Source organism: Anolis sagrei, chromosome 5 (assembly GCF_037176765.1).
Source record: "Anolis sagrei isolate rAnoSag1 chromosome 5, rAnoSag1.mat, whole genome shotgun sequence".
In the NCBI taxonomy this organism is placed as follows: domain Eukaryota; kingdom Metazoa; phylum Chordata; class Lepidosauria; order Squamata; family Dactyloidae; genus Anolis; species Anolis sagrei.
In genome coordinates this window covers 94,966,331-95,543,046 of record NC_090025.1, presented here as the reverse complement: position 1 = coordinate 95,543,046, position 576,716 = coordinate 94,966,331, and the positions used below count along the sequence as shown (strand labels likewise).

The 576,716-nt window shown below is 40.1% G+C and overlaps 1 protein-coding gene across 1 annotated transcript; it reads right to left on the bottom strand.

The window, feature by feature from the left end:
* Nucleotides 1-109,207: 109,207 nt before the first annotated feature.
* SEMA3D (semaphorin 3D) lies at nt 109,208-364,420 on the bottom strand. The gene is made up of 18 exons (XM_060778197.2): nt 364,021-364,420; nt 279,018-279,219; nt 261,576-261,736; nt 251,116-251,178; nt 244,923-245,042; nt 241,939-242,032; nt 231,210-231,338; nt 219,313-219,455; nt 188,196-188,310; nt 185,309-185,378; nt 181,056-181,200; nt 160,400-160,622; nt 154,689-154,777; nt 149,248-149,289; nt 146,301-146,458; nt 143,628-143,692; nt 136,761-136,900; nt 109,208-111,142 (listed from the first exon to the last, which is right to left on the bottom strand). The coding sequence occupies exons 2-18, from the start codon at nt 279,211-279,213 to the stop codon at nt 110,717-110,719; spliced, it is 2,379 nt and encodes a 792-aa protein (XP_060634180.2). The 5' UTR covers nt 279,214-279,219; nt 364,021-364,420; the 3' UTR covers nt 109,208-110,716.
* Nucleotides 364,421-576,716: the final 212,296 nt, after the last annotated feature.

The following is a 576,716-nucleotide window of genomic DNA, read 5'->3' as shown; positions in this document are numbered from 1 at the left end:
GTAGTTGCAGAGAGAATGCACAGAACTTTTAAGTTTCATCGTCACCATAATCATCATCATTTAATTACTTATTAATCGCCCTCCATCCAAGATGCTCTAGGCGATTTACAAGCTAAAATTGTAAAGGATAAAAATACATACATACAGATATTGATAAAATTAACATAGATCAAAAGCTCTAGTAAAAAGCCAAGTCTTAAGTGCTAGGGTAAAAGGCCCTAACTCACGCATGGCTCTCATATAGGGCGGCAAGGAATTCCACAAGGCAGGGGCAGAAATAGAAAAAGCTCTGCGTCTGGTCCTTTCCAGGTGCACTTCTCTAGGACCCGGTATATAAAGTAAGTCACGTTGGGATGGTCGTTGTGACCTCCGATGATGGGAGAATGAGAGACGGTCCCTAAGGTACGATGGACCCTGGCCGTATAGAATTTTTAAGGTCAGAACTAACATCTTATACAGGCCATGGTACTCAGTTGGAAGCCAATGCAAATGCCGCAACACTGGTGTTATATGGCATTTTATGGGCATTCTTGTGAGTAACCTGGCTGCCGCATTCTGAACAATATGGAGCTTTTGGGTCGTAGACATCGGAAGGCCAACATACAAAGTTGCAATAGTCCAGCCTAGACATGACCGTGGCATGGATGACTGTTGCCAGAGCCTCATCAGATAGGTAGGGTGCCAATTGCCTCGCTTGTCATAGATGGAAAAAGGCCTGTTTGCTGGCAGCAGCGACCTGAGCTTCCATTGTCAGCTGTGAATCCAAACCGACACCCAAGCTCTTAACGGTAGGTGAAGGAGATAGAGCAGCACCATCGAAGGTGGGTAGCAAATGGGTCAGACCAATCGAGTGGCCATGCCAGAGAATCTCAGTCTTTGCCAGGTTCACCTTAAGTCTACTAGCATGTAGCCAGTTCGACAGAGCCTCCAGACATAAGGTGAAATTGTCTGATATTGACGTTGCTCCAGGCTCCAAGCGCAGAAGGAGTTGGATGTCATCCGGATATTGATAGCAGTCTAGGCCAAAACTCTGAGCCATGAAAATCCTAAAGAAAAATTGAGAAGGGAAGGAGAACAACTCACTCATAATTACCTTCAAAAAGTCCGATGAGACACATTGCTTCCATAGTTGCTAATGTAAATTTGTTGTTCTTTCATTCAGTCATTTCCGACTTTTTGTGACCTCATGGACCAACCCACGCCAGAGTTCCCTGTCGGCCGTTACCACCCCCAGTTGCTTCAAGATCACTTCAAGTCACTTCAAGGATGCCATCCATCCATCTTGCCATCATCTTGCTAATGCAAATAGTTCCTCAATTACACAAATTGCTCTCCCTTCCACTCCAAAGCACCTAAATATTGCTTCAGTCCCCTTTTCTCCAAATTCTGTGTTATTTGTGGGGTCAAGTTCAAAACTTCCTGAGTTTTTTGAACCTTATGCAAACACTGATGATTTCATTTTAATATAGAAATGAAGAAATTGTCTTTCTGCATATGACAAATGGCTATATGATATAACATCCTGTTTGCTTCAGCAGCCAGCCAGATGCCTCTGGCAACCTCTAAAGGATACCTGATGTTCAAGGCCTGCTCTGATTGCTTGTCCAAGCATCTGGTCATGAAATATAGAATGAATTTCAACAAAACTATTTAGCTATCACGGCCTTTTGAGAATTCTTTCCTTTGCAGTCCAAAAATTTATTCTATCTTTTTGAAGTCATCACTGCTAGTCTCCGACTTAATTTCACATCATGTGAATGAGTATTTTCCTTGGTGAGTTCTGAATGGTATTTCTGGATCTTGGCTATTTATGCTGATACTTCAATTCCTCAAAGGAAATGGAAGAAATAACAGAGTGAACATATTGCCTTGAAAAATATTTTACTATGTGCTTCTGACTTCTGATGCTGCAAGATGCTTTGAAGCAATCCGGGGTTTCCATGTAGCTACCTCTTTCCTTCCCTCCTTTATGGCTAACATAAAGGAGAAGCATCTGCCCCAGTCCACCCATGGAGACCTATGCCACCTATCATACAACATAGGTAGGGATTTCTACTCATGGAGAGGCATCATACTTTGGGTAGGGATCCGTGAGTAAACTGCGGAGGCAGCATGGGGGAAGGCTGCCACTGCCAACAAAGAAGCTGCCCCATGTTCCGTTAAGAGCAACAGGTCTTTGGTGGAATGGTGACACTTTCTCATGTGGGATGGGAAAGTATCAGTCGGGGTGCCGGGATTGCTCTGCTGCCACCAGATTTGCCACAGAGGCTGGTGAATCACAATGCTAGACTTCATGAATGTGACAAGGCCCTAAGTTTCTTAATATGCACCTGACGCCAGTGGAAGCAGTTAATTCGGGATGATGTTGAGCTGCTTCAGAAGTACTGATTTAGAAATCATGAATTTAGTACTGTAGGACTACTGTTTTGTGGATTTTTCTATCATGTTAACTTATTAATCAGGGCTGCTCTCACCTTCCTCACCCTGCTAGTAATGGACAAGAGATGTCCTTGAGCTGCACCATTTTTGGTATTTTAATATGAATGTCTTCGTTTCCAAGTCTACGTAGGCAACCAGTTTCTTTCTCTTTTCATTCTTGATTTCACTTTCTCCTCTATTTCTTGTCCTTTTGTTCACTCATGCAACAGCTAGTAAAATATCTTCTTTTTCTCTCATCTTCTCATACCCAAAGTTCTGCCTCATTTTCTGCTTGGCCAAGTCAGACTTCCCAAGGTACGGGTGCAGCTGGCGCACAAGTTTTAATTGTGCAAAAGCTCCCCTGACCACCGCCAAGACCTGGGGGTTCCAGGCTCAGCGATGAGTCCAGGATCACTCCCAAACTGCGAACCTGCGCCTTCAGGGGGAGTGTAACCCCGTCAAGCATAGGCTGTAACCCTATGCCCTGTTTGGCCTTTCGACTGACCAGGAGTACCTCTGTCTTGTCTGGATTTAATTTCAATCTGTTGGCCCTCATCCAGTCCGTTACAGCTGCCAAGCACCGGTTCAGGACTTGAACAGCCTCCTTAGTAGCAGGTGGGAAGGAGTAACAGAGTTGGACATCATCTACGTACAGATGACACTACTAGGATTCCACAATTTTCTGTCTTCAGTTTGTTCTGTAATAGATTAATCTGAGGTACAACCTTGTCAATGGCTCTTGGGGACAGACGTTTACTGCAGTTAGCTCCCAATCTCAAACAGTTACTTACTTACCTATATGATGATACACAACATCAATGTACAGACAGGTACAAAACTTTACCATTAACACAGATGCCAACTCTGCCCAGAAATCTTATTGAGAAATGTCATCACAGGATTTAACCACATATTAGAGGTACTTTCATGTGCTTGTCCTCTGTCAACAATGTCCTTCTTCAGTACTCTATAATGGACAAACAGGCCAGCTTATCAAAATCAAAAACAGTTGCAGAATGCATCAATCTCCCTGGTCACTCCATTTCCAATTATCATCTCGAACTCAAACAAAAAGAAACAAAATGAAGCAATGCAAGGGAAGATCAGGAAGAAAAACAGCAATCCTGCAGACTCCTATCCATCTTCAGACTAGAGTCCATCTACAGTGGGTGGAACAGATACAATGGTTTTCTGGCACATTGCACAAATCATAGCACTTGTTAACATGCCAGCCTCTCCAGGGTCTCTTGTCTTTATCGCTTTTCTAGTTCCCAGTCAGCATAACACTACATTTCAATAACTCCCTCCACCATTCACATAATTATCTGAGCATACTGGCTTTAAGTTAAATCTTCCCCTTGTCTTTGTCCTCCCAAACAGATCATTAAAAAAAAAATATGATCTGATGAACATACCCACAAGTTTTGCATTTCTATAACTATTCACATGCACAGTTTGCCTATAAATGTCTACTCCTAGACAAGGTATAGAAACAAAACAAAACAAAACAAAACAAAATCCTTGGTGCCTGAAGATTAAGCCTTCAGTTTTAGTTTTTATTTTCCTATGCACAGAGGAAGCAACAGAAAAAAATAATGTGAATTCTGTCCATGCTATTTTAGTATTATGATAAATATTTTTAAGTAGGTGGACCACCACGCTCTTTGTCTTCAGCCCAAGCTTAGATCAACAGAGGGTAGAGTAGAATAAATCCTTCAGGAATAAAAGATGATAAGTTAATCCATGGATATACCACATGTCACCATCAACTCTTAGTTTACTAAAATATTGCAGAAGCTCTTACTTCTGAGATCTAGGGGAAAATTTGACTCTTTAATGCTGTCATGTAGCGACAGATTTATTCTTGTGGCTTGGACACTAAAACTTATGGATGAATAGGCTTTTTGTTAATGCTGTGAGCATATAAGATTTAAATATGTGTATGCTTGTGTTCATTTTTCACATGAATACCAGCTTTTATTTTTAAAATTCTCTACATATGTTCTTTTGGTACCACCTTTTCAGGGGCGGCTCAACCCATTACGCAAAGTAAGCATTCTCAGTGTAGTTGATTTTGCCCAGGGGCGCTCTTGAGGTGCTCTTGGGGGGAAATAGACCTTGACATATGTGAGTTGTAGTTACTGGGATGTATAGTTCATCTACAATCAAAGAGCATTCTGGACTCCACCAATGATGGAATTGAACCAAATATGGCACACAGAACTCCCATGACGAACAGAAAATATATATTAGTGATTGGTTGGGGGAGGGGGAATACTGTTTGCTTACCGTTGAAAATTACCTAGGGCCGCCTCTGCACCTTTTCCAGCTGGGATACGGAATATATACGGATACGGAGTCGCCCTTGGGCTGAGAATTGCGGTATATAAGCGAAGTGTGTGTGTGTGTGTGTATATATATATATATATATATATATATATATATATATATACTGAAAAAAAGCTGAAGATATTATAACAGGCATCCTCACATCATCAAACTGTTCCCCTCCAGCTATTTGGGCCTCCAACTCCCAGAATTTCTGACCATTGAACAAGCTGGCTAGGGCTTCAGGAAGCTGGAGGCCAAAACAGCTGGAGGGACAGTTTTAGAATGTCTGTATTATAGGAACAAAGTGAGGACTTGCAGAACCTTTTGTTATGTACACAGGAACAAATTATCATAAAATGGAAAACTATTTATTTTGTAAATTGAAGCAATTAGTAAAGTTGATTATGAAAGAAGGATTGCTGGTGTTAGTTTATTTTGAGTAAACTCTGTTTGGAATACAAGGATTTTCCCACATTACAACTAGGGCAGATACTAGGAATCTCATCAGACAATGGAAATTTAGTGTCCTAGGGCACTTCTGCCCAAGTTGACCCATGGAACCCTATGATGCCCATCGGGGCGGCTCAACCCATTATGCAAAGTAAGCATTTGCAGTATAGTTGATTTTGCCCAGGGGCACTCTTGAGGAGCTCTTGGGGGGAAACAGACCTTGACATATGCGAGTTGTAGTTACTGGGATGTATAGTTCATCTACAATCAAAGAGCATTCTGAACTCCACCAATGATGTAATTGAACCAAATATGGCACACAGAACTCCCATGACAAACAGAAAATATATATCAGTGATTGGTTTGGTTTGGGGGGGGGGCAAAATACTGTTTGCTTACTGTTGAAAATTACCTAGGGCTGCCTCTGATGCCCATCACACAATGTAGCCTCATTTCCGGCAGGGCTCTGTGGATGAACTGGGGCAGCAGTATCATAGGATGCTGTGCTGATAACACAGGAGCCTCCTCATCTTCCATTTGGAACAACAAGGCTAGCACAGGGGAAGCCACATGGCAACACTTCCCCACATGTGATGGGGAATGTCAGCTGGCAGCCTTTTATCCTAGAGCTGTAACTATATTGAACTCCATGTTTTTGCATTGATGTGACATTGGGAGCTGTGTGGAGGTGGTTGTTTTTGTAATGTGTGCTGGGGAAAGCATTTAATGACAATAAAGATATTAATTACTGTATATACTCGAGTATAAGCCTAGTTTTTCAGTCCTTTTTTTAGGCTGAAAAAGTCTCCCCCGGCTTATACTCGAGGCAAGGTTATTTATTATTTTACGTTGTTATTATTATTATTATTATTATTATTATTATTAAATTTATTATTTTATTGTTGTTGTTATTATTACATTAATTATTTTACTCTATTATTGTTATTGTTACATTTATTTTACTGTATTGTTATTACGTTTATTATTTTACTCTATTATTTTACTCTTATTTTTAAAAAAACCCTCTATTTATTATTATTGGAGGACATGTAAGCATATTTACATTGAAGAAGGTTAGAATAATGGTTCAATCAGAGTTGGGCAGTCTTATCTTGAATTACAGTTTTATGTAAATATTCAAAAACATTTAACCTACTGATGCCTAAATTAATATAATTTTATTGGTATCTATTTTTATTTTGAAATTGACCTGTAAATGCTGCATTTCCCACCTTCGGCTTATACTCGAGTCAGTACATTTTCCCAGTTTTTTGTGGTAAAATTAGGTGCCTCAGCTTATATTCGGGTCACCTTATACTCGAGTATATATGGTAATTAATAGCAATGCTGGATCTTATCAATATCTTGGGCTTTAATCAAAATATACTTCCCTGATAAGTAATTCTAGTACTGATATTTCCACTTACACAAGACTAGGTAGCTGTACACACAAAAAACCAGATCCAATTGTTAGTCACAAACAGAACAGGTTTGCTAAATCAGATGGGCTTATGCAAGAATTTGTTTCTAAAAAAAGTCTCTATTCAATGAGTTAAATGTTCGTTGGGGCTAACAACTGGATTTAACCCAGAATATATGGTTGGGGAGATCTGATGCTAGATCTGCACTACCATATAATCCAGTTTCAGAAAGCAGATTAAAAGCATTGAACTGGAATTATGTGAGTCTACACTGTCATATAATTCGGTTCAATGCAGCTAATCCGAAACTGGATTATATGGCAGTGTAGATTCAGCCGGAGCACAAATTGCTTATCTGTTATTAAATTTATAGAATCTGGCAAAGTTGCAATTTGCTTTCCTAACCTCATTTGTCATTCTGTGCCTTCAGGTTGTCTCAGGTTTATGACAACTCTATCACAGGATTTTCTTGGTAAAATGCATACAGATGGAGTTCACTGTTGCTGTTGTCTATGGTTGAAAGTATTTGATTTGCCAAAAAGCCACTCAGTTTATTTTCATTTATGAACTCATGTTTGAACCAACTAGAGTTGAAACCATTACATCACACTTGATTCCTTGTTTTAACCCAGTAGGAGTCATTTTAGGTAGAATATTCTCCTTTCAATCTATAGAACCCTCTCATCCTTGGGGTAAAGGATCCAATACAAATTTAACAGATGAACGGCCCAATGCAATCTACCATCATAAGCCTGGATAGGAAGGATGTCAGGTTTTACAGTGTATTGCATTGTAATATAGCTGACTCATACACTGCTAATGGGCTTCTATTGGAAATGCTGAGTCATGCATTAACTGTATATAGGGAATCATTTGGGGAATGTGTTCTGGCCTAGTCCAGGTGATTGTGAATGATGTAATCCTGAGTCTGAGTTAAGTTAATGAGTTGGGAACCAATCAGAGATTGCTATGTGTAATTGTATAGAATTGTATATAAGGAAGTCATGTACAGTGTATACTTCTCCTTGTGCTGTGATGTTGTTCATCGAAGGCTATATGTAATTAAAAGAACCTGTCTGCTAAGACAAGATATAACTGTATGCTGTGGTAAGTTTGTAATATCATCTAGACTGGGGGAAAGACAATGGTAAAACTGACAATGGCCGGGCATGTGCTCAAGTGTCTGTAAAAGGTTCCAGAGTGACTGCAGGCTGTGGGAGCAGTTGACTGAAAATACTGTGCAGGAAGAAGCTACTGGAAAGTGCTGAAGTTGTGCAACTGATCTGCTGCTGAATTGTGAAGTTAATCTCAACAAAGTTAATCTCCAGTCAAAGGAATAACTTAAAGTGAAAGAACATAACTATCTTTCAGTTTTGATTTCATGAATATATCTGGATTCACCTCATTTTCTTCATACTTTTTTAAAAAATGTGAAATGTTGTGTTTTCCAACTGCTCTGAAATTCATATATTTTAATAATTTCCCTACTTTAAATATTTATATAAACAACTTACTTAATTTGTGAATATATTTTAAAATCTATTTGTTTACGCATATAATTTATATCCCACCAGCCTCCAAACTCATTGTGATTTGAAGTTCAAAAACAACTTTCCTATTAAAACAGTCTGAATTTGTAACAACATAAAAGCATTTTAAATACAAAATGCATAAAAAGTACAATATACAGCCTGTATATAAAAGTGCAATATACATCCTACCTCCATTTAAAAGACACATTGCATTAACATCAGTTATTATAGTTAAATAACAATGTTACTAAGAGATACTTCAGTTCTTACAAACAGGCTGTTGAACACAACATGTTTAGCCCTGGACTAAGAGAGTATTTTGTGGCAAACTGTTCTTCTCTGTGCACTCCTAGATATTTCCTTCCACTTTAAAAGGAGTCACATATACATTGTCATATTGAAGCTACAGATTCATATAATGCAGTTCAATGCAGTTAATCTGCATTCTATGGCATTATAGATGGAGCTAGGAAGATGCTCTGAGATTTTTTCAATCATGTGCCTGCCTTATGCACTGAACTTCCTGTGTGTTCATCTAGATTAGGGTACTAAGTCATTAAACGGAAGTGGAAATAAACAATTATAATATACTAAAGCATAGATATTTAAGTACTTTTTAGAGGAAAAGAGAAGCAGATGGCGGAAACAGAAGAACAGCCTGCCTCAGGGGAGCGTGCTTGCTCCATCCATGTTCAACATCTACACAAATGACTAGCCACTTCCAGAAGGGACAGAGAGTTTCATCTATGCTGATGATCGTGCCATTACCACTCAAGCAGGGAGCTTTGAGATGGTAGAACAGAAGCTCTCCGAAGCTCTAGGTGCTCTTACTGCCTATTACAGGGAAAACCAACTGATCCCTAATCCATCTAAAACACAGACATGCGCCTTTCCCCTTAAGAACAGACAAGCATCCCGAGCTCTGAGGATTACCTCGGAAGGAATCCCACTGGAGCATTGCAACACACCCAAATACCTGGGAGTCACTTTGGACCATGCTCTGACCTACAAGAAGCACTGCCTGAACATCAAGCAAAAAGTGGGTGCTAGAAACAACATCATACAAAAGCTGACTGGTACAACCTGGGGATCACAACCAGACATCTGCCCTTGCACTATGCTACTCTGCTGCTGAGTATCCATGCCCAGTGTGGAACACATCACCACACTAAAACAGTAGATGTGGCTCTTAATGAGACATGCTGCATTATCACGGGGTGTCTGCGTCCTACACCATTGCAGAAATTACACTGCCTAGCCGGTATTGCACCACCTGACATCCGCCGGGAAGTAGCAGCCAATAGTGAAAGGACCAAGGCAGAAACATCTCCAGCTCATCCCCGGTTTGGGTATCAGCCAGCACGTCAACGACTTAAATCAAGACATAGTTTTCTTAGATCTACAGAGACACTCGCTAGAACACTCCGGCAAGCGAGAGTCCAAAAGTGGCAGGCCCAAACCCAGCAGCTCAATCCATGGGTGATACCAGATGAGAGACTCCCCCCTGGGCACTCAGAAGACTGGGCGACTTGGAAGGCGCTGAACAGACTGCGCTCTGGCACCATGAGATGCAGAGCCAATCTTAAGAAATTGGGCTACAAAGTGGAATCCAAGACATGCGAGTGCAGAGAAGAACAAACCACTGACCACCTGCTGCAATGCACCCTGAGCCCTGCCACATGCACGATGGAGGACCTTCTTGCGGCAACACCAGAGGCACTCCAAGTGGCCAGGTACTGGTCAAAGGACATTTAACCAACTACCAAATTTGCAAAATCTGTGTATTTTTTCTTTTCTTTTTCTTTTTAATCTGTGTGTTTGTTTTGCTCTGTTAGAATTGTAATACAATGGTATGGTTGCTGATGACACGATAAATAAAATAAATAAATAGAGGAAAAGAAGCCAAATGTCTCCACATTATTAATGATAACATGCCCAATGTTCAAACAGGAAACCATAAAACTGTTTCAATAAAGTGTTTATAATACAAAGAAAATAATCTATCATTTAATTGGTTGTGTTCTACCCTTTGTGTATTTTGATTGCAAACGGTTTTCAATGGAAATCAGATATTTTTTAAAGAGTGTAATCCTTTCAGCTTTGTCTTTGAAGTGAGGGACCACACAGATACCAAGCATTTATTTTGTAGAATCATTTGCCTGACAAGCTGATTACTGAGTTGTCAAAGCCACACCTATATTGCACAGGATAAAGCTGAAACCTTTGCTCAGCATCTTCAGAATCATCTTCTTATACCTTCCCACCCACTTAGAAATAGATTCCTCCCACCTATGAAAAACCAAGACAAAGACAGTGGAATCTTTGTTTCACCTACATCATGCAGTCACACTTTTGCAATAAAATCTGAACAACATATGTACTTACTAGGAGTGTGCATGATTCCATTTGGCGATTTGGGACTTGGAAAAATGTGACAAAATGAATTTGATATTTAACAAATTAACATGTGGCAAAAAATGGATACATTTGCTCATCCAGACTGGGAGTTTGAATGCTTTATTCTGTGTTAGAAAGTTATTTTATCAATATAATCCATAGCATTGGCTGAAGTAACAACAACAACAACAACAACAACAACAACAACAACAGCTATATTTCTAAACTGCCCTCTCCCCCCAGGAGGACTCAGAGTGGTTTATACACAAAAAGAGAAATATTCAATGACTCAAAATAATAAAAAATTGTCAGGTTTTACAATGTATTGTAATGTAATATAGCTGAGTCATGCATTAACTGTATATAGGGAATCATTTGGGGAATGTGTTCTGGCCTAGTCCAGGTGATTGTGAATGATGTAATCCTGGGTCTGAGTTAAGTTAAAGGGTTGGGAACCAATCAGTGATTGCTATGTGTAAATTAATTGTATATAAGGAAGTCATGTACAGTGTATATCTCTCCTTGTGCTGTGATGTTGTTCGTTGAAGGCTCTATGTAATTAAAAAAACCTGTCTGCTAAGACAAGATATAACTGTTTGCTGTGGTAAGTTTGTAATGTCATCTTAACTGGGGGAAAGACAATGGTAAAACTGACAATGGCCGGGCATGTGCTCAAGTGTATGTAAAAGGTTCCAGAGTGACTGCAGGCTGTGGGAGCAGTTGACTGAAAATACTGTGCAGGAAGAAGCTACTGGAAAGTGCTGAAGTTGTGCAACTGATCTGCTGCTGAATTGTGAAGTTAATCTCAACATGAGAGTAATAACAGAAAACTTACAACAAAGGAATTGAGTATCAAAATAAAAGAAAAACAAGAACAATCAATTAAGACATAAAAACTAAAACATAAATAAACATTACAATGATAAGATATTATTTATTTATTTATTTACTACATTTATATACCGCCCCTCTCAGCCCAAGGGCTACTTGGAGCGGTTATTACGTTAAAAATGGTCGACAATGGTGTAAATTATCATCTGTGATATAAGTGAATAACAGACATAATCAAACAAACAAAATTATGTGATAAAAAAGATAAACTCTGGGTTCATTCTTTTTCATATAATCGCTTGACATTTTTATAAATTCCACTGAGTTGAGTAAGTGTGCAATTTTTCCTTCTGACTGGGATGCACTAGGGTTATTTTTCCCCCGTACAAGATTGCTATAAATTTTCAGATTGCTTAAAAAGACATGCAAGTAGGTTGCAGACAGACAGACTTCACACAGAAATTTCTTTAGAATAATTAAAAGAAAGGAACTCATTCTCACCAGTAATTTAGCTGAATTCCTGAGGGGTGAGGATGGAGGACAACATTGTGCCATCCATTCAAAGCACAAAATCATTAGCATTCCCTGTTTATCATGTGTTTCTGGGTTATGTTTTCAATAGATCTCTCACTGTCTCGTTTTCCCATTTATTAAGACAACAAAGCACTCACAATTCATTCAAAATTTGAGAAATCAGTCAATGGACGAACTCAAGAAATTAAACAATTCTGAAATAGCAATATCTTGCACTGGCAAAAAAAATGAAATGATCACAAATGTTACTTTTAAAAACATACAAGCAACTCTTGGCTTTGGGAGTAAATTAGCAGTGTCTGGATTGTCAATGCCTCATATATGTGATGTGACTGATGCTGTCCTTAATTTATTATTGACATTGTAAGATGAGTTTGTGCCACTTGTGTGTCATTTATATAATGGGATTCAAGCATCCACACATTGTGGTATTCACATGAGGTTTTGGAAACAAACTCTAGCAAATACCAAGGGCCCACATAGACATGCTCTTCAAATGTATTTTGTAATTTATTTATTATGTCAGGAGTAAACCAAACACTTGTATTGCATTTTTAAACAAACAAACAAAACACAAAGTTTGCAAATTTGGTAGTTGATTAAATGTCATTTGACCAGTAGCTGGCCACTTGGTGTGCCTCTGGTTTTGCTACAAGAAGGTCCTCCATTGTGCATGTTGCAGGGCTCAGGTTGCATTGCAGCAGGTGGTCTGTAGCTTGCTCTTCTCCACACTTGCATGTCATGGATTCCACTTTGTAGCCCCATTTCTTAAGGTTGGCTCTGCATCTTGTGGTGCCAGAGTGCAGTCTGTTCAGTGCCTTCCAAGTCGCCCAGTTTTCTGTGTGCCCAGGAGGGAATTTTGTACTGAAACACATATTATGTATAAATCAGGATTTCAATTGCCAACTTCTTTCAGTGTAATTCTCAGAAGACTTATCTGAAATGAAACAATAGAGGAGAAAAAAAAGTCGCATATTTTGCCTTTATCGCCTTATTTTTCTAAAGTGGCATATAAACAGGTGTTTATGAACAAACTAGAATGAAGGTAATGAAAATGAATTGCTCTTTAAATGGAAATGCAAAACCCATGCACATACTCCATTCCTATATATGATGTTGTCTCACTCTTAATTCCAAGTGATGGGATGATATTTCCCAAGAAGATATGCATTGTATATGCTAACTATATAGGTCTAGAGTACTGACAAAGAATATGTTTGCTAGAAGTAAAGTATTACATAAAAAATCTTCAAAAAGCTAATGGGTGTACTAAATAGCTTTTGCGGCTAGATATCCTTAAGGGTTTACTTCCAAATGGAAAAATTATTGTACTCTCAAAGAAAAGATAATTTCAATCTTTTATCTTGACAAGATGTGTCAAATGATATACTAAACAACAGATGTAGGAATCCTTCCTTGGAGATTTCTTGCAGGATCAGAAGAGAAAAGTAGATCAGCTAGAGTAGGATAACAGAGGAAGAATTGCTGAGATAGAAAATGAATCTTTCATTTACACTGCTCAATTGGCCATACTACGAGGGGTATTTTTTAAGTAAGGTCCGTTGGAACATAAGTATACAACGAAAGTTTATTTCAAAAAAGTAAATTTATTTTCAGAAAGTACATACTTCACTCTATTTTTCGACATAGTTGCCAAGTTTGTTCAAACACTTATCATACCTCTGAACCAATTTTAAAATACCCTCTTCATAAAAACTTGCCGCCTGCTCCGATAACCAAGAGTTCACTGCCGTTTTCACGTTGTTATCATCATTGTAATGGTTGCCACCAACGGGAGCACGGTTTCCTAAACTTTAGGTGTTCAGAAACAATGTTGTATAGCACTGATCTTGACACGTCAGGAAATTCGTTTGAGAGACCTGTTATTGTGAAGCACCTGTTCTCACAAATCCTCGCTTCAACTGAAGCCACCAAATTGTCTGTAATCAAAGAAGGGCGACCGGAGCGGTCCTCATCATAGACGTCACGGCCATCTTTGAATTGTCATACCCACTTACGCACTTTGCTTTCACTCATAACAGTATCACCGTACACTTCACAAATCTGTCGATGAATTTCTGCAGTAGGCAGGTTCCTTGCTGACAAAAATGTGAGTGAACCTCACATGTGGCGGGTGAGTTGATAGTCTTAAACATTTTTAAAGCACAGAACAGAACCGTACAGGTTAGCTACAGAGCGGAAACTGAGTACAGTTGTTCCCGAGGCATGCTGGTACACGACGCATGCGCTCGTTGCGGTATGCACGTGAACAACTAGTGTCTACAACAAAATGGACCTTACTTAAAAAATACCACTCGTATAACTGCAACATTTTATTTCCAAAAAAAAATCATTTTTTGACCATTTTGTGAGTGGGTGTGGAATGAATCCCACTTACTGAAAGATTAGAGGAAAAATGAGCCAAAATGGGCATCTATGTATATCTCTCTTTTTCTGCTGTTTACTCTATTTATCCATACAAATGACTCAATGTTTTTCATTCACCCCCCATTTAAACTCCCTCCACCCTAAAAAAAACACCTCTCTTTAGCTTGCTGTTCATTGCACACAAATACTTCTCAAAATGCCTTGAAAGAAATGCCTTTTCAGGTTTTGGAACTCCCATAGTCTTCTGTGAAATGAGAGAAAATTGATGAAAAGTAGTTTGAGCCATTCTCAACAGCATCAGTATCTTGTCACATTTTGTTTCCTCAAAAGCAAATGGCTGTGAGCCACAGAAACTTCTGCAATCCTTGAACTTCTGTAATCAGTGTGATCCTTTCTTAAAAAGAGGTTTACCAAATAACAATGGGGGTATAGAAAAATATTATGGCTAAGTAAACCCTTCCTGCCCTGAAATGTATGCATTTTACTACCCCCCCCCCCTAGAAATCATAGAATCATGAATATCCAGGGTTGTTTTAGGTTTTTTCGGGCTATATGGCCATGGTCTAGAGGCATTCTCTCCTGACGTTTGGCCTGCATCCATGGCAAGCATCCTCAGAGGTAGTGAGGTCTGTTGGAACTAGGAAAAAGGGTTTATATATCTGTGGAATGACCTGGTCACCCTTTATGGTATGTTGAGAGGAAAATGAGGGACAGGGAGGGAGTCTACAGCATGGAGAGAAAGAAAGCACATGTTTGCCATCTCTGCAGGGATACACAGACATGGAAAAGTAAACTTTTTTCAGGAGGAATAGAGTTTAAAGGGCACCCTTTAAACATGTGTTTTCCAACACTTAATGTGATTCCTCCTACATTTTGACTAAACTTTGTTTAGTTCCCATCCTCCCTTTTAACCTGATTTAACCTACATTATAAAGCATGTTTAGAGGGGCTCCTGACTTTATTCATTTTCTCTGCATTCATTTTTTTCTTTTTATCACATCATCATCATCATCATCATCATCATCATCATCATCATCATGATGCAACTGCTGAAGTGCCTTTCTTTCCTATCAGTTTCCTGCTTTTGTTGGAAAGATAATGTTTTACTGTTGGTGTTAGTAGCCTAAACGAAGGTGATACTTATGATTTATGAGCCTGCTTCAGAGAGTTTTCTGAATGCTGGATAGTTTTTATGTCCATATTTGTGGTTTTTCTAATAGTAGAAGCAGTCCTGATATCAACAAAAATAACATTTTAAAATATATTTTAATGACAAGGTTTTTGTGGGTTTTTTCGGGCTATAGGGCCATGTTCTAGAGGCATTTCTCCTGACGTTTCACCTGCATCTATGGCAAGCATCCTCAGAGGTAGTGAGGTCTGTTGGAAATAGGACAATGGGTTTATATATCTGTGGAATGGCCGGGGTGGGGCAAAGAGCGCTTCTCTGCTAGAGCTAGGTGTGAATGTTTCAACTGACCACCTTCATTAGCATTTGAAGGCCTGCCTGAGCCTGGGAAAATCTTTTGTTGAGAGGTGTTAAGATGTGCCTGGTTGTTTCCTCTCTGCTGTTTTGCTGTTGTAATTTTAGAGTTTTTTAATACTGGTAGCCAGATTTTGTTCATTTTCATGGTCTCTTCTTTTCTGTTGAAATTGTCCACATGCTTGTGGATTTCAATGGCTTCTCTGTGTAGTCTGACATGGTGGTTGTTGGTGTGGTCCAGCATTTCTGTGTTCTCAAATAATATGCTGTGTCCAGGCTGCTTCATCAGGTGACTTCTCTGGTTGAAGTAGTCTGCAGTGCCTTTCATGTTCCTTGATTCGTGTCCGGGCCCTGCATTTGGTGGTCCCTATGTAGACTTGTCCACAGCTGCATGGTACACGGTAGACTCCTGCAGAGGTGAGAGGATCCCTCTTATCCTTTGCTGAACGTAGCATTTGTTGGATTTTCTTGGTGGGTTTGTAGATTGTTTGTATGTTGTGTTTCCTCATCAGCTTCCCTATGCGGTCAGTGGTTCCCTTGATGTATGGCAGGAACACTTTTCCTCTGGGTGGATCTTCGTCTTTACTCTCGTGGCATGTTCTTGGTCTTGCAGCTCTTCTGATGTCTGAGGTGGAGTATCCATTGGCCTGGAGAGCCCAGTTGAGGTGGTTCAGTTCATCTTGGAGGATGTGGGGTTCACAGATTCTTTTTGCACGGTCTGCCAAGGCTTTAATGGTGCTTCTTTTTTGACTTGGATGATGGTTGGAGTTTTTTATGTAGATATCTATCTGTGTGTGTGGGTTTTCTGTAGATGGTGTGACCCAATTGTTGATCTGGTTTGCGGATAACTAGGACATCTAGAAAAGGCAGTCTTCCTTCATTTTCTTTTTCCATTGTGAGTTGGATTTTTGGGTGGATGCTGTTAAGATGTTCCAGGAACCTGTTGAGTTCTTCTTCTCCATGGCTCCAAATGGTGAAAGTGTCATCCACATATCTGAACCATATAGTGGGCTTTTTGGTTGCTGTCTCCAGGGCTTGTTATTTTAATGATGCCAGAAAGGAGGGAGGAACAACTTGCTAACCATGCTGACATAGTTTGATACTCTGTGATGAAATCTTTCTTAATTCATGATGAACATTCTACCTCAGTTTTATTTTATTGTTCTCAAATTATTTACAATTTGACCACCTTGACTGTTCCTTTCAACTACCTTTGCATAATCTTCCTCTTGATTTAAAAGTGAGATTATTTCTTTGGAAATCAGATGTGACCATCAGACTGTGATCTAAAGCCAAAAGACTTATATTTACAACACAAATTTTGAACAGCATGCAAGAGATACTTTTGCTTCTCTCAAACAAGCAATACAGCTTTTTTTTCCCCCTTTCCTTTTAAAAACATGTTTTCTGAAATGTTGAAAGGTGTAGTCAAGCAAAAGCCTGCATTCTACACCCTTCTTTTGCTTAGCCGGAGGAATTATATCCTGATCTCTTTCCTGATGCAAAATATTAACCTTTGCCAAGTACATTATACAGTAATTAAAAGCAGGCCCAGATCCTTTATCAATCAAGAATTCAAAAGATATTATAGAGGACAGATGCTATTTCAAGCTCAGATGAAAGCTCTGCATTATCGTGTCCCCAATTTATGCACTCTGCATTCTGTAAGCAAAGTTAATACAAGGAGTTTTCTTCTTTGCTTTCCCCAAGCTGTGGGCTTGTTTGAAAAAGGAGAGTTTGTTCCCTGTCTGCAATTAGAAGGTGAAAAGCCAGCAAAAGAATTCCACCAGTGCATGGCTCTTTGAAAAGAGACCTTACATGTGCTCTTGATAGGCTGAAAGTGAATTGAAGCATCCCAAGAGAGGATGAAGAGTAGCTGCCATTGAAAAATGATCATTATTTCCCAAGAGACTGAAATCCTTTTACATTTTATTTAGAAATGTAATAACAAATAGAAAGCGGTGGTCAAAAATCCGGATTTTCTTTAGGAGAAGAAAAACAAGCAAGGCTGATTTCATGACCTTTTAATTAAAGCCAAAAAGAAAGAAAGGAGAAAAGAATATCCTTCATTTGTGAAAGGCAATGCAAACAAGATATAACTCAATCAATTGCAATATTTGGAAAAGGGGAAACAATTCCTTGCTTTTTATTATCAAATAACAAAACAAGAAACAGCACGGGTCCCAATCTTCGAAAAAAGTGAGTAGTAGTACGAGAGGTATTTTTTAAGTAAGGTTCGTTGGAACATAAGTACACAACAAAAGTTTATTTCAAAAAAGTAAATTTATTTTCAGAAAGTACATACTTCACTCTATTTTTTGACATAGTTGCCAAGTTTGTTCAAACACTTTTCATACCTCTGAACCAATTTTAAAATACCTTCTTCATAAAAACTTGCCACCTGCTCCGATAACCAAATCATCTGTAATTAAAGAAGGGCGACCGGAGCGGTCCTCATCATGGACGTTGTCATGGCCATCTTTGAATTGTCGTACCCACTTACGCACTTTGCTTTCATTCATAACAGTATCACCGTACACTTCACAAATCTGTTGATGAATCTGCAGCAAGCAGGTTCCTTGCTGACAAAAACCGTATCACTGAGCGAACCTCACATGCGGAGGGTGAGTTGATAGTTAAATCAATCAAATCAATCAAATCAAATCAAATCATTTATTTCGGTCATTGGCCAGCACAGTGACAACGTCCATGATGAGGACCACTCCGGTCACCCTTCTTTGTAATCAAGAAGGGACGATTTGGTGGTTTCAGTTGAAGCAAGGATTCGAGAGAACAGGTGCTTCACAATAACAATAATAAAAATATTTGAATTGTCGTACCCACTTACGCACTTTGCTTTCACTCATAACAGCATCACCGTACACTTCACAAATCTGTCAATGAATTTCTGCAGCAGGCAGGTTCCTTGCTGACAAAAACTATATCACTTAGCGAACCTCACATGCGGAGGGTGAGTCTTAAATATTTTTAAAGCACAGAACAGAACCGTACAGGTTAGCTACAGAGCGGAAACTGAGCACAGTTGTTCCCGAGGTATGCCGGTACACGACGTATGCGCTCGTTGCGGTATGCGCGTGAACTACTAGTGTCTACAACAAAACGGACCTTACTTAAAAAATACCACTCGTATATCATCACCATATGCAAAGCTTATCTTGAAGAGGCCTTCATTTAATTTTGGCTCTTTATGACAAATGTATGCATTCCCCACACTTCTTTTCTATTGCAAATTTTATTTTATTTTGAAATAAAGTTTTTTTAAAAAAAGAGACATTAAAAAGAAGAAAAACATATAAGATCATGAAAGAAGCAGACTCATTGGTTTTAATTCACAGCATATTATGAATATACTTATGAAGCAGCTGGTGTAAAATTGTTTATAAAGAAATGTAAGACATAGTTTATGTAAGGTGTGGGTGCATGTGTATGAATTCCATCTGTATTCTTATGGTATTGAGCTTCATTCAGAGGACAGTTTCTATGAACACAGCATAAAGGTAGTGTATGTGTGTTTGAGTGTATAAAACAGTTGCTTATTCTATTGGGATTTGCATTAATTTGATCTCTGTGAATGATCTAGAATGGTGAAGGGATATTGGTTTTTTCTGTTCTGATAATAAAGGCCCATTCAGTTCAATTGGGTTACTTCCAGGTAAGTGAATGCCAAACTGCTGCCTGAATGGCTCTGAATACCTCACTGCATTGGAACTTCAATGAGACATGAGAAGACCATGCCTAGGATTTCTCTGTTTGAGGAATTAAGAAACACCCAGGGTTACATAGGGTTTGAGAATGGAATCGCCGGATAGGATCTTGTTCCTCTTCCCAGTTTCCACCCATTGGAGAAGTGTTTAAATTATGACATACATGTTCTATAATAAGTCAGATGATTGTGTTAATTCTTCCTTGAAGGCTGATCTGGCCGGGGTGGTCCACACCTTGGTCACCTCAAAATTGGACTACTGCAATGCACTCTACATGGGGCTGCCCTTGAAAACGGCCCAGAAATTCCAACTGGACCAACAGGCGGTGACCAGGTTGTTAACTGGTGCTCCTCTCAGAGAGAGGTCAACCCTCCTGTTTAATGAGCTCCATTGGCTGCCGTTCATTTTCCAGTCCCAATTCAAGGGGCAGGTGCTTACCTACAAAGCCCTAAACGGTCTGGGACCCGCCTACCTGCGTGACCGCATCTCCGTATATGAACCCACACGATCTCTCCGATCATCTGGAGAGGCCCTGCTCATGATCCCACCTGCGTCGCAAGCACGGTTGGTGGGGACGAGGGACAGGGCCTTCTCTGTGGTAGCCCCCCAACTCTGGAACTTTCTCCCCAAGGACATTAGACAAACCCCAACGTTGGCAGTCTTCAGGAAGAGCTTGAAGACATGGCTGTTCCGGTGTGCCTTTCCAGTGTAGGAAGCTCCTAGCATCATGTCCCAAATGCACTTTACTAGAGATTTAAGATTGTCTGCACACAGCACTACCTCTAAAAACCTTATACATGTCACTTGTCATGTCCAGCACTTTTAAATTTTATCCATTACATTTGGCCCAGCCTTAGTTTTTAAATGCGTTGTGGTGTTACTCTTTTTAATGTTTATTGTTATTGCTTTAATTTTTTGTTTGTTTTATGAGTTTTGTTGTATTTGTTATGCTGTTGCTTTATTGTGGGCCTTGGCCTTTTGTAAGCCACATCGAGTCCTTCAGGAGATGTTAGCGGTGTATAAATAAAGATACTAATAATAATAATAATAGTAATATACGAATATATCCTAAACAGGAGCCCCCGGTGGTGCAGTGGGTCAAAGCACTGAGCTGCTGAGCTTGTTGATTGAAAGGTCACAGGTTCGATTCTGGGGAGTGGCGTGAGCTTCCGCTGTCAGCCCTAGCTTCTGCCAACCTAGCAGTTCGAAAACATTCAAATGTGAGTAGATCAATAGGCTCCGGCGGGAAGGCAACGGCTCTCCATGCAGTCATGCCAGCCACATGACCTTGGAGGTGTCTACGGACAACGCTGGCTCTTCGGCTTAGAAATCGAGATGAGCACCACACCCCAGAGTCAGATATGACTGGACTTAATGTCAGGGGACTACCTTTACCTTTATATCCTAAACAATTCTCCTAACATGGCCAGCTCCAACAGTTGGAATGAGGGCTGGCTGGAAGGGCAGCAGGGGGTGGGGAGATGGAGGTCAGCAGCTTAGCTTAATCATTGCTAAGGATAAGCCCTCAGCAGTGACAGACACTCCATTGTAGTCTGAGCAGTCTGAGACAAATACAGCAGAACTAGCCAGAAGGGAGTTAAACATCCTTCCAGCTTTAGAATACAGAAGGGAGCATGCAGAGTCCTGCAGGTCTGCAAAATTAGCAGAGAAATGGACTCTTAACCGGCAACAGCTGAGATCTTAGGATAAAGTGGCTCAATCTGAAGACTTGTTGTGGCAGTGAAAGTCATTGTTCTTTGACTGAACCCAGACTCTGTTACATTTGGATTCTCAGCTTTTTAGACCATGGCTGTTGCTTATTAGGCCTGGGCGGTTTCATTTCGTTAATTCGTAATTCGTTAATAATTCGTTAATTTTTCCAATTACAAAACAATAACGAACCATTCTGGAGCAATCATTAAAAAAACGAATTTTAAACATGTTTTGTAAATGCTTCGTATTTCGTTATTGTATTCGTTTCGTTATTGTTCTGAGGTCGTTTCGTTATTATTTCCGCATGTCTGGGCCAGTCTTATGGTTTAATTAGTGAAAAAAAATTATAATATCACACCAACAGTCAAGAACAGAGGGAGAGGGAAGCTTCAGAAGTTTCTGGAGGTTTTTTAGCGTATTTCGCGGTCGCGTCCGCCATTAACGAATCGATTCGTTATTGTTTCGGAAATCGATTCGTTAATTTTTTACCATTTACAAAATTTCGTAAATATCGAACTTTTTAAAAGGAAAATTTTGTAATTATTTTAAATATCGAAACAAAAAAAACCCCCAAATACAAATCGATTTTAGAAACAAATTTTTGCGTTGTTACCCAGGCCTATTGCTTATTCCAAACTTGCTCCTGTGATTCTCCAGCTTCGAATACCATAATTGAACTTAGGCTATGGCTTTGGACTATTATTTTCAGGGTTTTTTTGCCTTTGTGCTTTGACTTCAGAAAACTGACCTTGGCTTTACTGCATGATCTTCTAGTGCCTTGTGAACTCTGCCCCTGATTATTCAGCATAATTATGACACCAGAACAAGACACACATGACAGCCACTGGAGCTCAATGATGACAAGTGAAATAAGGTGTCAATCCTACTGGTTGGAACTGGTTTTGGCTCAGTTGGGCTATGTAGACTCTGCTCTACTGCTGCACACTTTCATGGCCAGTCTGGAATGTTGCTTAGAGGACCCAAAAGAGAGATTGCATGTTTCCCAGTGGTTGTTACATAGGAGACATTGACCTAAATCAGCACCCGGCGCCTTGAAATAGCAACACATAAATTTCCCACATATATGGCAAACATACAATGCCAATTTTAACATACATATACAGACATAGACAGAGGCTATTTAACTTTTTCTGGCCACCAGATGAGCTGTCGCTTTCATCATCCATCTGCGACACTGATGAAGTACTTCCACATTCCCCGCATGCTTCCGCTGGAGTGCTCTGCTGGAGTCCTTTTTTATGGCCTCATAAATTAGTTAATTTAGCCTCCCCACACTTTAAGGTCGTACCTAATTTTCCTACTTGACAGATGCAACTGTCTTTCGGGTTGCAAAGGTCGGCAACAGGCTACACAATTGGTTGGAAATCCACTCCAACCCGGGCTGGCTTCAAACTCATGACCTTTTGGTCAGAGTGATCTTTATGCAGCTGACACTAAGCCAGCTGCGCCACAATCCCGGTGCCATGGGCAGTGCTCCTACTTTTGTTGCAGCACACAGGTCGGAGGAGATGGAGAGCTCATCCTCTTTGTGTTTTGATCATCAGCTAAACAATTCTCTCTCAACTGATGTGTTTTCTGGCTGTTAAGCTAGGCTATGTGGGAAGAAAGACATTTGTATAGTTTTAAAGTAGACAACATGGTTCTACTAAATATGGAAGGGTTATGGATCCAAAACCTTTGATTACAAACCCTGTAATTGTAATACCACATTTTAATCTGTTTTTATAACTTTGTTGATTGTTTAATTACATTTTTAATTTTAGTGTTATGTGAATTATTAGCTGTCCCAAAAGGGAAAGTATAGATACTTCTTGTTGTGTGCCTTCAAACCATTTCTGATTAACAAGGAATTGAACCCTGGTCTCCACAGCATGATGGTGTCGTGGCAAAGTTATTAAACTACTAGTATTTATATGTTTGTCTTTTTGTAAGAAGAAGTCCTGTCTTTTGGATCACAGACCTTCCTAGGACCATTTCTCAACTAGTAGTAGTGTGACGGCGCGAGTGGCGCCACCTATGTATAGAACTGTTAATTGTAAGATTTAAACTGTTGTATCATGCTTAATCCTGCCCCTTTTTACCCTGCTAGTTGTATGGATTGGTTGTTTGTAGCTGTCAATCAGTACTGTTTGGCTCCACCTCTTCCTGCAGGAGGGGAGAGCTTCCTTTTTTCTTTTCATTCTGCCATCAGAGTTCATACCACATGGACGTGAGTAAAAGACTTGATTCTAAAGGACCCTGATTTAAGTTACCTCTTAGCACCAGTTCTGAGGTTTTTTACCCTTGGGACTCATGCTTTATGTCCAGATCATCCTGGATAACATTGAGGAGATCCCAAGCGCCTTCAAGCTGGTTCTTTTGGCACCAGAGGAAGATCCTGAGTCTTCAAAACATAGGCCATCTGAACTGGGGTTGTGGTTTGCTCCAGCATTCACAGCCATTGAGGAAAGAGGAAACTTGGTGAGGCTTCTCAGCTTCAAACCCCTTGGACCCAGGACTAATTGAGGCTGTAATGTATATTTTCCTTCACCCCTCCAAAGTTTTCCAGCTCATTGCTTTGAAGAAATGACTTTGTGATAAATAAAACTTATTTTGAGCTATTTACAGCATTTTGGGTTTTTTGGGAGTTCCAGTTTCCTATAGGAGGGCAAGAAGCAATCCCCTGGGGAAAAGATGCCATGTCCATCCCTCCTTTATTGAGAATAATAGCCCCCAGGAACGATGACACAAGTAGTTACTCACAGAGGCATACATTGTTTTCAGTGACAATCTCCTCTACTGTTCTCGATCTTTCAAACGTTCAAATGCCCTGTATAATGGTTAAATCCAACTTACTCTCATTGAGTGAAGAAGAAATGCCTTTGCTTCTTCCCCTAACAATTTTACCACAAGTCTTCAATTACAAGAATTTTTAAGGAACCCCTTTTCTTCATCTACTTGCTTTCCCCATAGATTAGCCCTAGACAACCACAACTTTGGAATGGTACTTGAAGAGCAATTTCCTCCAGATGACTCGCTGTGGCACTTACTATGATAATGTCCAAGGTCCATATCACTTAACTGTCCTTGCTTGACAGCTCCCCCTTGTGAGGTATTGAAGTGCTATTATCCTCATTTTCCAACAAGGAAAATCATAAGTGGTTTTTTTTTGCTAAAGGTCATACAAGAAGATTGCTTGCAAAGCAGGTAATTGGAAATTTGTTCACCATATCCCCAGGCTGAAAACTTAGCTATTAGTCCCTTCCTCTACCTGTCAGTTTCCTCTACCACAGGGAGGGTTGAAGCCGATGTCATACTCCCATTGGTATTTCTGCATTTAAATGTTCTGGCAATGAATATTTGGGACAACTGAAAGTGCAATTACATGCACATCTACTGAAAAAGTTCAACTGAATTCAGTGGGATTTAACTTCCAGGTATGTGTATATATGGTTGTCTGCCTAATCCCCAAAATATAGTTTCATCACTGTTGAACATTACAATGATTAGTTTTGATTTTGTCAATTTATTTATATCATACTCTGTTATCAATAATGAGGCATCTTACAATAATTGAAACAAACACAGGTAGAACATTTTAAAACCTATAAATAAAAACATCTAATTAAAATACTGTTGAATTATTCATTACACATAGATTTAAAATAAATTAAAATAATACACTCAGAGTACATCTATATTGTAATAATAATAATAATAATAATAATAATAATAATAATAATCTTTATTTCTACCCCTCCACCATCTCCCCGATGGGGACTTGGAGCGGCTTACATGGGGCCAAGCCCGGACAACATAATACAGCAATAAAATCAAAACATATACAACAAACAACGTTATCAAAATGACATTAAAAAGAAATTTTAAAAAATGTAGATGTTTAACCTTCTCTGCCTAATAGTGCTGGTGCCTCACCAAACTAAAACTTTCATGATTCCATAGCATCAAATCATGACAGTTAAAGTGTTGTCAAACTGCATTAATTCTATAGTGTAAATCAGAGTTTTTCAAACTGAACTCCTCCAGATGTTTTGGACTTTAGATCCCACACAGAGGTGGCCAGAGGTAATTTTCAACGGTAAGCCAACAGTATTTTGCCCCCCCCCCCCAACCAATCACTGATATATATTTTCTTTTCATCGTGGGAGTTCTGAGTGCCATATTTGGTTCAATTCCATCACTGGTGGAGTTCAGAATGCTCTTTGATTGTAGGTGAACTATACATCCCAGTAACTACAACTCGCATATGTCAAGGTCTATTTTCCCCCAAGAGCACCTCAAGAGCGCTCCTGGGCAAAATCAACTATACTGCAAATGCTTACTTTGCGTAATGGGTTGAGCCGCCCCTGATCCCACAATTCCTAACAGCTGGTAAGCTGACTAGGATTTCTGGGAGTTGAAGTCCAAAACACCTAGAGGAGTTAAGAAACACTGGTGTAGACGAACCCTAATAATTAAACATTATGTAGATATTAAGCCAACAACAACTGACATAACAGTGCATCTGTTTTAAATAACATTATCCCAGACAGTATAGTAGAACTAAATCATTGCCAAACACTGAATGCATACATTATAGTAATAACAGGTAATGTGTTGTCATTGTTGTTACAATTGTACATAAATGTTTTATGGGCTATCTGTAAGTGAAATGATTGCAAAATAATAATTTTAATACATAACATTTACAGCAGGCCTACCGTATCCATGGGGGTTCAGTTCCATTAACTGATATTGATAGTAAAATGTGGATTATATTGTCTCACCAAAAGCGACTTGCAGATTCTCGTCACTTCTGACACATACACACAAAAACCCGTTATCAGCATTTTCCAGGCAATTTAGCCACAGAGTTCAAAATATGAAGAATGGTCATGCTTTCAAAGTAATACTTCCTTCATCAGGGCAAGAAAACATAATCAAAGTCCTCCTGACAAAGAGCCACCCAGCCATAGAAATAGATAGATAGATAGATAGATAGATAGATAGTAGGGCTGGGCGACCATGGAAAAATTCGATTCGTTTTTAGGGGGGTTTTGCGTTTCGTTTTTTAAAAGAATTCCGAAATTTTTCTTTAAAAAAGTTCGAAATATACGAAATTTCGGAAATTACGAAACAATTACGAAACAATTACGAATCGATTCGTTAATGGCGGACGCGATTGCGCAATACGCTAAAAAAACCTCCAAATGGGACAGGGGGAACTTCTGAAGCTTCCCTCTCCCTCTGTTGTTGACTGTTGGTGTGATAATTTATTTTTTTATCACTGATAAAACAAACAACAACTATAAAACTTGCATCAGACATACGGAAATAATAACGAAACAATTTCAAAACGATTTCGAAACGATTACGAAACAATTACGAAATGAATTGAAAAATTCGTTTCAATTTTTAGTTGCTCCTGAATGGTTCAATATCGGATCGTAAGCTAATTTAAATATGAATCAATAACGAATTATGAAATTAACGAACGAAACCGCCCAGCCCTAATAGATAGATAGATAGATAGATAGATAGATAGATAGATGATTCACATACACGCACAGATATAGTATCATAGATTTGAAAGGGACCCTTAAAGAAGGACAATAATATGTTGCATGTTCCAGGTATTAGCATATAAATCCTTTGAATAAACATGCCATTTTCCCATAGACTCCTTTTCCCCATGATAATTCTTCCAGGAGTGAATTTCCCTCCCAAGAGGTAGATTTTTCTCACTTCTCAATTTTAATGATGAGTCATTTGTAAGTCAGATGCTTGTAACCCGGGGACTGCCTGTATCTCATAACTGTTGTTTAAAATGATCTTTATTAATTTTCATAAAAGCATACAGTAAGTGGAACTTTTATCTTTGCAAAAGTTCCTACCTGAGTGGGTAAAGTAAGAAGGGAGTAGAAAAGAAAGAGGGGGAAGCAATATAGAAAGAATAGAGAGTAGTCTGGTTCTTTGCCTACATGTTCTCGTTCTTACCAAATGACCAGAGCTACATAATGACAGTGGCTACTGGAATCATAATGCGTGCAAGGTGTAGAAACGGAAATTTAAAGAAATGACTGTGTGTGTGTGTGTGTGTGGGGGGGGGGGTGATTGTTGTAGATCTGTCGTTGACTTCCCGGTATCTTCTCGGAGGTTCTTCCTTTTCCTTAATTCCTTCCTTCTATTGTTGTTTTTCTCCTTGTTTTCTCTCCTGCTCTCCCCTAATTTGTATTTTCTATCAGCTCTTTCAGGTAATTATTTTCATGTTTTTTTCTTCTACCAAATATGTTGTTGCTTGTTTCCAATCTATTTCAGCTGTTGGAGTGCCCTTTTTTTTGAAAGTATATAAGTTAATTTGTCCATATTTCTTATATCAAGAATCTTTGTTAACCATTCCTCTTCTTCTGGGGGTTCTTTCTCTTTTCAGTGTTTTGCATATATTATTCTAGCTGCTGTTGTCAGAAGGAATAGAATTTTGTCCTTGTTTTTTTCCATTTTTCTATTATGCATCCCTAATAGAAAGGTTTCTGGTTTCTGAGGTATATCTATCTTCAATATTTTTTGTAGTGATTTTTGTATCTTTTTCCAATAGATTGTCGCTTTTGGGCAAGTCCACCATAGGTGATAATATGTCCCTTCCTGTTTGCCGCACTTCCAGCATTTTGAATTCGTGTTTTTGTTGAATTTCCCTAGCCTGTGTGGGGTTATATACCACCTATGCGCTATCTTAAACCAGTTTTCTTTGAGTTCCATTGCTTTCGAGTATTTTAACTTCTTTTTCCATACCTCTTCCCATTCTTCCTTCTTTATCTCTCTTCCTAGGTTGTCTTTCCACTATTTCATGTATGTTTTCTCCTTTTCTGTGTCCCCTTCTCCTTCTAAGAGCTTTTTATATATCTTGGAGATTAATTTATTTTCTGTTTGCATTATTTTATCCCCAAAACATGTCCCTTCTTCGAATCCTTTTCCTTTGTCTATCTTAAAGTGTTCTTTGATTTGTCAATCCAAACTCCAGATCATTTTAGTAAAATGTTAGTAAATGCACATAGTGGGTAGAACAGTGAACCTTTGGCTCTCCATATGTTTTGCACTGCAGCTCCCATAATCCCTTAACATTCATAATCTGTTTGGACTTCTGGGAATTGACGTTCAAAAAATCATGGGGAGAGGGAGGTCAATGATTCCCCATTCCTCTGGGGGGAAATACAACTTCTATGATCGTTTTATGATAACTATCACCTCTGGTTCATTACAATGCAGCAGTCAATGGCTCTGTGAACTACAGAGGGGAAATTACTGGGGCCTCCATCTCTAGAGACAATGCAGCTAAACAAAGAACTACTAAGTCTAATCCTAGCTGGATTCTTTCACCTTCACAAGAATATCCATCACTTCTCTCAAGTTCACCAAGTTGAGTGACAACATGTTTAATGTTTTGTAACGAGAGGGTAATTTTTCAAAAATTATACTTGGCGCATGAGGTCAAAGCAAGACAGCAATGTCAATGAAAATGCCACAGTGATGACATCACATCCAGAATACTAAAGATTACCTCCTACCGATATCCCCAAGGCACAGACAGAAGAGAGAAGTCCATGGATTTAGTACTGTGTTCATGTTACAGAATGCAACCATATGTCAGAAATTCGGAATATTGTCTATGGAGAGATGTTACATATGGAAAAGCATAGTTTCATTTGACAGGCAACATGTAAATAATTATGCTTCCCATTTTTATAGACACTTCGTAAAGTATAACCACTGAAAGCCCAAAAAAAGGCTCCTCACTTCAATCTGTGTTCTTAGAACAAGGATAGATTTTTAAAGATGAAGTCTCACAGGAATGTGTTTCTTAGAAACGGCTTGTGAGCGAAAGAATGTAATTGACTTTAATTGTGTTAAGCTTATTGTTTACCTCCAAAAGCAAAGAAAATTACTTGTGGCCAAAGAACTGCTGACAATCTATAAATTGCATATATATTGCAAGCACCTCAGGGTAGAAAGAATTATTCTATTCCCCTTCTACATACATACACATACATACTTGACCTAGGGATTACATTCAAAAATTGGGGTCAAATGTGCACCAGCTGAGTTAATTTATAAAAGCCTTGTTTGTCAGAAGGGGGGAAAGAGAAAAAGAGAAAAAAACCCGTAAGAAACCAATAAAGAGAGGGGAAACCCATCTAGGAAAATTCCCAAAGCTTTTACAATAGCTTCAGGTGTAAACAACAGCTGCTAAAGCAAGATAAAACATCACTTCCATGTCTCTGAATGGCTATGAATGCAACTGAAATGGGAAATGGAATAAACACATTTTAGATCATTTCAGCCTGTATAAAAACTCCAGTGTGACATCTTTTAAGGAATGTACATTGTAATGGATTTTACTTGCCATTACCTCCTTTCCCAAAGATATTCTCTGACAGCTGTTCCCATAGCCTCTTGCAGTCAGTCAAAATAAAGAATGGTCCTAAAAACTGATGGGAATTTGCATGCACACATATCTGCATGAGAGAGACAGACAGGCAAAAAGGGGTCAGGATCACAAAAAGTGATACATGGGGTGCCTCTACACTCTAAATTTAATGCAGTTTGGCACCACTTGAATTGCCATGACTAATTACTAGGCATGTTTGATCCCAAAAAATGGTTCAAAACTTGTTTCGGATGTAGGGGGCACAGGTGGTTCGATTCTAAAGTCAATTCCGATTTTCACAGGAAAAAAAGTTTAAAACTTTTTGAAACTTCTGAGACTTCCGATTCCATATTGCTATTCTTCCATCTCTATTCCTTGTGTAATAATGTCTTTCCACTATAATTCTGATATTGCAAAGTGAAGAAGGGTCTCACAAAAATACTGAAACTGTAAGGCAATATCAAGAGTGGGGAATTGGGAGATGGGAAGAACACAAGGTACATGCACTAAGTAAGGCAAACACAGTGGTGTTTGCATCAACAAAATGCCAGCATTGAACAATTCAGGTGATGTATGGAAGTTATCATTCCAGCAGCATTATTCCTATTTGCTTAAACAACGTGATAGAGAAGACTAGAGTGATAAAGTTCTAAGTTCTTACCTTATAAATCAGGAAGGAATCAAACATGCTATGTCTGAAACATCTCAGTATTTTGTATTTTAGACCAGAAGCTCAGATTTATTTATGTACTCATGCCGACGCCATAACTGTTAATTTTAGAACTTGATTTGTCCCTGTAGGTATATATACTTTGAGATCTATTTATTAATAGTTTAAAATTCTGTACAAAAGCAATAGCTTATAAGATGGTATGATTGGGGGACCTTCCACACAGCCCTATATCCCAGAATATCAAGGCAGAAAATCCCACAATATCTGCTTTGAACTGGATTATCTGAATCCACACTGCCATATAGTTGTTATTATTATTATTATTATTATTATTATTATTATTATTTGTACCCCGCTAACATCTCCCGAAGGACTCGATGCGGCTTACAAAGGCCAAGGCCTCAATAAAACAACAATATAACAAATACACATAAACCATAAAGCAAATCAAACATTAAAGCAATAATGATAAACAGTAAAAACAGTTCAGTTCAAAGCAGATAATGTGGGATTTTCTGCCTTGATTTTCTGGGATATAGGGCTGTGTGGAAGGGCCCTTAGTGCTGCATCTCCAATTGTAGGAGCCACTATGCCTGTAAGGTTAAGGAAAGCTAAAATGTTTTGCATTTCTTCCAATGTGAAGTGATATCTAGAAATGACTGCTTATCATTTTGCTTTTGGAGAGATTCATGCATGAGACACTTTGAAATATATAGTTCTCTAGCAATTTTTAAAATGGGACCATTTAAGTGCTTTTGAACAATTGTTTTTTATGTGATTGCTTACCTAGTGCTTACATCATGCAAACCACTATAGCTTTAATCTCCACCTGTGATTCTTAGCATTGGTTTTCCAGGTTTATTAGAGCCCTTCCACACAGCCATATAACCCAGAATATCAAGGCAGAAAATCGCACAGTATCATTTGAGTCCACACTGCCATATATTCCAGTACAAAGCCGATAATGTAGGATTTTCTGCCTTGATATTCTGGAATATAGGGCTGTGTGGAAAGGCCCTAGGGCCCCTTCCACATAGCCCTATATCCCAGAATATCAAGGCAGAAAATCCCACATTATCTGAGTGTGGATTCAAATAGTCCAGGGCAGATCTAGACAGCCCTTTATCCCAAAAGCATCCCAATTTAAAAAAACCAGATGTTTTGGGAGGGCTGTCCACATCCACCCCAAAAAGTGCACACGTTGTCCACACGTTCTCTCGGGACTAACCTGAGAGAAAGTAGGGGGGCCCTCCCCGCAAGTCCCCAGACCATTTAGAAAAAAGAAAAAGCAACTTACCAGCCTGCAGTATTCCCAGCCAGAAGTTTCCGCAATAAAGGGGCTGTCTGGACAGGCCTCCAGTTCAAAGCAAATATTGTGGGATTTTCTGCCTTTATTTTCTGGAATATAGGGCTGTGTAGAACGGCCTTTAGACTCCAGTTCCCAGCAACTCTTGGAGTTGAAATCCAAAACATCTGGAAGCATGAAGGTTAAAAAAATATTGAGCTGTAGTGTATACAACAACATTACAGTTCTTAGTGTCATGTACATTTTAGATGTAGAATAGGGTGTTGTTTGACTATAACATTCATCATCCTTGACCATTGTTCATTCTACTGTGGCTAAATGGAGCTGGAGTCCAATAACATCTGGAGAGCCAAATATTTCTTTCTCATTGCTCAAATGATCTGAAGTAACAAGGGCTGCAGAGATGTATTGGTTTCTCTTTAAAAATGTACTTGGTGTACTTTCAAAAGAGCAAACACTGCACCAATAAAATTAATCAGAAACACAAAGTTAGAGTAAACAGACCTACAAAGAGATACAGTTTATTGTTTATTCCTCAGTAAACACAGTGGCCACAATCCAACATGTAGTGAGGCACACTTAAGCCTGTTGTTTGTGTTGGAGTGAAGCCACTAAATGAATTCAGCTTTCGGCAGGATTTTCCAGTACAATCTAATACATGCCTACTCAGAAAATAAATTCACACTAAATCAGTGAAGTTTACTACTAGTTGTTTTAGAATCTTCCATTACTTGTTATCTTATATGGATACCATGGAATGCACCTATCAATTTAATGAAATTTCTCTAGTGACAAAGCACTGAGGTAAGCAAATTGTTGAGTTGTCCTGGGCCAGGACTAGATAATTTTGTATTTATTCATCATATCATTCACCAAGATTTATGAACCATAGAGAGAAATTCTTACAAAGGTTTATTTCTGAGAAGAAGAATCCCAGAGACTATAATTCTTTGGAAAGCTATCCATTCCAAATCTTCAGAGAGGTCTTCGATGCACTCGAAGGTGATATCGAACGGGAAGGGGTTGTAGAAGGGCAAGGGGTTGTGCAGCAGCACCACGTTGTTCACTTGCACCCTGGCCATGCCCTTCCTCCTCCTCCTCCAAAGAGGGCCCCAGGGCCCCAACCAGCCAGCCAGCCAGGAGTTGGGGAAACTTTCCCTGGGAGTGAACCCGCTCCTAATCCGCTTTGTCTTCTTCCCTTGCCAAGCCACGCTCCTCCCGTTCCTTCCCTTGCAGGGAGCTTTTTTCTCTCTATTTTTCCCTCACTCGCCCTTTTTTTCTTTTTTTTTTCTTCCACTCAAATACTTTTTTCCTTATAAATTTTCTACAGACAGTGGGGTGTTTTGAAAGAAATTATTCACATTGGTTTGAATGAGGAGATAGGTGCAAGGTGATGGTTGCCTTATGTGTGTGTGTGTGTGTGTGTGTGTACAGCTCAAAAATACATACAAAGCAGAGCACTGAAGGGCAGACGGTCACATGCAGTCCATATGAGATTCTAGCATGACATTCAATGAATTTTCTGACGTTGACCACCTTTTTGAAGCAGAAGGCAGTGCGTCTGTAAAAAGGAGTGTTTGAAGATTTGGGTTGCTACTCTCTGCGTCTGTCAGTTTGTCCGTGTTGTCCTCCCAATTAATGTCTTTGGAAAGCTATCATTCTGTTAAAGCAATGGTTCCTAACCTGTGGCCCGTGGACCACTAGTGATCAGCAAGAACTAAAATATGCAAACACCTTGTAAAATACAACTCTCAGGATGCCATCGCACTGGGCCGGGGCAGTTCAATTTCATAGTGTGGTGCAACCTAGTTTTCAAAGCAAAAAGTATCCTGGTTTACCATAGCTGACTTTTAGAGAAAAGCCAACAGTAGCTCCATACCAGAAAAGGTGGGAAGGGGAAAGGAAAGAGGAGCAGATAAAAAAAAGGAGGAAGAAGAGGAGCCCTTTGAGCGGAGCCTGCCACTTCCTGCCTGAACTCATGGGAGAGACGGATGACTTCAATTACCATCATATTGACTCTCTCTCTCTCTCTCTCTCTGTGTGTGTGTGTATGTATATATATAAGCTGGTCTGAGTCCCTCTACTGAGGTTGAGAAGATCGGGATATAAACATTTCGGGATAAAAGATCGGGATATATACACACACATGCATGCACCTGTGACTTGATGAATATTATTAAGCTAGTAGTAAACATATGTAACAAAATAACCAAAGTATTGTCGAAGGCTTTCATGGCCAGAATCACTGGGTTGTTTTAGGTTTTTTCAGGCTATATGGCCATGGTCTAGAGGCATTTTCTCCTGACATTTTACCTGCATCTATGGCAAGCATCCTCAGAGGTAGTGAGGTCTGTTGGAACTAGGAAGAAGGGTTTATATATCCATGGAATGACCAGGGTGAGACAAAGGACTCTTGTCTGCTGGAGCTAGGTGTGAATGTTTCAACTGACCACCTTGATTAGTATATAATGGCCTGACAGTGCCTGGAGCAAACTTTTGTTGAGAGATGATTAGATGTCCTTGTTTGTTTCCTCTCTGTTGTTGTGCTGTTGTCATTTTAGAGTTTTTTTTAATACTGGTAGCCAGATTTTGTTCATTTTCATGGTTTCCTCCTTTCTGTTGAAATTGTCCACATGCTTGTGGATTTCAATGGCTTCTCTGTGTAGTCTGACATGGTGGTTGTGAGAGTGGTCCAGCATTTCTGTGTTCTCAAATAAAATGCTGTGTCCAGGTTGGTTCATCAGGTGCTCTGCTATGGCTGATTTCTCTGGTTGAAGTAGTCTGCAGTGCCTTTCATGTTCCTTGATTCGTGTTTGGGCAATGCTGTGTTTGGTGGTCCCTATGTAGACTTGTCCACAGCTGCATGGTATCCGGTAGACTCCTGCAGAAGTGAGAGGATCCCTCTTGTCCTTTGCTGAACGTAGCATTTGTTGGATTTTCTTGGTGTGTCTGTAGATAGTTTGTATGTTGTGTTTCCTCATCAGCTTCCCTATGCGGTCAGTGGTTCTCTTGATGTATTTGAAGACCCCTGAGCTAGAAATATACTTCTGATCAAGAAAGGATCACCAACTCTAAGAGGACTTGGACTCCATTCTGCCCCTGTTTCCATGAAATGTCTGCTGCCCTCTCTTGGTTTAATTTCATCCATGATCTGAGACAAAAATATTGCTTCTATTTGAAAAGATTTTGAATCTTGTCATCTCATCAGTACAAATGTTACATTTCTCATACCTTCTGGGCTCCAGGAGCCCAGAAGGTGTTGGGCGAGTGTTTGGTTAGGCTGCAGTAAAGTCCCAGGACAACCCATGGGCCTGTCCACACAGGACAATAGCCCATTAGACTTGGCTCTTTCACAAAGCAGTGTGTCTAATGGGCTATATAATTAATTTGTGACAAATCAGGGTTTTCCAGCTTTGTGCCAAATACAGACATGATTATCTGAGGCGTCATCTGGATGCTCCAGGGAAATATGAGGGAGAGTGCACGTTTTGTGCCCTATCTGGATGGGCCCTAAGTGGACCCCTTTTAAGAAGTCCAATTTGGACTTCAAATGTGTGATTGTTAAATAAGGAGTATCTGACTACATCAGGAAATGCATAACTCCTCAGGATAGTTGCGATTTATTCAAAACCGTTGCAACAAATTTACTAGAACATTACTTCTTAGGTCATCCAAATGCCTTGATTTCAGTTCCAAGAATTCCTGATCATTGGTTAAACTTTCTAAGGCTTCTGGAGGACGAGCATTTGAAGACCCCTGAGCTAGAAATATACTGTTGATCAAGAAAGAGATCACCAACTCTAAGAGGACTTGGACTTCTGGTCTCCATTCTGCCCCTGTTTCCATGAAACTTCTGCTGCCCTGTCTTTGTTCAATTTCGCCCATGATCTGAGACAAAAATGTTGCTTCTATTTGAAAAGATTTTGAATCCTGTCATCTCATCAGGACAAATGTTACATTTCTTCAACTCATCATCATTAGCCAGATGGATAATTATACTACTCTGGAGGGACTGAAGAAAAGACGAAGGTTAATTTGGTTTTGGGATTCTTTGTGGGAGGCAAACTTGATAGACAGAGTTCAGCATCACATGAACAGGAAAGGAATCTGAGGTTTCTCCTTTATTAAACTAGATGACTAGATGATGATTTGTCCTCAATGAAACAAATTGATTTCTAAATGCCTCCAAAATGATTCTATATAAAATACATACTCAGTGCTCTATGTTTGCTGGCTAATCAGAAGTAGTTTTTTTTTATCCCAGTGTTCTTTCCTCTAAAAGACAGTAAATAACAAATCTGTCATATAAACCTATTGCATGATCAGTAAAGCTGCAAGGCCATTCCATATGTTTCTGGCATACCCTAGAGATAGTTGTGATGAATGGTTTTTTATAGTATTATTGAAGCCAGGCTTCATTTTGTCAAATCCAGTACAGACATTTTAGATTTTCCTTTGTACAAGCCATATCAATTAAGCTCCTTATGTTCCTCATCATCTGTAATTTTATCAGACCTCATTGTATTTTCCAAGTTACTCTGCAGCTTGGTGCCCACAAATCCTATTGTAGACAACAACCAAGAAAATGTAGCTCCTAATTCCAACACTTTTAAAAGGCTCATTTAGTTTATAATTTGAACCAGCAAGTAGATACACATATACCGTTACTGCTAAGTTTTTGACACATGATGCCATAGTTTAAAATAGCTGGGCATGTTAGAAGGTATCCGTTTTCTGTCAGAAAGCCTGGGATTAAGCACCATCACAAGGTCTGTTTGGCTGTCACACAAGAAATAAAATGCATCACATTGTTCCTTAGTGTATTTAAGACTTCAAGAACATGGTATATATTTACTAGGGCTGGGCGGTTTCGTTTCGTTAATTCATAATTCGTTAAAAATTCGTTATTTTTTTTTATAACGAAGCGATAACGAACCATTCTGGAGCAACTTAAAAATGAAACGAATTTTTAAATTCGTTTTGTAAATGCTTCGGATTTGTTATGTATTCATTTCGTTATCGGTTTGAGGTCGTTTCGTTATTATTTCCGCATGTCTGGGGCAAGTTTTATAGTTGTTTTTTGTTTAATTAGTGAAAAAAATTATAATATCACACCAACAGTCAACAACAGAGGGAGAGGGAAGCTTCAGAAGTTCCCCCTGTCCCATTTGGAGGTTTTTTAGCATATTGCGCTGTCGCGTCCGCCATTAACGAATCGATTCATTATTGTTTCGTATTTGTTTCGTTAATGTTTCATGATTTTTTTTACATTTACGAAATTTCGTAAATATCAAACTTTTTAAAAGAAAAATTTCGGAATTCTTTTAAATATCGAAACGCAAAAACCTCCAAAAAACGAATCGATTTTAGAAACAAATTTTTCCGTTGTTACCCAGGCCTAATATTTACCATTTGTATGCAAAGAACTGGAATGAAAAGGATCTGGAAAACTTCTGGGTAGGGTGACATTGTCAATACATAAATGTCCTATTGCTATAAACTTCAGCAAAAGCACCAATAGGAATCATGAGGAAAATACCAAACTAACTCGTATAGTACACAAGTGTGGGAAACAAACACATAGGGACTATTTACAACTGTTCTGGTATGGCTGTAGCAGGAGCTCCAACTTTATTTGCTTTGTATTAAATGTTTGTTTGCAGTCCTAGGTTTCAGGGACTCTGCAGATAGGTGGCTTCCTTTGGTTGCAGTCATAGGGCAAGTCACCTGTCCATCATCATTAAGTTTTGGTTCTGCCCCTTGCTCAGGGCAATTGGGAAGGGAAGGGAGCCTTTTTTAGTTAGTCTGAGCAAGGAAAGCTAATGTACAGGACGTGTGCAAGCTTCCCCTTTACAAAAGCTTCAACCCCCAAGACTTTCCAGGGGGAAACAGTCTTAAGACCATCCAAGACCTTCCGGGGGAGAACAGTCTTAAGTGTCTCCAAAGATTTCCAGGAAAACAGCCCTAAAGAACAAAGAACTCCAGCTGGAGAATATGTAAGCCACTCGGTGCTCTGAGATGCAGTTTGACCCGGTAGTGGAGCTCACATCAGTAAGGGTTAGATTACAGTCAGCCTGGGAGAAGTTAAAAAGGGGATTTTCCATTTAAAGTAAAGAAGAAGTTATTGAAGACAGTTGCCTGTCCTTCGTGGGCAAGATTAGTTAGTCACCAGTTGCATAAAGCTTGGAAGCATTTGTTTAGCTTTATTGAAGACAAGAGAAGTTTCTGTTTGATTGTTTATTAATAAAGAACTTTTTTATACTTCACAAGCCATCTAAAGATCTTTTGTGGTGGAAAACCTCTGAGAACTTCTCTTTGGGCCCCCTGGCTTCCCTCTGGGCAAAGGTTGCACGTCCTGTTCTAAAGGAAATTATTTACAGGCCCAGCGCGCGACAGAACAACAATGGTGTAACAAACATAATATTCATGTTTTCCAAAATAATTAGTCAGATCTTCCAAAGGTCGTGTGAACAAACTTCAACAATTCAATATTGTCCCATGTGAATTCAAGGTGTGATAAAAGGTCTTGGGAATGCAACAAGGTTCCCGGCTGTTTATAGTCCTTGTTTCAGGAGGAGTTATCCCTTCTTCAAGTTTCTTTCAAGGTTTCTTCATTTGTTTGAAATAATATCTTCTGAGGCTTTATAAACTAAATTCAAAGAGGACAAAATAATAGATATGCTAACCAGCACCCAGTTACAATATGGTAATCCATATATAAACAATTTAACACAATAACATACTTACTTCCACTTTCTGAATGAATGGCTCTGCTGCGAGATTTCAAAAAGAGTAGCGTACTACTGACTTCCATTAGTGAGACTTTGTCACAGGACCATTTTGAAGAGAAACACTGGCAAGGTATATAAATACAACACATAAAAAACCTTGAAAACTTTGAAAACTTTTTTTTCAAAAAAGAAGAATACTAATGGTAAATCTGAAGTCAGAAGTGGGAAATCTTTGCAGTGCAATAGATTACTAAAAGTGTATTTGGGTTGGTTTATTCTCTTTGACTCAGAAGTATTATTGTAAAGTGGATCATCTTGGGTTATGGTTGATAGAATTGCCACCCAGCCAGAAAAACAAAAACAAAACAAGAGTACAGACTAGTAAATATTCTTGCCAGAATAGAAAGGGGTAAAGGCTTTTCTGCTTCATTTTTTCTCTCCACTGTATTTTTAAATAAAATATGTTGTATAGATTTTGATGTGTCCAGATGCAGCTCAGCTTGCTGGAGCTTCGCCAAATGAAAAATATATTTCTTGAATGCTGGGAGAGATAATTTACCTTGAAAACTTGCAACATGCCAAATTTTTGTCTTTTTATGGTTTTGTTTGACTATTTTGTGGCTGACAAATGTAGCAGCAGCAGGAACAGCACTGGCAGCCTGCCCACCTATTTCCCATCTTTTATAATGTTACAGGCCCAGCATCTCATTTTGTGTATTTCGATGAATAGAGCAAACAAGGTGGCAATTACTTTTAAGTGATCTTTTGAAGCCTCTGAGGCTATTGTAGTCTGGTCATATCATGAAATGACATGACTCATTGAAAATGACAATATTTCTTGGTGAAGTGTGAAGCAGTAGTAAAAAAGAAAGGCCTTATTACAGATAGAATCAGGGTGGAACTACACTCTAGAATTAATCTAGTTTGGTGCCACTCGACTTGTCATGGTTCAATGCTACGGAAAGTATAACACTGTAATTTTACAACTTCTTTAGACTTCACTGCCAAAGATGGCTTGGTGTCTCACCAAATTACAGATCTCAATATTTCTTTTTAAAAATATATCTTTATTAAGTTTTCTACAACATACATTTAAAAACAATAAAAAATATAGAAAAAAGGGAAAAGAAAAAGAAGAAAAAATGCAGTAGTAAAAAAAAATGTGAAAAAAGAGAAGAAGAAAAAAAAGATGAGATCTTTTCTTCATGACTTTCCGAGTAACTTCTATGAGGTGTCATCCTTTTCCCTCTTCCGTAGTCTTCTATCTATTTCTTCTTAGGTCATTTCTTCTCTCTCTTATTCATTAGAGGTTAATTCCTATTATTTAAATTAGTATCTTATATTTCTTATTTTTTTTAGATAAGTTGTAACAATCGTCCAATTTGTTTTCTTTGTCGGTTTGTCTTTTTTTGATATCAAATATGTAAGTCTGTCCATATTTCTTATTTCCAGAAACCAGCCTTCTATACTTGGAATCTCTTGTTTTTTCCATACTTTAGCCTAGCAGATTCTAGCTGCTGTAGTCAAGAGAAACAGGAGTTTATCTAGATTTTTTTTCCATTTTTTGATCTATAATTCCTTACAGAAATATTTCTGGTTCTAAATGATCCCAAGATTTCATAGCACTGAGCCATGGCATTTTAAGTGGTGTCAAACTGCATTTTTTTCAACAGTGTAAATGCATCCTTAATCAAGGAATATACAATCTTGAGTTTGCAGGACCAAAACAGGGTTCATGATAGGATGTCATAAAGGTCCCAAAGGATTACTATGAGGGAAAAGAGGCCTAATAGCAATTAATAGTAACAGCAACTTCTGAACTTACTTTACATATTGTTGTAGTATAGTGTGCTGATCAAGCTACTACCAGCAGTAGAAGGGGAAAGAGGGCTGCTCAGGTGTTGGAACAAGAGCAGCAAAGGAAGCGAATTAGGGAGATATTCATGACACCTACTGATACTGAGTCATTCGAAGGTTTTACAGACTCTGAGATGGAGGAGGAGGGAGATGGGAGTAGAGGCTTGAAATTGGTTATTTGGGAGCAAGAGTCAGATGAAGAATGGGAAAGGAAACGGATCCGTGAAATACTTAATGCTCCAACAGAGGAGGAAGACTTCATGGGGTTCACAGGGAGTGATGGAACTGAGAGTGATAACGGAGAGGAGGATGGGCTGGACTGGACCCGTGTGCAGGAAATCAGGGGCATTTGTACTCAACCCACATCAAGTGATGAGTTTGAGGGGTTTTCGGGAGACTGGCAACCTGGTAACACATGGGGTGATCTAAGTCTTGATAGGCGCTGGAAGAGTTGGAGGGATGGGCGGTGGCGAGCAGCTGTGGAAGCTAAAGCACCTGAGAGTGATGAAGACAGGGTGGAGACCAGTTCATCACCTGATGATGAGTTATAGGATAAAAGAAGGTACCAAACTTTGGAGACTTTGCAGTAGGCAAAGTGTTGTATTGGGCTTGGGACTTTGTTGCTGCCTTTACTTTCACCTTGGGTCCTGGGACTGCAGATCACTGTGTTTCTGTGCTTCTACTGACTGGAATCCTGTAAGTGCTGACTTCTACTTCCTTGCTGACTTCGGATTGTTTTTGGATGACGACATCACGTTTTGAACTTAACTTCTGCTTTTGGACGTGCCTCGATCTTGGACTGTTTCCTGACTACGTTTTTGCTTGCTCCCACCTTGCTACCTTGTGTTTTGTGAACTCTGTTTTGGAAGCAGTTTGCTTGAACTTTTTTTTATACCGGATTATACTCCAGTATAATCTGGATTATTCTCCAAATTGCATTTTTTTGCATAGCAGTTTGCTACAGACTTTGTTTTCTTGCTAGATACACTGAGTTAAGTTTTTCTAAGCTATTTTTGTTACTTTAATAAACCTTGTTTGGACATTTTACTTGTGTTTGGCTCCTTTAAGGCTTCTGGTTCACGACACATATTATTTATTTATTTATTTAGCAGTTTTGTATACCGATCTTCTCACCTCCGTTCGAGGGACTCAGGCCGGTTTCCAACATCAATATTACAGTTATTAAAACATCATATTCTAAATCACACTAAAACATTGAAATAGCAAAATACAATCATATAATTACAGTGGTCAGTCATCATAAAAAATCATTATTCGTCGTCATCCATTCATATCACAGGATCATGGCTCATTCATCGACTAGGATGCACATTTTGCATAATCAGTTTCCACTTTAGTGGAGACTGTGTAATAAGCAAAAGCTGCCTGCGGTATATGTACCTCAGTTTAAATGAGTAGGGATTATTCCATATGTGGAGCTTGCATTTAAAAATATCAAATCCATCTGAACAAATTTTTACAGGAATAAAAAATGTGCTGAGAATATGCATTCTTTTCTTATAAAATGCAATTTCCCAGACCCCATACTGAAACGATTTGATATATTTTGATAATTTTAGTTTATACATAATATTTCACTCTTAGCCAACAATCAGCTACCTATAACTCAAGTTTCATTATTTCATATTTTAATTCTTTTGAATTTGGTACATTTTAGAAACAAACTCCTCATATAGACAATCAGGATAATAGCAGAATAAGGACTATCAATTAGTCAGTCACCATGGATTGTTTTCCCTAATCTTAAAACTATGGACCAAACCTAAAAATGCTGTCTTATACTGGGTGAAGGGGGAGTAGAAGAAATATAGTAGAAAACATTATTGACTACTCTTTCTTGAAAGCAAAGCCCAATTTGGGATGTGAAGGTGGGGGAGAGAGAAATAGCCAGCAGTACTCAAAGAGATTTGACTGTTGTCCCCTAAATGGCTGTTGCATAAAATTTATGAGACTTTGGGGAATGAAACTTGCTCATAATTCTGACAAGCCTTCTCCCAGCCCTCTTCCGATTTGTATCCTGATGTTCTACTGTAATTCCCATTGTTCAACTAGTGATGAAAACTGAGAAAAAAGCAAATAAAACCTTCACACCTGCATTGCTGAATTGAGCTGTCTTTTGTGTGAAACAAGGGGGAGGACAGACAGCAGCTGTAAAGCTGGAAGTCTTCCCTTCAATTACACAATAAATTAAAGGAAACGCCAAAAGGGGGAGGTAGCCAGCACAATTCAGAAGGCACACTTGAGACAAGACAATATCGACAATAAAGATGTGAAGTTCACATCTAAAACAGGGGGGAAGTTAACACCTAGGGAGAAGGAAGGAAGTCTTCAGATTCAGTCCGCCCACTATTACTTATTCCTTCAAATTGCAGGTTTTGTCTTAAAAGGAATTTTAAAAACAGTCTTAGCTCATCTCAGACAGGGTGGAGCAACAATTACAGGAGCTGCAGAAGTGAAGTGATGAAAGAAACACCAATGTAATTTTTCAGACGTTTCTTTGCAACTGGAAATATTACTGTTACCTGATATGCTGAGGATTAAGTCTAGTCCCTCCATCTCTATTATGATGTGCTTTTAGTGTTCCTAATCTTTTAAGGATCGTTTGGCTAATATGAACTACATACATTTAATACATAAAAAGGGGTCAATTCATATTTGAACACAAAAAAATCTTAATAATGACCAGTTCAAAGCGGAAAAGAATGGGCAGCTATGAAGGTCAGGGTTTTGAATCTCCCCAAAGGGATTCACAAGGTGGCTCACAACAAAATACGAGGGGTATTTTTTAAGTAAGGTCCATTTGAACATAAGTACACAATGAAAGTTTATTTCAAAAAAGGAAATTTATTTTCAGAAAATACATACTTCACTCTATTTTTCAACATAGTTGCCAAGTTTGTTCAAACACTTATCATACCTCTGAACCAATTTTAAAATACCCTCTTCACGAATCCTCGCTTCAACTGAAGCCACCAAATCGTCTGTAATCAAAGAAGGGTGACTGGAGCGGTCCTTATCATGGACGTTGTCACGGCCATCTTTGGATTGTCATACCCACTTACGCACTTTGCTTTCACTCATAACTCATTGTGGAATTGATTTGTTTTTTTATTTTGTCCAACCACTTAGATTTGATATATGTCAATTTTATTTGTCATTTCAGGGCAACCAGTCAATTGTATTACATTTCTAACAGAACAAACAGACAAAAAACACAATTTGCGAGTTTGGTAGTTGATTAAATGTCCTTTGACCAGTATCTGGCCACTTGGAGTGCTTCTGGTGTTGCTGCAAGAAGGTTCTCCATTGTGCATGTGGCAGGGTTCAGGTTGCATTGCAGCAGGTGGTCAGTGGTTTGCTCTTCTCCACATTCGCATATCGTGGATTCCACTTTGTGGCCCCATTTTTTAAGTTTGGCTCTGCATCTTGTGGTGCCAGAGCGCAGTCTGTTCAGCGCCTTCCAAGTTGCCCAGTCTTCTGTGTGCCCAGGGGGGAGTCTCTCATTTGGTATCAGCCATTGGTTGAGGTTCTGGGTTTGAGCCTGGCACTTTTGGACTCTCGCTTGCTGAGGTGTTCCAGCGAGTGTCTCTGTAGATCTTAGAAAACTATTTCTTGATTTAAGTTGTTGACATGCTGGCTGATACACAAACAGGGGATGAGCTGGAGATGTCTCTGCCTTGGTCCTTTCACTATTGGCTGCTACTTCCTGGCGGATGTCAGGTGGTGCAATACCGGCTAAGCAGTGATGTAGGACGTGATAATGCGACATGTCTCATTAAGAGCCACATCTACTGTTTTAATGTGGTAAGATGTGTCGATGAAGGAGGCTTTCAAAATTCTTGGACAACTAGTGCAACATTTATCCAAACTCTAAAGAAACGGAGTGTCTTTCTATTTTTGCTTCAGTGGCAAACTGATAGAAAATTGCAATATAAATTGTTGCAGAAATATTGACAATAGATATTGGAAGAAGAGGAATGGTGTATAGTGCACAGAATATCTGAGCCATGGCTTACTTAGTTGATTTGTCTTTGTTTAATTTTTAGGTTGTCATTGTTCATTCATTTATTTGTGCTGCCAAAACTCCCGTGGAAGGCCATTGTAAAGTATTTTGTTGTTCATTCGTTCAGTCGTCTCTGACTCTTCGTGACCTCATGGACCAGCCCACGCCAGAGCTCACTGTCGGCCGTCACCACCCCCAGCTCCTTCAAGGTCAGTCCAGTCACTTCAAGGATGCCATCCATCCATCTTGCCCTTGGTCGGCCCCTCTTCCTTTTACCTTCCACTTTCCCCAGCATCATTGTCTTCTCTAGGCTTTGCTGTCTCCTTATGATGTGGCCAAAGTACTTCAACTTTGTCTCTAGTATCCTTCCTTCCAGTGAGCAGTCTGGCTTTATTTCCTGGAGGATGGACTGGTTGGATCTTCTCGCAGTCCAAGGCACTCTCAGAACTTTCCTCCAACACCACAGCTCAAAAGCATCTATCTTCCTTCACTCAGCCTTCCCTAAGGTCCAGCTCTCACATCCGTAGGTGACTACGGGGAATACCATGGCTTTGACTATGCGGATCTTTGTTGCCAGTGTGATGTCTCTGCTCTTTACTATTTTATCGAGATTGGACATTGCTCTCCTCCCAACAAGTAAGCATCTTCTGATTTCCTGGCCACAGTCTGCATCTGCAGTAATCTTTGCACCTAAAAATACAAAGTCTGTCACGGTTTCCACATTTTCTCCCTCTATTTTCCTGTTGTCAATCATTCTTGTTGCCATAATCTTGGTTTGTTTTTTTTTTACATTTAGCTGCCACCCAGCTTTTGCACTTTCTTCTTTCACCTTGATTAGAAGGCTCCTCAGCTCCTCCTCGCTTTCAGCCATCAGAGTGGTGTCATCTGCATATCTGAGGTTGTTAATGTTTCTTCCAGCAATTTTCACCCCAGCTTTCCATTCATCAAGCCCCGCACATTGCATGATGTGTTCTGCATACAAGTTAAAAAGTTTGGGTAAGAGTATGCAGCCTTGCCGTACGCCTTTCCCAATCTTGAACCAGTCTGTTGTTCTGTGGTCAGTTCTTACTGTTGCTACTTGGTCCTTGTACATATTCCTCAGGAGAGAGACAAGGTGGCTTGGTATGCCCATCCCACCAAGAACTTGCCATAATTTATTATGATCCACACAGTCAAAGGCTTTAGAATAGTCAATGAAGCAGAAATAGTAAAGTATACCCCCTCTGAATTTTCAGAGCAGGCTTAAGTGAGATGCTCATGTTGGCTATCTGCCGACACCTGAATTTCATCTGAATTCCAAACAGTACTGCTTGACTCTGGTGGGCACTTAGTCATTTTTTGAACTTACTATGACTTTTTGCATGAATAACATTTCAACACACAGAGACCTGAAATACAGAACACTCACTCATTCTACCATAACCTCTCTTTTGTCAGGCTCTTTGCCCTCCAGCTAATGAACAGGGTATCTGTTTCCTATTTCTTGACACCAGAGTCATTCTCACCATCTGATACACATCATAAGGTTTATGCATGTGTATTACACAGAGTCACACTTCTCACATCCTAGGCCCAATGATCACAGTGTGCAGTATGTCATTCCCAAGGTCCAGCTGAATCAGCAACACTACTGATGGAGGAAGCTCAGCAAAGGATTTTTATTCCTGGAAACAAGAAAACACACACAGGATGGGGATGCTAATCTTTACAGTGTTATGAAAGGCAATTTCCCTGATAATTATGTAATCCTTATTGGACAGACTATAGTGAGTTCTGTACTCATGGAGTATAAACCAAAGAATCTGGAGCATTTACAGCAATGTATAGCATGTTTTGAAGTTCTGTTTAACTTTAGAGGTGAAAATCTTGGCATCTACTGCACGGGCGGTTGTAAGCAGACCATTAAAAATGTCCTATAATTTTCCAGGTGGAAACGACTCTGACTTCTTTCTCTTTGCTCAGTGGATGGAAGTTATTTCCCTTTTAAGGGCTCAGATAGTAATTAAGTATTGTGATATGTATACCTTTTGGGAGCAATAAATCAATATTCATTTTCATTAACTGGTTGCAAAGACCCAATGAAGACTTTGACAGTGTGGAAGCAGACTTGTTCTGGATTAGTTCATGTCAGGTTTTACAATGTAATGTAATGTAATATAGCTCAGTCATGCACTGTTTATGGGCTTCTATTGGAAATGCTGAGTCATGCATTAACTGTATATAGGGAATCATTTGGGGAATGTGTTCTGGCCTAGTCCAGGTGATTGTGAATGATGTAATCCTGGGTCTGAGTTAGGTTAATGAGTTGGGAACCAATCGGAGATTGCTATGTGTAATTGTATAGAATTGTATATAAGGAAGTCATGTACAGTGTATATTTCTCCTTTTGCTGTGATGTTGTTTGTTGAAGGCTATAGGTAATTGATTAAAAGAACCTGTCTGCTAAGACAAGATATAACTGTATGCTGTGGTAAGTTTGTAATATCATCTAGACTGGGGGAAAGACAATGGTAAAACTGACAATGGCCGGGCATGTGCTTAAGTGTATGTAAAAGGTTCCAGAGTAACTGCAGGCTGTGGGAGCAGTTGACTGAAAATACTGTGCAGGAAGAAGCTACTGGAAAGTGCTGAAGTTGTGCAACTGATCTGCTGCTGAATTGTGAAGTTAATCTCAACAGTTCAAATCTTTCAAGTGCTGTATAAGGTCAAGAAAGAGACAGTGAACAAGAATTCTTATTTCTACATCCTCCTAGCATTGTGAAATTAACATCAGGCCAAGCCTTAACTCAAGGTGGGAACTAAATTCATTGCATGAAGGAATGGATAGCCAACCCTTGGGCTCCCAGAAGCTTTTGGACTAAAATTTACATCAGATCTGACCCACATATGGTGTGGGATGATCACAGCTTTCATATAAAAACTTGTGGAGGCCTATAAGTTGTCCCATTACCCTCCAGCATTTATGAAGCTTGTGTGGAAAACCTATGGGCATTATCATTCGAGGCTCCTAAAATTATTTCTGCTTTCACAAATCCATCTTTATTTATTTATTTCTCGCACTTCTACCCCGCCCTTCTCAACCCCCAAGGGGGGACTCAGGACGGCTTCCAAAAAGGCACAATTCAATGCCGCCACAACAACAAGGTAAAAAATAAAGCATATAAACAGTAATTAAAACAATTAAAACAATCTATTATACATCACAATCCCTAAAAACAATCTGGTGCTCAACGTTTACCAGCTCAGAGTCCATAAATTCAAATTCCACATTGTCCAATCCATCAATTCTAGTTGTCGCTTGTCCCTTATCTATACGCCAGATTACCCAAAGGCCTGATTCATTCATTTTTATTGGGAGCATCATTTGGACAACCCCAGTAAAAACCCAGACAGGTTCTGCATTGTGAGCCTCTCTGGATGGGCCCTGAGATGTTGGAAACTGTTATACTGTACTTGCTGTGCTTGAATTCCCCTAGTATCATTTCCTACTTCCCTCAAAAATTTTCAAATTATTATGGGGAAGAAAGAAATGCTATTTGGAGGGACAAAGGCCTGCTGTTATGATGAGAGCTGGCACTTTAACATGTATCACTATCTATCTCTGGTGCTAGCAAACTTCCCGTAGTTGAAGTATTTTTATTGCAGACTTACCATTAATTGCATAAGCATCACACTAGACAAATGCTTGAAATTCAGTAACAGAAATGTTTTTTTGGGGAGAAAAATCCTAAAACAATAGAAATTATGTCTCTTGAGATACCATATGGCTAGCTCCCACCAAGAAGTCAAAATGGAAAAATGGAAAAGTTCCACAACTTTCTAATGATTCTTTTAAGCCTTACTATTTGCTTCAACATAATTGCAATGGAAGGAAGCCTGACCAATTCATACGAATTATAAAAATGGATTGGGAATGTAGAAAAGAGAGACATATTCCCAATGGGAGGCTCAATAATTCCCAGTCATAGACCAGCACGTAGCATTTCCTCAATTCAGAAGCCAAACTAAATAAATCAGGAGTCGGATTGTCAATTGTTATAAATCTGTAACAGCTTAATCTGTGTCACTATTTTTAAGCTGCCCATAATGTTCAATGTTTTTCTCGTTATATGTGGCTCTACCCATTGTTACAAAACATTCTGGGTTTATCTATTGCTGGTAATACATTCATGTTCATTCCCAATAAAAACTCTTCACTGAAAGTAGCAGATTATGTTCAGATATTATTTACACTGCAGAGAAACTGAGAGACAGGGAGGCATTTAAGATACTAGGCTACAGTATTCATAAGAGATGATGGGGATGGTAGTTCAAGAGCATCTGGAGGGCTGCATATTCCCCACCACTGCTTTACATTTTGGAAATGGAAGGTACGCTTGCAGTATCTATATAAATAAACATGTAATGTTCGTTTGTGGGATTAACATAACTCAAAAACCACTGGCCAAATTGACACCAAATTGGGACCCAATACACCTATCAGGCCAACGAGTGACCATCACTCATTAAAAAAACCCCTGAAAAACACAGTGGAAGAGACTTTAAAAGACAAAAAAAATTACATTACAATGCATGCACAAAACAACATATTTACACATATTTATTTATTTATTTACAGTATTTGTATACTGCTTTTCTCACCCTGAAGGGGACTCAAAGCGGTTTCCACGTAGGTAATGGCAAAATTCAATGCCAGCACAAACAATTACGATTATACAATTACATTTAGACCTAAATCAAACTAAAATACATCCATAAACAGTAGAACAATAATTAAAACAGTAAAACAGTCTCATCCGTCGAATCGCCGTTTCAGTCATTGTCTTTCCAAAATGGTGCATAGATTTGTTTCTACTGCCTGAAGGCCTAGTCCCAAAACCATGTTTTTAATTTTTTCCTAAAAGCCAGGAGGGAGGAAGCGGATCTTAACTCATTTGGGAGAGTGTTCCATAGGCGGGGGGCCACAGCCGAGAAGGCCCTGTCTCTCGTCCCCGCCAGGCGCATTTGCGCTGTTGACGGGAGCAAGAGCAGGGCCTCCCCGGATGATCTTAGATTACGAGGTGGGACATAGGGGCAGATGCGTTCGGACAAGTAAGCTGGGCCAGAACCATATATACATACATATATAAATATATATACACACAAAACACATATACATAGATTGGGCCACAGTAACGCGTGGCAGGGGACGGCTTTTGTGTGTGTGTGTGTATGTATGTATGTGTGTGTGTGTATATATATATATGTATGTGTATGTGTGTGTGTGTGTATGTATGTGTGTGTGTGTATATATATATCTCCCTGGCCAAAAGAAATGTGAGGCACTCTGGGCCCTTCCAGACAGGATTCTGATCCCAGGTATGCTGCTTTAAACTGGATTATATGAGTCTGCACTGCCAGATAATCTGGGATAAACAGAAAACTTGGGATCAGATCCTGGGATATAGGGCTTGTCTGGAAGGGCCCAAAGAGTGACTCTTGTTTGTTTATAAATTTTATTTAAAATGTACCTTGCTTTCCTTGCAATATGAGCTATTCCTGTATGTATATATGATGACTAGGGACCTGTGGTTTTTACTGCAAAATAAGAAAAGCTGAGGAATGCTAGAGAAAGACACATTTGTCTCAAATGCCTAGCACTGCCATCACAATAAATCTCTTTTGTGGCCTGTTTTATAGAAAGAATGAGCAGAGGAAGAAAGGAAAACAGCTATGATTCCCTTTCTTCCTTTTTTCACACTTAATTCTGAATCATTTTGGGATCAGCACTACCTCTGTTTCAGTCAACATTGTAATGAAAGCCTCCATCTTCTTTATGGTACAATCTCTCTCTATATAGATAGATAGATAGATAGATAGATAGATAGATAGATATAGATATAGATATATGCCACCCCTCTCAGCCCGCAGGCAACTCAGGGCGGTTTGCAGTCAGCATCAAAGACATAAAATACAATTAAAACAGTTAATTTTAATATAAAACCAAATAAAACAATAAATATCAATTGATATTGATTGTTACAATATGCCAATCAATTCTGACAATATGCCAATTTGTAGTCTTGTGGTTATAATTCTGCAAAACGCGACCGCGAAATACGCTAAAAAACCTCCAAAACCTTCTGAAGCTTCCCTCTCCCTCTGTTGTTGACTGTTGGTGTGATATTATAATTTTTTTCACTAATTAAACCATAAAACTGGCCCAGACATGCGGAAATAATAACAAAACGACCTCAAAACAATAATGAAAAGAATACAATATCGAAATACGAACCATTTACAAAACGTTTTTGAAAATTCGTTTTTTTTAATAATTGCTCCAGATTGGTTCATTATCGTTTTGTAATTGAAAAAATTAACGAATTATTAACGAATTACGAATTAACGAAATGAAACCGCCCAGCCCTATTTGGTGGACAGTGTCCTTTGGTTTTGGAGTTGTAGTTCACCTACATCCAGAGATCACTGTGGACTCAAACAATGATGGATCTGGACCAAACTCTACATGAATATTTAATATGTCCAAATGTGAACACTGGTGGAGTTTGGGGAAAATAGAATCTTGACATTTGGGAGTTGTAGTTGCTGGGATTTATAGTTCACCTACAATCACAGAGCATTCTGAACCCCATCATCGATAGAATTGGGCCAAATCCCCCACACAGAACCCCCATGTGGGCCACAGCAATGCGTGGCAGGGGACGGCTAGTTAAAAATAAAATAGCCAGTTTAGGAATATCAAAAAGGAGACAAGAAGAATTTTGCACCCTGGAATTACTAGTAGTACGCTAACACAGAGGTGTAAGGGACCAATTGCAATGTAGGTGATGCAAACATGGTGAACTTAGGATCTATTGACAGGCATCACCTGTTAAAAATTAGAGGAAGAATTAGGTGGGAGGAGAGGCAAAACAACAGTGTAATGCAAATGGCATTGTGTGATAGGGACTAGCTGCAATGCTGGTTTGCCTGCCTCATGTGATAAATTCCTAAGTCTCAAAAATGAGCCTTGAAATCTTAGGGACCAGTGTAGACCTGACCTGACAACCTTACTTATGGTGAACTCACAGAATTGTACTGTTTCATTTCTCACCTCCTCATAACAGGATTCAGTTTAATATGATATCTGAAAACAATTTTTGGATGACAAAGCTGGCCTGGACCCTTTCCAGTCAGGTTTCTGCCCTGGCCATGGGACGGAAGTCCTGGTTGCCATTACAGATGAACTTCGTCACCAGTCTGATAGCGGCGGATCAGCGCTACTGGTACTTCTCGACCTTACCGAAGCGTTTGACACCGTTGACTACGATCTAATGTTTCACCCTCTTGCCATGTCCGGAGTTCGCGGTCAGGTCCTCAATTGGTTCAACTCATTTCTCCGAAACCGGAGCCAATGCGTGGAGTATATGGATCAAGTCTCTGAAAGATCTCCCCTCCTATGTGGGGTACCCCAAGGTGCAATTCTCTCCCATCTTCTCTTCAACATCTGTGTTAGACCCCTTGCTAGTTTGGCTCGGAGTTTCGGCCTAAATTGCTATCAATATGCAGACGACACCCAACTCCTTCTGCGTTTGGAGCCTGGAGCAATGTCAATACCAGACAATGTCACCTTATGTCTGGAGGCTCTGTCGAACTGGCTACGTGCTAGTAGACTTAAGGTGAACCCGGCTGAGATTCTCTGGCATGGCAGCTCAATTGGTCTGACCCATTTGCTACCCACCTTCGATGGTGCTGCCCTATCTCCTTCGCCTACCGTTAAGAGCTTGGGTGTCGTTTTGGATTCGCAGCTGACAATGGAAGCTCAGGTTGCTGCTGCCAGCAAACAGGCCTTTATCCATCTACAACAAGTGAGGCAATTGGCACCCTACCTATCTGATGAGGCTCTGGCAACAGTCATCCATGCCACGGTCACGTATAGGCTGGACTATTGCAACGCCCTGTATGTTGGCCTTCCGATGTCTACAACCCGAAAGCTCCGTATTGTTCAGAATGCAGCAGCCAGGCTACTCACAAGAACACTCATGAAATGCCATATAACACCAGTGTTGCGGCATTTGCATTGGCTTCCAATTGATTACCGTGGTCTATATAAGATGCTAGTTCTGACCTTTAAAATTCTTTACGGCCAGGGTACATTGTATCTTAGGGACCATCTCTCATTCTCCCATCATCGGAGGTCATAACGACCATCCCAACGTGACTTACTTTATATACCGGGTCCTAGAGAAGTGCACCTGGAAAGGACCAGACGCAGAGCTTTTTCTATTTCTGCCCCTGCCTTATGGAACTATATGAGAGCCATGCGTGAGTTAGGGCCTTTTACCCTAGCACTTAAGACCTGGCTTTTTAGTAGAGCTTTTGATCTATGTTAATTTTATCAATATCTGTATGTATGTAGGTATTCTTATCCGTTACAATTTAGCTTGTAAATCGCCTAGAGCATCTTGGATGGAGGGCGATTAATAAGTAATTAAATGATGATGATGATGATGATGATGATGATGATGATGAAAAGAAGTAGAATATTACTGGAGTAACCGGTATAGATTTGATATTAGTGCTACAAAACTCACATGCACACAATCTTCAAATAGTTTTGTTTTATTGTAAACCCGTCCTCTCCTAAGATACTTCATCCCACCCTTCATTCGCTGACACTTGATTTCAAGAAATGATGTCATGCTACCATATCATTTCTCACAATAACACTTTCTTAGCACAAACTTAAATCCCCTAAATCCACCATACAGTGGCTGTCCAAACAGAATAAGTATCTCTCTCTCTCTTTTTAATAAAAGCCTTGTGATAAATTGAGTGTTTCTGATGAATGAAGGACTCTATAGCTCTGAAGAGCTCAGTCTTTTAGAAGAAAAGAAATATTTAAACCAGACATAATACGTTTCATATGAAATAAATTTTCCTTCATAACGATACCATGAGCTCTGACTTCACACTGCCAATATTTTATCTATAGTATATATGAGAAAAATTAATAATGTTGACTGCCATGTGCGGAAGAATTTCAGGCTTTTCTTCAGTCTTTGTCCGAGAAGAAGGGGGTGAGGTGGTGGTAGTGATGAATTACTAGTCTTATCACCACCGGCAAAACTAGCTGCTTGCTTTGGAAAAATAAAATAAAATATGGACTCACTCTTATTGAAATCCTTCCCCATTCCTCCTTTTCTAGAGGTTAAAAGACATATCGGTGTACATGTGGATTGATATGACAATATTTCAGGTTGAGACAAATATACAACTCTTTGGTAGTAGATGTTTTGCATGCAGAAGGATCAGGGCCCAATATCTCCAGGTATGACTTCAAATCAAATCATTTATTTCGGTCATTGACCAGCACAGGAAATAGAGTCACATTTTTATACAAACTTGGTATGTTTGGTACATTAAAAATATAAATATAACTACTGAAGCACAATATGGGTGAGGGAGCGGAAGGAAAGGGGAAACAGGGTAAAAACATACAATGCCCAGATCCATCATCAAATTGTAGATTCAGAGTGAAATCAGTGAGGAAGGATGTGAAGATCCCTTACCTTGCCAGCCTGGGTAGCAGGGCCTAGGAGAGGCAGGCTAGTTAGTTTCAGCCTTAGAAGGCCTGGCAGAGGGCAGCAGGAGCCATCTTAGTTTAGGGAAAACTCCATTTCAGAGAGGGGGAGTGGCCTAGGCCTGAGCCAGCCTTGGAGCAGCCGGGATTGGTTTGTTAAAGGGGGGCAGAGTTAGATTGTTTGGAGGGAAAGAAAGGAGCTGTTTCAGTCAGTTGGTTGATGTTAGAGTTAGAGTAGGATTATAGATTTAGGAGTTCGTGATTAGAATAGGCAGTTTGCCTGAAGTTTGCCAGCCAAGTGAGCTGTGGCAAACTGGTTACAGCTATTTAGGAAAGAAATAGCTGGGTTTTATATGTGTAACAAAGAAAGAACCATTCTCTTGCAACCGTTACGCTTTTAAGAACAAGAACATTTTATCTGTAACAGCCAAGCTTATTCAACTGCATTCACTTCATTCTGTAATTTTATTCAATAAACTTTCCTTGTTATTTTTAAAACTTAGGCCTGAGTCAAGTATACATTTGTGGATTTAGTCCCTTTTCTTTTTAAATCAACCTCACCTGTTTTCCTTCAAAGAAGCCCTTTAAAAGACACAGTACTTGGTGGTCCTAGAAGTAATTTTACTATTTTTAAATAGCTAGAGTGTTCCTGTTCAGTTAGTTTATGGTGGCAGCGAAAGTTTAAATAGAGAGACATCCCCTCAAACGCTATATATGTGCCAGTGAATTCTTTATTAAAGGAGGGACAGTGGTGGGATTGTTTGACCCCCTGCCCAGACAGCCATAAAGGAGTTATTATAAAGGACATCTATAACTGCCAGCCAAAATAAGGGATGGGTTTTCACTGACCTTAATGGTTGTACAGATGAGCAAATTTCAGCAAGTAGAGTTTATGTGACATGTAATACCTGCTGAAATCCCTTCTTTTATATAAATATTAAAGGTATGCCAGCTTTATCCTTTATTTTCCCTGGCAACTTTAGTTGCGCCCATCTCTCAGCATTAATACTGGAAGTAGAGTGAGGTGAATAATCCAAGAATGCTGCCTTTTTATCTCACTTGTGTGTGGTCTAGAAACATCTGGCTGCCACTCTTGAAAAATTCAGGACTCTTAATCAGTATCAGAGCTCGGAAATAATTAGTAATAATTCCTTAATAACCCAGGTGGTATTACATTATGACCAAATGTTATCAAGGGATAACATTTATGGAGACACCCTCACTGAATGATGTAGGACTATTATTTATTTATTTATTTGCTTCATTTTTATACCGCATTTATCAGCCTGTTCGGAGACTCAATGCGGTTTACAATATAATTCATATAAAAAACAATAATTAAGACACATCGTACACGGACAAACAAAACACATAATCATCAACGCCTCAGTGAAATCAGATCCCGTTCTCATAATCCTTCTGCCGTTTCCTTGTTCAATTATACTGTCGTCATGAGTTCAATTGCATTGTTAGCCGAACGCCTGTTCATAGAGCCACGTCTTGACCCTCCTCCGAAACGCCAGCAACGAAGGGGCCTGCCTGATGTCCGCGGGTAGGGCATTCCATAGCCGAGGGGCCACCACCGAGAAGGCCCTGTCTCTCGTCCCCGCCAACCGCGCTTGTGACGCTGGCGGGACCGAGAGCAGGGCCTCCCCGGACAATCTTAACGTCCTCGCCGGTTCATAGGTGGAGATGCGTTCGGAGAGGTAAGTGGGGCCGGAACCGTTTAGGGCTTTATAGGCTAAAGCCAGCACCTTGAATTGTGCCCGGTAGCAGATAGGCAGCCAGTGGAGCTGGCTCAGCAGAGGAGTGGTATGCTCCCTGAGTGCCGCTCCCGTTAGCAACCTGGCTGCCGAGCGCTGGACCATCTGAAGCTTCCGGGCAGTCTTCAAGGGCAACCCCACGTAGAGCGCGTTGCAGTAATCTATGTGGGATGTGACAAGCGCATGGACTACCGTGGCCAAGTCAGACTTCCCAAGATACGGACTATCACATTGTTCCAATACTTTTGTGTTTTGTATGCCATTCTCCTGAATGGGAGATGCTTATTATTGAAATAACTGAAAATATCTATTTTAGTTACATTAATAAGCATTCCAGATATTTAAAAACAAAAAGTGTAAAAAATAAAGGGATTTTTTTTATTTTTAAAATGTATATAATTATAACAATGGCTAACTATTTGAGGAGGGAATCCTTGGAAAATGAACTCCAACTAATTGTTTGTTTGTTTTTAGAAAACTTCTAAATTTTAGGAATGGCATGAAATAGCAGATTCCCAATTTTTCCACATACAAATATTTTGGGAAGATTTTAGAACCCACTTGGGTGTATCTGTACTTTCTGTAATAAAATAGAATCTGACCTTGCATTAACTCTCTATGATGATATGTTTTCCCAAACCAGAAGGATTCTTTTCTGAATGTTAATATACAGCATTGGGTAGCCAAATTACTCTTTATTATTCTAATATGTTTTTTTAAAAAAAATGGTGTGACCTATAATTGGGGGAATTAATAATACAGAAGCTTTCCAGTTAAAAAAAAAACACAGTTCTCCAGTCTGGATTGTTGTAGGTTTTTTCGGGCTATATGGCCATGGTCTAGAGCAGGGGTCCACATACGTTTTAAACAGAGGGCCAGGTCAGAGTCCTTCAAACTCTGGAGGGCCAGATTATAATTTGAAAAAAAAAAAACATGAATGAATTCCTATGCGCACTGCATGTTGTGATATCTTATTTGTAATGCAAAAAAACACTTAAAACAATACAATAATTAAAATGAATAACAATTTTACAAATATTATTATTAGTATTTCAATGGGAAGTCTGGGCCTGCTTTTGGCTGATGAGATAGCATTGTTGTTGTTGTGTGCTTTCAAATTGTTTCAGACTTAGGTTGACCCTGAGCGAGGGCCAGGTAAATGAGCTTGGAGGGCCGTATCCGGCCCCCGGGCCTTACTTTGAGGACCCCTGGTCTAGAGGCATTCTCTCCTGACTTTTCGCCTGCATCTATGGTAAGCATCCTCAGAGGTAGTGAGGTCTGTTGAAACAAGGAAAAAGGGTTTATATATCTGTGGAATCACCAGGGTGAGACCAAACACGAATCAAGGAACATGAAAGGCACTGCAGACTACTTCAACCAGAGAAGTCAGCCATAGCAGAGCACCTGATGAACCAACCTGGATACAGCATTTTATTTGAGAACACAGAAATGCTGGACTACTCTCACAACCACCATGTCAGACTACACAGAGAAGCCACTGAAATACACAAACATGTGGGCAATTTCAACAGAAAGGAGGAAACCATGAAAATGACAAAATCTGGCTATCAGTATTAAAAAGCTCTAAAATTACAATAGCACAACAGCAGAGAGGAAGCAAACAAGGACATCTAATCACCTCTCAACAAAGGTTTGCTCTAGGCACTGTCAGGCTATTATATGCTAATCAAGGTGGTCAGTTGAAACATTCACACCTAGCTCCAGCAGACAAGAGTCCTTTGTCCCACCCTGGTCATTCCACAGATATATAAACCCGTTTTCTTAGTTCCAACAGACCTCACTACCTCTGAGGATGCTTGCCATCGATGCAGGCGAAATGTCAGGAGAGAATGCCTCTAGACCATGGCCATATAGCCCGAAAAAACCTACAACAACCCAGTGATTCCAGCCATGAAAGCCTTTGACAATACAGTTCTCCAGTCTCATTTATACCACTGCTTTGTAATGTTGTAAATGGCCTCTTTGAAGCTCTTGTTGTGTTGGATTAAATGTGTAAGTGTGTCACTTTGACAATCTTTTGAATAATGCAGAGAGCAAATAAATGGTGTCTAACCTGCTTGTGCCCTTTTCAGTCTACACAATTATATTGTTAGGAGTCCATATTAACTTTTATAGAAAGGTCCTATGGAATTATGAGATTTAAGTTTTAGGGAAAACCTTTACATCTCTACAATGTTTCACTAGAGCACAAACCTTAGTTCTGCATTTTCGGACAGCGTAGCTAAGATGTGCAAGGAAGACACCAATTCTATGTCCTCCTAGGATAGAGATCAGGATGCTTTGCAACCAGATGTTTTATACCAAAAATTCTTAATGTGATGAGGTTAGGATTTCCAGAATATTTAACGCAGTGAGAGCCCTTGTAGGTGATTTGGAGCTAGGTAAGAATTTTCTCCCCCTTACATGGGGTTTTCCTCCTACTCCATATTGTATCTGGATGGGAACATTTGTAGGGATACCAAGATGCTTGTTTATAAAGTTATTGTTCCCCCAGCACTGCTATATGCCTGTTTAATGTGGATCATCTACAGATGTCACACTCAACTTTTGGAATGATTCTATCAGTGTTGCTGCAGAATAATCCTGCAAATTTCTTGGGAAGACAGTTGAACAAATGTCAACATTCTGAAAGAAGTGAAGATCACCAATTTTGAAGTGATGATCCTCCTCCATCAATTTCACTGGACTGGCCATATTGTACGAATGCCTGATTATGGTCTCCCAAATAAGTTACTATATTCTCAACTCAAGAACAAAAAATGGAGTGTTAGTGGACAGGTAAAGGGATTTAAAGATGGTCTTAAAGTTAAACTTTAAAACTGTGGCATAGACACTGAGAACTTGGAGACCCTGGTGCTCAACTATTGTGACTGAAGTTCAGTTGTTACCAACAGTGCTGTAGAATTCAAAAAGGCATGGAGAGTGAAAGGGATACATGTCGCAAGAGGAAGATACATCAAGCCAGCCCTTGTGGGGATCTTGCTTACTTAGGCAATCCCTTGTAGTCTGAGGACGATGGTCCTCCAAGGACGATGGTCCTCCAAGGACGATGGTCCTCCAAGGACGATGGTCCTCCAAGGACGATGGTCCTCCAAGGACGATGGTCCTCCAAGGTCGGTGTTCTGGCGGTGGGTGCGTAGGTGACTGTGGAGTCCTATTCTTGATCTAATCTTCTCCCACAATGAGGGCATTGGTTTCCAGGTGGAAGGCGGTCCCGGTCAGGGTTTGCTTTGACGTGCCTTCCTCTTGGCACGTTTCTCTCTTTCGCCCTCCAGTTGTGCCTCTTCAAATTCTGCAGCATTGCTGGTCACAGCTGACCTCCAGCTAAAGTGCTCAAGGGCCAGAGATTCCTAGTTCTCAGTGTCTATGCCAGAGTTTTTAAGGTTGGCTTTGAGCCCATCTTTAAATCTCTTTTCCTGTCCCCCAACATTCCATTTTCCATTCTTGAGTTCAGAATAGAGCAACTGCTTTGGGACACGGTGGTCGGGCATCTGGACAACATGGCCGGTCCAGCGGAGTTGATGGACCATCGCTTCAATGCTGGTGGTCTTTGCTTCTTCCAGCATGCTGACATTTGTCCACTTGTCTTCCCAAGAGATTTGCAGGATTTTCCGGAGGCAGCGCTGATGGAATCATTCCAGGAGTTGCATGTGATTTCTGTAGACTGTCCACGTATCGCAAGCGTATAGCAGGGTTGGGAGGACAATAGTTTTATAAACAAGCACCCTGGTATCCCTTCGGATATCCCAGTCCTCAAACACTCTCTGCTTCATTTGGAAAAATGCTGCACTCACAGAGCTCAGGCGGTGTTGAATTTCAGTGTCAATGTTGACTTTTGTGGAGAGGTGGCTGCCAAGGTAGTGAACCTTGTGTAAGATGGATGGATGGCATCCTTGAAGTGACTGGATTAACCTTGAAAGAGCTGGGAATAGTGATGGCCAACAGGGAGCTCTGACATGGGCTGGTCCATGAGGTCACAAAGAGTCGGAAATGACTGATTGAATGAAGAACAACATGTATCTTGTATGACAGTTGGAATGTATCTAATTTCTTCTCTCTTCTCTGTTTCTACTCTCATTCTGATTGGTTGTTTAAAATGGATACTTATCTACTGTGAGCCTTTTTGTATCTGAATTCTGCCTTCTTACACTTTAGTGTGGAGAGTATGTGCTGTGTGCTTTGAGATCTCTCTCTGCATGTGTGTCAGAGAGATGTAGTGCTCAGATGATTTTCCCTCTCTTTTAAAACCTTGGAAGAGATGGGTTTTATAGCAGCTCAGGCCCAGTTTTTGATTATTAAGAAATACAGTGATTTCTTATTGCAAATAAACCTTTTGTGATTTTTAAAAATTGGAGTCTGTATGTTTGCTTCCTAAGCTCTGGATTCTTTACAGCCACATCACACAACATTTCAAGCTCTGCTTGCTAATGAGCTGAAGCTCAGTTTTAAATATCCTGTTTGATTTTTGGATATTCTGCTATTTTAGGTTAGTTTTCCCAAACACTCACTGCAAAAGAACATTCGGATTCAGAATAGGTCTCTACTAGGCCTGGGTAACAACGGAAAAAATTGTTTCTAAACTTGTTTCGTTTTTAGGGGGTCCATTGCGTTTCATTTTTTAAAAGAACTCCGAATTTTTCTTTAAAATTTTTTCGTTATTTACGAAATTTCGTAAATTTTGAATTGATTCGTTAATGGCGGACGTGATTGAGCAATACGTTAAAAAACCCTCCAAATGGGACAGGGGGAACTTCCCTCTCCCTCTGTCATTGACTGTTGGTGTGATAATTTATTTTTTATCACTGATAAAACAAACAACAACTATAAAACTTGCACCAGACATACGGAAATAATAATGAAACAATTTCGAAACAATTTCGAAACGATTTCGAAACGATTTTGAACCAATTGCGAAACAATTACGAAATAAATTGAAAAATTCGTTTCGATTTTTAGTTGCTCTTGCATGGCTCAATATCGGATCGTAAGCTAATTTAAATACGAATCAATAACGAATTACGAAATTAACGAACGAAACCGCCCAGCCCTAGTCTCTACAGTCAATTATGGACCCACCACCAAGACCCTACACTTAGAAATCAATCATACTTGGCCACAAGTGATAGCCTATTATTGTACCTGGAAAATCTCAATAATTGGCTGGGGTGGTGTCTATAAATAGGTTTTATTAGAAAGATTATGGGAAAAGATTTCAGAATTTGGCACCCATTTCGAAGTAATATATCACTCTGGAACAGTTTCCAGGGGTCAGGTGGCTTGGGGGTTAGGAAGAAGTATAACCCTACAGCAAACTTTGGGATTTTGGTATTACTTGGAAGTTATGCAGCTTGGGTGAGTGAACAACAGCTTTAATTTCCAGTGAATGGCCAGCCAGGGAGCAATTGAAATGTTTGGACTACCTTCAAGTTTCAACTGATTTGGCCAATGGAAGGGTGAAACTGCTGTCCTGGCCTTAACTGGATCCACATCAGGTTGCCCTCCACCACACACACACTTCAGCACTTTAGGGTATAAAGTAAACAAAGTAGTCCTTGCTTCAACCCAGTCTTTGTGTCTGGTTTCCTCATTTTATGGTTAGAAATCAATGGTGCAACCATGTTGGCTAAAGTGGAATCATGGGACTATGTATATTGTAAAATTTCCTGGGATTCCTGTCTTATATACTGAAGCACTTGGTATTTGAGTCTACTCTCTATCCAGAATTGGGTGTTGATGTAAAATACCATGCTTATGTTATCGATATTATAGTGTAAACCTGTTGTTCATTTGTACTAGGTAACTAATAGGGCTGGGCGGTTTTGTTTCGTTAATTCGTAATTCGTTAATAATTCGTTAATTTTTTCAATTACAAAACGATAACGAACCATTCTGGAGCAATTATTTAAAAAAACGAATTTTCAAAAACGTTTTGTAAATGCTTCGTATTTCGATATTGTATTCGTTTCGTTATTGTTTTGAGGTCGTTTCGTTATTATTTCCGCATGTCTGGGCCAGTTTTATGGTTTAATTAGTGAAAAAAAATTATAATATCACACCAACAGTCAACAACAGAGGGAGAGGGAAGCTTCAGAAGGTTTTGGAGGTTTTTTAGCGTATTTCGCGGTCGCGTCCGCCATTAACGAATCGATTCGTTATTGTTTCGGAAATCGATTCGTTAATTTTTTACCATTTACGAAATTTCGTAAATATCGAACTTTTTAAAAGGAAAATGTTGTAATTATTTTAAATATCGAAACAAAAAACCCCCCCAAATACAAATCGATTTTAGAAACAAATTTTTCCGTTGTTACCCAGGCCTAGTAACTAACCTTTTTACAATTATAAATTGCTCTTTGTGTTATGCATCTCTCTTTTCACTTCATTTGGTTAGGAGCCAGGAGGTATGTTCCCTATTTGGCTTTGGCAATTTGGTCATCTTCCCTAGTGGCTGCAAAAGAATAACACTAGGGTTTGGCAGATGGTTATACTTTGCTGACAAATTATTTATTTAAAATCTCAAACATTCAGCTCTTATGACTTTTTTTTCATAAAGCCCTGGATTTTAAAACTCCATTCATCAACAAGAAGTGACTGGCCTACATGAGAGATAATTTGTTAATATGTTCATGTCAAGTGAAACTGTGAGCCATCAAAATGTCAAACAGGGAAGGCAGTAAGACAATTCAATTGTAGACATATTTTCACAATGGACCCAGAAACTGGGCATTTATGACAGCACACCCAAACCTTCCAGTCCACCATGACCTTTTAAACAGGATTTTTTTTTTAACATCAGGAATAGTACACATTTGGTCTAGCATATATTATTGGTGTGGCAGTGATAGTGAGGGATGGTGCAAATTAAAAATAAAATCCAGAGGACAATAGGTTTCACAGGACCTCATCACATGGCTGAGGGGTATAAAGGCACGAGTAGGGCAAACAATAGCTCTGGACAGGGGGTAAAGCAGATACCACCAACTGTCCCTCCAATATAAAGAATTCACACCACTTTGGCACCAATATAACGTTTGAGGGGATTGTCTCACTAATTAACTTCCGCTGCCACCATAAGTATAAGTACAGGAACACTCTAGCTGCTTTAAAATATTAAAAATGCTTTTTAAGAAAAATCACCAAGTACTGTGTCTTCTTATTTCTTTCTTTAAAGAAAAACACTTGAGGTTGTTTGGAAAGAACTATAGCCACAAAGGCACACTGGACTCAGGCTTTTTAAGTTTCAAAATAAACAAGGAAAGTTTATTGAAGAAATACAGAAAGTAAATACTGTTTAATAAGCTTGGCTGTTACAGAGAAATGTTGGTTTGTCTTGCAAGCGTAATGGTTACATGTGAATGGTTCTTTCTTAGTTACAAATATAGAGATTTACTTCTCTTTAAAACCAAGTACACTTGACAGGAGCTGAATCTCTGTCAAGATACAACTGTAGCTTAGCTACCCTCATCTGTGGCCTAGCTAACTACAAATCCAGCTATTTCTCCCTAAATAGCTGTACCAGTTTGCTACAGCTTCTATTCGCTGGCAAACCTAAGGCAAACTGCCTTCTCTAAACTAATCTCAAAACACGAACTCCTAAACTGCCTTCCTACTCTAATCTCCAACAACAACAGACTGACTGAAAAGGCCCTCTTCTTTCCCTCCAAACCTTGCTAAACTCCTCCCCCTTTTTAAACCAATCCTGGCTGTTCTAATGTTAACTCAGGCCTAGGACACTCCCCCTCTCTGAAATGGTGCTTTCCCTAAACTAAAATGGCTCCTGCTGCCCTCTGCCAGGCCTTCTAAAGCTGCAACTAACTGGCCTACTTCTCCTAGGTCCTGCCACCCAGGCTGGAAAGGTAAGGGATCTTTACAAGGGGCAACAGGGTAATCCTGGCATCTCACAGCCCACCTCACCCACAGTAATGCTTCGCCATCACACATGGAAAAGCATTACTGTGTGACTTCCCCCCATGCTGACCCCATATGAAATATCCTGAGTGTCTTACATTCATGTCACTATTCTAGTTGTTTTAAACTGTTTTGGGCCACCTTCTTCTTCTTCTTCATATTATTATTATTATTATTATTATTATTATTATTTATTATTAACTGCATTTCTATACCACTTTTCTCACCCCTGGGAGGACTCAAAGCGGTTTACAACATAATAAATGGCAAATTCCATGTCTCACATATATACAAAAATATCACATATCCAAATCAATAACATATAACTGTAGAAAATAACCATTAAAACATAAGCATGAAACAAATTATTGCCACAATTAACAATTCTCTTCCCCCCTCCCCAACTCTCTCTCTCCATAGGGAGAGTTTTATCTGATGATGGTATTAGGCTACTGATCAGTTTGTAAAAGTACAGAGGAACATAGATTTCATCAGTTGTGGTGTCATAAGTCAGGTGTGAGCTATCACTTGCCAGTAGACAGAGGATGGGAAGGGGCAACGAGGTGTAGCTGTTGCCGAGGAGAGTTGGTGTGTAGGCTGCACCTTCCACTCTAGAGGAGCTGAAGTCTCCTGCCCTCCTTTTAACTTCCTCCTTGCCAGTGGGAGGGGGCAGCGAGGTGTAGCTGTTGCCGAGGAGAGTTGGTGTGTAGGCTGCACCTTCTACTCTGGAGGAGCCAAAGTCTCCTGCCCTCTTTTTAACTTCTTCCTTGCCGGCAGCTAGTGGGAGGGGGCAGCGAGGTGTAGCTGTTGCCGAGGAGGGTTGGTGTGTAGGCTGCACCTTCCACCCTGGAGGAGCCTAAGTCTCCTGCCCTCCTTATAACTTCCTCCTTGCTGGCAGCTGGTGGGAGGGGGCAGCGAGGTGTAGCTGTTGCTGAGGAGACTTGGTGTGTAGGCTGCACCTTCCACTCTAGAGGAGCTGAAGTCTCCTGCCCTCCTTTTAATTTCCTCCTTGCCGGTGGGAGGGGGCAGCGAGGTGTAGCTGTTGCCGAGGAGGGTTGGTGTGTAGGCTGCACCTTCCACTCTGGAGGAGCCTAAGTCTCCTGCCCTCCTTATAACTTCCTCCTTGCTGGCAGCTGGTGGGAGGGGGCAGCGAGGTGTAGCTGTTGCCGAGGAGAGTTGGTGTGTAGGCTGCACCTTCCACTCTGGAGGAGCCTACGTCTCCTGCCCTCCTTATAACTTCCTCCTTGCTGGCAGCTGGTGGGAGGGGGCAGCGAGGTGTAGCTGTTGCCGAGGAGAGTTGGTGTGTAGGCTGCACCTTCCACTCTAGAGGACCTGAAGTCTCCTGCCCTCCTTTTAATTTCCTCCTTGCCGGTGGGAGAGGGCAGCGAGGTGTAGCTGTTGCCGAGGAGAGTTGGTGTGTAGGCTGCACCTTCTACTCTGGAGGAGCCAAAGTATCCTGCCCTCCTTTTAACTTCCTCCTTGCCGGCAGCTGGTGGGAGGGGGTAGCAAGGTGTAGCTGTTGCCGAGGAGAGTTGGTGTGTAGGCTGCACCTTCCACTCTGGAGGAGCCTAAGTCTCCTGCCCTCCTTTTAACTTCCTCCTTGCCAGCCACCTAAGGCTTCCACAGCAAATAACTAAATAAATAAATAAGCTGCAGAAATGTGAACAAGCTTTCCTGAAAGTTAGTGGCTTATTTACCATAACACCAGGAATATAAAGAACATTGGAAAAGCAGTCTTATTTTCCATGTGATGACAGCTGCATTAAGAGTTATACAGAGCCTCCCTAAAAATGCATGTGGTCCAACCCTGCAGTCACAACATAGCAAGCCAACTTGTTTTCCAATCCTTAGCTGTCTTTTCCTTATCTCCACTTGTTGAAGGGGACTCAGTTTTAGTAAAAGTTTATTTCAGCTGTGCAGGGTGGTGCGCATTTGCTTCTCTTCAAACTCCACTTCAGTTCAACAAAACTCTTAACTCAGGCTGTTGATAGTTTCATAGGAACAATAGAACGGAGAGGCAGAGAAAATCTGTCTGTATGATTATCTTGCCATATATTCATTTCCACATGGATGGATCCAAGAAGAAATCTTACAAGATTATTAATTATCCTATGGCATAATAACATTTTAGGAGAAGGAGATAATGAGCTTATTTATCTTCATGCACAGAAGTGTGATGGATGAGATTCAAAGCCCCAGTCCAAATATACTTGAACTCAGTACCTTGGACACAATACCTCATTGTTAATCTATACCTTGGAGTATCTGAGGCAGAGTGAGGGACAGCTTTGTGTGATTAGAATGTCAAAGGTTCAAATCCTTCCTGATAGCGTTAGTTACACAAACAGGTTTGAGACACTCTAAAGTGCAGGTAAAGTACATCTGAAATGATGAATCGTTGCAGAATACACTTGAAGGCTTCTATTGCAAGTAATTGATCCTAACAAAAGAGAGAACAGAGTGATATCATCAAAAAAAAAAAGGAGAAAAAAAGACCACCCATCTGGAATTTGCTTCAATGTTATCTTCCAAACTATTTTGATCAGTGGAGAGGGGGAGCACAATTTAACAATGATAATAGATGAATTATTTTTTAAAAAATCCTCCAAAGTAAACAAAGTTACACAGATAATAACATTTATACCTTACTCACAGCTGTAATTATTTTAAAAGCAAGACCTCAGAAGTGAGCCTCTTTTTTATATATAATTTTTATTAAGGAGTTTTCTTTCAATTGTATAATAAAAAGTAAAAGGTTTTAGGATTGAAGGTAGGATGGAATAGGGGAGGGGGGAGTCGGGGAGTCGGGTAAAAGGGATCGGGTCCAGGACTAGTGTTGAATGTGAAAAGGAGAAAGAGAAGGGGGATCTGGGGAGGAAAGGAGGGAGGACGTGTAGATTGTGAAGGGGGTTTCTGACTTCCTCAATCTTCTTCTTTCTGGTTCCGTATTTTTACATCTTCCTGTCTTCTGAAATTGCTTCTTCCTCTTCTTTTATGTCTTGTCTAGTTTTGTATACTACTAAATATTCCTGAAATAACTTCCAGTCTGTTTTTTTCATTGGTCTTCCATATGAATCCTTTAGTGCAAAGGTCAGTTTATCCATGTCTTTGATTTCAATAACTTTATTTATCCATTCTTCCTTTGTAGCTACTTCTCTCTGTTTCCATTTTTTTTTTTGCCAAAACTATTCTTGCTGCAGTGATACAATAGTTAAACAAAATAACTTTATTCTGGTTTAATTCAATTTCTTCATCTATTATCCCCAATAGGAAATACTCCGGCTTTTTCTGAATTTTTATTTTTAAAATCTTCTCACATTCTTGTTGTATCATTTTCCAAAATGCGTTAACCACTGGGCAAGTCCACCATGCATGATAGAAAGTTCCTATTTGTGATTTGCATTTCCAACATTTGTTTCTGACATTGCCATACATTATACTTAGTTTATGTGGCATCATATACCACCTATAGAATATTTTAAACCAATTTTCTTGTAAGTCTGTTGAATAAGTGTATTTGATCTTTTTTGTCCAGATTTGCCTCTTCTGTGATAAATTCTTTGGCTTGGATTTAAATAGTTTGGCTGTGTTTTAGTCCCACTAAACTCTTTGGACGTGTTAGTTGTGACTACATGCTATGTGGTTTCATAGGAGAGCACCATATGTCTTAACCTGAGCCCAATCTTTCATGTTTTATTTCAAATTACATGGATGCAGTTTTGAAATGCAGGAAGTACACAATGCTCCGATTAAAGCAACTCCATTGGTTGCCAATAAGTTTCCAGTCCCAAATCAAAGTACAGATTATCTATATAAATAGAAATGTAATGTTCGTTTGTGGGATTAACCGAACTCAAAAACCTCTGGACGAATTGACACCAAATTTGGACACAAGATACCTAACAACCCAATGTATGTCCTTCACTCAAAAAAAATGATTTTGTCATTTGGGTGTTGTAGTTACTGGGATTTATAGTTCACCTACAATCAAAAAACATTCTGAACACCACCAACGATGCAATTGAATCAAACTTAGCACACAGTTCTCCCATGATCAACAGAAAATACTGGAAGGGTTTGGTGGGCAGTGTCCTTTAGTTTTGGAGTTGTAGTTCACCTACATCCAAAGATGACTGTGGACTCAATGATGGATCTGGGCCAAACTCTACAAGAATACTCAATATGCCCAAATGTAAACACTGGTGGAGTTTGGGGCAAATACGATCTTGACATTTGGAAGTTGTCGTTGCTGGGATTTATAGTTCACCTACAGTCAAAGAGCATTCTGAACCCCACCAATGATAGAATTGGGACAAACCTCCCACACAGAATCCCCCATGTGGGCCACAGCAACGCGTGGCAGGGAATGGCTAGTCACCTATAAAGCCCTAAAAGACTTTGGTCCTGCTTATCTTTGTGACCACATTCCCCCTTATGAAACAATGTAGGCTCTAAGATCTGTTGAGGAGGCTTTCCTCTCGGTCCCACCACCATCACAAGGGTGGTTGGTGAGGACGAGGGAGAGGGCCTTCTTGGTGGTGGCCACTCAACTTTGGAATGTTGTCCCCAGGAAGATTAGACAGGCCCCCACAATATCCTCCTTTCATAGAGATTTCAAGACGTGGCTTTTCAAACAGGCTTTTGATAATGCTTACTTCCTAGTTGTTCTATGCAGTAGTCGCATATCCTTGCACTATATACGATGCCCTTTCTCTATTGTTGCAGCTTGTACTTATTCTATTCCTATTGTTTACCGCTTGGTGATATTTAAGCAGCTTACAGCCACTGGTTTATAACCTCAGCTTTATTGAGCCTGAGTTGATGTTTTTATATGCATACTAGCTGTGCCCTGCCACGCGTTGCTGTGGCCTATAGTAAAACTTATCAAAGTTGAGGTAGATATCTGGACTATTATGAAAGAGAAGTACCTACCTATTCCTTCCCCCTTTCTCTCCTTTCTTCCTTCTATACCTCTTTCTTTCTTTCCTTCTTTCACTACTTGGTTTCATCCTTCTCTCTTTCCTTCATTCCCTCCCCCTTTCTTCCTTTGCCTTTCTTCCCTCCCTGTTTGCTTCCTTCTTTCGCTTTTTATTTCCTTTTATTTCACCACCATCATAACAATAACAATAATGCAATGCATTGCCTCCGGGACCTGACACCTCTCCCATTCCCCCTAAAAGGGTCTCATAGGAATAATAGCATCATAATAATCATAGAAATAACAACCTTTACCCGCCACGCATTGCTGTGACCAACCTTCCCTCTTTCTCTCCTTCTTTCCCTCCTTCCTTCCTTCCCTCCCATCTTTCCTTCTCCTCTTCCTTCTCTATCTCCTTCCTTCCCCCTTTTTCTTTCTCTTCTGGCCTCTTTCCTTCCTTCTCTCTTTCCTTCTTTCCTTCCCTCCCTCTTTCTCTACATCTTCCCCCTTCCTTCACTCCCTCTTTCCTTCTTTCATTCCCTTTTTTCTTTCCTTCTCTCCTTCCTTCCTTCCCCCTTTTTCTTTCCCTCCCTCTGTCTCTCATTTCTTCCTTCTCTACCTCTTTCCTTCCTTCCCCCTTTTTCTTTCTCTTCTGCTGTCTCTCTTTTCTTTCCTTCCATCTTTCCTTTTCTTTCCTTTTCTTCTTCCTTCTTTCTCTAACTTTCCTTCCTTCCCCCTTTTCTTTATCTCCCTTTCTCTTTCTTCCTTCTTTCCTTCTTTCCTTCCTGTCTTTCCTGGATTTTGACAGGGCGGGAAGGGGTGCGGTGGGGTTTGGAGGTGGCGTGAAGTAAAAGGAGGTAAGGTTGGGGCAGGCGAGTGATGGAGCGTGAGGTTGTGTGTGTGTGTGCGGCAGCGGGGGGAGTGATGGAGCGTGGGGTTGCGTGTGTGTGTGCGGCAGCGGGGGGGAGTGGGGTTGCGCGTGTGTGTGTGGTGGTGGGGGAGTGATGGAGTGTGGGGTTGCGTGTGTGTGTGCGGCGGGGGGAGTGATGGAGCGTGGGGTTGTGTGTGTGCGTGCGGCGGGGGTGTGTGTGTGCGGGAAGCAGCACGGCGGGGCTTGGAGTGGGCATGGCTTCCGCAGAGGGAACTGTGTGCGCGCGCCAGGGAACTTGCGGCTGGGCACCAATGCGCATGCTCAGTTGTTTTGCCGTTTTGTGAGTGTGTTGTTGTGTTGTTTTTCATTTTGAGTAGATATGTTTGTACCTTATGGGTTGTGTTATGGGCATGGGAATTTTGGTTAAGTTTCGTTGGGGGGTTTGTGAGTTTTGTTGATTTGCCGTTTTGTGAGTGTGTTGTTGTGTTGTTTTTCATTTTGAGTAGATATGTTTGTACCTTGTGGGTTGTGTTATGGGCATGGCAATTTTGGTTAAGTTTCGTTGGTTTTTTTTTAGTTTTGTTGTTTTGCCGTTTTGTGAGTGTGTTGTTGTGTTGTTTTTCATTTTGAGTAGATATGTTTGTACCTTGTGGGTTGTGTTATGGGCATGGCAATTTTGGTTAAGTTTCGTTGGGGGTTTTTGAGTTTTGTTGTTTTGCCGTTTTGTGAGTGTGTTGTTGTGTTGTTTTTCATTTTGAGTAGATATGTTTGTACCTTGTGGGTTGTGTTATGGGCATGGCAATTTTGGTTAAGTTTCGTTGGTTTTTTTTGAGTTTTGTTGTTTTGCCGTTTTGTGAGTGTGTTGTTGTGTTGTTTTTCATTTTGAGTAGATATGTTTGTACCTTGTGGGTTGTGTTATGGGCATGGCAATTTTGGTTAAGTTTCGTTGGGGTTTTTTGAGTTTTGTTGTTTTGCCGTTTTGTGAGTGTGTTGTTGTGTTGTTTTTCATTTTGAGTAGATATGTTTGTACCTTGTGGGTTGTGTTATGGGCATGGCAATTTTGGTACAGTTTCGTTGGGGGGTTTTTGAGTTTTGTTTCCTCGTTGGATGCCCCTAACAAATTTATATATATAGATGTGTTTTATTTTATTGTGTTGTGCTTCATTTTTATGTTTGTTTTGAGGCACCTTGTGCCGTCCCGAGTTCTTTTGGGGAGATGATGGTGGGATATAAGAATAAAATTGTTGTTGTTGAATTGACAATCACTCATTCTCCGTAGCATCACAAAATGAGTTATCTATTCAAGTACATTTGGGAATCTATATAAATAAAAATGTAATGTTCATTTGTGGGATTAACAGAACTCAAAAACCACTGGACGAATTGACACCAAATTGCACACAAGACACCTAACAACCCAATGTATGTCCTTCACTAAAAAAAATGATTTTGTCATTTGGGAGTTGTGGTTGCTGGGATTTATAGTTCACCTACAATCAAAGAGCATACTGAACTCCATCAACGATGGAATTGAACCAAACTTGGCACACAGTTCTCCCATGACCAACAGAAAATACTGGAAGGGTTTGGTGGCCATTGACCTTGAGTTTGGGAGTTGTAGTTCACCTACATTCAAAGAGCACTGTGGACACAAACAATGATGGATCTGGACCAAACTTGACACAAATATTCCATATACTCAAATATGAACACAGATGGAGTTTGGGGGAAATAGACCTTGGCATTTGGGATTTGTAGTTACTGGGATTTATAATTCACCTACAATCAAAGGACATTCTGAATCCCACAAACGACAGAATTGAGGCAAATTTCCCACACAGAACCCCCATGACCAACAGAAAATACTTAAGGCCATCCAGTCCAACTCTCTTCAACAGGGCAAGAAAACATAATCAAAGCCCTCCTGACAAAGAGCCATCTAGCTATAGATACATATGATTCACACACACATAGTATCATAGATTTGAAAGGGACCCCTAAAGAAGGACTATGATATGTTGCATGTTCCAGGGTGGACAAACCAGACGCTCTCCACATCAACACTGACAAACAACAAGAAATACTTACCCACATAAAGAAATTACATATCTTTCATAAAGCATAAAGAAATTACATATCTTACAAAGCAACACTTTCTCATTACTTTATTTTCCAGATCACCAGACTGGGCCACAGCAACACATGGCAGGGGACAGCTAGTAGCCCTATAAGAAGGGACATTTTTTTTTAAAAAAAATCAATATCTATTCAAAGAAAAGATGCCAAAGCAAAGTGGTGAACTCTATGGAAACATATCCATCCATTTTCTGTGGGCTTGATGTGCACTTGAAAATGTAAGCAGGTTGTTGGAGGCCAAGCAAGTTTGATTTTGCTTCAGAAACACCTCATCTGTAGCTATTATATTGTAATAGCTAAGTTTATAAAAAGTTTCTATTTAAAGACTGGTATTGTTTAAAGTAAAAGCCTACTTTATTAAAAGTCTTTTAATGAAGTAGACTTGATATATATTGGATGATTATAAAGAAACAAATCCATACACCCTTGGTTATGTTTATATCAAAGTGCTATTCTTGTTTATAACATGTTAATATTACGTATCATTTTATTATTTTCTGAAGCACTAGCACCGGTGTACAATTAGATTTTCTAAACCATCTGAGTGCCAATTGGCCGAGAAAAGGCTATAAATGAAATTATAATGAATGCATGTAAATGGATGTCTTCCAGATTTCTACCCCAACCTTTCTCATTCTATCTCATTTTGGGTTGGCTGGTGTTTAAAAGGGTTAAACTGAGCTTTTGATCCAATATTCTCTGGCTGTGCTTTTTGACTTTTCTGAAAGAATTACAATCCTTTTTGCCACATCTTTTCATTGGCACCTAATGGCTTTGCTATGGGAAAGTAATGAAAAAACTCATTCTAAACAGTGGAATGACTTGAGTGTGCTATAGAAAGGTTTCTTATAAGCAAACAGTTCCACTCCCCTGGCTTCCCCACAGCAACTTCCTCTCGCTGTTGTTAGCTGACTGCGTGAGGCATTCCTAAAGAGAAAATGATGACCAATAAACACTTTTGCTAGTACTAACTTTAGGGTAGAATTGTCATTCTTTTTTTTCAAGGAACCTTACAAAGTGAGGGATCTACAGCACACTCCAGTGCCAAAGGAACGCCCTTCCTCTTTTGGAAAAGATATCTCTTAGACAGCAAATATAAAAGCGGTTGAAACAAGATTTCATGGAGCTCATTTCCCACAGCCTTTTCTGGGCATCTACTTTGATTACACTTATAAAACATTCCGCACTAAATTGCCCAGACATTGATGTGTGCATTGTGTGTGTGTGTATGGGGTAGGGGTGGGGTGGGGGTTATTTAGCTCCCTTTACTTGAAAGAAATAAAGAAAGGATAAAAAAGAAAGGGAAGTAAATATGTTAGCTAATTAGTGAATTAGTCCCAAAGGTTAACTGTGTGTCCAGTAATCTTCTTCCCTGAATCTACAATTTGGTGATGGATCTGGGCATTGTATGTTTTTACCCTGTTTCCCCTTCCGCTCCCTCACCCATATTGTGCTTCAGTAGTTATTAGGGCTGGGCGGTTTCGTTTTGTTAATTCGTAATTCGTTAAAAATTCGTTATTTTTTTTATAATGAAGCGATAACGAACCATTCTGGAGCAACTTAAAAACGAAACAAATTTTTAAATTCGTTTCGTAAATGCTTCGGATTCGTTATGTATTCGTTTCGTTATCGGTTTGAGGTCGTTTCGTTATTATTTCCGCATGTCTGGGGCAAGTTTTATAGTTGTTTTTTGTTTAATTAGTGAAAAAAAAATAATATCACACCAACAGTCAACAACAGAGGGAGAGGGAAGCTTCAGAAGTTCCCCCTGTCCCATTTGGAGGTTTTTTAGCGTATTGCGCGGTCGCGTCCGCCATTAACGAATCGATTTGTTATTGTTTCGTATTTGTTTCGTTAATGTTTTGTAATTTTTTTTACATTTACGAAATTTTGTAAATATTGAACTTTTTAAAAGAAAAATTTCGGAATTCTTTTAAATATCGAAACGCAAAAACCTCCAAAAAACGAATCGATTTTAGAAACAAAATTTTCCGTTGTTATCCAGGCCTAGTAGTTATATTTATATTTTTAATGTACCAAACATACCAAGTTTGTATGAAAATGTGACTCTATTTCCTGTGCTGGTCAATGACCGAAATAAATGATTTGATTTCATTTGAATTTGTTGTTGTTTATTTGTTCAGTTGTCTCCGACTCTTCGTGACCTCATGGACCAGTCCACGCCAGAGCTCCCTGTCTGCCATCACCACCCCCAGCTCCTTCAAGGTCAGTCCAGTCACTTCAAGGATGCCATCCATCCATCTTGTCCTTGGTCGGCCCGTCTTCCTTTTGCCTTCCACTTTCCCCAGCATAATTGTCTTCTCTAGGCTTTGCAGTCTCCTCATGATGTGGCCAAAGTACTTCAACTTTGTCTCTAGTATCCTTCCCTCCAATGAGCAGTCGGGCTTTATTTCCTGGAGGATGGACTGGTTGGATCTTCTCGCAGTCCAAGGCACTCTCAGCACTTTTCTCCAACACCACAGCTCAAAAGCATCAATCTTCCTTCGCTCAGCCTTCCCTAAGGTCCAGCTCTCACATCCGTAGGTGACTACATTTGTAGGTGACTACATTTGTAGGTGACTTCATTTGAATTAGTTGGATGAAATTTTCATATCAGTTCCACTATATCAGGTCTCTTTTGTGTTGTCCTTATTTCCTTGATCTGATTTATAACTTTTTACACGAAATGAAATTTAGAGTTACATTTCTTAGTGATAAAAAGCAGAAGAGTGGTAGTAAATTACAAAGCCATTTATGAAAAATAGATGCATTAAGTCCATTAAAACAGTACATTATGTACTGTTGGGGGTGGAGCCTCTGCTGGAAGTTACACAATGTAGGTGATGTCTGGCATGGGTTTCAGTCCTCTAAACAGGGTGAAAGCATCCAAGGATGCTAAATTCACCCCATCTGATGAGGTCCCAAGAGAGCAAGTAGAAGTGAAGAAAAAGCTACCAAGCATTTTGACTTGCATATGATCCCTTCCTTTTAATCTATAACTGATAGCTTTCAAATCCAATCAAATCATTTATTTCAGTCATTGACCAGCAAAGGAAATAGAGTCACATTTTCATACAAACTTGATATGTTTGGTACATTAAAAATATAAATATAACTACTGAAGCACAATTTGGGTGAGGGAGCGGAGGGGAAACAGGGCAAAAACATACAATTCCCAGATCCATCACCAAATTGTAGATTCAGGGAAGAAGATTACTGGACACACAGTTAACTTTTGGGACTAGTCATTCCCTGACGGATTTTGTATGCTGCTGCACATAACTTTGCAACATTGTAGGTTGTAACTGAATTAATATCTGCAAGTAGCATGGAGGTATAAAATTGTCCTGAATGGCCTGGGTGCTTGTATAACAGAGGTAAGATAAGCCTGGCATGGATATCCCTGTAGAACGGGCACTGAAGGAGCACATGTTCTATTGTTTCTACATGACCCGAGTCACAGGGGCAGAGTCTCTCTGGGAAAGGGATCTTCCGGTAGCGGCCTTCAAGTACAGCTGATGGGAGAGCATGGCATTGAGCCAGGGTGAAAGCCCTTCGATGAATAGGAACCTCTAAGTTTGTTAAATATGCCATAGGGGAGGCAAGATATTTGCTGTCTTCATTGATATGGAAGGTTGGAACCGAGGCCAGATCTAGTAGTCGCTATGTGTCTGTGATGTTGTTTTTCATTCGTTCAGTCGTCTCCGACTGTTTGTGACCTCATGGACCAGCCCACACCAGAGCTCCCTGTCGGCCATCACCACCCCCAGCTCCTTCAAGGTCAGTCCAGTCACTTTAAGGATGCCATCCATCCATCTTGCCCTTGGTCAGCCCCTCTTCCTTTTACCTTCTACTTTCCCCAGCATAATTGTCTTCTCCAGGCTTTGCTGTCTCCTCATGATGTGGCCAAAGTACTTCAACTTTGTCTCTAGTATCCTTCCCTCCAATGAGCACTCGGGCTTTATTTCCTGGAGGATGGACTGTTTGGATCTTCTCGCAGTTCAAGGCACTCTCAGAACTTTCCTCCAACACCACAGCTCAAAAGCATCGATCTTCCTTCGGTGAGCCTTCCCTAAGGTGTCTGTGTCTGTGATACATTGTTTAATAAGTGCTTTGGCTTGATTGTAATCCATAGCGAATGGTCGACCTGGAGAAAATCCCAATGAGGAGATTTTTGATGCTACCGCCTACTTCCATGTGGATTGGAAGTTATCCTTCATGGTTAGTGGGGCAAGACCAAAGGGTGCACGGGATAGTCTGAGCCAGAGGTTGAGTATGGCCACCCACACCCTGGCCTCCACTCTCATAATGCCTGTCTCTAGTCGCAGGGTGGCATTAGAAATGCATTTAGGTACCTGCAAGGCCAATCTCAGAAACTTTGACTGAACCAGCTCTAATGGGGCAAAACTGGGGAAGGGGCCCAGCTGAGCACCATACAAGAGTTGGGCTAATGACTTAGCTTCAAACAGCTTGAGTGCTGCCGGTGTGAAGTGGCCCCCTCTTGTCTTAAGATATTTAAGAATGGCAATTGAGCTCCCCTGCGCGGTGTTGGATACTTGATCCCCATGAGCTCTTCTGCTACCATTAGATTGGATAGCTTTCAAACTTTCCCATGGAGAAGAAAACAAAGTTCTCTCCAAACCTATTTTAACCATGGTATTTTATGTTTCTTTTCCCTTTCAATTAAACCCATGAAATTGGTTCCTGAAAGGGTACAATTGCATGGGGTTTAATAAATACTTCATTTACCTGGTTAATAGATACCCTTCAGTTCTAGTTCCATGACCCATATTGCACCACAGAAGCATCTGAGCCACCTCTTGAGTAAGTTTGTGTGTGTGATATGTGTGTCAATCTTTAACTGAAGGATGTGTCTTGGGACATAAGTCAGTATAGGTTAGGGCCATTCTCTCGACTATTGTAGAAATGATTTGTTTATGCTGGTTAATCCTTCTTCTTCTGCTCTTATTATCTAAACTTGAATCCATTGCTCCTAAATACTATAAAAGGGAAACAGAAGGCAAAATTTAATCTATATAAATAAAAATGTAATGTTCGTTTGTGGGATTAACATAACTCAAAAATCACTTGGTGAATTGACAACAAATTTGGACACAACACACCTATCAGGCCAACGAGTGTCTATCACTCATAAAAACATTGAAAAACACAGCAGAAGAGACTTGAAAAGCCAAAAAAATCCACTACAATGCATGCACAAAACCACATATATACACAAACACACATACACAAATATATATACACACATATATGCATATATATATACACAAAACACATATACACAGAAAGAGGGAAGAAAAGAAGGAGAGAAGAAGGGATAGAAAGGGAAAGGAGAGAAGGAAATAAAAAAGTGAAAGAAGGAAGGAAAAAGAGGGAAGGAAGGAAAGAAAGAGGGAAGGAAGGAAAGAGAGAAGGAAGGATGGAACTAAAGAGCAAAGGAAGGGAGGAAAGAAACAGGTAGAGAAGGAAGAAAGAAAAGGGGAAAATAGAAGGAAAAGAGGGAAGAAAGGAAAGAAGGAGGGAAGGAAGGAAGGAAGGAGAGAAAGAAAGGAAAGAAAGAGGGAGGGAGGGTAGCTTTGGCCACAGTCACTCATAAAAACACTGAAAACCACATTACAACGCATGTGCATAACCACATAAATACACATACACACAAATATATAAATACACACATATACACATATACACACACACAAAACACATATACACAGACTGGGGACGGTTAGTTTAGAATAAAAAGAAATTTGAGTTGCATCAAAATAACTACGGGTGAAAGAAAAAAATATATAGAAATTGTACTTTCACTCCAATCTTTGGTAATTATATCAGAAACCTCCTGTCTGTTCACTCTTCCTTCACAATAAATCTCTTCTGTTGTACCAGAAGCTGTAATTGTAGAGCTTTAACAAAAACAATATTAGCTGTGTCTTCCTGAACTGTATATCCTTGAACCAATGTCTCTAGGCTGAGGTGAATCGTTCACCTGCCTCCCACTGAAAGCTTACTATGATGAGACAGTGGGAGGGAGTCAGGAGAACTGAAAGGATATTTTCAAGGCTATTTATCAAAACAGAGACCTATACTTAAAGCAAACAGAGAACTCTTCAAAATTGCACAAAATAATCAAAGAGTGACTAATCTTATTTGCACTGCTGAATTTGCTGACAACTTAATTGTCTGTGTCTCTATGATATTTCAATCATAGGTTTTAGAAAAACACTTGCAGAAACATGTAAGTTGGGTTTATTGCTGAATTTTGAAATTAGCATGGGCTTGCATGGTGTTCTCTTTTCTTGTTCTAGACAAACTGACACCCCTAGATTACGACCCTGAATAGCAAGCATCTCTGCTTTGTCTAGATTCAGTTTCAATTTGTTTTTCCTCATCCAACTCTTAACCTCTTCCAGGCATTCATTTAGAGGAGACATCCTGCGGCTCATCCATGATGACATGATGGCAACAGTCTTGGACGAGGAGCCCCCAGTGCCACAATGGGTTAAACCACTGTGCCGGCAGGACTGAAGACCGACAGGTCGCAGGTTCGAATCCAGGGAGAGGTGGATGAGCTCCCTCTATCAGCTCCAGCTCCTCATGCGGGGACATGAGAGAAGCCTCCCACAAGGATGATAAAAAAAATCATCAAATCATCCAGGCGTCCCCTGGGCAACGTCCTTGCAGACAGCCAATTCTCTCACACTATAAGCGAGTGGCTCCTGACACGACAAAAAAAAACCAACAGTCTTGGACAGCAATGGCTCCCAAAGTGACCCATTTAAGATGGAATCAGGTGCCAAACAGGGATGTGCTATTGCCCCAACCTGATTTTCCATCTTCTACACTATGATACTTCATCTTGTTGATGGGAAGCTTCCCACCAGAGTGGAAATCATCTATCGGACAGATGGAAAGCTATTTAACCTCAGCAGACTGAAAGCCAAAACCAAGGTTACAACAACATGTGTTATAGAACTCCAGTATGCTGATGACAATGTCATCTGTGTGCATTCAGAAGAAGCCACTCTAAACACCTTTGCAGAAGCATACAAGAAGCTTGGCCTGTCATTAAACATCAAGAAAACCAAAGTGCTCTTCCAGCAGTCACCGGCCAATCCCTCTCCAATGCCAGAAATACAGTTTAATGGTGTAACATTAGAAAATGTTGACCGTTTCCGCTACCTTGGCATCCACCTCTCCACAAAAGTCAACATTGACACAGAAATTCACCACCACCTGAGCTCTGCAAGTGCAGCATTTCTCCAAATGAAGCAGAGGGTGTTTGAGGACCGGGACATCCGTAGGGATGCTGAGGTGCTTGTTTATAAAGCTATTATCCTCCCAACCCTGCTATACACCTGTGAGACGTGGACAGTCTATAGACATCACATGCAACTGCCTCCGAAAAATCCTGCAAATCTCTTGGGAAGACAAGAGGACAAATGTCAGCATGCTGGAAGAAGCAAAGACCACCAGCATTGAAACAATGGTCCTCCGCCATGAACTCTGCTGGACTGGCCATGTTGTCCAGATGCCCAACCACCATCTTCCAAAGCCATTGCTCTATTCTGAACTCAAGAACAGAAAATGGAATGTTGGAGGACAGGAAAAGAGATTTAAAGATGGGCTCAAAGCCAACCTTAAAACCTCTGGCATAGACACTGAGAACTAGGAAGCCCTGGTCCTTGAGTGTTCCAGCTGGAGGTCAGCTGTGACTAGCCGTGCTGCAGAATTTGAAGAGGCACAAATGGAGGTTGAAAGAGAGAAACATGCCAAGAGGAAGGTACATCAAGCCAACCCTGACCAGGACCACCTTCCACCTGGAAACCAATGCCCTCACTGTGGGAGAAGATGCAGATCAAGAATAGGGCTCCACAGTCACCTACGGACCCACTGTCAGGAGTATCCATCATCCTTGGACTATGAGGATCGCCTAAGCAAGGTAGAGCCATTTTAGAAGGCATGGAGAAATATATTTGGGTACCATCAGTGTACTGATATCACCCCGCTTCATGCCTCAGAATGAGATCTCCCAGTGGTGATAATTTAAATGTTTAAAAGCATTGGGGATAGAATGGCACTTTGTGGGATGCCATATAACAGCTCTTTTTTTTTTTTAGAAGTATCTATCCCCAAGAACCATGATCTGGAATCTCCCTGAGAGATATGACCAGAACCACTGCTGCTCAGTGCCTTCAATTCCTGTCCAGTAGATCATGAGGTCTACACACATTACAATCTAAAGAAACTAGATCCAAAGGTGTCCTTCTTATCACACCATTGTATAAAGCTATAGGATATCTTGCAACACTGAACTCTCTGGCAGGCCCGTAGCCAGGATTTTGTTTAGGGGGAGCTGAGTTTGATTCGGGGGGGGGGGGGGGCTGAGTCTCAGTGAAAGAGGGTCTACCCTAGCAAACCTTTTGTATCATTAACCCAATACCCCCATGCATATGGGATATATTGAGCATGGTGATCAGATCATGATATGAATAAACATAACAGTTTAAATAATGTACCAGTAAGACCTTCTCGTGGACCACCATGAGAATTTCAGGGGGGGGGGGGGGGCTGAAGCCCCCAAAGCCCCCCCCCCCCCCAGCTACATGCCTGCTTTCTGCTAACTCCATGATTTTATTTCTGCCCACAAGTGGTTTTGTCTTGTGATTCCAAAGCCAGGTGGCTAAGATGCTATGGCAAGTGTCTATGTCTGAAGGCCTCATGAAGTGAGGCCAGGGAAATCACATGGGCTAGAAATTTTGTGCCAGCCCCAATGTATTATTTGGCCTAGATCCACAATAGGTCAACCACCCCCCCCCCCAATGCACATACCCCTTAAAAGTTTTCCTAAACATTATTATTATTTATTATTATTTATTTTGAGTACTTCTACCCCGCCCTTCTCACCCCCCTAGGGGGGGACTCAGGGCGGCTTACAACCGGCACAATTCGATGCCAGCAATTCAACAAGTAAAATGCATAACAGCAGTAATCACAAATAGTTAAAAACAATCAATTAATACAATAACAACTAAAAAGAAAAGCCAATCTAGTGGCTAACGTTCACCGAGTTCTAAAATCCGTAAGTCCATTCAGCATTATCATAATCCTTTCCAAACTCTGGTCGTCATTACCTTGTCAGTCTGCCAGATTGCCCAAAGGCTTGGTCCCATATCCATGTTTTCAACTTCCTTCTGAAGGAGAGGAGGGATGTCGATGACCTAATTTCCCCGGGGAGTGAATTCCACAGGTGAGGGGCCACCACTGAGAAGGCCCTTTCCCTCATCCCTACCAACCTCACTTGTGATAGAGGTGGGGCCGAGAGCAGGGCCTCCCCAGAAGATCTTAAGCTCTGAGGTGGGACATAGAAGGAGATACGTTCAGACAGGTACGCTAAATGGATATAGATAAAATATATCTGTGTCTTACCTATTCACTGTCAATAGAACCTCCCTGAGGGTGTACAATAGAAAACTGCTCTTCTCTTTTCCCACTAGGAGTTCAAAAACCTTGTGTCTGGCAGTAAATTGACTGCTAGATCATAACGCAAACAGCACAAAAGTGCCAGGGAAAGGAGTTCACCTTTGATGTGCATGTGAAAACTTGATTGAATAACTTGGTACATTGCTCCCCTTTGTTTTATAACCAAAGGGATTTAGCTAAGGTGTCAAGTATGCAATTTTTTGAGATATGAGACACAAGCCGACAGCATGGCAGGAAAATATGTTACACTTTGACCATTAGTTTGGCTGCAGAACCATAAACTTTTCTTCACACTTATAGCACAGATAGTCCAAATTCTTCCCAGCACTTCTGATGGAGAATGGAAGTCAAAAGGTAGGTGGTAGATGAGTACTCAAATGCAAGTGCTTCTGAAAAATTGCAGAGGGCTGAGTTCAAACATCACTGAGTTCAAACATTACTGAACACAGATAATAAATCAAATCCAGGCAGCAGACAGACCTGTGACACTTTCGCCTGACAAGCAACAGCTAGTACTCTTGGCATGAAATGTGCATTTTGAAATTCTTCCAAAATATTAATTTGTATGTAATGTTTGTATAATCAGTGCACTGAGAAATATAGAAAATATCTCAGTTCTTGTGGGGTTTTTCGGGCTATATGGCCATGTTCTAGAGGCATTTCTCCTGACGTTTCGTCTGCATCTATGGCAAGCATCCTCAGAGGTGAGGTTTGCTGGAACTGGGAAAAAAGGGGTTTATATATTTCCCAGTTCCAGGAGACCTCACCTCTGAGGATGCTTGCCATAGATGCAGGCGAAACGTCAGAAGAAATGCCTCTAGAACATGGCCATATAGCCCGAAAAAACCCACAAGAACTGAGTGATTCCAGCCATGAAAGCCTTCGACAATACATAGAAAATATCATTTGACATGTAAATTTTTTTTGTCATGTCAGGAGCGACTTTTACCACACTCTAGTGAATGCCCTAAAATACCTTTTGGTGGGTGAAGGATATTCTTGTCACATCTTTAGAGGCAGCTGTTTTTGGATGAAGGAAGGGATGGCTTCCTCTCTGTGCTATTGCTTGGAATCAGAGTGATGTCAAATCATTTCTTTGGGGAGCATTGTGCTATTTCTGATTGCTTAGCAGCCCACACTTTATATGACTTAAAATTTTTCATGCCCTTTTGGTTTTTGTAAATTATTCAATAAAAGTGTATTCAATCTAAATCTAATAATAATAATAATAATAATAATCCTTTATTTGTACCCCGCTACCATCTCCCGCAGGACTCGGTGTGGCTTACAAGAGGCCGAGCCCAAAGTACATCATTAACAAAAACACAACAAACAACAATACAATGCAACAATAAATAAGCAAGCAATAAAACAGTAACAAAAGCACAACACTGTTAAAAACCTGTGGCAGGGCCAAATGTAATAGTTAAAATTCTAAAAATGCTGGGCATGTCCAGGTGAGGTAGACTGGGTATTTTGGGAATAGAAGGATGTGCAGACAATTCTAACTCTCTCATAAAGTGCGTTAGGGACAATTGCTTGGGATTCCTTAATCTGGGAAGGCACACTGGAACATCCATGTTTTCAAGCTCCTTCTGAAAACTGCCAGTGTTGGGAAGTGCCTGATGTCCTTGGGGAGGGAGTTCCAGAGTCATGGGGCCACCACCGAGAAGGCCCTGTCCCTCGTCCCCACCAATCACGCTTGCAATGGAGGTGGGCTCATGAGCAGGGCTCACCGGATGAACGAAGGGATCATGTGGGTTCGTATATGGAGATGCAGTCACGCAGGTAGGTGGGTCCCAAACCGTTTAGGGATTTGTAGGTAAGCACCTGCACCTTGAATTGAGCCCGGAAAATGAACAGCAGCCAATGGAACTCCTTGAACAGGAGGGTTGACCTCTCTCTGTAAGGAGCACCAGTTAACAGCCTGGCCACCGCCCGTTGAACCAACTGAAATTTCCGGGCCGTCTTCAAGGGCAGCCCCACGTAGTGTGCGTTACAGTAGTCTAATCTGGAGGTGACTAAGGCATGGACCACCCTGGCCAGATCCGCCTTCACGAAGTACAGTTGCAGTTGGTGCACGAGTCTCAATCTTATGTTGAGTCTTCATTTCAGGGCATGGGGATCAATACTTTATGAATGAAGGGGGGGGGGGTGATATCTCAATAAATATCAGCAATGAAACATCATGTATTCCCATACTAGGTATGTTAAAGGCATTAATCAAGATTGAGCTAGCAAAGTGCAAAAGAATATGACAATATTCTCCTAGTATGATTTTTCTTTACATTTGTCTATCATTGAGTAATCTGTACCGGGCTCTCCCACTCCCAAAAACAACAAGCAGCCAAGAATTAGTTTCCAGTCCTGTTGCCCATTCCAAGGTTTAACAAATGCTATTTCTATCATCCTTCATGCCCCCCCTCTCTTTCTCATGCACAAGGTCTTGTAAAATTGTTGAAACATTACTGCAATAAATAATCTATGTACTCACAGTATTCATTCTGTTTTTCTAAGAGCATTGCAAAGAAAAATTAAAATCAAGTCCCTAATAAAATGCAACAATACATTTTAAAATTCAACTAGGAACCAGAAAACAACATGAATCAAAATTCATCAGCATGAAATTACGTGTTATAATTTGTTTCCCCCACTCATTCAAAACAAAAGCAATCCCGTGATGAAATAAAATGATTTCCCCTCATTGTTGGAATATGAGATGCTGGCAGTATATCTCCATGCACAATGTTCAGACCACCATCTTGTGATGGACAGACACAAAGCATAGTCTAGCTTCATGCACATTGTTCTGGCCACTACCAGAATGAAGGTTTTAATATAAAGCAACAATCACATGAGGTAAAGTGGTTCTTTAGCTACACCAATCCCAACACATAAGCAGGAGCACCTTGATTTTTTCTTAGATTTCAACTAAAAGGTAGCATTGATCATTTATCCAGATTTAATGGCCTAAATGTAGTTAATAACCTTACTATTAACTGCTTCACTCATTTCCCAATACTTATTAATGACAGACTTGCATAATATGTAGGCTGGAGGTTGCTAAGGAAGGGTAATGGCCCAAGATGATGACGTTGTCTTAAACATAAGCAAATCAATACATCCCGGTCACGTAATTCCTATACTGCAAGAATTGTGTGACATCGTCAAGAGTCTCCAAAGAATGACAGAAATCATGTCTATGAAACCGTCATATAATTTTTATTTCAGTAACAGGAATCCAAGACATTCATAGGAGGCCATAGCACTGCCTGAACATCAAGCAAAAAGTGGGCGCTAGAAACAATATCATACGAAAGTTGACTGGCACAACCTGGGGATCACAACCAGACACAGTGAAGACATCTGCCCTTGCACTATGCTACTCTGCTGCTGAGTATGCATTCCCAGTGTGGAATACATCTCACCACACTAAAACAGTGGATGTGGCTCTTAATAAGACATGCCACATTATCATGGCATGTCTGCGCCCTACACCACTGGAGAAGTTACACTGCTTACATTGCACCACCTGACATCCGCCGGGAAGAAGCAGCCAATAGTGAAAGGACCAAGGCAGCGACATCTCCAGCTCATCCCTTGTTTGGGTATCAGCCAGCACAACAAAGAACTTAAATCAAGAAATAGTTTTCTTAGATCTACAGAGACACTCGCTGGAACACTTCAGCAAGCAAGAGTCCAAAAGTGGCAGGCTCAAACCCAGCACCTCAATCTGTGGGTGATACCAGATGACTCCTGGGCACACAGAAGACTGGGCGACTTGGAAGGCGCTGAACAGACTGCGCTCTGGCACCACAAGATGCAGAGCCAATCTTAAGAAATGGGGCTACAAAGTTGAATCCACGACATGCGAGCGCGGAGAAGAGCAAACTACAGACCACCTGCTGCAATGCAACCTGAGCCCTGCTACATGCACAATAGAGGACCTTCTTGCAGCAACACCAGAGGCACTCCAAGTGGCAGGATACTGGTCAAAGGACAATTAATCAACTACCAAGTTTGCAAAATCTGTGTTTTTTTATCTGTTTGTTTGTTTTGTTCTGTTAGAAATGTAATACAATGGTATGGTTGCTGATGAAACAATAAATATATATATAAATAAATTTGAGTTCAATATATGTTTGCTTATGAGTAGATGAAATGACTAAAATAAGAAGTTATATATCTTTTTTCATTTGATACAGGGCCAGTCCAAGACATTTTTCTAGAAAAAGATCAATAATACCCCACATTCACCAATGTGAAGGTTGAGACTTAAAGCTATGGTGACGCACAAGTCTGAGAATTCCACAAGCATGTTCTCTCTAAACTAGCAGTGAATATACATTATTATCAAGCCAGACACTTAACAATTTTCTGTTCTTGCAAAATCTGCTTGTGCTGGTAAAGCTGTAACAGAAGCTCCAATTTCATTTACTTTGTATTAAATATTTGTTTGTAGTCCTAGGTTTCAGGGACTCTGCAGATAGGTGGCTTCCTTTGGTTTGAGTCATAGGGCAAGTCATCTGTCCATCATCGTTAAGTTTTGGTTCCGCCCCTTGCTCAGGACAATTGGGAAGGGAAGGGAGCCATTTTTAGTCAGTCTCAGCAAGGAAAGCTAATGTACAGGATGTGTGCAAGCTTCCCCTGTACAAAAGCTTCAACCCTTAAGACTTTCCGGGGGAAAACAGTCTTAAGAGTCTCCAAAGATTTCCAGGAAAACAGCCCTAAAGACCAAAGAACTCCAGCTGGAGAATATCTAAACCTTTACTGGTAGGTCCACTGGGTGCTTCGAGACGCAGTTTGACCCGGTAGCGGAGCCCACATCAGTAAGGGTTAGATTACAGTCAGCCTGGGAGAAGTTAAAAAGGGGATTTTCCTTTAAAGTAAAGAAGAAGTTATTAAAGACTGTTGCCTGTTAGGGCTGGGCGGTTTCGTTTCGTTAATTCGTAATTCGTTAAAAAATTAGTTAATTTTTCAATTACAAAACGATAACGAACCAGTCTGGAGCAATTTTTTTAAAAAACGAATTTTTAAATCATTTCGTAAATGTTTTGTATTTCGTTATTGTATTCGTTTCATTATCGTTTTGAGGTCATTTCGTTATTATTTCCGCATGTCTGGGGCAGGTTTTATAGTTGTTTTTGGTTTTCTAAGGGTTTTTATAGTTGTTTTTGGTTTAATTAAGCTTCAGAAGTTCCCCCTGTCCCATTTGGAGGTTTTTTAGCATATTTCGCGGTCGCGTCCGCCATTAACGAATCGATTCGTTATTGTTTCGGAAATTGATTCGTTATTGTTTTGTAATTTTTTTCACATTTACGAAATTTCGTAAATATCGAACTTTTTTAAAGGAAAATTTTGTAATTATTTTAAATAACGGAACGCAAAAACCCCCAAAAAACGAATCGATTTTAGAAACAAATTTTTCCGTTGTTACCCAGGCCTATTGCCTGTCCTTCGTGGCAAGATTAGGAAGTCACCAGTTGCATAAAGCCTGGAAGCATTTGTTTAGCTTTATTGAATACAAGAGAAGTTTCTGTTTGATTGTTCATTAATAAAAGACTTTGTTATACTTCACAAGCCATCTAAAGATCATTTGTGGTAGAAAACCTCTAAGAACTTCTCCTTGGGCTCCCTGGCTTCCCGCTGGGCAAAGGTTGCACATCCAGTTCTAAAGGAAATTCTTTACAGGCCCAGCGCGCGACAGAACACTTCTGCTTCTTCACTTTGTTTACAAACCCATCCTGGTATTATTGTGACCAGTCAAAAGATAGTCAAAGGTGGTAATGCTGGCATGACAACTTCACACTGCAAATGACAGTGGACATTACTAACACCCACTTCACAACAACGAAGTAAGGAAGCCATTCATGTCATAGTTATGGCTTCCCTCTCTACTATGCAGCATACTTGCTTTTTATTTCTTTATTGAGCATGACAGCTTAGAGCATGAAAAAAACAACTAAATGTCAAGTGCTGCCTAATAAATATAAAATGAGAGATGAATGTTATGTGTGTGTCTCTACATCTACATTAGTTTTTCTGGTGAAAGGGAGTTAATGCCAGTTCACATTGGAGCTCTGTCCTCCCTAAATGTCAGTGTGTTAATTCAGTCTTAAATAAATCTGAGGAGCAGAGAAAACGACAGGCGTAGAGAAGCGTAACAGATAACAAGTTTGGAGGATCTGAGGATTAACCAATTGCTCCCTGATGTCAAGCCAGGAATCAGCAGAAATAATCATTTTGGCATTCACCAGGAAAGGCCAAAGGGCAGGCTTTAGTGCCGTCACAGTTGGATTCTTCAAATAATCTAAACAGGTGTCTAAAAAAGCATGGTCCTTTCTTTCATTGAGTGGCCCGGAGGAAGCATATTGTTTGGTGATGCTAAGCAAGGTTATGAGAGTAGAGAAGTGATGACATCTTTTTTTTTAGGGGAGGGGGTGAAATGGCCACTTTGGCTGGGATGACTTGGGTTTGATTTGCAGGAATACTGCTTGCAATTTACTTATGTGAAATGGGAAATAAAAAATGAAACCATTTGTTTTATTGGAAGCTTTATCCCATTTTGGTGAAATTACCTGATTTTAAGAGAAAAAGAGCTTCCGCTGTCAGCCCTAGCTTCTGCCAACCTAGCAGTTCAAAAACATGCAAATGTGAGTAGATCAATAGGTACCGCTCCAGTGGGAAGGTAACAGCGCTCCATGCAGTCATGCCGGCCACATGACCTTGGAGGTGTCTACGGACAACGCTGGCTCTTCGGCTTAGAAATGGAGATGAGCATCACACCCCAGAGACAGACATGACTGGACTTAATGTCAGGGGACTACCTTTACCTTTACCTTAAGAGAAAAAAAATAACAGTATTCTTTGTCAAAAGCCACATCTTCTGTGCTTTGATTGAATCAAAAATACTTAAGGAGCTGAAGTTGCTTTTGACATTTAAAAGGTAATGCGGTTTCTTTATAACCTATCCTAGTTGCACCTTTACTGTACTAATTGAGTTAATTGCAATATTTTTATATGCATACATCCATAGCTCTCAAAGCAGCTTGCAAGGACCATTAATAAGATGTTCCCTGTCCACAGTTTTACAATCATAGAATCATAGAATTAAAGAGTTGGAAGAGATCTCATGGGCCATCCAGTCCAACCACCTGCCAAGAAGCAGGAATATTGCATTCAAATCACCCCTGACAGATGGCCATCCAGCCTCTGTTTAAAGGCTTCCAAAGAAGGAGCCTCCAACACACTCCGGGGCAGAGAGTTCCACTGCTGAACAGCTCTCACAGTCAGGAAGTTCTTCCTCATGTTCAGATGGAATCTCCTTTCTTGTATTTGAAGCCATTGCTTTGCGTCCTAGTCTCCAGGGAAGCAGAAAACAAGCTTGCTCCCTCCTTCCTGTGGCTTCCTCTCACATATTTATACATGGCTATCATATCTCCTCTCAGTCTTCTCTTCTTCAGGCTAAACAATGCCTAGATCCTTAACCGCTCCTCATAGGGCTTGTTCTCCAGACCCTTGATCATTTTAGTCACCATCCTCTGGACACATTCCAGCTTGGCAATATCTCTCTTGAATTGTGGTGCCCAAAATTGGACACAATATTCCAGGTGTGGTCTAACCAAAGCAGAATAGAGGGGTAGCATGACTTCCCTAGATCTAGACACTATGCTCCTATTGATGCAGGCCAAAATCCCATTGGCTTTTTTTGCCACCACATCACATTATTGACTCATGTTTAACTTGTTGTCCATGAGAACTCCAAGATCTTTTCACACGTACTGCTCTCGAGCGAGGCGTCCCCCATTTTGTATCTTTGCATTTCGTTTTTCCTGCCAAAGTGAAGCATCTTGCATTTGTCACTGTTGAACTTCATTTTATTAGTTTTGGCCCATCTCTCTAATCTGTCAAGATCACTTTGAATTCTGCTCCTTGTCCTCTGTGGTATTGGCTATCCCTCCCAATCTTAAAACACACCTCATAAAGGAACAGTAATAGTGAGGTAGCAAGATACAAAAGTAGACAGTACATTGAAATATTATTCATTACTTCTAGGAGACCTTCTTATGGCACAGTTCCTCTCCACAGGCTTAGAGCCCATCCAGACAGCCTCATAATCTGGGACAAGGAAGTGAGGCAAAAAATTGCCGTACCTGAAAGCAAGCTCAAACACGGAGCTCTCAGTCCCAGCAAATATTCCCCTGGCATCCTGAGTGGTTTGTTTGTAAGTGATTTTAGAAATCTGCAAAATAGATTCAGGACATCCGCCAGAAGTTTTACTTTTATTTTTTTAAATTGACTCTCCAAGATGCACTGGATCTCATAAACACTGATGCGGATATACGAATGTGCACACAAGCAAGTTTCTTGTCATTATCTTTCCTCACCCTCCCACTGCCTTTTCTTTTTTCTCTTGTGAACCCTGTTTCCCTTTGGGGTCACTTTCCTGGCATGCTGGCATTCACTGTATACATTCAAGCTCTGTTTAATTTCATAAATATGAGAACCAAAGAATGATTGCAGAAAGTTTTCATGGGAATTGCTTTCCATGTGTGCTTCCATTTAGCCACATGTGTGTTTATTTACAGCCCTCATTAGCTGTTTGTGGGCTTTAAAATGTGCACATGTTATAGAACAGTCCATACCAGTGTATCAAAATGAAACCCCATGTTTTTCTTGAGTGCAGTGATATACAGTGGGCTCAAAACCAACCTTAATAACTCTGGCATAGACACTGAGAACTGGGAAGCCCTGGCCCTTGAGCACTCCATCTGGAAGTCAGCTGTGACCAGTTGTGCTGTAGAATTTGAAGAGGCACAAATGGAGGGCAAAAGAGAGAAACATGCCAAGAGGAAGACATGTCAAACCATCCTCAACCGGGACCGCTTTCCACCTGGAAACCAATGCCCTCACTGCAGGAGAAGATGCAAATCAAGAATAGGGCTCCACAGTCACCTACGGACCAACTGCCAGTACACTGATCTTGGAGGACAATCCTATCTGGACAACAAGGGATGGCCTAAGTAAGTAAGTAAGGTGAAAGGGAGGTGAAGCAGCGTACAATGGGCAAATCGTAATAATATTTTTTTTGGATTTTCAACTGGGTACTATTTCAGCAGCTCAGGCTTGGAATTTTTGCATATCTAATATTTACTCATAGTACAACTATCATTATTCTTTGACTGTATCATCACTTTGGAAACGACATCCCCTTTCTCTCTCAGTCTCAGGCAGAGGCCTTTAGCCACAGATCCAAGCTCCAAAAGATATAATTCATGTGCTGACATACCATATGTTGAGTTGGAGGTTGTGATCTAACCCAGTGACAGTTGGATATAATCTTTATTAGCTTTACCTTTGCAAAGGTTAAATGCAAGAATGAGACCCGCATGAGCAGACTTAACGCTGATGCTTTCAGGATGATCAGAACAGGGTGGCAAAAAGAATTTGAAAGAAGCCCAGAATGGGGCCTCTGATGACCCGGCTTTTGAAGTGATTCAACACAGAAGCACATATGGCCTTTCAAGGTCTCTGTTGTGTTTTTGTAAGAAGCCCTTGTTGAAGATATGCACACAAATTACTGTAATACACAGCAGTTGGCAAACGGACTGGCAATGATATGTAATAAAGAGGGGATATAATTCAGGCCAGGATGCTCTTCTGCAAGCACAAACCATCTGCTTCTATAAGATGTCTGAATTTGATCACTGTGTCCTAACTGAAACTGGACACTTTGTAAAGACGTTCTACTATTATTTGGATCTCTTGGCAAACCAAATTCATAATTTATGGTATGGATTTGGATTTTTTTTTTTTAAAAAAGCAATCACTTCCATCAGTTTTTAATTGTCTTATTCTGCTGTTCAGATCAGATGAAAGTCGTGGGCTGTCTAAACCAGGGGCTCTAAAGGAAAACCACATGGGAAAAATATTTCAGGGATAAGTTTGCTTTTCATTGGACGAGTTAAGTGTTTGGCCATTCCACTCCATAAAGCAAAAATGACACCAGTTGCAATTGCTCATAGAGGCAGAAGCTGGGAAAACAAGGAGCTCTTTGCTTTCTATAGTAACTTAAAGCAGTGTGCCTGAGGCTGAATCTACACTGCCATATAATCCATTCTCTGATTCCAGATTATCTGGTTTGAACTCGATTATTCGAGTCTACACCAATAAACTTCGGCCCTCCAAGTATTTTGGACTTCAGCTCTCAGAAATCCCAGCCAGCCCACCTGCTGTTGGGAATTGAAGTCCAAAACACCTGGAAGGCTGGAGTTTGCCCATCTGGTACACTGACAGATAATCCAGTTCAAACAGATAATCTGGAATATGTGCCAAACTGGGAGTTATTTATTTATTTGGGTTGTTGTAGGTTTTTTCGGGCTGTATGCCCATGGTCTAGAGGCATTCTCTCCTGATGTTTCGCCTGCATCTATGGCAAGCATCCTCAGAGGTAGTGAGGATCCCACGCCAGAGCTCCCTGTCAGCCATCACCTCCCCCAGCTCCTTCAGAGTCGAGCCGGTCACTTCAAGGATACCAGCCATCCATCTTGCCCTTGGTCGGCCCCTCTTCCTTTTTCCTTCCATTTTCCCTAGCATAATTGTCTTCTCTAAGCTTTCCTTTCTTCTCATGATGTGGCCAAAGCACTTCATCTTTGCCTCTAGTATCCTTCCCTCCAGTGAGCAGCTGGGCTTTATTTCCTGAAGTATGGACTGGTTGGATCTTCTCATGGTCCATGGCACTCTCAGAACTTTCCTGTTTCTTCCAACACCACTTAGTTGTCTACACAGAAAAAAATCTAATGAATTTGGTAAGGTTGATTCCTAGGAATATATATACAGCAGATGTGAGTAAAGTGTTTCCCAGCCTTGCAACCCATCCAAATTTTTAAGTTTTTTAAAATGCTGAAGCAGTTTGAAATTGAAAACTGGCAGCAAACTGCTTAAAACTCTATAGCCAATGAAGCAAAACACTACATGGACTTAATTATGAAAGAGTGAGTATAATAGTCAACTTAGGGATTTTTTAGTTGAATTTTTACAGACAACATCATAACCAATATAAATTTAATTAAATCCACTTTCACTACATTTAATATAATTATTTAATAGTAATTCATTATGAGGGTGATTGTATGTGTTAATGAGTTGAAGAGAATAATGAATGTTAAAATTTTAAATTAAATTTAAATTTCAGTTTACATTGAAGGAGTCCAACTTTAAGAATTCCTTAATATTTATTGCACTCAAACAAACTGTTGAGCATCTGGCCAACTTAAAAATTGTCATGAGAGATAGGACACATAAAAGTAAACAGTGTTATTATCTGTGCATGGTGCAATGAACTCATACCTTTGCTTTGTAGGCTGCAGCTTGGGAGTCAGTGAGCTGGCCTCCATGTTGAGAAGGCAGCTCAGGATAGCTGACATGTTGGTATAGGCAGAGAGGCAAGGGGAGGAGTCAGCTAACTCATGATTGGTTCAGACCCCAAGAGGAGGAGTTGAAGGAGAGTGGAAAAGAGGCTGCCATTTCTGACAGGGGAGGGAGAGAAGGATTTGATCTAGGAGAGAATAGATTAGGATTTCAGACAGAGAGAAGAGAGTTTCTGAGTGAGCTAGGAATTAGACTGTTAGGGAATAGTAAAGAGCAAGGGCTTCTGTGTAGTTTGACTAGGGCAGTCAAAGTGAAGACTTGTTTACTTGTATTAGGACAGAATACAAGTAGGTTTATTTCCCTATAGTTCAGAGTAGACTAGTGGAAACCTAGATACTCTAGGAGGGCAGCCAGGGGTGGCTGGTCTAAGACTCGCACTGTTACACATTACAGGATAGTGTGAGGAAAGTAGCTCACGTTAAGGAAAAGTTACTCCTTCTAAAGAAACCATTTACTTGATAAGTCTGTGCTTCAGAAACAAACTATGCGTTGTACCTCTCAGTAAAGAGTTGTCTGCTTCAAATATTTCAATAAACCTGTTCTCTAGTTTACCGTTAATCTGCCTCAGCCTTGTTTTATCATATAGAGTTAGATCCAGTCAGCCTCCACATCTCCACAGTTCAGTCACAAGAAAGAGAGCCAAAAGGAAGGACCGGTGTATAGTGACATTTTACCTCAAGGACAACAACAAGACAATTCCTCAAACTATAATTTGAGGTGGTGGCAGCAAACTTACCATTACATACACACCGTTCTCTCTCATCACCTGTAATTCCCCCGTTCATCTTATTACAGTGGTGGCAGCGGTGGGATTGAAAAAAAGGTTTCCCCTGTGTCACTTATCTTTATTACACATGGCAATGCAGAAATATTTACAATTATTCAAAGAGATGACATAAAGTATTCCATCTTGTACTCGAAGGCCGCTACCAGATCCCTTTCCCAGAGAGACTCTGCCCCTGTGATTCGGGTCATGTAGAAACAATAGAACATGTGCTCCTTCAGTGCCCGTTCTACAGGGATATCCATGCCAGGCTTATCTTACCTCTGATATACAAGCACCCAGGCCATTAAGGACAATTTCATACCTCCATGCTACTTGCAGATATTAATTCAGCTACAACCTACAATGTTGCAAAGTTCTGTGCAGCAGCATACAAAATCCGTCAGGGAATGACTAGTCCCAAAAGTTAACTGTGTATCCAGTAATCTACAATTTGATGATGGATCTTCCCTGAATCTACAATTTGGTGATGGATCTGGGCATTGTATGTTTTTACCCTGTTTCCCCTTCCACTCCCTCACCCAAATTGTGCTTCAGTAGTTATATTTACATTTTTAATGTACCAAACATACCAAGTTTGTATGAAAATGTGTCTCTATTTCCTTTGCTGGTCAATGACCAAAATAAATTATTTGATTTGATTTGACATAAAGTAAGAAAAGGCAACAGACAGGCATGAGGTCACATTAAGCCACCTGACATAGTGCTATAAACTAAAAGAAGTCCCATCACTGGTGTCTCTGTTGTGGTATCAGAAGCAGAATAAAATAGAATAGAATGGGCCATGATTTCCCTTAAAATTTCTCCTTAGGTGCCATATTTGGTAGTACGGTAATGCCAAAACCTCTCTGAAAAAAGGCACATACAGAAGCATGGTATTATGATTTCACTATCTCAATCCAGGCAACATCTTATGGAAACTTGGAATTTTCAGTCTGATGGAGAATTTTAAATGTTCATCTTTAATATGTTTATTTATTTATTTATTTATTTATTTATTTATTTAAAAGTTTTGTATGCCGACCTTCTCACCTCTCTTTCATATTACAATAAAACATTAAAACAGCAATTACATTCAATAACTACAATAGTCAGTCGTCATACTAAAAGCATTGTTCATCATCCTCCATCCATATCTCAGGGTGTTGGCTCACTCATCGAATGCCTGTCCCCATAACCACGTCATATACAAATTCTAGGATTCAATAAATTGGAACTATGGCAGTTAACATGGAATCCTTAACAGTATAACTGTGTTTTGTTAAGTGGGACAGGCAGTGTGCACCTTGTTCAGAGGCTGTATTGCAGGAAGCCTCCTAGAAGGGCCAATCTATACCAAACAAAGTACACACTGGTCCTCTTTGAAAATTATTTTCCTGGGGAAAACAGAAAAATATGGGTATGTTTTGTTTTCCTGTGCATTCCTGGAGAAATGCTCAGAACATTGGTATATCCAAATTTGTTTCCAACAAACTACTATTCTGTGTGTCCCTTTTTCTCATATACTTCTGAAGTAGGAGATGATGATTGGCAATGCCAGCAGTCATAAAGGCTTATCCTAATTAGCTAGAATCTGATGTATGTCAATCATAGACAGGATACAAGGAAAATTTATCTTAGATTGCCTTCCAAATCAATCCACCATGCATTAGAAACATTTTTTTCCCTAGGAAACTGTATAGCATGACTGCTTTGAGGCAGAAAACAACACTTCCAATCATAATCACCTAGCTCTCCTTGCCTCTAAGTAAAGCTAAAGGTTGTCCCCTGACATTAAGTCCAGTCATGTCTGACTCTGGGGTATGGTGCTCATCTCCATTTCTAAGCCGAAGAGCCGGCGTTGTCCGTAGACACCTCCAAGGTCATGTGGCCAGCATGACTGCATGGAGCGCCATTACCTTCCCATCGGAACGGTACATATTGATCTACTCACATTTGCATGTTTTCGAACTGCTAGGTTGGCAGAAGCTAGGGCTGACAGTGGAAGCTCACGTTGCTCCCCAGAATCGAACCTGCGACCTTGCAATCAACAAGCTCAGCAGCTCAGTGCTTTAACCCACTGCGCCACCGGGGGCTCCACATCCACCTTTTTTTTTAAAGGGATTGGTTAGTAATGAGATCACATGAGATCTCAGCAAACTGGTCTCAAATCTTTGTAGAGTTGAATTTGATAACAATGGGCTTGAGGAGCATCATTTAATTTAAATGTTTTCCAATGTAATGAAGACAATATTATGTGTGTGTTTTTCAGTAATGACAAAAATGAGATCTAACTTTCTAATTTGTAACTCATGCTATTGCCTTTCCCATTCTTAGTTGTTTGGAGCCCCCGGTGGCGCAGTGGGTTAAAGCACTGTGCCGGCAGGACTGAAGACCGACAGGTCGCAAGTTCGAATCCGGGGAGAGGCGGATGAGCTCCCTCTATTAGCTCCAGCTCCTCATGCGGGGACATGAGAGAAGCCTCCCACAAGGATGATAAAACATCAAAAATCATCCAGGCGTCCCCTGGGCAACGTCCTTGCAGACGGCCAATTCTCTCACAACAGGAGCGGTTGCTCCTGACACGACCAAAAAAAAAAAAAAGTTGTTTGGAGAAAAGTTTTTTTTTTTTTAGGCCATAGATTCATGACTTTCAGTAAAACTTTTCATAAAACTTTCTACTGTTTCAGAAGCAAAGTTGTAACCAACTTTATAAGATCCCCCATGCCCATTTATAAGAGTTCATTTAGTTCTGCAGAATGGCTCATAATTAAAAAAGGACTCTGGACACCAGATATTTCTCTAATTGTCTTTAATATCTGACCCCTTGAAACCTTTCCTGACAGAATGAAATATTTCAGCTTAATTGGCTTCCTTTTCTGTGTATGTTTGTGAAACATGCTGCAAAACTGGGGCCAAATAGCAATTTGAGAACTCTTTCCTTTCTCTATTTATTTGTCTTAAAGACATCCCTCCCTGTCTCTCCCACTGTTATTTCCATGCTTCTCTGCCTCTAATACCAACCCGACAAGCCAAAAGTAGTGTGGTGAAACTTTTCTACAAATCAAGATAAAACAGGAGAGAGAACTTTCTTCTGTTGAGTGTCTGCATGACCAACTGCTATTTATTTTTATTTATTTTTATTTAGAATATGTTGCTCCCTAGAGTGGAGCAGAAAGAAAAGTATAAGGAAAACTAAAGTTTCCCATTGGTATATGGAAAGAGTGAGAACCATGTTATATAATAAAGTGAGTGAGAAAAATAAGTTGACCTATGGGAGATAATGAAAAAGGCAGAAGAAGAAAAAGGGAGAATATATATATATATATATATATATATATATATATAAGGCTTGGGCGGTTTCATTCGTTAATTTCGTAATTCGTTATTAATTTGTATTTAAATTAGCTTACGATCCAATATTGAGCCATGCAGGACTACTGTGAGGAGTAATTAAAAATCGAAACATTTTTTTCCAATTTATTTCGTATTGTTTCGTAATTGTTTCATAATTGGTTCAAAATTGTTTCGAAATTGTTTCGTAATTATTTCCGTATGTCTGGTGCAAGTTTTATAGTTGTTGTTTGTTTTATCAGTGATAAAAAATAAATTATCACATCAACAGTCAACAACAGAGGGAGAGGGAAGCTTCAGAAGTTCCCCCTGTCCCATTTGGAGGGTTTTTTAGCATATTGCGCAATCGCGTCCGCCATTAACAAATCGATTCGTAATTTTACAAAATTTTGTATATTTTAAACTTTTTTAAAGGAAAATTTCAGAATTCTTTTAAAAAATGAAACACAAAGGCCCCCTAAAAACGAAACGAGTTTAGAACCAATTTTTTCCGTGGTTACCCAAGCCTAATATATATATTAGGCCTGGGTAACAACGGAAAAATTTGTTTCTAAAATCGATTCCTTTTTTGGGGGGTTTTGCGTTTCGATTTTAAAAAGAATTCCGAAATTTTTCTTTTAAAAAGTTCGATATTTACGAAATTTCGTAAATTACAAAATAATACGAAACAATTACAAAACAATTACGAATCAATTCGTTAATGGCGGACGCGACCGTGCAATACGCTAAAAAACCTCCAAATGGGACAGGGGGAACTTCTGAAGCTTCCCTCTCCCTCTGTTGTTGACTGTTGGTGTGATATTTATAATTTTTTTTCACTGATTAAACAAATAACAACTATAAAACTTGCCCCAGACATGCGGAAATAATAACGAAACGATTTCAAAACGATAACGAAACGAATACAAAACGAATCCGAAACAATTACGAAACGAATGTAAAAATTCGTTTCATTTTTAAGTTGCTCCTGAATGGTTCGTTATCGCTTCGTTATAAAAAAAAATAACAAATTTTTAACGAATTACGAAATTACGAAACGAAACCGCCCAGCCCTAATACATATAGAGAGAGATTACTGCAGAACTTCCAGGATCTTCCAGGTTAGTGAAAATTATCGTAGTTGTTCATTTTTCTATGACTTCTCGAGTCGGCAGCTTCTTGGTGATCGACCTTCAAGATTCTTTTAAAGCGTATTAATATAGATATCTTTGTATTCTTTCTTAATAACTTCTAAGAATCTTTTCCAATCAGTTCTGGGAAGTTTTATATAGTTTTGTGAGATTCTATGGGTAAGTATATCCATGTTCATGTTGTCCATTGTTTTTAAAATCCATTGCTCTACTGTGGAGATTTCATTAGATTTCCATACCCTGGCGAGGGTGATTCTCGCTGCTGTTGTGAAATAGAAAAAGATTTTTTCTGTATTTTTATCTGTAATGAAGTCTGTTATCCCTAGTAACATTGATTCAGGTTTTAGTTCGAATTTGATATTAAGGATTATTTTAATCTTTTCATATATTTTATGCCAAAAGTTCTTGATTTTTGTGCATTTCCACCACATGTGGAAAAATTGCCTTTATGTTTTCCGCATTTCCAACAGTCCTCTTTTATTTTCCCTTTATTGATCTTTGATATTATCTCGGGTTTCAGGTACTATCTATAGAATATTTTGTACCAATTCTCCTTGAGCTCTAATGCATACAAATATTTTAACTTTCTATTCCAATTTTTCCCCCCACTCTGACATTGTTATTGATCTGCCTATATCTTTCAATCATTTTGTCATGGTTTCCTTGACTTGTTCAGTTTCTGTGGACCAAATTAGTAATTGTTGGTATATTTTCTTTATCATTTTTTTTTCTGTTTTCACTATTCTATCCCAGATTGTATTTCTTGTTTTAAATCCTCTTATGTTATTTATTTTGAAATTTTATTTTATCTGTTGGTATTGGAACCACGAAATTGACGGGTTAATCTGTTTTAATTCTTCTTGTGTTTTAAGTGTTACCTTATGTGATTTAATTTCTAGGAGTTAAGCATATGTCAACCATTTTTCTCTAGGCAATTCCCTGATATGATAAGCCTCGTTCGGGGAAAACCATAATGGGATCTTTTGGTACCAACTGCTATTTATTAAAGGAACAAGGGTAAAACTAGTTTGTTTAAAGTTATATTGCTATGTTACACATTCTCTCTTTTCCTCTCTTGCTGAACTAGGGTTTAAATAAAATTGTGGTCTGTAAGATCAATTGCATGATATTGAATCAGTTTACAATAGAACCAATCATGCATAATTATAATAAAACTGAAACTAATAAAACTAATAAAACTAAAACATAAAACTAATGATGAATTTGTGACTGAATTGAGAACTATCCATCCATGCTTCACCTCTATTCCATTTCAACATTTTATTTCATGATTAGACGATATCATGGATTATCATTCCCATATTATAGTAAAAAATGAAGCTAGTTCCATAGTTTTTTGAAGGAATGTTGCAGGTTTGAATCCAAACGACTCTATAGTTATAGAAAAAAAGCTTCTGTGCCCTGTCTTAAAAGAACTGCACCATGGTTACTAAAAGAAGTTCCTCAAATATTTAGACATGAGGAAACTACAGAATAAGAAGAACGACAACAGGATCACCCTCCTGTTCGAAATACCAAAAAGCAGATCTTTGAAACTCTTTGAACTATAGCCATAGTAACTGACAGTTGTAGTATCTAGTTCCCTGTGATGAAGTGTTTTGTTGAGTATTCACTAGTCCCATTAGTCCCAAATCCCATTCAACTCCAAGTGCTAAAGAGTTTGATCAATATTGAAATCAAAATGTTTCTGGTTCATTTTTTTAAAAAATCAAAACATCTGCATTTGGATGTGGTCCATACAGCAGCAGGAGTCGCAAGAACAAAATGCTTACCATTAGCACTAGCCAAGGTGTATAAATATGAAACACCACCGAGGCAGAAACCTGTCTGCATTCATTTCCAGTATTATGGCTGTCTATGGTATTTTTGGCTTGCGTAGTTTAAGTCATTAAGCAGCAAATCACTACAGTAATAAAAAGCACCAGGATGAGATTTTCTGTTTCTTACATCACTCAGACAGCATTTTAAAAACAATCCAAACAGATTTTGTACTTTAAACACCCCATAATAAAAAGAAATACTTAAAAAAATCTCTACAAGCTGAGTTTGGTTTGAAAAAGCTAGTTTGACTGAAAGTTTGAGAGAAAGTTGTGATCATTTTTTTCCAAATTATATATCTAATGTATTGTTCAGATAACAAAATGATCTGAACTTTAAAGGCGCTACAGATTAGGAATGTGCAAAATGGCACATGTTCTGTCGTCGCTGGGCCTGTAGTTAGTTGACTTTAAAAATAGGATGTGTAACCTTTGCCCAGTGGGAAGCCAGGGGCCTAAGGAGAAGTTCTCAGAGGTTTCCACTACAAAGACTCTTCAGATGGCTAGAGAAGTACAACAAAGTCTTTTATTAATGAAATCAAACAGGAACTTCAAGGCTTTCTTGATAAAGTATTGGTTCTCTCAATCTTGTCCACAGGGGACAGGCACTATCTTCAATAACATTTTCTTTAAAGGAAAATTCCCCTTTTTAACTTCTCCCAGGCTGACTGAAATCCAACCCTCACTGATGTGGGCTCTGCTACCGGGCCGAACTGCTTCTCGGACGCCGAGTGGACCTACCAGCAAGGCAGTGGATGTTCTCCAGCTGGAGTTCTTTAGTCTTTAAGGCTGTTTTCCTGTCTGTTGCTGTGAGGCTGAGAGGCTGTGAGCTCTCGGCCAGAGCCTTTGGGATCCTTTCCCTTCTGTTTCTGTTGCAATTTCTGTAACCCTGGAAATTCTTAAAGGTTGAAGCCTTTGTACAGGGGAAGTTACACACATCCTATACAAAAGCTAACCTGACTGAGACTAACTAACAAAATGGCTCACTTCCCTTCCAAAGCCCAAAAAGGGGGCGGGACTAGGGAACCTAATGATAATGTATCTTTGTCGGGATCTGGTACCATTTCCATACCATCTTATAGTAGTTTTCTTTTATCCTAATTGATAAATTCTTGAAGTGCCTTGCTCTCCATAACTTTTCCCAATTTCTTTCTCCTATTTTTATTCCCAGTTCTTCTTCCCATAGTTCCCTTATTTGTATTCCATCTTAAAAGAATAAAACTTCTAATATGTATGCAACTGCTTGTTTTAGAAATCTAGGGCTAATGATTAAACCAGATGAAAATAGTTTTCTGTCTACAGATCTATCTTAAAGAGAAGGAAAGGAAATTGTCAATAATGAATCTCAGGTACACCTTTTGTCCATTTAGAAAAAGAAGTATGGAACCCTGCACAGACAGTCGGTCAATGTGACTTAAGCAATGTGCAGTCATTGAATTCTTGACAGCAAAGGAGATTCATCAGAGAACACAAGCTGTTTATGGTTATTGTGTTGATGTGAGTACTGTGCATCGCTGGGTGAGGAAGTTTAAAGATATTGAGGTGACACTTTCTGCTGTAAAGAATTCAATGACTGCACATTGCTTAAGTTGCATTGACCGACCGTCTGTGCAGGGTTCCATACTTCACACTTTAACAACACAACCTTTTAATGCTAAGGCTTCCTGCCAAGATGGAATTGTAGAGGAGAGTCTACTGAACAAGCCAGTACCTGCCACATACCAGTACTGCCATCTGTTGAGGAGTTACCTGCCACATACCAGTATTGCCATCTGTTGAAGAATTACAAAGGTGGAGGCATTACTTTTTATTCAACCCGCATATAGCAAGAGAAAAAGAGAAGTCAGTTATTGTAATGGAGGTAAATTTCCAGGGTTATTGAACATTGGAGTAGAAGACAATCTTATTTACAGCATCTTGGCAATTTAGTATTAGTTATATGGCTTTTTAAATAAATCCAGAAATGAGTAGGTTTCACACCTTGGTTAAAATGTAGCAGCTTATTGCAAAGGAATATTAGTAACACAAGGTAATGTAGAATAATAACACTGTAATATGAAAGATTAAGAAGACACATGGGATTAATTTCTTCTTGTGGAAGTGTGATTCCTTTGTGCTCAAATGATAAACACCTGTATTTATACTTGATATATCATTGTATTTAATATTGGCCTGGTGATGTTTTAGAATAAATTGCTAAAAAGCCTCTTGTTTCACTTAAATTATTTCTGGCAGCAGGAGGTGAAGTGGCCAGTGATGTATTTTCAGATCAGGTATGTTTATATTAATTACTTAGTATATCTTTATCCTGCCAAAAATGGGAATGTGTACATTAATATATACAAGACTTAGCAGACTATTAGCACATCTCATCCTGTAACATAAAGTATTGTAAGAATGAGTCACTCTTCTGACATGGTGTTACTAGAGAAATGTAGGTCTGGTTCCAGCATCTTTGTTCTGTGGATAGAAGGCCTTCTCACTCATCAAGCCACTTCTGTTAAGTTTTTTAGAACTCCACACTGTCTTTTCTATCTGCATTCTGTTTTGTTTTGCCTTTTGAGACATTTTGATACTACTGTATTTATTTGTTTGTTTGTTTGTTTATTTATTTATTTATGAAATTTGTATCCCACATTTCCCCAATCAAGGGCCCAAGACAGCTTACAGCCAATAAAAATATACAATTTAAAAATTAAGAAGAAGTTAAAACCTCAAATATCAGCAAGTGTGCTTAAATCCTTATTAAAACCCCAACAAGATAGATAAATCCACCCTGACAAAAGCTAATGGAGTAGAATGACCTTCTTAACTTTTGGATATCATTATTATTAGTACTGGGAGATAGATGCCCACCCCCCAACCTCACATACATAAAAGAGTGGGTAGAAAAATCTGCTCCAACCATCCAATTGTGAGTCTCTAAAACTGGATCAAACACATAGGCGTAAATCCAACATAATACGTAATACCTTGGTCACATAGAAGTCACTGTTTTCTGCCCCAGAAGTAAAATAGAACATATTTAATAGACTTATAGGAATAAAAATGAAATAAAATATAGTGTATGGTTAGGAGAATAGAGGGGAGAGAGAAGGGTCTGGGGTGGTGGAGGTCAACCCTCCTGTTTAAGAAGCTCCACTGGTTGCCATTCATTTTCTGGTCCCAATTCAAGGTGCAGGTGCTCACCTACACAGCCTTAAATGGTTTGGGACCCGCCTACCTGCGTGACCGCATCTCCGTATATGAACCCACACGATCCCTCCGTTCATCTGGAGAGGCCCTGCTCACGATTCCACCTGCGTCGCAAGCGCGTTTGGTGGGGCCTTCTCTGTGGCAGCCCCCCGACTCTGGAACTCTCTCCCCAAGGAATCAGACAAGCCCCAACGTTGGCAGTCTTTAGGAAGAGCCTGAAGACCTGACTGTTCCAGTGTGCCTTTCCAGAATAGGAAACTTCTAGCATCATGTCCCAAATGTACTTTGTGAGAGAGTTAGGATTATCTGCACATTGCACCTACCTCCATATACCTCTACATATCACCTGTCAAGTCCAGCACTTTTTAAATTTTGTCCATTACATTTGGCCCGGCCTTTAGGTTTTAAATGCGTCATGGTGTCATTGTTCTTACTGTTTTATTGTTTTGCTTGATGTTTTATTATTTGCTTATGAGTTTTATTGTTGTATTTGTATGCTGTTGTTTGTTGGTGGCCTTGGCCTTTGTAAGCCACATCGAGTCCTTCGGGAGATTTTGTGGGGTATAAATAAAGTTAATAATAATAATAATAATAATAATAATAATAATAATAAACCTTGAAAAACTATAAATTCCTAATTATAAATCCTTTTTATTAGGGGTGGAGGGTAGTATGTCCAGATCCGAGTTCCAATCTAATCTGAAATTTTGCACAAGCCTACTATCTAGTTCAAAACATCTCACACCTGGGTTTCATTTTCTAGTTTGGTTGATTAAAAAAATTTCACATGTAGGGGGTACTGGTGGTTCTATTCTAAAGTCAATTCCGATTTTTGCAGAAAAAATGTTCAAAACTTTTCAAAACTTCCAAGACTTCTGAATCCTTTTGTTAATGGTTTGAAAGTGTTATTTCCTGTTTCATTGGGTGGTCTTTACTTTGAAAGTAGTTATTTTACTGCAGGAGAAGGGAAAAGCAAACGGGAGGAAATTCACCCTTCTCTGGTTTATAACTCATTTCTCTGGCTTAAGCCAGAAGCGGGAAAAGCAAACGGGATGAAATTTAATTCACCCTTCTCTGGTGTAAAACTGGCTTCACTGGCTTGAGCTGAGGCCAGGGACCAGAAGTGGAGGAAAAGCTGAATAATTTCTGATTCACTTCCCAAGTTGGAAAAAAAAATGACAAGACTAGCTTCAGAAGGGCAAGGGAACTTCCGGTTTCCTAAAAAAGTTCAAAATTGCTTCAAAAAGGTAATCTTTCTGACTTTTTTCTGAATAACAAAGATTCTGACTGGACCTAACAATGCCTTTCATTTTCATTTTCTCTTTATGGCCTCCTTGAACCTTCCATTTTGTTAAATTCAATTTATACGTATGTCATCTTGAATGTCCAGAAGTTCCTTCCTCTAAATAATTCAGGGAACAGAACTACTATTGTCATTTAACACCACACAATAATATTATATGGGCTGAAATCACTGCAAACAGGACTACTTCCTACTCTCTACCAGTCATCTTCTCCTTCTCAAAATGTCATTATTTTCCTATTGTTCAAAACTCCTACAAAACCTTTTCTTCTGGGGACCTCATGCCTACTCCAAAACCCATGCCAAATTTTAGTTTCTGTAAAAGCCATATTGAAATTTAATAACTTGTTATATGTTTCATTTTTGCAGGAGCAAATTTGTATTTAATATTTTGTGGGGTAAAATTACTGGGAAGTAGAAATTCAAATATATATATATAACATTTTTTTTCAGAAGAGGACTACACGGCCCTGCCCTTTGACTCAAATGGCTAAAATTCCTCTGTTGTCTCATTCCTATTTCCCATGAGAGCCAACCCAAAATCTACAATCCTTATGGCTGACCTTCATTACTGATCGAATAACAAGCAAATTACTCTTTTAAAAACTCTTCTTCCTTTTTCCTACATCCTTTGCTTTGTCTAGCTTAAAGGTCTCTAGTGTCTCTTGGAATTTTTGAAACTGTTAAGATCAACATTCTGCTTGAAAGAATGTCTTTTTTTCTTGTTAACTCACATGTATTCACATACTTAATTCATTCACTCACTGGTATTGATGTTTAAAAAAAACCAGTGAAACTTTCTTCGCTGAATTAGTATAAATGCAGGATTGGATGATGACTGAGAAGCTATTTTTTCATTTTCATAGTGGAAATGTTCTTTCATTTCTTCACCAGGGTTTGTCTCTGCAATTTTCAAAGAAAGATGAAGTCATCTCACACTGTAAGACTACAAAACACCAGATAATTAAACATTTTCCATATCTTCACTGCAAAACTAAGAGTTCTTTCCATATTTCTTAGTTACCTAAATATTGTGCATTCTTGCCTTTCTACCCTCCATTATACCAGTGTAATTACGAGGGGTATTTTTTAAGTAAGGTCCGTTTTGTTGTAGACACTAGTAGTTTGCGCGCATACCACAACGAGCGGTATACCGCATGTCTTGAGAACAACTGTGCTCAGTTTCCACCCTGTAGCTAACCTGTACAGTTCTGTTCTGTGCTTTTAAAATGTTTAAGACTATCAACTCACCCTCCGCATGTGAGGTTCGCTCAGTGATACGGTTTTTGTCAGCAAGGAACCTGCCTGCTGCAGAAATTCATCGACAGATTTGTGAAGTGTACAGTGATACTGTTATGAGTGAAAGCAAAGTGCGTAAGTGGGTACGACAATTCAAAGATGGCCGTGACAACGTCCATGATGAGGACCGCTCTGTCCTACTATTTTAATTGACTAGTTTTGGAATATAAAGTTAGAGGCATATCATTCACTTATAAAACAATTGTGTGGACAACTAGTATAACTGGAAATGTTTGCAGTTATTCCACAAGCTTTTAGTCACTGTATGGTGTGCAAATCTGCCCTCCAAAATGTATCAAATTTGCAAATAAATAATAGGAATAATCTTGATTTTAATAAAATCTGTTTTTCAGAGCATCTGCTGATGAAAACTTATGATAACATTCATATCAAACAGAACACTGAAGATCGTGTTTGCTTATTTGGGAAAACATTAGGGTGGCTACTTTTTTCAAAAAAAGAATATTCGAATAATCACCCAAAGAACAGTGTTCTAATTTTTGGAGAAATTAGCTATCTTTCTGAGCACATTTTGTGTGTATTTTGCCTGTAAAATACTTTTTGGTAATCTGATACTGGAGCTAAATAAATCCAGGTAATAAAAAAAAAAAATCCAGTTTGCTTCCATCTCCATACAAAACAGAGAAATTGGACTTTTGTTTATATATTAGAAATAACAAAACTGTACAAGTATCGTATCATGTATCTGTAATGACCAATGATCAACAATGTTATTTTTGTGAGATATTATTGACACTGTTTCTAGTTTGTCTCAGAAATATAAAAAAGAATGTATTAATGGCAAGATGCTTCTGACTGCAATTGCTAAATCAAAATTACATAATACAAGGGGTATTTTTTAAGTAAGGTCCGTTTTGTTGTAGACACTAGTAGTTTGCACGCATACCGCAACGAGCACGTGCGTCGTGTACCGGCATGCCTCGGGAACAACTGTGCTCGGTTTCCGCTCTGTAGCTAACCTGTATGGTTCTGTTCTGTGTTTTAAAAATGTTTAAGACTATCATTTCGCATGTGAGGTTCACTCAGTGATACGGTTTTTGTCAGCAAGGAACTTGCCTGCTGCAGAAATTCATCGACAGATTTTTGAAGTGTACGGTGATACTGTTATGAGTGAAAGCAAAGTGCGTAAGTGGGTACGACAATTCAAAGATGGCCATGACAACGTCCATGATGAGGACCGCTCCGGTCGCCCTTCTTTGATTACAGACGATTTGGTGGCTTCAGTTGAAGCGAGGATTCATGAGAACAGGCGCTTCACAATAACAAGAATAAAAATCTTTGAATTGTCGAACCTCACATGCGGAGGGTGAGTTGATAGTCTTAAATATGTTTAAAGCACAGAACAGAACCGTACAGGTTAGCTACAGAGCAGAAACTGAGCACAGTTGTTCCCGAGGCATGCCGGTACACGACGCACGCACTCGTTGCGGTATGCATGCGAACTACTAGTGTCTACAACAAAACGGACCTTACTTCAAAAATACACCTCGTATTTCATTTTTAAAGTGAAAGTTTCCACCATGATGGACTTAATAATTAAAATGTGCGGGGGGGGGGGGGAGGGGGTTCCCCCATTTTTTCCCATTTATGTTGTTGATATTGTTAATTGCCAACAAGTCATATTGGACTTACAGCAACTTTATGAAGGACATTCAAGACACTCTGTTATTAACAGCCCTGTTGAAGTATTGCAAGCCTACCCATTTATTTTAATTGGAGCCTAATTAATCCCAGTGTTCTCTTGACAAAATCCTCACTAAAATGTATACGCACACACAACAACAATGCATCCTGTGATGTAAAATCAAAGTTTTTAACAGTTAAGAGCTATGACATGTGATGGCTTGGCATAAACATTTTACTTATTTTTCTACTCATTTGTGGTTCTGAGTGGGGTCCTAGAATGATTTACTTCTCGAATACAGTTATTTCATGGTCATGGGATTCATTTATATTTCCAGAAACGTATCTCTATATCATTTTACCAAAAGACAAATGCAGAACAGAGCAGAAACTGGTTGTACAATTATTAATCAGCAACAATATGGGTACATGTACATTGCAACAGTAGATAATGGCAATTTTTCCAGAGCTGAGAGTCAATGCTGGTTTCTCACTTTAATAAGCAGCACACCAATTACATGGATTTCCCACAGACTTTGCTCCCAAGATGAGTAGAATGCATGAGAAATAAGAAAAGCCTGTTGTTTTGGTACCCATCAAAGCTTCCTTCCATGTGAGGAAATGGCTAATTTGTCATTTCACACTCAAAAAGGCATGAAAAGCAAATGGTGTATATAGGTTGGGGGCAGCGGGGAAGACAAGACAGGAAAGGAAAACCAAAGGATGGGAGGGTTGTTAGTAAGAAGGCAAGGTAGGGTCGGGACAGCTTGAAAAATAAGATGAGATGCTAGGCTTGTTTGATCTTATATCTGGCACTATAAACCAGGTTCACTGAAGCTGACAAACAATACCCAAAGGTTAAGCTGGTGTAAATCAGTCTGGCATCTGACCCAGCTTTCCACTTAGTCAGGATGATGGTGTGTTCATATCCCTTTGCCTGGGAGGAAAAAGCCATTGGACTGAACAGGACATACTTTTGAAAAGATATCTACATCTATGGAAGAACAGACAAGTTAAAATTAACACAATTTCTTTTTCTAAAAAAAGTAAAGCGGCCCATCTCCAACTTGCACATTATTTACACATGGACTTTGTTGTCATTTTATTTTTGTAAAAAATATAAAACATTAATTCTAACAATGCACCACTGTCTCTAAAATACACAAGACCTTTGCACAAAGAATACACAGCGGAGTAAAAGTCCATTTCCCCTATTGCTCCCCTTTGGTGAGTTTAATTTGTGTTTCTTTTTGTGTCAAAGAAGCAAATGCAAAGCAGCAATGGATTTAAAGTAGGAACAAGGTGAGATAAGACATGGATGAGGAAGGAGATTTTCAGAGATAGATTCTGGCACAAATCCCATTACTTCTTAATAGGATTTTCACGTCTACCTCCATTTGCCTCTTAGAAATGTAGGGTTGTTTTGGCAGATCACATTTGAGTCAACATGCAATCTCAGGCAATTATCTTCAAACTTGGTTGTTGTGGGTTTTCCAGGCTAGAACATGGCCATATAGCCCGGAAAACCTACAACAACCCAGTGAAAGCCTTCGACAATACATCTTCAAACTTGTTGCTATTTATAGACTGATGAACAAAACTCTACCTTTCTTCCCATAATGTCAAGGTTACATTTGCTTTTTATGAATAAACTAGCCATCCCCTGCCACGCGTTGCTGTGGCCCAGTCTGGTAATCTGGAAAATAAAGTAATGAGGAAGTCTTGGTTTTTAATATATATAATTCCTTTATGCTTGAGGGTAAACAGTATTTCTTGTTGTTTCTTTGCCAGTGTTGATGTTGAGATTGTCTGGTTTACTTGAACATGCAACATATAATTGTTCTCCTTTAAGGATCCCTTTCAAATCTAGAGTACTATATCTGTGTGTGTGAATCATATATATCTATCTATACCTATGGCTGGATGGCTCTTTGTTATTATTTTTCTTGCCCTGGTGAAGGAAGTTGGACTGGATGGCCTTAAGTATTTTCTGTTGGTCATGGGGGTTCTGTGTGGGAAGTTTGCCCCAATTCTGTCATTCGTGGAGTTCAGAATGCTCTTTGATTGTAGGTGAACTACAAATCCCAAATGTCAAGGTCTATTTCCCCAAACCCCATCTGTGTTCATATTCATGCATATTGAGGACTCGTGCCAAGTTTGGTCCAGATCCATCATTGTTTGCGTCCACAGTGCTGTCTGGGTGTAGGTGAACTACAATTCCCAAACTCAAGGTCAATGCTCACCAATCCCTTCTACTGTTTTCTGTTGGTCATGGGAGTCCTGCAGATGCGGCTCTAAGTAATTTTCAACGGTAAGCAAACAGTATTTTGGCACACCCCCCCCCCCCATCAATCATTGATATATATTTTCTGTTCATCATGGGAGTTCTGTGTGCAATATTTGGTTCAATTCCATCACTGGTGGAGTTCAGAATGCTCTTTGATTGTAGGTGAACTATACATCCCAGTAACTATAACTCACATATGTCAAGGTCTATTTTCCCCCAAGAGTGCCTCAAGAGGACCCCTGGGCAAAATCAACTATACTGCAAATGCTTACTTTGCCTAAAAGGTTGAGCCGCCTCTGCCTGTGTGCCAAGTTTAATTCACTTCCATCATTGATGGAGTTCAGAATGTTCTTTGATTGTAGGTGAACCATAAATCCTAGTAAGTACAACTCCCAAATGTCAAGGTCTATTTCCCTCAAACTCCATCTGTGTTAATATTTGTGCATACTGAGGATTCATGCCAAGTTTGGTCCAGATCCATCATTGTTTGAGTCCACAGTGCTGTCTGGGTGTAGGCGAACTACAACTCCCAAACTCAAGGTCAATGCCTACCAAACACTTCTAGTGTTTTCTCTTGGTCGTGGGAGCCCTGTATGCCAAATTTGGTTGACTTCCATCATTGGTGGAGTTCAGAATGTTCTTTGATTGTAGGTAAACTATAAATCCCAGTAACTACAACTCCCAAATGTCAAGATCTATTTCCCTCAAACTCCATCTGTGTTAATATTGAGTTGGTCATGGGAGTCCTGTGTTGGTCATGGGAGTCCTGTGTGTCAAGTTTAGTTCACTTCCATCATTGGTGGAGTTCAGAATGCCCTTTGATTGTAGGTGAACTATAAATCCCAGCAACTACAACTCCCAAATGACAAAATCAAATTTTTTGAGTGATGGTCACTCCTTGGGTTAGTAGGTGTCTTGTGTCCAAATTTGGAGGCAATTCATCCAGTGGTTTTTGTGTTATGTTAATTCCACAAATGAACATTACATTTTTATTTATATAGATGAGTGCCACTGTCCAATTTAGAGAATGGCTGGCTTTATCCTTGCTGGCCAGGAAATGCACATATGCAGTTGTATGCACTGAACTACTGTGTGAAAATAACTACAGAAAGAAAGAATTTCTGATGGTTTCCTCATTTTACCAATTATCAACATTTTACAGCCTATCTTTTGGTCTATTGTTTTAGTTTTCTTTTTTAATGGACCCTCATACATTTTGTTACTACATCCAGCCTACTTTCAAATGCAGATGTTTCTTACCAGCTATTGAGTTCATACAACAGGGGAAAATACCTTTCAAAACTTTACATAAACTAACTCTTCACAGCCTGAGATGTGAACAGAGTGATCCCAGCCCAAATCTAAAAGCTACTGAACAGCATACAGGTTCTTAGAAAACTTCCAAGTGATAGTGTACTCTTTCATGGGAGTCTCATATATATTAAGGACTGTGCATTAGTGGGTCTTTTTGAGAAGCAACATCGATAGGAAGGATCCATAAAATGGAACAAAAGTATTTTTTTCACTTTCAAACAAGTCCTCTTTTTAAATAAAATATGCAAACTATGTAGACTCAGCCCTAGTGTGTGGGCTTGCAGGTTGGTGGTGCCTCCTGTTTCGTTTTTTCTTTATTTCCTGGACGTGTTTCCATTTTGGTCCACCTTTGTTACGCTGCCGTTTCTTTTCCCGATGCCACATCTGCTCACAGTATTCATCCAGACTGAAGCTGGGACTGCTGAGAAGCTGGATGTAATCTTTGTACCTCAGTTGTGACTCAACTTGCAGATCCCGTGACCGTCCTTCTTCGTCATCTGTTTTCTGAGAGTTTTCCATCTGTCCATTCTCAATGACATTTAGATTTAATTTCATTATGGTTTGGACAAATGTATGTTCTTGGGCTTTACAATAATACGCTCCAGTGTCCTTTCTTTGCAAGCTGCGAATCAACAGTCCATATTCAGTCTTTATGATTCTTTCATCAGGCTTCACCTTTAAGTAGAAAAACAATAAAGAATGGAGTAAAGATATGCGTTCACACTTATGATACAGCAAATATCCTAAGTAGAGATTGTTTAAAAAAAATAATTTTATTGAGTATCTGAAATTACAATTAAAACATTTATAGATATTAATAGTAAAGAAAAAGAAAGAGAGAGAAAAAGAGAGGGAAAAAAGAAAAGAAAAAAAGAGAGAAGAAAAAGAAAGAAAGAAATATGAGAAACTATTTTCATATGTGGTGGACCTGTAATAAACAACTGGAAACATACTGGAAGGAGGTGCAGAAAGAACTACAAATGATCCTGAAGGTAAATATACCTTGGAAGGTAGAAATATTCTTGTTGGGAATACATGATTTAGAAATCGAGAAAAATTCGGATAAACTAGGTTCTTGTGGGTTTTTTCGGGCTATATGGCCATGTTCTAGAGGCATTTTTCCTGATGTTTCGCCTGCATCTATGGCAAGCAACCTCACTACCTCTGAGGATGCTTGCCATAGATGCAGGCGAACCGTCAGGAAAAATGCCTCTAGAACATGGCCATATAGCCCGAAAAAACCCACAAGAACCTAGTGATTCCAGCCATGAAAGCCTTCGACAATACAATTCGGATAAACTTTTGCTCTTAATGACAACGGCAGCAAGTATTTGCTATGCCAGGAGATGGAAGCAGACAGATATACCAGACGAAAACGAGAGACTAATAAAAATACTGGAGATAAAGAACATGGACAGGCTCACTTTTCTCATAGCAAGAAGTAAAGGAATACAAATGCAAGAAACAAATTGGGATGAGGTAACTGAATACTTCAATCAAAAAGAGAAGAAGATTTTGATCTTGTGAAGGAATAAGCAAACAAAAGGAAAGATAATTGAGATGGAGAGAAGAGAAAAAAGAGAGGAGAGGAGGAAGAGGAAAGAAGAAAAGAATTTATACCACCGGAAGAAGTCGGGAAGTCAAAAAGTTTTTATTTTCTCATATTCTAAGTATTAACATACCAATGGATCATGGATCATGTGAAATCTAGGGTGAATATGGTACTATGCAAGAAAATTTTGTCCAATTCTGGGCACCACAATTGAAGAGAGATATTGACAAACTGGAATGTGTCCAGAGGAGGGTGACTAAAATGATCAAGGGTCTGGAGAACAAGGCCTATGAGGAGCAGCTTAAAGAGCTGGGCATGTTTAGCCTGAATAAGAGAAGGCTTAGAGGAGACATGATAGCCATGTATAAATACGTGAGAGGAAGTCATAGGGAGGAGGGAGCAAGCTTGTTTTCTGGAGACTAGGATGCAGAACAATGGCTTCAAACTACAAGAAAGGAGATTCCATCTGAACATTAGGAAGAACTTCCTGACTGTGAGAGCCGTTCAGCAGTGGAACTCTCTGCCCCGGAGTGTGGTGGAGGCTCCTTCTTTGGAAGCTTTTGAACAGAGGCTGGATGGCCATCTGTCAGGGGTGCTTTGAACGCAATTTTCCTGCTTCTTGGCAAGGGGATTGGACTGGATGGCCCATTAGGTCTCTTCCAACTCTATGATTCTATGAAAATGTAATTGTGGTGAACATAGTTTAACATCCAACAAGTTGACACTGTAAGTCCCAAGAATAGATGATTGTCACAAACTCACTTTCAGCTAGGGTTTATTTATTATTTATGTAGGTATTTGTTTATCACCTCTTAACCAACCAGTGTACAACACTCAAGAGTAAAAAAAAACCAGAACATTAAAATACTTAAAATCAGATATAGGGATCTTCCAGTTTCACCAAATAAATATGACTTCTTCCCAAATAGGTCCTTGAGCTGTGATGATTTTGAACAATTATTTTTATTTCCATGTCTACCGATTCTACTTTGCTGGGTTTTTTCCCCTTGAATTTCCATTATTTGGAAGTTATTTAAATGGGGGTCTGTTCTGTTGAGTTAGTCCTATGACTTAATGGCCATTTTTTCTAGTCAGAATAGTTTATTTCTTTTTAAAAAGTGTTATGGAGTTTTAGCAAAAAATATCCATTTCACTGATGCATTGATGTGCTATAGCACTGTAACTCTAGAAGGAAGATATATTATTCCGATGTCTCAGAATAAAAAAGAAATTCACATAAGTATGGAAAAAATATTGTAGTTGATATTCAGAATTGCTAGAAAATATAATCCGAGACATCTGAAATGTCATTTGGATACTTAAAATAAAACAAAACCCCAAGTATAAGTTGATTATCCCTTATCCATGCTTTGGATTTTAGATTTTTGAGCATTTCGGAATACCTGTATTTGCATACATGTGCAAAATGAGATATCTAAGAGATGAGACCCAAGCATAAACAGAAAATAAATATAAGTTTACACCTTACACACATACCCTGAAGATAATTTTATATAATATTTCTCATAATTTTGTGCATGAATCATGGAATCATAGTCGGGAGTGAGCTCATGGGCCATCCAGTCCAATCCCCTGCCAAGAAACAGGAATATTGCATTCAAATCACCCATGACCAATGGCCATCCAGCCTCTGTTTAAAAGCTTCCAAAGAAGGAGCCTCCACCACACTCCGGGGCAGAGAGTCCCACTGCTGAACGGCTCTCACAGTCAGGAAGTTCTTCCTCATGTTCAGATGGAATCTCCTTTCTTGTAGTTTGAAGCCATTGTTCCACATCCTAGTCTCCAAGGAAGCAGAAAACAAGCTTGCTCCCTTCTCCCTATGACTTCCTCTCACGTATTTATACATGGCTATCATGCTTCCTCTCAGCCTTCTCTTTTTCAGGCTAAACATGCCCAGATCTTTAAGCTGCTCCTCATTGGCCTTGTTCTCCAGACCCCTGATCATTTTAGTCACCCTCCTCTGGACACACTCCAGCTTGTCAATATCTCTCTTGAATCGTGGTGCCCAGAATTGGACACAATATTCCAGGTGTGGTCTAACCAAGGCAGAACAGAGACAAAGAAACAAAGTTTGCGTCCACTGAACCATCCCAAAGAAAAGGTGTTGCTACTTCAGCCACCCATATGGACAATTTTGTATTTTAGTATTCTGGATAAGAAATGCTCCACGTGTATTTGCAGCAATTCTGCATTTATCTGGGGAATCCTAAACAGATGTGTTTAAACCAGTTTTTAAAAGATATACAATTGAAATGACCCAATCCACCACCCTGATTTTCAAGCATGTTTACTTGTGCTTATTAGACAATCCTTCTGTTCTTTCCCGCTTCTACAAGCTTTAAGCATTATGGGAGGCTCCAGTATGAACTCTTATTTATCTATTTTCTATATTTGTATACCGCCCTTCTCATCCCTCAGGTGACTCTTACACATACAAGATATATAGATTAAAAAGGGTACTTTGAACTGCGAGTGTGGCATTTCAGTACATTACTTTCCATACTTTATGTTTTGTGCTGGTACATTCGTACCAGGAGCTCCAACTTTATTTTCTTTCTATTAAGTGTTTGCATGCATTCTAAAGTTTCAGGGATTCTGCAAAAAGGTGGCTTCCTTTGGTTTGCCATCTTAGGGCAAGTCCCCTGTCTATCATTGTTAAGTTTGGATCCGCCCCTTCTCTCAGGGAGATGGGAAGGGAAGAGGGGGCCATTTTTAGTTAGTCTTAGTGAGGAAAGCTAAGTTAGAGGACATGGACAAGCTTCACCTGCAGAAAAGCTTCATTTCTCCAGACATTCCGGGGGGAAATTCCCAAAGCTCTGGCTGGGAGCTTGCAGCCTCTCAGCCTTACAGCATCTGAGGGAAACAGCCCTAAAGTCTTAAAGAAATTCCAGAGGGAAAACAGCTTTACAGACCCAAAGAACTCCAGCTGGAGAATCTACAAGCTTTGTCTGGTAGGTTTACTCGGTACCAAGACACAGTTTGGAATCGGTAGTAGATCCCACACCAACAAAACTTAGATAACAGACAGCCTGGGAGAGGTTAAAAAAGGGTTTTCCTCTCAAAGTTTAAGAACAATTAATGAAGACAGTTGCCTGTCCCTTGTGGACAAGATTAAGGAAGCACCCAGTTGATTTAAAGCCTTGAAGCATATGTTTGACTCATTGAAGATTTGAGAAATACCTGTTTAATTTGTTCAATAATAAAGGACTTTGTTTAACCTTTCATGCCAAGTGCAGCAATGCTAGCCCTATTGTAAAGGTTGTGCACCAGTTGTACAGGGCTACCACCAGTTTGCGAAGTCTGCACTCACCAGTTGTACAATTGTGCTAATTGCGAAGGTGCTGCAATTCCAATAACAGACAGGGTATAGGATTTTTTAACTTTAAAGTACCCACCCTCCGTCACCAAATGTAAAGACTGTTCTTAAATGCTGCTACGTAAATGTGAAAAAAAATTACAAAACATTAATGAATCGATTTCCGAAACAATAACGAATCAATTCGTTAATGGTGGACGCGACTGCGAAATACGCTAAAAAACCTCCAAAAACTTCTGACGCTTCCCTCTCCCTCTGTTGTTGACTGTTGGTGTGATATTATAATTTTTTTTCACTAATTAAACAAAAAACTTGCCCCAGACATGCGGAAATAATAACGAAACGACCTCAGAACAATAACGAAACGAATACAATAATGAAATACGAAGCATTTACAAAACGTGTTTAAAAATTCATTTTTTAAAAAATTGCTCCAGAATGGTTCGTTATCGTTTTGTAATTAAAAAAATTAACGAATTATTAACGAATTACGAATTAACGAAACGAAACCGCCCAGCCCTAGCCAGAATCACTGGGTTGCTGTGAGTTTTCCAGGCTGTATGGCCATGTTCCAGAAGCATTCTCTCCTGACATTTTTCCCACATCTATGGCATCCTCAGAGGTTATGAGGTATATTAGAAACTAAGAAAGGGAGGTTTATATATCTGTGGAAGGTCCAGGGTGGGATAAAGAGCTCTGATTTATGAAGCCATAAAGAAGACTCCAGCAAAGCATTCCAGCGGGGAAGCATGTGGGGAATGCGGAAGTGTTTCATCAGCGTCGCAGATGGACGATGAAAGCAACAGCTCCCCTGGCAGCCAGAAAAAGTTAAATAGCCTCTGTGTATGTCTGTATATGTTTGTATGTCAAAATTTGGCATTGAATGTTTGCCATATATGTGTACACTGTAATCCGCACTGAGTCCCCTGTGGGGTGAGAAGGGTGGAATATAAAAGCTGTAAATAAATAAATAATAAATAAATAATTGTCTGCTGGAGGCAAGTCTGAATGTTGCAATTAATCATCTTGATTAGCACTGCAAAGCCTTGCAACTTTAAGGCCTGGCTGATTCCTGCCTGGGGGAATCCTTTGTTGGATAGTGTTAGCTGGCCCAGATTGTTTCATGTCTGGAATTTCCCTGTTTTCATAGTGTTTTTCTTTATTTGCTGCCCTAATTTTATACTTTTACTTTGGAACAATTATTCTTTCTATATTATTTACTGTCCTAAATGGTAGTCAGATTTTGTTCATTTTCATGGTTTCTTCCTTTCTGTTGAAATTGTCCACGTTTGTGGATTTCAATGGCTTCTCTGTGTAGTCTGACATGGTGGTTCTTAGAGTGGTCCAGCATTTCTTTGTTATCAAATAATATGCTGTGTCCAGGTTGATTCATCAGTTGCTTTGCTATGGCTGACTTCTCTGGTTGAAGTAGTCTGAAGTAGTCATGTTTGGGTGCTGCATTTGGTGGTCACCATTTGGAGCCGTTGGGAAGACGAACTAAACGAGTTCCTGGACCACTTTAACAGTATCCACCCAAACATCCAATTCACCATGGAAAAGGAAAATGAAGGAAAACTGCCATTTCTAGATGTCCCAGTAATCCGTAAATCCAATCAACAATTGGGCCACATAGTTTACAGAAAACATACACACTGTTCTGGTACAGCTGCACCAGGAGCTCCAGCTTATCTTGCTATTTGTTGATTACTGCGTGTATTTTAAAGTTCTATGCCTTTGCAGTTAGATGGCTTTCCTTAATTTGCATTTATTGGATCTATGACCTGTCAATTATCATTAGGTTCCCTTGTCCCGCCCCCTTTTTGGGTTTTGGAGGGAATAGGAGCCATTTTGGGTCAGCCCACACAGAGAAGTCTTTTATACAGGACATAAAACCAGGAGCTCCTGTAGAAAGCTTCGTCTTTCACAGCTTGGCCAGAGAGATACAGTCTCAGCACAGCTCTTTTGCTGAGGATTTACAGCCTTACAGCTCCTTTGCTGAAGGAATCCAGTCCCACAGCACTTCAGCCAGCCATCACTGAAACCTGAACACCTTCTTTTTCCCTGGAAGTCTACAAAGGACTCTGTTTGGTAAGGGCCACTCGCGGCAGCCAGAAGCAGTTGGTACCGGGTGTAGGGGCTCCACACCAACAGAGGCAAAGGCAGACTGCCCAGATAAGAGGTTAAGAATTTCCCCATTAGTTAAAATACAGTTATGAAGATAGTGCCTGTCCCCTGTGGACAAGCTTGAGAGAGCCAATAGACTATTAAGAAAGCCTTGAAGTACCTGTTTGATTTCAATAATAAAGAACTTTGTTGAACCTTTAAGCAATCTAAAGACTCTGTTTAAGGAAATCCAAAGGCCTTTAATCTGAGGCAGCCCTGGTGTACCGTTGGGTACACAGAATTTATGTCCTGTCTGCAGTCTTTTGTACAGGCCCAGCATGTGACAGCACACACACATTGATAGATACCTACATAAAAATTCCAACTATCACCCAAGTAAAAAAAAAGAAGCACAATTAAAGTCCTGGAAGACTGTACAAAAAGAATCTGCGAATCCCAAAGGATATTCTCTTTGAAGTGCCAGTGATTTGAATAGAAACTGGCACATACAAGACACTATACTCTGTCCTATGTGATGAAAAGCAGTGAGTGATGAAGCTTCTGCTTGATTAGGTAATAGAAAGAACGTATGCTTGAGAAATTCTGCACCATGCTTATTGTACAAACGAACCATTGAAAAATGGAACATTTTATTGAAACTTTACTCTTTAAAAATGAACTGAGGGAAAATGAAACTGGAAAGCTGCCCAAATGACACATGTGCTTCTCTAGCAAACTTCAGAAGGAAACAATTCAGGAGGCATGAAGATGGCTAAATTAAATTTATTCACAGTGGGTAGACTGTACACTGTTTCTTTATGTCTAAAATATGTGGACAATTCCCTTCTCCTTCAACAATATGCATATGTACAGAGACTGGCTGGCTACCATGCAAACTGAACCAAGTTTTGAGACAGATATGTGCAGCTGTCTATGTGCAACCCTGCTGACCCATCAACTGCATTGTAGATTATAAGACAGCTGCTTAAAAAAAGGATTAAGGAACAAGAATGAGGAGCTGGTGGTTAGGAAAGGTTTTAGGGTTTCATTTTGTCTTGTCTCTCCATACCAATGTGATTTTGGGCCACGAAATTCACTGGCCCATTCCTTCTAACAAATGGCCATGATCAAACTAGAGAGAGAAAGAGAGTTTTTACTGGATACTTCATATTTCCCACTTAAATAAGTGGAACATGTGGTTCTTAATGTAGCCTAAAGATCAAAGATATGTTGGAAAGGGAGCTGTGTGATGTATGTATGTTTCTTCAAGATGTGTGTCAATTTATAGTAACCTTATGGATTTTCCAGCACTTTCATTCTCCTCTGAAATACAGCATAGAGCAACTGGTATTCATTGGTGGTCCAACTACTAGTCAGAGCTGGTCTTGTGACCAGCAGTGCTGCAGAATTCGAGGCAGCACGAGGGGAGGGTGAAAGAGAGAACCGTGCCAGGAGGAAGGCGCATCAAGCCAACCCCGACCGGGACCGCCTTCCACCTGAAAACCAATGCCTTCACTGTGGGAGAAGATGCGGGTCAAGAATAGGGCTCCACAGCCACCTACGAATCCACAAGGAATGCCATCATGGAAGACCATCTTACTCGTCCAATGAGAGATCGCCTAAGTAAGGAAGTAAGTAAGGTCTTGCTTAGCTAAGCCTCCACCTTAGCCTTCAAGAAGGACCTCAAAACCTGGCCTTTCCATTGCGCTTTTGGAGAGTGATCAGATAATTCCTTTTGTTGCTCCTCCCATAATGTTTTGTCCCCATATCACAACTCCCCCTGCCTATTTGAAGGCCTGTCCCCACTACTCTGTTTCTTATGAGCTTTTCCCATTCTTCTTTCATCCCTATCTCATCCCGAATTTTATCATTTTATCTCGCACATGTGGCCTGCCCTTTTGGGATTGATTCTGCATTATACTATTCTTATTTTTATTTAATTGATTGTGATGTTTGTTTAGTTATTTTGGTTTTATTTTGTTGTAATGTATAGGGCTGGGCGGTTTCGTTTCGTTAATTTGTAATTTGTTAAAAATTTGTTATTTTTTTGTTAACGAAGAGATAACGAACCATTCTGGAGCAGCTTAAAAACGAAACGAATTTTTCAATTGGTTTCGTAAATGCTTCGTATTTCGTTATGTATTCGTTTCGTTATTGGTTTGAGGTCATTTCGTTATTATTTCCGCATGTCTGGGGCAAGTTTTATAGTTGTTTTTTGTTTAATTAGTGAAAAAATATATAATATCACACCAACAGTCAACAACAGAGGGAGAGGGAAGCTTCAGAAGTTCCCCCTGTCCCATTTGGAGGTTTTTTAGCGTATTGCGCGGTCACGTCCGCCATTAACGAATCGATTCGTTATTATTTCGTTATTGTTTCGTTATTGTTTTGTAATTTTTTTACCATTTAGAAAATTTCGTAAATATCGAACTTTTTTTAAAAAAAAATTCGGAATTCTTTTAAATATTGAAACGCAAAAAACCCCAAAAAACGAATCGATTTTAGAAACAAATTTTTCCGTTGTTACCCAGGCCTAGTAATGTACTGTTGGGCCTCGCCTCATGTAAGCCACCCCAAGTCCCCTTTGGGGAGATTTTTTTTTGTCGTGTCAGAAGCAACCGCTCCTGTTGTGAGAGAATTGGCCGTCTGCAAGGACGTTGCCCAGGGGATGCCCGGATGATTTCTGATGTTTTATCATCCTTGTGGGAGGCTCCTCTCATGTCCCTGCATGAGAGATGGTGGCGAGGTATAAAGATGATGATGATTATGATTATTATTATTCCAAGTTCAGACATGATCTAGTGTTTTTCAGGTATTTCTCTGAATAAAGTACATAACTTTTTTACCAACCAAATATTGCAAATCCTACTCGTATTTTTTTCCTTTTTCTGCTTGTATACATTCAAATCCATTTGTTTACGAACTCTGTACTTTAAATAAATAGAACAGGACAAAGAGCAGGAAAAAGATATAAAATGAGAAAGTCCTTTCTTGGATGACTGAAACATGAACAATTCTGAGTGAAGAAAACATTGTTTTCTTCACTTGGCCCAGTGTACCTGTCCAAACGTATCTCCTTCTATGTCCCACCTCGGAGTTTTAGATCTTCTGGGGAGGCCCTGCTCTCAGCCCCGCCTCTATCACAAGTGAGGTTGGTAGGGACGAGGGACAGGGCCTTCTCAGTGGTGGCCCCTCGCCTGTGGAACTCACTCCCCGGGGAAATTAAGTCATCAATATCCCTCCTCTCCTTCAGAAGGAAGCTGAAAACATGGATATGGGACCAGGCCTTTGGGTAATCTGGCAGACTGACAAGGTAATGACGACCAGAATTTGGAAAGGACTATGGTAATGCTGAATGGAATTACGGCTTTTAGAACTCGGTGAACATTGGCCACTAGATTGGCTTTTTAGTTGTTATTGTATTAATTGAATTTTTTAACTATTGTGGTTATTGTAGTTATGTATTTTATCTGTTGAATTGTTGGCATCAAATTGTGCCGGTTGTAAGCCGCCCTGAGTCCCCACTAGGGGGTTGAGAAGGGCGGGGTAGAAGTGCCCGAAATAAATAAATAATAAATTTTACTAATTGTCAAAACACTTCTGCCATTTCCTAGGGGAGATCTGCACACTTCTTGTTTGTCATTGATTTTCACACAAAGGGGAATTTGCAATCATTTTAGGGATCTCGGCCTACGAGCCCACGAGGACCTTGAGATCATCTGGGGAGGCCCTTCTCTCGGTCCCGCCTGCCTCACAGGCACGTCTGGCGGGGATGAGAGAGCGGGCCTTCTCGGTGGTGGCCCCCCGGCTGTGGAACTCCCTCCCTGCTGAAGTTAGACAGGCGCCCTCCCTTATGGCCTTTCGTAAGGGCCTGAAAACATGGCTTTTCGAGATGGCCTTCAACTGAGTGCTATGTTATTGGAAATGACGACCGGAATGTACTACGACTATGAGATTGATTATGACCCCATGATAAGACGAAGCGGATTTTTAGTATAAGTAGATGTTATGTAGTAGTAGAATGTTGTCTGCTGTCTTGATTTATTGTAAACTGTCTTTTCTATGTTTTGTACACCGCCACGAGTCGCCCTAGGGCTGAGAGCGGGGGTTAATAAGTGCAAGTAATAAATAAATAATAAATAATAGCCTTCCAACAAGGAATATTTAAATAACCTTGAAAGAAGCTGAAATAGATTTGCAGTAAGATTAATTTCATTTCAAATTTGAGTTTCACATGGGCATTGAATCAATTTGTCAATTGAATTCATTTGTTCAATGATGAATTTTAAACTTCCATTCCATGTCTAATTTTGTTTTGTGTATTTTAATATGTATTTTATGGGGAAAAATAATATGTGTATTCTACAGGTGTTTTTAAATGATTTTGTGTTTTGGCAATGTTGTAAGTGCTATAACTTATAGTGTTAAAGTATCCTTAGTCTTTCCCTATTACAAAGGAAGGAATCTGTGTTCTGAAATGGTACCTGTTGTTACATGTGAGTGTACCATCAAATAACTAAGAATACTTTTCATATCCTTGGGAACTATAGATCAATTTAGAAGCTGATTTGTTTTGCCTTAAAAATTAGAGAACATAGTATTATTTGACCATTTTTATTTAACGGAGTGATACCACAATAGAGAGTAATGCATTGCAATATCCAGAAGATGGATTGCATCGTTATCTCAGCTAATATTTACAGTCACTTGAGATGGAAAGTTTGAAATTGTCCTACTTACGTGGATGTGGAGGATCTAGGGAAGAACCTTAAAGATAAAAGACTATAAACTATTTAGTTTTGGTCTTGACAGGCATTTTATCTGTAGCTATAGATGATAACCTTAGGGCAGCTGGGAAATAATTAACATGAAAATAGTCAGGCTGAATGATAAAAAGGGTATCAAGTCCAGCATCCTTAATCCAACAGTAGGAAGGCAGAAGTATGCTTTTGGAAAGTACCTAATAAATGCACAATGGTTGTGAATGTGTCCTGATAAATATCTGGTATAGTGCCTTTGAATATGGAAGATTGATTTAGCTATACTGGCTAACAAATGTTGGACAGAATTATTCCCCCTCCTCACATAAATCTGTACATTTTAACACATGTTGTGTCAATGCACTCTCATCACTAAAATACTCTGAACAGTCACATATGAATGTTCTGAATTTATGAACAAAGACTTTCATTGGATTACCCCAAATTTCAATGTTCTGAGAGATCTATTTTTTTTACTTGATCCCCAGTATTGATGGACTTTAAAAAGTCTTTTGGCACTGTACTGATAGAAGGGGGTGGTTCCCTTTTTTTGTGGAAAATTAAGGTAAAGTTAAGAGTACAACAATATAAGATGATTTATTTATTTAATTAATTATTTACTAAATTTGTATACCACCCTTCTCAGTCCTCAGGTGACTCAATTTGGTCCATCCTGGGAAAAACGAAAAGAAGAACTGACTCCTCCCGCCAACTCCACCTTTAAGGGGAGGTGTCGAAAAGCTCATTCTTCTCCTAGGTTTCTTGCCCCTTACCATGCTGGGGCTCCTCTTCGGTGACAGATCTAGATGAACCACATCAGATGATGCAGGCTGAGGCCCTGCCCTATCTGTGGGTGAATCAGCAAGGAAGTGTTGCATTCTAGATTCCTTGCTGGTGAGAATTCAAGTTTTGGGTAGTTCCAATGGAGCTACCCACAGTTTTCAGGTTTTCCCCCATCTGATGGGGGAAATGGCACTGCGCCATAATGCCTTGCCACTCTTTCACCTGTCTCATGAGGGAAGCAACAGGGAGCCAACACACCTTGCCCTGATGCCCCATGTGATAGGGGAAGGAAGGATGGGTGCGTAGCTTGCTGCGAGGTGCCATGTGTACCTTCCATTCCACTGGTGATTGCCAGTGAAATGGGACACTAGGGAGGGGAGAGATTCATCAGTATGATTGTGCTGGTACAGCTGTATCAGAAGCTCCCACTTTATTTGCTTTGTATTAAGTGTTTGCTTGCAGCCCAAGGTTTGGGATTCTGCAGCAGGGTGGCTTCCTGCTAAAGTTTGCAGTCATAGGGCAGGCCACCTGTTCATCATCATTACGTTCTCTAGTCCAGCCCCATTTTTGGTTTAGAGAAGGGAGCCATTTTTTTAGTTAGTCTCTGCAAGAATAGCTAATGTACAGGATGTGTCCAGGTTCTCCTGTGCAAAAGCTTCAACCCTTAAGACTTCCCAGGGGAGAACAGTCTTAAGAGCATCTAAAGATTCCCAAAGGTTCCAGGGAAACAGCCTTACAGCCCTGAGGAATTTCGGAGGGAATAACAGCTTTAAACATCAAGAACTCCAGCTAAGTGACTACAGGCCTACTGGTAGGTCCACTCGGTTTTGAGACGCAGTTCATCCTGGTAGTGGATCCACATCAGTTAGGTTTAGGTTCACAGTTAGCCTGGGAGGAGCTAGAAAGGGATTTTTCCTTTAAAGTAAAGCAAAGAAACAGTTAGACGCCACCAGTTGCTTGAAGCCTGGAAGCATTTGTTTAACCTTTGAAGACAAAATAAGTTCCTGTTTGATTCTTCATCAATAAAGACTTTGTTGTATTTAAGCTCAAGCCCTCTAAAGACTGTTTATGGGAAAAATATCTAAAAGCTTCTCTTCAGCCCCCCTGGCTTCCCGTTGGGCTCAAGTTGCACATCTTGTTTTAAAAGCACTTCATTTTAAGCCCAGCGGTGACAGAACAATGATGAAGTCCCTATTCTCCCATCTAGACATTCAAAAAGGCCAGAAGTTGCAGTGGAGATAATAGTGGGGATGGTGCTTCCACTCTAACTAGAGCAGTGGTTCTCAACCTTTGGGCCTCCGGGTGTTTTGGACTACAGCTCCCATAGTTCCCAACAGCTTGCAAACTACCTGGGATTTCTGGAAGTTAAAGTCCAAAACACCTGGAGGCCCAAAGGTTGGAACCCACTGACTTAGAGGAAGGGATGGTTCCCATTTTGTTGAGAATTAGGTTATGGTGCTTATACTGATTCATGGATAAGTCAACCCATCTTTTGGGGAATGGGTTTTTGAGTACAATTTTGGGACGTATGCATGAGCATATACAGTACCCTAACACTTTTAACTTTTGGTAGGGCAGATAATATTCCTGTCAACATACAAGGCCAACATTGAAATTAAGCGTTCACAAGCTATACAAATGTGATGTTTGACCAGGCCACTGGAAGAAATGGGGCTTAATTGCCCATTTGATCATGGAAACCTACTAGATGAGATCTTGGGCCAGTAGCACTCTCTCTCTGAACAAATTTTGATAGGGTACCCCTAAGTCAGAAATCATGATAACCATCACCAATATCATCAAGTTTGCAGACGACACCAAATTGGGAGGGATAACCAATACTCCAGAGGACAGGAGCAAGATTCAAAATGATCTTGAGACTTGACAGATTAGAGAGATGGGCCAAAACTAACAAAATGAAGTTCAACAGGGACAAATGCAAAATACTCCACTTAGGCAGAAAAAATGAAATGCAAAGATACAGATTGGGGGACGATGAGGCCTGGCTTGAGAGCAGTACGTGTGAAAAAGATCTTGGAGTCCTCGTGGACAACAAGTTAAACATGAGCCAACAATGTGATGTGGCAGCAAAAAAAGCCAATGGGATTTTGGCCTGCATCAATAGGAGCATAGTGTCTAGGTCCAGGGAAGTAATGCTACCCCTCTATTCCGCTTTGGTTAGACCACACCTGGAATATTGTGTCCAATTCTGGGCACCACAATTCAAGAGAGATATTGACAAGCTGGAATGTGTCCAGAGGAGGGTGACTAAAATGATCAAGGGTCTGGAGAACAAGCCCTATGAGGAACGGCTTAAGGAGCTGGGCATGTTTAGCCTGAAGAAGAGAAGGCTGAGGAGATATGATAGCCATGTATAAATATGTGAGAGGAAGTCACAGGGAGGAGGGAGCAAGCTTGTTTTCTGCTTCCTTGGAGACTAGGACACGGAACAATGGCTTCAAACTACAAGAGAGGAGATTCCATCTGAACATGAGGAAGAACTTCCTGACTGTTAGGGCTGTCCAAACACGGAAAAATTTGTTTCTAAACTCGATCCGTTTTTAGGGGTTTTTTGCGTTTCGTTATTTAAAAGAATTCCAAAATTTTCCTTAAAAAAAGTTCGATATTTACGAAATTTCAGAAATCATAAAACAATTACGAAACAATTACGAATTGATTACGAATCGATTCGTTAATGGTGGCCGCGATCGCGCAATACGCTAAAAAAACTTCTGAAGCTTCCCTCTCCTTCTGTTGTTGACTGTTGGTGTGATAATTATATTTTTTTTCACTGAGAAAACAAACAGCAACCCTAAAACCTGCACCAGACATGCGGAAATAATAACGAAACATTTACGAATCAATAACGAATCAATAACGAAACAATTCCGAAACAATTACGAAACAAATTGTAAAAATTCGTTTTGTTTGTTAGTTGCTCCTGAATGGTTCAATATCGCTTCGTTATCAAAAAAAAATAACGAATTTTTAACGAATTACGAAATTACGAAACGAAACCGCCCAGCCCTACTGACTGTGAGAGCCGTTCAGCAGTGGAATTCTGCCCCGGAGTGTGGTGGAGGCTCCTTCTTTGGAAGCTTTTAAACAGAGGCTGGATGGTCATCTGTCAGGGGTGATTTGAATGCAATATTCCTGCTTCTTGGGAGGGGGTTGGACTGGATGGCCCATGAGGTCTCTTCCAACTCTTTGATTCTATGATTCTATGATTTATTTCTATCCCACCTTTCTCCCCATAGGTATCCAAGGTGGCTAACAATAACATGACACAACCCAATAAATTGTTTAAATAGGGTAAATATATAAAATAAAATAAAAGAACCATAAATATAAGAAATGGCTTACTTCTCTGAGTAATAGACTTGCATTGGTGAGGGGTGTTAAAAAACCCAAATAAATACTTCTTAACAATAGCTTGTTTTCTAGCTTGCTCCCCCCTGTGTGCTCTCAGGTACTGACACACAGAATTTACAGTTTAAATCAATGACCACCTTTGCCAATCTTGCACTTGACTTTGCATGACAGCCCAGCTTGCAAGAAAATGTAATTTTAATCCTCATACATAAAAATGTGTTTCTCATTGTATGCTGTACTTGGGTTATAGGTGCAAGGCTCCTGGGCATTCAACACAGATGACAACGTTGGCATACACTTCATACTGAAGACAACACCTCTATGAAAAAAGACGTTGTTAAACCTCTGTTTAAACATTTATAATTGATAGTCTCTGTCATATTTTAAGGCCCTTTTCGCATTATGCGGAGGGGAAAATCTGGGTTCTATGTACAGGAATGAGCCCAAGCCAATCATATATTCCCTTGTGCTATGTGTATGCATTGCCTTTAAATTTAAATCTTGATGTATACCCTTTAAAAAGTCTAACACATGGTCCCCAATCGTAGCTTCACTCTTCATTCTTTTTGATTGTATGAAATGATGACGGATTTCACATATTTCAGTGCTTCGTAATTGTTTCCCCCTTTCCTTATTTCTTTGCTAGCCTGCTTGCCCAGAGGCTCAGAACTCATTCTGCCCTTCCTCTTTATTTTCCCCCCTCAGGACTCTGGAGTTTCATAAACACCTGGCATTTCATTACTTGTTACTAGATCTTTCACCTTTCACTCAGAGGCTTAATTTATACCAGTTTCTGGAGGGCAGATGGGAAAAAAATGTTTTATTACATTCAGAGAATAGTCCCAATAGTTTGATACATAGGGACGATTGCACTGAGAGGAAATTATTTGAACACTTTTGGTAGATTTGATTCCCTTTGTACATTAGTTTCAATATTCTGGACAGACTAATCTGTTTGGGAAGAATACACAGCATTCTCTTTGATGTAAATATGATTACATCCAAATACTTTTGTATACACTGTCTCAAAGCACAATTAAGCATGATATCGCTTTTACATATTACTAGCCATCCCCTGCCACACGTTGCTGTGGCCCAGTCTGTGTATATGTGTTTTGTGTGTGTATATACGAGGGGTATTTTTTAGTTAAGGTCCATTTTGTTGTAGATACTAGTAGTAGTCTTTAGCTTTCTCTGCCGAAGAATGATAATGTCTCACTAAGGTATGACTCCTAGGATTTCATAGCAATGAACTAAAGTGGTATCACACTTCTACAGTGCTGTTGTAATTTTAGAGTTTTTTAATACTGGTAGCCAGATTTTGTTCATTTTCATGGTTTCCTCCTTTCTGTTGAAATTGTCTACATGCTTGTGTATTTCAATGGCTTCTCTGTGTAGTCTGACATGGTGGTTGTGAGAGTGGTCCAGCATTTCTGTGTTCTCAAATAAAATGCTGTGTCCACATTTAACACTGGCTACCAGTATTAAAAAAAACTCTAAAATTGCAACGGCACTGTAGAAGTTTGATACCACTTTAGTTCATTGTTATGAAATCCTAGGAGTCATACCTTAGTGAGACATTATCATTCTTCGGCAGAGAAAGCTAAAGACCTTGGAAAACTATGGTTCTCAGGATTCCATAGCACTGAGTCATTCCTGTTAAAGAAGTGTTCAACTGTATTAATTCTACACTTTAGATTCAACTCCAGTAGATTTCATGGATGACTGAGGAATTGAAACATAGACTCCAGAGTCACAGTCCAATGCTCAAATCATTACCCTATGCCAGCTCTCCTTATTTCCTACAAAATAAAAAAAATCTATTGTAGTTACACATCGTACCTGTTTGTAAACCTACAGCTTGAAGATTTTGTTTGAAACCTTGTTTTCAAAGGCTTGCATGCCGTAATCCTTCCAAATTAGTGAGATTCCATGTAAAATAATATTTCTTTAAGAACCTATTTTTGTACTTAAAAATTTAGGAAAGGACAATCCACAATCCTGACAAAGGAAGAATGGATGGAGAAGATAATGGACATCATGAACATGGATCGGTTAACATACATACTAGCATCCTTACGAAATACGCCCGTCAAAGCAACGGACTAGAACCATATTAAAGAATGGCTGAAGGAAAACAAGATAAAGATATTAATATGATCTCAGCTAATAGTAAGAGGAATAGGAATAATAATATGATAAATAATAATAATAATAATAATAATAATAATAATAATAAAATGAGAGCAAAGGAAAAGAAAGAAGAAAGTAAATAGGAGAAGAAAAGGAAAAGGAAAAAAGGGAGGAAGAAGAAGGAAAGACAAATAATAATAATAATAATAATAAAACAAGAGGAACACTGAGAAAAGAAAAGAAATAAAGACAAGTTGAGTGATGAGGAGAAGAAGAGAAGATAGAAAGAGAAGAGAAGAAGTAAGGAAGAAAGGATGTAATGGAGAAGAAGAGAGAAGAGATAGGAGGGGAAGGAAAGGGAAGGAAAGGAGAAAGAAAGAAAGAAAAGTGAAAACACTGATGCCTGTAAACTAGAAAAGAAACAACTCCAAAGAGCTGTTGTAAGAGAAATCTTGAAAGTCACTTTAGGGAAGGGGGGAGGTTTTGTTACTGGTCTCTCCCTTTTTTCTTTTTCTTTTTTTCTTCTTTCTTCTTCTTTTTCCTTCCTCTGTTTCCTTTCTTTCTTTTTGTTTCATTTCTTCCTTTCCCTATCGTTCTCTACCACTCCCACCTCTTTTATTTTTTTTCTTTTCCTTCCCCCCCCATGTATTCCATTTATTCAATTTAACATAAACACATTAAGTAAACATACCTTTATACTAAATTATTCCTATACTCTATAACTACTACAAATTCCAACTAACTATAAATCAATTCAGACTTCTCTCAATTTACAAAACAAAAATAATAATTAGAATCTGACCAATCCTTATAATCAATCACTCATTCTTCTTTTCCTTTTCAATCTTCTATTAAACACTTGTAGATAAGACTTGTGATTTTATCTTTGTATATTTGAAAATTTAATAAAAACTATTTAAAAAAAATAGGAAAGGAATTCTTACTGAAAAAAAAGATATGGAAGACTCTTACTGAAAAAAAAAGCAATGGAAGACTCAAAAGTACAGTGGAATCAAGCTAGGTCAATTCCACTTGCCCTTTCTGAATGGTGTGTTTAGAAGATTTCCACCATTCCATATTGTACCAGCTCTTCTACTGTTAAAACACTGCACCTGCCTGGGAGTTGAGAGTGGCTTCAAAGCCTGCTTTTCATCATTAATCAACATATGAAAGAATGCTAAAGTTAAAGCAAAGGGCAAAGGTGAGTGGGGGAAGTGTGCTGTGTAAGATAAAATCTGGAAACAGACCGTGATTAAGCATTTTTACTAGAGAAGGCAGAGAATTCACTTCTGGAAAATGTTATTAATTTCTATTTCTTGATGCAAAACATCTTCCTCCTCTGAATTTTGTGATATAGTTCTGACTCAAAAATATATGAAGTACGTAAAAACTAACAGACATAATAAATACATTACTATGTATGTTCATTCATGTTAAGTTATCCAGTGCACGTTTGTACCTTAATTATACCTTAACCTTTATCAAAACCCTTATCCCCTTCTAAGAGTAGAGTGGGGAAAAGCAAGAGCTTATTTCTTTTGGGAAGAACCTAAAACAAACACCAACTCTCGCTACTCTCTGTTGTGCCACCATTTCTGGGCTTTTTGACTGTCTGGGTTGTTGTTGTTGTTTTCTTTTGTCATGTCAGGAGCGACTTGAGAAACTGCAAGTCGCTTCTGGCACCAGAAGCGACTGTCTGGGTGAGAAATAATAGCCTTGTCCAGGGTAGTTGTCCCCATGAGACAACATTGGCATTTCCCCATCTTCATGGATGGGCCCCGGTGGCGCAGTGGGTTAAACCCCTGTGCCGGCAGGACTGAAGATCGACAGGTCGCAGGTTTGAATCCGGGGAGAGCAGCTCCAGCTCCTCATACAGGGACATGAGAGAAGCCTCCCACAAGGATGATTAAAAACATCAAATCATCCGGGCGTCCCCTGGGCAACGTCCTTGCAGACGGCCAATTCTCTCACACCAGAAGCGACTTGCAGTTTCTCAAGTCGCTCCTGATACGACAAACAAAATCTTCATAGAATGACTCTCAATTTATCTGTAGTCATATTTTATTTATTTATTTATTTGCAGCTTTTCTATTCCGCCCTTCTCAGCCCGCAGGGGAATCAAGGCGGATTGCAGTGTACACATATATGGCAAACATTCAATGCCAATTTTTGACATACAACATATACAGACATAGACAGAGGCTATTTAACTTTTTCTGGCCGCCAGGGGAGCTGTTGCTTTCATCTTCCATCTGCAACACTGATGAAGTACTTCCGCATTCCCCGCATGCTTGTTGCTGGAGTGCTTGCTGGAGTCTTTTTTTTTTTATGGCCTCATAAATTAGTTAATTTAGCCTCCCCACACTTTAAGGTGGTACCTAATTTTCCTACTTGACAGATGCAACTGTCTTTCGGGTTGCAAAGGTCGACAACAGGCTATACAATTGGTTGGAAACCCACTCCAACCCGGGCTGGCTTCAAACTCATGACCTTTTGGTCAGAGTGATTTTAATGCAGCTGATACTCAGCCAGCTGCGCCACAATCCTAGTGCACAGTTTATATCTATAAATTGTGGCCTCTCTAAACTATTCTTGAGTATATTATAAGTAGAAACTGTGAAAGTTGATTGGATGGGATTGTAAACAAACATATGTGAAACTTACCCAGATATTTATTTTACCCCGGCCACCACACCACCACCACCAACACCACCTGTAATCATTGCATGTCTGAGCTTATCAGAAAGGAGTCTCTATTTCTGCAGATACGTATATATATCTATTAGGGTTGGGCGGTTTCGTTCGTTAATTTCGTAATTCGTTATTGATTCGTATTTAAATTAGCTTACGATCCGATATTGAGCCATGCAGGAGCAACTAAAAATCGAAACAATTTTTTCAATTTATTTCGTAATTGTTTCGTAATTGGTTCGAAATTGTTTCGAAATCATTTCGAAATTGTTTCGTTATTATTTCTGTATGTCTGGTGCAAGTTTTATAGTTGTTGTTTGTTTTATCAGTGATAAAAAAAATAAATTATCACACCAACAGTCAACAACAGAGGGAGAGGGAAGCTTCAGAAGTTCCCCCTGTCCCATTTGGAGGTTTTTTTAGCGTATTGCGCAATCGCGTCTGCCATTAATGAATCAATTCGTAATTGTTTCGTAATTGTTTCGTAATTTACGAAATTTCGTATATTTCGAACTTTTTTAAAGAAAAATTTCGGAATTCTTTTAAAAAACGAAACGCAAAAACCCCCTAAAAACGAATCGAGTTTAGAAACAAATTTTTCTGTGGTTACCCAGCCCTAATATCTATATATCTATATCTATCTATCTATGTGTGTGTGTGCATGTATTTTAACATATGTATTTCATGGTATTGTGTTTTATTTGGGTATTTTAATTGTGTTGTAGCTCAACTTGAGGAGATATGGGTAACAAATAATTTTATTATTGTTGTTGTTGTTGTTGTTGTTATTATTATTATTATTAGCTTGTTCTGTAACTGCATTATTACTACTAACTTCCAGTTTTTGAATTCCTATGGATCATTTCCATTTCTTCTCTGTCTTAGAATCTAAATTTATGTGGTGGGCTATAACTCTGGAGACTAGAATTTGAATACGTGCTCAGTCATGGAAACTACTGGATGACGGTGAGCAAGCTGCATTCTCTCAGCCTCAGAGGAAGACAAAGTCAAACAAATCTTGCACAGAAAATCCAATGATAGATTCACCTTAGCATCCCTGTTATTTGGAAATAATCTGAAGGCACAAAACAACCGGTGCAAAGGACTCGATGATCAAACAGCTTCCAATGACAAAAACATAAGATGAGATTTGTAGCCAAAGAAAAGGAAACTGCAGTTAAAAATCCTCCTACTGCTACTTTTTTTCAGCTGTGAATTATTAAAAAAACACATTATAATAGGAGCACTAAACTTGCCATTATTTCACAAATACAGTTGCCAGCTGGACCTTAGTGGCTATGGTTAACTCCAAATTATATAGCAGGCATGCATGAAAAATTAGCTGATTCTTAGTGGAGCATTGAAAACGCGTGACTCCCTTTCATCTCTAGCACTGTACATGCAGAGGCCAGGAAGGAAAAGCAGGAAAAGCTGTCATTTCAAGTATATAGCTTGTTACATCCCTTGGCAGTTTGGCAAAGCTGTAGTCCCCATAGAATCTGGTCTGGGGCCCGTCTAACGCAAAGGGGGTCTAATATTTTTTATAGGTTACAAGAGTCTCCTGCTAAGAACGGACCAGAAACATCTGATCCTTTTCCGGCCCTGACACCTATCATATGTATTATGTCGCACAGGGGAATTTAATGGGAAATAAATAAACAAGGGAGGTATGGGATATTGGATTTTTAAGCACATTAAAGCTTTATGAACAAATGATGTAATGGGTGTTATTCGTTCCCTTCTCTCTTTCATGTGTGTACACACACAGCCTACGAGTGATTAACACAGGGAAAAGATCACTTCCATTTGTATGAGCAATGCTAAAATGAGAGTGCCAGGCAGTTGATGTTGTACTCTTTTCAAAATGCTTCAAACTCCAGGGAGCTGTTCACCCACTGGTGACAGAATGACCTGGTGACAGCTTCTGTAGCCCCGGAGATCCTGTTCCCTCCCCACACCCTGTTCTGACTGGAAGTGGGATTCCAAAACATGACCTTAAAGGTGATGAACAGGAGACATCCTGCTGGGCCAAATGCCTGTTAACCTAATCTGGATTTTGCCCTCTCCTTCCCCTCAGGAAACAGTATTGCATGTCATGACGAACAACACATCACCCTCTATTTCTGGAGTGACACTTAAAAGTTCTGCTAAAACACTGGAGCAGTCAACTAAAAGTGTTTGGGATACAACATGCCACTCACCAATGATACCATGAATACTACCTTTTAAGATGCAAATTAGAAAAAAAAAAACTACAATGGGTTTCTGGTAGGCTTGGGCAGTTTCATTCGTTAATTTCGTAATTCGTTATTAATTCATATTTAAATTAGCTTACGATCCAATATTGAGCCATGCAGGAATAGTGTGAGGAGTAAATTAGATTCGAAACAATTTTTTCAATTTATTTCGTAATTATTTCGTAATTATTTCATAATTATTTTGTAATTATTTCGTAATTATTTTCACATGTCTGGTGCAAGTTTTATAGTTGTTGTTTGTTTTATCACACCAACAGTCAACAACAGAGGGAGAGGGAAGCTTCAGAAGTCCCCCCTGTCCCATTTGGAGGGTTTTTTTTAGCATATTGCGCAATCACGTCTGCCATTAACGAATCGATTCGTAATTTTACGAAATTTCATATATTTTGAAATTTTTAAAAGGAAAATTTCGTAATTATTTAAAAAAATGAAACGCAAGGGCCCCCTAAAAACAAAACGAGTTTAGAACCACCAAATTTTTCTGTGGTTACCCAATCCTAGTCTCTGGAAGCAGGTAGTCGAAGTAGTTTTTTTTTTTTTTTTTTTAAAAAGGAGAAGCAGATGAAGGTGATAATTCTATAAACAAAAGGGAGAAGAAGTATGGTTCAATCATGTGCTGACTGCTTTGAAGCAAGGAATCAAGTTGGGATAAGATAATGCAAAAAGAGCAAAAACTAAATAAAACTATATCAGACTCTGTTAGAATGGGACTTGGAAACAGAGAAACAGAGAATAAAAGAAAACATGACGAAATGGGCCATTAACATAGGCCATCCAATACTAGGTTCTTGTGGGTTTTTTCGGGCTATAGGGCCATGCTGTAGAGGCATTTCTCCTGATGTTTCGCCTACATCTATGGCTAGCATCCTCAGAGGTAGTGAGGTCTGTCTATGGCAAGCATCCTCAGAGGTAGTGAGGTCTGTCTGAGACTTCACTACCTCTGAGGATGCTTGCCATAGATGCAGGCGGAACGTCAGGAAAAATGCCTCTAGAACATGGCCCTATAGCCCGAAAAAACCCACAAGAACCTAGTGATTCCAGCCATGAAAGCCTTCGACAATCCATCCAATACTGCTTAAAGACTGGGAGAATGTCTGGAAGAAGAAGTTAAGATTTACGAAAGCCACAAATATTACAGAAGGATGGTACAAGATATATTTTTGCTGGTACTTGACACCTTTACAAATCTCAAAATTGAGTAAAAATTATAGTAACAGATGCTGGAGATGCGAAAAAGAGCTGGGTACCCACTTCTATCTGTGGTGGGGATGTAAAATAATCAAAAAGTACTGGGTAGCAATACATAAACACACACAAAAAATCCTTGGAGTGAAGTTCGATTCAAAACCGGAATTCTATCTCTTGAATATAATAAATTGGAATTTAAGTGAAAACGAAGAGAAGTTGTTCCTTTATATATCAGCTGCAGCGAGAACGACAATTGCCCAAAGATGGAAAGAAAAAGACCCTCCACAAATCGTTGATGGGATAAATAAAATTCTAGACTATATGAGCATGGGCAATTTATCATATTACATTGGCAACAAAAATAAGAGCAAACAGACGAACTGGGAGCCTTTGAAAAGGTTCATGCAGGAAGATATGCAAATCCAACGCTAAGGATGAAGGACTCACCAATCGATACAGAGAAATGTAATTAAGTTTTTAAAATAGAAAAGCAAATGGACATAATCGCTCCCGTCCCTGCGGATCGAACCGAAAGTCAGAACCTCTTCCCCCCTCCCTTCCTTTCTCTTTCTCTTTCTTCTTTTCCTCATCTCCCCTGCTCTCCTTCTCTTACCGCCTCTTTTTTCTCTCTCTCTTTCCCACCCCGTCCCCAATATATCACTCTCCTCTTCCAACTCTCTTTCTAGAATGACCACATTGTTCCCCCACTTTCACTGTAAACCTTTGAAAACTATATTTTAAAAAAATCATGTGCTGACTGTTGAGATAATAAACCACTTTTCCAGTAACTTATGGCTATATTTTCATATTATGAGTGAAGTGCAGTGTCCAATGCATTACAGATACGATACCATGAAAAAACAAAATTATCTGGGCAGAGGCCAAAATGGGGCACTAGCCAGAGAAGGATAGACCATTTTATGGGGGAGATGGGGGGTTTGGAAGAGTAAAACCATTTCCCCCTGTTTTCCTGTTATCCCCCCCCCCCAACCCATGTTGCTGTCATCGAAACAGCTATAATTTATGACATGGGGGGGGGGTGTTAGTGTGTGTGTGTGGGAGGGTAACCAAAAAAAATGGGAGAAATAGTTTTCCTCCTTCAACCCCTCCCCCAATTTTATTTATTTATTTATTTCTCGCACTTCTACCCCGCCCTTCTCAACCCCCGAGGGGGGACTCAGGGCGGCTTACAGAAAGGCACAATTCGATGCCGGCACAACAAGGTAAAAAATAAAACATATAAACAGTAATTAAAACAATTAAATCGTTCCATTATACATCACAATCCCTAAAAACAATCGAGTGCTCAACGTTTACCAGCTCATAGTCCCTAAATTCAAATTCCACATTGTCCAATCCATCAATTCTAGTCGTCGCTTGTCCCTTATCTATCCGCCAGATTACCCAAAGGCCTGGTCCCAAATCCATGTTTTTAATTTCCTTCTAAAGGAGAGGAGGGATGTCGATGACCTAATTTCCCCGGGGAGTGAGTTCCATAGGTGAGGGGCCACCACCGAGAAGGCTCTGCTCCTCATCCCCACCAATCTCACTTGTGATAGAGGTGGGGCTAAGAGCATTGCCCCCCCCCCCCCAGAAGATCTTAAACTCCGAGGTGGGACGTAGAAGGAGATGCGTTCAGACAGATATGCTGGGTGGGAACCATATAGGGTTTTGTAGGTCAAAACCAGCACTTTGAGTTGTGCTCGGAATTGGATCGGCAGCCAGTGGAGCTGACATAACAGAGGGGTGGTATGCTCCCTGTATGATGCTCCAGTGAGTCATCTAGCTGCCGCCTGCTGGACTAATTGAAGTTTCCGAACAGTCTTCAAAGGCAACCCCATGTTGCAGTAATCTATTTGGGATGTAACGAATGTCTAAGTCCCATTTTGGAGTCAGCCCAGATAATGGAACAATACCAAAAACAACCAAGACCACTAATTCCACAGGGGTTATCCTCTTGATCTCCATGATCCATTTTATGTTATCAAAGCACTGCTGATGCTGTCAGCAAGGGAAAGTAAAACTACAACATTTATTAATTCTATTAACCCCTACCTTTGGCCATGGAATTAGGAATTCTCTAGAGGGAAAGCTGGTCTTAACAACTGTGACATACCTCTTCCCTGTGTTCTTCTCCAGATCGTTGAAGAAACCACCTAATGGATGCTTGTTGAGACTTCGGAATACATTCCAGAAACGTTGAATTAAATTCAATGCCAAAAATCACCTTTTCATCCGTGGTTTCATGACTAATGCCTGGAAAGCAAACATGGTACAGAAGATTAACCTTGCCCCGATTTCTTTAAGCAATGGGAAAACATAACTGATAAAGAACAGATGCTGTGAGAAGCACATCCACTGTTAAGGCAAATGAAAGGCACCTCAAGTACAGCTCACTAAGGTTTAATCTAATGGTAAGCCGTTTATATCAACAGTGTGATTTATGTCTGAATTGACCACTTCCTTTCCTTTAAACTATTGATAGAATCAGTATTTGATGTATATTACTTTTTGCAGGAATTCCTTTTTTACATTTGATGAAACAAGAGAGACACAACACAATACCACTATTAGATATTAAGTGTAGGGATGGATAAATAAAGCCAGGAATATTGCTATTTTTTTTAAAAAAAAACCAAAAACTACCGTATATGCTCGAGTATACGCCAACCCGAATATAAGCCAAGGCACCTAATTTTACCACATAAAACTGGGAAAACTTATAGACTCGAGTATAAGCCAAGGGTGGGAAATGCAGCAGTTACTGGTAACTTTCAAAATAAAAATAGATATCAATAAAATTACATTAATTAAGGTATCAGTAGGTTAAATGTTTTTGAATATTTACATAAAACTGTAATTTAAGATAAGACTGTCCAACTCTGATTAAATCATTATTCTAATCTTCAGTGTAAATGTGCTTATGTATCCTTCCAATAATAATAAAGATAGTAAAATAATAATAATAATAATAATAATAATAATGAAATCCAGCATATATACCTCATTTGCTGTGTCATACTGTATTTTTGTGTCAATATAATAATAATAATAATAATAATAGAATAAAATAATGGAAATATAATAACAGTGATAGAGTAAAATTATAAATGCAGTAACAATAAAAATAAAGTAAAATAATAAATGTAATAATAAAGAGTTAGTAAATAATACTAATAATAAATAGAGTAAAATAATAAATGTAATAAAATAATAATAGAGTAAAGTAATGTAAATATAATCATAATAATTAATAAATTAAAATAATTCATGTAATAAAATGATACTAATAACAAAGTAAAATAATAAATAACCTTGACTCGAGGGGAACTTTTTCAGCCTATAAAGGGGTCTGAAAAACTAGGCTTATACTCGAGTATATACAGTATGTATCTCCCCTTAATCTATTTCACCATCACAATTCTGGTATATATGGAATCTTTTGAAGATTTCAGTAGTCTTTCTGGAACACTTTTAACTTCCAACAACATTGAATCTGAAAAATGAAAACTGAATACAAATATACCAATTAATTTACAGGTGGAAAGTAGGCTTGGGTGGTTTCGTTATTAATTCGTATTTAAATTAGCTTACGATCCAATATTGAGCCATGCAGGACTACTGTGAGGAGTAATTAAAAATCAAAACAATTTTTCCAATTTATTTTGTATTGTTTCGAAATTGTTTCGAAATTGTTTCGAAATTGTTTCGAAATTGTTTCGAAATTGTTTCGAAATTGTTTCGTAATTATTTCCGTATGTCTGGTGCAAGTTTTATAGTTGTTGTTTGTTTTATCAGTGATAAAAAATAAATTATCACACCAACAGTCAACAACAGAGGGAGAGGGAAGCTTCAGAAGTTTCCCCTGTCCCATTTGGAGTTTTTTTTTTAGCATATTGCGCAATCGCATCCGCCATTAACGAATCGATTCGTAATTTTACGAAATTTCGTATATTTCGAATTTTTTTAAAGGAAAATTTCGGAATTCTTTAAAAAAAAAACGAAACGCAAGGGCCCCCTAAAAATGAAACGAGTTTAGAACCAAATTTTTCCGTGGTTACCCAAGCCTAGTGGAAAGAATATACAAAATGTATTGGAAATTGTCAAAAAGTGTTTCTTGAGTGTTGAGAAACTCTTACAAGCTGAAAATGGATGAATGAGAATCTTTGCACCTCAAGCCTTATTTGGTGCAAAATTTGCACACACACGCACCCAAAGAAAACAGAACTATGTACAATGAAATGAATGTGTGCCAAAATTAATGTGTACAAATTTTGAACAGTACAGGCCTCCAACAGCTTTATTTTTTTAACACAAAAAACAGGATTTTAACAAATATAAACTTATTAGTATTTGAGTGGGAAATGCAGGCCTGCTTTTGGCTGATGGGATAGGATTGTTGTTGTTGTATGCTGTCAAGTAGTTTCAGACTTATGTTGACCCTGAGCGAGGGCTGGGTAAATTACCTTGGAGGGCCGTATCCGCCCCCCGGGCCTTAGTTTGGGGACCCCTGCTCTAGAGCAATAGGTGGTACTTCATTTATGGGTCTAGATTGCATTGACCCTGTTGGGCAATACACTAAACTAGATGCCATTGTTGAATAAAGGTGCTGACATATGGATGATCGATCCTGTTCCCCGAAAGAGTGATGGTGACTATATGTGTGTGTGCTCAGCAGATTGGGCTGAAAGTGATCCAATCCAGTTGTCCATATTGTTGCAAAGCCTGTAGATATGCTAGAGTTTCTTGCAAATTCTGGAATATCCTCCAACTTTCCTTTGTTCAGAACAAAGTTGGGTTAAAAGCAACAAAACTAATATAGGATATGCATCATGAAGACTGCCAGTGCCAGATTCAGGGTGATTACATGGTTTGTTTGTTTTTTACTACTGTAGACAAGTTCTTAGTCTTGTTATTTATGAGATCACTACTCATTCTCCCCAAAACATAGGAGCGAAAAAAATCTATAGTCTTCATTACGTCTGTCTATACTTTAGTCCATTCTTTTGTTTTAAACTTTATTGTACAATAAGGCTGTATGAAAATTGCTGAAGAACAATTGGAAACAGATTGAAACAAATATTAAAATGAATGTAAAAATTATTGTTTTGCTTTAGTGTTTTTTTCTCCTTCTTTGAGAAATGGAAGCAACATATTCAGTTAAACATTTCTAGTTTTATGTTATGCTGTCAGAGAATTTCAGCTTAACCACAAGACTGCATATAAATGATACATATTGTATCAAAACTGTATCGGTTGCCAGGGGAATGAGCCAGGCACTTTGGCAAGCTAATAGACAGCAATGTTTGTGGGAGATGGTAGTCTGTTGTTAAGAAGGGGATTGTTTAATTAACAGGGAAGAATTAGAAGATCTGGATAGTGTGATAGCTGGAACTAAGATTCTGGATCTTTCGCTATGTTTGCCAAGAGAATGTACAAAAAAAACTTTCCTGAATTTTATTTCAGGGGTTTCCACTTAACTTGACAGTTTTTTTGTTTAAGATCTCTTGTCTAGGTCTGAAAAGTTCTGCTCTCTCTTCTCATTCAATGATAGTACTTACAGACATAAAATGACTTTTTCTATATGTTTCTTCCAAAATTATTCTTTCTTTATGTCTCTTGAGTGGTTGCCAATGCTCCAATCGGTTAACTATTAGACAAGGTTTTCAGTAAGAATAGTGACCCTTCCAACCATAAATAATGCTGAGATTTTGGTCCCACAGATTGGAGACATTTGTTAGCTATTTCTACTCTCGATTGAAACTTAAAAAAAGAAAAAGAACATTGAGTCCTGTTCCTCCAAGACTGATCTATATTTTTCTGTTGCTAACCAGCTTATTTATCATATGAGAAACCACAAACTCTTATACAGGTGATACATTCCTTATCCAAAATGCTTGGGATCAAAAGTATTTCATATTTTGATTTTTTAAATGTTGGAATAGTTTCATAAATAACACGATATTTTAGAGATGGGATCCCAGTTTAGACACAAAATTCATTTATGTTTTATAGACAGCCTTACACACAGTTTAGGAAACATTTTAAATCATTTTTCACAAAGTTTATGTACATTAAAGCATTTGACAGTAAAGGTGTCACCATCTTGACTACCCATGTGGATAATTTAGGGAAATTTTGAATACTGGAATTCCAGATAAGGGCTGCTTGTTTTGTATCAACAATAAAAACGCTTCAGTCTCATGTGTAAACGGCTAATCTTAAACCGTGGCTGTGATATTGCACAGTCCATCAGTGCTAGAAATCTGAGGCAGAACTCTCAGAACTTCACTATACAGAAGCATTTCCATGGGCCAGATTTAATGTGAATTAGAGCTAAACTGAACAGTTGTTAATGATGCCGGTATTCAGCTGTGGCATATAAATATAATAACAAGGAGAAAATTACTAAGCATATGGAAATTGCTCTTATGTTTTTTAAGTTAACACGGGATGCATCTACACTCAGAGGTGGCCCTAGGTAATTTTCAATGGTAAGCAAACAGTATTTTGGCGCTTCCCCCCCCCCCCAACCAATCACTGACATATATTTTCTGTTCATTGTGGGAGTTCTGTGTGCCATATTTGGTTCAATTCCATCATTAGTGGAGTTCAGAATGCTCTTTGATTGTAGGTGAACTATACATCCCAGTAACTACAACTCGCATATGTCAAGGTCTATTTTCCCCCAAGAGCGCCTCAAGAGCGCCCCTGGGCAAAATCAACTATACTGCAAAAGCTTACTTTACGTAATGGGTTGAGCCGCCCCTGTCTACACTTTAGAATTAATGCAATTTGACACCAATTTAACTGCCATTAATCAATTCAGTAGAATCTTGAGAGTTGAACTTTTACATGGTGTTCTCTACCAAAGAGTATTAGTGCCTTACCAAATCCAAGGATTCCGTAGCTTCCATTTCTTATATTTAAGAGAGACAGTGGAAATAAATGCTCTTTTGTGGATTTTAGGAAACTAACTCTCCCACAAAATTAAAAATAAGTGAAGAATATATGAAATATATAAAAATCAGTCATAAATTAATACATTTTTAAATTACTTCACTTGCAGAACTCCCCCCTTTTCCCCTTTTTTCTTAATTTTTCCATAGCACATAAATGCTTGTTTTTGTCTGATGTTTTTATTGTTGTAGTTTATTGTTGGCAGATATGTATCTCTTTCTTATTTATCATTCAACATTGTTTGTGTCTTATTAATATAATATTTAATAAACATTAATTGTAAAAGAATATACAATTTTTGCAGGAGAGTAAAAAGTTTTTACATATGGGGGAAATTATTGTTGCTATGACATTCACATACCCCGAAACCCAGCCTTACAAGCAGTAATACATCTTTCATTATGTATTAAGCCACCCTGAGTCCTTTCAGGGAGATGGTGGGCAGGGTATAAAAATAAAGTTATTATTGTTACTTCACTTACTGTACTATTATATTATTTTAGAAGTCAAGAAATGTTGGACACAAATTGATCCCAAAAAGCTGGGTCAACTTATTGATGATTCAGTGTAAGGATATACCTTAACTCAGATAAAAAAAAGCAACGATCCCCTTCTCTGAGTAGAGTGGCAGAAGATGAAAACTTACAGTTGATCCTGTAAGAACCTTTAAAAAGCACTGACATCTCTTTTCTTTTTGCCACACTACCATTTATTGTCTTTTTGAATAGCTGGTTGGGAAAATAAAACGGCATTGGTGCTTCCTCCTCTTGGTGGAATAACTCTTGACTTATCCATGAGGGTTGTAGTACAGCGTGATAGTAACGTTACTACTACTGGTAGAAGGGAGAAGAGGGCTGCGCAGGTGTTGGAGGAGGAGCAGCAGCGAAAGCAAATTAGAGACATATTCATGGCTCCAACTGATTCTGAGTCCTTCGAGGGTTTCTCAGATTGTGAAATGGGGGAAGGAGAGGAAAGCAGGGGAGTTAAGCAGGCTACTCAAGAACAAGAATTAGATGAGGAGATCCAAAGGAAGCGTATCCGTGATATACTTAGCGCTCCAACAGAAGATTAAGGCTTTGTAGGTTTTGGAAGGAGTGATGGGACTGGGAGTGACGATGGGGAGGAGGATGCTTTAGACAGGACCCATGTGCAGGAGATTAGGGTCATCTGTACTCAGCCTACATCCAGTGATGACTTTGAGGGGTTTGCAGAGGACTGGCAATCTGGGAACACTTGGGAAGACCTAAGTCTTGAAAGACGCTGGCAAAAGTGGAGAGATGGGCATCAGTGCTCAGCTGCAGGGAATGGGGCAGCTGAAAGTGATGATGAAAGGGTGGGGAGCAGTTCATCCTCTGATGAGGAGTTATAGGATATAAGTTGGTTTGAATTCAATGGGTCTTTGCAGAAGGCAAAGTGTCTTATTGGGTTTGGATCTTTGTTACTGCCATTACTCTCAAGTTTGGGACCTTGGACTACAGATCTCCGTGTTTCCATGACTTCTGGCTGGAACTCCGTAAGTGCTGACTTCAACCTCCCTTTTGACTTTGGACTGTGTTTTGACGACGACTTTGCTTTTTGGACCGCTTCATCTCATTTTGGATGTGCCTGGACTTCGGACTGTTTTTGGACTTCGATTTTGCATGCTCCCACTTGTTTTCTTGTGCTTTTTGGACCTTTTGAATTTCAAGCAGATTACTGTAACTTTTTATTATCCCAGATTATACTCCGGTATAATCCAGATTATATTTAAATTGGGTTTTTTGCTTAGCGGGTGCTATAGACTCTTAGTTTGTGCTAGAGGCACTGAGTTAAGTGTCTCTAAGCCTTTTTTGTGTTTAATAAACCTTTATTTGGACCTTTTATACTGTGTTAGGCATTCTGGAGGCTTCTGGATCTTGACAATGAGTCATCTCAAAATCCATAATTTTGACCAAAACCTACCCTCAACTTACATGAGGTCAACTTATACAAAAGTATATATAATATTTTTGAAGTCAGATATGAAAATGTAATATATACTTACTTTCCTCCACATCCCAGCATTGGGTGACAGGGTCTCCATATTTGACATCTTGCCTCCTTGCACGTCTAAAACAAAAGAAGCATAGAAGTTGAAATGAGTGTTTCAAGTTTTATCTACCTTTTACAGGAGCACAGGAAGATGTTTTATACTGCGTCAGAACACTTGTTCACAAAGCCCAGTATTGCCAGCTCTGACTGGTAACCGTTCTCCAAAATTTTGAGCAAGATTCTTTCCTAGCCCTACCAGGAGCTCCCTGATATTCCCTGCCAGTTTCTTATCCAAGTAGTCATCAGACAATGCTTAGCTTCCAAAATCAAATGAGAGAAGCATCATTTGATAATCTCATACTACTCTCAGTATGAGATTATCTAACTTGATGGTATTGTCTTATTTGGTTGCGGGCTGCAGCTTAGATGCAGGCCATGTATGTCTGAACCTCATTTGCTATATGTACAAAAAGTAATAGATCGTATATATGAATGAACTAATACAAAGATAATAATCATGACAGAGCTTTCATATGCTCCATTGCCAGGGCAAAACAATTAATTTCAGTAGAAGAAGCCCACATCCTGAATGGTATCAAAGGAGGTAAGATGTAGAAAATCCAGCTGCTGGGATGGGGATGAAACATAAAATTAAAAGTCAGAATGTCCTCCTTGTGATAGTTTTAGGAAGCCATTTCAAATGGAGAAATGGCATAACACAAAATTCTTCTTTGTTAATTCCCTCCTTGGGGAGATTTTAGACAAAGAAATTGATTTATTACTTATTACTGTAAATAATAAAAAGTACTTAGATTAAAAGGTTTTCAAGTGAGAAAGACAAACATTGACAAACTCCAACCATCACCCAAGTCAAAAAAGAAGCACCATCAAAGCCTTGGCAGACCGTGCAAAAAGAATCTGTGAACCCCACCTCCTCCAAGATGAACTGAACCACCTCAACTGGGCTCTACAGGCCAATGGATACTCCACCTCAGACATCAGAAGAGCTGCAAGACCAAGAACAAGCCACAAGAATAAAGATGAAGATCCACCCAGAGGAAAAGTGTCCCTGCCATACATCAAGGGAACCACTGACCGCATAGGGAAGCTGATGAGGAAACACAACATACAAACAATCTACAAACCCACCAAGAAAATTCAACAAATGCTACGTTCAGCAAAGGACAAGAGGGATCCTCTCACCTCTGCAGGAGTCTACCGTGTACCATGCAGCTGTGGACAAGTCTACATAGGGACCACCAAACGCAGCGCCCAGACACGCATCAAGGAACATGAAAGGCACTGCAGACTACTCCAACCAGAGAAATCAGCCATAGCAGAGCACCTGATGAACCAACCTGGACACAGCATTCTATTTGAGAACACAAAAATGCTGGACCACTCTCACAACCACCATGTCAGGCTACACAGAGAAGCCATTGAAATCCACAAACCTGTGGACAATTTCAACAGAAAGGAAGAAACCATGAAAATGAACAAAATTTGGCTACCAGTTTTAAAAAATTCTAAAATTAAAACAACAGAGAGAAAAACAGGCAGGGACATCTAATCACCTTTCATTAAGAGTTTGCTCCAGGCACAGTCAGCCCATTGTATGCTAATCAAGGTGGTCAATTGAAAAGATTCACACCTAGCCCATCTTACAGTAGCCTTTTGTCTCACCCTGGTCTTTCCACAGATATATAAACCCCGTTTTTCCCAGCTCCAGACCTCACCCTCTGAGGATGCCTGCCATAGATGCAGGCGAAACGTCAGGAGAAATGCCTCTAGAACATGGCCATATAGCCCGAAAAAACCCACAAGAACTGATTGACAATTGTGTAAATGATAAACAGTATATCATCTAGCATGGAACATAGAGACACAGAAATTTGTTCCTGGGTGGGATTTCAAAAATTTTGGCATCCTGGTTAATATCTCAGGTCCCTTATACACTGCCACATATGTACAATCCAGATTACCTGCTTTGAATTGGATTATATGCAGAGGCGGCCCTAGGTAATTTTCAACGGTAAGCAAACAGTATTTTGGCACCCTCCCCCCCCCCCCCCCAACCAATCACTGATATATATTTTCTGTTTGTCGTGGGAGTTCTGTGTGCCATATTTGGTCCAATTCCATCATTGGTGGAGTTCAGAATGCTCTTTGATTGTAGGTGAACTATACACTCCAGTAACTACAACTCGCATATGTCAAGGTCTATTTTCCCCCAAGAACGCCTCAAGAGTGCCCCTGGGCAAAATCAACTATACTGCAAATGCTTACTTTGCATAATGGGTTGAGCTGCCCCTGATTATATGGCAGTGTAGACTCACAGATTTATATGAGTCTACACTGCCATATAATCCAATTCAAAGCAGGTAATCCGGATTGTACGTATGTGGCAGTGTATAAGGGACCTGAGATATTAACCAGGATCCCAAAATTTTTGAAATATAGATTATCTGCTTTGATAATCTGGATTATATGGAAATGTAGAAGGGGCCACGGAATCACAATTGATGATGCCAGACTTTGACTGCTTCCATGAAGCTGAAAGTTTCTTACGTTATTACTGCCCTGAAAGAGTAGTAACGTGACAGTTCCTGTACCACTAGAGGTCATACAAGAATCTATGTTTAGACATGCACTGAAATCTAATAAACCAGGTTATGTTTTTTCTTACCTTTTAGATGTTGGTGTATATCTGGAACATGAATTTCCATCCCAAGCACAGTATGGGTCTCTGGCAAGGCAACAATCTGCACAAGCCTTCCCATACGTATGACATCTGTGTAGTGAGAGCTGAGCCAATCCATCTCTGGAACCAATGTATAACTGTTGCTAAAAATCAGACACAGCAAAAGAATTAGAACCATTCTACAAGCAACACTTATTTTTTCCTTTCTTTCTTTTGGTCTCAAACATGTTTTAGGTATTTCTCATTTTTACAATGATATGTTTCTGTTTTGCATACATGTCCATTTATACAGATAATGTCATTTTGTTCCAGATTCTATGAAGAAGTTATATCTTACTCTAGTTCACATAGGAAAGGGACTATCCAGTTATCCATTTCAGAAGTGTTCAACAGTTTGATATAGATGGAAAATCTTTTTTTTCCTGGTAATTTCAAGATCAAGCCTTTCTGCAGCTGGCCTATAACATAGTATGGAATCACATTTTACTAATGATAAATTATTTTTGTAGTGACACCTATCTTAAAAATCAAAAACTGGTAATACAGTACCAGTATGGGATATGACCAAGCCAAATCTCTGATTAAACAACAAATAACCAACACTGAGCACCAATCAGACTTAGCCATTTCACCATCCTTTATTATCGATGGAGTCAGTAGGTTTTGTACCTCCCCTATGAAATATCTAACCATGCTCGAGGTTTCCAGCCATCGGAGGGCCTTCAGTCTGGCACACTGCCATGCTTTCCCATCTGCCATATTGGAAGGTCGATACCGGAAGACCCCATACACTGAGAGACTGTGCCCTTGTGACTCAGTACACATAGAGACAACAGAACATGTGCTTCTCCAGTGCCTGTTCTATAGAGATATTCGATCCAGTCTCATTACGTCATGGCTACTCAAACACCCGGGACAATTTTACATCTTCCTGCTGCTTTCAGATACGAACTCGGCTACAAGTTTTGCACAGCAGCTATTAAAATCCGGTAGTCAATGACGAATAGCACCAGCTAGTACAAGTCAAGATTTCATACTAGCAGAAAATTGATTATACTCTTTTAATTCTAGTCTTTTTTTTATTACAGTAATGGGTTTTGATCTCTCCTCTGTCTGTGGACTTCCCTTCCCTGTGCACCCCAATCCCCTCCCTTCAGACTCCCCCCCTTTTAAATCCATTAATTTTTATATACTCTTGTCTTGATGTTCTGAAAATAATGCATTGGTTTTTAGCGTTTTAGAGTTTTAAAGTATTGAAGTTTTAGAGTTTTAAATCTCTTGACCCTTAGACCTGATTTGTTTGTGCAGGACTGTGTCCCTCTTCTCATGAGACACTTATTACAGTGTCTCATGACACTGTAATAAGGTGTCATCCTGGATTCACAGCTGACAATGGAAGCTCAGGTCACTGCTGCCAGCAAACAGGCCTTTTTCTATCTACGACAAGCGAGGCAACTGGCACCCTACCTATCTGATGAGGCTCTGGCAACTGTCATCCATGCCACGGTCACGTCTAGGCTGGACTATTGCAACGCCCTGTATGTTGGCCTTCCGATGTCTATGACCCGAAAGCTTCGTATCGTTCAGAACATGGCAGCCAGGTTACTCACAAGAACACCCATGAAATGCCATATAACACCAGTGCTGCAACATTTACATTGGCTTCCAACTGAGTACCGTGGCCTGTATAAGATGTTAGTTTTGACCTTTAAAATTCTTTACAGCCAGGGTCCATCGTACCTTAGGGACCACCTCGCCTTCTCCCATCGTCGGAGGTCGCAACAACCAGCCCAACGCGACTTACTCTTTATACCGGGTCCTAGAGAAGTGCACTTGGAAAGGACCAGACGCAGGGTTTTTTCTATTTCTTCCCCTGCCTTATGGAATTCCTTGCCGTCCTATTTGAGGGCCATGCGTGACTTACGGCCTTTTACTCTCGCACTTAAGACCTGGCTTTTTACTAGAGCATTCGATCCCTGTTAATTTTTAATTTTTGTATGTATGTATTTTATCTTTTACAATTTAGCTGTAAATCGCCTGGAGCATTCTCAGATGGAGGGCAATTAATAAGTAATTAAATGATGATGATGATGATGTTGAATAAAGTGAACTTGAACTTGAACTTATACAGTATATTGAAAAACATTTCTTGTTTTAAAATCTAAAATTAAAATTTCAAGCTCTATATCAACATTTCCTCTTAAGTACAAAGCTCAAATTTAAAATAACAGTTTTATGGAAATAGCTACCTATCCTTTCACAGAAAGATATGAAATGCAGCAAAAAGTTACTTTTTGGACCCCAATTCCAGAATCTGGAAGCCATTTCCAAACTCTGGAGATATGAGCTATGAAGATGGTTGAAGCACCAGCCAAATTACATTTAAAACTTATCTATGCTTGAAAAAAATTACATAATGTGGGAGAATTTTTCTTGAACTTTAAAAATACTTCCTGGGCTCTCTTTATAGTATTAATAAAAGACAATACCAGTTCAGAGTAAGTACGTTCTAGCTTTTACTTAGACTAATCCTCGAGGAAGTATCCTCCATTGAATACAGTGGTACTTACTTCTGGAAAAAAAAAAAACATGTATAGTGCAAAAGACTGACTAATACATTTTCATTTGGGCATCACTGTGCCTAATGTTTCTGGATCATGCATCTGGCTCTAAGTGAGTAGGATTAACATAACTTTACCACCACTCCTTTTTTACTTTTTGTCATTATAGGTTTAACAGAAATAGACATGTATTCAGAATAAAAAATAATGATTTTGAGACAGGAATTGGTAGAATGAGAGTGGTTAAGGAAGATGATTTATGTATACTGGGGGAAAATCAAACATTAAAAAACCACAATGAGTGTTAATTTCCACACATCAGCTGAAATGTAAGCAATTTGGATATTCTAAAATTACTCATTGCAAATTACCTGCTTTGGAGACATCTCCATAGTCAAGATAGGTGATGGGTGCTGAAAAAATGAATGAACAATAGTTGGAGGGATGCAGCAGTACTGTTTGCATTTCTCTTGAATACAAAGCTCTTATTCAGCTATGCTCTCAATGAGTTAAAGGTGTTTTGTTTTGTTTTTCCCTGGAAGTTGAGAGGGATTCATTTGTTAGTGCATTCATGCAGACATGCATATTAATGCCATCTGCTGCTGGAAAAGAATGCTGTCTCTTACAACCAGATGCCTTTATCCACTTTTCAGATTTCGTACATGGTCCTGGAGTGGCAACATGGCAGATGTAGAGAAGACACTTCTTTTAGGTTCTCCTGAGACTAACTCTCATCTTTTTTACTCAACGCAAATAAAAGGATAGTTCCTTTTACAATAAGAATTGTAATACTGTACTTTAACTTTTATCAAAAAAAAAAAAAGGAATCATTAAATTCTCTGAGGACAGTGGGGTTTTTACATATCAGGAGTAACTTGAGAAACTGCAAGTCACTTCTGTTGTGACAGAATTTGCTATCTGCAAGAACGTTGCCTAGGGGAAACCTGGATGTTTGATGTTTTACCATCCTTTTGGGAGGATTCTCTCAAGTCCCCGTATGGGGAGCTGGAGCTGACAGAGGCAGCTCAACCCACTCTCCCCAGATTCGAACTGCTGACCAGGGTTTAACTCATTGCTCCACCATGGGCTCAAGGACAGTGGTGAAAGATCTTTTTGAATGTCCTTTGGGAAAATTGTAGTGATGAAAAACTGAGCCAGCACTAGATCTTTCTCCTCTAAGCAGAATAACCTCAACTTTTACATAGGTGGCATTAAAATACATAACTTTGCCCTCACAAAATATGCCGATGATTGGGGCTGCATCTACACTGCCAAATAATGCAATTTGAAACTGCATGATATGGACAATGCAGACCCATATAATGCAGTTCAATTAATGGTAGTGTAGGTCCAGCTTTATACACAAATACATATGACACTACCTGATTATGGTCTTCCTGTCTTAAGTCCTACACTTCTCCTACATTTTACACTGAAGTGAAGCTGGATATGTTCAGCTGGTTTTTGTAAGCCCTGCCAGAGGATGTATAGGCATTTTATCTACTATACTTACTTTGAGAAAATCACACAATCAGTATAACTGAACTAGTGCTGTTAGGATGAGAAGTCTCTTGCTACACAATAACTTAATTTTAGGATTTTTTTTGTCATGTCAGGAGCGACTTGAGAAACTGCAAGTCGGTTCTGGTGTGAGAGAATTGGCTGTCTGCAAGGACGTTGCCCAGGGGATGCCCGGATGATTTGATGTTTTATCATCCTTGTAGGAGGCTTCTCTCATGTCCTCGCATGAGGAGCTGGAGCTGACAGAGGGAGCTCATCCGCCTGTCCCCAGATTTGAACCTGCGACCTGTCGGTCTTCAGTCCTGCCAGCACGGGGGTTTAACTCACAGCGCCACCGGGGGCTCAATTTTAGGATGTCTTCTTCTTATATTTAGTGTATATTCCAGGCCGGCAAGAAAATCAATCTGAGAAATGATACTTTTGCCATAGTACATCTTTGGATAACTTAGTTTTTATTTGGCACAGTTGTAGTAATTGCCTTCTTTCAGAAAGCTTAGAATATGTTTTCATAGGGGTGTAATTTTTCACTCATTTTCTTTTTAAAAGAAGCCATAAGCAATATTACATTTTTCTTCCTGAAAGAAAAAAGTCTCCAAATTCCATACAGTTTTGAAAGACTTTTTGCAATTTGGTACTTATTCTGCCCCAAATTTGCACTCTGGCAACATTTTTTTAAAAAAAGGTTACAGCATTTTGAGCACAAAGAACAACATTGTTGCATAGAATTCTTTTCTGCAAAGAAACTTCTATTTTCCGTATGGAAATTTTGTATAGAATGAGTCACAACTGCAGCATTTTCTGCACAGCAAATAATATTTCATTCTTCTGCTTATAAAATGTTGTTTATTTGTGAAAGAAGTGAAACCTTTCCTTCAAAATGGCTACATGCAAATTGTGGACAGAATAAATCTCAAAATGCAAAGATTCTCATCATTCCAACATTCTTCTCAACGTTTCAAAGATCTTTTCCAACTTTTAAAATCATTTTTAATAGTCTTTCAATCTTCAATTTTTTAAGCTCCCAGCAATCCCACAAAATACTTTCGTGAAATACAGTAAGGTTCAATTGGTCACCTTAGCAGTTTCTTTTTTTTCTTTTTTTTTAAATTTTTTTTATTGATTTATCACAATTATTACATACTGTTGCATTTTATACATCAACCTCTTTAACATATTGTTTTGTTGTTTTGCTTTGACATTTCCTCCCCTTTTCTCTTTTTTTTCCCCCTTTTTTCACCTCTGTGCTCCCCTCCACCCGTCTCAAGCCACATTTTTTACATTTCATCTGTCCAAAATTTCATTTCTTCTTGTGACGGTAATTTTCCTTCCTTATTTTTTAATCCATTTACCACAAATTTACCCCATATAGCATCAAAATCACTTTGTTTCCATATACCTTTTTTAACCTTTAATATACATGTCAGTTTATCATTTAATGCCATTTTCCATGCTTCCTTGTACCACTCCTCTATTCGTATATTCATTTCTTTTTTCCAATTCCTTGCTATGAGCAGTCTTGCTATAGTTAGTAAGTTTGTTATCGCTTCTTTATCCTCCTTTTTCAGTTGCTTATTGGTATATAATGATAATAAGGCTATACTAGGACTTTTGTCTATTTTCATATTCATTATGCTTTCTATTTCTCTAAATACTTTCTCCCAAAAATTATTTACATATTTACATTGCCACCACATATGTATATATGTTCCTGGTTCTTTACATCCTCTCCAACAATTTGTTGAATTGTTTTTATTCATATATGCTATTCTTACCGGTGTTAAGTACCACTTCCATATTAACTTGTAATAATTTTCTTTAACACGTATCGATAGGTTTTTTAAATGTCTTTGTCCCCATAACTGTTGCCACTCTATTTCACTTATTTTTATCCCTAAATCCTCTTCCCAAATCTCCTTAAGGGTACTCTTTTTCGTTTTCCCATCCTTCATTTCAATTAGTATCTTATAGATTTTGCTAATTATACCTCTCAAGTTTTCGTGCTCTTCTACTGCCCTTCCCTTCTGTATTATTTGTTCAAATTGATTGAGTTGGTTTCCGTTTCTATTTTTTTTTTCCAGTTTATTAACCATTGTTCTAGTTGTATACAATGAAACCATGATAATTTTATTTCTTTAAACTCTTCCAACATCCTTTCCCTCTTCATTTCCGCCTTCATCCAATCCCCTATTCTATCTAAATTTATTTCCCTTACCTTTTTATCCATTGCTTTTTTTAAATTTTTTGGGAATTTCTTTTCCATCACTATTGGGGTTATAATTGATCCTTCCTTTATTAACCTCCCACCTTAGCAGTTTCAAAATGGTGCAATGGTTTCTGTTTCCCCTGGCCAGGAATTATCCTTTAGAACTTGAGAGACGAATGAATGAACTGCACCCATAGAAAAGAAATAGTGCAGGTATAGACTCTGTGTCTGTGATGGTTCTATGTCTACATATCATCACGTACTGAAATCAGTTTTTGGGGGATATGGAAGCTCCTTGTTAAGGTTCCGAGTATGTTTTGTATTTTTAAATTAGTCATTGTCTTTTTACAAAAAAAATATCCCTAAAACCTGAATTATCTTACACATGGGTCAATGTCTGAACAGGGTGACAAGAGGTAGTAGGGAAGACAGGTTTTCATAGGAAGCCCTTACTTAAAATGGCCACTGCAGAGAAAGCACTTGTTAAAAATGGCCACCATTGTTTCAAGCCACTTCAAGCATTGCATTCTTTAGATTCCCTACAATATTTATTTATCACCAATTGGGCCAGAAAAAGTGGAGTGGAAGAAGGAAGGACTGCCTTTCTTTCTCCAGTTTGGGTAAGCAATGGGCAGATCTTTGTATTTACTGTCATTGCCTTCACATTAACAAAGGAAGGTTGCTTTCCTTGCTCTTCTATTTCCCACTTTTTCGTGTTACATTCTCATTATTTTCCCTCATTTTTTTCTATCTGTATTTTTATCAGTCCAGACTTTTTGATATCAATAATGCAAATCCCCACCCCAACCCATGTAACTCCTCAAATAAATATATCTCTTTATATTTAGATCTTCCTAAATATGTTCTCTGCATGCATTTTTGAAGGACAGAAAGAAGTTTGTTACATATCTCAAAGTTTTACCTTTGATTTAACCATGGGTAAAACGAAATCCATATTTTTGGCACCAAAATCTGCCATTGACCTATATATCAAATTGACTTATACATGAATATATATAACAACACCATTTTCAAGCTAAGCAACACTCTTCTCATAGATTCTCCATGAGCTGAAAGAAAGACAACACCCAGAACTTTGTGCCACATGCATAGAGCCCTGGGAAATTCTACATCAAATGATGTAATCTTGTTGTGGCTTTGCATAAAGAATATGGACCACACCTACTTATCATTTTCTATTTTTCTTTTCTAAATCATAGGCATAATTTATAATGTGGAGGAACATCTGCTGAGCTAATAGCCCTATTTGGTATTAAATCTGATATGGCACTTTTCCCTTTGACGCGATGTTGTAAATATGCAGCAAATTGGTACATGCCTCAAAATTCCAGATTACTTGGCAGTAGTCAAGCATTCTTGGCATTTTCAAAGTGGAATGAAGTGTCATTAGTGTCCATGGCAGTAAAATGACATTGAGAGCTTTAAAGCAAGAGGTAGTCCATCCCTTTGGCCAAAGTATCAAAAGCATATAGGGAGATTTACTTATAGGGGGGAAAAATCCAGAGCAGCTTAGGGAAATAGCATTTCACCAGCTTTCAAAGTCATCAGAATGTTGTGGGGAGGCCAAAAGTTTGACCTGAAATTGACTTTCTAAGGATTGTGATGAAAATGCATGATAAATATATCAAGAACATCTCATTACATCATAATTACTGGCAACGATGCTATCTTGATCAACAGCCCAGAGCAAACACCGCTACTTGGGATACGTGTCTCTTCCACCATGAGTAATTTGGCAAGTGTGATCAAAATTATTCTGGCTTCACTTGACATTACTAGAGATGTTTTGCCCAAGCAGAAACTTGAAAACATACCTCAGCTTTGACATCATATAAACTTCAGTGTCATTTCTGCTGTGAACATTTAGTTTTGTTTTTCTCAATGTTACTTCTATAGAATTTTGACATAAACATTAGCAAACTTTTGAATCTCTCTCTTTCGTAAAAAGTAATCAATTCCTTTCTCATATGCCTTTAAAGATAACAACACTGTCCATATTTTTCTTGAAACAATTGTAACACCCCACATTTTTCAAGTGCTGATTTCTATTCATTGTAATCATATTACCTTGAATATCTGTAACTCCTCCAGTACCACCTCCTCCATGTCCCACTTCTCTTTTGTTATGCTCAAAACTTTTAGTACTGTTCCAACATCTGAAATAAAGAAATATTGTAGATGGGAAACAAGTGATTATGTGTTGAAACATTGGAAACAGTCTATTTCTAAATTTGTAATTATATTTTTCTTCTCCTTTAGATAAATCTTCCATGTGGAAATGCCCCCCAAAACAGCAGCCTTGCATTGAGTTTTCTCTTCTTACTCAACAGTTTTCAGACTGACCCGTGCCATATTGCAATGGTTTTTCCTTTCATTTCATTAAGGTTGAGGGAGATTTGGGTCTTGAAATCTTGTTGATATCAGCACCCACAATCCCTTCCCACTGATGGCATTGACTGAGGCTTGTGAGAGCTGAAATGCAAAACATCTAGACAGCCAAAGACCTTGCTTTACATAGTTGGCTGCACAGCTGGCATGTGGATATACCTAATTCATAACAAGAGAATTTGCTATGGAATCATGTTGTCTAATTTACCACCATTACATAAAAAGAAGCTATACATGTAATTCCAGTATGGTGTGTGCGCATTCAGAGTGAGAATCAAAAGGGATCTTTATTCTGAGTACCGTAAGAATTTCATTATATACAACTTGTGTATAGAATAACTGTATTCAAACAAATCCCATTACATTGTATTAACTCCAGAAACTGTGGACACTGATGGATTTATTGACAAAGTATATTTAATTCAATCTTTTTGTCCACCTGTGCTATGCTGTTGCTGTGTGCCTTCAAGTCATTTCTGACCTATGGCAATATGTTAAATATCACAGATTTTAGTTCATAAAATTTGTTCAGAAGAGGTTTACCTTTTTTTGAGACTGAGTGTGACTTGACCAAGGTCACCCAGTGGGTTTGTTGTAGTACAGTGTGATAGTAGTGTTGCTACTACTGGGAGAAGGGAGAAGAGGGCTGCTCAGGTGTTGGAGGAGGAACAGCGGAAGCCAATTAGGGACATCATGGCTCCAACAGATTCTGAGGATTTCGAGGGTTTCGCAGAGTGTGAAATGGAGGAAGGTGAGGAAAGCAGGGGAGTCAAGCGGTCTATTCATGAACCAGATTCAGATGAAGAGCTTCAGAGGAAGCGTATCCGTGATATACTTAGTGCTCTAACATCTGATGATGAATTTGTGGATTTTAACAGGAGTGATGGGACTGGGAGTGATGTTGAGGAGAAGGATGGCTTAGATTGGACCCGTGTACAGGAAATTAGGGACATCTGTACTCAGATGTGAAAGGGCCTCTGGACATCTTTGAGATCTAAAGTCACATTCTGAACACAATCTGCTAAATCTCCTATGTATCCATTCTGTACACAAACTTAGACAATCTCAATATTTATTTATTTGCCCCACACTTTATATTTCCTTTTAGTACAGAACACTGAAAGGGGTGTGTTTCCAAAATGTGTATTCCTTTGCTCCCCATCACGGGATCCAAAATCACTTACCTGCACAGAACACTTGTGATTCAAGATAGACAGAAAAATAGTTACTTGACCAACGCCATACTATGTGTTTTGTAGATGTTTGGGTTTTAACCCTCAGTTAAACATTCTGATCTCTACACAGCAAATGGATTGTGCTTCTGACTGCAAAATAAGGTTTACTCTGCTTTGACTTCACATATAATATGAGGGGTATTTTTTAAGTAAGGTCCGTTTTGTTGTAGACACTAGTAGTTCATGCGTATACCGCAACGAGCATGTGCGTCATGTACCGGCATGCCTCGGGAACAACTGTGCTCAGTTTCTGCTCTGTAGATAACCTGTATGGTTCTGTTCTGTGCTTTAAACATGTTTAAGACTATCAACTTACCCGCCAAATGTGATACAGTTTTTGTCAGCAAGGATGTTGTCACGGCCATCTTTGAATTATCATACCCACTTACGCACTTTGCTTTCACTCATAACAGTATCACTGTCCACTTCACAAATCTGTTAATGGATTTCTGCAGCAGGCAGGTTCCTTGCTGACAAAAACCATATCACTGAGCAAACCTCACATATGGCGGGTGAGTTGATAGTCTTACACATTTTTAAAGCACAGAACAGGTTAGCTACAGAGCGGAAACTGAGCACAGTTGTTCCCAAGGCATGCCGGTACACAACGCACGTGCTCGTTGCAGTATGCGCGCGAACTACTAGTGTCTACAACAAAACGGACCTTACTTAAAAAATACCCCTCGTATCTTTAAAATAATATAAGAGCAGGCAGAGATGGGAAAAACTCTTTTTTTTTTCTTTTCTTTTTTGGATTAATGCTTCTTGAATCCTATAGCAAGAATTGCCATAGTTATGCTATCTGGCTGGGGATTCTGAGAGTTTCGGTCCATAAAAGGAACTTTTCTAATTTTTACTCTTAGGAATCTTAGTTCTAACTATTTAGATTCTTCAATCTTTCCTGGCCTCTGTTGAAATTATGGACTGCCACCTACCGACTGCAAATATCTGTTTGAATGAAGAACAACAATGGCATTGAGGCTAGTTATGAATTAAAGTAGTTTAAATCATAATGCTTTAGATGGCATGCATTTTTTCTTTATTTCTGATCAAAATTATACAGCTAAACCCCTTTTCAGTGTGCTGATTAAGATCTGCCTTAGGGGATACACATTTAGGAAATATCAGCTACAATAGTTGTGAGACAAGAAGCCAGACAGGAGGGGAAATTGGCAGCCACACTTCATGCAATGCAGACTTTTGATTTTCAACCATGTGTTACCCAAACTATGGTTGGCAAGAGCCCCAAAACCACGATTTCACATGCCAACTGACAACCAAGCTTTAACTATGGCTAAAGAAAACAGAACCAAATTGAATAGTTTTGAATGCATACAGTTGTTAAAACAATGTAATGCTCAAAAAAAAATAAACAGGCTTCCTTTTGGGAAGTGAATGCCATTCTATAACTTTATGCTAAGCCCTCTCAGTAGGACAAAAGGAGAGCATACCTCTGCACCCTCTCCCCATTCTGTGCCAGGCATTTCTCAGTTCCAACCACTTATATGGCCGATACAGCTTACACTATGTATTTTCTGTTATATGGATTAGGTCTAGAAAAATTAGTCTCCTAAGGGTTAAATTCAGTGATGGATGGTGGCCTCAATATCAATAAAGTAATGAAGTCACTCTGGATTTCAGTCTGAACTTTAAAGGAGTTATACAAGGTGCTCACTCTTATGCCAGCAGCTCCTTCCCATTAAAGTAATCTCAGTTCTTTGAAAGGATTGTTTAAAGTCATGCAAACAATACCTGCTGATTTTCTCTCTTTTGCACAAACATAAAAAATACAAGGGTTGAATAAAATGTAATGCCTCCACCTTTGTTACTTGGGTTTGGATGGGAATATTTTAATAAATGAAACAGAAAAATAATCCTTAGAATGTGCTCTTAAACTACCACTTTTCACTTTTCCACATAATCATCAGACAATTGGATACATTTCTGCCAACGATGAACTCGTTTTCTGAAGCCGTGACAGAAGAAGTCGACACTCTGTTTCGCAATCAGCATCTCACAGTTCTCTCAACGTCTTCATCAGAACCATAATGATGTCCCCGCAGATCTTCTTTCATTATCAGGAACAGATGGAAGTCAGATGGTGCTAAATCTGGACTGTGTGGAGGATGTCATATGGTGATGAGCTCCAGTTTCTGAGGTTTCAAGTCTGTGCGCTTTTGTTTCAGGCATCAGCATCCTGGGTACACATCGTGCACAGATCTTCTGATAGCCAAGCAAAGCTATAATGTGACGCACACATTCTTGTGAAATGCTGATTATGATTGAAATTTCTCTCAGAGTGATACGACGATCATCCTGAATCAACCTGTCAATCTTTTGCTTGAGAAACTTGGTGGTTGCTGTCACAGGACATCCAACTTTTTGTTTGTCACACAAGTCATATGTTCCCACCTCAACATCATTAAACTTACTCGTCCAACGACGCACAATACTCACATCAGCACAATCACCATAAACAACTTGCATTCTCCTGTGGTGTGACATCTTCTGCTGTCAATAATTCAATGACTGTGCACATTGCTTAAGTTGCATTGACTGACCGTCTGCGCAGGGTTCCATACTTCGCACTTTAACAACACAATGATTCAATGCTAAGGACTTCTGCCAAAATGGAACTGTACAGGAGAGTCTACTGAACAAGCCAGTACCTGCCACATACCAGTACTGCCTTCTGTTGAGGAGTTACGAAGGTGGAGGCATTATTTTTCATTCAATCCTCGTATATGAGTCCTGTTCCTTATTTATATTATTATTATTTTATTTGTATCTCAGTTTTTCTCTCCACCAAGGAGTCACAAAGGATCTCCTTTGGCAAAACTTATTTATTTATTGTCGAAGGCTTTCATGGCCGGAATCATTGGGTTGTTGTAGGTTTTTTTCGGGGCTATATTGCCATGTTCTAGAGGCATTCTCTCCTGACGTTTCGCCTGCATCTATGGAAAACATCCTTAGAGGTAGGGAGGATGCTTGCCATAGATGCAGGCGAAACGTCAGGAGAGAATGCCTCTAGAACAGTGGTTCTCAAACTGGGGTCCCCAGATGGTTTTGGCCTTCAACTCTGTCAGGTTTTACAATGTATTGTAATGTAATATAGCTGAGTCATGCACTGCTAATAGGTTTCTATTGGAAATGTTGAGTCATGCATTAACTGTATATAGGGAATCATTTGGGGAATGTGTTCTGGCCTAGTCCAGGTGATTGTGAATGATGTAATCCTGGGTCTGAGTTAAGTTAATGAGTTGGGAACCAATCAGTGATTGCTATGTGTAATTGTATAGAATTGTATATAAGGAAGTCATGTAGAGTGTATACTCTCTCCTTGTGCTGTGATGCTGTTCGTTGAAGGCTCTATGTAATTGATTAAAAGAACCTGTCTGCTAAGACAAGATATCTATAATTGTGCTGTGGTAAGTTTGCAGCGTCATCTAGATTGGAGGGGAAAACAATAGTAAAACTGACAATGGCCGGGCATGTGCTCAAGTGTCAGTAAAAGAGTTCCAGAGTGACCGCAGTTTGTGGGAGCAGTTGACTGAAAATACTGTGCAGGAAGAAGCTACTGGAAAGCACTGAAGTTGTGCAACTGATCTGCTGCTGAATTGTGAAATTAATCTCAACAAACTCCCAGAAATCCTAACAGCTGGTAAACTGGCTGGGATTTCTGGGAGTTGTAGGCCAAAAACATCTGGGGACCCCAGGTTGAGAACCACTGCTCTAGAACATGGCCATATAACCCGAAATAACCTACAATCCACTTATTTATTTATTTATTTATTTATTTATTTAAAGCATTTATATTCTGCCCTTCTCACCCTGAAGGGGACTCAGAGCGGAGCACAGCATATACACAGCAAACATTCAATGCCAGGACACAGATTCACATACAATACATAAAAATTAATTTTTTTATCAAAATATTAAAATAGACTATTTAAAACCGTCCTAGTAATGGTAAAAGCAGACTGACTGCGATATTCCTCCATGGAATGAGGTTGGACCCAATATGGCCCTTGTGATATCTTCCAACTTTATGTTTCTAAGGTTCTATGTATAGAAAGTTCATTTTGAAGAAAACATCTAGATAGAATACATGTCATACATTACCCTATTTCCCATTACTCTACTTCCCAGTCTTACCTGTCCCAAGGAACATGACATCATACTGCCCATCTTCAGCCATAACCCGATCCACCACAATTTGAGTCAGTCTGTAGTCCACATTGATTTGAGTAAACACGGGGGCACCGGTCACTGGATAGACTGATTTGTGCATCACTGGATGGCGTTTTATGAAGCTAATGACATCATCAGGAAAATCTCTGGTGGACTTGATCAAGGGGTCATATGTTTTGCTGGGACACTAAACAACAAATTCAGAAGAGAAGAACCAGATAAATTTTCCTTCTTTTCCTGCAGAAAACATAAGTTTGTATATAGTTTTTGTCTTGGTTGTCTACATAAAGCAACTCAACTAGAAATGGTTTAACAATTATCACCATATCACCATTCAATTGATGCTCAACTCTTGTCTAATCTGTATCAAACCTATACAAGTCTTTTTTTTTCCATTATTCATCACAATGATAGGAAATAATTCACTCATAGAATCATAGAATCAAAGAGTTGGAAGAGACCTCATTGGCCATCCAGTCCAACCCCCTGCCAAGAAGCAGGAATATTGCATTCAAATCGCCCTGACAGATGGCCATCCAGCCTCTGATTAAAAGCTTCCAAAGGAGGAGCCTCCACCACACTCCGGTGCAGAGAGTTCCACTGCTGAACCGCTCTCACAATCAGGAAGTTCTTCCTCATGTTCAGATGGAATCTCCTTTCTTGTAGTTTGAAGCCATTGTATCGTGTCCTAGTCTCCAAGGAAGCAGAAAACAAGCTTGCTCCCTCCTCCCTGTGGCTTCCTCTCACATATTTATACATGGCTATCATATCTTCTCTCAGCCTTCTCTTCTTCAGGCTAAACATGCCCAGCTCCTTAAGCCACTCCTCATAGGGCTTGTTCTCCAGACCCTTGATCATTTTAGTCGCCCTCCACTCCTGTTTCTTATTGGAGGACTGAAAAAAATAACTCATTACTGGTACTTGCTTGTCTTATCTATTCATTGTCTATTACTTTCCATTAATCTTTGCTTAAAATTTAAAAACTCCTTACTATGGATAAGTTAACAGCTTGGTTTTTGGTTTTTGTGTGTTTTTTTTTTTGGTCAAAATATCTCTAAGATAATCATTTCAAAAGGAGAAAACCATGAAAATGAACAAAATCTGGCTACCATTATTTTGGAAACTCGGGGTCCTCTTGACTGACTGTCTTTGGACTAAACGGAATGTCCATATTATTTTCTTGCTATACTTTAGCTATCTTGCTAAATATATTTGTTGTGTCTCATTTCTTAACATAGAGATACACATACATTCATGGTCTTCACAAAGCTGATTTATTCATATAGATTAGCTATTGGAAAAACCTCCTTAAAAAAACTATAATTAAACCTGCCTCTAGGGAACATATGGAATCAGGACACTGTCTGTTTTTCAAATTTACTGTTGTCATACTATCATTATAATAGTATTGCAATACTATCATTACAATATACAGAGCCCCCGGTGGCGCAGTGGGTTAAACCCCTGTGCCAGCAGGACTGAAGACCAACAGGTCGCAGGTTCGAATCCGGGGAGAGGCGGATGAGCTCCCTCTATCAGCTCCAGCTCCTCATGCGGGACATGAGAGAAGCCTCCCGCAAAGATGATAAAACATCAGTTCATTCGGGCATCCCCTGGGCAATGTCCTTGCAGACGGCCAATTCTCTCACACCAGAAGCAACTTGCAGTTTCTCAGGTCGCTTCTGACATGATACGACATTACAATAAGTTGACTTTGCCTTATCAGTTAGTTTTACAAATTAAGCACAATATTCACCATTTGTCCTCAAGTGTATACTCAATTGAGATGAAATATTTCTCATTTAAGACTGATTACTCTCATAGTCTTCTCTTGGTTTTTTTTTTTTTCATGTTAACCATGGCCATCAGTCGATCTTTCTGATAACCACTAAAGACTACTGGGAAATAGCATGAAATCTTTGTGTAGAAAATTCTTGTTTGCATCTTGGAGCATTTGATTTTTGCTCTATCATAAGTCCAAGGGGATTGCACTTAATGTCAGAGTACATTATTGGTATCAATGGTAGAGTGAGCTAAAATAATGGAAATTGATTAATTAAACTTTTCTTCTCAGCAACAATCCAAGTGTAACGTATTGCAGAAACCATGCCCAGCATTTCAAGGCACTACAGGTAAGTAAGTAAACTTTATTACGGTCGATGACTAGATCATAACAGGGTGACCCAGTCCCGAACATCCACGTCAAACCCAAGGGTTTATATGCTTCAGGCACTACAGGTAGAAAATCTGCAGGTAGTATCATAAAACAATTGTCTCCTTGATCTGGATTTAACAAAGAGAAATATGCCCAGTGTGCTTTTTAACTGTTCCTTAACTCCAATTGCAAAGACACACTGCCCCCTTGTGACTGCTACAGGGAAAACAGTGATGTATTGTCGAAGGCTTTCATGGCCGGAATCATTGAGTTGTTGTAGGTTTTTCCGGGCTATATGGCCATGTTCTAGAGGCATTTTCTCCTGACGTTTCGTCTGCATCTATGGCAAGCATCCTCAGAGGTAGTGAGTTCTGTTGGAAGTAGGAAAAAGGGTTTATATACTTCCTACTTCCAACAGACCTCACTACCTCTGAGGATGCTTGCCATAGATGCAGGCGAAACGTCAGGAGAAAATGCCTCTAGAACATGGCCATATAGCCCGGAAAAACCTACAACAACCCGAAAACAGTAATGTTTTAATAAACTAGATAATGGTCCATAATAAGCTTTTGTATTATAGAGTTTATAGTCTTTAGGATGCCAAGCTATTTTCTTGGGTTTACTGCAACAAACTATTACTTCTCTGCAAAAAGATTAGAACAAATGCAGACTTGCTGCATTAAACCACACTGCAATAATTCCTTTTACTCTGGCTCTCAAGTGATATAATGTTATCTACAGTAGAATATTATATATCAAAGACATACCATAAAATATAATGATAGAGAATCAGGTTGTTCAGCATAGAGTTGGGTTCATTTATTTTTACTATTATTGACCACAGGCCATCATAAAAATATAGCATCATAATGAATAATATTTAATTATAATCTAAAATACAGTTGCTTGGGGATATAATGATGATGGTGATGACGATAACAACAACAACAACAACAATTTGACAAAATTACCATCTGCCAGCTACAAAAGGCCACCTTACTGGGATCTGAACACATTATTTGCCAATACATCACACAGTCCTAGACACTTGGGAAGTGTCCGACATGTGATTCAATACAATAGCCAGCAGAATGATCGTGTTTGTTGTGGACTCATCTTGTTGTGTTCCAAATAATAATAATTTTTATTTGTTACCTATTTATCCTTGCACAACATTGTTAAAACAAATCAGCATAAAATGCATACAGTAAACACATTTCAATACAATACATACATCAATACATACATCAATACAATACATATATGAGCACCGGGATTGTGGCGCAGCTGGCTGAGTGTCAGCTGCATTAAGATCACTCTGACCAAAAGATCATGAGTTCGAAGCCAGCCTGGGTTGGAGTGGGATTCCAACCAATTGTGTAGCCTGTTGTCAACCTTTGCAACCCGAAAGACAGTTGCATCTATCAAGAAGGAAAATTAGGTACCATCTTAAAGTGTGGGGAGGCTAAATTAACTAATTTATGAGGCCATTAAAAAGGGACTCCAGTGAAGCACTACAGCGGGGAAGCATGTGGGGAATGTGGAAGTACTTCATCAGTGTTGCAGATGGACGATGAAAGCGACAGCTCTCCTGGTGGACAGAAAAAGTTAAATAGCCTCTGTGTATGTCTGTATATGTTGTATGTCAAAAATGAGCATTGAATGTTTGCCATATATGTGTACACTGTAATCCGCCCTGAGCCCCTGCGGGATGAGAGGGCGGAATATAAAAGCTGTAAATAAGTAATAATAAATAACATTGCCCAGGGGATGCCGGGATGTTTTGATGTTTTACCACCCTTGTGGGAGGCTTCTCTCATGTCCCCGCATGGAGAGTTGGAGCTGATAGAGGGAGCTCATCCATGCTCTCCCCAGATTCTAACCTTTGACCTGTCGGTCTTCAGTCCTGCCGGCACAGGGGTTTACCCCACTGCGTCACTGCAGTGTGACAGTAACAAGTACTCTTGTTTGTCACATCTATGAGACATATGAAAAGATTGATACAAGAGTTACCAAGCTGCAAACCTTGTAACCCTGCCCAGAACTGGTTCACACACCTTCATCTCCAGATTAGGACCCTTAGGTACCTTTGTCTTATCTAGATCCAATTTTAATTTGTTTTACTTTATCAAGCCCATTAGCTCCCCCCACACATTCATTCATAGGAGAATACATACTATTCAAAGCTAAGGCTGTTTTTAGAAAAATATATTTGGGTGTCATCAGCATACCCAGCCCAAGTCTCCAAATGCTCTCTCTCAGTAGTTTCATGTAAATATTAAAAAGCATTAGGGACAGAATGGCCCCTTGTGGAAAGCCACATAACAGAAAAAGGCAACAACTGCTATACAGTTGGCAACAGTTCTTTCAATGTGGCTTTGTTACTCTTGCACCTAATAAACATAGGAAGGTGGAATCAATGTTAAACCAACAAAAATGGATAAATGGGATATGTGTAAAAATATCTATACACTTTCTCTCGATGAGGAGAAAGAGAGCAGGAGAGAAGCTGCAATGCAGTACATGTGCAGTGAAGCAATGCAGTGTGTTTTATTGTTATGAATACTGTTTTCTTTCTAAAATTCATATAGGGTCTATATGACATAAGCCTCCTGATCATAGGCATTGTTCTTGCAGTTTTTCTGAACTACACACATGTAGTTAAAGTTATATGTCAATGGATAACATATTGTGACCATTTGTACAAAAAAATTATAGCCATGGATATAACTGATTGAAAAAAAATCTCTTCCTAAGGTTTTGTTTCCAATCTTATTCATATATTAGAATTATATTAACAAACAAATCTTCATTGTGTATCACACAAAAGGCCTGGGTTTCATAAGATTAATAGAAAACAAAATCTTTCCATTGTTTTTGTGACAATGTGACTCATGTCAATTGCCTGACCCTCAGTATTACATGGACCGGCCCCGATCTATGTCACAATAGCTTTTGTCCATTGGGATTCATTAAATGAGTGTGCTGGTACAGCTGTACCAGAAGTTCCCACTTTATTTGCTTTGTATTAAATGTTTGTTTTCAGCCCAAGGCTTGGGATTCTGCAGAAGGGTGGCTTCCTGTTAAAGTTTGCAGTTATAGGGCAGGTCCCCTGTCCATCATCGTTAAGTTTGGTTCTGCCCCTGTTCAGGGCAATTGAGAAGGTAAGGGAGCCATTTTCAGTCAGTCTCAGCAAGGAAAGTCAATGTACAGGATGTATACAGACTTCTCCTGTACAAAGGCTCCAACCCTTAAGACTTCCCGGGGGAGAACAGTCTTAAGAGCAAAAGGATTCCCAAAGATTCCCAAGGAAACAGCCCTAAAGCTCTGAGGAATTTTGGAGGGAAAAGCAGCTTTGAATATCTAAAAACTCCAGCTGAAGTGACTACAGGCCTACTGGTAGGTCCACTCAGTGCTTTGAGATGCAGTTCAACCCGGTAGTGGCGCCCACATCAGTTAGGTTTAGGTTCACAGTCAGCCTGGGAGAAGTTTGGAAAGGGATTTTCCTTTATAATAAAAGTAACAGTTAGAAGCCACCAGTTGCACAAAGGCCTGGAAGCATTTGTTTAACCTTTTGAAGACAAAATAAGTTTATGTTGATTGTTCACCAATAAAAGACTGTTATATTTCACAAACCCTCTAAAGACTATTTATGGTGAAAATCCTTACAAATTTCTCTTCAGGCCCCCTGGCTTCCCACTGGGCTAAAGTTACCGTCCTGTTTTAAAAGCAATTCATTTCAAGCCCAGCGCGCGACAGAACAATGAGCATACGCCCCTGGAAACAGACATCTAGATTTGAGGTGATGAATGTATTCAGGTGCTCCATACAAATAAGAATTCTGCAACATTTTCTAAGTAACAGTTTGGGTTCAATTGAGCTAATGTGGAGCATTCTAGGTCCCATGATTTGCCAATCAAAATCTCCAGGCATAACACTCAAATACTCTTACATAGAAGCAGCCATTGATTTCGAAAACAAGTCCTTAAGTCAGTCTTTAAGCTTCAGACCTTTGGCAACATGAGCATCCTAGTGCCTATCTTTCTCTCTTCATGCATGTGTTTGGGAAGGAAAGGGGCTCATTCACGGAATGCTAGTTGCAACAATTGCTGATCTGAATCGACAATATACTTCTGAATAATGTGCTTCTGTGTACAGATTCAACTGTTCCCCCATCTTGCTGTGACATGTTTGGCACACCTCTGGTGTGCTGTCACATGCTGGGCCTGTGCATAAGACTGTAGACAGGACATAAGTTCCGTGTGCCCAATGGGACGCCGGGGCTGCCTCAGATTAAAGGCCCTTGGATTTCCTTAGATTTAGATTGCTTAAAGGTTCAACAAAGTTCTTTATTATTGATGAAAACAAACAGGTACTTTAAAGCTTTCTTAACAGTCTATTGGCTCTCTCTCAATCTTGTCCACAGGGAACAAGCACTATCTTCATAACTGTAACTAATGGGGAAATCCTTCTAATCTGGGCAGTCTGTCTTTGCCTCTGATGGCGTGGAGCCCCTACACCCGATACCAACTGCTTCTGGCTTCCGCGAGTGACCCTTACCAAGCAGAGCTTTGTAGACTTCCAGGGGAAAAGGAGTTCAGGTTTTGGTGATGGCTGGTTGAAGTCCCTCAGCAAAGGAGCTGTAAGGCTGTATGATCCTCGGCCAAGCTGTGGGCTGTATATCCCCGGACAATCTGTAGAAGACGAAGCTTTCTACAGGAGCTCTTGGTATTATGTCCGGCATGGAAAGCTTCTCTGTGTGGACTGAACCCAAACTGGCTCCTATTCCCTCCAAAACCCAAAGGGGGCGGGACCAGGGAACCTAACTATAATTGACAGATGGCTTGCCCTATGATTGCAGCCAAAAGAAGCCACCTATATGCAGAGTCCCTGAAACTTAGGACTACAACAAACATTCAATGCAAAGCAAACAAAATTGGAGCTCCTGGTGCAGTTGTACCTGCACATCTGGCATTTATTGAGTTATTATCTTCATCTGAATAGCTACCCAGTGCCTGGCCTGCTGTAAGATTATTTTCCACTATGAAAACAGTGCTGTTGTGAAGGAATGCAATGCATTCTAGCATAATCAGAAAGAAAAATAAAAGACAAGATGGGGAGACAGAAAAACATAGCAAAATAAATATTTAAAAACTCTGAGATCTGCATATATGGGATATCTGTGGTGCAATTATTTAATTTTCCCATTTCTTAGATCCATGATGAAGGCTGGGAAGCAGTACGGATATGGAGTGAATCCTACACATACATATACACACACCCCACACACATCACAAATACACACTTAATACTATGGAAGACATAATGTCACATAACACCAGGAAGGGAAGATCTAATTTATAAGATGAAATGAATAATGTGTGTATTGGAAAAAAATATGCAGTTCTTTGACGTCCCATGAAGAGTATATAATATACATACCACAAAGTGAAATCTTATTCAATCCAGTTAATGACTACCATTCCTTGAAGGAAGCATTATAGCTAGGCATATACCACAATGCGGAATCCACTTATCTGTGGTCCCAATGGATATGAACATTTCCAGAATTCTAGTCTTAATCTTCTCATACTAACTAGTTAATTCCCATATTTCCTGCCAGGTGGAGCTATAACATAATCTGTGAAAGAGGAGCCTCTCATATCTAACAAATGGACAATTTATAATGTGTTTAAGATGCTTCTTTTAGGCCCGCAGATTCCCTGTGTGACATCTTTTAAACAGAAACCAGAGGTAATAATCTTTGAGTACATTCTTTCAATACCAAATATGCCATTTGGCAGTTATTGTGAACTTAAATTTAGTTAGGGACTCAGGGTTTTGGACAATTTTCAGCACTTAAGATTTGGCTCTCTTCAGACAACATTATGCATGTGAGATACTAAGCCAGGAACTGGGCCGAACCTTCTCCATTGTTTTTGTCCATTTTCAATACCCAGATGACAGTATGAGTTGCCTAAAAGAGCTTAGGTAATTCTATGGCAAGTTGCCACTTCTCAAAAGTGCAGGCAGAGATTCAACACTTGATAGGTCAGGAAACTCTTTCTGATAGGGATTAAGAAATGAGATAAATTTCTACAGCTGTAGCAAATATCTGTCTGCACAGGCTTATAGTTTAAAAATTCAATACAAATAACAATTTCATCTTTTGAGAATCATCACTTCTACTACAAGAATTAACAGAGTACCTAACTTGGTTTGGGCAGTTTTCTTACAACTAGAAAAGTATGGGTGTAGCGAAATTGCTACTCTATGTTAAATTGTTGGTGTATAGCTCTATGTTTACATATGGCAGATAGGGAAGAATAGGCACAGACAGGGTAGCAACAGCAGAGATAGGATTCATTTGCATATGTGAAGCCGATTGGTCATATGCAGATTAGCGTAGGCCCAGGATTTGAAAAGGCTGCTAGGCCAAAATGACAGTTGGGGAGAGCAGAGCTGAACTTTCCAAAGGGGTGGAGCCAAGGTTTGGAAAAGAGGCAGTTAGAGTGAGAGAGTTTGAAAATGACAGTTCGGAATCTGTGTGTGTGAAAAGGATAGTTGTTTTTTTTTTTTTGAGTGCCTGTTAGAAATAAGCAATTATGAAGATCTGTTAAAGACTTCTGATATAGAGAAGCAGTTAGTTAAATAGAGCTCGAGTTTTAGGGAACATAAAGAAAGCCAGTGTTGTTTTAGTCAGAATATAATTCAACCAAGAGTTTGTAAAGCAAGTAACATGTTTGTGAATGTGAAACATTGAAAGTCTATTCAGAAAAGTAAACCAAGTAAATGATACTGACTGTAAGCCTCAAGATTGCAACAAAACACAAATGTAACCACAAGCGTTGGAACCAGAAGTTATAAATAAACTGTGTTACTTAGTTATACACAAGAGTGTCTCATTGCCTGTGAATAAAAGTACAAAGGTTTAACAGCTCGCAGAAAGTCCCAGCCAATATAAAAGATGAAACTGAATCAGTATAAGAGCAAAGAGGTTTTTAATAAGGAAATAGTCTCTCTCTCCCTCGCCACAATGGGGAAGGCATTCTACCTTTGGGTTGTGCATCTGCATAAAAGGTAATGCAGCTTGACTCCTCTTTAATTGCCATGAGTCAATGCTATCTAATCATGGAAGTTGTAATTTTACAAGGCTTTCAAGCTTTCTTTGCCAAAGAGTGCTGGTGCTTCACCAAACTATAAATTTCATTCCATAACACTGAGCTATGGCAATTATTGATTTGGGGAAAAATCAGTTTTGCAATTTACATGCCTCAAATTGGGCTTTGTGAATACTAAGCCCAATTTGAGGGTGTATAAAATGGAAGAAATCCATTCCATTTTGGTTTTGGATGTTGGGTGCCCCCCTTCTGCTTTCTGGAAGATTCTCCTCAAAACAAAAATGGAACTCTGGATCCAGAATTACAAATCCGCATTGTCCCCCTCCTAATCTCCAAAAACAGAATGGGGCGCCTGAAATTTAAAATGAAAACAGAACAAAAAAATAGAATGGATTTCTGTCACTTTGAACATCCTCACAGATAATGAAAAAGAGAGAACCATGGAATGAGAGGTGCAATAGCAAAATGGGTAGGATGAAATGTACATCATTATCACTTTATGCATGGGGTCTCCCTTTTCTAAGCTGAAACTGGTTGCAATTCCTGGTCTAACCAAGACTTTGTTTGGTACTATAAACCTACATGAAGTCAAGTGTATGATACAGTACCGGAAACATCATTGTACTTAAGCTGATGGGTTATAATATCCCCTTCACACGAAGTGGAGACTTGAGCCCCTAAGACAGTGGTTCCCAACCTTCCTTATGTTGTGACCCCTTAATACAGTTCCTCATGTTGAGGTGACCCCCCCCCTGACTATAAAATTATTTTAATTGCTACTTCATAACTATATTGTCGCTACTGTTATGAATCATAATGTAAATATGCGATACGCAAGTTGTATTTTCATTCACTGGACCAAATTTGTCACAAATACCTGATATGCTCAAATTTGAATACTGGTGGGGTTGGGGGGGGGATTAATTTTATCATTTGAGAGTTGTAGTTGCTAGGATTTACATTTCACCTACAACTAAAGAGCATTCTGAGCTCCACCAACGATGCAGTTGAACCAAACTTGGCACACAGAACTCCCATAACAAACAGAAAATACTGGAAGGGTTTGGTGGGCATTGGCCTTGAATTTTGAAGTTATAGTTCACCTACCTCCAGAGAGCACTGTGGATTCAAACAATGATGGATCTGGACCAAACTTGCCACAAATATTCAATATGCCCAAATGTGAACGCTGGAGGAGTTTGGAGAAAATAGACCTTGACATTTGGGAATTCTATTATCATTTATTTATTTTACTATATTTATATACTGTCCCTCTCGGCCCATGGGGCGGTTGTAGTTACTGGGATTTATAGTTAACCTACAATCAAAGAGCATTCTGAACTCCACCAATGATAGAATTGAACCAAACTTGGCACACAGAACCCCCATGACCAACAGAAAATACTGTGTTTTATGATGGTCTTTGGCGACCCCCTTGACACCCCCTCAAGACCCCCCCAGGGATCCCGACCCCCAGGTTGAGAAACACTGCCCTAAGAGAATAAGTCCACCAAAACTATCTCATGGTTGAAACCTCCGTGGTTGGTTAACAAGGTTTCATGGCAGGAGTGGACATCCTTAAGGTGAGGCCCATGGAAAAAATAGACTCATAAGATTTACATATCACCAAAAGCCGAGCAAAGAAATCTAAGTGCACAAGTGTAACCAACTTATGCATGAATCAATTTAATTACTGTACCTTAAGTCAAATAAAAAAGGTGCCACATGAGAGCTAAAGCCCATCCTGGAAGAATCTAAGAGTAGCATCCCCTCTCCTCTTCTCACCATATCACTACCAGTACTTGAGGTGGTACTGGTGCTTGCCCTCTCCACCTCTTTTTTAAGCTACCATTCTTTTATTGATAAAGAAGACTATTGAATGGATGATATTCAGTAGTGCCTTCAAGCAGAGACGGTGAGTGGGAGGAACATTAATACCAGCTGAATAGGTTCTGAAATCCTTAAGTAGAAGCTTTAAGATTATAGATTCTTTTCACCCTTCCAATCTTATTCTCCTTCATGGACATTTCTATGGAAGAGATGCATTTTTATTTCCATACCTCAGTTCATATATCCAACTGCATCAGCACTGATAACCGCAAGGTTGCCCATCTATGCAATTGAATGTTTATATAAAAGACCTTCAGTTGATGGCTACTGGCATATTAGACTAACTTGACCTATTCCTCTCAACTCTTTTGGTGCCTTCTACCATGTTTTCTTAGAATTTTGCTCAAAATGTAAAGGTGGGCCAAGATTCCCTAATTCTTTCTGAATTGGTCTCCTTAGTTTTATGTCTCAGTACAACAAATCTGATGACGTAACAGTACCGAAACAAAGTAAAGGCATCTAAGTAATGATTATTTCAAAACAGAATCTGCAAGCGAACTCTTGCTTCTCAAAAAAGTGCTTCTCTTTCCTTCTTTCCTTTGACATAGAATTTTTCACTTGACCCACCGCTTGGATTACCAAGAACTCCTTACTTTAAGAAAACTTCACAAGATGTTTTATCTTTCAAAGGTTTTAAGCTGTAGAGATATTACAGGACAGTTGAAAATCAACATTTCAGCAATATTCATTAACTGGAGAGGAGACATAAATATTTCTGACCATTTCCTATTATTGGATGGTAGTGAAGGATGCAAATAGATGACCATGTTATCAATAGAGTGGCTCCTCCTTGCAGTTACAGTTGTTGAGAATAGAACAGCACTTAAGAATGAAGCACAGAAGAAAGGAAGGAAGGAAGGAAGGAAGGAAGGAAGGAAGGAAGGAAGGAAGCAAGCACCGGGATTGTGGTGCAGCTGGCTGAGTGTCAGCTGCATTAAGATCTCTCTGACCAAAAGGTCATGAGTTTGAAGCCAGCCCGGGTTGGTTTCCAACCAATTGTGTAGCCTATTGTCGACCTTTGCAACCCGAAAGACAGTTGCATCTGTCAAGTAGGAAAATTAGGTACCACCTTATCTCTCCCACGTTTACCACCAGTCACTGCCACTCGATTTTCTCAGTCATTACTGGACTCACACAATGGCCCAGCACAGAAATCATGCCAAAATGGACTTTCACAATTTTCAGTCCAGTCCCAGGTTTGCTATTCAGTAGGCAAAGTGTATTGCTGATGCAAACATCTACTTTTTCTGTGCATTATACTTCATAAAATTTAGAAATCCCACCCAGTTTACTGGGTGCAGCGTCTTTGGTGTGAAGCATTGCTTTTTTTATTAAGATGCACCGGGATTGTGGTGCAGCTGGCTAAGTGTCAACTGCATTAAGATCACTCTGACCAAAGAGGTCATGAGTTTGAAGCCAGCCCGGGTTGGAGTGGGTTTCCAACCAATTGTGTAGCCTGTTGCCGACCTTTGCAACCCAAAAGACAGTTGCATCTGTCAAGTAGGAAAATTAGGTACCACCTTAAAGTGTGGGGAGGCTAAATTAACTAATTTATGAGGCCATAAAAAAGACTCCAGCAAAGCACTCCAGCAAAAAAGCATGCGGGGAATGCGGAAGTACTTCATCAGTGTCGCAGATGGACAATGAAAGCGATAGCTCCCCTGGCGGCTAGAAAAAGTTAAATAGCCTCTGTGTATGTCTGCATATGTTGTATGTCAAAATTAGAATTGAATATTTGCCATATATGTGTACACTGTAATCCACCCTGAGTCCCCTGCAGGGTGAGAAGGGCGGAATATAAATGCTGCAAATAAATAAAGAAGGAAGGAAGGAAGAAACGAAGGAAGGAAGGAAGGAAGGAAGGAAGGAAGGAAGGAAGGAAGGAAGAGCCCTGCCAGCGCCATTGCTGCTCGTGATCTCTGCTGCTGTGAAACTGGGAATTTCTTTTCCACCTGGGAAAATACAATATTTCTACTCACAGAAATATCAGAGTATAGGGGCATATTCGTGGGGTCAAGACTGATGGCATGTATAGCTAGTTTTGGACCAGGGAAGCATAACTGTTGGGATAAATTATACTGTTATAGCTGGCAAATTCAACTGTTTCAACAGCCATCTATTAACAGTCTCACAGTTAATTCAAAGTAGGGAAACGGAATATAGAGTTTCTTTATTTTCTACCCAAGGACCTACTGTGGTTTTAGTCAGTAAGTACCAGCTGTTAAAACTATTTTTCTCCACCCAGAGTGACTTTTGCACTTTCAAGCATCCTTTCCAAGTCACAACTATAACATAGTGTGAGTCTATGTGGCAATACCAAAAGCCAACAAGATGCCTTTTCTCGCTCTCAGAGGATTCTGAGTTCATGTCCTAATAAATGTCAGAAGCTGATGTGGAGACTAGAAATCTCCTCCTAGTCCCAAATGCCCCTTGATGTTCATGGCCTAATGCCAAATCCTGACCACAGATACACACAGCGGAATGACATTATAGAGAAGGCATTCCTTGTACTGTGAAAATGATTAACGTTGTATCAGAGGAAATAATGGCCTCTGCTGGATAAAACAAAGTGACATCCAATCCAAAGTTCAGTTACTAAATACTAGTGTCCTTTCCTCCCTTATTTGCAGGGGGACAGGGCATCCTTTTCCTGCAAATAGTGGCCCCTGAAGCTTCAAATCTTGACTGTGGGATTCAGAAGGTTTCATGCAGTATTAGTGGAGTGTGAGGTGACTTGTCTTTCCACTTTTGCTGCCTCCTTTTCTAAATCGCTCTTTATGAAACAAACAATAAGAGGGAACACATGAAAGAATAAATAGGGAAAGGTGCCCTAAGTGTAGCCTGAAGGATTTTAGATGCCCAATTGAATACTTCCTTTTATTGCAAAGCCCTTGGGCTATATTAGGCTTGGTTGTTGTAGGTTTTTTCAGGCTGTATGGCCATGGTCTAGAGGCATTCTCTCCTAGGAGAGAATGCCTCTAGACCATGGCCATACAGCCCGAAAAAACCTACAACAACCCCGTGATTCCGGCCATACAAGCCTTTGACAATATATTAGGCTTCTTTTGTTGTTAGCCTGTTATAGCACTGTACTTAATTCCCGATCCCCTCATATTTTGAATTTGCACTAGCCTCGGCCCGGCCTTTTAATTGCTCTGAACAGGCAGGATTATTTTGAATATATACTAGCTGTCCCCTGCCACGCATTGATGCCGCGCATCCGCAACAAATCCAATTGGCCCTGTCATCTTTCCCATTATCGCTTCATTGCCCTGTCCCGAAAGCTTGGTCCCACAGCCAAGTTTTTACCGTCCTTCTAAAGGACAGGAGAGAGGGGGCCGACCTGATCTCACAAGGAAGGGAGTTCCATAGCCAGGGAGCAATCACCAAGAAGGCCCTGTCCCTCGTCCCCACCAATCGCGCCTGTGACAATGGCGGGACAGAAAGCAGCCCCCCCCCCCCCGGAGGATCTTAATCTCCGCGATGGTACATAGAGGGAGATGCATTCACTTAAAAAGCGCATAAATATATGGGTAAGGAATAGGTGTGCATGCATGCATGCATGCATACACACATACATAGTCCTGTACACAACATATCTGACTACTAATTTTGGATCTGAACAGTGGATATAAAGGAGTTGAATAGATGGTCTTCATAATGAATCATTCCTATGATAGACATCTCAGAGTTCATACCTAGTGCTTTAGGAGATTCCTATGCCACCATGGCATTCCAAAGTACACCCACACTTTCCCCTACTGCTGAAAGACTTTAGGGATGTGGTTTTGTCACCACTAATTGCTGAGAATCCACCACTGATTGCACATGGCCATAAAACCAGGCTTGCTTCTGACAAAGTTTCCAGTGATCAAACAGTCAGTCCTCTGAACTTTCTCCCTTCTCTTGGAGTAATTAGGTAGTTCAAGTTAATGTACGTTCACTGAATGACCATCTCAAAAGCAGGGTCTCACCTAACACAAAACAAATGAAATATAATAATCTCTGTGAAGCCAGTTGCCCTAGAAATAGATGGGCAAGACCTTAAGTTATCTGCATATCTGTGCCTTTTCAGATTCTTTTTAAAGTCTGGCCAAATTGGATGCAGATCACACAAGCATTTCAAAAGGCAGAATATATAACCAAGATATCCTAACTCATGCTCTGGTTTACACAAGTACACAGGGAAGGGAAATATCTAAGCAGTGCACATGTGTAATGACCAACTTAATTCAAAAGTTGCATTCATGTGTGAACTCATAGGTTTGAATGTTTCTGGCAATGTGTGCCAAAATGACAGTATGGCAAAAGAGCGAAAGGCCATGCCATCTGTACATAAATGACATTTTCTGAAGAATGATTGACATATTTTGCAAGTGGATCTTTTAACATGCAGTGATGCAGTTTGGTAATTTGAGAATCCAGACCTCGAGGTTCTTTGGGTGCTACCCCTCCTCCTTTCATGGGCTCTACAGCTCCACATGTTCCCTGGCAGCCTTTGGCATTAGATTATAGCAAAACTGTGACCCAGTCTATATATTCATTGAGTTTAACAGTAATTGTTTTCCTGGACTATACTGCGTCAGAGGCTGTAGATGTGGCTTCCAACACTTTGGAATGCATGTTTATACAAACTGGGCAGTCCTTTCCAGCATACAAAAAATGCATTGCAGAGTGAAAACTTATATGATGCATTGTTCTCTCTTATTTGCTAAGTATCATAACATATTTGCATGGAAAAAATATATTGTCCACCTTTAGCATGATATGGTGCAGAGGATCATAGAATCATAGAATCAAAGAGTTGGAAGAGACCTCATGGGCCATCCAGTCCAACCCCCTGCCAAGAAGCAGGAATATTGCATTCAAATCATCCCTGACAGATGGCCATCCAGCCCCTGTTTAAAAGTTTCCAAAGACGGAGCCTCCACCATGCTCCGGGGCAGAGAGTTCCACTGCTGAATGACTCTCACAGTCAGAAAGTTCTTCCTCATGTTCAGATGGAATCTCCTCTCTTGTAGTTTCAAGCCATTGTTCCACGTCCTAGTCTCCAAGGAAGCAGAAAACAAGCTTGCTCCCTCCTCCCTGTGGCTTCCTCTCACATATTTATACATGGCTATCATATCTCCTCTCAGCCTTCTCTTCTTCAGGCTAAACATGCCCAGCTCCTTAAGCCGCTCCTCGTAGGGCTTGTTCTCCAGACCCTTGATCATTTTAGTTGCCCTCCTCTGGACAAATTCCAGCTTGTCAATATCTCTCCTGAGTTGTGGCACCCAGAATTGGACACAATATTCCATTTGTGGTCTAACGAAAGCGGAATAGAGGGGTAGCATTACTTCCCTAGATCTAGACACTATGCTCCTATTGATGCAGGCCAAAATCCCATTGGCTTTTTTGCCGCCACATCACATTGTTGGCTCATGTTTAACTTGTTGTCCACGCGGACTCCAAGTTCTTTTTCACACGTACTGCTCTCGAGCCAGGCATTGTCCCCCATTCTGTATCTTTGCATTTCGTTTTTTCTGCCTAAGTGGAGTATCTTGCATTTGTCACTGTTGAACTTCATTTTGTTAGTTTTGGCCCATCTCTCTTAGGAGGGATAGCTTACCTTCGCTTGCTTATATTGATTGTTGAAAGTTGCTGTCTGACTTCTTAGAAGCAGTGGGGTTTTCCTGTCTACAGAAAATATAGGGTGTACCCAATAGAAATCTTCAGAGGAATGTAAGAAAGGTGAGCCTGCTCTAAACTCTGCTGATTTTTAGTCACTAGAGATCTGATTACACACACATAGAAAGCAGTCAGGAAGCAAGCTGGTCGAGGACTAATCTTTCTCTTTTTTTCCTGCAAAGAGAAATATTTTTGTAAAAGAGGCTTGGCCAGTCCTGGCTGATGCCTGATCCTACACTGAGCCAAACTGTTAGTTCAGGTGGTCTCTGGAATCAGCTGCAACTTTGTTTGACATTTGCAATGCACTCTCCACTTGGGTTTGCCTTAAACGTGCTGTATCATTTTTCTTTCCAACACATTTATGCTGTTGACAGAAAGAAAACCCCCCAAAAAAGAGAATTTTGAGAAATATGGGAACCGAAAAAATGTTAGCTAAATGGCCTTGTATTGGCATTGCTTGCTAGATGAAAGCATGAAAGGCAATATGATTTACAGGGTTCAGAAAAACCTGCTATTTAATTAGTTATGATTCATACGGAAGAGCATGTTAAGGGCGGATGAAGAGAAGGAGGTTTGTTTAACAAAAACAAACAGTGAAATATTTTTCTTAACTGGTCAATTGCAGTACAGAGATCAAGGAAGCATCTAAACACAATTCTATAGAAGGAACTCAAGCAGTGCCACAATTAGTCACAGAAAAGCAACATGTCATGAAGGAAGGCTAGGGCAACCGCAAAGTCAGATCGAAGGAAGAAGAGTGGGAGGTAACTTTTTTTTGCTGCTTTTTCAATCTGTTTGGGTAGAATAATCAGTTATTCCACCTGCTGGCTCATAAAGGATAAAGAGAGTATTGAAGAGATATAAAATGAATTATTTCACCGAAACAGGACATGCAGAAGATGAGAGGATCAGAAATGTTATGAAGATTCCCAAGAAAAATAAAAATGAATGTAGAGGAGGAGAAAGCTTGTACCTGTTGACCCCATTCCTAACCCATCCATATGAATGATGTATTTCTACATAGGAGTGCACATGTAGATACAGGGAAATGATCTCACCCACGATTCCAAGGGTGTCTTCATACCTTTAGACATTCTGCTGAAAATTAAAGTGTGATTTTGCTTGGTTTAGACAGCAGCCACAATACCAAAATTTTGGACCAAAAAAAAAATCCCCTCTATGAAAATTTTACTTTTTTATATAACCCTTTTCTTATCATAATTCTTGAACATGCATGAAGAGGCATTGTTTACTTAGGAATTTTCAGCCTTGTGTATTCTCACTTGATGCAATATTGTTTTTAATGTTTGAGGTGTTGTTTAACATCTATATGTGACCACTTGCTCAGCTGGTTCGAGATTTTGGGCTTGAGTGTTATCAGTATGCCGATGACACTCAGCTGGTGCTGAAGATGGAAGGCTAACCAGACTCTGTACCTGATTGTTTCCATCAGTGCCTCGAGGATGTTACTGGATAGCTGCATGCCAGCAGGTTGAGGGTGAATCCAGCAAAGACGGAGATCCTATGGCTGGGTCAACCTGGCAGTGGGGATATCCAGCTGCCTACCCTGGATGGTGAGGCGCTACGCCCGTCATCATTGGTAAAGAATCTGGGAGTCCTTTTGGATCCTCTGCTGATGATGGAGGCCCAGGTCTCTGCCGTTAGCAGAACTACTTTTTTTCATCTGCGGCAGGCTAGACGGCTGGCCCCCTACCTGTCCAGGGACGACTTAGCTATGGTGATCCAGGCTACGGTCATCTCAAGACTGGACTACTGTAATAACCTCTACATTGGCCTTTCTCTGTCGGTGATCTGGAAGCTCAAGTTGGTACAAAATGCAGCTGCTCGGCTTCTTGCGGGAATTCCAATGAGATGCCACATAACACCAATCTTACTACAGCTGCATTGGTTACCAATTGAGCACCGGATCACTTTCAAAGTGATGGTACTCACCTTTAAGGCCTTCAATGCTATCCTAAACTTTTATTTCAAATTATGCATGCTGATATAAAAGGAAGTCCTAAGCAATATGTTTAGGATGGCAATTTAATAGCACTTTTCCATGCTCACTAAAGATGTCATATGTAGTAAAAAAAATGGATTCTGCCTTAATAATTCATAAACAGATAATCAAGCACAAATGGCACCACTGTCACTGTCCTAATGTGATTTCCTAAGGTTTTCCAAACTTATCCCAAGTCAGATTGGTAGGGAAGGTTCATAGAAAGGGATCCAATCTCCACTAGTCATTGTCATGCTGTGCTCCCAATGAAGAAGGCATAGGGACACCCCAACACTCTTGTTGAAGCCGAATCTTAACAACATCCACTACTCTCAGAGACACTCCCATGAATGTTATAACTTTCTACCAGTCACAGGGGCATTTGTATCAACCCCGCAATTGTTATGACAGAATTGTGACATTTTAGCAAGAGGTTGAAGCTTCTTGAGAGACAGCAACACTAGCAAAGAGGTGAAAAGAGGCTCTGATTTTTTGAATTTCACTTTCTGTTGAAAAGACCATGGGGATACAAAAGCCCATGTGATTGGCAAGAAAATGTAAACCTGGAAAGGGTCAAATGTAATAATTGCAGCTAAACTTGAGTATCCATTATCTGAAATGCTTGGGATCAGAAGTGTTTGGGATTTGTATACATAGATATAGATATATAATCACAAATCTGAACCCTATATTTGCATAGTGTATGAAGGGAAGGAAGGAGAGTTAGTTACTTGCTCCACCACTGTCAGATAATAACAGGGGAAAGTGGACAGGGAAAGACTCCAGTTCCTGCAAAATCCTGCAGAATTCTGTAAAAAGAAGTCCCAACATTTCTTTGGCTGCCAGCACACCTAGCCATCACACCTGGGAAAGAAGGGTTATATCCAAGTGGATCAAGCAACACCACCAACTGGTGCCTCACTCAGCAGCTGATGACAAGCTAATCTGCTTGGATTTAACAACTATGAGGACTACAGTGGCTGAGTAAAGTACTACACACACTACACTTGATCTTAGCAAAAAGGCCGAGAAGCAATGAGTAAAGTACCAATAAGACAGTATTGCTAGATTCACATGGACTTTCTAGTCCCAACACAGCTAAAAGGTTTAAGAGTACAAAGGAACATGGAAGTGTCTGGGACATCTGCTATTTACAGGTGTTGTGTGAGTACAACAGCAGAAACCAAAATCCTCCCATCCTTATCTTTCCTCAACAGATTTTTGACAGTGGTGCAGCATAGCTCCTGGCAGAAAACTCAACAAGCAGGGACATGTAGAGAGCCCTCTTTCCCAAAGGAAGAAGCAGGTGTTTGGCAACAAAAGTTTCAGTTTTTGGATATTTTTGCCTTTCAGATTGGCAAACAAAAAAGGCTCAAACTGTATAATAAAGAGAGATAGTAAAATCAAAATGGAACTGCAAAATATATGGTATCTATAGTCATAAATTAATGTTTCACAAAGAAAGCATTAGGCCATCAAATGAGCTGCTGATGTCTCAGGAACAATTGTCATTGCCTCACAGAAATGCAGCTAAAGATCAGAAGAAGATGAGTATTTGGGAGATAAGCAGGAAATAGTTTTACAATTGCTATCTCAAAGAAACGGAAGACATTTTTATACAAATGTTTTTGTAAAAGTTATGCAGGAACAAAATCTGTCAACACAAGAAAAGGCTGAAAAGAGTTCCCCAGAAGGAAACTACATGTTATTCAGTCAGCAAAATAAAACAGTTAAGGAAAACATTTTATACAGAGGGACAAACTGTGGCAAGGAGAGGACACCTACTGTACCAGGCCTAGGGTATGGTATTCGTCCATCGTATTGGACCCAGCGATGGTCGGCACTCTCCTTATGGGCATAATGTCCATTGAAAACTGCTCGAATGTCAACCATACTGTACACACAAATTGCAGAGCCCTTGAATACAGAGCTAGGAGGAGAGAAGCACATCATTAAGCAAGTTCATTGCAGACCTGATCATTACAATCCAGAAGTGAATTAAAATGTTTTTAATTGAATGTATAAATGCTCAAGTAATACAAACTTTCTGAATTCTGATTAAGTTTGATCTTACAGGTTCCCCCACATATTTACAGTATTTAGAAGAAAGCAATCATAAGAAGGGTGAAATAGATTTATGGATGAATCTGCTTCAAGGATGATCTGCCCATCTCTAATATGAATCCCTTAACAACAACAACAACAGCAGCAGCAGCAGCAGCAGCAACAACAACAACAACTTTATTTTTATACCCCTCCACCATCTCCCCGAAGGGACTCAAGGCAGTTTACATGGGGACCAAGCCCAACATACAGCAAAATTTACCATCTAAAACACAGTTAAAAACATAATAACACAGTTAAAAACATAATAGCATATAACATAAACAATCTAATTAAAATAATTGTAAACGGCAAAATATAACAACAAAGTGTATCAAACTAAACTGAACAACCAGTAACCAGGAATATGGTGGCATAATCAGATTAGAGAAGGCAGGGCATAGGCTTATGCAAAAAGCGAACTATAAGGCCAGGCTGAATACAACCTTCTCAATATGCTACCTTCCCTATGCTACCCCAAAAGAATGAATGAATGAATAAATAAATAAATAAATAGATGGCTGGATTTCCACTTTAAAATATACCTGTTCCGACTTACAAACAAATTCAGGTTAAGAGCAAATCTACAGAACCTATTTTGTCCATAACTTGGGGACTACCTATATTGAGGTTCTAGGAGTTATTATAAAATTTCGTCTACTTGGTTGAAAACCATTTCCTGTAATTTTTGGGAATGATGAAGTTCTGAGATTCAAAGTATTTGCATGGGTGCAGAGCTGATTAGGATAGCTTGCCATTTCAAGAACCGGTTATGTCCTTGCTGACAATGTAAACTATTCAACAGTTCTCTGTTAGTCTAGTGCACCATTGAATCTAATGTGCACCTCAATATTCAAAACCCTGAAGCCAAAAAAAAAAAAGTATTTGTTGATGCACCATATCTACGAGGGGTATTTCTTAAGTAAGGTCCATTTTGTTGTAGACACTAGTAGTTTGCGTGCATACCGCAACAAGTGCATGCGTCGTGTACCGGCATGCCTCGGGAACAACTGTGCTCAGTTTCCGCTCTGTAGCTAACCTGTACGGTTCTGTTCTGTGCTTTAAAAATGTTTAAGACTATCAACTCACCCTCCGCGTGTGAGGTTCGCTCAGTGATACGGTTTTTGTCAGCAAGGAACCTGCCTGCTGCAGAAATTCATCGACAGATTTGTGAAGTGCGTGGTGATACTGTTATGAGTGAATACCTAAAGTTTAGGAAACTGTGCTCCCGTTGGGTCCCGAAACTCCTAACAGAGGACCACAAAAACTAAAGATTTGAGTGTGCAATCAAATCAAATTGTCTGTAATCAAAGAAGGGCGACCGGAGCGGTCCTCATCATGGACGTTGTCATGGCCATCTTTGAATTGTCATACCCACTTACACACTTTGCTTTCACTCATAACAGTATCACCGTATACTTCACAAATCTGTCAATGAATTTCTGCAGCAGGCAGGTTCCTTGCTGACAAAAACTGTATCACTGAGCGAACCTCACATGCGGAGGGTGAGTTGATAGTGAACTACTAGTGTCTACAACAAAACGGACCTTACTTAAAAAATACCCCTCGTATAAGCACTGGAAGAAAACAATATGTTAAAAACCCCTCATAATACAGATAGAATGAACAAGGATTTTTATTTAACATTTTTATTTAACATAATTCATGAGGAAGCCATTATAAGGAGGTGTAGAGCAATATGTATAGTATAACTGTTAGCCTTCCTGCTATCTTCAACTACTCCTTCCTAATGTTTAGGTGGAATCTTTTCTCCTATAATTTGAACCCATTGCTCTGAGTCCTAGTTTTTATGTCCTATCATGACCATATGATACAGTGTCTGGATTTTACAGTTTAGGAGGGAGCATTTAGAATTCCTCTAGTCTAGTGCTCCCCCTACCATACCATGAGAGTTAAAATAGGATCATAGTGTTACAACTGTGTTATGTGAAAGGGCTGGTTGAAGCTTGTGAAGCCTCTGAGGTTGAGGATGAGGACAGAGATTTTCTGTTTGAACCTGGTGTTTCTGTGGGGAAAAGCAAAAGTGTTTTTTGAGACAATGGGAATGTTTTGGGTAAATTTGTTGTTGGGAAAACAGGCAGTGATTCTTATGACAATTCGCCATGGATTTACTCTGAAAGGAATGTGGAGGAGACAGGCGAGCTACAGGTAACCCAGTGTTTACAGCTCAGAGTTAGGGATAGTGCGAAACAGAGACAAACTGGTTATTTCCAGAGGCTGAAAAATAAATGAAGGGAATTCAAGTGTGAGAAAGAATGATGTCATGGGCAAAAGGGAGTATTCTTAATGCTCGGTGGCGATATTAACATTGGATTTTCATGTTTCAATCTGCCTCTCTTGGGGGCTCTGAGTTCGGAGTTCTGTTCATGGGGCTGTATCTTGTTTTCCTTTTTCAGTTCAGTTCCATGCCTCCTGTTTGGATTACAACATGTTTCATGTTTGAAGATTTTAGTATTATAGTCAAGTTCAAGTTTCAAGCTTTTGGATTTTGTTCATGTTTTCAAGCTTTTGGATATAATTTTAGTTTAAGGGCAACAACCCTTGGATTACAGTTTCTTGCTTTTGCTTTTGGTGATCTTTGGAATTCATATTCAAAGTTGGTCATTGTTTTTGTTAAGCTCCTGGAAATCTAGCTCATGGATGTAACTTTGAAATTGCTTTTGCATACTGGGTTTGATGGTACTTTAGTGAATGCTTAGTCTGCTTATTTTGAACACTATTTCGAATCTGTTTTTATATTAGAGGAGAGAGGCATTCTCTCCTGACAATCCTTAAGAATACTCCCTTTTGCCCATGGCATCATTCTTTCTCACACTTGAATTCCCTTCATTTATTATTGTTGTATTGTCGAAGGCTTTCATGGCCGGAATCACTGGGTTGTTGTAGGTTTTTTCAGGCTGTATGGCCATGGTCTAGAGGCATTCTCTCCTGACGTTTCGCCTGCATCTATGGCAAGCATCCTCAGAGGTAGTGAGGTCTGTTGTCTTATGAGGACTTATTATTGTTGTTGATCTGTATGGTGTTTGGGTGAAAGGGGGATTAAGCAGGTGGCTGGGCTACAAGAGGGCCCATAGATAAACACTCTCCTTCCATCCCATTCTCACAGTCCCTCCATTCTAGCTGCTCTACTTTGCCAAACAATAGGACGGGTCCTAAAAATAAAGAACGTGATGAAACAGGAATAAAATCCATCAATGATATTATACCTCCCACTCCTACATGGTCATCATCCCTAAGAGAAGAAAACTGCAACAGGCCTGTGCTTCTCACCAAGTTTCATCTCAAAGAGGTCATCCATCCAATCATGTTGGTTACTGGTGATTGAAAGTAACCGTCTACCAAGATATCTAAAAATCTCATTCATCTGAAAGAGATTTGTATGAACTTTGGTGAACTGTACTGAAGTTCTGGCATATTGGTTTGTCTAATGCCTAGCTGAGATCACTTCTTTTAAAAAAAATAGAAGAGAAGGGATCCACTGTGTAAACTAGTTTGAAATGCTAAACCGTACGCTGTGCTTGGAAGTTGGCCATATGCTCTATTTGTAACTTGCCTTTCCCCTGTGGAGTTCAGAATTGACTTTATGCTTCAAAACATGCCTGTGAGGTACGTTAAGTTAGAAATACGTGCTTTGTCCATGGCCACACAGTGAGCTTCTTATCTGAGGATTGGATGTGAACCTTGATCTCCCACATCTAAACTGAATGCTACAGTCACTACACCAATTGGTTCTCACTAGGTGGCACTGAGAAAGGCATAGCTTCTTTGCCTACTCTGTCCTCTGTAAAAAGGTAAAATAATATTTATAGTAATACAATCTGGGGCCTAGTGTTGTAGCACAGTCCAGACAGGGTTATTCAAGATGCTTGGTTTTTGGCTTTCAGATAGACTGACATGCAAAGCCTTAAATTTACCTTGTAGTGGTGAAGACGCCATACACCATAGGATTTCTTTCATCTCGTGTGGGAAGTAGAAAAATATCCTCTGCAATTGAGAATAGGTTGTTTTTAAAGTTAAGATAATATATCTTTAGTCATATTTTTCTCTGCCTATAATATTTTGATACTCATGAAAAGAAACCCACAGCTCATTTTACTTAGTCTTGCATGATGTTGTTTGTGCATAGACATTAATTTTTCCCCATCCATAATTACGATAATATCTTCTTTCCACCATACATATCACTTTAAATTATGTGTACACAGTAGGTCTGTGTGTCTGTTCCATATAATCTATTACATGTAGCATGTGTTAAGGTATGCTCAATCCAACCAATTTGTTCTTGTTTCAAAAGTATAATAATTAGGGCTGGGCAACCACGGAAAAATTTGTTTCTAAACTCGATTCGTTTTTAGGGGGTTTTTGCGTTTCGTTTTTTAAAAGAATTCCGAAAATTTTCTTTAAAAAAGTTCGATATTTACGAAATTTCGGAAATTACGAAACAATTTCGGAACAATAACGAATTGATTCGTTAATGGCGGATGCGATTGCGCAATACGCTAAAAACCCTCCAAATGGGACAGGGGGAACTTCTGAAGCTTCCCTCTCCCTCTGTTGTTGACTGTTGGTGTGATAATTTATTTTTTGTATCACTGATAAAACAAACAACAACTATAAAACTTGCGCCAGACATACGGAAATAATAACAAAATTAACGAACGAAACCGCCCAGCCCTAATAATAATGTGTGTCTTCAAGTCAACTCTGTTTTATCATACTGTTTGATTGACAAGATTGATTGAGAGAAGGTTCCTTTTCCTGTAGGAAAATGAGACTTGCTCTAGGTCATCCAGTGGGTTTCCATGGTTGAAGAGTGATTTGAACCCTGATCTATCAAAATCCTAACCCAAACATAAAGCCATAAAGCCATGTTGTTTCTCATTATTAAAGCACCACCAAAAAATCAACAAAATGTGGGCTATATCAATGTTTGGCAGGAAAACTTGGAGACCGATATGCCAAATTGTACCTAACATCACAAACAAACAAACAAACAAATTATTTATTTGCTCTCAAGCTCCCTCTAGAGGGCATTCTCACCAGGTTTCAGGGGCATTCCTGAACCCTGGGAGACACTTTGGGGAAAATGTTGAGAAAAAAAAATGACCCCTGAGTATCCTGGAGGCATCAAATATGGCCCTGAAGGTTGCACTTTCAGGATATATATATATATATATATATCTCAGGAAGTGCAGAAATACATCGTTTGCCAACTTCAGAAACAGAATAAATATAATCAACTGATTGCAGTCCTACTTTCAATATCTTTCCAATGAGTAAGTCATACTTAAAAGTCCAAAAAGGACTATCCACTGATGTTTGGAAACAGCAGTGCAAGCATAATTCATAATTTGTTAGGGATATATAAAATATAGCATTTTGGCTACCATTACATGACTCAGAGTTATTTTAAACTCCAAGCTGTTTCATTTATCTTTGGACTGAAAAAGATATTAGATAATTTATATGTGACATAAAAAAAATCTGTGCCAAACTATTTCCCCCCATTATTCAACACTTGCGTGGCTCATAATGATTTACAATGATACTAATGTCCATTTACCGAATTTCGTTAGGTAAGCCTATTTCTGATTTTTATAATTTCAGACACAGGTGGACACTTCCATATATAAGAGAAGCCTTGAATTCCAATTCCTTAGGAATGTTTTAAGAAATTATAAGCTGTTTTTGATTTCTCTGTGTGTGCATGAACACACATCTATATATATATAAATGCTCTGTGTATAATGAGTACCTTAAAAAAAAAAGAACCAATGAACGAAATCACACCAAATTTGGCAACAAAACGTCTCACAACACAAGGAGTGACCATCACTCAAAAAACTATGATTTTGTCATTTGGGAGTTGTAGTTGCTGGAATTTATAGTTCACCCACAATCAAAGAGCATTCTGAACTCCATCAACGATGGAATTGAACCAAACTTGGCACACAGAACTCCCATGAACAACAGAAAATACTGGAAGGGTTTGGTGAGCATTGACCTTGACTTTGGGAGTTGTAGTTCACCTACATCCAGAGAGCACTGTGGACTCAAACAATGATGGATCTGGACCAAACTTGGCACAACCACTCAATACGTCCAAATATGAACACGGAGTTTGGGAGAAATAGACCTTGATATTTGGGAGTTGTAGTTCAACTACAATCAAAGAGCATTCTGAAACCCACGGACGACAGAATTGGGGCAAACTTCCCCAGAACTGCCATGACCAACAGAAAATACTTAAGGCCATCCAGTCCAACTCCCTTCAGCAGAGCAAGAAAACATAATCAAAGTCCTCCTGACAAAGAGCCATCCAGCCACAGATATAGATAAATAGATAGATAGATATGATTCACACACACAGAGATATAGTATCATAGATTTGAAAGGGACCCCTAAAGAATGACAATTCTATGTTGCATGTTCCAGGGTGGGCAAATCAGACACTCTCCACATCAACACTGACAAAGAAAAAGCAAGAAATACTCTTTACCCACAAGCTGAAAGAAATTACGTATATTAGAAACCAACACTTTTCATTACTTTATTTTCCAGATCACCAGACTGGGCCACAGCAGAGCGTGGCAGGGGACGGCTAGTATATAGTAAAAATGCTGTGCTGCTCAAAACTTACACATCATTTTCTTCGGCATATTTATGATGGTTCAGTTGTGAAAGATCTCTTGAATTATTTCTCCAGCTATTTTGGAAAGCAAAGTAAACAATACCCATATTTTCTCTCCTCTTCTGTTATTATACTCCAAAAGATAATAATTAAAGCATTACACAACTTACGCAGTTCATCAAAATGTGTATCTGCTCCTTCTGGGCCAGGAATTGAGCAAACTAGTCTTGCTTTCAGGAATGTTGTCCACTTGTTTATCAGGCTACGTTGACCTCCCATGTCATTCTGATTGAAAAGAAAGTAAATATTTAGTTTCTGCTGAATAGAAAAAAAGATCTTCATCTAAGCAACTATTTATTTATTTATTTATTTTGTATGGCATTTTTCTCCCAAAACAGGGCTTGACATTACTTTCAAACACCATCAATTTAAAATTTAAAAAACAATTAAAATTGGTTTACAAATATTTTAAAATCATTTTAGAAATATGCAAGAGTTTAAAAAGACAAATAAAACATCCAAAACAAAATAAAATACTACTCTTCCCACTTATGCATTAAAAAAACAGCCTTCCAGTAAGTGGAAAGAAAAGGGGCAGTTCCTGAAACAGACACTCAGAAAGCTCTCTGACATGTTCTCACCACGTGAGCCTGTGATGGTGGCAGAACACAGAGAATACATTTCATATTTGGAGACTTAAAATAGCCATGAGCATAAAATTGGTGCAACCAGTGAGTCATGTTGGGCATCAGATTGGGAAGTACTTACTTACTTACTTAGGCGATCCCTCGTTTTCCGAGGAGGATTATCTTCCAGTATTATTGTGGGTTCGTATGTGGCTGTGGAGCCCTATTCTTGCTCTGCATCTTCTTCTGCAGTGAGGGCATTGGTTTCCAGGTGGAAGGCGGTCTCGGTCGGGGTTGGCTTGATGTGCCTTCCTCTTGGCACGCTTCTCCCTTTTGCCCTCCATTCGTGCCTCTTCAAATTCTGCAGCACTGCTGGTCACAGCTGACCTCCAGCTGGAGCGCTCAAGGGCCAGGGCTTCCCACTTCTCAGTGTCTATGCCAGAGTTTTTAAGGTTGGCTTTGAGCCCATCTTTAAATCTCTTTTCCTGTCCACCAACATTCCATTTTCCGTTCTTGAGTTCAGAGTAGAGCAACTGCTTTGGGAGACGGTGGTCGGGCATCTGGACTACCTGGCCGGCCCAGTGGAGTTTATGGCGGAGGACCATCGCTTCAATGCTGGTGGTCTTTGCTTCTTCCATCACACTGATGTTTGTCTGCCTGTCTTCCCAAGAGATTTGCAGGATTTTCCTGAGGCAGCGCTGATGGAATCGTTCCAGGAATTACATGTGACGTCTGTAGACAGTCCATGTCTCACGGGCATATAGTAGGGTTGGGAGGACAATAGCTCTATAAACAAGCACCTTGGTACCCCTACGGATGTCCCGAAGTACACCTATAGAGATATGGTGTTACTGCCACCATTTCAGTATCCCCAACTGACTCTACACCTGTTGTCTTCTCCTGCTCATGCAAATCTACCACTGTTTTAGAGAACGTTGCTTGCTGCTACAATTAAAAAGCACTAGCTTTTCTAAGAAGACTTTGGATTTCCGTTCTTAATGATGTGGGAGAAGTCAAGCATAGATATGAAAATAATATTCCAAAATATTTGGAAAAAATGTTAAACGGCAGGATTTTTCTCCTAGTGATAGAAAACCCTGATGAGAAAAATCCTATGCAGGTAAGAACCTTCAGAACTTTAGTTAACTCTGAATGGAAAAAATGCATGTACTATTCAAGAAATAAAAATACAATTTTCTGCACAGAAAAAAACACATTCTCAGTGCAAAAAATATTTCTAATCTATACAGGAAACAAAATTTATTTCTGAAAACATTTCTGCACAGAAAACTGTTTTCTATTCAAGGAAAAGTTCTTTTTTGTGCAAGATGTGTATTTTTTGGTACAGAATCATCTTTGAACTGTGAAAATTCTATTACTTACTCTGAGTGAAGAGAAATATGGATAAAACATTTGTTCTTATTTCTATAAACAACATTTACAAAACCTTTCCCCCTAGTCAAGAACTCTTTGAGCATAAAGCTCAATTACATACAGAACCAAAGTATAACCTATGCATCCATATTTTATTATATTTTACAAAGAAAGACACAAGTGAATGTCATTCATGTTCTAATAACTTCAGGTTAATTATGTAAGCACCAAGAAATACACTAAAATATGAAAAAAAATGTTATCAAATGACAGGCACACAGGAAAAAGGCATTTTGAAAACTGTGATATAATTGATAGTATATTCTCAGTCACATTTCTTATTAACAGCAGTAACTGTCACAGATGCATCAAATATGTCATGAACATGGGAATATATACCAAAATAACTGTGTAAAGTCTATGGTACCACAACACTGTTGTTTTTCTTAAAACAGAACAATACAGGCAACTCGCTGGAAGTAGTTATTGACAGGCTTTTGCCAATGTATCTTCAATGTCAGTATTTGCTCCTTTCAAATAGCCTTCAATAATTTATATTTCCACCCAAAGGTTCTTTAATATTCTCACAGAATCTGTCATGTCCTTGTTGTTTTCCACTGCAGTCAGACTCACATCTCTATAAGATATTTGTCACAAGATTGTCAAAAGTACAAACTTGGAGACAAGGAAAATGTATCAATTGCTACTTTTTATTATTTCTGCAAAGTATGGTGACATCATGGACCAGCCCATGCCAGAGCTCCCTGTCGGCCGTCACCACCCCCTGCTCCTTCAAGGTCAGTCCAGTCACTTCAAGGATGCCATCCATCTTGCCTTTGGTTGGCCCCTCTTCCTTTTACCTTCCACTTTCCCCAGCATAATTGTCTTCTCTAGGCTTTGCTGTCTCCTCATGATGTGGCCAAAGTACTTCAACTTTGTCTCTAGTATCCTTCCCTCCAATGAGCAGTCGGGTTTTATATCCTGGAGGATGGACTGGTTGGATCTTCTCACAGTCCAAGGCACTCTCAGAACTTTCCTCCAACACCACAGTTCAAAAGTATCTATCTTCCTTCGCTCAGCCTTCCCTAAGGTCCAGCTCTCACATCCGTATGTTACTACAGGGAATACTACAGGCTTTGACTATGCGGATCTTTGTTGCCAGTGTTTCTAATAGGGATGCATATATCTGTCAGTGTTGTCATTTCCCATATCTGAGCTGAATAAATCTCAATTTTTTACATACTGCATATGAAAAAAATGATAGGCTCTAACCAAGACAGCAACATAAGGAAATTATCTTGTTATAAGTGTGCTGGGAGTTTTCTGGGCTGTATGGCCATAGTCCAGAAACATTCTCTCCTGATGCTTCACCCAGATCTATGGCAGGATCCTCAGAGGTTGTGAGGTCTGTTGGAAACTAGGAAAATTGGGTTTATATCATCATCATCATCATCATCATCATCATATTTAATTACTTATTAATCGCCCTCCATCCGAGAATGCTCTAGGCGATTTACAGCTAAATTGTAAAAGATAAAATACATACATACAGAATTTAAAAATTAACAGAGATCGAATGCTCTAGTAAAATGCCAGGTCTTGAGTGCTAGAGTAAAAGGCCCTAAGTCACGCATGGCTCTCATGTAGGGCGGCAAGGAATTCCATATGGCAGGGGCAGAAATAGAAAAAGCCCTGCGTCTGGTACTTTCCGAGTGCACTTCTCTAGGACCCGGTATACAGAGTAAGTTGCATTGGGCTGGTTGTTGCGACCTCGAATGATGGGAGAAGGAGAGGCGGTCCCTAAGGTACGATGGACCCTGGCCGTAAGGAGAAAATATATATATATATATATATATATATATATATATCTGTTGAATGTCCAGGGAGGGAGAAAGAACTGTTGTCTGCTGAAAGCAAGTGTGAATGTTGCAATTGGCCACCTTGGTTAGCATTGCATGGCCTCACAGCTTCAAAGCCTGGCTGCTTAGGAAGTGAGATTCCTAGCTGGTTGCCCCAAAGCATGAGGAAAGGAGGGTGTGTTGTCACTTGTAAGCAAAGAGAGATCACAAGAGTATGGGTTGGCCTTAAGTAACCTAGTCTCCAACTCCTATAGGGACCAAATATTGACATTTTGCACCAGACTACTTTAATTTTGGCTTTTATTTCTATTAAAAAAATCAAATAACTGCCTCATCCTCAGTACTGCACAGGATTGTGGCGCAGCTGGCTGAGTGACAGCTGCATTAAAGATCACTCTGACCAAAAGGTCATGAGTTCGAAGCCAGCCTGGGTTGGAAAGAGTTTCCAACCAATTGTGTGTAGCCTGTTGTTGACATTTGCAACCTGAAAGACAGTTGCATCTGTCAAGTAGGAAAATTAGCTACCACATTAAAGTGTGGGGAAGCTAAATTAACTAATTTATGAGGCCATAAAGAAGACTCCAGCTAAGCATTCCAGAGGGGAAGCATGTGGGGAATGCGGAAGTACTTCATCAGCATCGCAGATGGACGACGAAAGCGACAGCTCCCCTGGTGGCCAGAAAAAAGTTAAACAGCCTCTGTGTATGTCTGTATATGTTTGTATGTCAAAAATTGGCATTGGATGTTTGCCATATATGTGTACACTATAATCCATCCTGAAGCTGTAAATAAATAAATAAATAAATAAATATCGGGAGCATATTCTTTGGCTGTTTCGACAGACCATAAATTTTACTTTGGAAAATTTGGTTTCCAGATGTCTCTTTAGGACATTCCTGAGTATCTCTTAGTCTCTTAAGAAATGCAGCAAATATAGCTACAGTAATGGGTATTTCGCATTGCAGGAAAATAAGTGGACAATTTAGTAGGAAATAAAAGTCAGACCATTTTACACAGGCTGTGACCTGACATTGACCTATAAATAGCTGGTCCAGAATTTTAAATCAATTTACAAGCACCAAGGATCTCACCTATTGCTGAAGAATTTAAAACCTATTCATCATGTTTATAGTAAACCTCACTACCTTGTTTGAGAAGGATATTTTAGCAGTAAAAAAATCCTTTCACTATAAATCACAATTTAACTTGCACCTACTGCTTAGTAATCTCTTAAACTGAATCAGCAAACAAGGCCTTACCTTGATCTGTCTCTTTCTATGGAACCAATAAGGAAGTGCCTATAAAAAGCCTATGCAGTATGCACACTTACATCTGGGTGTTGGAGACACGAATGGAAAGATTGCCAAAATGCAAGGCAAAGGTTTTACCCAGAGAAAGCACTCACAAGTGAAACTACAATAACTTGGAAAGCTGGAGCCTTTCCTTGTATCTCCCCCCCCCCCCCCAAAAAAAAAGGGAGGAAAAAAAGAAATCCAAGGCACTTATATCTCTGAGTGACTCCCATTCCCCTTAATAATAAGAAAGAGTTTTGTGGCACCTTAAAGATCCACAATTTTATTATGGAAAAAAATCTGTTTTTGCTGCAACAGACTAACCTCACTACCCTTCTGGAAATGGTTACAATAAATAAAAGGTCCTTTAACAAGCTAACTATCTTCAAGCCCATCACATACAGTTCATCATCTCTATAACCATGCTCATATTTGGCAATTAAACCTGGAAAAGAATGGCATATAGCAGCCTAAGGGAGAAAAACATATTGCTTTCACAGCTATCATATTTTAATATTTTAACTGCCTCACCCAAGTTTATATAAGTGTTGCAACTATCAGATACTTCGGTGATGTTTAAAAACACATGGCTGTAAAAAAAATACAGGCCTGAAATCCAATATATAGTTATATTTAGTTATCATAAAATGATTTTCCACCCTTCCCTTCCCCCCTTTCTGAATATTTATTTTATTTATTATTTATTTAGGGCTTTTATATCCCATCCTTTCTCAACCTCAGCAGAGGGACTCAGGATGGCTAACAAAGTGGCACCCTTGGCACACACATCAAAATATAAATATACTAGGGCTGGGTAACCACGGAAAAAATTGTTTCTAAACTCGATTCGTTTTTAGGGGGTTTTTGCATTTCGTTTTTTAAAAGAATTCCGAAATTTTTCTTTAAAAAAGTTCAAAATATACAAAATTTCGTAAATTACGAAACAATTACGAAACAATTATGAATCGATTCGTTAATGGCGGACGCGATTGCGCAATATGCAAAAAAACCCTTCCAAATGGGACAGGGGGAACTTCTGAAACTTCCCTCTCCCTCTGTTGTTGACTGTTGGTGTGATAATTTATTTTTTATCACTGATAAAACAAACAACAACCCTAAAACTTGCACCAGACATACGGAAACAATTATGAAACAATTACGAAACAATTTCGAAACAATTACGAAACAATTACGAAACAATTACGAAATAAATTGAAAAATTTGTTCGATTTTTAATTGCTCCTGCATGGCTCGATATCGGATCGTAAGCTAATTTAAATACGAATTAATAACAAATTACGAAATTAACGAACGAAACCGCCCAGCCCTAAAATATACAATTAACAGTAATGTAATAATAACAATATAAAACAGTATAAACAGTATAAAACCGTATAAACAATATAAAAACAATGTATTGTCGAAGGCTTTCATGGCCGGAATCACTGGGTTGTTGTAGCTTTTTTCGGGCTGTATGGCCATGGTCTAGAAGGATTCTCTCCTGACGTTTCGCCTGCATCTATGGCAAACATCCTCAGAGGTAGTGAGGTCTGTTGGAACTAGGCAAAATTAAGGTGATCAGTTGAAACATTCACACCTAGCTCCAGCAGACAAAAGTCCTTTGTCCTACCCTGGTCATTCCACAGATATATAAACCCTTTTGCCTAGTTCGAACAGACCTCACTACCTCTGAGGATGCATGCCATAGATGCAGGCGAAACGTCAGGAGAGAATGCCTCTAGACCATGGCCATACAGCCCGAAAAAAGCTACAACAACCCAATATAAAAACAGTATGTTGCTACCTATGTCTTCGGCAACTACTACTTATTTATTTCAATTGCTTTTTTTAATTTTCCAAACAGAAATTTGCACAAAAAGCTAGCAATAATATTTTAAAATTAAAAACATTTTAAAAGCAAAGAAACAGAACCACTGAAATCTTCACATCATCAATGAATTAAAATCACCAGAATAAAGCAATTTTAAAGGTCAGTTTGAAAACTTGTGTTGCCATAAGCCTTCCTAAATGCAGTGAGATAGGGTAGTGGTTTCATGATAACATGAGAAAGATCCGTACCATTTGCCTAATAGATGGACTTTAATAATGACATACTTTCAGGATGACCTTTCCTGAAAAATAACATCCAAAAATGTTAATGACGCAAGAAGTTTTTTGAGACAGTCCTCAAACCAACATAGCAACATACCCTGGAAAGCAATTGACAATCACAAGCATTCTTTCCATACAGGGAACTTTGGGCCTCATCCTATAGGAGGTGGGGAGGAGGCGCCATATTACCGTGGCATTTAGTCCCGTTGCATTAAAAAGCAAAGCATCAATTGCACTTTTCCTATATGGCAGGGTGTTGGACTAGATGGCCCATGTGGTCTCTTCCAACTGTATTATTCGGTGATATTGTTTATCAGTACCATATTGTTTCTTGCCTTTACTCTTGAAATTATCCATTTTCAGATTTATCGCACAAGCACTTGCAGCTAAAGCAGAACCTATTACACTCTATGGGCTCTTTTGCTTTCCCTCCTAGTGGTCCAGAAAGCATTGTTCTTAAGGCAGACCCCATTTTTCTCTTTTTTTCTCTCCCTCTCAATGTTTATTTTTTATGGATTGTTAACTCTAGTTTTAAAAGGGGAAAAGAAAAAGTAGGAAAAAGTGAAATTTTAAAGGTTAGAATCAAGCAAATGCAAAGTAGCCCAATTTCTACTGAATACATTTAATTTTAAAACATACCATGCAGGCGGATGGATTTTGGAAGATTACTAGGACATCACTGCTTTGTTTATTTATTATTATTTGTAGGACGCCACTCATAGGAACACTCATTTTCCCCACATCACCAAATCAATTCAAAACGGGCAAATCTGGCAGATCCCATACCACGTGTTTTCTGCCATTTTCATTGTGATTCCTGAGCTCAGAATGCAAAGAGTAACATTTCTTTCTTTTGTACTCTCTCTTTAATAGTGCTGTATGCACAATTTGGTTATGAAAGTTCTTATGATGAGTACTGAACATTCCTCCCTACCAAAACTCTCCATGGGTCAACCAAGGAGGCCTCATATACTATATATCATAGGAAAGCACTTCTTGCATTGCCAAAATGCAGAGTTGCCAATCTTATTTAAAGTTTCTCGTTCAAATTTTGTGACACTTTTTCACTTTGTATGGAAATCAAAATCCTGTTAAGGGTAAATAGAATTATAAGGTATTATTAAGCATGCATACATTTTGAGGGATACTATTTAGACTAGGGTAACAAAAAGTATAGGCTGCTAATTTTGAGGTCTCTTGGTGTACTCCTAAGAGGAGTTAGTCTCAACATCCCTTGGGCCTCTTCAGGACTGCCCCTATTGTACACAAATGTTCAAATAGGATAAGTGAGATCAGGGCCACCTCCTACTTTTTAAAAATTTCTTCTGGATCTAAAATGACACAGGAAACAACACATGATAACATCTATCTTCATTCCTCCTAGAGGACATTGGACAGCATTTTAAACCCATTTTTCATAATGTCAGCTCCCCAAAGTCCTTGCAAACTCATGTCCTTTATAAATCCCTGATGCAGATGTTAAACAACATGTGTGTGACCTAATATAAAGGACACCAATCACAGCAATACATTGTCCCTAGTAAACAATTCATCAAGGTTATCATAGTTTATTATATCAAATGCTGCTGAGCGATTCAGGCTAAAAAACAGGGAAATTCTCTCACAACCAATCCCAACTAGGAAACTAAATGGCCTCAAAAACCTCATGACAGCTTGATAGTTGTCTTGAAATAGATTCAAATAACCTGATTTGCACTAGCAAAACTACTATAACATTTTGCCACGTTTGTGACATAAATATTTCACAGCAGGGAGATATCTGTTGAATTGACACATCCTCACTTATGAGAATGATAAATAGTTGGCCCTCCACATTCATGAGTTTAATTTTTTCCTGATTTTAAAATACTCAGATTTGATCAATACATTCTCTCTAGGAATCTCTATGTTCTGCAGGGTGATTCTATAGAGTTGCCCTGGAGGACTTCAGCATTCATAGACAGATGTTCTCTCTGGTTAAAAATAGTGTTGTTAATTAATAATCAAAAATTAGATAACAACACAGATAAACTCCTCTTCTTAGCTACAACGACTGCAAGAATGTGCTATGCTAGAGTATGGAGGAAAACAGAGATACCTAAACTGGAAGATTGGAACAAAAAATTATGGACATAAGGAACATGGATAGGCTAACTTATCTGATATCTAAAGGGAAGGCAAGTAAGAAAAAGGACTGGACATCTATAACGGAATATCTAACGTAAAACAAGATAAAGATAAAAATAATAACAACTAAAATAAGAAAGAAAGATCCACTGCATAAGAGAGAATAAAAAATAGGGGGAGAAAGAAGGAAGAGAAGATGAAGAGGAGATGGAAGGTGTGAAAAGAATGAAAAGGCAACAAACTCTCCACGAAGAAGCTCGGAAGCGAAACTTTTTCTTTTCTTTCTTTTCTTTTTTTAAATTTGTTTTTGTTTTGTTCACTCTTTTTTCTTTTAATTGATTGCCCCCCCTTTTCTTTCCCTGTTTTCCCCTCTCCCACTTTTCCCGATACTTTCCCCCTCGCCATGTCCCCTTTTTCTTTTCCCTCCCCTTCTTCCCCTCCTCTCCCTTCCCCCTTCTTCTATAATGATTTTTCCTTTTTAAATCTGTAATTTGTAAATATTTAATAAAGATTATTATAAAAAATCGTGTTGTTAATTCACTGTTCTCTACTTTGGTAGGAGTCTTGCACATTAATTACCATGAAAGCAGGTGTTCTGCTATAGTTGAAGACTCACACTCCTGTATGTTGAGCAGAAAATATTTATGGCAAAACTTGGTAATGTGCAAACTTATTTTATTCCCAATGGGAAATTAGTGTATCTCCCAGTTTTGGACACAAGCAAGAAACATGGAGAAAGAAAGAATGTACAATCATTTCTATTCTTCTTGCTTTGGTGTTGTGGCAGAAACTGCCTCTAACAAGCTATATAGCATGAGGAAATTATAAGATTCAGAATGCATACTTTGTAATTTATGAAATAAGAGAACATCTGCAACATGCCATTCCTAAATCTTCTGTAAGTAAAGATGACATATATAAAGAAAAAGACCAGTCAAAAGCATAGCTTTTACTGGACATCAATCAAGTTGGAGGACATTAGAAAATGCAAATGCAAAATTACTTTCAAAACAGTAATTTTGTCCAGCAGTTGCATAAGTCAAAGCAGACAGCAAGTGGAATTTGAAGAAGTTGGTTATTAATTAGTGCCTGTGGCAAGTTATGCAAAAACATCGATCAAAGTGAATTCCTGGCAGGAGCAACAGGAAACAACTGGAAATCAAAAAGAAAGAAACTGGCATCATAAATATCTCTTGACCTGTCATGCATTCATAACTTTACCGATAAAAAAAATCAGATCCACCAGTTACAATGGGGTTGCATTATAGAATGTATATCAATCAGCATTAATAAATTGACTGAGCTCTTCTGGGATGAAAAACTACAAAGGCAGCCTTTCTAATTCTGTGTTCCACAAAGTTATTTATTTTAAATGCACCATTACATTTGTGGTTCCCCTGAAATAGTACTTGGTCTTGCTAAATTCATCATTGCTTATATTCTTTCATGCAAGAAACCCAAGTCTTTGTTACAATGAGCAAATTGTGTGTTGTGAACAGGATGTTAACAGGATGGCGTTTTTGTTGGTGGTAGTGGCTGTTATTAATTTATTACAGTAGCTTAAAATAGCAAAGGGCAGCTTGCTAGCACAGAAACACAAGGCTCTGACAAAATAAGCAGTGAGGATTTTATGTATGAGACACCCAGGGGCGGCTCAACCCATTACGCAAAGTAAGCATTTGCAGTATAGTTGATTTTTCCCAGGGTCGCTCTTGAGGCGCTCTTGGGGGAAAATAGACCTTGACATATGTGAGTTGTAGTTACTGGGATGTATAGTTCACCTACAATCAAAGAGCATTCTGAACTCCACCAATGATGGAATTGAACCAAATATGGCACACAGAACTCCCACGACGAACAGAAAATATATCAGTGATCGGTTGGGGCGGGGGCAGGGGGGATATTGTTTGCTTACCGTTGAAAATTACCTAGAGCCGACCCTGGGTTTGGGGAAAATAGACCTTGACATTTGGGAATTGCAGTTTCTGGGATCATTTGTGGAGTTCAAAGAGCATTCTGAACTCCACCAATGATGGAATTGAACCAAATATGGCACACAGAACTCCCACGATGAACAGAAAATATATATCAGTGATTGGTTGGGGGGGGGCACCAAATTACTGTTTGCTTACCATTGAAAATTACCTAGGGCCGCCTCTGGAGACACCCTATAATGATGAAGGGTGGATAATTTACCTGCTTTCTGTGTGGTTGTCAAAGACAAAGAATCAGTCTGGAGAAAAAGAGATACTATACCTTTAACTCCACATCACAAAAAGTCTCCTTGTATAAGGATTTAAAGTCTAATTTTCACTGGTATGCACTCTCAGTCATGGGCTTGTATGCTCAAGCTCCTCAATTCTGCTTTCTGGCATACTTTAATCCTTTAAATACAAATTCTTCCTGCTTTAAAGGGGAAGAATGTTATGGATTTGGTGTATTCCTATTAACAGCAGGACAAAAGATGATTTTCATAAAAAAAATGTTGATCATCAAAATGTAATAGCCCACAATAACTTGGATTCAATTGATAACCAGAATGGATAAACTATGAAATTGTGATTTTTTTTGCCTTTTAGAGAAAAACCCCCAGAGAAACTGAGGACAACTTGGGATGTAAAGAATAATAAAAACATGGTTGGGAAATACTTATAAAAATCCCCACTTGGTCATTTTATAAATAATTACTATTGAAATATATTAACATCCATTTTTGTAGATAGTAGACATTTTACAAGAATTCTGCATTGAAATCCACAAGCATGTGGACAATTTCAACAGAAAGGAAGAAACCATGAAAATGAACAAAATCTGGCTACCAGTATTAAAAAACTCAAAAATTATAACAGCAAACCAACAGAGAGTAAACAATCAGGCACATCAAATCACCTCTCAACAAAAGATTCCCCCAGGCACTTCCAAGCCATTAAATGCTAATCAAGGTAGTCAGTTGAAACATTCACACCTAGCTCCAGCAGACAAAAGTCCTTTGTCCCACCCTGGTCATTCCACAGATATATAAACCCATTTTCCTACTTCCAACAGACCTCACTACCTCTGAGGATGCTTGCCATAGATGCAGGCGAAACGTCAGGAGAAAATGCCTCTAGAACATGGCCATACAGCCCGAAAAAATCTACAACAACCCAGTGATTCCGGTCATGAAAGCCTTCGACAATACACTCAATAAAAAGTTGATTAATGGGCTACTTCAGGAAAAAGCCTTTGTTCAAACTATGTGTTGAAAAAACCATATGGATTTACTATTTCTTTTAACAGGTGCAATTTTTCCTCACACTGGATGGAAAGAAAGATGGGGCTTGTTGTGGAAAACCCAGCTCCTGGATTAGATTATACTCAAAATATCATATTTTGAATGCTGTTTACTGAATTATTGTTAGTGTTGTTCCACATTGTCTAATTTAAGTTTAATTTAAGTCCAAACTTCAAACATGTATTTAGAATGATGCTTATGAAAAGTTATAAGGCAAAACAAAGATATAAAGTGAGGAGGAATAATGTACGACTGAACTTTTTCCCACAGTGGTCCACTCTCTGGTTACATCCTGTATAGACTACTGCAACACTCTCTATGTGGGGTTACCTCTGAAGACTGCCCAGAAGCTTCAACTAGTCCAATGAGCGGCAGCCAGATTACTAACAGGAGCGGGGTACAGGGAGCATACTACTCCTCTGTTGCGCCAGCTCCACTGGTGCCAATTAGCTTCCAAGCACAATTCAAAGTGCTGGTGTTGACCTATAAAGCCTAAACGACTCCGGCCCAGTTTACCTGTCCGAACAGATTCTCCCCTATGAACCATCAAGGTTGTTAAGATCTTCTGGAGGGGCCCTGCTCTCGGTCCCACCACCTTCGCAATTGCGCCTGGTGGGGACGAGGGACAGGGCCTTCTCGGTAGTGGCCCCTCGGCTCTGGAACTCTCTCCCACTGGAGATTAGAACTGCCCCTTCTCTCCTGACTTTTAGAAAGTTGGTGAAAACTTGGCTCTGGAATTTAGCATTTGATGAGTGAGTCAATAACTTTTGACCACATGGATGGATGATGAAGAATTGCAATTTCACTTTGACGACTTGGCCTTATGTAATTATATGATTGCTTTTTAATGTATTTTATATATTAGTGTGTTACGGGGTGTGATGTTTTAAACTATTGTTTATGAATCTTGTTGTAAACTGGCCTGAGTCCCTCTCCGGAGGTCGAGAAGACCGGTATATAAAAGTTATAAATAAATAAATAATCAATTGAAACAATTAGGACCTCTAACGAGGATCCTAATCGTGATGTTCCAAGCCTCAACTAGAACAAGGAGAAACCCGATGAAGGCAGGAACCAGCACTCCAACCTAGTGTTATACCTGATTTAGAATTGGGTGAGAAAATCACTTGGATTTTACACTATTTTGCTTAAAAACATGGGAGGCTTCCTGTATGGCATTGAAAACAATGAGGGTAGACAGCCAGCAACACTTCCCCCTTTTGAATGAAGTGGGGGGAAGGAGGGCAATTTGAGGCGGGATGAGATGTGTTCCCCAGAACATGTTGGGCCATAGTTCACCTTAAAACGCAAGTTCATTTCAGTGCCCTAGGTATCTTCATGTGCCATCTATAAATGAAGAATTGGAAATTCCATGATATATTTCCTATTGGATCCATCAGAATGTACATTCTGATGAAGCTGAACATTTTCTCAGAAAACAAGGTCTTCCTTTCAAAATTAACAAAAGAAAGGATGAGACTACAATTACTGTTTCACCAAAAACAAACTAAAAAGGAATGAATGAATGAATGAATGAATGAATGGTTTATTGTACTAGCCATAGACCATGACATCAATAATATACTAACTTTAACTAAAAAGGAATATATGGAGATTTCAAGTCAGGTAAATACATCATGTAAATTGTTCCCCTCACCTATATAGGTTCCTGGGGAACAATTTACATGAGCTCAAACTTTTACACATTCTTCAAAACAACACTGCTTCCCATTAACACCAATGTCAGAGTAGCTTTGCAGAAGGCATTTAATTTTCACTTCCTTTCTGACAAATTCTCAGGCTAAGCTTATCCATATTCATTTTCAACTTCTTCCTCCTCCCCCCTTTTAAAAATAACTGTTGAGTCTGTGAGATTGAGTATGATGGATGTGTGATGTGATGAGTGAGTGAAAACTGATGGACACAAAACACCGATCATATGGGAAAAGAAGAGGCAAATTGTTGGCTATGGTAGAAGAATTAAGCTAATGTCTTTATATAAAAAGTTTATAAAAGAAAGGCTATACATATTAAATACATGAGAAAAAAGCTTTGCAAAATAATAATAATAATAATAATAATAATAATAATAATAATATCTTTATTTGTACCCCGCTACCAACTCCCCAAGGGACTCGATGTGGCTTACATGAGGCCAAGCCCACAATACAACAATAAACAGTAACAACAATAATACAAAACAATAAATAAATTCAAAAGGTTTGTTCCATCTGTAAAATAATGAAGAGCCGAATGATACCTCATAGGGCTGGGTAACCACGGAAAAATTTGTTTCTAAACTCGATTCGTTTTCAGGGGGGTTTTGAGTTTCATTTTTTAAAAAAATTCCCGAAATTTTCCTTTAAAAAAGTTCGAAATATACGAAATTTCATAAAATTATGAAACAATTACGAAACAATTTCGAAACAATTACGAATCGATTCGTTAATGGCGGACGCGATTGCGCAATATACTAAAAAAACCTCCAAATGGGACAGGGGGAACTTCTGAAGCTTCCCTCTCCCTCTGTTGTTGACTGTTGGTGTGATAATTTATTTTTTATCACTGATAAAACAAACAACATCCCTAAAACTTGCACCAGACATACGGAAATAATTACGAAACAATTACGAAACGATTTCGAAACAATTACGAAACGATTACGAAACAATTACGAAATAAATTGAAAAAATTCGTTTCGATTTTTAATTACTCCTGCATGGCTCAATATCGGTTCGTAAGCTAATTTAAATACGAATTAATAACGAATTACGAAATTAACGAACGAAATCGCCCAACCCTAATACCTCATATTTTATTTGACAAACTTTTTTTAATTGCAGCAGACTTCATCAGATGCATACAATGAAATGCGCTGCATTCAATGAAAACATATATAGTCTTTCCTCCATACTCACAGATTCTGTACCTACAGAATTAACCAATCATAATATAAAAAAATATTTGCCAAAAAAATCCAAACAGGAGACTTTCATTCCATCAAGTGTCAAGCACTATGGTAATGTGCAGCCACACCCTGTTGTAGCCACTTGCCATTTCACAGATCCTCAGGCCCTCTCCAATACTTATCTGCCTTTTTGGCAATGGGTTTAGTCATCCTGGGGTTGGGGATCCTGGAACCATAGTATTGACTAAAATATATTGGCCTTTAAAGTGTCCAATTTTGTTGCTTTTGGTTGTGATAGACTAACATGAAAATCTTTTAAATACTCACGTTTTTAATTCTTAATACCAAAACATGGTATCTTTTGATATTTGCTAGTGCCCAAGATGACAGAGTTCACCCCTTTCAAGGAGCCACAGATTCAAATTCTCACAGTTCCTTGAAGCATGTTTCTATGAGAAATTAAAATAGTAGCTCCTTATGTAATAACAAATTAAATGTGCAAATTTGATAAATGTGAATTTAATATGATGTGTGGGAATGAATGGAAGAATGGAAGTTGTATGGATGGAGTTAATAATTTTGGAAATACCAGTATAATGTTAAGGCCTGCAATGACCAACTACCTGCTTGCTGGACTTGCTAATGAGAAACCCTGATAAGAATTGGGACAGTGATATTTGCAACATTCCTTATGTTAAGAAGGAAGTCAACACAAGTCTTGTGTTTGTTAACACCAATCAAGAAGATCAACACTGAGATAGATCCAGGATGGAAGACATCTATCATTAATTTACAACTTTGGGACTACATCAACAGAATATTTCTATAAAAGATTCAGACTAATAATGCTCAAATTGTGGCAGACTGAGGAGTCTGTTCCACCCGCCATGCTCTGCTCCATGGGAAGGACAGAGGGTGGTGTATTCAGAGAGTGTCAGATATGCTATGGGAAAGCATGATTCTGGTCACTTTGAGGCTTCTTTCTCAAGGGAAGAGGAAGAAGTGTGCTTTTGGAGTCTTGGATTTTGTGCAGGGAGTCAGGTTCTGCTGTATGGAAAACAGAGATCTGGTCCTTGGCACTGTTCTTCGAGAAAGAAGTTTGGTATCTCAGCATTTTGAAGTTTTGGCGTCATGGAAGTTTTGTAACTATGTGTTGGCAAGTTGCAGGAAATCAGGGTCTGGCCTGACAGGTACTTCTCCAAGGTGGGAGAAAATGATATGGTAATATTTGGATGCATGTGGATGAATGCGTGCACATGTGTGTGAATGTTGAATGAAAATGTAATTCCCCTTTGTTTGTTTGTTAAGCGATGTAATTGTAAATCCAATGTAGTTGCTGTATGTCTGTATGTCCAATGTCATTCTTTGTCTAAATGTTTTCTGTAATCTAATATACCTTCTCACACTGGAAATTGCAATAAAAAGAACTTATGCTTCAAAGTTATTGAAAAGTCATTCGTGACACTGATTGCCTGGCTTCTACTAGGAGCTGTGATGCTCCTATAACCAGGCTCGCCCTACAGGAAGCGGCATAAAGCACTATGTGGACATTCTCCTCAAATCTGGATCCAACTTTATCTGAACTCCAGGAGGATATCAATAGACATTAGACACGTGATGAGAGTGCTTTCTTGTACCAGGAAGTGTCAAGAGGTCAACAAAAAGCAATGCCTACATAGTGATGATTTGCAAATGTTTTGTGGTTTTTGCTCCTACAAATAATTATAATTGTTTGCAGTAGGCTTGAATAATAATGAGTGTAAAATAATATGCACATTATATTTTTAATTTTTTTTATCATGTTGGTGCTCAGCAATTCCCCATGTACGCAGGAAGAAATTTGTAACTGAAAAGAAAACAAAATAGAAAAATGTCCTGACAGGGAAATGTGATATATGAAAAATATATTGAACAAAAGAAAAGACACCTGGGGGTAGAAGAAAAGGAACCAACTTGTTAATGCCCTAGAAATCTTAAGTGTCTTGGATGAAGGGATCAAAGCTGAGAAAATGGCTATAGTTGAGTATTAGAAAAAACCTATTTTTTTTTCTTTTTTCTTCCTCCCCCCCCCCCCCCCCCCCCGCAAGCCAGAAGCTGCTTTGAACAACCAAAGCCGGGAGGACAACCAGGCAGGGCACTCTCTTAGATACTTGATACTTGTACTATCCTTCCATCCTTTTCTATGAGATAATTGTTCCCACTCTTATTTATTTATTTACAGTTCTAATATAATGTAATGTAATGCAATGTAATATAATATATTGTATGTATATATATAATATTTATAATATTATAATGTAATGCAATATAATACTAATAACAATAATATGATATTATAATTATATAATTATATAACATGTAATATTACTAATAATATTACAATATAATGCTTGGTACAATATAATAATATTTAATACTGGGTTGTTGCAGGTTGTTGTAGTTTTTTTCGGGCTATATGGCCATGGTCTAGAGGCATTCTCTCCTGACGTTTCGCCTGCATCTATGGCAAGCATCCTCAGAGGTAGTGAGGATGCTTGCCATAGATGCAGGCGAAGCGTCAGGAGAGAATGCCTCTAGACCAGGCATCCTCAAACTGCGGCCCTCCAGCTGTTTAGGCCTCCAACTCCCAGAAGCCCAAGCCAGCTTGTTCAATGCTCTGGAATTCTGGGAGTTGGAGGCCAAAACAGCTGGAGGGCCACAGTTTGAGGATGCCTGCTCTAGACCATGGCCATATAGGCCGAAAAAACCTACAACAACCCAGTGATTCCGGCCATGAAAGCCTTCGACAATGTAATGTTAGTTTGTGGAATTAACATAACTCAAAAACCACTGGACAAATTGACACCAAATTTGGACACAATATGCCTCTCAGGCCAACAAGTGGGATATAGAATTCTTCTTGTGCCTTGACAAACTACAAATTGGAGATTCTATAGGATGTAGCCACTGCAATTGAAGTGGAATCCTGTGTTGTTGTTCATTCATTCAGTCGCAACCGACTCTTTGTGACCTCAAGGACTAGTCCACGCCAGAGCTCCCTGTTGGCCGTCACCACCCCCAGCTCCTTCAGGGTCAAGCCAGTCACTTCTAGGATACCATCCATCCATCTTGCCCTTGGTCGCCCCCCCCCCCCTTCCTTTTTCCTTCCATTTTCCCAAGAATCATTGTCTTCTCTAAGCTTTCCTGTCTACTCATGATGTGGCTGAAGTACTTCATCTTTGCTTCTAATATACTTCCCACCAATGAGGAGTCGGGGTTTATTTCCTGACGTATGGACTGGCTGGATCTTCTTGTGGTCCAAGGCACTCTCAGAACTTTCCTTCAACACCACAGTTCAAAAGAATCTATCTTCTTAGTGGAATCCTAGTGCTTATAATTATGTTGTGTGAGAGAGCTCCTAGTTAACATCATGTTCAATCAGAGCAGTTGTTTACTTTGACTGAGGATCTCTGAGATTTTAGAACCCAATGTTAAAGATAACCCAGTACTTTTTACCATTGCACACAAAGCAGAATGAGAGGGATAAATTAATAAGGGTATCTGGGTTGTTGTAGGTTTTTCCGGGCTATATGGCCATGTTTTAGAGGCATTTTCTCCTGACGTTTCGCCTGCATCTATGGCAAGCATCCTCAGAGGTAGTGAGGTCTGTTGGAAGTAGGAAAATGGGTTTATATATCTGTGGAATGACCAGGGTGGGACAAAGGACTTTTGTCTGCTGGAGCTAGGTGTGAATGTTTCAACTGACCATCTTGATTAGCATTTAATGGCTTGGAAGTGCCTGGGGGGAATCTTTTGTTGAGAGTGATTTGATGTGCCTGATTGTTTACTCTCTGTTGTTTTGCTGTTGTAATTTTAGAGTTTTTTAAGACTGGTAGCCAGATTTTGTTCATTTTCATGGTTTCTTCCTTTCTGTTGAAATTGTCCACATGCTTGTGTATATCAATGGCTTCTCTGTGTAGGTTGACATGGTGGTTGTGAGAGTGGTCCAGCATTTCTGTGTTCTCAAATAATATGCTGTGACCAGGTTGGTTCATCAGGTGCTCTGCTATGGCTGACTTCTCTGGCTGAAGTAGTCTGCAATGCCTTTCATGTTCCTTGACTTGTGTTTGGGCGCTGCGTTTGGTGGTCCCTATGTAGACTCTCCAAGCCAGCTATGTAGACTTCCAAGCCATTAAATGCTATTCAAGGTGGTCAGTTGAAACATTCACATCTATCTCCAACAGACAAAATTCCTTTGTCCCACCCTGGTCATTCCACAGATATATAAACTCATTTTCCTACTTCCAACAGGACTCACTACCTCTGAGGATGCCTGCCACAGGTGCAGGCGAAACGTCAGGAGAAAATGCCTCTAGAACATGGCCATATAGCCCAGAAAAACCTACAACAACCTAGTGATTCCGGCCATGAAAGTCTTCGACAATAAGGGTATCCTTTTCCGCCTTTGCTTACAGAAATACTTCCCACACTGCAAAAATGTGAATGGCATTACAAAACTTTTAGCTGAACAGTAGCCCTTCTCTCTTGGATTAAGCACACTTATACAACAATTATTTCCACACGTATATCACTCTTTCCCTATTTAATAAAAGAAGTGTAAAAGCTATTATGCTTGGCAAGATTTTGTCCACATTATGAAATGATCAGCAAATTAATGACAGTTTGAAACAAGTATATAGACGGTTTCCCAGATATTTCTATACCCAAACCCCTGAAGGTAAACATTACTCTATAGATATATGTGATGAGAAAAACAACACAAACCATCCAAGTCAAACTGTAACATCTGGCAAATCCGTATAGGAATGTTTCCTGCCTTGGCTGTGTATGGGATAGCAGGCATGGAAATGAGATCACTTCGATGACCATCTGCTTTTCTAAATGCCATCTCTCACATAGTACTTAATTGATATAAAACATTAATCCACAGGTCTGAAAATCACACTAGACACTGTCTAGATACAAAAAAAGTCTGTGGGAAAGGTCATTAGAAAAAAAGGTACTTGTTTGGCAAACCCACACAAATGTTATCTAGCAAAGGGCATTCTTCAAAGAAAAGTTCTGGATCACTGAACAGACAAAAATAATTAAGAGGTATGTTTCTGTCTGCATATGCAACAACATGTCTGGGCAAGATCACCAGAAAGCGGAATGACTTGAGTGTTGGCATAAATTAAATAATGTATAAGGGATTAAGGTTTCTTTTTCCTTTTTACTGGGGGCAGAGGAAGCTGATGTAATTCTTCAGCTATTAGCACCTGTCTATTCTGGCACATTGAAATAGAGCCTGGGGGATCAGGGTATAAGACAAAAGAAGGAAGGGGGGGAATACCTCTTGTTTTACAATCCCTCTAGAATTCCATTTGTCCCACCTGTCTTCCTATTATTTATTATCCTTCTATGACTTGCTCCCATTAATTCCATCTTCTTCCTCAAACTGTTTTTTTTAAAATACATATTCTGTTTGTGCATATACAGTTCATTTTGGAGATTTTTTCAAAACAAAAATAGTAATGTATTAGGTTCTTGTAGGTTTTTTCGGGCTATAGGGCCATGTTCTAGAGGCATTTCTCCTGACGTTTCACCTGCATCTAGGCAAGCATCCTCAGAGGTAGTGAGGTCTGTTGGAAATAGGAAAATGGGTTTATATATCTGTGGAATGGCTGGGGTGGGGCAAAGAGTTCTCTGCTGAAGCTAGGTGTGAATGTTTCAGCTGACCACCTTCATTAGCATTTGAAGGCTTGGCCGAGCCAGAGAAAATGTTCTGTTGAGATGTGTTAAGATGTGCCTGGTTGTTTCCTCTCTGCTGTTTTGCTGTAGTAATTTTAGAGTTTTTTTAATACTGGTAGCCAGGTTTTGTTCATTTTCATGGTCTCCTCCTTTCTGTTGAAATTGTCCACATGCTTGTGGATTTCAATGGCTTCTCTGTGTAGTCTGACATGGTGGTTGTGAGAGTGGTCCAGCATTTCTGTGTTCTCAAATAATATGCTGTGTCCAGGCTGGTTCATCAGGTGCTCTGCTATGGCCGATTTCTCTGGTTGAAGTAGTCTGCAGTGCCTTTCATGTTCCTTGATTCGTGTTTGGGCAATGCTGCGTTTGGTGGTCCCTATGTAGACTTGTCCACAGCTGCATGGTATACGGTAGACTCCTGCAGAGGTGAGAGGATCCCTCTTGTCCTTTGCTGAACGTAGCATTTGTTGGATTTTCTTGGTGGGTTTGTAGATTGTTTGTATGTTGTGTTTCCTCATCAGCTTCCCTATGAGGTCAGTGGTTCCCTTGATGTATGGCAGGAACACTTTTCCTCTGGGTGGATCTTCATCTTTACTCTCGTGGTTTGTTCTTGGTCTTGCAGCTCTTCTGATGTCTGAGGTGGAGTATCCATTGGCCTGGAGAGCCCAGTTGAGGTGGTTCAGTTCATCTTGGAGGAGGTGGGGTTTGCAGATTCTTTTTGCACGGTCTGCCAAGGCTTTAATGGTGCTTCTTTTTTGACTTGGGTGATGGTTGGAGTTTTTATGTAGATATCTATCTGTGGGTGTGGATTTTCTGTAGACGGTGTGACCCAATTGTTGATCTGGTTTGCGGATGACTAGGACATCTAGAAAAGGCAGTCTTCCTTCATTTTCTTTTTCCATTGTGAATTGGATTTTTGGGTGCAGGCAAAACGTCAGGAGAAATGCCTCTAGAACATGGCCCTGTAGCCCGAAAAAACCTACAAGAACCTAGTGATTCCAGGCATGAAAGCTTTCGACAATACAGTAATGCATTGTTCAGATCAAATATTGCTAACCATCTAAAAGTTCAGGACTATGATTCTACATTCTAGTATATAGTAGTTCCATCTGAACTATGGCTTTCCAGCTATTTATGAATTCCAACCCCAACTCCAATAATCTCTTACAGATGGTTATGCTATTTTGAGCTAATGGGAGTAATAGCACAATCAGATCCGGAGGTACACATCTCTCACCCACCCCAAATCTAAATCATATGAGGGGTTAATAGGTATCAGTTAGGTTTTAGTTATTACTAGCTGCCCCCCTGCCATGCATTGCTGTGGCTCAGTCTGGTGATCTGCAATATAAAGTAAAGAGAAAGTGTTGGTTTCTAATATAGGTAATTTCTTTATGCTTGTGGGTAAACAGTAGGCTTGGGCGGTTTCGTTCGTTAATTTCGTAATTCGTTATTAATTCATATTTAAATTAGCTTACGATCCAATATTGAGCCATGCAGGAATAGTGTGAGAGTAATTAAGATTCAAAACAATTTTTTCAATTTATTTCGTAATTATTTCGTAATTATTTCGAAATTATTTCGTAATTATTTCGTAATTATTTTCGCATGTCTGGTGCAAGTTTTATAGTTGTTGTTTGTTTTATCACACCAACAGTCAACAACAGAGGGAGAGGGAAGCTTCAGAAGTTCCTCCTGTCCCATTTGGAGGTTTTTTTTAGCATATTGCGCAATCTCGTCCGCCATTAACGAATCGATTTGTAATTTTACGAAATTTCGTAAATTTCGAATTTTTTTAAAGGAAAATTTCGGAATTATTAAAAAAAAACGAAACGCAAGGGCCCCCTAAAAACAAAACGAGTTTAGAACCAAATTTTTCCGTGGTTACCCAAGCCTAGTAAACAGTATTTCTTGCTGTTTCTTTGTCAGTGTTGATGTGGAGATTGTCTGGTTTGCCTAATCAGGAACATGCAACATATAATTGTCCTTCTTTAGGGGTTCCTTTCACATCTATGATACTCTATCTCTCTGTGTGTGAATCATATCTATCTATATCTATGGCTGGATGGCTCTTTGTCAGGAGGGCTTTGATTACGTTTTCTTGCCCTGGTGAAGGGAGTAGAACTGGATGTTGGTCATGGGGGTTCTGTGTGGGAAGTTTGCCCCAATTCTGTCATTGGTGGGGTTAAGAATGCTGATTGTAGGTGAACTATAAATCCCAGTAACTACAACTCACAAATGTCAAGGTCTATTTCCCTCAAACTCCATCTGTGTTCATATTTTGGCGTATTGAGCGTTTGTGCCAAGTTTGGTCCAGATCCATCATTGTTTGAGTCCACAGTGCTCTCTGGATGTAGGTGAACTACAACTCCCAAGCTCAAGGTCAATGCCCACCAAACCCTTCCAGCATTTTCTGTTGGTCATGGGAGTCCTGTGTGCCAAGTTTGGTTCCATTGTTGGTGGATTTCAGAATGCTCTTTGATTATAGGTGAACTATAAATCCCAGAAACTACAACTCCCAAATGACAAAATCATAATTTTTTGAGTGACGATCACTCCTTGTGTTGTGAGATGTTTTGTTGCCAAATTTGGTGTGATTTCGTTCATTGGTTCTTTTGTTTTTAAGGTACTCATTATGCACAGAGCATTTATATATATATAGATGCTACAAATTAAAAAGTTATCAATTGGAAAAAAAAGAAAGACAAAATAAAATCTCATTGAAGTAAAGGGAGGTATAACTATTAGGGCTGGGTAACTGCGGAAAAATTTGTTTCTAAACTCGATTCGTTTTTAGGGGGTTTTTGCGTTTCGTTTTTTAAAAGAATTCCGAAATTTTTCTTTAAAAAAGTTTGAAATATACAAAATTTCATAAATTATGAAACAATTACGAAACAATTACGAATCGATTCGTTAATGGCGGACGCGATTGCGCAATATGCAAAAAAAAACCCTCCAAATGGGACAGGGGGAACTTCTGAAGCTTCCCTCTCCCTCTTGTTGATTGTTGGTGTGATAATTTATTTTTTATCACTGATAAAACAAACAACAACCCTAAAACTTGCACCAGACATACGGAAATAATTACGAAACAATTACGAAACAATTACGAAACAATTTCGAAACAATTTCGAAACAATTACGAAACAATTACGAAATAAATTGAAAAATTTGTTTCGATTTTTAATTGCTCCTGCATGGCTCGATATCGGATCGTAAGCTAATTTAAATACGAATTAATAACGAATTACGAAATTAACGAACAAAACCGCCCAGCCCTAATAACTATACTAATGTGTTGCTATGAAAGTACAATGCTGTGCGAACCTCACATCTTGATGGGGGGGGGGGGGCAGAGCAAAAAACACTACTCATCACACATTTTCCTTTTGCTTACATACATCTGAGTGACATTCTAGGAGCATGTTGAACGGAAAGAAATAATAGTGTAAAAACTGTAATACAAAATTATGCCCTTTGTCTAACATTGCACACACAAAGGTATCACACCAGCTTTAAGAATACCAAGAATTTTTAGGATTTGACAATAATAATAATAATAATAATAATAATAATAATATCTTTATTTGTACCCCACTACCATCTCCCGAAGGACTCGGTGTGGCTTACAAAAGGCTGAGCCCAAATACAATAGTAAAAACAATAACAACAATAACAGCAAAATAACTCAAAAAACAAAGCAATGGCATTAACAACACACAATGACGCAGTTAAAATCAATGGCAGGGCCAAATGTAATAATTAAAGTTAAAAAATGCTGGGCGTGATCAGGTGGAATGTTTGGAGGGGGATGGGCATGCAGATATCCTAGATCTCTGATAAAGTGCATTGGGACAAAATGCTAGGAGTTTCCTTATTCTGGGGAGGCACACTGGAATAACCACGTTTTCAAGCTCCTCCTAAAGATTGCTAGCGACAGGGCCTGTCTGATGTCCTTAGGGAGAGAGTTCCAGAGTCGAGGGACCACCACCGAGAAAGCCCTATCCCTCGTCCCCACCAATCGCGCTTGCGATGCAGGTGGGATCGTGAGAAGGGCCTCTCCAGATGAACAAAGAGATCATGTGGGTTCGTACACAGAGATGCGGTCACGCAGGTAGGCGAGCCCCAAACCGTTTAGGGCTTTGTAGATAAGCACCTGCACCTTGAATTGGGACCGGAAAATGAATGGCAGCCAGTGGAGCTCCTTAAACGGAGGGTTGACCTCTCCCTATAAGGAGCAGCAGTTAACAAAGCAACTGATATGTTATCATGCATTGTGCCAGGATCATTGGTAAGGGAGAAAAGTAAGTAAATCATTGGATTCAGTCTATTTGGATTTGAGTAAACTCCTGTATGTGTATGCATGTGTCTTCAAGTTACCTGTTGGTTCACAGTGACACCAAGGAATTTAATAAAACTTTCTTAAGCAAAGAAATATCTATTTGGAAACTGATTTTAAACATGTTCATCTCATTTTCAATACAGCAAGGGCCAAATTAGCCCCAAATTTGTTACCTTAACTGATTTATATCTTTATTTCATGTGAGTTGCGAACAGAGACTTTATGAATGTTAGCTCCTCACGGCTCAGGAATGAGCACCTAACGTGAAAGATGAGCTGAGATACCCAGTGTATGTATGGAATTCTGGATTGGTATTCAGGGGGTTAGAAATTTCTTTAGATCTTTTGTTAGAGGCTTTTACCTTTTGGATGCACATACACAATAGCAAATGTCTGTCTGACTGACTGTCTCCTTCCTCTCTCCCTCCCTCCCTTGTAAAGGCTTGCTGACGTATCAAACAGGATTTCTTGGATGTCAGCATTTAGCAAGAATGACAGAATGTCTTCTGGGAATGATGAGGTTATGTTATTCTCAGGAGACTCTTCTAATGACTATCCATTTGGATAATTATGAGGTAAGATCCATCTCCAGAACATCTTGACTCTGGAAATTGCCTAGGCTTTTTGAAGGGGAGGGGTGAAGTCTGTGTGCACCAAAAGAAGGAAAGAATGAGAACACCCCAAAATGTAGCAAATGGCCAATAACATCTACTTCATAGACTGTGGGTTCCGTTAAATTTATTTGGGGCAAAACACATCACTTGCTAATTTTTTTTTATTTATTTTTTTTGCAATAGGGGAGCCTGAGGGCATATAAAAATACCTTGGATCACATGTGGGTCACAGAACATAGTTTGCCCATACATTTTTTGTGAGCCTGTTAAAAATGTTATTCTTGAGTTTAGCAACTTCTAAATCTGTTTTACTTTTTATCTGTGACTTCCTCTTATTGCATATGCCTGTGCCTGTGCTTTGTTTTTGCTGTTGTATGCCAATAAAGGTCATGTGTAGTTTGCCCATACCTTTCTCAGATCAAAGTGGCTCCCCATACCACAATCATAGAATCAAAGAGTTGGGAGAGACCTGTATCTTTGCATTTCGTTTTTTTCCTGCCAAAGTGGAGTATCTTGCATTTGTCACTGTTGAACTTCACTGTCACTGTTGAACTTCATTTTGTTAGTTTTGGCCCATTTTTCCAATCTGTCAAGATCATTTTGAATTCTGCTCCTGTCCTCTGGCTATCCCTCCCAATTTGGTGTCATCTGCAAACTTGATGATCCTGCCTTCTAGCCCTTCATCTAAGTCATTAATAAAGATGTTGAACAGGACCGGGCCCAGGACGGAACCCTGCGGCACTCCGCTCATCACTTCTTTCCAGGATGAAGAGGAAGCATTAGTGAGCACCCTCTGGGTTCACCCATTTAACCAATTACAGATCCACCTCACCGAAGTTTTGCCTAGCCCACATTGCACTAGTTTCCTTGCCAGAAGGTCATGGGGGACCTTGTCAAAGGCCTTACTGAAATCCAGGTATGCTACATCTACGGCATTCCCCGAATCTATCCAGCTTGTAACTCTATCGAAAAAAGAGATCAGGTTAGTCTGGCATGACTTGTTTTTGATAAATCCATGTTGACTATTAGCGATGACCGCATTTGTTCCCAAGTGTTTGCAGACCACTTCCTTAACAATCTTTTCCAGAATCTTGCCTAGTATCAACGTAAGGCTGCCCGGACGACGTAAGGCTGCCCGGACGTAAGGCTGCCTGGATCCTATGTATGTTTGGGTCATCCTTTTTTCCCTTCTTGAAGACTGGGACCACATTGGCCCTCCTCCAGTCTGCTGGAACTTCTCCCGTTCTCCAAGAACTCTCAAAGATGATTGCCAATGGTTCCGAAATGACTTCCACTAGTTCCTTCAGTACTCTTGGGTGTAGTTAATCTGGTCCTGGGGACTTGAACTCATTTAAAGCAGCCAGGTATTCCTGGACGACTTGTTTCCCAATTTAGGGTTGGATGTCCTCTAATCCCTCATCCACTTCATCTTGCTGAGGTTGAAGATGACTTTCTTTTTGTGAGAAGACCGAGGCAAAGAAGTAGTTCTGTGAGAAGACCGAGGCATTAAGTAGTTCTGCCTTTTCCCTACCCCCTGTCAGCATTGTCCCATCTTCTCCTCGAAGAGGCCCTATTGCCTCCTATAAGTTGTAGGGTGATGTTTTTTTTAAATAAATAAATAAAATAAATCATAATACAGAAACAAAACAAAATGTGCTTATTGGAAAAAATGTGAAGTTTAACTGGACTATGATTAGACTGATTTAGACATTCTTCTTTAAATGAGTGTAAACCATTCATACTTTACAGCACGGTGTATGCATTTGCTTTCAAACTTGAGATCTTTTGTACAGAAACATTTCCAACTTGCATTTCGTACACCTAATCCTATAAAAGTGCAAAAGCTCAAAACAAAAACAAAGGCATTAACTGCATTACATTTGATATTAGTGGGAACATTCCCATTTTCCCCAAGCAGAATAAGAAATGCCAGCTACTGCAGATAAGCTGCTGATAATGTTGTTTTTTTCCTTGAAAAGGCAAAATATCAGAAATGCCATTTGTCATGACAAATTATGCATTTCAGACTGATTGTGAATGCTGAAATAACTTCCTCTCAATTTATAATTTGATTCCCTCGATAATATGCAGAATGAAAAATGACATAAACCCACATATTAGGTTGGGAGGAATGAAAGAAAGAAATATTCTTCAAAATAGTAAATACAAAATGGTCTTTTAAAAGTAAATGTTGATGTAAAGAAATGCAAGTAAGACTAACTGAGCATTAGAAGCTTTAGATCATTGTGTATGAGAGAAATATACTGACAGAAACTTGACCTAAAGAAGCAGGATCCCTTGAGTCCTGCTAGCAAATTGGTTAAATCATTTAGCTATTTCCCCTGAACTTTCAAGCCTTACGTTCTGCTCCTTCTCAGACTAACAAACCGCTTCCCACCCACCTACACAACTGAAAATGATTATCCAGTCTGATGGGTTAAAGAAATTTAATGCAGACATTACTCTGGACCTATGTATGGTGGAGAGGGACTAAGTTCTCAATTGTTTTGTCTTTGCACAAAAGGGCAAAATCTATGGAATTATTCTTTTCACTGTATCAGAAAATGAAAAACATTTTCTACCTAAATATCCCAATGTAATGTAGAAGAAATATTCTGCAGAAAAAAGTGGTTATTTTGTATCAAAATCCAAGTTTTCTTCATAGAATAATTCCTCCATTACATTTTAGGATGTTTGAATATCAGGAGAAAATGCTCAAGATTTTTGCTCATCTATTCTTCTTGAAAAATAGCTTGTTTTTCAGCCTGGGAATGAATAATGCATAACCTTTCCATCAACAGTAGTGAACAAATATATATGTGTAACATTCTTTGAAAGGAACAAGGAGATATAATATTGTTTGGAATAATGATAGAGGAGGAGGAGCCATCTCAACAGGGTCTGCTCAGCCATTAGGCACACTTAGGCACCCGGTTTGAGATGTCATGAAAAGGAATTAATGATTCGGAGGGTCCTTCCACAACTCTCCCCCTCCCAACCCCTCAATGCATCATTTTGACATAGCAGGAGCTTTCGACAGAGGGGCCTGAGCTAAATGGGGAATGAGGGGGAAGGGCGGGGGCACCATCCCATGCCTTTGAGCTCCAGGAGCCTGAAGAACCATGATTGCTGTGGGAATTGATTCCTGGGATTGCAAAAGTGGTCCAGGGAGTCAATCTCAACAGGGCCCACATCTGGAAAGATCTGGACCTTAAATTAAGGCCCAGATCTTTCCAGGTGTTAATTAATCCAGAATAACCTGGGAAATCCCAGGAAGGAGAGGAAAGCAGGGGAGTTAAGTGGGCTACTCGAGAACAAGAATCAGATGAGGAAATCCAAAGGAAGCGTATCCGTGATATACTTAGCGCTCCAACAGAAGATGAAGACTTTGTGGGTTTTGAAAGGAGTGATGGGACTGGGAGTGATGATGGGGAGGAGGATGCTTTAGACTGGACCCGTGTGCAGGAGATTAAGGACATCTGTACTCAGCCTACATCCAGTGATGACTTTGAGGGGTTTGCAGAGGACTGGCAATCTGGGAAGACTTGGGAAGAACTAAGTCTTGAAAGACGCTGGCAAAGGTGGAGAGATGGGAGGCATTGCTCAGCTGCAGGGAATGGGGCAGCTGAAAGTGATGATGAAAGGGTGGGGAGCAGTTCATCCTCTGATGAGGAGTTATAGGATATAAGTTGGTTTGGTTTCAATGGGTCTTTGCAGAAGGCAAAGTGTCTTATTGGGTTTGGATCTTTGTTACTGTCATTACTCTCAAGTTTGGGTCCTTGGACTACAGATCTCTGTGTTTTTGTGACTTCTGGCTGGAACTCCGTAAGTGCTGACTTCAACCTCCCCTTTGACTCTGGACTGTTTTTTGATGACGACTTCGCTTTTTGGACTGCTTCATCTCATTTTGGATGTGCCTGGACTTCCGACTGTTTTTGGACTTCGATTTTGCATGCTCCCACCTTGTTTTCTTGTGCTTTTTGGACCTTTTGAATTTCAAGCAGATTGCTGTAACTTTTTGTTATCCCAGATTATACTCTGGTATAATCCAGATAATATTTAAGTTGGGTTTTTTTGCTTAGCGGGTGCTATAGACTCTTAATTTGTGCTAGAGGCACTGAGTTAAGTGTCTCTAAGCCTTTTTTGTGTTTAATAAACCTTTGTTTGGACCTTTTATACTGTGTTTGGCATTCTTGGGGCTTCTGGGTCTTGACAAACAGACTATAAAAAGTTTGTCATATGACCCAGACAAACCATGGTTATGGTTAACTGGAACGTATTTTATGAAGCTGTATATTCTTTGTCTTCCAAAATATCCCATACATACTGTCATTCTCAGAAAAATATTATACTCTGATAAATATTATTCACTTCCAGCAGAAAATATAAATTAAAGTATCTGTTTGGATGTTTTAACAGTGCCATACATTATACTATATTCTGCTTTGGCAACTCCCTTCAATTTTGGCAGTGGTTTTTCATATGCATGGGATGTTCATTGCTTGAGACAGAAACAAAAAGTCATACTTGGATTTTTAAGCCATAACTACAATTATGGCTGTGGTCAAAAATTGTGGGTTTTAGTAGGTTGTTTTAGGTAAGGCAATTACCTAATTCTGGGAAATTAAACATGGAAACAGAAGGCGTTGAATGGATCAATGAATGCAGACTATTTTCTGTGAAATGCAACCATGCCAGGGAACTAGAAAAATAAGACCAAATTAGTTTGTTTGGGTTAGTGGTGATTTGTGAATGTAGAATGAGAGTCTTGCTACTCAGCGGCTGGTAATTAAACTGACTACTATTTAACTTTATTATCAACTGTGAAAATATTGGAATTCAAAAATACCAGCTGACTTATCAAACCAAAAAGGCAGGTCAAGCTGACAGAATTCTAGACTTCATTAGTAACCCATATTATTACATGTTGCCTAGACTGTACTTTGGGGGAAATTATTTCCTCTCTGGGGCCATTTGTGTTTACTGAGGAGAAAAAAATGATATAGTTTGCAAAAGGGCATGCTGCTCACCTTACAGACTCGGCCGACCCGGGAAAGAATGGCTTTGTCAGAGGTGCTGCTATCCTGTGAAACTTCTCGGAAAAAGAAATAGATTTTGTCATCATCTGGGTTGTATGTATCCGGTATTGGGAAGATTCCAATAAACTTCGCTCCTAAAAAGACATCCAAAATACAAAAAAATGTAACAGCGTGTAACTATATTGTCTCATGTATTAATAATTTACAATTATTTATTGATTGATTATTTATTTAAAACACTTATATTCCACCCTTCTCACCCCGAAGGGGACTCAGAGCGGAGCACAACATATACATGGCAAACATTCAATGCCTGGGTACAATACATAAACATTAAAAAACATTTATCTAAATATTAAAATACACCATTTAAAATAACACAATTTAAAACCGTCCTAGCCATCCCCATCAATCCAATTGGCCCTGTCATCTTTCCCATTGTCGCTTCATTGCCCTGTCCTGAAAGCTTGGTCCCACAGCTAAGTTTTTACCATCCTTCTAAAGGACAAGAGGGAGGGGGCCGACCTGATCTCACAAGGAAGGGAGTTCCATAGCCAGGGAGCAATCACCAAGAAGGCCCTGTCTCTCGTCCCCACCAATTGCGCCTGTGACAATGGCGGGACGGAAAGCAGGGCCTCCCCGGAGGATCTTAATCTCTGCGATGGTACATAGAGGGAGATACGTTTGGACAGGTAATTTGGGCCGGGGTCATTTAGGGCTTTATAGGCCAAAGCCAGCACTTTGAATTGTGCCCAGTAGCAAACTGGTAGCCAGTGGAGCTGGCGTAACATGGGAGTTGTATGCTCCCTGTATGCCACCCCAGTTATTAACCTGGCTGCCTCTCGTTGGACTATTTGAAGCTTCCGAGCAGTCTTCAAAGGCAACCCCACGTAGAGTGCATTGCAGTAGTCTATTCCAGATGTAACCTACTCATGTATGTAACGTACTCATGTAACATAATTATGTACTCATGTATAGGTCAACCTTATATATAAATTGAGGGCTGTGTTTGGGGTTAGGGTGATGGATTTTGATATGACTTGTAGATAAGTTGTGGAGAGGGAAAAGAACCAGCATTACCTCAAATTGCCAGTTGCTCTACATATGCATGTATGTGTGTGTGTGTGTGTATATATATATATATATATATATATATATATACACACACTAGGCCTGGGTAACAACGGAAAAAATTGTTTCTAAAATCGATTTGTATTTGGGTTTTTTTTTGTTTCGATATTTAAAATAATTACAAAATTTTCCTTTTAAAAAGTTCGATATTTACGAAATTTCGTAAATGGTAAAAAAATAACGAATCGATTTCCGAAACAATAACAAATCGATTTGTTAATGGCGGACGCGACCGCGAAATACGCTAAAAAACCTCCAAAAACTTCTGAAGCTTCCCTCTCCCTCTGTTGTTGACTGTTGGTGTGATATTATATTTTTTTTTCACTAATTAAACCATAAAACTGGCCCAGACATGCGGAAATAATAACGAAACGACCTCAAAACAATAACGAAACGAACACAATAACGAAATACGAAGCATTTACAAAACGTATTTAAAAATTCATTTTTTAAAATAATTGCTCCAGAATGGTTCGTTATCGTTTTGTAATTGAAAAAATTAACGAATTATTAACGAATTACGAATTAACGAAACGAAACCGCCCAGGCCTAGTAGATAAGTTGTGGAGAGGGAAAAGAACCAGCATTACCTCAAATTGCCAGTTGCTCTACATATGCATGTATGTGTGTGTGTGTGTGTGTAAATATATATATACACACACATACAATAGCAGTGGGTCAGTGATTCTCTTGCTTTTCAGTGTATTCAGAGAAGAACATGTTTCCTTTCTTTATAAGAGTTAAGGTAAATGCTTATGTTGACCTGTGGAAAGTCAATCCACCTTTCTGGGTCATTTTTTGATTAACATTTCTTTTCTAGACTTATACATGACCTTCCAGTACCAAAATGGTTATTTTCACGTCATCCTTACCCATGGTGAACAAGCTGTGGGATTGTGCAAACTGTGGGATTGAGTCGCCCGAGTAAATAAATAAATACACTCCCCATTCATGAATTCCTTTCTAAACCATAGTTGAGTATTATACATTTCAGATTCCAGTACAAATTAAGACATGTCAAGAAAGAAAGAAAGATTAACATTGCTAAAATGTTAAATGGCAGCACTGTTTGTTTGGTTATTTAGGCTTGCTATCATATATAATCAATATGTTGTTAAATCTAAAACATATGCATAGAAAGCCAGCCAAAGACTGGAACCTGAGCCAAAGAGCAAGGTTGCATTCTTCCATATACAGAAGCTGAATGGAATCACATCTTCAATGGATTTCATTACTGACAAAGAGAAAGCATCATCTAATGTGACAAGGGCAGCTGTGCTGTCGTACGCTGGGCTTGTACATAAGACTGTAGACAGGGCATACATTCTGTGTGCCCAACGGGATGCCAGGGCTGCCTCAGATTAAAGGCCTTTGGATTTCCTTAAACAGAGTCTTTAGATTGCCCAAAGGTTTAACAAAGTTCTTTATTATTGAAAACAAACAGGTACTTTAAGGCTTTCTTAATAGTCTATTGGCTCTCTCAATCTTGTCCACTGGGAAACAGGCACTATCTTCACAACTGAATTTCAACTAATGGGGAAATCCTTAACTTCTAATCTGGGCAGTCTGTCTTTGCCTCTGTTGGCGTGGAGCCCCTACACCTGATACCAACTGCTTCTGGCTTCCGTGAGTGACCCTTACCAAGCAGAGCTTTGTAGACCTCCAAGGGAAAAAGAAGGAGTTCAGGTTTCAGTGATGGAATCCAATCTGTGAGACCGGATTCCCTCAGCAAGGGAGCTGAAAGGCTGTATATCTCCCAGCCAAGCCGTAGAAGATGAAGCTTTCTACAGGAGCTCCTGGTTTTATGTCCTGCATGAAAGGCTTCTCTGTGTGGGCTGGCCCAAAATGGTTCCTATTCCCTACAAAACCCAAAAAGGGGGCGGGACCAGGGAACCTAATGATAATTAACAGGTGGCTTGCCCTATGATTGCAGCCAAAAGAAGCCACCTATCTGCAGAGTCCCTGAAACTTAGGACTACAACAAACATGCAATGCAAAGCAAACAAAATTGGAGCTCCTGGTACAGCTGTACCTGCACAGCAGCAGACTAACTGAGGCAGGATTTACACTGTACTATATCACAGGAGCTGATCCCAGATTATCTCCTTTGAACTGAATTATATGAGTCTACACTTTCAGATAATCTGGCATAAGCAGATACTCTGGGATCAGATCCTGGGATATAGGGAAGTATAAATCCAGCCTGAAGAAGAGTTATAAATGTTGCATGGTTCATAGATATACCCAGTGAAATTGTAGCACTGCCCAACCAATACTCCTCTGAATGTTGCTTGCTCCAAGAGGGACCTTATCATATTAGGAAATACTGATTCTAAGACTGTTTGAGAATGATTTCAAACAAATCCCGTCACATGATGTTTGCCCCATCTTGTTGGTATTCCATTGGAATCCATCTGCAAAGCATTGCAGAAACAGAGTATTTGAAGACAGAATTCTAATCGTGTTTTTTTTTAATACTATGGATTCCTCCATTGCCGAAGCACTGTTTCTGTGTGTGATAGGAAAATCTGTATGTATCCCATCAGCAACAATCCTTTTTAAAAGGTCATAGAGTGAATGGATTGGGAGGAGCCAGTCTTCTGTGATGTGAGGAGTCAAAGCACAGTATTTTCAAATCATAAACATTGTAATAATCAGGTGTGATGAAGAGAGTAGGCAGTATGCATCCAGTCCTTAAAAGGGGGATGCATAGAAACATAGAGTTGGAAGAGACCTCATGGGCCATCCATACTGATACAAACAGATTATATTCCAAGGTGATACAGTCCTATATCATACTGCACTAATGTGAGTATGTGCTACTCACATTTGAAGAAAACGGCACTCTCTAACTTGCCACTTTCCAAAAGTCTCGGGAAAATGCCCCCATGATCCCCAAGTCACATGGCCAGTGACCAATGGTCATGTAATTGGGGATGATGGGAGATGTCGCCCAACTGTTCTGGAAGGTGCCAAGTTGAGGATAGGCTGCATTACTCCACCGGATGTCTATCTGTTCCTACTGTCTTTCCTTGCTGCGTCTCCTGTGTGTCCCCTGGGCTAGCTGCCTCTCTATTCATTCAACAGGGACTTTTTGCAACAGCACCATCTATGCTGCTCTGGAAGGAGATGAGTGTAGGGAGAAAGTCAACAAGCACAAGTAAAAAATGAGCCCTTGGGCAGGTGTATCTCCACTGTAGAGTTAATGAAGTTTGACAATATTTAAACTGCTTTGGCTTAATTTTGACCACTTAAAATGTAGTTTTGCTAAAGCTGAATCTGCACTGACCTATATCCCAGGATCTGCTTATCCCTGATTATCTGGCAGTGTAGATTCATATAATCCAGTTCAAAGCAGATAATTTGGGACCAGATCCTGGGATATAGGCAGAGGCGGCCCTAGGTAATTTTCAATGGTAAGCAAACGGTATTTTGGCACGCCCCCCCCCCCCAACCAATCACTGATATATATTTTCTTTTCATCGTGGGAGTTCTGTGTGCCATATTTGGTTAATTCCATCATTGGTGGAGTTCAGAATGCTCTTTGATTGTAGGTGAACTATATATCCCAGTAACTACAACTCGCATATGTCAAGGTCTATTTTCCCCCAAGAGTGCCTCAAGAGCGCCCCTGGGCAAAATCAACTATACTGCAAATGCTTACTTTGCATAATGGGTTGAGCCACCCCTGGATATAGGGCAATGTAGATCCACCCTAGGTCTTTAACCCCCTCTGCCAAATAGTGCTGGTGCCAAGCAACAACTCTCATGATTCCATTGATTTGAGCCATGGGAATTACATGCTCCATCTACACTGTGATACAATGCAGTTTCAGAATGTAGATTGCAGAAGTATGCACCACCTTGAATGCCATATAGTGAAAAAAATAATTTAATTGATATAAGCTGATAGACTCAAGGCTCACGGCTGTAATTGTTACCCAAAAGTGATTCTACTAAATATTGGCTAAAGTGGCAACAGTAATACACAATCAATCAATGCATTTCCAGATTGTAACACTCTGGAAAAGTCAAAGAGAATCACAGGATTATTTCTGGAATACATTGTTAGCATGAGCTCTTGCCCTCACCCCCACCCCATCATTGTGAAGAAAATAATCTATATTCTTTACATATGTTATCCTAAGAAAAATAAGTCTTATTCCAACAGCGTTTAATACTAATTGCCCAATTAGATAAGTGTGCACCATTTTTCACATACAGCCCAAAAAATAAATAGGTAGTTTAATCATGTGTGTGTGCATCTGTTTTTATGAATATATGCTTCTTTTTTAATTGGAATACTGATAGCCGCGAGTTCGTAAGCACTAGACTACATTGAATATACAAACAGAATGCCATTCTTAATTATGTCTGGAATACAGAACATGCTTATATCAAGAGAACAAAATGTGGGGATCTCTCCAGCTCTTTATAGAATTGAAGAGAAATTCTAAAAAAACACTGTTTTAAATTTCAGGCACACAGAAGTCCCATATATAGAGATATTACTAATATCATTGGCCAATGTATGTGTGGGATTTTTAAAATGTTTTTATGGATTTAATCTGAATTGTTTTTAATGCTAATTATATTTAATACTGTTTTAATATTTGTATATTTGTATATTTTAAATTGTATTGTAATGCTTTTAATGTTAGCTGCTTTGAGTTTTCTTATGGAGAGGAAACAGCAGGATATAAATTTATTTATTTATTTATTTAGAGCTTTTATAACCCGGTCTTCTCGACCTCCGAGGAGGGACTCAGGCTGGCTAACAACAGAGAATCATAATACAAATAAACTAAAGCATAATAACGTCATAGTACATTAATACATTAAAATACAGATCAAGAATTACATAAAGCCAATTTGTCAAGGTAAATCACAAATTCACCATCACCCACCTTGTGGTCAACAGTTATTGATTTGATCATCGATCTGAGAATGCTATGTTCCAGAGCCAAGATTTTACCATCTTTTTGAAAGTCAGGAGGGAGGGGGCAGATCTGATCTCTATCGGGAGAGAGTTCCAAAGCCGAGGGGCCACCACAGAGAAGGCCCTGTCTCTCGTCCCCACCAGACGCGATTGCGAAGGTGGTGGGACAGAGAGCAGGACCCCTCCAGAAGGTCTTAACAACCTTAATGGTTCATAGGGGAGAATCCATTCGGACAGGTAAACTAGGCCGGAGTCGTTTAGGGCTTTATAGGTCAACACCAGCACTTTGAATTGTGCTTGTAAGCCGATTGGCAGCCAGTGGAGCTGGCGCAACAGAGGAGTAGTATGCTCCTTGTACCCCGCTCCTGTTAGTAATCTGGCTGCCGCACGTTGGACTAGTTGTAGCTTCTGGGCAGTCTTCAGAGGCAACCCCATGTAGAGAGTGTTGCAGTAGTCTATACAGGATGTAACCAGAGCATGGACCACCATGGCCAAGTCAGACTTCCCAAGGTACGGGCGCAGCTGGCACACAAGTTTTAATTGTGCAAAATCTCCCCTGACCACCGCCTATGTTTCAAAGGACTTCAGGGCCACATGCTTAGCCTCACTTCTTCTAAAAGATTTGTTTTAATTGATTTTATTTTACTAACGACTTCATATATGTTCTCATTTTTTGGAATTTGTAACTTTTGTAATCTGCTTTGGATCCCAGTATTGGGGAAAGGGCAGAATGTCACTGAACAGCAACTGCATAATCACCATTATCATCATCATCACTGCTATTAGTATGCTGATATTTAAACATAGAGGTTTGACGTGAACATATTATGATAAGATTGAAAAGAAATATTGAGCTGAATGTGGAGACTGGGCAGATATATGCGTAAGTACCTTAAAAAAAACTGATGTGGGTGACAGCCTGAGACATCAATTTCAAGTTTATGCTACAATAGAGTTGACTTACGACCTTACCACAATGAGAAATTCCCAAGTTGTAGGACACTTCCACCTCTTCTCAAGCATGGAGAGTAGGGCTGGGCAACCACGGAAAAAATTGTTTCTAAACTCGATTCGTTTTTTGGGGTTTTTGCATTTCGATATTTAAAAGAATTCCGAAATTTTTATTTAAAAAAGTTCGATATTTACGAAATTTCGTAAAATTACGAAACAATATGAAACGAATACGAAACGAATACGAATCGATTCGTTAATGGCGGATGCGACTGCGCAATACGCTAAAAAACCTCCATATGGGACAGGGGGAACTTCTGAAGCTTCCCTCTCCCTCTGTTGTTGACTGTTGGTGTGATATTTATAATTTTTTTTCACTGATTAAACAAACAACAGCTATAAAACTTGCCCCAGACATGCGGAAATAATAACGAAACGATTTCGAAACGATTTCGAAACGAATACGAAACGAATACGGAGCAATTACGAAACGAATTGAAAAATTCATTTCGTTTTTTAGATGCTCCTGAATGGTTCGTTATCGCTTCGTAACCAAAAAAAATAACGAATTTTTAACGAATTACGAAATTACGAAACGAAAGCGCCCAGCCCTAATGGAGAGATACTAAGCTCATAACTTCTGGCTGTCATGCATTATCTATGCTAAAAGAATAGTCACCATGCTTTCCCCTCTCAATGTGATGAGGTCGCTAGTGAACATGTGATACCTCTTAGGTCAGTCTCACATGCTACAGGTAAAGGGAGTGCTTCAATAAATAGACAGACATAAAGTTTGTCAAGGAAGAAGAATATGAAAAATCAAAGCACTGTCTAGATGCACAAAAGTCCTTTGTACAGTGTGCAGAAGTCACCGTGCTGTTATGGTCAGAAGATCTTTGCTTTGCAGCTCATCCATAACAACCACATAGAAAACTGGAATCATGGGAAGTCATGTTCTCAGTGGAAGAGACACTTAACGGCCAAAAGAAACACATTTAAACATCCAGTTGTAGTTTTGTGTGTAAATTTCTCTTTCTTTCTATGTGTGTGGTTTTGGCTATTGCTGCAATGGACGGATATGGAGAGGTTTTTTTTAAGGGTCCATTAGTTGTTGAGGTTTTTCTTCCCCCTTGGGATTTCAATATGAACAAAAAAAAGCAGGGATTCTATTTAAGAAACTCTTTTAATGCTTCCTTAGTGGCTTTTAAAGTCAGAATCTGTATTTTTACAAACCAGAAGAGAGACATCCTATCTAAGGGAATAGAAGTTTGAGATTTTCTTTCGACTCTGTTTTAAAACTATAAATAAACACAGCCTCGTTTTTAAAAACATCCCTACAAACTGTACTTGGATTAGTAGTTGAACAGCTAAATATTAGTTTTATTTGAAGTTGTTGTTGTTTTACAGAAAGTGAAAGTTTTATTCTTTGCTGAATGTTTTGCTTCTCTATTCCATTGACATCCAAATAGATGATGTGCCTTGGATATCATTTTTAAAGGAACCACAGGAACAAATTAGCTAAATTAGCATCTAAAATACACAAACAATTTTGGATGTGTGGCTTTTTGTAAAAATATAGTCAAATTGCTCAAGCATTGCTACGTGTAGTTGCTGATTTTCCCCCTTCAGTAGAATGTAAACAAGATAAATTTAAAGATAGGATTGGAATTACTATCCACAGCAGCAGAACTAAAATATCCATTAAGCCTATTGGATTATCACAGCAGCCCTAGGATTGAAATATTTCTGCTTCTTCTCCCTGACTAGGATAGATTCAGGAAGAGAGCTATCCGGCCTCAAGGGAGGATGAGACATCTATTGATCACTCAGACATATATTGCTGAAAATTATATATGCAACTCTACTACTCTTTTCCACCTAATTCCAAGGAAGCCCCTCGGGTGCTGAATGAGTGCCTGATGGCTGTGGCTGTCTGAATGAGGACAAACAAGTGGAAGATCAATCCCAACAAGACAGAGGTCCTCCTGGTAGATCGTAAACCAGATCGGGGTATAGGGTGGAAACCTGTGTTGGATGGGGTTGCACTCCCCCTGAAATCACAGGTCCGCAGTCTGGGTGTCCTCCTGGACTCATCACTGACGCTTGAAGCTCAGGTGTCGGCAGTGGCCAGGAGGGCCTTTGCACAATTAAGATTTGTGCGCCAACTGCGACCGTACCTCGTGAAGGCGGATTTGGCCAGGGTGGTCCATGCCTTAGTCACCTCCAGATTGGACTACTGTAATGCACCTTACGTGGGGCTGCCCTTGAAAACAGCCCGGAAATTTCAATTGGTTCAATGGGCAGCTGCCAGGCTGTTAACTGATGCTCCTTACAGGGAGCGGTCAACCCTCCTGTTTAAGGAGCTCCACTGGCTGTCGTTCATTTTCCGGTCCCAATTCAAGGTGCAGGTTCTTACCTACAAAGCCCTAAACGGTTTGGAACCACCTATCTTCGTGACCGCATTTCTGTATACGAACCCACACGATCTCTTCGATCATCTGGAGAGGCCCTGCTCGCACTCCTACCTCCATCGCAAGCACGATTGGTGGGGACGAGGGAGAGGGCTTTTTGGGTGGTGGCCCTTTGACTCTGGAACTCACTCCCTAAGGACATCAGGCATGCCCCAACTCTGGCAGTCTTTAGGAGGAGCCTTAAGACATGGTTGTTCCAGTGTGCCTTCCCAGAATAAGGAAACTCCTAGCAATATGTACCTAAATGCACTTTATCAATGATTTAGGATTGCCTGCACACTCCTTTCCTCTCTGAAATTCTATCCTACTTATATATTTCACCTGGTCATGCTCAGCATTATTTTTTAAAAAAAATTAATTATTACATTTGGCCCAGCCATAGGTTTTTAACGCGTTGTTGTGCTATTGTTAATGTTTACTGCTGTTTTTTGTTTATGAGTTTCATATTGTTTTGTATTGCTGTCGTTGTTTTTGCTGATGTATTATGGGTTTGGGCTCATGTAAGCTGCACCGAGTCCCTTGGGGAGATGGTAGCGGGGTACAAATAAAGTATTATTATTATTATTATTATTATTATTATTATTATTATTATTATGTTGCCTGTTTCAAGCACCATAGACTTGCCACTAAGTTGACCACTTCAACAATTAAATCAATATATCTGCTCTACTTTGAGGTAACCAACATGATTAATGACACAACAAAAGCTCATAACTGCTGAAAGCAGAACATGTCTGAGACTCCATCACCGATTCACCAATTCACCGATTCACCTTCATGTTATAGTATAGAAGCAGCTAGCTTTGTAAGATCATCAAGCCAATTGGGTCGAAGATCTCTTGTTTTCATTTACTTTGCAGTGCACTGTTTATATTATTTATTTATTTATTTATTTCTTGCATTTATTGACCGCCCCTCTCAGCCCGAGGGCGACTCGGGGCGGTGAACAACAACAGAAAAGGACAGTGTACAATAAATCAGGACAATACATCATGTGATGAATGACAATTTAGTAAATGCAGCTGGGGACAGTAAAAGACACTCGAAATCCCACACAAAATCCTACAGGATTAACTTGACCTTTATCATGGTTTTGGAATCTTGGATAAAGAAAGTTTATTGGGGCTAAGTGAAATCATATATTGTCGAAGGCTTTCATGGCTGGAATCACTAGGTTCTTGTAGGTTTTTTCGGGCTATAGGGCCATGTTCTAGAGGCATTTTTCCTGACGTTTCGCCTGCATCTATGGCAAGCATCCTCAGAGGTAGTGAGGTCTGTTGGAAATAGGAAAATGGGTTTATATATCTGTGGAATGACTGGGGTGGGGCAAAGAGCTCTCTGCTGAAGCTAGGTGTGAATGTTTCAGCTGACCACCTTCATTAACATTTGAAGGCCTGGCTGAGCCTGGAAAATCATATAGTTCGAGCCCTTGGGAAAACAGGCAGAAAATTCTGAGCCTTTGGAGTGACAGCGACTCAAGAAACCATCCCTCAGTCCTTGTAACCTTCACGCACCTCCAGACAGAAGGAGCCAAGGGATGGCTGGAGGGGAGCACTTGAATCCCCCTGTGGAGGACCAGTTGGTTCTGCCTGGCATTGTTGCCAGGTGGAAGAGGGGAGGAGCCTTACAAACCTCCCTTACAGGTAGCCTTCTCCCCCCTGCATTCGGCCTTCCAGCAGCGCAACCCACCCGCCCTCAGTCCAATATGAGTTGTACTGGTCGCACTAGGGCTGGGTAGGGATTTTTTTCCCTCCTCAGAGAAGAGGGTTTTTTGCCTATCCCATATTGAAGCTGACAGGAGTAAGGAATTTAAATGGGTGGAGCTGTTCCTGGCGGGAAGTGGGGGGAGAGATTGGATCGGCGTACACCTTGGCACCCCTCCATTCGGAGGTGAAGGGAATTTTGATTTTATCTCTATGGGCTTTACGGCTTAGGGGGTGCCCAAAATATCTTCCTTAGGGTGTTCCTTGAGGGGGGGAGTCACCTCTCCCCTATGGGGCTTTATGCTTCGGGGGGGGGAGGTCCCCTCCAAACCGCCTTCCAGTAATGACCGGCCGGGACAGCAAGCCATCTATGTGGACTGCCCCTGGGGTCAGGCATTTCGTCCAGTGTTTGGTTTGGCAGGTGGTCCCAGAAAGATAAACAGATGAAAGCTTAAATGACCGTGGAGTTATGAATCAACCCTAGCTTTTACTCCAAGCTTTGAATGATGTATACAAATTAGCTACACAAAGTGCTGAAGGTTCAGGAATAAAAAACATCATCTCTGATACCGAAGCCAGCAGCTAGCATTAAATTGCTGTAGGCTGCAACTGGTACGTGGTTATGTTCTGTGCTAAAATATAACCGGTTAAATAGAGATAATACATCAAATGCTGACTTGCTTTTCTGCTTACCACTGAGCCAATAATGTTCAGAAATATCAGTCCTGATGTAATGGTGGTCTTGAGATGAACCTAGGGAACGGGTTAAAGCTGTATCCTTGCCAAGGAAATCAGAGGCCGTCCCAGAATACAGGTATTCATCTACAAAAAGGAAACAAAGAGAATGACATTCTTTATTAGATGGATAGATTGTGTGTCTGTATACCCTTAAGGTTTTGTTTTCTTTCTTTCTGTAGATGTTCCTCAAAGAGTTGTGATGATTTTAATATATATTGTATACTGGATTCAATAATAATTTATTTATATTTATTGGTACGGAGAGTCTTACTGCTGAGTCAGGCAACATTCTGTTTTAAATAGTACTTCTTCGAAGTTTCATCTTGGGCATGAAGCCAAATTTTCTTAATCTGAATATGAGACTCCGAGGCATATATGCACTCACTTACTCATTTCTGCTGTCAATGTCACTGCTAAATTTACTGCTGTTCTACTAAAATTTTACAATTCGACAGCAACCCCCTACGTTCCTTTTTTTTTTTTAAGGCACCCTGTTTTGAACAAGCCACAGGTGATGATATCAACTTGAGTTGAGGCAATGCATTATATAAAGAACTTTATCACATGGGCAGGGGTAAAGCAAAGGACAGTTGGAGAAATTGTGGGGCAATCGTGGGACACCATCAGTTTCTGTTACATCTTGTCAGTGCAGGTAGTCTCCCTTTCCATGATGTTCCCCCGCCTGTCCCCACTTCCTCTTTGTATCTTCTGGACACAGTTTCTTTGTCCTGCTGGCATACTGCTGGCACAGATCCACACAGAGCCCAGCCAGAAGTAGCCCTGTGTTATTTAATGGGCTCCAGGGGACTCCAGTGTGCTGGCAGAGCAGCGATGTGGGAGAAGATACTTTTCAGTCTCAATGTGATGAGGTCATAAAACAAATATTTTAAAATATATTACAGATAGAGTGGAGAAGAGAGATCTACAGATGTTGCTTTTGACTTTGGAAGAACTATCTGAAGGAAGAACATTTCTTAGTGAAACCTAGTAACATTCTTTTAAATATATTCTTTATTGAGTTTTTTTTATATTACATAATAGTTAAAAATCAGAAAGAAAGAAAGAAAGAAAGAAAGAAAGAAAGAAAGAAGAGAAATTACAGGCAAAGGGAGAAGAGGAGGAAAGAAAAGAGGGGGGGGAGCATAGAAAGTTAAAAAGAAAAGTCAAGAAGTGGGTTTTCACCACCCGAGGTTTCCCTTCTTCTTCAAGTTGACTTCCAGGGTTCTTCGAGGATAGTTTCTTCCTTTTCTTTCGTTCTTCTTCCTTCTTAGTTTTCTTAAACATATTTAGTTTTTTTGACTAGTCTACTAAAGATAATTGTGTATTTACAAGTTAACCTTTCTTTCTTTTTTGGAACAGATTTTTTTTTTGTCATCTCAGTTCTCTTGCATTAAGTATTCATTAAGTGGTGTCCAGTCTGTACATGTCTCTGCTATTCCTTTATTTCTTTGTAATAGATAACTTAGACTATCCATATTTTTAACATCTAATATTTTCCTTTTCCATTCTTCCATTGTTGGTATATCTTCCTTTCTCCACCTTTTGGCGTAGCACATCCTGGCTGCCGTTGTGGATAGGAATATCAATTTATCTGTATTTTCCTCGCTTTTCATATCTGTTATAACCAATAGAAATAACTCAGGTTTTAGGGGAATTTTAATTTTTAGGATTTTTTGTAAATTATTTTGAATTTCTTTCCAATATTTTTTTTCCTTTTTGCATTGCTACCACATGTGGTAGAATGTTCCTTCTGCCGTTCCGCATTTCCAACAGTTGGGTTTCAAATTCTTATAGCATTTACTTGATTTGTAAGGGGTCATGTACCATCTATAGAATATCTTTGCCCAATTTTCTTGCATTTCATATGCCCGTAAATATTTTATTTTTTTTCTTCCAAATCAGTTCCCATTCTTCTAATCTTATCAGTCTAGCCACATTTCTTGCCCATTTTATCATACATTCTTTTACTCCTTTCTCCTCTGTGTTTCATCCCAACAGCTTTTTGTATATTCTGGATATTTTTTTTCCTCCCTGTATTCCATATTGCATCCCATTTGTTTCATTTTGTCTCAAATCCTATATTTTATCATTTCCATAATATTCTTGGATCTGCCTATATTGTAGCCAGGTCATGTTTGGGTAATATTTTTTTATTTCCTCTAAAGCTTTTAAATTTATTTCTTCTTTCTCTTCTTTTATCAGTTCTTTATAATTTGGCCATTTGATCCAACCTATTTCTCTTCTTTGGCAGGATTCCAGCGGTGATACCCATGTTGGCATTTTATTATACATCCTTTTTTATGTTTGTTCCATGTTTTGATAATTGCAGCCCTAATGAAATGGTTTCCAAAATTCTTTTCTAGTTTTGTTTTGTCGTACCAAATGTACGCATGCAAACCCCTTCGTAAATCAAAGCCCTCTAAATGCAGTAATTTTTCATTCTTTAGTTTTATCCATTTCGTGGCCCATGAGAAACCTAGTAACATTCATGCATTTACATTTTGGATCTTCTGTGACAGATCTGGATATTGAAATCTAACAACTTTTGACAAGATTGTTCCTCTATTCAATGATCACAGCACATTTGGGAAAGTAAAAGACACAATGAAGAATGATTGGAATAATTAATGTCTGCCAACTGATAGATATATTCAATGGATGATAAATCAGCAGGGTTAAAAGGAAAACACAAAAGACAGTCTATCCTTGCTTTAACCTCCGATGACAAGGCTCTTTCAGCACTTGGTTTTTTCTTTGATCTGCTGCACGTTTCTTATTTCCTGAATCACTTCAAGAATACATATTGTTAAAAGAAGATAAAACAACAGTGGGATAAAAAGTTGTGCCTAAGGGTTCCCTTTGTAAAATCAATAAGGAAAGGCTTTCAAATAGGCTAACTGTGTACGCAATATGTTTCATTCTGAATTTTTCAATTTTTCCTTAACCAAAGCTGGCTCAAACCTCCTCCATGTGATCCTTCCAGATGATTACCAGGAACAGTTAATTCAGATGCCTCAGATGAAGCAGTGGAAGGAAAAGAAGATTAAAAGAGTTTCCAGTAAGGCAAAGAAATTTCTCAGTAGAAGAAAGGAACCATGCCTTGTGACTGGTTTCATGGAGAAACTGGCTCAGGTAGTACCCACTGGAAGAAACATCTTTATTTCTTGGTATCATATCCAACACAGAAATTACTCAAGGTACATAATGCTCCTCTAGTATTAAGTGTAGTTTATTTATTTATTTATTTACTTTATTTATATACCGCTTTTCTCAGCCCTCAAAGCGGTGAACAACATCAATACAAAACATCACAAGACAAGTATAGGGCAATTAAAAACAATTGTAACATAAATCATTTAACAATCATTAGCGCCTCAACAATAAAATCAGAATCCAGTCTCATCATCCATTATTCCATATTCCTATGTTCAATTACACTGTTTAATCAGTGTTTGAACAGCCAGGTCTTCACTTTCCTCCGAAATGCCAGCAAGGAGGGGCCAATCTGATATCTGCAGCCAGGGCGTTCCACAGCCGAGGGGCCACCACTGAGAAGGCCCTGTCTCTCGTCCCCACCAAGCGCGCCTATGATGCAGGCGGGACAGAGAGCAGTGCCTCCCCAGATGATCATAGTGTCCTAGTGAACACATCTCCATAGGAGGAGATGCGTTTGGAGAGGTAAGTAGGGCCAGAACCATTTAGGGCTTTATAGGCTAACACCAGCACTTTGAATTGTGCCCGGTAGCAAACTGGCAGCCAGTGGAGGTGGCGCAACAGAGGAGTTGTATGCTCCCTGAGTGCTGCTCCTGTTAGCAACCTGGTTGCCGAACACTGGACCATTTGAAGCTTCTGAGCAGTCTTCAAAGGCAACCCCACGTAGAGAGCATTGCAGTAGTCTATACGGGATGTAACCAGAGTGTGGACTACTGTAGCCAAGTCAGACTTCCCAAGGTTTGGCCGCAGCTGGTGCACAAGTTTTAACTGTGTGAATGCTCCCCTTACTAATTTAAATATTCATTTAACAAATGAATCCTGGGCAATCTCATGCATATATTCATATACAAGTTGTATTGCTAAAATCCAAGCTTAAAACAATTCAATATCTGCTTTTTCCCTGTCCTTGGAACATACTGTGCAGAGTTGGAAACTTGCAGTCACACAATCTCTTCATTTCAGCATTTACAATGGCTACGTTCGCCAGTGGCTATACTTTTGTTTCACTTGTCCTGTTTATCAAGTTGTAAGCCTGATATAAGATAAGAGAGATGCACCGTGACATTTTAATTTATGGCAGCAAAGAAGGTATATTAAGTTTCTTTGTAGGATCAGTCACAGTGTATTTATAAAAAGAATATGACTCATGTTCAGCCTTTATGCTGACATAATGAGATTGATGATTCTAATCCTGACCCTGCCGGGGACTAAGACTTCCATTATTAAAAAAACAATAGGGGTTGTCTTTCTTGGGTACCCTACCTCTTTTAAATGTTCATAAAGCATTCTTTAAAAGATTCCTGGAAAATTCTACTATCACCTCTTTTCTTTGAGACAAGGGCAATGATTTATTGCACTGTTTAGTAGTTTTCTGAGATACATTGTCCTCTCACTAAAATGTCAAAAGGGGATAGTATTTCAATGACTGAAGTAGCTGAAGCATAAGATTCTTTAGCACTGCAAACCTCATGAAGCTTGGACTACAAAGTGACCTCTAATGTTGTGTGCACAAACACGAATTCAAATAGACTAGGATTGTGATGTCAGATTTGTGGTTTTTTGGGGGTGTATTTAAAATTTTGAGGCCTACCAACTGTAGCCAGGTACAAAATAGAGGGTTAGTGAGGTAGAACTGGATGTACATTTGTGGTTCAGAGAGTAGAGCCATGGACCATGTACTGGAAAACTGTACATATAAAACATATACATAAAGCTAAACATAGCCTACAATAATATATAGTAGACCAAGGATTCTAATGAGAAACATCTCCATATTGTAAAGAAACCTGATCATAGGCCAGTAATATCATAAACAATTAGCCTAAGGCTAGTCATAGAACACACATAAATATATATTTGGTTGAACTTTTAAAATGTTGTTATTCAAAAATAACAAAGTAAGCGTGTAACAAAAAATAATCTCTTAGCTTTCCATTGTTATTTGTAGGTTCTTGTGGGTTTTTTCGGGCTATAGGGCCATGTTCTAGAGGCATTTCTCCTGACGTTTCACCTGCATCTATGGCAAGCATCCTCAGACTACCTCTGAGGATGCTTGCCATAGATGCAGGCGAAACGTCAGGAGAAATGCCTCTAGAACATGGCCCTATAGCCTGAAAAAACCAACAAGAACCTAGTGATTCCAGCCATGAAAGCCTTCGACAATACATTGTTATTTGTACTCATACTTTTCATTCAACCCTTGTACAAAAAGCAACACACTTACATATTTGCATCCCATTGCAATGTGAGCATAGTGTTGTAGTACAGCGTGATAGTAACGTTACTGCTATCGGTAGAAGGGAGAAGAGGGCTGCGCAGGTGTTGGAGGAGGAGCTGCAGCAAAAGCAGATTAGAGACATATTCATGGCTCCAACTGATTCCGAGTCCTTCGAGGGTTTCTCAGATTGTGAAATGGGGGAAGGAGAGGAAAGCAGGGGAGTTAAGTGGGCTACTCGAGAACACGAATCAGATGAGGAGATACAAAGGAAGCATATGAGTTATATACTTAGCGCTCCAACAGAAGATGAAGACTTTGTGGGTTTTGAAAGGAGTGATGGGACTGGGAGTGACGATGGAGAGGAGGATGGTTTAGACTGGACCCATGTACAGGAGACTAGGGACATCTGTACTCAGTCTACATCCAGTGATAACTTTGAGGGGTTTGCAGAGGACTGGCAATCTGGGAACACTTGGGAAGACCTAAGTCTTGAAAGACGCTGGCAAAGCTGGAGGGATGGGTGTCAGTGTTCAGCTGCAGGGAATGGGGCAGCTGAAAGTGATGATAAAAGGGTGGGGAGCAGTTCATCCTCTGATGAGGAGTTATAGGATATAAGTTGGTTTGATTTCAATGGGTCTTTGCAGAAGGCAAAGTGTCTTATCGGGTTCAGATTTTTGTTACTGCCATTACTCTCAAGTTTGGGTCCTTGGACTACAGATCTCCGTGTTTCCGTGACTTCTGGCTGGAACTCTGTAAGTGCTGACTTCAACCTCCCCTTTAACTCTGGACTGTGTTTTGACGATGATTATGCTTTTTGGACTGTTTCATCTCTTTTTGGACGTGCCTGGACTTCGGATTGCTTTTGGACCTCGATTTTGCATGCCCCCACCTTGTTTTCTTGTGCCTTTTGGACCTTTTGAATTTCAAGCAGATTGCTGTATATTTTTGTTATCCCAGATTATACTCCAGGATAATCCGGATTATATTTAAATTGAGTTTTTTATGTAGAGGTTGCTAGGGCTGGGCGGTTTCGTTCGTTAATTTCGTAATTCGTTATTAATTCGTTATTTTTTTTATAACGAAGCGATATTTAACAATTCAGGAGCAACTAAAAATCGAAACGAATTTTTCAATTCGTTTCATAATTGTTTCAAAATTGTTTCGAAATCGTTTCGAAATCGTTTCGAAATCGTTTCGAAATCATTTCGTTATTATTTCCGCATGTCTGGTGCAAGTTTTATAGTTGTTGTTTGTTTTATCAGTGAAAAAAAATAATTATCACACCAACAGTCAACAACAGAGGGAGAAGGAAGCTTCAGAAGTTCCCCCTGTCCCATTTGGAGGTTTTTTTAGCATATTGCGCGGTCGCGTCCGCCATTAACGAATCAATTCGTAATTGTTTCGTAATTGTTTCGTAATTGTTTCATAATTGTTTCGTAATTGTTTCGTAATTTCTGAAATTTCATAAATTTCAAACTTTTTTAAAGAAAAATTTCGGAATTCTTTTAAAAATCGAAACGCAAAAAACCCCAAAAACGAATCGAGTTTAGAAACAAATTTTTCCGTGGTTGCCCAGCCCTAGCGGTTGCTATAGACTTTTAGCATTTTTGTGTTCAATAAACCTGTGTTTGGTTTTACATTGTGTTTGGCATTCTTGAAGCTTCTGGGTCTTGACACATAGCATGCCTAACTTACACAGTCCATGTATATATGGGCTAATCCATAAAATATACAGAGAAACATGTATATTTGTGAATGATAACATAGTTATCCTGTATTCACACTTCACTGAATTTTGAGAGGAAGTTCTTTAGACAAAAAATGCATGCAGAGACAAGTGCATATGAAGAAAAAGTGAAAATGCATATGCTTGTGACATGTGTGTGTGTGTGTGAAGTCACTTCCAAAATGCATTGTAGTAACTACTCACATAAATATTCAGACAAAACTGCATGCCAAAATAAATGTATGGAGGAAAGGTGTAACCAATACATTTGAATTTCCAAACTGACTCCTAAAAACACCCAAATCAAAATAAAAGAGGATACAAGAAATCAAAGGATTTTTTAAAAAAATAAACTTGGTCTAAAAAAGTGTTTGTTGGAAGCAACATCATATTATTTAATAAATTATTGCACAACTATCTAAATGAGAACTAACTAGCTGTCTTCACATCTCTGAAAAGCAGTCAATATAAAACATCTAAATGAGCATTCCAAGGAAGCTTGTCCTCAGTGTGGATTGGATTTGTTACCCTTAATAATGATTTCATCTCCTCAAATCTAATAACTTACGTAGCTCTGTGACATTGTCATGCTCAATATGCTTTCACTAGTCTGGTGGGATGATACAGTGAATGAAAAAAAAACTGAAACCAATATGTGGGTTGTTTAAGGAGGGGATATTTGGGGCCCTTGAAGCATGGCAAGAGGAAAAAGGCAACGCAGTCATGTTTTAACTATCTTTTCAGTTTCCACTTGAATATTTGCAAAAACCTCAAGCCTTTGTGAGTATTGAGATGAAACATTCATAACAGCTTGAGCCCTTTAGGGGTAAATAGTTGGAATGCTTTTGCATCCCTGGTTTGCTTTATTTATATGCCGTTCTTCTTCCAAAAGAACTCAGAGCAGATTAGGGCAGTCTCCTATCCAGGAAGCATACAGGAATCTAACTGCATCATACATTATCAGAACATATCTGTGGCCTGAAGCATTAAAATGTGTCATTATAATCATTGTCGTTCTTATTTTTGTTGTTGTTGTTATCTTAATTAATACCCCACATTTCTTCCCATGGGGACTCAAGGAGGCTAACACTCCACACTAGGTAAAGCCCTAAACGACTCCGGCCCTGTTTACCTCTCCGAACGTATTCTCCCCTATGAACCATCAAGATTATTAAGATCATCCGGAGAGGCCCTGCTCTCGGACCCACCGGCCTCGCAAGCGCGTCTGGTGGGGACGAGGGACAGGGCCTTCTCGGTGGTGGCCCCTTGACTCTAGAACTCTCTCCCACTGGAGATCAGAACTGCCCCTTCTATCCTGACATTTAGGAAACAGGTGAAGACTTGGTTATGGAGACAGGCATTCGACGAGTGAGCCAACACCCTGAGATATGGATGGAGGATGGTGAGCAACGATTTTAGTATGACGACTGACCATTATAGTTATTGATTGTAATTGCTGTTTTAAGGTTTTACTGTAATATGTATTATGATGTTTTATTGATTGTATGTGATATTATGGTTGGAAACTGGTCTGAGTCCCTCAAGAAAGGTGAGAAGGTCGGTATACAAAACTTTTAAATAATAATAATAAATAAATAATAGGTAAGTTCAAAAGGTGCAATACAAACGTTAAAAATGCATTTATTTATGTATTTGTTTGTTTGCCATATTTATATACCGCCTTTCTCCGCCCGAAGGTGACTCAAAGCAGTTTTTTTAAAAAAAAAATAGTAGCAGTGTGGTAAAAACAAAATTAAAATGAAGTAGATATAAAGAATGGCATTTAAAATTCATATTAACACTACAATCACTAACACCATCATTATTTTAATAATAAAATGGCTATTGCCACTTTCAAATTTATAAAGCACTTAAACATTTCCTATTGCTACCTGCTTTCACACCAGCTTCAGTTTGCGGGGTCCTTATCATAGAGTATATTTGATTATTTATTTATTTATCATTTATTTATTTCTTGCATTTATTAACCGCCGCTCTCAGCCCTAGGGCGACTCGTGGCGGTGTACAATACAAAAAAGACACTTTACAAAGCAATCAGGACAACAAACTAACATCACTAATACACAACATTTAAATTACACTAAAAATCCGCTGCGTCATATTATGGAATCATAATCAATCTCGTAGTCGTAAATTCATTCCGGTTGTCATTTCCAGTAACATAGCACTCAGTTGAAAGCCTGCTCGAAGAGCCACGTCTTCAGGCCCTTACGAAAGGCCATGAGGGAGGGCGCCTGTCTGATGTCAGCAGGGAGGGAGTTCCACAGCCGGGGGGCCACCACCGAGAAGGCCCTCTCTCTCGTCCCCGCCAGACGTGCCTGTGAGGCAGGCGGGATCGAGAGAAGGGCCTCCCCAGATGATCTCAAGGTCCTCGTGGGCTCGTAGGCCGAGATGCGGTCCGTAAGGTATTTTGGGCCGGAACCGTTTAGGGCTTTGTAGGATAACACCAGCACCTTAAATTGGGCCCGGTAGCAAATCGGCAGCCAGTGGAGCTGGAACAACAAGGGCGTTGTGTGCTCCCTGCGTCCTGCTCCTGTTAACAACATGGCTGCCGCGCGCTGGACGAGCTGAAGCTTCCGGGCCGTCTTTAAGGGCAGCCCCACGTAGAGAGCGTTGCAGTAGTAGTAAATTTATACAGAGGAGGTTCATCATTCCATAGACTACAAATGTATGACTTATCCATAGTCAACCGTTAGATTTCCATGACTCAACAGAGATTTGAAGCTAGAGTTCTAGTCCAACACGTAAACTGTTATACCAGTCACAGGTATATACACTGCTATGATGCAGCAATGTCTAATCTCGATAAAATAGTGAAGAGTAGAGACATCACACTGGCAACAAAGATCTGCATAGTCAAAGCCATGGTATTCCCCGTAGTAACCTACGGATGTGAGAGATGGACCATAAGGAAGGCTGAGCGAAGGAAGATAGATGCTTTTAAAATGTGGTGTTGGAGGAAAGTTTTGAGAGTGTCTTGGACCGTGAGAAGATCCAACCAGTCCATCCTTCAGGAAATAAAGCCCATTGGAGGGAAGGATATTAGAGGCAAAGATGAAGTACTTTGGCTACATCATGAGAAGAAAGAAAAGCTTAGAGAAAACAATTATGCTGGGGAAAATGGAAGCAAAAAGGAAGAGGGGCCAAACACGGGCAAGATGGATGGATGGTATTGTTGAAGTGACTGGCTTGACTCTGAAGGAGCTGGTGGAGGTGACGGACGACAAGGAGCTCTGGTGTGGGCTGGTCCATGAGGTCACGAAGAGTCAGAAGTGACTGAACAAATGAGCAACAACAACAAATGATGCAATCCTTATTACAAGCTTATATGTAGAATCTCATTACAAATATTGCAGATTGGAATATGAAACTGAAATTGGTATGGCTGGCACGTAGTGACATTTGTGTCAAGGACTTTAGGTTCACAAACATCATTAAAATCTAGTTCTTAAATTCAATGGCTTTATGCTATGATGCACGAATTGTGGCAAAAGCAGAACTCTTACCTGCCATGACAGATGCAAAAGGCTGCTGAGGATCAAAAGGACATTTCAGTCTACCAGATTCCAAGTTCTGAGCATCAAATCTGAACACTACGTCCTGTACATAAAGGACATATTCATTAGTCTAGTATCTCAGAAAACAGAATGTCTGGTTTCAGATATAAAAACTCATATGCAAATACTGCAAATAAATACACATATTAGCATTTATTACCATACTATAGAAAGATTTAGCCCTACTTCTCCTTGTCATCTGGGTTTATGAAACATGCTGAACCAGTGCCTGGATGCTGTAATGGGTTGAATGAAGGCTTGCAAAATGAAGCTGAATCCTCATAAGACAAAAACTTGATGAACTGGTGACTCTCGGGTCTGGAAATTGCGTAAGTTATCTGCCCTGGATCAGGTCATACTTCTATGAAGGAGCTGGGGCATTGTATCCATCTTTGTTTCTGGAGGCTTAGACTGCTTGGGACCATACTAGCTATGGTGTTTTCTGGACACGTATAACCACAGTAGTCCATGCACTGGTAATTTTCTAATTACAATACTACAGTGAGGTTGTCCCTGAAGATGAGCAAGAAACTACAGCTATTGTAAAATACAGATGCTAAACTGCTTCCTAGTCTTAAAATACCACTTAACACCAGTTCTGAAGGAATTGCACTTTCCCGCAATTTCCCTGTGCGATGACAGAAAGGGCAGCAGGGCAACGGGCATTGCTGCACATTGCCTCCCTTTCCGCCATCTGATGAAGGGAGGGGAAGGGACTAAAGCACAGTCTCCTGTGCCCTCAATGTGATGAGGGAAGGAAGGAGGGCGCATGGGGCACCACAAGCTGCCCCTTGAGCCTTCCTTTTCATAACCTGCTTCTCTTTTATCTCGCTCGCGTTTTTAATTAGTTTTTAATTAGTTTTCTTTTAATCATTACATGTAGCCCACCCATTGTCATTGTGTTTGGGCTTATTGTAATTTTATATTGTTATATATTCACATGTTTTATGTAATTATGATGTTGTTGTTTATTGTTTGCGCTTTTGGTTTGCGTTTTCAGTTGTACTCTGTTGTAATTTGTTGTTTGGGCTTGGCCTCATGTAAGCCACTCTGAGTCCCCATCGGGGAGATGGTGGCGGGGTATAAATAAAGATTATTATTATTATTATTATTATTATTATTATTATTATTATTATTGACAATTGCCGGCACAATGGCACAGTCTGAAAGGGACATGTGAAGAGATTGTAAGATACTGGAGGAAAGCTTTTACAACTATATTCAGTATGTGAGCTTCCTAGAGGCATCTAAATGAATGACAGAGGAGACTGAACTCTAGTCGGATCCAACCGGGCAAATCTATGCCTTTACATCTTTATGTTTACTATATCAGAAAATATACTTACTTGCATGATAAACCTTACTTGCATGAAATGCTAATGAAATTTGGCATCATGGGGAGAAAGTCTACTTTTTTAATCTCATGGTGCTATGGTTTCAAACCAGGTTGCAAGGCATATAATTTCCAGCCAGGCATTTATAGAAAATGATATCAGACTGCAGATAGTTGGCAGGTCCAAATGCTGACCAGCAGGTATGAAAAATTCATTTGAGAAAGGAATAACATCTTGATCTTTTGCTTTCCCAACAAAAGATTAAAGTCAAGACTTCAAAATCTTATGACAGAGTTGTTGGATCATTATAGAAATTAGTATAATATTCATCTGGTCTTTTGAAGTTACAAAACTAAATAAAAAGAACTTGGCAACCCCTAGCAAAACATTGTTTTTAGGTAAAGAAAACCTGTGCTCACTTCTAAGAATATTAAGATTAATTTCCTCTTCTTGGATTTCTTTTTTTCTTTGTTTATGTCTTTATGGGGTGCTGATCATGCATTTCAACTCTAGGACAAAGAGAAAAAATCATCCCTATACTATGAAAGCTTTAATTTAGAATTTCACCCTAGTAACAATAGAACTGCTAATTTCTAAAGCAACTGTGGTGTAATACCAAATGATGCTCTTGGTATCACCAATGCACCATTGCTACACCTCAGCAAGCGAGAGTCCAAAAGTGGCAGGCTCAAACCCAGAACCTCAACCAATGGCTGATACCAAATGAGAGACTCCCCCCTGAGCACACAGAGGACTGGGCGACTTGGAAGGTTCTGAACAGACTGCACTCTGGCACCACGAGATGCAGAGCCAACCTTCAGAAATGGGGCTACAAAGTGGAATCCTCAATATGCAAGTGTGGAGAGGAGCAAACCACTGACTACCTGCTGCAATGCAACCTGAGCCCTGCCACATGCACAATGGAGGACCTTCTTGCAGCAACACCAGAAGCATGAGGCCAGATACTGGTCAAAGGACATTTAATCAACTACCAAACTCACAAATTCTGTATTTTGTCTGTTCGTTTGCTTTGTTCTGTTAGAAATGTAATATAATTGACTGGTTGTCCTGACACGACAAATAAATAAATACCATTGCTACAAAAATTAGGAATTGTGTTGTTTTGTATACTATTAATTGGTATGAGTAGGTGTGAAATATTTTTTACCATTCTTATTTAATTTAGCCAACTTTGAGGAACACATGAGATATAGAGAGTGACCTAGAAAGATTAATGATTCAGCAGGGATTCTTTTAATATTTTGTGATTGCCTACCGGGAGAAAGTATTGCAAGGCATCTGGCCTGAAATGTGTTTTTTACACAATCAATCATCTGAAAAGCAAGTCTAGGTAGAACTATATCAATCACCTTGCTTGAACATAAAGGTTTGCCAACATGTGATATGCACATATCAGAAAGTGTGAGAACATGAGTTCTAACACAACTGGTAAAAACCTGAACATTACTCTGCTGTTTGTATAAAGGGTTGTCAGATCATTTTTTATACAGCCATAGACCATTTTGCAGGGAATGATGGATGCTCGGGAAAGTTAGAGCCATACCCTGTCATGCACCATTTGGGAATGGATTAAATTACCTCTTTGTGTGTTCCAAGCTCTATGTAGCCACAGACTGGGTGGAAAGCTCCTGTACCGCAGACATAAACATGAGTCCTGTTGTAAGGCTGGAGGACTCGAATGAAGTTGGCACATTCTGTCTATTGTGAAAAAAATACCGGTTAATCAACAGTGGAAAATTCACACAGCACGCTGTTATATTTTTAGTGACCAGGAAAATGTAGTCCACAGGATCCAAAAAAGTGGTAATAACATGGAGAAATTTCACTGGCCATTTAAGACTATGGGGTTTATTATTTTAAAATATCATTTTATACCACACTATCACTGTGCTTAATAATGGGTTGACATTTTCATTTTTGGACCATGACTGGAACGACAGACAAATCACAAATCACTGTATGTTAGCTTAACATATGAATAAGAAAGCAATGCTTCACACCAAAGGCACTGCACCCAGTAAACTGGGTGGGAATTCTAAATTTTATGAAATATAATGTACAGAAAAAGTAGACGTTTGCATCAGCAATACACTTTGCCTACTGAATATCTGAAAGCTCAAACCTGGGACTGAACTGAAAATTGTGAAAGTCCATTTTGGCATGATGTCCTAAACGACTCCGGCCCAGTTTACCTGTCTGAACGGATTCTCCCCTATGAACCATCAAGGTTACTAAGATCTTCCGGAGGGCCCCTGCTCTCGGTCCCACCACCTTCGCAATCGCGTTTGGTGGGAATGAGGGACAGGGCCTTCTCGGTGGTGGCCCCTCAGCTTTGGAACTCCCTCCCACCAAAGATTAGATCTGGTCCTTCCCTCCTGACCTTTAGGAAACTAATAAAAACCTGGCTCTGGAATATGGCATTTGAGGATTGAGTCAATAACCCTTGTCCACATGGAAGGATGACGACAAATTATGACTGTACTGACGATTTGGCTTGTGTAATGTGATGATGATGTTTTTATTGTACTTATATTTTTAATGTATAATGATGATGCATTGTGCTGTTTTGTATATTATTGTATATGAACACATGTTGTGAACCGGCCTGAGTCCCTCCTTGGAGGTGAGAAGACTGGTATATAAAACTTCTAAATAAATAAATGTCTGTGCTGAGCCATTGTGTGAGTCCAGTAATGACTGAGAAAATGGAGTGGCAGTGACTGGTGGTAAACGTGGGAGAAATAATGAAATAAAGCACATTCCTGGCAAGGAGGATTAGAGAACCACAGTTATAGCTTGTGAAGCATAACTTCTGGACTACAACTCTCTGAGTCTCGTCAACATGGTTGGTGTTGGTGGAGGTATTTCAGTCCAAAACAAAATCCATGATCCTACTTTAGCAATTCCAGATGCATTTTGCATTAACGTATTTCTCTTTAACATATTCAACTCCCTACCTCTTTGGTTAAAGGAATTTAAGCAGTAGTCTACTACTTTCACATCTCTGACATTTTGTTTGCACAGTTCTGTATAAACCAGCATCAGGGGTCTTAATGAACTATTGCTGGCTATATTAATCCGGAAATTTTATAGTAGTGGTCATCAAGCTGTGCTCAGCACATTCCTTTCAGCAGTTGGCTTTTTTTTCAAAAGCCAGAAATGAAAACAGTAAATTCACATAAATTATCCCTCCTGTAGACTTCAAAGGATTCACGGTGAATTATGGAGATCAACAAACACCGTTTGGTAATGAATATTCTTCCTCCACAACATTATCAACTGTTGCTACAGTTCACCAACCATCCTTCCTACTCTGATTCAGCCCATGGTGTCCTTGAAACATCAACATTCACTTTTACTAACATCAGCTTAGTTGAAGTATTCATTACAAAATAATCATAACGAAAGACGATAAGTCTTTGCATTAACATATTTGCATTAACGGAAGCTTCAAATGGTCCAGTGTGCGGTAGCCGGGTTGCTAACAGGAGCTGGGCTCAGGGAGCATACAACTCCCCTGTTGAATCAGCTCCACTGGCTGCCAGTCTGCTACCGGGCTCAATTCAAAGTGCTGGCTTTAGCCTATAAAGCCCTAAACGGTTCTGGCCCAGTCTATCTATCTGAACGCATCTCTCCCTACGAACTCCCTACGAACTCCCCAGGAACCTAAGATCGTCTGGGGAGGCCCTGCTCTCGATCCCACCTGCTTCACAGGCACGTCTGGCGGGGACGAGAGACAGGGCCTTCTCTGTGGTGGCTCCCCGGCTGTGGAACTCCCTCGCCAGGGATATTAGATCAGCCCCCTCCCTCCTGACTTTCCAAAAAACAGTAAAAACTTGGCTCTTCGAGCAAGCATTTGGAACCCCGGAGTAAACAGACAAACTAGAGTTGGAAATTGACCCAGGAACGACCAAGACAATGTAAATGGATCAAGATTTGAACAGAGGACATAGTTTCTTTTTAAATTGTTATTATGCACTGTCGTTTATGATTAATTGCACTGAATGTTTTTGCTTTATCAATGTATGTATTTTGTTTCGGCATCGAATTGTGCCGACTGTGTATACCGCCCTGAGTCGCCTTCGGGCTGAAATGGGCGGGATAGAAATAATATAAATAAATAAATAAATAAGTAAAAAACCCTGCCTTATCAAAGCTTTTCCTTTTGCAGATCAATTATTCTTTATCATCCAGCCACATTCTCATAGCATTTTATGATTGTAGCATCATAAAGAAACCAAAGCTGGGTCAATTCTTTTCCTCTGAAAAATGGGAAGGGGGGGCACTTTGGGAGAGGGTCTGGAAACGTTTTGAAAAGCTCATTGGGATGATGTCTGTTTCTCTAAAACGGTGGTAGCAGTCAAAACAGTACACTTTTATTTTGTTCTTCCTTTAGTAAGCATATTTGATGGTATATTCACCAGTAGGCTACTGCTTTTCTAAGTGCATACCTTTAAAAGATGTAATATTAGGATACACTTCCAGACACTCAGTTGAGGGGGAAGTGAACACCAAGTGATATCTTCTCTACTAGGGCTGGGCGGTTTCGTTTCGTTAATTCGCAATTCGTTAATAATTCGTTAATTTTTTCAATTACAAAACGATAACGAACCATTCTGGAGCAATTATTAAAAAAACGAATTTTCAAAAACGTTTTGTAAATGCTTCGTATTTCGATATTGTATTCGTTTCGTTATTGTTTTGAGGTCGTTTCGTTATTATTTCCGCATGTCTGGGCCAGTTTTATGGTTTAATTAGTGAAAAAAATTATAATATCACACCAACAGTCAACAACAGAGGGAGAGGGAAGCTTCAGAAGGTTTTGGGGGGTTTTTAGCGTATTTCGCGGTCGCGTCCGCTATTAACGAATCGATTCGTTATTGTTTCGGAAATCGATTCGTTATTTTTTTTACCATTTACGAAATTTCGTAAATATTGAACTTTTTAAAAGGAAAATTTTGTAATTATTTTAAATATCGAAACAAAAAAAAACCCCAAATACAAATCGATTTTAGAAACAAATTTTTCAGTTGTTACCCAGGCCTATTCTCTACCCCTAACAATGCTTCTAGGTTGATGCTGGTTCTTTTACTTTATCATTGCAGATAAATCATTCAAAAGAATGGCAATCGAGATGTCTAGCAGCAGCACTATTGATGCTGCAAGTTTAGATGACAGCATAAAGTAAAAAGTTATATGTTTTAGTAAATGGGAATCTCATCATGATTGAGGTAAAGCATGTTTACATAACAGTTTCCCTAAAATCTCTTCTCTCATTTACCCAGGGGACATTAGTGTACTTCTGTAACTGGGAATGCAATTGCTTTCATGTATTACTATCAGGGAAAGGGAATGGTCTACCACAATTTTGTGGTGTGAGAACAAACGGCACTATTTTGTGGAGTTAAGTAGTACTGCCAAGCTGAACATGCAGTCTGCCCTCTGCACCAACAGATTTGGTATGCATGGATTTCACATCGACCCCCAAAGAATTTCAAAACACCAAACCTTTATTTTGCCATATAATATAAAGCAGGGGTCCTCAAACTAAGGCTCGGGGGCCAGATGCGGCCCTCCGAGGTCTTTTACCCAGCCCTCGCTCAGGGTCAACCTAAGTCTGAAATGACTTGAAAGCACACAACAACAACAACAACAATCTTACTTATCAGCCAAAAGCAGGCCCACACTTCCTATTGAAATACTAATAAGTTTATATTTGTTAAAATTGTTCTTCATTTTAATTATTGTGTTGTTTTTAAGTGGTTTTGCACCACAAATAAGATATGTGCAGTGTGCATAGGAATTAATTCATTTTTTTTAAATTATAATCCGCCCCTCCAACAGTTTGAGGGACTGCGACCTGGCCGTCTGTTTAAATGTTTTGAGGACCCCTGATCAGAGACGGCCCTAGGTAATTTTCAATGGTAAGCAAACAGTATTTTTCCTCCCCACCCCCTACCAATCACTGATATATATTTTCAGTTCATCGTGGGAGTTCTGTGTGCCATGTTTGGTTCAATTCCATCACTGGTGGAGTTCAGAATGCTCTTCGATTGTAGGTGAACTATACATCCCAGTAGCTACAACTCGCATATGTCAAGGTCTATTTCCTCCCAAGAGCGCCTCAAGAGTGCCCCTGGGCAAAATCAACTATTCTGCAAGTTCTTACTTCGTGTAATGGGTTGAGCCGCCCCTGCCCCTGATATAAAGGATGCCATTCTACTATTTCATTGTATACAATGGAACTTTGCCGCCCATGGATTTTGGTGGTCAAAGGGGGTCTTCAAAGTCCTTCTGTGCATGAAAGCATATGGCACCTCCAATGGGTCATTGAAGTAATTCTCCATTCCCACATGATTCTTGATTTTCAAGAATAAAATAGAATGTAAATAATGACAAGGAAAAAAGGAAGAGGAAAACCATGATGGTATCCACCATGAGCACACATTCAAGCATTGATATCTATATCAATGTATAGATATTAATTAGCGTGAATTATGTAAATTATTACTTGGTTCACCTTCGCATGATAAATGAGATAATACAGGGTGTTTCTTCTCACTACATAATGGTAACAATTTATTCATGTGTTTGTTTCAGATTTGTTGTCTCACAAGCCGGCTCTAAAATGTATAAAATTAAATAATGCAGTCAGTAACTGCTGACCTCATGCATTTGGTAGTTAGACCCGTCGCAAACTCTGTTCCTGCGGGAGGAAAATTGCTAGCATGTCCCTGACGTCACGAGACTCCGCCTCTCACCCCGCCCCTTTCTCTGCCCCTTTCTCCATGCGAGCGTGGTTTTTCCTGTGCTAGGGCAGCATTGCCCGCATTTTCTCTCAGTTGGCAGAATTCAACTGAGAGAAAATGCGGGCAATGCTGCCCTAGCAAAGGAAAAACCACGCTCGCAAAGAGAAAGGGGCGGAGAAAGGGGCGGGGAGAGAGGCGCAGGCTCATGACGTCAGGGACTTGCTAGCAAGGTTTTCTCCAGCAGGAACCTAGTTTGCGACGGGCCTTAGAAGTCAGGAATAATATTTATTTTGGATTTTTGTGATCAATTAGCCAATTTGGCACTGTTCCATTCTCTGGGCAGAGGCCACAAGGGGATGCTAAAGAGAGAAGGATGGTCCATTTTACAGGAGTGGGGGGTGGGTTGAAGAAGGAAAACCATTCCCCAGGTTTTCACTGATTATTTCTCCTCCCTACTTCGCATGTCATAAACGAGGGTTGTTTCCATCACGGGGACATAGCTGTTTGTGTGTGTGCGGAGGGGGAGATAACACGAAAACATCGACTGTGAGATATATTGTTGTTTTAATTGTTAACCATTTAATTGCTGTTTTTATATGTTATTGTATTTGTGTAGGCACCAAATTATGCCATTTTGTAAGCCGCCCTGAGTCCCCCTCCTTGGGGGTTGAGAAGGGCAGGGTAGAAGTATACGAAATAAAAATAGGGGAAAATGGTTTTCCTCCTTCAACCTACCCTCCACCCCTGTAAAATGGACTATCCTATGTCTAGCATCTCCTTGTGGCTTCCACCCAGATAATGGAACAGTACCACCAATTTTATTTCTATGTGTATCCTTTATAAATGGAAGAGGTACTCATTTTTTGCAGAAAACATTCAGTGGGAAGGTTAGGGGGAATCTCCATGTAGTGCCAGAGGATTCACAACAGGCTATCTTGCCATACCTTGACAACTTGTGTTCATCTTAATAACTTTAAGATATTTTTTTTCATATCTAGCCATCACCTGTGCATGATACTTACATGGGCATCTTTTCCAGCTAGTTTACACAGATCCACCTTCTCCTTTGCTGCTGGCCAAAATATCTGCAATGCATTTAGACAAAGTTTTTTTTAATAAGTACATTTTATGACACTTCTAGGCAAACTACATACTCAGTGATTATCTTCCATCAATGAGATGAAAACAAAAACCTAGGACACCATCTAGTCCCAATCTCACTTTCTCCTTGGAGACACAGCTTGGTATGTGGGATAAATTAGACATTAAGTGTGGGTTATTCCCTTCCCCACTTCAACTGGTATTGAAATTCGTGAAAATGAGCACAATGCATACATAATTATTGCTTATGTATTGTTTTAATTATGATTTATGCTCAATTGTGATTGTATTATTGTGATTGTTATGTATCGGCATCATATCAGTGCCTATTGTAAGCCATCCTGATTCCCTCCTCGGGGTTAGAGAAGTTATGGGGTAGAAATACCATAAATAAATAATAAATAATAATAATAACAGAGAAAGAGTTAAAGAATGTCGGTTTGTTTGTTTTTTAAAAAATGTCTGGTACCTGGCAGCTATTTTGCAGAATGTGAGCACCTCAGTTTTCTAATTCCTTTGAAATGATATAGAGAGAGCTAGGGCATCTGAGCAAAGATTCTGAAGGGCACCACAATCCTACCCATATCCACTTATTTTACAGAGTTCATGGTCTACAGTATATTCCACTGGTTGTAATGGAGTTTGCTTCTAAGTAGTCACATATACAATTGCACTTATTAAGATCTTGCAACTGTACTAATGTATTTACTGAAAGGCTAACTTTTGAAACAGTATACTATGGTTTAGAGGAGTCACGATCGTGCAGCGGGCTAAACTGCTAAGCTACAGAACTTGCTGATTAGAAGGTCGACTGTTTGAACTCGTGGGATGGCTGAGCTCCCGTTGCTAGCCTCAGTTTCTGCTAACCTAGCAGTTCAAAAACATGCAAATATGTGTAGATCAATAGGTACTGCTTCAGCGAGAAGAAAACAGTGCTCCATATAGTCACATCATCCACATGACCTAGGAAGCATTTACAGACAATGCTGGCACTTCAGCTTAGAAATGGAGATAAGCACCACCCCCCAGAGTCGGACTCAACAAGTGTCTAGATCGAGGGAAGTAATGTTACCCCTCTATTCTGCTTTGGTTAGACCACACCTGGAATATTGTGTCCAATTCTGGGCACCACAATTCAAGAGCTGACAAGCTGGAATGTGTCCAGAGGAGGGCGACTAAAATTATCAAGGGTCTGGAGAACAAGCCCTATGAGGAGCGGCTTAAGGAGCTGGGCATGTTTAGCCTGAAGAAGAGAAGGATGAAAGGAGATATGATAGCCATGTATAAATATGTGAGAGGAGGCCACAGGGAGGAGGGAGCAAGCTTGTTTACTGCTTCCTTGGAGATTAGGACAAGGAACAATGGCTTCAAACTACAAGAAAGGAGATTTCATCTGAACATGAGGAAGAACTTCCTGACTGTGGAGCAGTGGAACTTTCTGCCCCGGAGTGTGGTGGAGGCTCCTTCTTTGGAAGCTTTTAAACAGAGGCTGGATGGGCATCTGTCAGGAGTGATTTGAATGCAATATTCCTGCTTCTTGGCAGGGGGTTGGACTGGATGGCCCATGAGGACTCTGATTCTTTGATTCTATGATTCAACTAGACTTAATGTCAAGGAGAAAACTTTACCTGTACTATGGTTTATTGCAGGATTTCTTAAACTGAAGGTCTTGACTCCAAATGGGGTCTACTTAGCTTAATATTGATGGCAACTAAAGTATTTAAAATACACCCGGGTCATGCAAGAAATTATCATGCCAGAAAGGGTCATGAGTGGAAACGTTTAACAAGCTATGGTTTATTGTAGTACTTTGAAACAGTATACTACGGCTTTGCTCTTGGTTTTGCTTTTCTTTGTATTCGACACTCAACATTTCTACATTTTATGGACAATTAAAATTTCTGAATTTCAATTCTTTTGAAGGATCCCCGGTGGCGCAGTGGGTTAAACCCCTGTGCCGGCAGGACTGAAGACCGACAGGTCGCAGGTTCAAATCCGGGGAGAGGCTGATGACTCCCTCTATCGACTCCAGCTCCTCATGCGGGGACATGAGAGAAGCCTCCCACAAAGATGATAAAAACATCAAAACATCTGGGTGTCCCCTGGGCAACGTCCTTGCAGACGGCCAATTCTCTCACACCAGAAGCAACTTGCAGTTTCTCAAATCACTCCTGACACGACAAAAAAAATTATTTTGAAAGATAACACATAAGAATCTTCTAAAAGGAAAGGGGAAAACTTTCCTTGAAAAAACATTTAAGTTTCAAGAAGAACAATGTACATGAAAAAGGAAGGGGAAGAATAATTCCTTGTTTTGAAACCTTGGTTTTTACACTAGAATGAATGTAGTTTGATACCACTTTAAATATCATGGTTCAATATGGATAGTTTATACAAAAATATATTTAAATAGATGTTTCTGTCCCAAACACAAGTTCCAAACTCTTCTAAAAGGCAAGAGTTCACGATCTACATGAATTATCTATGAATGTGTTCTAAAATCTCTGTGTACAGACTGGGTGAGCAAAACAGCTTATGCAAAAAACATTTCCTGAGAATGTAATCCATTTATCTCTTTGGCCAGATGTGGCTGAAGCTCCTAGCATTTACAGTTCCTCAATGCTGGCAACTGGTCAGATGCTTGCAGCTTCTTGATAATGTGTTATTACGACAGACATGGGTGGGTCTTACTAGCTATTCCACAGCGATAACAATTTGTATCCTTGCTTACCCTCCTGAGCAGCCTGGCCTCTCATAAAAATATGCAACTAACCATATTTCGAGACAAATATGTTAAATGTCCTTAGATACATTTTTTTCCACAAGGCAGTGAAGGGAAGGGGCCATATTGTACACTGTAATTGTGGTTCTATCATTAACTTAGGGGAGTAATTTTGTGGGCAAGCTGGAAACAACACAGACCACAAGGCGGGTGGTTTGCTGTGACCAACTCTAACGCAGACATGTCTGAAGCTATTGCATATTTTTGATAAATGTTCAAAAAAGCTCAGCATATCTATATTATACCATTGACTGCATTGGTTTAAATATTCATTTGCTCAACCATACAGTTTCTCTCATCATATTTGCAAAAGCACAATGTCTGCTAAGCTATACGATAAACATCTGAATTTATGCATGGGTCCCAATTCCATATCAGATGGTTGCATACATTAAAGGTCAAATAGAAATGTTTTCCAGTCACCTTACATATACAACAACAGGAACAATTTTATTACTGATCTGGCCGGGGTGGTCCATGCCTTGGTCACCTCTAGATTGGACTACTGTAATGCGCTCTACGTGGGGCTGCCCTTGAAACCGGCTAGGAAATTTCTGTTAGTCCAACGGGCGGTGGCCAGGATGTTAACTGGTGCTCCTTACAGAGAGAGGTCAACCCTCCTGTTCAAGGAGCTCTGTTCATTTTCCGGTCCCAATTCAAGGTGCAGGTGCTCATCTACAAAGCCCTAAACGGTTTGGGACCTGCCTACCTGCATGACCGCATCTCCGTTCATGAACCCGCACGCTCCCTTCGTTCATCCGGAGAGGCCCTGCTCACGATCCCACCTGCGTCGCAAGTGCGGTTGGTGGGGATGAGGGACAGGGCCTTCTCTGTGGTAGCCCCCCGACTCTGGAACACCCTCCCCAAGGACATCAGACAAGCTCCTACGTTGGCAGTCTTTAGGAAGAGCTTTCCAGAATAGGAAACTCCAGCAACATGTCCCAGAAGCACTTTATTAGAGATTAAGATTGTTCGCAAATTGTACTTATCCAAAAATCCTTATATCTCACTCAGCATACTCAGCACTTTTTAATCTGTACCCATCACATTTGGCCCGTCCTAGTTTTTATTGTGTTACGGTGTACTGTTTTTAATTGCTTACTGTTATTGTTTAATGTTTTGATTTGCTTTTGGTTTATGTGTATTTGTTATATTGTTGTTTTATTGAGGAATTGGCCTTTGTAAGCCACATCGAGTCCTTCGGGAGATGTTAGTGGGGTACAAATAAAGTTAATAATAATAATAATTACGGTCCATAGACCCATCAGTAAAACAGTCATTATAAATTCTTCCATCTCAGGAAGAACCTTACTTATACCAGTAATGCTTGGAGAAAAACACTTAATATTTTAATTGATTGCATTAGTTCCTATTGTCTACCTGTAATGGAAAGGACTCTAAATTCCGAGGAGCACAAAGGACACATTTTAGCCCCTTACAGTTCCCAATCCCTGCTGTTTCTTCACACAAAGGGAAGCCCAGAGGCAGAGCTGAGTGGCAGCCAGCCAATGCAAACCACGGTCAGTCTAAACACAGCACAGCATAAACACCACAATTTGACACTTATTTGCTACTGGGGAGTACCTTTCAACCAAGGGAGTCTTTTAAGTGAGTTTGATATACACAAAAATCAACAGGAGTGGTGTGTGTGTGTATGTGTGTGTGTGTGTGTGTGTGTGTGTGTGTGTGTGTATAGTGGTGGGGGAAGTTGCTAGAAAATATAATTAAAAAGAAAGATGAGCAGGCAGAGAGGCTTTTGGAACCAATGCTCGGAAAGCCAGAAAAAGCACTCAATATAGGTAGGTTGCCAAAAGACATCTTTCCCCCACAGGTCCTACTAAGATCCCTACAGATAAAAAAATAGCTGAGAATACCAGCTTACCTTTCATAGTTCTTAAAATGTGCTAGCCTGTGATAAACCCCAGAGAGAAGCTTATCAGGAATAAACCGACTATGTTGAAAAACTGTAAACAAAAGTTGTATTTTTATCCCTGCAAGTCCTTCACCAAGAAAAACCAAGAGAGGCAGAAATTGATCAGAGGATGATCAGAGGTTAGCTATGTAGTTTGGATAAGTCGCAAGTATTTTCACACTCTAAGAATCAGCAAGAGGCAAAAACACTGGTCTTTTCAATCAGCTTTGAGCTTTGATTACACAACTCTTTTTGCTTGCTTGCTTTTGTTATTATTTCAGAATCATTTTTCAGTATATTAAGTCTTTTGACATAGAGGTTCAGAGGTTCAGCTGTGGTTGAAATCACACCTTTGACATGACATGACTAATAAGATACTGCCAGTTCTGAGGTTGCGGCTTAAAACAGAAGCCTTGCACTGTCTTCCTTTTAATGGAGTTCAGTAAAGATAATCATGGCTTTACATCACTGGTACTCTAAGGGCCCTTCTACACATGCTATAAAACCTGGAAGTAACTGGATTAAAAATCCAGTTAACCAACATTTAGCCAAAGTACGGGAGGGATCAGGTTAAGAGCTAAAAAGTATGTGTTTAAAAAGTGTGCTTAAAACGTGATGCAGTACACCTTTGCATGACTGTATATTCCCGTCTTCCCATCTTTACTCTTCTCCACCTGAGAAGAAGATGGCCCGCTGCGTTCCCAGGCTGAAAGGATGAGGATGGGACAGGCCATTGCTCCAGCATTAGCATGTCTTCCCCTCCACACCCATCTCTGCCTGGGAAGGTGGTGGGCCACCATCTCCCCAAATGGAGAAGAAGAGGAGACAGGCCATTGCTTGAGATCTCTCCAGAAGTGGCCTGCCTTCCACTCCACACCCTTCTCTGCCTAGGGAGAAAGTTGCCTGCCACTTTCCCGGGCAGAGAAGAAGAGGAAGAGAGAAGACAGCTCATTGCCAGAGATCTCTGTGGCAGCAGCCTTCCTTCCTCTCCACACTCTTCTCCCCTTGGGGAGATGACGGCTCACCACCTTCCCAGACAGAGAAGATGAGGAGGAGAAACATGTCTGGCAAGAGCTCTGGAAAACTCTTGCCAGCTGCATGTTTTTCGTTGGCCCTCCTCTCAGCCTAGAGACAAGGGCCACCACATCCATATGCTGAGAGGAGGGCTGGGACAGATGGGGGCTAGGAGTGAGACCCCAAAGAGCAGCATCTGGCCCACAGGCCTGGGTTTGCCCAGGTCTGACTTAGATGATGAAATGTGGAGCATTTCAGTTTAGAATTTGCAGAACTCAAATTCAACAACTCAATTCAATTTAGAATTTACAGAGCTCAAATTCTTCCAGTACCCATAACTAAAATTCCTCCAGTCCCCACAGCTAAAGAATTTTTGAGCATTTAGTCAAATGCTCAGTGCAGCCAAATAAAACTCTCATATGATTTCTATATTATTTTTTTAGTCTGTTCTAGGTTAATCTCTCCATCTCTATGGGGTAAAATCTGAAGATGATAATACTACCATTCAAAATTGCTGTAAACATTTTAGGCTCTCATCACAAAGGTCCATGGATTCACCATACGTCATGGCAAATCCATGGGGTCCCAGTGGACTTTTGTTTTGAATGAAAATAAATCCGTGCAAAATTCAATGTTTGTATTATATTAAATAGATTATTTTTTTTCAATTATACCAGCACATTATACCAGAATTGTATTAAAAGTTTTATCATGCAATCATCTGGTTCTCATACTCAATCGTCTAAACCACTGACAAGTATCCATAGTTGATACTGACACCTTTCTGTTAGGGACAAGCTCTATTCTTTAAGAATAATGGAGCTCTCACTCTCCTCCCGCTTCTGGCCAGAGCAAAGACAGAAGATATTTCCATCTTGTCTTCTGCCTATATCATCAGTTGAGAGACCCCTCCTCTCTGTGACACCAACGGCTGCTCTGGCCAGAGCGAAGAAGAGAGGGCAGCAGAAGACATTTCTATCTTGTATTGTCGAAGGCTTTCATGGCCGGAATCACTGGGTTGTTGTAGGTTTTTCCGGGCTATATGGCCATGTTCTAGAGGACTCTAGATGCCTCTAGAACATGGCCATATAGCCCGGAACAACCTACAACAACCCATTTCCATCTTGTCTTTACTAATAATATAATATAGTATATTGTATATACATATGATATTTATAATATTATAATGTAATACAATATAATACTAGTAATAATAATACAATATTATAATTGTCATTATATATTTACATTACATGTAATATTACTAATAATATTGCAATATAATGGTATAGTGCAATATGGTAATATATCATACTGATATTGTACTATGCTAATAATATAATATATTGTATGAAAATATATATTGTAAGCCGCTCTGAGTCCCCTTCGGGGTGAGAAGGGCGGCATATAAATGCCGTAAATAAATAAAATAATACATTCTACACATTACTAAAAACCCAGAAGAAACCAAATTAAAAGGTGGAGGGGTGGAAAATGTTTAGTCAAAGTGCTGGCAAAATCAAGTTAACAATTGAAAAACGTGTATCAAAAAAGGTGTGCTTAAAACCCAATTCCATTGGAAAAATATGCACATTCTCATGACTATATATTCTTGCAGGCACACAAAACATGTGCTTTCCTTTCCTTCCCCCTGTGTGGACTGCTCCAGTGCACATGTGGTTCAAAGTTAGCTTCAAGCTGTTGTTGTCGGAAAGCAAACTCCCTCAAAACCCTTCTAGCCAGAACAGAAAAGTAACTGATTAGTTGTCTGAAGTGGCTAGTCTTCATCATTGCTCAGTTGCATCCTCTGAACAAGACAAAAAAAAAACCCCTCAATCTATTAAATACTTTAGAAACTCCACTAGGCTCAAAAACTTGGATCTAAATGAATAAGATTGAAGCGCTGGGTGCAACCTGTTCCAACTACTTCAGATAGTAGCATATTTTTCACCACCCCAAAATATTGCCTTCATTGTAAGGCAGTGGTCCTCAAACTGGGGTCCCCGGATGTTTTTGGCCTTCAACTCCCAGAAATCCTAACAGCTGGTAAACTGACTGGGATTTCTGGGAGTTGTAGGCAAAAAACATCTGGGGACCCTAGGTTGAGAACCACTGTTGTAAGGGTTTCTATATGGTGGCTCAGATAACAACTTGAGACTGCTTCCAGTAACACTTCTGCGACTCTAGACATTTCCTGTTCTGTGTTTGTGAGTGGGGATCCTCCCACAGAAGGATGAACTTTTATCCATCATATCAAACAATGAACACAACAGGGCCAGATCATATTATCGCCTCATGATCTTTTGAAAAGAAAGAAGAGGAAGAGAGAGAACTACAACCTCTCTTCATCAAGCTATCCTCCTTAGTTGTTACATCTATCTTCTCAAAGAAGCTCCTTGTCATATGCTCCAGAAGCATCAATTCCTTTGCTTAGTCAATTTTGCTTACATGCTTGCATGTCTTCAGCTGTTGCTTCCAAGTATTGATTAGAGGGGAGAAGGGGAAAAAATACTTTGAAGAACAATGAATATTCTGTTTATGTTGTAGAGAATAAAGATATTCTTATGAGAAGTATGTGCATCTCTCTCACCCTTCAGAGAAGATACTGTGACACAGGAAGCAAAAGGAACTCTTGTCTACTCCTGTATTTCAAATCCTTCTAGGGACCTCTTCAGATGGGCCACCGGAAACGCCATGGATCGTGGCAATTCTGGTGGTACACATCCAGTGGCATAGGAACGTGTCACCTCATGCCCTGCACCATCCCAGCTTCTCTCCCACTTATCCCATGGCAGGGGAGCATCTGATGGCCGGCTTGCCCCGTTGACGGCAATGCAACCACGAGAAGCCTTCTGCATTGCTGCCGACAGCTTTTTTCAGTGGCAGCTCTGATTTTCTTTTGTCGTGTCAGGAGTGACTTGAGAAACTGCAAGTCGCTTCTGGTGTGAGAGAATTGGCCGTCTGCAAGAACGTTGCCCAGGGAATGCTTGGATGATTTTTAATGTTTTTATCATCCTTGTGGAAGGCTTCTCTCATGTCCCCGCATGAGGAGCTGGAGCTGATAGAGGGAGCTCATCCACCTCTCCCTGGATTCGAACCTGCGACCTGTCGGTCTTCAGTCCTGCCAGCACAGGAGTTTAATCCACTGCGCCACCGGGGGCACCCAGCAACTCTGATTCCACAGCAGTCTTGCCACAGAGCCATCCTGGAAGTATTTCTACAGTGTGTGATGGGAGCCAGGGGGCTCCATAGCAAAGCTGCTGAAGAACTGGATTTGTTGCCAAAATGTGCCCCATGTGAAGAAGTCCTAGGTATCATCTTGACATCCCTACATTTTTTGCATTCTTATCATCAAATATTCTCTCTTAAGACGGCAGGCACCAGTACCCATGCTTCTCCTCTGTTGGTGACATTTTTAGAGCCAGTGACATTTCTGCAGATTGGTGCACTTAGTCTTGTAAATTACCTCCTTATTACTTGATTCCAACATACAAATACTCAACTGAATGTTTGAACTATTTACTGGACCAGACCTTGTCAACATACGCAGGAAAATTTAGTGGAAACGGGTTGACAAAACAGGTGGCACTACGCCAGATTCAGTGTGAAGAATATCTGTTTGCACAGACAAGCACCGCAGGCATGAAGCTGAGCTGTAAATTTTTCAATTGTGTTTTTTTAAAAAAAAAAAAAAAAGTAGGGGGAGATGTTGTTATATGTGAGAATATTCAACACCGGAGAGCCTATCTGCAGTTCACCGTTGAATACTAGTAGAATTCAATATACCCCCTGCACAATATACACAGTTAGGAGTTTGTCACCTCATTCATTCTGCTGTTTGCGTATACCAGGCCATAAAGTGTTCACATTATCTAAAAACAATTCAGTCTGCAATGATAAATTGGTGATGACACCATCAGACCTGCAAGGCATCATCTGATATTCTGATGAATAAGTGATGAAGGCAGTAGTTGTAAAATGTGGCTTTCGGAGTCTGGCCAAATTCTTAACCTGTTAATTAAACTGAACCAATACATTTTGACTTCATTTTAAGTCATGCTTTAGGGCCCTTGAGTAGCTTTAATTACTGACTAACAGAGGCAGATTATGAAAAAAAATTGGAAAAGAATGAGCTATGATGATTTATCATTGGGTAAATGTTCCCTAGCATGCTTATGCATGTATGTGCACACATACGCATGTGGGCAACACTGATAAGTTGTTTTTAAACAACATGATAAAGCATTAGAGCCTACTGTAAAAGGTCAAATACGTTCACTATTTAAACCTGCACAGAGGCCTATGAGTTCATTGAGGATGTGCTGGAAGCTGAGCGAAAAATGGCTCCCCTTGAGACTAGCTGTCATAACACATGGGAAAAGAAGGAAAGAGATGTTGCCATTTGCTTATATTCTAGCTAGAGGGAGGGCAAACATCCAATGATATTTGTCATATTATATTGCTGTACTGCTAGAAGAGGTCATGCATGCTGACAAACTCAGTTTATTAAAAGCAAACCATATAACTATGGGAGGTAAGGTTATTAAATCCATCCAATGATGCATGACATACTATGTAGGCTCTTCACCCTCTGAAATCAGTGGGAAGCAGACGGGTTAAAAACAAACTTATCAGTTGAATTGTTCAGATATATATACAAATTATAAACTGACCTTTTTAACATTTTTGTTTAAGTCAACCAAGCTGAGCAGAAAAATGTGGTCTTTAGCGCCGAATAGCAGCCGACCCCTTTCTTCATCGAGCAGCAGGGTCCGAAAATCCATCCCCTCTGCTGAGCCCAGGAATGGGACACAGCTGTTGGAAAGCAGCAAGTCTGTGAGAGAATGGAGAAAATCTTTACAGTCAACAATGTATACACACGTCTCATTGGAGCCTTATATAAATATATGCACCCAGCATGATCTTTGCTGGTTAAGATAACTTGTTGGACCAAACAAGGCATTCATTTTAAAGAATGAGGCAGCAGAAGGAGGAGGTAGGGTGAGGGGAAGAGATTACCATAGTACAGTTTTTTAAAGACTGGACATATATTTTGTTTCTTCTAATGTTTAATGAGTAAAGTGATCAAAAGGTTACAGTGTCTTCTACACAAGGATAAACTTAAACATTTAAGAGTTTTTACTTTGCACAAAAGAGAGTACAGTAGAGTCTTGCTTATCCAACCTTTGCTTATCCGACTTTATGTATTCATTTGAACAGACTTCCAGATGGTATCATATCAGGCTTCCATATCACCAGAGGTGGCCCTAGGTAATTTTTAATGGTAAGCCAACAGTATTTTGGCACACACCCCCCCAACCAATCATTGATATATATTTTCTGTTCGTCGTGGGAGTTATGTGTGCCGTATTTGGTTCAATTCCATCATTGGTGGAGTTCTGAATGCTCTTTGATTGTAGGTGAACTATACATCCCAGTAACTACACTTGCCACATTTGCTCCCTTGCCTGGCCCGCTTTGGGTCCGATGGCGTGCCTGAAGTGTGCACCAAAAGTCACCTCTTCTCCTGACTTTTTCCTCAGCCATTGGGACTGAGAGAGAGAGAGAGAGGTGGAGATGCCCACCTTTCCTGAAGGTAGGCGCAAAAACAAGGGAGGGAGTGGAGGTGGGAGATACCTCCAGCCGGAGGGGCTATCTCTCTCTCTCTCTCTCTCTCGGTCCCAATGGCTGAAGAGAAAGTCAGGAGAAGAGGCGACTTTTGGTGCGCACGCTGGGGTCTTCAGACACACCTCCGGACCCGAAGCGGGCCAGGCATGGCGGCTCCGCCCCTTGGCCCACCCGCGGATTGGGGAGAGGAGAGGAGGCAGGTGGAGTGCCGAGGGATCGGGAAAGGGAGCCGGTCATGGGGAAGGGATCAAACATCCTGGAGAACGATTGAGTGCCGGCTCTGCTGCCGCATCCGGTGGCCGGGTGGAGCAGGAACGAGAGGGGCTAGGCGAGGCTCAAGGGCCCGGCCCCTTTGGGAAGAGGATCGCCCGGCAGCAAGACAAGAAAGCCAAGGCTCCCCCCGGACTGCTAGGGCTGTTGTGAGCTGAGGGAGCGCTCCTCAAGTGGCAGTCAAGGGGCATTTACAGAGGCGCCTCTGCGCCCCTGGCAAAAAAAAAGTGTTCTGCAACCGCTTACTTCGCGTAATGGATGAGCCGCCCCTGCATATCACAAACTGCTTTTGAAAGCCATGCTTTCAGAGTGATCGTGAATCTGCATGGTAGCTGGAGTTAGTTAATATCAAAGCTGTTTTACCCAACTTTCAGTTATACACTTTGCTGCATTTAATTCCTAGGAATTTCCTAGGAATTTCAGATCCAAATGGCAACTTAAACCTCATGTTTCAAAGTGTCCAGGTAACATATTAGCCATATAATAATTGAGTATCTACCTTGGGCCGTGTACCATCATGGTAAGCATTGGATGCCCATCTATAATACTTTATTTGAAACTTCAGCAACAAATTTTAGATCAATCACATGACAATATTGGGAAAATGTGATTTAGAGATTTCCTTTTTGAACAAATTAAATGCCTTGTTCTAATTAAAAGGCAGCATTATTATTGCTCTTTCTCTCTTTCAGCAATGACATCTGTAAATAGTAAGACTTGATATAGATGATATGGCAACACATAAAAATAATAAAAACATTTCATGACAATTTGGGAGTTACATTTCATAGAATCATAGAATCAAAGAGTTGGAAGAGACCTCATGGGCCATACAGTCCAACCCCCTGCCAAGAAGCAAGAATATTGCATTGCTCCAGAAAGACGCATAGGACAATATAAAAATATGATATTCTATAATTAAGTCCATAAAAATAGTTGCATGTTGCTATGCTCTGTTGTAATTCATTCAGTAATCCATTCTATTGTACTTACATGTGTAATCCTTCTAATTCTATAGAGATAAAATCAGAATTTGGTCAAGGAAATATTTCTTGCACAACTAACTTAAACCGTCAACTGTGAAAAGATTCCACTCTGGCATGCTTGTATAATCCTGATGGGGGTCACTGATGGGAAGCTGGCAGGAGTAACATCCTTCAGCAATGTTGGCATTCTTTTCCCCAACTTCGTTTCAAACCATGACATCTGTACATAATATTAACATTTGGAGTGCAATTCATATTGCAAAGGACAAAAGTCAACACCACTCAATTATACACAACATCTATTGGTCAAAACTACATACCAAAAGAATAAAATCAACTATTGTTTTTAAAATATCTAAGAGAAACTACTTGTTGCTATTCAATTGTCAGTATTGATGTACGTCAGTGAATGCCATGCTGGCTAAAATTCAAATAAACCTTGTGAGAGCATTTTTTATTAGACTTTATTAAAATCCACAAAATTTTCACATCTGGAATTGAAAGTTTAGAAGAAATCAAATATAGGAAAAATCAGAACAACATCCATTTGTCCAGGGCCAGAGTCTTCAATGCTTACGACTGTGCAGTATGGAAAAAGAGCCTGTCAAATCTGGAGCCAACACTATATCAGCTTGTATATACACAAATGACTAAAGAAGAAATGATATCTGATAGAGGACAAATGGAAAAGCAGTGAGCTATTTCATTGCATGTTTATTTATTTATTTATTTATTTGTCATGTCAGGGCAACCAGTCGATTATATTACATTTCTAACAGAACAAAGCAAACAAACAGACAAAATACAAAATTTGTGAGTTTGGTAGTTGATTGAATGTCCTTTGAGCAGTATCTGGCCACTTGGAGTGCTTCTGGTGTTGCTGCAAGAAGGCCCTCCATTGTGCATGTGGCAGGGCTCAGGTTGCATTGCAGCAGGTGGTCAGTGATTTGCTCCTCTCCAAAGTGGCATGTCATGGATTCCACTTTGTAGCCCCATTTCTGAAGGTTGGCTCTGCATCTTGTGGTGCCAGAACGCACTCTGTTCAGTGCCTTCCAAGTCACCCAATCCTCTGTGTGCCCAGGGGGGAGTGTCTCATTTGGTATCAGCCATTGGTTGAGGTTCTGGGTTTGAGCCGGCCACTTTTGGACTCTCACTTGCTGAGGTGTTCCAGCGAGTGTCTCTGTAGATCTTAGAAAACTATTTCTAGATTTAAGTCGTTGACGTGCTGGCTGATACCCAAACAGGGGATGAGCTGGGGATGTCTCTGCCTTGGTCCTTTCACTATTGGCTGCTACTTCCCGGTGGATGTCAGGTGGTGCAATACCGACTAAGCAGTGTAATTTCTCCGGTGGTGTAGGGCACAGACACCCATGATAATACGGCATGTCTCATTAAGAGCCACATCCACTGTTTTAGTGTGGTGAGATGGTTCCACACTGGGCATGCATACTCAGCAGCAGAGTAGCATAGCGCAAGGGCAGATGTCTTCACTGTATCTGGTTGTGATCCCCAGGTTGTGCCAGTCAGTTTTCGTATGATATTGTTTCTAGCACCCACTTTTTGCTTGATGTTCAGGCAGTGCTTCTTGTAAGTAAGAGCACGGTCCAGAGTGACTCCCAGGTATTTGGGTGCGCTGCAATGCTCCAGTGGGATTCCTTCCCAGGTGATCTTCAGAGCTCGGGATGCTTCTCTGTTCTTGAGATGAAAGGCACATGTCTGTGTTTTAGATGGGTTGGGGATCAGCTGATTTTCCCTGTAATAGGCAGTAAGAGCACCTAGAGCTTCAGAAAGCTTCTGTTCAACCATCTCAAAGCTCCCTGCTTGAGCAGTAATGGCACGATCATCAGCATCGATGAAACTCGCTGTCCCTTCTGGCAGTGGCTGGTCATTTGTGTAGATGTTGAACATGGATGGAGCAAGAATGCTCCCCTGAGGCAGGCTGTTCTTCTGTTTCTGGTATCTGCTTCTCTGGCCCTGGAACTCAGCAAAAAAGCTCCTGTTTTGTAGCATTGTATGTAAATATTAGAACAATTGTTTCACAACTTCTATAAGAAGTTATCCATGCAGGAAGATCACTATTTGCCTTCTTTGTCTCTGCCATGGCTGCATTAATTACCTCTTTTGATCAGAGCCGTACAGAACAGATTCCAATGATCGTTCAGAAAAATGAACTTTAGACCTCTCAGGAGAGGATTCCTTTGAAAATATAACACTTAATTCTCTCTAACAGGAGCAACACACAATGTAGCTTAGCCAGCGTACAAAACAGTTCCTTCTGCGCATTTGCAGCTAACCCTTTATTGTTGTAGGTTATTTCCAAACAATTATTTTACAAAAGGCACAGCTGCACAAATAAGAGTATCCAAAGTATCTTTACAGGAATGATTAAATGCTCTTCTGCGACTTTATATGATTGCTGAAAAAGGCCCAGGCGTGGTTCACAAACACCATGTAGCCAAGCAAAATAATTAGCTTTAAACATCATAGATGAAAATATATCCCATCCAAAACATTTGTTATGAAAAAGAAGACCTCGGGCCGTGGGTTTCCACAGGTTCCCTTGTTCCTAAGCCGCTTATCTTTCTTGTGCAATTGCCAAATACAGCAAAATCATCCTTATTAGTAACATAGTTTAAAGTCAAGGGTTGAAGGGATCTATTTTGTTGCTTTTCTGTTTTTAGAAAAAGGAAAAGGAAACTGTCCGCATGAAAGGTTACAAGTGGAGCTCTTGATAGAGTGCCAACTTTTTCCGCTCTTTCAAAGCACTGGAGATGAGTACTGGGATGAGTATTGAGAGTCACCATTACATCTACCTTTTCATTGAGAGGGCCAAGGCCAGCATGAAAAGGAAGCCCTGCCTGTCACACTGAAATGTGAATCATTAAACAATCAGATACCTCCCTTTGAATGCAGTCAGATCTCATGACCTCAGCCAGTTCCAGGAGAAAAGGAAAAGCTGTTTATAGCAGGAAAACTGAGGTGCTCAGGCACAATTTGTTCAGCCGGTCATAGTGGCCAGTTTCCAGGAGAGATGAATGGAAAGAAGGTATATGAACAGGGTGCAGCACCAAAGCACCACTGCTGTGGTGTGAAACATATAGTACCTGGGACTCACAAACACCCATTGTGCTGGTACGGCTGTACCAGGAGCTCCAACTTTATTTTCTTTCTGTTATCTGTTTGCAGTCATAGGGCAGGCCTCCTGTCCATCATAATTAAGCTTTGGTTCCGCCCCCTGTTCAGGGCTCTGGGAGGGAAAGGAGCCATTTTTGAGCAGTCTCACATAAGGAAGCTAAACTATAGGACGTAGACCAGTTCGTCCTGTAGAAAAGCTTCTTTTCTCAAGAACATCCGGGGAAACAGAAACAAAAATTCCAGGGAAAAGGTCCCAAGGCTCTGGCTGAGAGCTCACGGCTTCTCAGCCTCACAGCAATCAGAGGGGAAACAACCCTGAGGTTTCAAAGAATTCTCTGAGGGAGGACAGCACTACAGATCCACGGAACTCCATCTGAAATATCCACAAGCCTCGGCTGGTAGGTCTACTCGATACCCACATGCATTTGGAATCGGTAGTAGGACCCATACCAATGAGGCATAGGTAGTAAACAGCCTGGGAGAGGTTAAATAGGGTTTTTTTCCTACAGAGAAAATACAGTTACCACAGGTACCAGGCCATTGAGGACTAGACTAAGAAAGCCTTGAAGTGTTGTTTGAACCATTGAAGATTTGTTGTTTGTTCCATAATAAAAAACTTTGTTGTATCATTAAAGATTCTAAATATCTGAGAACCTCTCTTTGAGGCACCTCAGCTTCCTGCTGGGCTTAAAGTATACGTCCTATTAAAAAGACAGCTGTTAGAGGCCCAGCGCGCGACAGAATACCCATCACGAATAGGGGTGAGATTCTTAATATTTTGCAAAGTCTTCTGGGGAATTATTTTGCAAATAAATACATGTGGGATTTTGGTTCCTGTCTGAAATACATATTTGCTATTGGGGTGTGTATGTGTAAATGAGTGGGGTGTCAAATGAAAAATACAGGTGTATTTTTCAGTAAAATACTTCTGCACTAATCTTGCAAAGTAGAAAATGCAATGTAAAAGACATAGGAACTTGGAACGACTGGACGACGAGATGGATAATGTTTTTAATTAGGAGATGCAAATGGCTTATGTTTTTATTACTTTTGTTTGGTTTTATACTATGTATTAATGTTTTAAATGTTTTATGATGTTCTTGGGCATCGAATCGTTGCCTCTGTAAACCGTCCTGCATCACCTGAGGGCTGAGAAGGGCAGTATACAAATATAGTAAATAAATAAATAAATAAATATTAGGTGCACATGGAAAAGGCTGTTGGGGTTGTATCATCAGAATCACCATCAGTATCTTTCTACAGTTTTAATCATGTTAATAATAATTGTATCGTTATTTAATTTGTTTTTAAATATTTGTATAAATACTATATTAACTATATCTTGGTTCTTGTGGGTTTTTTCGGGCTATATGGCCATGTTCTAGAGGCATTTCTCCTGACGTTTCGCCTGCATCTATGGCAAGCTTCCTCAGAGGGTGAGGTCTATATCTTGCTTTTTAAATGCTGAAGGCCTTCTAGAGTCCCACAATAGAAGAAAGATAGGATATAAATAAATCAAACAAATAAATCTGGTGAAATTGCTTAGTTTTAACTCTCGTGTGTATTTTATATGAGGTAGTTTTTGAGTAGTCCCAGCCTTCCCCAACCTGATCTTCTTTAGATATTTTGGCCTTTGCCTTTCATCATTCAAATTCAGTAATGTCATTACAGGGGTGCAGGGGGTAGAGACTGCACCAGGTGACACTTTCTGAGGGTGTGGCATCAAAACAATTGTCTCTAAAACATTTGTGCAGCATTTCATCAGAAATGTATCATTTTGATTTTTAAAATCCCTGTCATTAGATACGGCTACAAACACATTTTTGTAAGACCACCTGTTCTGGAACAGCTGTTCCAGGGTATCCAATTTTGTGCCACACTGAGTGTTTGTTCATTGTCCTAAGTTGCTTGGGATTTTGCAGCAGGGTGGCTTCCTGTTATAATTCGCATTCATAGGACAAGCCACCTGTCAATAACAGTTAGGTTCCCTGGTCCCGCCCCTCTCTGGGTTTTTTGGAGGGAAGGGGCCATTTTTCAGCCAGTCTCAAAAAGGATGTCAATGCGGAGGATGTACACAAACGTCCTCCTGTGCAAAGGCTTTGTCTCTTAAGACTTCCCGGGGGAAAACAGTTTTAAGAGCCTCTACAGATTCCCAAAAGGTTCCAGGGAAACAGCTTTACCGCCCTGAAGACTTCCGGAGGGAATAACAGCTCTGCTCATCTCCAGCTAAGCGATTACAGGCCTGTTGGCACGTCTGCTACGTTCTGAGACTCAGTTCAGCTGGTAGTGGACTCAAGTCAGTCAGGTTTAGGTTCACAGCAGCCTGGGAGGAGCTAAAAGGGGGAATTTTCCTTTTAACAAAGTTTTGAAGATAGTGCCCATTTCCTGTAAACAAGATTGCAAGAGCTAATAGACTGATAAAGTTTACAATTCCTGTTTGTTCATTAATAAAGAACTGTTATATTTAAGCTCAAGCCTCATAAGGACTGTTTAATAAGGGGAATTTTCCTAAAGGCTTCTTTTTGGGGGGCCTGGCTTCCCGCTGGATGCAAGCCTAACATCCTCTCTTAAAAGCACCTCATTTCGGCTCCAGCGGCAACAGAACATCACCTTTAGCTTACATGCCCTGCATCAATATGCACCACAATGCTTTCTTTTTTCATCTTCTAATGCTCCAATCACTGCTGTCATTATTACATTACAATTATGTTTCTAATCAGGTGGTTTCATTTGTCTGCATGCACTCCTGTTTTTTTTATCATTGCTGATTTTGCCAAATTTCTAATATTTTAGCTCCAAAATTGTGGTATGGTTTGGTTTGGGAGGAGGTCTATGGAAGTGACACCATGAGTTAATGCGCTGGGTGGCACCAACTGTAGCTTAATTTATGAGTGCTGTTTGCCAAAATACCTGCAGGGATACATGTCAAGGAAAGCTACCTTTATGAATCATACGCTAAACAGACCTATCCTATTAGAAAAACATCTTGAGCAATCGAATGCATGTGTTATTAACACACACACACCAATCACTTTATTTATTTTTTAGGAATAGGTGCATTGGTTCTGTCATCTTATTATCAGATAATTATTTATCAGGAAAGAAACTGGCATAATTCAATCAGCTGAAAGAAATTTTAAGCAGGACAGAAAAAATGTTTTAAATTCCTAGGTATTAATATCTCATATATATCCAGAGGCAGCATCAAACTTGTCAACATCAGCCTCAAGTACAGATGATGCTGACATTCTAAATTCCTAAGCACCTGCATGAAATATTTAGGCCTCAAGTCAATTTGGTACGTCATGGAATTTTTCATCTTAGACTTGATATGAAGACATATTAGCTTAGTACACACTCCTGACACATATTTTCTAGAGTTGAAATCAGGGACAAACTTGTTTACTTGCAACAGTTATTTTCTTACCCTCTGAACTGATGCCCAATTTACCCAAATCTACATCTAGGAATTGCTAAAGACTGCTTTATTGCATGCTGCCTCTATAAATGGCCTAGCCAAGGAAGCTCCAGTGTTAAGTGGCTAGAAGAGAGGGGGCAAAAACCACAAGATGCTTTGGCTTTGGGGCAGAAGCCAGTAGAAGCAAATGTGGCTTGCATCACTTGCTTGGATGTCAAGTTAATCCTGAAACTCGTAAATGAGGAAGAGTTGTTCAATTTATGCCCCCTTTAAAGGTTAAATATTGCTGTTTTTTGTTCTGTGCTGGGCCTGTGAAAGAGTCTGTAGACAGGATGTGTTTTCTGAATGCCCAACGGACCGCCGGGGGTGCCTCGGCTGAGAGGCCTTTCGGATTTCCCCACACAAAGATTTTTTATTTAGTGGGGCTGGGAGTTTGAAAGTGTGGCTGGGTGGCTCTGCAGCGTTTTTTTTTAGAGTGGTTCTGAGTGTTGAGTCACCCTTTAGCCTCTACTAAAGCCTTTTAGCTGCTCTTTTAGCTCTTCCAGTAGGTTTTGAGAATGAGGAAATGCAAATTGCAAAAGCTTTGATAAGCTGATGTTGAGATAGATAGATAGATAGATAGATAGATAGATAGATAGACAGATAGACAGATAGATAGATAGATAGATAGATAGATAGATATAAGCTGTACCTGCCACACTTTGCTGTGGCCAACCTTCCCTCACTCTTTGTCTCCTTCTTTCTTTGGGGGGAGATGTAGTGCATGCACACACACACACACACACACACACACACACACATATGGGTGTGGATAATATGGTAATGTCTATGTTGAAAGGAAGTTGTGGAGAATACCTACATGGATGTTAATTTTACTATATTTCCTCAATTGTCCCCTCAAATACACACAGTCATGCGGGAAATAAGTGGCTCTGCTGGAGTGCATGTCTTGAGGGGTTATTGTGGGGATGATCTTGCATGTGCATTAATTCCACTATATTTTCACAACTTCACACACCCATAGGCAGTCACTGTTGCTCTGCCAACATGTGTATGTAGCCAAGTTGTAAAAGATAGATAGATAGATAGATAGAATGATTTTCAATTCATATAGCAGTTCAAAAACATGCAAATGTGAGTAAGGCAATAGGTCCCACTTTGGCAGGAAGGTAAGGGTGCTCCATGCAGTCATGCCAGTGGCCACATGACCTTGGAGGTGTCTATGGACAACGCCAACTCTTCAGCTAAAAAATGGAGATGAGCACCGGAGTCCCAGAGTTGGACATGACTGGATTTAATGTCAGGGGGAAAGCTTTACCTTTAACTTATACACACACACACAGTGTGGATATGCTATTGTGTGTTTTGTTTCATGAACAAATTGTGGGACTATAGATATCCTATGCTACCTTCCCAATGACCTCCCTCCCTGACAGGGGCAGACCCCCCTCATTGGTCGGGCACTGCCCCCCCCCCCACCAGCTCCTGGCTCCCTCCTGCTTTGTTTGGCTTCACCATCCCCACCAAGTTGCACCAAAAACGGCTGTGATGGGCTGAGCCTGGGGTCCGCTGTTTCTGCCTCTTCCTCCTCCTCTTCTACCTCTCTGTGGTTCCCTTCAGTCTCTCTCCTGCCTCAGAAGCTTGGTGGGGACTGGAAGCCTTAGAAGTGCCCACTTTGCAAAGGCAACGGGAAGAGCCAAGAGGAGGGGAGAGAGGAGGTTGCCTCTCCCCCCCCCCCCCGGCAACACACCAGGCAAGGAAGAAGCAGAGGAAGGTGAAGAGTAGGGGGTCATGGTGGCCATGGAGATCGCCTGGCAAGTTCAAGGGGAAGGAGCGAGGGAGAGAAGGAAAGAGGCATGAGGAGGAATAAGGAGAGGAAACTGCTGGAAGGGGGGAGGAGGAGGGCTTGCAAGCCTTGCGGGGAGATTCCTCCCCCCTCTCTCACACACGCACACACAACCGTCAGGGTGAAATGCCTCTTTTGCACCTGCTTGCCTCACCTTTTAAAGAAAAAGCAAGGGGAAGGGGAAGTTGTGTGTATGTGTGTGGCCATGTGTGCGGGATAGGCTCCCGAGTAGGCTGCCTTGAGGGAGGGAGCTTGGTGCCGCTCGCTGTGCCAGTTCTGTTTGTATGGCCGTGCATGTGCATGCGCTTGGCTCTCAATGCTGTAATGGCGGCTCTTCCCTTGTGTGGATTTTTGGGGTTTTTTTGAGTGGAGGACATAAATTGGACTGTTAGGTGTCTTGTGTCCAAATTTGGTGTCAATTCCCCCAGTGGTTTTTGAGTTCTGATGGTAGCACAAACGAACATTACATATATATATATATATATATATATATATATATATATAGTGTAATGGTGGCCCCATTAAACAGTGCATCTTTGACATTTGGCAAGAAGGAATGGTGCCCTGTTGCTGCTCCTGGAGAAGTTACAGAGAGGGGCCAGTGAGGGATACCTTTTTTGGATTTTGTTTAACAAGAATTTATTTATTAAAAAAATCCTAAAAATCAGGAGATGACCCAAACATTATGAAACTTGCTGAGCCAGCAGGGGTATATGTGTCCTCCACGTGTGTCCATGTTCATCCTGTTAGCCCTAAAAATGATGGGAAGGGGAGCCCATGAAGACCCCTCATTGCTGCCAATGTGCCAGCATGACTGAAGACTGACAGGTCGCAGCTTTGAATCCGGGGAGAGGTGGATGAGCTCCCTCTATCAGCTCCAGCTTCTCATGCGGGGACATGAGAGAAGCCTCCCACAAGGATGATAAAAACATCAAATCATCCGGGCGTCCCCTGGGCAATATCCTTGCAGACGGCCAATTCTCTCATACCAGAAGCAACTTGCAATTTCTCAAGTCACTCCTGACACGACAAAAAAAATTGCTGCCAATGGGCCAGATCAAGCCACATTTTCCATATGTGGACCAAAAATGGGAATTTAGGCACTCACCCATTTTTGGGAGGTGTGCAAAAATGGAATCTGCCTTCCACTAACGCTGCCATTTATTTGTATTCTACACATCTTAGGAAGTGAACCAGTGTATTGTAAAAACATTAATCAAGAGGTAACATCATTACAAAGAAGTCAGGGTCAGAATAATTTTCAAGAGTCAGGTATAGTAAATAAGACCTGATACTGCATATAAGAATGCTTGTGAAACATACAGTAACTTTTTCTTTGCATACAAGATAACACAGGATTGCAAACATTCCAAAAAGCAAAATATTATGACCACCTAATTCCAATCTGGATAACAGAACAAATAAAGCAGGAAAAACATAAACACTGTCAGTTTGGTAAGCTTTGCCAAGCCTCATCTTGCCTTAAATGGGGACAGAGAAAAGCAGTAGGATGAATTAAGCTGATGAATAAGACTTTGTTTTCTCCTACCATATGAGATGCTATCTATTAAAAAATATATTAGCACTACATATATTTATCATCTGCATCTTGGAATTGTGTTCTGTAATTGCATGATTTTTTTATAGCTGCATACTTAAAGCAATTAGAACTGTAAGAAGCTTTGGATAAACACTTTGGATGTATACAGCTGTGCTATAATTTTAACATGCAAGAAATAAAAGTCATTTTTGACCCAGGCTAGTCATTTGCTAATGTCATTTGGGAATATTCCAAATATCTGTAGTAACCTACTATGCATACTACCAGAATGTTCTCTTTAATGGCTAGTGGTACTTTGAATAAACATTTTTTTCTCTGTAACACATTTGGTGACATTTTTACCAGTCCACATTCTGAAATTTATGCCATAAAGTAACCATCATAATAGTGCTGGTCACATGATTTAGCAGCTGAGGGGAAATGTCTGCCCTGCATTTGTTCCTAGGTTGATTCAAAGCTGGAGTCTTAGAGCATAGAGTAGAGTGTGCTGGTCAAGCTACAACCAGTAGTAGAAGGGGAAAGAGGGCTGCTCAGGTGTTGGAACAAGAGCAGCAAAGGAAACAAATTAAGCAGTTATTCATGACACCTACAGATACTGATTCGTTCAAAGGTTTCTCAGATTCTGAAATGGAGGAGGAAGGAAGTAGAGGTTTGAAGCGGGTTACTTGGGAGCAAGAGTCAGATGAAGAATGGGAAAGGAAGTGGATCCGTGAAATACCTAATGCTCCAACTGAGGAGGAAGACTTTATGGGGTTCACGGGGAGTGATGGGACTGGGAGTGATAACAGAGAGGAGGGTGGGCTGGACTGGACCCGTGTGTAAGAGATCAGGGACATATCAGGGCTGCCCTTGAAGATGGCTCGGAAACTTCAATTGGTCCAGCGGGCAGCAACTAGGATGCTAACTGGAGCTCATTATCAAGAGAGGTCTACCCCTCTGTTTAAGGAGCTCCACTGGCTGCCATTTATTTTCCAAGTCCAATTCAAGGTGCAGGTGCTCACCTACAAAGCCCTGAACGGTTTGGGACCACCCTACCTGCATCTCCATCTACGAACCCACACGCTCGCTCCGGTCATCTGGGGAGGCCCTGCTCGTGATCCCACCTACGTCGCAAGCGCGCTTGGTGGGGACACGGGACAGGGCTTTCTCTGTGGCGGCCCCCCGACTCTGGAATGCCCTTCCAAAAGATCTTCGTCAGGCCCCTACTCTAGCAGTTTTCAGAAGGAACCTAAAAACTTGGCTGTGCCTTCACAGATTAGGAATCCCCATCCCAAGTTCTTGAAGCACTTTAGCACAACCAATGTTGCTGCACACCGCACTTTTAATCCTACGTTCCTCCTGCCATTTCAGCACTTTTAACCCCTGTACCCCATTGCGCCAGCCGAACCAGTTTTAATAGTGTCTTGATGTTATTGTCATTGTTGTTATTTTGCTTAATTGTTTTGATTTGCTTTGTTTATTGTTGTGTTATGTTTTTTCTATTGTATTGTGTTTTGAGGCTTCGGCCCATGTAAGCCGCATCGAGTCCTTCAGGAGATGCTAGTGGGGTACAAATAATGTTAATAATAATAATAATAATAATAATAATAATGTACACAAACAACATCTAGTGATGAGTTTGAAGGGTTTTCGGGAGACTGGCAACCTGGTAATACATGGGGTGATCTAAGTCTTGATAGACGCTGGAAAAGTTGGAGGGACGGGCGGTGGCGAGCAGCTGTGGAAGCTAAGGCAGCTGAGAGTGATGAAGACAGGGTGGAGAGCAGTTCATCATCCGATAATGAGTTATAGGATATAAGAAGGCATTAAACATTGGGGACTTTGCAGTAGGCAAAGTGTTGTTTGGGACTTTGTTGCTGCCATTATTTTCACTTGGGTCCTGGGACTGCAGATCGATGTGTTTCCGTGCTTCTACAGACTGGAATCTCGTAAGTGCTGACTTCAACTCCCGTTTTGACTCCGGATTGTTTTTGGATGGCGACATCGCTTCCTGGACTTTATCTTCTGCTTGTGAACGTGTTTTGACTTGGGACTGTTTCTGGACTACGATTTTGCTTGCTTCCACCTTGTTTTCTCTTAGTTATTGAACTCTGTGATTTTGAAGCAGTTTGCTAGAACTTTTTGTTATCCCGGATTATATTCCAGTATAATCTGGATTTTCTGCTACATTTTGTTTTTTCGCACAGCAGTTGCTGCAGTCTTTTAGTTATTGCTAGTAATACTGAGTTAAGTGTTGCTAAGCTATTTCTGTTACATTAATAAACATTGTTTGGACTTTTACTGTGTGTTTGGCTCCTTTAAGGCCTCTGGTTCACAACATTAACCTTCATGAGAAAAGATGTTATAACCTAGCCCGATTAGGAATACCTTCCACTTTCCCCAGCATAATTGTCTTCTCTAGGCTTTGCTGTCTCCTCATGATTAGAAGCATAATTTTACCATGCTATAAACTCCTGGCCATACAGACTGGGAGATTCTTGAGTTTTACTCAAGATTCTTGACTTTTACTTAGAGGGGAGTAGTGTTTCCAGTCCTGTTATTTTTCCAGTCCTGCTATTTTAGTCTTGTACACATTTGCCATCAGGCTGTGTTCTCATGTCTTCTTCAAAAAGTTAATCAAAAATAATTGTCAAAAATTCTGAACTGCTGAAAAGCAATGGCCATTCAATATCTTTCTTTAGAGGAAAACCAAGCCACGTTCACCAACCAAGTTGTTGTTTGGCTCTCTTCCTCTTTTCCCTCTCCCATCCTCTATTCATCAGCCTTGTGTCTTTTCACATCCTGAGATTTTGTCGTTAACTTGGATAATTACTCTACGGCATCATTACAAAGAATTTGTTCCCACCCCTCCACTTTTCTGACAGAGACCCTTATTCCATTATCAAAAGCAAATAGCCAAGTTCATAAGTGTTTACACTGCTACGCAGATGACGTGGGTCAATTCTCTAAGGTTATTCTTAGTTCAGCTGCTTATGTAAACTATTGATGTCAGCAAGTAGAGCCTACTCTCCAAGACTCAACGGATGGAATAATTACAAGAGAATGCAATTGGCACTACAACCTGATTTCTGTATTTATTGTCAAAAACTCTGAAAGAAAACATGAGGGAAATAATGTATTATCCATTTATGACAAGCTCCCCTCCCTCCAAATCATGACTTTTGCCTTCCTATTTCTTCCATTGATCTTAGCATTTGGAGGCCTAATTTTTTAAATTGCCAGTACAGCTTTATGCAGAATTAAAACACCACTTCCTTGAAAGAATGAAACACCTTTTGTGTACAAAACCAGAGTAGCAAAAGAGGGACAAATAAGTGGAATGTCCCAAATGACATTTTCCCTCAATCCTGAAACTTCTAGCATTGCAGTAACTTAAAATTCCGGTCAACCATTTAGAAATATTTTTTAAGCACCAAAAGAAAATGTGTCCAGAGGAGGGCAACTAAAATGATCAAGGGCCTGCAGAAAAAGCCCTATGAGGAGTGGCTTAAAGAGCTGGGCATGTTTAGCCTGAAGAAGAGAAGACTGAGAGGAGACACAATAGCCATGTATAAATATGGGAGAGGAAGTCATAGGGAGGAGGGAGCAAACTTGTTTTCTGCTGCCCTGGAGACTAGGATGCAGAACAATGGTTTCAAACTACAAGAAAGGAGATTTCATCTGAACATTAGGAAGAACTTCCTGACTGTGAGAGCCGTTCAGCAGTGGAACTCTCTGCCCCGGAGTGTGGTAGAGGCTCCTTCTTGGAAGGTTTTAAACTGAGGCTGGATGGCCATCTGTTGGGGGTGCTTTGAATACTATTTTCCTGCTTCTTGGCAGGGGGTTGGACTGGATGGTCCATGACGTCTCTTCCAACTCTATGATTCTATGGTGGGCAAAATTACCAAGAGAATAAACACAGTAAATAAAATGTATCTGCAATACTAGGGTGAATTTTGAACTATATTCTTCAGATCAATGTTTCATTCTTTAAAACATTAGCATGATTTAACCCCCACCATGTAGGTAACATCAGTGCCAAAGAGAATAATTAGTATAATCAAAACATTTCAACTTAATTGTTCCATCCAGAGCAAAACAAAAGGGTTCCAATAATTTTTCTACCAGTCGCAAAAAACCATTTTATTCTTTTGATCCCATTGTCATGCTGTTTTCCATACTAAAGCATTTTAATGCAACAGGTTCCAATTAAGCATATGAGCACACAATAGTAGTTTTAAATCATTTTTATCTCTGGTATTACTAAATTCATTCAACTGGTATGGAAATTATTTCAATTCCCAAGCATTTCCTCAGGCACTGCCTTCACAACAACAAAATCAAATATTGTCAAAGGCTTTCATGGCCGGAATCACTGGGTTGTTGTAGGTGTTTTCAGGCTGTATGGCCATGGTCTAGTGGCATTCTCTCCTGACGTTTCGCCTGCATCTATGGCAAGCATCCTCAGAGGTAATGAGGTCTGTTGGAACTAGGAAAAAGGGTTTATATATCTGTGGAATGACCAGGGTGAGACAAAGGACTCTTGCCTGCTGGAGCTAGGTGTGAATGTTTCAACTGACCACCTTGATTAGCATACAGTGGGCTGTGCCTGGAGCAAACTTTTGTTGAGAGGTGATTGAAATATACAAGCATGTGGACAATTTCAACAGAAAGGAGGAAACCATGAAAATGAACAAATTCTGGCTACCAGTATTAAAAAACTCTAAAATTGCAACAGCACGACAACAGAGAGGAAGCAGGCAAGGACATCTAATTACCTCTCAACAAAAGTTTGCTCCAGGCACAGTCACCCCATTGTATGCTAATAAAGGTGGTCAGTTGAAACATTCACACCTAGCTCCAGCAGGCAAGAGTCCTTTGTCTCACCCTGGTCATTCCACAGATATATAAACCCTTTTTCCTAGTTCCAACAGACCTCACTACCTCTGAGAATGCTTGCCATAGATGCAGGTGAAACGTCAGGAGAGAATGCCTCTAGACCATGGCCATACAGCCCGAAAAAACCTACAACAACCCAAAATCAAGTACACTTACTGAAAAGGTTAAACCTTTGAAATATCTAATATATCTGCCCATCCTTTTTTTAAAAAAAATACTAATGTATTCCGTTTGCTCAGAATTAATACGATAAATAATTTGCTAGTAAGAACAAACCGTAAATAATAACACTGAGAAATTAGTGACAACCAAACTTTTGCTTGTCTATTCAGACCACATTGAGTCCAATAAGGCATACCCAAAATGAATGAGAAGAATATAACAATTGTTTACCTTTGTAGGAGAGCTTAAGTCTTGGGACATTTTGTTTTGAAGTTCCAGTGACAGGCACAAGCAGCATTCCAAAAGCTAGCATAGTAAATATATGTTGCATTTTGAAAGTTCTCATTCCCGCCATATCTCTAGGTGTTATTCTTGCATTCATTCTGGGCGATTCTTCTGTTTCCTTGTTCTGTTTTCTTCTTCTCATGGGTATCTGGAAGGAGAAATACAATTTCATCATCTTTTGCAAACTAAGTTTGGAAAAAGAAGCAAATAGTTTCGGTGGAAAAAGAAAAACGAAGGATGACACATCTGAGCAGAAGCAATTTTATGATATAAACACAGAGAAGATCTAGTGCAGCTAATTTGAGGATGGAGAGACGAGAGCCTGGTATTGCTGGGTTTGTTTTAGTGGAGCAGCCCTGTAATTAGGCACCTGCTTAGTCCCATGGGTGAAACTGTTTCTGAATACTGACCACATCAAAAGAGAAAGAAAAAAAATCTTAATCTTCTGCAGTTATTCTGGATGATGCACACCAACTTTTATATATAGAAACTGGATGCAGTGAATCTTCCCTAAATTGTCTACATATTCACCCACCTAAATTATTCAAACAGCTAAAATTCTATTTTTTAAACTTCCTAATAATGCTTTGTGTATGTGTGTTTAATATATTTATTTATTGCTAGAACAGCAATATATCTACATATTTTATGAATCGAATCGTGCCAATCTGAATTGAATCGAATCGTGCCAATCTGTAATCTGCCTTGAGTCACTGTATGGTTGAGAAAGCAGACTATAAATGTCGTAAATAAATAAATGCTAAAATAATTTAATTACAACTTTATAATGCATCTTATAATTTAAGAGATTCCTCTTTAGTCAATGGTTTTTTTCACCATTCCTTACTGTGAATGTAGAAGTACAGGGTGAGACAGCATAACTTCCTTTTTTTCAAAACTTAATAAAACCCATTGTATGAATCAGAATTATTATTTTTTATAATGTAGGCGCATACGTAAAGTTTTGTTTTACGTAGTTTTGAAGATCAAATTAGGTTGGTGACGCCTCAGGGCCATAGCCAGAAAAATATTTTGGGGAGAGTTGAAAATTTTGGGGAGAGTTGAAAATTTCAGGGAGGGTGGAAAATTTCGGGGGGGGGGGTTGAAAATTTCGGGGGGTGGGGGTTGACAATTTCGGGGGGGGGTAGGATCATGCTGAAACAAAGAGCACAGCAGGGGACAGAGCAGCCTTTAATAGCCTGCAGCTCCACCCCTGTCAACCATCTCCACCAAGTCTGGCCTCCTTAATGAGAGCATTCAACACCCACCCATCCCAACTTGGTTGCTTTGCTACATTGGCTATTGCTGCAAGTAATGACAGTGTGAATAAATTGTCAATATTTGCTTGAGATAGTGCTTGCAGTTCTGGAGGGACTCTTAATTTTTTGCATCTCATAGACTTTGCATGGGGATTTGGTTAACCAGTTAAAATTCATGAGTAAACCAGGTTTTTTTTTTACCTGAAAAATTTGGGGGGGGGGGTGTTGAACCCCCCACCCCCGGCTACAGGTCTGGGTGACGTCCCCCATTCTCCATACACTGAGTAAACCGATTTCTGGCATTTGGCATGACTCTTGACAGCATAGCAGGCATTATGTTGACAATTTCTTCTGGATGTTGCTCTTCAAATCTTGTAGGGTCCTTGGAAGGTTCACATAAACACGGGAAAAAAAATCACAATGGGCCAAATCTGGAGAGTGGGCAGGCCACTCCAAATCCGCTCGAAAAGATTTTAAGACCAACATCCAGGAATAAATTGCCAACATAACGCCTGCTATGCTGGCAAGAGTTGTGACAAACGCCAGAAATCGATTTACTCTGTGTATGGAGAATGGGGGACATCACCTACCTAATTTGATCTTCAAAACTATGTAAAACAAAACTTTAGGTATGTGCCTACATTATTAAAAAAAATCTGAGCCATACAATGGGTTTTATTAAGTTTTTTAAAAAGTAAGTTATGCTGCTGCACCCTGTATGACCATATAATGCAGTTCAATTTGCATTATAACGCACAATAGATGGGGCCCTAGGGATGACTCATAGTGATGTTACAAGGGTGATGTCTCCAGTTGATGCCATTAAGTATGATATCACAAACCTTACATGTTGAAAGCCTTTGGACTCTAGTCTACATAAATATTTGTCCAAATGCTTTTGCTCATTTAAGGTATACAATATCACACTTTAATCACTAAAGTGTAAATCACATTTAAAGAAAACACTGGTATACATGGCAAACCAAATAATGGGCCCAAGGGACAAGCATCTCCAAGGTTTTGCATTATTTTTTCACCAATTAATCTAATGAAGCACCAGCACAGCAACAGAGCATTTACAGCAATAGAGCATTCAGTAAATCTGGCTACAAAGCAAACATTTCTTCCTACCACCATCACCATGGAGCAAGTTTTACTTAGTGGAGACATTCACTCTTTGTGTGCATCCCTTTTGTTTATTTATTCAGAAATATCATTTACTTAGAGAGGAACATGAGGCTTCATTTATACATAGAGCAGCTGGTCATCTAGTCAGTCAATAGTTTCTCTTCATTCACAATGAGTTGGACTGTTGTTGGATGTTTATATCCTTACATTATTATTATTATTAATTACATGTATAATCTTAAGAGCAAAAACTGAACTCTGGAGATGAATGCTTAATTTGTCAATGTCACAAAAAAAACCTGGTCATTGAGCATTATGAAATGTCCTTTCCCTCTATCACTATAGAATGAATAGACAAATACTCTGAGAGTGAGTAAAGAGTAGGCATTCCAATCTGTACTCATTTACAGTCTGCTTTGAGTTTTAAATTGACAGAATTTTAAAAGAGTTCCTGCTTTACTTTTAATTGTTTGAACAAACTAGTATCACTGGAAGCATCTGAGTGCATCTACACCAGTGTTTCTCAACCTGGGGGTCGGGACCCCTGTGGGGGTCGTGAGGGGGTGTCATAGGGGTCGCCGAAGACCATCAGAAAATACAATATTTTCTGTTGACCATAGGGGTTCTGTGTGGGAAGTTTGGCTCAATTCTATCATTGGTTGGGTTCAGAATGCTCTTTGATTGTAGGTGAACTATAAATCCCAGAAACTACAACTACCAAATGTCAAAGTTATTTTCCCCAAACTCCACCAGTGTTCACATTTGGGCATATTGAGTATTCGTGCCAAGTTTGGTACTGATCCATTATTGTTCAAGTCCACAGTGCTCTCTGTATGTAGGTGAACTACAACTCCCAAACGTAAGATCAATGCCCACCAAACCCTTCCAGTATTTTCTGTTGGTCATTTCTGTTGGTCTGTGTGCCAAGTATAGTTCAATTCCATCATTGGTGGAGTTCAGAAAGTTCTCTGATTGTAGGTAAACTATAAATCCCAGCAACTACAACTCCCGAATGACAAAATCAACCCCCCCCCCCAACTCCACCAGTATTCCAATTTGTGCCAAATTTGTTCCAGTGAATGAAAATACATCCTGGGTATCTGATATTTGCATTACGATTAATAACAGTAGCAAAATTACCGTTATGAAGTAACAACGAAAATAATATGGCTGGGGGTCGCCACAACATGAGGAACTGTATTAAGGGGTCACAGCATTAGGAAGGTTGAGAACCACTGATCTACACTGTAGAATTAATACAGTCTGACACCACTTTAGGTGCCATGGCTCAATGCTATCAAATATCGGAGTTGTGGTTTTACCAGGTTTTAACAATCTGTAAAAGAGTGACCAAACTTCAAACCCTACAATTCCACAACATTATTTATTTATTTATTTATTTACTGTACTTATACCCCGCCCTTCTCACCCCGAAGGGGACTCGGGGCAGCTTACAAACTGTGGCAGCAATTCAATGCCAGATTCAGACAACAACAATATCAATACAACACAATATTATAAAACTGTAAGAACACAAATATATAAATTAAAATAGTCTTTCAAATGATTAAAACATATTAAAACATATCAAACATATCAAAATTACATTGCATTCAAGCACGATTACAGGTCTTACAGTCCAGTTGTCATGAATGACTCTTTCCAATGATTTTAAACATAGGTTCTTTTCATTGCAATTTCCAGTGTGAGAAGGTATATCAGGTTACAGAAAACATTTAGACAAAGAATGACATTGGACATACAAACATACAGATTCTATGCAACTACATTGGATTTACAATTACATTGGTTAACAACAAACAAAGACGAATTACATTTTCACTCAACATTCACACCACATGTACACGCATTCATCCACATGCATCCAAATATTGCCATATCCTTTTCTCCCTCCTTGGAGAAGCACCTGTTAGGCCAGACCCTGATTTCCTGCAGCCTGCCAACGCATAGTTCCATAACTTCCATAACGCCAAAACTTCAAAATGCTGAGATGCCAAAACTTCTTTCCCTAAGAACAATGCCAAGGACCAGATCTCTGTTTTCCATACAGCAGAACCTGACTCCCTGCACAAAAGCCAAAACACCTGTATTTAAATGAAGAATCCCTGGATCGAACTATCTATCTATCTATCTATCTATCTATCTATCTATCTATCTATCTATCTATCAATCAATCTATCTAGGGCAGTGCTTGGCCAAGAATTTCAGTGTGGCAAATATTTTCTTGCCAATTGCAATTTGACCCATAAACTAATGACAAATTGACTTCATGGGAAACACAGATTTGAAAATTGTTAAGGAACCATTTTTATGGAAGACGTGGATTAATAATAATATTGTGATCTTAGATCAAATGCTTGGTGTTGATAAGTTTTCCCTTTTTCCATTTTCCAAGAGCAGTTTAAGCTATGTATTGTCGAAGGCTTTCATGGCCAGAATCACTGGGTTGTTGTAGGTTTTTTCGGACTGTATGGCCATGTTCTAGAGGCATTCTCTCCTGATGTTTCGCCTGCATCTACGGTAAGCATCCTCAGAGGTAGTAGACCTCACTACCTCTGAGGATGCATGCCATCGATGCAGGTGAAACGTCAGAAGAGAATGCCTCTAGACCATAGCCATACAGCCCGAAAAAACCTACAGCAACCCAGTTTAAGCTATATCAACAAAACATCAATATCTACTACTGGAATTTTTTTTTACAATCCAGATTTGGTCACGTAGTTCCAAGCCCGTAGCCAGGATTTCGTTTCGGGGGGGGGGGGGGGGGGGGCTAAAAAAAATTTCAGGGGGGGCTTCGGGGGGGGCTGAGTTTCGGGGGTGGGGGGCTAAGTCTGAGTGAAAGAGGATGTAGCCTAGCAAACCTTTTGTATCATTACCCCAATAACCCTATGCATATGGGATATATTGAGTATGGTGATCAGATCATGATATGAATAAACATAACAATTTAAATAATGCACCAGTAAGGCCTTTTCGCGAACCACCATGAGAATTTCGGGGGGGGGGGGGCTGAAGCCCCCTGAGCCCCCCCCCCCCCCCGGCTACATGCCTGCGTAGTTCTAAGTGCACCTGAGATTTTTTTTTAATATCAGAGACATTCATTGAAGACAATCAAATACATATATAAATTTGTCTTACTCATAAATGGAATGGAATAGACAATTGGAATACCATATTTAGACTACCTTATGACTTTACTGCGCTTTTACTGCCCGTAGCTAGTGTGAATATAGATCTCCAACTATGACTTGTAGTAGTAATTACTCTTTCTGGTCTCCACAATATCTGTTCAAGAAAGGGCTTTCAAATTCAGGAAATCATTGGAGAAGTTAATGCTTCCTTAATGCATATGTTTTGGAAATGTTCCATAATTGGAAAAAAAATCACATGAGTAAATGTAGTATTGCAAAATTCCTTCAGGGACATGGATGTTCTTTTGAATGATTTATCTCTTTCTTGGATATTAAGAAAAAAGCAATGGAAGTGAAGTTTTGTGTGTCTTTTTGACTGCTAAAAGATTTATACTTCATTTCTGGAAAGATAATTTTCTTCCAAGTATGATCAAATGCATATAAGATCTAACAACACTTGCACTATTTGAAAGAATGATATATAGACAAATTTTACAAATGGACCAGTATAGTATTTGGACATTTGATCAGCTTTTATAGTTCCGTACTAATTTTTCATTTTCCTCCTTTTGTTATAGAGAAACATATATCATTTACGAAGCATAGATATTAGGACTCAGGGAGTGTACATCTTAAAATGAATATTAAACTGGAATCTATCAATGTGTAATGGAGACATAAACTATGGCAAATTTTCAATGATTTTTTTTTTACCAGAAGATAGCAATGGAAATGGCTGCAAAACTTATAAATTGCACCAAATAGAAACAGTGTTATTGTCATGCACTTTTTGTGGGCAGAAGGTGTATCTAGTAGGGCTGGGCAACCACGGAAAAATTTGTTTCTAAAATCGATTCATTTTTTGGGGGGTTTTGCGTTTTGATTTTTAAAAGAATTCTGAAATTTTTCTTTTAAAAAGTTCGATATTTACGAAATTTTGTAAATTACAAAACAATTACGAAACAATTATGAAACAATTACGAATCGATTCGTTAATGGCGGACGCAACCGCGCAATACGCTAAAAAACCTCCAAATGGGACAGGGGGAACTTCTGAAGCTTCCCTTTCCCTCTGTTGTTGACTGTTGGTGTGATATTTATAAATTTTTTTCACTGATTAAACAAACAACAACTATAAAACTTGCCCCAGACATGCGGAAATAATAACGAAACGACTTCAAAACGATAACGAAACAAATACAAAACGAATTCGAAACAATTACGAAACGAATTTAAAAATTCGTTTCATTTTTTAGTTGCTCCTGAATGGTTCGTTATCGCTTCGTTGTAAAAAAAAATAACGAATTTTTAACGAATTACGAAATTACGAAACGAAACCGCCCAGCCCTAGTATCTAGAACACAATTTTATTTCTGCTTGTGCATTCAGTACAGGGATTCTCTCTCATAGAGTTATCTATGAGTAGATTGAAATGTTTGAAAATTGTCGTATTGGTGTGATCTGTGGAGGTAGTCCCATGGTTGACACCTAGCCTTGACTATACTCATTAGGTGTATTTAAGCCCTTCTTTTCTGCAGGTTGCAGCAGTTAAATAATTAAGTAAATAGGTAAAAAAAACTGTTCATTTATATCATACTTCATTTATCTGGTCTCTGTTTTGTGATGGGGTGCCACATAGGCTTGCATAACAACGGAAAAATTGTTTCTAAACTCGTTTCGTTTTTAGGGGTCCATCGCGTTTCGTTTTTTTAAAGAATTCTGAAATTTTCCTTTTAAAAATTTTGAAATTTACGAAATTTCATATAATTACGAATCGATTCGTTAATGGCGGACGCGATTGCGCAATATGCTAAAAAAAACTCCAAATGGGACAGAGGGAACTTCTGAAGCTTCCCTCTCCCTCTGTTGTTGACTGTTGGTGTGATAAAATAAACAAAAACTATAAAACTTGCACCAGACATGTGAAAATAATTACGAAATAATTTTGAAATAATTTCAAAATAATGACGAAATAATTACGAAATAAATTGAAAAAATTGTTTCGAATCTAATTTACTCCTCACACTATTTCTGCATGGCTCAATATTGGATCGTAAGCTAATTTAAATACGAATTAATAACGAATTACGAAATTAACGAACAAAACCGCCCAAGCCTAGTGCCACAGCAACAGGCTGTGTTCTTGCATGAGTCAACATGTGATGAATGCATTTTTATTTACTATAACAAAATGGACAACATCAGCCAGTCTGAGTCCCTCTATAGAGGTACAGAAGATCGGGATACAAACGTTTTAAACAAACAAACAAACAAACAAATAAACAACACTTTGTCCTGCAGGCTAACTAAGCTTCTAGGACAAAAAACTCACCACAATGTTTTTTTCTGGCAAAAAGAGCAAACAAACAAACAAACAACATACGGATCCTCTTTGATATTGGAAGGTAAGTGGTGTCAGGCCTGGTTAGACTTTGGATGTGCAGCTAGCAAGGATTTGCAACTTTTGTAGGCAATATTTCGGAGAAAGGCAATGGCAAACCACCTGTTGTATTCATTGCTTAAGAAAACCCTATACAATTAAAGGATTCAACAAAACCTATTAGACAAATTGAACTCACATACACACGGAAATGTGTGGATCATCTATAAGAGTTGTTGCCATTTTTATTAAAAACACACACACTTTCAATGAAAGAACATTTTTGGAAAGGATGTGTGGAGCCCCCAGTGGCGCAGTGGGTTAAACCCCTGTGCTGACAGGACTGAAGACTGACAGGTTGCAGGTTCGAATCCAGGGAGAGGCGGATGAGCTCCCTCTATCAACTCCAGCTCCTCATGTGGGGACATGAGAGAAGCCTCCCACAAGGATGATAAAAACATCAAATCATCCAGGCGTCCCCTGGGCAATGTTCTTGCAGACGGCCAATTCTCTCACACCAGAAGCGACTTGCAGTTTCTCAAGTCGCTCCTGACACGACAAAAAAAATTGGAAAGGATATCAGTTTTCTGTCCATTAACAGATATTGCAGAAAGACCCCGATCTCTTGTATTCTCCCCTTATAAAAGAACTAACTTTGTAAAGGTTCCCTAGAAACATTCTCACTCAAGGAACTGGGGTGAGCAAAACATCTTTGTTCTTACCATGTCATCATCCCACTATTCTTCAATTAACTCCTATTATTAGGAAGTGCTATTGAGAAAGATGTGTGTTCAGCTAACTGGAATGCTTTCAGAGATGCTATGTTTAGTCCAACTGGGTCTTGGATTGAACTTTTTATAGTCAATTGATTCAATCCAGAGAAAGCTCTTATACTTCAGCCTCGTGGATTCCAGTGGAATATATGTACAACAAAGCTCTTGTTGGACAGTGCCCAATGGATAAGAGAGGGTATATATAGAAAGAGAACATGGCAACTGCTGTTTCTATTTGCAAACATATAGATTCTCAACTGAGATTAATCCATTTTAAAAGTGCACCTGGACTCTGCCTATTGAGAAATTGTTTCACATGATCTTATTTTCCACTTAGGAATGATTATCTTCCACAGAGAAATTAAATAATGTTTTATCACATCTTAAAAAACAGAGATCACCAATCGCTTTGCTGTGGTGGTTTTATTAGTTGATCATGTTTGGCTCTCAGTTAGCCAGGCTCACTTGCAGGAAAGGTAGCTTATGATGTCTCAGAGCTGTGGCTCCGTGCTATGAAGACTGAAATCTTTTGTATTTGCTGTTTCTTTCCTTTTAAGAGATACAGAAATGGTTTTACATCACTTGGATGATTTCTGGCCTCAAGCAAAACTAAATCAGTAATGAGAACTGGGAAAAGACTGAAAAACATTATGTCTTGATTTCTTTTCAGAGAAAAATATATGATATTTAGCTACAGCTAATTCCAAAAATATACGAGGGGTATTTTTAAAGTAAGGTCTGTTTTGTTGTAGACACTAGTAGTTCGCGCGCATACCGCAACGAGCGTGTGCGTCATGTATTGGCATGCCTCGGGAACAACTGTGCTCAGTTTCCGCTCTGTAGTTAACCTGTACGGTTCTGTTCTGTGCTTTAAAAATGTTTAAGACTATCAACTCACCCTCCGCATGTGAGGTTCGCTCAGTGATATGGATTTTGTCAGCAAGGAACCTGCCTGCTGCAGAAATTCATCGACAGATTTGTGAAGTGTACGGTGATACTGTTATGAGTGAAAGCAAAGTGCGTAAGTGGGTATGACAATTCAAAGATGGCCATGACAACGTCCATGATGACGACCGCAACGGTCGCCCTTCTTTGATTACAGACGATTTGGTTATCGGAGCAGGCGGCAAGTTTTTATGAAAAGGGTATTTTAAAATTGGTTCAGAGGTATGATAAGTGTTTGAACAAACTTGGCAACTATGTCAAAAAATAGAGTGAAGTATGTACTTTCTGAAAATAAATTTATTTTTTTTGAAATAAACTTTCGGTGTGTACTTATGTTCCAATGGACCTTACTTAAAAAATACCCCTCGTATAAATATAAAATAGTGTTCTCATGATTTGTGTGTTGGACTAGTGTTTGATACCCGGATTCAAATGCCCATGCAGCCATGAAAAGCCCTAGCTAACCTTGAGTACATCACACATTTCAAGACTCAGAAGAAGGCAATGTTAAAGTCATCATAAGTTAGAGTTTGCTTCACAGAACATAAAGCAAAGAGTACAAAAAGTGAATGGAATCTACTACTGCAGAAATGCTTACTATGGGTGCTTGGAGACAGCATGAAAATGTGGGTTTTAAATGGAGGACAAAAAAAAACCCTGAGAACATGTTCCCACACAGACCTGTGGGTACCAGGATTTCTTCCTGACCATCCTCACAGGCTTCCTCTGTATTGGAATAAGATGGAGGGTGGACAGGAGACATCCAGTGGAAGGGTTTTAAAGAAAATCAGTCAGTTATGCCCTGAACCATATAGGTGCATTTTCAAATATCTTAATATAAATACAAGCAGATTCGCATGTGTGCATATGAGGTTTGGCACATAATAAAGGGATTTTTTTAAAAAAACTTCCACCAGAGTTCGCCCTTCCCCAATTATTAATTCAAGCTCTGTTTAATATTATAAAGTTAAAAATAAAAAAAGTTTCCGAGCATTATAATTGCTCTCCATGTGTACTTCCTTTAAATTAGCTGTTTGTCTGTTTCACAGCCCAATCAGTTATCAGTTCTTTCAGATTTTTTTAAAAATGGGCATGCACTGGAGCACTCTCCATGGGGGCAGAGGGGTGGGTCGTGTGTTTTTCACAAGTGTAGGTGGGCAGGTACAACTGCACCAGGAGCTCCAATTTTGTTTGCTTTGCATTGAATGTTTGTTGTAGTCCTAAGTTTCAAGGACTCTGCAGATAGGTGGCTTCTTTTGGCTGCAATCATAGGACAAGCCACGTGTCAATGATAGTTAGGTTCCCTGTTCCCGCCCCCTTTTTGGGTTTTAGAGGGAATAGGAGCCATTTTGAGTTCAGTCCACACAGAGAAGCCTTTCATGCAGGACATAATACCAAGAGCTCCAGTAGAAAGCTTTGTCTTCTACGGCTTGGCCAGGGAGATATACAGCCCACAGCTTGGCCAGGGTTATACAGCCCTACAGCTCCTTTGCTGAAAGACTTCGTCAGCCATCACAGAAACCTGAATTCTTTTTCCCCTGGAAGTCTACAAAGCTCTGCTTGGTAAGGGTCACTCGTGGAAACCAGAAGTAGTTGGTACCGGGTGCAGGGGCTCCACACCAACAGAGGCAAAGACAGACTGCCCAGATTAGAAGTTAAGGATTTCCCCATTAGTTACAGTTATGAAGATAGTGCCTATTCCCTGTGGACAAGATTGAGAGAGAGCCAATAAACTGCTAAGAAAGCCTTAAAGTGCCTGTTTGTTTTCATTAATAAAGAACTTTGTTGAACCTTTAAGCAATCTAAAGACTCTGTTTTAAGGAAATCCAAAGGCCTTTAATCTGAGGCAGCCCCGGCGTCCCATTGGGCACACAGAATTTATGTCCTGTCTACAGTCTTATGCACAGGCCCAGCGTGCGACAGCACAGTAGGGATATACAGTGATGCAAATATGCGCATTTTCTAGCCAGAATCAGGATAAAAGAGGACCTTTTCACCCTGTGTTTTTTATCCCTTGCAGCTAATCAAAACGAATTTACTGCTAGCATCATGTATCCAGCCAGGTACACACACCCCCTTTTAACTTGGGGGATCCTGTGCTTAGGTGCTAAGTAGATGGGCCCTCAGGCTTTCATTGCTCTTAAATGGTCTTCTTCCCAAGAAAGAGTTTATGCATACTGTAATTATGACAAAATTCAAACTATCTTATGAATTAGGACATTACTCATTTGAATCTAAGCACTTCTAAGGGCTCTATAAATTCAGGAGTCAGGAACCCACTGAGCAAGGCATGAGGAATTTTCCTGCTAATTTAATACAATCTGTGGTGCCACCTCACTTTCCCAATAAACTCTTGTTCTTCAGAAGAACTCCTTATGAGGACACAGACACTGCCGTCTTCATTATGTAAGTCTATGTATTCCACACCATTCTTTCTAACATGTTTAGATCTACAAAAAAAAAAATCATACTGCTTTCCTTTCCAGGAGAAAAGTTAAAACTTTGCCTAATGCAAAAATTAAAAGGATAATTAGTAGGCTTGGGCAGTTTCGTTCGTTAATTATGTAATTCGTTATTAATTCGTATTTAAATTAGCTTACGATCCAATATTGAGCCATGCAGGAATAGTGTGAGGAGTAAATTAGATTCGAAACAATTTTTTCAATTTATTTCGTAATTATTTCGTTATTATTTTTGAAATTATTTCGTAATTATTTCGTAATTATTTTCGCATGTCTGGTGCAAGTTTTATAGTTGTTGTTTGTTTTATCACACCAACAGTCAACAACAGAGGGAGAGGGAAGCTTCAGAAGTTCCCCCTGTCCCATTTGGAGGTTTTTTTAGCATATTGCGCAATCGCGTCCACCATTAACAAATCGATTCGTAATTATACGACATTTCGTATATTTTGAAATTTTTAAAAGGAAAATTTTGGAATTATTAAAAAAAACAAAACGCAAGGGCCCCCTAAAAACAAAACGGGTTTAGAACCAAATTTTTCCATGGTTACCCAAGCCTAATAATTAGCAATAATTTATAATATGAATGAAAGACAATTTTTGATAGCCTTTTAAAAAGTAATAAGTAATAATAACATTAATTAATGGAGCCCCCGGTGGGGCAGTGGGTTAAACCCCTGTGCCGGCAGGACTGAAGACCGACAGGTCACAGGTTCAAATTCAGGGAGAGGAGGATGTGCTCCCTCTATAATCTCCAGCTCCTCATCCATGGACAAGAGAGAAGCCTCTCACAAGGATGATAAAAATATCAAATCATCCGGGCGTCCCCTGGGCAACGTCCTTGCAGACGGCCAATTCTCTCATACCAGAAGCAACTTGGTTTCTCAAGAAGCACCTGACACAATAAAAAATAACATTAATTAAACTAAGATAAGATATCCCCATACCAAAAAAGGGAAATGCGAAAGACTGCTCAAACTTCCGTACAGTGGCCCTTATTTCTCATGCCAGTAAGGTAATGCTCAAGATCCTGCAAGGAAGACTCCAGCAATACATGGAGCGAGAGTTGCCAGATGTTCAAGCTGGGTTTAGAAAAGGCAGAGGAGCGAGAGACCAGATTGCCAATATCCGCTGGATAATGGAGAAAGGCAGGGAGTTTCAGAAAAACATCTACTTCTGCTTCATTGACTATTCTAAAGCCTTTGACTGTGTGGATCATAATAAATTGTGGCAAGTTCTTGGTGGGATGGGCATCCCAAGCCACCTTGTCTCTCTCCTGAGGAATCTGTACAAGGACCAAGTAGCAACAGTCAGAACTGACCATGGAACAACAGACTGGTTCAAGATTGGGAAAGGCGTACGGCAAGGCTGCATACTCTCACCCAACCTTTTTAACTTGTATGCAGAACACATCATGCGATGTGTGGGGCTGGATGAATGCAAAGCTGGGGTGAAAATTGCTGGAAGAAACATTAACAACCTCAGATATGCAGATGACACCACTCTGATGGCCGAAAGCGAGGAGGAGCTGAGGAGCCTTCTAATCAAGGTGAAAGAAGAAAGCGCAAAAGCCGGGTTGCAGCTAAACGTCAAAAAAACCAAGATTATGGCAACAAGAATGATTGACAACTGGAAAATAGAGGGAGAAACCGTGGAGGCCGTGACAGACTTTGTATTTCTAGGTGCAAAGATTACTGCAGATGCAGACTGTGGCCAGGAAATCAGAAGACGCTTACTTCTTGGGAGGAGAGCAATGTCCAGCCTCGATAAAATAGTGAAGAGTAGAGACATCAAACTGGCAACAAAGATCCGCCTAGTCAAAGCCATGGTATTCCCTGTAGTAACCTACGGATGTGAGAGCTGGACCTTAGGGAAGGCTGAGCGAAGGAAGATCGATGCTTTTGAGCTGTGGTGTTGGAGGAAAGTGCTGAGAGTGCCTTGGACTGCGAGAAGATCCAACCAGTCCATCCTCCAGGAAATAAAGCCCGACTGCTCACTGGAGGGAAAGATACTAGAGACAAAGTTGAAGTACTTTGGCCACATCATGAGGAGACAGGAAAGCCTAGAGAAGACAATTATGCTGGGGAAAGTGGAAGGCAAAAGGAAGAGGGGCCGACCAAGGGCAAGATGGATGGATGGCATCCTTGAAGTGACTGGACTGACCTTGAGGGAGCTGGGGGTGGTAACGGCCGACAGGGAGCTCTGGCGTAGGCTGGTCCATGAGGTCACGAAGAGTCGGAGACGACTGAACGAATGAACAACAACAAAACTAAGATAACCTTCTATTATCCAGGCGGAGGCCAAAAGAGTGCACTAGTCAGAGAAGAATAGGCCACTTTATGGGTGGGGGAGTTGAAGGAGTAAAACCATTTCCCCCAATTTCACTGATTATTCCCACTTCCCACTTTTAATTTCATAAAAGAAGATTATTTCCATGATGGTGACATGGGTAAGGAGAATAACAGTAAAACAAAGGGAAATGGTTTTACTCCTCCACCCCCACCATCTCTGTAAAATGAACTATCCTTCTCTGTCCAATGCCCCCTTTGGGCCACCACCCAGATAATGGAACAGTACCTAAACTAATATACAAATTCAAAATATGATACATTTTCATTTCTGTGGCAGATAGTACTCCAATAAAGAACTATGCCTGTGGGTAGAAAGAAAGCAAAGGGAAAACCAACTTATTTTCCAGTGGAGAGAATTCCACAGCCTGGGAGGAGCCACTGAAAAACCCCACTTGGTTGTCCACATTTGCCTGAAAGGACCAAGAGAAAACCCTCCATTGTAAATTCTAAAACTCAGGCAGGCTATTACAGCCTTTAAGACAGTTTAAAACCCATCTACTTTGAAGTAATCTGAATGGGAAGTGCTGTACAAATTTTTATCAGTATTAGAATTGCTGTTGTATGCCTCCCCACCACCCCACATTGCTTCCTGGATTGACTAAATCTCAAAATGAAGCAAACTCAAGTTGCCAGTTCAACATCTGTCCTTATCTGTGTTTAGACTGAATTGCAGCAGTGTTATGAGAATTTGTTCAGCACATGCTGAAGAAGTGTAAGACAGTAAGCAATTCCAGCAACGGTCACTAAAACTGGAATGCGAAGTGAAAACTAAACATACATTTTAGTATCTCAACATCAGAAAAGTAAATAAAACTAGACAAGGCTATTAAACACAAAAAAAGGAGGGAAGGTCCAAACCGTAAGCGACAAACAGCCCTCTTGGGGCAAAACTGAGCTATGCATAAAAAGCTATTCTAGAAATGATATATAGTGGTGGAAATCATTGTCATAGCCAACAGCATTCAGACATTTTAAAAACTTGTATTACATGATGCTATTCAAATTCGAGAGAAGCTATACATTTGTGTGCACAACAGACAACAGACATAACGAATTACAGAGAAGGATTAAAGTCAGATGAATTCAATTCAGTTTATTATGCATGTGCCCAAATGCAATATATTCAGGAATTCTGTAGCAGTGAGAAAAGGCCATATTCTCTTTCTCACCATCAGCATTTAGGAAAAGGCAAAACTTGTTCACATGTTTTTAAAATATCTAAATATTGTTGCCAAAGTCAAAGAGTAATTTGTTCCATTATGTATATTGTTTCAAGACTACTGAAAATTATGAATACCCAGTTCTACTCATGTTATACTTGAATTGGCCGAAGTACACTAGGGACCCTTTGTTCTTGTTTATTCATTCAGTTGTTTCTAACTCTTAGTGACTTCATGGACCAGCCCATGCCAGAGCTCCCTGTCCGTAATAACCACCCCCAGCTCCTTCAAATTCAAGCCAGTCATTTCAAGGATAACATCCATCCATCTTGCCCTTGGTGAGCCCCTCTTCCTTTTTCCTTTAATTTTCCCCAACAACATGATCTTCAAGCTTTCCTGTCTTCTTATTATGTGGTCAAAGTACTTCAACTTTGGGTTGTTGTAGTTTTTTTCGGGCTATATGGCCCTGGTCTAGAGGCATTCTCTCCCGATGTTTTGCCTGCATCTATGGCAAGCATCCTCAGAGGTAGTGAGCATGCTTGCCCCAGAGGATGCTTGCCATAGATACAGGCAAAACGTCAGGAGATAATGCCTCTAGACCATGGCCATATAGCCCGAAAAAACCCAGTGATTCTGGCCTTGAAAGCCTTCGACAATACATTACTTCAACTTTGTATTCGTTTGGCAAGAGACAAGAACTATTCTTTAATTTTAAAATCCCAGAATACCATGAGATGAAACCATGACTTTTCTAGTGGAATCATACACAGGGGTGTGTGAAATGGCAGAAATCCATTCTGTTTTCGTCGTGTTCTGTGTTTGAGAACATTCTGGGAGATTAGGAGGGGGTCTGCTCGTATTATTGTTTCAGGATCCGGAGTTCTGTTTCCATTTCAGGAAGAATCTTCCCCAAAACAGAACTGGGGGTGGAGAACGGGACCCGAAATTCAAAATGAAAACAGAACTTATTTCGGCCATTTCACACTGTTTCATACTAAAGGATTCTAGAGCAAGGATAAACATATATATCCCACTATAAAGATGTGATTGCATATTGTTTTGCCATATTTTTATGCCAGGAGGGAATCATGTGACCCTTTTAATGTTGTTGAACTGCAACTGCTAACTTTCCTCATCTTTGACTGTGCAGGTACAACTGCACCAGGAGCTCCAATTTTGTTTGCTTTGCATTTAATGCTTGTTATAGTCATAAGTTTCAGGGACTCTGCAGATAGGTGGCTTCTTTTGGCTGCAGTCATAGGGCAAGCCACCTGTCAATTATAGTTAGGTTCCCTGGTCCCACCCCCTTTGGGTTTTTGGAGGGAATAGGAGCCTTTTTGAGTTCAGTCCACACAGAGCAGCTTTCCTTACAGGACATGAAACCAAGAGCTCCTGTAGAAAGCTTCGTCTTCTACGGCTTGGCCGGGGAGATATATAGCCTACAGCTTGGCCGGGGTAATACAGCCCACGGCTTGGCTGGGAAGATACAGCCCCACAGCTTGGCCGAGGATCATACAGCCTTACAGCTCCTTTGCTGAGGGACTTCAGCCAGCCATCATCAAAACCTAAACTCCTTTTTCCCTGGAAGTCTACAAAGCTCTGTTTGGCAAGGTTCACTCGCGGAAGCCAGACGCAGTTGGTACCGGGTGTAGGGGCTCCACGCCAACAGAGGCAAAGAAAGACTGCCCAGATTAGAAGTTAAGGATTTCCCCATTAGTTAAAATACCAGTCATGAAGATAGTGCCTGTTCCCTGTGGACAAGATTGAAAGAGCCTATAGACTGTTAAGAAAGCCTTGAAATACCTGTTTGTTTTCATTAATAAAGAACTTTGTTGAACCTTTAAGCAATCTAAAGACTTTATTTTGGGGAGGTCCAAGGGCCTTTAATCTGAGGCAGCCCCGGTGTCCCGTTGGGCACACAGAATTTATGTCCTGTCTACAGTCTTATGCACAGGCCCGGCGTGCGACAGCACATTGACTATGCTGGCTAGGTCTGCTGAGATGTGCACTTCAACAGCGTCTAGCTGCATGATTCCCACTTCTTCTCTAAGGAGACTTTATTTCCTTTGTTTATATGAGTTTTTAAAAACATCTGCAAAATTGCTATTGTTGTCAATATTCAGATTATATGACTGACTACTGTGTGTAGATCCTTCAGAACATTTTCAGAAAGTGATGTCTTCATAATGACATTTGAAAGTGGTTCACCCTGTGGGTGGGCATAGTAATCCCATTCAATAGTCATAGCAATTAAGTCTGGAATGGACAATCATCCAAATTTTATGTTGTGGTCAATCATATAGTTATTTTTATTTCACAGCTATAACATTTTAGTCAGTTTTAATTAATAGTAAGCAACCACTCTGCACACCCCACAACCCTATTTCAGTCCCACCCAGGAACAATAGCTCATAAAGTATAAAGTCTTTGTTGGGCTCATAAAGTCTTCATGCTCATAAAGTATGAGTTTCATTGTTAAATAACCTCCAGTCACTTACCTGCCCTCTTTAACTATACAAATGGGTATACACAGATATGCACATTCATCTAGTAAAGGGAGAAGGGAGGGAGAGAGTTTTACAAACCTCATCTAATTTAAACTTCAATCTCTTGATCTTACATAGAAGTGCACAAAAATAACAACCACAGACTAATATATAGATCCCAAATGCTGCATTTAAATTTTAAAGCTCCCTTCCCAAACAAATGAGCTGAATATTTACTAGTATAAACACTACAGGACTGAACCATCATAAAATATAGCAACACAGCAGAATATATAGCTCTTGCTCCTGTCCAAGCAAAACTTTTGAATGAGGCAAACAGCAAACTAAAGACATCAAAGACTTCAGTATTATCCAAACTAAACATTGTATACAAAGAGGTAACCTATAGAATACCTTTTATCCAGAGCTTATGTGTTCCCTAAAAGCCGGACATGCATTTTGATTCCCAAATACCCATTTGAAATTGTGGACAAAAACAAACTAATTGGACTTGGAGAGAGTTATATTTTATTCATGAAAAAGCGATGTTATGTCAAATGGAAAACTGTTTATCCCAAAGCTCTCAGGCTTTGACAGGTCTTATAAATTAGCATCCAACACATTTGTGAAATTGAAGTATGACAAGTGTTTGAAAGTCTCCAAACCACTAATGCAGTGGTTTACACAAGTTCCAACTTCAGGAAAGCCTTTCTACAACAATTCATCCCCTGAGAAAATGTTGCCCACCTGCCAAAAAACAGCTCCTACATTTACAATTGTATATCACTCCTCGTCTAACAGACTTCAAGGTAGTGGGAAATGAATATTACTGTGGTTTGCAGAGGATTATAGAGGAATTGCCTCACATGAATATATATATGATACAACAAAAATCATATGTCTACGTCTTAATATAAAGACCTCATCAGATAAGGGTGAATTCAGCAGCATACTCCACTTTGCCTTCACTTTAAGCTTGGAGCCATTCCATGATGCCCAGCTACTTTCGGTGGGGCTCCATGTTTATAAAGAAGGTAAAGATAAATGAAGCCTGCGAATTGATCCTCAAAATAAAGATACAGAAAAAAGCAGAATGTTACCTTCTGGGAATTCTTGAGGAAGAATGGGAATTGGATACAAACAATGACATCCTACTAACCTACCTAACAACGGCAGTGAGAATAGTGTTTGCCAGATATTGGAAATCGAGCGAAGTTCCAGAGAGAGAGGAATGGCTAAAAAAAGTACATGAAATAAGAGAAATAGACGTTTTGACGTATGCGCTAAGGGACTCTCATGGACGCCCGCTAAAAAGAACGGATTGGAAGCCTTTTGATGAATTCATAGAAAAGAAATAGTCCAGAAGAGAGGAGAGAAGAATTGGAAAGGAAATCAAAAATTGAGAATAGAAGGGAGAAACCGCTTGAAGAATTCCTTCAAGTTAAAAAGTCAAAGACGTGGAGTAAGAAGACTCGGAAGTCAGAACCCCCTCCCATATGGATCCCTCCCCCTTACCCCCATCTTCCCCCTAAACCTCAGATCTATCCTGTATACCCTAAACCTGCCTTTGCATGCCCCCCAAACTTAGTGTCCCCCATTAGGGCTTTCCCCCCCCCTCACTATCCCCCCCATATCTCTTTCCCTCCTTCCCTCCCTCTCCCCCTAGTCTCACCTTAATACATCCCACTGTTTTAAAATGTGAAATTTTTCTTCCCCTACACTTTGTATCTATTGAAATATATTTAATAAAAAAAGAGAAGGTGGAGCTAGTTGCCACCACAGCAATACAAGAGGCTTCCCGTGATGTGCCAGAAACAATGGGGGAAGCCAGGCAGTTGATGCTGCCCCCATGGGATGGGGACTTAGGTGAGTCGGGCAGTGTGGGGTGTCGGGCGGTTGGTTCCTGACATCCCCCGATGAGCACTGCCAGAATCGCCACATTGCATGGCAATTCTGGCTTTTGTGATGATGTTGTTAGTCCCTGTTGTGCCTCATTTGGCCAAACAATCTAAATGCATTCTAGAACATATTCCAACACTAAATGGTTTCATTTATCCACTTCTGACAGAATATGGCTTTTCTAGGTATTACTAGCTCCTCCAACACAACTTTATAGTATTATTGGTATGGATGTTCCAATGTTGTTTGTACCAGTTCCTTTCTCTGAAAATAGCATACAACCCCTGGTATTAACAAATGGTCCCTGTTCAAGTAGCAACCAGTCCTGATCTATATTGTTTCATAAAACAGAGAATACATGGGAAATGTGGAACCATGCCAGATTGGATAATATCTCCTATCTTTTCAATATTGCAATCATTTGTTAGTTATAATAATATGATCGATTAAAATAAAACTAACGAGTCTATTGAAAGTTAAAGAGCTGCTCTAAGAACACTGTCCAATCAATAGTTCTCTGTATTTCAGTAAGTGAAAATGTGTCATTCTCACAAGAGACCTTTTGATGTCGAAACACTGCTAAAGACGCCAAATCCTTCCAAAACAAAATTATCTCTGCTTGCCACTATTCGCAGCTGCTTTTGAAAAGCTGATACCTTCAGTATCTGTAACATTCCCACAGGAACACAGATCTCCCTGTGGTCTGAGAACAATAAGGCACTCTTCATTTCAGGGCAACAGGGGAAATCACCATTTGCATTTGATTGGCATTGCCCAGTAGTTTTTTTATAAGTTGGCCAGTTGCAAAATGCCTCATTACATCCTTTGCATGTTTTACATTTCATAATGCTCTTAAATCAACGGAAACTGAACCATGTCCAAACTAATTTAAAGACCTTGGGACCTGGAAATGACTTTTTTATTTAATTAAGTTCCCGTCCCTTGAGTGCAAGCAATGTCTTTCTCATCACTCTTGAGAACATCAAGGAAAATGTTATCAGGCTACAGTAATTGGAAATGTATTATTTATCTCATCAAGAGCAAAGGAGACGAAAGAAAACAGGAAATTGCCAACTAGGAAAAAAAGCTGTAAATTACAGTTTGTATCCCATTTAAACAGCTCTGCAAAACCATTTGACTGTTATACATTTACACTGAAAACGCACCAAAGCTGTAAGTTAATGTGCTTTGCCAGGAAGCGACAGGTGAGTATAAGGCTTGTTCCCCAATTCTTAAATGACTTTGGGTATTATGAGGAAACAGAAAGAAGAAGCATGAGCTAATTATGCCTTCCCACTCCAGGAATCCCACTGGAGCATTGCAGCACACCCAAATACCTCGGAGTCACACCTACAAGAAGCACTGCCTGAACATCAAGCAAAAAGTGGGCGCTAGAAAAAATATCATACGAAAGCTGACTGGCACAACCTGGGGATCACAACCAGACACAGTGAAGACATCTGCCCTTGCGCTATGCTACTCTGCTGCTGAGTACGCATGCCCAGTGTGGAACACATCTCACCACACTAAAACAGTAGATGTGGCTCTTAATGAGACATGCCGCATTATCACAGGGTGTCTGCACCCTACACCACTGGAGAAATTACACTGCTTAGCCGGTATTGCACCACCTGATATCTGCCAAAAAGTAGCAGCCAATAGTGAAAGGACCAAGGCAGTGACATCTCCAGCTCATCCCTTGTTTGGGTATCAGCCAGCACGTCAATGACTTAAATCAAGAAATAGTTTCCTTAGATCTACAGAGACACTCGCTGGAACACCTCAGCAAGCGAGAGTCCAAAAGTGGCAGGCTCAAACCCAGCACCTCAATCCGTGGGTGATACCAGATGAGAGACTCCCTCCTGGGCACACAGAAGACTGGGCGACTTGGAAGGCACTGAACAGACTGCGCTCTGGCACCACGAGATGCAGAGCCAATCTTAAGAAATGGGGCTACAAAGTTGAATCCACGACATGTGAGTGCGGAGAAGAGCAAACCACAGACCACCTGCTGCAATGCAACCTGAGCCCTGCTACATGCACCATGGAGGACCTTCTTGCGGCAACACCAGAGGCACTCCAAGTGGCCAGATACTGGTCAAAGGACATTTAATCAACTACCAGGTTTGCAAAATTTGTGTTTTTTTATCTGTTTGTTTGTTTTGTTCTGTTAGAAATGCAATACAATGGTATGGTTGCTGATGACACGATAAATAAATTATGCCTTCCTTTTAATGATTTGGCTATGACTCACAAAGAGGGAGTGCTCTAGACAAATTGGAAAGTCTTGTTTGTGAACAAACATGAGACATTCTGAGATTGGAAAATTTAACTTTTTCAACAATGGCTATTGACCTGCTGGTTGGAGAAATCAGAGAGTTATGATCCACCCACCTTCCTAAATTTGGTAATTCCTGCCCATATTGTAACATAACTATGAGGAAAAAAGGTATAGAAGCCCAACTCTTTCCTGAATGAAGAATGCTTTTGATGATCCTTTGGGAGAATTTTGAACTGATATTCAGCTGTGTGGTTTGTACAGACTTGTGCAGAACTGTCGGACATAGCAAAATGATCCAGTTCTGCACCTATATTTATCCAGAAAAGAAAGAAGCATACTTGAATCTAGAAATATACTTTTAAAAAGAAGTGATGTACACATTATTTGTTGTTGCTTGCTTGTTTCTATTTATATCCTGCCTTTTCTCCTATGAGCTCAAACCAGTATCTAGGGACCTCATCACATTGATGAAATCCAGCATTCCAATTTGCCAGTCTCTGTGGCAAATCAGGGGCAGCAGGGCAATCCCAGCGCTCCATGCCCCACCTCACCACCAGCTGATGCTTCTCTATCATACATGGGAAAGTGTTGTCATGTGGCTTCCCCCCACGTGAACCTTGTTGTTCCAAATGGAACTAGGACGCGGAACAATGGCTTCAAACTACAAGAGAGGAGATTCCATCTGAACATGAGGAAGAACTTCCTGACTGTGAGAGCCGTTCAGCAGTGGAACTCTCTGCCCCGGAGTGTGGTGGAGGCTCCTTCTTTGGAAGCTTTTAAACAGAGGCTGGATGGCCATCTGTCAGGGGTGATTTGAATTCAATATTCCTGCTTCTTGGCAGGGGGTTGGACTGGATGGCCCATGAGGTCTCTTCCAACTCTTTGATTCTATGCCAGAGGCTCCCTTGTTGGTGGTGGAGTAGTGTCCTATGATGCTTCTGCTACAGTTGACCCATGAAGCCCCACCAGAAGTGAGGATACATGTGTGATGGTAGCTTGGGGCTCCGTGGGTCCACTAGAAGCATACTAGAACATTGAATCTCCATCATGTGATGTCCTAGAACTCTTAAAATATGACCATGTTTATATATCTCTGTAGCCATCTGAAACTATTGGAGATAATTTAATGAAAGGACCAAATGAACACTTTTTGAAGTACCTCTTCCCTTCAAGATTTTTATATTATGAATTATGAACAACTGGGTTGGGTTGAGTTGGGATGGTAGGTGGGTGGTTACAAAACAATTAAAAGTTCTCTTTTAATTAATGTTCCCCAATCTTCCTAGTGATTTTTGTAGTTCCAAAAGCAACTTTTCCAAGTACACATAATACCCTCAGACAACAAAGTAAAAAAATGTCAAAAAACATTTTAAAGGTCACAAGAATTAGACAAGAAATGCAGAAGCCTCCTTGCAGAAAAACAACAATTTCAGGAAGGGTTTTATCACAGAATTAAGTGGCCAATTTAAATCAAATGCTTTCCAGAAAAACAAAGTATTGGGTTGTTGTAGGTTTTTCCGGGCTATATGGCCATGTTCTAGAGGCATTTTCTCCTGACGTTTCGCCTGCATCTATGGCAAGCATCCTCAGAGGTAATGAGGTCTGTTGGAAGTAGGAAAATGGGTTTATATATCTGTGGAATATAACCCACTGCGGTGGCACAGTGGATTAAAGCACTGTGCCGGCAGGACTGAAGACCGACAGGTCGCAGGTTCGAATCCGGGGAGAGGCGGATGAGCTCCCTCTATTAGCTCCAGCTCCTCATGTGGGGACATGAGAGAAGCCTCCCACAAGGATGATAAAACATCAAAAAATATCCAGGCATCCCCTGGGCAACGTCCTTGCAGACGGCCAATTCTCTCACAACAGGAGCGGTTGCTCCTGACACGACAAAAAAAAATCTGTGGAATGACCAGGGTGGGACAAAGGACTTTTGTCTGCTGGAGCTAGGTGTGAATGTTTCAACTGACCACCTTGATTAGCATTTAATGGCTTGGAAGTGCCTGGGGGGAATCTTTTGTTGAGAGTGATTTGATGTGCCCAATTGTTTACTCTCTGTTGTTTTGCTGTTGCAATTTTTGAGTTTTTTTTAATACTGGTAGTATTATTTGCATTAACATTTGTTTGAATAGAGTGGAAGATGGTATTCCTGACTTTTGGGGGTGGATGATAATTTATGTTATTTCAAGGAAAGATTAACAACTTGGACATTATGTTATGAATGTCATAAACCTATGCCTATTTGGAACTTTTAAAAAGCATCTTTGAGTCTCCTGTGGGAGAGATAAAGCAGGGTATAAATAAATAAGAAAATAATAGTAGTAACAACCACCATGACCATGTGGCCCACATTATACATTTAATGCACTTCTTTACACAAAATGAATAATTATCTCGTGAACTTTCACCAGCCTATACAAATATTATTAAACTATAGAAAGTGAAGAAGAAAATTAAATTATAGTAACCCACCAAATTCACTAACAAATGCCTAGTTAATTAAAAAGAACCTACTATTTTAGAATACTGCTAACTCATGTTTATAGGTGCATCTGTGTTTCTTTTGAATCTTAGCCACATTCCTTAACTTTGATTTTTTTTCTAACTTGGCAGGGATTTAGGAAAATTGTATCTTTCATTCCATCCACCTGAGGTGAGCAAAGCAACAGGCTCGTTGATCACAATGTTCCCTTATCTCCAAGCACGGATTTGGCAGATGTTCTGTCTATCTGGTTCCTGTGGATCTTTCTCAGAGCTGCTGCTGTGAAGATGGTGCTAAATTCAGTTGATCAGCCTTCCCTGAAGTTTGAAAAAGATGCCTTTAGAGGGCCATACCAAAATGCAGAATGCAAGTCATAGAATCATAGAATCAAAGTGTTGGAAGAGACCTCATGGGCCATCCAGTCCAACCCCCTGCCAAGAAGCAGGAATATTGCATTTAAATTACCCCTGAAAAGATGGCCATCCAGCCTCTGTTTAAAAACTTCCAAAGAAGGAGCCTCCACCACACTCCGGGACAGAGAGTTCCACTGCTGAACGGCTCTCACAGTCAGGAAGTTCTTCCTCATGTTCAGATGGAATCTCCTTTCTTGTAGTTTGAAGCCATTGTTCCTTGTCCTATTCTCCAAGGAAGCAGAAAACAAGTTTGCTCCCTCCTCCCTGTAGCTTCCTCTCACATATTTATACATGGCTATCATATCTCCTCTCATCCTTCTCTTCTTCAGGCTAAACATGCCCAGCTCCTTAAGCCGCTCCTCATAGGGCTTGTTCTCTAGACCCTTGATCATTTTAGTCGCCCTCCTCTGGACACATTCCAGCTTGTCAACATCTCTCTTGACTTGTGGTGCCCAGAATTGGACACAACATTCCAGGTGTGGTCTAACCAAAGCAGAATAGAGGGGAAGCATGACTTCCCTAGATCTAGACACTATTCTCCTATTGATGCAGGCCAAAATCCCATTGGCTTTTTTTGCTGTACAGTAGAGTCTCGCTTATTGAACATAAATAGGCCGGCAGAACTTTGGATATGCAAAATGTGGGATAATAAGGAAGGATTAAGGAAAAACCTATTAAACATCAAATTATGTTATGATTTTGCAAATTAAGCACAAAAACATGATGTTTTACAACAAAACAACAGAAAATCAGTTCAATACATGGTAACATTATATAGTAATTAATGTATTTACTAATTTATCACCAAAACACCACAATGTATTAAAACAGCTGTGGATCCGGGTGGGAGGCAGACTGCATTGGATAATACAGAACACTGTATGAGTGAAGGTTGGATAAGCAAGACTCTACTATATATCCAAAACTCAGAAGGTAACAACCTATTAGAGTGATAGAGCCAATACATCTATGTTGTTGTTCATTCGTTCAGTCGTCTCCGACTCTTCGTGACCTCATGGACCAGCCCACGCCAGAGCTCCCTGTCAGCCGTCACCACCCCCAGCTCCTTCAAGGTCAGTCCAGTCACTTCAAGGATGCCATCCATCCATCTTGCCCTTGGTCAGCCCCTCTTCCTTTTACCTTCCACCTTCCCCAGCATAATTGTCTTATTGTCTTGTTGTTAAGATACATCCATATCTTAACAATATGTAATAACATTATTCAAAAAACATGTAAAGTGCTACATCCCATTCTTTAAAAACCTTTGTACACATAAGAGTCTGAACCAAATGATCCAACATCAGCATTTATCCTACTACACTGCACTCTTCTTCATATCTCTATTTTATACAGGTATATTGCAAGACACATATTTTGGAATAGTAAAGGTGCTCTTCCCTTCTTATGATGAGCTTTCACGATAATAAACAGTGACACAGTAGCTATCCAAACACTGCTACAAGAATTAAAAATTACTGAGATTCCAGCAAAGGGCCCTTCATTCCATCTTGGTTTTTTTTTAAACAATGGCCGAGCCAAATGTTATCCACTACAGTTTTTGCTACTCTGAATCCTGTAAAAATTTCCTTTTGAAATTTTCTGTAGCTGCTGTTTTTATCCTCTGGTACATCTCACCCTTCTCTATTTTATTCAATTTAAGTGTTTCTAGCTAATAAAAGATCACAGTCTAATACAGGGGTCCAAAAACATTTCAAGAAGAAGACCTGTTTTTTTTTCCTTATTCATGTTTTTTGCAATAATTTGTGTTTTTTCTCTATTTATCTTCAGCCCGGCAACTTCTCCGTATTTTTCTATTTCTTGTAGCCACTTGTTTGTGTTCCTCTATAAAACACACTACGTCATCTGCGAACACGCGTACTTGTAGGAACAGCCCTACTAGTTCCATGTTTTTTTCTTATATTGGTTAGTAATATCGCAAGGGTCAAAATAAATATCAGTGGAGAAAGTGGACATCCCTGTCTTGTTCCTTTTAAGATGGTGATGTTTGGTGATTGTTGACTGTTTACTGTTATTTTTGCCACTTGATCTGTGTATATTGCTTCAATTGCATACAAATAGTAGCACCCAATATCCATTTCTCTTAATACGCCAATTTACTTTATCAAAGGCCTTTTCGGCATCGAGAAACATTAATGCTATTTCCTTCTGATTTGTTTTTTTTTTTTTTGGTTTTTTGTAATAATCTATAACATTTACTGCTGTTCTTATATTATCTTTTAGCTGGCTTTTAGAGAGAAACCCTGCCTGATCTTCTTCTATTCTATTATTAATCTTATCACTATTTCCATGGGAACTGTGGGTCTGCTTTTGGATGATGCAATAGTCAAGTTAATTAGGATTGTTGTTGTTGTTGTCATGTGCCTTCAAGTCATTTAAGACTTAGGGCAACTCTTGGTAAATGGGGATTGGGTAAATGACCTTGGGGGGCCGGATCTGGCCTATGGGCCTTAGTTTGGGGACCCCTGGTCTAATACATACAATATAACACTAAACTATCACATTTAGCTTTGTGTTACTATCTTTAAGAATAAATGAATTCATTTAAGGCGGGTGACGCTTGAGAAGCACAAATAAAATGGGAATGGTCTACATGGATGATTGCAGCAATCTAGGAATGAGTACAATATTACTAATAATATTACAATATAATGGTACTGTACAATATAGTAATAAATACTGATATTGTAATATGCTAATTATATAATATATTGTGTGTGTGTGTGTGTATTTTATTTATTTATTTATTTATTTCAGGCACTTCTACCCTGCCCTTCTTAACCCCCTAGGAGGGACTCAGGGTGGCTTACAACTGGGACAATTCAACAGATAAAATACATCACAACAATAACCACAAGTTAAAACATTCAATTAATGCAATAACAACTAAAAGCCAATCTAGTGGCCAACGTTCACCGAGTTCTAAAATCCGTATCTTGGAAGCTGCTCTGAGTCCCCTTCAAAGTGAGAAGGGTGGCATAAAAATGTCATAAATAAATAAATACAAGCATCAGTTTCTTTATGTTTTGTAGTACCTTCTAAATTGCCTTTTAGATTCCAGAGAAGCATTTTATCAACATTCCCAACTTCAGGTTACACTACTTTCAAGTCTTAGGTAGAAATATTTCAAATTACATTTAAAAAACAACTTTGCAAAATACTCTGAGAAGACACACATTAGTATGTTTAACCCTAGTCCTTAAGTGGCCCTTCAAAAGGAAGAAGAGCTCTTTTATACCAATTTAAGAGAAAACAGATACATACTGGCTTTGCTTTGCATACACACCCATTTCTGGCATGGGAGATAAAGATTTACTCAATAACACAAGTTTCATTACCAAGCAGGGATTTGAACTGGATCTTCTAAAGGTCCCACATCCAACAATGACCAATAGGTTTCCTGGGGTTTTAAAACAAGTTACTTTCCATAGTGATAATTCTTTTTACATGCAAGAATCTTGCTTTTGAAATGCTGTCTAAACTTTCCAGGATTTTTTTTTTTTTTTGTCGTGTCAGGAGTGACTTCTGGTGTGAGAGAATTGGCCATCTGCAAGGATGTTGCCCAGGGGACGCCTGGATGATATGATGTTTTTATCATCCTTGTGGGAGACTTCTGGAGCTGGAGGAGCTGGAGCTGATAGAGGGAGCTCATCCACCTCTCCCCGGATTTGAACCTGTGATCTGTTGGTCTTCAATCCTGCCGGCACAGGGGTTTATAGAGCAATAGTCTTACGTTGCACAAGACAAAAGTAGAGGTTCAGAAATGGGTACACTATAGTGTTAGCGTTTCTAGAATCTGCTCAATATATATGTTATTTGTCCTTCCATTCCCTTTGTTTTGTTTTGTTTTAATACTGTTGTGTTATTCTTATCTAATTATTGCCCTTCTTTGCCAAGAATGAGTACTTGAAACTGCAGTCTACAAAATTTGAGAAGCACAGACAAAAAGCTAATGTCAACACAGATTAATAATGAAAACAAGTCAACAAATGTAGTTTTTAGGAATGCATAATACTGAATGCTTGCCACACTGTTATTTGGCTTGCTTTCATTTTGGCTTTAATTTCAAGGGACAGTTATTACTAGCGATAGACAGGGAAGAGTTTATTGAATGATGGGTTTCATGTATCCAATAAATGCTATCTTTCAGTTTGGATTAAACAGAAGTGACATTCCTCGCCATCTGAAGGGAACACTTTGGCCACCTTGGTGTCATTCTATCAACAGATCATCATTTAGCAGAGTAAGAGTATCACTCTGAAAACATACACTTTGTTCCAATTCAGACCTGTTTGATAAAGCCCTTCTGGCATTCAGATCAGTGCCTCAAAAAACACAGAGGGGTTAGTGGTTACGGCTTTTCATTGTTACAAAGTCTTATTCATCATCAGTCCACATTATTGAATCAGGAACTGTTTAAACTTTGCTTGTAGAAAAAACACAGAGAAAACCAAACATGTGAATTCCAAAACTGGAGATACAATTTAGCAGACAAATTAAATAATGGTCCTTTCCATATGAATCTCTCTATCCCCGTTGATGCTTTCCTTAAAAAGATATACTCATTATTATAAAACACTATCAATAAATCTAATAAAAATATGCAGGAAAAAATAGATTTCCAAAAACAAACGTTTTGATAACTTCCTCCTCCATCACTCTGTTGAATGCCTCTGTTTACACCCAGCAAGATAGTGTCCATCACCACAACATGAATGACAGTAAAGCATTATTTTATATACTCCGTCTTGACTCTCCTCTTAATCTCCTTTAATGGATGACTTGGTTTACGTGTTATGAGGAGCAAGAAACTTTCCCTCTATTCATTTTCTTCATTTTATGAATAACTAGCTGTCCCCTGCCACGCGTTGCTGTGGCCCAGTCTGTTGATCTGGAAAATAATGAGAAAGTGTTGGTTTCTAATATATATAATTTCTTTATGCTTGTGGGTAAACAGTCTTTCTTGCTGTTTCTTTGTCAGTGTTGATGTGGAGATTGTCTGGTTTGCCTACTCTGGAACATGTGACATATAGTTGTCCTTCTTTAGGGGTCCCTTTCAAATTTATTTATTATTTATTTATTTATTTACTATTCTTGTATACCGCTGTATCTCAAGCCCGAGGGCGACTCACAGCGGTTTCCAGACAGCAAACAACAAAGACAATAAAAAAACAGCAATAATTAATGTACCATAACAGTTAAATTACACATTTCCATTACTAGCTAATAAACAAACATCAATACACAGTTATCCCAAAACCCACCCCCGATCGCCTCATCATCCAAGCGTGATCCAAGTTCGACATCCATTGTTCCAATCCTATGTTCAAATTACCAGAATTGCACTGAATTACTCAAATGCCTGCACAAACATCCAGGTCTTCAACTTTCTACGGAATGTCATGAGAGATGGTGCCAGCCTAACATCTACAGGAAGGGCGTTTCACAGCCGAGGAGCCACCACAGAGAAGGCCCTATCTCTCATCCCCGCCAACCGTGCTTGAGAGGCTGGCGGGATCGAGAGCAGGGCCTCCCCGGAAGATCTCAAAGTCCGGGTGGGTTCATACGCCGAGATGCGGTCAGCTAGGTATCTTGGGCCGGAACCGTTTAGGGCTTTATAGGCCAGTACCAACACCTTTATAGGCCAGTACCTATAGTATCTATGATACTATATCTCTCTGATTGTGAATAATATCTATCTATCTATCTATGGCTCTTTGTCAGGAGGGCTTTGATTACATTTTCTTGCCCTGATGAAGGGAGTTGGACTGGATGGCCTTAAGTATTTTCTGTTGGTTATGGGGGGTTCTGTGAGGGAAGTTTGCCCCGATTCTGTCATTCGTGGCTTTCAGAATGCTGTTTGATTGTAGGTGAACTGTGAATCCCAGTGACTACAACTTCCAAATGCCAAGGTCTATTTCCCCCAAACTCCATCTGTGTTCATATTTGGGCAAATTGAGTGCTTATGCCAAGTTTGGTCCAGATCCATCATAGTTTGAGTCCACAGTGCTCTCTGGATGGAGGTGAACTACAACTCCCAAACTCAAGGTCAATGGCCACCAAACCCTTCCAGTATTTTCTGTTGGCCATGGGAGTTCTATGTGCCAAGTTTGGTCCAGATCTATCATTGATGGAGTTCAGAATGCTCTTTAATTGTAGGTGAACTATAAATCCCAGCAACTACAACTCCAAAATGACAAAATCATAATTTTTGAGTGATGGTCACTCCTTGTGTTGTGAGACGTTTTGTTGCCAAATTTGGTGTGGTTTTGTTCATTGGTTCTTTTGTTTTTAAGGTACTCATTATGCACGGAGCATTTTTATATATATAGATAGATTTGATAAATCTCAAACAGGTCTTCATTGACTCACTTTCTTAAAACCAAGAATCTACCCATCCATCATTCAAGTCAACATCCTCTCCCATGTCCCATACCCTAAACACACTCTGAAGCTGACCCAACACACCCTTCTTTGAATCAATACAGCATGGAGAGTGAAAACAACGATAATGGTGAGATTAGCAGGAGTAGATGAAAACCAAAGACAAACTGAATGGAAAGAAAACAACAGAAAAAAAAGACTTTGTAAATGTGCTTGAGCCAACAGAAAGTTTCACTGCCTTCCCTGGAGGCTAATGTTGTGTTTTGTTTTATTTTTCAGAAAGGTCAACTCTCGGCTAAAACCCTCTATCTGACTATCATTGCCCTTCAAAGTAAGGAGACCCTGGGAAGTGCTGACAGATTTTTAAACAAAGCCAAAGGGACAGGTGGTACCATGAAAACAAATTCCATTCAGCAGACCTTTAATCTCTAGGTGAGGCTACAACACTAAGGAAGGAACTTGTCTGTTGAGTTCAAGGTGGATCCCATCTTAAGGAGTTATTCAACTACAGACAGCAATTTGATCAGCCATCCAGCAAGTCAATAGCAAAGCTTGGCTGGACTTCCTTGGCAGCAGGTCAGGACTGGGAATGATATATATCCTGCTTGAGATGTGATAAACAGGTTATTTTTTTAACCTTTCTCTGAAAGTGTCCCATTTGTCATCCTTTTGAAGAAAAGGGGCCCACAGAACTTGACTGTTGGAATGCAGCCCTCTTACCATCTATCTTTTGATTAATAAGACACCAGTTGAGGTTTTCTTTCTAACACTCCCTCTCCTATCCAAAGGGTACTACATTCAGGGAAATCCCTAGTTACCTTTTAAACCATCTTCATTTTATCTCCAGTTCCAAATAGTAGAATATCGGTTATAACATTGGTTTGTTCTCAAACTATTTCACTCCTAATTTCCTACTACTTACAAAAACAGTTAGATACTAGGCTTGGGTAACAATGGAAAAAATTGGTTCTAAACTCGTTTCGTTTTAGGGGGGCCCTTGCGTTTCGTTTTTTTAAAGAATTCCGAAATTTTCCTTTAAAAAAGTTCGATATTTACGAAATTTCATAAAATTACGAATTGATTCGTTAATGGCGGACGCGATTGTGCAATATGCTAAAAAACCCTCCAAATGGGACAGGGGGAACTTCTGAAGCTTCCCTCTCCCTCTGTTGTTGACTGTTGATGTGATAATTTATTTTTAATCATCGATAAAACAAACAACAACTATAAAACTTGCACCAGAAATACGGAAATAATTACGAAACAATTACAAAACAATTTCGAAACAATTTTGAACCAATTACGAAACAATTACGAAACAATACAAAATAAATTGGAAAAATTGTTTTGATTTTTAATTACTCCTCACAGTAGTCCTGCATGGCTCAATATTGGATCGTAAGCTAATTTAAATACGAATTAATAACGAATTATGAAATTAACTAACGAAACCGCCCAAGCCTATTAGATACCTCTTAGTGCTGAGGACTAAATTTAGTTTCAGAGAAAGTCTGGGGTGAACAGAGCCAAAAATAAAGAATGGAACCCCCTCCCCAAATAGCATTGTTTAGCGCTTTTAAAAATATAACTAAACTTTAGGAGAACCATATCAAGTTTTTGTAATAGGAGAAAAAGCACACAAACACTGAGAATCACCAATGCATGGTGTAATAATAATAATAATAATAATAATAAACCTTTATTTGTACCCCACTACCATCTCCCGAAGGACTCGGTGCGACTTACAAGAGGCCAAGCCCAATACAACAATAAAACAGCAGCAACAACAACAACAACACAATAACTCAAAAAACAAAGCAATAACAATTAACAACACCCAATGACGCAATTAAAAACAATGGCCGGGCCAAATGTAACAATTAAAATTAAAAGTGCTGGGCATGACAAGGTGGGGTGTTTGGAGGGGGGTGGGCATGCAGATATCCTGGATCTCTGATAAAGTGTGTTGGGACATAATGCTAGGAGTTTCCTTACTTTGGAAAGGCACACTGGAACAACCACGTTTTCAAGCTCCTCCTAAAGATTGCTAGCGACGGGGCCTGCCTGATGTCCTTAGGGAGAGAGTTCCAGAGTCGAGGGGCCACCACCGAGAAAGCCCTATCCCTCGTCCCCACCAATCGCGCTTGCGATGCAGGTGGGATCATGAGCAGGGCCTCTCCAGATGAACAAAGAGATTGTGTGGATTCGTACAAAGAGATGCGGTCATGCAGGTAGGCAAAGTGTGCATAAACAGCTGGAGAAAGGCTGGATTCAGCCTCAGAGGACCTCATGTTCTCCGCATCTAACCAAAATGGTCCTAGTGTACTGTCGTTCTATTTCGGGTCTGTCACCAGAAAAGGTGGGCATGTTAAGGGTTCAACACCCAGTTAACTAGTTAAAATTCATGAGCTAACCACATTTTAACCTGAAACATTTGGGGGAGGGGGTTGAACGTTTAACCCCCTTCCCCCTGACTATAGCTGATCTACTTATGTCTAAATATAAAATTTTATTAAATCAACTGGATTTAGTGCTAGGTAAAACTGAAAGGCTTGAGGTTTTGAAATCTGGAACTTCAGTTAGCTAGAAGATATGGGGTGGAGGCAAGGCTATTTATTATTATATCCTTCAATTTCTCTCATGTTTCCCATATGTTTTCAAAATAAGGTAATGAAATGATTGCATTTCTTGCAGCTTCTCTATGTGTTTCTAATGAAGTGTAATAATACAGTCAGAGGGACTTTAAACCTATCGGCAACACTAACTCTCACTTCTCACTGGCCTTTCAAAAATACTAAGAACTCTCTTTATTAAATGAATGGAATGTGGACACATTTTGGCTTCCTGTCCATACATGTTCTTGCTTGAGACAACCTGGTAGCACCTTACGAATTGTTTGAGAATCACCAGGAATCAAATATATGCAGACAACAATGGAAAAAAGCTCTCAGTTCTCCCATATGATGCATACCTTCTGGCCATACTCAAACCAAACAAAGGAAATGCAGGCAGTTACCAGTATGATTTAGCACTACTGCCATGGAAAAGCCAACATTAATAAAGAGAGGTGCCAAATGACTATGTTTTATTTTTATGACCATATAGTAAACTCATTCACTTTGCCCAGTATGCACATAGTTGAGTTGACTATCTGTGTTGTTATACTATGAACTCTCATTCACTGTGCATAGGCTTACAAATAATTAAAAGCAATTAAGGAAATTATAGTAATACTATTCTGTTACTTACTGGAGATGTAAAGAAAGTCTTTGAAATCAAAATGTCTCTTGTGAGTTTGTTTATCCTCATGAGATTTTTGCCACCAACACGAAATGCTTTTTTCACCTTTGTTGACATTGCTACAATTTTAACAAAATATCTCTGCACTCAGTTAGTGATCTTTTCTCATAGTAAATCATACACACACATATATAAAACAAAATGGAATAACTGACTGAATAAAAAGATTCGAAGAGCCCATTCAGATATTTTTGATTTTTCAGAAGTCCATTCAACAAAACGTAATTTACTTGGGCAGGGCTGCTCTAACTGTCATACTAGTCTCGAGACCTTTCCGTTGCCTGCACAAGCGCGCAGGATTATTACCATAAGTGCAAATCACGGTGACCACGAGGGGAAACGTAATTTACTTATCCTTTTTGGCAAATAAATCTTATATAAAGAACATGGAGGGAAAAAGCATTTTTGTATTTTCAAAATTGAACATTTATATTCCAACTACTTACAGCTACTAACAACAACAGTAACTATAATGTTTATAATAGTTCTTTAATGTCCCAAATCCTGTATGTGTAATTATGATACCCAATAATAGCAACAATGATAATGATGTTCCTATAATATTTTAGAATGTTACATTAATTGATCATCTTTAATCTGAAATTTTGAAATGGATTTTGTGTTTAAAAATGGGTTCCATTTTCAAGATGTCTAATCATGTATGAATGTGCAGATATGCGGTAGATATGGGGAAAAAATAAAAAAAAATGAAGGCATCCTGGTCTCAAGCATTTTTTATAAGGGATACACAGCCAATATCTCCATAATATTTTTAATATCATGATTATTGCCCATAGTGGTGATGGAGAAATGAGACATAATAACTTGCCTGGGACTAGTTCCTTAAGTTAATAGCAAAAGTTCTGAAATCTAGTCTAGGTCATTCCAGAAAACATGACAGATTTTCTGAACTCAATCCAGCTGTTTATCTTATTTTAAGGATTATTGGCTCTTTCTGTAGATGAAGCCCAGGAGAATCTCATTTGCTGTCTCCATGACAAGACAGTAAGAGTCACAAGACTACGCTAAATTAAACTACAACTAGCAGAATGCAGAGAGGAACAGCCTACTTCACGTAAAACCCTGGCTTAATTTGGTTCATATATCTTTCTGTTTTCTGTAGGCTCCAACCCTTCTCTATGGAGAAATAGCACATTTTCTCTTGAAAAAGTGGGTAACACATGAGGAAAAATAAATAAACTATATCCAAGTGGAGCAGCTATTTAAATTTTAATCTGAGTCTCATTGGCACTATCCAAGGTGCTGAAAACTATTCCCCAAATAGAGCCAGCACCTCATATATCTCCTTTAAATGGACACACAACTGGAAGCCTTCCGCTACTGCAGACAATATCCCTGGAATTGCTTCCTCTTCTCAAAATATTCTAAATGGGAAGGCCCTTACAACTATTTTTCACCTCTTTAGCATATCTAGGCAAGGATTTTATGTACAGGCGGTTCCCAAATGATAGGTGCTCTAGGTTTGTTCTTAAGTTGAATTTGTATGGAAGTCAAAACAGGTACATTTTTAAGAATAACTCCAGATAGATAGATAGATAGATAGAGATGCTTTGGTTAACACAGAGAAGGGTTAATATCCCTGTAGTTTTTGTTTTTGTTTGTGCCCCTATTCAGAAGATTTCACGTCACTTTCTGGATTTTGAAAAATTTGGCATGTCGTGGAAACAAAGACTGGAGATAAAGCTTCAGTTGGGACACCTTTTTCCCATGATAACTCTTTCAAGAGGTAGATTTCTCTTACTTCCTGTCGTCTCACCCCTGTTTGTAACTAAGAGTCATTTGTAAGTCAGATGTTTGTAACTTGGGAACTGCTCGTACTTCTTTTCTACCAATAATAAAGGGATGGCAGGATATACTAATATACTTACATATATACTAAGATATTTCATCTTTTACTACCATGAAAGAGGCTGGAATATTAAACTCTGCCATCACTCTTGTCACTTTGTTGTGAGTTTGTGCTGAAAAACAGATAGAAAGGCAAAACGCTTGGTTTACTCAGGGTTTTTTTTTTTTGAGCTTTCGAAAGTCCAGGAGTCTGTCAATAATAGGGTCAGCCTAGGAGATATAAGTCTGAAGGAAACTCACAGTTTTGGGCGCTTTTTTTTGGCATATAAAGCAATCAATAGTAGAGAGTAGGCTTGGGTAACCACAGAAAAATTTGGTTCTAAACTCGTTTTGTTTTTAGAGGGCCCTTGCGTTTTGTTTTTTTTAAGAATTCCGAAATTTTCCTTTTAAAAATTTCGAAATATATGAAATTTCGTAAAATTATGAATCAATTCGTTAATGGCGGACGCGATTGCGCAATATGCTAAAAAAACCTCCAAATGGGACAGGGGAACTTCTGAAGCTTCCCTCTCCCTCTGTTGTTGACTGTTGGTGTGATAAAACAAACAACAACTATAAAACTTGCACTAAACATGCGAAAATAATTATGAAATAATTAAAAAACAATTATGAAATAAATTGGAAAAATTGTTTCGACTCTTAATTACTCCTCACACTATTCCTGCATGGCTCAATATTGGATCGTAAGCTAATTTAAATACGAATTAATAACGAATTACGAAATTAATGAACGAAACCGCCCAAGCCTAGTAGAGAGTATTATATCCTCATATTGCATATAAAAATAGAGTAACAACATTTCAGGCAGATGGCCATTAGCTCCCCATTCTTGACACTAAAATCAGTTGTGCCTAATAGGAGGGCCAAACATATTTCAGATGTCTGCTGTTAAGAAAAATACTAGCTGCTAACTCCCTCCAAGTTTGTATTAATAAAGAAATCATTAACACACACACACACAATGACTTAATCAATGCCATAGCCATAGCTACCTTGTAGATAAAAAGAATTCACCCAGCATTACTAGCAATCTAAATAATCATAGTGATTTTTTTTCCAATTATAACAGCAAAGAAGATAAATGGATACATGACATGCATGATCGAGTTACTTGATGGGATAGGGTTCCTGGCACGTATAATAATGAATATATAGCTAGATAAAGAAAGTCACTTGTATTTCCTCGCTTGAAGTATTTGTAACAAAATTCAGTACAGCTTATTCATAGAAGGAAGTAAAAGCTAGCTTTAGAACATTCTGTACACCTGTCACTGCTTCAAATAAAAAGACCATCACCCATGTCTACAGAGACTGAGAATTACCATTTTTCTGGCATTAAGTGTATACTAGCCCTCTGGTTATTTCCTGTTGTGTGTTTTTTTTTTAAAAAAAACCCACTGCCTCACTGTTTCCTCACTGGGATGGGAATCGGATGTACTGTTCTACAGTGACACCATTCTTTCCTGGGTATTCTCAAAGTATGGTGCTGGAGGATTTCTGCTTGACTCCATGGCCATTGGTCTTGGAGTCTTTTGGAGTTCTTTTCTGTACCTAAACCACTAGGAGACATTGTCTGAAGTTTTGACATCAAGTGTCACCAGTTTGCTGATAATACCAGGCTGTATTACTCCATTCCACAAAATTCCAAGGAAGTTGTATCTCTGCTAAACCAGATGTAATGGAGTGGATAAAGAGATAGATTGAATCGGAATTGTGGAGCAGCTGGCTGAGTGTCAGCTGCATTAAGATCACTCTGACCAAAAGGTCATGACTTTGAAGCCAGCTCGGGTTGGAGCGGGTTTCCAACCAATTGTGTGTAGCCTGTTGTCGACCTTTGCAACCCGAAAGACAGTTGCATCTGTCAAGTGGGAAAATTAGGTACCACCTTAAAAGGTGTGGGGAGGCTAAATTAACTGATTTATGAGGCCATAAAGAAGACTCCAGCAAAGCATTCCAGCGGGGAAGCATGCGGGGAATGCGGAAGTGCTTCATCAGCATCGCAGATGGACAATGAAAGAGACAGCTCCCCTGGCGGCCAGAAAAAGTTAAATAGCCTCTGTGTATGTCTGTACATGTTTGTATGTCAAAAATTGGCATTGAATGTTTGCCATATATGTGTACACTGTAATCCGCCCTGAGTCCCCTGCGGGGTGAGAAGGGCGGAATATAAACGCTGTAAATAAATAAATAAATAAATAAATCTTAAGACAAATAGAAATGCTCGTGGTCAGTTGAAAGACAGATCTGGAAACAGAGTTTCAGCCTGTGTTAGAGAGGGTTACACTCCCTATAAAATAAAACACAGTGGTTTGCCCAACACATACCATATTTACATCTTTTGGAACACTGTAGACCTTATCATAAAGGCCCATGGATTCACCCTGCATCAGGGTGAACCCCGTGGGCTCTGGATGGGGTGTGTGGAGAAACTCTCACACCCTGCATTGAACACCTTACCTTGCCCCTCATCCCATGGGGGGGGGGGGAAGCATTCCAACTCAGTATCCCTCCACTGCTGGCAAGGCAACACGGGAAAACTCCCGTCTTGCCGCAGCAGTGGTGTGTGCTGCATCCTCTCCCTTTTCAGCATGGAGCCCAACTGGCTGTGTGCTGTGAGAAAGGCTCCGTGCTGAAAATGGAGGTGAAACAGCATACAATGGGCAAATTAGCCTCTCTCTCTCTCTCTTTTTTTTTTTTTTTTTTTTTTGTCGTGTCAGGAGTGACTCCTGGTGTGAGAGAATTGGCCTTCTGCAAGAACGTTGCTCAGGGGACGCCTGGATGATTGGATGTTTTTATCATCCTTGTGGGAGGCTTCTCTCATGTCCCCGCATGAGGAGCTGGAGCTGATAGAGGGAGCTCATCCGCCTCTCTCCGGATTCGAACCTGCGAACTGTTGGTCTTCAGTCCTGCTGGCACAGGGCTTTAACCCACTGTGCCACCGTGTGATGAAGTAGCATAATTTACTATACATGGGGCTGCCTTTAAAGAGTGGGGAAAACTTCATTTGGCACAAAGAGCTCCAGTCAGGCTGGAAGTAGTTACAGAGAGTACACAACCCTCTTGATCAGTGGTTCTCAACCTGTGGGTCCCCTGATGTTTTGGCCTTCAACTTCCAGAAATCTGAACAGCTGGTAAACTGGCTGGGATTTCTGGGAGTTGTGAGCCAAAACACTTGGGGACCCACAGGTTGAGAACCACTGCTCTTGATGGAACAGCTCCACTGTTTGTCAATCCATTTCTGGGCACAATTCAAAATGCTGGTGATTACAGAAGTGGCACTTTAAAGTATTTACTATGGTGCTACAGACAGAATAAAATATTTTTTCAAAAGAAGGAAGGAGCTAATGGGAAATTTGTTTGTGAGGTATGGGGAAACACTTCGCTATTGTTAACCACCAGTTTTGGATAACATCCAAAACAAACCTTGATTTAAAAAGAATCCTCGTCATCACGTCACAAGAGAAGTATTCTTCCTCATATTATAAATCAACCTTTGAATCCTTCCTCCAGTATCTGTGTATAGAGAGATCATTTTTCCTGCCTTCACTTCGCCCAAAGTATGCTAAGTATGATAACTGCCCCACATTTAGAGTTTCAAGATTTCCTCCATTAAATGTGGGATGAATCTCAAGCAAGAGTTGGAAGTCTCACTTTTTAAACAGAATATTCAGTCCCAATGTTGAAATATAATGTTAAAATACCATTTAATTTGAATAGAACAGCTTCCCTATGCTGTCAGTGGTTCCCTTGATGTATGGCATCATGATGTATGATGTATTGCTTTACATCAAGGGAACCACTGACCGCATAGGGAAGCTGATGAGGAAACACAACATAAAAACTATCTACAGACCCACCAAGAAAATCCAACAAATGCTCCGTTCAGCAAAGGACAAGAGCGATCCTCTCACTTCTGCAGGAGTCTACCGTGTACCATGCAGCTGTGGACAAGTCTACATAGGGACCACCAAATGCAGCATTGCCCAAACACAAATCAAGGAACATGAAAAGCACTGCAGACTACTTCAACCAGGGAAATCAGCCATAGCAGAGCACTTGATGAACCAACCTAGACACAGTATTTTATTTGAGAATACAGAAATGCTGGACCACTCTCACAACCACCATGTCAGACTACACAGAGAAGCCATTGAAATACACAAGCATGTGGACAATTTCAACAGAAAGGAGGAAACCATGAAAATGAACAAAATCTGGCTACCAGTATTTAAAAAAACTCTAAAATTGCAACAGCACAACAACAGAGAGGAAGCATGCAGGGATATCTAATTACCTCTCAACAAACGTTTGCCCCAGGCACAGTCAACCATTGTATGCTAATCAAGGTGGTAAGTTGAAACATTCACACCTAGCTCCAGCAGACAAGAGTCCTTTGTCTCACCCTGATCATTCCACAGATATATAAACCACTTTTCCTAGTTCCAACAGACCTCACTACCTCTGAGAATGCTTGCCATAGATGCAGGCGAAACGTCAGGAGAGAAGGCCTCTAGACCATGGCCATATAGCCCGAAAAAACCTACAACAACCCATTGAAATATATTTCCCATTTTTTATTTCTGTGAATATTAGAGAGTGGGGAATGCAGAGTCTGAAATACATGAGTGCTTCATTATTGAAGCATTTTTTTTTCTTATCCTTTCTTGTATTCCAAATGTGCATCCACTTAAACACATTTCATAGGAAATATAGTCTCTACAACACAGAAGCAATTCAAAGCTTACCAGTTTGGTTACAGAGCATTTCATTGTGTGAGACCCTGAAAAAGAAATCCACTCTGGTAACATCTGGAACATGTGAGGAATATGCACTCATGCGTCCAGTCCAGCATTAGTTAGGTTTACTTCACAGTAAATATGCTTACGATTCGGTTGATATCCCTTAATTTAAAACAAATCTTTCCCTATAAGATATTAAGCTGCATTTGTGGAGTAAAATAATTTCTCCTTTCAGTTTCCTTTTGGTTGCATAACACAGATCCCTGAGCATTTAAAGGGGAGAAGAATAGATCTACAGACACTTAAGTAGCACCATTGGTGACCCAACCCTGCAATTCAACAGAAATGTAGTGGTGGGTTGGTAATTGTTATAAATGATCTCCTCAGGCATTCACTGAAAGCAGAACTACATCTTAAAGAAGGCAATTACACATTAATTAAGAAGCAAGAGGAGGCTAGAGCCTCTAATTATAATAACGATCTAAACTGCCACCTTAAAGCAAAACTCTACACAAAAACATCAGATTGTACTATCCATACTGTTTTTGGATTGCAGGTAAATCCTACTGCATCTATGTCAGGAAAAAATACTCAAGGAGCATAAAATATATGATATTCAGGATATCAGTGGTTCTCAATCTTCCTAATGCCGCGACCCCTTAAAACAGTTCCTCATGTTGTGGTGACCCCCAACCATAACATTATTTTCATTGCTGCTTCATAACTGTAATTTTGCTACTGTTATGAATCGTAATATTAAATATCTGATATGCAGGATGCATTTTCATTCACTGGGCCAAATTTTGCAGAAACACTCTATACTCCCAAATTTGAAAACTGGTGGGGTTGGGGAGATTGATGTTGTCATTTGGGAGTTGTAGTTGCTGGGATGTATAGTTAACCTACAAACAAAGAGCATTCTGAACTCCACCAATTATGGAATTGAGCCAAACTTGGCACACAGAACTCCTATGACCAACGGAAATTACCAGAAGGGTTTGGTGGGCATTGACCTTGAGTTTTGGAGTTGTAGTTCACCTACATCCAGAGCATGGTGAACTCAAGCAATGATGGATCTGGACCAAACTTGGCATGAATACTCAATGTTCACAAATGTGAACACTGGTGGAGTTTGGGGGAAATAGACCTTGACATTTGGGAGTTGTAGTTGCTGGGATTTATAGTTCACATACAATCAAAGAGCATTTTGAACCCCACCAATGATAGAATTGGGTCAAACTTCCTACACAGAACCCCCATGACCAACAGAAAAATACTGTGTTTTCTGATGGGCTTTGGTGACCCCTCTGACACCCTCTTGTGACCCCCCTAGGGGTCCCGACCCCCAGGTTGAGAAACACGGCAGTATATAGTTCAGAGTAATTCAATGTATTCAAATAGGGTGAAATGAAAAGGAGCAACTGCTCTCAAACATAATAATTGTAATAAAGTCATATAAAGTAAATTATAAAAGAGCAACCGCTCTCAGACATTACAGTTGTAAGATCCCAATATATACAGGTTTTAGGGAAGCATATGCAATACAAACTCTTTTCAAATAAGGTGAGAAGACAATGAGTCATAAAGTCAACAATCCAGAAGAGAGTTCAAATGACTGTAGTATCCAAATGATGATGGAGCGTAGCTCTCAAGAGAAACCCTAAGTTTCATCATCATTTGGATACTACTGCCTTTTGAACTCTCTTCTGGATTGTGGACTTTATGACTCATTGTCTTCTCACCTTATCTGAAAAGAGTTTGTATTGCATATGTGTTGGGGTTCAGCCTGCGTGTGAACCTGAACCTGATTCTCTGATTGTACTGTATTTCCTGATGCAACTGAAGAGGCTACTGAACATGTATTTTTCCCTGAGGCTTTGGAAACTGTTGATTCTGAGGTTAGTGGCTTGGAAAGTGAAACTGCACAGCCTGATGAGAATGTTTCAGATTCAGGCGGTGATAGCTCTCCAGAGGAGCTAGCACCTGCCTTTTTAATGAGGATAGAAAAGGACAGATTTGGAAAAACAGGAGTGAATCGTAGAGTCTGCAAAGGTCAAGCAGATTAAAGGAAGGGGAGGCACAGGCTTCTAAGTCTGGAGGCGTGTCCCGAAACAGTTTCTTTAGTTTAAAGTGTCTCTCCCTGGGCCATCTCGTTAGATCAAGCATCGTTTAGACTGAGGCAATACCTTGGCAGACTTTCCGTTTCCCATGGCCTGCATTCCCAGAGGCTTCTAGTTTCCAAGTACGGTTAGTGAGATGCTAACAGGTTCCAGGTTTTTATAGTATTGTTTTTCGTATTTTGATCTAGTTCTGAGATATTCCTGACTGCTGAGTTTTACTGTGGCTTTTTGACTTTGTATTTTTCCTCTATTTTGTAACCATTTTTCATCAATAATAAAGGATTGTTTTTTCCCACAGTCAAGTGTGGTGGATTAATCTTATGGACTCATTTCCTAATCTGGGTTGCAACAATATGCTTCTCTAAAACCTGTATATATTGGGTTCTTACAACTGTAAGGTCTATTACTCCTTTATAATTTACTTTATATGACTGTATTACAATTATTACATTTGAGAGCAATTGCGCCTTTTCATTTCACTCTATGTGAATACATTGAATTACACAGAACTATATACTGAATATCATATATTTTATGCCCCTTGAATATTTTTTCCTGACATAGATTGTTTTGTTTATTTTGACATCCTACAAGTATTCTGGGTGTCAAGACCCAGAAGCCTCAAGAAAGCCAAACACAATATGAAAGATCCAAACACAGGTTTATTAAACACAAAAAAGCTTTAGAGACACTTGCTTCAGTGTCTCAAGCACAGACTAAAAGTCTATAGCAACCGCTGTGTGGAAAAACTCAATTTAAATATAATCCGGATTATCCCGGAGTATAATCTGGGATAACAAAAATATACAGCAAACGGCTTGTAATTCAAAATGTCCAAAAGGCACCAAAATACAATGTAGGAGCAAGCAAAACCAGAGTCCAAAGTCAGTCCGAAGTCCAGGCACGTCCAAAGTAAGGAAAAAGCAGTCCAAAAAGCGTAGCCGTTGTCAAACACGGTCCGGAGTCAAACAGGGAAAGTTGTAATCAGCACTTACGAAGTATCAGCCAGAAGTCATGGAAACACGAAGATCTGTAGTCCAAGGACCCAAGCTCGAGAGTAATGGCAGGGACAAAGATACACACCCGAAAAAACACTTTGCCTTCTGCAAAGACCCATTGAAACCAAACCAACTTATATCCTAAAGCTCCTCATCAGAAGATGAACTGCTCCCCACCCTTTCATCATCACTTTCAGCTGCCCCATTCCCTGCAGCTGAGCACTGCCTCCCATCTTTCCACCTTTGCCAGTGTTTGTCAAGACTTAGGTCCTCCCAAGTGTTCCTCGATTGCCACTCTTCTGCAAACCCCTCAAAGTCATAACTGGAGGTAGGCTGAGTACAGATATCCCTAATTTCCTGTACACAGGTCCAGTTCAAATCACCCTCCTCCTCAATGTCACTCCCAGTCCCATCACTCCCTTCAAAACCCATAAAATCTTCATCTTCTGTTGGAGTGCTAAGTATATCACGGATGTGCTTCCTTTGGAGCTCTTCATCAGATTCTTGTTCACGAGTAGCCCGCTTAACTCCCCTGCTTTCCTCTCCTTCCCCCATTTCACAGTCAGAGAAACCCTCGAAGGGTTCAGAATCAGTTGGAGCCATGAATATGTCTCTAATTTGCTTTCACTGCTGCTCCTCCTCCCACACTTGCGCAGCCCTCTTCTCCCTTCTACTGGTAGTAGTAACGTTACTATCATGCTGTACTACAACACTGGGATAGTATACAGTAAATCCTACTGCATCTCGGCTCTTCAATTCCCCACAGTTTAACACAATAAGTGTTGGGGTTCAGCCTGTCCTGATCTGTGTGAACCAGATTCTCTGATAGTTTTTCCAACTGAGCAAGGTCTCCCTGACCCTGACAGTGTGGAATCTGTTGTTGATACAGAGGTCAACGGTGATGAAAATGAAACTCAACAGCTGGAGGAAAATGTTTTGGAAACTAGCCGTGATATCTCTCCACCTGGGGGTTTTAATGAGGACTGAAGAGAACAGATAGTTAGAGACAGAAATGTTTCCCAGTTTCTACGAAGGTCACTTCATTTACAGGAGAGACAGGCCCAGGCTCCAAAGTCAAGGGGCGTTTCAAAGAATAGCTTCTTTGGTTTAAGAGGCCTCCTGCCGGGTGCCTCTTTAGATCAAGCAACGTTTGGGACTGTGGCTGTGCCTTGGCAGAATTCCTGTGTTTCATGGCCGGTAATCCCAGAGGCTTGTATTTATCAAGTTCATGGTTAGTAAAAGACTAACAGGTTCCTGGTTCTTGTATTGTGGCTTTTGAAATTTTGCTCAAGTTCAGAGATTCTACTGATTGCTGTGTTTTTCTGTGGCTTTTTGACTTTGCATTTACCTTTCTTTTGTAACCAATTTTTCATCAATAAACAAGGATTGCTTTTCCTACAGTCCAGTGTGGTGGATTTAATCTTATGGTCTCATTTCTTAAACTGGGATGCAACAATAATAAAGAGTGGGAGCAGTGAGTGGAGAATAAAACTTGCTTTAAAATTTTAGCCCTATGTGGTCAGATTCCATTTCTGTTCTATTTCATGCAGCAAAATATCTCAACATGGCTGTCCATTGGCATCTTCCAAATATTACAGTATCCCTTAAATGTTTCTACAAGAATAACGCCCCAAATTTTGTTTCTCCCTGTCTCTAAGGTTCTACAAGATTTGATCAAAAACCAGTTGTTCAATCATTGCAAGGCACTTAGGCATAAAAAAACAATGGTGTGATATTGTCTCTGCAATCATTATTTCTTTTAAAGTAGATGTCCCACATTACAAACAAACTCCTAAAACAGCGTATACTCCAGGGGAAAAACAAAACAAAACAAAAACTCACATCCATGAAACTTAGGTCTTATTTCATCAGGCAAATCTGTCATCACAAACTGACAAGGGTGTGGTGAAAGAAACATGTCTTTGCTATGTCCTAAAGCTACAAAATAATTATGGCAAATGGCTCTCTCTTGGCAAAGCAATCCACTGCTATGGAGAAATTCTGAAGCAAACAACTCTATTCTAAACCTTTGCTGAACTTGATGTGAAACACAAACATGGAAGGAGAGTGAGCCTCAAACATTCATTTCTGAATCTAGGGGGGTTCAAACAAAAAAGTTCTCAAAAAGATCAGACACCAATCAACTTTTATCTTGCCTCTGGCATTGATCCTACCCAGAAGCCAAATGATTAAATAAGATAAAAGTAAAACATCAGGTACTTCAAGATTCTTATCCTAGAGGTAAAGATGAAAAATATAATAATCTTTGCAGAACAAGTATGTCTACATTTCAAAGCAAAGGGGAAACCTTTGAGGATACAATAAGGAGAATGTGTTTCCATCTATCCATACAAAGGTATCTGACAACATGAAGAATTCCTACATTTATTACCTTCTCTCTCCTATATAAATCACCTAAGTTCTCTATACCATTTTGCCATAGAAAGGGAGGGTTGATCTGCAGTATTAAAAATCTGTGGATCTGGAGTAAAACTACAGACTTACAGATTAGAAAAAAAAGGGTTGTGCGGAACAAGTTTGTAAAAGTTAGAGGTTTACATAATAGGATTCAGAAAGAACTACAGTAAACAAAGCAATAAAAATGGTTTGCTGGGCACAAAATTAATAAGAAAAATGGTTTTGTCCCAAATGTCATATAAGAAATTAAGTGACTACACCTCATTTTTTAAAGCCAGTTGGACAAATCAGACACAGATTCATCTGAAAATGCTGACAATAGAATATGACTTCTATTGACAGCTTGGGAATGTCAACTATTGTCTCTTGTGTTGCTTTTCTTCTTCACCCTAATTTACTGAAAAATCTGGCCCTTGAAGCTACTCTGCACATAAACTTCCCAACCACTAACAAAACCTGATTTTTACCAGTCAGTTTCCACCTCCTTGACCATAAAAATGTAATGTCCACTGGGTACTGCATACCAATATTCAGTACCACCGATTCACTAATTTAAATCATGCACTAAAAAATCTGCATGCTTTCAGGAAATTTTCATAAAGCCTAGAAGGAGCAAAATGAAAGAGAATGTGTCCTTTTGCAGTTAGAGCTTTCTTTTTAAGAAAATGCATTGGAAACAGTATATTCGCCCCACATATGGAGAACACATGGTGGATGGAACCAAATACTTCCCCTCTTGTTGCTTCTTCAGTTATTACCATAAGTAGTTGGGACCTATAGCAAGAAAAGTTCTAAACTTTGTAGCAGCAATTCCCAAATTAAATGAAGAGAAATATTACTACATTGTAAAAAAAAAAAAAACACCTGTGAGTCAGTGTGGTACAGTGGTTTCAGTGGCAGATTATTGTTCTGGAAACAACAGTGGAAATCCCTGTTCACCTATGGGAACTCGCAAAGTGTTCACTCTCAGCCTCAAAGGAAAGTAAAGGCAATACCATCCTGGACAAATCTTGCCAAGAAAACCCCACGATAGGGTCACCTTAGGTGTTCTGGTACAGCTGTACCAGGAGCTCCAATGTTGTTTGCTTTACATTAAATGTTTGTTTGCAGTCCTAGGTTTCAGGGACTCAGCAGATAGGTGGCTTCTTTTGGTTGCAGTTATAGGGCAAGCCACCTGTCCATCATCATTAAGTTTTGGTCCTGCCCCTTGCTCAGGGCAATTGGGAAGGGAAGGGAGCCATTTTTTTAGTTAGTCTCAGCAAGGTTACCTATGTACAGGACATGTGTAAAGCTTCCCCTGTACAAAATCTTTAAGAATTCCCAAGGGAAAACAGCTTTAAGAGTCTCCTAAGAATTTCCAAGGTTACAGAAATTCCAACAGAAACAGAAGGAAAAGAGTCTCCAAAGACTTTCCAGGAAAACAACCCTAAAGGTCAAAGAACTCCAGCTGAAGAAACTACAGGCCTTGCTGGTAGGTCCACTCGGTGCTTTGAGACGCAGTTCAACCCGGTAGTGGCGCCCACATCAGTTAGATTTAAGTTTACAGTCAGCCTGGGAGAAGTTAAAAAGCGGGTTTTCCTTTAAAGAAGAAGTTATTGAAGATAGTTGCCTGTCCTTCGTGGGCAAGATTAGGAATTCACCAGTTGCCCAAAAGCTTGGAATCATTTACTTAACTTTACTGAAGACAAGAGAAGTTTCTGTTTGATTGTTCATTAATAAAAGACTTTGTTGTACTTTTCAAGCCATCTAAAGACCGTTTATGGTGGAAACCTCTGAGAACTTCTCTTTAGGCCTCCTGGCTTCCCGCTGGGCAAAGGTTGCACGTCCTGTTTTAAAGTCAACTATTTACAGGCCCAGCACACAACAGAACATTAGGGTTGACATAAGTCAGAAATGACTTGAAAGACAAACAACAAAAACATCAAAGGGTTAGAACCATGGTGCCATAATGGTTTGAATACAGACCTAAGGACCTGGGAGAGCAGGATTCAAATTCTTTTTTGACCACGGAAATCCACTGGGTGACCTCAAGTAGGTAATGCTCAGAGGCAAAATTCAACAATCTCTAAATGAATTCTGACAAGAAAACTGTATGATCGTTTTTCCTTAGGGTAGTTATAAGTTGGAAATGACTTCAAGATACGTCATTAAGAACAAAGAAGTACAATAGTCATTCAGTGCTGACCTGAGCTCAAAATATCTAGTCTGAGAGGTGGTTGCCCACTGCCCTTTCCCATAATTTCCTTCTCCACCATTTCTCATTTCAAGTAACATATACTGGGAGTCATGTCTGCATCTCTGCCAAGTATAGTGAGGTGATGTAAAGAATGCTCAAAAATGTCTTCATCCTTTGCTAAAAAAGAAAAAAGTTAACACATTTGTGCAGCACATAAAATATGTCAACCCTTTTGATATTTTAGCCCCTGTGTGAGATTGAAAAGACCACAGCTCTTCTGCTCAATGCATATTTTACCAATTAGAACAAATCCCAAACTTCCCATCACATTAATGTGTTTGAGTAAACTGTAGCTTCTCAGCTACAACTGGACACCAACACAATCCTGTCCCAAAGTGTTTTGATGTGTGTTGAGGAAATGTGAATGTGTATTGGTATAATTGCTGCCACCACTCAAATGGATTTGAGAAATTACCTTGATGTTATGCCTGAGGTAAAGCCCGTTGTTCACCCCTTTTAACTCCCTTTAAAATGTCTGAGGTAAAAAGATGTTAAAATTTACTGGAACAAATTCTACGGAATTATTCAATGCTGAGGCTGCTTTGAAGGTTGAACTAGAACAAAGTTTATTTGTATACTTGAACATACAACTAACTTCTTCTATGAGGTACGCAAGCGTATTTGGTTAACAAAGCACAATCTTCTTAAATGGTTTCTTGGTCTTAACAAGCTTGATGGTTTCCTTAACTGGGTTTATTTTCTTTAACGTGAGCAAGTTCCCTCACTCTATTCCTAGTAGCAGTGAGTCCCTCTGACACACCAATCCTGGCTGTCCCCAGAGTATCTAGCTTCACTCTTCACAGAGATGCCCTAATAGCTATGATACCCTGTCCCCTAGAGAGTAAAAACAACTTGTGTTCTAACACTCACACAAGTCCACAGGTGGCTATCTTGACCCTCCAGGTCAATTCCTATAAACACACCTGCCTCCAAACGCTCTCCCACTGGAAAACTTGAGCTCACTAGAAATCCACCTGCTTCCCTTCAGATCAAAATCCATCAGAATGCTCATTGATTGTAGGTGAACTATAAATCCCAGCAACTACAACTCCCAAATGTCAAGGTCGATTTCCCTTAAACTCCATCTGTGTTCATATTTGGGCATATGGAATATTTGTGTCAAGTTTGGTCCAGATCTATCATTGTTTGAGTCCATTGTTTGAGTCTGTGTTCATATGGAATATTTGTGTCAAGTTTGGTCCAGATCTATCATTGTTTGAGTCCACAGGTGAACTACAACTCCCAAACTCAAGGTCAATGCCCACCAAACCCTTCCAGTGTGTTCTGTTTTTGAGTGGAGGACATAAATTGGACTGTTAGGTGTCTTGTGTCCAAATTTGGTGTCAATTCCCCCAGTGGTTTTTGAGTTCTGATGGTAGGTAGCACGAACTAACATTACATTTTTATTTATATAGATTTTTTCATGTATCATGATTTACTATGCTGGAGAGATCCATGCTTTCATTATGGGCATATCCTTCATCTACAAAACTATGTATGACAATCTTTTTTTATTTATTTCCTTTCTTTTATTGACCAAATGGAAATAATGGAAATTCCAATTTATGTTAGCCCACTGTGATAAATCAGCCTGGAAACCAGCCCATTCCTCACTCCATGATTCTTTGAGTTTATAAGCTCTCCTGAAAAGAATTAGCACACTATTCCAATAGCCTTTCACTTTGGCTACATACAAAAAGACCCAATCCAAGAAAACATTCCTGGTGGAGGATGATAATGACTAGCCAATAAAACAGTCTATCGTCTGCTCTGCTTTTATTCTAGAGCCAGGATGTCCAGAAGCAAAATCCCGCCTCATCTTGTTATAGCATCTTAGTGGTAGCATGCTATAAACCATTGAAACCATAAGAATTTTTCCAACTATTGCTGGACATTTGCTGAGATCACAGAAGAAGAATTCAGATAGCTTGCGTACAGAAATAACTCAACCAAAAGGAAGTATGTTGCCAAGCATGGCTAACCCCATCCCATATATCTATGTTTACCATTCCACTCTTTATATACAATCCAGTCTTGAACTGCTGAAAGAAAAAGCTGAAAGAAATTATGTCCTTGAGACATATTTGCCAGCTGCCCAAAGAGTTCATATTTGCTGATATGCTCATTGTATCTTCTCCTGTAATCAATATGACCCAACCTCATATCTCTTATGCTTAAATACATGCATTGTTTGGTTTCGCTTGTAGCCTTGATCATAGAAAGCTCACAAACAATGAAGTCTTTGGCCAGAAATCAACATGAAAGCTGTACTTAATACCATTTCCAAGAAACCACAGTCATTCTATTCAACAAAGAAGGGAATAAACACATTCACAATTTGAGGGAATATCCCAATATGTAAGAGGAATTATAATAGAAAACATGTCTCTTGAAAAAAGAATGTGCTAAAGGATGTTTAGATGCAAGCATGAGAACAAAAAGAAAATTGAATTATACAGTTGGTACAACTTGTACATATGCAAATCCACAAAAGAGGCAAACAAATGCCATTTTGAGGGCAAAATTCTGTTAGTATGGCACAATTTGAGTTTCTGTACATACTACTACACCACAGCTGATTTTTTTTGTACCTGTTGGTGAGAAACAGTTGCAATTTCTCTTGGATCATGCAGTGGTTGCAAAAGAAGGAAGACAAAAATCTGTTGGCTCCACACAAAAGTATTTCTAAAGTCTTACACACTTCATAGCCATTGCATTCACAACCTTTCAGCTGCTGTCACAGGGAAAACTAACTGATCCCTAATCCATCTAAAACACAGACATGTGCCTTTCACCTTAAGAACAGACAAGCATCCCGAGCTCTGAGGATTACCTGGGAAGGAATCCCACTGGAGCATTGCAGCGCACCCATATACCTGGGAGTCACTCTGGACTGTGCTCTTACCTACAAGAAGCACTGCCTGAACATCAAGCAAAAAGTGGGCGCTAGAAACAACATCATACGAAAGCTGACTGGCACAACCTGGGGATGACAACCAGACATAGTGAAGACATCTGCCCTTGCGCTATGCTACTCTGCTGCTGAGTACACATGCCCAGTGTGGAACACATTTCACCACACTAAAACAGTAGATGTGGCTCTTAATGAGACATGCCACATTATCACGGGGTGTCTGCGCCCTACACCACTGGAGAAATTACACTGCTTAGCCAGTATTGCACCACCTGACATCTGACGAGAAATAGCAGCCAATAGTGAAAGGACCAAGGCAGAGACATCTCCAGCTCATCCCCTGTTTGGGTATCAGCCAGCACATCAACGACTTAAATCAAGACATAATTTTCTTAGATCTTCAGAGAACTCGCTGGAACACCTCAGCAAGCGAGAGTCCAAAAGTGGCAGGCCCAAACCCAGCAACTCAATCCGTGGATGATACCAGATGAGAGACTCCCCCCTGGGCACACAGAAGACTGGGCGACTTGGAAGGCGCTGAAGAGACTGCGCTCTGGCACCACGAGATGCAGAGCCAATCTTAAGAAATGGGGCTACAAAGTGGAATCCATGGCATGCGAGTGCGGAGAAGAGCAAACCACTGACCACTTGCTGCAATGCACCCTGAGCCCTGCCACATGCACAATGGAGGACCTTCTTGTGGCAACACCAGAGGCACTGCAAGTGGCCAGATACTGGTCAAAGAACATTTAATCAACTACCAAATTTGCAAAATCTGTTTTTTTTAATCTGTTTGTTTGTTTTGTTCTGTTAGAAATGTAATACGATGGTATGGTTGCTGATGACACGATAAATAAATAAATACCACTGCCTATTTAGGGATGTGCAAAACTTCATTTTTATTTAATAAGTTGTTTCTAATTTGTACGTTTTGTATATATGAACAGATATTAATAAACGGAGAGGGGCATCCATGCAAAAACGTATGAATCAAAACTCACCAATTTTTTTTTGTTTTAATTCCTTAATGCTCCAAAGCCTATCAAAGTCAGTTTCATTTTCAGCAAATGAAACGAAGCCAAAAAGGCTGACATTCTTCTTTAAATTGATGGTCTCTAGCCATGAGAAGAGAAAAGCAGCAGGGTGGACAAGTTAAGTGAGCTAGGAAAGAGACTGAGAATTGTGCACAGAATTCTGGAAAATGTAGTTTTGGAAGGTGAGGAGCGATATGGCAGAGAATTCAAAATGCCATGCCCTAAACTACATTTCCCAGAATTCTGCTCAGCATCAGAAAGCTCTAATTAGAATAAAGGAAAGATTTTTCCCTCCTAGCAGCAGCCAGAGTTCAAATAAATTGTTAAATCTGCAAAGACTGATATTTCAATACAAGTAAGTAAATCAGTCCTGGGCTGGGAAGAAATCCCTAAATTGAAGTTCTATTGATTAGAACTGGAGACTAGGACGTGAAACAATGGCTTCAAACTACAAGAGAGGAGATTCCATCTGAACATGAGGAAGAACTTCCTGACTGTGAGAGCCGTTCAGCAGTGGAACTCTCTGCCCCGGAGTGTGGTGGAGGCTCCTTCTTTGGAAGCTTTTAAACAGAGGCTGGATGGCCATCTGTAAGGGGTGATTTGAATGCAATATTCCTGCTTCTTGTCAGAATGGGTTTGGACTGAATGGTCCATGAGGTCTCTTCCAACTCTTTGATTCTATGATTCTATGATTCTCATATGAGAGAGATTCTATGAAATAGTTGTTGAGGCTTTTTTAAAGAAAAGATGTCAAAACTTTGAAAAATTTCCCAAAATCAGTAGATATATGATTATTTCTGAAACTTGGGGGGAATTATCTGCTGTTATCTTGTGTCATTGTATAAAAAATTCAAGGATATAGCTCTTACAGGGTTTTTAAAAAAATGTTGCTTGCAAAAACTTTGAAAATCGAATAGATATTTTAGGGATAGGTGGGCGTGCAGACAATCCTTAATCTCTCGTAAAGTGCATTTGGGACACATTGCTTGGATTTCCTTATTCTGGGAAGGCACACTGGAACATCCATGTTTTCAAGAGTCGAGGGGCCACCACCGAGAAGGCCCTGTCCCTCGACCACACCAATCGTGCTTGCAACGCAGGCCCTCTCCAGATGATCGAAGAGATCGTGTGGGGTCATATACAGAAATGCAGTCACGCAAGTAGACCGGTCCCAAACCATTTAGGGCTTTGTAGGTAAGCACCTGCACCTTGAATTGGGCCCGGAAAATGAAAGGGATGGTTCACTGTTTTGAGAAAAAATAAGGTATTTATTTATTTATTTGCTGTATTTATACCCCGCTCTTCTCAACCCCAAAGGGGACTCAGAGTAGCTTACAGATTATGGCAACATTCAATGCCGCATCATACTATAAATAATAAATATAACATATCAAATTATAAAACAATGAAAACACATAAATGCAATAAGTTAACATCATCAAGGTACAGTATTAATTCTTATCAGAACAGGAACCATCTTTATGTGAGTAGATTAACAAAAGGTGAGAGTTTGGTCCATTCCTGGGAAACCTAACAGTACCACCAACCCCATCTACATTCTTGCTGCTTCTTTTGAGAATTAATGTCAGAAAGTTGCCATCACCATCTGTTTTCTGCTAGAAAAAAGGTCAGAAGCAATACCTTAGCAGAGAATGTTGAAATGGCCAGTCCTACTTTTAGGTTCTCTCTAGCTGGACTAAACTAATGGATAAATTGAGGGGGTTGAATTTTTACCAGAATATCTCAAGTTATAAATAAGTATGTACAGTAGTTCAAAATTTTCAAACCACGGGGAAATAAGTCAAAATAACATATCTTCTAAAATTGTAAAAATTATGTGTAATTGTCATATAATCATAGAGTTGGAAGAGAGAACATCACATCTTAGTGTGATGGTCAGTAGGTGTGTATTGTTCTTCTTTCTAAACAATCAGGAGAGGCGAGATCTACCTGTTTTCAGAATGATCTGAGAATTCTGGCATTTACATACTCTTTTTTATTTGTTACATTAATATCCTGCCCTTCTGTCACAAAACAAGGTAGCTAACAATAAAGTTTAAATAAAAGAGAAATACAATTATAGCACAATGGAGTAAACCCATCAATAACATAGTCACAACTATCCAGAAACCATAACTCAATTCACACCACAGGACAAAGGTAATATCCATGACCCCAATCTGATAGGCCTGGGTAACAACAGAAAAAATTGTTTCTAAAATCGATTCGTTTTTTGGGGTTTTTTGCGTTTCGATATTTAAAAGAATTCCGAATTTTTTTAAAAAAAAAAGTTTGATATTTACGAAATTTCGTAAATGGTAAAAAAATTACAAAACAATAACGAAACAATAACAAATCGATTCGTTAATGGCGGATGCGACCACGCAATACGCTAAAAAATCTCCAAATGGGATGGGGGGAACTTCTGAAGCTTCCCTCTCCCTCTGTTGTTGACTGTTGGTGTGATATTATAATTTTTTTTCACTAATTTAACAAAAAACAACTATAAAACTTGCCCCAGACATGCGGAAATAATAACGAAACGACCTCAAACCAATAACGAAACGAATACATAACGAAATACGAAGCATTTACGAAACGAATTGAAAAATTCGTTTCGTTTTTAAGTTGCTCCAGAATGGTTCGTTATCGCTTCGTTAACAAAAAAAATAACAAATTTTTAACGAATTACGAATTAACGAAACGAAACCGCCCAGCCCTACAATCTGAACCAAAACACTGTGTCTCCAAACTCCATCCTAGACCAGGGGTTCTTAACCAGTGGTCCACAGACCCCTTGCTGGTCCGTGAAAATATTTCAAAGGGTCAATGAGCTTGAATTGAAAAAAAAAACCAAATTATTAGTGTAGACATAGTATGATTTTGATTTTGATTAGCATGTTCTGGATGCAGTGCAAGCTCCATAGGAAAACCCGGATTTCTAAAAGTTTGTCGAAAATGACACTCTAAACAGATATTGCACTGTGTTAAGTTATTAGGTATTAAATTTTGGGAAAGTTGTAAAATGTAATTTTGAATAATAATAACATTTAATTTAAAGACATGCCAGTGTTGAATCTCACAAAACTATCTGCTGCTGAATTCTGAGAAGGATTTTCACTTGCAAAAGAGGTCCACAGATTAAAGAAAGGTTAAGCACCCCTGTCCTAGACATATATCCCAAAGTTATATGCATACACCTTTGATATTGTAGGTTATATTTCAGAGGAAGCTTCTAGTAAATACCTCTAAGGAAAACCTACACAAATGCAGAAGGTTGACATACAACTGATTTATGAGGCCATAAAGAAGACTCCAGCAAAGCATTCCAGCGGGGAAGCATGCGGGGAATGTGGAAGTGCTTCATCAGTGTCGCAGATGGACGATAAAAGCGACAGCTCCCCTGGCGGCCCAAAAAAGTTAAATAGCCTCTGTGTATTTCTGTATATGTTTATATGTCAAAAATTGGCATTGAATGTTTGCCATATATATGTGTACACTGTAATCCACCCTGAATCCCCTGCAGGGTGAGAAGGGCGGAATATAAAAACTGTAAATAAAGAAATAATAAATAAATTGACAGGCAACTTGATGGCACATATACACATTAGCAGATTTGCTGTTGTTGCTGTTTTCCAGAACAAAAGTTGCTCACTTTGTCGCTGTGCTACATCTGCAATTGAGAACAACATAACATTTTTTTCCAGGCACAAAAGTAAATTTGATTAACTCCAGGTCTTTTCAATATGGCGACAAGCAGCCAAGTAAAAGGCATGCACCCAAAGCATAGCTAAAACCTTTCCTTTGAATTATGTAGGTTAAGGCAGCTATCTCTTTTTAGATCAAAGTATTGAGTGGGGGGGGGGGGGACTTCCCTACATTTATTTTACAGACCATTCCAAAGAGTTATTAAAAAGGCTACAATATTTGAAACATCTTGAGGATAAAGATCTACAGGAGCAGTAAAAATATTTTCTCTCATTTTATGAGATTTTAGATAACTAAATTTATAACAGATAATACCGAATAGCCACACACACACAAAAACCCCACACTCAACCACCCAAGCTTTCTTAGCATTAGTCCATGGTAGCATTCAATTATACTTTTCTACTAGAGGAATGAACACCACTGAAACACTGAATTTTCCACATAGCCTATGCTCCTTCATAGGATTTAAATCAGCTACAGAGTCGCTACAGAAGAACGGCCTGCCTCAGGGGAGCGTGCTTGCTCCATCCATGTTCAACATCTACACAAATGACCAGCCACTGCCAGAAGGGACAGAGAGTTTCATTTATGCTGATGATCGTGCCATCACCACTCAAGCAGGGTAAGTAAGTAAGTAAGTAAGTTTTTCAGCCACTTTTTTAGGCTGAAAAAGCTCCCCTTGGCTTATACCCAAGTCAAGGTTATTTATTATTTTACTCTGTTATTCGTATTATTTTTATTTCATGTATTATTTTACTCTCTTTATTATTATTACATTTACAGTATTTTACCCTATTATTATTATTATTATTAGGTAAAGGTAAAGGTAGTCCCCTGACATTAAGTCCAGTCATGTCTGACTCTGGGGTGTGGTGCTCATCTCCATTTCTAAGCCGAAGAGCCAGCGTTGTCCGTAGACACATCCAAAGTCATGTGGCCGGCATGACTGCATGGAGCGCCATTACCTTCCCACCGGAGCAGTACCTATTAATCTACTCACATTTTCATGTTTTTGAACTGCTAGGTTGGCAGAAGCTAGGGCTGACAGCAGAAGCTCACGCCACTCCCCGGAATTGAACCTGCGACCTTTCGATCAACAAGCTCAGCAGCTCAGTGCTTTAACCCACTGCGCCACCGGGGGCTCCATTATTATTATTACATTTATTATTTTACACTATGATTATTATTACATTTATTATTTTACTTTACTATTATTGCATTTATTATTCTATTATTACTGTTATTATTGCATTTCCATTATTTTACTTTATTATTATTTTATTTATTATTTTACTCTCTTTATTATTGTTGGAAGGATACGTAAGTACTAGGGCTGGTCAATTCGTTTCGTTAATTCGTAATTCGTTAAAAAATTCATTAATTTTTGAATTACGAAACAATTACAAAACCTTTTTTTTAACCTGGAAGTGTTTTTAAATATCGAAACGGCAGGCGCCAAAAAATTTTGTATTTCCGTCCATTTCGGAAATACGTAAGATGGCCGCCTGCCGATGCTTGCTGGGAGCTCTCCTCTCTCGGCGCCGGCTGAGCAAGCCAGCGAGAGGGCGAGCGAGAGGGGCGAGCGAGCGGCGAGCGAGAGGGGCGAGCGAGCGGCGAGCGAGAGGGGCGAGCGAGGCATTCTCTCCTGACGTTTTGCCTGCATCTATGGCAAGCATCCTCAGAGGTGAGGTCTGTTGGAAGTAGGAAAAAGGGTTTATTTATGTGGAATAATGACCAGGGTGGGACAAAGGACTCTTGTCTGCTGGAGCGAGGTGTGAATTTTTCAACTGACCACCTTGATTACCATTTGATGGCTTGGCAGTGCCTGGAGCAATCTTTTGTTGAGAGGTGATGTCCCTGATTGGGTTGTTGTAGGTTTTTTCAGGCTATATGGCCATGGCCTAGAGGCATTTTCTCCTGACTTTTCGCCTGCATCTATGGCGAGCGAGAGGGGCGAGCGAGCGGCGAGCGAGAGGGGCGAGCGAGGCATTCTCTCCTGACGTTTTGCCTGCATCTATGGCAAGCATCCTCAGAGGTAGTGGTCTGTTGGAAGTAGGAAAAAGGGTTTATATTTATGTGGAATAATGACCAGGGTGGGACAAAGGACTCTTGTCTGCTGGAGCGAGGTGTGAATGTTTCAACTGACCACCTTGATTAGAGGGCCCGCCAGAGTGAGTGCCTGCCTTCCCTCCTTAATAATAATTTTAATTTCTCCTCCCTATTCTACTAAATTAATAATTAAACTTAAAAAATATTGAAAAAATATTGAAAAAAAGGGCACCATCTTTACAAAATGTTTTGTAAATATTTACGAAATTTCGTAAATACCGAACTTTTTTTGGAAAATTTTGTAATTATTTTAAATATCGAAACAAAAAAAAAAACCCCAATTACAAATCGATTTTAGAAACAAATATTTGCGTTGTTACCCAGGCCTAGTAAGTACATTTACATTGAAGATATGTAATGATTTAATCAGAGTTGGGCAGTCTTATCTCAAATTACAGTTTTTTTTTGCACAGCTTAGGCTCGTGCGCCAGCTGCGCCCGTATCTTGGGAAGTCTGACTTGGCCACGGTGGTACACGCTTTGGTCACATCCCGCCTCGACTACTGCAACGCTCTCTACGTGGGGCTGCCCTTGAAGACGGCCCGGAAGCTTCAGCTAGTCCAACGCGCGGCAGCCATGTTGTTAACGGGAGCAGGACGCAGAGAGCATACAACGCCCCTGCTGTCCCAGCTCCACTGGCTGCCGATTTGCTACCGGGCCCAATTTAAGGTGCTGGTGTTATCCTACAAAGCCCTAAACGGTTCCGGCCCAAAATACCTTGCAGACCGCATCTCGGCCTACGAGCCCACGAGGGCCTTGAGATCATCCGGGGAGGCCTTTCTCTCGGTCCTGCCTGCCTCACAGGCACGTCTGGCGGGGACGAGGGAGCGGGCCTTCTCGGTGGTGGCCCCCCGGCTGTGGAACACCCTCCCTGCTGAAGTTAGACAGGCGCCCTCATTGATGGCCTTTCGTAGGGGCCTGAAAACATGGCTCTTCGAGCAGGCCTTCAACTGAGTGTATCTTGGAATGACACTGGAATGAACTAGGACTACGAATTTCGGCTATGACCCCAGGACTTGACGAAGCGGATGTTTAGTATAAGTATATGTTATGTTGTATTTGTCTGGTTTGTATTGTCGTGATTTACTGTACACTGTCTTTCTTTGTTGCTGTTCACCGCCCCGAGTCGCCCTCGGGCTGAGAGGGGCGGTCAATAAATGCAAGAAATAAATAAATAATAATAAATAATAAATAATTATGTAAATATTAAAAAACATTTCAGCTCCTGATGCCTCAATTAATGTAATTTTATTGGTATCTATTTTTTATTTTGAAATTTACGTGTAGTGGCTGCATTTCCCACCCTCGGCTTATACTCAAGTCAATATGTTTTCCCAGTTTTTTGTGGTAAAATTAGGTGCCTCGGCTTACATTCAGGTTGGCTTATACACGAGTATATACTGTATTATTCCTTACTTAATTGGACAGGAAAAAGGATGTTTAATGGGACAGGAAAAGGGATTGTGGCGCAGCTGGCTAAGTGTCAGCTGCATTAAGATCACTCTGACCAAAAGGTCATGAGTTCGAAGCCAGCCCAAGTTGGAGTGGGTTTCCAACCAATTGTGTAGCCTGTTGTCAACCTTTGCAACCCAAAAGACAGTTGCATCTGTCAAGTAGGAAAATAAGGTACCACCTTAAAGTGTGGGGAGGCTAAATTAACTAATTTATGAGGCCATAAAAAAGGACTCCAGCAAAAGCATGTGCGGGGAATGCGGAAGTACTTCATCAGTGTCGCAGATGGACGATGAAAGCGACAGCTCCCCTGGCAGCCTCTGTCTATGTCTGTATATGTTGTATGTCAAATTGGCATTGAATGTTTGCCATATATGTGTACACTGTAATCTGCCCTGAGTCCCCTGTGGGGTGAGAAGGGCGGAATATAAAAGCTGTAAATAAATAAATGAATAAATAAATAAATAAATCTTGGGGCAGACAGAATGGAAAGTGAGCCCTAGCATCACAACAACTGGGAGGAAGGGAGGAAAATAACTAAGTAATTGGATAGATCCCCTGCCAGTTGTAGCAACACATGAATGAAGTTTTGGAAATTGTAGTAAGTTACTGCTGTCCTATGTGAGCACACAGCATTTTCCACTTGCCTGGAGTGAGCCAACCAAACCTGGAGAATTTATATCCTCGTCTCCTGTCAGGAAATAACTCATGCAAACTGGAGACTCAAGACCAGATCTTGAGATCTGACAAGTCTAATGTGAAATAACCATCAGAATGGGGCCAGAGGGGATGCTTGTATATAGACGCCATCTCAAATACCTACTGATCTTCTCTAGGTATAGCTTTCTAAGTGAATATTTTATTAGTACCCAAATCAAGCATACTATTCCACAAAGATGCACAGAACACTCATGAAAGTCCAAGCTGGAAAATTTAACCACATCTACTATGAAAACAAAAACAACCAAAAGTATATTCTAAGCAGTAATTCAGAAATAAATCTCCGTTCAGGATAGATTACATTTAAATTAATTAAATTCAATAGTACCCCAGTGTACACTGAACTGCTACCCAGATGAAATACAACATTCCATGTACAAAAGCCAATCAGATCAGCAGCTGAAATTTATTTCAACACTGGCAAGGGGCCACTGTCCTCCACTGCACCCAAATGATACCAGGTAGACATATCACACACACAGAGAGAGAGAGAGAGAGAGAGAGAGAGAGAGAGAGACAGAGAGAGATTCTTCAGCAATTTTCTAATTATGTCTTACTTCAGTCTCTGCCTAATGGAATGGCTGGCACTGGAGGAAGTAGTGAGATTTACAATCTTTGTGTTCACCATTAAAATGAAACTGATTTGAAGTTGGCCATGAAAGTTGAGTGGTTCTGGGAGCTACACTCCCAGCATTTTTCCCCCCGGAGCTGCAGCTGGAACTTTTGAGAAGAAGCATTGTCCTGGAGCAGTTGTTCCAAGTAACTAGCAGTAATAAAGGAGACATTTTTTTATTGGATATTGGATACAGAGTTAAGATGCAAATAGAAACAAAAAGCTTCAAATATCTAGGGAAATTATTACACTATACTGATGTTTTTGGAAATCAAATTAGGCTTGTTTGTATGATTCTGTGTGATCTTAAATACAGTATACAAATAAGCAAAGAATTTTACGGATACAGTCAAGATCATACAAACCAACTAGTAAGCTGTGCAATGGGGTAGGTTTTACACTCCTAGTAGCAACGACGTTGCTACTTTCTATTAGTAAGGATAAACAGCAAACCATTACATCAGATCATCAAGTACATAATAAGTAATTCTGTATTACTGATATAAAGTGAACCATTCAAACAGACTACAGCAGAATCATAGAATCATAGAATCAAAGAGTTGGAAGAGACCTTATGGGCCATCCAGTCCAACCACCGAGAAGACCCTATCCCTCATCCCCACCAATCGCGCTTGAGATCGTGAGCAGGGCCTCTCTAGATGAATGAAGAGATCGTGTGGGTTCATACACAGAGATGTGGTTACGCAGGTAGGCGGGTCCCAAACCGTTTAGGGCTTTGTAGGTAAGCACCTGCACCTTGAATAGGGACCGGAAAATGAATGGCAGCCAATGGAGTTCCTTAAACAGGAGGGTTGACCTCTCATAGAATCAAAGAGTTGGAAGAGACCTCATGGGCCATCCAGTCCAGCCCCCTGCCAAGAAGCAGAAATATTGCATTCAAATTACCCCTGACAGATGGCCATCCAGCCTCTGTTTAAAAGCTTCCAAAGAAGGAGCCTCCACCACATTCCAGGGCAGAGAGTTCCACTGCTGAACGGCTCTCACAATCAGGAAGTTCTTCCTCATGTTCAGATGGAATCTCCTCTCTTGTAGTTTGAAGCCATTGTTCCACGTCCTAGTCTCCAAGGAAGCAGAAAACAAGCTTGCTCCCTCCTCCCTGTGGCTTCCTCTCACATGTTTATACATGGCTATCATATCTCCTCTCAGCTTTCTCTTCTTCAGGCTAAACATGCCCAGCTCCTTAAGCCGCTCCTCATAGGGCTTGTTCTCCAGACCCTTGATCATTTTAGTCGCCCTCTTTCTCTGGACACATTCCAGCTTGTCAATATCTCTCTTCAATTGTGGTGTCCAGAATTAGACACAATATTCCAGGTGTGGTCTAACCAAAGCGGAATAGAGGGGTAGCATGACTTCCCTAGATCTAGACACTATGCTCCTATTGATGCAGGCCAAAATCCCATTGACTTTTTTTGCCGCCACATCACATTGTTGTCTCATGTTTAACTTGTTGTCCACAAGGACTCCAAGATCTTTTTCACACGTACTGCTCTCAAGCCAGGCATCGTCCCCCATTCTGTATCTTTGCATTTCGTTTTTCCTGCCAAAGTGGAGTATCTTGCATTTGTCACTGTTGAACTTCATTTTGTTAGTTTTGGCCCATCTCTCTAATCTGTCAAGATCGTTTTGAATCCTGCTCCTGTCCTCTGGAGTATTGGCTATTCCTCCCTTTTTGGTGTCGTCTGCAAACTTGATGATCCTGCCTTCTAACCCTTCACCTAAGTCATTAATAAAGATGTTGAATAGGACCGGGCCCAGGACGGAACCCCGCGGCTCTCTGCTCATCACTTCTTTCCAAGATGAAGAGGAAGCATTAGTGAGCACCCTCTGGGTTCGTCCATTTAACCAATTACAGAAGGGAAACAACTGTTTATCGGTTTTGCTGAAAGACTACTTGCCTTATTTTTCTTCTTCCCTATCATCTTTTCTTATTGTGCCATGCCTCATTAGAATATAAACCTTTGGGCAAAAGAGGGAGAGGCCGAACAGGGTATAGGGTTACAGCCTGTGCTGGACGGGGTCGCACTCCCCTTGAAGGCGCAGGTTCGCAGCTTGGGTGTGACCCTGGACTCATCGCTGAGCCTGGATCCCCAGGTTTCGGCGGTGACCAGGGGAGCATTTGCACAGCTTCGGCTCGTGCGCCAGCTGCGCCCGTATCTTGGGAGGTCTGACTTGGCCACGGTGGTACACGCTTTGGTCACATCCCGCCTTGACTACTGTAACGCTCTCTACGTGGGGCTGCCCTTGAAGACGGCCCGGAAGCTGCAGCTAGTCCAGCGCGCGGCAGCCATGTTGTTAACCGGAGCGGGACGCAGGGAGCGCACAACGCCCTTGCTGTCCCAGCTCCACTGGCTGCCGATTAGCTACCGGGCCCAATTCAAGGTGCTGGTGCTAACCTACAAAGCCCTAAACGGTTCCGGCCCAAAATACCTTGAGTACCGCATCTCGGCCTATCAGCCCACGAGGGCCTTGAGATCATCCGGGGAGGCCTTTCTCTCGGTCCCGCCTGCCTCACAGGCACGCTTGGCGGGGACTAGAGAACGGGCCTTCTCGGTGGTGGCCCCCCGGCTGTGGAACTCCCTCCCTGCGGAAATTAGACAGGCGCCCTCCCTCATGGCCTTCCGTAAGGGCCTGAAAACCTGGCTCTTTGAAAAGGCCTTTAGTTAAGTGCTATGTTTTGGAATGACCACCGGAATGGACTAAGACGACGAGACGGATTATGACCCAAACAAGACGAAGCGGATTTTTAGCTTAATTATTTGTTGTTAGTAAGCTGTGTGTTTTGACTCTGATTTATTGTAGCTGTTGTCTTTATGTTCTGTGTTCTGTACACCGCCACGAGTCGCCTTCGGGCTGAGAGTGGCGGTCAACAAATGCAAATAATAAATAATAAATAAATAAATAATGGCTGAGGGGAGGATACAAAGGGCCAATGGTTATTTTTATCTATTTATCATGTCGGTATCAACCAGACAATTGTATTACATTTTTAACAAAGTTTTAAGAAACAGACAAAACAGAGTTTGCAAGCTTGGTAGTTGATTAAATGTCCTTTGACCAGTAGCTGGCCACTTGGAGTGCCTCTGGTGTTGCTGCAAGGAGGTCCTCCATTGTGCATGTGGCGGGGCTCAGATTGCATTGCAGCAGGTTGTCTGTGGTTTGCTCTTCTCCAGACTCGCATGTTGTGGATTCCACTTTGTAGCCCCATTTCTTGAGGTTGGCTCTGCATCTCGTGGTGCCGGAGCGCAGTCTGTTCAGTGCCTTCCAAGTTGCCCAGTTTTCTGTGTGCCCAGGGGGGAGTCTCTCATTTGGTATCTGCTATCTCTCATTTGGTATCATTTGGCCCTTGGTAACTGCTGGGGTTTAGTTCTAGGACACACACACACATCCTGCAGATGCTAAAATATGTGAGTGTTCATCCTATTCTATACAATTGTTTATTAAAATGGTATCCCATCTATACAATTTCCAGGTTTTTAAAAAACAAACAAACCAGGATCCTGTTGTATTAAGTGGCTTATCCTGGGTTCAATCTCATTACCCTGTGTGTGTTATATGGATGCACTAGGCCAATGCAATTCCCACATTACAATATATGGCAGTGTAGATGGCCTAAGAGTCTCTGAGCGAAAACACTCCCTAAAAAAAAACCACGCATGCAATATGCTCAGCAGGGGAGTCCTAAATCCCTTCTAGGATAGAGTACCCACCTGTTGGTATTATATTTATTTGTGTCCCATTGTTTTCCCAGTTTAAGATTCAAGGTAGCTTTTTGTTGTGTGCTTTGAGGCATATGAGATGTCTCCCACTCTAGAATATCAAATGTCAGAAAGCTGTTTAAGCTAAAGCATGTTGGTACTTTTGTTCCCTTTTATTCATGACAAGAATGTGTCTCCCAAGAATGTCTCCACAATTGAATGCGGTTCTTGGGTTTAAAAGAGGTTTGCTACCCTTGCTAGAGGCAATGAACAGGCTTTTCTTAACCAATTAATTGATAGTGATGGGGTTTTTTTTGAAGATGATATGTGTGACAACCAAAAAGAGCTTGCCATTATGATGAAAGAAGAAAAGACAAGAAAGAACAATGACCAAATGCTTTAAATGACTCTTTGTTGAGAGGCAAACTATGCAATTTGCAGATTTATGTGTTTCAAATGGATATTAATCTATACTACTAATAACTTTCTGATCAAATTTGGGAATATTGCACTTTCTTGGCCTGTACTATATCAAATTCCAGGGAGAAGAACTTAAGTCTGAAAGCTCAGAATGACAACTAAAAAAACTATACAAATGAAGCATGAAGATGTGGTTTTTTAACCTTAACACAAACCTAATCCTTAACTTTATAGATAGATAGATAGATAGATAGATAGACAGATAGATAGCTTTGCTGTCTATATAGCTGTCGTGAACCAGAAGCTTTAAAGGAGCCAAACACAAGTAAAAGGTCCAAACAAAGTTTATTAACAAACAAAAATAGCTTAGAAACACTTGAATTCAGTGAGTCTAGCAATAAAACAAAGTCTGTAGCAACTGCTAAGCAAAAAACGCAACTTGGAGAATAATCTGGATTATATAGAGATATAATCCGGTATAACAAAAACTTTAAGCAAACTGCTTCAAAATTACAGAGTCCATAAAACACAAAGTAGCAAGGTGGGAGCAAGTAAAAACGTAGTCAGGAAACAGTCCAAGGTCGAGGCACGTCCAAAAGCAGAAGTTAAGTCCAAAATGCGATGTTGTCATCCAAAAACAATCCAAAGTCAGCAAGGAGTAGAAGTCAGCACTTACAGGATTCCAGTCGGTAGAAGCACGGAAGCACAACGATCTGCAGTCCCGGGACCCAAGGCTACAGTAAAGGCAGCAACAAAGTCCCAAGCACAATACAACACTTTGCCTACTGCAAAGTTCCAATAGTTTGATACCTTACTTTTATCCTATAACTCCTCATCAGAGGTGGAGCTGGACTCCACCCTGTCATCATGACTCTCAGGTGCTTTTGCTTCCACAGTTGCTCGCTACCGCCCATCCCTCCAATTTTTCCAGCGTCTATCAAGACTTAGATCACCCCATGTATTTCCATGTTGCCAGTCTCCCGAGAACCCTTCAAACTCCTCACTTGAGGTGGGTTGAGTACATATGTCCCTGATCTCTTGTACACGGGTCCAGTCTAGCCCATCCTCCTCTCCATTATCACTCTTAGTCCCATCACTCCCCGTGAACCTCATGAAGTCTTCTTCCTCAGTTGGAGCATTAAGTATTTCGCAGATCCGCTTCCTTTGCTGCTCTTGATCTAACACTTGAGCAGCCCTCTTTGTCCTTCTACTACTCATTGTAGCTTGCTCAGCACACTCTACTACAACAATAGCAATATCAAGTGTGAGTGATGTGAAGTTTGAGTTAGGACATACCAATTCACATCACAATTAGAAAAAGAAAGAAGAAACTGCTTGTTCCACTTTGCCACAAAAATCAAACTGTCTGGAATGGAAAAAAACTTTTCAAAAAAGTCCTCTCAGCCACTGAATGGATAAAGCACATTGGCAAGCCCATCATTTACAGACTTAAGATTATTCCACTCCTTGATGTGAAGGCATGACTAATTTTGCATCAGATTACCCATCAAGCTGTAGCAACTAAAACAAAGACTAAATTAAAGTGGTATTTGTCTTTATTTCAAAATTGATCCAGACATCCAGATTACAGACAACAAGTCAAGCATGAAAGAAACTTGAGCTCTGTTAGTCTAAATCCCCCAAACTTCCCAAATAATGAGGTATTTCCAAACTTTGGGACACCTGTTCTTCAACCATGTCTGCCTTTATGCTAGGTACAAACAATCTGGAACATAATAGGAGAGCTTGAAGTCTCTGGACGCTGTCCCTGCCAAGATGCTTGGCATACCTATCTTTCCAACATCAAATGCAACCGTGCTGAGTACAGTTGCTACTCAAATGACAGCAAAAAACAAAATTGGCTAGGAGAGAATATGAGAATCCCTCTTCATAGAAAAAGATCAGAGGAATATGAATAGAAGCCAAGAGTGCTGATAAAATCATGAAAAATGGAGGTGGGTGGGTGGGAAACAGTTTGCTGACACCTCTCAAGATTAACAATCGATTTGACCTATTGTGAAACGTATAATGTATTGTGAAATCTATAGTGTATAGTGTATTGTGAAATGTATAGTGTATTGTGAAATGTATAGTGAAGCTAACCCCCAAGCAGAAATTAATTTATTTTCAAGCCCAAATTACTTTTCTATCTTTTTACTCATACTGAAATTGTATATGGACATGATATCTACATTTCAAAAAAAAAACCTGTCTTCCCAAAGTAAAGGCATATCTTCTATTAGAACACATGCTCAGGGGTTCATTTAAATTGCCACAAATGGTGTCAGAAGACAAGTGAGAACAGCTAAATTCCACGCACACTGAAACATAGAAATTAAATCAACAAAGAGAGGAATGTCTAAAGAATTTTTCCAACTATAGCTAACCCCAGGCAGTCTTGAATGACACATACTACCTTGATCCATTTCAAGCCGGCTTCAGAGCAGAATATGGAGTTAAGACTTCTATGATGGCCTTATTGGATGATTTCCATCTCAACATGGACAGGGAGAATGTGTCCTTGTTGGTGCTTCTAGACCTCTCAGTGGTCTTCGATACCATCAAACACTGTATTCTTCTGGAATGCCTGGAGGGACTGGGAACCAAAGGCACTGTGCTGCAATTGTTTGGGTTGTACTTCTTGGGCAGGTTCCAGATAATGGTGCTTGAGGATATCTACTCCTTTAAAAAATGAGCTGTTACGTGGTATCTCACAAGGTGCCATTCGATCCCCTATGCTCTTTAATATTTACATGAAGCTGCTGGAGAGAGATCATCCACTGATATGGAGAGGGGTGTTATCAGTATGCTGAAGACACCCAAATATATTTCTCCATGCCTTCAAAAACGGCTTCAGCTAAAAATAGCATGTCTTTTCTGAATGAATGCCTGCAGTAGGTAAAGGTCTGGATGAGGAAAGACAAATTGAAACTGAATCCAGACAAAAAAAGAGGTGCCTGCAATCAATGGTCTTAATCTGGAGGTGGAGGTATGTCAAACAGTTCTGGATGGGGTTACTCTCCCCCTGAAAGACTGTGTTCACAGCCTGGGAGCGCTCATGGTTCTGTCTCTCCAAATGTCAGCTCAGGTAGATGTGACGATACTATCAACTTCGGCTGATCTGCTAGCTGCTGCCTCTTCCTAGATTTGTTGGACCTGAAGATGGTAGTGAATGCATTGGTAACCTCAAGGTTGGACTTCTGCAATGTGCTTTACATTGAATCACCACTTAGATCTTCTAGGGAGCATCTGCTCCTGCCTGCCAGAACCAAACTGGAAACCATCACTCAGAGGTCCTTTTCATCAGCCGCCCCAAGATTGTGGAATAACCTGCCAGAACAGCTCTGACAGCTAGATCAGCTGCCACAATTCAAGACACAAATGAAGACCTATATCTTCCGGCAGGCTTACCCAGACAGTTTTAATGATAAATTCTAAACTCGCATCTTATCTTTAATCTTTATTTTGTGTATTTTAATATGTATTTTGTGGAAATATATTTCAGTATGTGTATTTCAAAGAATGTTTTAAATGAATGTATGTTTCAGCAATGTTGTAACCCACCTCGAGCCATGAGGAGAGGTGGATAAGAAATAATGCCTATTATTATTATTATTATTATTATTATTATTATTATTATTATTATCTGAACAACCTACAATGGAAGAGATTGTTATTCTTTTGCTAAAGAGTTTATGGAATTCAGTCTACCTCAGACTTAATATCCTTTAGATTGCTTGGATTACAAATAGCACCATCCTGAGTGGAGTAGATGGCAAGTGAAATCCAAACAACACAGAAGACACCTATTTGGGGAGTGCTAGGACATTAGGAGCAGGGGCGGCTCAACCCATTACACAAAGTAAGCATTTGCAGTATAGTTGATTTTGCCCAGGGGCGCTCTTGAGGTGCTCTTGGGGGAAAACAGACCTTGACATATGCGAGTTGTAGTTACTGGGATGTATAGTTCACCTACAAGCAAAGAGCATTCTGAACTCCACCAATTATGGAACTCAACCAAATATGGCACACAGAACTCCCACGATGAACAGAAAATATATATCAGTGATCAGCAAAATATCAGCAAAATGCTGTTTGCTTACTGTTGAAAATTACCTAGGGCCGCCTCTGATTCTCTGATTAGGAGGATAGAAATAATTGTGCTTCAACACACCTGAGTATGTCAAAACACACCTGAGTATGTCAAAAAATAGAAAAATGAGCAAGAAAGGATGGGAAGAGCAGGAACAGAAACAGTATTTTTCAGAACTCTTTTAAGTGCTACCTCTGTTAAATTTAGACAATATGAGAAATCCAGACAAGGATGACATGGGTGCACCACTTTTACATTTATCGGAGATGGATCACTATTTACACAGTTGAAACGTCCAAGTTAAATGTTCCTTCACATGAGCTAAATGTAGTCACTTCTATTGTTTTCCATGCCTTGTGGGCATCTCTATTCTGATCCTGGTTTCTTTTCTTGTTTCTTTTATGTGGCTCATCCACAGCCCAAGCAATGCCATGAAAACAAAGGAAGCAAATGAGCAACACATTTTCAGTATTTATATGTTTCTGCTTAGCAACACCTACTACTTCTGTATTTTGTCTGCTTGGCAGAAGATCAGACCACAGGACAATGGGGCCAACTGGCATTGCTTTGAAACAGTCTTTTGTTTGTCTAAGTGGCAGGGACTTTCCAGGTGAGATAATTCCAATGGACACACACCTCATAATAAAGAACTGAAAGGATGCAGACAAAGGTAAACAATGATGATCCCCTTCCTGCATTCTTACTGCCTAGAAAATCCTTCAGGATGTATTTTCTTCTTTTTGTTGAAGAATAGGCATCACTTGAATCAGTCTTTTCCTAAAGGCATATATGAAATCAGTCAAAACTGATCCAAGATGCAAGTGGGAAAAAATACTGTTAGATAGTGAAGCTTTTTTTTTTTTTTTTTTTTTTTGCAGTTCCTCCAAAGGTACCCAATTTTAATGAAGTTAATGCAGTGGTCATATTTTAGAGTATATCCTGATACAAAGTTATCTAGGAGTGCAACTTAGTGAAAATAGTACTTCTGAGAGGTATATGGAGGGGGGGGGGGTAAATATTATTTTGTTGGCAACCATTCTTTACAAAACCAATAATTATCTGGGCAGTACTGGTAACCCTCTGGCGTGCTTTCCTATCTGCCACTGTGCAGTTACTAAACCACGCACAGATGCAGTAGATTTGGACATTTTTTATAGCACAGTGGTAGAAAGTCACCATAAGTTTTTCATTAAATTGTTGCTTCCTTAAAAGTCTCAGATAATATAATTTCTGCTGGGACCTCTTAACCAATGCTGAAGTCAGGTTCTTCTAAACAGTAATACCTAAAAACTTAAAACTGGCCACCCCCTCCACTCAATCTCCATTTATAGCCAAAGGCTGAATTTCTGATCTATTCCTTCTTTAATCTACTACAAGATCCCTGGTCTGATTGATGTTAAAAACCAAAACAAACAAAAAAACATCCAATTTGTCAGCACTGTCTTTAAGTACCCAACCAGAAATGCCATCAGGTCCAGTAGCCTTTCTAGGATTCACAGCCCTCAAAACACACCTCAGATCCTACTCCACCATGTTCCTGGACTCTTTATTGATATCAAAATCTGTGGATATTCAAGTACCATTATATACAATCTTAGTAAAATGGTGAAATCAAGATATAGAATCATAGAGTTGGAAGAGACCACAACGACTACTTCTATATTGTCATATAGAATTCAGATTATCTCCTTTGAACTGAAATTAGGGATGGGCGGTTTCGTTCGTTAATTTCGTAATTCGTTATTAATTCATTATTTTTTTTGATAACGAAGCGATATTGAACCATTCAGGAGCAACTAAAAAACGAAACGAATTTTTCCAATTCGTTTCGTAATTGTTTCGTTATTATTTCGTTATTATTTCTGTATGTCTGGTGCAAGTTTTATTTATTTTATCAGTGATAAAAAAATAAATTATCACACCAACAGTCAACAACAGAGGGAGAGGGAAGCTTCAGAAGTTCCCCCTGTCCCATTTGGAGGGTTTTTTAGCGTATTGCGCAATCGCGTCCGCCATTAACGAATCGATTCGTTATTGTTTCGAAATTGTTTCGTAATTTCCGAAATTTTGTAAATATCGAACTTTTTAAAAGAAAAATTTCGGAATTCTTTTAAAAAACAAAACGCAAAACCCCCCTAAAAACGAATCGAATTTAGAAACAAATTGTTCCGTGGTTGGACAGCCCTAACTGAAATTATACATCAGCAGGGGCGGCTCAACCCATTACGCAAAGTAAGCATTTGCAGTATAGTTGATTTTGCTCAGGGGCGCTCTTAGGGGAAAATAGACCTTGACATATGCGAGTTGTAGTTACTGGGATGTATAGTTCAGCTACAATCAAAGAGCATTCTGAACTCCACCAATGATGGAATTGAACCAAATATGGCACACAGAACTCCCACGATGAACAGAAAACATATATCAGTGATTGGTTGGGGGGGGGGGCAAGTACTGTTTGCTTACCGTTGAAAATTACCTAGGGGCACCTCTGTAGATCAGTGTAAACTCATATAATCCAGTTCAAATAAAATAATATGGATTATCTGCTTTGATAATCTGGAGTATATAACAGCATAGAAGGGACCAAAGACTATCCATCTTAACTCCCTGCCATGCAGGAACAGAGAATCAGAGCAGATGGCCATCCAGCCTCTGCCTCCTCTACAAAGAAGACTCCACTACACTCTGAGGTAGTATATTCCACTGTCAAAAAGCTCTTCATATGATTTTTTAAATCATCAGCAGCAGCATCAAGCTTTGGATGGTTGCATCTAAAGAATCTGTGGATACAGACAGCTGACTATATATTATAATTAACTCAAACTTTTTTTTTACTTCTCTGTAAACATGTATAGCTTTGCTTTACTGAGCACCCACTTTCATGGAAATCAATTATTTTCAGGTACTTAAACTATTAATATTTTAAAACCCTGTTGTGCATTTATTTCACTGCAGCAGAATAATCATCATCATCATCATCTTTATTTATACCCCGCAACCATCTCCCCAGAGGGGACTCGGAGCGGCTTACATGAGGCCAAGCCCAACGATACATTACAGCAACATAAAATATAAACAACAAAATAACATCAAAATAAAATAAATAAACCAATCAAGTAAAATAAACAGTACAGAATAACATAATGGAAAATAAAACACAGTGGGTGGGACAAATGCACGACATAAAGTAATAAAACACTAGATGAGATAGCAATGAAAAGGTACATTTGTGGGGGAGGAGCTCATAGGGGACTAAACAGTGGAATTAGACTTTCAATAAGGTGGGGGAAAGTGCAATATGAGGGAAACAGTGTAGGTGAAACAATAGGACTGGAATATATGGTCACTCTCCAAATTCATACAATTCACGGAACAAGCCTAAAGCACTAACGGCTCTTTAAATGCAAAACAATATCAATATGTTAATTCATAAAATAAAACATAAAAATATAAAGGACGGGGCACTTCAGACATATACTAAAACATCGTATTTATTAGAACTGCTTTAAGTGTACTCAATGGTATGTGAATTCCAGATCTATACAGAACTCTTATTCACTCTCATGCCCTTTTTACATGAAAAAATCCATTAACATTGCTGTGATTAATGGATCCTGAACATATAAACATTTTTGAAGTATTAACCGATGAAGCATTTCTAAGAATTTTCCATCACAAAACTAAAAATGTTAAACAAAAACAGAGAGGAACAATACATGCTGCTTTACTTGATTCATTCTTTAATCAATAATATTAATTATTCATTGGGGATTTAGCAGCCCGGTCAAATCTGTAGATTAATAACAAAGCTTCGGAAGTAGGTTTTATAAAAATGCATAATCTATTCCATAGCTCCTCTCTGGAATTTGTTAGTCTTGCATTCACAATGTTGATTGGTATTTCCATTACCTTTCTGGGTAGGGCTGGCAATGTACCACAAAACTTTTTTTAACCCATTTTGAAGGATTCAGATGAGGAATACAGACTGCTACTGAGCAACAAAGCCATCTGGTAATACCTTTAGGCACTATTAAGCTACCATCTCATAGGAAACAGTCAATAATAGCCTTTTAGGAAAAAGGGACCACACCTGAAATTCAAGTCAGCTCCAGATTAGAAAAAAAGCATTTACCAGCTCACTCGACTTAGGCTATACTTCAGTAGTTCTCAACCTTCCTAATGCCGCCACCCCTTAATACAGTTCCTCATGTTGTGGTGACCCTCAACCATAACCCTAACATTATGAATCACCATGTAAATAATGATATGCAGTAAGTATTTTCATTCAATGAAACAAATTTGGCACAAATACCCGGTATGCCCAAATTTGAATACTGGTGGAGTTGACGGAGGGATTGATTTTGTCATTTGGGAGTTGTAGTTGCTGGGATTTACAGTTAACCTGCAAACAAAGAGCATTCTGAACCCCACCAACAATGGAATTGAACCAAACTTGGCACACAGAACTCCCATGACCAACAGAAAATACTGGAAGGGTTTGGTGGGCATTGACCTTGAGTTTGGGAGTTGACCTTGAGTTTGGGAGCCTACATCCAGAGAGCACTGTGGGCTCAAAAAATGATAGGTATAGACTAAACTTGGCACGGATACTCAATATGCCCAAATGTGAACACTGATGGGGTTTGGGGAGAATAGACTTTGACATTTGGGAGTTGTACTTGCTGGGATTTATAGTTCACCTACAATCAAGGAGCATTCTGAACCCCACCAATGATAGAATTGGGGCAAACTTCCCACACAGAACCCCCATGACCAACAGAAAATACTGTGTTTTCTGATGGTCTTTGGCGACCCCTCTGACACCCTTTCGCGACCCCTGCAGGGGTCCCGACCCCCAGGTTGAGAAACACTGCTATACTTGTTGTTGTGTACCTTCATGTTCTTCAGACTTACACTATAGAATCTTAAAACAAATTTATCATGGAGTTTTCTCAGGCTGAGAATGTGTAACTCGCCCAAGGTCACCCACTGGGTTTCCATGACCGAAAAGCAATCCAAACCATGCTCTTCATAGTAATAATCCTCTAGACCAGGGATCCTCAAACTATGGCCCGGGGGCCAAATACGGCCCTCCAACATCATTTACCCAGCCCTCGCTCAGGGTCAACCTAAGTCTGAAATGACTTGAAAGCACACAACAACAACAACAACAATCCCATCACATCAGCCAAAAGCAGGTCCACACTTCCAGTTGAAATACTAATAAGTTTATATTTGTTAAAAATGTTCTTCATTTTAATTATTCTATTATTTTAAGTGATTTTTGCACTACAAATAAGGTATGTGCAGTGTGAATAGGAATTCATTCCTGTTTTTTTCAAAGTATAATCCGGCCCTCCAACAGTTTGAGGAACTGTGACCTGGCCCTCTGTTTAAAAAGGTTTGTGGACCCCTGTTCTAGACATTGCTGGCTTTCCAGGCTATAACTTGTTTAAAAACAATGTTTTCTCACTTATATGATCCCCCCCCCAACACACACACAAACACACACCACACCATATACCAAACTTGGTATTATATTTGTTCCGTATTCTTATAATATTTACATATTCACTGTAGACTGTTGATTGACTACTCATCGATCACCACTGTTGTAGGGAATAGGGTTGTGCATTTGGGATAAACCTTGACCAATTTTGTGTCCCAGCTTTCGGTGGGGGCCTAATCCATTTTTTGGGAGTCTTCCAAAATCGGGAGGGCAGATATCAGTTTTTGCCCTGGGGTGACAAAACATTTATTTATTTATTTATTTATTTATTTATTCAACTTGTGTACCACTACTCCCAATTTGGCTTGGAGCGGTTTACAGAAACAGATTAAAACAATACAATTAGCTTTAAAATGACCATAACAATAATAATAGGCAGCAAGAACAGGCAAAGCCCGGATTGTTCACCCATCAAAAGCTTGTCGGAAAAGAAACGTTTTACAGGCTTTCCGAAAAGCAAGTAGGTCGAGTTTCAACCATCAAGGCATTCCATAAATAAGGGGCCACGATCAAGAAGGCTCTATGCCTAGTAGATGACAAATGATAGGTCTGGATGTTAGGGACTGCAAGCAGATTTTGGTCTTCTGACCGGAGTAACCTCTGGGGTTGGTAGGGGGATAAGCGGGCCCTTAGGTACGCCGGCCCCAGGCCATATAAGGCCTTAAAGGTTAGTACCAGCACCTTGAAAGTGATCCGGTACTCAATCAGTAGCCAGTGCAGCTGTTGGAGAATTGGGGTAATACGACACCTCGCCTGCGCCCCGGCGAGAAGACGAGCCACCACATTTTGCATCCATTTTCTATTGGCCCATTATGGGGGAGGGGCTTCCAAGGCTCCCCTTCCTGGCATTTTAGGCATTTAAGCTGTTTTACTCTAGGGGAGAGGTACTCAAATGCATGCAGGTGTGCACTTTAAGGAAGCTTCTTATCTGTTTCTACTCTATAGGAGAAGCGCTTGGCTGCAGGCAGGCGTGAGCACTTTCTGGACCTGCACACCACACACGCATGCACTTTCATTCCAAGGCAAGGAAGCAAGTTCTCACTTTTACTCTAGAGAAGGTGTTTGGCTGCAGGCAGGTGCACACGCTTTCTAGACCTGCATGCCATGCACACACTATTTTTCCAAGGCAAGGATGCAACAGGCAAGATCTCATTCTAAATCTAGAGAAGGTGCTTGCTGCAGGCAAGTGTGTGTGCCTTCTAGGCCTGCATACCACACACACACACACACACACACTTTTTCCAAGGCAAGGAGGCAACAAGTAAGTTCTTATGCTTACTCTAGAGGAGGTGCTCGGTTGCAGGTAGGCATGCGTGCTTTCTGGGCACTCTCTTTCCAAGGCAAGGAGGCATGGGGTGGCACATGCTCATGAAAAGCAGGCAAGGAGCCGGAATTGGCTCCTGCTTGCTTTTGTGTCGAGCTGATTTTCCTACCAGGAGGGGGCGTCACATTACGTGCTCCCGAAGGTAACAAAAGTACCTAAAGAATGAAGGAAAGCGGTCCTATTTAAGCAACATATTTTTTCCAAAGCATTTGGGTGAAAAGAGCTGTGGACTATTAGTCCAAATTAAAATAAAGATGAGAAGAGTAAAATAATTGTAAAGAGTAAAAAAAACATTATTTTTGAAATTTTAATTATTACATTTGGCCCAGCCATAGGTCTTTTAAACATCGTTGTGTTACTGTAAATGTTTATTGCTTATTTTTTGTTATGAGTTTTGTTTTATTGTTTGTATTACTGTTGTTATTGTTTTTATTACTGATGTATTGTGGGCTCGGCCTCATGTAAGCCGCACTGAGTACCTTGGGGAGATGGTAGCAGGGTATAAATAAAGTTATTATTATTATTATTATTATTATTATTATTATTAAAAGAAGCAAAAGAAATAGCTCAAATCAGAGAGCATCTCAAAGGCATTCCAAACTTACATGGATATCACAATGTTCATAGGATGCTCATTTTCATTGCCAAGGAATGGACCTGTGAATCCCATGGGTTTATAAAAGGTGTAAGAAAGGCTGCACTAATCAGGAGTGAAAAGGTAGGACTTGCTTCCAACCCCTTTTGAATGAAGGGATTTGCCCTATGATTAAGAAGGATGGAGTCAAGTTTGGGCCAGTCTGGCACTTTTTTTTCTGGATTGTTGTAGGTTTTTCCGGGCTATATGGCCATGTTCTGGAGGCTATTTTTCTCCTGACATTTCGCCTGCATCTATGGCAAGCATCCTCAGAGGTAGACCTCACTACCTCTGAGGATGCTTGCCATAGATGCAGGCGAAACGTCAAGAGAAAAATTGCCTCCAGAACATGGCCATATAGCCCGGAAAAACCTACAACAACCCAGTGATCCCGGCCATGAAAGACTTCGACAATAATTTTTTTTCTGTTTGACACATAAGAGATCTTCATGTAGATAGCACCTTCCTATGATCATAGAAAGTACAAATGGAAATGGAAAGATGTTCCTGCTAGGTGTGTCTTTTGAACTAATCTGGGCAAATGCATTTTGGATGACAACTCCCAAAATTCCCAGTGGCCATTCTGGAAGCTGTACTTCAGACAAGTAAATTGTCCACATTTTGCACTTTTTGATTTCTTTCAGGTAAGGAGGCCCATCAAAGAGGTTTCCTGGCTAAATGCCTGTCATATTTATGGAAAGAATGTGAGAGAAAGGAAACTATGAAACAGTGAGCCAAAGCATTCTGTCAGTACAAACTGAGTCCTAAAGTGAAAGGTTGTTTGGCATTTTTCCTCTTTCCACGGCCTTTTTTGTTGGGATTCAAATCCTCTCTCTAAATTCTTATCTACGTAAATAGTTATTCTATACATTCAGTATTTTGGACATCAGTCAGGAAATGCTTTTTAGTAGATTTCCAATTGCTTGTACCATAGCAAAGACTGTCATCAATACCACAGAGAAACCTGACAGTCTCATTTATGAAGTAAGAATATAAATCATGAGAAATTGCTTCCTTTTACGTCTCATGATTCTGACATACGTGAAATTATTTGTTACTGCTCTTCAAAAGAAAGAAGTGATCAAGGATGCAGACTTGAACAATCTCATATATTAAAGAAACAATCTAACTTGTGAGTTTTGTGAGATGTCGATGAATTCCATTGAAGCTGGAAAAGTGATATTTTAAGACTCTATTTTCCCCAATCTTCTGGGTTGTATGATCAATGGGTTGCTGTAGTTTTTTTCAGGCTGTATGGCCATGTGAGGTGGTTGAGGTGGATGAGGTGGACTACCTCTGAGGATGCTTGCCATAGATGCAGGCGAAATGTCAGGAGAGAATGCCTCTAGACCATGGCCATACAGACCGAAAAAAACTACAACAACCCAGTGATTCCGGCCATGAAAGCCTTCGACAATACATTGTATGGTCAGTGTTTGGGAAGCTCTGGGAGTCGTAGCCTAAAAAGAACAGTAACATTTCCAAGCTCAGTTCTATAGGAATTAGCTACCCTTCTAGTCAAAGATTTCACCCACAGTCTACTATCCCTCCATCCTTAACTATCATTGAATAATTACTCCTGAGATCCAATTGTATTCTATGAGCCATAAGTTAGCATTAGAAATAACCTGAAGAGTGCCTCCACTGATGAACATGGGCAAATTGGCTCTCAGTATATTGCAAAGGCAGAAATCGCAAGGCATCTGTGCTCCACAAAAAAATGGAACAAGAGAAAGTTTCAAAATAGTTCCTCAGTTGATGATGACACAATGGCCAAAGCTGGACAAAATCGACAAGTGACTGAACAATAAGCAAATTCATGTTACATGCAGTCTGACAAAGGTTATTAATACATTTCTGGCATTACCCCCCCCCCCCATTAAACCCAGGGCTGTACACTGTTGATTACACTCGATTACACTGTCAATCGATCACTTCATAATATGAGGGGTATTTTTTAAGTAAGGTCCGTTTTGTTGTAGACACTAGTAGTTTGCGCGCATACCGCAATGAGCGCGTGCGTCGTGTACCGCCATGCCTTGGGAACAACTGTGCTCAGTTTCCGCTCTGTAGCTAACCTGCCTGCTGCAGAAATTCATCGACAGATTTGTGAAGTGTACGGTGATACTGTTATGAGTGAAAGCAAAGTGTGTAAGTGGGTATGACAATTCAAAGACGGCCGTGACAACGTCCATGATGAGGACTGCTCCGGTCGCCCTTCTTTGATTACAGATGATTTGGTTATTGGAGCAGGCAGCAAATTTTTTATGAAGAGGGTATTTTAAAATTGGTTCAGAGGTATGATAAGTGTTTGAACAAACTTGGCAACTATGTCGAAAAATAGAGTGAAGTATGTACTTTCTGAAAATAAATTTACTTTTTTGAAATAAACTTTCATTGTATACTTATGTTCAAACGGACCTTACTTAAAAAATATCCCTTGTCTTATTGACAGGGTCATTATATTTCACACTCAGTCTTTCATGAGAATTGCTCTAAATCCCTTAAAGCTCCAAATTTCTGGTCTAAACACTAAGAATATTTCCTCAGATATACCTCCCACCATGTTCAACTAAAGGAGACTCAACACTATTCTAATAAAGGTGTTTTCAAGGTTCTAGCCTGAGGCTCTTTAATATGTTTGATCGCTCTGCTACTTAGGTCAGGAAGAATTACTTCCAAATGAGACTCCACAAATGCCAACTCTCTTTTCTTCCAACTAAGTTTCTATGTACATATATTTCCACATATGTATATATTGGAAATATATTTATACAATGTGCAGTAGGGACTTTGGTATCCACTGAAGTTTGATTCCAGGACTTCTGTGGATTCCAAAACCCGTGGATGCTTCAGCTGTTATGTACAATAGTAAAAATGATATCCTTTTTTGGATTTTGTTGTTGTTGTTGTTGCTGTTGTTGTTGTTGTTGTGGGGGGGGGGATATTTTAAAGTCATGAATAGTGGAATCAATGTATATGAAATCCATGGAGTGGGGATGATTGTATCAAAAGCTGTGGATGATTTCATCCTTGGATAGCTGGTTCAATCAGTGGATACAGAATCCTCAGATAAGGAAAGTCAACTGTACCCAAAACCATAGATTGTTGAATCCTTGGACAGTTGAATTCTCAGACCATAGACAGAAGACCCCAAATCCATGGATATGGAGGATCAATTGTAGAGTTTGTTTCCAAAAGGTACCAGAGTCGAATTTTCCAGCCTTAGGTGGCTGAATCCAAACATGGCTATGGAGGGTGAATTGTCCCCAAATCAATGCTTAGGGAACCCCCAAACCCAGCCCTCCCTGGATCCATTGGACCCAACTTTTTCCATCTTCAATTGAATATGAGCCATGGCTTGTTGGATCCTTGGGAGAGTCGGATTTTCCAACTTTAGATGGCTGAATCCAAATATGGCTATGGAGGATCAATTGTACCCAAATCAATGCTTAGTGAACCCCCAAACCCAGCCTTTCCTGGACCCATTGGACCCAACTTTTTCCATCTTCCATTAAATATGAGCCATGGCTTGTTGGATCCTTGGGAGAGTCGGATTTTCCAACTTTAGGTGGATGAATCCAAACATGGCTATGGAGGGTCAATTGTCCCCAAATCAATGCTTAGGGAACCCCCAAACCCAGCCCTCCCTGGATCCATTGGATCCAACTTTTTCCATCTTCAATTGAATATGAGCACTTCAATCTGCAAGAAGTGATCAACATTGCCCTTGAAGGCAAGGATTTCCCATTGTTTCCTTAGGTGCATCTGACAGGTGGATGTTGAGAAGAATTAACACTTGCATGAATCAGCAATGAGGGTTTTTTTAGTTCAGTAGCAATCCTGTTCAAAAGACATGAGTCACTAATCTGTCATAAGGGTGAACTCCTTTCTCTGTCCTGTCCTTTTACTTTAGGTTGGCTTTGGTGTTCCCTACGTCTTGATTTCAGTATTTTAATATGTATTATTTTACTGACACAAAAACACAGTATATGACATAGACCTATATGCTGGATTTCGTATCACAAAATCACAAGTCGAACACTTCCCAAGCTTTCAGGACTGTGTGATGTATTTTCAAATCCAAATAAGGTGGCCTTTTGCAGTTGACAGGTCATGATTTTGTCAATGTTTATTGTTTTCAATTATTATTATTATTATTATTATTATTATTATTATTATTATTTTACTGACACAAAACACAGTATGTCACAGCAAATGAAATCTATATGCTGGATTTCGTATCACAAAATCACAAGTTAAATACTTCCCAGCCATAGGTTTTTAAATTTCTGTTGTTATTATCTACCTGTGAGTTATACTAATTGTATTGTATTGTTTATTTTGTTTACTGCTTGTTGTTTTTGATGTGTTGTTGGGCTTGGCCTCATGTAAGCTGCTCCGAGTCCCTTAGGGAGATGGTGGCGGGGTAGAAATAAAGTTTTATTATTATTATTCCTAAGCATCTAGGACTGTGTGATGTATTTTCGAATGATGCGTGCAGTTCCAAGTAAGGTATTATTATTATTATTATTATTATTATTATTATTATTATTCCCTGCTATATCTCTCCTTCAGGAGACTCAAAGCCTTGATTTGGATTATTATTATTATTATTATTATTATTATTATTATTATATTTATCTCTCCCACTTTATCTCTCCCACGGAAGACTTAGTGCTGCTTAACATAAAAACATCAGCATACAATTTAAAATATACAAATATTTAAAGAGCATTAAAGATCATTTGTATTAAACACAATTCAGGTTAAGTCCATACATCTGACTTAATTTAGGGATGGTCTCCTTTCTTCTATCCTGTTCTTTTACTTTGGCTGGGCTTCGGTATTCCCTAAACCTTGATTTAGGTTATTATTATTATTATTATTATTATTATTAACCCCCGGGGATTATCTCTCCAGCAGAAGACTATTACATTTATTTATACTTTTTCACTGGCTGAGCTTCAGTGTTCCCTTAGCCTTGATTTGGGTATGTAATATTTAATAACCCTTGATTTGAGTATTTATTATTATTATTATTATTATTATTATTAATCCCCTGGTTTATCTCCCGCAGAAGACTATTACATTTATTTATACCCTTTCACTCTGGCTGAGCTTCAGTGTTCCCTAAGTCTTGATTTGGGTATCTAATACTTAATAACCCTTGATTTGAATATTATTATTATTAATCCCCTGCTTTATCTCATGCAGAAGACTATTACATTTATTTATGCCCTTTCACTCTGGTTGGCTGATCTTCAGTGTTCTCTTAGCCTTGATTTTGGTATGTAATATTTAATAAGCCTTGATTTGGGTATTTATTATTATGATTATTATTTATACCCCACTTGATTTGGGTATTTAATATTTAATATTCATTATTATTATATTTATTATATTTATTTATTCCTTGCTTTACTCTCCCACAGGAGCCTCAAAGCATACAATTATAAAAATATACAAATATTAAAACAGCATTAAATATCATTAGTATTAAACACAATTCGGATCAAATCCATAAATCAGCAGCTTTTTAAAAGTTCAACGAAAAACCATATTCAAGAGACATGAGTCACTTATCTGCCTTAATGTAGGGATGGTCTCCTTTCTCCTATCCTGTCCTTTCACTTTGGTAGGGCTTCAGTGTTCCCCAAGCCTTGATTTTAGTTTTATGTATTTATTAGCATGTACATATCCACTCAGCACACATGTACATTAGGTCTAAGTGTCTGGGATTTGTCTCTGAATATCAGGCTCTTCCCAAGGGCCTAGGATGTTCAGCAGTGGAACTCTCTGCCCTGGAGTGTGGTGGAGGCTCCTTCTTTGGAAGCTTTTAAACAGAGGCGGGATGGCCATCTGTTGGGGGTGCTTTGAATGGAATATTCCTGCTTCTTGGCAGGGGGTTGGACTGGATGGCCCATGAGGTTGCTTCCAACTATGATTCTATAACAGCAATGGTGATTAATCACTTTTTGCAGATTGAAGTGCTCATATTCAATGGAAGATGGAAAAAGTTGGGTCCAATGGGCCCAGGGTTTGGGGGTTCCCTAAGCATTGATTTGGGGACAATCGATCCTCCATAGCTATGTTTGGATTCAGCTACCTTAAGTTGGAAAATCCGACTCTCCCAAGGATCCAACAAGCCATGGCTCATATTCAGTTGAAGATGGAAAAAGTAGGGTCCAGGGAGGGCTGGGTTTGGGGGTTCCCTAAGCATTGATTTGGGGACAATTGATCCTCCATAGCTATGTTTGGATTCAGCAATCTAAGGATGGAAAATGCGACTCTCCCAAGGATCCAACAAGCCATGGCTCATATTCAATGGAAAATGGAAAAAGTTGGGTCCAGGGAGAGCTGGGTTTGAGGGTTCACTAAGCATTGATTTGGGGACAACTGATCCTCCATAGCCATGTTTGGATTCAGCGACCTATAGTTGGAAAATCCGACTCTCCCAAGGATCCAACAAGCCATGGCTCATATTCAATTGAAGATGGAAAAAGTTGGGTCCAGGGAGAACTGGGTTTGAGGGTTCACTAAGCATTGATTTGGGGACAACTGATCCTCGATAGCCATGTTTGGATTCAGCGACCTATAGTTGGAAAATCCAACTCTCCCAAGGATCCAACAAGCCATGGCTCATATTCAATTGAAGATGGAAAAAGTTGGGTCCAATGGGTCCAGGAAAGTCTGGGATTGGGGGTTCATTAAGCATTGATTTTGGTGCAATTGATCCTCCATAGCCATGTTTGAATTCATCCACCTAAAGTTGGAAAATCCGACTCTCCCAAGGATCCAACAAGCCATGGCTCATATTCAATGGAAGATTGAACAAGTTGGGTCCAGGGAGAGCTGAGTTTGGGGGTTCCCTAAGCATTGATTTAGGGGCAACTGATCCTCCATAGCCATGTTCAGATTCAGCCACCTAAAGTTGGAAAATCCGACTCTCCCAAGGATCCAACAAGCCATGGAAGATGGAAAAAGTTGGGTCCAATGGGTCCAGGGAGAGCTGAGTTTGGGGGTTCCCTAAGCATTGATTTAAGGGCAACTGATCCTCCATAGCCATGTTTGGATTTAGCCACCTAAGGCTGGAAAATCCAATTCTCCCAAGAATCCAACAAGCCATGGCTCATATTCAATGGAAGATGGAAAAAGTTGGGTCCAATGGGTTGGATTCAGCCACCTAAAATTGGAAAATCCGACTCTCCCAAGGATCCAACAAGCCATGGCTTTGGACAGAGCTGATCTCCATATCCATGGAAGCCCATCCTCATCCTGTTTTTCCTGCCGAAAGGATGGATGTAAGAAAGCTCCGATCTAGACAGGGAAGGGCTGTGCATTTCAAGTCAGGAGCGCTCTTTTGGCTGGAGATCAGGGCGAAAGAACTGCCAAGCTGGAACAAGTCAGAGCTCTTGTCCGGACTCTTAAGAATATATGAATAATCTTACCTCTCCTCTCTCTCTCGGGGAGCCTCCAGTGCGTCTCCAAAGCGGCGTCTCTTCCTTGGATCGGGAGGGAAAGGCAGGCAGGCAGGCAGGCAAAGGCAGCGACTCCTTGGGCACAACTTTTTCCCCTTCTCCTCCGAAGCCAAGGCTCTCACCTCCCCGACGAGGCGCACCGCCGCCCTCTGGCCGGCTCTCCTCCCCACGCGCGACACATTTCCTCCGCGTGTGCCGGCCCTTGGGCGGCTTCCAGAGCCGGGGCGGTCCCCAAAAGAGGCTGATCTTCCTCCTCCTCCTCCTCCTCTTCGCCGGAGCCGCTCCTTTCCCCCAGCCTCGGGCTCTTGCTTTCTCCTCCTTCTCCTTCTCTGCCAGAGGCGTCAGGTTGTAATCCAAGCGATGGGGAGGAAGAAGGCGAGGCTCCAAAGGCCAGAGAGGGAGGGAGGGAGGGATAGAGGGAAGGGGGCGGTGAGTTCCTCGACGGCTTCCCTTCCAGCCTCGGGGTCTCGATCTCAAAGGGATGAGATTCACCAACAGGCAGTGGAGACATCTGGGGGTCTCTGCTGATGTTGGATGAAGGTAGTTTGGCATCCACTGCACTAGAGGATCCTCAGATCGGTAATTTGGGAAAGTAGCAGCTCTGGGGAAAAAACAAACCTGGAACCACATGGAATCCAAACGCCACTGGATTCAACAACAACAACAAAACACTGCACACAACAATTCAATGCCAGGGCTTGAAAATCGAATGCCCCTTCAAACTTTGGGACCAATGCTCAATTTATTTATTTATTTATTTATTTATTTATTTGCTGCATTTGTTAACCGCCGCTCTCAGCCCTAGGGCGACTCGCGGCGGTGTACAACATATAAAACACACATTTTACAATAACTACAACGACAAAAAACAACATATCACTAATACACTATCATCTAATTACACTAAAATAATCCGCTTCGTCTTATCATAGAATCATAACCAATCTCGTAGTCTATATTCCGTTCCAGTTGTCATTTCCACTTATTGTAGCATTTAGTTAAATGCCTTCTCGAATAGCCATGTCTTCAGGCTCTTCCGGAAGGACATAAGGGAGGGCGCCTGTCTGATGTCAACAGGGAGGGTGTTCCACAGCCGGGGGGCCACCACTGAGAAGGCCCTATCCCTCGTCCCCGCCAGGCGTGCCTGTGAGGCAGGCGGGATCGAGAGAAGGGCCTCCCCAGACGATCTCAAGGTCCTCGTGGGCTCATAGGCCGAGATGCGGTCCGAAAGGTATTTTGGGCCGGAACCGTTTAGGGCTTTGTAGGATAGCACCAGCACCTTAAATTGGGCCCGGTAGCAGATCGGCAGCCAGTGGAGCTGGAACAACAAGGGCGTTGTTCCAGCTCCCTGCGTCCTGCTCCTGTTAGTAACATGGCTGCCGCGCGCTGGACTAGCTGAAGCTTCCGGGCCGTCTTCAAGGGCAGCCCCACGTAGAGAGCGTTGCAGTAGTCAAGGCGGGATGTGACCAGAGCGTGTACCACCGTGGCCAAGTCAGACTTCCCCAGCACAATGGCCACCACCGTGGCCAAGTCAGAATTTCCCATTGTGCTGAGAGGGAGGATCTTTCTACCAAACAAAAATGTTTAAGGTTTTTCCGGACTATATGGCCATGTTCTGGAGGCAATTTTTCTCCTGACGTTTCGCCTGCATCTTGTGCGCCAGCTGCGCCCGTATCTTGGGAAGTCTGACTTGGCCACGGTAGTCCAGGCTCTGGTTACATCCCGCCTAGACTACTGCAACGCTCTCTACGTGGGGTTGCCTTTGAAGACGGCTTAGAAGCTTCAACTAGTCCAACGCTCGGCAGCCATGATTCTAACAGGAGCGGAACGCAGGGAGCATACTACTCCTCTATTGTGCCAACTCCACTGGCTACCAATTTGCTACTGGGCTCAATTCAAAGTGCTGGCGCTGACCTTTAAAGCCCTGAACAGTTCCGGCCCAAGCTACCTTTCCGACCACATCTCAGCCTATGAGCCCACCAGGACTTTGAGATCTTCCAGGGAGGCCCTGCTCTCGATCCCGCCAGCTTCACAAGCACGGCTGGCGGGGATGAGAGATAGGGCCTTCTCGGTGGTGGCTCCCCAGCTGTGGAACGCCCTTCCCACAGACATTAGATTAGCACCTTCTCTAATGGTATTCCACAAAAAAGTAAAGACCTGGTTATTTCAGCAGGCGTTTGAATAATTAGTGCAATGACTGGTAATGACATAGGAATGGAACAATGGATGACGAATCTGGATCGTGTTTTTAGTGATGAGATCCTAGTGATTGGTTATTATAGTAATTTGTGTACTAACTGTGTATTGATTAGGTTGTTAACTGTTTTTATATTGGTGTATTGCTGTTTCCTGTGTCTTGTGAACCGCTGTGAGTCGCCTCCGGGCTGAGAATAGCGGTATAGAAGTAAAGTAAAGTAAATAAATAAATCTAGGGCAAGCATCCTCAGAGGTAGTGAGGTCTGTTGGAAGTAGGACAAATGGGTTTATATATCTGTGGAATGACCAGGGTGGGACAAAGGACTTTTGTCTGCTGGGGCTAGCTGTGAATGTTTCAGCTGATCACCTTGATTAGCATTCAATGGCTTTGAAGGGCCTGGGGGGAATCCTTTGTTGAGAGTGATTTGATGTGCCTGATTGTTTCCTCTCTGTTGTTTTGCTGTTGTAATTTTAGAGTTTTTTTTAATACTGGTAGCCAGATTTTGTTCATTTTCATGGTTTCCTCCTTTCTGTTGAAATTGTCCACATGCTTGTGGATTTCAATGGCTTCTCTGTGTAGTCTGACATGGTGGTTGTTGGTGTGGTCCAGCACTTCTGTGTTCTCAAATAATATACTGTGTCCATGTTGGTTCATCAGGTGCTCTGCTATGGCTGACTTCTCTGGTTTGAGTAGTCTGCGGTGCCTTTCATGCTCCTTGATTCATGTTTGGGCAATGGTTTGGTGGTCCCTATGTAGACTTGTCCACAGCTGCATGGTACACGGTAGACTCCTGCAGAGGTGAGAGGATCCCTCTTGTCCTTTGCTGAACGTAGCATTTGTTGGATTTTCTTGGTGGGTTTGTAGATTGTTTGTATGTTGTGTTTCCTCATCAGCTTCCCTATGCGATCAGTGGTTCCCTTGATGTATGGCAGGAACACTTTTCCTCTGGGTGGATCTTCATCTTTACTCTCGTGGCTTGTTCTTGGTCTTGCAGCTCTTCTGATGTCTGAGGTGGAGTATCCATTGGCCTGTAGAGCCTAGTTTAGATGGTTTAGTTCATCTTGGAGAAGATGGGGTTCGCAGAAAGGCACTGCCTTTCTCACTGCCTCTGAGGATGCTTGCCATAGATGCAGGCGAAATGTCAGGAGAAAAATTGCCTCCAGAACATGGTCATATAGCCCGGAAAAACCTACAACAACCCAGTGATTCCGGCCATGAAAGCCTTCGACAATACAAATACAATTCTTCCTCCTCCTCCAAGATTTATTTATTTATTTATTTACGACATTTATATGCGACCCTTCTCACCCCGGAGGGTACTCAGAGTGGCTTACAAGATATATATACACAAACACACACACACACACTTACTTACTTACTTACTTAGGCGATCCCTCATTGTTTGAGTAGGATAATCTTCCAGGATCAGTGTGCTGGTGGGTCCGTAGGTGACTGTGGAGCCCTATTCCTGACCTGCATGTTCCCCGTAGTGAGGGTATTGGTTTCCAAGTGGAAGGCAGTCTTGGCTGGGGTTGGCTTGATTCACCTTCCTCTTAGCACTCCATTCATGCCTCTTTCACCCTCCATTCTTTCGCCCTCCATTCATGCCTCTTCAAATTCTACAGCATTGCTGGTCACAGCCTAACTCCAGCTGGAGTACTCAAGGGCCAGGACTTCCCAGTGTCTATGCCAGAGTTTTTAAGGCTGGCTTTGAGCCCATCTTTAAATCTCTTTTCCTGTCTACCAACTTTCCATTTTCTATATAGATTCACTATATTATATTATTACCATAGTACAATATCAGTATTATATATTACTATATTGTACTATATCATTATATTGTAATATTATTAGTAATATTACATGTAATGTAGATAAAGATAAAGATTTTCCCCAGACATTAAGTCCAGTCATGCCCAACATTGGGGGATGGTGCTCATCTCCATTTCTCAGCTGAAGAGCCGGCATTGTCCGTAGACACCTCCAAGGTCATGTGGCCAGCATGACTGCATGGAGCACCGTTAATTTCCTATTGATCTACTCACATTTGCATGTTTTCAACTGCTAAGTTGGCAGAAGCTGGGGCTAACAGTGGGAGCTCATGCCACTCCCCAGAATCAAGCTGGTGACCTTTCTGTCAGCAAGTTCAGCAGCTCAGTGCCACCAGGGATTATATTATTCTTATTCTTATTCTTATTCTTATTCTTATTTTACTGACAAAAACACAGTATGTCACAGCAAATGAGATCTATATGCTGGATTTCTTATCACAAAATCACAAGTTGAACACTTCCTAAGCATCTAGGACTTTTTTTTAAAAAAAATACAGTTAGGAAGTAGCAACAGAAAAAAAATCTAGGACTGTGTGATGTATTTTCGAATGATGCGTGCAGATCCAAGTAAGGTGGCCTTTTGCAGTTTTGCAGTTAAACTGATGGCCATGGAAAATGATAGACTCCCCAAACTGTGCCTGTTAGAGCAGATAGAAAATCAACATCAGACCTCTTGGTTAGTTCTCCTGACAAAATACATTAGGAGCTGTGGACTTCCGACTCGGTATCTGAATCTCTTAGAAGAGTTAGACCCAAAAATAGTTGCTCAATGAGTATTGGATATAGAAGGCCAAAAAGACATAGCTACCCTCAGTAAAGCTGGCTCACTGAAATGGTTAGGCCGCTTTAAACATACTTTCCAAACAGCTCGATATCTAAAAACAGAAATGCCTAAACACCTTAGGAGGGTATTTACCAGAGCTCGTTTTGAACAGCTGGATACTATGGACAAGCACGGAAGGTTTAATCAAGTCCCATACAACGAACGATTTTGTATTTGTGGAGCACCAGAGGTGGAGGATATCACACATGTATTGTTCAACTGTGAGCTGTATAAGAAAGAGAGAGACCATTGCCTTGGACCATACATTATTCAAAAAACACACTGGGACCCATATATTAAAACCTCATTTTTGTTGGCCGGCCAGAACCCTAAAATAACACACAAAACAGCCCTTTTTCTATTCAAAGCAACACAGCGGAGAATTGCACATTTAGAATCAATTGGGGTAAACTGTGGAGGTGACGCAGACATTTGACCTGAACGAGATCTTGTTAACAGCTTGTTTATTTTAACTCCTTTTATACCGAGGGTTGTATGTTGTATGTATGACTATGTATGACTATGTGTTAATTGTGCTATGTGTTAAATGTTTTGATACGGCCAATAGGCCAATCAATAAAATGTATCTATCTATCAGTTTTGTAGTTGACGTGATTTTGTTAATGTTTATTGTTTCCAAATGCTCACTGAGATCTTTTGGCATGGCACCTAGTGTGCCAATGACCACTGGGACCACCTGTACTGGTTTATGCCAGAGCCTTTGCAGTTCAATTTTGAGGTCCTGATAACAGCTAAGTTTTTCCTGTTGTTTTTCCTCATTGTGACTGTCACCCAATATGGCAACATCTATAATCCAAACCTTTTTCTTTTCCACAATGTCTGGTGTATTATGTTCCAAAACTTTGTCAGTCTGGATTCGAAAGTTCCACAGTATTTTTGCATGTTCATTTTCCACGACCTTTGCGGGTTTATGATCCCACAAATTCTTTACTGCTGGCAGGTGGTACTTGTGACATAAGTTCCAGTGAATCATTTGGGCCACAGAGTTGTGTCTTTGTTTGTAGTCCGTGTGATTTTCTTGCAGCAGCAGAGGATATGATCCATGGTGTCATCAGCTTCCTTGCACAGTCTGCATTTATTATTATTATTATTATTATTATTATTATTATCTTTATTTATACCCTGCAAAATCTCCCGAAGGACTCGATGCGGCTTACAAAGGCCAAGGCCGCTGACAACAACAACATACAATACACAATAAAACTCATAAGCAAATAATAAACATCAAGCAAAACAATAAAACGGTAAAATGATAACACCGTGAACGCAATTAAAACCTAAAGGCCAGGCCAAATGTAATAGACAAAATTTAAAAGTGCTGAACTTGACAGGTAATATGTAGAGGTATTTGGAGGTAGGTGCAATGTGCAGATAATCCTGAATCTCTATCAAAGTGCATTTGGGACTTGATGCCAGGAGTTTCCTATTCTGGAAAAGCACACTGGAGCAGCCAGGTCTTCAGGCTCTTCCTGAAAACTGCCAACATTGGGGCTTGTCTGATGTCCTTGGGGAGAGAGTTCCAGAGTCGAGGGGCCACCACGGAGAAGGCCCTGTCCTTTGTCCCCACCAAATGCGCCTGCGACGCAGGTGGGATCGTGAGCAGGGCCTCTCCAGATAATTGGAGGGAGCGTGCGGGTTCATAGACGGAGATGCTGTCAGGCAGGTAGGCAGGTCCCAAACCATTTAGGGCTTTGTAGGTGAGCGCCTGCACCTTGAATTGGGACCGGAAAATGAACAGCTGCCTATGGAGCTCCTTGAACAGGAGGGTTGACCTCTCTCCGTAAGGAGCACCAGTTAACATCCTGGCTGCCACCCGCTGGACTAGCTGAAATTTCAGAGCCGTTTTCAAGGACAGCCCCACATAGAGCGCATTACAGTAGTCCAATCTAGAGGTGACTAAGGCATGGACAACCCCGGCCAGATTAGCCTTTACGAGTAAGGTTGCAGTTGCCGCACGAGTCTCAGTTGTGCAAAAGCCTTCCCGGACACTGCTGACGCCTGAGCCTCAAGCGTAAGCGATGAATCCAAGAGGACACCCAAACTGCAGACCTGTGACTTCAGGGGGAGTGTAACCCCGTCCAGCGCATGTTGCCACCCAATACCCCGATCCGGTTTTCGATCGACCAGGAGGACCTCTGTCTTGTCGGGGTTAATCTTCAGCTTATCCTTGTATTTCCTTTCTATGTATTCCTCGACTAGTGACCAGTTCGTTTGTTTGACCAGATTTCCAGGTTGAACATATTTGATATCGCACCCTTTTTCAAACATGCAGTCGTGCTAATTTCACAATTCATGGTCCCACAATTGTACTTCTGCATATTGTCATAACCCTTCCTTCCTACCCTTTCACTGTTCCATCATTTGTTGTGTTTGAAGCAATTTTGAAATTTCAGCTTTGAAAAACAAAACAAAAATAACCAAATATAACTGTAAAATGTAAAACCAATAGAGAAAGGACCTGCTGGAAGAGATTTGACAGCTAGATCAACAGCCAGAATTTAAGATACAATTGAAGCTCCATATCTTTCGGCAGACCCACCTAGTCAGTTGTAAGTTGTGAAGTTTAATCAGCATTTCATCTACTGAATTGGACATGGCTCTCAACAAATGTAAGAATGGCAAAGCAGCTGGCTTGGATGATCTACGGATGGAACAAATCAAGAACTTTGGTCCAAAAGCAAGGCACTGGCTGCTGGAGCTGATGAACAACTGCACTGCATCCTGTCAGATCCCCAAAATCTGGAGGAAAGCAAGAGTCATCGCCATCTTGAAGCCAGGCAAAGACCGTAATGACCCAAAAAGCTACAGACCAATCTCCCTGTTGTGCCACCTCTACAAAGTTCTGGAGAGACTTATTTTGCATAGAATTATGGAAAATATAGACCCCTGTCTGATCCCACAGCAAGCTGGCTTCAGAAAAGGCAAAAGCTGCACATCGCAAGTGCTGAACCTGACCCAGCACATAGAAGATGGCTTTGAAAGGCAGCAGATCACAGGAGCTGTCTTCATAGACTTGTCAGCAGCCTATGATACTGTGAACCACCGCCTCCTCCTGAGAAAAATGTATAATATCACAAAGGACTACCACCTCACCCGCCTCATAGGAAACCTGCTACAAAACAGGAGTTTTTTTGTTGAGTTCCAGGGCCAGAGAAGCAGATGGCGGAAACAGAAGAATGGCCTGCCTCAGGGGAGCGTGCTTGCTCCATCCATGTTCAACATCTACACAAATGACCAGCCACTGCCAGAAGGGACAGAGAGTTTCATCTATGCTGATGATCGTGCCATTACTGCTCAAGCAGGGAGCTTTGAGATGGTAGAACAGAAGCTCTCCGAAGCTCTAGGTGCTCTTACTGCCTATTACAGGGAAAACCAGCTGATCCCTAATCCATCTAAAACACAGACATGCGCCTTTCACCTTAAGAACAGACAAGCATCCCGAGCTCTGAGGATTACCTGGGAAGGAATCCCACTGGAGCATTGCAGCGCACCCAAATACCTGGGAGTCACTTTGGACCGTGCTCTGACCTACAAGAAGCACTGCCTGAACATCAAACAAAAAGTGGGCGCTAGAAACAACATCATACGAAAGCTGACTGGCACAACCTGGGGATCACAACCAGACACAGTGAAGACATCTGCCCTTGCGCTATGCTACTCTGCTGCTGAGTATGCATGCCCAGTGTGGAACACATCTCATCACACTAAAACAGTGGATGTGGCTCTTAATGAGACATGCCGCATTATCACGGGGTGTCTGCGCCCCACACCACTGGAGAAATTATACTGCTTAGCCGGTATTGCACCACCTGACATCCGCCGGGAAGTAGCAGCCAATAGTGAAAGGACCAAGGCAGAGACATCTCCAGCTCATCCCCTGTTTGGGTATCAGCCAGCACGTCAACGACTTAAATCAAGACATAGTTTTCTTAGATCTACAGAGACACTCGCTGGAACACCCCAGCAAGCGAGAGTCCAAAAGTGGCAGGCCCAAACCCAGCACCTCAATTCATGGGTGATACCAGATGAGAGACTCCCTCCTGGGCACTCAGAAGACTGGGCGACTTGGAAGGCGCTGAACAGATTGCGCTCTGGCACCACGAGATGCAGAGCCAATCTTAAGAAATGGGGCTACAGGGTGGAATCCTCGGCATGCGAGTGCGGAGAAGAACAAACCACTGACCACCTGCTGCAATGCACCCTGAGCCCTGCCACATGCACGATGGAGGACCTTCTTGCGGCAACCCCAGAGGCACTCCAAGTGGCCAGATACTGGTCAAAGGACATTTAACCAAATACCAAATTTACAAAATCTGTGTGGGTTTTTTTTCTTTCCTTTTTTTTCTTTTTCTTTTTAATCTTTGTGTTTGTTTTGCTCTGTTAGAATTGTAATACAATGGTTGCTGATGACACGATAAATAAGTGGATTTAAATTTGTATTTTAACTCTGTGTATCTTTTTTGTATGTCTTTTACTGGTGTTTTATCTCTTATTTTAATTATGTTTTATCAAGGTGCAGAGAGAGGTGGATAATACTATTAGTGTTATTCCCTCTACCCTCCCTGCCAAACCCTGTTGTTGTTGTTGTTGTTGTTGTTGTTGTTGTTGTTGTTGTTGTTATCATCATTATTTTTATTAAATAATAATAAAATAATAAACATGCAGCGTGCGGCAGCCATGTTACTAACTGGAGCGGGTAGCAGGGAGCACACAACGCCCTTGTTGTCCCAGCTCCACTGGCTGCCGATTTGCTACCGGACCCAATTCAAGGTGCTGGTCTTGGCCTACAAAGCCCTAAACGGTTTCGACCCAAAATACCTTTCTGACCGCATCTTGGCCTACGAGCCCACGAGGACCTTGAGATCGTCTGGGGAGGCCCTTCTCTCGATCCCGCCTGCATCACAGGCACGGCTGGCGGGGACGAGGGAGAGGGCCTTCTCGGTGGTGGCCCCCCGGCTGTGGAACACTCTCCCGGCACACATCAGACAGGCGCCCTCCCTCATGTCCTTTCGAAAAAGCCTTAAGACCTGGCTGTTTGAGAGGGCATTTAATTAAGTGCTAAGCAACAACATTACGGTAATGAGAACTGGAATGGTATAAGGAAGATGAGACTGGCTATGATTCTACTAAGAGACGAAGCGGATTTTTATGTAGTTTGTATTTGTCGTATAGTTATATGTTGTTGATACTGGCCTTTGTAACTGTCTTTTTATGTGTACTGTACACCGCCATGAGTCGCCCGTAAGGGCTGAGAATGGCGGTTAATAAGTGCATCAAATAAATAAATAAATAAATAAATAAAACAGCTTGGGAATAGTGCAGGGGGAGAGAAGAAGAGTTCTGTCCCTGCTGTCACATTGCTGTCGGCAGGCTGTCACAGAAGTAAAACAGACCCATTGCACCAAGGTAGGTAGCAGGTTTCCTATGAGGTGGGTGAGGTGGTAGTCCTTTGTGATATTATACATTTTTCTCAGGAGGAGGCGGTGGTTCACAGTATCATAGGCTGCTGACAGATCTATGAAGACAGCTCCTTCTATGAAGACAGAAGATAATAAATAATAGGCTTGCACAAAAATTCATTTTGTATTATTTGTACTTATGACACTATTTACAAAGTGTGGGAACCTCCCCCAAAAACCCTTAAGAATTGAAACTTACCCCATACTTTTTCATTTTAGTTTTGTAAATCTAAGAAGGTTCCCAAAGTTAGGTTCTTGTGGGTTTTTTCGGGCTATAGAGCCATGTTCTAGAGGCATTTCTCCTGACGTTTCGCCTGCATCTATGGCAAGCATCCTCAGAGGTAGAGGTCTGTTGGAATTAGGACAATGGGTTTATATATATCTGTGGAATGGCTGGGGTGGGGCAAGGAGCTCTTCCCTGCTGCAGTTAGGTGTGAATGTTCAGCTGATCACCTTCATTAGCATTTGAAGGCCTGCCTGCGCCTGGGAAAATCTGTTGCTGGGAGGTGTTAATCTGTGCCTGGTTTTTTCCTCTCTGTTGTTTAGCTGTTATAATTTTAGAGTTTTTTTAATACTGGTAGCCAGATTTTGTTCATTTTCATGGTCTCTTCCTTTCTGTTTCTATCTCTGAAGTGAAGAGACTCCTTTTGTTTTGCTAATAGACATTAAACACCTTCTTTTAACTCCTACGGTGCCGTTTGTTTTGCTGCCTGGCCTGGGTCTTGACAAGACCTTTACAAGGTTGATGAATGCCATGTAGAAGTTGATTTTGTTCATTTCATTTTTCTTGGAGCTGTCATGTATTGAAAAACACGTCCACTGTTACTCTATTGGGGCAGAAGCTATTCTGGGATTCAGGGAGGATGTCTCCTGCAATAGGTAGTAGGTGGTTTGCAAAAATGTTCCCAGCAGAGGTTAAAACCTTGATACTTTCCACAGACTGTTCTTTCTCTCTTTTAGAAAAGGTGATGATAATAGCATCCTTGAAGTCCACTGGGATTCCAGTGGATTACTTCTTGTAGTTGGGGCATGACATGTTTACGTCCTCACTTATATTTCTGAAAGAAAACCATCTCACAAGCAAGAAATTGGCATGCCAGGGAAAAGATCCAGCCAAACCTCCTTTCTAACATGCTGTTTTACTATGTGCAGGGAGATGGTTTTCATGTGAGAGCATTCAAATATGAAAACTCCCATCTGCTGTCTGAAACAGAATAATCTACCATTTAACATTTATAATTTGATTCTGTTAAATGTACCTGCCTATGGCAATCTATAACTGCTTCATTGTGCTCATGACAGGGTCATAAAACAGAAAATCATACTTTGAGACTTACCAGCCTATGGTCTAAACAAGGTTTCTATTTACTTCATAGCTATAAAATAGAAAGAAATGTGACAGATAGTAACTTCTTCCATTGTTGGACTATGGTTGTTACAGTATACTGTATTCATCAAAGTCAAAGTCTCCATTATTTCATATTTTATAATTCCATGGTATATAGATTTAGTCTATGCTATCAGTGAAATAATCAATGTATTGTCGAAGGCTTTCATGGCTGGAATCACTAGGTTCTTGTGGGTTTTTTCGGGCTATAGAGCCATGTTCTAGAGGCATTTCTCCTGACGTTTCGCCTGCATCTATGGCAAGCATCCTCAGAGGTAGTGAGGTCTGTTGGAATTAGGACAATGGGTTTATATATCTGTGGAATGACTGGGTGGGGCAAGGAGCTCTTCCCTGCTGCAGTTAGGTGTGAATGTTTCAGCTTACCACCTTCATTAGCATTTGAAGGCCTGCCTGAGCCTGTGAAAATCTCTTGCTGGGAGGTGTTAATCTGTGCCTGGTTGTTTCCTCTCTGTTGTTTTGCTGTTGTAATTTTAGAGTTTTTTAATACTGGTAGCCAGATTTTGTTCATTTTCATGGTCTCTTCCTTTCTGTTGAAATTGTCCACATGCTTGTGGATTTCAATGGCTTCTCTGTGTAGTCTGACATGGTGGTTGTTGGTGTGGTCCAGCATTTCTGTGTTCTCAAATAATATGCTGTGTCCAGGCTGGTTCATCAGGTGCTCTGCTATGGCTGACTTCTTTGGTTGAAGTAGTCTGCAGTGCCTTTCATGTTCCTTGATGCGTGTCTGGGCGCTGCGTTTGGTGGTCCCTATGTAGACTTGTCCACAGCTGCATGGTATTCGGTAGGGAAATAATCAAATTTTGGGTTTTTTCCCCCAAATCTAGGCAGCGACTACTGCACCAAGGGATGAAAAAAATATGTTCCATCCTTCAACGTACAGTTTTAGAATGGGTTTCCATCAGGAAGAATAATAGCAGAAGTTTTGTAGAATTTTTCTTCGGTATTTGAGCTTTTCTGCTCAGATAAATAGTAAACCCAGTGAACTACTCTTAACAAACCATATTCTCTATACCACACATACATTTCTGCAGTTTTCATATACCTCATTATTCAATTTTGTTTCAAAGTAAAAAAGTTTGAAAAGTAATATTTCTACATAAGAACATTTCTCTATTTTCTCTTCTACATAGAAATCAAATCATGTTTCATAGGAAGTGTTTCACACTGCCATAAAACCCAGTTCAAAGATATTATATAGGTATTATTATTGTTGCTGTCTTTATAGACATATAGATATTATTATATCTCTCCCACCTTATCCATATCTAGCATTATTTTTAACTGTAATTATATTTGGCCCAGCCATAGATTTTAATTGTGTGTTGTATTACTGTCATTGTATATTACTTTTTTGTTTTGAGTTTTATTTAATTGTTCACTGTTGTTGTTATTGCTTGTATTGATGTATTGTGGGCTTGGCCTCATGTAAGCCGCACAGAGTCCCTTGGGGAGATGGTAGCAGGGTATAAATAAAGTTTATATTATTATTATTATTATTATTATTATTATTATTATTATTATTATTATTATATACGTGTATATAGATGTTATTATTATTATAGACATAGATATTATAGGCATATAGGTATTATTGTTATAAAAGATCAGATATTTTTGATAAACAGATATAATGATAGACATATGGATATTATTATAGACCTGTACATATTATTATAGGCATATAGACATTATTACAGACATATAGATATTATGATAGAAATGTAGATATTATTGTTAAAGACATATAGATATCATAGACATTAGGGCTGTCCAACCACGGAAAAATTTGTTTCTAAAATCGATTCATTTTTTGGGGTTTTTGCGTTTCGATTTTTAAAAGAATTCCAAAATTTTTCTTTTAAAAAGTTCGATATTTATGAAATTTTGTAAATTACAAAACAATTATGAAACAATTATGAAACAATTACGAATCGATTCGTTAATGGCGGACGCAACCGCGCAATACGCTAAAAAACCTCCAAATGGGACAGGGGGGACTTCTGAAGCTTCCCTCTCCCTCTGTTGTTGACTGTTGGTGTGATATTTATATATTTTTTTTCACTGATTAAACAAACAACAACTATAAAACTTGCCCCAGACATGCGGAAATAATAACGAAACGATTTCAAAACGATAACGAAACGAATACATAACAAATTCGAAACAATTACGATTTAAAAATTCGTTTCGTTTTTTAGTTGCTCCTGAATGGTTCGTTATCGCTTCGTTATAAAAAAAATAACGAATTTTTAACGAATTACGAAATTACGAAACGAAACCGCCCAGCCCTAATAGACATATATATTATTATAGATTGATATATATTATTATGATAGATATATAGATATTATTATTGTAGATATAGCCAAGGGTTGTTATAAAAATGGATGGCCATCTTTTGGGAGTGTTTTGATTCTGCCTTCCTGGACAACCTTTGCTAACTCACAGAGCATGTGCCATTTTGTCCCTTCTGGCCATTTTTTGGGAGTGTTTTGATTCTGCCTTCCTGGACAGCCTTTGTTACTCACAGAGCGTGTGCCTTTTTGCCTCTTCTTTGAATACTGGACTTCACTTCCCAGAATTCCTTCCCATAACTCAGTATGGGTGAGGTTTCTGGGCACACACATACAGAATCCCTCTGAAGGCAGCGAGGCAAGAAGGAAAGGAAAGGAAAGGAAAGGAAAGGAAAGGAAAGGAAAGGAAAGGAGGAAGATCTCTCTGTGTGTGTCCCTCCCTCCCTCTCTCTCTCTCTCTCAATCCTTTGGGAAGAGAGGCAGGGGTAGCCAGAGGGATAGACCGGCCAGCTTTCTCTCTCTTGTGCCGCCTCTCTCTCAGCGGTTGGGTTTTTTCCCCTCGTGCAGGAGCGGGGGTTCTTTTAACACAGGCTCTATATAAGCATTTATCCTTGTGGGGGTAAGTTCTTTCCAGTTAATAATTATTAATTTTTTGAGTGTAGAACATAAATTGGACTATTAGATGTCTTGTGTCCAAATTTGGTGCCAATTGTCCCAGTGGTTTTTAGTTCTGCGAAAAGCACAAACGAATATTACATTTTTATTTATATAGATATCAAATCAAAGATACTAGATCCCATCTGATTTTAGAAACTAAGCAGAGTCAGCTAGTCCTTGGATGGGAGAACACCAACAAATACCATATGCTATAGGGTACATTTCAAAGTAGAACTGACAAAACTGTATCTGAGTATTCCTAGTCTAAGAAAACACAAAGAAATTCATGGAGCCTGGCTATGAAATTCATGGGGCCACAATAACTTGAAGTAGCACACTTACAGTGCATTATATTCCATAAAGCAAGATGTTCACAGAAATTATACTTTGTAATTGACCATTTGTACTTTTTAAATGACAAAAAATTCACATATTTGTTTCAATATTTTTCTTGGTTTTGGTAATCTATTTTTCTTTGATGCCCTCAAAAAAAAAAAACTTTCTTCAGTGCCATGAGCAGGTATTACTCAAATCAAATCAAATCATTTATTTCGGTCATTGACCAGCACAGGAAATAGAGTCACATTTTCATACAAACTTGGTATGTTTGGTACATTAAAAATATAAATATAACTACTAAAGCACAATATGGGTGAGGGAGCAGAAGGGGAAACAGGATAAAAACATACAATGCCCAAATCCATCACCAAATTGCAGATTCAGGGAAGAAGATTACTGGACACACAGTTGACTTTGGGACTAGTCATTCCCTGACGGATTTTGTATGCTGCTGCACAGAACTTTGCAACATTGTAGGTTGTAGCTGAATTAGTATCTGCGAGTAGCAGGGAGGTATAAAATTGTCCTCAATGGCCTGGGTGCTTGTCTATCAGAGGTAAAATAAGCCTGGCACGGATATTCCTGTAGAACGGGCACTGAAGGAGCACATGTTCTATTGTTTCTACATGACCCGAGTCACAGGGGCAGAGTCTCTCTTGGAAAGGGATCTTCCGGTAGTGGCCTTCGAGTACAGCTGATGGTAGAGCGTGGCATCGAGCCAGGGTGAAAGCCCTTCGATGAATGGGAACCTCTAAGTTTGTTAAATATGCCATAGGGGAGGCAGGATATCTGCTGTCTTCATTGATAAGGAAGGTTGGAGCCGAGGCCAGATCTAGTTGGCGCTCTGTGTCTGTGATACGTTGTTTAATAAGTGCTTTAGCTTGATTGTAATCCATAGCTAATAGTAGACCTGGAGAAAATCCCAATGAGGAGATTTTGGATGCTACCACCTGCTTCCATGTGGATTGGAAGTCATCCTCCATGGTTAGTGGGGCAAGGCCAAGGGATGCACGGGATAGTGTGAGGCAGAGGTTGAGTATGGCCACCCACACCCTGGCCTCCACTCTCATAAAACCTGTCTCTAGTCGCAGGGTGGCATTAGAAACACATTTAGGTACCTGCAAGGCCGATCTTAGAAACTTTGACTGAACCAGCTCTAATGGGGCAAAACTGGGGAAGGGGCCCAGCTGAGCACCATACAAGAGTTGGGCTAATGACTTAGCTTCAAACAGCTTGAGCGCTGCCGGTGTGAAGTGGCCCCCTCTTGTCTTGAGATATTTAAGAACGGCAATTGAGCTCCCCTGTGTGGTGTTGGATACTTGATCCCCATGAGCTATTCTGCTACTATTAGATTGGAAAACTACACCTAGATATTTGAAGGATGAAACTTACCCTTGGAGGTAAGATCAGCCCCCTCATTGATGGTATTTCGAAGAAGATTGAAGACCTGGATGTTCAAGCAGGCATTTGGTTAACTCAGTGTAATGAATGGTAATTGACTAAAGGACTGGCAATATGGACGACGAACTGGATCACGTTTTTAGTTAAGAGTTGAACTGGATTGGTATTGATGTATGAATTGTGTTTTATGTTTTTTATGCTTTTAACTGCATACTGTTGATTGTTATATTATGTTGTAAACCGCGTTGAGTCGCCGGCTAGGCTGAGAAACGGCGGTATACAAATATAGCAAATAAAAATAAATAAATAAATACTCAGATATCTAGAGGGTTGTTTACAAGAGCCACTTAGGTCAGTTTGGAAACTGTTTGAAAGAATCCAGTATCACCATACAGATTATCAGACTGATTTCTGAAATAGGTTTGAGGTCAGGATGGTAATTACTTTGAGCACAGAAGGCAGGCTCAAACCGATTCCAGAATCCACAGTATCACAGCCATGGAGAATGCAGGGTGTTATTTTCCCAGTTTCTAGGAAAGATGTGCACATGCACTCAGGAAACATATGTGGTGGAAAAAAGAATCAGAGAGTAACAGTTAACACTTATCCCAGGTATCATTTGGCTATCTGCTGCCTAGCCATCTCTGTGGCTATTTTTTCGCAGTTTCTCCCCACCATGTTCCGAGTTTTGCAATGTGCATTAGCACATTATATGACCACAATGCATTTCACATTCTGCAGATAATTTTGCTGTGTGATGTGGGCTGTATTAAAGCCATGTTGCAGTACATTCAGGGGCTTAATTAAATGTACACTCAGGGGTTCAACTTTACTTGATATACTTTAATCTCCTTTAGCTCCTGTTGCAGTGCACTTTGATGTCGCACATTGTATAGCTAATTTGAAGCTAGCTTCATATTGCACATTATGGTCAGTGTAAACCAGGGGTCCTCAAACTAAGGCCCGCGGGCCAGATACAGCCCTCCAAGGTCATTTACCCGGCCCTCTCTCAGGGTCAACCTAAGTCTGAAATGACTTGAAAGTACACAACAACAACAACAACAATCCTATCTCATCAGCCAAAAGTAGGCCCACACCTCCCATTGAAATACTAATAAGTTTATATTTGTTATAATTGTTCTTCATTTTAATAATTGTATTGTTTTGAGTGTTTCTTTCACTACAAATAAGATATGTGCAGTGCACATAGGAATTCATTCATGCTTTTTTTCAAATTATAATCCGGCCCTCCAACAGTTTGAGGGATTGTGACCTGGCCCTAGCTTGTTGGAATTTACAATGCAGTTTCTTGAACCCAAGTGACTTGTAAAACAACCACAAACCTGGATAAATAATTGAATTTTACATGGGAACCCCATGGAGGACATAACTGCACAGAGTTGATCCTTGACATTTGCTACTGAAGCAAAGACAGAACCTTCTCTATCCCTTGCCAGGCTGGTAGCACAGCTGGTTAATCGGCTGCAATAAATCACTGCCGACCGAAAGGTGGCAAGTTCAAAGCCCGAGTCAAGGTTGAGTGCCCAACTGTTAACAGCTGTTAAAAAAATATAGCCCAGCTTACTCTCCACTGAAGTAGTTCAAAAACAGCTGTGAGCTGTGAGTATTATTATTATTATTATTATTATTATTAACTTTATTTGTACCCCGGATTACATAGGCCAAGGCCACGATAAAACAACAATATAACAATTACATATACACCAAAGCAAATCAAAACATTAAAGCAATAACAGTAAACATAAAACCACACCATGATATAATAAAAACTAGACCGGGCAAATGTAATGGGTACAGATTAAAAAGTGCTGAGTGTGCTGAGTGGTATATAAGGATTTTTGGATAGGTGCAATGTGCGGGCAATCTTAATCTTGGGACATGTTGCTGGGGTTTTCCTATTCTGGAAAGGCATACCAGAATAGCCAGGTCTTCAAGCTCTTCCTAAAGACTGCCAACCTAGGGGCTTGTCTGATGTCCTTGGGGAGGGAGTTCCAGAGTCGGGGGCTACCACAGAGAAGGCCCTGTCTCTCGTCCCCACCAGCCGCGCTTGTGACGCAGGTGGGATCGTGAGCAGGGCCTCTCCAGATGAACAAAGAGAGCGTGCAAGTTCATAGACTGAGATGCGGTCACGCAGGTAGGCAGGTCCCAAACCGTTAAGGGCTTTGTAGGTGAGCATCTGCACCTTGAATTGGGACCGGAAAATGAACGGCAGCCAGTGGAGCTCCTTAAACAGGAGGGTTGACCTCTCTCTGTAAGGAGCACCAGTTAATATCCTGGCCGCTGCCCGTTGAACTAGTTAAAATTTCCAAGCCTTTTTCAAGGGCAGCCCCACGTAGAGTGCATTACAGTAGTCCAATATAGAGGTGACTAAGGCATGTACCACCCCGGCCAGATCAGCCTTTACGAGGTACGGTCACAGTTGGTGCACGAGTCTGAATTGTGCAAGAGCCCTCCTGGACACCGGCGACGCCTGAGCCTCAAGTGTAAGTGATGAATCCAAGAGGACTAGAGAAATTAGGGACCACTTAAAGCAGGGAGGTTAATTTACAACACCATAACAATGCCAGAGAGCAAGGAGGAAATACTATAATCAGAAAGTGTCATAGTGGATGAAGCAACAGCAACCTCCAGGATCCGAAGTGGAAGAACTGCTGAATGGCCTCTTTCTGTCTGTATGTCTTGTATGTCAAAAACGGCATTGCATATTTGCTGTGTAACTGTGCATTGTGATCCGTCCTGAGTCCCCTTCGAGGTGAGAAGGGTGGAATATAAATACTATAAATAAATAAATAAACCAGACAATCTCAGCTGCTTCTTAATTTAACATTGGTGATAAAAACATCTACTGCAGAGATGAAAGTCCAGAGACCCTCTGGTTGCTGTTGGATGGCCACTTCCAGAAAGAAACCATAAACTATTGGGGTTCAGCCTGCGTGTGAACCTGAACCTGATTCTCTGATTGTATTTCCTGATGCTACTGAACATGTATTTTTCCCTGATGGTAATGAAAATGTTGATTCTGAGGTCAGTGGCTTGGAAAGTGAAACTGTTTCAGAGCCAAGAGGTGATAGCTCTCCAGAGGAGCTAACACCTGGCTTCCTTAATGAGGATAGAAAAGGACAGATTTGGAAAAACAGGAGTGAATCGCAGAGTCTGCAAAGGTCAAGCAGATTAAGGGAAAAGGAAACACAGGCTTCAAAGCCTGGAGGCGTGTCAAAAAATAGTTTTTTCAGTTTTAAGTGCCTCTCGCCGGGTTGTCTCGTTAGATCAGGCATCATTTAGACTGAGGCATTACCTTGGCAGATTTCCCTGTTTCCCGTGGCTTACTTCCCAAGAGGCTTCTAGTGCTCCAAATACGGTTAGTAAATCGCTAACAGGTTCCAGGTTTTTACAGTGTTGCTTTTGGATGTTCATGGATATTCCTGACTGCTGGATTTTACTGTGGCTTTTTGACTTTTTCCTCTATTTTGTAACTATTTTTCATCAATAAAAAGGGATTTTTTCCCCCACAGTCAAGTGTGGTGGATTGTTATCTTATGGTCTCGTTTCCTGCTCTGGGTTGCAATATAAACATCGGCCAGGGAAGCTGGGAGTCGCAGTTTATTTATTTATTATTTATTTAGAGTTTTTATAACCCGGTCTTCTTGACCTCCGAAGAGGGACAACAGAAGATTCATAGACAATAGTATAAAAACATCACAACCTCATAATACACTAATCCATAAAATACATTAAAATACAATCATATAATTACATAAGGCCAAGTTGTCAGAATGAAATCACAGTTCATCACCATCCGTCAGTGTGGTCAAGAGTTATTGACTCAATCATCAAATGCCATATTCCAAAGCCAAGATTTCACCAGCTTTCTAAAAGTCAGGAGAGAAGGGGCAGATCTAATCTCCAGCAGGAGAGAGTTCCGGAGCCGAGAGGCCACCACAGAGAAGGCCCTGTCCCTCGTCTCCACCAGACGCGATTGCGAGGGTGGTGGGACTGAGAGCAGGGTCCCTCCAGGAGATCTTAACAACCTTAATGGTTCATAGGGGAGAATCTGTTCGGACAGGTAAACAGTTCAACACATTGGGAGGTCAACATGATTTCCACCCTTGCACTATTGAATTCGAGGGCAACAGATGTACACAGCTATGCCTTTTCACATTTTGTACTTATTCCTATTTAGTGTCCATGCAAACCATGATGTAAAATGCAAACCAGTGTGTATAATATTTTATGAACAAAGCAGCACATGAAGCACTTAAAAATCTACTAAAAGATACCGTATCTTTGACTACTCATTTACTCAGAGCACTCCCCAAACTACCATCTGTGATGCATCAGGAAAAAGCAACCAAGCAAGACTATGCAGGGAGTTGTGCTGCAAAAATAACTTTTCCAAGGCCTGTTCTGCCTAATAGTAAAGCCAGTCTTGTGTACAGTCAATCTCTGAATTTTTGTTAGTCAAAAAATATATAATTCATGGTGTCCAAAAATGTACCAGACCCTTTTTTGAAAGCAAAATAGAAACAGCTCCCTGCTTATATTATAGTTTATGAGCTAAAATATGCAACAAAAGAAATATAGGGAAGATGAGGGACAGAATGTTAAAAGTGAACAGAGCTTGAATAACAAATTATTGCTTAAACTCTGGAACATACCACATGCATTATTTATCCACATACTGGGAATACCACAGTAATCTACCCAGTTTGATTTCTGATACAGATATTTATGATTCTGCTGCTGCAGACATGTATCCAGACCCTCTTTGTATCCAATTTTATCTGATTTATTTTTATTTTATATTTTTGTAGGGGAAAGAGTATTAACAGCTGGACATTGGAACCCTCAGGCATGCTTCTTAGACAAATTAGATGGGGTTGGATGTGTAACATCTTGTGCAAGCTTGAAGAAATGTATGGACAAAAACTGAAAAAAAGCAACTGAGAAATTGATAAGCTTCTCCTCTCCCCCCTCCCTTCCCATCTCACATATACACACTACATCACTTTTGCAGTCTGACGAAGAGCAGAACACAGTCCTTTTTCTGTTGGGATATACTTGGCAATTTTGCTCCTTGTGGTGAAGAAGCTTGTGAAAAATTAGTGATAAGGTAGTAGGCAAAGTAGTTTCAGAGTTCCAGCCTTTAAGATGGGAAGCGTTACTCAACTGTGACATTGAGATGATTGACCTTTCCTTCTGGAGCAAGTACAAATGACCTTGGTATCATGGAGTGGAGGAGAACTTGACACTGCTCCTCTTATATCCCCGGTCATTTTCACATGTCTCAAAATTTACTGCATCATTGAATTGATGTATCAGCATTAACAGCAGAGGGTAAAGAGTACCAATGTTGTGTTTGTCCCTTTATTTAGCAACTAGAGGAGTCCCAGGTACAATTTGTATGGAACTTTCCAAATGCGATGGTTGGATACACAAACTGCTTGGACAAGAAATCTATATAAATAAAAATGTAATGTTCGTTTGTGATACCATAAGAATTCAAAAACCACTGGGGGGATTGACACCAAATTTGGACACAAGACACCTAACAACCCAAGGTATGTCCTCCACTCAAAAAAATTGATTTTGTCATTTGAGAATTGTTGTTGCTGGGATTTATAGTTCACCTACAATCAAAGAGAATTCTGAACTCCACCAATGATGGAATTGGGCCAAACTTACCGCACAGGGCTCCCATGACCAACAGAAAAAACTGGAAAGGTTTGGTGGACATTGAACTTGAGTTTGGGAATTATAGTTCACCCACATCCAGAGAGCACTGTGGACTCAAACAATGATGGATCTGGACCAAACTTGACACAAATATTCCATATGCCCAAATATGAACACAGATGGAGTTGGGAGGAAATAGACCTTGACATTTGGGATTTGTAGTTACTGGGATTTATAGTTCACCTACAATCAAAGAGCATTCTGAACTCCACCAATGATGGAATTCAACCAAACATGGCATACAGGACTTCCATGGCCAACAGAACACACTGGAAGGGTTTGGTGGGCATTGACCTTGAGTTTGGGAGTTGTAGTTCACCTACATCCAGAGAGCACTGTGGACTCAAACAGTGATGGATCTGGACCAAACGTGACACAAAAATTCCATATACCTAAATATGAACACAGATAGAGTTTGGAGGAAATAGACCTTTACATTTTGGATTTGTAGTTACTGGGATTTATAATTCACTACAATTAAAGAGCATTCTGAAACCCACAAACGACAGACATGGGGCAAACTTTCCACACAGAACCCCCATGACCAACAGAAAATACTTAAGGCCATCCAGTCCAACTCTCTTCACCAGGGCAAGAAAATGTAACCAGAGCCCTCCTGACAAAGAGCCATCCAGTCATAAATATAGATAGATAGATAGATGTGATTCTCTCTCACACACACAGGTATAGTATCATAGATTTGAAAGAGAGCCTTAAAGAAGGACTATGATACATTGCATATTCCAGAGTAGGTAAACCAGACACTCTCCACATCAACACTGACAGAGAAACAAGAAATACTGTTTACTCACAAGCATAAAGGAATTACATATATTAGAAACCAACACTTTCTCATTACTTTATTTTCCAGATCACCAGACTGGGCCACAGCAATGCATGGCAGGGGACAGCTAGTCAGAAATAAAATTAAAGTAACACAGTTTGATGCATCTGAGGAAGTGGACTTAGGATGCATCTGCATTGTATAATGAATACAGTTTGGCACCATGAAAGACCTCATCAGATGGGGGGAAAATCACTAGCATGTGCCACTTTGCCATCCCATTAAACCAGGACACATTACTATTTCCGGCTGGGCTCCATGATTAAAAGTGTGGCGAAGTGGAGTATGCCACCATGGAAGTAACACAGGAGGCTTTCCATGTTACCTTGGATCAATGGAGGAAGCTAGATGGTCAACGCTTCCACTCATGGGATCACCCTGCCAGAGGCCAGTGTAAAGAGATCTACTAACTGCTATAGCTCAACGTTATGAAATCATGGGGTTTGCAGCTTGGATAGATTTATTTTATTTATTTATTTGCAGTACTTGTATACCGCCCTTCTCAACCCCAAAGGGGACTCAGACAAAAGACATATACACAGATTGGGCCACAGCAACGTGTGGCAGGGGATGGCTTGTGTATATACATACATACACACAAATAAGGTTCAAACTACTGATTACTGGCATTTCCCAGTCCATGAAGTGAAACAATGATTTAGAAAGCCTGAATACATTTCCTAGGAGTCTTGGTACTAGAGCAACATTCAAACATTAGAGATTAATTCAATGGAGGAAGGGGCAATTGGAAACACTTCTCTACCTTCCACTGCCAATGTAGAAGGATTGCCATCATACAAGCAATGTAGATGGGAATTTTTGCTCATCTGAATTCTCATTTGTATTTCAAAACAAGTAAAAACAGCAATGACATCACATATTTCTTACTTGCCAGAGGCAATGGAATATGTCACTGTTTCCAAACCTGACTAAACAATAGCACGGAGATTGGATGAACTGTTTTCCCTCTTGGACAGAACACAAGCAACCCGTGTGCTGGATTCCATTTAGACTAACAATGTAATGACTCTTTGAATTTTATCTCATGAGGTGGTCAAACCAGTATAGTAGCTGGGCCATCATGTTTGGTATGTCACATGCATCCCACTGCTGATCTTATTTTTCTCCCATCCCCAGCTACTTAATGGGTAAAGCCCTTCAATAGCTCTCAGTTCCATAAATTTGCTATCACTCATCTTGGTGTAAAGGGTCTTTTCTGTGCTGGCATGGCAACAATAAAGTGACACCAGGAGATTCTCCCCCTCTTCCTACCTACTTTTTGCTATTTCAAACTGACTGTTTTCCTTTCCTTTTATATTTTTTATTTATAGTTTCTTTTTCTTCATTTTTACTTTCTGGAATATTATTTATTTATGTGCTATATGTATATACCATCCCTCTGATCCCGCAGATGACTCAGGGTGGTTTACAGTTGGTGCCAAGACCATAAAATACAATTTCAATACAATAAAACAATCGGATAATAAAACCATAACAAAGTCAATAAAAACATGAACATTAGGGTCTCCTATTAAAAACATTGTCCAATCGCATCATTCAACCATTCCATTTTCCTATGTCTATTACACTGTATTTGGAAATGCCTGCTCAAAGAGCCAAGTCTTGACTCTCTTTTGAAATGTTAAAAGGGAGGGGGGCAATCTGATATCCCAAGGGGGAGCATTCCATAGCCAAGGGGGCACCACTGAGAAGGCTCTGTCTCCAGAGGCGGCCCTGGGTAATTTTCAATGGTAAGCAAACAGTATTTTGCCCCCCCCCCCAACCAATTATTGATATATATTTTCTGTTCGTCGTGGGAGTACTGTGTGCCATATTTGGTTCAATTCCATCATTGGTGGAGTTCAGAATGCTTTTTGATTGTAGGTGAACTATACATCCCAGTAACTACAACTCGCATATGTCAAGGTCTATTTTCCCCCAAGAGCGCCTCAAGAGTGCCCCTGGGCACAATCAACTATACTGCAAATGCTTACTTTGCGTAATAGGTTGCTGAGGCTTCCCCCGGACTGCTAGGGCTGTTGTGAGCCGAGGAGGCGCTCCTCAAGTGATGGTCGAGGGGCATTTACAGAGGCGCCTCTGCGTCCCTGGCAAAAAAAGTGTACTGCGACCACTTAATGGATGCGTAATGGATGAGCCGCCCCTGCCTGTCTCTCATTCCCACCAGCCATACTTGTGACAAAGGCAGGACCAAGAGCAGGGCCTCCTCAGACTATCTTAAACTCCTGGAGGGTTCAAAGGGGAGATGCGTTCGGACAGGTAAGTAGCACAATTGGATTTAAAAAAAGAGAATTAAGGAACAGTGGTAGTGCGCAATGGCAGGATCATGAAAGTGTGTTGAAGGACAATCACAGGAACATGAATTAGTGAATTGGCGTAATTGCAGTATTGACAAGAGGAGCAATATTTGAAAGTGCTCCACTCAGTATGCATCCACTAGCAAAGATTACACAACTGTAGTGGAATAGTGAGTTCATGCAATAAAGTTCTTTATTAATACCTGGAGGACAAATTATAGTAACCCTGTGACAGATATTTCATCCATGATTAGTATTTTTCGCTCCGACCTGAGAAACTGCAAGTCGCTTCTGGTGTGAGAGAATTGGTCGTCTACAAGGACGTTGCCCAGGGGATGCCCGGATGATTTTGATGTTTTATCATCCTTGTGGGAGGCTTCTCTCATGTCCCCGCATGAGGAGGTGGAGATGATAGAGGGAGCTCATCCGCCTCTCCCCGAATTCGAACATGATTAGTATGCCAAGCCAAGATTAATAAACTTTTATTTATATTCCACCACCATCTCCCAGAGGGACTCGGGGAGGTTCACAAAACACTCAAGGTGTCACATGCAAAATACAACAAGTGCAAAATTTGCCCTTTTGTAGGGCAATCTGAGTTGCACATGAATTTACCTTAAGGGCAGACTCCAGGATTTGTTACTAGGCCTGGGTAACAACGGAAAAATTTGTTTCTAAAATCGATTCGTTTTTGGGGGTTTTTTGCGTTTCGATATTTAAAAGAATTCCGAAATTTTCCTTAAAAAAAGTTCGATATTTATGAAATTTTGTAAATGGTAAAAAAATTACAAAACAATAACGAAACAATAACGAATCGATTCGTTAATGGCGGCCGCGATCGCGCAATACGCTAAAAAAACTTCTGAAGCTTCCCTCTCCCTCTGTTGTTGACTGTTGGTGTGATATTATAATTTTTTTCACTAATTAAACAAAAAACAACTATAAAACTTGCCCCAGACATGTGGAAATAATAACAAAACGACCTCAAACCAATAACAAAACGAATACATAACGAAATACGAAGCATTTACGAAACGAATTGAAAAATTCGTTTCGTTTTTAAGTTGCTCCAGAATGGTTCGTTATCGCTTCGTTAACAAAAAATAACGAATTTTTAACGAATTACGAATTAACGAAACGAAACCGCCCAGCTCTATTTGTTACAGTTAGCCTCCCAGAGCATATCTTATGGAAAGTACCTCCTTTTAGAAAGAAGAGGATCTTTCTTTTAAAAGGTAAATCTGAAATGAAAGAGAAGAAAATGAATATGGTTGTTTTCTCTGGCTGTGACATTTTCTTTTTCACTGTGTGCATTGAGTGCATTGATATCAGAAATGTTCAAGCTGCATACAGATATTTCTTTTTTAAAGTTTCTCTTTTTAGCCCTGAGGGAAAATAACGTGTCTTCCTGCATGGTAGGGGATTGGACTGGATGGGCATTGTGCTCTCTTTCAACTCCATGATTCAACCCATCAGAACAAAGTACCAGTATTTAATGAAACAAGTAAAAAATTAGACCAACATTAGACATATTTCAAATATAAGTAGCTGAAGATTTGGTCAAATTTTGTAGCCACATATCTTTTCTACATCCTGCATAGAAAAGTTTGCTGATCTTTGGGGAAAATGCATTTCCTTGAAGAAAATTAATCCCCCCTCCCCAGATATTTTTACTATTTCTGAATCTGAATGAAGAACAATGCATTCATATCTAGAGACTATTTTCTGATTAACACGTTAAATATAAATAACATAACTTTGTGAACAACCACCTAACATTGCTATAATGTTATGTGAAGCAAGAATTGCTTAACCTCTCTGTATATATGGTATTCCATGAAAGAACAATCCAAAATAAAAGTTTTTATATTTAAAGATATTCCAAAATTAGAATACAGTTTTGTTGTGGATATGGAGCTATAGAAAAAATGCCCCCTGGTGGTGCTATCAGATTTTGCTAGTAATACAGGTAAAAATGAAGCATATCTTCTAGATAACCTTGGAAAAAATGAACTGTATGCAGAGGCGGCCCTAGGTAATTTTCAATGGTAAGCAAACAGTATTTTGCCCCCTCCCCCCCCCCCCAACCAATCACTGATGTATATTTTCTGTTCACTGTGCGAGTTCCGTGTGCCATATTTGGTTCAATTCCATCATTGGTGGAGTCCAGAGTGCTCTTTGATTGTAGGTGAACTATACATCCCAGTAACTACAACTCGCATATGTCAAGGTCTATTTTCCCCCAAGAGTGCCTCAAGAGCGCCCCTGGGCAAAATCAACTATACTGCAAACGCTTACTTCGCGTAATGGGTTGAGCCGCCCCTGACTGTATGCCTCCCCCAGCATGAATTAATAATTTCTATATAACCACTAGAAGGTTAAAGCAGTCCAAGGGACAAAGTTAAGATCAAAGACATAGTCATCGCCTGTCTAATTAATGCTTTTATGTCCTAGTTGGACAAAATGTGCTGCCATGCTTAATATGTTATTTTTAAATCATTGCAAATCATGACATCCTTCTACAGTTCAACAACTGTGGATATCTGCATTGAAACTGATGGTGCCTCCCAACTAGAGGAAATACCAACAGATATATGAAATTATATTTTTCAGGCATTGTGTTCCAATTCTACAGGAATTACTTTGTGAAGGCGGATCGGTCCAGGGTGGTCCATGCCTTAGTCACCTCCAGATTGGACTACTGTAATGCACTCTACGTGGGGCTACCCTTGAAAACGGCCCGGAAATTTCAACTGGTCCAACGGGCGGCGGCCAGGTTGTTAAGTGGTGCTCCTTACAGGGAGAGGTCAACCCTCCTGTTTAAGGAACTCCATTGGCTGCCATTCATTTTCCGGTCCCAATTCAAAGTGCTGATGCTTACCTACAAAGCCCTAAATGGTTTGGGACCCGCCTACCTGCGTGACCGCATCTCTGTGTATGAACCCACACGATCTCTTCGTTCATCTGGAGAGGCCCTGCTCACGATCCCACCTCCATCGCACGCGCGATTGGTGGGGACAAGGGATAGGGCCTTCTTGGTGGTGGCCCCTCGACTCTGGAACTCGCTCCCCAAGGACATTAGGCATGCCCCAACTCTGGCAGTCTTCAAGAGGAGCCTGAAAACATGGTTGTTCCAGTGTGCCTTCCCAGAATAAGGAAACCTTAGCAACATGTCCTTAATCGCACTTTACTAATGATCTAGGATTGTCTGCTCGCTCCATCTCTCTCCAAATACCTATCCTAGTTATATGTCACCTTGTCATGCTGAGCATTTTTTTAAAAAAATAATTATTACATTTGGCCCTGCCATAGGTTTTTAATGCATTGTGGTGTTATTGTTACTGTTTATTGCTTTGTTTATGAGTTTATTTATTGTCTGTATTGTTGTTGTTGCTTTTTTACTGATGTATTTGGGCTCGGCCTCTTGTAAGCCACACTGACTCCTTCGGGAGATGGTAGTGGGGTATAAATAAAGGATTATTATTATTATTATTATTATTATGAACTTGCAGCAATGCCCCTGAAAACAAAAGGGTTGAACTACAGAGAGAAATTACTTTTTACAATATACTATCTTATACTACTTGTCTGATGATGCCGAGAAGAATGAGTTGAAATCCAACTTCAGTTATCTGGGCCATGACATTTCTCTGGGGTGATTTTGGACCAGTTACCCACAGCATGACTGACCTCACAAGGTCATTGTGAGAGTGTGCTGACAAAGAAAAGCCATGTTTGGTGCTTTAAATAAGTGGAGGAAATATACATCTAATCTCATGTATATATTAGGTTTGTGCATTTCAGGTGAATTGCTATCTGTTTCTGCTTGCTGGATACCAGAAGCTTCCTATTTCTGTTTTCCAGCACCTCCTGAAAATGGGTGCACTGCCAAATCGGTGTTTGTTTTCCGCATCTTAAAAAATGGATATTTTTGGCTCATTGGTGGCAATGGGTAGCTTACAAGGCTCCCCTTCCTCTTCCCCTGGGCACCTATTCTTTCTTCCCTAACTGCCATAAGTAAGCAGGCCTTTTTTCATCTTCGACAGGCAAGGAAATTGGCATCCTACCTTTTGGTAGAAGCATTGGCAACAGTAATCCACGCAACAGTCACCACGAGGTTGGACTATTGCAACACCTTATATGCCGGCCTTCCGAAGTCAACAACCCAGAAGATTCGGATGGTCCAAAATGCAGCAGCCAGGCTGCTAGCGGGATCATCTATAAGATCCCATATTACACTGATTCTGCAACAACTGCATTGGCTACCAATAGAACATCGGATCTCTTACAAGATACTGATCCTGACATTTAGAGCTCAAAATGGCCAAGGACCTTTATATCTTAGGGACAGCCTCATTCCTTTTCTCCATCAGTGGTCACCTCGATCCACCCAGGAAAATCTCCTATATATACCGGGCTTCTGGTGTGAGAGAATTGGCCATCTGCAAGGACATTTCCTAGGACACCCAGATGTTTGATGTTTTACCATCCTTGTGGGAGGCTTCTTTCATGTCCCCGGATAGGGAGCTGGAGCTGACAGAGGGAGCTCAACCCATACTCCCCGGATTTGAACCGCTGACCTATTAGTCAGCAGTCCTGCCAGCACAAGGATTTAACCCATTGCACCACCCAGGGCTCCATTCAACACCTTTTTTTTTATTCTATTAAGAGTGGAGGAGTTTACAGTGAAAAGAACAGTGTACAGTTTCTTAACTCAGAAGTAATACCTTAGGTGGCTCAGTAAAATAAGATTAATTTTAAGAGTAGCCAAAGAACTCATTGTAGTAGTGATGGTGGGCTTGAAAAATAAGGGTAGGAAAATCAACAGTTGATTCACAGACAGGACTAAAGGCACAGATATAGGAAAAACTAGGCTTCTTTTCCAGCTTGGATTTTAATTGAAGCTGGAGAAGAAAAAGGTGGGAAAGAAATATGTACACTAGCTTCATTGTGAGGCATATATGACAAGCCAATCTGGATCTGTTTTCTTAGCTATGCTCAGATAACACTGAGATCCATCACTGTGTTTGATTTAGAGTTACTCTGAATATAATATAGGTGGCTTTCACATTATCTTTTTGATGCAGAGCAACTCAGACGCTGGGGGCAACTCTCAATTTGGAACAGCACGGATTCGTTAACTTAAGCCAAAACATCATGTAATTAATTCAGTTAAAATCACCTCTACTTTTGTTTATGCAATGGCAGGAAGCTGCAATGGGCAAGATGCCGTTTTGGTAAGAAAAATGGCACCAGAAAGAAAGAATTGCTAGAGATACAAAAAGAAAACTGGCTATTGAATGGCGAAGGAAAAATATTTGGAGAGAACCAAACGCCAATTTTAAAAATAATAACATCATCATAGGGCCTTATCACATAATTCCCTTATCACATTTGCACTTCAAGAGCATCATTTTCACTTCTTAAAATCAGCATTAAGAATATCATCACCAACTTGATTGACTTGTCTATTTTTTTTAAACCCCAAACCTAACAGCATTACGACTGCACGACAGTATGCCAGTCAAATATGCTATCATGTTCTGATAATGTAACAGCAACCCCCCCCCCCCCCCAAAAAAAAAAACAAAGGAAAAAATAAGCAAAACCGAAATAAAAAAGAGGGAGTTAAGAGGAACTAAAAAATATTAGAAAATTCATCGGCCCCAGTCAAACTCTGGAAATAGTCTGGTACTTCTCTGCCAGAGATTTCCTTACAAATCCTAGAAGGGTGGGAATAACCTGAGCACCGGGACTGTGGTGCAGCTGGCTGGGAGTCAGCTGCATTAAGATCACTACTAACCAAGAGGTCATGAGTTCGATTTAGGTACTGTTGAAGGCTTTCATGGCCGGAATCACTGGGTTGTTGTAGGTTTTTTCAGGCTGTATGGCCATGTTCTAGAGGCATTCTCTCCTGACATTTGCCTGCCTCTATGGCAAGTATCCTCAGAGGTAGTGATGTCTGTTGGAACTAGGAAAATTGGGTTTATATATCTGTGGAATGACCAGGGTGGGACAAAGAACTCTGTCTGCTGGAGCTAGGTGTGAATGTTTCAACTAGCCACCTTGATTAGCATTTGATGGTGTATCGTCATGCAATCCTCATTTGTCTCATGATAGCATTTAGCCAACCCCCCTCCCCCCTTTGCAAAAAAGCCCAAGGTGAGTATGTGGGAATTGAAACCCACACCGAAGTAGGTTAGTTAAACCTGCTTCTGTGCAGGTTTTGGCGCTGTGTGGAAGCACCCTGCAATATAGACTCTATTGCCATTCATTTTCTGGACCCAATTCAAGGTGCAGGTTCTTACCTACAAAGCCCTGAATGGTTTGGGACCCGCCTACCTGCGTGACCGCATCTCTGTATATGAACCCACACAATCTCTTCGATCATCTGGAGAGACCCTGCTCTCGATCCCACCTGCATCGCAGGAGTGATTGGTGGGGACAAGAGAGAGGGGCCTTTTCGGTGGTGGCCCCTCGACTCTGGAACTCACTCCCTAAGGACATCAGGCAGGCCCCAACTCTGGCAGTCTTTAGGAGGAGTTTGAAAATGTGGTTGTTCCAATGTGCCTTCCCAGAATAATGATCCCATAGCATTTTGTCCTCCAAAGCACTTTATATATTAGGTCTGCTTGTACGTTTTCCACAAACGCCACTTTCACCTTTTTGCCCATGTCCCGGCATCATTTCCAATTTTAACTTTACATTTGGCCGTCCCACTGTTTTTAATTGTGTGTTGTCTTATTGTTAATTGTTGCATATTTTAGTGTCTTATGTTTTTTTTTATTTTAATTGCTTGTATTGTTGTTATTATTGCTTGTATTGTTGTATTTGGGCTTGGCCTCATGTAAGCCACACCAAGTCCCTTGGGGAGATGGTAGCGTGGTACAAACAAAGTATTATTATTATTATTATTATTATTATTATTATTAACTGCATTGAACATGGACCCTTTTTGTGATTGACTTGTACTTTGTTGTGGGGAGGCAACAAAATGAACAGGAGGAGAATATGTTTTGTATCACAGGACAGTGACTTGTAGTGTTTAGATGGTTTTAACTTTAAAGGCAATTTGTAACCAAGTATTTTCTTGTGAAACATGGAATCACACAAGCAACTACTTTTGGGGGTTTTGGAATGATAACTCCTAACATGATTTGTCAACAGTAACTTTGTAAGTTCTGTTGGTTCCACAAACTACCCTGTGGATCAGATAATAAACCAGACCTTGATGTGTGTGCCAATAACTTCTCAGCTCTTTCATAACTAGCACAATTCAGCTGTTATTGTTTTCTTAAGAAAAAAATATTTTGTCTGATCTGAATGCAGCTCCCGTGAAGAAGCACATTTCTAGTATTAGCAAAAAGTATAAAAAATATTTTCACCACACTGAGAATAATTGTATACACTTTGGGTCATTAATCTTTTGAGGGGTGAAGAGTAAAAGAACCTTAAAAGTCACAATGATTCCTTGTTATCACATTGTATTTCCTGGACAGTGTAAAAAATAACATTTAAAAATATCAATGCCATTCAGCAGTGTCTTAACAGGTTTTCCTTCTGTTCCACCATAGAACCTTCTGCTCTGTTGTCTTTTCCAGACGCGGATGTAACATTTTTAGCAATAAAAATACATAGCCAAAGTGAAGTCAAATAAACATCTAAGCAACATCTGGAAGGAAAGTGAAAAGCTCATTGTAGCTTCTAGAAAGGTTGCCGCCGTCTTATTTATTATTTATATTTTACTTTGTATGTGTGAGTATAAAGGCCTCCCACCCTGATTCATTGCAAAAGTAATTATAACATGTTCTCTTTTCAAAGAAAATATCTGCTAAATAGAACCACATGCACTACATGATTCAGAGTGTAACATTAGGTGAGATGTGATTTTTAACTTTGAATATGTTTTAATCATTTTTAAGTGGGAATTTTTTTAATGCTGTTTACATTTAATCCTGTTTTAATGTTTGCATATTTGTATATTTTGTATAATATGCTGATGCTTTTATGTTAAGTTGCTTTGAGTTTCCTGCTGGAGAGATGAAGTGGGGCATTAATCATCATCACCATCATCATCATCATCATCATCATCATCATATTTAATTACTTATTAATCGCCCTCCATCCAAGAATGCTCTTGGCGATTTACAGCTAAATTGTAAAAGATAAAATACATACATACAGAACTTAAAAATTAACAGAGATCGAATGCTCTAGTAAAAAGCCAGGTCTTAAGTGCTAGAGTAAAAGGCCCTAAGTCACGCATGGCTCTCATATAGGGTGGCAAGGAATTCCACAAGGCAGGGGCAGAAATAAAAAAAGCCCTGCGTCTGGTACTTTCCAAGTGCACTTCTCTAGGACCCGGTATATAGAGTAAGTTGCGTTGGGCTGGTCGTTGCGACCTCCGATGATGGGAGAAGGAGAGGCAGTCCCTAAGGTACGATGGACCCAGGCTGTAAAGAATTTTAAAGGTCAGAACTAACATCTTATACAGGCCACGGTACTCAGTTGGAAGCCAATGTAAATGTTGCAGCACTGGTGTTATATGGCATTTAATGGCCGTTCTTGTGAGTAACCTGGCTGCTGCATTCTGAACAATACGGAGCTTTCGGGTCGTAGACATCGGAAGGTCAACATACAGGGTGTTGCAATAGTCCAGCCTAGATGTGACCGTGGCATGGATGACAGTTGCCAGAGTCTTGTCAGATAGGTAGGGTACCAGTTGCCTCGCTTGTTGTAGATGGAAAAAGGCCTGTTTGCTGGCAGCAGTGACCTCAGCTTCCATTGTCAGCTGCGAATCCAGGACGACATCTAAGCTCTTAACAGTGATCGATGGAGATAGGGCGGCACCAACAAAGGTGGGTAACGGATGAGTCAGACCTGCTGGGCGGCCATGCCAGAGAATCTCAGTCTTTGCCGGGTTCACCTTCAGTCTGCTAGCACGTAGCCAGTTTGACAGAGCTTCCAGACATAGGGTGAAATTGTCTGGAATTGACGTTGCTCCAGGCGTAGAAGGAGTTGGATATCATCCGCATATTGGTAGCAGTCCAGGCCGAATCTCCGAGCCAAACTAGCAAGGGGTTTAATGTAGATGTTGAAGAGAAGAGGAGAGAGAATTGCACCTTGGGGGACCCCACATAGGAGGGGGGATCTATCGGAGACTTGATCCATGTACTCCATGCGTTGACTCCGGTTCCAGAGTTGAGCCAATTAAGGGCCTGACCGCGAACCCTGGACATGGCAAGACGGTGAATCATTAGATCATAATGCCTGTGACAAAAAACTGGTGGGATCACAAGCCTGAAACAGTTAAAGAGAACAAGCACATCAAGCTACTCTGGGACTTCTGAATTCAGACAGACAGAGTTTTGGAGCACAATACTCCTGACCTCACAATCATGTTAAAAAACAAAGTATGGATTGTCGATGTTGCAATCCCAAGCGACAGCAGGATTAACGAGAAACAACAGGAAAACCTGACGCGATATGAGTATCTAAAGTTTGAACTGCAAAGACTCTGGCACAAGCCAGTCAAGGTGGTCCCAGTGGTGATCAGCACACTGGCTGCAGTGCCTAAAGTCCTTGCCCTGCACTTAAACACAATCGGCACTGACAAGATTACCGTCTGCCAGCTGCAGAAGGCCACCTTACTGGGATCTGCATGCATTATTCGCCGATACATCACACAGTCCTAGACAATTGGGAAGTGTTTGATGTGTGATCCAATACAACAGCCAACAAAGTGTCTGCTGTGGACTCATCTTGTTGTGTTTCAAATAATAATAATAATAATTATTATTATTATTATTATTATTATTATTATCAGTCCTAGACATTTGGGAAGTGTCTGACGTGTGATCCAATACAACAGCCAGGAAAGTGTCTGCTGTGGACTCATCTTGTTATATTTCAAATAATAATAATAATAATAATTATTATTATTATTATTATTATTATTATTATTATCAGTCCTAGACATTTGGGAAGTGTCTGACGTGTAATCCAATACAACAGCCAGGAAAGTGTCTGCTGTGGACTCATCTTGTTATATTTCAAATAATAATAATAATAATAATAATAATAATTATTATTATTATTATTATCAGTCTTAGATACTTGGGAAGTGTTCGACTTGTGATTTTGTGATACGAAATCCAGCATATAGATCTTGTGTGCTGTGACATGCTGTGCTTTCGTGTCAATAATAATAATAATAATAATAATAATAATAATAACAACAACAACAACAATAATATCTTTGTTAAGAGATGACCTGCAATCACATATCAGTCTTCTTGAGGCATTCTGCAACATTTTCTCTTCTTCCCATTGAACTTTTTAAAAAAACTAAAACAATTGCAAGAATTTGTAGATTTGACACATTTTCTTCATGCTTGTGGCTATAACGATTATTAAAATATTTGTGTATTCTTAAAAATAGGTAAATGTGTGGTTTTCTTCTTAACACAGACTGTACCAAAGTTGTCATCATTTCATTGTCATCCTTCATAAGCCGGATATGTTTATTTTAACATCACAAATGTTATGACCGCAAATTGCCGTGTGGAATGAGAATCATATGAATAAATAAATAAAGGCAGAGGAATATAATGCAATGTTGTTACATTGTTAAATGGCTTTATATCTTTCTTTCTTTTTTTTTACTTTGCTGATTAATCTGTATTTCTATACTGGCTGACTGATCAAGTTCTGTGTGAACACCCTGGGCTTTTTAAAATGTTAGTTTAAAAATAGAAACTGACAGGGATGGTTTATTGGTCTAAGGATGAAGCTCAGAATAACAAACTTCCTTAAAATAGCGGAGTCAGCTTATCTCTGGTACTTTTTAAAAGTGCCTTGAAACATTGTGTGCCACAAAAATATAAGCTAAATAGATACATCTTTTTTTGCCTTAGTGTAAGTATTCCGGAGCATGATACACTGTGTGTGAGCCCATCTGTTGTATACATGGATAGTGAATATCTTTATCCCCAAAATGGATTAGTGGATACACTGCTGAGCAAAAGCTGGCAGCTTCCCAGGAGGGAGTGCTGATGTGGGAACATCCACATGATTCATTCATCCCATATGATTACCCAGTTTGGATGTGGGATTCAGCCACAAGGGAGTGGCAGCTATGCCTCAGATGTAGCATAAATCAGCCCCGCAAAAGGAGAATTGAGAAATCCCTAGGCTACAAAGTAGATTTTACTTCATCGGCACATTTCAGCAAATCAGCAGCATATAAATTGTGCTAAAGACCTAGTCAACACCAACTCTTTTCCTATTCGCTTTTTTTTGGTGGATTTTGAATTTTATTGTCAACGAAGTTCAAAAGCTGAAATATACTATGGTTTTTGATTGTCCAGAAACAGTATTGCTCTTTTGTGGATTTTATATTTTGTTGTATTTGATTGCATGGCCAACTCAGCTAGCCCTGAATATGTTTCTCCTAGTGAGTTTCTCTTCTTCACACGGAATGTTTATAATATGATAACATCATCACTATAACTTTGTCCTCTCTACACTGTGACTCATGAGAATAAACTGAAAAGTCAAAGTAGTACAATTAATTGGTCATTGGTCATGCCTGGGCAATTCGGAAATTATAATCCAAAAAAGGAACTTTTCTCAGTTCCAGTCTTCCTCCAGAAGAGTCTACAAATCTTTGCTTTTCAACAAACCACCTTGGTTTTCAATTGTGGTGCAGCTGGCTGTCAGCTGCATTAAGATCACTCTGACCAAAAAGGTCATGAGTTTGAAACCAGCCCGGGTTGGAGTGGGTTTCCAACCAATTATGTGTAGCCTATTGTCAACCTTTGCAACCCGAAAGACAGTTGCATCTGTCAAGTAGGAAAATAAGGTACCACCTTAAAGTGTGGGGAGGCTAAATTAACTGATTTATGAGGCCATAAAGAAGACTCCAGCAAAGCATTCCAGCGGGGAAGCATGCGGGGAATGCGGAAGTGCTTCATCAGCGTCGCGGATGGACGATGAAAGCGACAGCTCCCCTGGCGACCAGAAAAAGTTAAATAGCCTCTGTGTACGCCTGTATATGTTTGTATGTAAAAAAATGGAATTGAATGTTTGCCATATACGTGTATTTATTTATTATTTATTTCTTTATTTACATTATTTATATCCCGCCCATATCAGCCCGCAGGCGACTCAGGGTGGTCTACATATTGGCACAATTCGATGCCATCAATACATATATTCAAAAAGCAAAAACAATTAAGTGCATTTAGACAAAAAAGACAGCGCAAAAACAATTTTAAAAGAGCTGTATCCTCTCATTCCATTTGTGTACACTGTAATCCACCCTGAGTCCCCTGCGGGGTGAGAAGGGCGGAATATAAAAACTGTAAATAAATAATAAATAAATAAATATGCCTAAAACAGAGCCACTAGAACAGACTGATTGTATCTATAAGAATTCCATAAACGTTGACTTACCATTCAACAGTTGGTTAAATGGGCTTTTCTAAATGGTATTCCCCATACTCACCTATGGATGTGAAAGCTAGACCATAGGGAAGGCTGAGCAAAGGGAGATAGATGCTTTTGAACGCTTACTTCCTGGGAAGAGAGCAATGACCAATCTTGATAAAATAGTGAAGAGTAGAGACATCACACTGGCAATGAAGATCTGCATAGTCAAAGCCATGGTATTCCCCATAGTCACCTATGGATATGAGAGCTGGACCATAGGGAAGGCTGAGTGAAGGGAGATAGATGCTTTTAAACAGTGGTGTTGGAGGATAGTTCTGAGAGTGCCTTGGACAGCAAGAAGATCCAACCAGACCATACTTCAGGAACTAAAGCCGGACTGCTCATTGGAGGGAAGGATAGTAGAGGCAAAGATGAAGTACTTTGGCTACATCATGAGAAGAAAGGAAAGCTTAGAGAAGACACTTATGCTGGGGAAAACGGAAGGGAAAAGGAAGAGCAGACAACCAAGGGCAAGATGGATGGATGGCAACATTGAAGTGACTGGATTGACCTTGAAGGAGCTGGGGGTGGTGACAGCCAACAGAGAGCTCTGGCGTGGGCTGGTCCATGAGGTCACGAAGAGTCAGAAACAACTGAACGAATGAACAACAACAAGATACGATGAAACAACTGGATATAGGCCATAATTTCTATTGCAGATTTTAGGATTTTAATCACTGACCTTGAGTTTATCCTGGATTGGGAATCATAGGACCCTCCTGAAGTTGTGTGATTCCAGTTCCCAGCATGCCTCACCATTGTGTGTGCTGGTGGGAATTTATGGGCATTGCAATCTTGCAGAATCTGCAAGGCACTTCAACATATGTCTTAAATAACTGCATTCCTACTAGTACAGCTTTATTTGCTGTTTGCATAGATGTTTAAAAACTTTTGTACACTTTTCAAAGGAAGTATGATAAAAGTGACTTTTAAAAAATGAGTCACTAAATCTTTTACAGAAATTATTGCCTTGTTACAACTATATATGTGATGTGTTTACAGCCTGTTTCTTAATGAACTTAAAATGGCAATAACTCTTTAAAATGTATAATCATTTATTACATTATATTGCATTTCAAAATTCTTTACTGATTTCAATAATTTGTGTGTCAATCTGAGTCCCATCACTGGAAAAAAAAGGTAGAATGAAAACTGATGTTGATGATAGATATGATGATGAGTTTATATTTGATACCAGGCTTTAATATTCTTTGCATGTCCTTTTAGAAGTATGTCCCATTGAGTTCAATGGGGTTTATTCCCATTTAGGTAGGTATGAAGCTGCAGTCTTAACTGTGATTACTTTTGATCAATTGGATATGAATATGGATATTTAGGTTTCATATATTACACACAGAGTCCATACTTTGGAAAGGCCACCAAGGACATTGCATGAGTGCAGCAGGAGTGTTGACTGAAAGGTCGCAGGTTCGATTCCAGGGAGCGGTGTGAGCTTCCACTGTCAGCCCCAGCTTCTGCCAACCTATCAGTTTGAAAACATGCAAATGTAGATCAATAGATATTGCTCCGGCGGGAAGGTAATGGGGTTTCATGGAGTCATGCCAGCCACATGACCTTGGAGGTGTCTATGGATAACGCCAGCTCTTTGGCTTAGAAATAGAGATGAGCACTACACCCCAGAGTTGGACACGACTGGACTTAATGTCAGGAGAAAACCTTTACCTTTACCTAGCAGGAGTGTTTATAGTTATAGGTCATTTCACCAGAGATGTTGAATGTAACTGATAATTTCAGATACACAGATAAGTGAGAGAAAGAGAGAGAGCCTGCACTGGGTTGAGGAATGAGCACTCACTAGAGCTACAGGGAAGAGCGGGGGAACATTGCCCCACTAAGAATTGTGCCCCTCCTCATTAAATTTCCTTTCCTTAAGGTTTCAGGCAATGTAGTAATTCCAAAATTCTATTTGTCAGGTTTTACAATGTATTGTAATGTAATATAGCTGAGTCATGCACTGCTAATAGGCTTCTATTGGAAATGCTGAGTCATGCATTAACTGTATATAGGGAATCATTTGGGGAATGTGTTCTGGCCTAGTCCAGGTGATTGTGAATGATGTAAACCTGGGTCTGAGTTAAGTCAATGAGTTGGGTACCAATCAGAGATTGCTATGTGTAATTGTATAGAATTGTATATAAGGAAGTCATGTAGAGTGTATTCTCTCTCCTTGTGCTGTGATTCTGTTCGTCGAAGGCTCTATGTAATTGATTAAAAGAACCTGTCTGCTAAGACAAAATATAACTGTGTGCTGTGATAAGTTTGTAGTGTCATCTAGACTGGGGTGGGAAACAGTGGTAAAACTGACAATAGCCATGCATGTGCTCAAGTGTCTGTAAAAGAGTTTCAGAGTGACTGAAAGTTTGTGGGAGCAGTTGACTGAAAATACTGTGCAGGGAGAAGCTACTGGAAAGTGCTGAAGTTGTGCAACTGATCTGCTGCTGAATTGCGAAATTAATCTCAATGCTATTGTTTAAAAATATGGCTTAGGCATCCAAAGAAAAGAGGCAGGCACCATTATCAAGGTGACAAAGGGAATGTGAATATCACAAATATAAGCAGGCTTGCCAAGCATTCTGGATTTTTAAGAGAGTCCCTTTTATTCCCAAAATGTCTTGCATCCTGGGGGATCACCAGCTAGGATGTCATGCCTCTACTGCTCTTCAGTGGGAAAATTGGACAATGGACATCCCTCCACCTCCAGGAGGTGAGGAGCTCCTTCTCTTGATGTTCCTCTGCTTTGTCCTCACCTCCAGGAGGCGAGGAAGGGCATCAAGAGGAGGAGCTCTTCACCTCCTGGAGGTGAGGAGGAGGTGGAGAGATGTCAAGAGGAGGAGGAGAAGAAGGAGGAGAAGGGGGCGAGAAGGGAGTGGAGGAAGTTCAATTGCTGAAGAGGAGGAGGAAGAGGAAGAGCTTAGGGCAGGTCCATAGCCAGGATTTTGATTCTGGAGGGGCTGAGTTTGATTGGGGGGGCTGAGTCTGAGTGAAGGAGAGTCTACCCTAGCAAACCTTTTGTATTGTTACCCCAATACCCCCATGCATATGGGATATATTGAGTATGGTGATCAGATCATGATATGAATAAACATAGTTTAAATAATGCAACAGTAAGGCCTTCTCGCGGACCACCACGAGAATTTCCAGGGGGGGCTGAAGCCCCTCAAGCTTCCCCCCCCCCCCGGGTACATGCCTGGCTTAGGGTATGGGGAGGGAAATGGGTGAGCCCTTATTGGCTGAGGCCCCAGAAGTTCCCACCCCTAGAAGTCCATCCAGAAGTGTCCCCCCCTTGTTGTGAATGGTTCCCTATATTTCACTGTTTGCCGTGCTAGAAATTAGAGGATTGAAGAAAAGTCTGGGGGATATCATTGTTATTTTGGTGGGGCAAAACCCGTAACCTCTTGTAACCTCACTCTGGAGTTACACTCTTAAGTGGGTCATGCAGTTAGAAGAAATCAAATATATTAATATTCTCAATATCAATGCACTGTCAACTCACCACACTGCTGCCCATTCATCAAACAGCCTGCACCTGGGTGAGCCAATTGATGATAATGGACATCCAGACACTGTGACAAATGCTGTGGGAGAGATAGTTGCCCTACTCTATGCCTGCGAAACATGCAACTCCTGGAACAATTCCATTGGCGCTGCCTCCGGAAAATCCTGCAAATCTCTTGGGAAGACAAGCAGACAAATGTCAGCATGCTGGAAGACCACCAGCACTGAAGCGATGGTCCTCTGCCATCAACTTCGCTGGGCAGGCCACGTTGTCCGGATGCCTGATCACCGTCTCCCAAAGCAGTTGCTCTACTCTGAACTTAAGAACAGAAATTGGAACGTTGGTGGACAGGAAAAGAGATTTAAAGATGGCCTCAAAGCCAACCTTAAAATCTTTGGCATAGACACTGAGAACTGGGAAGCCCTGGCCCTTGAGCGCTCCAGCTGGGGGGTCAGCTGTGACCAGCAGTGCTGCAGAATTCGAGGAGGCACGAGTGGAGGTGAAAGAGAGAAACGTGCCAGGAGGAAGGCGCGTCAAGCCAACCCCGACCGGGACCGCCTTCCACCTGGAAACCAATGCCTTCACTGTGGGAGAAGATGCGGGTCAAGAATAGGGCTCCACAACCACCTACGAATCCACAAGGAAACCCATCATGGAAGACCATCTTACTCGTCCAACGAGGGATCACCTAAGTAAGTAAGTACTAAATCTGGAGAATTTTGACATTCACTAAGGTGCTATCTATAAACAGGTTGTCATTTGGCAGATAGTGGGAATAGGGGATTTAAAAGTTTGGTGTTTACATTGGAATCCATTTTGCTATACTATATGGCTCTGGTGAAGCCACCACAGGTTAGATGACTTGGGGGGGGGGGGGGGGGTTGGAAAGAAGTATAGCCTTCAGGCAAATTTCATTTGGAAGTCATACTACTTGGGTGGGATTACCTGAGGTTTGCTTTCCAGCAAATTGCTAGTTAGGGAAAACCCAAATATTGTGATTGCCCTTGGGGCTCAGGTGCTTGGCCCACCAGGCTATGAGAGTTGATTTGAAGTAAACATCAGGCCTTAGTTGCACCCAGATCAGGGTACCCCATCTGCTCCTTTCAGCTCAAAATTGAATTAATAGGCTAAATAAAGTAATCCTTTTGCAATCCCAGCCTTTGTGTCTGGTCTTTTAATTTCACAGTTGTTTGTTAATCTAGACTGAAACATCTGGCAAGTACAACTTGCTAATGAATTGTAAATTTTCCTTTGGAATTCACACCACAGCTCTTCCTCCCCAATACACACACGCACATACAGAACTACTTTAAGATCTGTTACAGAGTATTTGGGAGAAGTGAAATCATCTTTCTCTGGTTTTTCAGTACTGCATTTTCCAATCTCAGAATTATGTCCATTTGTTATTTTGCACATAGCTTATATTTTGCCCTGTTTAGACTGTAGGACAGAAGTGGGCATTAATCATACTGGACGAAAGACAGGGAAATGAACCTCTGCTGATGAAAACCCATGCTATAAAACATTAGTTAGATGCTATATTCATGTGGCTGTCATATGCTAGATATTTTATAGTGTTATCAGCAACCATACCATTGTATTACATTTCTAACAGAACAAAACAAACAAATTAAAAAAACACAAATTTTGCAAACTTGGTAGATGATTAAATGTCCTTTGACCAGTACCTGGCCACTTGGAGTGCCTCTGGTGTTGCCGCAAGAAGGTCCTCCATTGTGCATGTAGCAGGGCTCAGGTTGCATTGCAGCAGGTGGTCAGTGGTTTGCTCTTCTCCGCACTCGCATGTTGCGGATTCAACTTTGTAGCCCCATTTCTTAAGACTGGCTCTGCATCTCGTGTCTTCTGTGTGCCCAGGGGAGAGTCTCTCATTTGGTATCACCCACGGATTGAGGTGCTGGGTTTGAGCCTGCCACTTTTGGACTCTTGCTTGCTGGGGTGTTCCAGCGAGTATCTCTGTAGATTTAAGAAAACTATTTCTTGATTTAAGTTGTTGACGTGCTGGCTGATACCCAAACAAGGGATGAGCTGGAGATGTCACTCCCTTGGTCCTTTCACTATTGGCTGCTACTTCCTGGCGGATGTCAGGTGGTGCAATACCAGCTAAGTAGTGTAATTTCTCCGGTGGTGTAGGGCACAGACACCCCGTGATAAGATAAGATATGCTAGATAATCTGAAGGCACATAGTTTACTTTTTTTGAAGATAGCCTAGGACCATTTTGTTTTTACAGCAATATGGATAACCTTTCTAAAACATTCCTGGCGGATGTCAGGTGGTGCAATACCGGCTAAGCAGTGTAATTTCTCCAGTGGTGTAGGGCGCAGACACCCCGTGATAATGCGCCATGTCTCATTAAGAGCCACAGCCACTGTTTTAGTGTGGTGAGATGTGTTCCACACTGGCATGCGTACTCAGCAGCAGAGTAGCACAGCGCAAGGGCAGATGTCTTCACTGTGTCTGGTTGTGATCCCCAGGTTGTGCCAGACAGCTTTCGTATGATATTGTTTCTAGCACCCACTTTTTGCTTGATGTTCAGGCAGTGCTTCTTGTAGGCCAGGGTCCAGAGTGACTCCAGGTATTTGGGTGCACTGCAATGCTCCAGTGGGATTCCTTCCCAGGTGATCAACAGAATTCGGGGATGCTTGTCTGTTCTTAAGGTGAAGGGCACATGTCTGTTTTAGATGGATTAGGGATCAGTTGGTTTTCCCTGTAATAGGCAGTAAGAGCACCTAGAGCTTCGGAGCGCTTGTGTTCTACCATCTCAAAGCTCCCTGCTTGAACGGTAATGGCAGGATCATCAGCATAGATGAAACTCTCTGTCCCTTCTGGCAGTGGCTGGTCATTTGTGTAGATGTTGAACATGGATGGAGAAAGCACGCTCCCCTGAGGCAGGCCGTTCTTCTGTTTCCGCCATCTGCTTCTCTGGCCCTGGAATTCAACAAAAAAGCTCCTGATTTGTAGCAGTGCTGTAACAGTTGACGTGTTGGCTGATACCCAAACAAGGGATGAGCTGGAGATGTCTCTGCCTTGGTCCTTTCACTATTGGCTGCTACTTCCCGGCGGATGTCAGGTGGTGCAATACCGGCTAAGCAGTGTAATTTCTCCAGTGGTGTAGGGCGCAGACACCCCGTGATAAGATAAGATATGCTAGATAATCTGAAGGCACATAGTTTACTTTTTTTGAAGATAGCCTTGGATGGTTTTGTTTTTACAGCAATGGCCTAATATGGATAACCTTTCAAAAACTGTTACTTAAGAAGCTGGTTTGCTATGCAGATTACTATAGATACTCATGTTTCTATACAAAACAAGCCTCACCACACTGCCCTCATTCTGAGTTCTGGTCTGACCATTTAATATTAATGAAAGTTTATATCCTCCATCTGAAAGCAAACATTCAAGATCCAAGCTACACAAGCAGCACTGTTATTCATATTGTTTATTGCTTTTTCTAGTGCAAGCAGATTTTAGTTGCATGTTCACATGAATACTGTTTGTTTCAGCAACATGTCTAGAATGTGGCTAAGGTTTGGCTGCCTTTCAGTCTTTGGGGATAGAGTTTAAAAATGCATAATTTATTAAGTTGAATCTCATTGAAACCATCTGTACTTATACGGAACTGCCCATCTTCATTTGGTGTATGTAGCAAGTGTGACTACAATTAGCTCTATCATCTGTTAACTATAAGTAAGCACTATTTGTATGACAAGCAGAGTGTATATGAGTGGCTGGGGCTCTCAGTATTGCTGGACTTCTTGGCAAGACCTTGTTATGAAAGCTGCGAGCCTGAGTACACTGCTGTTTCAAAGTGCCATGCTTCATTTTATCCCAAGTAGTTACATGTTTTGAAGATGGAACTTTCCCATGAAGAATTCCCAGGCTCTTTATTCTAAGCCTTGCCTCTGAGTTCTGGTCTGACCATTTAATATTAATGATAGGTTATATCCTCCATCAGATCTCAGCAATACTGAGATCTGGTGTATAAAGATCTGGTGCATAATGATCTCACCACCAGCCAGCTTCCCCACCATCTTGTCAAGCTAATAAATCTACCCTTGAGGAGATAGGAAGCTCATGATGGGAAGAAACCAAAGTCATAGAGGCAGTAACCTTAGAGATTTCATCCATGAGGCTTGGATATATCTCGGTATTTTTTGAACTTTCTTCCTAGAATATATGGGAATGTTAGTTCCCAAAGCTTCCCCATTCAATCAGTCGTATGGATATCAATAGAAAAGCGTTCTCATCAGCATGCTAGAAGCACATAGACTTTAAGGCTGAGGTGGGTGTCTGAGCCGACCTTTCACTACTTCAGTCCTTTTTCAGGTGTCTTTTATTGTGTTACGATGTGGGGAAAATATTTTCTTTTAAATCTTTTTACTGCCTTGTACAGATGTATTTTCCCCTTTTTAAATTGGCTGGGTCTTTCTTGTGAGCTTTTTCCTTGAGGCTTTTATATTACATATCTGTGACCCTCTTGTAGTAAACCAAGTAACAAAGTTTATTTATAGCTTCTGGCTCCAACGCTTATGGTTACATTTGCGTGTTCTGTTACAGTCTTGAATCTTACATGCAATATCATTCACTTAGTCAACTTTTCCTATCAAACTTCAACTGTTTCACATCAACAAATATGTTACTTTTTCATACATTCTTGACACAACTATATTTCACCTTAAACCACACTGGCACTTCTTTATTTTCCTTAAAACATAAGCTCAATTTTCCTAACTGCTTTTCTCTCACAGAAGTTCCTAACTGTCCTTCACAAACAGGAATCCCTAACTGAAACTTTTTGACTCTCTTTCTGCCTATTTTTAAACTTAACTCCACCCCTAGAAATGTTCAGCTCTCTTCTCCCCAACTGCCATTCTGGCTCAGTGGCCCTTACACACTGGCTTACACTCATCTGCATATAACCAATCAGCTGCACGTATGCAAATTAATATTGCCTCTACTGTTGCTACCCTATTTCTGCCAATTCTGCCACATTGCAACATAGAGCTATACATCAAAAAATTAATATAGATCAACAAATTCGCTACAGTGTCCTTTTCACTAACAAGTCCTTCTCACCAATGGCCCATTTTTCTTTTTAAAGAATAGTGGCTATTTTATTCCCCTAAAACTGGAATTGTGTATCCCAATTCCTCCATCCATCAATAAAGAGTTGAGCAATCCAGCAAGGGGGAGAATCAAGGCAAATTTGCTGAGGGATAAAAGGAATACAGACAGTCCCCAAGATAACATACTTCGGATAGCATAGGGAAGCGTGAACAGTCATATGTTTGTTTTGCTGTCTATGCCCCTGTTCAGAAGATTTTATCTCACATTCTGTCCCTATGATACAGTAATTGGGATGATATGGAAACAAGAATTGGGGATAAAGCTTCAGTTGAGATACCTTTTCCCAATATTACCTCTTTCAAGGATTTCCCTTCTGAGGAGTCGGTAAACTGATTTGTGAAATAAAATGTCAAAGGGGATTAACAAAAATAAATAATTTTCAGACAACATGGGGTGAATTTTTAGATCAAGATGGTTTTAGCACAGTCGACCACAATCTTTTGACCCACTGCCTTGCTGCTGTTGGAGTCAGGGGGACAGCTTTAAATTGGCTGTCCTCCTTTCTTCACAACCATGGACAGTGAGTGGAGAGGGGAGGCCTGGTCTCTGAGAGATCCCCTCTATCTTGTGGCATTCCTCCGGGGGCCATTTCCCCCCCTCTGATGTTTAACATCTATATGCGACCACTTGCTCAGCTGGTTTGAGGTTTTGGGCTTGAGTGTTACCAGTACGCTGATGACACTCAGCTTGTGCTGAAGATGGAAGGCTGACCGGACTCTGTACCCGATTATTTCCATCAGTGCCTCGAGACCGTTACTGGATGGCTGCGTGCCAGGTTGAGGGTGAATCCAGCAAAGACGGAGATTCTATGGCTGAGTCAACCGGGCAGTGGGGAAAGGGTCCAGGCCGGCTGTGTCATCCAAAAATTGCTGCAATTGTCCCAATACAGCCCGCTCTATCACCTTACCTAAGAATGGAAGATTAGAGACTGGACGATAATAAAATGCCAGTATCATCTGTTGGGAGCCTGCGGGTTCCATGAGTGAACTGGGCTAAACCAGCACTTGATGCCAATTTTAGCCCCATGTGAAGAAGTCCTGAATCTCTCTGTTATAAAAAGTTGTGACCACGTCTTGCAAACTCAGGGCTTGGCTTCATTGATTGAATCTACCACAGATCCTTTTTAAAAAGTGCAGCTGGAACAGGGGTGAGGAAAGTGCTGCCCAAAGGCTGAATGCCACCCCATAGTTCTGCAGCCTTTGAAGTCCCATACACACTCCCAAAGCCCCTCAGGCTCCATTTAATTTTTTTTTAAAAAAACTGGCAAAATAATGTGAAAAAAAGTAACATGACATCATTTATCATGTGCACCTTGTTCTTGAAAAATAAGCATAACTTTTATTTTACTTTTAGTGCAGAAGAGCCTTTTTTCACCTGTCATCTGATCTGACGCTGTCCATAAAGAGATTTTCTGCTTCAGGAAGAGCTGGATGGAGTGGGGTTGAACCATTCTATTGTCTCACAGTTTCATCCCAGAACCAAACTATTTTGTCCCATAATGGGTAGGGACTGAAGGATTTAATTAGCCTTATGAAAACTTTATACTCTTCTTTTGAAATCCTACTGATGTTTGTTTTATCCAAACACAAACCATGAAATTGAATTTGAACTCAGACCTAGGGCCATTGTACCAAGTCAAGAGGGAGCTTTGTTAGCATGCCATGTTACCGTTTCAGTGGCCAGAGTGGGCAAGATTCTCATTAAGGTTGAAAGACCAGTTTTCAGATAGATTCAAAATCAGATTGCAAGGAGCTAACACGAATGGAAGAAGTGCATTTTTGTGTGGTTGGATTTTTTTTAGTAGTATAATAACCAAGCCAACATTTTCAAGGAAAGGTCAAACAGTTACCCCACACCTCTTTTCTTTCTTTTTTCTTTTTATGTCTATATATTTCAAACAAATGAAATGGATCCATGCCTTTGGCATGCCTATCTGGTATACAGAAATATGTAATCATTTATAATAAGAATCATCACTTCTCTGTGTAGAATTAATGAGTTGGCTAGACTTGTAGGTTGCTCCTGATGTGTATCCATTTGAGGTCTGTATGTTCTCCCACCAAAAGCAATTAAAGGAAGCTATCCTGGATAAACTGGACAAAAAATAAGAGAGAGAGAGAGAGAGAGAGAGAGAGAGAGAGAGAGAGAGAGAGAGAGAGAGAGAGTTTTCAGTTGCAGAATATTATCTCAGCTGAAAAATATCTCTGAACACAGCAGTGTGGATTTTTTTAGTGAAAACATAGCTGTATTCATCATAGCTGGATTTGGAAGACTGTTTGATTTTTACATAAAGCACAGCAGGTTGTCACTTATCTAAATGGACACTTCTTGATTTCCTTGAGTTTTGGCAATGCCTGACTATAAAATGGCTTCTTACCAAGGAGGGATGACAGAATCATTGATTTATAACATAAATGCTTAGACATCTGCCAGGGATATCATGGCTTGAAAATTGTGACTTCCTTGATGTAAAACAAAGGTTCGTTGGGTGTTACAAATTATTCAACTACAACAGTGTAGAACAACCATGTGTATTATAAGCCTACAATCCAAAGTCACTTTTAGCGGTGGATGGAAGCATGACTGCAAGGAGGAGTGGAACCACTTACACCTAGTCTTAATTAGTCTGACTTGGCCACGGTGGTCCACATTTTGGTTACATCCCGTTTAGATTACTGCAACACTCTCTACATGGGGTTGCCTATGAAGACTGCCCAGAAGCTCCAACTAGTCCAACGAGCGGCAGCCAGAATACTAACCCGAGCGGGGTACAGGGAGCATACTACTCCTCTGTTGCACCAGCTCCACTGGCTGCCAATTAGCTTCCGAGCACAATTCAAAGTGCTGGTGTTAACCTATAAAGCCCTAAATGACTCCGGCCCAGTTTACCTGTCCGAACGTATTCTCCTCTATGAACCATCTAGATTGTTAAGATCATCTGAGGGGCCCTGCTCTCGGTCTCACCAGCCTCACAGGCGCGTCTGGTGGGACGAGGGACAGGGCCTTCTCGGTGGTGGCCCCTCGGCTCTGGAACTCTCTCCCACTGGAGATCAGAACTGCCCCTTCTATCTTGACGTTCAGAAAACAGGTGAAAACTTGGCTCTGGAAATTGGCATTCAAGGAGTGAGTCAATATTCTGTGATATGGATGGATGATGACGAACAATGGTTTTATTGTGACGACTGACCATTGTAATTATATGACTGCATTTTGCTATTTTAATGTTTTTAGTCTAATATGTAATATGATGTTTTTTAATGACTGTTTGTGATATTACTGTTGGAAACCGGCCTGAGTCCCTCGATGAGGTGAGAAAACCGGTATACAAAACTGCTAAATAAATAAATAAATAAATAATCTTTTCCAAAATGGAAATTTAATTAATCTGTTGTTTGAAATGGCAAGATGAAATGAGCTACCTGCTGATGCTTCTTTCCATAGAACTTATTTTCATGAAGTGTTCATTGGCTGCATTGCCCATCCAGTGTGGAATAGAGTATATAAAGACAGGGCCTTCTCTGTGGTAGCCCCCCGACTCTGGAACTCTCTCCCCAAGGACATCAGACAAGCCCCAACGTTGGCAGTCTTTAGGAAGAGCTTGAAGACCTGGCTGTTCCAGTGTGCCTTCCCAGAATAGGAAACTCCCAGCATCATGTCCCAAACGCACTTTACCAGAGATTTAAGATTGCCTGCACATCGAACCTACCCTAAAATCCTTACATTTCACCTGTCATGTCCAGCACTTTTAATTTATTCATTACATTTGGTCCAGACCTAGTTTTAAATGTGTCGTGATGTATTGTTTTGATGTTTTACTGTTTTTGCTTTAATGTTTATTGGTTTGCTTTATGAGTTTTATTGTTGTATTTGTTATGCTGTTGTTTTATTGAGGGCCTTGGCCTTTGTAAGCCGCACCGAGTCCTTCGAGAGATGTTAGCGGGGTACAAATAAAGTTAAAAATATATAATAAGAAGATGGATCAGCACTTAGGAGTTCAGGTTGTGCCCATTTTTCCCTCTCTCCCCATTTTGTCCACAACTTTTCCTCTTCCAATTATGTGCAATGTTAAAAACACAAGAATCATTCTGGAAAGTTTGACTCTTGTAGGACTCTTGCATAATAAAAAAAAAGCACTTCTGCAGAACAACAACAACAACAACAACAATAACAACAATTATTTTTGTATCATGCCTGCATCTACCTGAAGTGACTTGGGGTAGCTTGCTTAGGGACAAGCCCAACCAACATAGTTAAAATATTACACATTAAAATTCATAAAACAGCAACATAAGCAAAATAAAACAACAACAGCATAATTCAATGTAAAAACAATCCATGTTTTTAGAGGACATGTTGGACACAATGGGTGTCAGCCTAATCTCCCTGGGGAGAGAATTCCAGAGCCAGGGGCTACCACCGAGAAGGCCCTCTCCCTTATCCCCACCAGACAAAGTTTGCTATTGATTTAAGTTGAGAGAGTTTGCCCAAGGCCATTTCTATGGTTGAGCAGGGATGCAAACTTTTGTCTCCTTGACTTCTAATCCAGCACTCAAACTACTACACCATATAGACTCTCCCTACATTTTAATACAGCTGTTAAAAATTAAGATATAAATTTGCTTACATCACTGCAGCATTTTTATTATTGTGCCATATAAAACACACACAAACACACACACACAAATACAGAAATAAGATTGATTTAGAATTCTGATTCAGTTCACAGTTCAGTTTGAAACTTCAGCTGGTGGAATTTGGTTCTGCTCCAGAGAGTAGATAAGAGTTAAGCCAAACATACACTAGTTGAAGAACTGGTTTCCAAAATGTCCATCTGGACAATATTTTTTTCTCATTCTATTTTTATATAAATGCGACTACTATTAAAATATACGATATCTGTTCAGTCTTACACACAGGGGCAGCTTAACCTTTACGCAAAGTAAGCATTTGCAGTATAGTTGATTTTGTCCAGGGGCGCTCTTGAGGCGCTCTTGGGGGAAAATAGACCTTGACATATGCGAGTTGTAGTTACTGGGCTGTATAGTTCACCTAAAATCAAAGAACATTCTGAACTCCACCAATGATGGAATTGAACCAAATATGGCACACAGTACTCCCACAATGAACAGAAAATATATAATAATTGGTTGGGGGGGGGCGCTCCAAAATACTGTTTGCTTACAGTTGAAAATTACCTAGGGCCGCCTCTGCTTACACAATATATACCCATCTAAGTCAAATAATATATAATGCTGGTTAAATTGATTTTTTTTCTCTCCCCATCTTTCATTGTGAATTATTATTATCCCTGAATTATTCCTGTTTCTAGAAAAATACTTTTATTGTAAAGATAAAAAAAATTACCTCTACCATAAAAGTTTTGTCTTGAAATGCTTTGAATTAATGTCTATGCACATTGGAAATTGTTAGACCAGCATTTTGATTTATGCTCTCACAAGAAATCAAAATGACTAAATCGAGGCTATTGCAGTTTTGATATATCTCATTGAGATGTCACAACTCAATGGAAAATGTAACGCTTGGTAAAGTGGAAGGAAACATGGAAAGGAGAAATGGTTATGCTTGCATTTTGTTTTGTGTTTTCAGAACATGTTCAATGGATGAAGATGGTGTGTAATATGGTGTCCCATGTTATTTCACAGTATGTTAAGGAATAGTTTCACAATTTTTCAATTACAAGCAGCCATTTAAAGACAACCATAAGGTTGATGTGGCCGTAGGTAAAAATGAGTTTGAAACCCCTGATGTAAACCATCTTCCTGAACCCACAAGACTTGAGCAGTGCTGTAGTTGATTAGAGCCCTCTCAATGATAGGGTCATCATATGTTAAATCTAACTTGACAGCATCTAGCTGTAGGCTGAGGCAGGTAAAGCTAAAATATCTCCCAGACAAGATAATTCACAACTTCACATTGGAATGATAAAGGCTTGTAATTCAGAAACAAATTCACTCCTGCTCCATGTCATAAGCAGACACTCTATGGTGAATGAATGCTGTAGCGAATTTGTTGATCTATGTTAAATTTTTGATGTATAGCTCTATGTTGCAATGTGGCAGAATTGGCAGAAATAGGGGAGCAACAGTAGAGGCAAGATTAATTTGCATACGTGCAGCTGATTGGTCGTATGCAGATGAGTGTAGGCCAGGATTTGAAAGGGCCACTGAGCCAGAATGGCAGTGGGGGGGGGGGGGAGAGAGCTGAACATTCCAAAGGGGTGGAGTTAAGTTTAAAAATAGGCACTTAGAGAGTCAAAAAAGTTTGAGTTAGGGATTCCTGTTTGTGAAGGACAGTTAGGAACTCCTGTGAGAGAAAAGCAGTTAGGAAAATGGAGCTTAAGTTTTAAGGAAAATAAAGAAGTGCCAGTGTGGTTTAATGCAGAATATAGTTCTGTCAAGAGTGTTTGAAAAAGTAACATATTTTTTGATGTGAAACAGTTGAAGTTTGATAGGAAAAGTTGACTAAGTGAATGATATTGCATGTAAGATGCAAGACTAACAGAACACACAAATGTAACCATAAGCGTTGGAGCCAAAAGCTGTAAATAAACTTTGTTACTTGGTTTACTACAAGAGTGTCTCAAGCCTGTAATATAAAAGCCTCAAGGTAAAAGCTCACAAGAAAGCCCCAGCCAATTTAAAAAGGGGGAAATACATCAATACAAGGCAGTAAAAAGATTTAAAAGAAAATATGTTTCCCACCACATCATCACACATAAAAAGACACCTGAAAAAGGACGGAAGTAGTGAAAGGTCATTGCAAATGCCAACTGAACAAGTGCAAAATTTCACATGGAATTTTGCTTTTTTCAAGCCAAACAAAATTTTCCATTCTTGATGCCCATTGGCTCCTTGTAGGAATCTAGGGCGTTTGCCTCCATGCTTCTTTGCTTGTCTAATTGAGCTGTAAGAATTTATCTATTGTTTACTTGATTATTGACTCCTGTCTTATTTTCCTTTCTCTAGTCCTATCTTCTTGTTTGTCCTGTAATGCTGTCTGCTCCCAGCTTATCTGGTCCTGCTTTCAAAACTCAATTCCAATTTCATCCATGCCCCAGAACACAAGAGGCTTCCCATGTTGTAAAGGGCTTCTCTGTGAGGTCGACACTTTTCTCACATGATGGGAAAAGCACTTCTGAGAGGGGACTGCACACAAAGTGACACAAAGTTGCCCCTCTCTTTTGTCACAGAAACCAGGCAAAGCGGGATGCTTTGTCTGGCCTTTTTGATGAGGCCCTTGATGGCTCTTTGGTTCTGATTTCAGATTTGCAACTTCCTTCCTCACTTCAGACACCAGCTTCTGGTTCAGTCTGGTTCAATCACAAAAAGAAAAGCAAGGCTCAGTCAGTGAGGAAATCTATCCATTCCCTTTTTAAAAAGATCAGCCAGTCTCCTTGACATCTTGTTCTTGCAAGCAAATCTGCCATAAAATAAATAAATAAATAAAATTAAAATGCAACCATAAATTTAGGGCTAATCCCAATGATAGTACTACCTAAAGTAGACCCACTGAAATAAATGGTACTTGTTAGCCATTTTATATTGATTATACTGCCCAACATTTTTTCTCAGTGTCTTAGTTTTAGGCTTGTTTCTGGCATTATTTATAGTACTGATTCAGAAAATTGTGTTGGATAGATTCTGTTCCGTCTTCTAGGAGCATAGTTTGCATTAACTTTTAGTTGCATGGGATAGTGTAACTTTGCATTTCCCCAGGGTTGCTACAATCTCAGTTGTACTCTGAAAGTTAACAGCATTAGAGGCTAGAAAGCCAGCCTGCAGGCCCCTTTTGCAGCTATTGGTTCAGAAAGTATCACTTTGGGTTTAGAGGCTGTCCTTTTTCCTGGGTTGAGATCTCCATTTTGGAATTTTCCCTGCCTCTTTCAGTAGAGAAAGAAAGCTTCAGATGTGCTGTTGGTCAGGCAGGTAACTCTGAAAAAACCATTATAAGAACTATTGAGTACTATAGAGATAAATAGATAGTATAGGTATTGAGTTATATAGATAAAGACGCTAACTGAGATAGATGGATAGAATAACAATTGAGTAATTGAGCAATTGAGTGATAGATAGATATTGAGTCATTGAGTATTATTGAGCATTACTTTATCTCCAAAGCTAACCTTGAGCTATAGATAGGGGAAAAACCTGCTTTTTTCTAACCATAGCAGCTCAGGGTTAGGGTGAAAAGATCCCAGGATTTTCTTCTGCCTTTTAGGGAAAAGTTACCTCAGTAACTAAAGGAAAGGAAAGAAAGATCATCTCCATTGTTTCACCAATTGACTGTTTTGCTTGTAACTTTAACAAGCTGTGCCAAGTCTGCAAGGACTTTGAGAAATAAATATTCTGTTTTGATGTTCAAAGCCTGTAGTAGCCTCAGTTGCTGGGAATCTCAAGCTTCTAAAGAAAGACCCCCATGGTCTGCTTCAGGGGGAGTGCAACCCCGTCCAGCATAGGTTGCCACCCTGGTTTACGATCGACCAGGAGGACCTCTGTCTTGTCAGGATTAATCTTCAGCTTGTTCGTCCTCATCCAGACAGCCACAGCAGTCAGGCACTCGTCTAGCACTCGAGGGGCTTCCTTGGAATTCGGTGGAAAAGAGTAGTAGAGTTGTGTGTTATCTGCATAGAGATGGCACCTAACTCCAAAACTCCGGATGACCTCTCCCAGCAATTTCATGTAGATGTTAAAAAGCATGGGAGACAGAATGGATCCTTGCGGGACCCCACAGTTCGAAGGTCAGGGGTCTGAGCAGGCATCTCCCAGCTTCACCATCTGGGATCAACCCTCCAGGAAGGACTGGAGCCACGACAAAGCTGTACCTCCAAGACCCATCCTGGAGAGTTGTCCCAGAAGGATACCATGATCGATGGTATCGAAAGCCACTGAGATGTCCAAGAGAACCAACAGGGTCACACTCCCCCTGTCCAGCTCCTTACAGAGATCATCCACCAAGGCAACCAAAGGCATCTCGGTGCCATGGCCTCGTCTGAAGCCAGACTGTGACTGACCTAGATCTATAATTATTCAAGACCGTGGAGTCAAGGGAGGTCTTTTTCAGAAGTGGTCCAACCACAGAAGTGGTCCAACCACAGCCTGTTTTAAGCCAGATGGAAAAATTCCTTGTTCCAACGATGCATTGATGATTAACATAAACCAATCAATCAGACCATCCTTGGCTGATTTAATTAGCCAAGACGGGCAAAGGTTGAGAGCCGATGTAGTAGCTCTCACTGCTCCAAGGGCCACCTCCATATCCTCAGAATGAACCAGCCGGAAAGAATCCCACAAAACTGGACAAGCAAATGCCTCGGTCACCTCTCTTGGAACTGCAATCAAACTGGAGTGCCGCGCAAATTTGCAGCACCGAGTTTCCGTGTCATCAAAGGACTCCCCCACCTCAGGTTAAATATTACTTAAGGCAAGAGTAAGCATTGTTTATGTTTAGTCTTTAATAAAAGCAAATAAAACAAGCTAAATCCTTTTTGTCCATATAAGAAAAAGTGTTCTCCTATAGTTCATTCATGTATTTAGAAGAACTTTGGATTTCTGATCAGCCTGGCACCAGTTTGCATGCACCTGTTTCTGTCTATACTTGAGCCTGGCCTTATATTATAAAATGATAGATTTGTGAAGTGCTGATTTGTTAACAGACTTGGCAGGAAGCACATTCTTTTTGTTTTTTTTAAAAAAAACGCAGCAGATCTACCCAGGATGAATTACTACTGGGGAGTTTGCATTTTTAAACTTGTGGATTACTTCGCATTTACACTAAGAGATAGCCTACAAAAATGTCACTCATTATCTTTTAACACAATTTATCAAAATCTTGAGAGCAGCTTTCTCCAGCAAGTCTTCAATTATTTTACCCTCTTGGTGACCCAGAACAAGTTTTTCACCCAGTCTCCTAATTCCCTGTCTTGTTCATTAAGATTACGGTTGAAAACTCTAAAAAATTCATTAAGTGTCTGTGTAGTGAGTGCGGGACAACTTCTTGGCTTGCAAACTGTGAGAGATCCAAATTAATTCCATGCTGTAGGGGAAAAAAAGAAGAAAGGGAGTGAGTTTGTACATTCCAGAACAAGATAGGGTGATGACCAGTCCAGCTGGCTTTTTGAAAAGTTAGACAAATAGAAAAGGAGAAGTCTAGCAATAGTTTTTTTCCTAGTTCCAACAGATCTCATTAACACTTTATTTATACCCTGCTACCATCTCCCCAAGGGACTCGGTGTGGCTTACATGAGGCTGAGCCCGAACACAACAATACAAGCAATAATCACAACAATACAAGCAATTAGAATAAAACGTAAACAATAAACATATAACATTATCAATAAGACAACATACAATTAAAAACTGTGGGAAGGCCAAATGTAAAATTAAAAATTGGAAATAGTGCTGAAACATGGACGGAAAGGTGATAGTGACGTTTGTGGAAAGACATACGAGCAGACCTAAAAATGTAAAGTGCTTTAGAGGGAAAAAGTGCTAAAGGATCATTATTCTGGGAAGGCACACTGGAACAACCACGGCTTCAAGTAGACCTCTGAGAATGCTTGCCATAGATAGCAATCTTTAGGAGGAGCTTGAAAACGTGTTTGTTCCAGTGTGCCTTTCCAGAATAAGGAAACTTCTAGCATTATGTCCCAACGCACTTTATCAGAGATCCAGGATATCAGCATGCCCATCCCGCTCCAAACACCCCACCTTGTCATGCCCAGCACTTTTAATTTTAATTATTACATTTGTTTTTAATTGCGTCATTGGGTGTTGTTAATATTATTGCATTGTTGTTGTTTTTTGAGTTATTGTGTTGTTGCTGCTGCTGTTTTTATTGTTGTATTTGTGCTCGGCTTCTTGTAAGCCACACCAAGTCCTTCGGGAGATGCTAGCGGGGTAAAAATAAAGGTTTATTATTATTATTATAGATGCAGGTGAAACGTCAGGAGAGAATGCCTCTAGACCATGGCCATATAGCCCAAAAAACCTACAACAGCCCAGTGATTCTGGCCATGAAAGCCTTCGACAATACATCTAGCAATAGTTAGTAGCAGTGAGGGCAAAAACTGCAATCCTGTTACCAGTACCTGGGAGAAACATTCCCTTCAGCGAGATTCACTTCTGAATAGGCATGTATAGGCGTGTACTGGTATCAGAATTGTCATGTCCATAGAAAGAAACAAAGACAAATTAAATTTGTAGTTAATTTGTTTTCCTAACTACAAAGATAAGGTAGGTCCTCTGTATCCATAAATCCTGCATCCATGAATTCAATCCTTCATGGTTTGAAAATACTGAAATAAATTTAAAAAAAAAAAAACTTGACTTTGCCATTTTATAAAAGTGATATAATTTTACAATGGCATTTTATAAAATGGGGCTTGAACATCCACAGATTTTAATATCCATGGAGGTTCTGTAATCAAATCCCACCGGCCACTTGGGTCACACTCTATAGTGAAATTGCATTGCCACTGTTACTTAGCACAGAGTAACTGCACACACCATGAAACCACAATTCTGGGCACCACAATTCAAGAGAGATATTGACAAGCTGGAATGTGTCCAGAGGAGGGTGACTAAAATGATCAAGGGTCTGGAGAACAAGCCCTATGAGGAGCGGCTTAAGGAGCTGGGCATGTTTAGCTTGAAGAAGAGAAGGCTGAGAGGAGATATGATAGTCATATATAAATATGTGAGAGGAAGCCACAGGGAGGAGGGAGCAAGCTTGTTTTCTGCTTCCCTGGAGACTAGGACGAGAAACAATGGCTTCAAACTACAAGAAAGGAGATTCCATTTGAACATTAGGAAGAACTTCCTGACTGTGAGAGCTGTTCAGCAGTAGACCTCTCTGCCCCGGAGTGTGGTGGAGGCTCCTTCTTTGGAAGCTTTTAAACAGAGGCGGATGGCCATCTGTCAGGGGTGATTTGAATGCAATATTCCTGCTTCTTGGCAGGGGGTTGGACTGGATGACCCATGAGGTCTCTTCCAACTCTTTGATTCTATGATTCTATGATTCTACAGTGAAACTTTCTAATCCCTTCTACAGTTATAGTAATGTGGCATATATGGAGAAAGAGTAACATATGTGTACCAGATACTGATATGGTGTCTGACATTGTTTCCTTATATTCTAATGTGGATGTTGAGACACTACAAGGTGGACAAGAAAAGCTTATACAGTGGAACCACAGCTTAAGTGAATCCCAACTTAAGAGCATTTTGAGTTAAGAGCCATAACTCAGTCTGGGTTTGCATTGACATACGAGCAGAATCTTGAGATAAGAACTAGGACAAGAGGTAGGACTAAGAGAGTAAAGGGGTTTAGGGCTTCGAGGGAGTGGTCTCCATGCTTTGTGCTCTTGTCTGCTTTGAGCGACTGCTGTTTACTTTGCTCTTGTCAACTTTGAGGAACTTTGAGTTTGTTGATTTTGTATGGTTTGTATTCCTGGTATGTTTAGCTTCATGAAGAAAGAGAAGAAAAGAGAGCAAGTGAGGGAGGGAGGCTGGAATGAGTCCAGTATAAAGAAAATGCTACTTATGCCTCTTAATTTTGTACTTTGTGTGTCCTTGCCACAATGTTGTGCTTCTACTATTTTAAAGTTGATCTTTCTTTTAAAATTGTTCCATGTGTATTTATATATTATTTGTTATTTATAAAGTACATTTTCTTATTTAAAACGTGTAACAAAAATGGTGGGGGTGGATGGGTTGGGGGACAGAATGGATTAAGAGCATTTCAATGGAAAAATTCACTTTGAGATAAGAGCATTTGAGTTACAAGCTCAGTCATAAAAGGAAGGGAACTTTTGAGTCAAGGTATCACTGTACTTTGGATTCACAGGTCAATGGCTTGTTGTATATACTTGTGAGTATAGATATAGTACAAGAGGTACAGGTTGAACATTCTTTACCACCCATCTGGTGGGAAAGAAAGAATGGTGGGAAAGAACACGAGAATGAGGGAGGCATGGGAAGAAAGGTAACCTCTAAGTTTGCTTTATCTGAGATATTCCCTTACATACACAGGGCTAATAGATGCTACCTGTATTGCGCTGAACATTTTGACAAGTTGTTAGAGTTTGAATTGTTTTATTGTGTTATTTGATTATTGAACTTTTTTACTTATATGCAACTAAAAAGATTGTATCCTCAAAAATGAAAAAGAAGAAGGATGGGAGAAAGAGGAAGAGGGAAGGGAGGTGAGGCGAGGGAGAGAGATTATTTCCTCTAAAAAAAACCCTCTTTGCTGCCTTATACTGATTCAGTTTCGTCTTTTATATTGGCTGGGACTTTCTGTGTGCTGTTAAACCTTTGTACTTTTATATCGCAGGCAATGGAACACTCTAGTGTATAACCAAGTAACACAGTTTATTTATAACTTCTGGCTCCAACGCTTGTGGTTACATTTGTGTTTTGTTGCAATCTTAAGGCTTACAGTCAGTATCATTTACTTGGTTAACTTTTCTGAATAAACTATCAATTTTCAAATTCACAAACATGTTACTTGCTTCACACACTCTTGGCTGAATTATATTCTGAACTAAGGCAACACTAGCCTTCTTTATGTTCCTTAAAACTCATGCTCTATTTAACTAACTGCTTCTCTATATCAGAAGTCTTTAACACATCTTCATAACTACTTATTTCTATCAGGTACTCAAAAATCAACTCTCCTCTTCACACACAGATTCCTAACTGTCGTTTTTTAAACTCCCTCACTCTAACTGCCTCTTTCAGAACCTTGGCTCCGCCCTTTTGGAATGTTCAGCTCTGCTCTCCCCAACTGTCATTTTGGCCTAGCAGCCTTTTCAAATCCTGGGACTACACTAATCTGCATATGACCAATCAGCTTCACATATTCAAATAAATCCTATCTTTGCTGTTGCTACCCTGTCTGTGCCTATTCTTCCCTATCTGCCATATGTAAACATAGAGCTATACACTAAAACTTTAACATAGAGTAGCAATTTCACTACAGGAGGAAATCAAATTGTCCAAGACAGGGGTTCTGAAACTAAGGCCTGAGGGCCAGATACAGCCCTCCAAGGTCATTTACCCGGCCCTCGCTTAGGGTCAACCTAAGTCTGAAACAACTTGAAAGCACACAACAACAACAACAACAACAACAATCCTCTCTCATTAGCCAAAAGCAGGTCCACACTTTCCATTGAAATACGAATAAGTTTATATTTGTTAAAATTGTTCTTCATTTTAATCATTTTATTGTTTCAAAGTGTTTTTTTCTTTGCACTACAAATACGATATGTGCAATGTGCATAGGAATTCATTCATGTTTTCTTTTTTAAAATTATAATCCTGCCTTCTAACAGTTTGAGAGGTTGTGGCCTGTTTAAAAAGTTTGAGGGCATCTGGTCTAAGAGAACAATTCAATCAGGTTTGCAATATTTGTCAAGGTAGAATTCTCAGTAACACTAACAACATGGCAGCTCATAATCCAAGGCAGTAGCATGTTCAGTTTTCCATTTTCCCCTTAAAATCCTCCAATCTGAATGTGCCGACGTTTTTTAAGTCCCAGTTTTGCCTTGCCTTCATCCCCAGCCAGTTGAGCTATGTTGCCTTCTGGGGAAAGAAAACAAAAGCTCCTCACATTTCTCTTTCTCTTTCCAAAACATTTTGCTTCCCAAGCATTTTCTTATCTCCAATGTTTACCAGTAAATATGACATTCATAGACTCCATTTCAAACTGATTCTGTATTAGCCTCAGGAGGTACAGAATTACATGACTAAACAGGAGTCAAATTAATCTTCTGCCATAGTAATTATAGTACTATAATAAGATGTACTGAGTCTTATCAGATAACAAAAACAGATTTTTTTATTCTGCATGTGCAAAATAATCCAATAGAAGAATTGCTAATGAATGTCCTCTTTAGAAACTCATACATCTAAGGCAGGGGTCCACAAACTAAGGCCCACGGGCCGAATGTGCCCCCAAAGGTCATTTACCAAGCTTTTGATCTAAACTTTAGACTTAGGGTCTCAACAACAACAATCCTAATTAACTTGACTATCTCATCAGCCAAAAACAGGCTTACACTTCCCATTGAAATACTGGTAAGTTTATTTGATTAAAATTGTTCTTCATTTTAAATAGTGTATTGCTCTTTCCATTTTTTTTTTTTTTGCACTACAAATAAGATATGTGCAGTTTGCATATGAATTCATTCATGTTTTTTTAGACTATAGTCTGCCCCCTCACCCGAATGGTCTGAGGGACTGTGAACCAACCCTTTGCTTAAAAAGCATGAGGGCCACTGATCTAAGGGATTCTTGAATCTTGGTTGTCCTCTGTTTTAGCAGACTTGTTCTAGTCACACACACAAGCACAATTCGTATCTCAAAGTGAATAAAAAGATACACAGCAATGGTTGTTTGGAAACTGACATTGTACCCATATGATCTCTAGCAAGGGAGCTAATTAGTTCATTTGAAATAGATAATCTGGCCTATATTAGGCATCTAAGGCAGACAATTAAAAGTGCTTAATAAAAAATGCATGAACCAGGCTGCAATGCAAGAGAGATTAGAAATGTGTTTACACTTTAAAGCAAGAGTTGTGAGTTCTGAGAAACAAGGCCACAATTATCAGTAGCTGAAACTGGCTGGGCTTTGATTTCTGAAGGTTATAGGATTCAGGCTGAGCAAACAGAGAATTCTAGGACTTCTGGGAATGACTCAGAAGAAGGGGTGAATGGAAGAACATTGGAGAGGGGAAAATCAAAGGATCAATTCCAGTGAATGGCAATGCCTGCTTCATGAAGGAATTTGCAGTATCACAAAGGGATAACCAGAGCAATTCATTTGAGGACCTTATATTATTATTATTTATGTATTTATTTAACTTGTATACCGCTACTCCCAATTTGGCTCGGAGCGGTTTGCAGAAGCAGATTAAAACAATACAATTAGCTTAAAAAATAACAATAACAAAACAATAGGCAGCGAGAACAGGCATAGTCCGGGTTGTTCACCCGTCAAAAGCTTGCCGGAAAATAAAAGTTTACAGGCTTTCCGAAAAGCGAGTAGGTCTCGGATGGTTCGAGTTTCAACCGGCAAGGCATTCCATAAATAAGGGGCCACGATCGAGAAAGCTCTATGCCTAGTAGATGACAAATGATAAGTCCGGATATTGGGGACTGCAAGCAAATTTTGGTCTTCAGCCCGGAGTAATCTCTGGGGTTGGTAGAGGGATAAGCGGGCCCTCAGGAACGCCGGCCCCAGACCATGTAAGGCCTTAAAGCACCTTGAAAGTGATTCGGTACTCAATCGAAAGCCAGTGCAGCTGTTGGAGGATTGGGGTGATACACCTCGCTGGCACTCCGGCGAGAAGACAAGCCGCCACATTTTGCACCAGCTTCAGTTTCTGGATCACTGACAAAGAAAGGCCAATGTACAGGGTGTTATAGTAGTCAAGCCTCGAGATGTCCGTCACCTGGATCACCGTAGCCCAGGTCGTTCCTAGATAGGTAGGGAGACAGTCACCTAGCCTGACATAGATGGAAAAATGCAAATCTGCTCACAGCAGAGACCTGGGCCTCCATTGTGAGCAGCGGGTCCAATATGCTATTATGTTCTCAGAGTTTTCATTTTTGCAACAAGAATCTAGATTGCATTCTGTGCTGACAGTTTCTTCTAGAAGTTAGCAAGCAATTTCTAAACATTCTTCTAAGTATGTTATCCCATACATCCCCCCCTCCCTGGTTTCTAAGCACTAGGCTGTGGGTCATTTTGTATAATCTCTGAAACAGACTGAGGCGAAGGGAGCCAGATTTTATCAGCTATGGAGAGGAGAGATTTAAGTCTGCAATATACCTGAGGCAGGGGCTGCTGCAGGGCTCCTGGAGAAGATGGAATTATTGCAGCATTTTTTTCCCTCCCTCGGCAGCAGCCTTTGGTTTCCTAGGCTCCTCCTCCAGAGAGGACCCTGCTGGGAACTCGCTTTTCTTGCAGCACTTGAATAGAGTCAGCATTGAAAAGTTCTTTTCTGAGCATGATGGGAGTTGAAGTTTTTTCTCTCTCTCTCTCTCTGTTTCTCAGCTAATAAAAAGCCTGGTTGTGTCCATGCTCTGATTGGCTGAGAATAGACACAACCGGTGACTACAATTCCCAGAACCCTCTCTTAAGGTTTGTCTTATTTTTTAAAAAATGTTATGGTTAAAACTTAAAATAATTCTTTAAAATCAGTAGGTTGGTGAATCTCAAGCAATTTGTCCCAAATGCACTTTACAAAAGAGTTAGAATTGTCTGCACACCCACTTATCCCTAAAATATCCATCCTATTTCACCTGGACATGCCCAGCATTTCTTTTAAAAAAAATTAACCATTTCATTTGGTCCTGCCACAGGTTTTTAAATGTGTCGTAATTTTTGTTATTGTTTTGCTTTGCTATGAGTTATTTATTGTTGTGTTGTTGTTGTTGTGTTTTTTGTTTCGGCCTCTTGTAAGCCACACTGAGTCCTGCGGGAGATGGTAGCGGGGTATAAATAAAGGTTTATTATTATTATTATTATTATTATTATTATTATTATTATTTGTTTTGAAACTTGGCAGGCCTACAGTTGTAAAACAGGTCTAAAACTGAGGTAGGTTTCATGCAGATAGACCTTAAAATGACTGAGGATTGAGCCTTTAAAATGTTCCCATTGTAGCCAATGGGTCAAATTTTTGCCAAATGAAAACAGCAATATCCCTCCCCTTTCGAGTAACTTCCCAGTAAACAGAATGAAAGGTCAACCAACAATGGGCCCCAAAATGGGATGCCTTTTGGCCAAATTCCACACCTCTACTATGTCAGGATTAATTTAGTTATATGTGTGTTTTAAATGTGCTTCTATGTATTTCCAAGTTGGATTCTACTGTGTATTAGAAATGCTATGCAGATTAGGTTCTTGTGGGTTTTTTCGGGCTATAGAGCCATGTTCTAGAGGCATTTCTCCTGACGTTTCGCCTGCATCTATGGCAAGCATCCTCAGAGGATGCTTGCCATAGATGCAGGCGAAACGTCAGGAGAAATGCCTCTAGAACATGGCTCTATAGCCCGAAAAAACCCACAAGAACCTAGTGATTCCAGCCATGAAAGCCTTCGACAATGCTATGCAGATTGTTTATTCATGAAGCTGTGACTATGTAACCTTGAGAGAAGTGAGATAATATTTGCTCTTGCTGGGAACAGAAGGGAGGATCCCGTCTCAGCCAGAGAGAAGAGAGATAAGCAGATGTGCAGAGACTTTCGCTTTTGAACTGTTCCTGATTGTAGCTCGCTGTAGCAAGACGTGTCTGAATGTATTTAGTAAAACTTAGTTTCTTTTGTAACTGAAAGCCTGCAGAGTCCTTATTTGAAACACAGTGTCTGCTGATCTAGCAATCCTTCTGCTGCGCTTCGCCCTCAACTCTGACAATTCAATTATGGGCCCTAAACACTTTACACTAAAACATTAAAGAGACCAAGTACAATGGTCCCATTACATATCCCCCTGTCACCCATGATGCTGTTTTAGAAGTGTTAAGGAATGGGGGAGGGGGGCAAGAAAAACTCATCTTCTGAGCTGATGATTTGTGTGGAAACAGGAGAAAGTGAGGAAAAATGTGGGATGGGTCCTGTCAAATTTGCCTGTGTTGAATTGCTTCAGTAACGAGGAGTAATGGGCATTCCTATGAGCGGTGCCCTAGCAAGAATTGACATTTCTGCATCAATGAGCCTGGAATGCTAATTTTTAAAAATTAATTTACCACTTAAAACACTGAAATTTCAAGATATTACCACTTTGTTTTTCTTGTCATTTCTCCTTCATAGTAATCTTGGATTTCAAAATTGTGCTACTACTAGCTTTTTAAGTTTAGTATTTTCCTTGCCTTCATTATCCCCAAACTTGCTGATTTCCTTTCCTTTTATTTTATATTTTATATTTGCCTCTTTTTTCTTTCTTTTTTGTTGTTTTGTTTTTTGAATGCTGTAAAATAATTTACAAATTGAGGAACAACAGTAGTTTCTTAATTCTTCATAGTCCTTATGAAGGTGTCCAAGCAAGACCAAGCAATAAAGGTCAAAGCAAGAGATGCTTTGACCTTTATGAAGTCCAGATGAATGATACTTAATGAAGAGAGATGTAATATGGGGATGTTCAACATGGTATGTGTCAACTATCAAGAATAACACAACTGTTAGTAGTTTTGTGTGCTAAATACCTTTCTGTAATCTTGTATTAACTCATATATTATCTAGAAACATTTCCATCTGGCACAGTATTTTCTTCCACACAATGCTGCATTCTACTGTGTTAAAAGAGTGCACCACAGGGGAGGGTTTGGTGAATATGGGTTGTTTGGATGTGGTAGGCATTCAAAAATTCTTGGATCAAAGTAGGAGAGGCTGGTTGACAACAGACATTTGTTCTCGCAATCTGTCAGATATTATGTGACATATAATTTTTTAAACTTTATAGAGCATGGGCATGCTGCTGCCAGGAGTCTGTGGGCTGGCAATGGACAAGGTAAGTGTCAGGTAGTCAAAACCCAAAATTTGGAGAACTACAGCTGAAGGCAAAATTCAGTAGCCTACTAGAATCAAAGACCAAGCAATAAAGGTCAAAGCAAGAGATCAGAGCCAAGATAGCAGCTGCGAATTGGCAGGCATAAAGCCAAGAGCCAAACCATCTATAAAAAATGTGGTTGGAATTAATGAAAAATACAGAAATCGTTTACTTTTTCCCTCTCATAAAACTTGCCCATCCAATGAAAGAAAATGAATAGTAAGAAATTTCTGACACAAACAACTTCATATATCCCTCACTTAACCTAGTAGGATGGTTGTGGTAATCAGTAGATTCTTCTGAGATGAGATTTGAGAAATTTGTTGGGGAGAAAATTAACTATGGCTACTGGTATTGGCGCAAGCTGAAACCTGAACATTACTATTAGTCACACCTAGTGTAGACACAAATAATACAATTTACCTTTGTGTTGCCTCATCATTCAATGAGCCTATTCCAGGGCAAACCAATAGGATTCAGACTTCTATGCTAGCTCCCAGATTGGAAGTAACATATCTTGAATATTTTGACCTTTGATCTGTTGTTTTAATTTGTGTTAGATTCCAGTTTGTTTTGTAAGCCGCTCCGAGCCCTAGGGGAGTTGTGGCATATAAGTTAGAAAAATAATAAATAAATACCATTTCCCAACGGGATGTGAAGACCTTTGTTTCCATGGACTACTTGGGGACTTTTCATAGGTTCCTGGAATATGTATGTATGCATGTGCCTTCATATCGCCTATCAATTTATGGAGACTCTATGGATTTATAGGATTTTCTTAGGTATGGAATATCCAGAGGTAATTTTACCAGTTCCTCTTTCTGCAATATAGCCAACAGCATCTGGTATTCATTGGTGGTCTTTCATCCAAGAGCTCAGCTTGACCTTGAAGTTTACAGATAAGAATATGACAAAATCTATCCACTCAGAAATGACAGATAATCACAATCCTGAAAAAACAGGGTGCTTTTATGATTATAAAGTGATGATGATTGTGAGGTGAAATATGATCTTTTCTCCTTGTTGAGAGACTTACAGTTTACAGGTAGTTTTTGTACTATATTCAGCTATATTTTTATGAATTATTCCCATTGTTTCCTGTGTAGTTTCCTCCTCCTGATTAAATACATTCTTATATGCTCTGTTCTCATTACTATTTTCATTTTTATTAAGTCCTCAAAGCCACCATCCCCCTGGTTTAATCTGTCATGCTAGTTACTGATGTAAGTAAGAGTCATGTGCTAGCTCACAGAGAGAATCTTACAACAGTATTCAGCTATTTCATTAAGCAACATGGATTTAAAATAAAGTAGAACATCTTCTCAGTTTCCAGCCAGTAGAAGAAGAATAAGATGTATGCAGGATGATGGTGATTTCTAGTTTTCAAAAGTGTTCAAAATTGTGTTCTGTATTGAAATGAATTTGGTTTGATTTGGTTCAAAGATACAAAAATGTATTGATGCAATGTTTTGAAACTGTGTTCTACTGAAGTGTATGTGCCTTTGCTAAATGCAATGTGTTTTGTGTATTGTAGTTTTTCAAGAGTGTTGATTGATATTATGATGCATTTTTCCCCTGTATTGTTGTATTGATGTATTGAGTATAAGAAGCTAATACATGACATAGAGTTATAGAGTTATTCTGGTTATGAAATGTAATGGTTATTAAAGTTATAAGAAGTAATGAAATGTATTAAGAAATGAAGAGAAGTAATTGTATGTAATAGAGATGTAATAGAGTTGTTAAGAAATTAAGGGAACAAAATGAATGTTGTACTTAAGAGTTAAGAAGTTAGAGTTATGCAGATTACATGTATGTATTAGAGTTATAGAATCACATTTAAAAAGGGGGGATTGTCAGGATTAATTTAGTTATGTATGTGTTTTAAATGTGCTTCTATGTATTGCAAATATGGATGCCCCTGTAGTGGCATCCATATTTGCAATACATTAGAAATGCTGTGCAAACTGTTTATACTATGAGGCTGTGATTAAGTGAACTTGAGAAAAGTAAGATAAGGTTTGCTCTTGCCGGGAACAGAAGGGAGTAGCCAGTCTCAGCAAGAGAAGATAAGCAGATTAGAAGAGGCTTTCGTTTTGACTTGTTCCTGAATTGTAGCTCGCTGTAGAAAGACGTGTCTGATGTGTGTACTTAGTAAACTTAGTTTCTTTTGTAACTCAAAGCCTGCAGAGTCCTTATTTTGCAACTCAGTGTCTGCTGGTCTAGCATTCCTTCTGCTGAGCATCTTCTGAACTCTGACAGGCACTCTCTGCAACTTTATGCACAATAATTTGAGATCACAGGAAATAGTATATGAACAGACACCAAAATGTTCACAAGATGGAAAATTGGATGAGAATTTTCCATCTTGTGAACTTTTTGGTGTCTGTTTCAGACACTGGTCTTAGCTTCCAATTTTCCAGTTTTATGTGAACAAAAATAAAATAAACATCAAGTAGGATTTTTAAATTCACTGAATCGATGGCATATCCAGGAGCGTGCTTACACTGTAGAATGATTACAATTTAGCACTACTTTAACTGCCACAGCTCAATACTGTGGAATCCTGTGAGCTGTATTTTTACAAGGACTTCAACCTTCTTTAACAAAGAGTGCTGATGCCTTGCCAAACCACAAATCCCAGGATTTGATAACACTGAACTATGGGAGGCAAAGTGGTCAAATTGAATCCATTCTACAGTGTATAGCCAACCCAGGTGACAGAGGTAAGCAGAACTTCTAAATGATTCAATATTACCATCAGGGCACAATGTGGGCATACAAGTCCAAGGTCCTATTCAGTAAAATGAGGTGTGAAGAGAGGAATATAGCAGAACTGGCTGATCCCATTTCAAATTAAGTGAAGTAATCAACATTGGGCCTCATCACACTAGAGAAAAAATCCACTTAAAATCTGGTTGCTGTTTCCTGGAGAATTCTGGGCATTGTATGTTAGGGAGGAGTCTTTAACAGCCTACTAAACTACAAACTCCAGAATTCTGCAGGAAATGGCATGTTCTATTCTGAAACACTATTAATTTTTCATAGTGTTGAAAATCATACAGAGAAGTTAAGGCACGGAGATGACATTCTGCCGTTGTTGTTTTGAAACTTCCTGGCATGCTGATTGTTTTAGGTTGATGAAAAATATGCAATCACTTGCCAACATACAGTTTTAGGGTAAGGGATATACCCTATGCTTTTACTGGCTGTGTATACCTTAAGCTTGAGAGATGTTGGCTGTTGAGTTACAACTCACTAAGAAAAAAGTGAAAAGCAAATACTTGCTGATGATTTTACCTCCATGGAAGCCTCTATGAGATGCCAAATGCCTCAGGGAAATCTTTCTTTTTGCCAGGAAACTGGAAGGATTTGACCAAACTACATATTTGTTTTTCAGCCCATTTGGAAGAAGTACGTGCCAATGCTAACTGACAAACTAAAGTTTATGAGTCTTCCATACATCAAAATGTCATGTTTTACAGAACTTTCTGCCATCCTGGCAGCTTGCTAGTTGACTCTAGAAAATGTACCTAGTACCTCTTCTATTATTATTGAATAATTTAACAGATAATCTGATTTCACCTTTTAAAAAATCTCTGTTTTCAGTCTCATAATTTAATATCACAATTCATACCAGTGAGATGAGGGAGGCAGAAAATCTTAAAATCTGAAAAAATCAATTTATCGAAAAATCGATTTACCTTAAGGTAAATCTTGCCATGCTAGAGCAACACTGGGTTTATGCTTCCAGTGGAAGTTACTGTAGAATCTCCCTTTACCACTCCTTTTCACCTGCAACTAAGGAGGCTGAACCGGTGCTTGGCAGCTGGATGAAGGTGAACAAATCGAAATACTCCTGGTCAGTCGCAAGGCCGAATAGGGTATAGGGTTACAGCCTGTGCTGGAAAGGGTTACACACTCTCTGAAGGCACAAGTTCGCAACTTGGGAGTGATCCTGGACTCATCACTGAGTCTGGAACCTCACGTTTCAGCAGTGGTCAGGGGAACTTTTGCAAAATTAAAACTTGTGCCCCAAGTCTGACTTGGCCGAAGGGGAGTGGCGGCATATAAGTTTGAATAATAACTAAATAAATAAATATGTTAATAATAACAATCGTGGCACAATGTGAATGGGGTTTTAACTATTTTTTTTCAAAAACATAATGTACTTAGCTGAAAAATTTCCTAGTTTTTTTTAGTGAAATGTGTTCCAAAAGAAATTTTTAAAATCTGACAGTATTTTTACAAATGAGGCATGGGAGACAGCCCTCTATACTCTTTATACACAAAAGTATTTTAGTTCACCTCATCATGGAAATGAGCTAAACGTGCATCAGTTTGTATGGGAATGTTGCTTTTACACCAAAGGATTCTCAGAGTCTGCGATATCTTCATCCAGTAAGACATATTCAGATTCCATACATTTAGCACTGAACATTCTGTGCAAAATGTTTCTATTGTCAGTGAGTCATCTAGATGATAGGCGAATCTGGACTTAATAAGCATAGGGCCTTTAATGGAATATTAGTGTGATGTAATGGTTGTTAATGGAAATTAATTATGTTAAATGGTATTAATGCACTATAAATAAATAAATGAATCACTGGTGAGGACAAATGTAAAGTAAATGCCTCATGTCACTTCAGACTATGATAAACCATTTATATGGCATTTGAGGGCCTTCCTGTTCATTCTTTTGAGGAGAACTCTTACCCATGTCTGTCTGTCTGTCTATCTATCTATCTATCTATCTATCTATCTATCTTGCTGTATTTGAGAAGGATCTGGGAAAACAATCTTTGAGTACTACTTTCCTAGGAAAATCTAATGGAATTCATGGGGTTGCCATAAGTCAACAGGTGACTTAAAGACTGCATTTGCCCTCCCATTGGCACCAGTAAGCAGCTCATTGTCCTGCAAACCTGTATGATGGTGAGACAACGGAGAGAGACTATTTCCTCTTTTAAAAACTTCTTTGCTGCCTTATACTGATTCAGTTTCTTCTTTTGTATTGGCTGGGACTTTCTGTGTGCTGTTAAATCTTTGTACTTTATATCACAGGTAATGAAACACTCTTGTGTACAACAAAGTATCACAGTTTATTTATAACTTCTGGCTCCAATGCTTGTGGTTACATTTGTATTTTGTTGCAATCTTGAGGCTTACAGTCAGCATCATTTACTTGGTTAACTTTTCTAAATAAACTATCAGTGTTTCACATTCACAAACATGCTACTTGCTTTACACACTCTTGGCTGAATTATATTCTGAACTAAGGCAACACTAGACTTCTTTATGTTCCTTAAAACTCGAACTCTATTTAAGTAACTGCTTCTCTATATCAGAAGTCTTTAACACATCTTCATAACTGCTTATTTCTATCAGACACTCAAAAACCAACTCTCCTCTTCACACACAGATTCCTAACTGCCGTTTTCAAACTCCCTCACTCTAACTGCCTCTTTTATAACCTTGGCTCTGCCCCTTTGGGGTGTTCAGCTCTGCTCTCCCCAACTGTCATTTTGGCCTAGCAGCCTTTTCAAATCCTGGGCCTACACTAATCTGCATATGACCAATCGGCTTCACATATGCAAATGAATCCTATCTCTGCTGTTGCTACCCTGTCTGTGCCTATTCTTCCCTATCTGCCATATGTAAACATAGAGCTATACACCAAAACTTTAACATAGAGTAGCAATTTCACTACAGACAGTCTTAACTGTGTTAGCCTTGTAGCCTCATAACAACAGACCAGTTATTAATATTGCCATACCAATCAAAACTGTATCAAATAACTCAAACCCCAATATATTTGAATTTTAAAACACAGTTCTCATGTCTTTCTTGGGCAAGGAACACACTGCTTTGTCAGACAATACTGTGTGGAGCATTTGACAGGTTTCTTACTAACCTGAGCCAACTGGGAAGGAACTCCAGAATTCCTAGATGCTTATATATTGAAAATAGAGATTATGATGTCCTCTCACATAGAACTTAATTTTAGAGGTTATTCATCATATGATAGCTATGTAAATCTAACATAAACAATGGAAAAAATACCAGCTAAGGTATTAGGAAATACATATAGTTACTTGATTAAAGTCACAATATTTACTGTTAAAATCATATATTCATCTAAGTCTTTCTGACAACCTCATATTAATGCAATGGTTGTTTTACATTTAGTATTTTCATCACTCTTGATTGCTGATATTTCTGGCCTGCTGTTTCTAATACATAAACAAAAAGTAAGTGAACAGTGGGAAGGGCCAGATAAATTATTTTAAGTCTAACTTTATTAACACAAATTTGCAGGGGAGGGGGGTAGGAGGAGGCTGGGAAGAAGAGTTCTTCTTTGGTGGTCTAGAGACTATTTGCTTCCTGGAATTTCATGTGCAGATTACCAAAATACCAGGATTGGAGAGCAGGGAGCTCAGAACACACCAAAGTGAATTGGGATATGGACTAGATGCTACCCAGAAGATGAGTTACCAAAAACCCCACTCCTGTAGTTTAACATTATGCTTATGCATGACATAGCAAGAATGAATGAAGTTTGGAATATTATGAAAAAATTATTCAGATTAAATTTTGACCTTTTGTATGATTCTAACTAAATTACAATTATTTCAAATTTTGAGCCACTTTGGGAAAATATGGCATACGGTTAGACCTCCGTATCCACAGTCTATATCACTTATTAATCAATCACAACTTGAAAACATTTAAAAGAAAATCCAAAAAGCAAATCTTGATTTAATAATTGTATATAAGAGAAACAATTTTACTATGCAGATTTTAGTATCCATGGGGCAACTTCAGCAGATAACAAGGCCCCCCTGTGTTTTGTTTTAACTTTGTTGTAAGACATCTTGTTGGAAAAAATGAAGTATATTAATATTTATTTATCGTGTCATCAGCAACCATTGTATTACATTTCTAACAGAACAAAACAAACAAACAGATAAGAAAAACACAAATTTTGCAAACTTGGTAGTTGATTAAATGTCCTTTGACCAGTATCTGGCCACTTGGAGTGCCTCTGGTGTTGCCGCAAGAAGGTCCTCCATTGTGCATGTAGCAGGGCTCAGGTTGCATTGCAGCAGGTGGTCAGTGCTTCGCTCTTCTCCACACTCGCATGTCGTAGATTCAACTTTGTAGCCCCATTTCTTATGGTTGGCTCTGCTTCTCGTGGTGCCAGAGTGCAGTCTGTTCAGCGGTCTGTTCAGCGGTCTTCTGTGTGCCCAGGGGGGAGTCTCTCATCTGGTATCACCCACGGATTGAGGTGCTGGGTTTGGACCTGCCACTTTTGGACTCTCGCTTACTGAGGTGTTCCAGTGAGTGTCTCTGTAGATCTAAGAAACTATTTCTTGATTTAAGTCGTTGACGTGCTGGCTGATACCCAAACAAGGGATAAGCTGGAGATGTCTCTGCCTTGGTCCTTTCACTATTGGCTGCTACTTCCTGGCGGATGTCAGGTGGTGCAATACCGGCTAAGCAGTGTAATTTCTCCAATGGTGTAGGGCGCAGACACCCTGTGACAATGTGGCATGTCTCATTAAGAGCCACATCCACTGTTTTAGTGTGGTGAGATGTGTTCTTGTATTATATTATATAATATAAGAACACATCTTATATGAGTATATTAATTGAATAAAACAAATATTGTTTTAAATGCCATATTGTCAAAATCTAACTTTTTGTCTTGGCTAGATTACAGACTTTGAATTTATCCTGGTTACAAGTAAGTAAACTTTATTACGGTCGATGACCAGATCATAACAGAGGGACCCAGCCCGTACATCCACATCAAACCCAAGGGGTTATATACTTCAAACTTCAACACATTTTAAAATCAAAGCTAAAAACCAATACAAGTAGTTATTAAAACCTAACTCAACCCACGAGATCATCCAAAGGCAGTCTAAAGAGAGGTAGTGGGGATTCCACCGGGGAGGGAGAAATATTCAACACTATAAATATGTCTTTCTTTTTGGAAAGACCTGGTGAAAGAACATAGCGCAAAAGCTGGGTTGCAGCTAAACATAAAAAAAAACCAAGATTATGGCAACAAGAATAATTGACAACTGGAAAATAGAGGGAGAAAATGTGGAGGCCATGACAGACTTTGTATTTCTAGGTGCAAAGATTACTGTAGATGTAGACTGTGGCCAGGAAATCAAAACACGCTTACTTCTTGGGAGGAGAGCAATGTCCAATCTCGATAAAATAGTAAAGAGTAGAGACATCACACTGGCAACAAAGATCCGCATAGTCAAAGCCATGGTATTCCCTGTAGTAACCTATGGATGTGAGAGCTGGTCCTTAGGGAAGGCTAAGTGAAGGAAGATAGATGCTTTTGAGCTGTGGTGTTGGAGGAAAGTCCTGAGAGTGCCTTGGACTGCGAGAAGATCCAACCAGTCCATCCTCCAGGAAATAAAGCTCGACTGCTCATTGGAGGGAAGGATACTAGAGACAAAGTTGAAGTACTTTGGCTGCATCATGAGGAGACAGCAACGCCTAGAGAAGACAATTATGCTGGGGAAAGTGGAAGGTAAAAGGAAGAGGGGCCGACCAAGGGCAAGATGGATGGATGGCATCCTTGAAGTGACTGGACTGACCTTGAAGGAGCTGGGGGTGGTGATGGCTGACAGGGAGCTCTGGCGTGGGCTGGTCCTTGAGGTCACGAACAGTCGGAGATGACTGAACGAATGAACAACAGCAACATAAATATCAGTCTACTAGCCGTCCCCTGCCACACGTTGCTGTGGCCTTCATGGGGGTTCTGTGTGGGAGGTTTGGCCCAATTCTATCGTTGGTGGGGTTCAGAATGCTCTGTGATTGTAGATGAACTATAAATCCCAGCAACTACAACTCCCAAATGACAAAATCTATTTTTTGAGTGAAGGACATACATTGGGTTGTTAGGTGTCTTGTGTCCAAATTTGGTGATAATTTGTCCAGTGGTTTTTGAGTTCTGTTAATCCCACAAACGAACATTACATTTTTATTTATATAGATATCTGATTTCTCATCTATATTCCAGAGGGAAAGTTTAGGTCTTTTAACCCTCAGTCATCGTCTGCCGTTACAAAACTGCTCATTTACAAAGTTGGGGTTAACGTTTGGGTTTAGACCAACAACTAGAAATATAAATGATTTCAATCACATCATCATTTGTTCCCTGCAATTAAATTTTAATCTTCTGAACAATGGGCCTAGAAGTCGTACAGCTTTTAAAAATGGTTAACAACTACAAGGCGAGACTACAGGCTTGTTACTTTCAGTATATAGGATAACACTGGCTGCCAGTTTCTATAAAAAGTTTAAGGGAAGTCTGGGGAATTGATCATGGCCTGTAATGATATTGGGCTTTTCTTTGCCAGAAAATACCAATTCTGTCTGTTTTAGGATAATATATGGGGAAATGCTTTTAAATCAACATTAGATGGTATAATTGGTCCATAACATACATGAAAATTTAGGACCTTTCCACACAGCTGAATAAAATCCCACATTTTCTCCTTTGAACTGGAATATATGGCATTGTGGATTCAGATAAACCAGTTCAAAGCAGATAGTGTGGGCTCTTCTGCCTTGATATTCTATGTTGCATGGCTATGTGGGGGGGGGGGGGCTTCAGTGTGATGTTGGTGGGGTTTATTTATTTATTTATTTACAGCTTTTATATTCTGCCCTTCTCCCTCGCAGGGGACTCAGGGCGGATTACAGTGTACACATATATGGCAAACATTCAGTGCCAGTTTTGACATACAAACATATACAGACATACACAGAGGATATTTAACTTTTTCCGGTCGCCAGGGGAGCTGTCGCTTTCATTGTCCATCTGCGACGCTGATGAAGCACTTCCACATTCCCCGCATGCTTCCCCGCTGGAATGCTCTGCTGGAGTCTTCTTTATGGCCTCATAAATTAGTTAATTTAGCCTCCCCACACTTTAAGGTGGTACCTAATTTTCCTACTTGACAGATGCAACTGTCTTTCGGGTTGTAAAGGTCAACAACAGGCTACACACAATTGGTTGGCAACCCACTCCAACCCGGGCTGGCTTCGAACTCATGACCTTTTGGTCAGAGTGATCTTAATGCAGCTGACACTCAGCCAGCTGCACCACAATCCCGGTTGCAGCAGTTCTGGATCTTATTTACATGCTGTGATTGTGCCCAAGCATCAATCAATTTGGAAGGAAACTTCAAACTGAGATTAGCGAAATTACCAATAAGTCTGTCATGCAGAGTGCGTATTCATTAAGTGAGGCGGAAGCTCATTTTGTGCCTCAAGAGCCAATTCATGCTATGCTTCATGATACTACTTCATGCTCTGTTATGTGCATTGAAGCAATAATTTGGTGAGCGGAAGGAAAGTGTGGTTTGTACCACACAACTCAGCAGCTTGAATTTATTTTGGTTATGTTTGAAATATGGAGGAAGCAATGTACTTTTTAAAATGTCATTATAATATTTATGATACAACTGTATCTGTAAGTAATTATATTTTAACAACAGCTTTCTGAGTTATGCCTCAGCTTCCTGATGTTGTGAACTTTTCTTTGGCCCTGATCCATTTCATTTAAAAGGAAAAGACAGCTATTTATTCATGAGCAAGGCACACAGGTGTATCTAGCCAAAGTTAATAACTGTACACAAACAATAATTTCCTACACAAGGATAATTGAGATTCTCTGGCATGGCCGCCTGGCAGGTCTGACTCCTCCATTACCCACCTTCGATGGTGCCACCCTATCTCCATCGACCACTGTTAAGAGCTTAGGTGTCATCCTGGATTCACAGAAGACAATGGAAGCTCAGGTCACTGCTGCCAGCAAACAGGCCTTTTTCCATCTACGACAAGCGAAGCAACTGGCACCCTACCTATCTGACGAGGCTCTGGCAACTGTCATCCATGCCACGGTCACGTCTAGGCTGGACTATTGCAATGCCCTGTAAGTGCGCCTTCCGATGTCTACGACCCGAAACCTTCGTATTGTTCAGAATGCGGCAGCCAGGCTACTCACAAGAATGCCCATGAAATGCCATATAACATCAGTGCTGCAACATTTACATTGGCTTCCAACTGAGTACCGTGGCCTCTATAAGATGCTAATTTTGACCTTTAAAACTCTTTACGGCCAGGGTCCATCGTACCTTAGGGACCGCCTCTCCTTCTCCCATCATCAGAGGTCACAACAATCAGCCCAACGTGACTTACTCCATATACCAGATCCTAGAGAAGTGCACTTGGAAAGGACCAGACGCAGGGCTTTTTCTATTTCTGCCCCTGCCTTGTGGAATTCCTTGCTGCCCTACATGAGAGCCATGAGAGACTTAGGGCCTTTTACTCTCGCACTTAAGACATGGCTTTTTACTAGAGCATTCGATCTCTTTTAATTTTTAATTTTTGTATGTATGTATTTTATCTTTTATAATTTAGCTGTAAATCGCCTAGAGCATTCTTGGATGGACGCCGATTAATAAGTTATTAAATGATGATGATGATGATGATGATGATGATGATGATGATGATGATAATTCCCTTGAATTAGTATATAAAGGATTTCTTCAAACTCACCTCCCTCTTCCCTCCGTGATTGATACCAAATGTTTCTGATAAAGATCAGAATGTAATTCAATCAGTGCCTAATTTTGATACAATAATCGTTTGGTTCTCATGAGACATAAGTCTGAGGGCAACAACACATTTACTCTATTTATTTATAATTGTAACCTCTTCTGTGACCAGGGGCTCAGGGCTGATAAAACTGATTAAACACAACAACTCTAGTCATTCCTGGAATGAAGTGGTCTTGATCCATTTCAAACTTGGATAAAGCATACAAAGTTATTGAGAGGCAGATGCTAGAGCAGGGTGTTGCAACCCTGTTGGTGCTCCTTGGTGTATTTACGCAGGCTCGTAGCCAGGATTTTGATTTGGGGGTGCTGAGTTTGATTCGGGGGGGAGGGCTGAGTTTGATTCAAGGGGGAGGGGGCTGAGGATCTACCCTAGCAAACCTGTTTGTTCATTATCGCAATAGCCCCATGCATATCTATATAAATATAAATGTAATGTTTGTTCCTTTCCTTTCCTACTTTCCTATTCCAAATTGTTCTCCCTCTTTCCCTGTATAACTCTTTTTATGTTTATAAAATGTAATATCATAGCATATCATAGTCCTTCTTTAGGGGTATGAACCAGTTAGGACATTAAGATCGTCTGGGGAGGCCCTGCTCTCGATCCCGCCAGCCTCACAAGCACGGCTGGTGGGGACGAGAGACAGGGCCTTCTCAGTGGTGGCCCCTCGGCTGTGGAACGCCCTTCCTGCAGATATCAGATCGGGCCCCTCCCTGCTGGCATTCAGGAGAATGGCTCTTTGAACTGCTGGCTCTTTGAACAAGCGTTTAATTAAGCAGTGCAACCAATTGATTGATCTTGGAACTTGCAATAATGGACGAGGAAATCGGATTATGACTTTACTGATGAGACGTGATGGATTAGTTATATGGATGTATTGATGTTATATTGATGTATTGATGTATTGTTATATTGATGTAGTTGCCTTAGTTACTGTTTTAAATGCTAATGTTGTGCACTTTGTATATTGACCTGGCTGTAAACCGCACTGAGTCGCCTATGGGCTGAGAGAGTGCGCTATACAAATAAAGTAAATAAATAAATAAATAAATAAATAAATAGGGGTTCCTTTCAAATCTATGATGCTATATCTCTCTCTCTGTGTGTGTGTGTGTGTGTGTGAATCATATCTATCTATATGTATGGCTGGATGGCTCTTTGTTAGAAGGGCTCCGATTACAATTTCTTGCCCCTGGTGAAGGGAGTTGGACTGGATGGCCTTACGTATGGGGGTTCTGTGTGGGAAATTTGCCCCAATTCTGTTGTTTGTGGGATTCAGAATTCTCTTTGATTGTAGGTGAAGTATAAATCCCAGTAACTACAAATCCCAAATGTCAAGGTCTATTTTCCCCAAACTCCATCTGTGTTCATATTTGGGCATAAGGAATATTTGTGCCAAGATTGGTCCAGAGCCATCGTAGTTTGAGTCCACAGTGCTCTCTGGATGTAGGTGAACTACAACTCCCAAACTCAATGCCCACCAAACCCTCTGGGTCATGGGGAGTCCTGTATGCCATATTTGGTTCAATGCCATAATTGGTAGAGTTCAGAATGCTCTTTGATTGTAGGTGAACTATAAATCCCAGTAACTACAACTCCCAAATGTCAAGGTCTATTTCCCTCAAACTCCATCTGTGTTAATATTGAGTTGGTCATGGGAGTCCTGTGTTGGTCATGGGAGTCCTGTGTGCCAAGTTTAGTTCACTTCCATCATTGGTGGAGTTCAGAATGCCCTTTGATTGTAGGTGAACTATAAATCCCAGCAACTACAACTCCCAAATGATAAAATCAATTTTGGGTGAACGACAAACATTGGGTTGTTAGGTGTATCCTGTCCAAATTTGGTGTCAATTGGCCCACTGGTTTTTGAGTTCTGTTAATCCCACAAACGAACATTACATTTTTATTTATATAGATTATTATTATTATTATTATTATTAAAAGTAGAACTGATAATCATTCTCTCATCTATTCACTGATGCAACATGTGACCATCTGATTTCTAATTCTGGTAGTGCAGTGGTCACATATTTTAGTGGGGTGGCGAATCCATTCTTAGATTTAGTCAGAGCTTTCCAAGGTACTGAACCTCACCCTCAAAATAGGAACAGCCCTTAATTGTTCAGATTACAATCCAGAATGAACTCACTGGTCTATTGTCATAGAATTCACCAGCTACTGAATGACTAGTTATAACATTTATGGTTTGGGAAAACAAGGGCCTGTTCCATTGATTTATGGCTGATATTTGTAGATTAATAGCAATATTTATTTGGATATTTCATATATTATCTGCTATCTCCATAGAATCATAGAATCAAAGAGTTGGAAGAGACCTCATGGGCCATCCAGTCCAACCCCCTGCCAAGAAGCAGGAATATTGCATTCAAATCACCCCAGACAGATGGCCATCCAGCCTCTGTTTAAAAGCTTCCAAAGAAGGAAGCTTCCAGATGACAGCTTGTTTATTAAAGGGAGTTCCTTGCCAGATAGAGTCTTTTTTCATATCTACTTTTTTGTTTACATGCTGTTGTCTCAGTAGCCAGAGCCTCCTGGAAGCTGATCTGCCAGTTTTCAAAACAGACAGCCTTGTTCAGATTCATTACATAGGCCACAAACCAGGCAACCACATAAACAAAGCTCCTTCACTAGGGAAACTGCAGTATTGAGTTGAATACCTAACTCAAATGATGAAATACTTTCTCTTGGACCCTGATCATGTTTATAGAGAGATGTACATTATGCTATTTCAGATGTTTGGGAGAAGAAATGCCCTTCTAAGGCAGCCAAAATGCCCTTAGATGGTTCACTAACCTGCAACTGTGAAAGCAAAGTTAGAGTACAGCAAAGGTGTCCCTACCACACTCACTGAATATTACACTTCTCTGGATTGATGACACAATTTGTTGCCAAGTAAAAATTCAGCCTCATATTACATTCCTGTTTTCTGCAGTGTGCATATGTGTATGGCCCTCAGATTGCCATACATAGCTCAATGTGTACTTTGTCTAGAGCTGGTTTATGGGGTCAGTTACAAGACTTCAAGCAAAGGCTTCACCAGAATGAGAGTCTTCATTTTCCCCCCTTCTTTTGTCAATGAAATCAGAACCTTGTTTGGGAATGCTGTACTAAAGTCAGAGCACATTTCAGGCATTCTGCAATCATTTTTTTCAAAATTCAGAAGGACCTCTTTGCAGAGAAAGGGCTTCATTGGGTTGTTGTAGGTTTTTTCGGGCTATATGGCCATGTTCTAGAGGCATTTCTCCTGACCTTTCGCCTGCATCTATGGCAAGCATCCTCAGAGGTAGTGAGGTCTGTTGGAACTAGGGAAAGGGGGTTCTATATCTGTGGAATGACCAGGGTGAGACAAAGGACTGTTTAGGTTTAGACTGGATTCCTCAAGTTCCCTGTAACCATTTCACTCAGTATAGAGCAGCAGAAACAGGATTATGCTTGTTTCTACTTTTGAAATAGACCTGTGCTACTATCTCTATCTATCTATCTATCTATCTATCTATCTATCTATCTATCTATCTATCTAGTGAAGAGTAGAGACATCACACTGGCAACAAAGATCTGCATAGTCAAAGCAATGGTATTCCCCGTAGTCACCTACGGATGGGAGAAGGCTGAGCAAAGGAAGATATATGCTTTTGAACTGTGGTGTTGGAGGAAAGTTCTGAGAGTGCCTTGGACTGCGAGAAGATCCACCCAGTCCGTACTTCAGGAAATAAAGCCCGACTGCTCATTGGAGGGAAGAATAGTAGAGGCCAAGATGAAGTACTTCGGCCACATCATGAGAAGTAAGGAAAGTTTAGAGAAGACAATGATGCTGGGGAAAATGGAAGGAAAAGGGAAGAGGGGCCGACCAAGGGCAAAATGGATGTATGGATGGGATCCTTGAAGTGACTGGATTGACCTTGAAGGAGCTGGGGGTGGTGACGGCTGACAGGGAGCTCTGGAGTGGGCTGGTCCATGAGGACATAAAGAGTGGGAAATGACTGAACAAATGAACAACACACACATACACGCACACACATACACACACACACACATATGTGGCCCACATGGGGGTTCTGTGTGGGAGGTTTGGCCCAATTATATCATTGGTGGGATTCAGAATGCTCTGTGATTGTATAAATCCCAGCAACTACAACTCCCAAATGTTAACATTCTATTTTCCCCAAACTCCACCAGTGTTCACATTTGGGCAGATTGAATAGTTGTGTAGAGTTTGGTCCAGATCCACAGTTGAGTCCTCAGTGATCTCTGGATGTAGGTGAACTACAACTCCAAAACCAAAGGACACTGCCCACCAAACCCTTCCAGTACTTTCTGCTGGTCATGGGAGAACTGTGTGCCAAGTTTGGTTCAATTCTATTGTAGGTGGGGTTCAGAATGCTCTTTGATTGTAGGTGAAATATAAATCCCAGCAACTACAACTCCCAAATGACAAAATCATTTTTTTGAGTGAAGGACATACATTGGGTTGTTAGGTGTCTTGTGTCTAAATTTGGTGCCAATTCATCCAGAGGTTTTTGAGTTCTGTGAATACCACAAACGAACATTACATATATATATCTTTCCAGAAGACAATTATGCTGGGGAAAGTGGAAGGCAAAAGGAAGAGCGGCCGACCAAGGGCAAGATGGATGGATGGCATCCTTGAAGTGACTGGACTGACCTTGAAGGAGCTGGGGGTGGTGACGGCCGACAGGGAGCTCTGGTGTGGGCTGGTCCATGAGGTCACGAAGAGTCAGAGACGACTGAACGAATGAACAACAACAACAACATATATCCTTTACTGTCATGTTTCTTAATTCTTTAAAACTGTGTTGAAGTGCATGAATACAGACTAGTACACAAGGAAGGATCAGAGTGGAATCTAACTTTCAGAATCCCCATGATTCCTCAAAACATAGTTCAAAAGATGGCATTTCCTAATTCTGTGAAAGATAAATGTTAAGAGAGGTTAAAGAAATCAGGATTTGTCTCTATGTGCATCTGCAGTGCAGAATTCATGCAGTTTGACAATACTTTAATGACCATGGTTCAATGGTATGGAATCATGGGAGTTTTAGTTTTACAAGGCCTTTAGCCTTCTCTACCAAAGAGTGCAGGTACCTCATTACACTGAGCCATGGCACATAAAGTAGTTTCAAACAGCATTCATTCCACCCTGTCAATGCACCCTCTGGCTTGCCTAGCATTTACCAGACTTTCCAGGGGATGTCGGGCAGATGACTTTTTAAAATGAAAAATGTGGTAAGCCTTATAGTTTAATCTAAATAATCTAAATTGAGATGGAAAGAATGAAAAAAGAATGAAAACTAATTTATTGAGTAAAAACATGCTGCAGTTTTTGAATGGAAAATTAAGGACAATTGCATCAAGATATTTGCTTTTGATCAGTCTAGACCTTCTTTCTGCATATTTCTGAAACAAAATAGCTCTTTCCATCCCACCCTGCCCCCACCACCATGTGGTATATTTTTGCTTCTATGTATGACATGACAGAATGCAAACTGACACAAAATTCTAGCTATCAACTCACTGTTTTTCAAGCTTTACAGCTGGATTGAATGAAGCATAAGGAAACCCGGTATGCAATACTTTTACCAGGAAATAATATCTTCTTAATTGTTATATTGTTTGTAACAAACAACCTCTGCCCTGTGTGTGTGCATATAATTCAAAACTATACCACAGTGGTTTCTAGTTGTGGGATTTAACATTTGAGAGTCCTCATGTAGGCTTCAATAGAGATGGAATGTTAGTTTCCAAATTACAACTGGGGTTCTGGGAGTTGCAGTCCGATAAACAACTTTCCCAAATACAATCAGACTGGTTTTGCCTCATAGGAATTGCAACTCACTATTGTAACTGCAAAGCTGAAATTGTGCATTATATTCATCAGAAAGCTTCATTCTGTCCCTTAAAGAACTCCAGCAATGATTTTCAGGTGATACACAGGGCGTTCTTGAAGGCATATAAAGATTTACATAATCAAACATCTCAGAAATAAAGGATATGCTTTATTAAATGGTAGCTACTAAGCTTACTGCTGGACCATAGGTAAGGCTGAGTGAAAGAAGATAGATGCTTTTGAATTGTGGTGTTGGAGGAAGGTTCTGAGAGTGCCTTGGACCACGAGAAGATCCAACCAGACCATACTTCAGGAAATAAAGCCCGACTGCTCATTGGAAGGAAGGATATTAGAGATAAAGTTGAAGTACTTTGGCCACATCATGAGAAGACAGGAAAGGTTAGAGAAGACAATTATACTGGGGAAAATGGAAGGAAAAAGGAAGAGGGACCAAACAAGGGTAAGATGGATGGATGGCATCCTTGAAGTGACTGGCTTGACCTTGAAGGAGCTGGGGGTAATGACGGCTGACAAGGATCTCTGGCGTGGGCTGGTTCATGAGGTCACAAAGAGTTGGAAGCTACTGAACGAATGAATAACAACAAGCTTACTCAGTGTGTAACCACTGCAAGACAGTATGTGTTATATATTATGGGAGTGGGGCATCAGTGTATCACCCTGGCAGTGTTCCTCCCTCATGCCTTGTTTGGGCTCTTGGACATTACAAAGTGCACCAATACAACATGGCGGAATGCAAAGTTTAAGATTAGTTGTCCAGGGAAGAAGAGGTGAAGGGAAGTAGGACACCTGGAGAGTAGACAAGGAAGTATAATCTTATTTTTTTAAAACTACTATACTTTACATAGAAATGCAATACATACCTCCATCATAGGAAACATTATCTAGGTAACTCATGTGTCTGTTTGGTCTCCATAGTCTTCTTAGTGCTAATTGTTGGTAGAATCCTTGTTTCTTCTGTGATGATTTAAAATTATGCAACAGTTGGTCAGCCATTCAAAGAGGTTATCCTCCAACAAAGAAGAACTATGACACACAGAAAGGGATCTTTAATGGCAGAAAAACTGAAAATTGGATCCAAGTAAACTTTCCCAAGCATTCTTCTATGGGGCAACATGATTTAGCAGGTTGTGAAAAATAAAGATGGCATCAAGTTAACTGTCGCTAATAAGACATGGACAAAACAAGAAAGTCTCTGTGTTCTTTCTTGTGTAAACCTTGATGCATATCAATATTTTTAAGGATTCTTTCACACTGCTTAATGATAGCATGATGGTTTAACTGTAACTGCTATAGCTGAATCCCATAGACTCCTGAAATTTGTAGTTCGGGGGAGGGAGCTTTCTGAGAATTCTAAGTGCTCCTCTCTAAATTGCAAATCCCACCATTTCACAGGACAGAGCCAAGGCAGTAAAAGCAGAATCATAGTGTTGTAATTGCATAACATAATAGGTTATTTTGGGTTGTTGCCATGTGCCACCTCCCCATAATGAACCCTTCTACAGCTATTCACAGAAAATCCCACCAATATATTGTTGAAGTCTTTCATGGCCGGAATCACTGGGTTGTTGTAGGTTTTTTCGGGCTGTATGGTCATGGTCTAGAGGCATTCTCTCCTGACGTTTCGCCTGCATCTATGGCAAGCATCCTCAGAGGTAGTGAGGTTTGTTGGAAGTAGGAAAATGAATTTATATATCTGTGGAATGACCAGGGTGAGACAAAGGACTCTTGTTTGCTGGAGCTCGGTGTGAATGTTTCAACTGACCACCTTGATTAGCATATAATGGGCTGACTGTGCCTGGAGCAAACTTTTGTTGAGAGGTAATTAGATGTTCCTGCCTGCTTCCTCTCTGTTGTTGTGCTGTTGCAATTTTAGAGTTTTTTAATACTGGTAGCCAGATTTTGTTCATTTTCATGGTTTTCTCCTTTCTGTTGAAATTGTCCACATGCTTGTGTATTTCAATGGCTTCTCTGTGTAGTCTGACATGGTGGTTGTGAGAGTGGTCCAGCATTTCTGTGTTCTCAAATAATATGCTGTGTCCTGGTTGGTTCATCTGGTGCTCTGCTATTGCTGACTTCTCTGGTTGAAGTAGTCTGCAGTGCCTCTCATGTTCCTTGATTCGTGTTTGGGCAATTCTGCGTTTGGTGGTCCCTGTGTAGACTTGTCCACAGCTGCATGGTACAAGGTAGACTCCTGCAGAAGTGAGAGGATCCCTCTTGTCCTTTGCTGAATGTAGTATTTGTTGGATTTTCTTGGTGGGTCTGTAGATAGTTTGCATGTTGTGTTTCCTCATCGTTTATTTTATTTCAACCTGGTTCAGAGGTGGCCAAGACGTTATGGAAATCAAGAGAGTTACTCTATCTTTTCCCTATCTCTTCGCCTGGATCCCTCAATTGGGGCTTCTCCTTTTCACTCTTCTTTGACTGTTTCCACTTCTATGACCTTTACATCACATTCTGTATAGTTTGGGCTCATTACTTGTTCATTGCTTGTGGAAGGCCACAATTGTATTCTAGTGAACTAATATTGGTGGTAAGTCTAGTAGAGTCTCTGTCTCACAGCTTCCCTCCCTTCCAACCAACTAGAAAACTAACCAATTATTTAAAGCTCAAGATGGGAATTTAAAGTTGACTAACAATTTCATTACTTGCAATGCTGAGTTAACAAATGGCAGTCTTTTATCCAAGTCCCGATCTGCTTTCTATCCATTATGTTTCAGAAATGCAAAATAACTCAGTTACTGAAATGCTGGTTGAATTAGGGCCTCATCACATGGAAGCTTAGAAGTGTTTTCACGCTGCCAGCATGGAATTCACCCAGAGTCCATTATATGACACAGGGCTACTTCTGGCAAGGCTCCGTGCTGGCAGCACTGGAAAATAAAGCCCAAGAAATTGGGGAAATGTCATAGAAAGGGATACTGTGATCTCTGATAACACACGATGGGTAGGGAACACAGTGTGACATTGCTCCATGATTCCTCTACTATTCCTCTGTTTTGTAAAAGCCATCTGATGCTAGTGGTGGCTGCTGGCTCATATATCAGCGTGCCTGTGAATGCATTCTGGACAGCAATGGCTCCCAAAGTGACCCATTTAAGGTGGACTCCGGTGACAAACAGGGGTGTGTTATTGCCCAACTTTATTCTCCATCTTCATCGCTATGATACTTCACCTTGTTGATGGGAAGCTTCCCACTGGAGTGGAAATCATCTATCGGACAGATGGCAAGGTATTCAACCTCAGCAGACTGAAAGCCAAAACCAAGGTTACAACAACATCTGTTATAGAACACAAGTATGCTGATGACAATGTCGTCTGTGCGCAATCAGAAGAAGATCTACAAGCCACTCTAAACACCTTTGCAGAAGCATACAAGAAGCTCGGCCTGTCATTGAACATTGAAAAAACCAAGGTGCTGTTCCAGCAGACAATATGAATGGGTTCCTTGGTAGACAGGTTAAACACAAATAATCCACTTATAAGGATCAGATAATGAATAAGTCCAACAAATAGGTAGAATGTGAAACTTCGACTGTTCAATTCACAGTAATCACAAAATTAAACAATATGAAATAAGTTCTGTACAGTCTTTTAGTAATATCGTTGTATGTTCATGAATCAGCCTCCCACGACCGGTTTCGGCCTTTGCTTCAAGCCTTCTTCGGGTGGTCTGTAATTTTACATACATACATACATTTTACAATTGTATAGGTTGAACATAATGTAATAGAATGCATTTAGAAATACTTACAAAGTTCAGTCTTTTACATATGTTCTCATAAGAGATACTTAAGTTTTTTGCAATGGGATCTAGGTAAAAGGAACAAATTGTGGCTATTAACATTTAAAAATTACATATATCAAAATAAATGTTTTCCCAATATATTTCACCAATTAGGTGTATACTCACAAGATACTCTGCTTCTGAGTTTGATTCTAATTGCGAGTATGAACAAGATCTGGGGGTTTCCTCTATTTAAAGAGGAAAATGAGCATCAGATGTAGAGGAGACAGAGAAGTTAATTTAAGGCTCATTTAAAGTTATAGGTGTGGAAAATGTCAACACTAGATGGCGTTGTGAGTAATGTACTCCCCAGGGATGTATAGTATGCAAGGGATAATACAAAAAACTTCAAAGTTATATGTAGCAACTGTATGAATTGTGTTCATTGAGACCATATGGATGTTCCGTCCGTAATCTGAAGATCCAATATGCTTCCCTTTGTAGGAGTTTAATGTTAAAGTCCATGTGTTTGGATTGTGTGACTACTTCTAATATGTGGTATTTAAAAGATTCAGGGTTGTGCCGTAGATCATCAAAATGTTTGTACAGTATGGAATCTCTGGAATTAGTTCTAATTTTGCTCCGGTGTTCTATAATCCTAGACTTCACTTCTCGACGAGTTTGGCCAACGTACATCAGATTGCATTCACAAATAATCCCGTAAATAACCCCCTTGGTTGTGCATGTAGCAAAATGGGAGAATTTAATTATCAATGGTGGGTGTTGGTGTGTAAAAATTTTAGTCTCCACCAATTGGTTACACACTGAGCAATGATGGCACCGATAATTGCCAATCAGATTTGATTTCATGGTCCGAACATTATGTGTTAAGTCTGAATGTACCAAAAAATCCCCAATGCTCTTGGTTCCAGCAGACACCAGCCAACCCCTCTCCAATGCCAGTGATACAACTTAATGGTGTAACATTAGAAAATGATAATTTCTGCTACCTTGGCAGCCACCTCTCCACCAAAGTCAACATCGACATCGAAATACAACACTGCCTGAACTCTGCGAGCGCAGCATTTTTCCAAATGAAGCAGAGAATGTTTGAGGACTGGGACATCTGTAGGGATACCAAAGTGCTTGTGTATAGAGCGATTGTCCTCCCAACCCTGCTATATGCCTGTGAGACGTGGACTGTCTACAGACGTCACATGCAACTCCTGGAACGATTCCATCAGTGCTGCTTCCGGAAAATCCTGCAAATCTCTTGGGAAGACAGGCGGACAAACGTCAGCGTGCTGGAAGAAGCAAAGACCATTGAAGCGATGGTCCTCCACCATCAACTCCACTGGACTGGCCACATTGTCCAGATGCTCAGCCACCGTATCATAAAGCAGGTGCTCTACTCCGAACTCAAGAATGGAAAACGGAATGTTGGTGGACAGGAAAATGTATTTATTTATTTATTTATTTATTATTTGCTTTATTTCTATACCGCATTTTTCAGCCTAATTAGGCGACTCAATGCGGTTTACACAATACAGGTTATCACAACAATATCCTAAGTGATTAAAACACATCATATACAGCAGACAAAATCAAACAATCATTATCATATCATAACACCTCAATAACAAATCAGAATCCATTCTCATAATCCTTGTACCATTTCCTATGTTCAATTTTACCATCTTCCTGTGTTCAGTTGCACTGCTTAACCAAACGCTTGTTCGTAGAGCCAGGTCTTAACCTTCATCCGGAACGCCAGCAGCGAAGGGGCCTGTCTGATGTCTAGAGGTAGGGCATTCCATAGCCGAGGGGCCACCACCGAGAAGGCCCTGTCCCTCGTCCCCGCCAACCATGCCTGTGACGCAGGTGGGACCGAGAGCAGGGCCTCCCCGGACGATCTTAATGTCCTGGTCGGTTCATAGGTGGAGATGCGTTCGGAGAGGTAAGAAGGGCCAGAACCGTTTAGGGATTTAAAGATGGGCTCAAAGCCAACCTTAAAAACTCTGGCATAGACACTGAGAACTGGGAAACCCTGGCCCTTGACCACTCCAGCTGGAGGTCAGCTGTGACCAGCAGTGCTGCAGAATTTGAAGCGGCACAAATGGAGGGCGAAAGGGAGCGGCACAAGAGGAAGGCGCATCAAGCCAACCCCGACCGAGACCGCCTTCCACCTGGAAACCAATGCCCTCACTACGGAAGAAGATGCAGAGCAAGAATAGGGCTCCACAGCCACATACGGACCCACAAGAACATTGGAAGACAATCCTCCTCGGAAAACAAGGGATCACCTAAGTAAGTAAAGAATGCATTCTGAGTTTTGGTCTCAACCTTAAAGCAGCTCTCCAACTTACTGAACTGATTTATATGGCTCTGTGCTCTGGATAGGTCCTTTAAAGTTTAGATTAAAACACAGGCTGAATTCAAGAACTAATTGAAATGAAGGTTTGTACCAGTTATTACTCTTTGAGATATCACAGAGAAAACAGTCTATTTTATTTTATTTCACTTGACCTGGGCGTACTCATGGCAGGAAAGGAGATCTCTCTGTGTTACCAATACAGACATTAACAACATTTATAGAAACAAACATTTATAGCCCTGTTTATTAAGGCTTTAAGCCACATTAAGAATTAGACTTCTTAATGTGACTTAATCTAAACACAACGCAAGGCAGTACACAAAATAAAAGGATGTTAAACTTATTTTACTACCTCTTACCTATTACAGTTAAATTAAAGCATGCCTTTTCATTATCTCTTTCATGAGGCCTCAGCAAAAGTCAGTGTTCTGGAAAATAAAGGCAGTTCCATTCCACATAAATCCTTTGAAAAAACCCGTTGTGACAGAGGCCAAGCTATCAAGCAATAAGAGAACCCAGTGCCATGTGTTGAATGGATATTACGGCATGTTGTGTCATTGCTGCCTCAGGGGATTCATATAAAGAACATACAAATGGAAGGCTGGTTAGGAAAAGTAATCATCCATCTCATGAGATTATAGCAAAACCCCTAGCTTTCAGACATATAAGAGTTTAGTGGTCCCCTTAGCCTCATTTGGATTTGCCTATAACACACACACATCACTACTCCAGATTGCTGTATCCATAAAACTCTAAACATTTTCAAAGGCCAGGAGGACATGCTGTAGTACTTGGCATGGGTGCAGTGTGTGTCTGAAAAGTTGTTTGTGGGGGAACACTGTAATGTGCCTGCCAATGTTTTTGCCCTGCTTAAGCAAATGCATCTCATTGGGGCAGTGCTATGGAAAACTGGAATAGGTCCAGGAGGTATTTACACAACTGGAATTAGTCTCTCTTCACTCAAGCATAGCATATAGCTGCAAAGAAAGCACACACACATAGTCGCCCTACACAATATTTAGGCTATCCAAAAACAGCAGGATGGCGTGGACATCTTGAGAAGTCACTCTCTCTGTCACACATAAACCACACTCCAGGTTGTTGTAGGTTTTTTCGAGCTATATGGCCATGTTCTAGAGACATTCTATCCTGACGTTTCGCCTGCATCTATGGCAAGCATCCTCAAAGGTAGTGAGGTCTGTTGAAACTAGGAAAAAGGGTTTATATATCTGTGGAATGACCAGGGTGAGACAAAGGACTCTTTTCTGCTGGAGCTAGGTGTGAATGTTTCAACTGATCACCTTGATTACCATACAATGGGCTGACTGTGCCTGGAGCAAACTTTTGTTGAGAGATCCCTGCCTGCTTCCTCTCTGTTGTTTTTAAATATATTTTACTGAATTTTATTGTGTACATCGAAAGTGGGGGAACAATTGTGAAGAAGATAGGAAAGTAGGAAGTGAAAGTGAGATTAGAGAGTGGGGACTTGGGAAAAGGGGGAAAAAACAAAAAGAAAAAGAAATAATAATAATAAAAATTAAAATTAAAAAATAGATAAAAATACAATGGACTTCCATCTGTTCTTTGAAGATCTTCTTTAAATTTGTTGATAGATAAGAGAGAGAAAATGGAGAGAAAAAAACAGTTATCACTGTTTATGTTGTTTTCCTTCAGGAAACGACCTCTCCAGCTTCTTATTTCTCTCTCCTCTTTCTCCTTCCCTCTTTCCCTCTCAGGGGGTTTCCGAGGGTTCTCCTTTCTCCGGTCTCTTCTTTCCCTCTATTTGTCCACTTTCTGTCGTTCCTTCCTTCTCTATTCACATGGAAGGGGTCTCCCTCCTCCCTCTCCGAATCCTTTTCTTACTCACTTTTTAGTTCAGTTCTTGCTTCTTTTTCGTTAAAATGCGCGTGGTAGAGGATAGGTCGGGCTTGATGCCCTCTCGCCCAGCCTAGACCCGCCGTACCTCGGGCGCCTTACTGGGTCTTTTGGGTGGTCCCCTCTTGAGGAAGGGACCCCCCTTTAGACCATCGGTGGCATCCCCGGTTCCGCTGTTCCCCTCGTATCAATCCACGCCGGGGAAGGGAGCTGTCGCTCTACCCGGTCTCTCGGCTTGGGCTGACACACGCCGGAGCTCTAATGTGCCTGACTCCTCTCCATCTTCGCGCACCGGAAGTCGGTGGTCTGCCATTCTTCTTTTTGTGGTATTTCTTTCTGCCTCCAAATTTTAGCATAAACTATTCTCGCTGCAATAATTAAATAATTAAAAATAATGTCTTTATTTTTATCTCCATTGACATTAAACATTCTGAGCAGAAAGAACTCTGGTTCCTTTCTTATTTTTATTTCAAGTATCTTTTGTGTATCAGTATGCATCATAGTCCAGAATTTTTTGGCTTTTGGGCATGACCACCACATATGATAGAAAGATCCTAATTGCTGTTCACATTTCCAACATCTGTCAGAAGTATTTTTGCTAAATTTTGAGATCTTTTGTGGTGTGGTATACCACCTATGTATCATTTTTAATTGATTTTATTTCATGCTTCCTCTCTGTTGCTGTGCTGTTGCAATTTTAGAGTTTTTTAATACTACCGTGTACCCTGCAGCTGTGGACAAGTCTACATAGGGACCACCAAATGCAGCATTGCCCAAACACAAATCAAGGAACATGAAAGGCACTGCAGACTACTTCAACCAGAGAAGTCAGCCATAGCAGAGCACCTGATGAACCAACCTGGATACAGCATATTATTTGAGAACACAGAAATGCTGGACCACTCACACAACGACCATGTCAGACTACATAGAGAAGCCATTGAAATACACAAGCATGTGGACAATTTCAACAGAAAGGAGGAAACCATGAAAATGAACAAAATCTGGCTACCAGTATTAAAAAAAAACTCTAAAATTGCAACAGCACAACAACAGAGAGGAAGCAGGCAGAAACATCTAATTACCTCTCAACAAAAGTTTGCTCCACTCCAGCAAAGGATCACCGCCTTGTCGGGGCGCTGGAGCTTGAGCACCTCAATGATGTCATGAGCGAAACCGTGAAGGGCCACCCAAGACGGGACGGTTGTGGCAGAGAGGTCAGACCAAGCGTGATCCCTGGGGAAGGCAATGGCAAACCACTCCAGTATCCTTGCCAAGAAAACTAAATGGACCAGTACAACCAGAGATATGTCGGTATGCCATTGGAAGATGGGACTCCCAGGTCGGAAGATGGCCAAAATGCTACTGGGGAGGAGCAGAGGATAAGTTCAACTAGCCCCAGATGTGATGACGCAGCTAGCTCAAAGCCGAAAGGAAGGCTAGCGGCCGACGGTACTGGAGGCGAACGACGAATCCGATGCTCTAAAGATCAACACACCATAGGAACCTGGAATGTAAGATCTATGAGCCAGGGCAAATTGGATGTTGTTATTGGTGAGATGTCAAGACTAAAGATAGACATTCTGGGGGTCAGCGAACTGAAATGGACTGGAATGGGCCACTTCACATCAGATGACCATCAGATCTACTACTGCGGACAAAAGGAACATCGAAGAAATGGAGTAGCCTTCATAATTAATAAGAAATTCGCTAAAGCGGTGCTTGGATACAACCCAAAAAATGACAGAATGATCTCAATTCGAGTGCAAGGAAAGCCTTTCAACATCACAGTGATCCAAATATACGCCCCAACCACAGCTGCTGAAGAAGCAGAAGTAGATCAGTTCTATGAGGATCTGCAGGACCTACTGGATAATACACCAAAAAGAGACATTATTTTCATTACAGGAGACTGGAATGCCAAGGTGGGAAGTCAAATGACAACTGGGATCACAGGCAAGCATGGTCTGGGAGAACAAAATGAAGCGGGACGCAGGCTGATAGAATTCTGCCAGGAAAACTCGCTGTGTATAACGAATACTCTCTTCCAACAACCTAAAAGACGGCTTTATACATGGACCTCACCAGATGGTCAACACCGAAATCAAATTGACTACATCCTTTGCAGCCAAAGGTGGCAGACATCCATCCAGTCGGTGAAAACAAGACCTGGGGCTGACTGTAGCTCAGATCACGAACTTCTTATTGCCCAATTTAGAATAAAACTAAAGAGATCAGGGAAAATACACAGACCAGTTAGATATGATCTCACTAACATTCCTAGCGAATATACAGTGGAAGTGAAGAACAGATTTGAAGGACTAGATTTAGTAAACAGAGTCCCAGAAGAACTATGGACAGAAGTCCGCGACATTGTTCAGGAGGCGGCAACAAAGTACGTTCCAAAGAAAAAGAAAATGAAGAAGGCAAAATGGTTGTCTGCTGAGACACTGGAAGTAGCCCAAGAAAGGAGGAAAGCAAAAGGAAACAGGGATAATAAGGGGAGATATGCCCAGTTAAATGCGCAATTCCAGAGGTTAGCCAGAAGAGATAAGGAAGTATTTTTAAATAAGCAATGCATGGAAGTGGAAGAAGACAACAGAATAGGAAGGACAAGAGACCTCTTCCAGAAAATTAGAAACATTGGAGGTAAATTTCAGGCAAAAATTGGTATGATAAGAAACAAAGATGGCAGGGACCTAACAGAAGCTGAAGAGATCAAGAGAAGGTGGCGAGACTATACAGAAGATCTGTATAGGAAGGATAACAATATCGAGGATAGCTTTGACGGTGTGGTGAATGAATTAGAACCAGACATCCTGAGGAGTGAGGTTGAATGGGCCTTAAGAAGCATTGCTAACAACAAGGCAGCAGGAGACGACGGGATCCCAGCTGAACTGTTTAAAATCTTAAAAGATGATGCTGTCAAGGTGATGCATGCCATATGCCAGCAAATATGGAAAACACAAGAATGGCCATCAGACTGGAAAAAATCAACTTATATCCCCATACCAAAAAAGGGAAATGCGAAAGACTGCTCAAACTTCCGTACAGTGGCCCTTATTTCTCATGCCAGTAAGGTAATGCTCAAGATCCTGCAAGGAAGACTCCAGCAATACATGGAGCGAGAGTTGCCAGATGTTCAAGCTGGGTTTAGAAAAGGCAGAGGAACGAGAGACCAGATTGCCAATATCCGCTGGATAATGGAGAAAGGCAGGGAGTTTCAGAAAAACATCTACTTCTGCTTCATTGACTATTCTAAAGCCTTTGACTGTGTGGATCATAATAAATTGTGGCAAGTTCTTGGTGGGATGGGCATACCAAGCCACCTTGTCTCTCTCCTGAGGAATCTGTACAAGGACCAAGTAGCAACAGTCAGAACTGACCACGGAACAACAGACTGGTTCAAGATTGGGAAAGGCGTACGGCAAGGCTGCATCCTCTCACCCAACCTTTTTAACTTGTATGCAGAACACATCATGCGATGTGCGGGGCTGGATGAATGCAAAGCTGGGGTGAAAATTGCTGGAAGAAACATTAACAACCTCAGATATGCAGATGACACCACTCTGATGGCCGAAAGCGAGGAGGAGCTGAGGAGCCTTCTAATCAAGGTGAAAGAAGAAAGCGCAAAAGCCGGGTTGCAGCTAAACGTCAAAAAAACCAAGATTATGGCAACAAGAATGATTGACAACTGGAAAATAGAGGGAGAAACCGTGGAGGCCGTGACAGACTTTGTATTTCTAGGTGCAAAGATTACTGCAGATGCAGACTGTAGCCAGGAAATCAGAAGACGCTTACTTCTTGGGAGGAGAGCAATGTCCAGTCTCGATAAAATAGTGAAGAGTAGAGACATCACACTGGCAACAAAGATCCGCATAGTCAAAGCCATGGTATTCCCCATAGTCACCTACGGATGTGAGAGCTGGACCTTAGGGAAGGCTGAGCGAAGGAAGATCGATGCTTTTGAGCTGTGGTGTTGGAGGAAAGTGCTGAGAGTGCCTTGGACTGCGAGAAGATCCAACCAGTCCATCCTCCAGGAAATAAACCCCGACTGCTCACTGGAGGGAAAGATACTAGAGACAAAGCTGAAGTACTTTGGCCACATCATGAGGAGACAGGAAAGCCTAGAGAAGACAATTATGCTGGGGAAAGTGGAAGGCAAAAGGAAGAGGTGCCGACCAAGGGCAAGATGGATGGATGGCATCCTTGAAGTGACTGGACTGACCTTGAGGGAGCTGGGGGTGGTAACGGCCAACAGGGAGCTCTGGCGTAGGCTGGTCCATGAGGTCACGAAGAGTCGGAGACGACTGAACGAATGAACAACAACAACAAAAGTTTGCTCCAGGCATAGTCAACCCATTGTATGCTAATCAAGGTGGTCAGTTGAAACATTCACACCTAGCTCCAGCAGACAAGAGCCCTTTGTCTCACCCTGGTCATTCCACAGATATATAAACCCTTTTCCTAGTTCCAACAGACCTCACTACCTCTGAGGATGCTTGCCATAGATGCAGGCAAAGCTTCAGGAGAGCATTCCTCTAGACCATGGCCATACAGCCCGAAAAAACCTACAACAACCCAGTGATTCCAGCCATGAAAGCCTTCGACCATACACAAAACCACACTCATCCACATGGGTTTAACCAACTGAAACTTCAAATCTCACATATTCTAGTGCTATTACTCCCTGTCAGCATACATATGTACCAGGAAATTGGAGGTGGATGAAGTTCATAACAGCATGGATAGTCTTCTCTGAAAATAATTATGTGATAAGTAAAGGTAAAGGTTTTCCCCTGACATGAAGTCCAGTCGTGTCCGACTCTGGGGTGTGGTGCTCATCCCCATTTCTAAGCCGAAGAGCCAATGTTGTCCATAGACACCTCCACAATCATGTGGCCGGCATGACTGCATGGAGCGCTGTTACCTTCCCGCCGGAGCAGTACCTATTGATCTACTCACATTTGCATATTTTCGAACTGCTAGGTTGGCAGAAGCTAGGGCTGACAGCGAAAAGCTCACGCCACTCCCCGGATTCGAACCTGCGACCTTTCGGTCAACAAGCTCAGCAGCTCAGCGCTTTAACCTATTGTGCCACCGGGGACTCCAATTATCTGATAAGGCACAGGGAACAATAAAGTTTCACCTGATGATGAGAACTTTGCTCTTTTTTCTATGGTTCTTCCAAAGCAAAAATTGTATTTCATTAATTTTGACTTTGCTCATGATACTTTTCAGGTAGCAGCATCATTTCTAAACATCAATTGGTGAAGCATGTCCAGACTTTATGAACTGATGCATTAAATGATAGCCATGTATAAATATGTGAGAGGAAGCCACAGAGAGGAGGGAGTAAGCTTGTTTTCTGCTTCCCTGGAGACTAGGACGCAATGAAACAATGGCTTCAAACTACAAGAGAGGAGATTCCACCTGAACATGAGGAAGAACTTCCTGACTGTGAGAGCCGTTCAGCAGTGGAACTCTCTGCCCCGGAGTGTGGTGGAGGCTCCTTCTTTGGAAGCTTTTAAACAGAGGCTGGATGGCCATCTCTCAGGGGTGATTTAAATGCAATATTCTTGCTTCTTGGCAAGGGGTTGGGCTGGATGGCCCATGAGGTCTCTTCCAACTCTATGATTCTATGATTCTAAAAGGGCATTTTTATTGGTAGAATTCAAGTCTGAAATATTTTCCTGATTTTAAAAACAAAGCCAAAAATAATACAATACAAATAATATACTATATGAACTTAGTGTAAAACGTGACCCAAATCCAAAAGCAAAACCCCAGCTTCAGGCCATCTCCATCCTGTATTTATTTATTGCAGGAACTGAAACAAATTCCAATCTGGTTTTAGTAGCAGCAAGAGCCAAATATACTTTTTGAGGCATAACGGAATACTTTTCTATAGTGAATTCCTAGATAATATCTTGATCAGCCATCACATCTCTCACGCAGCAAATCATTTAGAACATTTTTCTCAACCTGGTGATAATATGACACTGATCGTGAATTATTTCATAGATACAGACTTCTCAACTGTGTATTGGAAAAGCCTCAAAGACTTCTATGAATGCTTGCCTGGAAAATCTGAAAAGCCCAACCTTATTGCTATTCTTCCTTCCTCTTGTTTTCTGTTCCTCAGAATACCAATAAAACATTCTTGTCTTCAGAAAGGATGGGGAAAGAACAAATGTGGAGGACTCATATCCTGAGAGGAGGAAAAAGCCCTAAGGGATTTGTTTTGTTTAGAGGAAAAGGAAGAAAGATAAATAACAGGCTATAAAGGGTATAGTGAAGCTGTACCCAAGGCTGAATTTGGATTGCATTTTTCACGAGAAAGTATTTTTCATTTGGAACTCCCTGTCCCTTGAAACCTCACACCAATCCTATTCTGCTCACTTAGGGCACATCTACATTGACGTTTGGAATTGTTTTGAGGGGAACTGGTTTTTCTGTGTGATTGATTAGATTGACAGATCTGAAACTGGTTTGAGGCTAAGGAGGTGATTACATTTGCCATGGAATCTAAGACTCCTTCACATGGCCAAGAATTCAGCAGCAGCAATGAACTTTTCTCAGTTCTGCCATGGAGCCCAATGGCTCCCATCACACCCCAGAAAAGTACTTCTGAGCAGCTCCATGGTGGAACCGGATCGGGGTATAGGGTGGCAACCTGTGTTGGATGGGATTACACTCCCCCTGAAGTCACAGATCTGCAGTTTGGGTGTCCTCTTGGATTCATCGCTTACGCTTGAGGCTCAGGCATCGGCGGTGGCCGGGAGGGCTTTTGCACAATTGAGACTCGTGTGCCAACTGCGACCATACCTCGTAAAGGCTGATCTGGCTGAGGTGGTCCATGCCTTGGTCACCTCTAGATTGGACTACTGTAATGCGCTCTACGTGGGGCTGCCCTTGAAAATGGCTCAGAAATTCCAACTGGTCCAACGGGCGGCGGCCAGGTTGTTAACTGGTGCTCTTTACAGAGAGAGGTCAACCCTCCTGTTTAAGGAGCTCCATTGGCTGCCTTTCATTTTCCGGTCCCAATTCAAGGTGCAGGTGCTCACCTACAAAGCCCTAAACAGTTTGGGACTCGCCTACCTGCGTGACCGCATCTCCGTATATGAAGCCACACGATCCCTCCGTTCATCTGGAGAGGCCCTGCTCACGATCCCACCTGTGTCACAAGCGCGTTTAATGGGGACGAGGGACAGGGCCTTCTCTGTGGTTGCCCCCCGACTCTGGAGCTCTCTCCCCAAGGACATCAGACAAGCCCCAACGTTGGCAGTCTTTAGGAAGAGCTTGAAGACCTGGCTGTTCCAGTGTACCTTTCTAGAATAGGAAACTTCCAGCATCATGTCCCAAATACACTTTATTAGAGATTTAAGATTGTCTGCACATTGCACCTACCCCTTAAACCCTTACATTTCACCTGTCATGTTCAGCACTTTTAATTTTATTCATTACATTTGGCCTGGCCTTTAGTTTTAAATGTGTCATGATGTTATTGTTTTAATGTTTTACTGTTATTGCTTTAATGTTTATTGTTTTGCTTTATGAGTTTTATTGTTGTATTTGATGTGCTGTTGTTTTATTGACGGCATTGGCCTTTGTAAGCCGCATCAAGTCCTTCAGGAGATGTTAGCGGGGTATAAATAAAGATAATAATAATAATAATAATAATAATAATAATAATAACTGCCACCAAAACCCTTCCACCACTGAAAAATTGCCAGCAGTGATTGATGGGAGGCTCCCCATTTTTCCAGATGGGTTGAACCAGCTTAAGGAGGCTTCCCCCAGTGTGATGAGGCATGAAGTAAGCTGGGATGGTATGGGCTGCAGGGAGACAGGTTGGTATGCCCCCTGGGTGGGAGCCACCAGAATTGCCATGATCTGCGCATGTGACAAGTTCCCTAGCCTCAAACCACTTTGCAGGTACCTACCCCCATTTCCAGTAGTGAATAGGAGGTGGGACAAAATGAAGGAAAGTGGCAGTTAGGAACTGAAAGACCTGAAATAATTTATTAACACCCCCCCCCGGGGGGGGGGGTCAATTAGACACAGGCTAGACGGCAATACCATTGAAACATTTTTGGCAGCACACTTCCCTATGTTCGGACTTCTACAAACCACTTCAGCAAGGGCAATGCACTTCACATTCTATTTTTACTACTTTTTATTTTATTTTAAAAACTTTTTTTTACTTTTTCTTTTTTTCTTTTACTTCACATTTTGTTGAGCAGATTTTGCTACGAGATCTGGGATATATTGTGTTCTGTCATGCGCTGGGCCTGTAAAGAATTTCCTTTAAGACAGGAAGTGCAACCTTTGCCCAGCGGGAAACCAGGGGGCCCAAGGAGAAGTTCTCAGAGGCTTTCCGCCACAAATGATCTTTAGATGGCTTGTGAAGTATAACAAAGTATTTTATTAGTGAACAATCAAACAGAAACTTCTCTTGTCTTCAATAAAGCTAAACAAATGCTTCCAAGCTTTATGCAACTGGTGACTTCCTAATCTTGCCCACGAAGGACAGGCAACTGTCTTCAATAACTTCTTCTTTACTTTAAAGGAAAATCCCCTTTTTAAATTCTCCCAGGCTGACTGTAATCTAACCCTTACTGATGTGGGCTCCGCTACCGGGTCAAACTGCATCTCGAAGCACCGAGTGGACCTACCAGTAGAGGCTTAGATATTCTCCAGCTGGAGTTCTTTGGTCTTTAGGGTTGTTTTCCTGGAAATCTTTGGAGACTCTTAAGACTGTTTTCCCCCAGAAAGTCTTGGATGCTCTTAAGACTGTTTCCCCCCGGAAAGTCTTGGGTTGAAGCTTTTGTACAGGGGAAGCTTGCACACATCCTGTACATTAGCTTTCCTTGCTGAGACTAAAAATTGCTCCCTTCCCTTCCCAATTGCCCTGAGCAAGGGGTGGGACCAAAATTTAATGATGATGGACAGGTGACTTGCCCTATGACTGCAACCAAAGGAAGCCACCTGTAGAGAAATGTTTATTATAGAGTGTTTAATGTACTGTGTTTAAACTGCATTTATGTATTACATTTATTGCCATGGCCTAGCTGTGAGGGATAGGTTGCCATGGTGACAAGACAAAGCCTCAGAGGAGGTGGGCGGAGCTTAAGGAGGAAAAGGTTTGAAAGTGGCAGTTAAGCTCCAGTCCGGTGGAGGAGACCCGGAGAAGAGCAGAGCCAGTTAAGGGCTCTGGGAAATAGCAGAGTCAAGAAAGGACTCTGGGGGAAAGTAGTTTAGTCCGGTGGAAGAGACCCGGGGAAGAGGAGAGCCAGTTAGGGCTCTGTTGTGAAGCTGTGAGAATTCAGTAGTTCCTAGAATTTGTGAATATTTCTTCAGCAAGAGAGCTGAAGGTGTTACCTTGTTAGATTGCTTAGGTTAAAGGAATCTAACAGAGGGGGGTTTTCAGGATTGCCAGTAAGGAAAGACTGGTGATCAGTGGTTTGTTCCGAGTATAGGGCAAACCGTGTGGATATTCACAATAGGGAACTCTGAGATAGTATAAGCACTTCACTAAAGAAGGAGTTTGTAGATTTGTAACATTCAGAAGCCTGAAAGTATCTCAAACCAGCCATTTTGTAACATCAAGCCTTGTGCCAAGTTCAAATTCTCAAAACTGCAACAATTACGTTCTGTTAACAATAAAACTTGTTCTCTTTTTATTTCAAACCTGCCTCCTCCATTGCTTTTATGCTTGGTGCATTCCACACTACCAAAATCACCTCACAACACAACTAAGGATAAACAGAGACATAAACCAGCGTCTCTAAACATATTGGTGGCAGCTTAATTGATATTTAAAAGAAGGTTCCTCACAGAATATTGGTGACATTAAAGAAGATTAACACTTCCTCACATAATTTTTGGTGGCATCTAGTGAGATTAGCGCTGCTTCTTTACATTTTTGGTTGACAAGCGGTGGGATTAACGCTTCTTTACACCACCCATCTGCAGAATCCTTGAAACCTTGGACTGCAAACAAACATTTAATAAAAAGCAAATAATGTTGGAGTTCCTGGTACAGCCGTACCAGCACATATTGGGATCTGCCACAGTTCATTAAAGGAATTATTTCAGACTTTCCTGCAACTTTCTATAATGCACTATAACTCCTTTAATTCATGTGCAGTGTGCACTGGAGGTATGTGTTTTGTAGCCACCTCAGTTTCAAGTCTTGAAGCTGCATTAATTGGCCAGTGTAGATTAGGCCTCTGTCTTCCTTGTCCCTTATTACTGTTTCGTGCTCTCAAACGAAAGTTATACATAGCTTTTTCTTCATAAAAATTACCACACAACTGTAGGTGAAAACTCCACTTGTGCCAGAATAAAATGTAACCTCTTTGCAGGAATCATGCTGGGAGGCCTGCTTACAAACATAAATATACCCACAGACTTTTTTACTTCCCTGCTGGAAACTTTGGCTATAGGAAAACCACCAGATCTTTGGACTGATCGTGGCATCTCCTTTGCCTAGGTGGGACCAGCCCCAGAGCCAGTTCCCAAGTCCAAGATGCTGAAGAGAGCCAATATATGTTGTGTTGCTATCATTATGATACAATATGCATGAATTTTAAGCACACACCCAGAGATGGTATGAACAGAAGGATTTGGATACCAGCTGCCAAGCACAATAAAATTTGAACACAACAAACAATATGGTCATCGGGAAACTATAATTTAGCCCTCACTGCCTTCCCTAAACTCCATGGTGCCTGCAGCCTTCTTTTTTGTAATGGAATAGGGAGGGAAGAAAGAATTCAAAGGGATGGCCAAGGGTAGTGAAGTTTTAAAAAACCACAAGGTTTCTTGCCAAAACGAAGACTAGTTCACGTTCATCTCTCTACACATCCACCATTGCCTTCTTCTGTGGTCAGCATGCTTAGCTATGTTGTATGCCTTCTTAACTCTGAAACCATTAAAATGAGATATTCAAAGCTTTTTGATCTACGATTTCCATAATTGCCAGTCAGCATGGGCTCTATGCTGTTGGGCAAATCTGAAAGCTGTAGTCCAAATTGTAACATCACTTTTCCAACCACTGGGCAGATAATAATTTAAACGGGCCATGACTCGTCTAGGAGGTTTTTAGATGAAATCTCTTTCCTTTTCCTATTGATTGTGAGATTGTGGTCCCATCTAAGCTGATTCCTTAGGAGCCCCTGGTGGCGCAGTGGGTTAAAGCCCTGTGCGGACAGGACTGAAGACCGACAGGTCGCAGGTTCGAATCCGGGGAGTGGTGGATGAGCTCCATCTATCAGCTCCAGCTCCTTATGCAGGGACACAAGAGAAGCCTCCCACAAGGATGATAAAACATCAAATCATTCGGGCGTCCCCTGGGCAACGTCCTCGCAGATGGCCAATTCTCTCACAACAGGAGCGGTCGCGCCTGACATGACAAAAAAAAAAAAAGCTGATTATTTAATGCAGTTTCAAAGCAAAATTGAAAAAAAGTGGTTTTGCAGTGCAGATGTTTACTTAAGAAATCCTGGAATCAAAAAACATGAAAGGCACTGCAGCCGTGTGGTCTGCTGTGACCAGGAAAAAAGGTGGCAGCCAAAAGAGCCAGAACACTGCTGTGTAGGCCCTAGTAAGGGAGATCACCCCTCTCCAGCTTGATAGTTATATGATCAATGGATACTGACATCAATTAAAGTACCTGAAATGTTGCAGTAGAGCAAGCTACAACTGATAGTAGAAGGGGAAAGAGGGGTGCTCAGGTGATGGATCAAGAGCAGCAAAGGAAGCGAATTTGGGAGATATTCATGACATCTAGAGATTCTGAATCATTTGAAGGTTTCTCTGATTCTGAAATGGAGGAGGGAGATTGGGGCAGAGGCTTGAAATGGGCTACTCGGGAGCAATAATCAGATGAGGAACGTGAAAGGAAATGTATCCGTGAAATACTTAATGCTCCAACTGAAGAGGAGGATTTTATGGGGTTCATGGGGACTGATGGGACTGGGAGTTGTCCTGAAGAAGAAGGGCTAGATTGGACCCGTGTGCAGGAGATCAGAGACTTATGTACACAACCAACATCTAGTGATGAGTTTGCAGGGTTTTCTGATTAATGGCAACCTGGTAATACATGGGGTGATCTAAGTCTTGATAGATGCTGGAAGAGTTGGAGGGACGGGCGGTGGCAAGCAGCTGTGGAAGCAAAGGCACCTGAGAGTGATGAAGGCAGGGTGGGGTCCAGCTCATCCTCTGATGAGGAGCTATAGGATAAAAGTAAAGTATCAAACTATTGGAACTTTGCAGTAGGCAAAGTGTTGTATTGGGCTTGGGACTTTGTTGTTGCCATTACTCTTGCCTTGGGTCCTGGGACTGCAGATCACTGTGTTTCCGTGCTTCTACCTTCTGGAATCCTGTAAGTGCTGACTGCTATCTTCCTGCTGACTTCAGATTGTTTTTGGGACGATGACTTCGCGCTTTGGACTTCTACAATTTCTTCTGGACGTGCCTTGACCTTGGACTGTTTCTAGACTACGTTTTTGCTTGCTCCTACCTTGTTTATTGATGTTTATTGGACTCTGTGTTTTTGAAGCAGTTTGCTGATACTTTTTGTTATCCCAGATTATATCCCAGTGTAATCTGGATTATATTCCAAGTTGTGTTTTTTTTTTTTGCTTGGCTTTTTGATACAGACTTTCAGTTTTGCTAGTAACAGTGAGTTAAGTTTTTCTAAGCCATTTTGTTACTTTAATAAACTTTGTTGGACCTTTACCCTTGTGTTTGGCTCTGTTAAGGCTTCTGGTTCAGAACATGAAATACCCAAAAGTTAAGAGATTTTGACCAGATAGGAGTGGCAGTGACACAAGTATGACCAATTACCTTTCCCTGTGCTCATAAATGCAAGGAAAAAATGAAGGCACAGGTGTCCAATCTGAATAGTGGATTCATCCAAATCAAACCTGATCCCACTGTCCAGACTACTCTGAAGCCCTGTGATACTCCAGAGTCTCCAGCAAACTCTAGAGTATCCCCCAATTTTGTTAAAAGTAGGACAAAGTTAGTTTAAACTGAAAAACTGCCAAAACAATTGGAGAATATTAGGACAACCAGTGGTGCATTCACAGTGAGTCCAGATTTTTTGGTTAATGTAGTTGAGTCCTAAGCCAGCACTGAAATCACTTTGCTGGCTCTCTGATCACTGAATGGCATGTTTGACATTAGTTTGGCAAGGAGGCCAATTTAGTTACTGACAGGGGCCTAGACTTGGTATTACCACTTAGTCATTTTGGAGCTTCTTAAGGTTTTTCACCTTATATTGAACAATCAGACCTCTGTTTTTCAAGTCCAAGCTGGTGACTATCCAAATTTGATTCTATGGAAAGCTCCTTTCTTTCCTTGCCTGGTACACATACCAAATAAGGAGAGGAACACAGAAATCAGCAGGATAAAATAGAGCTCTTTGTTCCAAATCACAGAGCTTTGGTCTTCTTTCATTAACTCCAAGAAGACTAGCTTGTGCTTAACTCTCAGAAGAGAGATTGCCTAGAGGTGAGAAAAATTGGAGACCTTTAGCCTTTACTTGTGACAAAGGGATACATACTCCCCTGCCAAAGCAGCTGCACACAAAGACAAGGATAGGGGAAAGAGTTTCAAAAGTAAATGAGTTGATCCATGAACAAAACGTAATATCAATTTTTCCCCAATAGGGGAATGCAATTATATTCTGAATATTTCAAATCTGATTTCTTTTTTCATTTAATCATGTTCAAGTCTCCCCTTTCCTCTCCATCATTTGAAACATGAATAAAATGACACGCTCAAAAAACATTCAATATTTCCAATAGGAAAAAGAAGCAGTGGTAAAAGTCCTTAATAACAAACATGCGAATTTGCACCCCTTTTTACATACCATATTTGGAAATAATATGTCAATACTCAATAGCCATGGCTATGCTAAAGAATCTGGCAATGCAAACATCACGAAAACTTGTAACCGTATTGGTACATTTAACCTTTCTGGTCCTAATGAAGTAGGAAAGAATCTGGGTTACGTGACATATTGATGACAAAGATGGTAAACAAATGCATGTATGTAATGCAACATTAAACTATTAAAATTACATCAGTGTGCAATTTAAAAACTAATCCATACAATATTACTTAAAACTGCAATGAACAGCTAGTAGGCGAATTGATATATTCGCCTACTAGCTGTTGTGCTTGGAGCCTGGAGTAACGTCAATACCTGACAATTTCACCTTATGCCTGGAGGCTTTGTCAAACTGGCTACATGCTAGCAGACTGAAGGTGAATCCGGCGAAGACTGAGATCCTGTGGCATGGTCACCCAATAGGTCCGATCCATCCGTTACCTACCTTTGATGGCGCTGCTCTATCTCCATCGCCTACCGTTAAGAGCTTAGGTGTCGTTTTGGATTCGCAGCTGACAATGGAGGCTCAGGTCGCTGCTGCCAGCAAACAGGCCTTTTTCCATCTACAACAAGCAAGGCAACTGGCACCTTACCTGTCGGATGAGGCTCTGGCAACTGTCATCCATGCCACGGTCACATCTAGGCTGGACTATTGTAACGCCTTGTATGTTGGCCTTCCTATTTCTATGACCCGAAAGCTCTGTATTGTCCAAAATGCTGCAGCCAGGTTACTCACAAAAACACCCACGAAATGCCATATAACACCAGTGCTGCGGCATCTACACTGGCTCCCAATTGAGTATTGTGGTTTGTATAAGATGCTGGTCCTGAACTTTAAAACTTTATATGGCCAGAATCCATTGTATCTTAGAGACCGTCTCTCCTTCTACCATCATCAGAGGTCACCACAACCATCCCAACGTGATTTGCTCTATATGCCAGGTCCTAGGGAAGTGCACTTGGAAAGCACCAGATACAGGGCCTTCTCTGTTTCTGCCCCTGCCTTATGGAATTCCTTGCCTCCCTATTTGAGAGCCATGCGTGACTTAGGGCATTTTATCCTAGCACTTAAGACCTGGCTTTTTACTAGAGCATTTGACCCATGTTAATTTTAATATTTGTATGTATGTGTTTTATCCTATATAATTTCTGCAATGTAAATTGCCTGGAGCATCTCGGATGGAGGGCGATTAATAAGTAATTAAAGATGATGATGATGATGATGATGATGATGATGATATATAATACTGCCAACAAGACAAAACAAAGCAAAGCAAAACAAAACAATAAAATCTTACAATTCAAGATGATGATGATGATGATGATGATGATGATGATGATACCCTGCTCTATTTCCCCAAAGGGAACTCAAAGCGGCTTGACATAAAAGCATTAGTATACAATTTAAAATATACACATATACAAACATTAAAACAGAATTAAACACAAACAGCACTAAAAATATCCAAAGTTAAGCTTGAAAGATATTGCAGGTAGTAACTTAAAGAAATACAACCTGCCGTTCCATATACAGTGTCTGTAAACATAAAAGTGTCATCATCTTTTGGCAAAGGAAACCCAGTGAGATTCCACTCACTTTCGTTCAGTATGGATGGCATTCTGGAGAATCATAGGCCACTGGGAATCTTTGGGTTTCTATTGGAAACCTTCTCATGTTCCCTAGATTCCAGCTAAACACTTTTAACATTCCTGCTTCTGGAATTAAGAAGAAATGGCAAAAAGCAATAGATTGGTCTTGTAATATCTAGCTTCCTGAAAACACTGACATTTGAGTTTGCGGTTTTGAAATTGAGCTCAAAATAGACACTATGCATTAAGTCTTGATTTGATTTGTTGTTATTTATGAGTACTCAAAATATAAACCCTGCTCTGTTTGTAGAATTGGAATGAGGGTCTGTCTAGCCAACTGCCAAGTCAGCAAAAAGAAATTGGCACACAAAAGCAAAGGGGATTTATGGTACTGATAGGAAAGAAAATGATTCCATGTTGATCAGTTGAAGTTGACGGCAGTTAGTAGTTACTTTTATGATACATGAACCACAATGATATTTGGCTTGCTCACTCCTGACTTTGCAGAACTGATGGATGCCATTAAAAAAATAAATCAAATCCTTATTTTGCCATTAAAATCAATGGATTTGATGCCAAGAATAGTGGTTAGGAGTGTATGGAACAGGAAGTTAGGAAGTACAGACATTGATGACTACTAGCATGAATCTATGGTCAAACAAACAGGGTAATCTCTTGCTGCATATCATTCATTTTAATGGCAATCCAAGAGGCTGAAGCTAATTATTTTCCTTCCTGCCATTCTGACCACATCATATCCTTTTCATTCTTTTCAAAATTCATTCCATTCCATTTCTTCCTAATGCATAAATTTAACCCCCTGTAAAATCTTTTCCAAGAACAACCCACTGCTCCAAGGAAAAGCTTTTTGGTATCAATAAGGTCCCAGAGAAATTGCATAGCAACTCCCAATAAAGATGAAAAATAAGTACAGTTAGTTTACATCAATGGTTCCCCAACTTTTTTTGACCAGGGACCACTTTGATCAGGGACTATTCTCCAACATTAGTACCAAAAGGGTTACAAATCAGTTTTGGTCAACTTTAGATTCGGTTTAGTTATTTGGGGTGCTGATTTAGAAAAATTCATTGGATAAACCACATCGTGTCAAGACCAGGAAGCCTTAATGATGCCAAACACGATGTAAAAGGTCCAAACACAGGTTTATTTGTTACAAAAAAGGCATGGAGACACTTACTTCAGTGCCTTAATAAAGAAATAAGAGTGTGTAGCAAACGCAAAGCGAAAAAAGCAATTTAAATATAATCCAGATTATTCTGGCATATAATCCGGTATAACAGAAACATGTAGCAATCCACTTGAAATTTACAGTGTCCAAAGAGCATACAAAACAAGTTGGCAATGAGCAAAAACAGTGTCCAAAGGCAGTCCGTAGTCCAAACACGTTCCAAGCAAGGTGAGAAAGTCCAAAACACGTAGCCGTTGTCAAACACGATCCGGAGTAAAAAAACGGGAGAATAGAAGTCGTCACTTATGGAGTTTCAAGAAGTAAACACAGGAACACGGAGATCTGTAGTCCAAGGACCCAACCTTGAGAATTGGTAATAACAAAGAATCACACACGAAAAGACACTTTGCCTTCTGCAAAGAACCCATTGAAACAAAACCCACTTACATCCTAAAGTTACTCATCAGAAGATGAGGTGCTCCCCACCCTTTCATCATTCCTCTCAGCTGCCCCATTCTCTGCAGCTGAACCCAGACCCCCATCCCTCCACCTTTGCCAGCGTCTGTCAAGACTTAGATCTTGCCAAGTGCTCCCCGGTTGCCACTCTTCTGTAAACCACTCAAAGTCATCGCTGGAGGTAGGCTGGGTACAGATATCCCTAATCTCCTGTACACGGGTCCAATCAAGCCCATCCACCTCCCCCATGTCACTCCCAGTCCCATCACTTCTTCAAAGCCCATGAAGTCTTCATCCTCTGTAGGAGCAGTAAGTATATCATGGATACTCTTCCTTTGAATCTCCTTGTCAGATTCTTGTTCGCGAGTAGCCCGCTTGACTCCCCTGCTTTCCTCCCCACCCTCATTTCACAGTCGGAGAAACCCTTAAAGGTTTCAGAATCGGTCGGGGCCATGATTATCTCTCTAATCCGATTTCGCTGCTGCTGCTCCTCCAACACCTGCACAGCCCTCTTCTCCCTCCTACCAGTAGTAGCAATGTTACCATCACGCTGTACTACAACACATTGGCTCTAGTTTCTGATGCAGAACATATGCTATCCAGTAGTTGCCATCTGTTTGCCCACAGAAAACCATATTAAATAAGCTTCAGTACTATAAGAAGGTTTCACGAGACTAGTTACTCTCATTGCAACAGTGTAGTAATGGTGAGGACGCAGACCATATTTTCGTTGTTGTGGACCACAGATGGATCACATACCATAGGTATTTACTAAGCCTAATGAACCAAACAATTTTATTGATTAGCCAGTTGCCCTTATCAAAAACAGACAGTGCAAACACAACATACATCTAGTCCTCTTAAAATAAAATGCAAATATGCAGGCATTTGTCAGCTTGAAACCAGTGCAGCCGGTTACAACTATTCTGACAACAAAAGTTGCCCTTTATATGTTTAAAGTTGCTAAAAGGAGATCGGAGTACATAGATCAGATTGGGGTACATTGTAGGGGAGACAAGGATAGTTGATGTATATATCTACGGCTAAGACACTAAGCCATTTCACACCTTCTTGACAGGGTGAAAAGAATCCTAACTCAGAAATCCTTATGTGTTTGAAAATGTGTATGTTTCAAAAATATGCCCAGCTATGATTTATAGGTTGAGCAACATTTACTCAAAATGCTTGGGACCAGAAGCATATTACAACATATTTCCATAAAATACATATTGAAATACACAAAACAAAAGTTACACATAGAGTGGCAGTTTAAAATTTATCATTAATATTCTCTGGGTAGGCTTGCCAGAAGAGATAGATCTTCACTTGTATCTTAAATTTAGACAGCTGATCTAGTTATCAGAGCTCTACCAGCAGGTCATACCATATTCTTGGGGTGGTGGATGAAAAGGTCCTCTGAGTGGTGGTTGACATCAGGTTCTCGCATACTGGATTAGACGCCCCCCCCCCCAGAGGATGTCAGTGTTTAGGGTGGATTGTACAAGAAAAGGCAATCCTGTAGGTAACCTGGACCCAAACCATGTAGGGCTTTAAAGGTCAATACAAGCATTTTATACTTTATAATTGGCAGCCAGAGCAGTGACTTTGAAAAATGAGATGCTCGCTCCTAGGCTGGATCCAGACAGCCCTTTATCCCAGGAGAACCCGCACTTTCTGGGGTGGGTGTCTAGACGTTCTTTTGGGACTAGCCCGAGAGAACGTCTAAAGGTCCTACCCCCTTCTCCCCGAGCCCCCAGACCCCTTAGAAAAGTAATAATACTTACCCAACCTCCATTACAAGCCTCGGCCGGCTCTCCTGGCATGTAGAAATGACGTACCAGGGGAGCGTGTGTGATTTTCCTCCCTCCTCTCCCCACCCCCGCTCTCCTGGTGTGTTATTTCTATGTACTGGGAGAACCGGTTGAGGCTTGTAATGGAGGCTGGCAGATTAGTAAAAGCTGATAGTAAGCACTCCTGACTGTCACATTTACCTGGGCTGACATTTGGAAAGATGGATCCAGAAGCACTTCTAAACTATGAACACAGTCTTTCAGGGGGAGAGTAACCCCATCCAGGACTTATTGACACACCTCCACTCTCAGATTAGGACCCTTGATGACAAGCACTTCTGTTTTGTCTTGATTCAGTTTCAATTCATTTTTCCTAGTGTATCACCAAACTACAACTTCAAGGATCCCATAACATTGGTGTTGAATTCCATTAGTGCTACAGAGTGAAAATGTACTCTAATTCAGAGTCAAAATAAAGGCACATAACAACAAGAACAAAGGTAAATACGTAGCAATGCCACTGTCACTGCTAACTATAAGTCTTAGCTATTGAAAATTGAATGGAATATTTGTCCTTCCTCTGGAAAGAAATGTTGTCAGTGTGCAGGTACAGCTGTACCAGGAACTCCAATTTTGTTTGCTTTGCACTGAACGTTTGTTGTAGTCCTAAGTTTCAGGGACGCTGCAGATAGGTGGCTTCTTTTGGCTGCAATCATAGGGAAAGCCACCTGTCAATTATCGTTAGGTTCCATGGTCCCACCCCCTTTTGGGTTTTAGGGGGAATAGGAGCCATTTTGGGTTAGTCCACACAGAGAAGCCTTTCATACAGGACATAAAACCAAGAGCTCCTATAGAAAGCTTCGTCTTCTACAGCTTGGCTGGGGAGAAAAGGCCCCATAGCTTGGCCGAGAATTTTACAGCCTTACAGCTCCTTTGCTGAGGGAATCCGGTCCCACAGTACTTTAGCCAGCCATCACTGAAACCTGAATTCCTTCTTTTCCCCTGAAGGTCTACAAAGCTCTGCTTGGTAAGGGTCACTCGCGGAAACAAGAAGCAGTTGGTACTGGGTGTAGGGGCTCCATGCCAATAGAAGCAAAGACAGACTGCCCAGATTAGAAGTTAAGGATTTCCCCATTAGTTAAAATACAGTTATGAAGATAGTGCCTGTTCCCTGTGGACAAGATTGAGAGAGAGCCAATAGACTATTAAGAAAGCCTTGAAGTACCTGTTTGATTTCAATAATAAAGAACTTTGTTGAACCTTTAAGCAATCTAAAGACTCTGTTTTAAGGAAATCCAAAGGCCTTTGATCTGAGGCAGCCCCGGCATCCCGTTGGACACACAGAATTAATGTCCTGTCTACAGTTTTATGCACAGGCCCAGCGTGTGACAGTACAGTCAGCATCTTCCTGCAACCACAAATCAAGAATTGGAGAAGTCATTTGCAAATAGCTACACCCACCTTTGGAAAAGCATAGGAAGTCAGCAACAACTGGAATGGTTTTTAGCAGACTGCATTCAGATTGGCTCTGTTCTGTTCAGAAAGGATTTCTTATGGGCACAGGTCCAAGGAGATTGGTTCCTAATGCATTCACTTTTACTTGCTGTATTGAAGAATCAGGTGTGCTCACTCAGAGACACCAAGGCATGGCCTTCATGAACTCTGACCATTAATGGAAAATAAAGGAGACAAGCCATTACCGCAGATTACCTCAATAACATGCCTTTGCAATCTTGAAAGCCCAAGAAGGAAAGGGTGCTAATAAAAACTGCCTGTTCCCTCAATTTGACCTTTATTGGCCTCAAACAATAGCTAAGTAATTAGATCAAAACCTAAGCTGGCAGTGTTTGGATAATTTGCAAGGATATCAGATGAACATTTTGAGTAGTGTTTTAAGAACTCCTTAAAAGGTTTCACGTCATTTCTTATCAAACCGTATAAAATATTTGCAGTGAAACTCAAAACTTGGTGGGAGAAACAACCCCCTGTGTGTTAATACCAGACAAGCCTCTCTTACTTTGTCCAAGAATTGACTAATCCTGCCCTATGCAGAGTCAGGAGGTGGGGTGGAGGCATCAGTGGGAATTTTCTTGAAGCTGAGGAAATGGGATGATCTCCTAAGCTGCTTGTGTTTTATAGAGATACCCATCCTAATACTGGAGCTATAACTGGGAGGAAGGAGGCAGCACTTAATGTTTTCCCCTAAAAGCCGAGTGTATGGAACCAATCATTTTTAGATCTTTGTCTTTGGATGAATTCAAAAACTTTGCACAAACTTGCTCCATATTTTTTTTGAAAAAATAAATAAAATAAAATAAAGGCAATTCTACAATTTCAGTGAGTGCTGGATTTTAAAAAGCAACTTTAAATCCATGAATTGTCATGGGGGAGAGTGAATGGGAAAGGAGGACAGTACCACCCCCTGATATCACTTCAGTGCTACATCAGATGAGAGGACCATGGTACAATCGGTGGCTATTAATGGGATTGGGTTGTTGTAGGTTTTTTTGGGCTGTATGGCCATGGCCTAGAAGCATTCTCTCCTGACGATTCGCCTGCATCTATTTATTTATTTATTCATTTATTTATTTCCGTCACTTTTACCCCACCCTTCTCACACCCAAGGGGGGACTCAGGGCGGCTTACAGAGGAAGGCACAATTCGATGCCTTTGTCACATATACATACATATATAAAAGCAATTAAACAGTTACAAATTAAAAATTAAAACCATCAATACAAAACAATACAATAACACAGTAGTAGGCTAATCCTGAGCTCAGCGTTCGGAGTTCCGTAAATCCATTCCGTCTCGTCAAATTCCAGCTCGTCATTAAGTCTTTCTTTAGCTGCCAGAATGTCCAAATGCCTGGTCCCATATCCAGGTTTTCAACTTTTTCCTAAATGAAAGAAGGGACGTTGCCGATCTAATCTCCCCGGGGAGTGAATTCCACAGGTGGGGGGTCACCACCGGGAAGGTCATGCTCCTCGTCCCCGCCAATCTCACTTGTGATAGAGGCGGGGTCAAGAGCAGGGCCTCCCCAGAGGATCTTAGGTTCCGAGGTGGGACGTAGAGGGAGATCCGTTCGGACAGATACACTGGGCCAGAAAGATTTAGGGTTTTGTAGGTCAAAACCAGCACTTTGAATTGTGCTCGGAATTGGATCGGCAGCCAGTGGAGCTGAAACAACAGGGGGGTGGTGTGCTGCCTGAGTTGCTCCGGTGAGCAATCTGGCTGCCTCCCGCTGGACCAGTTGGAGTTTCCGAGCAGTCTTCAAAGGCAACCCCACGTAGAGTGCGTTGCAGTAATCCAATCGGGATGTAACAAGAGCATGGACCACCGTGGCCAAGCATTCTCAGAGGTAGTGAGTTCTGTTGGAACTAGGAAAAATGGTTTATATATCTGTGGAATGACCAGGGTGACACAAATGATTCTTGTCTGCTGGAGCTTGGTGTGTATGTTTCAGCTGACCAACTTGATTAGGATACAATGGGCTGACTGTGCCTGGAGCAAACTTTTGTTGAGAGGTAAGCAGATGTCCCTGCCTGCTTCCTCTCTGTTGCTGTGCTGTTGCAATTTTAGAGTTTTTAATACTGGTAGCCAGATAGTGATAAGGAAACATAACATACAAACTATCTACAGACCCACCAAGAAAATCCAACAAATGCTGCGTTCAGCAAAGGACAAGAGGGATCTTCTCACTTCTACAGGAGTCTACCGTGTACCATGCAGCTGTGGACAAGTCTACATAGGGACCACCAAACACAGCGCCCAAACACAAATCAAGGAACATGAAAGGCACTGCAGACTACTTCAACCAGAGAAATCAACCATAGCAGAGCACCTGATGAACCAACCTGGACACAGCATTTTATTTGAGAACACAGAAATGCTGGACCACTCTCACAACCACCATGTCAGACTACACAGAGAAACCATTGAAATACACAAGCATGTGGACAATTTCAACAGAAAGGAGGAAACCATGAAAATGAACAAAATCTGGCTACCAGTATTTAAAAACTCTAAAATTACAACAGCCCAACAACAGAGAGGAAGCGGGCAGGGACATCTAATTACCTCTCAACAAATGTTTGCTCCAGGCGCAGTCAGCCCATTGTATGCTAATCAAGGTGGTCAGTTGAAACATTCACACCTACCTCCAGCAGACAAGAGTCCTTCGTCTCACCCTGGTCATTCCACAGATATATAAACCATTTTTCCTAGTTCCAACAGAACTCACTACCTCTGAGGATGCTTGCCATAGATGCAAGTGAAACGTCAGGAGAGAATGCCTCTAGATCATGGCCATACAGCCCAAAAAAATGCACAACGACCCAGTGATTCCGGCCATGAAAGCCTTCAACAATATATTAATGGGATTTTCTGTGAATAGCTGGAAAAGGGTTCATTATGGGGAGGTGGCACACGGCAATGTTGCTTCCAAACCAATCTGCCATTTTTGTTCAATAAAGCCCTTAAGCATTCATCTATAAAGTTCTAAGAGAATAAATTGTAAGTTATTTTTAATAAAGTCACAGTAGATATTTAAATTTATTTCATATGCTGTGGCCTTGTAAAGGAAAGTTCAAAAGGTTTTGAGCCAGATTTTGAACAAATGCATACACCACACTTATATGGAATTCTCTTCTATAGATTGGCCAAAAAATCAATGCAGTATTTAACGTGTCCAGGAAAAACAATGTTCTTAAGCTTCTCCTCTCTGCACTATTATGCTTCTCTTTTAGTTATGAACACATAAAAGGGGAAATGTGTAAGTTTTTCCTAACCGAATAATCTGGCTGCTGTGCCACAAATGGAACTGAAATCAGGAGTTACAGATTTGCTGTTCGGAGAACAGAAGTGTGTTTGCAGCCAAAGGAGAACCCATTGAGACAAAGAGTCATCATAAATCAACAGTCAACTTGAAGCTGCCTAAACTCAACAAAATTTACATATCTGCATTTCTAATTGTGCTGGTATGGTTGTACCAGGAGCTCCAACTTTACTTTCTTTCTGTTTTGCAGTCATAGGGCAGGCCTCCTGTCCATCATAATTAAGCTTTGTTCTGCCTCTTGTTCTGGGCTCTGGGAGGGAAAGGAGCCATTTTTTGGTCAGTCTCACACAAGGTAGCTAAGCTATAGGACATAGACTAGCTCGTCCTGTAGAAAAGCTTCCTTTTTCAATAACCATCCAGGGAAAATAACCATCCAGGGAAAAAGAAGCATCCAGGGAAACAGAAACAGAAATTCCAGGAGAAAGGTCCCAAAAGCTCTGGCTGAAAGCTCACAGCCTCTCAGCCTCACAGCATCAGAGGGAACAGCCCTGAAGTTTCTAAGAATTCTCGAAGGGAGAACAGCATTACAGATCCACGGAACTCCAGCTGAAATATCTTCAAGCCTCGGCTGGTAGGTCTACTCGATACCCAGACGCATTTGGAATTGGTAGTAGGTCCCACACCGATGAGGCATAGATAGAAAGCAGCCTGGGAGAGGTTAAAAAGGGTTTTTCCTACAGAGAAATTTTAGTTAATCAAAGTCAGGTACCAGCCCATTGAGGACTAGACTAAGAAAGCCTTTAAGTGTTGTTTGAACCATTGAAGATTTGTTGTTTGTTCCATAATAAAGACTTTGTTGTATCATTAAAGCCTCTAAAGACCATCACTTCAGAAAAATCCCTGAGAACCTCTCTTTGAGGCGCCACTGGCTTCCTGCTGGGCTTAAAGTATACGTCCTATAGAAAAGTACAGCTGTTACAGGTCCAGCGCGTGACAGAACACTAATCAACTGGATCTGCATACATACATATATGTGTACAGATACAAGAAATGCAAGATATAAATAAAAGCAAGTGAATTCTTTAATCACTGAGAATTGGTCTCAGATACGAATTTTCTGTGAGTTCAATGTACCTTAACACTCACATGTCAAAACAAACACTTGCTGTTAAAATATCTCATTCAGTTGATTTTCACTTAATCATTCTGTGATCCATATAGAAGAATACTTGGGAATGAAAATAAGACAGTGGGAATCTACAACTAACATTAAATGTCTTAGCACTTCTCTCTTTTTTAAAAAAAATAATTTTTACTAGTTTATGGTGCATACAGAAAACAAAACCGACATCAGAGGAAAGCAGAAATAAATAAAAAAACAAACAAAAAACCAGAAAAAAAAACAGAAAAGAAAAAAAGGGATATACAAAAGAGTATGCAAGTTTACAGAATAGTATACAGTAAACATATGAAAAATCAACTTTGACTGTACAGTTATAATACATTAACATTTATTGTCCCTCTAACCCCACACCCGTAAACCCAACCCCCATGACCTCCGACACCACTCCGTGTGGATCACATAACAAACCCACAACTACCCACATGTTTTCTTTCACTGAATCCCCTTTATGGCAATCTTCAAATCTACTTTTGTCTTCTTTTTGAGATATCCAATTGCCAACCGCCATTTTTTAACAAATTCTTCATTATTTCCACCTCTGCAGCTATTTGTCAGTTTGGCCATTTGGATATAGTCTACGAATTTATCTCTCCAATCCTTAATAATTAACTCTTTTTCCCCCTTCCATGTTTTAGCTATTATTAGTCTCGCAGCAATGAAACAATACTGACAAATTTCTTCATCTCCTGCACTAATACCCCTTCTAAATATTCCTAATAAGCACATTTCTGGGTTTTTCTTGATTTTTTTGCTAATTATTTTGTTTGTTTGTTTCACCACTTTTTTCCAGTATTCTTTAACTATGTTGCAAGTCCACCATACGTGGAAAAAAGATCCCTTCCCCTTCTTGCATCTCCAGCAAGCCCCTTGTCCTATTTTATCTATTTTAGCTAGTAACCTTGGAGTTATGTAGGTTCTGTAAAACATTTTAAACATATTTTCTCTAACTGAGCTGGCCACTGAGAATCTAAAACCCTTATTCCAAAGATGTTCCCACTCTTCCAGATCGATAGTTCTGCCTACATCTTTGGCCTACGTGATCATAACAGTTGTAATTTGGTTGTCTACTAAATTGTATTCTAAAATATATTTGTAAAGCCTGGATATTAGGCCTTTGTTGCCCTTCTCGAGGATACTTTCTAACTCTGATTTATTAGAGGCAAATCCTACTTTTGCATCCTTCCTAAATCTGTCTTGTAGGAAGGATGAAAACTGAACCAATCTTTTAACCCAGATTCTTCTCTGCTTTTAAGTATCCATTGCCCTTTCTCTTTGACCAGATAATCCTTGTATGTGCCGGAGTCAGCATGTGTGGCCAGTCTCTGGACTGCATCCCAGCCAATGAGCCATGCACTTTTCCAGCATACTCCATTCAATCCCATCTCCTTACTAATTTCCCATATTCAGTTCCCAAGAATCATCATCCCATGACCAGTAAACATATTAAGATTTCATTAGGGACCCAGCACAGTATAATGGTTTGAGTGCTGGAATACGATTGGAGATTATAGTTCAAATTCTAACTCAGCCACTAGATGGATGATCCTGGGAAAGTCACAATATCTCAGTTTCAGGGGGAGGTAAATATGATTGCCCCACAAAGAAATTTTGACAAGAAACTCCAAAGACACATAACAACAACAGATTCCTATCCCGTTGGATTTATTTCATATAATATTTTTCAATGTAGTTCAGCAAACTTCATAGAATCATAGAATCAAATAGTTGGAAGAGACCTCATGGGCCATCCAGTCCAACCCCCTGCCAAGAAGCAGGAATATTGCATTCCAATCACCCCTGACAGATGGCCATCCAGCCTCTGTTTAAAAGCTTCCAAAGAAGGAGCCTCCACCACTCTCCGGGGCAGAGAGTTCCACTGCTGAACGGCTCTCACAGTCAGGAAGTTCTTCCTCATGTTCAGATAGAATCTCCTTTAACTTTTATTTTATGCACACTAATACTGTCCACTAACACATGTTTAGTGCCATTTTTCCTATGTCGTGCTCCAAATACCTTTGAACTTTGGAAACAGAAGGAATGGTAATCAACAACTTTCCACACAGGTTGTTCCTTTTGTCTTATTTATAAATATGATTGAAAGTGCAGTCAGATGAGATTCACTGAGACAAATATATTATTGCATCAATCAACTATTTTTGTTCTGTTAACAGAGGAGTGTCATGCCAGCTGAAGAAAATTTTCTTGTCCCAGAAATACCTTCTAAACTGAAGTAACGTTACTTTTCCTGTTTTGAACACCATTTTAAAGTCCATTGGGAGGCAGAGGTGTGATAGATATGATCTAACGAAAAGGCATGGCTCACCAGAAAACTGCCTTTGGAGATAAGAGAGGGGAAGATTTAAAGGCTCCTGTTTCAATAGATGAAGGGACTTGGTGAAAGCAATAAAGCAAGGGTCAAAAATCCCGGTGAAAGGTGTCATTGGATGAGGAGATAATTCCAAGTTTCCATTTTGATCATTTTAATGCCTGCTGAAGTGGAAGGTAAGAACACCAGGGCACTATTTCAGAATGATAACACACCACTGACATTTGTCTTCAGTGCTAGACAAGGCCTTCTTATATCACATGACAAGAGCTACACAATATCTGCAGTGAATCCGCTCTGAAAAAGTTCTTTATTTTCCCCTAGTAGACAGTCAGAAACTGGTAAGGCCTATAGATCTTTGTCTTTTTCTCCAGTTCAAGGGTCAGGCTCCCTGAGATTTCAGCTGAATTGAATTCTATTGATTTTTTTAACCTCATTTCTTAGGGCCACTGATCACAGTGACTGGGGGATTCTTGAAATCGATGCTGATAAAAGTAACTTTTTCAAACTTTTGCTTGTGTGGCAGCAGTTACAACACAAACTCTTTCCCATGTCTAATTTTAAAGCCATGAGTGCATGACGCTGTTCCACTGCACTGAAATTAGAGCCACCAACTCCAATTATCATCCTCTGTTGACAATGCAATGGAAAATGACCTAATTTCTATTTCTTACTTTAGTCCTTACTGTGGAATTACAGCAGTTTGACACCACATTAACTGCCATGCCTCTATGCTATGGCATCATGGGACTTCATAATTTCTTTAGCCTTCTTTGCCAAAAAGTGCTGGTGCTTTACCAAACTACAAGTTTCTTGATTCCAAAGCATTGAGCCATTGCATTTAAAGTGGTGTCAAATTCTAGAGCAGTGTTTTTCAATCTGGGGGTCGAGGCCCCTGGGGGGGTCACGAGGGGGTGTCAGAGGGGTCCCTGAAGACCATCAGAATATACAATATTTTCTGTTGGTCATGGGAGTTCTGTGTGGGAAGTTTGGCCCAATTCTATCATTGGTGTGGCTCAGAATGCTCTTTGATTTTAGATGAACTATAAATCCCAGCAACTACAACTCCCAAATGTCAAGGTCTATTTTCCCCAAACTCCACCAGAGTTCACATTTGCACATATTGAGTGTTTGTGCCAAGTTTGGTCCAGATCCATCATTGTTTGAGTCCACAGTGCTCTCTGGATTTAGGTGAACTACAACTTCCAAACTCAAGGTCAATGCCCACCAAGACATTCTAGCATTTTCTGTTGGTCATGGGAGTTCTGTGTGGCCAGGTTTGATTCAATTCCTTTGTTGGTGATTTTCAGAATACTCTTTGATTGTAGACGTACTATAAATCCCAGCAACTACAACTCCCAAATAACAACATAAATCTCCCCCAACCCCACCAGTATTCAAATTTGGGCATCTCGGGTATTTGTGCCAAATTTGGTCCTGTGAATGAAAATCCATCCTGCATATCAGATATTTACATTACGATTCATAACAGTAGCGAAATTACACTTATGAAGTAACAACAAAAATAATGTTATGGTTGGGGGTCACCACAACATAAGGAACTGTATTAAGGGGTCGCGGCATTAGGAACGTTGAGAACCACTGTTCTAGAGTGTAGATATAGACTACGTCAATGTAATGATTTAATCCTACCTGCTAATCCAAAGACTGATGTTGTATATCCCCATTCACGTACAATTCTTCTCTTCTCTTCTCTTCTAAATAGTACTTTATCTTACCAGGTTACAATTTCAAGCTCTACTCATTTATGGCTGTTGAGTGAAACATGATTCCATACATCTGTGGCACTGAAGAAATTATTAATTTAGAATCATTGAATCATAGAGTTGGAAGAGACCTCATGGGCCATCCAGTCCAACCCCCTGCCAAGAAGCAGGAATATTGCATTCAAATCACTCCTGACAGATTGCCATCCAGCCTCTGTTTGAAAGCTTCCAAAGCTTCTGTGGTGCCCAGAATTGGACACCGTATTCCAGGTGTGGTCTAACCAAGGCAGAATAGACTCCCCTGGATCTAGACATTATACCCCTATTGATGCAGGCCAAAATCCCATTGGCTTTTTTTGCCGCCGCATCACATTGTTGGCTCATGTTTAACTTGTTGTCCACGAGGACCCCAAGATCTTTTTCACATATACTGCTCTCAAGCCAGGCATCCCCTATTCTGTATCTTTGCATTTTGTTTTTTTCTGCCTAAGTGGAGTATCTTGCATTTGTAAAGTAAGAGTAAGGAATTGAGCACTATTCAGATCCCACATTGGCCATGTTGGCTAGAGCTGATGAGAGGAAACAACTGGAGAGAACTGGACACAAATGGATCACAAACCCCACAATAGTACATAGTTACTTGGGTGAAGCAAAACAAAACTGTAGGAAAGAGGGTACTAACCTGAAGGTGCATCAGTGTTTCTCATGGCTGAAATCTCCTTACCCTACTTAACAGTATGCTTTAGTAGCAAATAGTGGCCAGGTCCATGTTTATTATTTGCCAGCTCACTACAATTTATGAGTATATGTGTGTGTAAGGAAGTAATTAATGCTACCAAAAATATGCGAAGAAGTATTAATGCCACCAAATATTGTAAGATAGTTCCTAAAATGCTAAATTAAACTGCCACCATAATGTATAGAGACACTGGTATTAAAGTCTCTATTAGTCTCTGTTTGTCCCTATTTGCGTTGTGAGGTGATTTTGGTAGAGTGGACTGCACCGAACGTAAAATCAATGGAGATGAGGCAGATTTAAAATAACAAAGAGAACAAGTTTATTGTTAAACAAAGCTTATTGTTGCAATATAAAGATGTTGAGCTTGGCATATGCTTGATGGTTACAATATGGCTTGGTTGAGATACATTCAGGCTATTGATGTTACAACTTATAAACTCTTTCTTTTAGTGAAGCGCTTTATTATTTCAGTGTTCCCTGTTGTGAATATTCTCACTGTTTGTCCTATACTGGATCAAACCACTGATCTCCAGTCTTCCACTACTGGCGATCCTAAAACCCCTCTGTTAGCTCTTTTAACTCAAGCAACCTAACAGAGTTTTTCCCTTCAGCTCCCTTGCTGAAGAAATATTCACGAACACACTAAAAGCTAACTGAGTCTACACTGCTTCACTTCTCAGAGTCCCTTCCTGACTCTGCTACTCTCCCAGAGTCCTATCTGACTCTCCTCCTCTTCTCAGGGTCTCTTCCTCCTGACTGAGCTATCCTCTCAGAGTCCCTAACTGACTCTGTTCCTCTTCTCAGGGTCTCTTCCTCCTGACTGAAACTAACTGGCACTTTCTAAACCTTTTTCTCTTTAAGCTCCGCCCACCTCCTCTTCAGCCTTGTCTCCATGGCAACCTATCCCTCACAGCTAGGCCATAGGCCACCAATGTAAAACACAAATACAGTTTTAAACACATAATAATAAACACTTTATAATAAACACTTCTGCACAGTGTGGTCCCAGAAAAATATCTACAACCTTGAGCCTTAATCCCAGAAAGTGAGAGATGATGGTGATGGTGGCATGACTCGCTTCTCCTAATAAAGAAAATATCAATGTTTGATTACAGCTTATTTATGTATAACTTATTAGGCTTTGGTAACAAAATCATTTTTTTTTCAGAAGGAACTGAAAATGCTAAAAAAAACCCCATTATTTCTCAAAGTATATTCCCAAATTACATACATTTGGATTCATTTAAAGGCTATCACATTAAAATAACATTCATATCCCTTCAATCAGTCACAATTGCTAGTCCAAAATGAAAATGTAAGCTCAAACTTGGCGTGTATACATTACAAACATATTGCAGCATTAGACAAGACTACCAAAATATCCGGACCATGGTTTGCATGAGCGAGATTTGGGTCTCTGGAATGTATTTGTGATATTTTAGTTTTGTGTCATGTCTTTAAATGGTTTAACTGAATCATCAATCACCATCATTGATACGACTACCATCTTTGTTACATGAGATGTTTTTACAGAATCAAACTGCAGACTGTCTTTCTCGTGCAGGGTCCTTGGATTAATTTCTGTGTGGTTTCTCTTTTCTCATTCAATCACAACAATGTAATCATATAGTTGTTCTGCTTCATATGCAGAATTTCAGGTGCTGAGTGATGGGAGAGAAGTTTTTTTTCTGACTAATGGGAAGGGTGATAAAGTGGCTGCATGTTTTCTGTGTAACACCGTTTCCCATGCAACTTTTCTCCATTTCTTTTCCTACTTAAGTGCATTGGAGAAAAAAGTATGCTCATCGACTTCCCTCTAAAACCTGGTTTTGTGCTATAGCAGATCTGGTCCCTGGAGTATGAATAGGTTCTGTAGGTTTATTCATAAACTGAATTGGTATTTAAGTTGGAACAGGGGCAATTATACATTAAGTCAGAACAGGCTCAACACATACTACTGGCTGGTGTGCAACGAGAGGGCTACCACACCCCTGGGTTTTATGCTCAGTGGCAAACATTACTCTTTGTAATTTGCCAAAACAAGGTGCTGTGTATTTATAATTCCTTCTTTCTAACCAAAACTCTTTGAACACTAAAAGTTCCAGCAGAGGCGGCCCTAGGTAATTTTCAACGGTAAGCAAACAGTATTTTGACCCCCCCCCCCAACCAATCACTGATATATATTTTCCATTCGTCGTGGGAGTTCTGTGTGCCATATTTGGTTCAATTCCATCATTGGTGGAGTTCAGAATGCTCTTTGATTGTAGGTGAACTATACATCCCAGTAACTACAACTTGCATATGTCAAGGTCTATTTTCCCCCAAGAGCGCCTCAAGTGCGCCCCTGGGAAAATGAAGTATACTGCAAATGCTTACTTTGCGTAATGGGTTGAGCCGCCCCTGGGTTCCAGCAATGGGAAGGAAAACCAGAGAAATAGGTAACCCTTTTATCATGGAGTCTCCCTTGTTCATTTTGCCTCAGCTTCTTTGGTTGCATCTATGCCATAGAATGAATGCAGCTTCTAAAATTCCTGTTCTCTGGAATCTCAAACTTTTTATTTTCTTACATAATTAGAAGACAAGAATGTTAAGGGGAGACTGTCCCTTTTATTTTCAATTATTTTGTGTTTATTAGACCTGGGTGATCAGTGAAAAAAAGTTTCAATACTCATTACCAAATCAGGGGTTCATGGATAATTATTTCTAAAGTGTTTCTGAAATATCATTAGGGGTCTATATAATAACTATAATAATTTAACAAATTCTTTGTTACTTTTCGTTAAGTAATTCTGCAAGTGGGGCGTGTTCATAGAAACTGCATGGCGGTAGAATGTGGTAGATGCACTCTACTTCCCATTTGTTACATGGGCAGAGTCTTTCATTTGTATGGAGTACATGCAAATCTCCCATGCAGGAATTCAGACGGGTGCACATTGCACCTAGCTTTGGAAAATAGGCAGCAATATTTGGCTACTGTCAAGTTCTTTAGATAGTTTGCTGCATGAAAAGGCCCAACATAATGTATGGACAGGGCACTAGGAGAGCAGGATACATAGGAGTGAGAGCGCAGCTCACAAAAGACAATGTCCCACAGTCTCTGTTGGATTGATTTGAGGGCCATGTCAAAGCCCAGATGAGTTAGGAGGGATGTGGAAAGACCAATGGAGGCAGCTTTCTTAGAAATGATCTTAGACCAACTGCTAATAATAATAATAATAATAATAATAATAATAATACTTTATTTAAACCCCGCTACCATCTCCCCAGGGGACTCGGTGCGGCTTACATGAGGCCGAGCTTGAAATACAACAATACAAGCAATAACAATAACAATACAAGCAATTTAAAAAAAACAATAAAACAATAACATAAGCATTATCAATAAGACAACACACTTTAAAATCTGTGGGTAGGCCAAATGTGATTAAAATTTAAAAGATTAAAAAATAATGCTGGACATGGGCGAAAATGATGGAGCAGTTTGTGGGAACATATGCTATGTATTCATCCTGAGCTAAGTGGTGCATCAAGCTGGACCCTAAACTAAAAACTCTGATCTTGATCCAATATTTAAGTGCCCAGACATAATAAATCCCCTACTAAGGAATTTACCAGCAAGCTCAGAAAAAAAAAATTATGTGAAGTTTCTACTTAGTGACAACCTTCCCTATGTGACCTTGGCGGTTGCAAAGTTTCTTTCTGAGGCAGCCAAAATTAGACATTTCCCAATTTTAGACACAGCCTGAAAGTCTTTTACCTATGTTTTTATCCAACTTGTGTTTTAACCAATTTTAACTGTTGTTAATTTAACCATCTGTGTGCCCAAGCTACAGGTTGTTCTGAATCTTATTGCCTACATACCTTGAGGCTGAAACACGCCGGCACTTCTTGTAGCTTTTTACCCTTGTTTTAGCCAACATGTATTTAATCAGCTTTTACTGTGTGCAAATTTTATCCACTGGATGTTCTTAATCTCATTACCTGTATAACTTGTATGCTACAGAGTATTAAGGGTCTCTGGACCATAATAAAATTTACCTACCTAAGTGGGATGGAAGAGTCCAACCCTCTTTATTCTGTCAGGCAGGAAAAGCATAGTTAAACCACCCCCAACTGATGCCCATCCAGCTTTTGAAATAATAAGAATACTATTACTTCTACTACTATAATAGGAAACCTACGAGGTAACCTTTGGAGTTACTGCCTCTCAACTTTGCCTACATCACAGGGTTGATTCAAATCACAAAAATCCCCTTCTTTTATCTCAAAATCCCTTTAGAGAACCAACATGGAGGAGTAGGAGGAGGAGGCACAAGGTGGTAAGCAGAATTCTGGGAAATGAAGTTTGTGAAGGCAAGGACTCCTAGGGCAGAGAATTGAAAAAGCCCTGCCCCAAACTACATTTTCCAGAATTCTGCTCGCTTTCTGAATTAAAGCTCTTAGGTTTCTCCTCTCCAAGTTCGAGAAGTTAGTTTTAAAACAGAGGCACAGCACTGTTTTCAGATCAGCAGGGCTTTGGTTTTCCCTCTCAAAGTCGGAAAAGTTACTTTTAAAATGCAGGTGCTTTGCCTCTAGCTCAACAGTACCAGAGAATTCAAAAGACTCTGCCCTAAACTACATCTCTCAGGATTCTGCTTGGCTTCCCGCATTAAAGCCTCAATGTGAGTATGATTTCTCTCTCTCTGTGGACCAGCTATGTGTGGAAGAGTTTCTTCCTTTCCTGGCTATCCAGCCAGGAATCCCTCCCTCACTGCCCACTTTGGGGAAAAAGCAGAGCTTCTTCCTCCACTCCAGCATCATCATCCTCCTTGGGGCCTTTTGGAAAAACCAAACCTAGCCCTTTTGTGGGAGAGCTGGAGCCATTTAGGTGAATTACAAAACTCATCCTGAAAGGGTATTTGATAGGGCTGGGCGGTTTCGTTCGTTAATTTTGTAATTCGTTAATTATTCGTTATTTTTATTATTTACAAAATGATTTCAAAACTTATTTTCAAACCCGGAAGTGTTTTTTAATAGCGAAACAGCATCCTCCATCTTTTTTACGAGCTTCCGCCCGTTTCGGAAATGACGTTTAAGGATGGAGGATGCTGGGTGCGCCGGGAGCCAATCCGGCGCTCCCAAGCACCGTGTCTCATTCTGATTGGGCGGGCTGCCCTTTAAAAGCGGCTCCGCGTGGCTGCATTGCTCATTGCTGGGAAGGCGAGGAGACGGGAGGTGCGGGAGGCTTGCTTCAGTTGGGACTCGGGAGAGCGTTTTGGGTGGGAGGGAGCAGGAGGCATTGCTTGCTGCTCTTGTGTGTGTGTGTGTTTCACCCAGTTGTTGTGTGCCTGTGGCTGTTTTTGCCCCACTACAGGGCTAGCAGGAGGCATTGCTTGCTGCTCTTGTGTGTTTGACTTTGTCTTTGGTGAAACAAAAGCTCTGTTTCACCCAGTTGTTGTGTGCCTGTGGCTGTTTTTGCCCCACTACAGGGCTAGCATTTTGTTAATTTTCTATTTTTAAACTTTTTCTGCTAAATATTTCTTCTATTATTTAGAAAAATTTAAAAAAATATTTTAAAAAAGAAGAAAAAAAACACATTTCTCTTTGGTGAAACAAAAGCTTTTTTCACCCAGTTGTTGTGGCTGTTTTTGCCCCACTACAGGGCTAGCATTTTGTTAATTTTCTATTTTTAAACTTTTTCTGCTAAATATTTCTTTTATTATTTAGAAAAATTAAAAAAATATTCAAAAAAAAGAGAAAAAAACACATTTCTCTTTGGTGAAACAAAAGGTGTTTCACCCAGTTGTTGTGTGTCCTGTGGCTGTTTTCGCTCCACAACAGGGCAAGCATTTCATTTGTGTAGTTCCAACCAGTGCGGCCCTTTTGCCAACACAAAGTGCTATAATACAGTGCTCATTATTTGTGTGTAGTTCCAACCAGTGCTAACACAAAGTGCTATAATACAGTGCTCCTTCCTTATTTGTGTAGTTCCAACCAGTGCGGTCCTTTTGCCAACACAAAGTGCTATAATACAATGCTCATTATTTGTGTGTAGTTCCAACCAGTGCTAACACAAAGTGCTATAATACAGTGCTCCTTCCTTATTTGTGTAGTTCCAGTGCGGTCCTTTTGCCAACACAAAGTGCTATAATACAGTGCTCCTTCCTTATTTGTGTAGTTCCAACCAGTGCGGCCCTTTTGCCAACACAAAGTGCTATAATACAGTGCTCATTATTTGTGTAATTCCAACCAGTGCGGTCCTTTTGCCAACACAAAGTGCTATAATACAGTGCTCCTTCCTTATTTGTGTAGTTCCAGTGCGGTCCTTTTGCCAACACAAAGTGCTATAATACAGTGCTCCTTCCTTATTTGTGTAGTTCCAACCAGTGCTAACACAAAGTGCTATAATACAGTGCTCCTTCCTTATTTGTGTAGTTCCAACCAGTGCGTCCCTGTTGCCAACACAAAGTGCTATAATACAGTGCTCATTATTTGTGTAGTTCCACCCAGTGTGATGAAACGCTTCCTTTCTTATATTTACTTTCTAAGTTCTTATAATAACATTATTTTTATATATTATTAATAATTTATAATTTAATTTTATATATTATTTTTATTATTATTTATAATTATATTTTATAAATATTTTATAAATTTAATTATATTTATTTAAATATTTATATTATTATTTATTTCATTTATATAATAATATATATAATAATATATTATTATATTATTTTATTTTATTTTATTATATATATATATTATATAATTTTATATTATTTATTATTAATATTTATTATTATTATTTATTATTTATATTTATTTAAATTTTATTATTATATTATTGTTTATTTCATTATATTATTTGACTCAGTTTTGGCTACTTTATCTTATTACTTTTTTATTTAATATCTTAATATCATTCTATTTGATTATTTTATTTGATTTATTTTATGAAATGATTTTGTTTGTAGAGCATTTAGCATTGCGCAATCGCGTCCGCCATTTTAACGAATCGATTCGTTATTATTTTAATAACGAATTGATTCGTATTTAATAATGAAGTTTCGGAAGTCGTTTTTTGCGCATGCGCAATCGTGTCCGCCATTTTTACGAATCGATTCGTTATCAACTTAACAAATCGACCCCCGTTCCAATAACGAAGTTTCGGAAGTGATTTGCGCATGTGCGAGGGTCCGCCATCTTAACGAATCAATTCGTTAATATTAACAAAATTTCGTAAATATCAAACTTTTTAAAAGGAAAATTTCAGAATTATTTTAAATAACGAAATGCAAAAACCCCCAAAAAACAAATCGATTTTAGAAACAAAATTTTCCATTGTTACCCAGGCCTAGTATTTGAGTGAAATTTGCAAATGCTAAGCAAGGGGCTTTGAATGAAATTAACAGCAAAAGAGAAACATACCCGTTCTCTGTAGAAAAAGAGCAACACGGAATAAAATGTGAAACAAGATGTGACATGTAGAGGTCGGAAGTTGTATTGTGGTTAAGTTCAAAGGTTGTGGTTAAGCGCAGAGTCTGCAGGTACAAGAAGGTACTTTCCATCAAAAGGTCAAGGGAGGGGGCTGGAAAAGAGAATACTTTCCATGACAAAAAAAAATTTTGTTTACTTGAGGTTGCTGCCAGGCTGTCCGTCTTCTTCATGAAGAAACTAAAATAAACCTTGTTTTTTTAATCTTTTTTTGGGGGGGGACTGTCTTTTTCCTTTTGTGCTCCCGTGGTGTGGACATAAGAAGACCCAATTTAGGGTCTCTAACAATCCAAAAGTCATAGGTCAGTGCTTTGATTTGTGTGTGTATGTGTGTGTGTGTGGGGGGGGGGGGGTCCCTTGTGTTTTTTTAAATATTGCTTTCTATGTATGAATCTAACAAATTAGATCCGAAAAACAAATTAAAAATGAAATTTTGCACAGCCCCAGTGTTAATATAATGGTGTATAATGGTAAATGGGATGTTGCATGTTTTCCAGACTGTATGGATGTATTCTAGCAGCATTTCCTCCTAATGTTTCACCTGCATCTGTGGCTAGCATCTTTAAAGGATCCTCTGAAAATGACAGCCACAGATTCAGGCAAAACATCAGGACAAAATGCTGCTATACAGCCTGAAAACCACACAACATCCTAGTGATTCCAGTCATGAAAGCCTTTGACAATAATGATAATGATAAAGATGGAACAGGACATATTTATAGGACAAACTCTGCAACCATGGGGCTACCACAAAAGCAGGACCTATCACTTTTCATTGAGCTGAGAGCAGGATCTCAAACACAGGTCTTAATTCTGCCACAGAATCTTACAAATTCAGGCCCTAATGCAGATTGTCTGGCCTCAAACTTTTCCAAGATATAAGACCAAAACAAGAACTTCTAAAAACCACTTTTCAGTCCAATTTTGATCTTTAAATATGAAGAGAAACCAAGTGAAAAGGAAAGAAAGACATCCTTTATCTGCAATTTACATTCAGAATTAAATGTGCCCAAAGTCTAGATGGTCATTTAATAATTGTTTTCCCTTTTCCTGTTTAGGATGCAATCCCACTTCATTCAAAACATCTCTTTTGTGACCTCAGTTCTCATCAGGCAACTGGATGATAAGAATGTGTCCAGGTTTGTGAAAAGGCTGGCATAAAATGGACACACAATGTCAATGTAGGCAAGACATTTTTAAAAATGCTCTCTCTGTGTATGTATGTGAGAATGAATCACATTTAAAAGTAATTCTGAAAAGTAAGATGATGAAAGCTAGAAAGAAAAATGTTACAATAATCAAGCTGGGAGATGATGGGAAATGAAGGATTTGGCAACTATAATACTAAGAAATGAATATTTTTTGTATTCCTGAGCAGCTGGAAATAGCCAGGTTTAGTCAGAGATTTATCTTTTAAAATCTTTTTAAAAACTAATCCTGTCATGATCCATAACAGCTGGTCCATTTAGTTCAGTTGTAGCATTGCAAATCTAGAAGTACCGTTCTTTTGACAGTGATCCTCCCTCCCCCAATATGTACATGGGAGATAAATTTCTTAAGCTAAAGGCCAATGAAAAACAAATGAAATAGTGAAAAGTGACCCTTTAGCTGTTCTTTGATTGTTAGTAATCAGTCCTTATCAAGATAAGCTATAATGGGGGATGATGTGTGTTGGTATCTGTAGCGAATTTGTTGATCTATGTTAAATTTTTGATGTATAGCTCTATGTTGCAATGTGGCAGAATTGGCAGAAATAAGGTAGCAACAGTAGAGGCAAGATTAATTTGCATACGTGCAGCCAATTGGTCGTATGCAGATGAGTGTAGGCCAGGATTTGAAAGGGCAACTGAGCCAGTATGGCAGTTGGGGGGAAGAGAGCTGAACATTCCAAAGAGGTGGAGTTAAGTTTAAAAATAGGCAGTTAGAGAGTCAAAAAGTTGGAGTTAGGGATTCCTGTTTGTGAAGGACAGTTAGGAACTCCTGTGAGAGAAAAGCAGTTAGGAAAATGGAGCTTAAGTTTTAAGGAAAATACAGAAGTGCCAGTGTGTTTTAAGGAAGGATATAGTTCTGTCAAGAATGTGTGAAAAAGAAACATATTTTTGATGTGAAACAGTTGAAGTTTGATAAGAAAAGTTAACTAAGTGAATGATACTGAATGTAAGACTCAAGACTGTAACAGAACACACAAATGTAACCATAAGCGTTGGAGCCAGAAGCTATAAATAAACTTTGTTACTTTGTTTACTACAAGAGTGTCTCAAGCCTGTAATATAAAAGCCTCAAGGGAAAAGCTCACAGGAGAGCCCCAGCCAATTTAAAAAGGGGGAAAATACATCAAGACAAGGCAGTAAGAAGATTTAAAAGAAAATATTTTTCCCTCCACATCGTCACACATAAAAAGACACCTGAAAAAGGTCTGAGGTAGTGAAATGTCGCCTCAGTATCCAACAACACTTGGAAAGCAACAAGCCCCAATTCCCAGTTTAATGCAACAGTCCTTCTCTATGCTTGCTATGAATTTATTACATTGGAGTAGAGCTGATCTCTGGATAACAGAGCACATTACAGCTGGCAAGTTATTCTGATGTATATCTGCCCATGCCAGCCCATATATGATAAAAACATAGTCAGTATCCTGCCAGTCCATTTATGCTGGCACTGCACCTATCAGAATGAGACACACATATGATTATCAAGGAGGAGTAGATCAAATTTCTTCTTTTTGCTGGTCACATGGACTTCCCTTTCTGACACTCCAGAGTTTCATGCAAACTCTGAATTATCCCACGCCTTTTTCTAAGACAGGTCAAAGGGTGCATTCAGACAGCACCTAAAGTACATCCCCTCCACATTTTCATGTGGGGCATCCAAACAACGTCCCATGTATTCATGTGGGGTGTCCAAACAATGCCCCACGTAAACGCAACTGCATGGGGAACAAAACAGGAAAACCCTGCTTTGTGTCGAGGTAATTTGTCAGCAGTGGACTTGAACCCAGAAGCAATCACATTTGACAAACTTGAATACTCCTGGGTTAAAGGGCTGTCTGGAACCACCCCAAGGCAGCTTAAGGCCAGAAAACCTGAGATATTCTCTGGAAATCCATGTGTATTGTGGAACCATCCAAAGGTGGAGCCAAAGTGAGTATGAGGTTTGCTTGTTGTTCGTTTGTCAAGGTAGACAAGTTCCAGGTTGCTCAAGGAATTTGCAAAGCTGCAACTGTTTCTATTGGAATCATATGCCACCCCATTAATGAAAAGAAGTGTGTCCACCTTCATTGGGAGCATATTAATACAGTACTTGAGCTTTAAAAAATCAAGAATCTCACTGGAAGCAAACAAACTTGGAAGGCTGTACTGTCTTATTTGATGGGTTCTGAATTGTTTTGGGAGTTGAAAACAATAGTATTAGGAGTCAGGAATCATACAAGCTCTTGAATGAATGGCAGAAACTTAATATGGATATGCCACTAGTTTTACCTACCTGCATTCCCGCCCAATCCCTACTTTAAGGAATTAATCAATTTTTTATCTTTTAATCTTTTTATCTTGTAGTTGCACAATCATTTAGGAGTGGGTTGACAGGCCAGCAGGCCGGGATGCCTTGTATTCATATATGGTTTTACTGTATGTATGGGCAAGTGTGTATGTTTTGTATGTTTTGCATGTTTTGATATGTTCAAAATTGACTAATCAATAAAGAATTGTTGATCGTTGATCGATTGAATGGCAGAAAGACAAGAGCACAGCTGTAAATTGATGTTCAGTACAAAAAATTCTAGTATTCAGTGTGGTTCTTAATAAATCAGTGCTCTCATGGTGCCACACTTCCTTTATTTATCACAACAACCCTGTCAGGAACATCAGAAGAAAGAGGAAATAATTCCCCCAACATCTCTTAGGTGAGTCTATACTAGCCACTTAAGCAAGGGCCAGATGCACCTGAAGGAACCTGCTGTGACACCACATTGGCATTCAGTCAGTCCAGCCAAGTCCAGGCAACTTTGGCCCATTGAACCATTACTTTGCTTTCTGTGACACCACTGCTGATCTATCACCACTGAGCTTTCTACCAGAACCTGGTCATCACCTGTTGCACCTGCGATATCATAATGGGAGTGAGGTGGGGTGGGATAGAGAGGGAGTATCTTGCTGGCCATGAAGGTGCCCCATTTTGGCATCAAAGACATGACTGTGATGGCCAGGCACTCACAGAGAGCTCCATGGCTAGAGGAGCACCTGTGGTGACATGGGGATGAGCCATCCCCTTCCCCTCTGCTAATCAGTGCAGGGAAAGGGTGATGACACAGTGCCAATCTGGACAGGGATTGAGCTGAATCGAATCCAATCAGCTATTTAGACTGCCATGAAACCTCAAGATACTCCAAAGTTTCCAACAAACATCAGAATATCCCCTGACTTTGCCTCAAGCAGGGCAAAGTCAGATTAAAAAAAGAAACTCATGATACTCATCAGAAATTGCACATATGTTGAATTCCAGAGAAGTCCACTTTTTCTTTCTTGTGTCGTTACACCCAGACGCATTTATAAAAATAAAGCTATGATGTGCTGTTCCCTATGTCTGGGCGAACTGCTGGTGCTTTTCTTGAGAAGATTGAGATTCTCAGTAACTGAGTCTATTACAAGTTCTGAACATCAAAAAGGATATTTATTTCTCAAAGTTTCAACAGAACAGTCAATTGATGAACCAAATAAGATATTTCTTCTTTCACTTCACCAGTTACTGAGTCAGCCTTTCCCCAAATGGCAAAGGGATCCAGGGATTCTTTCATCCTAATCCAGAGCTGTTGTCTTTTAGAAAGAACAAATCTTTCCCTATCTATCTAAGCTCCAGATTATCCTTGGAGATAAGGCAATGCAGTCTCTCTCTCTATAAGACCCTATAAAACTCAATTCTCAAAGCTCAATAACTATTCTTCTTTATACTCTATAACTCTCTTATAATCTAACTATAGCTCAATTCTTCTCAATAAACTTCTCTGTCTATCTTAATTTCTCAATTAAGCATATCTAACTATAATATCTCAATTGTTTTCAATAGTTCTCAATTCTCAATTCTATAACTCAATGGTTTTTGCAGTGGTTTTGTCGGAGCTACCTTTCTGGCCTCCAGCACATCAGATTTCTTCTTCAGAACTGAACAGGCAAGGAAGACTCCAAAATGGAGGTCTGGACTGGTAAAAGGGGCGGGCTCAAAAGTTACTCTCTGGGTCAATAACTGCAAAGGAGGCCTGCAGACTGGCTTTGCAAACCTAATACTATTAACCTTTAGGGCTCTTGCAAACTGCAGCAGCCCTGGGACAAAATGCAAAAGAAAGCAGCCTTAAGCAGCTGAAAGGTAGGGCAAACCAGGCTCCTGGGAGACAGAACATTTCTTGTGTGTACTCCTCCCAGTGTTTCTTGGATTACCCAGAATCTTTTAACATTATAGCAATGCTGCATAATAGATGTAGAAATACTCTCAGAAATACATTGTATATGGGTGAAGTTGCTGCTGGGTAATTTAGTTGAGACAGATCTTTACTTTGGGGAAACTCTTAGTAACAAGATGAAAAGGTAGGTTTACTACAAGAGTTAGCATCTTAAAACTCACATGTTGGTTTATTTCTACTTAGTCTTACTCGTTCTCTGTTGAATGTGTGAAAAAAACAAAAGAATACACACAATAGCGATATGAAACAAAGCACCATAAATTTCTTTCAAAGAGCAAGGCTAGGACTGAAATAGTGGAATAAAAATCCTGTTATTTTTACTTGGGTTGGCACTTACACATTTAACATCCAGCACGAAACACCCAAATGTGACATAATGCTTGTTTCACAAGGGTTGTTTATATTGGCTCTCTTCATTTAGGGCACCCTGATGCAGAAGTCTTCTTAACAGAGGCTTACTGTTAGAACATGCATTAAGTGTATTACTAATGTCTCGCTTAAGAACTACAAGAAGCCCATTGTGGAAAATGGATTCATAATGATGTATTTTAACCAGGGTAAGGAGAAGCACCCTGTTAAATTCAAATGGTTTCCACATGGACAGCAATTAGCAGGACCACAGGCCATTATGACTTCATATGTTCTCCAGCAGATACTGTTTCTTTACTAATCTTTATAGTGTTTTTCTCACAATCGAGAAGTCAAACTACTGAGTTACTTAATAGCTAAAGGAAGAGAAAAAGAAGCATTACCCAAATTCTAAACATTTAAGTAACCCCTGTAATGGGTCACTTACAACCTAGGGCTCATGTAGCAGACTTCTCTCTGCTCTTGTTAAAATAAGTGAGAGTCATTTTCCTACATTTTAACTGGTCCTTTGTGTTTGTCTCAATAACTGAGCAGACAAAATGGCCAGCGAGGACATGCACCAATGGCTCATGGGAGCCATAAATTGCTACAGTGTATTACAATAACAAGAGTGACTTGTAGAGTTCTTGCAATTCCCATTTTTTATTTCTCCCCTTACATAGTAATTAAATGATGAATCAAAAGATATTTGCAATTTTACAAACAAAAACAACTTTGCTCACACTTGTTGTTACTAGGCTTGGGTAACCACGGAAAAAATTGGTTCTAAATTCGTTTTGTTTTTAGGGGGGCCCTTGCGTTTCGTTTTTTTTTTAATAATTCCGAAATTTTCCTTTTAAAATTTTTGAAATATATGAAATTTTGTATAATTACGAATCGATTCGTTAATGGCGGACGCAATTGCGCAATATGCTAAAAAAACCTCCAAATGGGACAGAGGGAACTTCTGAAGCTTCCCTCTCCCTCTGTTGTTGACTGTTGGTGTGATAAAACAAACAACAACTATAAAACTTGCACCAGACATGCCAAAATAATTACGAAATAATTACAAAATAATTACGAAATAATTACAAAATAATTACGAAATAATTACGAAATAAATTGAAAAAAAATTGTTTCGAATCTAATTTACTCCTCACACTATTCCTGCATGGCTCAATATTGGATCGTAAGCTAATTTAAATACGAATTAATAACGAATTAAGAAATTAACGAACGAAACCGCCCAAGCCTAGTTGTTACTGTTATTTGCCATTAATCTAACTTCAACATTCAGCACTGCCTAACAAACCCAGTCATCAACAGCCACATCAACAGCCATACTCAAGTCTTGCAAACTCAGGACCATTATTATTTTATTATCATTAACTTTATTTGTACCCCGCTTGCATCTCCTGAAGGACTCGATGTGGCTTACAAAGGCCAAGGCCTCAATAAAACAACAGCATGACAAATAAACAACTTAAAGCAAATCAAAACATTAAAGCAATAACAAAACAACAAAAAACAATACACCATAACACAATAAAACTAGGGCCGGGCCAAATGTGATGGGTACATATTAAAAAGTGCTGGGTGTTACAGGTGGTATGTCGGAATTTAGGGTAAGTGCAGTGTGCAGGCAATCTTAAAACTCTGATAAAGTGCTTCTGGGACATATTGCTGGAGTTTTCCTATTCTGGAAAGGCACATCGGAACAGCCAGGTCTTCAAGCTCTTCCTAAAAACTGCCAATGTAGGGGCTTGTCTGATGTCTTTGGGGAGGGTGTTCCAAAGTCGGGGGGCTACCACAGTAAAGGCCCTGTCCCGCGTCCCCACCAAACTCACCTGCGATGCAGATGGAATCGCGAGCAGGGTCTCTCCGAATGAGCGAAGAGAATGGGTGGGTTCATAAACGGAGATGTGGTCACGCAGGTAGGCAGGTCAAAAACCGTTTAGGGCTTTGTAGGTAAGCACCTGCACCTTGAATTGGGTTCGGAAAATAAACGGCAGCCAATGGAGCTCCTTGAACAGGAGGGTTGACCTCTCTCTGTAAGGAGCACCAGTTAACATCCTGGCCGTCACCCGTTGGACCAGTTTTATCACTGGAAAAGAACATATTCTACACACTTTAATTTTTTTCCAGAAAAAAATGGCTTTGGAAACAATGAGAAAATGGACCTCCCCCCCTCAATTTTTCCAGTTTCTTTTCCAGGCCTTCCCATTAGGGCTGGGCGGTTTCGTTTTGTTAATTCGTAATTCGTTAAAAATTCATTATTTTTTTTATTACGAAGCGATAACGAACCATTCTGGAGCAACTTAAAAACGAAACGAATTTTTAAATTCGTTTCGTAAATGCTTCGGATTTGTTTCGTTATCGGTTTGAAGTCGTTTGTTATTATTTCCGCATGTCTGGGGCAAGTTTTATAGTTGTTTTTTGTTTAATTAGTGAAAAAAAATATAATATCACACCAACAGTCAACAACAGAGGGAGAGGGAAGCTTCAGAAGTTCCCCCTGTCCCATTTGGAGGTTTTTTAGCGTATTGCGCGGTCGCGTCCGCCATTAACGAATCGATTCGTTATTGTTTCGAAATTGTTTCGTTAATGTTTCGTAAATTTTTTTTACATTTACGAAATTTCGTAAATATCGAACTTTTTAAAAGAAAAAATTTGGAATTCTTTTAAATATCGAAACGCAAAAAAACCCAAAAAACGAATCGATTTTAGAAACAAATTTTTCCATTGTTACCCAGTCCTACTTCCCATCTCTAGGAAGGTCACAAGGGAAGGAGAGAAACCAAGCATATTTCAAATAAGGACTGGAGGAGTATGAAGGTACATTCAAAACAAAATTGAATTTGCCATTCTTCATACTTCGTAAAGGTTTGCTTGAGCCCTCACTTTCTGCCTAATTTTCCCAGCCCTTATAATTACTCTGCTCCTAATTTTCCTCATCTCTCAATGGCTCCTTATTAATCCATCAACAATCCCAATTTAAAAGAGAAAAATCAGGCAAAATTGTCATCAGATGTCTCCAAATATTGCCTAGAACAGTAGTATCACACAATGCCACTTCCCCATTGCACAAACGGCCCCAAATGACCAAAAACCCAGGAGTGAAAGAAAACGAGACTTCTTCCAGAATGGTTTTGGCAGAAATTTTCCATGCAAAGCCTGACCTGGAAAAAAAAAGTTGAACTCACCCAGCTATAGTTGCCTTTTAGTGCTCTTGTAAGTGAAAATAAAGTCACATTATTATTATTATTTGCTTTAACAGGCAGTGAATAAGGATGTGTGCTAGAGGGTGTGTGTAAAGGTTTTAAAATCATTAATAGAAATGTTGGACATTGTCTGATTTTCCCCCAAAAATGTTTATTATCTATATCTCTGACTTTTTAATCAATAATTTGCAAGACAAATTATATGGGTGTTGGCCTGGCCTTTAAACAAATATAATAACTTGTAATTGATAATATTTCACCATCTGTTTTGGAGCCATCAGAGTCCGGGGAGACAAAAAAAGAGAGGAAAGGATTACATCTAGAGATGGTAATTAAGAACACTATAAAACTAAATGGATTTATGCCAGCTGAGAATCCGGTTAGCAGATCCATTTTAGTGCAAGTTACATTTTAAATGCAAGTAATGTGAATTTTTCTTATGAACAGAAACTTAGATGACTCAAATGCTTCATGCACTGTGTATTGATTGATTATCCATGGTTAAGGTATGGGAAGTGATCCCATAACCATTCCCATAGCTAGATTACTTTGCAGAAAGCTTCAGAGAACTGAAAATATTTCAGAATATCTGTATCATCTCACTGAAAGCAAACTGATTTCATTAAATGGCAAGAGTGCAATAAAGTGACATGGTTGCTTTGATCTCACTTGCACACATGCGCTATAATTCTTCACGATTAAAGACAATGAAATTTAATGTAGTTCATCACATTGTAATTCATAGCTATTTAGTAATCTCTGTTGCCAGATATGTTTAGACATAGTAAATCGTTATTTTATACAAGCATTTAGCTTATTTGGATAGAAAGTCTAAACTATCCTGCAGAATTCTTGATGAAAAGCTTTAAAAGATACTCAGTAACAAAGACGGAGCGAGAGCAAAGTTAGATAGCTAATCATGGCAAAGGGTATGGTTGCATCTCTTGATATCATCCAGCCTCAGGAGAATCACAGAATCATAGAGACCTCATGGGCCATCCAGTCCAACCCCCTGCCAAGAAGCAGGAATATTACATTCAAATCACCCCTGACAGATGGCCATCTACCCTCTGTTTAAAAACCTTCAAAGAAGCAGCCTCCACCACACTCCAGGGCAGAGAGTTCCACTGCTGAACAGCTCTCACAGTCAGGAAGTTCTTCCTCATGTTCAGATGGAACCTCCTTTCTTGTAGTTTGAAGCCATTGTTCCACGTCCTAGTCTCCAGGGAAGCAGAAAACAAACTTGCTCCCTCCTCCCTGTGGCTTCCTCTCACATATTTATACATGGCTATCATATCTCCTCTCAGCCTTCTCTTCTTCAAGCTAAACATGCCCAGCTCCCTAAGCCACTCCTCATAGGGCTTGTTCTCCAGACCCTTGATATCATCAATTGTAGCAGTTTTTAGAAATATCTTTGAAGTCTGTAAAATAATAATAATAATAATAATAATAATAATAATAATAATCTTTTATTTGTACACTGCTACCATCTCCTGAAGGACTTGGTGCGGCTTACAAGTGGTCAAGCCCAAATACAATACAATCATTTTAGTCGCCCTCCTCTGGACACATTCCAGCTTGAATTGTGGTGCCCAGAATTGGACACAATATTCCAGGTGTGGTCTAACCAAAGCGGAATAGAGGGGTAGCATTACTTCCCTAGATCTAGACACTATGCTCCTACTGATGCAGGCCAAAATCCCATTGGCTTTTTTTGCCGCCACATCACATTGTTGGCTCATGTTTAACTTGTTGTCCACGAAAACTCCAAGATCTTTTTCACATGTACTGCTCTCGAGCCAGGCATTGTCCCCCATTCTGTATCTTTGCATTTTGTTTTTTCTGCCTAAGTGGAGTATCTTGCATTTGTCCCTGTTGAACTTCATTTTGTTAGTTTTGGCCCATCTCTCTAATCTGTCAAGATCGTTTTGAATTCTGCTCCTGTCCTCTGGAGTATTAGCTATCCCTCAGCACCTGCTTTCTTTAAATCCTTAAACAAAACATTGGAATTATATAAGTGAAGAATTCTTCTGATTCAAAAAGTTGAATAGAAGCTCCATCAAGCCTCCTGCTTTTTGCAACTAAGAATTCAGTTGGGCCTTTTCCACATTGCAGAAAATACAAAGGGAACTGGAATGTAAATATTTGGTGCCCTATGCATTTGAAGCACACATGGGAGATCAAAACATTAAAATAAACTCCTTACCCAATCTGGAGTGTTCCTTTTAATCCATGGTGCTTCTAAATGATGCAAGGAGGTTTTAAGTGGGACCCCCCCCCCCACACACACACACACACATACACATACACACACCCTCCAAAAAAACTCTGTGGTGGCATTTAGAAGAGCAGCAGATTTAAGAGAACATGCCAGGTTCAGTAAGAAGCCTATTTTTAGTGTTTTAAAAGCAGGAAAGGGGATGAGGGATGGGAGGATGGTACTGCCATCTCTTCTCCATGGGTTACTTGTGCCCACAGCAATGAGATTGCTGTGGGGACTGCTCCTGTGATCATGAATGGCAATCCCAGGAGCAGTCTCCGCTGTCCCCAGTGATCTGGAATAAACCTGGGTTTCGTGGTGCCTTCATGTTTTTACACTATACGACTAGGTGTTAAATGTGAAAGTACTGGTGCCTAAAGGGACATAATGAAGAATTTAAGAGCACGTTTGGATTTGACTTTTTTTACTTATGTGACTGAACTGAATTTTAGTAAATAGACATTACATCATGGAAAAGTGATGACATTATCACTTTTAAGCTGATAAGACTTGCTGTGATTGAATGGTGCAGAGAGAGAAAATTGTCTCTTAAACTGTGTGATTGCTAAATTGAAGAAAGATGGACCTTTTCCATTTTTTTACAAGAGCTGTTGGTGGAGACCAGGAACCCCCAAATATTATGAAGAGACAGCAAGAAGCTATAACAGTAGACTTGAGACAGAAGATTGTTGGATTCAAGACAGAACTATTGTGAGAAGCAGTGCTGGTGCAGGCGGATGGGGGGGGGGGAGTCATCTGGAAATGATGGATAGTGAAAACTGTATGGATAAACAAATTCAAGTCAAACTTATGGAGGGATTAGACTGAAAAACTGGGGAAGGGAATGTCTTGGAATGTCCAAGAAGTTTGGGATTGTAAAATGGGAATTACAGAACAGAGCACAGAGAAGGGGGAAGCTAATCTGAAATTTATGTGTAAGGAATCTACTAGGCCTGGGCGTTAATTTTGTAATTCGTTAAATATTCGTTATTTTTAGCAATTACAAAACGATTACAAAACATATTTTCAAACCCGGAAGTGTTTTTAAATATCGAAACGGCATCCTCCATCTTTTTTACGGGCTTCCGCCCGTTTCGGAAATGACGTTTTAGGGATGGAGGATGCTGGGTGCGCCGGGAGCCAATCCGGCGATCCCAAGCACCGTGGCTCATTGTTATTGGGCGGGCTGCCCTTTAAAAGAGGCTCCGCGTGGCCGCATTGCTCATTGCGAAGGAGACGGGAGGTGCGGGAGGGAGGCTTGGCTCTTGGCTGCTTGCTTGCATTCATTCATTCATTGCTTGTGCTTGCATTCATTCATTCATTCATTGCTGGGAGCAGCGGGGAGGCTTTGCCCTGTTTTCGCCCCACAACAGAGTAGGGCAAGCATTTTGTTATTTTTCCATTTTTAAATATTTCTGAAAAATATCTTTCTTTTATTCTTCAAAAAATTCAAAAAATATTCTAAAAAAAGAAAAGACCCTTGTGTGCCTGTGTGTGAGAGTTTGTCCCTGTCCTGTGGCTGTGTTCGCTCCACAACAGGGCAAGCATTGTTAATTTTCCATTTTTAAATATTTCTGAAAAATATCTTTCTTTTATTCTTCAAAAAATTCAAAAAATATTCTAAAAAAAGAAAAGACCCTTGTGTGCCTGTGTGTGTGAGTTTGTCCCTGTCCTGTGGCTGTGTTCACTCCACAACAGGGCAAGCATTGTTAATTTTCCATTTTTAAATATTTCTGAAAAATATCTTTCTTTTATTCTTCAAAAAATTATTTTAAAAAAAACGGAATTAACGAAATTAACGAAATTTCATAAATACTGAACTTTTTCAAAGGAAAATTTTGTAATTATTTTAAATATCAAAACGCAAAAACCCCCCAAATACAAATGGATTTTAGAAACAAATTTTTGCGTTGTTACCCAGGCCTAGAATCTACACAGTTGGGAGAATGAATCCAAGATTATTTAAAGGAAGGAGTAATCTTAAAGATGGAGGGGATGGATGAGAGAAAGATGAAAAAGGAAGATACTCTGTCTCAGAATAAGTCCCTTAAGGAGAATGAAATAATAAAAAGATGCAAAGAAGAAAATCTGAGTAGATTTGAGGGAGGCCATTAGTAGGATGGACGAAGAGTAAAGCAAGTTTAAATTTAACATGAAACAGAATAAATAATGTTGAAATTTATTCATCATTATTGAAATAACTGTGAGATTTGATAACAGAAACAAGACAATGAAATTTGTAAAAGAGTTCAAAAACAAAATAAAAATTTGAACTATTAGAAGTTTAAACATAGAATGGACTTTGTATCACTATATAATATGCAAGGTATTTTCAGTTTTACTTAGTAAGTATTATGTAACTGTGTTGGCCAGCTGCTGTTAGTATTAAAGGTTAGTAGGTTTTTCCAGAAATTGGGGGAAAGGAATTTTTTTCGGATTGTTGAGAAATAATATAATGTCAGTGTATGATTCATGTATGATGTATGTTTAAATGTAATTTTATGTGATAGGATTGTGATTGTAATAGAATTGTATTGCCAGGATGTAATTTGACACAGAAGGGTTAAACAGCAAAGTACCAAGCTGTGAGAATGTGACCCTGAGTTCTTGCTCTGTGAAAGATTAGGGAGTGCCAGAGATAAACTTCCTGCCACTGCAGTTTGTGTTAGTTCCTATCTCTTTTGTTTTGTGTTCTTCACGTCTGTCCGCTGATGGTGTATGTTGTATATTTTGAACTGCTTAAGTAAAGCTGAAAACCTGCTTTTACCGGGGACTCCAGAGTCCATTTTTCTGAGCTTCTGCAATACTCTGCTAACGCCAACATATAACAGGTGGAAAGAATAATACTGTTGGACTTTTCTTCAGATCATTTGTGGAGACCCTGCTCTCAGTACTGCGTCTTTCGCAGGTGCGACTGGTGGGGACAAGAGACAGGGCCTCCTTAGTGGTGGCCCCTTGGCTGTGGAATTCCCTCCCCAGGGATATTAAATCAGTCCTCTTCTTCCTGATCTTTTGTAAAATAGTGAAAAATGTGGTGTGGTGATCAAGATATGGAATTATGTGCAACGACTTTTGGAAAGGCCTGGATTATGATTATGGATAGCGTGGTTAATGGTGAAGTTATTGTTTTAAATATTCTTATATGTTTTAATACATTTTATAATTCTATTTTAAAATGTTTATTTTAATTGTACATTGTTTTAAGGCATCAAATAGTTGCCTATATATAAAGCTGCCTTGAGTCCCCACCGGGATTGAGAAAGGCAGGATAGAAATGTCATACATATATAAATGCATTCAGAGAACTCTGAAAAAATTGAGTGTTATATGCATCTAAAAGGAAGAATGCAAGTTATGTTTTTATTCTTTATTTTATGTGCTTTATTATTTAATGTCTTTTCTTTTTTTCTTCCTTTTCCCCTTTCCTTTTTATATATTTCTATATAATTTTAGTGTATTTCAAATATTTCAATAAAAAGTAATTAAAATATGTATAATCTTTTATGGCTCCAAAAACATTATCTGCATTATGGATGTAAATACCAAGTTCAAGAAATAAGAACATAATAAGCTTGTGCTGTATGAGTTTATATCCCCCCTCCCCCGAAGAAAGTTTGATCATATTCCTAAACTCAGCCTTGGAGTTGGAGATCCAGATTTTTACACACTTAAAGATTGCGCTCCAGCTGCACCCATTTTTGGGCATGCCTAAGCTAGCCATTGTGATACATACCTTAATTATATTCCATTTGGATTACCTTTCAAGAGTGCTCAAAAATGTCAGATAGTACAAAGAGTATGAAATCCTTAGTATATGTAAATCTGCCAGTCTGTTTTGTTGAGTTTTGCATTTTCTCACTTATACTTCAATTTCATATTTTATTGTGTACACTACAGGATTATTAGTCTTTGAATGGTAGATTCCACCATAGAAATACTAGAGAGTGCATACTGCCGTGGTGCTTCTAAAAATGGGGGAAGTGTTTATGCAGTTTTTATTTCTATTCATTATATGCATCTTCACACTGTTTTTGAAATCGGTGTATAACTTAGTATGTGTTTTAGTACAGTGTGCTGATCAAGCTACTAGTAGTAGAAGAAGGGGAAAGAGGGCTGCTCAGATGTTGGAACAGGAGCAGCAAAGGAAGCGAATTAGGGAGATATTCATGACACCTACAGATTCTGACTCGTTCGAGGGTTTCACAGACTCTGAGATGGAGGAGGAGGAGGAAAGGAGTAGAGATTTGAAACGGGTTACTCGGGAGCAAGAGTCAGATGAAGAACGGGAAAGGAAGCGGATCCGTGAAATACTTAATGCTCCAATTGAGGAGGAAGACTTCATGGGGTTCACAGGAAGTGATGGGACTGAGAGTGATAACGGAGAGGAGGATGGGCTAGACTGGACCTGTGTGCAGGAGATCAGGGACATATGTACTCAACCCACATCAAGTGAGGAGTTTGAGGGGTTTTCGGTTGACTGGCAACCTGGTAATACTTGGAGTGATCTAAATCTTGATAGGCACTGGAAGAGATGGAGGGACGAGTGGTGGTGAGCAGCTGTGGTAGCTAAAGCACCTGAGAGTGATGAAGACAGGGTGGAGAGCAGTTCATCATAATGAGTTATAGGATAAAAGAAGGTATCAAACTTTGCAGACTTTGCAGTAGGCAAAGTGTTGTATTGAGCTTGGGACTTTGTTGCTGCCATTACTTTCGCCTTGGGTCCTGGGACTACAGATCGCTGTGCTTCCGTGCTTCTACTGACTGGAATCCTGTAAGTGCTGACTTCTATTTCCTTGATGACTTCGGATTGTTTCTGGACGACGACATCGTGTTTTGGACCTAACTTCTGCTTTTGGACATGCCTCGACTTTGGACTGTTTCCTGACTACGTTTTTGCTTGCTTCCACCTTGCTACCTTGTGTTTTGTGAATTCTGTGATTTTGAAGCAGTTTGCTTTAACTTTTTGTTTTACCGGATTATATTCCAGTATAATCCGGATTATTCTCCAAATTGCATTTTTTTCATAGCAGTTTGCTACAGACTTTGTTTTCTTGCTAGACTCACTGAATTCAAGTGTTTCTAAGCTATTTTTATTACTTTAATAAACCTTGTTTGGACCTTTTACTTGTGTTTGGCTCCTTTAAGGCTTCTGGTTCACGACAGTATGCATGCTAACTTATACACATATATGGATCATTTCAGCTACATTCTTTCACTCCAAAAAGTATTCACATATATGTTTCTGAGGAAAGCAATACTTTCTCCTGAATTTTCCAAAGGCGTAAAATGGTCATTTCCATACTGAAATATGAAAATGTATTTCACACTGATTACTATCAAATTCCCCCACCAAAAGGAATAGATGAAAATTTTAATTTCTCTCATACAACTTCTCATACTTACATTGAAATCAGTTTTTCTTTAGTTTTTAAACCTTTACTGTTGAATGTGATACCTGGCTAAATAGTATTATGACACCACTGTGTTCCCAAAACGCCCAGGGATTAATGGAACACGAGAAAAGTTTGGATTGGATGGAGATATCGGATGGACGCGGAAGGGAGGAGAGAGATTGAGAGAGAGAGATGCTGCCTAAGCAAAAACAGTTGGAAAAATAAGAGTTGTGACTGCCTAGGAAAGCAAAAAGCAATGAAAAGGTAGTAGGGAGTGGAGGTTTCACGTTTTTACTTTGGAGAGTAAAAGTCTCCAAATTTACTATCCTTTTCAAAATCCTGAACACAGGTTGCTACAATCCCATTCAAGTTGCTGCATTTCTGTTACTAGTGACAGTAAATTGGTTTACTGGATTTCAATACTAGCATCAGTTGAGCCAACTGAGTTCTTTTTCATAAAATGTTCGGCTCGGCAACAATTGTCAGAGCTGGAAAATATTTCAGGAAGGGTGGAACTGCAAACTGTCCATATTTTTTTCCAGTGGGTCTTAAAAATGAGCTATGAGTTGAAACTAGATCTTAACAGCTGTTGGTCTAGCAGTCAAAATGAACTGCCACCACTTTCTAGTTATTGTTTAATTCTCATTCATTTTAGCTTCTGGTGCAATTAATTTCTCTTTTCTATTTTAAGTTCTTATCCCAAGAAAAGAAGATCTCAGAATGGTAGGTTACTTCATCCAGAGGTGAAATATTAACAGACTAGTCATGTAAGAGTGCAGGATTCTAACTCCTCTCTATGTGATGTCATTAGGCAAAGGGAGTTCTACATGAAGCCAAGGTGGGTTGTTGTAGGTTTTTCCGGGTTATATGGCCATGTTCTAGAGGCATTTTCTCCTGACATTTCACCTGCATCTATGGCAAGCATCCTCAGAGGTAGTGAGGTCTGTTGGAAGTAGGAAAATGGGTTTATATATCTGTGGAATGACCCGGGTGGGGCAAAGGACTTTTGTCTGCTGGAGCTAGGTGTGAATGTTTCAACTGACCACCTTAATTAGCATTTGATGGCTTGGCAGTGCCTGGGGGAATCTTTTGTTGAAAGGTGATTAGATGTGCCTGATTGTTTACTCTCTGTTGTTTTGCTGTTGTAATTCTAGAGTTTTTTAAATATTGGTAGCCAGATTTTGTTCATGTTCATGGTTTCCTCCTGTTGAAATTGTCCACATGCTTGGGTATTTCAATGGCTTCTCTGTGTAGTCTGACAAGGTGGTTGTGAGAGTGGTCCAGCATTTCTGTGTTCTCAAATAATATGCTGTGTCCAGGTTGGTTCATCAGGTGCTCTGCTATGGCTGACTTCTCTGGTTGAAGTAGTCTGCAGTGCCTTTCATGTTCCTTGATTCGTGTTTGTGCAATGCTGCGTTTGGTGGTCCCTATGTAGACTTGTCCACAGCTGCATGCTACACGGTAGACTCCTGCAGAAGCGAGAGGATCCCTCTTGTCCTTTGCTGAATGTAGCATCTGTTGGATTTTGTTGGTGGGTCTGTAGATGGTTTGTATATTGTGTTTCCTCATCAGCTTCCCTATGTGGTCAGTGCTTGATTCTGCATGCCCCATAGAGGTATGTAAGATCCACGATGGTTAATACTACTAAGTACGGTATATAACACTGTTCTATTAGTTCTCTTTGGTGTCTTTGTTCAGATAGCTCAACTACCACTATCTACTTCTGATCATAACTGACCTCAACTTTTAGGGAATTCTTTTGATGCCTCTTCCAGAAGGAAATAAAGGTTGGTTCCAGTTCTATGAAATAGTGAGGTTTCTATGTCTGTATGAAGACATACACAAAAAAGAGGACACTACAATGGTGGTGAACACCAGAAGTCACATGTCCTGTCCATTATGAAGATGGTACAGTTTGAAGATGGAGTGATATATCTTTTTCAGTCTGGGCACTGAAATTTAATTTGAAAAGGACCTCATTCCAGCATTGGGTCAACTAAAGATACAAGATAGGCCTTAAGTCAAGGAAACTGGACCATAATTTCTATCATTGTGGACTTTTCCCCACCAACGAGGGCTGTGGCCAGAGGAGGGAGGGTTTAAAATTTCAACTCTACCCTGAAATGTGTCAGATTGAAAAAAAAACCCTGATTTACTCATAAACTAGCCATCCCTTGCCACGTGTTGATATCTACTCTATATTATCTATCTGGAGGATTGCTGGGAGTCGCAGTCCAGGAATAGGAAATGGGAAATATGCAGGGACTGGGATGCTCTCAAAGAAATCCAAGGAGAAGAAAGCTTGTGTCTTGGAATTTGGAGCATCCTCCTCTCCTAAAGGGTCTGGTCCAGGGGATGCTGGGAGCTATAGTCTGGAAGAAAGTGAGGATATGTTATTGTGTGTTTTGTTTGCCGGGGGAGTCATTTTTGTGCATGCGCTGTAGCATCTTTTTGCTTTTTTGGCTTTTTAAGCCCCTTCCACTGTGTTTTTCAGTGTTTTTATGAGTTATGGTCACTTGTTGGCTTGATAGGGGTATTGTGTCCAAATTTGGTGTCAATTCATCCAGTCGTTTTTGAGTTATGTTAATCGAACATTACATTTTTATTTATGTAGACTAGCTGTCCCCTGCCACGTGTTGCTGTGGCCCAGTCTGGTGATCTGGAAAATAAAGTAATGACAAAGTGTTGGTTTCTAATATATGTAATTTCTTTATGCTTGTGGGTAAGCAGTATTTCTTGTTTCTTTGTCAGTGTTGATGTAGCGATTGTCTGGTTTGCCTACTCTGGAACATGCAACATATAATTGTCCTTCTTTAAGAGTCCCTTTCAGATCTATAATACTGTATCTGTCATATACATGTGTGTGTGTGTGAATCATATATATCTTTGGCTGGATGGCTCTTTGTCAGAAGGGCTTTTTTAATGTTTTCTTGCCCAGGCGAAGGGAGTTGGACTGGATGGCCTTAAGGCAGCATTTCTCAACCTGGGGTTCGGGCCCCCTTGGAGGGGTCATGAGGGGGTGTCAGAAGGGTCATCACAGACCATCAGAAAAGACAGTATTTTCTGTTGGTCATGGGGGTTCTGTGTGGGAAGTTTGGCCCAATTCTATCATTGGTGGGGTTCAGAATGCTGTTTGATTGTAGGTGAACTATAAATCCATCCCAGTAACTACAACTCCCAAATGGCAAGATCTATTTCCCCAAAACTCCATCTGTATTCATATTGGGGCATATGGAGTATTCACACCAAGTTTGGTCTAGATCCTTTATTGTTTGAGTTCACAGTGCTCTCTGGATGGAGGTGAGCTACCACTCCAAAACTCAAGGTCAATGCCCACCAAACCCTTCTAGTGTTTTCAGTTGGTCATGGGAGTCCTGTATGCCAAGTTTGGGTCAATTGCATCATTGGTGGCATTCAGAATGCTCTTTGATTGTAGTTGAACTATTAATCCCAGCAACTACAACTCCTAAATGACAAAATCAATTTTTAATTGATGGTCATTCATTGGGTTGTCAGGTGTATTGTGTCCAAATTTGGTGTCAATTCGTCCAGTGGTTTTTGAGTTATGTTGATCCCACAAATGAACATTACATTTTATTTATATAGATTGGTTAATCAATTATAATCCATGAGTAAATCAAGTTTCGGGGGGAGGAGGGTTGAACCCTTAACCTCTCCCTCCCCCCCCCCCCCCCCCCCGGCTAGTGCCCTGTAAAGCTCACTGTAGCCAAAATGCTATTACTCTACTGTCTTCATGGCCAGGACATACATTTGCCTAACTGGTAGAACTATCCAATGATGATGTGATATATTTCTTTCTCATAGGTCATTGTATATGATACCTGATACATGCATCTGCTACAAGGTCCAAGGATTAATATTCAACATGCATTGTAGAAGGAGCAAAACGAGGAAAGGATAGGGGAAATAAAAGAAGGGAAGGAATACCAGAATGTATCTCTTCATCTCTTTCTAGACTGGATATCATTATGTTTCATTTGAACTAGGACTTAGAGAACTGGTCAAAGTAGGCAAGTCATCGTAATAACAATAAGAACTTTAGAAATATAATAGGAACTTTAGAAATAGTTCCCACATGGAAATTGCCCTTCAAAGTTAAATAATCATTCTAGCTGAGACCATTGTTCAAAATAGTCATTACCACTCCCTGATCTTATCTACCCACCCAATTTTAGATTACTTATGTAAAATATTCAGAAGAATCCAACAGCATATATTTCTGGTCAACCATAACAATGTTAAGTATAGTGGGGTGGTGTTTTCCTTCTTGATTTGTGAATATCAAATATGTTTTTGGGGGGAAACCAATAACGTGCAAATCTGGTATCAATAAAGTTGTTTGGGGCAATGGGATGGGCTGTTCTAAGAAAATACAATTCTTATTTTTCCACCCCATGCTGATTTTGTGGAATAGCAAATGACTAAACATAATGTAACTGCAAATTTATCAACACCTGCATCTGTAGCATAACATTATTTTCTCTTGGAAGCTCTTCCTTGCAAACTTTTTACTGGAGCTGTGTGGAAACATACAAAGAGTTCCTACAAACATATTTAACAGGCTGTCCTGAGCTGTACCATGTGTCAGTATATGCCTGACTAAGTTGTAATTAATATCCCTGACCCACAAACCTCCATTGCGCTGGAGGAAAAGGATTGTGTAACGCCTACAGCTGTCCTTCATAAGCTTTTGAGATCATGACAACTTCAGATATGAACTTTAACCTACATGAAATAGTTTGAAAAATGAACTCTCAGATACTGTATTGAATTTACCTATTGCAGAACTCTCTCTTACAGTATCAAAACGACACCAAAAAGAATCAGGCCACAATCCATTTTGCTGCTCTTAGGTTTAATCAGCAGTCATTCAGATGTCTTAAGAAACTCTGTAGGAAGACATAAGTGAGAAATACCTTTCCATGTTTGTCTCCAGTATATTTCATGGGAAAGCATTTTGAAATGTATTTATTTATTTATTTCGCGTATTCCTACCCCGCCCTTCTCAACCCCCGAGGGAGGACTCAGGGCAGCTTACAAAAGGCACAATTCGATGCCTACACAATAATATAGCTAAACATATATAAACAGCAATTAAAACAGTTATAACAGTTAAAAACAATCAATTATATATCACAGGCAATAAAACCAGACTCATGCTCAACGTTCGCCAGCTCAGAATCCATAAATTCATTCCACATTGTCCATTCCAATCAGTCGTCATTGTCCTTTATTTATCTGCCAGATTACCCAAACGCCTGGTCCCAAATCCATGTTTTCAATTTCCTTCTAAAGGAAAGGAGGGATGTCAATGATCTAATTTCCCCGGGGAGTGAATTCCACAGGTGAGGGACCACTACCTAGAAGGCCCTGCTCCTTGTCCCCGCCAATCTCACTTGTGATCGAGGCGGGACCGAGAGCAGGGCCTCCCCAGAAGATCTTAAACTCCGAGGCAGGACGTAGAGGGAGATGCGTTCGGACAGATACGCTCGACCGGCACCGTATAGCAGAACTAACAGGGACACACTCCCCCTGTCCAGCTCCCAACAAAGATCATCTACCAAGGCGACCAAGGATGTCTCCGTTCCATATCCCGGCCTAAAGCCAGACTGTGCTGGATCTAGATAATCAGTGTCTACCAGGAATCCCTGGAGTTGTGTTGCCACCACACATTCCATGACTTTGCCCAAGTAGGGGAGATTAGAAACTGAAATGATCAGTAAGAATAGTCTTAGTCTCCAGATCTCCACAACATCATAAATTAATGCAGTTCATTGCCTTCAACTTTATGTGACAATTAGGCCTGGGTAACAACGGAAAAATTTGTTTCTAAAATCGATTCGTTTTTTGGGGGTTTTTGCGTTTCGTTATTTAAAATAATTACAAAATTTTCCTTTTAAAAAGTTCGATATTTACGAAATTTCGTAAATGTGAAAAAAATTACAAAACATTAACGAATCGATTTCCGAAACAATAACGAATCGATTCGTTAATGGCGGACGCGACCGCAAAATATGCTAAAAAACCTCCAAAAACTTCTGAAGCTTCCCTCTCCCTCTGTTGTTGACTGTTGGTATGATATTATAATTTTTTTTCACTAATTAAACAAAAAACTTGCCCCAGACATGCGGAAATAATAACAAAATGACCTCAGAACAATAACGAAACGAATACAATAACGAAATACGAAGCATTTACAAAACGTGTTTAAAAATTCGTTTTTTAAAAAAATTGCTCCAGAATGGTTTGTTATTGTTTTGTAATTAAAAAAATTAACGAATTATTAACGAATTACGAATTAACGAAACGAAACCGCCCAGCCCTAGTGACAATATGTCAAATTAACAATTTTTCTAATCTCATTGAGTTAAATGGGAAAATATTGAGAACATAAGTAATAGTTTCTGATTGAATTTGGTAGGTATTTCAATTGGAACTGGATCGTGTCTTTGATTGTCTTTTTGTCATTTTCAGAATTCAATTTCCCTCTCCTTGTTTTAAGTAATAAGAATAGGTGATATTTTTGTTCAATTTCTTAAAATTCGTGGATATCACCTATTCAATTTATTTATATAAAAGAAAGCCCTCATCTTTCATATCTGCATGAAATTTAAAATTGTCTTCCCCATGCTAGAAACAGCAAAACCTATAAAGCTTAGGAGAAAATTCAATTAAATTCTGCTAACTCTTCAAACATCTTTACATTCAAGACAGGAAGAATTCAAAATTCTTAAATATATATATACTGCAAAACATGCTATTTTTCTCATTCCTGGTTAAGTAGTAGTGTTGTTCATTCGTTCGGTCGCTTTTGACTCTTTGTGACCTCATGGACCAGCCCATGCCAGAGCTCCTTGTTGGCCATCCCCACCCCCACCTCCTTCAAGGTCAAACCAGTCATTTCAAGGATACCATACATCCATCTTGCCCTTGGTCGGCCCCTCTTACTTTTTCCTTCCAATTTCCCTAGCATAATTGTCTTCTCTAAGCTTTCCTGTCTTCTCATGATGTGGCCAAAATACTTCATTTTTGTCCTTAATATCTTTCCCTCCAATGAGCAATCGGGCTTTATATCCTGAAGTATGAACTGGTTGGATCTTCTCTCAGTCCAAGGCACTCTCAGAACTTTCCTCCAACACCATTGAGTAGAGGAATGTTGAAATGAACCAAGGATAGAAGAGGAAGCCAAAAAAAAGTGTAAAAGAGCAAAATGTAATGTCTGGTTAGCTTCTGACAAAACCTAAGACAGTGGCTTCTTTTTTTACCATCTGAAGTTTCTGGAAACTTTTTGGAAGCAGCTGCATCTAAACTGAGTTACAGTGATCCGGCCTAGATTTCAGTAAAGTTTGATTATTTATTTTTGCAATTTTGCTGTTAATAAAAATAAGGACTCAAAAATCATTTGATGAGATGAAACTATGACAGTTTTAATTATTATACCAGTCTGGAAGAGATTTTGAACTTAACAAAATAAGCTGCAATATTTAACCTATCTGAAAAAAACAAAATATTGGATATCAAGTAAATTATCATGAGATTTCTAGACTGATAAGCAACAAATGGTTACCAAGAAATGCAAGTACACTAAGGAAATCATTTTTTTTTCAGTTTCTTATTACAGATTCTCGCACATACAATATTCTGATTAGAATTAAAATTGCAGTTACAAATTCAACTGTGTACACATATATGGAGATATTATGGATGGAATAAATATTTAAAAATATTTTAAATAGGGTAAAAATGGACTTGTTTCAGGAAGCTTTACAGAAAAGAATCTCAGAAAGCTGCTAATCTTCATTGCTTGTTACTTATTCTGTACAAAAATACATGTAGGTTTTGTGTCCAAACTAGCATTTTCTTCACAAAATACAAATTTCATATGCAGAAAATAGCATTATCTTTGTAGAAAACAATGCTAGTCAATTTTCTTGAGACAGAATGTAAGAAGTGTTAATTTGTCCACATTTGCACCGCTATCAGCAAATGAGTCCCTGCTCTCAGTCCCATCCCCATCCCAAGTATGGCTGGTGTGAAAAAGAGAAAGAGCCTTCTCCATGGTCGCTCTCCCACACACACCTCTGAAACTCTCTCCCTAAGGAGATTAAAGCGGCCGCCTCCTTCCTCTCTTTTGAAAAACAACTAAAAACTTCCTTATGCTCTCATATAGAGAGGAGGATATATGAAACGTTCAGCAAAAATAAAATGGACTGAAATATGGAAATGGTTGCGACTCTGGCTTTTAAATTTTAATTCTGTATACAACTTTTATTAATGTCAATTTTAAGTCTGGCTTTTAAATAGTTTATTAGTTAAAATTTAATTTTTAGTTGTCTGATGTCCAATTTGTTGCAATGTTTATTACTTCTCCATGTCGATGTTTAATGTGTTATTATTGGTTTTATGGTAATTTATCTGTTTGTTGTTTACTTGTTACAGCATTGAATGTTTGCCACTATATGTTGTTAACAGTCCTGAGTCCCCATTGGGGAGATAGGGTTGGATAGATGTTAATTATTATTATTATTATTATTATTATTATTATTATTATTATTGCTGGTATTGGTCATGAACCTAGGAATTGGTGTTCAGTGTCCATTAGAATCATAGAATCATAGAATCAAGAGTTGGAAGAGACCTCATGGACCATCCAGTCCAACCCCATTTTGCCAAGAAGCAGGAATATTGCATTCAAATCACCCCTGATAGATGGCTGTCCACCCTCTGTTTAAAAACCTTCAAAGAAGCAGCCTCCACCACACTCCGGGACAGAGAGTTCCACTGCTGAATGGCTCTCACAGTCAGGAATTTCTTCCTCATGTTCAGATGGAATCTCCTCTCTTGTAGTTTGAAGCCATTGTTCCATTGCGTCCTAGTCTGCAAGGAAGCAGAAAATAAGCTTGCTCCCTCCTCCCTGTGGCTTGCTCTCACATATTTATACATGGCTATCATATCTCCTCTCAGCCTTCTCTTCTTCAGGCTAAACATGTCCAGCTCCTTAAGCCGCTCCTCATAGGGCTTGCTCTCCAGACCCTTGATCATTTTAGTCGTCCTCCTCTGGACACATTCCAGCTTGTCAATATCTCTCTTGAATTGTGGTGCCCAGAATTGGACACAATATTCCAGGTGTGGTCTATCCAGAGCAGAATAGAGGGGTAGCATTACTTCCCTAGATTTAGATACTATGCTCCTATTGATGCAGACCAAAATCCCATTGGCTTTTTTTGCTGCCACATCACATTGTTGGCTCATGTTTAACTTGTTGTCCACGAGGACTCCAAGATCTTTTTCACACGTACTGCTCTCAAGCCAGGCATTAGGCATAGGCTTTGCAGATTGTTCCCTTCAGGGATTTGGAGTGTCAGGCCTAAAGCTGGTTTTGTCCAGTGAGGGATGGATACTTTCACCACACAGTCTGTTGGCTGAGAGACCATATTGGAAGTTCCACTTAGCTTGACACTCTTATGCCTTTTCTAGGGGATCTGATAATGAGATGGATCTGCAGGCTTGCTGATCAAATAGGAGACTGATCTGGACCATGTGCGTCCCAACCTGTCTTCAGTAACTAAAAAAAGTTTTGCTCTTTTCTCTGCAATTCATTGTGTTTGTCTAATATCTGGGTTTCAGTGCAAAGCAGAACTTGAACCTGAACATGAAATCAAGAAGAATCAAAAACAGTTTGCAGAAAATAAGAAGTTTATTTATTTATTTATTTACAGTATTTGTATACTGCTTTTCTCACCCCGAGGGGGACTCAAAGCGGTTGCTACATCCAATACCGTGGTAGGTAGCTCTCTCATAATTTCTTCCTGGCACCATTTAAAAAACTTCATTCACCCATCTTCTGAAAAATCAACAAAATACTGAGGTGGTGAACCAGGGGAAAACTATTAATCATAGGGCTTAATATGGAAACATCGGTACACTTTCTAAAAGAAGGTCACACTGGAAAACAAATGGCAGCAGAAAATAGGTCCCTTTTTATATTTTTTCCATTGGATCATTCAAGTTTTTATAAGCTCAAAATCTCCACAAATGCTTATACTGTTTCAGATCTGTTTATTTCTTACTATGCCAAATAAAAGGTGTTTATTTATATTTTGTGAAGTTTTAAAATGTTTTATTTGTATAGATTTATTTCAAATAAACTCTGAAGTGTTAAATAGAACAGAATGGATGTTCTGGCTCCTTAATCCCCATTTATAATGTAGAGGACTAACCTGTTACAGAGCCCAGAGATCCTGAATACACAATGGGTTTTATTTAAGTTTTTGTAACAATGATGACTTGGATTTACATGCATTAGAAAATATTCACAATTTTTCTCATCTACAATAACATTCAAAATTCCTACAAAAAACTTGAGCTTTCCACTTTTTTCTTTTGACATTGAAAACTGCATTCTTTTTTTAAATATTTAGAAAAACTAACACAAAACTACAAGCAAACATAAAAAAGCAAGAATAAAATCTATAAGACAAAACCAGTAGAAATATATTTTCTAATACTAAAAAAACGACTGCTAGGACCACTAAACATTAACTAAAATACTACTGCTAGGACCACTAAATATTAACTAGATACAGATCAAAAATTCATAGTCTAAGGGCTTTACATTCTCTGCCCAATAATTTTATTTTCTCAGTTTTCCACACCCATTAACAGAAAGCCTATCATCGATACATAAGATGACACTTTTGATTTTTTTTTTTAAAAAAACCAGTAATGGAGATTTGACCCCATCTTTGCTGAAGAAACGTAATAAATAGTACTCAGTCTTTCTTGAAACTGATTAGAGATTTCTTCTTAATCAAATTGTGAATTTGTCCAATTCCACTAGTTCACACATTTTTTTGTAAGCTAATATTCTTGTATCAGTGTAGTTTTATTTGTTGTGTCAGGACAACCAGTCAATTATATGACATTTCTAACAGAACAAAGCAAACAGACAAAATACAAAATTTGTGAGTTTGGTAGTTGATTAAATGTCCTTTGACCAGTATCTGGCCACTTGGAGTGCTTCTGGTGTTGCTGCAAGAAGGTCCTCCATTGTGCATGTGGCAGGGCTCAGGTTGCATTGCAGCAGGTGGTCAGTGGTTTGCTCCTCTCCACACTCGCATGTCGGGGATTCCACTTTGTAGCCCGATTTCTGAAGGTTGGTTCTGCATCTTGTGGTGCCAGAGCGCAGTCTGTTCAGCGCCTTCCAAGCCGCCCAGTCCTCTGTGTGCCCAGGGGGGAGTCTCTCATTTGGTATCAGCTATTGGTTGAGGTTCTGAGTTTGAGCCCGCCGCTTTTAGACTCTCGCTTGCTGAGGTGTTCCAGCGAGTGTCTCTGTAGATCTTAGAAAATTATTTCTAGATTTAAGTCGTTGATGTGCTGGCTGATATCCAAACAGGGGATGAGCTGGAGATGTCTCCGCCTTGGTCCTTTCACTATTGGCTGCTACTTTCCGGCGGATGTCAGGTGGTACAATACCGGCTAGACAGTGTAATTTCTCCAGTGATGTAGGGTGCAGACACCCCGTGATAATGCGGCATGTCTCATTAAGAGCCACATCCACTGTTTTAGTGTGGTGAGATGTGTTCCACAGTGTAGTTGATTCTTTCCATCTTTGACCATATCCTTAATTTCTTTTATGAAAAGAAGTCCCACAATACAAAAAAGCAAAATGTTTATAATTTCACTTTTTAGGTATAAAACATTTGAAATTATGAATGAAATGTAAATTAAATAAGTAAACATTTTCCTTTCTAATAACTTGATACACACACACACATATAGATTCACTTCCACTCAATTTCTACTCTGCCATCTCATCATGATATGGAAGTGCCCTAGGCTTCCAAAAGCTATGCCACTGGAACACAAGATGTGGCAGGTTATACAAAGTTGGAAAGTTATCAAATGCATATCTTCTATCTGGATTAGTTAAGCATAGAAAGCATAGGCACTAGGGCTGGGCGGTTTCGTTCGTTAATTTTGTAATTGTTAATAATTCGTTATTTTTTGATAACGAAGCGATAACCATTCAGGAGCAACTAAAAAACGAAACGAATTTTTAAATCTATTTCGTAATTGTTTTGTAATTGTTTCGTTATTATTTCCGTATGTCTGGTGCAAGTTTTATAGTTGTTTCCCTCCCCTCTCCCTGGTTGCAAGCGGTCGGCATTTACCCCACTTCCGGGTCCCTGGCCTCTGCTTAAGTGGATCAAATTCTCCTCTCCTCCTGTCGTCACCTCACCTCGTTCCTCACTCTGGCCTGCGTGCATTGGGAAAAGAGACACAGCAGTGCAGCACTCAGAGACCTGCCTGTTGCCTGCCTAACCTCCTGCCTTCCTGGGCCGGGGTTAAAACTGTTATGATTATTATTATTATTGAGAAGCATTGTCAAACCAGAATAGAGATTTCACCCCTCCTCTCTCTCTCTCTTTCCCCCTTCTTTCCTTCTCCGAGGTTAAAATTATTATTATTATTATTAAGAATGGATGGCCATCTTTCAGTAGTGCTTTCACTGTGCCTTACATGCATGAAGGCAGAAAGTGGTCTGTTATTATTATTATTATTGAGAAGCATTGTCAAACCAGAATAGAGATTTCACCCCTCCTCTCTCTCTCTCTTTCCCCCTTCTTTCCTTCTCCGAGGTTAAAACTATTATTATTATTATTATTATTATTATTATTATTATTATTAAGAATGGATGGCCATCTTTCAGTAGTGCTTTCACTGTGCCTTACATGCACAAAGGCAGAAAGTGGGTTGTTGTTGTTGTTGTTGTTGTTATTATTATTATTATTATTATTATTATTATTATTGAGAAGCATTGTCAAACCAGAATAGAGATTTCACCCCTCCTCCCTCTCTCTCTTTCCCCCCTCTTTCCTTCTCCGAGGTTAAAACTATTATTTAAAACTATTATTTTCACATTGCGCAACCGCGTCCGCCATTTTAACGAATTGATTCGTTAATATTAACGAAATTTCGTAAATATCAAACTTTTTAAAAGGAAAATTTCGGAATTCTTTTAAATATCGAAACGCAAAAAAACCCAAAAAACGAATCAATTTTAGAAACAAATTTTTCCGTTGTTACCCAGGCCTAATAGGCACAATTGGCTATAAGGTGAACAAGAAACTGCAACAACTACCTACATGTACAACAACCATTTTCATTCAGAAGTAAAAGATAAAGCCATTAGAAATAAACCATTGTCCCTTAAACATTAGAACACTCCAAACTTAGGACAATTTTTTCTCTTTGTCATAGAAAAATGTGGAAAAACTCAGCAGGAACAAAACATTTGAATTTAGTCTTCTTTGCATTTGAGAATGGAATAAGAGATAATATAAATTCCTATTTTTAGTTTAGTGGGGCCCAAGAATGGAGAACTCTGAATGTTACACTCTAAATGGCAAATCCCAAGATACCATATAATAGAAACATGGCAGTCACAGTGGAACAGTAGTGGTATAAGGATAGTATGATAACTTGGAAAGTCTGGCTATTCTCATTGAATGGCATTCATACAATTTTAGATGAAATAGAGATCACTTATTTTTGTCAGTGGCATGAACATAGTTTGGCAATCACTATTGCTGGCCGCCAGTTCAACTATAATGTCCCAAATACAGTTGGAGACCAAGCAGTTGAGCAACCATATTTCAGGTGGGTATCCTGGTAGGATATATTAGCTAACATTGCAAAGCCATACAGGTCTAGTCTAGCTGTTTCTGTCCTTCTTCCAGCCTTTTTTTTCCAGAAGGAATACAATATACCACTTGTACTTCATTTAATCTTTGAATGGCCATTTCTTTCAGAACTCACTTTTGTTCTCCTCTCTACATGTGCTGTTCAGATGTAAGCAGTCTGTATTACTTGATACAGGAAAGATTAGAGACTAGAAAGGTTACTGTACAGGGCAATGTCTCCCAGAATCATATAGCTTGTGTGCCTGGTGCCCATGCTGGCTGAGGAATTTTGTCAGATATCATCTAAAAGCTCCAACTGGTGTTTACTCATTTCAGATACTACATTACTAAAAATACTCCTTGAATCCTCATCACAAGCATGGGGTGTGACTTTGCATACACTTTGTGATAAGGTGGATACACTGAGATGTCATAGTCAGATATAAAATTAAGTTTTGTGCGAGAACAAATTGTTACACTGCTTGCGTGTGAAAGAGATTCATGAGCCATATCAAGTCATTCTGGCCTCTTTGCCTCCTTACAATTTCACGCCTATTTGGATTTAACAGTCTTTCCATGTCTGCAGTCCCTAATTATACTATAGGAGCTTATGTATAACATGTGTTTGTGTATGTGTGTGCATGCACACATGCCAAGATTCTACTTCCAGAAGACTCTTTCTATATCTCTACATCTATTATTTTTCTATATATTTATCTTTCTCTATATATGGTGATTTCATTTGTTGAATCAGTCTATTTTTCTCTTCCTTTCATTAGATACACAGTTTGGAAAGCTCTGCTGTGGGTGGTAACAAAATGCACATGGGCTACTCCAGATTTACCTGGGGAATAATAATAATAATAATAATAATAATAATAATAATAATAATAATAATATAATAATCAACCTTTATTTGTACCCCGCTACCATCTCCCACAGGACTCGGTACAGCTTACAAGAGGCTTACAATGCAACAATAAATAAGCAAGCAATAAAACAGTAACAAAAGCACGACACTGTTAAAAACTTGTGGCAGGGCCAAATGTAATAGTTAAAATTCTAAAATGCTGGGCATGTCCAGGTGAGGTAGACTGAATATTTTGGGAATAGAAGGGTGTGCAGTAGGCCTGTCGGTTTCGTTTCGTTAATTCGTTATTTTCGTATTAAAATCGTTTTTTTTGCATATCCGAAGCGATATCAAAACATATTTTTAAACCCGGAAGGGTTTAAAAATATCGAAGCAGCAGCCCCATGTATTTTACGAGCTGAAGCTCCGCTCGTTAATGGCATGGAGGCTGCTGCTGAGTGGTGCTGCAGTGGGAGGAGGAGGAGGAGGAGGAGGAGGAGGAGGGGGGCGAAGAAGCCGGAACCCATTGGATGGCGCGCGCGCGCTCACAAGCGGCCTCCGCGCGCCATCCGGCTCACAAACTTCCCCCGCGCCACTCAACTCGCGGCCTTTGTTACCGCGCCGCGAATAAAAAAGGGGGGGGGGCGATCGGCAAAGTAACTGCCGCAAATTGTGACGTAAGGCGCGGCCACAAGCACACGCGCCGCTCGCGCTGCGCTCCCACAGCTCGGCACCGGAGGCCTTCCCGACTAGGCCCCGCCGCTCGCTACCCGGCCGGGACCAAGCACAGAGGCGAGCTGCTTCAAACTGGGGCCGAGAGCCGCCCAATCGCCGGCGAACCGGAGCGACCCACGCCGAGGCTCCTGGCTGCCCACGCGGCGAACCGGAGCGACCCACGCCGAGGCTCCTGGCTGCCCTCGCAGGGGAAGGAGGAAAAGCACCCTCCTTCCCAAAGTGCTCCCCACCGACCTGGAGCACAGCCGAAACGCGTCTTGCCAGATGGGAGGAGGAGGAGGAGGAGGAGGAGGAGGAGGAGGGGGGCGCAGGAGCCGGAGCCCATTGGATGGCGCGCGCGCGCTCACAAGCGGCCTCCGCGCGCCATCCGGCTTGTGTAACTTTTCAGGGCTGTATGACCATGTTCCAGAAGCATTCTCTCCTGACATTTTGCCCACATCTATGGCAAGCATCCTCAGAGGTCTGTTGGAAACTAGGCAAATGGTGAGTTATATATCATCTAATACTATGGAATGTCCAGGGTGGGAGAAAGCCATTCAATGCTAATCATTACTGCAACATTCACACTTAGCCTGTTTGATCAAGAAAATTTTTTTTTCTAAAATGTTTTGTAAAATATTTACGAAAATTCGTAAATAACAAAACATTTTTTTGGAAAGTTTTGTAAATATTTTTAATATCGAAACAAAAAAACACCCCAATTAAGAATCGAATTTAGAAACAAATTTTTTCTTGATCAAACAGGCCTAGTGTGCAGACAATTCTAACTTTCTCATAAAGTGCATTAGGGACAATTGCTTGGGATTCCTTAATCTGGGAAGGCACACTGGAACATCCATGTTTTCAAGCTCCTTCTGAAGACTGCCAGTGTTGGGGAGTGCTTGATGTTCTTGGGGAGGGATTTCCAGAGTCATCGGGCCACCACCGAGAAGGCCCTGTCCACTAAATACATCTGCACTCCAGGTTGAAATAGCTACATCAGGATTTGGTCTTTCCCTTGAGGTCTGGGTATGTGGAATTAGCAGAAAGTGTCCCCACAGCCATCCTGTGCTTTCTGTGACCAGGACACTAGGTACTTGTTGTTGTAGCCTGTTGATGTCAGTTGGCGGCTACAACAACAAGTACCTCATGGTCAGTAGTCCCTTTCCACTTTCTCTGCCATGTTTCTGGCAAAGGAGCCTTGGAGGAGCAGGCTCCATTGGCTAGATTGGAAAATGAAGATCAAAACATCTTAAAGGCCACCCCAATGCATAATCATGCTTATCTTATTATTATTATTTATTATTAACTTTATTTGTACCCCGCTAGCATCTCCCGAAGGACTCAATGCGGCTTACACAGGCCGAAGCCTCAAAACACAATACAATAGGAAAACATAACACAACAATAGCAAAGCAAATCAAACAATAAGCAAATAACGACAATGTGTTATCAGTGTGCAAAATTTAGAAGTCAGACAAGTGCAGGATTTGAATAATAAAATGCCCCACAACTTCATGAAGAGATTTGACAACAGTGCAATGAATACATTGTGGCCCTTCTATGACTTTACTTTTGTTTCTTCATGTTTCATTGTATAGTTTGTCTGAGCCCACACCCTTTTCAGGCTACTATCATATTTTTAGCATGCAACAACACAAGAGCTCAGAGTATCAATTGCATAAATCATTTCCTTGCATCAGTGTTTGCATTCCCACTATACAAACATATGACTGCATTTCCTTGGTGGAACCACTCAGTTGTCAATATTTATTGGGTTACCACTTGGGGACAAATGCCTTACTAAGACAATCTGCACAAATTGTAACTTATATACTCCCCATATTTCCTATACATCTGCATTCCATGCATGTAGATTAAATGCAAAATAAATTTAACTATTTTGTTGAGAACATCACCCTCAGATAGATGCACAGGTCCCATGTTTCCTTTTTAGGTGTCATTGAAGGGACATCAAATTACTCGTAATTTAATTTACTCTCTTTGTATGTTTATTGACAAAGAGAGGGACATGTGGCCTCAGATGCCAAAATAAACTGGCTACTATGGATCAGTGAAGGGGTCACACAGGGATACAATTATGAGGATAGGGATAAGAGTTGACTTCCCAAATAATTCTGCCCTCCCCACACCAATTAATCCTTCCCCTTCAGATTTCTAGCACTGCAAAGAGTGAGATGTTGAAATTTGTCATTTCTGAACACATATTTTTTGTGTTCCTATTCCCTTCGTACCTTTGTTTGCACTCTTTCTTTGGATACTAAACATTGTATTTCTATATGTTAAACTGAGGTTTTGAGTTACTAAAGAGCTAGAAATTAGAAGACTGAAAAATGTGCCATTTAGATAGGCAGAATTCTAATTTCAAAGCGTAATGCACATGTTTTGTCTATTCCCTTAGCTACAGCCTTAGGATCATGGCACAATTTGCTGTTCCACACAGGCAGCAAAAAGTCATGGTTGTGCAATTGGGAAATATGTACCCATAACATGTGGGATCTATATTATAAACATTCATTAAAAACAGGACAAGTATTATCCTTTCTTTTTTTAAGTAGTTTTTTTTATTGAAATATTATAGAATTACAGCGAAAGAGGGTGAATATTTAAAAGAAGATAGAACAGTAGGAAATATTAAATGGATAGAAAGAAAAACACCACAACCCACCCTCAGTTCAAAAAAAAATCAAAGAGAAAGAAAAAAGAGAAATATATATAATAATAAATATTTAAAAGGATTGACTTCCATCTCATCTTCAGGTGTTGTATCTCCAAAAAAAATATGTTTCCGTTGCTTCCAAAAAAATTTAACAATTTCCTCTTACTTTCTTCTTTCTTTCTCATAATTATCATGGTCCAATCTGTCCTCTTTATCGGATTCCTGGTATTTTTCTTCAAGAAAAAAGTTAATTCATCAATTTCTCTTATTTCTCTGATTTTCCCTAACCATTCTTCTATGGTAGGGATACTGTCGTGTTTCCAAAGTTTTGCTAAAGATATTCTCGCCACCGTCATGAAATACGAAAATAATTTGTCCTCATTTTCATCCAGTTGTAGTTCTAGGTCTGTAAACCCTAGAACTAAGTAATATTCTGGTTTCTTCTTGAATACTCTCTTCAGGATTTTTTGTTTCTTCATGTACCATCGACCAATATTTCACTATTGCTTTGCATGTCCACCACATATGATAAAAGGTACCTATCTGTTGGCATCCTTTCCAACATTTAGCAGAAGAATTTTTATTTATAAGATCCAATTTTTTAAGGGTGGTACACCATCTGTGGAACATTTTTATCCAGTTTTTATCCAGTTTATCCAGTTTAAGTCTGTTGTATAGACGTATTTTAACTTTTTGTTCCACATTTGCTCCCACTCTCTAAATTGAATAGGTCTTCTTATATTCTCTGCCCATTTTATCATACATGGTTTGACCTGTTCGCATTCCGTTAACCAAGTTAGAAGTATATTGTAAATGACTGAGATTACTTTTTTCTTCAACTTCAGGATCTTATCCCAAAGTGTTTCTTCCCAGGCAAACCCCATCTTATTATCTTGTTTAAGATATTTTTTCATTTGCAGATAATGTAGCCATTAGGGCTGGGCGATTTCGTTTCGTTAATTCGTAATTCGTTAAAAATTCGTTATTTTTTTTATAACGAAGCGATAACGAACCATTCTTGAGCAACTTAAAAACTAAACGAATTTTTAAATTTGTTTCGTAAATGCTTCGGATTCGTTATGTATTCATTTCGTTATCGGTTTGAGGTCGTTTCGCTATTATTTCCGCATGTCTGGGGCAAGTTTTATAGTTGTTTTTTGTTTAATTAGTGAAAAAAATTATAATATCACACCAACAGTCAACAACAGAGGGAGAGGGAAGCTTCAGAAGTTCCCCCTGTCCCATTTGGAGGTTTTTAAGCGTATTGCGCGGTCGCGTCCGCCATTAACGAATCGATTCGTTATTGTTTCGTATTTGTTTCGTTAATGTTTCGTAATTTTTTTTAACATTTACGAAATTTCGTAAATATCGAACTTTTTAAAAGAAAAATTTCGGAATTCTTTTAAATATCAAAACGCAAAAAAACCCAAAAAACGAATCGATTTTAGAAACAAAATTTTCCGTTGTTACCCAGGCCTAGTAGCCATGTCATATTCACATTTATTTCTTGTATTTGTTGGTAAGATTTAATCTCAATAGTATTCCTTACTAAAATGTCTCTATATGTTGGCCACGCTCTCCAACCTAACAGTCTTCTTTGGTGGGCCTCCATCGTTGAGACCCATAATAGTGTCTTCTCATAAAAATATTTCTTATATTTCAACCAAACTCTTAATAAAGATGCTCTCGCAAAATGGTTTCCATTTTTTTCTTTTTTTCTCTCGATCATACCACGTGTAGGCATGCCACCCTACCCGTAGATCGTATCCTTCCAAGTTCAAACATTTTTCATTCTCTAACGTCATCCATTCTTGGATCCATAAGAGAGCGCAAGCTTCGTGATATGTTTTAAGATCAGGAAAACCTAATCCACCTCTCGTTTTTTTATCAATTAAATTCAAGTACTTGATTCTAGTATTATCCTTTCTTAAGCAACACGTAGGATTCAGAACAATTGTCTTGCCTGTTATTCAAGTTCAATATTTTAAAATGTCATAGATGGACAAAATCAGTTTCTTCACTATGGATTTGAATCAGCTCTACACAAGAAGCTCATTTTATCAGATGCAACCAGCAGTCACATGTTTCACAGATGGACAAGACTCCCCCCCCCTCCCTCCGCTCCATTTCTGTTATGAATAAGGAAGCTCATAGACTTCCTTACCTTTGATTGCATGTATAATGATTGAGAAAGGATGTAACAGAGGAAAGCCAAGGAGCAGGCAGTGGTGCTCTGATAAGAAAATTGATACCATTTGGAACACTGGAAAAAATTAGGCGGTTGATGGGATATTTATGCTGCCTGTGACATTTCAGAATGAGATGTGTGCCTGGGATATTAAGTACAGGAGAGGGAATACAAGCATGCACAACCTAGAGTATGTTTCTCATTTTACAGTATTACAACAGCAATGCGATTCTAAACAAAGATGCAGAACATATGAGGCTTTTCCGAATTTCTCTTGGGATGATTCGGTTATATACTGTTTTATGGCATTTGGGGGCCACATAAAGTCAACAGCAATTGATCAGAATGGACTTGCTTTGATTGACTCCTATCGAGCAACTGTATAGTTCTCAATAAGTCCACACAACGATCTCAGTTTTATGAGCTTCCCCATGAGTCTTCATAGGAAAAGGAGGGCAAAGTAAGGTCAAGCAGATGTGCCCTCTTGGCAAAAGCCCCAGTTTTCTTGTGTGTTTCTCTTCTTGGAATTGTCCAATGAAAAGAAGGAAAAATCCCATAAGTCAGAGAGATGGCTGCTGCCCTCCAAGCAGAGGTCAGGTTTTCATAGACTGCCCTGTCAAAAGAGCAAAGCAATCCTGTGGCCAGGCAGATGGACTCCTTCGAGCCAGGCAGCAGGGGTTAGGCTTTTATTGCCTGTCCAAAGAAAGAGGCTAGTATACTCATACTGAATGAGGGAGAAATTCAACCTCAACATCCTAAGGATATATTATTCACCTGACCTTGACTCTGCAAACAGAAACTACCATTATATACGTTGTGTAGGTTTCATGCATAGAGGATGGAGTGTCTTCTGCTCAAATATATGGCTTTTCTCACAAATATTTCATGGATTGAAAACTTCCATTAGCAGTAATATAAACTCTAAAACTATGTATCAGATCATCCCACCAAAAATATTTGTCACAAAATCAATACTCACAGACAAAAACTATGCCTAAGTAGAAATTTTCTTTCTTTACATATAACAATCCCTTGTAAAGTGGGGAATTTGAATGGTCCAGATAACTTCTGATATTGGTGACTCTCCAACGCAACTCACAATTGATATATTGTCCCTTGCATGTGGTTGATATTTAATGACCTTTTCAGGCCCACACAACCATTAGGGATACAACCATTTCAGCTGGCAGATGCTGGGAGAAAGCATTAGTCAAAAAGTATCCCCCACCATTGGAGAACAAAGACTAACTTGCCATAAGGTCTCCAGATTAAAATAAATGGAGGATAGTTTGTTAACATCCAGTACACCATGGAAAAAGAAAATGAAGGAAGACTGCCTTTTCTAGATGTCCTAGTCATCTGCAAACCAGATCAACAATTGGGTCACACCATTTACAGAAAACCCACACACACAGATAGATATCTACATAAAAACTCCAACCATCACCCAAGTCAAAAAAGAAGCACCATTAAATCCTTGGCAGACCGTGCAAAAAGAATCTGAGAACCCCACCTCCTCCAAGATGAACTGAACCACCTCAACTGGGCTCTACAGGTCAATGGATACTCCACCTCAGACATCAGAAGAGCTGCAAGACCGAGAAGAAGCCACGAGAATAAAGACGAAGATCCACCCAGAGGAAAAGTGTTCTTGCCATACATCAAGGGAACAATTGACCGCGAGGGAAGCTGATGAAGAAACACAGCATACAAACAATCTACAGACCCACCAAGAAAATCCAACAAATGCTACGTTCAGCAAAGGACAAGAGGGATCCTCTCGCTTCTGCAGGAGTCTACTGTGTACCATGCAGCTGTGGACAAGTCTACATGGGGAACACCAAACGCAGCATTGCCCAAACACGAATCAAGGAACATGAAAGGCACTGCAGACTACTTCAACCAGAGAAGTCAGCCATAGCAGAGCACCTGATGAACCAACCTGGCCACAGCATTTTATTTGAGAACACAGAAATGCTGGACCACTGCCACAACCACCATGTCAGACTACACAGAGAAGCCATTGAAATACATAAGCATGTGGACAATTTCAACAGAAAGGAGGAAACCATGAAAATGAACAAAATCTGGCTACCAGTATTGAAAAAAACTCTAAAATTGCAACAGCACAACAACAGAGAGGAAGCAGGTAGGGGCATCTAATTACCTCTCAACAAAAGTTTGTTCCAAGCACAGTCAGCCCATTGTATGCTAATCAAGGTGGTCAGTTGAAACATTCACACCTAGCTGCAGTAGACAAAGTCCTTTGTCTCACCCTGGTCATTCCACAGATATATAAACCCTTTTTCCTAGTTCCAACAGACCTCACTACCTCTGAGGATGCTTGCCATAGATGCAGGCGAAACGTCAGGAGAGAATGCCTCTAGACCATGGCCATATAGCCCGAAAAAACCTACAAGAACCCTATGTTGTTAACTGATTATCTGATTAGCCTCTTTATGAAGGTGGGGGGATGTGAGTCAACATTTTCCTCTTTGGTTCTGGAAACAAAATCTCTTGTACTGGTTTTGACAGAAGCAATGGTCTTGCAAGACCAATAAAGCCCACCTCCAACATATATAGTAGTCTATATATGAGTTAATAAGTCCAAATAATATTGAAACACACAGGCATTAAGTTTAGAAACTGGAAAAGGTAATGTAAAAAAATGCTGTTGGTATCTGACCTGATCTATAGCTTGGTAACTACACCCAGGATGGGGAGAATTTTAACCCCAATGTATGTTCAATAACTGGAAAGTAAAGTATTTTAATTTCCCCTTTATCCTAATTTTCAGCATGCGGCTTGTGTTAGGGGCATTATGGGTGTAAAAATATCACAGTTCAGGGTAGTTTGCAAGTGCCTCTCAACATACCCATTTTTGGGCAAGTTTCACTTCCAAAGTTAGGACGAGGGGCAGAAAAAGGGCCAGGACCTGCATGTGGCTCACCCATGTTTTAAGTGGTCTAGAGACAACATTGCCTCATGTTCCTCCTTTTTGTTTGTGCCTGGAAAATGGAAGTGTCTTTGGGGTTCTGACCACTATTACTCACTAATCACTGTATGGCATTGTCCCATAGCCATTTCTGGTCAGTTTTTGGTTATATTTGTATTGTTTTAAATATTCACATAAACATATTTAACAGAGGTGGTAGCTGGACAAGTTTACAAATTATAAACAATCATAGTAATATATTTGTAACAGATGAATGTGAGGCCAGGCTGGAGAAAAGAGAAATTTGCTGTCATCCTTACTCTTGAACTCTTATAATTCTAGAATGACTGCCCCTTCCTTTTATGTAAGTTAACTTGCCAACTACATAAACAGCACAATAGATCTTTTGGATCATATTATATTTTAGTCCCAACAGAATCATGGTTTACAGTTCTTTCTATTGGAATGAATAATAATAACAGTAACGATGATTATGGTTATAAAATTCCACATTCCAAAAAGTATTCACTCAAGAAATGAAAGACTACCTTGGCACGCTATGCTTAGTACATGAACCCAAGCTTTCAAATTAGTTTTTCTTGTTTTTATGATATATTCCCAGAAATATTTTTTCATGCCTGTTTAGAAAAGCAATAAAACTTTAAGAGTTATTTTGAAATAAGACTGTACTTAACCATGACTAAATTTCAGACAAGTGGGAAGTATAAGATGTGCTGGGGGCACTAACAGTACATTGTGTTCATGCACAAATAACATCATTGGAAGTTAAACTTGTTTTTATGTAATGTAAACCGCAAGCTGGCTTTATATATTGAACAACTTGGTTATGATTTCATTCAGATTAATACAAATTCATAAGCCCTTTCCTTGACGAGTCTTTGTTAATATAACTGATTAAGAAATGTTTTGGAATAGATGAAGAAATTCAGCATAAATTAATTAATATAGTGAGACATCAAACAGTATTCATGCCACATATCTTTTAAAGGTTAGTTTTGGCATAACATTACATGTAGTATATGCTTAGTGAGAGACTGTTGTTGTTGTTCATTCATTCAGTCATCTCCGACTCTTCGTGACCTCATGGACCAGCCCACGCCAGAGCTCCCTGTCGGCCGTCACCACCCCCAGCTCCTTCAAGGTCAGTCCAGTCACTTCAAAGATGCCATCCATCCATCTTGCCCTTGGTCGGCCCCTCTTCCTTTTGCCTTCCACTTTCCCGAACATAATTGTCTTCTCTAGGCTTTCCTGTCTCCTCATGATGTGGCCAAAGTACTTCAACTTTGTCTCTAGTATCCTTCCTTCCAATGAGCAGTCGGGCTTTATTTCCTGGAGGATGGACTGGTTGGATCTTCTCGCAGTCCAAGGGACTCTCAGAACTTTCCTCCAACACCACAGTTCAAAAGCATCGATCTTCCTTCGCTCAGCATTCCCTAAGGTCCACCTCTCACATCCGTAGGTTACTACAGGGAATACTATGGCTTTGACTAGGCGGATCTTTGTTGCCAGTGTGATGTCTCTACTCTTTACTATTTTATCGAGACTGGACATTGCTCTCCTCCCAAGAAGTAAGCGTCTTCTGATTTCCTGGCCACAGTCTGCGTCTGCAGTAATCTTTGCACCTAGAAATACAAAGTCTGTCACGGCCTCCACGTTTTCTCCCTCTATTTCCCAGTTGTCAATCATTCCTGTTGCCATAATCTTGTTTTTTTTTTATGTTTAGCTGCAACCCAGCTTTTGCGCTTTCTTCTTTCACCTTGATTAGAAGGCTCCTCAACTCCTCCTCGCTTTCGGCCATCAGAGTGGTGTCATCTGCATATCTGAGGTTGTTAATGTTTCTTCCAGCAATTTTCACCCCAGCTTTGCATTCATCAAGCCCCACACATCGCATGATGTGTTCTGCATACAAGTTAAAAAGGTTGGGTGAGAGTATGTAGCCTTGCCGTACGCCTTTCCCAATCTTGAACCAGTCTGTTGTTCCATGGTCAGTTCTTACTGTTGCTACTTGGTCCTTGTACAGATTCCTCAGGAGAGAGACAAGGTGGCTTGGTATGCCCATCCCACCAAGAACTAGAGAGACTAGATTGACTAGGTTTGTGCATTTCGAGAGAATCAATATCTGTTTCTGCTCCCTGGATACTGGAAGTCCCCATATCTGTTTCTCAAGGACCTACCGATAATGGACGCACTCCTGAAATGGCTTTTCATTCTGCGTATGAAAAAATGGATCTTTCCATCCCACTGGTGGCAATGAGGGGGGGGGGATTCCCCTTCCTGGGATGCTTTCCGCTCCATCTGCCAAGGAGACCTGGCTTTAAAGAAAGGGCTTAAGATACCACACTCCCTATGATGCTTTCCCCTCCATCTGCAGAGGATACCTGGGTTTAAAGCAGTGGTTCTCAACCTGTGGTTCTCCAGAAGTTTTGGCCTTCAACTTCCAGAAATCCTAACAGTTGGTAAACTGGTTGGGATTTCTTGGAGTTGTAGGCCAAAATGACCCACAGGTTGAGAACAACTGATTTAAAGAAAGGACTTAAGATACAAGTCTTCCTGTGATGCTTTCCCTTCAGTCTGCAGCGGAGATGAGTAGTGGTGGGCATGGCATGGAAGGCAGCAGGTGAGGTGGGCAGCATTCTTCTCCTCTGATCGGCCCAACAGTCAGGGCTCTGAGGGAAAGAGCATGCAGCAGTTCTCCACGGGGCCACATGAGGAGTGCCACAAAAAGAGACAAGAAGCCGATAACTGGGAGTGTGGCACAGCTGGCTGGGAGTCAGTTGTATTAAGATCACTACTGACCAAAAGGTCATGAGTTCAAAGCTGGCCCAGGTTGGAGTGAGAGTCCGACCGATTTGTGTAGCTTGCTGTTGACATTTGCAGCCTGAAAGACAGTTGCATCTGTCAAGTAGGCAATTTAGGGACCACACCTTCTACCTTGACTTTTTTCAGCAATTGATCCAAGTTATGTGCTAGCAGTGTGTTGTCATCTGCATATTTTACATTTTTACACAACTTCCTTTTGGGTCAAATTCTGATTTTTAATGATTTGTTCAGGTTATAAAATAGAGATAAAAGACAGACTTCCCTGACCCCTTGAGAATTGGAAACTATTCGGTTTCTCCATATTCTATCTTGAAATAACATCATATAATGAGAAGAGGTTACACATCAAGACAATTAAAAGTTGTGGCCACCCATTTCTTTAAGAGTGATCCAAAGTCAACTCCACTTGTTCAACAGGCATCTCCTATATTTCTTTCAAATTTTGAAAGTAAATTTAAGAAGAAAGCAAGCATTAATTTAATGACAGAAGGATTCTATTAATCCAGGAAGGCTAACATCCATCATAAGGCAATAAAACAGATGGACAATATATAGCTTTCTCATAGAACCTATTTATTAGGGCTGGGCAGTTTCGTTCGTTAATTTCGTAATTCGTTATTGATTCGTATTTAAATTAGCTTACGAACCGATAACGAACCATTCTGGAGCATCCAAATAACGAAACGAATTTTTTTGATCAATTTCGTAATTGATTCGTAATTGATTCGTTATTGATTCCAAATCGTTTCGAAATAATTTCGTTATTATTTCCATATGTCTGGTGCAAGTTTTATAGTTGTTGTTTGTTTTATCAGTGATAAAAAAATAAATTATCACACCAACAGCCAACAACAGAGGGAGAGGGAAGCTTCAGAAGTCCCCCCTGTCCCATTTGGAGGTTTTTTTGCGTATTGCGCTATCGCGTCCGCCATTAACGAATCAATTACGAAATTTACGAAATTTCGTAAATAACGAAAAAAATTTAAAGAAAATTTCGGAATTCATTTAAAAAACGAAACTCAATGGACCCCTAAAAACGAAATGAGTTTAGAAACAAATTTTTCCGTTGTTACCCAGGCCTACTATTTATATCTCGCCCAGACATAGGCACTCCAGCCTCACCATCTAGTCTGAAAGGTCAAGTTGCAAGCATGTGCTGTTTGTGACTCTGAACAACATCATTAACCATTACAGATCATGTCTGTGAAGGTGTTAGTTTCAGCCTCCAAAATCTTGGATTATCTCAGGACTTTATTTTATATATATATATATATATATATATATATATACTACCTTGGGGACCCGGCGCTACCCGGGTTATTTGAGAAAGGAATTGTGTATCAAGGTTGGTCTTTATCAGTTATTTACATAGCTCGCAGTGGTCTCAGGAAGTTAGTGAAGGTACTGTGAGTCCCATCATCTGTGGTCCATCCTCCTCCAAACTGCTCCAGGATAGAGAGTGGGTCATGGGGGCTCTGTGTGCCAAGTTTGGTCTTGATTGGTCATTAGATGAATGTTGCAGAAGTCTTGGGAAGTGAGTGGAGGTACTTGAGGTCCCATCATCCATACTCTGTTCTCCCCCAAACCTCACCAGAATATTGAGTTGGCCATGGGGACTCTCTGTGCCAAGTTTGGTCTTTATTTGTATTTGGATGAGTGTCAGTGTGGTTTCAGGAAGTGTCTGAAGGTACTGCAAGTCCCATGATCCATGGTCCATCCTCCTCCAAACTGCAGTAGGATGTAGAGTGGGTCATGGGGGCTCTGTGTGCCAAGTTTGGTCTTGATTGGTCATTTGATGAATGTTGTAGAAGTATTGGGAAGTGAGTGGAGGTACTTGAAGTCCCATCATCCATACTCTGTTCTCCCCCAAACCTCACCAGAATATTGAGTTGGCCATGGGGACTCTCTGTGCCATGTTTGGTCTTTATTGGTATTTGGATGAGTGTTGGTGTGGTTTCAGGAAGTGTGAAAGTACTGCAAGTCTCATCATCCATGGTCCATCCTCCTCCAAACTGCAGTAGGATGTAGAGTGAATCATGGGGGCTCTGTGTGCCAAGTTTGGTCTGTATTGGTAATTTTCTGACACAGCCTAAGGCCTTTTTCTCTCCTCTTGTCGCCTCAGAATCTTGGAACTTTCAGGCTAGCCAATCAGAGACCATATGCGAATTTCCTTCTCATGTCCCTGCTTCTCTCATTAACCCTCTTCACCACCAGGGGGTCCTGTTAAGGTTGACCAATCAGAGACCATATGCAAATAGCACCACAGTGGCAGCCAATCTGAAAGCTGCCACATACATTTCCTCCACATACCCACAAACACTCTCAACATACATACACATACACACACACACACATCAACAATGATACCACAGCAATAATAGTGTGACACAAAGTCCATGCAAAATGTTGGCATACACTCTCCAAACAGAATGGTTTGACAACCTCATCACATGGAGGATCCCTCTTTCCTCCCTATCCCCCTTTCATCCTCAATCTGTTCTTCTTTTCTCTTCCTCGTCTTTTATTCATTATATCAGGTTTTTCATTTATAACTGACCCCATTCTCTATACTAAGATTTGAAGTGACTTGGGTTTGACTTAGCACACTATGAGTTCTATATAATAAAGCACACCAGGCAGAAACCATTTCATGACTATGCTCAACTATGCTTTTTTCTTTCATAGAAACTCATCTACATGATAAAATGTCTTTCAGCACATCCAAAAAATCTGACAAGTATAGAGCCACTTCAGGGGCTGTTTTTCTTTACTGTGGAATTCTAATTCTCCCCCTCCCTGCTATGTCTACAACATAAAGGATGCAACACAGATGCTCCTTTCTTTCCCATGTCGCCAGTATATGAGTTGTCTACCAAATGAAAGGCAGATGGCAGAAGCTGTGGTGCTAGTTCAGCTACTTAGAACACTTGATTTGGACATATCATGTATGATGAATGAGGTGACAGAATATTATTTACTATGCAGAGAATGCTTCCCCTACATAGATCTTTATTTTGCAAAAAGTAAGAATTTTGAACAGAATCCTTTCCAAACTGTGAAGAATTTTCAAAACTGAAAATTTTGAAGGTTTTCTTGCAATGGGAAGAAAAATTACTAAAATCAATCATTGCTTTCTTCAAGAAGAAAATTAGCTCTGAGAAATGTTCAAGTTCAAGTTCACTTTATTACAGCCAATGGCCAGTACGAGAGAAGATGAACAAAGTCCTGTACAAGTATATCTGAGTTAAGAGTTAAGAGGTTTAAAACTTTATTATTCTTAGGATATTAAGATTCTTAACTTAAGAATCTAAGCTAAAAACCACATACAGCATTATATTAAAACTCAACACAATTTATGGAATGTAAGGGAAGGGAATCTGAAGAGGGGAAATAGGAGTGAGAATTTTGTTTTATGTCCTCACTAGAAGTGTTTGCGAAAATAGCAGGTCCGGCTTCACCCCGTTGTTGTCTATGCAACACAGAAAGTCTCTTGTGTTGCTGTGGTGACAGCTTATGGTTCTCCCTCTTCACTTGTGCCATGGAGCCCCTTCAGAAGTAGATCTATTTGTGGGATGGGAGCTGATGGGTTCCATGCTGCAAGTGAAGAGGGAGCATTGCACAATAGGAAATTGTTATACAAGACAAGTCATCCAGAGTTTTGGAGTGCGGTGCCACCTCTATGCAGATGACACCCAACTCCACTACTCTTTTCCACCAGATTCCAAGGAAGCCCTGAGGATACTGGACCAGTGCCTGGGCACTGTGACGGTCTGGACGAGGATGAACAAGCTGAAGATCAATCCTGACAAGACAGAGGTCCTCCAGGTCAGTCTTCCGTCTGAATGGGGTATTGGGTGGCAACCTGTGCTGTACGGGGTTGCACTCCCCCTGAAGTCACAGGTCTGCAGCTTGGGAGTCCTCCTGGACTCAGCGCTGACGCTTGATGCTCAGGCATCGGCGGTAGCCAGGAGGGCCTTCGCACAGTTAAAACTCGTGCGCCAGCTGCGAACATACCTCGTGAAGTCTGACTTGACCATGGTGGTCCATGCCTTCGTTACCTCTTGACGGGACTACTGTAATGCTCTCTATGTGGGGCTACCCTTGAAGACGGCCCAGAAATTACAACTTGTCCAACGCTCAGCAGCCAGATTAATAACTGGGGCTAGTTATAGGGAGCGGTCAACTCCCATGTTTAAGGAGCTCCACTGGCTGCCATTTATTTTCCGGTCCCAATTCAAGGTACAGGTCATCACCTACAAAGCCCTAAATGGTTTGGGACCCGCCTACTTTCATGACCGCATCTCTCTTCATGTACCAACTCGGGCTCTTCGATCTTCCGGGGAGACTCTTCTCTCACCTCTACCACTCTCACAAGCTCGTCTTGTGGGTACAAGGGAGAGAGCCTTCTCCTCTGTGGCTCCCCGACTTTGGAACTCCTTGCCTGGAGAGATCAGGAAAGCCCCTTCACTAGAAATGTTCAAAAAGAACCTTAAAACCTGGCTCTTCCGCTGCGCCTTTGGTGAGTAGGTGCACACCATGACATTTTGCACTCCTCAACGTTCTTTTTGCTACTGGAGCTCACGCTCTCTAAATGGGAAGTTTAGCCTCACAACTCTATATATTTTTTGAGTTCCTCGTAAATGTCCTGCTCCTATTTTTAATTTTTTTATCTGGTATATGTGGTTATAGTTATTGTAATTGTGTTTAGAATGTTGTTTTATGTCTGCCTTTTTTCTTTCAGTGTATTTTGATGATATTGTTGTGTTTTTGTTTATGCTTTGATTTTATTGCTGTAATATGTTGTCTGGGCTTGGCCCCATATAAGCCGCTCCGAGTCCCCATTGCGGAGATGGTGGCGGGGTATAAATAAAGTTTATTATTATTATTATATTGTCTGTCTGGTGAAGTAGTCAGTCAGTGATCCTGAATCTTCAGAAGCAGAGTCATTCTGTTCATTAGTATGTAGATGAAACTTCATTCTGTCCATTACTAATACTAGATTCTAGTTTAAAATAAAGGGAAATTGCTTTTGAGAAGATGCATACTTTCAATTTTGCAGGCATTATACTGTTTGTGGTTGCGGAATATTAGTTCCACAGTTCAGCAAGAGAAAGAAGGCATTCATAAACCTTTAGAAATCACTGGAGATTTCAGACATCGTGTTTTGGAGATCATATATGCATATACTCTCCAAAAGAACCAATGCTGAATGTAAATTATCTTTCTGTTAGTGCTTTCAAAACATATTCCTTCCTGTAAGAACGCTAAGGAAAACCAAGATGGTATATCTGATCCAAATGAAGTTTTAGTGATAGGAAAACTTTGGCAATTGTACTATTAGGCTGAGTCATACTTTAAACATTTTATTTGCTTTTTCTCTCTGCCCTTTTAAGAGCTCTTGGAATTTTTTACTGGCAACGATTATGCTGATGAGTATTCCATTTAGAAGATGAAAGTGAGACATGCATTTCAGACAAAACACAGAAGAGACCTGGACACTTTAGTCCAAATCTCAGGATCTCCAGCCAACTGTTTCCAGAGGGAATTATAACTGGCCAGGTGTGGCAAGAGAAAATTCAACAGCCATGCTTAATTATCATTTGTGATGAGCTAGAGATGACAGCAGTACAAATTTAAAAAGGAATAATTTAAGTGGCTCACAAGCACTTGCTCTCTCAGCTATGAAATATTCTCATGTTTAGCCACAGATAATAGATTATAGGCTTAACCATGGCAGGGTAGGAGTAGTTTGTGGTAATCCTAGTCAAGTGCATTCTATGGGGATAGGTTAAAATGTGTGTATTTCTCCCAACTACTTACTAGTCTGTAATGCTGCCTCTTCCACAGCACAACAAACTGAAGAAGTAGTCACACCAAGACAAAGGGAATACATTTTACCATAATGTACACAAGAGGAACACTCCCTCATACATTGGACTCATGGTGGTTTTGCCAAATGATTTGGTCTCTATTCATTAACCCATTTCACACATGGCAGAGAAAGTGGTCTAACACTGGTACTTCTTGCACTGGCCACAGTGAATACATGGAAGAAAATGGGTCTAGGGTATTACAATGTACAAAGTTATTAGTTATGGAGGCAAGTTCAGAAACGTATGATCGGGGTATAGGGTGGCAACCTGTGCTGGACGGGGTTACACTCCCCCTGAAATCACAGGTCCGCAGTTTGGGTGTCCTCCTGGACTCATCACTGTCGCTTGAAGCTCAGGCGTCGGTGGTGGCTGGGAGGTCCTTCCCACAATTAAGACTCGTGCGCCAACTGCAACCATACCTCGGGAAGGCGGATCTGGCCAGGGTGGTCCACGCCTTAGTCACTTCCAGATTGGATTACTGTAATGCACTCCACGTGGGGCTGCCCTTGAAAATGGCCCGGAAATTTCAATTGGTCCAACGGGCGGTGGCCAGGTTGTTAACTGATGCCCCTTACAGAGAGAGGTCAACCCTCCTGTTTAATGAGCTCCACTGGCTGCCATTCATTTTCCAGTCCCAATTCAAGGTGTAGGTGCTCACCTACTAAGCCCTAAATGGTTTGGGACCCGCCTACCTCCGTGACCGCATTTCAGTGTACGAACCCACACGATCTCTTCATTCATCTGGAGAGGCCCTGCTTACAATCTCACCGGCATTGCAAACGCTATTGGTGGGGACGAGGGATAGGGCTTTCTCGACTCTGGAACTCTCTCCCTAAGGACATCAAGCAGGCCCCGTCGCTAGCAATCTTTAGGAGGAGCTTGAAAACATGGATGTTCCAGTGTGCCTTTCCAGAATAAGGAAACTCCTAGCATTATGTCCCAAAGCATTTTATCAGAGATTTAGGATATCTGCATGCCCATCCCCCTCCGAACACCCCACCTGTCATGCCCAGCACTTTTAATTTTAATTTTAATTATTACATTTGGTCCGGCCATTGTTTTTAACTGCCTCACTGCGTGTTGTTAATGCTATTGCTTGTTTTTGTTTTATTTTGCTGTATTATTGTTGTTGTTTATTGTTGTATTTTGGGCTCGGCCTTGTGTAAGCCACACTGAGTCCTTCAGGAGATGGTAGCGGGGTACAAATAAAGGATTATTATTATTATTATTATTATTATTATTATTATTATGTAATTCATTGTTCATTCGTTCAGTCGTTTCCGACTCTTTGTGACCTCATGGACCAGCCCATGTCAGAGCTTCCTGTCAGCCGTCACCACCCCCAGCTCCTTCAAGGTCAATCCAGTCACTTCAAGGATGCCATCCATCCATCTTGCCCTTGGTCGGCCCCTCTTCCTTTTTCCTTCCATTTTCCCCAGCATAATTATCTCCTCTAAGCTTTCCTTTCTTCTCATGATGTGGCCAGAGTATTTCATCTTTGCCTCTACTATCCTTCCCTCCAATGAGCAGTTGGCCTTTATTTTTTAAGTAATATTAAAACATAAGTTAACCAGTTAGTCTTATGATTAGCAGTGTTCAAATCTGTAAAGCAATCAAGTCTTCCATCTTTGCTGGTTTGGTAGCAACAATCATGCTTGGATGGCAATCATTTTCTGCATTTTAACACATACCATGTTTACTTGAGTCTAATGCTCACTTTTTTTGGCAATTACTTTGCCAAAACTTCAGTGCCCTTAGATTAATGCACATAAACCCAACTGCATGAAAAGGCTTAGAGGAACCTAGAAACCTTGCTTCAAAAAGGGCTCCATGGCTGAAAAGGTTTGAGAGCCCCTGCTCTAGACGTTTGAGTGGATTGGTCTTCATTTGGCTATGGGAACATACCAAGATACTGCTCTGCTACCTCTCATTCTCCACCAGCAACAGAATAATTTTGGTGGTGTCTAAGTGGTGGATGCCTTTAGACATTGCATATTATGGAAGGGAATACCAACCTCTGCATTAACCCACACACACACCCCAAAAGAAAAGATTTACTCAAGTATAAATTAGAGTTATGCTTATGGACAAGATTCCAGCCACAGATTGCACAATGCCCATATTGGTCCAAAAGAAATCCCAAATCAGGGCCAGTTCAAGATAATTTGTTGCCTGAGCTGAATGGTAAGATTCCACCTATGAAAAACCCAAATACACTGATAGTTTGCTGGGATTTTATCCTCCAGCAACTAGTTAAGGTGGAACAATTGACCTTGTACAATCAGTAAAAGGGAACTGATAACCCAGCCCAACAACAACATTTTCTTTGTGTTTTGGCATTTAGGTCTGTTCTTGGGTTATTTGGGATGCTGATTCAGAAAATTGCATTGGATAAACTGTATAAGCTGTAGTTTCTTAGATATGGTCATGTTTATCAAATTTAGTCAACTAGTTAAAACATCTCCTAGAAGAATTGTGCATTGAAGACGTATATCCCAAGAATTCACATTTCTTTAGACTAATCTGGAAGAACCTAAAATAAGTAAATATATTGCTGAATTGTTTCTTGTTCAGTATGGGTGTAGCAGAAAGCCCAAATATGTAATACTTAAGGGAAACTTATTTAAAATAGACAAAGTATTATCTGAAACAGCATCTTTTCTCCCTTGAGCAAAAGAATAGAAAGGGGAGAGATAAAAAAAGGGAAGAAAAGGTTTCACGAGTCATTAATGTAACAAAATATTGTGTAATTCCTCAGGCTCAAAATGCCTCCAAACAAATGGCTTTTTTTCTTTTCCAATTATTCTATGAGCTAATGTTATGCCTTGGCTAAATTACACAGCAACAGGATTTTAAGAGATTAGCTATGGTCTGGGCAGAAAATCTGCATGAAGATTCAGACATGTCCTTTGGATCCTCACAGCTAAAATCTCCAAGAGGTTTTGTTGGTGATACTCTACATAATCTTCCTATCAATAAGAAAAGAGTTGGAGGGGATTTGTCTTTACTGGTGAGTCACCATCTTTTTGTATCAAATATTATTCCTCTAAAATTCTGTTTCAAAGTTACTATGTGTAATTCTGAGAGTGCCTTGGACTGCGAGAAGATCCAACCAGTCCATCCTCCAGGAAATAAAGCCCGACTGCTCATTGGAGGGAAGGATACTAGAGACAAAGTTGAAGTACTTTGGCCACATCATGAGGAGACAGCAAAGCCTAGAGAAGACAATTATGCTGGGGAAAGTGGAAGGCAAAAGGAAGAGGGGCTGACCAAGGGCAAGATGGATGGATGGCATCGTTGAAGTGACTGGCCTGACCGTGAAGGAGCTGGGGGTGGTGACGGGCGACAGGGAGCTCTGGCGTGGGCTGGTCCATGAGGTCATGAAGAGTCGGAGACGACTGAATGAATGAGCAACAACAATGTTTAATTCTCTTTCCCTTCCCCAAATCAAACAGCTGTATCACATAGTTTTATTTTGAATCAATTCATTTGGGAGTTATGGAAATTAGAATTACAGAAAATATAGACCCATGTCTGATCTCACAGCAAGCTGTCTTCAGGAGATGCAAAAGCTGCACATTGCAAGTGCTGAACCTGCCTTAGCACATAGAAGATGGCTTTGAAAAGCAGCAGATCACAGGAGCTATCTTCATAGACCTGTCTGCAGCTTATGATACTGTGAACCACCGCCTCCTCCTGAGAAAAATGTATAATATCACAAAGAACTACCACCTCACCTGCCTCATAGGAAACCTGCTACAAAACAGGAGCTTTTTTGTTGAGTTCCAGGGCCAGAGAGGCAGATGGTGGAAACAGAAGAATGGTCTGCCTCAGGGAAGCGTGCTTGCCCCATCCATGTTCAACATCTACACAAAGGACCAGCCACTGCCAGAAGGGACAGAGAGTTTCATCTATGTTGATGATCATGCCATTATTGCTCAAGCAGGGAGTTTGAGATGGTTGAACAGAAGCTCTGCGAAGCTCTAGGTGCTTTTACTGCCTACTACAGGAAAAACCAGCTGATCCCTAATCCATCTAAAACACAGACATGTGCTTTTCATCTCAAGAACAGAGAAGCATCCCGAGCTCTGAGGATCACCTGGGAAGGAATCCCACTGGAGCATTGCAGCGCACCCAAATGCCTGGGAGTCACTCTGGACCGTGCTATGACCTACAAGAAGCACTGCCTGAATATCAAGCAAAAAGTGGGCGCTAGAAGCAATATGATACGAAAGCTTACTGGCACAATCTGGGGATCACAACCAGACACAGTGAAGACATCCGCCCTTGCGCTATGCTACTCTGCTGCTGAGTACGCATGCCCAATGTGGAACACATCTCACCACACTAAAACAGTAGATGTGGCTCTTAATGAGACATGGTGCATTATAACAGGGTGTCTGCGCCCTACGCCACTGGAGAAATTACACTGCTTAGCAGGTATTGCACCACCTGACATCCGCCGGGAAGTAGCAGCCAACAGTGAAAGGACCAAGACAGAGACATCCCCAGCTCATCCCTTGTTTGGGCATAAGCCAGCATGCCAACGACTTAAATCAAGAAATAGTTTTCTAAGATCTACAGAGACACTCGCTGGAACACCTCAGCAAGCAAGAGTCCAAAAGTGACAGGCTCAAACCCAGAGTCTCAATCAATGGCTGATACCCAAAGAGAGACTCCCCCCTGGGCACACAAAAAACTGGGTGACTTGGAAGGCGCTGAACAGACTGTGCTCTGGCACCACGAGATGCAGAGCCAACCTTCAGAAATGGGGCTACAAAGTGGAATCCACGACATGCAAGTGTGAAGAGGAGCAAACCACTGACCACCTGCTGCAATGCACCCTGAGCCCTGCTACATGCACAATGGAGGACCTTCTTGCAGCAACACCAGAAGCACTCCAAGTGGCCAGCTACTGGTCAAAGGACATTTAATCCACTACCAGTCTTCAGTCCTGCCGGCACAAGAGTTTAACCCACTGCACCACCGGGGTCTCCTTGTGACATTAGTAAGGTTCCACCAAACCTCAATTCAATTTATGAGCTTTCCAACTTGTTGCATTAGTCTACAAGGAAAAATGATCTGTTTTCAAAGAGCAAAAATAAAGGATTTGCCTATTCTTTATGTCTCTCCAAGACTTACACAAACAATTCCAGAGTTTAGATTTTTTTTAAAATCTCCACCTGTAATCTATTGTTTGAAATAGAAATGCCATATACAACCCACTAGTTAAGCTTTGTTTCTCCAGAGTATGAACTGAAGTGGTTTTGCTCACATCTCTATATTCTCTGGCAGCTAACACTGCAAATTAGGTAAGGGCCGGGTGCTTAAATGATTTGGAAAAAAAGAATATTAAAAATATCACCTTACAGAGGTTGTGCTCAATTGGGGCCATATGTTCCTATCAAAAGAACATTATTTAAACATTTTGTAGCCTTTACTCAAACTTTCATATTAAATTTAGCATGTGGTTGAATCCATTGCCCCCACAAAGGGTAGGATCTCATCATTCCTACGTTTTGGGTGGTCTCTTGCTGAGGTCCTAATGCCACAGCTATATCCTGCAAACTTATTATGCATCAAAGTGTGAGCTTGGACCATAGTTAAAAACCATAATTCTCTAGTGTCTACTTTATTCAGCACACAAAATAGGTAAATTCTATTTTATACACTTTTCTCCTATTCCTAATGCACATCCATTTTTAATTTTTTTATGTAGGATTTTTTTTGGCAAATTCTTTGTCTATAGGTGTGTACCATCACCTCAACACACTAAAGTGACATATAAGTTATATGTTATTTATTTATCGTGTCAGGCAACCAAACAGTTGTATTACATTTTTGACAGAACAAACAAACATACATACAAAAGACACAGAGTTTGCAAGCTTGGTAGTTGATTAAATGTCCTTTGACCAGTATCTGGCCACTAGGAGTGCTTCTGGTGTTGCTGCAAGAAGGTCCTCCATTGTGCATGTGGCAGGGCTCAGGTTGCATTGCAGTAGGTGGTCTGTAGTTTGCTCTTCTCCACACTCGCATGTTGTGGATTCCACTTTGTAGCCCCATTTCTGAAGGTTGGCTCTGCATCTCGTGGTGCCAGAGCGCAGTCTGTTCAGCACCTTCCAAGCACCCAGTTTTCTGTGTGCCCAGGAGGGAGTCTCTCATTGGGTATCATCAGCTATTGATTTGAGCCTGCCACTGGGTTTGAGCCTGCCACTCTGGGTTTGAGCCTGCCACTTTTGGACTCTCGCTTGCTGAGGTGTTCCAGCAAATGTCTCTGTAGATCTTAGAAAACTACTTTTTGATTTAAGTCATTGACGTGCTGGCTGACACCCAAACAAGGGATGGGCTGGAGATATCACTGCCTTGGTCCTTTCACTATTGGCTGCTACTTCCCGCCGGATGTCAGGTGGTGCAATACTGGCTAAGCAGTGTAATTTCTCCAGTGGTGTAGGGCGCGGACACCCCGTGATAATGCAGCATGTCTCATTAAGAGCCACATCCACTGTTTTAGTGTGGTGAGATGTGTTCCACACTGGGGATGCATACTCAGCAGCAGAGTAGCATAGTGCAAGGGCAGATGTCTTCACTGTGTCTGGTTGTGATCCCCAGGTTGTGCCAGTAAGCTTTCGTATGATATTGTTTCTAGCACCCACTTTTTGCTTGATATTCAGGCAGTGCTTCTTGTAGGTCAGGGCATGGTCCAGAGTGATTCCCAGGTATTTGGGTGCGCTGCAGTACTCCAGTGGGATTCCTTCCCAGGTAATCCTCGGAGCTCGGGATGCTTGTCTGTTCTTGACATGAAAAGCACATGTCTGTGTTTTAGATGGGTTGGGGATCAGCTGGTTTTCATTGTAGTAGGCAGTAAGAGCACCTAGAGCTTCGGAGAGCTTCTGTTCAACCATCTCAAAACTCCCTGCTTGAGCGGTAATGGCACGATCATCAGCATAGATGAAGCTCTCTGTCCCTTCTGGAAGTGGCTGGGGGACATGAGAGAAGCCTCCTTGCAGGATTGCCAGACATCCGGGCGTCCCCTGGGTAACGTCTTCGTAGATGGCTGATTCTTTCAACCCAGAAGCAACCAGAAACCAGAAGTTATATGTTAGGAAGTGGTGAACATAATGCCCATCAGTTGCAGCCCTGGTGCCATGTTTTATTTTGGACATGTTTCTCTCACTCTTTTTTCTAATAACACACTTTGATGCATAATTTTTATCTCATTTGACAGTTCATAAATGCCTGTTAAGAAAGAGAACAATGTATCCTTTGACTTCATGGGGAAAATATGAAGTTAGACAATCCTAAAAAGACATAAGATTGGCCTTTCTCCATGTCAGGAAGACACATGATTGGCCTTCCTCTGATACCTGTGAGGTGGCAGTGGATGGGAGATATTTGCTCCTTACATCTAGAGGACTTTAGTTAATGAACAGTTCATTTCTTTGTTTTATTCTTACATGGCCTGTTTCCTAACTTTTCTGCTTAGTTCTTTAATAATTATACCGAATTAGTAGCTTGAATGCATTTGATTGCATCTAGACTGGAGTTCCATTTCTTGTATTGAATTAAAGGCAATTGAGTAAAGAATAGAATGTAACCTCTGGATGAAACGTCTGGCTAAGAAGATATAACGCATGAAAAAAAATATTTTTCCACATGCAGGAAAGTTACATTTTAATACAGATAATGATTGTACCAGAAGTGGAGGTTATCCTACTAGGAAACAGAGAAAAGTTAACATGTAGGTTCATCTACCTTTGTTATGTAGACATATTTATTTGATACAAAGATTTGTTATATGAAGCTGTTTTGCCTCACTTTCTGTCCCTGTGATAACTGGATTTGGCCATCTCTCACTATTTCTATTTCTTTCTCCCGTAGAACAATTAGAGACTATCACCTGCATTTTGGATTCAATATAAGGGTATTCTGTTTAGCCTTTTTAAAAATAAAATGTAGCCATAATGATGTCATAACTTGTCATATAGACTTGTGAAAATGAAAGTCAATAACTGTATTCTCTGGAAGTGGAGGAACATGAAATACTGTCCAAAAAGGAGTTTGTCACATGAAAGTCAATAACTCTGCTGTCTGGAAGAAGAAATAAAAATGATGACAGATGACAGGACCCTTCACCTCTCCAAAGAACACCTAGAAACTAATAAAGCATAACAGAAACATTGGTTAACAATGACACAATGAAAACAGGTGAGGACACATATACTTCTTGAAAACTGAAGACCTCTAAGGGCCTCATCATAAAGGTCAAGTGAAGCATCCCGCTTCATGTGGCAACCAGGAGAAAAAAAAGGAGAAACAGGGTGAATCTGTCATCCTCCACACAGCTCTCTTCTCGGCGTCATTTTCCCCATCACATTGGGAAAGTGCCACCCTCCCAGTGAGGCCCCTTGCTGGCTCCATTGGAGCCAACACAACACAGGAAGCTTTGTGTGTTGGGCATCCAGCAATGCTTTTACCCCAATAGGAGGTGGCCTCCGTCGGAACTCACACAATGTTGTATTATGTCTGTCATGGGTCTCCAACCTCCAGATAGGGTGAAAATATCCTAGGATGTTAAATTCACCCCCATCTTTTTGGTTTTTTTAAATAATATATATAAGTAATAAAACAGACAATAAAAAAGTAAAGTATAAACAAGAAAAAAGATATACAAATGAGTAAGCAAGTTTACAAAATGATATACAATCAGCACTCATTAAACTTATGAAAAATCAAAACTGGCTATACAATAGGCATGGTTAGGTTCAGTCGGAATCTTTGTAATTCAGAATAAATTCGTAAAGATTTCCTTTTTGAAGCGATTTCGAAGTTTTTAAGTAAACCGGAACTCCCTTTGCCCTTCCGAAGCTTTTTCCGCCATTTATCATATGAATCTGTAAGTGAGTCAGAAATTTTTCAGCTTTTCAAACCAGTGTGGATGGATTCCCTTCGGTTGCCTTTCCCTCCCGGTCAGCCTTGGGTGAGAAATACAGTTTAATGCAGTTTGAATGGATTTCCTTCGGTTGCCTTTCCCTCCGGGTCAGCCTTGGGCCAGAGATACAGTTTATCGCAGTTTGGATGGATTCCCTTCATTTCCTTTCCCTCCCATGATTTCTTCCCTTTTCTCCCACCCACCCCCTACCCACTTCTGGAATAAACAACTACTTTCAAAGTAAAGACCACCCAATGAAACAGGAAATAACACTTTGAAACCATTAACGAAGGATTCGGAAGTCTCGGAAGTTTTGAAAAGTTGTGAACTTTTTTCTGTGAAAATTGGAATTGATTTTAGATCTGAACCACATACGAAACGAGTTTTGAACCATTTTTTTTTATCAAACAAGTCTACTATACAGTTATTAGACCTTAACATTTCATATCCCTCTAACTCCACATGCATGAACCCAACTCCCATGACATACCACGTCCCTCAAAATGGATCACATAATTAACCAGCAACTACCCATATGTCTTCTTTCACTAAATCCCCTTTATGGCAATCTACACATCTACCTTTGCTTTCTTTTCCAGATACCCAAATGCCATCTGATGAGGTTGTAATACACAATATGTTGGACAGACTGAGGATCCAATACTATGTGATGAGGACTGATTACTAATCTACCTTTTCTCCAATTGTAATTTAGGATTGATTTTTTCATGATTTAACCAGTACAGAAACAACAACAAAACTCTTCCACATAATGAAATTTCCCTTCACCAATTTTCCTTGATTTTGCAAGTTTGCAATATTTGTTTCTTCCATACCATTGCATGTTAATTAATTACCTTTCAATATTTGCCAAAATGTTTATATGTCATTGTCCACCCTTACCTGATTCTCCCTTTCACCCCTATATTTTTTCCTTTTCTTCAGTAGGGCTATTTTAGCATGCTTCTTGACATCATATATTTTATGACAAATGTGCAGCAACAAATGTTAGTTCCTTTCTAGTGCTAGTGTGACATTGATCTTAATATAGAATAGCCACTTTGATAACTTTACACAGTGTATATTAGGCTCTTGGTATCTACTGAGTTTTGGTTCTAGGATACCAAAAATGATGGATGCTCAAGTCCCTTTACACACAATGACATAATAAAATGGTAACCCTGATATAAAATGGAATAATCAAATTTTGCTTTGGGGATTTTGAAAATATTTTCAAGCAGTGGGTAGTGAAATCTGTGGATGCAGAATCCATGAATGTAGTGGGCTATCTTTAATGGTAAGAGTGGGAGTTCAGAATTACCCAAAGGAAGAAAACCAGCTTATGCTGCATACGTATTTTTAATGCTTCCCTTAAGCCTTATAACAGTCAAAAGAATGATCAAAGTGATGAGACACAGTAATAAAAAAACCTATAACCTGTGTGGTCAGTTCTATTTTTAAGCAGTTATGTGTATATGCCATTGCATTATACAAACAATATTATTTTTCAAACAGAACCTTTATAATATCAAAAGGTACTATAGGTCAGCAACCTTGTGAAAATATATGATTCATATAAATCTATATAAATAAAAATGTAATGTTAGTTCGTGCTACCATCAGAACTCAAAAACCACTGGGGGAATTGACACCAAATTTGGACACAAGACACCTAACAGTCCAATTTATGTCCTCCACTCAAAAAAAATGATTTTGTCATTTGAGAACTGGCGTTGCTGGGATTTATAGTTTACCTACAATCAAAGAGCATTCTGAACTCCACCAATGATGGAATTGAGCCAAATTTAGCACACAGGGCTCCCATGACCAACAGAAAAAACTGGAAGGGTTTGGTGGACATTGACCTTGAGTTTGGGAATTATAGTTCACCCACATCCAGAGAGCACTGTGGACTCAAATAATGATGGATCTGGACCAAAGTTGGCACAAATATTCCATACGCCCAAATATGAACACAGATGGAGTTTAAGGGAAATAGACCTTGACATTTGGGAATTGTAGTTGCTGGGATTTATAGTTCACCTACAATCAAAGAGCATTCTGAACTCCACCAATGATGGAATTCAACCAAACATGGCATACAGGACTTCCATGACCAACAGAACACACTGGAAGGGTTTGGTGGGCATTGACCTTGAGTTTGGGAATTGTAGTTCACCGACATCCATAGAGCACTTTGGACTCAAACAATGATGGATCTGGACCAAACTTGACATAAATATTCCATATGCCCAAATATGAACACAGATGAAGTTTGGAGGAAATAGACCTTGACATTTGGGATGTGTAGTTACTGGGATTTATAGTTCACTACAATTAAAGAGCATTCTGAAACCCACAAACGACAGAAATGGGGCAAACTTCCCACACAGAACCCCCATGACCAACAGAAAATACTTAAGGCCATCCAGTCCAACTCTCTTCACCAGGGCAAGAAAATGTAATCAGAGCCCTCTTGACAAAGACCCATCCAGTCATATAGATAGATAGATATGATTCTCACATACACACACACACACACACACACAGATATAGTATCATAGATTTGAAAGAGACCCTTAAAGAAGAACTATGATATGTTGCATATTCCAGAATAGGCAAACCAGACACTCTCCACATCAACACTAACAAAGAAACAACAAGAAATACTGTTTACTCACAAGCATAAAGGAATTACATATATTAGAAACCAACACTTTCTCATTACTTTATTTTCCAGATCACCAGACTGGGCCACAGCAACGCGTGGCAGGGGACAGCTAGTACCTTTATATGACATCACCTCTGATATGGATTTTTCAGCACACACAACTATGTCATTGAGATCATGGCTTCTATACCTGTAATTTAAGATATTGTGACTGAAGCAGTCACAAACAATATTCATCTTAAAGTTGCAAAAACTCCAATTAAGAACCAACTGAATGCATGCTGAACTATAGAGAAAATCTGCAAAAGCAATTCAACCTTCTTATCGAGTAAACATGAAGCACTGGAGATATATTATGAATTTGTCATACATTATAAAGCACATTGGAAAGTAATCTGTTTGTGGCCACTTTGAATTGAAAAGCAGACATATGTGCTCAGTACTTCTTGGTGGATGTTACAGTGAATATATAGAGCATCTTTCAAGGAAAATGCAAGTTAAACGTGCCTTGTTGAATTTGTGGCACAATGTCATAGTAATGTGATATAAATCTAGTCACACCTAAGCCATCACACTTCATATTTGGCAACAAGCAACACTAATCAATGGACTTGATGTAAAAGAGCCAAAGGATTCATTTCGGTTTTTTAAGCTCTGTATCTCTTTTAGTTCCACATTTATGGAAAGAGTTGGGGCAAGAGATAATGGTCTACTGTTTCATGTTTTATGATAGATGTCTATCCAACTTTTGATTTCATCCGTAACTTTAACACTTTCAGGGTTTATGTTCTTCCCAGGGACTAGTGCACTTTACTTAGACCAGTTTTCAAAAAGTTGCCAACATTATCTGGAAAACTCATTTGTCTACAGTGTCTGAAAGGGGGATGGAATCCGGAAGAAAAGTAGAATGAAGAATTGAGACCATATTCTATATTTCATCTTTTGCACAGGTTGACTTCATCAAGTATTTTGCCTGCTATAATCGCACTCTCCGTAGTATAACAGAGAGAACTGTAATCCTATCGGCCCTAAATCATTCGTCCTACTCCCCTCAGAATTGTACTGGAAGGAAATAAAACAAGATTCTTTCGATGAAGGGGAAAGACTGGATTTAAATTTTTATATAACAAATATACAGAATAAGATGATCCAGAGTTCAGATGAGGGCTCTTCCTGTGATTTCCACCTTATGGCAATTTTTGACATAGAATCATTCATAGAGTTGGAAGAGACCTCATGGGCCATCCAGTCCAACCCCCTGCCAAGAAGCAGGAATATTGTATTCAAAGCACCCCCCGACAGATGGCCATCCAGCCTCTGTTTAAAAGCTTCCAAAGAAGGAGCTTCCACCATACTCCAGGGAAGAAAGTTCCACTGCTGAATGGCTCTCACAGTCAGGAAGTTCTTTCTAATGTTCAGATGGAATCTCTTTTCTTGTAGTTTGAAACCATTGTTCCGCGTCCTAGTCTCCAAGGAAGCAGAAAACAACCTTGCTCCCTCCTCCCTGTGACTTCGTCTCACATATTTATACATGGCTATCATGTCTCCTCTCAGCCTTCTCTTCTTCAGGCTAAACATCCCCAGCTCTTTAAGCTGCTCTTCATAGGGCTTGTTCTCCAGACACTTGATCATTTTAGTTGCCCTCCTCTGGACACTTTCCAGCTTGTCAATATCTCTCTTCAGTTGTGATGCCACATGGTCATATGCAACATATACTATACTATTTTTGAAAGAAAAACCCATGTACAAATGTATCGGCTAGCTAGCTGCTGGTACAGACCTGATGATGCTTTCATTCAATAGAACCTTTCAAATGATATTTTCTCATTTTTTCTACATACATAATTGCACAGACGATATTAGGCTATAGTGCGGAGTCAAAAATTGCTGAATTCAGAACTGAGAATATTTTATACAGCCCACTGAAACCAGGGAAATGTCAGCAAGTATAAGTTATTAGTAGGTTTGGGGATGGTTGGGTCTATTATGTCAATGATGATAACTACTTCCAGATTTCTAAAACCTGTTTCAAAACATAGTTTGTGCCATGCAGGCCCGTAGCCAGGATTTCAATTGGGGGGGGGGGCTGAGTTTGTTTTGGGGTGGGGGGCTGAGTCTGAGTGAAAGAGGGTCTACCCTAGCAAACCTTTTGTATCGTTACCCCAATACCCCCATGTATATGGGATATATTGAGTATGGTGATCAGATCATGATATGAATGAACATAACAGTTTAAATAATGCACTAGTAAGACCTTTTTGCAAACCACCATGAGAATTTCGGGGGGGGGGGCTGAAGCCCCTCAAGCCCCCCCCCCCCCCCCCCCCCCCCGCTACATGCCTGGTGCCATGTTACTGGTGGCCATGTAAAGCCTTCTTGGTGATTTCTGGCCACACCATTTATTCCTTTCCTGAAAACCCATAATGGACTGGTAGTTGATGGTTCATGAACTAGCATTGTCTAGTTGTCTTGGTCTACAACTGCTTCAGCACCAACAAACATGGCCTCAAAACAGGCACAATTGGAAGTATAGTAAAACAAAGAAATATGAAGGATAGTAAATTGGAATACAGTGTTGCAAATAGAAAATTAAGTATCTGAAATAAAAACAATTCCTACTGATTCTGATGCTAGCAATGAAAGCTTTCCTTTGAGAATTTTGAAATATCACATGGGATTCCATGAAACTTTGCTAGCTCAATCCTCTATTTATAAATAAGAACAATCAAATTTAAAAGGCTAGGTCTATAATCCTTAACCCACTTTCAAAGGAGTAGGCTATATTTGATGCTATGGAACTGAATTCTTTATAAAGATCACACAGAAAAAAAACCTGCCACCCCTGTTTAACATTTATTTGAGAGTGCTTTGAAAAATCTAAATGCATTGCTTCCAAAAGAAATAATGTGGGGCAGAACTCAATGAAGTGTCTTGTAATAAAGAACTCATTCTGTTAAAAATAAAAGCTGGAAGTGGTTACCCATGTTTGAATAAAGCAAGACATAACATTTGTCAATAGAAAAACAAAACAATCTATGATATACAGGGGATAGTGATACTGGTTAAGCATCCCTTATCCAAAATTGATGATTCTGAAATATTCCAAAATTGTCTATACAAGTGTCTATACTGAGATAGTGACATCTTTTCTTTCGGATACTTTCTTATACTAGTGCCTGTTATTATGCTTACAAGTCAATGCCTGGGAATCTTTCCTTTATAAACCTGTTTTGCAGGTGTTTATAGCATGGTTGTTACTGTCTGCTATGGATTGATGTCTAGCATAAATTTCACTTGGACACTGAAATAATACCTTATGTCCAAGAACTTTGAAGTTGTCATAAAAATGTGGGAAAAACAGGTTGGCAATGTTTTATTTTAAATAATGAAGTGCACGCAGCACACTGAGAAAACACATAAGTACTTTTTTTAAAAGTCCCTGCATTTTGTTTTCCTTCTAGATGCCTCAAAGGCACTGACTTCATAACTCTAAATATACTCCATAACACTGTAAGAATAGAAAATTCCAAACACAAAAACTTACAGGAAAGGTAGAGGAAAAACAAGTGCATTTTCCATAAGTGCATCCCAGAAACTACAGTTAAAAATATTCCAAACAAACCAGCCCATCAAAATAACAAGAGTCTTCTATTTTAGTAAGTACTATATCTACTTCAACTTTGTCTCTAGTATCTTTCCCTCCAGTGAGCAGCCGGGCTTTATTTCCTGGACGATGGACTGGTTGGATCTTCTCGCAGTCCAAGGCACTCTCAGCACTTTCCTCCAGCACCACAGCTCAAAAGCATCGATCTTCCTTCGCTCAGCCTTCCCTAAGGTCCAGCTCTCACATCCGTAGGTGACTACAGGGAATACCATGGCTTTGACTAGGCGGATCTTTGTTGCCAGTCTGATGTCTCTACTCTTTACTATTTTATCGAGACTGGACATTGCTCTCCTCCCAAGAAGTAAGCATCTTCTGATTTCCTGGCCACAGTCTGCATCTGCAGTAATCTTTGCACCTAGAAATACAAAGTCTGTCACGGCCTCCACGGTTTCTCCCTCTATTTTCCAGTTGTCAATCATTCTTGTTGCCATAATCTTGGTTTTTTTGACGTTTAGCTGCAACCCAGCTTTTGCGCTTTCTTCTTTCACCTTGATTAGAAGGCTCCTCAGCTCCTCCTCGCTTTCGGCCATCAGAGTGGTGTCATCTGCATATCTGAGGTTGTTAATGTTTCTTCCAGCAATTTTCACCCCAGCTTTGCATTCATCAAGCCTCGCACATCGCATGATGTGTTCTGCATACAAGTTAAAAAGGTTGGGTGAGAGGATGCAGCCTTGCCGTACGCCTTTCCCAATCTTGAACCAGTCTGTTGTTCCGTGGTCAGTTCTTACTGTTGCTTCTTGGTCCTTGTACAGATTCCTCAGGAGAGAGACAAGGTGGCTTGGTATGCCCATCCCACTAAGAACTTGCCACAATTTATTATGATCCACACAGTCAAAGGCTTTAGAATAGTCAATGAAGCAGAAGTAGATGTTTTTCTGAAACTCCCAGCTTTTCTCCATTATCCAGCGGATATTGGCAATTTGGTCTCTCGTTCCTCTACCTTTTCTAAACCCAGCTTGAACATCTGGCAACTCTCGCTCCATGTATTGCTGGAGTCTTCCTTGCAGGATCTTGAGCATTACCTTACTGGCATGAGAAATAAGGGCCACTGTACGGAAGTTTGAGCAGTCTTTCGCATTTCCCTTTTTTGGTATGGGGATATAAGTTGATTTTTTCCAGTCTGATGGCCATTCTTGTGTTTTCCATATTTGCTGGCAAATGGAATGCATCACCTTGACAGCATCATCTTTTAAGATTTTAAACAGTTCAGCTGGGATCCCGTCGTCTCCTGCTGCCTTGTTGTTAGCAATGCTTCTTAAGGTTGAAGTACTTTGGCCACATCATGAGGAGACAGGAAAGCCTAGAGAAGACAATTATGCTGGGGAAAGTGGAAGGCAAAAGGAAGAGGGGCCAACCAAGGGCAAGATGGATGGATGGCATCCTTGAAGTGACTGGACTGACCTTGAAGGAGCTGGGGGTGGTGACGGCCGACAGGGAGCTCTGGCGTGGGCTGGTCCATGAGGTCACAAAGAGTCGGAGACGACTGAACGAATGAACAACAACAACAACTATATCTACTCACATAGATGTCTTAGCAGGTTTTATTTCCAAAATTAAGAATGTTGATATGACCCATGAGTAAGTTGAGGGTCATTTCAAAGACAGGGGAAAGCACAATGCCACCTTAGGGATCCAACTGCTGCTGCCACAGTTTCCCCAGACAGGCATTCAAAATGGCTGGTAGTGGCATCACAATAGAGATAAGAGAATTTGGTGTTTTTTTTAGATCTCCCGATATGGACTAAGCTCTGGTTTATTGCCACTCTACCAAGAAAAAGATATGGTTCCTTTTTTGTTATAAGAGTTAAGGTACACATTAACCTGTGAATAAGTCAACCCAGGTTTTGGAGGTTGATTTTTTAGTCTTATACAAGAGTATATGGTGCATTTCAATCCTGTTGCCTTGGAGAATTCAAATATGAGTTTGTTGTTCATGTGAAAGAAAGATGAGTTGCACACAAGGGAATGTTGGGGATGAGAGAAAAGTAAAGAGGAGGAATGGTCCAGTATCAGTCTGCAGATTCCCTCTCTCACTACTATTTTGCTGATTGGTCACAAACCTGTGTTGGGCATTGCTGCTGAAAACAAGTACAACATGCCCAATATACATTTTCAATTCAACAGTTCATTTGCAATTCAAAAGTAAGTCTGTTTTTAGAAGAGCCTTTCATTTTATAGTTCTCCTGCATCAAACAGGGGACTCTGAGATTGCCAGGGAGGCACTCCACTTGGTCCATCCACCATCTCAAGCACAGTTGGTGAGGACGAGAGAGAGAGAGCCTTCTCTGTTGTGGCCCCCCAGCTCTGGAATACCCTCCCAAAAGAGATTAGGTTAGCCCCCACCCTTCAATCATTCCATTCCAACCTGAAAACATAGATGTTCAGACAGGCCTTTGACCTTGAGTAGTCTGAATGGGTGCATATGAAGCACCTGTGATTTGACGGCAGTTAGTTTTATCTACTGTTGTTTTAAAATTGTATTGTTTTGATTTTATTTCAACATGTGTTGATGAGGGGTTGTTGTTATAATTTTATGTGACTTGTATTATACTTTTGTACCAATTTTACCAGTTGTACATTATATGTGCACCCTGGAGTGCTTTGTAAGTTTCCCCGAGTCTCTTCGGGGAGATGGTGGCAGGATATAAATAAGGTATTATTATTATTATTATTATTATTATTATTATTATTATTATTTCATGGGGCTGGGGATATCCAGATTTATTTCTGCAATTTTGATGCTGGTCATTGATTATGGACAGATTAGATAGATAGATAGATAGATAGATAGATAGATAGATAGATATCTTCACTAGCAATCTTATCCCATTCTATGTTGTATCATGACAGGTTCTGCAAAATTCCTATTCATGTTTTGGCAGAACTTTTTGATATTCACCCACACCACATTCAGCCCACAAGTTTTTACAAGAAATCTAGGACCCACGCCTACACAGAGAGAATTGGAGTAGCAGAAAGTTAAATCATCCACACCCTTCCTTAAGTCCTTATTTGAATTAATGTATGACTAAAACTGTTCTAATTTGTTCTCATTTTGGCAACTGAATGGGAATTTATATTGGCCATAAAAGATCATTGTGAACTTTGTATTGAGCGCTCTGAATACCATATTGATGACAAATAAAAGATAATTACCACCTCATCAGACAGGGTGAGTTTAGCATCCTAGAACACTTCTACCTATCTGGAGGACTGGTGGGCTCACTGCCCATCAGATGACACACTGGAGTCTGTCATGGAAGCCCCTCCTCCAACTGGAAAGCATCAGTGGATGCTTCCCTCTCAACACAGAAGTCTTCCGTTGTTGTGTTGGCTCCAATGGAACCAGCACGAGGCCTCCCTACAATGACAACACCTTCCCACGTGATTCGCCCTGCTGTTCCTGCTTTCCTCCTCAGAAGTCTGGTGAAGCAGGGTGCTTCACCAGTGCTTTATGAGGTCTTTAGTCATCATCTTCATATACTCCATGCAAGTGCCTAGTAGCATTCATATGTCTGCAATCTCCTAGATGAAGGGTTAGAAGGCAGGATCATCAAGTTTGCAGACGACACCAAATTGGAAGGGATAGCCAATACTCCAGAGGACAGGAGCAGAATTCAAAACGATCTTGACAGATTAGAGAGATGGGCCAAAACTAACAAAATGAAGTTCAACAGTCACAAATGCAAGATACTCCACTTTGGCAGGAAAAATGAAATGCAAAGATACAGAATGGGGGACAATGCCTGGCTCGAGAGCAGTACGTGTGAAAAAGATCTTGGAGTCCTTGAGGACAACAAGTTAAACATGAGCCAACAATGTGATGTGGCGGCAAAAAAAGCCAATGGGAATTTGGCCTGCATTAATAGGAGCATAGTGTCTAGGTCCAGGGAAGTAATGCTACCCCTCTATTCTGCTTTGGTTAGACCACACCTGGAATATTGTGTCCAATTCTAGGCACCACAATTCAAGAGAGATATTGACAAGCTGGAATGTGTCCAGAGGAGAGCGACTAAAATGATCAAGGGTCTGGAGAACAAGCCCTATGAGGAGCAGCTTAAGGAGCTGGGCATGTTTAGCCTGAAGAAGAGAAGGCTGAGAGGAGATATGATAGCCATGCACCGGGATTGTGGCGCAGCTGGCTGAGTGTTAGCTGCATTAAGATCACTCTGACCAAAAGATCATGAGTTCGAAGCCAGCCCGGGCTGGAGTGGGTGTCCAGCCATTGTGTAGCCCGTTGTCGACCTTTGCAACCCAAAAGACAGTTGCATCTGTCAAGTAGGAAAATAAGGTACCACCTTGTGGGAGGCTAAATTTAACTAATTTATGAGGCTATAAAGAAAAAAGACTCCGAGGAATGTGGAATGCGGAAGAACTTCATCGGTGTCGGTGATGGACGATGAAAAGCAGCAGCTCCCCTGGCGGCCAGAAAAAAGTTAAATAGCCTTGGTGTATTTGTGTGTTAAATGTTGTTTGTCAAACTGGCATTGAATGTTTGCCATATATGTGTTGACTGTAATCCGCCCTGAGTCCACTGCGGGGTGAGAAGGGCGGAATATAAGAACTGTAAATAAATAAATATGAGAGAGGAAGCCACAGGGAGGAAGGAGCAAACTTGTTTTCTGCTTCCTTGGAGACTAGGACGTGGAACAATGGCTTCAAACTACAAGAGAGGAGATTCCATCTGAACATGAGGAAGAACTTCCTGACTGTGAGAGCCATTCAGCAGTGGAACTCTCTGCCCCGGAGTGTGGTGGAGGCTCCTTCTTTGGAAGCTTTTAAACAGAGGCTGGATGGCCATCTGTCATGGGTGATTTGAATGCAATATTCCTGCTTCTTGGCAGGGGTTGGACTGGATGGCCCATGAGGTCTCTTCCAACTCTTTGATTCTATTCTATGATCCTGTAATTTCCATCTAAGCATTATGAAAAACTTCCTAATGATAAGAGCTGTTTAACGGGAGAATATGCTGCCTTGGAGTGTATATTCCTGCAGAGTAGGGGGTTGGAATGGATGGGATGGCCCTTATTGGTTCTTCCAACTCTGTGATTCAATGAATCTATGAACCCCAAAAGATTATACTAACTTTGGAATGATCCAGCAAAGCAATGTTTATATTCTTAGTCCAATGTTGGTTTTATAGATAAACACTATGGATAGAGGATGGGACCTATACAGAAACAAATATTTAGAATATATGCATCATGTGTCGCTCAGAAATTAATATGACTATGAGATAAAAATATTGTCATATTCTGATCCAGAATTCATTATTCCCTGCACCATCTAAAAAACTAATGACCTTGCAGTCAGAAATTTGGGAGTCACAATGCCAATTTTGTTATGACAATGCAATGCAATAATCTTGAGATATACATTTTTATCCTTACTTGTGTTTAGAAGGACAGACAGTTTAATTTAATTTGAAAGGTCAATAGTTTACATTCTTCTCTGACCATAAGAATAGCATCAGCAGACCAGCAACTCTTATCAGGCGGGTTTCTTCCTTCCTCTGGCTTTTTAAATATATGCTCCCCAGAACTCTGGAGTTGGACCACTTACAATTTATTGTCAACAAACTAAAAATGGTCAGAGGAATGTGAGCATTTAATTACAGCATTTTGGGCTCAGACAGGGAGGAACCAGTACTATTGAGACAGTGGAGGCAGCCTCCCAAGAGGTGTTTTAAAAAGAAATCCCATGGCAAGAGACAAGACAAAAAGATACTACCAACTTCAATTAATACCTAGTTGCTAATACTTAAGAAAATTAGTATAATTATAGGGTTAAACAAAGAGATGTTTTCAGATCTGTGAATCAATTTTGAAAGGTTCCAACTTGCTTCTTTACGCTTGGATTTACGGCTTCTGAAGAACAGTGACACACTTTATTTGTAGCCTGCAACCTTACAGTCTTTCATTCCTAATGTATTTACTTAGATAACATGTGGGCATCAATCCAACAAGTGCATGACTAACACCTTATTTACTTCCACACTGAAAGAACAGAGCCAGAAAGTGATAAAATGCATTGGGAATGAGACCTTTGGAAAGTGTCAAGTTAGAGAGTGCCGTTTTCTTCAAATTTTATGAAATTTGCATAGACACCAGTGAAATTGCATAGACACCAGTTAGAAGGATATTTATCTTATGTTTTTGAAAAAAATCATAGTTAGGAAACACATATATTGTATCCCTACCAAGTATTTAGTAACCACGATCAAAGCTTTTTCCGACACATGCTCCTCCATGTTGATGAGAACACACACAAAACCCATACATGGTAACAATAATTAAGTACTGTATATAGTTAGCAAAAGTGAGAGAGAGAATGACATTACTGTGGCAGAACTGAATAAGGATACCATTATTTGCAATACTGTGCCATGATAAATGATATATTGTAAACTAATATGGAATATGTATTGTCGAAGGCTTTCATGGCCGGAATCACTGGGTTGTTGTAGGTTTTTTCGGGCTATATGGCCATGGTCTAGAGGCATTCTCTCCTGACGTTTTGCCTGCATCTCTGGCAAGCATCCTCAGAGGTAGTGAGGTCTGTTGGAACTAGGAAAAGGGGTTTATATATTTGTGGAATGACCAGGGTGAGACAAAGGACTCTTGTCTGCTGGAGCTAGGTGTGAATGTTTCAACTGACCACCTTGATTAGCATACAATGGGCTGACTGTGCCTGGAGCAAACTTTTGTTGAGAGGTAATTAGATGTCCTTGCCTGCTTCCTCTCTGTTGTCGTGCTGTTGCAATTTTAGAGTTTTTTAATACTGGTAGCCAGATTTTGTTCATTTTCATGGTTTCCTCCTTTCTGTTGAAATTGTTCAACATGCTTGTGTATTTCAATGGCTTCTCTGTGTAGTCTGTGTATCTATAGACCCATCAAGAAGGTATTTCTTTGATTCTCCAGTTCCTTGCATAGACTATTCTGGTAAATGTAACTAAGGAGTTAAAAAGGATATCTTTATCCAGATTGATGTCAATTATTCCCAGTAAATAATATTATGGTTTCAGTTGTATTTTTATGTCAAGTATAGTTTGATTTTTTTTGTATTTCCTTCAAAAGGTTCCTTGTTATTCTACAAATCCACCACATGTGCGAAAAGCACCCATGTGGGCTTTACATTTCCAGCATTTATCTTTCATATTTTTATCGAATTTTGCTAACTTTGGGATACACACACCCTTTGGTACATCATTTTGTATCAGTTCTCTTTTAAACCATAAGTGTATGTATATTTTAATTTATGTTTCCATATTCTTTCCCAATACCCCAATTAAACTGTGTGACTGACGCTAGTTACCCATTTTACCATACAATCTTTTACTTGCTCTGTTTCTGTTAACCAATCCAACAGTTTCTCGTAGATTTTTGTAATTGCTTTCTTTTCCAATTGTATTATTTTGTCCAAAAAGGACTCTTTTTCAGTGAATCCTAGTACTTTGTCTTTGTTGTAGTATTTCCTTAGTTGTCTGAACTGAAACCAAGAAATGTTCTTATATATTGAATTAATTTCTTCTTGAGTTGTTAGAACATAAATTCCATTCTGTTTCTTCAGCATTTCTCTATATGTGGGCCACTTTCCCCACCCCATTTTCCTTCTCTGTCTGGCCTCTAGCAGTAAGATCCATAGTGGGGTTTTTAAATAGTGTCTATTTTTATATTTTTCTCAAATTTTATAAATCAATAACCATTTTTTCTATTTTCCTTTTTTCATACCAGATGTATGAATGCCAGCCCATTCTTAAATCAAATTCTTATACATTTATTTTTAAAAAAATTAGAGGAGAAAGAGAGGGGGTGGAGATAAATGCCTCCTCTCTCCTCAGGAGTCACAGGATTGGAAGGGAAAGTCTATATCCACAAAGTGGTCTCTCTCTTCCCAGATCACTGCCTGCTGTCTACTCAGGACCTGCAAATTGGAAGGGAAAGTGTAGTGTCCCCAAAGTGTTTTCCACAAGTTTTTTTAAATTGAATAGGTGAGAAGTGCACTCACTCATGTGATTAATCTGAAAATGGATTATTTTTGGAGAAATTGGAAGAAAGAACAATGTGTGATGAAATCTGAGAAATGATACGATTTGCTTTCTAATGAAACAAAACATAATGCGATAGATATAGGATGCTCCCCTCCTTCATGGGATAATGTCCCTAGGAGTCATAGTAGATGGCCATCCGTTTGAAGTGATTTGACTGTGTTTTATTCTTGTAGGCAGGGTATTGAACTGGATGCTCCCTGTGGTCTTTTCCAACTATTATTAGATCCTGGAATAGCCTGACACCCTTATTATACTGCAAAGAAAGATGGAAAGGCAAGGGAACATTTCTGATCACTCACTTTTGACTCCCACAATATTTGGCCAAAATCTATATTTTCATAATTGAAGGTACCGGAAGACCCCTACTCAGGAGAGACTTTGCCCATGTGAGTCTGGCTACATTGAAACAACTGAACATGTGCTCCTCCAATGTGTATTCTATAGAGACATTAGAGCTAATTTCATCACTCCATGGCTTTTAAAACATCCAGGGCGCACTGAAAGATATTACACCTCCCTGTTGCTCTCGGACTCTTGCTCTGCGACAACCTACAGTGTTGCCAAGTTCTGTGCAGCAGCAATTAACATTAGACGGCTGATGACCGACTCCACCAGGCAACTTCTTGCCGGGAATATAGTTAGAATGATTTGTAATAACTGAACAACTGAAATGCTGTAAATGCTCCCTTCTCATCCCTATTTAGAGCTTCCCAGTTGTCTGATATTTGCTATTAGCCGCCCCCTATTTTAGATTCCTACATGCACTTTAAACTGTAAGTTTAGTCTGCTTTTTAATCTGTCTCTTTTATAACATGTTTTTAATCTGCTTTTTATCTGACCTACTTGGGAACTGCGATTCCCTTCCTTGGGCACCTGTGCCCCATTTTATACTGTGCTGGTCAAAGACCGTAATAAATCATTGATTAATTGAATTGAAGTCCAGTGCTTAAAATCTAAAATTAAAATCAGAAATCAAGAAGAAATTATCCAACAGTGGGAAAGTTGGATGTGAGGCATAAAGATATTTCTGTGGCAATACCAGCCAGAAAAAAATGCTTGAAGTCCCCAACATCCGGACTTATCATCTGTCCTCTACTAGGCAGAGGGCCTTCTCGATTGTGGCCCCTTATTTATGGAATGCCTTGCCAGTTGAAACCTGAACCATCCGAGAGCTACTTGTTTTTCGGAAAGCCTGTAAAACCTTTCTTTTCCGACAAGCTTTCGATGAGTGAATAACTTGGGACTATGTCAGTTCTTGTTTTTATTGTATTGTAAAGTTGGTTGTATTGTTTTAATCTGCTGTAAACCGCTCCGAGCCAAATTGGGAGTGGCGGTATACAAGTCAAATAAATAAATAAATAAATAAAAGAAAGACTCCTTAATTTTAACTAGAAAAGCCAATATTGAAATAATAGGTATAGAGGAGGAAAACCTCAGAGACATTTCAAGGTAATACAAGAGCAAAGAAGGTGATGAAGATGTGAAAAAAAAAAACACCACAAAGGTGGGAAATAGTGGGTAGGGTGAGAAACTGTCAAACAAAGAGTATCACTTTAAACAATCCAGGGGTGGAGATAAGGTGGTCATGACACGATAAGCAAAGAGACCACCAAGAATAATATTTGAAATACTTTGGATGGGGTTGGGTATTCCTATCAAACAAAAATTTAAAATATTTCTATTTAAATTCAAATAAAAATGCGACAAAGCAAAATCTTAAAATACATCGCTTGACATTTAACCATGACAACACTACATCCAACAATTAATTTGAAAAGAAATATTAGAAACCTCTTCTCTCATACTATGATTAAAATATTTTCTACAAGGAATTTGGAGTAACTCTCTCTCTCCCAAAAGATTTTTGGGAAAAAAAAGTCTTCATCCTTGTCAGCAACTCTTCAATGGACTGCCCATCTCCTTGAGCATGATTGACTTGACGCCTTAATTGCTCTTCTACTTTTGATAATGATAAACCTTCTGCAAATCACATGTTTGAGAAATTCCAGAACAGCTAGTGACATTTTCCTGCTGTGCTTTTGACAACATTTGACTCTGAGTCAACAAAGGTCCTGGAAGAGGTGGGAGTGAGAGGGAGCTGTCTGCATCTATTTGACAATATTAATTAAACATTTCCCCTTCTAAACTTCAACCAATTGTGCAGAACAAATAATTGTGTTTATTACCCATTGTGGACAAAGGTCCATATTTAATTTGGAATGTCCAAAGCACCACCCTGTCATAGCACTCATTATTTCAATTCCAGCTTAATCATTTTTTCTTAGCCTAAGAAATAAATTTAGTTTTTCTTCTTGTTTTATTTTTCCTTAAAAACTGCACTGCCAACTATAGTTAGCAAATGCTGTAAACAGGGGCTAAGCAGGGCAGGACTGAAGACCGACAGGTCGCAGATTTGAATTTGGGGAGAGGCGGATGAGCTCCCTCTCTCAGCTCCAGCTCCTCATGCGGGGACATGAGAGAAACCTCCCACATGGATGATAAAAACATCAAATCATCTAGGTGTCCCCTGGGCAATGTCCTTGCAGACAGTCAATTCTCTCACACCAGGAGTCACTCCTAACACGACAAAAAAAAAGCAAAAAAAAAAAAGCAGGGCAATGGTAGGAATGGAAAAATGTGTTTCTCTGTAAAGAAAGGGGTTTTATTTATTTATAGCATTTTTATCCCGCTTTTTTCAGCCCAAACATTACTCAGAATGGCGTACAGATTGGCAACAATTAGATACCATAAACTTACATACATATCAATTAAAAACATTTAATATCACATAATAAAAATCCATATAAAAACCAATTAAAACTTTAATGATTGATGTCTACCAGTTCGACTTCTTATCCATTTGCATTGTCTAAACGGTGCCATGTTTGTTATTTCATCATACTGTATTTATCCAATTACGCCATGTTACCAAAAGCTTTCTCAAAGAGCCAGGTTTTTATTCTTTTATACTCCCCAAAGGCTTCTGGAAGAACATATACAGCCACAAGGCTGTAAGATTCTTTTGCATTTGGAGATGTAGTCTCATCACAAAAATATCATTTCTCCGGGGAGGTGTTTTCTGTACAGAAATATCACATCTATTTTTCAGAAAAAGTCCACATTATTTTTACATCAAACATATATTTCTGTACAAAAAAGATATTTCTGTACAACAAAAGATATTTCTGTGCAGAAAAAGTGAGTATCACTGCACAAAAATGTATTTGCCTGCTAACCCCCGAAATAACGAGACCACACAACAATATTTGGATTTGAAATATGGGCAACTTTTATTAATTGTTACCTGTTTAACTTTGACTGTATCTCAATTTTATGGATCTTGAACTTGGTGGCAAAGCCGAGGTAGCACCTCTGTCCTGCCTACCTCTGGGCTAGTTAGGGTAAAACACCCGGGTCCCCTGGACACCCAACCCATGTACCTCTGAAGGAAATGTGTAGGAGAAGTCCCTCTCAGGGTATCCGAGACCATAATCTTTCTATTTTTAGGCCATAATTCCCTTCACCTAATCAAATTGAACCTTAGGTGAGTGTTTTAGTTAATGGCCTTCACCTCTGAAGGGTGTGTCTTGGGCGTACACCAAATTATTAGCTTTCCTGAATTATTTATCGCCACGGATTGGGGGCAAATGTCTTCAGAATGATGAAGGGGGCGGGCCAGTGCTGAGAGACTGGCTCCGCCCCCTGAAAAGTAGTTCCAGCCGGAACTATATTTGCTCTCTTCAAGGGAAGAGGCAAACTGCTCTACCCTCTCCACTTTGTGGATAGGGTAAAGCTTCTTCTGCAAAGGAAGAATTTTCTATAAAGAAAACCTTTCCATATTTCTGCAAAGAAAATATGTATTTTAATGTAAAAAAGAAAAGCATTCTCTATGAGTGAATATTTCCTACAAAAATAATGTAGAACTACAAAAAATGTGTTCACATTCCTTTGGGAGACTATTATAGGAATTATTTGTTCTTGTCTGCAAAACATGATAAAAAATGTAAATCCCTAAAAATTGTTCAACTCAATATAAGTTTGTGTTATATATTTGACTAGTGTCCAACTACACAATCACATAATGTGATAAAGGAAAGTGATTAGCCTGAGGCATTCAGATTCAGAAGCAGTCCATCCATTTCAGCTCGGAATGAACCTGATTATCCAGGTTTATTCCAGGTTTAAAGGATATCTGCACAGGTCCATATCTTACTGAAAAATCTGGATCTTTGCAGGTATTGATGCAGTGGGGATTATCTCCTGGGATCTCCATTTGGTATCCAAGCTCATGCAGCCTGGGTATGAGGAATGGCAATGCCAGACTTCCCTTGTTGCTCCCCATTTGGCCTTTAAAAACAACCCAAAAGCCTCTGAGGCTTGCTTTGCCTTCCTGGGACAGGAACATGAAAGTAAAGAGCTTTGGTGGGAGAATTGCCCCCTTCACATTAAAACCCACCTCAAATTAATTCAGAAATTCTCTTAGATTTTTTACAACCTTCAAAAATCTTTTTAATATCTATGAACAACACCACAGGTTCAGAAAAATTGAATTTGCAAATACATGATTTATTTCAGGATCATTATTTATGGAGACAAATCCACCACAGAGGCCCTGAGGTAGACTGATATCATAGGCATGTAAGGACACTTACACAACATACATTACTGTGCATGTAGTCACCTCAGCATGTATAACACAATAGATCCTCTCATAGAAGGTTTTGATTCTTTGAAATCTGAGTTTTCCTATACAGATTTATTGCTTCTACATATCACTACTTGAAAGCCTAGTATCATCTTATGGATCTACTTGCAGATTTATGGCCACAGTCACAATTCACATTTTTCTATATAATATTTCATCACAACTTCCAAAAGGTTGTAAATGTGCTTACATATCTGATGTCAGTGCATCAGTATGTCTGAAGAAGTGAACTGAAAGCCATGAAAACCTAATTAAAGTCAAAGGGTCTCAAATGTACTAATAGGTTCTTTCTCCATCACCCCCCCCCCCCCAATTTTATTGCACATGCAGACAGCCAATCTCAGACTGGAGGTTTTGGGAGTTTTAGTTTCACACTATACATGACTTCCCTCCCCCCACACAGCTGAGGTGAGAAGTGCTTTTCCACCTCCACTGAAAGAGAGACCAAAAGTAATTAGCTCTGGCTGGAGCTATGTTCTGGGGGTGGAGCTACAGGGGAAGCAGTCCACCCCTTAAGCTTAGTCTGGAGTTGCAAGGTTACCCACCCACCCATTAACAGTATAATTAATTGGTCACCCTTGGTGGCCAGGTAGGAATCCCCCCCCCCATGTTCTAGGGTTTTTTTTACCTACACTATACTATTTCTGAGAGCAAATTGGGAAGGCACGGTTTTAAATAGACCTTATTGAAAAATAGCAAGTTATTTTGGTGTGCAACTAAGACACCTCCTTTGTGTGTAGGCCAGGAACAGAAACCCTCACTTGTGGTTCAAATAACCAAGGTTAGGACGAATGAAATGATCTAGGAATGGGGGGATTCTGGCCTCAATAAAAACTAGGGGTAGAATTCTCCATCACATTTCCCTTAGTGGTTGCCCAGGGTTATTTCAGCTGTGGACCCATGTGTTTCACCAAAATTAGTCTAGGAGTAGGTTGGCAAGGGCCACTACGTTGGCTTGATCCACACCAAATTCATGCCACCCTTTAGAATTATCTGCAAGTTAGAAAGTTTAATTGGGTAACATTAATAAAAGTAGCCCAGAGTTTAATCCATATTTGGTGTGTGGTCTCATTATTTCAGGGGTTGAATGGCAATGGGAAAGATGGTTTATGGGGATCGGAAAGACTACATTTTCCCCTCCAAATAATAAATTTCCGAACCTTGGAGCAAAGAAAAACAAGAGAGGAGAGAGATGATATGACATCTAGAGGTGGAAAGAATCACATCTAGGGACCTTGTTACATTATGCTCCTTCCCAGTGCCATTTCGGGGGCTAGAGGGAGCCATGCACCCACCCTCCTCTTCATGTGTAATGGGAATGGAAGGATGAAGCAATCGCTGTGGGGCACGTGGCACCATGTCACATGAAAACAACACTAAAAAAATTTCAGTGGCTGACATGGGATGCTGCAAGCATGTTGAAAGGGGGGAGGGAAAGGGGTAAAGGAGTGTGTGGCGAACCATATGTCATGGGAAGAGACACATTGGCAGCCACAGAATTGAATAAAAGAGTGGAGACCAGCATAAAATTGCTTTAAAAAAACCCATATGATGAAGTCCTAAGTATAAAAAGAATACTTGTATGTCAGATGAAAACAATATTTCTATGGTACCACACACTAGAGAAGCTTGCTAAGTATAGCAAGGGGAAAACAAACAAGAAATGTTGGAGATGTGAGAAAAAAGTGGGCACATTCGGACATATGTGGTGGGTCTGTGGAGCTGTCAAAAAGTTTTGGCACAAAATATATAAAAAGATCGGAGAAATTTTCCAGTTGCAATTCAAGTTTAAACCGTAATGTTTTTTGCTGGGAATGACGGACTTCAACTTAAACAAGAATGATGATAAGTTGTTTTTTTTTTATCTCACCACATCAGCAAGAATCTGCATAGCGCGTCAATGGAAAAGTAAGGAAACACCAACGATTAACTCCTGGATTGAGAAGACCATGGACATAATGAATATGAATCTGTTAACCCAGAAAGTATCCCAAAATAGATCAATATCCGACAAGACGAATTGGAAGAAATTTACCAATTTTCTGGAAAAATAACAAATAAAAATTATCTTAAAATAGGAATAAAAGAAGGGCCTTCCGGGCAAAGATAGGGTAGGTTATAGGATAACCTTCATTATAACACTAAAATGTAAAAGAAAGAAGACAAATGCTCACTTGAGGTATCTGGAAGTTAGAGGGAAAATGTCATACTAGATGTTTTGTAGGTTGTTGTTATAGGGCGTTCGGTCCGTTAGTTCTGTAGATGTTATTTGTTGTTTGTTATGTTTGTCAGTTTGTTATGTCAGTTATAAATTACAAAACTCAATAAATATTTATTTTTTAAAAAAGAAAACAATATTTCAAGACCACGAGGAGACTGTTGTGAAGAAATCTGGATGGATGAAGAAAAACCCGAAACTGCAAACTGTCTCCGAAAACTGTATGGTTGTCAACTACATTCTTATAGTTGTTGTTGTTGTTCATTCGTTCAGTCGTCTCCGACTCTTCGTGACCTCATGGACCAGCCCACGCCAGAGCTCCCTGTCGGCCGTTACCACCCCCAGCTCCCTCAAGGTCAGTCCAGTCACTTCAAGGATGCCATCCATCCATCTTGCCCTTGGTCGGCCCCTCTTTCTTTTGCCTTCCACTTTCCCCAGCATAATTGTCTTCTCTAGGCTTTCCTGTCTCCTCATGATGTGACCAAAGTACTTCAACTTTGTCTCTAGTATCTTTCCCTCCAGTGAGCAATCGGGCTTTATTTCCTGGAGGATGGACTGGTTGAATCTTCTCGCAGTCCAAGGCACTCTCAGAACTTTCCTCCAACACCACAGCTCAAAAGCATCGATCTTCCTTCGCTCAGCCTTCCCTAAGGCCCAGCTCTCACATCCGTAGGTTACTACAGGGAATACCATGGCTTGGACTAGGCGGATCTTTGTTGCCAGTCTGATGTCTCTACTCTTTACTATTTTATCGAGATTAGACATTGCTCTCCTCCCAAGAAGTAAGTGTCTTCTGATTTCCTGGCCACAGTCTGCATCTGCAGTAATCTTTGCACCTAGAAATACAAAGTCTGTCACGGCCTCCACGGTTTCTCCCTCTATTTTCCAGTTGTCAATCATTCTTGTTGCCATAATCTTGGTTTTTTTTTGATGTTTAGCTGCAACCCGGCTTTTGCGCTTTCTTCTTTCACCTTGATTAGGAGGCTCCTCAGCTCCTCCTCGCTTTCGGCCATCAGAGTGGTGTCATCTGCATAGCTGAGGTTGTTAATGTTTCTTCCAGCAATTTTCACCCCAGCTTTGCATTCATCCAGCCCCGCACATCGCATGATGTGTTCTGCATACATTCTTATAGTAGAGAAATAAAATAACTTCCTAAGCCTGGTTGTTTAAATGAACACAAGCTGCTTTGCCAGCCAGCAAGAAATTCTAATAAAATTTAATGTAAAGACCAGTACCAGCTGTACTGTAATGTATTTCCTTTACAGTGAGTGGTGAACATTGCGTATCTATTGTAACACATCTCTGCTCAATTGCATGCACAGGTTTCTAAACTGATAGGTTACCCTTGAGGGAAATTTGGTACATTTTGGCATTACTCTATCAAAGCTAAACACTTACAAGTCTCATTGATTTGGGAAGGAGAGGCAAAAAGCTGGGCCCAAGCTTAGATGTATCCAATTAAGTCAACAGAGCTTCACAGTATTTAACTTTGGCTAGATTGTGTTCTTGGTCTATTGGACAGATTGCCATCTTTTAAGAAAAACATACTGCAAATTGTTAACTGCCAGCCTAAACTGTGTTTACAACCAGACTGCAAACATTTAAGCAAGTAGGCCTACCAACTTTGTGGTCAGACTACTGTTTTCCATAATGTTGGCTCAGAAGAAAGGAACCCATTCATATTGTTTTAGATTTATAAGCACAGCTAAAAATGTAAAGGAAGAAAAAGCACTCAATTAAAATGAAACAAACAAACAAAAATACAAGATTGAGCATAACCTTAACCAAATGGGGAAAAAATACCAGGCAACATTTTGAAGCCATTAAAATTGTAGGCTTGGGACAATGCATGGAAATTACACCAACACCAATGATCTACAGTGCAGCAGCCTTCTTTGCACACATACTGTACTATAATTATGGCCCAAGACACCCACCATATTCCCCTAAGAAGAGATGCAACACGCCAAGCCATGTGGCAGTTTTATGATGTGAAGAAATAAGGACTGGGATGAAACCAACAGCTCATTTTGGTTTATGTCCTAGTAGATGGTTACTGAATGTTGCCCATCTGAGATCAAAGGCAAAGAAGGGAAGCCACTGCACAATCTATTGCATTCCTCCTTGTTGCTTTGGAAAGAAGAGTATGTTACTTAGCAATTGAAAGAGTGTCTGACCAAGATGGCAGGTTAGAATGGCAAAAGATGGTCAACCTCTGCCACTAGTTGTTGCCATAATAATTGCTTAAAGAATGCATAGAAGCTCTTTGGGGCGATGAAGGTTGAAGGCAATGATATCATTAGAAAGAGACAGCTCTCAATAGCAGCAGTATTTATGCTAGCCATACCATCTTTCCATTTCTATACTTTATGTGAAGCATAACTAAGACCTACAGCAACCCATAAGTAAGACTTCTAAGCCTGGAGTACATTTTTGTCACATTGGAACAATGGTTCAGATTTAGAGTTGATAATTTTTGGCAACCTGCTCAGAGTTTGATAATCTAAGGATATTAAATGATATGAAGATTAGGTTCAGCAGAGGGAAAAGGAATTTACCACTTTTCATGCACATTTTGATGGTTTCAAAATTCCAGCTCAAGAATGGGAAAGAATCAGAGCAGTGGGTTGTTGTAGGTTTTTTTGAGCTATATGGCCATGTTCTAGAGGCATTTCTCCTGACGTTTTGCCTGCATCTATGGCAAGCATCCTCAGAGGTTGTGAGGTCTGTTGGAAGTAGGAAAAAGGGTTTATATATCTGTGGAATGATCAGGGTGAGACAAAGGACTTGTCTGCTGGAGCTAGGTGTGAATGTTTCAACTGACCACCTTGATTAGCATTTGATTTCCTGGCAATGCCTGGAGCAATCTTTTGTTGAGAGGTGATTAGTAGGGCTGGGCGGTTTCGTTCATTAATTTCGTAATTTGTTATCAATTCGTTATTTTTTTTTATAACGAAGCGATATTGAACCATTCAGGAGCAACTAAAAAACGAAACGAATTTTTCAATTCGTTTCATAATTGTTTCGTTATTGTTTCGAAATTGTTTCGAAATTGTTCCGTTATTATTTCGTTATTATTTCCGTATGTCTGGTGCAAGTTTTATAGTTGTTGTTTGTTTTATCAGTGATAAAAAAATAAATTATCACACCAACAGTCAACAACAGAGGGAGAGGGAAGCTTCAGAAGTTCCCCCGTCCCATTTGGAGGGTTTTTTAGTGTATTGCGCAATCGCATCCGCCATTAACGAATAGATTCGTTATTGTTTCGAAATTGTTTCGTAATTTCCGAAATTTCGTAAATATCAAACTTTTTTAAAGAAAAATTTTGGAATTCTTTTAAAAAACGGAACGCAAAAACCCCCTAAAAACAAATCGAGTTTAGAAACAAATTTTTCCGTGGTTGTCCAGCCCTACTGGGCACAATTCAAAGTACCTGCCATTAGCCTATAAAGCCCTAAACGGTTCTGGCCCTACTTACCTCTCCTTCTATGAACTGACTAGGAGACTAAGATCATCTGGGGAGGACCTGCTCTTGGTCTTGCCTGCATCACAGGCGTGCCTGGCGGGGACGAGAGACAGGGCCTTCTCAGTGGTGGTCCCTCAACTGTGGAATATCCTTCCTACAGATATCAGATCGGCCCCCTCCCTGTTGGCATTTTGGAGGAAAGTGAAGACCTGGCTGTTAGAACAAGCATTCAATTGAGCAGTGTAATTGAATACGGAATAATGGATGATGAGATTGGATTCTGATTTTACTGATGAGACACTAATGATTGTTATATTGATGTTTAATCATTGACGATGCCACTGTTTTTAATTATCCCATATTCGTTTTGTGATGTTTTTGCATTGAATGTTGCTGTTGTTAACCGCTTTGAGTCGCCTGAGGGCTGAGAAAAGCGGTATATAAATGAAGTAAATAAATAAATAAATAGGTTCAGCAGAGGGAAAAGGAATTTACCACTTTTCATGCTCATTTTGATGGTTTCAAAATTCCAGGTCAAAAATGGGAAAGAATCAGAGCAGTATGCCTAGGTTGAATATATATATATATAATTACAGGGGGCTTGAGTCTTCTTCTTGGAAGAGACTCATTAATGAAATCAAAGCAACCAGAATCTTTTCTTAGTTGGACCCTTTTAAAATAAATGCTGGTCAGAAGTTAATCTATACACATAATAAAAGTGAAAATATGTATGTGTGTGTGTGTGGCTGGGACGCACACAGACTCCTGCCTCCACAAACAGCTATAGCTCCTACTACTCAGAAGGCCCCAATGTCCCTCTCTCGAATGACATTGCAGGTTATAGTGAGCACCATGAATATGTACAAGAGCCCTGCCAATGTCCTCCACAAGCACAATCCTGCCCACCACCTGAATGCTTTCATACAGGGACAATTTCATCCTAGATTTTATGTGTTTCCTCCACAACAGACATCCTAGTGTTTCTTACTCTCTCCATTGGTGTGGAATTGGCATGACCCCACCCAGTGCCCCCCTTAACCCTTTCTTACTCTTTTCTATGGCACACAGCAAACAGAGGAATTGATCAGCATCTGAACATAATAGAGAGGTTTGAGGAGAAACTTGAGAAACTGCAAGTTGCTTCTTGGTGTGAGAGAATTGGTCATCTACAAGGACTTTATCCAGGGACACTCAGATGTTTGATGTTTTACCATATTTGTGGGAGTCTTCTCTCATGTCCCTCAGTCCTGCTAGCTCAAGGGTTTAACCCATTGCACCACCAGGAGCTCCACCTCATAGGTGATGTACCTAGAGCAAATTTGCCTAACATAACAAACTTTAAGTACTGATGGAATTTTTCAAGGTTAACCTGGCATAACGTGGGTTGTAATTCTCCACATACTTATGCATTTTGTACAATTTTAAAAATTGACTTTTTCAAATAACCAGGCAACATCGAGTACCCAAGCTAGTATAAAATAAAAAGGAAGAGGATCTCACCAGATGTTAAACAGGACACTGGTTTCTCGATATGGGTCTTGCATCTTCCTGTCATGAACCAGAAGCCTTAAAGGAGCCAAACACAAGTAAAAGGTACAAACAAGGTTTATTAACAAACCAAAATAGCTTAGAAACACTTGAATTCAGCGAGTCTAGCAATAAAACAAAGTCTATAGCAACTGCTAACCAAAAAACGCAACTTGGAGAATAATCCAGATTATACAGAGATATAATCCGGTATAACAAAAACT

Bases quoted from the DNA above. Each gene is read 5' to 3' on its own strand.
- SEMA3D (XM_060778197.2), bottom strand. From the start codon at position 279,213: ATGAGAAGAAGAAAACAGAACAAGGAAACAGAAGAATCGCCCAGAATG. The intron at 245,043-251,115 runs GTAAGTATCATG...TTTTCACAATAG, and splicing joins TAGCTGGAAAAGATGCCCAT to ACAGAATGTGCCAACTTCAT. The intron at 181,201-185,308 runs GTAAATTTAAGG...CTCTCCTCCTAG, and splicing joins GGCGTCTTCACCACTACAAG to CTCTGTATTCAAGGGCTCTG.